The 576,716-nt window shown below is 42.2% G+C and overlaps 1 protein-coding gene, 1 long non-coding RNA gene, 1 other non-coding gene and 1 pseudogene across 7 annotated transcripts; 3 read left to right on the top strand and 1 right to left on the bottom strand.

The window, feature by feature from the left end:
* Positions 1–17,210: 17,210 nt before the first annotated feature.
* Trnat-ugu (transfer RNA threonine (anticodon UGU)) lies at positions 17,211–17,285 on the top strand. The gene has a single exon. It is a non-coding gene; the product is annotated as a tRNA-Thr (tRNA).
* Positions 17,286–60,768: 43,483 nt separating this feature from the next.
* On the top strand, positions 60,769–114,509 carry LOC126109649 (uncharacterized). Of its 4 annotated transcripts, XR_007523698.1 has the most exons (5): positions 60,769–60,906; positions 65,707–66,198; positions 71,752–72,242; positions 106,593–107,119; positions 114,000–114,509. It is a non-coding gene; the product is annotated as an uncharacterized LOC126109649 (long non-coding RNA). The 4 variants fall into 4 exon arrangements; XR_007523700.1 differs by lacking the exons at positions 60,769–60,906; positions 65,707–66,198; positions 71,752–72,242 and adding an exon at positions 86,978–87,198; XR_007523701.1 differs by lacking the exons at positions 60,769–60,906; positions 65,707–66,198; positions 71,752–72,242 and adding an exon at positions 91,232–91,443.
* A 28,527-nt stretch (positions 114,510–143,036) lies between these two features.
* Positions 143,037–502,907, bottom strand: LOC126109669 (uncharacterized). 2 transcript variants are annotated; one of them, XM_049914719.1, is made up of 12 exons: positions 502,831–502,907; positions 463,468–463,515; positions 374,037–374,142; positions 331,823–333,804; positions 296,373–296,423; positions 232,763–232,963; positions 230,055–230,246; positions 215,594–215,785; positions 198,076–198,249; positions 196,098–196,143; positions 172,227–172,299; positions 143,038–143,855 (listed from the first exon to the last, which is right to left on the bottom strand). In XM_049914719.1, the coding sequence occupies exons 3-12, from the start codon at positions 374,094–374,096 to the stop codon at positions 143,704–143,706; spliced, it is 3,123 nt and encodes a 1,040-aa protein (XP_049770676.1). In that variant the 5' UTR covers positions 374,097–374,142; positions 463,468–463,515; positions 502,831–502,907; the 3' UTR covers positions 143,038–143,703. The 2 variants fall into 2 exon arrangements, with proteins under 2 accessions (XP_049770677.1, XP_049770676.1); XM_049914720.1 differs by lacking the exon at positions 296,373–296,423 and having other exon boundaries at positions 143,037–143,855.
* LOC126109957 (5S ribosomal RNA) lies at positions 460,359–460,476 on the top strand (annotated as a pseudogene).
* Positions 502,908–576,716: the final 73,809 nt, after the last annotated feature.

Below are 576,716 nucleotides of genomic sequence, written 5' to 3'. Positions count from 1 at the left end.
AATCGCACAGTGATACCTGAACGCTCGAGGTATTATAACAAGTGTACAGCCCTCCAATTAGTCAGTCTGCATCAGTTTTCATCAGTCTGCATTAGTCGGTACCAGTCTATAGTCAAGTTTCAGTCTGCACCTAATAAGATTATCATATTCCTGTACATAACCATGAAGAGAAATGTATAGACACTTTGTCAAGTATTAGAGATACGTGAGAATAAGATTAACGTATCAAGACCAAAGGAACTTCAGATTGTCAATTGTAAACAGCATCCAGAATCAAGTTAAGTAATTTCTATGCTTTTTATTATTTTAATAAATGTGTGTGAAAATGAATCAAGTTCTGTTTAAAGTTGGTCACCGTCAATCTGCTACTCTAAGCGTACAAGTGGCATTTCTGTCGTCTGATCTAACGGCAGAAGATAAACACGCCACGATAAGACCACGAGACATATTGCTGACACTCGCCTACTTCGTTAGAGCGACAAGTCAAATAATCTGATGGTGTGTATACCGAAGGTCTTACAGTACGCACACCACAGAAACATAAGCTCAAAAATATGAAACGTTACTTCCGTATGTGCTGGATCTATAGTACATCGACAAACAACATTCAACGGCCGAAATTAGTGTAATGTAGAGCCACAAAGACCAAGTAAAAGCGAACAAACCACATTACACAGTCCAACAGTGTGCAAAGTATGTATGTAGAACTGTAAACGGATCTTACCCAAGGCTCGATATACGTTACGTACCAAGAATAATGGAGACGTAACTCTTGTGCACAATTTCTGGTTAAGCCACCTCACAAGGACAATTATAAATTTAAAAATTATAGGGTCGCTACCAGCCCAAGCCCTTCCTAACAATTAAGAGAAAACTGAACTGGGAGTTATCAGTTTAATTAAATTAATAATTTAATTATAAGAATGCAAATTTTTTAAAGAAATTAACAAGATGAACAGCATTGTATGTTGTACATCAATGAGCTTGTTTAATTAAATGTGAATTCCTTAATTTTGAGACAGTACACCCATTCACTTTGATTTTTTTCCCATTTTTGTTCATCACAAGCAAGCAGATTAACTTTTAAGAAAAAAAATCGGGGAATATAATATTAATTTGAAAAGCAGGATCAATGAGAAAGATAAAGGATCCGGAATTTATCTTTCACGTAGCACATTTATTTCATGACTGAATTTGATGCACATACTATGAATACACATGACTGCTGCCTGAATAAAGAATTTAAGTAAATAATTCACCAAAAACGGTGCAATAGCGCAATTAAAAGTAAAAAACACACAAAGTGAAGTGGAACACAATCATTCAATCATTCAATCTACTTATCCACGACAGAAACAGTTCAGAGAGATACCTATCACCATTATGCTTATGCACTAGCTTGGAAAGAGGTTTATCCGAATCGCAAGGTTTTGTAGAGTAGATATACGACATGGAAACCACGCCTGCCGCTTACGAACGGTCGAACTTCAGCACGTGCTAAACTTGATTACGAGTTAACTGTTCAGAAATTAGACATTAAACCAAGCATAAATGTAAGAAATTTTAATGGTGCGATACCAGAATGATTTTGCCACCAGGAAATAAAATTAACTTGGCAAGGCGGAACCCCCCCCTCCCCCAACCGTTTCAGCTTACACGTGGTCCGTTCAGAAACAAACTGTTACAAACGTTTCCTATATGTGCACGAAAAACTGACAGTTTACTGAAATTATAACATACGAAACAAATAAGCCGGCTGGAGTGACCGAGCGGTTCTAGGCGCTACAGTCTGGAGCCGCGCGACCGCTAAGGGCGCAGGTTCGAATCCTGCCTCGGGCATGGATGTGTGTGTTGTCCTTAGGTTAGTTAGGTTTAAGTAGTTCTAAGTTCTAGGGGACTGATGACCTCAGAAGTTAAGTCCCATACTGCTCAGAGCCATTGGAACCTTTTTTTTTTTTTTTTTTTTTTTTTTTGACGAAGCAAACAAATTGGTAATATCAAAACCTAGTGTAGTGCAGTAGTAGACCAGAAGGATCCTCGGTTACTGAACACGAGGTACAAGATGAACATAAAGAGACAATAGCATCTTCCACGAAAACATAGAAAATAAGAACAATACAAATCACACTCGCTCGAAAACACTATTATTCTTACGTTCACCAGAAGTTATACTGACTAGCGTTTCCTAAACATATTCACTGCTAGAAATTCCACCACACCATGATGTCCGAAAGCAACTTCTGCACTTTTAATTTCAACCACCATCACAGCAGATTTTCAACAAAATAATTATGCCACATTCTGGAAATACCGCATGATCAAAAAGTCAGTATAAATTTGAAAAATTAATAAATTACGGAATAATGTAGATAGAGAGGTACAAATTGACATACATGCTTGGAATGACATGGGGTTTTATTAGAACCAAAAGAAATACAAAAGTTCAAAAAATTTCCGACAGATGGCGCTTCATCTCATCAGAATAGCAATAATTAGCAAAACAAAGTAAGACAAAGCAAAGATGATGTTCTTTACAGTAAATGCTCGATATGTCCACCATCATTCCTCAACAATAGCTGTAGTCGAGGAATAATGGTGTGAACAGCACTGTAAAGCATGTCCGGAGTTATAGTGAGGCATTGGCGTCGGATGTTGTCTTTCAGCATCCCTAGAGATGTCGGTCGATCACGATACACTTGCGACTTCAGGTAACTCCGAAGCCAATAATCGCACGGACTGAGGTCTGGGGACCTGGGAGGCCAAGCATGACGAAAGTGGCGGCTGAGCACTCGATCATCACCAAACGACGCGCGCAAGAGATCTTTCACGCGTCTAGCAATATGGGATGGAGCGCCATCCTGCATAAACATCGTACGTTCCAGCAGGTGCTTATCAGCCAGGCTGGGGATGATGCGATTCTGTAACATATCGGCGTACCTCCCACCCGTCACGGTAGCAGTTTTGCTGTCCAGCGCCATCTGTCGGACATTTTGTGAACTTAGTTTTTTTTGGTCTGATAAAACCCCATGTCATTCCAAGCATGTGTGTCAATTTTTACCCCTCTATCTACATTATTCCGTGGTTTATTAAGTTTTCAAATTTATACTGACTTTTTGATCACCCGGTACATAACTACACACGCCTCAGTTAAGCTGAAATACTTAAATATTCCATGAGTTTAATATCGGGAAGTTCTAATTCGACGTACTTCCTATCAGGAGAAACCTGCTCTAGGAGCTACGAACTGTACTCGCTAGCCGCTAGCTGCAGAGTGTCCTTTCTTCACCGAGTTTCGCCTAACTACCGGTGCAACAGAAGCTACCAGAGGGGTAGGCTTCCCCCACCATCTTGCCAGACAAACCAACCTCAGACTAAAAGCGGTAAACCTCTCTGTCCAGGAACCGGGATCCTAAGTTGGTCACCCTGTGCTACCCTCCAAACGAGAACTAAACATCACCTGCTCCTGGCAGACGACAACCCACAAAAGAAACCCGAAACCATTCGTAAAAACACTCATTCAGTCACATTCACGCACACATAACGTAGGGTAAAGGGAAAAACGTAATGAATACAGGTCATGATTTCCTATGGAACACAAAAAAGTCAAACATAATATCATTTAAGGTGGGGTAGGACGTCAAACGGGGGCGTCTTGGAGCAGGAGAGACACCACAGGACATTTTAATTTCCATTGTCTATACTTTTACGAATAAATTTATAAAACTTTGTCAGCATGACCAGAAAGGATTAATGATTCTCAATCATAGCAGTGGAAGTTCAAAAAAAATAACAAAATAAATTTTTTTACATGTGAAAGGTCATCATTTTTTTCACTTCTATTGGCTGCGTTTGCTGCTATAGGTACTCGTTTCTTCATAAGTAAGAGAGATTCTTCGATGAATTTTGTACAGCATACAAACCGTACTTACAGGTGTATGAACTCTAGAAATTATTTAATTTATGAAAAAATGAGTGTCCTGTTATATTTTAAACTTCATGTTTAGAAAAAAACTCAAATTTTATAGTTAATTACCTCAATTTTTACCACAGTTTTTAATAGATTTGGAAAATTATCGAGTTTCATACACCTGTAAGTATGGTTTGTATGTTGTGCAAAATTTATCGAAGAATCTCCCTTACTTATGAAGAAAAGTGTACCTATAGCAACAAATGCAGCCAATGGTAAGTGAAAAAAAGGTGAAATACAAATGTCAAAAAAAATAATTATTTTCTTATATTTGTGAACTTCCACCACTATAAGTGTCAATCCTGAATCCTTGCTGGTCATTCTTACGAAGTTTTATGAATTTTTTTGTAAAAGTATAGACAGTGGAAATTAAAATGTCCTGTGGTGTCTCTTCTGCTCCAAGTCGTCCCGTTTGATGTCCTACCCCCGTTAATAAGCCTTAGTTTGATTGCTCAGTCTTTCTGGGAGACTTAATAAACTAAACCGCAATCAGGCTGTGGACACAATAGGATGCACAGAATCCAGTGAGACAATCGTCTTACGAAACGACTCCACAGAGACGTTTCAAGTGCGTCTTGCCAGTAGCATCCTTTTTTTAAATGTCTCTACTTTCTTGGCTTTTTGGTTGGTGTGACACTTTCATAGGATTTGTCGACCTGGAAAAAGCGTTCCACAATATAAAATGGTGCAAGATGTTCGAGATTCTGAAAAAAGTAGGGGTAAGCTGTGGGGAGAGACGGGTCATATACAATATGTACAACAACCAAGAAGGAATAATAAGAGTGGACGATCAAGAACGAAGTGCTCGTATTAAGAAGGGTGCAAGACAAGGCTGTAGCCTTTCGCCCCTACTCTTCAATCTGTACATCGAGGAAGAAATGATGGAAATAAAAGAAAGGTTCAGGAGTGAAATTAAAATACAAGGTGAAAGGATATCAATTATACGATTCGCTGATGGCATTGCTATCCTGAGTGAAAGTGAAGAAGAATTAAATGATCTACTGAACGGAATGAACAGTCTAATGAGTACACAGTATGGTTTGAGAGTAAATCGGAGAAAGACGAAGGTAATGAGAAGTAGTAGAAATGAGAACAGCGAGAAACTTAAGATCAGGATTGATGGTCACGAAGTCAATGAAGTTAAGGAATTCTGCTACCTAGGCAGTAAAATAACCAATGACGGACGGAGCAAGGAGGACATCAAAAGCAGACTCGCTATGGCAGAAAAGGCATTTCTGACCAAGAGATGTCTACTAATATCAAATACCGGCCTTAATTTGAGGAAGAAATTTCTGAGGATGTACGTCTGGAGTACAGCATGGACTGTGGGAAAACCGGAACAGAAGAAAATCGAAGCATTTGAGATGTGGTGCTATAGACGAATGCTGAAAATTAGGTGGACTCATAAGGTAAGGAATGAGGAGGTTCTACGCAGAATCGGAGAGGAAAGGAATATGTGGAAAACACTGATAAGGAGAAGGGACAGGATGATAGGACATCTGCTAAGACATGAGGGAATGACTTCCATGGTACTAGAGGGAGCTGTAGAGGGCAAAAACTGTAGAGGAAAACAGAGATTGGAATACGTCAAGCAAATAATTGAGGACGTAGGTTGCAAGTGCTACTCTGAGATGAAGAGGTTAGCACAGGACAGGAATTCGTGGCGGGCCGCATCAAACCAGTCAGTAGACTGATGACCAAAAAAAAAGACATCTGTCAAAGGTTTTTAGTATACATCAAGTCATGGAACAAACAACATCATATGTTTTCATCGTGTTAACAATGTCGAATTTTGTACCAGCAAGTGATGATTTGCGGAAAACATTATTTTTTTGTTTTCATTTGAAAATAAGTGCTGCAAAGTCTCATCGAATGCTTGTCGAGGCATACGGTGATCATGCTCTATCAGAAGCAACATGCAAAAGATGGTTTCAACGGTTCAGAAATAATGATTTTGATGTAAGAAATGAAGAACGTGGAAGACCACCAAAAAAAGTTCGAAGACGCCGAATTGCAAGCAATATTGGGTGAAGATGATACTTGGAGTCAGAAGCAAATGGCAGCAATGATAAATGTTGCACAACAAACAATTTCAGACCGTTTGAAAGCTATGGGAAAGATCCAAAAGTGTGGAAAATGGGTGCCACATGAATTGATTGAAAATCGGATGGAAAACCGAAAAACCATTTGTCAAATTTTGCTTCAAAGACATGAAAGAAAATCGAATTTTGCATCGAATTGTTACTGGCGATGAAAAATAGATTTATTTTAAGAATATGAAACGGGAAAAATCATGGCTTTAATCCGGGACAACCATCAACATCGATCGACTTCAAAACCAGATCGATTCGGCCAGAAGACAATGCTCTGTGTTTGGTGGGATCAGAAAGTTCATGAGCTTCTAAAACCCGGTGAAACTGTGAATACTAATCGCTACGGACAACAAATGATCGATTTGAACTATATATTGATCGAAAAAAGACCAGAATGGACCAGAAGACATGGCAAAGTAATTTCTTTTTACATAACAATGCACCTGCACACAAAGCAAAACTGGTTCAGGATACAATCAAAACACTTGGGTGCGAGCTGCTACCCCACTCGCCGTATTCACCAGACTTGGCCCCTTCCGACTTCCATTTGTTTTCATCAATGGGACACGCACTGGCTGAGGAACACTTCGATTCCTTGCAGACAAACAAAAACTACGCGAAGCGAAATGTAATTTGAGGAAGGCCATGCGAGAGGTGTTCAATGAATTCGAAAGTAAAGTTCTATGTACTGACTTGGCAGGAAATCCTAAGAAATTTTGGTCTTATGTCAAAGCGGTAGGTGGATCAAAACAAAATGTCCAGACACTCTGTGACCAAAATGGTACTGAAACAGAGGATAAAAAAGGCCGAAATACTAAATGCCTTTTTCCAAAGCTGTTTCACAGAGGAAGACTGCACTGTAGTTCCTTCTCTAGATTGTCGCACAGATGACGAAATGGTAGATATCGAAATAGACGACAGAGGGATAGAGAAACAATTAAAATCGCTCAAAAGAGGAATGGCCGCTGGACCTGATGGGATATCAGTTCGATTTTACACAGAGTACGCGAAGGAACTTGCCCCCCTTCTTGCAGCGGTGTACCGCAGGTCTCTAGAAGAGCGTAGCGTTCCAAAGGATTGGAAAAGGGCACAGGTCATCCCCGTTTTCAAGAAGCGACGTTGAACAGATGTCCAGAACTATATACCTATATCTCTAACGTCGATCAGTTGTAGAATTTTGGAACACGTATTAAGTTTGAGTATAATGACTTTTCTGGAGACTAGAAATCTACTCTGTAGGAATCAGCATGGGTTTCGAAAAAGACGATCGCGTGCAACCCAGCTCGCGCTATTCGTCCACGAGACTCAGAGGGCCATAGACACGGGTTCACAGGTAGATGCCGTGTTTCTTGACTTCCGCAAGGCGTTCGATACAGTTCCCCACAGTCGTTTAATGAACAAAGTAAGAGCGTATGGACTATCAGACCAATTGTGTGATTGGATTGAATAGTTCCTAGATAACACAACGCAGCATGTCATTCTCAATGGAGAGAGTCTTCCGAAGTAAGAGTGATTTCAGGTGTGCCGCAGGGAATTCATTCGCAATATACATAAATGACCTTGTGGATGACATCGGAAGTTCACTAAGGCTTTTTGCGGATGATGCTGTGGTATATCGAGAGGTTGTAACAATGGAAAATTGTACTGAAATACAGGAGGATCTGCAGCGAATTGACGCATTGTGCAGGGAATGGCAATTGAATCTCAATGTAGACAAGTGTAATGTGCTGCGAATACTTAGAAAGAAAGATTCCATATCATTTAGCTACAATTTAGCAGATCAGCAACTGGAAGCAGAGAATACTGCTCAGCAGTGTGGGATCCGTACCAGATAGGGTTGACAGAAGAGATAGAAAAGATCCAACGGAGAGCAGCGCGCTTCGTTACGGGATCATTTAGTAATCGCGAAAGAGTTACGGAGATGATAGATAAATCCAGTGGAAGACTCTGCAGAAGAGACGCTCAGTAGCTCGGTAAGGGCTTTTGTTGAAGTTTCGAGAACATACCTTCACCGAGGAGTCAAGCAGTTCCTCCTACGTATATCTCGCGAAGAGACCATGAGGATAAAATCAGAGAGATTAGAGCCCACACAGAGGCATACCGACAATCCTTCTTTCCACGAACAATACGAGACTGGAATAGAAGGGAGAACCGATAGAGGTACTCGAGGTACCCTCCGCCACACACCGTCAGGTGGCTTGCGGAGTATGGATGTAGATGTAGAAAAAGTCGAAAATTGGGTGTCTGATTGGTTTGCTTCAAAAGACAAACATTTCTATTGGCGTGGTGTCCACAAATTGCCAGAAAGGTGGTCAAAATGTATAGAAAGCAATGGTCAGTACTTTGAATAAAATGTTTTTACTTTTCAATTCAAAATTAGTGTTTCATTTTCAGAAAAGAAGCCTCATTTCATACCGGTACACCGGGTACAGCCAGTTGTGTCAAGGCTTCGACACGTGGTCGCCAGTGCTAAACGTCTGGATTGGCTGTCATACTGACCTTGCAGTAGCAACCTACTAGCACATCTTGCGTTAGCATTAAAAAGCTGCTGCGAGTCACCTCACATTTACTGCGTAAGAGCAGCGCAGTCACGTTGAGCAGCACGTGAACGAGATATTCTGCAACGTCAGCAAAGTCAGTCAGTTGCAGCGCTACGTGAGTAGCAGCGGACGAAGAGTGAGATAAGCGACAAACAGCCAGTCATCCCGGCCGACGCTTTCTGTTGCTGTCGACTGGCGTGTTTGTAAACACACGGACCCAAGTTGCCTGTCACTGTTTATCGGGAGAATCGCTTCGATAGCCGCGAACTCTGACAGGCTAGCTAAGAGTTATTACTTTGCTCATCTACACTACTGGCCATTAAAATTGCTACGCCACGAAGATGACGTGCTACAGACGCGAAATTTAACCGACAGGAAGAAGATGCTGTGATATGCAAATGATCAGCTTTTCAGAGCATTCACACAAGGGTGACGCCGGTGGTGACACCTACAACGTGCTGATATGAGGAAAGTTTCCAACCGATTTCTCATACACAAACAGCAGTTGACCGGCGTTGCCTGGTGAAACGTTATTGTGATGCCTCGTGTAAGGAACACAAATGCGTACCATCACGTTTCCGACTTTGATGAAGGTCGGATTGAAGCCTATCGCGACTGCGGTTTATCGTATCGCGACATTGCTGCTCGCGTTGGTCGAGACACGATGACTGTTAGCAGAATATGGAGTCGGTGGGTTCAGGAGAGTAATACGGAACGCCCTGCTGGATCCCAACGGCCTCGTATCACTAGCTGTCGAGATTACAGGCGTCTTATCTGCACGGCTGTAACGGATCATGCAGCCACGTCTCGATCCCTGAGTCAGCAGATGGGGCCGTTTGCAAGGCAACAACCATCTGCACGAACAGTTCGACGACGTTTGCAGCAGCATGGACTATCTGCTCGGAGACCATGGCTGCGGTTACCCTTCACACTGCATCACAGACAGGAGCGCCTGCGATGGTGTACTCCACGACGAACCTACGTGCACGAATGACAAAACGTCATTTTTTCGAATGAATCCAGATTCTGTTTACAGCATCATGATGGTCTCATCCGTGTTTGGCGTCATCGCGGCGAACGCACATTGGATGCGTGTATTCGTCATTGTCATACTGGCTTATCACCCGGCGTGATGGTATGGCGTGCCATTGGTTACACGTCTCGGTCACCTCTTTTTCCCATTGACGGCACTTTGAACAGTCGACGTTACATTTCAGATGTGTTGCAACCCGTGGCTCTACCCTTCATTCGATCCCTGCGAAACCCTACATTTCAGCAGGTTAATGCATGAACGCATATTGCAAGTCCTGTACGGGCCTTTCTGGATACAGAAAATGTTCGACTCCTACCGTGGCCAGCACATTATCCAGATCTCTCACCAATCGAAAACGTCTGGTCAATGGTGGCCGAGCAACTGGCTCGTCACAATACGCCAGTCACTACTCTTGATGGACTGTGGTATCGTGCTGAAGCTGCATGGGCAGCTGTACCTGTATACGCCATCCAAGCTCTGTTTGACTCAATGCCCAGGCGTATCAAGGCCGTTATTACGGCCAGAGGTGGTTGTTCTGGGTACTGATTTCTCAGGATGTATGCACCCGAATTGCGTGAAAATGTAATCAAATGTCAGTTCTAGCATAATATATTTGTCCAATGAATACCCGTTTATCATCTGCATTTTTTCTTGGTGTAGCAACTTTAATGGCCAGTAGTGTAATAGCCATGGTGGCGAATAGTAAAGGTACGTTTACATCTGAAAGTTATTACATGATACGAGGGTAGTTCGGAAAGTATGTTCCGTTTCGAATTTTCTCCACAGCACTGCTACGAACGGAGTTCCGCTCATGCGCAGTAGTATCTCTGGTTGAAGCATAACGAAATGACGCTATTTCAAGCTCGCTCTGTTTTGTGTGGCGTTCGTAATGATAGTTTATCACGACATCGTTGATCGATAACACCGCCGTGTGTGAACTGAGATCTGTGATTCGATTTCTGAAAGCTAAGAGGGTTGAACCAAGTCAAATTCATCGACAAATCTGCAAGGTTTACGGAGGAAATGCTTCAACGCTGAAGGGCATGATCTACACTCCTGGAAATGGAAAAAAGAACACATTGACACCGGTGTGTCAGACCCACCATACTTGCTCCGGACACTGCGAGAGGGCTGTACAAGCAATGATCACACGCACGGCACAGCGGACACGCCGTCGAATGGCGCTAGCTGCGCAGCATTTGTGCACCGCCGCCGTCAGTGGCAGCCAGTTTGCCGTGGCATACGGAGCTCCATCGCAGTCTTTAACACTGGTAGCATGCCGCGACAGCGTGAACGTGAACCGTATGCGCAGTTGACGGACTTTGAGCGAGGGCGTATAGTGGGCATGCGGGAGGCCGGGTGGACGTACCGCCGAATTGCTCAACACGTGGGGCGTGAGGTCTCCACAGTACATCGATGTTGTCGCCGGTGGTCGGCGGAAGGTGCACGTGCCCGTCGACCTGGGACCGGACCGCAGCGACGCACGGATGCACGCCAAGACCGTAGGATCCTACGCAGTGCCGTAGGGGACCGCACCGCCACTTCCCAGCAAATTAGGGACACTGTTGCTCCTGGGGTATCGGCGAGGACCATTCGCAACCGTCTCCATGAAGCTGGGCTACGGTCCCGCACACCGTTAGGCCGTCTTCCGCTCACGCCCCAACATCGTGCAGCCCGCCTCCAGTGGTGTCGCGACAGGCGTGAATGGAGGGACGAATGGAGACGTGTCGTCTTCAGCGATAAGAGTCGCTTCTGCCTTGGTGCCAATGATGGTCGTATGCGTGTTTGGCGCCGTGCTGGTGAGCGCCACAATCAGGACTGCATACGACCGAGGCACACAGGGCCAACACCCGGCATCATGGTGTGGGGAGCGATCTCCTACACTGGCCGTACACCACTGGTGATCGTCGAGGGGACACTGAATAGTGCACGGTACATCCAAACCGTCATCGAACCCATCGTTCTACCATTCCTAGACCGGCAAGGGAACTTGCTGTTCCAACAGGACAATGCACGTCCGCATGTATCCCGTGCCACCCAACGTGCTCTAGAAGGTGTAAGTCAACTACCCTGGCCAGCAAGATCTCCGGATCTGTCCCCCATTGAGCATGTTTGGGACTGGATGAAGCGTCGTCTCACGCGGTCTGCACGTCCAGCACGAACGCTGGTCCAACTGAGGCGCCAGGTGGAAATGGCATGGCAAGCCGTTCCGCAGGACTACATCCAGCATCTCTACGATCGTCTCCATGGGAGAATAGTAGCCTGCATTGCTGCAAAGGTGGATATACACTGTACTAGTGCCGACATTGTGCATGCTCTGTTGCCTGTGTCTATGTGCCTGTGGTTCTGTCAGTGTGATCATGTGATGTATCTGACCCCAGGAATGTGTCAATAAAGTTTCCCCTTCCTGGGACAATGAATTCACGGTGTTCTTATTTCAGTTTCCAGGAGTGTACATCTACATCTACATGGTTGATATGCAAATCACACTTAAGTGCCTAGCAGAGGGTTCACCGAACCACCTTCACTATAATTCTCTCAAATGGTTCAAATGGCTTTGAGCACTATGAGACTTAACTTCTGAGGTCATCAGTCCCGCAGAACTTAGAACTACTTAAACCTAACTAACCTATGGACATCACACACATCCATGCCCGAGGCAGGATTCGAACCTGCGGCCGTAGCAATAATTCTCTATTATTCCAATCTCAAACAGCGCGCATAAAGACAAACACCTATATCTTTCCGTGCGATCTCTGCTTTCCCTTATTTTATTATGATGATCGTTTTTCCCTATGTAGGTCAGCGTCAAAAAAATATTATCGCATTCGAAGAAGAAAGTTGGTGACTGAAATTTCGCCAGAAGATTCCGCCAGAACGAAAAACGCCTTTGTTTTAATGATGTCCACCCCAAATCGTGTACCATTTCAGTGACACTCTCATCCATATTTCGCAATAATACAAAACCTGATGTATTTTGAACTTTCTCGATGTACTCCATCAATCCCATCTGATACCGATTCCACACCGTACAGCAGTAATAAAAGGGGACAGACAAGCGTAGTGTAGGCAATCTCCTTAGTGAATCTGTTACATTTTCTCAGTATCTTGCCAAAAAAGACGCAGTCTTTGATTTGCCTTTCCCACAACATTTAGCCAGCAGTAGTAACCGAGCGGTTCTAGGCGCTGCTGCTGCGGTCGCAGGTTCGAATCCAGCCTCGTGCATAGATGTGTGTGACGTCCTTAGGTTAGTTAGGTTTAAGTAGTTCTAAGTCTAGGGGACTAATGACCTCAGCTGTTAAGTCACATTTGAACCAAAACATTTTCTATGTGTTCTTTCCAATTTAAGTTGTTCGTAATTGTAGTTCCTAGGTATTTAGTTGCATTTACGGCTTTTAGATTTGATTACTTTATCGTGTAACTGAAGTTGAACGGATTCCTTTTAGCACTCATGGTGGATGACTTAACACCTTTAGTTATTTAGGTCAATTGCCAATTTTCACACCATTCTAATATCTTTTCTAAATCGTTTTGCAATTTGTTTTGATCTTCTGGTGACTTTGCTAGATGACAAACAACAGTATCATCTGCAAATAAACTTAGACGGCTGCTCAGATTGTCCCCTAAATAGTTTAGGCCTATATAGATAACGAACAGCAGATGGTCTATAACACTACCTTAGGGATCATCCGAAATTACCTCTGTTTTACTCGATGGATTTCCTTCATTTATAACGCACTGTGATTTCTCTGAGAGGAAATGACGAACGCGTCGCATGTTGTTGTTGTTGTCGTCTTCAGTCTTGAGTCTGGTTTGATGCAGCTCTCCATGCTACTCTATCCTGTGCAATCTCCTTCATCTCCCAGTACCTACTGCAACCTACATCCTTCTGAATCTCCTTAGTGTATTCATCTCTTGCTCTCCCTCTACGATTTTTACCCTCCACGCTGCCCTCCAATACTAAATTGGTGATCCCTTGATGCCTTAGAACATGCCATACCAACCGATCCCTTCTTCTAGTCAAGTTGTGCCAAAAAACTCCTCTTCTCTTCACTTCTATTCAGTACCTTCTCATTAATTATGTGATCTACCCATCTAATCTTCAGCATTCTTCTGTAGCACCACATTTCAAAAGCTTCTATTCTCTTCTTGTCTAAACTATTCATCGTCCATGTTTCACTTCCATACATGGCTACACTCCATACAAATACTTTTAGAAACTACTTCCTGACACTTAAATCTATACTCGACGTTAACAAATTCCTCTGCTTCAGAAACACTTTCCTTACCAATGCCAGTCTACATTTTATATTCCCTCTACTTCGACCATCATCAGTTATTTTGCTCCTCAAATATCAAAAGTTTACTACTTTAAGTGTCTCATTTCCTAATCTATTTCCCTCAGTATCACCCGACTTAATTCGACTACATTCCGTTATCCTCATTTTTCTTTTGTTGATGATCATCTTATATCCTCCAAGACACTGTCCATTCCGTTCAACTGCTCTTCCAAGTCCATTGCTGTCTCTGACAGAATTACAATGTCATCGGTGAACCTTAAAGTTTTTATTTCTTCTCCATGAATTTTAATACCTACTCCGAATTTTTCTTTTGTTTCCTTTACTGCTTGCTCAATATACAGACTGAATAACATCAGGGAGAGGCTACAACCCTGTCTCACTCCCTTCCCAAGCACTGCTTCTCTTTATTGTTAAGTAGCCCTCTGGATTGTGTTTGAAACGGTTTTGCAGACCGGTCAATATATACGTGGTTTCACTAGCTAACCTCAGTACAAACAATGCACTTGAACCATTTAAATCCAGATACAAGACTTAAAGAAAACCTACCAATCATTAAGGAGAAGGTAAGGAGGGAGATATGACTATTGCACAAAACTTTGCAGAGGACTAACAACGAAACTTAGCCTTAAACAAGCCAATTTTTCATGGGATGTGATGGCATCCAATAACGCTGTGTTTCTTATAGTAACTCTGGGTGAAATTTGACGTAACAAATAAAAAAACTAGTGCTTTGACTTTCTAAAATATAAAATGAAAATTCCTCTTCCTCAAGGTCCTTGTGTAGTGTGCTATTATTTTTTTCAGATCCTCACTCTTTTTTGCACTCTGTCCTCCTTCTCTAATATACAAGCTATCCGTGCAAGCTGCGAACCATCTGAGTCCAATTTATGTTATTTTCGTATAAATGTGGTCTTAAATATCCACATATGTAAGCTACCACGTTGTGTATGTGCACTTCGCACATAAAACCAGTTGAAAATCATCTTGCAAAGATTGCAATTCCCACGAAAAAGAAACAGTTGACGACAACCATTCGAGTTGAGTTCATGTTACTAGAATTGACTTGATGTACTGTGGCGTGACGGGCAGTGTGAATACAACTTGACGTAATGGTTCCATGAATTTGTTTATATGGAAGTAATGCGTCTGCAGCAGTGACAGATCGGTGGCTCAGGATGCACTGAGATATCCGTAGCACTACAGGAAAATCCAATCAGCACACGTATACATGGTCACAATACCTGGGGAATGGCGTACGCCTTCAGCAACGAGAGGGTTAATTCACTTGATAGCATACAGCTACAGAAATCTGTTTTACTTTCATTTGACATGAGAGCTGTAAACAAAGAGAAAAAAGACCAATTAAGGAAATGCAAACAAAGGATTACCCGCCCCCCTTCTACATATACTAGTCTCCGCAATCTGGCAGCTTGGACATGCCAGAAAATTTTTTCTGTGTGGGATCTGGCTGCCTTCTGCTACTGCTCATACAGCCAACAGCTACACTCCAAGTAGACAGAAGTGGGACAAGATACTGCTCATATGAGGTCTGTTCAAAAAATTGGGGAACTTCGTCCCCAATTTTTTTCTGTGCTTAATTTCTACTTATTGTGCCTTGTCTCCTTCGAAATACTGTCCTCCACAATTGATACACCGTTCCCAGCGCCTTTTGCAGAAGGAGTCTTGGTACGCCTCCTGCCGGATCGCGCGAAGCGCAGTCTGCGAATTTTCTTTTATCTTGTCTATCGTTGCAAATCTTCGTCGCTTCAATGGGGTTTTCAACTTTGGAAATGAAAAAAGTACGCACGGGACAGGTCTGGAGAGTACGGAGTACGAGGCAACACAGTGATTTCGTTTTTTGTGCAATATCACTCACTAACAGCCGGCCGCCATGGCCGAGTGGTTCTAGGTGCTTCAGTCCGGAACCGCGCTGCTGCTACGGACGCAGGTTCGAACCCTACCTCGGGCATGGATGTGTGTGATGTCCTTAGGTTAGTTAGGTTTAAGTAGTTCTGAGTTCTAGGGGACTGATGACCTCAGATCTTAAGTCCCATAGTGCTCAGAGCCAATTGAACCATTTGGATTACTCACTAACAGGGATGAATGTGCGTGTGCATTATCGTGATGCAAGAGCCACGAATTAGTTCGTCACATTTCAGCCCGTTTCCTACTACATTTTCTCCCAGGCGTTGCAACACGTCTCGATAATACCATCGATTAACAGTTTATACCTGCGGCAAGAATTCCTGGCGAACTAATCGTTCAAAGTAAAAAAAAAACATCAGTGTGGATTTGACCTGACCTAACGAGATTTTCTTGGTCTTTGAGAACCTTTCCTGACCCACTGTGAAGATCGAACCTTGGTCTCAACATCATAACCGTATACCCATGTTTCATCACCAGTTACGACTCTCTTAAGGAACATCTCGTTCTCATTTCCGCAATGCAAAAGCTCTTCACAGATTCCGAGGCGAAGGTCTTTCTTGTCTCGACTCATGAGCCATGAGACAAACTTGGTGGCAAAATGATGCATTCCAGGATGCTGTGTCAGGATTTCATGACATTATCCAACTGTAATGTTACATTTTTCTACAATCTCTCGGACAGTCAGTTTTTGATAATTAATTGAAACCCTCAGCTGCTGGTGGGGACAGCTGAACGTATGTGCCCTGACCGGGACTCGAACCTGGGATCTGCTGCTTACGTGGCAGATGCTCTATCCATCTGAGCCACCGAGGACACAGATGAATAGCGCGACTGCAGGAACTTATCCCTTGCACACTTCCCATGAGACCCACATTCCCAACTTTCACAATCTACATATGTAATATACCTAATAGATATTTGCCCATCCACTCAATACTAGCGCACACTAAGGTGGCGATTCCCGTAAGAGTTTGGGCAACCTGTGCGTAGATCAATGGCCGGGTAGCCTTTAACTATATATATATATATATATATATATATATATATATAGAAGCTGCACGGTCATCAATGGTATCTGCTCTTTTAAGAACAGTTACTATCTTCATATATATATATATATATATGAAGATAGTAACTGTTCTTAAAAGAGCAGATACCATTGATGACCGTGCAGCTTCTCTAGAATAAACTAACTGAAACCCTCAGCTGCCGACAGATGTGCGCGAGTAATGAGTGGATGGTCAAATATCTGTTAGGTACATTATGTATGTAGATTGTGGACAGTTGGGAATGTGGCTCTCACGGGAAGCGTGCAAGGGATAAGTCCCTGCGGTCGCGCTATTCATCTGTGCCCTCGGTGGCTCAGATGGGTAGAGCATCTGCCATGTAAGCAGGAGATCCCGGGTTCGAGTCCTGGTCAGGGCACACTTTTTCAGCTGTCCCCATCAAGGTATATCAACAACACCTGTCGGCAGCTGAGGATTTCAGTTAGTTTATTCTAGAGAAGCTGCACAGTCATCAATGGTATCTGTTCTTTCGAGAACAGTTATTATCTTCATATATATAGTCTTTGATTGTTGTGAACAATTTCGTTGGCGTTCGTGACATGAATACCATCGGTAGATGTTGAAGGTCGTTATGAACGAGGGTCATCTTTAACTCACATCCGGCCATTTTTAAACTGTGTGAACCATTCGTAACACTGAGTGCGGGTTAAGCACTCATCACCGTAGGCTTTCTGCATCATCTGGTGTGTGTCTGTGAAAGTTTTCTTGAGTTTCACGCAAAATTTAATGCAGACGCATTGCTCCTCTAACTCTGCCATCTTGGAATTCCAAACTGCACGAAACAACAGTCTATGAAATACAGCATTGAACAATAAGTAAAGACAAACTGCCTATTGGCTTCTGTCTCGGGTTCTTCGGCCGACGTTCATCTAATGATTTTTCTGACGTTTCGCCAGCACGAGTGGCTGGCATTGTCAAAGCTTCACCCTCCATTGCCGGTGGTGAACTGGAGGCGAGCTCGCGGCCGCAGACTATATGTACCTGGCGCGCCAACGTCCGAGGGCTTCTCCGCGGTCATTTCCAGTGCGGTTCTCCTCTTGCTACCTACGACGGTCGTTCGCTGCAGTACGGGAAGCCAGGATCCGTTTACCTTAAGGCTTTCCTCTTTCTTATTCAAACTGTTCGCGTGTTTTTGTATTTCTACAGCTTCTCTGAACAAGCGCGTGTGATAGTGCTTCTCTACAGCCAGAACTTCCGTGTCGGCGAATTTTATTACGTGGTCGGTCTCATTCAGTGCGCGCTCTGCCACGGCCGATTTCTCCACCTGCCCCAACCTGCAATGTCGCTTATGCTCTTTGATCCTGGTGTTAATGGATCGTCCGGTCATTCCGACATAAACTTTTCCGCATGTGCAAGGTATACGGTATATTCCCGACATTGCAAGTGGGTCTCTTTTCTCCTTCGCCGATCTAAGACACTCTTTGATCTTCCTTGTCGGTTTGAAAATCGTCTTTACGCCATGTTTGCGCAATATACGGCCGATTCTGTCCGTCACTCTGGGAATGTATGGCAGAAAGGCCGTACCCGACATTTCTTTTTCTGGTTCCTTACTTCGCCGAGTGTTTGGCTCAGTTACACTTCTAATGTAATTTGTGGAGTACCCATTGCTCCTCAGAACAGTTTCCAGGTGTTGCATTTCTCGTTTGAGGTGTTGAGGCTCACATATTCGTCCTGCTCTCGTTACGAGCGTACTAATCATGCCTCTTTTCTGGCTTGGGTGGTGGTTTGACAGTTTGTGCAGGTATCGGTCCGTGTGTGTCGGTTTTCGATACACGCTGTGTCCCAGGTTTTCGCCGTCCCTTGTGACCAGCACATCTACAAATGGCAGTTTCTTGTCCTTTTCTACTTCCATGGTAAATGTTATGTTGGCATGGAGGCTGTTCAAGTGTCTCAGGAATTCACCGATCTGTTCTTCACCATGGCTCCACACCACGAAAGTATCATCGGCGTACCTGTACCACACCTTAGGTTTACAAGTCGCCGAGTCCAGTGCCTGTGCTTCGAATTGTTCCATGAAGAAGTTGGCCACCACTGGATTGAGAGGACTACCCATGGCGACGCCTTCCAGCTGTTCGTAGAAATCGCCATTCCACGTGAAATAGCTCGTGGTGAGACATGCATGGAAGAGCTTTTTGATGTCTTGCGGGAACATGGAACCGATGTGCTCCAGAGCGTCGCTGAGTGGCACTTTCGTAAATAACGAAACAACATCAAAACTGACCAGGATGTCGTTTGGCGCAAGTTTCAGTTTCTTCAGCTTCTCAATGAAATGTCCTGAGTCCTTAATGTATGTGTCGGTCTTTCCCACGTGTGGCTGGAGCAGAGAGGCCAAGTGTTTCGCCAGTTTATACGTTGGTGAGCCAGGAGCGCTAACGATCGGTCTCAGTGGAACGTTGTTCTTATGGATCTTGGGTAATCCATACAGCCGAGGTGGTAGGGCTTCTGTGTTGCGCAGGTTTCTTTGTATGACCGCCGGCAGAGAAGACGCCTTGATTAATCGATTCGTATTCCGAGTGATGCGCTGCATCGGATCTACGCTTAGTTTTCGGTACGTCGTCGCATCTAATAGGTCTCGGATCTTTTGCTCATAATCTTCGGTCTTCATTACGACGGTCGCATTCCCCTTATCGGCAGGCAGTACCAATATACTCTTGTCGGCGTTGAGATTCTTAATGGCTTGTACCTCTTCTTTCTTCAGGTTGCAAGCTGGTGGTTTTGCTCGGCGCAGTATCCTGGCTGTTTCAGTGCGTATTTCCTCTGCCCTTTCACAAGTAAGGGCCCGAATGGCTGCTTCGGTGTTGGCAATGATGTCCTCCATAGGTATAGTTCTCGGGATGATAGCGAAATTCCCTCCTTTTTGAAGAACAGACACTTCCTCTTCGGTCAATTGTCGTTCAGTGAGGTTAACCACTGTGTGTGACATGTCGGGAATCGCCTTGTCGGTCTGCTTCCGGCATCTTTCAAACTTTTTCTTTTGCCGTTCGGTGCAGCAGACTAAATTCGCATCGTTCGAGTTGGCCAACTCTTTGTTAAGGAATATTGATGACAGGAGAGAAGGTTATACAAATTCTAGAGGCTGCATTCTTTATTCAATATTCATCTGCACTACTGGCCAATAAAATTGCTACACGACGAAGATGACGTGCTACAGACGCGAAATTTAACAGACAGGAAGAAGATGCTGTGATATGCAAATGATTAGCTTTTCAGAGCTGACATAAGGAAAGTTTCCAACCGATTTCTCATACACAAACAGCAGTTGACAGGCGTTGCCTGGTGAAACGTTCTTGTGATGCCTCGTGTAAGGAGAAGAAATGCGCATCATCACGTTTCCGACTTTGATAAAGGTAGGATTGTAGCCTATCGCGAATGCGGTTTGTCGTATCACGACACTGCTGCTCGCACTGGTCGAGATCCAATGACTGTTAGCAGAATATGGAATCGGTGGGTTCAGGAGGGTAATACGAAACGCTATGCTGGATCCCAATGGCCTCATATCACTAGCAGTCGAGATTTATCCACATGGCTGTAACGGATCGTGCAGACACATCTTGATCCCTGAGTCAAAAGATGGGGACGTTTTCAAGACAACAACCATGTGCACGAACAGTTCGACGACGTTTGCTGCAGCATGCACTATCAGCTAAGAGACCATGGCTGCAGTTACCCTTGACGCTGCATCACAGACAGGAGCGCCTGCGATGGTGTACTCGACGACGAACCTGGGTGCAGGAATGGTAAAACGTCATTTTTTCGCCGGCCGGGGTGGCCGAGCGGTTCTAAGCGCTACGGTCGCAGGTTTGAATCCTGCCTTGGCCATGGATGTGTGTGATGTCCTTAGGTTAGTTAGGTTTAAGTAGTTCTGAGTTCTAGGGGACTGATGACCTCAGCAGTTAAGTCCCATACTGCTCAGAGCCATTTCATTTTTTCGGATAAATCCAGGTTCTGTTTACAGCGTCATGATGTTCGCATCCGTGTTTGGCGTCACTGTGGTGATTGCACATTGGAAGGATGTATTCGTCATCGCCATACTGGCGTATCATCCGGCGTGATGGTATGGGGTGCCATTGATTACACGTCTCGGACACCTCTTGTTCACATTGACCGCACTTTGAACAGTGGACGTTACATTTCAGATGTGTCACGACCCGTGACTCTACCCTTAATTTGATCCCTACGAAACCCTGCATTTCAGCAAGATAATGCACGACCGCATGTTGCAGGTCCTGTATGGGCCTTTCTGGATTCAGAAAATGTTCGACTGCTGCCCTGGCCAACACATTCTCCAGATCTCTCACCAACTGAAAACGTTTGGTCAATGGTGGCCGAGCAACTGGCTCGTCACAATACGCCAGTCACTACTCTTGATAAGCTGTTTGACTCAATGCCCAGGCGAATCAAGGTCGTTATTATGGCCAGAGGTGGTTGTTCTGGGTACTGATTTCTCAGGGTCTATGCACCCAAATTGCGTGAAAGTGTAATTATATGTCAGTTCTAGTGTAATATATTTGTCCAACGAATACCCGTTTATCATCTGCATTTCTTCTTGGTGTAGCAATTTTAATGGCCAGTAGTGTATTTAAAACGTTGCTGCAGTGCTCCCCATTCACATATGTTAGAATTTTGAAATATTGCCACTGTACAGACCTATCTTCAAGAGAGCAGTTTGCAAACCATTCTCTTCTTAATGCGGCCTGCTTCGAGTAATTATTGTTGCTAATGTTAATAAATATAACTGTTAATGTTAATAATTATTGGTGTTAATGAAATAGCGTCATTACCAACTAAAACCGCATCTTATGGCATGCCGAGTGTTCTCCATTGAAATGCACGCACTATGATATGTAATTTCACTTCTGGAGAAAGTGCTTCTTGCATTACAGTACCATTATTTCTTATCGCATAATTAACTCTATTTAGAAGAAATGTGAACAGTTCTGGTGACATTCTAAGATAATTAAAAGAACGTCTTGGGTATTACGTTAAATTATTTCAGCAAGGATGTTGAACAACCAAGCTGATGCCTTCATCCAGTCACGAACTGAAACACGCTTCTTATTTTTTTCTTATGCAGCAATTCCACACAACAAGCTTTAACTCCATACAACATGTTCGGCTTTCAGCTGCCAAAACTTTCGTTTCAGACTCGACTCAGGGACCCACAAAAGAACGAAATAAAGGTGTATACTCATGTCGTCGTGTCTACAGTCTTTCGTGCAACTCATTCCACGAAACGAGTGGTGCAACCCAATATCGTCGTGTAAACAAGGCTTAACAGACACACAACAATAACACTTCCGGCAGTTACACGTTAAACGCAGGTGTGTGCAGGGATGCTAACCACATTTCGCTCCAACACGCCACTGGCGCGAAATTACGAATATTCCGTAATTTTTTGAACAGACCTCGTACGTGATTTCAACTCTCCTTATGCGCATGAGCCCATTGACAACTGTTCAAATGAACCTATGGAAACAATACTAGGAGCACTGACATGTAATGTTCAATATCACATGGAACAATCTGTTCATATGGTATGACTTGCTCTTTGTCTTTCTGTGATGAAGGTTATATTTGTTTGTGGTACAGCTATTTATATTTCTATTCTATAGTCTATTTGTGACGAAGCATGTTTTTAAAGAAGTATTTTTCAGTTAACTATAATGAAAAGTATGAATTCATGTAGTGCTGGAACATTACTTCAAGAAATTCGCCATTTGGCAACCTACTCCACAGTTAAACTCTTCAAAAATTTTCAGATTTCAGTGAAGACCAATAAGATTAGATATTGCTATGGTCCAGTATAAACTCACCAGTAGATCAAGAGAGAACTACTACCATGTGGACATCACAGATACTAATTACTTGAAAGTTTCTGTGAGCCATTGAAGAACTTACTGTGATGCTTTCAATGCACACAGGCAAACAGTTAAAAAATTCTTGCGTCAGTAAGCTTGGCTTTGTGTAAAACATTAAGTGCTAGGAGAATCTATGTATAATCAGGCAAAGAGCTGTGTGTAACATGTCATATGATTTGTTAACAAGGACCCTAAATTAGTGACAGAAAGGAAAATGATGTAGGAGACACAGAGGTGACATTTCATGAGTCAGCAGTAAAAATTATTAAAAATATTTCAATTAAAATTATAACTTTTGGCTCTGTACTTTATTATTTCAACAAAATGTGAAACACATATAATAAGGCTTATCAGTCTGCCCAATGTTATTTAAATGAGTCCCAGAACAATGATATGAAACATTTTAAGACATAAACGAAAAGCCAATGCTTTTTTTGTTTATAATTGTATCATCTGATATTTGAGTCTACCGAAAAAAGGGCATGATAACAGCTCCATCTGAAAGTATTTTGTGTATTTAAGAAATCATTGTTTGGGCCATAACAATTTAAGTTTATTTTCTGTATTCCCAGAAGTCGAGCAGGGTTCTTAAATCAAAATGAGATTTTCACTCTGCAGCAGAGTGTGTGCCGATATGAAACTTCCTGGCAGATTAAAACTGTCTTCCAGACCGAGACTCGAACTCGGGAACTTTGCCTTTCACAGGCAACTGCTCTACCATCTGAGCTACCCAAGCACAACTCACGTCCTGTCCTCACAGCTTTACTTCTGCCAGTACCTCGTCTCCTAAATTCCAAACTTTACAGAAGCTCTCCTGCGAACCTTGCAGAGCTAGCACTCCTAAAAGAAAGGATATTGCGGAGACATGGCTTAGCCGCAGCCTGTGGGATGTTTCCAGAATGAGACATTCACTCTGCAGCGGAGTGTGAGCTGATATGTAACTTCCTGGCAGATTAAAACTGTGTGCCGGACCGAGACTCGAACTCGGGACCTTTGCCTTTCGCAGGCAGCAGCTCTACCATCTGAGGTACCCAAGCACATCTCACGCCCCGACCTCACAGCTTTACTTCTGGCACTACCTCGTCTCCTACCTTCCGAACTTTACATAAGCTCTCCATCTTAAATTTTTCCCCTATACATACATCATTTTTGTGCTATCTGGAAAAACATGACAGTGATATGCTGAAAATAAGCTATGTTGTTTTCTAAAGTAATGCAATTCACATTGCATGATTCAGCCAGGGCATTTATGTCTACTTTTTGAAAACTTTTCCCTCAAAAACTGGAGGAAATTTTATGCTGTTTATTATCATAGAAGGAGTAACAAGTGTGGCAATGGATGATTGGATGAACTTACTTCTAATGACTCATTTTTCATCATAACAAAAAGTATTTTGACTTCTGATTTATTTGTGTGTTCATTCATGAAAAACCTATTAATGTTACTATTTTATTAGAAAGCCTATAATCTAGATGGATGATTGGATGAACTTACTTCTAATGACTCATTTTTCATCACAACAAAAAGTATTTTGACTTCTGATTTATTTGTGTGTTCATTCATGGAAAACCTATTAATGTTACTATTTTATTAGAAAGCCTATAATCTAGATGGATGATTGGATGAACTTACTTCTAATGACTCATTTTTCATCACAACAAAAAGTATTTTGACTTCTGATTTATTTGTGTGTTCATTCATGGAAAACCTATTAATGTTACTATTTTATTAGAAAGCCTATAATCTAGGTAATTATTTAAGGTCAAAACCAGATTCCTAGCAGGTTGGCCAAATGTTATACAATGACCTTGTAATTTTTCCAGAAAGTCGGATGTTTCATAAAGACCTGAGTTATGAGTATTTCTTTAATTAAGTACCACTTTGTATGGGCATTCTCACAGAGCCAATTACCAGAATATAACTACATTGAAAAATCAATATAAAAAAGTCTTAGTCTGACCCCAAACGAAATTTGATGAGGTATTTATGTTATAAGTTGGTTGACTGATTTGAGGGACAGGACCAAACAGCCAGGTCATTGGTCCCATCGGATTAGGGAAGGATGGAGAAGGAAGTTGGCTGTGCCCTTTCAGAGGAACCATCCTGGCATTTACCTGAAGCGATTTAGGGAAATCATGGGACCTCTAAATCAGGATGGCTGGATATGGATTTCAACCATCGTCCTCCTGAATGTGTGTCCAGTACCGCTTCTGTTGGTTATGTTACAAGTCTAAAGTTTTGTGAAACACTGATAAGGTTAAAAATTCTTGAATTATTGTATGACCAAGAGTAGAACTGATTTGAATTAAAAACTGCAATAATCACATTAAATATGGATTAATGCATGATTTATTCATCTCACTCATGGAACTCCCTGTGGCTGAGAGAAGTTCTGAATCATTCTTCAGAAACAGTAGGTTATTGAAGTAAAACAGCTGTAGCATATAAATTTATTATGTGCCACTTCCTGAGACAAGAACTAACCAACTTTTGTGCTCTTTTTTAAGCACTGTGAAAAGTTTATGTGTTTTTTTCGGACTATGTTCTTTGTCGGGGAATACTGGAGAATGGGATACAACCTCTCAGCTCTGAAAAATGACATCACAAGTTACCACAGATGATGCGTTGCAAAAACATAGACGAACATTGATAAAGGAATGAAGCACAAAGAAAACAGATCATAGATACATACCACGTATATTCATATTTCAAACGTAACTTTACACATACCGCTTTTTTGCAGTAGAAAGTCCTAGTATCCCATTCTTCAGATGATGAATGTAGGGCAGCTGAAGGTAGGTTACTAGTGCTAAAGAAACGACATACATAACATTGGAATGAAATACGTCAGTTGGCATATTTAGGTTACATGCTGTACTTCAGTTAACCTACTACCAACTGAAGAACGGGATACTACTAATTATTTCCACAAAAACTTTTTCATGGAAGTATTAATTAGTTTCAACTTTCATCAGTTCCACTGGATAATTTTGATTGATGATTGTCTTATTCTTAGGATATAAAACCTGCAATTCATAGTATGCAAAATTATTATCCTTAATAAAGCTTATGTTGACATAAGGCAAGGCGTGCTTGTAATGGGGTTAACTGAAGCACTGATAAGTTAACTCCAAAACTAGGTCACTTAACTTCATGTGCGCTTGGAAAATATATTTCATCCTCATAATCACAACTGAAAGAACATTTTATGATCACAATTTTAACTGAAGTCAGCAGTAACATAATTCGTGGCCAGTGAATAACGATAGAATAAAAGCAAAAGAGCAAACAATTGAACTCTAAATCTTGTTAACTCATCAATGGTTAATAACATAACACTTACTTACTTACTTACTTTAGCTGTCAAAAATATCAGATGTGATGAAAGGCTGTGTACATTAAATAACTGAATTTGTAAAGACTAAAACTTCCCTATTCATTCATTTTTATCAGTTATCGTTCAGTCCAGTTACCCTCAATTTACACTACTGCTTACTATATTGTCAGGTGAAAACACTTCTCGACCAGTTGAAAACTAAGGGGTTTTCATACTGTGTGAGAAGTAGTTTAAAGAGCCATCTACAGATGTTATGAAAAGTAAGTGAACTGCTGTGTTAATTACTTTCTGTGGTTTGCCACTTTATTTCGTATATGTATACTTGAAGAAAGAACTTAGTTTGTTGGAATTGTTGTTGTTATTGTCTTCAGTCCTGAGACTGGTTTGATGCAGCTCTCCACGCTACTCTATCCTGTGCAAGCTCCTTCATCTCCCAGTACCTACTGCAACCTACATCCTTCTGAATCTGCTTAGTGTATTCATCTCTTCGTCGCCCTCTTCGATTATTACTCTCCGCACTGCCCTCCAATACTACATTGGTGATCCCTTGATGCTTCAGAACATGTCTTACCAACTGATCCCTTCTTCTAGTCAAGTTGTGCCACAAACTCCTCTTCTCCCCAATTCTATTCAATACCTCCTCATTAGTTATGTGATCTACCCATCTAATCTTCGGCATTCTTCTGTAGCACCACGTTTCGAAAGCTTCTATTCTCTTCTTGTCCAAACTATTTATCGTCCATGTTTAAACTTCCAAATATGGCTACACTGCATACAAATACTTTCAGAAACGACTTCCTGACACTTAAATCTATACTCAATTACTCGATGTTAACAAATTTCTCTTCTTCAGAAACGCTTTCCTTGCTATTACCAGTCTACATTTTAAATCCTCTCTACTTCGACCATAATCAGTTATTTTGCTCCCAAATAGCAAAACTCCTATACTACTTTAAGTGTCTCATTTCCTAATCTAATTCCCTCAGCATCACCTGACTTAATTCGACTACATTCCATTAACCTCGTTTTGCTTTTGTTGATCTTCATCTTATATCCTCCTTTCAAGACACTGTCCATTCCGTTCAACTGCTCTTCCAAGTCCTTTACTGTCTCTGACAGAATTACAATGTCATCGGCGAACCTCAACGTTTTTATTTCTTCGCCATGGACTTTAATACCTACTCCGAATTTTTCTTTTGTTTCCTTTACTGCTTGCTCAATATACAGATTGAATAACATCAGGGAGAGGCTACAACCCTGTCTCACTCCCTTCCCAACCACTGCTTCCCTTTCATGCCCCTTGACACTTATAACTGCCATCTGGTTTCTGTACAAATTGTAAATAGCCTTTTGCTCCATGTATTTTACAGCTGCCACCTTTAGAATTTGAAAGAGAGTATTCCAGTCAACATTGTCAAAAGCTTTCTCTAAGTCTACAAATGCTAGAAATGTAGGTTTGCCTTTCCTTAATCTATTTTCTAAGATAAGTAGTAGGGTCAGTATTGCCACACATGTTCCAACATTTATGCGGAATCCAAATTGATCTTCGTCGAGGTCGGCTTCTACCAGTTTTCCCATTCGCCTGTAAAGAATTCACGTTAGTATTTTGCAGCTGTGACTTATTAAAGTGATAGTTCGGTAATTTTCACATCTGTCAATACCTGCTTTCTTTGGGATTGGAATTATTATATTCTTCTTGAAGTCTGAGGGTATTTCGCCTGTCTCATACATCTTGCTCACCATATGGTAGAGTTTTGTCAGGACTGGCTCTCCCAAGGCCGTCAGTAGTTCCAGTGGAATGTTGTCTACTCCTGGTGCCTTGTTTCGACTCAGGTCCTTCAGTGCTCTGAAACTCTTCATGCAGTATCGTATCTCCCATTTCATCTTCATCTACATCCTTTTCCATTTCCATAATATTGTCCTCAAGTACATCGCCCTTGTATAGACCCTTTATATACTCCTTCCACCTTTCTGCTTTCCCTTCTTTGTTTAGAACTGGCTTTCCATCTGAGCTCTTGATATTCATATAAGTGGCTCTCTTTTCTCCAAAGGTCTCTTTAATTTTCCTGTCGGCAGTATCTATCTTACCCCTAGTGAGATAAGCCTCTACATCCTTACATTTGTCCTCTAGCCACGCCTGCTTAGCCACTTTGCACTTCCTGTCGATCTCATCATTGAGACATTTGTATTCCTTTTTGCCTGCTTCATTTACTGCATTTTTATATTTTCTCCTTTCATCAATTAAATTCAATATTTCTTCTGTTACCCAAGGATTTCTACTAGCCCTCGTTTTTTTACCTCCTTAATCCTCTGCTGCCTTCACTACTTCATCCCTCAGAGCTACCCATTCTTCTCCTACTGTATTTCTTTCCCCCATTCCTGTCAATTGTTCCCGTATGCTCTCCCTGAAACTCTGTACAACCTCTGGCTTAGTCAGTTTATCCAGGGCCCATCTCCTTAAATTCCCACCTTTTTGCAGTTTCTTCAGGAATTGGGGATAGTATATATACTTTAAATAGACATTTCTTTCTAAGCTGCAATAACATTTAATTGAATTGACTCTTTTGTTATTGTTAATAGCTGTTGTGACAAGCAAAGCAGAATTGTATTAATTATTTTGTTATTTTTATCGATTTTCACATCCATACACTCAGTAATTTTTTCACACTTGCATTTGATAGTAGTCTGATTAAAATTATTTGTTGGCCGACAATTCCTGTCGGAGCTGATTTCCTCCAATCATAGTGCTCAATGTGTCATGTCCAAACTATCTCTATTCGCCATTTCCAGGCTGCCCTAATAGATGATCAGTCCACTTCCATTTTCTTGTCTGACTTTCTTTCTCGATATGTTTGAACGCCATACAATTATTTGCTGTCTTCAACCAGATCAGCCTTACACAACATCTTAAGACAGTAGGCATAGCTACCTAGCTGTACAATATCTTTATGATGCTAGAGCTAACTTTAGTGTCATAACATATTGCGAAATGCTGACCTGGTTGAAGGCAGCACATCTTCATTGGGACCAAATAATCTTAAATGAGTGTAATGTAAAGTGATGGCATAGTGTAACGGATAAAAAACATTCCTGATGCATATGAAGTTGTGAATTTGAGTCTTGTCAGATTCTTCGACATTTTGTTTGTATTAAAATCTTATCAAAATTACTTCATTATTTTTATTCAGTTAATAGGTTTGGATGCAATTTTATTCCTAGCTCTTTGTTGTCATTTTCGACATTGTATTTACTTTTTATTTCCTTATATTTCTTCTTCATATCATACATTTTTAATTTGGAATCAGCTTGTCACTTGTAACCTGTAACCGAATGCAAACGAGGACTGCTCATCAGATGGTAACTTGGCAGTTCATGCAGCTTGTGTCAGGATAGTTTCAGGTGCCATAATTAATGAAAGGAAGAAATTAGTTTCCTTGTAGCACTGAAACAGAAATTTTTTTGTCTTGAGTTTGCTTATAGAGAACAACTTCAGCTAGTTTCCTGCCGCATGCTTAGTGTTTGATGTTTCACCATCAAGTCAGGCCAGGCAATGGCATTAGATGTGAGGCTCTGCTGCGACTGCCTGTGGCCACATGGCATTAAATGTATTAATTGTTGTGAGCAAACTCAGCATGTTTAACAGTTATTCTGTAAAATGCTGACAGCCATTTTCTAAGATATATTGCACATCATGAGGTTGTGGTTAGGTTATAAAATGAGTTTAAATTCAGAGCTATAAAATGTCGTATCTGCCGCAGTTATGCCATTGGTCACTCCAAAACCAGTTGTTGGCAGAGAATGTCATATTCGTGGCATTTCATAATGGCCCAACACTGCTCAGAGTTACATGTATATATCTCCCATCCTTTCGTAATCCCAAACTGTGCTCTGCCTCTACTGAACTAAACCAACTTTTTTAACATCAAAATTAAATTGAACAGCACTTGCTGAGTGACCTGCTCTGTTTGTTGTCTATAATACGGCAGCAGCCAATGTGCCTACACTGTAGCAACAAGTGACAGATGCCAATTAACAAATAATTTTAATGAAGCTTTTCTGCAGTGTTCATGTTGAAATGGTTTCTATGGTTTTCGATAATTGTGGTGTTCATATGTAAAACAGTAGTCAGCTCATAGATCCTACTGACAGGGCACCTTTAGCATAATTGTCTTCCTACTAAAGTTTATGTTTTGTAAATCCATATTTACAGTAATTAGATTTTTCTACATAAATGTTCTTCACATCTCCTTTGTTTACAAAGAATATTAATTCCACATTTATTGGAATTACAAAAAACCACTTCACTTGCTCGAAATCAGTATGGTATCCTCATTACACATGGCAGACAGTTCCATTTCTTTGCTAGATACAACAGGTGTGACATCCAGTAAAATTTTGCTCCAGCACTAAGAAAAATATATAGACAATCTGCTTCCTTCAGTTCAGAACTTTATTTGACAATACCTATGAACTTAATGAAATGTTCATATTGAATCAAGTTAATTAACAATAAGATATGTTAATTATTTAACAACAACAATACTTGTGTTTTTGTCTGTGAGAAATATTAACTATTCCAGGTGAAAAGAAGTATTTCTTTAAGCAAATGCAGGGACGCATCCCTATCCCCTTTTTTGTTCCTGCATTACTGTTGAGTGTGTGTTGTCCAGGCACTGTGTTTTGGGGCCAAAATATTATAAAAGTAGAGTCTGGTGTACCTGAGCACTTGGTGATATCTTGCTGTGTTAAGATATACGTACTTTACATAAAACAAGTTTGTTACAGTTTTATAGTAGTTCTTTACCGTCTTTAGGAAGATCATGTGACTCCTCAGATGAGATTGAGGATCATGGATACAAGGAAAAGAAATTGCCCAGCTACTTTAAACATGAAATGTATAAGGGTGTATCCTGACTACATTTTGCAGTCAGTAACTGAACACAGGGATACCAAGGCAATAGTGAGTATCCAGTCTGGGTTCTGCTTGGAGAAAATTTTACATCATCAGTTGACAGTATACTTGAAAATCTATTGTTTTTAATGCTCTTAATTAAATAATTGAAACATTTTTGTCTTACAGGTTCCTGCAAGGCTACATAAGGAGCCATGGCCGCCTAGTAGTTACCATAGAGTAAATATCTCTGGAGTGAGCATTGCGTTCTGCGCATGTTGTCAACATTAAACCAGGATTGTCACGTGTTTTCGGGACTTCGTTGTGCATGTGTGCTTTCCACAGAGTTTGAAATTTATAATATCAAGAGTTTTTGTTGTGTTTTCACCGTTTGTTGATAGTGTAATAGCGATGGTGAATTACTGTTGTTGGTACAGATGCAAAGAAAAATATGTGAAAGGAGGAATAGTAATGTTTCATGGTTAATATGTTTAAAAATTTCGAGACGCATTATAATTAAAGCTTGATTCTGTAGACCTATTTTTCTACGATTTTATGACTATATAATAGATATTACGGTTCTTACAAAAGCTTACAAACAATCGCTTCCTCTCGTAAATTTGCTAGTGGAACAGGAAAGGGAATGGTTAGTTGTTTCAGCAAATACTATCCTCCATGAATTTATCAGTGACTTGTCGATTATGTATATAGATTTGAAAGATGGGAGACAGATAAGTTCAATAGAGTGGGAGTCTGTAATTGTCTTTGTATAATATGTGTGTCCAAACCTTTTTGTTTACTATAAAGTTACAGTAGGAGACCATGTTAAGTGTGTCTAGGACATGGAGAATGATTATGTGTGATTTATATTTTAGTTTCCCGAAGGATGAACAACGAGTAAAGATCTGGCTCCAGAAAATGAGGAGGAGTAATTTTCTCCCCACAAAATATTCCAAAGTATGTTCAAAACACTTTGAAGAGGCATGTTTAGACAGAGAAAAATTTGGATGTGTGTGGCTGAAGGTAGATGCTGTACCAACTATTTTTAATTTTCCACAGCACCTACTATCAATTTCTGCATTCAGTTAAATACATTTTCTGCACAAATCAAATAAAAAACACAATAGTGTAACTAATCAAAGTACACATTCATCTTCTTTGGTGTATTTTGCCTTCAATTTATTTTCTTCACCATTTGATTAAGAAGCGTAAAATATTAATGAACATGTACCCAAACTCTTTCATTTGTATCACTTTCCACTTCCCTTAATGGTGTTCTATAGGTTGACTGTTAGATGACCAACTGTATTTGCTTTACAATACATTTATTCTCCGATCGCCTTTTTTCCCCATTCTTACTCAGTCTACTATTTATTTAATTAACTGGAAGCAAGTACGTAAAATGCGTTAAATAAACAGTTCAAAGTGTCACCAGTAAGAAAAATTGTGCTTTAGGTCGCAAAAACGAGAAAATAAATACGCAGAAATAGCAGAAAAAAGGACGAATTATCAGGGACATAATCGCTAATGTGTGGCAAATTCGGTGTTTTTCTGACACTTGCAGAAGCACTAGCGTACTGTCAAGTCGTTTTGCAAGACTATCACTGCAAAAATGTACGTCAAGCTCCGTAATACAAAAAAGTGCCGTTATGATACCGAAAACTACCAAAAATCGAGTGCATCTGAACTGTGACACCTATCGCAAAGAAGCAGAATACAATATCACTTGCCCTTAAAAGTTACATAGCTGGTGTATTCCCGGTATCAAATGGATACTGTTAAAATGTCTGCATAACATATATAAATAATCCACGACGCGTACGAAAATAATCCGTCTGTACTAGGGATGTAGTGACATTCGAAATATACAGGGCGCTGTACGGACAAACACACAACGTCCCGAGAACACGTGACTAGGCCGGCAATGTATGTTGACAACACAAAATCTGTTCTGCGCATGTGAATGCTCACTCCAGAGACATTTACTCTATGGTAGTTACCTGTGTTACTACTTAACTGCTTCTCCAGCAAGCTCACACACACACACACACACACACACACATGCTACTGAAAGTGTTGAAGCAAGTGGGTATATACATCCTTCACTTGTAAAGGAAATAAAAAATTTATTACTCAATAGAACGACATATCTAAGTCATTAAGTTGGCTATGGACAGATTTCACTGGGACAAACATACCAGGTCGAATGAATACTACCTTGTACCTCACGGAGAAAACGATTTACAGTCACATTTATCGGACCCTGTACGGTACAAATAAAGTCTTGTTTGACGAGACCCGACTGCAGAAACAGGTTGATGAGTGGCACAAGGAATCGCGTAATCCCAAGATTTATTATAGACATTGTATGGAGGCGAATGGAAAAGTGAAACCATGATTTTTTTGCTATCAGAGTAGTTGGCAGCTAGATCTTTTGAACTAGTGTGGGGATAGTTGTATGTTAGACGCAACATACAAAACAAAAACATATGATATTCCTTTATTTTTATAGCTGTGAAGAGTAATGTGGACTATTTGGTTGTCGTTTTTTTTTTTTCCATTCAGGTTGGAAATTCAAGATCCATTCATGAATCGCTAGACATTTTCACGGACTGGAACAAGGATTGAAATCCCCTCTGTTGGGTTACTGGATAAAGGCAATTGAACAAGGATTCCCTCAGACAAAAGTTTACTTGTGTATTTTCCATTGGAAACAGGCATGGGAAAGATGGTTAGAAAAAAAGATAATCTATGTGTACCAAAAACATTAAGACATTTCTGGATATGTGGCAAGAAATTTCAGAATCAGCAAGAGAGAGAGAATTTAGAGATTGTGTACAAGAGTTGAGAACGCATGAGGTTTCTCGGAGAAACGAGCGTGCATGGGCTTACTTCAAACAGCAATGGCTATCGGTATGTGAAAGATGCGTGAATTCATATGAGGACAAGGCCAACTTTGCAACCATTGACACTACAAATGGAGTTGAAGCCATGAACAAGGTTGTAAAACATGTTTTCCTAAAACTCAGTGCAGACAGCACCTTAATAGGGATTACTAAGGTTATAGTAAATCAGCTTCTTCCAAGCCTAATTAGAAAGTACTGTCTGCAGAATTCTGCTGTCAAATCATATAATAAGGGTCTTCCAATGTTTTTCCATAAAAAAACAAACACGCTTGTGAAACATATCATGCAGCGACATGAATCAGCAAAAGTTGAGTTAACTGCAAGTTCAGTGAGTAGGAGATTGGACAGTTCATTTTGTGTGGAGAGTGCAGTGTCCAAAAACTGTAACTATGCTGTAAACTTTGATATATCAGATTGCACATGCGAAGATTTTCCGAGATATAAATACCCATACAAGCATTTCTGTGCAATCTTTATTTTTTACCCAGCATGCCGGCCGGAGTGGCCGTGCAGTTCTAGGCGCTACAGTCTGGAGCCGGGTGACTGTTACGGTCGCAGGTTCCAATCCTGCCTCGGGCATGGATGTGTGTGATGTCCTTAGGTTAGTTAGGTTTAATTAGTTCTAAGTTCTAGGCGACTGATGACCTCAGAAGTTAAGTCGCATAGTGGAAAACCATGGCGTTTTGATAAAATGCCAGAAAGTTATAAGTATGGCCCATTGATCTGTCTTGATGCAATCTATGGGGTCGGCTCTTCAGTAATTTTGTATGAAGGCAGTTGCAGTGACGAAGCGAATTGAGGAGGCAGTTGAAGCAGCTGAGGAGGCTGTTGAGGTTGAGGAGGCTGTCAAGGCAGCAAATATAGATAGTCTTGTTCAAACACCAAATATTCCTGTGCAGCAATGGAGCTGTGTGAACAGATTTACATCTCACACACAACTGCAGCAACAGTGAAACATTACAGAATCAGTCAGCAACTGTGTGCAAGATTTGCATTTACGATGGTTGTCTGTAAAATAAGGTTCCCATGGCGCTACAGTTGTGAAAAGCGCTATTACGGTGGATCCCGCGATTCTATAGTGTACTTTGTTTCCCCCACTTCAAATCCCCTCCTTAGCGAGCTGTCTGTGGAGCTCAGTCTTGGCTTGGCAGCCGTATGTGATAAATCTCCCCCTCGCTTCGCCCGCCAGAGGTGAGCTGAGCTCGGTGATCAGTTTCCTGTCTGCAAAAAACGTTGCACCTGCAGAAAGCCATTCCCATCTACACTCCTGGAAATTGAAATAAGAACACCGTGAATTCATTGTCCCAGGAAGGGGAAACTTTATTGACACATTCCTGAGGTCAGATACATCACATGATCACACTGACAGAACCACAGGCACATAGACACAGGCAACAGAGCATGCACAATGTCGGCACTAGTACAGTGTATATCTACCTTTCGCAGCAATGCAGGCTGCTATTCTCCCATGGAGACGATCGTAGAGATGCTGGATGTAGTCCTGTGGAACGGCTTGCCATGCCATTTCCACCTGGCGCCTCAGTTGGACCAGCGTTCGTGCTGGACGTGCAGACCGCGTGAGACGACGCTTCATCCAGTCTCAAACATGCTCAATGGGGGACAGATCCGGAGATCTTGCTGGCCAGGGTAGTTGACTTACACCTTCTAGAGCACGTTGGGTGGCACGGGATACATGCGGACGTGCATTGTCCTGTTGGAACAGCAAGTTCCCTTGCCGGTCTAGGAATGGTAGAACGATGGGTTCGATGACGGTTTGGATGTACCGTGCACTATTCAGTGTCCCCTCGACGATCACCAGTGGTGTACGGCCAGTGTAGGAGATCGCTCCCCACACCATGATGCCGGGTGTTGGCCCTGTGTGCCTCGGTCGTATGCAGTCCTGATTGTGGCGCTCACCTGCACGGCGCCAAACACGCATTCGACCATCATTGGCACCAAGGCAGAAGCGACTCTCATCGCTGAAGACGACACGTCTCCATTCGTCCCTCCATTCACGCCTGTCGCGACACCACTGGAGGCGGGCTGCACGATGTTGGGGCGTGAGCGGAAGACGGCCTAACGGTGTGCGGGACCGTAGCCCAGCTTCATGGAGACGGTTGCGAATGGTCCTCGCCGATACCCCAGGAGCAACAGTGTCCCTAATTTGCTGGGAAGTGGCGGTGCGGTCCCCTACGGCACTGCGTAGGATCCTACGGTCTTGGCGTGCATCCGTGCGTCGCTGCGGTCCGGTCCCAGGTCGACGGGCACGTGCACCTTCCGCCGACCACTGGCGACAACATCGATGTACTGTGGAGACCTCACGCCCCACGTGTTGAGCAATTCGGCGGTACGTCCACCCGGCCTCCCGCATGCCCACTATACGCCCTCGCTCAAAGTCCGTCAACTGCACATACGGTTCACGTCCACGCTGTCGCGGCATGCTACCAGTGTTAAAGACTGCGATGGAGCTCCGTATGCCACGGCAAACTGGCTGACACTGACGGCGGCGGTGCACAAATGCTGCGCAGCTAGCGCCATTCGACGGCCAACACCGCGGTTCCTGGTGTGTCCGCTGTGCCGTGCGTGTGATCATTGCTTGTACAGCCCTCTTGCAGTGTCCGGAGCAAGTATGGTGGGTCTGACACACCGGTGTCAATGTGTTCTTTTTTCCATTTCCAGGAGTGTATACGAAATCTATGGAGACAAATATATGAGCGTACAACAAGTACTCAAATGGTGCAGAGAGTTCAAGAACGGGCGTACTGACGTCCATATTGAGGAGCGCTCTGGACAGCCATCTGTTACTGACGGAACAATCGAAAAAATGGAGGCAGCGATGCTCTCAAATCGAAGAGTGACGGTTCGTGAGCTCTCCGAAATGATCCGTGACGTCAGCAAAACCTCTATTGACAAGATTTAGATGGAGAATCTAGGGAATGCTAAGGTTTGCGCGAGGTGGGTGCCAAGAATGTTGACCGAAGACCGCGAACGTCAACGCGTTGAACCGGCCCAAGAACTTCAAGATCACGGAACTCATGGCGAGGAATACCTCTACTCCATCGTCATTGGAGACTTGGGTGCACTACTGCACACCCGAAAACAAAGAACAGTCCAAACAATGGAAGCACCCAGAGTTGCCGAGATCGCGAAAATTCAAACAAACGCAAAGTGATGGCAACAGTGTTTTGGGACAGGAAGGGGCTATTGTTGTACAAGTTCTTGCCCACCAGCACAACAATCAACGCTGCTGGGTACTGTGAGACACTGCAAAAATTGCGGCGTGCAATTCAAAACAAGAGGACGGTATGCTGTCCAAGGGGGTCCGTGCACCAACGAGCTCATCGCAGAATTCGGATTGGGTATTGTCAAACACCCACCTTACAGCCCGGACTTAGCGTCAAGTGACTACCATCTCTTCCCCGACATGAAGAAACACCTGGGTGGAACACATTTCAGGGACAGAGAAGAGCCGGAAGAAGGGGTTCTCAGGTATCTGCGCGGCTTGGCGGCAGATTTTTGTGACTCGAGCATTCAAAAGCTCGTACACTACTTGCAAAAATGTATTGACCTCAGTGGCGACTATGTAGAAAAATAGGTTAAAGTCTGAACTTTCCTAAAATGTGCGCATTCATGAAATAAACATGTTGTACACTGTGAAAGAAAAATTGGGAACCTCATTTTACGGACATCCCTCGTAGCAAACCCTTAAGTTGATGGTCTCTCATTAGCAGTGCCATCAAGTTACAAACAATAGAGAAGAAAGATGACAAAAACCATTCATGTTTGTCTTAAACACATTATAACTTTTCATTTGAAGGGTAAGAAATGACAGTTTATTTGTATTTTAGATAGCTCTTTGTCTGTGTAAAATACAAATAAGCTCCATCATTTCTGATCCTCGAGATGGAGTGCTATGAGGTCTTTATATTGGTCTCTGATTTTAAACTTTGTTACACATTTGAATTTCGAAGTAGCGGTAGATAAAATACTATAAAAAGCATAGTTGCTCCACTTGTGTGTGTGTGTGTGTGTGTGTGTGTGTGTGTGTGTGTGTGTGTGTGTGTGTGTACACACTTTTGAAAAGGGCCTTGTTGCCCAAAAAATAAAATTCTGGCTGAGCAGCAACTACAATCCTTTTCATAATATTGTTACATTTCATCCTGGATTTTTCAGTGCTCATCAGATTTTTCTGAAAGATTAGACAAGATGATAGTGTAGAACTTGCAAATTTTTAAAATATGAAGTGAAAGATCTTAACTTTAAAGTTAGGTTAATTCAAATATGGGACAATGTTGATAGTTGAAAAGACAGGAAATGGAAATTAGAAATACACTCCTGGAAATTGAAATAAGAACACCGTGAATTCATTGTCCCAGGAAGGGGAAACTTTATTGACACATTCCTGGGGTCAGATACATCACATGATCACACTGACAGAACCACAGGCACATAGACACAGGCAACAGAGCATGCACAATGTCGGCACTAGTACAGTGTATATCCACCTTTCGCAGCAATGCAGGCTGCTATTCTCCCATGGAGACGAACGTAGAGATGCTGGATGTAGTCCTGTGGAACGGCTTGTCATGCCATTTCCACCTGGCGCCTCAGTTGGACCAGCGTTCGTGCTGGACGTGCAGACCGCGTGAGACGACGCTTCATCCAGTCCCAAACATGCTCAATGGGGGACAGATCCGGAGATCTTGCTGGCCAGGGTAGTTGACTTACACCTTCTAGAGCACGTTGGGTGGCACGGGATACATGCGGACGTGCATTGTCCTGTTGGAACAGCAAGTTCCCTTGCCGGTCTAGGAATGGTAGAACGATGGGTTCGATGACGGTTTGGATGTACTGTGCACTATTCAGTGTCCCCTCGACGATCACCAGTGGTGTACGGCCAGTGTAGGAGATTGCTCCCCACACCATGATGCCGGGTGTTGGCCCTGTGTGCCTCGGTCGTATGCAGTCCTGATTGTGGCGCTCACCTGCACGGCGCCAAACACGCATACGACCATCATTGGCACCAAGGCAGAAGCGACTCTCATCGCTGAAGACGACACGTCTCCATTCGTCCCTCCATTCACGCCTGTCGCGACACCACTGGAGGCGGGCTGCACTATGTTGGGGCGTGAGCGGAAGACGGCCTAACGGTGTGCGGGACCGTAGCCCAGCATCATGGAGACGGTTGCGAATGGTCCTCGCCGATACCCCAGGAGCAACAGTGTCCCTAATTTGCTGGGAAGTGGCGGTGCGGTCCCCTACGGCACTGCGTAGGATCCTACGGTCTTGGCGTGCATCCGTGCGTCGCTGCGGTCCGGTCCCAGGTCGACGGGCACGTGCACCTTCCGCCGACCACTGGCGACAACATCGATGTACTGTGGAGACCTCACGCCCCACGTGTTGAGCAATTCGGAGGTACGTCCACCCGGCCTCCCACATGCCCACTATACGCCCTCGCTCAAAGTCCGTCAGCTGCACATACGGTTCACGTCCACGCTGTCGCGGCATGCTACCAGTGTTAAAGACTGCGATGGAGCTCCGTATGCCACGGCAAACTGGCTGACACTGACGGCGGCGGTGCACAAATGCTGCGCAGCTAGCGCCATTCGACGGCCAACACCGCGGTTCCTGGTGTGTCCGCTGTGCCGTGCGTGTGATCATTGCTCGTACAGCCCTCTCGCAGTGTCCGGAGCAAGTATGGTGGGTCTGACACACCGGTGTCAATGTGTTCTTTTTTCCATTTCCAGGAGTGTATCTTCAACTGGCATTGAGATGTCATATGACTGATGTAGGAAAGATTTTGTATGTTTTTTTTCAAATAAAAATTCACTTGCTCTCACTTTCTTCAATACATGCCCAGTGATTCACTTGAAACAGAGAAAAAGATAAAGACTACCCTGTTAATGAACATGTGAGATTGCCCAATATGACTCTGACAGAAGAGTATAGTGTTTCCTTGATATGGTATCTAATCAGAAATGTCACTGGGGACCAAATGAAGTAAGAATTCAGTTTTTTAATTGCTTTGGAAGCTTAATATATATATCAGTTACATACATATTGGATATCTATCTCCTTGGTTCTAATGTTCTTAATAGTTTTGCAGAGTTAATGCAGGTACCACACACAGAAGCAAATGTTGTTACTGGAATACCAGTAATGTTTATTAGATTCTGTTAAATTAATTCTGGGCATTAGAGCTGGTGAGCAATGTCATTGGGCACCAAACGAAGTGAGTATTCAATTTTGGAATTGTGCCTGGAAAGCTTCATGTGTATCAGTTATCTTCATGTTGCATAATTCAATTACTTGCTTTTAATGTTGTTAATTTATTTGTTAGGTTCTGTTATGATGGATTTCTGGGCAGTCAGTCCATGGGAAAATTCACACCAGATTGAATCAAGACTGTTCTATTCCAGGGTACCTTGGAAGATTGATAGTATTGCTGAAGGAAAACAGTTCATATAGTGAATGTTTCATGTGTGTATCAAATTGCCTTTTGTTGTGGCACATAAATGTTTGCTACTTGATTGTAATTTTTGAACAGTTTCTCAACAATCCAAGAATTTCTTGTAATGAGAAGTATACATCATTACTTGTGTAAAGGAAATACAAATCAGAGTCAATACAACTACCTTCTTGACTTTCCTCAGAGAAATATATTTCACTACTGCTACTTAAAAAGTCACATGTGTGACACAGTTTACTTACAGAACTTGGCGTAAACATATCGCTTATTTGTATTTTAGATGGCTCTTACTGTTTGACCATTAAAATGGAATGCTATGACCTACACGTGATCTATTACTTAGTAGTTAATTATCCATTAAGGCACAAATACATGAACATTACAGTGAGACGGGTCTTTATGTCAGGCCCTGTAAAATTATTGGCATCTTAACTAATATTATTGTTGGTAATTTGATGGCACAGCTGTTGGGAGACCACAAACTTCAGGGCTTGCTAACTGCAAATCTAGCACATAGTTACTGAGTGATTCAAGTAATTATCGTAATGTTTTACTGTTGATATGGTTGTATGTGAGATTATAAACCTGTTTACACAACTTCTTCACATGTAAAACTACTGCAGAGACACTTCTGAAGCCAAACCCGTACATCTCATGAAGACAGATTTATGGGCTATTCCTGCAGCTTTCTCGTATTTCATCAAAACCCCACTCTGGACAGAAAATAAAGATTGCACAGAAATGCTTGCATGGGTATTTATATATCTGAAAATCTTTAAACATGGAGTTTGGTAGAGCAAAGCTTACAGCATAATTACAGTCTCTGAACATTGTACCCTCCATACAAAACAATCTGTCCAACCTCACATTCACTAATCTTGCAGTTAACTTTCGCCGATGCATATCACTGCATGACATGTTTCACAAACTTGTTTTTTTTTTTTTAATGCGAGAACAGTGGAACATCTGTTATGATTAGATGGCAGAATTCTGCAGACAGTACTTTCTAATTAGGCTTGGAAAAAACTGATTTCTTATATCCTCAGTAACCCTCTTCAAGGTCCCGTCTGTATTCCATTTTAGGAAAAAAAATGTTTACAATCTTGTTCTTAGCTTCAATTCCATTTTAATGTCAATGGTGTCAAAATTGCCCTTTCCTCATAATCTTCCACCCTCTTTTCATGTACCAATGGCCACTGCTATTAAACATATGGTCATGCATTTTCGTTTCTCTGAGAAGCCTCATTATCTCTTCTGTGTGATCTGTAAATTCTCTGTTGGTGATTCTGAAATTTCTTGCAACATACCCAGAAATCTCTTCATGTCATGTGATATATATTCAGCCATCTTCCTCAACCTGTTTCTGACAGAAAAGGCACAAGTAAACTACTCTCTGAGGAAATGCTTGTTCAGTTGATCTCTTTGCTAACAGCTCTGACAGAATAAAGTAATGCTTTCACTCCTCCATTGGCACCTGTACTATGTCTGTAATAATCATGTGGTTGCTTCATTCCTTGTTCCACTCATCAACCTGATTCTGCAATCTACTCTTGTCAAACAATGCTTTATTTGTACATTACAAGATCCAATATGTGTGACTATAATTTTTTCAGAGGGGTAAAATGTAGTATTCATTCGTCCTGGTATGTGTGTCCCAGTGAAATTATCATCAGTAAATGTATCTAGAGCCAACTTATTGGTTGTATGATGTCATTCCATCGTGCACTTGAATTCGTATTTCCTTTACAAGCTTTTGTTAGAATGTGTGTGTGTGTGTCTGTGTGTGTGTGTGTGTGTGTGTGTGTGTGTGTGTGTGTGTGTGTGCTGATTTGCTGGAGAAGCAAAGAGGGAGTCTTTCAGCTATCTTTGAGACTGTTAAAGGAGCTGCTTCAGAAACGAGTGTCCTGATTGATATGAAAAACAGTTTTCAAATTTTCTATACAAACTGTAAACAGTTCCTCAGTTGGTGATTGTGGAAGATATTGCCATAGACACAGTATTGATCCACTGTCAGGTGGTAAACCTAGGGTTTACTTCAAATATGAGCCAAGTCAAGTAAAACTGTACCTGAAGAAATGTTTTCCATTCTTAAATTGAGTATTTGTAATCCGTTACGTTGGATTGCAGTCCCTGTGTCAACACTTAAAAATGTTTAGTGCTGCGCTGATGACACTTCATATAATTTCAATTTTTGAAGGCTATTCTGTGTCAAATAAGTTAAAGTTTGAATTATCCATTTAAGCTTATTATTTGCCGTGTGGAAGATGGGCTTATGTTCATGTGATATTTTTGATGTTGATTGTGGTAAGGTGTAATCATATGTATATACCCAATAAAATAGATTGATTTTTACATTTTTTGTTTCTGTATAATAGTCCTATAGCTTGCTGATCTGTATGTATAAGATATTAATTTCATGGTGAAATGAGGGAATAACATATCAGAAATCGTGTACAGAAGATACCTAATTATCAACACCTGTAAGCAGCTAAAGGCCTGGATTTCATTATAATTCCATTTTTCGAGAGTTGCAAGATCACCAATGGTATCTGTACAGATACCAGCTTCATATAAATTAGTAAGGTTTCTGCTGACGATTATTCACCAAAGCTGACAAAACAGGCTGTATTTAGTAGTAGTACTACACAATGGTGATGCCTCAGTAAAAACCTTGAAACTTTTAACTGGTTTAATTTAGCAGGAGCAAAGTATATTCTTCAAGGTATGTTTCACATACAACGAAGAAACCTCTCAGCCTTGAATGTCATGTAATTTTGCACTCTGCTGCTAAGTTCTCCTTTTGGATATAATAAATTTCTTAAATAGGCATCTGTTGCAAACACTAACAATCCACAAACGTACCATATGTGACTGATATTCTTTATGTATCACAACCTTATTTCAGCTTCGCCCTGTCGTTGCTGGTAACTGTTACCATGGAAGAGTTGATTTGTTACTCCAAATAGTAGCCACATTAAGGAAGATTAAGAAAAAAGTCATTTACAAACTAGTGAACTTACTTTACTTTTTCGTGTCCGGAAACTACAATTTGTTTGCCCATTATTGGGCAATGTCCAATGCTTCTTCTTTAGCCAGCCATAGATCGTCGGGCACGCATCTGTAGGGGCAGGCAGGGCATTGTAGAAGATGTTCCATGTCCCGTCGAGTGCCGCAGCCGCATTTGTCGTCATTTTCGTCCAACAAACCCCATTTCATCACATTAGATTTCACAGGAGCCACCCCAGCTCTGATGCGGTTAAGCATTCTCCAGGTTTTCCAACACCGGAAACGCCGCTTGGTGGGTCCTCTCTTAGTGGATAGTTGCCCAATCGGACAACAGCCAAACCTTCCACCACCGGAAACCAATGCAATACAAACTAGTGAAAAGGAGGCAGGGTTCCCCAAAAGTATAAATGGTGCTGTAAGTAGTCACTTTCATTGGATTAAGCTCTTTCCATATCCTTTCTGCAGATTTCACTCAGTTGCATCCTACTGTAGAGATATGACAGATACCTCAATTCAAGTGCCTTTATCGTGAATCCAGTTGTGTAACAGCAATGTGTAACAGACTAATAAAAACCTTAGTGTTATATGACCAGAACAGAAAAAAACTTTATTAAATGCACAAAGGACTGGTAAATACCTACCTTCGTTTATGGACCATTTTCTAAAAAATACACTTTGTGTCAAGGCATTCAGATTGTACATTATCTTTCTGAATATTTTTATTGTAGCAGGAAGAATGAGGATTGTTTAACTTACCTTTATCCTAATGTACATTACAGATTGTATATAAAATTCATGCAAAACAGTAGAGTTGGAATATGAGCTCTTACTTCATCTGATTACTGTTATGAGAGAAATTAATTTGAATACAATATTATAGGAGATGGACGAAGACTAGGTGGGAGATAGACTAAGAGAATAATTTCACATGGTGATGAAAGACCTGCACCCAAACAAGGCACCTGGAGTAGACATTCTCTCACATTTGTGGAGATCCTTCAGATAGCCAACTCAAAGTATTCCATGTGGTATCCAATATAAGAGACAAGCGAAATACCTTCACATTTCAGAAGGAAGTAATAATTCCCATTCCAAAAAAGTCAGGCACTGAAAGGTGTAAATATTACAGAACTATCAGTGTGGCAAGTCATCGTTGTAGTTTGACACAAATTAACTACAGAAAAGTGGAAAAACTGGTAGGTGCCAACTGACCTCAGGAAACACCGCTTTGGTATCTGGATAAAAAGTAGCAACACATGAGGCAGTATTGATCCTATGAAAAATCTTACAAGTGGATACATAGAAAGCTTTTGACATTGTTGGCTGGACTATACACTTGGAAATTCTGAAGGTAGCAAGGATAAAATTCAAAGGCTAAAATTTGCACACTGATGAAACAGTAATATGTAAAGACCTGAAAAGTGTACAGTTCTTGGGAAGGGGGTGAGACGGGGAGTGAAGTATTGTAGAAGGCAAAACCACGATTTACAGTATGTATGTTTAACACTTTCGCTGCGGCATCGGTGCAGGCGCACAACTCTCCAGTGCGGCCCGGCAACGCTCTGAAACGACGCTCCTAAGCACGATTAAGCTACAGGCTGACGTCAAGATCATGTAAGATCTGTAGGATCATGTTCTACACTGACTTAATGATGATACCTTATATGCATTACTTCAAATAAGCTTCGACTGTATAGTGGTCGTTTTAAAGTCTGTTTGCTGTCTGACACCTATAGGGGTCACAGGCGTCATTCAAATGTTAGTGATTTGTTGAGAATGTAACAAAAAATACAATTCAAACAAGCAACAGTGCATTCAGGAAAAATTTGGATTCCAAAACGCAAATTCTTAAGAAGGAATAAAAGAAAAAAGTAAACTGGATTCATTTGAAATTTCACTCCTGGAAATTGAAATAAGAACACCGTGAATTCATTGTCCCAGGAAGGGGAAACTTTATTGACACATTCCTGGGGTCAGATACATCACATGATCACACTGACAGAACCACAGGCACATAGACACAGGCAACAGAGCATGCACAATGTCGGCACTAGTACAGTGTATATCCACCTTTCGCAGCAATGCAGGCTGCTATTCTCCCATGGAGACGATCGTAGAGATGCTGGATGTAGTCCTGTGGAATGGCTTGCCATGCCATTTCCACCTGGCGCCTCAGTTGGACCAGCGTTCGTGCTGGACGTGCAGACCGCGTGAGACGACGCTTCATCCAGTCCCAAACATGCTCAATGGAGGACAGATCCGGAGATCTTGCTGGCCAGGGTAGTTGACTTACACCTTCTAGAGCACGTTGGGTGGCACGGGATACATGCGGACGTGCATTGTCCTGTTGGAACAGCAAGTTCCCTTGCCGGTCTAGGAATGGTAGAACGATGGGTTCGATGACGGTTTGGATGTACCGTGCACTATTCAGTGTCCCCTCGACGATCACCAGTGGTGTACGGCCAGTGTAGGAGATCGCTCCCCACACCATGATGCCGGGTGTTGGCCCTGTGTGCCTCGGTCGTATGCAGTCCTGATTGTGGCGCTCACCTGCACGGCGCCAAACACGCATACGACCATCATTGGCACCGAGGCAGAAGCGACTCTCATCGCTGAAGACGACACGTCTCCATTCGTCCCTCCATTCACGCCTGTCGCGACACCACTGGAGGCGGGCTGCACGATGTTGGGGCGTGAGCGGAAGACGGCCTAACGGTGTGCGGGACCGTAGCCCAGCTTCATGGAGACGGTTGCGAATGGTCCTCGCCGATACCCCAGGAGCAACAGTGTCCCTAATTTGCTGGGAAGTGGCGGTGCGGTCCCCTACGGCACTGCGTAGGATCCTACGGTCTTGGCGTGCATCCGTGCGTCGCTGCGGTCCGGTCCCAGGTCGACGGGCACGTGCACCTTCCGCCGACCACTGGCGACAACATCGATGTACTGTGGAGACCTCACGCCCCACGTGTTGAGCAATTCGGCGGTACGTCCACCCGGCCTCCCGCATGCTCACTATACGCCCTCGCTCAAAGTCCGTCGACTGCACATACGGTTCACGTCCACGCTGTCGCGGCATGCTACCAGTGTTAAAGACTGCGATGGAGCTCCGTATGCCACGGCAAACTGGCTGACACTGACGGCGGCGGTGCACAAATGCTGCGCAGCTAGCGCCATTCGACGGCCAACACCGCGGTTCCTGGTGTGTCCGCTGTGCCGTGCGTGTGATCATTGCTTGTACAGCCCTCTCGCAGTGTCCGGAGCAAGTATGGTGGGTCTGACACACCGGTGTCAATGTGTTCTTTTTTCCATTTCCAGGAGTGTATATTTACTTCAACTGCGCATTTTTAAGATTGACTCTGATAGAGGTCGTCAATTTAGTAGCATGTTTGCTCCTGGTATGAGAGAATTAGCCGTCTGCATTCATCATAGACGCCCAGGGGACGCCCGGATGTGTAGAAATTAGTAAGCGAAACACACCCTATGTGGAGGCTTCCCTCGTGTCCCCCATCACTTTAATTGCTGTGCTATTAAAAGAAATTTACCGCAACAAATTCTTTCGCAAAAAACTGAAGTCAACACTTTATAACACAATAAGAAATAAGTCGACTTAACACAAAAGAAAACCGCATTTTCTGAGTATTGGCGAAAAAAAGTTCTAACCATTCACGTCATAAAAAGCAACCTTGCAGTGTCAAAAGAAATAAAAGAAGTTACCTTTGATCATCGGAATTTCCCCGATATTATCACGTTTTTGCTCTTTGTGGGAAATTATACAGCAGTTAAAGCAATATCCAAGTTTGTCTGGGGAGGTTGTACACTCGTATGGTGTATCAGTGCACTTGCCTTGTTCCGTGTACTTCTTACACAGCTTCCTCAGAACTTGCTTCTCCCCTGCAGTAGCTTCCCACTTTTGTACAACGTGTGTTTGTTTGTGATGTTTCTTGCTCACACTTCGTGGAACGTCCATTGGTGGAAGGAAGCCCTTTATAATGTTCATTCTGTAATCATACAACGTCGTTTTATTTCCTGAGTGTTTGTTATACAGATGCAGAGAACTGAAAACTAGTATGTCAATGACATGAAAGAATAGTTTCTTCGGGTCAGCGGATAGTCTTTCGTTCACATAAATAATACGATAACATCTGATCTTGTTTATCAGTCCCAGACATACTCGCATTGTACCTAATAATAGGCAAATGTTTCGTGACTATTTGCTGGCGCACATTGAGTACCTGTGGAAAGTGTTTTTAGGTTCAACAGAGTTGTAGCTAAATCAAAACTGCTATAATAACATAAAATAAAATATATCCAAGTAAATGTAATGACCAACATGCAGCTTTTCTGCCATTAAATGCAAAACGACCTTTTCAGCGTGACCTTTTCCCCCCATGTCTCCACTACTTCCCGTGTACACAGCGCACTTATTTTGGATTGTTGAGCATGTTCCAGGTAATCAAAAAGTCAGTATAAATTTGAAAAATGAATAAATCACGGAATAATGTAGATAGAGAGGTACAAATTGACACACATGCTTGGAATGACATGGGATTTTATTAGAATAAAAAAAAAATGGGTAGCTTTGAGGGATGAAGTAGTGAAGGCAGCAGAGGATCAAGTAGGTAAAAAGACGAGGGCTAGTAGAAATCCTTGGGTAACAGAAGAAATATTGAATTTAATTGATGAAAGGAGAAAATATAAAAATGCAGTAAATGAAGCAGGCAAAAAGGAATACAAACGTCTCAAAAATGAGATCGACAGGAAGTGCAAAATGGCTAAGCAGGGATGGCTAGAGGACAAATGTAAGGAAGTAGAGGCTTGTCTCACTAGGGGTAAGATAGATACTGCCTACAGGAAAATTAAAGGGACCTTTGGAGATAAGAGAACCACTTGTATGAACGTCAAGAGCTCAGATGGAAACCCAGTTCTAAGCAAAGAAGGGAAAGCAGAAAGGTGGAAGGAGTACATAGAGGGTCTATACAAGGGCGATGTACTTGAGGACAGTATTATGGAAATGGAAGAGGATGTAGATGAAGATGAAATGGGAGATACGATACTGCGTGAAGAGTTTGACAGAGCACTGAAAGACATGAGTCGAAACAAGGCCCCAGAAGTAGACGACATTCCATTGGAACTACTGACGGCCTTGGGAGAGCCAGTCCTGACAAAACTCTACCATCTGGTGAGCAAGATGTATGAAACAGGTGAAATACCCTCAGACTTCAAGAAGAATATAATAATTCCAATCCCAAAGAAAGCAGGTGCTGACAGATGTGAAAATTACCAAACAATCAGTTTAATAAGCCACAGCTGCAAAATACTAACACGAATTCTTTACAGACGAATGGAAAAACTAGTAGAAGCCGACCTCGGGGAAGGTCAGTTTGGATTCCGCAGAAAAATGGGAACACGTGAGGCAATACTGACCTTACGACTTATCTTAGAAGAAAGATTGAGGAAAGGCAAACCTACGTTTCTAGCATTTGTAGACTTAGAGAAAGCTTTTGACAATGTTGACTGGAATACTCTCTTTCAAATTCTAAAGGTGGCAGCTGTAAAATACAGGGAGCGAAAGGCTATTTACAATTTGTACAGAAACCAGATGGCAGTTATAAGAGTCGAGGGACATGAAAGGGAAGCAGCGGTTGGGAAGGGAGTAAGACAGGGTTGTAGCCTCTCCCCGATGTTATTCAATCTGTATATTGAGCAAGCAGTAAAGGAAACAAAAGAAAAATTTGGAGCAGGTATTAAAATCCATGGAGAAGAAATAAAAACTTTGGGGTTCGCCGATGACATTGTAATTCTGTCAGAGACAGCAAAGGACTTGGAAGAGCAGTTGAACGGAATGGATGGTATCTTGAAGGGAGGATATAAGATGAACATCAACAAAAGCAAAACGAGGATAATGGAATGTAGTCGAATTAAGTCGGGTGATGCTGAGGGAATTAGATTAGGAAATGAGACACTTAAAGTAGTAAAGGAGTTTTGCTATTTGGGGAGCAAAATAACTGACAATGGTCGAAGTAGAGAGGATATAAAATGTATACTGGCAATGGCAAGGAAAGCGTTTCTGAAGAAGAGAAATTTGTTAACATCGAGTATAGATTTAAGTGTCAGGAAGTCATTTCTGAAAGTATTTGTATGGAGTGTAGCCTTGTATGGAAGTGAAACATGGACGGTAAATAGTTTGGACAAGAAGAGAATAGAAGCTTTTGAAATATGGTGCTACAGAAGAATGCTGAAGATTAGATGGGTAGATCACATAACTAATGAGGAAGTATTGAATAGGATTGGGGAGAAGAGAAGTTTGTGGCACAACTTGACCAGAAGAAGGGATCGGTTGGTAGGACATGTTCTGAGGCATCAAGGGATCACCAATTTAGTATTGGAGGGCAGCGTGGAGGGTAAAAATCGTAGGGGGAGACCAAGAGATGAATACACTAAGCAGATTCTGAAGGATGTAGGTTGCAGTAGGTACTGGGAGATGAAGAAGCTTGCACAGGATAGAGTAGCATGGAGAGCTGCATCAAACCAGTCTCAGGACTGAAGACCACAACAACAACAAAAAAAAATACAAAAGTTCAAAAAATGTCCGACAGATGGCGCTTCATCTGATCAGAATAGCAATAATTAGCATAACAAAGTAAGACAAGGCAAAGATGATGTTCTTTACAGGAAATGCTCAATATGTCCACCATCATTCCTCAACAATAGCTGTAGTCGAGGAATAATGCTGTGAACAGCACTGTAAAGCATGTCCGGAGTTATGGTGAGGCATTGGCGTCGGATGTTGTCTTTAAGCATCCCTAGAGATGTCGGTCGATCACGATACACTTGCGACTTCAGGTAAACCCAAAGCCAATAATCACATGGACTGAGGTCTGGGGACCTGGGAGGCTAAGCATGACGAAAGTGGCAGCTGAGCACATGATCATCACCAAACGACACGCGCAAGAGACCTTTCACGCATCGAGCAATATGGGGTGGTTCTAATAAAACCCCATGCCATTCCAAGCATGTGTGTCAATTTTTACCTCTCTATCTACATTATTCCTTGGTTTATTAAGTTTTCAAATTTATACTGACTTTTTGATCACCCGGTACATCTTAATGCCATATTTATTACGTTTGCTTTTTATGTATTGTCTAAATGACAATCTTCCCCTCCAAGGAATCATTGATTCATCTATTGATAAATCTCTTCCCAGGTAATACACTAGAGACATTCTCGTGTTAAAATAATCCAATATTCGTGATATCTTATATAAACGATCGTCGGTTTCGGGTTTCCTGGAAGTGGATTTTTTGTAAACTGCAGAGAGCGTAATATGATCAAATACCGGTCTCTGCTTATACTCATCGCTGTTCCTCTATTCTCAAACAGTGGTTCTTTCTTCCAGTAGTCTTGTAATGGCGGGTATTTAACGTTACCCATATGTAACGAAACACCCAGCAAAACTATTAATTCTCCTATACTTAGATGTTTCCATTTACAGATCCTAGATCCCTCTTTTGTATTTTCACTCAGCAATATATTGACTGCATTATCGTTCGTTTCGTCAACTACAACAATTCGTCTGTTACCAATAATCTGAAGAAATCCATAGGAGGATTGCCAGGAGGAAGGTTTTGCAAAACTTCTTCCTTCGTAAATGGGTGATACTGCATATTATGTGGTTCTTTATGCCAGGACTCACCTGGATTATCTCCGTGTGATAGATCGGGCTCATTTCCGTCATCGATTTCCACACAATCGTCGTGATCCGTATCGTCAGATTCGGAACTGTCATGAAACAGATTCGAAACCTGTGCTTCCACGCTATCAATACTCTGCAAGTCTTCTGCAGCCTCTAAATGACAATCTCCGTGGTATGCCTCGTCCTCACTACACAGAAGATCACTGTCGTCTAGTACACTAAGTAACTGTTCCTCTGTCAGTTTAACACTTTTCCTGCTCGTTTTCACATTGGAAGTTCCAAGTGTCAGTTCATTCGCCGCCATTACGAACAATATACGTTCGATAACTGACCACACAAAACAAAAGTTTACACGCTTTGATGCTAGCTTATACGCTGCAACTAGACTGAGTAATCCGACAGTGAGCTCGGACCCTTATAAACGTCAGCTGCACTGGCTCGTGGCTTGTTTTGACGCTTATCAGCGTCAGCCACAGCGAAAGTGTTAAAGGGGTGTTGTTCCTGAGCAACAGGAATTTTGTGATTTGCATTACTATTCAAAAAATGGCTCTGAGCACTATGAGAGTCAATGTCTGAGTTCATCAGTTCCCTAGACTTAGAACTACTTAAACCTAACTAACCTAAGGACATCACACACATCCATGCCCGAGGCAGGATTCGAACCTGCAACTGTAGCAGCAATGTGGTTCCAGGCTATTACTAATCTTATGAGGGGGAATGGAAATATTAAAGTAATAGTACACAAATTCAACAAAGGTTTTTAACTCATCAGTGCCATCAAGCTCTGATGATTCAGCAGGCATTTAAAATACTTGGCTGCATATTATGACACTGTCTATAGCTCTTGCCAGTTCATTACACATAATTCGAAGATTCAACAGCTGAACTAAAGACCTGACATAAATGTAGCATTCACTGAGCTATTGGATATGATAATTGTTCTATCCTGGCAATATTTTACATATGAATTATGGCCATAAGAATTACTTATCGATTGAATTGTGTGTACACAGTTACAATCAACATAATAAATCCAAAATAAATACCAGTGGTATCTTTAAGTGCTCATCATAGCAACTGAAATGGCTACACAACTATACTGATAACTGAAGCCATTTTTAACATCCACAGATGGATCTTACTACATTAGATTCAGTTCTCATTCTATAGACCCAAAAATGGGACAGTTCTGATGGATGTGGAATATGCCAAAGGATAACATAAAAACAGAGAGCATCTGAATATAATGCTTGCCTGATCATTTGTAAGGAGAGTGTCAAGATATGTGAATACCTTACAGTAAACTGGAACTGCCAATATTTACAGAATTAATACACTCAGAATGAAACAGTTATGCACTTTAAACAAATTTATCATACACAAAACACCTAATCTTGACTGTTGTGACCAACTGCTGTAAAACCAAATCTAAGACAGTTTTACTTAAGCTGGTCTAACAGTCCCTGTTAAGATATTCATCTATAGAGTAGCAGGTGCCTGCCTGGTCTAACAGTCCCTTCTATAGAGTAGCAGCCGCCTGCCTAAAAATCTGTCAAACAGTTTAAAGTGCTCTGTTTCTGAAACATAGTTTTTAATGGTTACTGGCATACGATTGTTAATGTGTGTACCTGGACCCCTCTTTGGACCAAGGTAACCGATTTTAGGCCTTATTGTTCCTAGGATTTTGCTACGTGCTAAGCTATTGTTTGGAACAAATTTCTTTAAGCGATAAATATACTGAGAAGCATTGGTTAGAATACACACTTCCTTGATCAGGTTTGTATCAGATTATCTGGAATTTACACCACAAATGAGGCAACTGATATATTGTGATCTGTCAAAGGCATTTTACTGTGTAAATCACAATATCCTTTAAAGTAAAATGGCTCTGAGTGCTATGGGACTTAATATCTGAGGTCATCAGTCCCCTCTTTTAAGTAAATTAGAACATAATGGTGTTACAGAAAATGCTGAAAATGGTTCAAATCTTATCTCTGGCAGGAAACAAAGGGTGTTATTAGGAAAAAGACATGTATTAAGCTGTCAGGCATCATCCAACTGGGAACTAATTACGTGTGGGGTCCCACAAGGTTCCATCTTAGGGCCCTTACTTTTTCTTTTGCATATCAGTGACCTTTCATCAGTAACATTACCAGATGCCAAGTTTGTTTTGTTTGCCGATCACACAAACATTGTAATGAATAGCAAATCAAGTGTAGTCTTAGAAAGATCAGCTGATAAAATATTTATGGACATTAATCGCTGGTTCCTAGCCAATTCCTTGTCACTAAACTTTGAAAAAACACGCTACATGCAGTTCAGAACTTGTAAGGGGTGTCCCAGGAGTATATGCCTAACATACAATGACAAGCAGATAGACGAAGTGGACAGTGTTAAATTCTTGGGATTACAGCTTGATAATAAAATTCAACTGGGAGGAGCACACCACAGAACTGCTGAAGCGTCTTAACAAATCTCTATTTGCAAGGTGAATTGTCAGACATGTGGGATATAAAAATGGAAAAGCTGGCATACTATGCTTACTTTCATTCCGTAATGTCATATGGGATTATTTTTTGGGGGAATTCATCAAGCTGAGGTAAAGTTTTCTGGGCACAAAAAAGTGCAGTAAGAGTTATATGTGGTGTGAACTCAAGAACGTGCTGCAGAAGCCTGTTTAGGGAACTAGGGATACTAATTACTGCTTCCCAATATATTTATTCCTTAATGAAATTTGTCATGTCATTGTCTTATTACATGCTTCTGCAGCCTAAAACCTTTTGCTCAGTTTGATGTGGTATCTCAAAATATGAAAGCAAACAAAGTTTGTAAGTTTTTCTCTATTTATATCTCCTACATCTGACATCATTCACATTGCAAATACAAACTTGTTTAGGTGCTTCAGCATGCCCTCTTCCTAACTGAATTTATTATTAAGTTGTAACCCCAGGACTTTAACACTGTCTACCGCTTCTATTTGCATGTCTTCATACATTATACACATCTGGAAACAAATCTCTTACAGGTTCTTACCTGCATATAGTGGGTCTTTTCAAAGTTTAATGACGGTGAAATCCTTTCAAACCATTTATTAATGTCAGTGAAACTTTGATTAGTAGCCATTTCTAAATCTGTACTTGACTAGCTATTTATTGCAATGTTTGTGTCACGTGCCAACAAAACAAAACAAAACATCTGGCATTTTAACAGACGAGAGGACATTACTGCAGACATGAATAAACAACAGATTCAAGATGGAACCTTGAGGAGCACCACATGTAATTACTTGCAAATCAGATGAAGACTATGTGCTTACTCTGCATGTATTTGCAATGACAGCCTTTGTTTCGTGTTAGTTAGATCAGACTCTAACCATTTTGCAGCACTGCCAGTGACATTACAATATTCTAATTCTCTTGAGAGAAAGCTGTGATTCAGAGTCAAAGGCTTTTGACAGGTCACAGAAAATGCCAGTAGACTCTAATTTGCTATCTTACGGATTATTCCCACCATATGTGTAAATACCCTTCTGTATATTAGTAAGCACAAGGAATCCAAACTGTGACTTGGATATGTTTTTTGCTGTTGGATACTTAAGATGCTTAGACACAACCTTTTTCAAATATTTTTGGAGAATCCAGCAAAAGTAAAAGTGATCAAAAATTTGACAGTATCTCTTTAACACCCTTTTTGTAAAGAGGCTTAACCTAAGCATATTTTAGCCAGTCTGGAAATGTTCCACAGATAAGAGACTGATTACACAAATAACTTGAGGTACAACTCAACTCACATGAACATTCTTTGAATAACTTCACTAGAATACTTTGAGTTTAAGGATTTTATGATGGATGCTACTTCTTAGGGAGAAGTGAGTGTCATTTCCATTTTACTGAAGTTATTTGCAGGGAGTGGTCTCAGATGTTCAGTTGCACTGTTAACTGAACCTGCTAACCTCAAGCTGTCAATAACAGAAACAAAGTACTGTGCCCATTTAAGAAGTTTGCAGCAGTACGTGCATTTGTTACCAATGTCTCATTTATTTTCATTTGAAGTGTTACTGGAAAATGCAGAACCTGTATGTATCACAGCATCAACAACAAGTTTAAATAACACACGGCTTTATCTCAATAGGAAGTCAGACTGCTCCTTACTTTCCAGATGACAGCAGAAACGATTTTCTTTCACTGTTATCTGAAAGGTAAACAGTAGCCTGTCTTCCTAATCACAGTTAATATGAAACATAGCTGTTACTGTAGTCTTTTTAAATCTGGTCACCTTGTCAGACAGTAGTGTATCCTATTTTATCATTATTAACCAGATACCAGGTGCAAAGCAGTAGTAAAACAAGTGTTTTCTGGAGACAATATCTTGATCAAAGCAGTGTAGCACAATAAATACCTTACAGCTCTCATCATCTGAACGTCTGAATCAAGTCTACCTAACTTTGCATTATGTGGTGGAAATTGCAGAGGTACTGTGATACTGGAAGGGTGCAGAACAAATTTTTATACGCTCTCTCAGTAAGAATTGTTGTGAGAATGCTTTATGAAAAGCTTCATAGTGTTCTGTTGTTTGTGAATTTTTAGTTGTTGTTGTTGTTGTGGTCCTCAGTCCAGAGACTGGTTTGATGCAGCTCCCCATGCTACTCTATCCTGTGCAAGCTTCTTCATCTCCCAGTACCTGCATCGTTCTAAATCAGTTTAGTGTATTCATCTCTTGGTTTCCCTCTACGATTTTTACCCTCCATGCTGCCCTCCAATACTAAATTTGTGATCCCTTGATGACTCAGAATATGCCCTACCAACCGATCCCATCTTCTAGTCAGCTCCTGCCACAAAGTTCTCTTCTCTCCAAATCTATTCAATACCTCCTCATTAGTTATGTGATCTACCCATCTAATCTTCAGCATTCTTCTGTAGCACCACATTTCGAAAGCTTCTATTCTCTTCTTGTCTAAACTATTTATCGTCCATGTTTCACTTCCATACATGGCTACACTCCATACAAAGACTTTCAGAAACGACTTCCTGACACTTAAATCTATAGTCGATGTTAACAAATTTCTCTTCTTCAGAAACGTTTTCCTTGCCATTGCCAGTCTACATTTTATATCCTCTCTACTTCGACCATCATCAGTTATTTTGATCCCCAAACAGAAAAACTCAATTACTACTTTAAGTGTCTCATTTCCTAATCTAATTCCCTCAGCATATTCCGATTTAATTTGACTACATTCCATTATTCTCGTTTTGCTTCTGTTGATGTTCATCTTATATCCTCCTTTCGAGACACAATCCATTCCATTCAGCTGCTCTTCCAGGTCCCTTGCTGTCTCTGACAGAATTATAATGTCATCAGCGAACCTCAAAGTTTTTATTTCTTCTCCATGGATTTTAATTCCTACTCCGAATTTTTCTTTTGTTTCCTTTACTATTTGCTTAATATACAGATTGAATAACGTTGGGGATAGGCTACAACCCCATCTCACTCCCTTCCCAACCACTGCTTCCCTCTCATGCCCCTCGACTCTTATAACTGCCATCTGCTTTCTGTACAAATTGTAAATAGCCTTTCGCTCCCTGTATTTTACCCCTGCCACCTTCAGAATTTGAAAGAGAGTATTCCAGTCAACGTTTTCAAAAGCTTTCTCTAAGTCTACAAATGCTAGAAAAGTACCTTTGCCGTTCCTTGATCTTTTTTTCTAAGATAAGTCGTAGGGTCAGTATTGCCTCACATGTTTCAACATTGCTATGGAATCCAAACTGATCTTCCCCGAGGTCCGCTTCTACCAGATTTCGATTTGTCTTTAAAGAATTTGTGTTAGTATTTTGCAGCCGTGGCTTATTAAACTGATAGTTCGGTAGTTTTCACATCTGTCAACACCTGTTCTCTTTGGGATTGGAATTATTATATTCTTCTTGAAGTCTGAGAGTATGTCGCCTGTCTCATACATCTTGCTCACCAGATGGTAGAGTTTTGTTAGGCCTGGCTCTTCCGAGGCTGTCAGTAGTTCTAATGGAATGTCGTCTACTTCTGGGGCCTTGTTTCGACTTAGGTCTTTCAGTACTCTGTCAAACTCTTCATACAGTATCATATCTCCTATTTCATCTTCATCTCCATTCTCTTCCATTTCTACAATATTGTCCTCAAGAACATCGCCCCTGTATAGACCCCCTACATACTCCTTCCACCTTTCTGCTTTCCCTTCTTTGCTTTTTTAGTAAAATTTTCAAAAACTGAATAGTCACAGGCATTTGAGAAGATAGTCGACATGAACGAGATTCATATACAAAATGAAATATTTCATTCAGCTGTGAAGCGTGCATAGTTAAATTGCCAGGAAAGTGGAAATAATGTGAAAGGTTTAAAATAACTTTCTTTGTAACACAGCTTGTCATTTACTCTTCTTTCTTCCTGCTGACAGAGCTGTGAACTCTGTAGCAAACTGCCTTGTAGCTTGTGCAGACAAGTCATTTACCCATTCCTCTTAAATCTATATATAGTTTTTGTCTGAGGACACTGCATTTCATTATTCAGGCACAACACACAAGAATTCTTACTAATTTGACTGTGGTAGAATGAACACAGGAAGAAGTTTTTTAAAGAATTTTATGGTGCACTTGGAGGTTTCTTTCATGATCCTTTAAAGCTGTTTTTGCTTGATCAAAGTTCATTTGTATGATCATAGAAAGATTAGTAGCTGTCCTGTGTGTAGCCAAACAACCACCACTTAAATGCATATCAAAGGCTGCTTCTTCTGAAAAGTTGTTTAATAATTAACTTGAGAAGACTGTAAAAGACATTAACTTCCTGTGAGGCGTAACTAGAAAACATTTATTTTTTAACACAAGTAACAGTTCTTGGTAAACCAATATTTCTTAATAACTGTACAGAAATCTTACATATCCCAGGAAATAAAAATTAATGGCCTTAGCGCGACACAGTTATTAACTGCTTTTTTTTCCCTAGTATGAGCTGCATAATCGACAACAAATGCTATTTCTCGAAAGCAATGGCAATGTTTAGGTTCTCTCTACGGTTATACATGATGATTTATGGAATGTGTTACAGAAGTACTGCATTTTTTGTTTAGGTGTATACATGACGCACACCTTTTATGCTACGTATTTGGTCCTTGATGGAATAAACGGATCAACCACAGTATGGTCAAGAAACGTAAAATCCGATAAGATGAGAATCCTTAAGATTTATTTACTTGTACATAATTTATAAATACATTTCCATTTCTCCACTACAGCATACATGTGATAACAGCCACATCTCTTTCACATTATGGTCACATATCAGCAGATCACACTCGTATCAAGATCATTCAGCAGACACGCACCAACGTGTTAACAATCACTTCAGTGTGGTCCGAAAAATTTCACCTCAATTTGACCCTGAATCTTGATCAGTCGACAAGTGTGCTGCGCGTTTGCGTATACGTCATTTTGACGTCACTTGCGAGTGGTTCTGGACCGCAGTGATGTAGTGATGGGCTAAACAGCGATTTTCCGATATCAGTGATTTCTGTGAATGCTACTTTTCAGTATCTGTTATTCTTTACTGTGATTTCTCGCAGTTAAGAAATCCAGGTTGTATCACTCCGCACTCTACCACAGCTACTTCTGCGATTTCTTTGTGATTTCTGCGATTTCTGCAACTTATCACAGTATGAAAAAGTTACACTTGTTCACCCAGAATATTGCATCTCAAGAAAACTGTCGTTAGTATGTTTTACATTTGTTCTTCCATTGGCTTAACTTCTGTATTAAAGAAACAATTGTGAAAATTTTAATAGTGTAATTAATATCTAAGTAGCCATACAGTACCGTAATAGTTCGTGTTTAGAAAACGAGTTCTAACGTATTGTTACATTCACAGGTACCCAAATTACATTTCAGTCACTCTGTAAAGCGGTAATTCAAAATATCATTGTCAACCGATCTGGAGAAATTGCCACTGCATCTTGAGACTGTCTTCGTCTGACTAGAGGTTAGTTTCTAAGGGTTTCAACGAACTTAATTACTTAAATGAGATCGTTCTTGCAAATGTGAAACATCCCCACTGAGTGTCTTTCATTACAGCAAATATTAGTAATAATACTCTGTCAATTACATTGCTTGTAGTTAGTGACAGCAAAAATGTTTAGTAATGTTTGTGATTTTGCAGATGCAGTTCCGACTCTGATTACTGGTTGCTGTACGTATCTATCCACATCAAGGCTCTTGAGAGAAAATCGTGAAGATTCAAGACAGCTCTTAGGGAATTTGTAGTTTAAAAGTACCATAGTTATAAAATAAGTGTGCAGAATGAGTGATTGAACTTTGTTTAATTGAAGTTGTTATCCGATTTTAAAGGAATGATAAATGTTAAATACAGTGAGTGAATAATGAAAAACTCATTTTCCACAAGTTCAGCTGTCCTATACGGTAAGTTTTCGGCCATTTAATTATTGGTAAGGACTTGTTGGAGAGAGACATGCCGCCCCCCTCACTTTCCCCACAATCTTGGTTTGACACTGACCTGTAACAGAGCCCAAGGTCTAGAGTATGCATTTTTAGGCTGTTGATATGAAAGTGGGAAGTACAGATCTTCCAGTTAAATCAGGAAAAGTTTAAGTGCAGTACTTGAAGGTAACCCAGGAAAAGCTTACTTATGAAGGTGGTCAAAAAGTTCTTGTGTATACAGTTGCCATGTAGAACACCAGGTGCAAAATTTTTCTACAGAGTCTAGAACTGTGTCAGAGCAAAAGTGAGGTATTCATATGACTCAATACTATAGTCTTCGTTTTATTACACTTATACAGATGTCTGCATTCTGCTGTGTTACCAATGCAAAGACCTGTAGGCATGTGGAGACGTGGAGTATTAACCACAACTGTCATATTGGAAGCAGAATCAAACACATATTTTAGGTTACTTATCCCTAAATTATATTTTCTGGAGAAAAAGGCAATGTTGTTTCTCATTGATATAATTCATTCAGAGTCACAGCTGTGTTTGACCACCCATAACTGGTGCTGAATCTGCATGTCGTCATTCATATAATATGCAGACACAGTACATCGATCTCGTGAGGCACAGTCTTATAACGAAGTGCGAACGTCGGTCAACAGATGGCACTCAGCAGAGAATGTTAATTGCGCTTTTTAGTTGCTACTTGCGACTTCTAGTTGCGATTTGTCACAGTAATCGAAGTTGGACTCGACAGCAAATCGCAGAGAAAAAACGTAGTGCGAACTTTGGCCAACAGATGGCACTGTTAACTGCGCTTTTTAGTTGCTACTTGCGACTTGTAGCCGCGACTTGTCACTGAAATCGCAGGAAGCAGTACGAAATTCGACCAACAGATGGCTCACGGGGTTGATTGTGAAGTGCTACTTGCCACTGCCAATTGTGACTGAAATCGCAGTTAGATTCTGTAAAGTTGTTATTGTGATATCTGTGACTTCTCAATCACTGTGATTTGTAACAGATACGCGATTTCCTGCCCACTACAATGATGTGTGTGTTAGGCTTCCTCTTCTTATTCTTATTCTTCTTCTTCTTCTTCAGTTGACCCGATGTTTAACGCCAGTATTTGCACATTCATAGACATTATTACAGGCAAACAGAAACAAATAATGTCTGTGAGAAAGGGGGGCTATGTTATATCTTCGAATGAAGGTCTTTGTAAAAGCAAATATTGGTGTATCACTGTACCTCGTGAGATTGTTGATTTTTGTTATGAAATCTTTCAAATTCACGGTTTCTGTGATCATGACGTGAGTGTGAGTGAGCGAACGGTGCTTGATTTGTGTTCTTTTTGTCGTGAGGTTTGTTCTGAATATATTAAACGATTTATTGAAGCAAAATAGCCATTATAGTTATACATTAGATTACAATCATTTGAGAGTGAATTACGAGGATGTATTGAGTGTCTGCATAATTCTTAGTAGTAGATTATATTCAGTGCAGGTATTATAACAGATTATCATTTGAACCATTTATTGCATAGTCTCTTATTGATCTGGTCCTCGTGTTGCATATTTCTGTATGGTATCTCTCACAAGACTGTCCACATAGTGTACACTTGCAAAGGTTTGACGGTTCGTGGTATGTTGTATTTGCACAAATTTCATGGTGGAATCCGTGTACTGCGAGTCCTGTAAGTACGTGTCTCATCTCAAAATTTGCTGCTGTCCAAGTGCGGTCGATCATGGCTCCGGATTCATAGAATTCCGTTGGTACTAACTCTCTTTTCTTGAGTAGTGATCTTAGTAGGTTCTCCGATGCTGATGTGTTGGGAAGTAAGAACCCTGTCCTTCGATCCTCTATGATGAAAGATTCTCGGGCGAGAAGGTAGACTAATCTTGATCTTGAGGTTTTTGCTACCCCTAATGCTCATTTGATATAGGTTGCTTTTACTCTTTTCAATGTTTATAAGTTCTTTTCATTTAGGTGTATCCATATGATTTCTATCCCATAAGCCAGTATCGGTATTATTTTTGATTTGAAGAGTGCCATAGCTGTGTCTAGATTTAGTGTTCTGATGGAACTTATTTCGTTTATCGCTCTGATGGCTTGTGTCGCTTTCTCTGTTGTGTGTTTAGTGAAGCACTTTGCGGACGGCTGGAGTGTTATCCCTAGATATTTGTAATCTTTTGTGATAGATATTTGTTTCCCTTGTAGTGCAATTCTTGTCGTTTTTGGGATTTTCGCGCATGGTCTGAATACCATCATTTCCGTCTTGTCGGTGTTGATTATGAACTTGGGGTTTTGTGCACCATTTCTCCACGTCTGCTATAGTCTCCTGTAGTTTCTTTAGGTTTTTTGAGCCTATCTCAGTGTCGTCCACATAGGCATATGCTTCGACATCTTCATCTTGAGCGATTTCTGTAGTGTCCTTTGCTGCCAGAATGAACAGAAGCCGCCTTAGTGGGGCTCCTTGGAGTACTCCATTTGTTTGCCTTACTGGTTCAGACAGGTTGAGGTTGTCAGAGATCCTTATCTCATTTCATTCATTTATGGATTTTATGATCCTCGTCCAGACGCTGTCTCTTCTCAGGGTTTCGTCGAGCATCCTTTTTACTAATGATCGATCGAGGAGGTCGAAGGACTTTGTGAAGTCTATGGATACAGCATAATATTTTTGCTTCTTATCAATGGTTTCCCATATGTTTTTTAAAAGCAGCTCCACTGCTGTGATAGTGGATCTTTTTTCCCTGAAGCCAAATTGAGATTCTGGGAGGTGGTCTTCCAAAGTGTCTTATTCTTCCTGTGATTAGTTTTGTGAATACCTTAAAAGGGTTGTTTTCCAAGGCTATTCCTCTGTATTTGTTTGTGTCCTTTGGGTTGCCCTTCCATTTGTACATCACCCTTGGTATTGATTTTCTCCACTGGCCTGGGATTTTTGCTGTTTAAATGCATTTGTTATAAAGTTTTGTCCAGGTTGGTGCTAGCAGATGGGCTGTGTCTTTAAGGTATTCGTTGTAAAGCATGTCCGGTCCCACTGCTTTCTTCCTTTTTGTTGATTCAGTAATATTTCGGATCTCAATTGGAGTGAGTGGGGACCAGGCTGGCATCTCTTGCGGTGTGAGCTCTTGACTTGCTACCTGTGCTCCTTCTCTACCATCTTTGTTGAGAATGTCTTTGAAATGAAATGTCTCGTCCATTCTCCCGTGCTTATTGAACTGTCCAGCCAAGTCAATATCAATTGCCTTCAATGCACAATACACAGGAACGCTGTGCCGCAAGCGACGTCGCCGAGGCATTGCTGTGGCACGTTAATAAACAACAACTGATTGGAGGTCCGAATGTGTTTCGAGGCCTCCGCCTGAACTTCACATGTGATGTACAAGCTCTGTTTGGAGGTAGTACATGGCTGACACTTGCTGTAGTGTGGGGCAACCATTGTGATTATGGTGGCCTTGAAGCCTTTCCAGATGCTAACATTTTATGTTGCAAAACATGGAGTATAGCTGAGACTACAGGACTCTTGGCTAAAGTTCCATATGGTACTCTTGTTCCACCTATGCCATTTGTGTTGAGTACTAGAAGAAAGAAGAAATTAAATGCTGACGAGTACCTGTTTATATGGGCTAAAGTTGGCAATGGAAACTGTAAAATAAAGATTACTGGTGACTGTATGTTGTATTATAGACAATAAAGATTGATCCACTTACCCGTTTACTTGTATTAACGTGCCACAGCAATGCCTCGGCGATGTGCTTGGCGACGTCGCTTGCGGCACAGCGTTCCTGTGTATCGTGAATTGAAGGCAGTTGATGTTGACTTGGCTGGACAGTTCAATAAACAACAACTGATTGTAGTTTTTAATCGGTGTAAAGCTTGGAGTACTACTTTTCTTTGCTGATAACACTCTTGACCGAACCATGGTTTAGCTCTTCTCATTTTCCTGGGGGTAGTTGCTTGTTTTATGAGCTTCTCCAGTTCGAGCGCTGCCTCCTCTACATTTGAGTTGTCGATTAAGGACTCAGTTTGTTCTGTCTGGCCGTGGTATTCTTCCACTTTCCTTGGATCCAGTCTCCTCGAGAGTGGTCTCTTCTCTCGGTTCTCTCTTGCCTTCCAATCACTTTGTATGGCTATGTTCATTGGGATGTGTTTTCTTATAGGCGTGTGGTTTGCATTCCAAAGTGGGCTTATGTCCCCTTTTATGTTCCCTCTTATGAGGGCGATATCAATAGCAGTTTTGCCATTATGGCAGAAGTTCGTAGGGACGTTTGTGTCATTTAGCAGGATGAGGCCTCCTTCTTGTAGTGATTCGATTACTAATTTTGTTTTGTGATTCTGGACATCCAACAGACAGTTTAGATCCCCAGCGATAAGTGAAGGTAAGTCTTTCTTGCTCCGTCTTATTTGTTGGCCCAGTTCATCAATTATGTCTATGACCGATTTGCTTGGCTGGAAGTAGGTTGCTAGTATTGTGATATGTTTTACTTCTATTAGAATGGAGTGATTTAGTTCTGTTGTCACTATATTTGGTGTTATCCACGGTTTCAGTAGCACTGTTATTCCCCCTTGGGGTCGCCCCCTTTCTCCTTGCTTTGCCAGCATATTTATGCCATAGACTTTCGGGTGTTGCCAATGCTCTGTGAGAAAGGTTTCTGTGAATATTGCTACGTCATAACCTTCGAGAAAGTCTGTTGGAGCTATGCATGCTGCGTTTTTCAATCCTTCTACATTCCATAACATTATCTTCATGTTTTTTACTCCCTTCGTTTTCTCCTGGTTTTGTCGTCTCCGGGTACATCTGGTTTTGACACTCTAGTACCGGTGTGCTTCTCAGATTGTCTGCTATGTTGTGGCATTGCTGATGTTGCTTATCTTTGTTTGTGTTGAAACTTGTTCTATGTGTGGCATCTTCCTTGTTTCTCCTCTGTGAACTGAGGTATTAAATTCCCTTGCATATATCTTTCTCCTTGCATTTGTGCCTTGAGAATGACAAGGTGTGCTCCTGTCGAAATATTGGTGGTGGTCGACGACGTCACCCGGCAGCAAACCCGCAAGTTATTAGGACATTCAGTTCGCCAGGAAAAGTTAACGTCTCACAATAAGCAACTCTTAGTTTATCGGATATTAACAGCTATTTGCCTGTGACATCAATTTGACACGTCAAGGATATCATATTATTGCTGTGAATTGTTGTGAATTGTGGTTTATTAGTCTCATAACGTACATAATCTAAATCATTTGATTTAGGTACAGGAGACACGTCATCATTTTGGTAAAGTTTTACCATATACATACACAACCTGATTTTAACAAATGGTACCATAACAATAATACAATATAAAAAATACACATACAATAAAAAACTAACAATTAATTACAACTGATTTTAACAAATGGTATCAAAATAATAATACAATTTTGTTACAGATACAATAAAAGACTAACAATTAATTACCCCTTGCTCAAATTGTCATGTCATCCTCTATGAATTCTTCTACTGAATAGTAGCATTTATCCCACAGAATCTGCTGAAGCCTATTTTTAGACTCTCTGGCTTCATATTAAATATATTTTTGCCCATTAGCTTGTTATATATTGTCATCCCCATATACTGTGGAGTTGGTGCATATAATTTCAAATGGTGTTTGGGTAACATAAAATTATTTTTATTTCTTGTGTTGTACGTGTGGTTAAAATGATTTTCCTCAAATAATTTTTGTCTGCTGTGTACAAAGACTATAATTTCATAAATGTATATGGAGGGAACTGTTAGGATTTGCAGGATCCGAAATAATGGGCGAAGGATTCTGTTTGTTGTGCACTACACATGTATCTTATAATTTTCTTTTGCAGTTTCAGTATTCGAGATACCCCAAAAAATGATAGCATACCTAATGACAGATTCAAAATAACTATGATATGCTATTTTTTGTGTACTCATGTCAGTAGAGTTTGCTAGTATTTGCATTGCAAATGCAAAGCTGCTTAGTTTATTTGATAGGAACTCAATATGTGTGCTCCAGTTTAATTTGTACTCCTGTACAGACATAATCTTGACAGCGTTTACCAACGGTTGATATAGGCCTAGCTCTGCCAGTAGCTCATACAAGTATACAGTGTAGTGTAAGGACAAAGGCTTGTTCAGTGATGCCATGTTTCAGAATCATCTCCAATGGAAGGCGTTCGGAAGACTTCATCTGTGAACGTTGGCTCCCCGTCAGACACTGGGGACAGCACCATGACGACGTTGGTAGTAGGTGACACGTGTCCGGTGGCGCACTGGGCGATGCTGAAGTTGTGTTCCAGCTTGACGCACTGGAGAGGCAAGCAGCAGCCAGCTGACAACTCCCGATGTGGAGGGCCCGGTGCTGCACCAGCTGCTGTCTTACATCTACACACTTCAGCCCCCCCCCCCCTCCCCCTTCGTGCTGCCAAGCACAGTTTCCCAGCTATTGGTTGCTGCCGATAAGTATGGTGTGTCAGTCCTGAAGGAAGAGTGTGAGAGACAGTTGGCGATGGTGACTGCAGCAGCCACAGCTGTTGTGGTGGTTACGCATTCCTTTGTCAGATCCGCCTCCCGCATAAAGGCCCGTTTGGTTTGAGATGGGTATAATGCCTAAATGGCTGCCATCTGATCCTCCAACAAGAACCAGGTAAGCATGAGACATATCACTCGTCTGTATTGCTCAGTGCTATGTGTTTCTATTTCTACAATGTTTGCCACTGAACTGTTCTGTGCCAAGTGATGTACTTTTGGAAAATGTTGCCACATGATGATCAGATTCTGTGTGAATTTTTGCATACGTTCACAATGAATGTTGGTAGAGTTTTACTTTTGTCCATATTATATTTACAGAGATATTCATTTGTTTGACTGTATGCTGTAGCTATCAGCAGTTTTTGGCAACTTTGAGACATCCCTCCAGCAATATTTTCTTAATAAAAAACTGGGTTACCTTATACAAGTTTTGGGTGTTAACCGGAGCGTCCAATTCCACCCGTTGGCTTTGACACGTGACATAAGACTGTTGTGTGTGACGTCACGACGGCGGGGAGTTTAGTTTGTGAGAGTGGCGTGTTGGTAGGTGTCATTTTGATATGATCGTTGGTGCTATCTGGTGGTGTGTTTATGGTTAGCGTGTTATGTGGCATATGGGGTTCATTTGCGTGGTAGCATCGCACGTGTGTGGTATCCGTGGTGACTGCTTTCAGCGGAATATTTTTTGATGAGTTAAAGATTTTGGTTTTGTTATGTCGATGTTATTGTAGTTTTTTTTTCTGTTTATCGTATGTGAATTTTGGTAAATCGCTTTGTATATGTCTGGTAGGTGTGGATATGACTGACAAGGTCAACAGTTTTCGGTTGTCAGCAATGATGGGGGAAAATGCATTCTCTCTAATAAAATTTCTTTAACTACTCGGCCTGTTGGCTGCAGTCGTGAAGTGTTCAGTGTGTCATAAAGAAATGCGGCTTACTAAAGTTCCGATGTCTCGGATCAGGAACGGCTATATGTGGAGAAGTCGTAAGAATAACAGGTCAAGGGAAGTGTTCGATTCCACTGGATATTATTTTTGGGGTGTTTTTTTTTTTGAAGGTTGTGGTCATTTTATTTTAGGCCTATCATTTTTGTCGTTTGGTTTAGTGGTGTGTGTTTATGTTTAGTTTGTCCCCACCCAAAAACCCCCAATTACCCTTGCAGAAATACAGAAGCATCAGATTCCACCCGTCTGCTTTGACCAATGACGTCACAAATATGGCGGAAACAACCATACACTAAGACTCCAATGTGGCGTCTATGACGTCATTACGTAAACATGACCACAAACACGAAAATGCTTAAAAAACCAACACACACACGTTCCACAAGAAACCATATGAAACTAACGGGACCAGAGTGGGAAATTGGGGGCTTTTGGGTGGGCACAAAGTAAACATAAACGCATGTAGACACACACCACCATACCAAACCACAGAAAATGACAAAAAAAAAAAGCATCATAAAACTCCCCAAATTCCACTAAACACAATATCCTGTGGATTCGGACACTTCCCTTGACCTATATAGTTAGACAGCAACTCCCGATACCGGGCTGGGTATTCAGAATGTGTTTTTACAGTTGTTGAATGGAGGTCTAAGGCGGAATTAGTGGCGATAATTGAGGAGTATATAGCACGGGGTTCCGCAGTAGTTTCAGATGCATTTTCTTCATATTGGGTGTTGGGTGAGAGGGGATGCAATCATTTAGTTGTTAACCATAGCTTAGTTTAAAAATTATGAGATGGGGGCTTGCACAAATATTATGTAGGGGGGGGGGGGGTCTTTTAAGTCAGTTCTTCCAACCTTCAGCACTCATTTAGATGCGTACTGGTGGCGGAAGTGTGTCCCTGAGGGCTATGTGTTTTTTTTTTTTTTTTTTTTTTTTTTTTTTTTTTTTTTTTTTTTTTTTTTTTTTTCTATTAGTAAAATGTATAGGCCAAAAGAGGTTGGTTAGGGTGGGTGGGTTGCTGCGGCACAGGGTGAGTCGGGTGGTATATTTCGTGTTAGTGTTTGTGAGGGGGGGGGGGGGAGGGGGATGTTTTGGTTTGTGTTTTAGTTGTGGAGGATCTATTTTGTTTTGTTCAGCTGTAGTGTGTGATTGAGAATTTTTGATCCTTTAACTTTGGCAGTTGTCTTCCTCTCGTCCATTTCTATTGATAGAAGCCTCTCGAGTCACATTGGATGACTGACAATATGAATTGATTCACAATGGACCATTAATGCCTTCCCTGCTGATTTAAGAATTGTGTTATATCGCCTTGTCATTATATTTGATTTTGAGACCGATCTTGTAACACTGCCCTTTAAAACAATTCAGTCTTTTCCTTTCTTCTGTCCCCAGGATCTAGGTCTCGTGCTCATACAATGAAACACACCTAACATCTGCTTTTGGAATATTTTTTGTGACTTGCTAGCTGTTAGTGTTGGAGGTTAACGTTGTCCTTTCATTGAAGGATGCTTTTTTTTAGCAGTTCTTGTTTTGTCTTTGCTTCTACCTCCAGTGATCTTGCTTTCTAAATAAGTAAACAAGTCAACTTTATTGCAGTAGCTTTCCACATGTGTGTCCCTACTGACACTGGTTTCAAATATTTTGTCACATACAACACCTCGACTCCTTTCTTTTCAAGTTATAATCTTTTCCCATAACTAACCACTTATTTAACATGGATTCGAGATATGGCTCACTTTCAGGTAGAAAGTCTGTCGTGTGCATATCTTATCTTTTCTTCCATATTATTGTACCTGCTTCTGTTCTCTCATTTTGAGCTTTTGCTCTTTATGGATCAAAATAGTTACTGGTGAGCACCGTCTAGGTGGGCTCCTTTCTGAATATGTTCATGTATCTGTGTTGAGCACCCACCAGTAACATCAGTCTCATTTTTATGAAGCTTCCGTCTAACTTAAGGGTCTCTATGCTTTATTCCTACTTTCTTCAGTACCTCTAACTTTATTTTGCATTTTATATTGTCAAAAAGTTTCTGAATTTCTACGAAAGCTGTGACGTTAAATTTCTTTGCATACATTCGTCTGTTACTGATTTTGAAGCTGACATCCCTCCTCTATCAGTAGACAGTGGAGGTTATTATTTTGTGATGGTTTCACAACTAGTGCAAGTGTTCGATAAGGTTCACATATTAAGATTTTTTTTTTTTTTTTTATAAGTAGGCTCTATAAGCTTTTTTAAAAAAACCTGTAGGTGGTTGAAACCTCTTCATGTATGTTACACATACAATTTTACTCTGGTCTTCAATTTCCATTCCTCCCACTTTGAGAAGTTTGGCAGGAATATTGTCTATTACCAAGGCTTTTTTGTTTATCAAATTTTTCAGTTACTTGAAATTCCTCTTTCAACATGAATCTACCTAAAATTGCTGTTTGTTGATCCAAGGCAATTTTCAATTGATGAATAGTGTTAAAACTTCTCATTTGAAGAATAGCCTGACTGTACATTGTGGGTATTCAAGACACTAAGAAATGGAGCCAAGAATTTAGTCAGTATTAGACCTTGTATTTGAGAAATTATACCAATGAGAATTATAGAGTTATTCATACCATCTGCAGCACTGGTGGCATGACATCAAACACAAAATGGTAGCACATATGTTAGTTGAAGGGAAGCCGTATTCTCTGTGACCAACTGTAACACGTAATCCTACAAATGTTTGGGTGTTGTGCTGATGGACTCGTTCAAAAGTACTTTATGAATTCTAGTCTGATTACTCCTACTAGCCCGAAGCAATGTTTCTTAGAAAGACACCCCAGCCTTTTGTAGCAGATGGTTCATATCCTATGTGAACAAACTCGAGCACCGCAAGATGCGGGACTAATGATTGTGGACAAAATAATACAGATTTCAATTGTAAAAGTCATTGTTTTCTTGATTATGTAGAGAAATCAGGAGGCTAACTTGTTGAATAAAGTACTACTATAGTTCCTTCTGGCTTTGTATTTTACTAGATTTCTATTTTGAATGAATTCCTGGGTAGATAACTGCAGAATTAAGTTCTGGGGGTTGCAATGCAAATGAAATTTACCAAAACAATAAGCAATTCTTCAAATAACTTACGGGTTTGCTGCCGGGTGACGTCGTCGACTTACTGCCTATAGTTTGACAGGAACACACCCTGCCATTCTGAAGGCACAAATGCAAGGAGGAAGAAATGTGCAAGGGAATTTAATACCTCTATTCACAGATGAGAAGCAGGGAAGATACCACACACAGAACAAGTGTCAACACTGTTAACATCAGAAATATCGATAGTAAATATTAATCCACAGGTGAGGTAGCAGTAATTCTGTCACTCTCTGCTACGTCACCTGTTGGGTAATAGTCACTATCGATATTTCTGATGTTGGTTATCTTTGTTTGTGTTGAAACTTGTTCTGTGTGTGGCATCTTCATTGTTTCTCCTCTGTGAACTGAGGTATTAAATTCCCTTGCTTATTTCTTCCTCCTTGCATTTGTGCCTTGAGAATGGCAAGATGTGCTCCTGTCGAAATATTGGTGGTGGTCGACGACGTCACCCGGCAGCAAAACCGCAAGTTATTAGGACATTCAGTTCGCCGGGATAAGTTAACGTCTCACAATAAGCAACTCTTAGTTTATCAGATATTTGCAGCTATTTGCCTGTGACATCAATTTGACACATCAAGGATACCATATTATTGCTGTGAATTGTGGTTTATTAGTCTCATAATGCACATAATCTAAATCATTTGATTTAGGTACAGGAAACGCGTCAAAATTTTGGTAAAGTTTTACCATATACATACAACACCTGATTTTAACAAAAGGTACCTTAACAGTAATACAATATAAAAAATACACATACAATAAAAAACTAACAATTAATTACAACAACTGATTGTAACAAATGATATCAAAATAATAATAATAATAATACAGTTTTGTTACACATACAATAAAAGACCAACAATTAATTACCCCTTGCTCAAATTATCATGTCATCCTCTATGAATTCTTCTACTGAATATTAGCATTTATTCCACAGAATCTGCTGTAGCCTTATTTTTAGAATCTCTGGCTTCATATTAAATATATTTTTGCCCATTAGCTTGTTATATATTGTCATCCCCATATACTGTGGAGTTCGTGCATATAATTTCAAATGGTGTGTGGGTAACATAAAATCATTTTTATTTCTTGTGTTGTACGTGTGGTTAAAATGATTTTCCTCAAATAATTTTTGTCTGCTGTGTACAAATATTATAATTTCATAAATGTGTGTGGAGGGAACTGTTAGGATCTGCAGGTTCCGAAATAATGGGCGACAAGATTCTCTTTGTTGTGCACTACACATGTATGTTATAACTTTCTTTTGCAGTTTCAGTATTCGAGATACACTACTTGAATTTCCCCAAAAAATGATACCATACCTAATGACAGATTCAAAATAACTATGATATGCTATTTTTCGTGTACTAATGTCAGTAGAGTTTGCTAGTATTTGCATTGCAAATGCAAAGCTGCTTAGTTTATTTGATAGGAACTCAATATGTGTACTCCAGTTTAAGTTGTACTCCAGTACAGACATAATCTTGACGGCATTTACCAACGGTTGATATAGGCCTAGCTCTGCCAGTAGCTTATACAAGTATACAGTGTAGTGTAAGGACAAAGGTTTGTTCAGTGATGCCATGTTTCAGAATCATCTCCAATGGAAGGCGTTCGGAAGACTTCATCTGTGAACGTGGGCTCCCTGTCAGACGCTGGGGACAGCACCGTGACGACGTTGGTAGTAGGTGACACGTGTCCAGTGGCGCACTGGGCGATGCTGAAGTTGTGTTCCAGCACGACGCACTGGAGAGCAAGCAGCAGCCAGCTGACAACTCCCGATGTGGAGGGCCCGGTGCTGCACCAGCTGCTGTCTTACATCTACACACTTCAGCCCCCCCCCCCCTCCCCCTTCGTGCCGCCAAGCACAGTTTCCCAGCTATTGGTTGCTGCCGACAAGTATGGTGTGTCAGTCGTGAAGGAAGAGTGTGAGACACAGTTGGCGATGGTGACTGCAGCAGCCACAGCTGTTGTGGTGGTTACGCATTCCTTTGTCAGATCCGCCTCCCGCATAAAGGCCCGTTTGGTTTGAGATGGATATAATGCCTAAATGGCTGCCATCTGATCCTCCAACAAGAACCAGGTAAGCATGAGAGATATCACTCGTCTGTATTGCTCGGTACTATGTGTGTTTATTTCTAAGTCTACAGTGTTTGCCACTGAACTGTTCTGTGCGAAGTGATGTACTTTTGGAAAATGTTGCCACATGATGATGAGATTCTGTGTGAATTTTTGCGTACGTTCACAATGAATGTTGGTAAAGTTTTACTTTTGTCCATATTATATTTACAGAGATATTCATTTGTTTGACTGTATGCTGTACATCACTGGTGATTGTGCTTTCAGCAGAATATTTTTCAATGTCATAAATTTGGGTTTTGTTATGTTGATGTTATTGTAATTTTTTCTGTTCGTCGTGTGAATTTTGGTAAATCGCTTTGTATGTGTCTTCGGTAGGTGTGGATATGACTGACAAGGTCAACAGTTTTCGATTGTCGGCGATGATGGGGGACAATGCGTTGTCTCTAATAAAATTTCTTCAGCTATTCGGTCTGTTGGCTGGAGTGGTGAAGTGTTCAGTGTGTCTTGAAGAAATGAGGCTTACTAAAGTTCCGGTGTCTTGGATCAGGGACAGCTATATGTGAAGATGTCATAAGAATGTCAGGTCAAGAGAAGTGTTCGACTCTAATATTTATTTTCTAGGTTTTTTTTTTTTTATGATTAAATGCGGTGGTGGTGGTGAAAGTATTGAGACTTAGTGTTGTATCAGTAGCTGCTGTTGACCTATATAGGTCAAAGGAAGTGTTTGATTCCAGCCGATATTGTTTTTAGTTCATTTTTGGAAGGTTGTGGTCATTTTATTTTATTGTTTCTGTCGTTTGGTGTAGTGGCGTGTGTTCATTTTTGGTTTGTCCCCACCCAAAAAAAACCAGTTTCCCTTGCTTGTCCCATTAGTTTCATTATATTTTTGGAGGAATATGTATTTCATGGTTTTTTTTTTATCTATTTTTGTGTTTGTTGTCATGTTTGTTATGATGTCGCGATACGGGAGTTGTTGTGAAGTCATTTCTGCCATATTGGTGACATCATTGGCCAAAGCAGACGGGTGGAATCAGACGTTTCTGTTAACCCAGTTTTGGTGTTCTTAAGCAAAATAATAATAAAATAGACTACAGTACATCAGAACTTACGTTTTTGTGTGTTACCATGTTTGACAGTACTATGTAACCCAAATGAAGATACACTCCTGGAAATTGAAATAAGAACACCGTGAATTCATTGTCCCAGGAAGGGGAAACTTTATTGACACATTCCTGGGATCAGATACATCACATGATCACACTGACAGAACCACAGGCACATAGACACAGGCAACAGAGCATGCACAATGTCAGCACTAGTACAGTGTATATCCACCTTTCGCAGCAATGCAGGCTGCTATTCTCCCATGGAGACGATCGTAGAGATGCTGGATGTAGTCCTGTGGAACGGCTTGCCATGCCATTTCCACCTGGCGCCTCAGTTGGACCAGCGTTCGTGCTGGACGTGCAGACCGCGTGAGACGACGCTTCATCCAGTCCCAAACATGCTCAATGGGGGACAGATCCGGAGATCTTGCTGGCCAGGGTAGTTGACTTACACCTTCTAGAGCACGTTGGGTGGCACGGGATACATGCGGACGTGCATTGTCCTGTTGGAACAGCAAGTTCCCTTGCTGGTCTAGGAATGGTAGAACGATGGGTTCGATGACGGTTTGGATGTACCGTGCACTATTCAGTGTCCCCTCGACGGTCACCAGTGGTGTACGGCCAGTGTAGGAGATCGCTCCCCACACCATGATGCCGGGTGTTGGCCCTGTGTGCCTCGGTCGTATGCAGTCCTGATTGTGGCGCTCACCTGCACGGCGCCAAACACGCATACGACCATCATTGGCACCGAGGCAGAAGCGACTCTCATCGCTGAAGACGACACGTCTCCATTCATCCCTCCATTCACGCCTGTTGCGACACCACTGGAGGCGGGCTGCACGATGTTGGGGCGTGAGCGGAAGACGGCCTAACGGTGTGCGGGACCGTAGCCCAGCTTCATGGAGACGGTTGCGAATGGTCCTCGCCGATACCCCAAGAGCAACAGTGTCCCTAATTTGCTGGGAAGTGGCGGTGCGGTCCCCTACGGCACTGCGTAGGATCCTACGGTCTTGGCGTGCATCCGTGCGTCGCTGCGGTCCGGTCCCCCCTCGACGGGCACGTGCACCTTCCGCCGACCACTGGCGACAACATCGATGTACTGTGGAGACCTCACGCCCCACGTGTTGATCTATTCGGCGGTACGTCCACCCGGCCTCCCGCATGCCCACTATACGCCCTCGCTCAAAGTCCGTCAACTGCACATACGGTTCACGTCCACGCTGTCGCGGCATGCTACCAGTGTTAAAGACTGCGATGGAGCTCCGTATGCCACGGCAAACTGGCTGACACTGACGGCGGTGGTGCACAAATGCTGCGCAGCTAGCGCCATTCGACGGCAACACCGCGGTTCCTGGTGTGTCCGCTGTGCCATGCGTGTGATCATTGCTTGTACAGCCCTGTCGCAGTGTCCGGAGCAAGTATGGTGGGTCTGACACACCGGTGTCAATGTGTTCTTTTTTCCATTTCCAGGAGTGTATTTAACCAGTGTTATAGTGCTGTGATGGGGTAATGAATTTCATATCATTTCCTTTTACATTTATTGATGATATAAATTAAAAAATTGCTTAGAGAAGTGACAGTTAATATTTTTTTTTACATTCTTACATACTCAACATAACACAGAGTAACTGAAAATATTGTTGTTGTGGTCTTCAGTCCTGAGACTGGTTTGATGCAGCTCTCGACACTACTGTATCCTGTGCAAGCTTCATCATCTCCCAGTACCTACTGCAACCTACATACTTCTGAATCTGCTTAGTGTATTCATCTCTTGGTCTCCCTCTAAAATTTTTACCCTCCACGCTGCCCTCCAAAACTAAATTTGTGCTCCCTTGATGCCTCAGAACATGTCCTACCAACCGGTCCCTTCTTCTAGTCAAGTTGAGCCACAAACTCCTCTTCTCCTCAATTCTATTCAATACCTCCTCATTAGTTATGTGATCTACCCATCTAATCTTCAGCATTTTTCTGTAGCACCACATTTCGAAAGCTTCTATTCTCTTGTCTAAACTATTTATCGTCCACATTTCACTTCCATACATGGCTACACTCCATACAAATACTTTCAGAAACGACTTCCTGGCACTTAAATCTATACTCGATGTTAACAAATTTCTCTTCTTCAGAAACGCTTTCCTGACATTGCCAGTCTATATTTTGTATCCTCTCTACTTCGACCGTCATCAGTTATTTTGCTCCCCAAATAGCAAAACTCCTTTACAACTTTAAGTATCTCATTTCCTAATCTAATTCCCGCAGCATCACCCGACTTAATTTGACTACAACATTCCATTATCCTCATTTTGCTTTTGTTGATGTTCATCTTATACCCTCCTTTCAAGACACTGTCCATTCCGTTCAACTGCTCTTCCAAGTCCTTTGCTGTCTCTGACAGAATTACAATGTCATCGGCGAACCTCAAAGTTTTTATTTCTTCTCCATGGATTTTAATACCTACTCCAAATTTTTCTTTTGTTTCTTTTACTGCTTGCTCAATATACAGATTGAATAACATCGGGGAGAGGCTACAACCCTGTCTCACTCCCTTCCCAACCACTGCTTTCCTTTCATGCCCCTCGACTCTTATAACTGACATCTGGTTTCTGTACAAATTGTAAATAGCCTTTCGCTCCCTGTATTTTACCCTTGCCACCTTTAGAATTTGAAAGAGAGTATTCCAGTCAACATTGTCGAAAGCTTTCTCTAACTCTACAAATACTAGAAACGTAGGTTTGCCTTTCCTTAATCTTTCTTCTAAGATAAGTCGTAAGGTCAGTATTGCCTCACGTGTTCCAACATTTCTACAGAATCCAAATTGATCTTCCCCAAGGTTGGCTTTTAGCAGTTTTTCCATTCGTCTGTAAAGAATTCACGTTAGTATTTTTAAGCTGTAACTTATTAAATTCACAGTTCGGTAATTTTCACATCTGCCAACACCTGCTTTCTTTGGGATTGGAATTATTATATTCTTCTTGAAGTCTGAGGGTATTTCGCCTGTCTCATACATCTTGCTCACCAGATGGTAGAGTTTTGTCTGGACTGACTCTCCCAAGGCCGTCAGTAGTTTTAATGGAATGTTGTCTACTCCGGGGAGCTTGTTTCGACTCAGGTCTTTCAGTGCTCTGTCAAACTCTTCACGCAGTATCGTATCTCCCATTTCATCTTCATCTGCATCCTCTTCCATGTCCACAATACTGAAAATATTTTTTGCAATTTACTGCTTGTTTTGACATATGTCTGATTTATAGTTGTTGAGAATTGTAACAGAGTAATATCGTAGTTAGTTATACATACAAATGAAGTGAAACATCCTACTGCAAAGTGACAGGAGAGAGCGAGAAACCAGGCTACGTGGAATGATAGGATGTATTTGTTTGAGGTGGGGTAAGGAGTTGTTAATTACATCTTGTGAGTCTGCTATGTTGTGAGACAGGGAATAGTTCTGCAGATATTCTGTAAGTACTCTCATGACACAATAAATATCATTAAGAGATTGTTCCAAGAGTTGAGCATATTTGTATATTTTTTGCCATGTACTGTGGTCTATTTGCTGTGCAAGTTTCTGGTAGGTGATTGTTAGATCGTGGAGCAGCCAGTACGTGCCTCTTCCCTGCCCCCACAAAACTATCAGCACTGAGCCTGGCTTCTGATGGAAGACTGTGCACACGAACATCGTATCAGCTGTGAAAAGTTGAAATCACATTATTCACAGGTAATGATGCAGTAAGGAGGAGAGCATTAGAGAGGCGGTGTGGCCTATGATAAAGCACATTGTGGCTGCTATAGATACACTGAATGCCAGTGTTAACTTACCGTGGCTGAAAAATTGAGATTATGCATTAGATCTGGTACAGGGAATTTAGAGGTTAAATATTGCAATACCTGTTACTTACTTGCCAATTAGTGTGTGTGATGTTTTTCTGCCTCCTCTTCCTCCATTTCCGTTTTGGAGTAAGTCATCTTTTGTAGTTTGATCCATGTGGTCTTCCTGTGGTCCTTTTCCCATTGATACGTCCGTTCAATAACTAATAATCTGAACTCTTTCACCGTAACATACCATAAACTACTCCCGCACCCTCTTGAGGATTTTGTCATTTATCTGATCAGACCATTTGATTTTCAGGGTGTCGTTGGTACACTACTGTGGTGTGCGTACTGTAAGACCGTCGGTACACACACCATCAGATTGTTTGACTTGTCGCTCTAACGAAGTAGGCGAGTGTCAGCAATATGTCTCGTGGTCTTATCGTGGCGTGTTTATCTTCTGCCATTAGGTCAGACGATAGAAATGCCACTTGCACACTTAGAGTAGCAGATTGACGGTGACCAACTTTAAACAGAACTTGATTAATTTTCACACACCTTTATTAAAATAATAAAAATCATAGACATTACGTAACTTGATTCTGGATGCTGTTTACAATTGACAGTCTGAAGTTCCTTTGGTCTTGGCACGTTAATCTTATTCTCACATATCTCTGATACTTGACAAAGTGTCTATACATTTCTCTTCGTGGCTATGTACAGGACTACGATAATCTTATTAGGCGCAGACTGAAACTTGACTATAGACTAATGCAGACTGACTAATTGGAGGTCTGTACACTCGTTATAATACCTCGAGCATTCAGGTATCACTGCGCAAGTGTCATCCGCGAGGAGAAAAGGTTCTACATTAGCAGCAATCTCATTGGCTGCATTACATATTAATACGCGGATCGACGGTAGCAGAATTTGGTCCGTCTTTATGGCAGCGCCGTCTCGTAGTGTGGAGACGGACGAGCGCTGCGTCTACGCTGTTGTGATTAGCGGGCGCAGTCTAGTGGGAGAGTTGTGTACGCGCTGACTACGCGGAACTATGTACACAACAACTACCTTTCAAAAGAATTCAGTCTTTTCTTTTTCTCAGTCCCCGGAATCCAGGTCTCACCCCCAGACAGTGCAACACTGAAAGCATATAGTTTTGGAATATTTTTTTCTGATTTGTTGTTGAGCAGCTCATTATTTCTTCTTTGTTTTTTCTACCTCTAGTGATCTTGCTTCGCAAATAAGTAAATGAGTCGAATTGTTCCAAAAGCTTTTCACGTAAATGTACTCGAACATTGTTATGTAGTCTTACCTTGCAGATCATCACTTTTGATTTACACATCCTTATTTTCATATTTTGTGTCATCAGCATATCTGTTCTTTTCTCATATATTACTATAACTGTCTCTGTTCTCTTCCTGTTTTAAGAGATTCCTCTTTATATTGATTAAGAACAATTGTTAATGAACAAATTCCCACTAGACAGATTTCTGAATGTGAATATGATCCTGTGTGTCAGTGTAACACCCACTAGAAACATCTATCTCATTATCATGGTGCTTCAGTGATCTCTGTGCTTTATGCCTACTTTCTTTAGTATCTCAAACTCTGTTTTGCCATTTCACATTATCAAAAAGTTGGAGTTTCTATGAAAGCCGGCATGTTGTTAAATTCATTTTAAAGCACGTTCTGTGCCTACCAGAAGACAATGTACTTCTATTATTTTATAATTGGCAAGTAGTGTGAGCATTTGGTAATGTTTGCATTTTAAGATATTCTTTTTATGAATAGGCATTATAAGGTTTCTTTGAAATCTGTTGTGGGCAGTTGAAACTGAAATTCAGTTTTCTAAACTGAGTGCACCAACAATTGTTGTTGGTTGATACAAAGTAATCTGTAATAGGTTAATAGTGTTAAAATATATATCATTAAAGAATCACCTTGATTATTGAATGTAGATATTCAAGGCACTAAGTATGAAACAGAGCTGAGAATTTATTCAGTGAGTATTAGACCTTGTAATTGACAATTTAACATGCAGGACTAGAGGTAGAGCAGAATAACGAAGATTTCAGTTGTAAAATATCATTTAGTAAATAACTAGAGAAATAGGGAGGATGACTCTTGAATAAAATACTACTATAGCTCCTTCTGGCCTTTTAGTATTGCGTAGATCTCCATTTTGAATGATTTCTTGAGCAGCTACTGCAGGAAGGAGTTAAGGAAATAGGCTCTCAAACCATTCTGCGAGTTGTTATGCAAATGAAATGTACTGAAACAAATAAGCAATTCCTTAAATAGTATTATTAAATATTTGCAGTTATTTACATGTGACCTCAATGTGACACATCATGGATATCATATTGTTGCAATTGACATATTGTAGGGAGCATTTACAAACTTGTTTGATACAGGTCTGCCTATAACCCATACAAATATAAAGTGCTTTGTAAGGTCATAAGGTTGTATATGCCTATGAAAACCAAGAAAAAACCAGGAATTTTTTCAACTGGGACAACTTTTCATTGTTTTACGTTTCAGTTAAATTTTTGTGGTTTTGACTGGCAAGAATTGATACTCTAACAAAGAATTTTACTTTAGTCCCGTAATCCAGAATAATACTGCTGCAGTAAACCATAAATGAGGGCAAATCACAAAAATGAAACATAAATTGCAAAGAAAATGTGCCATTTGCCACAAAACAGAGGGCACACAAAAGCTGTCTGCTGACAGCAAAATGTGTGAAAGGCTTTATGATAAAATTTATGCAATACTTAACAACAAACTGCTTTTGATGAGCATGACAACACAATTGTTTACAACAGTTTCATTTCATCAGTTGCCACAGGCTCTCACGTGCATGCACAGAGCTGAAGTCATGCATAAGCAGTGTTTTCACTTCTGGCCATATGAAGTGTGACTGTTAGCAGCTGAAAAAGATTTTCTAACGTGCCCAGCTGCAAGATTTGTGCATGTTCAAAGCAGTTGGAGTCGTAGTGGCAGTCTCCATGTGAGGCATTTACAGCTCCCACATCAAATATGAACCAAACACTAGTTTCAGTTTTCTGGTTTTATTTTATTTCCGTCTGATTGGCATTGTGCAGAACAATGAAGTTATTCTTGTTGATTTGCTACAGAAATGTGGCTTTCATTGATCTGTTCCGCAGAGGCAGCCAGTTTATTTCAAACAAAGTGTTTAATTGCGCGCTATTGGCTAGTTTCAATGGTTTACTGAATTACAATTGCACATTTTCATCTTCTGCCATAATAAAGAACCAAATATTCGATAATACATGTTGGTACTCCAAGAAAATTGGCATCCCAAAAATTACACTGAGAAGCTTAATACCATGTGGGCCCTACTTCATTGTGAATCTGGATGCCCGAATGTGCACTTTAAGGTGAATTATGCACTTAAGAATGATGTATGAAATTCCAGTGCTTATCGAGTAATCTGATGTTCTCTGTCTTTTATGACATAATGTAAGGTGTGTTACTGCTATATATGTATGGACATATGTAAATGTTCACTTGAATATGACTAAGCAGGCAAATTTGGTCAGTAGTGGTGAATAAAATGTTTTATTTCAGATATATTGAAAGCTTTAGCAGAATTTTCCAAATATGCCTTCCATGAAACATTTTTCAATTACCAGACATGTTTGACCACTAATCTGGTATTCCTCTAGGCTTGACGTTATTTCTTAGTTGGTGTTTACGTGATTAATGTAAAGATCAGCATTCTTTGTTAAATTAAAGAAAGGCATCACACTGTGTTTTGTCATTGTAACTCTCCACACAGTGTTATATTTACTCCTGAGGTAGAGTATAAACTGCCAATTATATAGTTACTTGGCTTAACAGATAACATTGTTAATTTTTTATACCGTTTGGAATGAGCAAGCAGTAAAGGAAACAAAAGAAAAATTTGGAGTAGGAGTTAAAATCAATGGAGAAGAAATTAAAACTTTGAGGTTTGCCGATGACATTATAATTCTATCAGATACAGCAAAGGACTTGCAAGAGCAGTTGAACAGAATGGACAGTGTCTTGAAAGGAGGATATAAGACGAACATCAACAAAAGCGAAACGAGGATAATGGAAAGTAGTCGAATTAAATCGGGTGATGCTGTGGGAATTAGATTAGGAAATGAGGCGCTTAAAGTAGTAAAGGAGTTCTGCTATTTGGGGAGCAAAATAACTGATGATGGTCGAAGTAGAGAGGATATCAAATGTAGACTGGCAATGGCAAGGAAAGTGTTTCTGAAGAAGAGAAATTTGTTAACATCGAGTATAGATTTAAGTATCAGGAAGTTGTTTCTGAAAGTATTTGTATGGAGTGTATCCATGTATGGAAGTGAAACGTGGACGATAAATAGTTTAGACAAAAAGGGAATAGAAGCTTTCGAAATGTGGTGCTACAGAAGAACGCTGAAGATTAGATTGGTAGATCACATAACTAATGAGGAACTATTGAATAGAATTGGGAAGAAGAGAAATTTGTGGCACAACTTGACTAGAAGAAGGGATCGGTTGGTAGGACATATTCTGAGGCATCAAGGGATCACCAATTTATTATTGGAGGGCAGTGCGCCGGCCAACCTAGTTTGTGGCACCAGACCTTTTTTGTAGTAAGTTTTAATTTTTTTGTTTTTAGTGTATGTGTTGGGGTCGAGGGGGACGTGTTTTATTACAATGTGTGGTTGTGGCTGTTGGTGTTCTGGTATCGGGAGATGTTTTTGAGCTATATAGGTCAAGGGAAGTGTTGGTGTAGGAGAGTGCACGTAAACATCATATCAGCTGTGAAAGGTTGAAATCACATATGCGGAGAAATTTTATTTTCTGGTAATGATGAAATAAAATAGTTTGAGCCTTTAACTTTGGCTGTTGTCTTCCTCTGGTCCATTTCAATTGATAGAAGCCTCTCATGTCACCTTGGACGACTGACAATCTGAACTGATTCACAATGGACCATAAATGCCTTCCCTGCTGATTTAAGGATTGTTTTATGTCACCTTGTCATTACATTTGATATTGAGACCGATCTTGTAACACTGCCCTTTAAAACAATTCAGTCTTTTCGTTTCCTCTGTCCCCAGGATCTAGGTCTCGTGCTCATACAATGAAACACTCAAAACATCTGCTTTTGGAATATTTTTTGTGACTTGCTAGCTGTTAGTGTTGGAGGTTAACATTGTCCTTTCATTGAAGGCTGCTTTTTTTAGCAGTTCTTGTTCTTATTTTGTCTTTGCTTCTACCTCCAGTGGTGTTGCTTTCTAAATAAGTAAATAAGTCAACTTCGTTGCAGTAGCTTTCCACATGTGTGTCCTTACTCACACTGGTTTCAAATATTTTGTCACAGATCACCACCTAGACTCCTTTCTTTTCAAGTTATAATCTTTCCCCATAACTAACCACTTATTTAACATGGATTCGAGGTATTGCTCATGAGCATGTCTTATCCTTTCTTCTATAGTATTATACCTGCTTCTGTTCTCTCACTTTGAGCTTCCTATCTTTATAGATCAAAACAGCTACTAGTAAGCACATTCTAGGTGGGCTCCTTTCTGAATATGTTCATGTATCTGTGTTGAGCACCCACCAGTAACATCAGTCTCATTTTCATGAAGCTTCCATCTAACTTAAGGGTATCTGTGCTTCGTTCCTACTTTCTTCAGTATCTCTACTTTATTTTGCATTTCATATTGTCTATGAAAGCTGTGGCATTAAATTTCTTTCCATACGTTCGTCTGTTACTAATTTTGAAGCTGACATCCCTCCTCAATCAGCAGACAGTGGAGGTTATTATTTTGTGATGGTTTCACAACTAATGCAATTGTTCCATATTGTTCACATTTTAAGACATTCCTTTTTTTTTTATAAATGGGCATTATAAGCTTTTTTCAGAACCTGTAGGTTATTGAAACCTTTTCACGTATGTTACACATACAATCTTACTCTGGTCTTCAATTTCCATTCCTCCCATTTTGAGAAGTTTGGCAGGAATATTGTCTATTACCAATGCTTTTTTGATTATCAGATTTTTCAGTTACTTGAAATTCCTCTTTCAACGTGAATGTACCTAAAATTCCAGAATGAGATTTTCCCTCTGCAGCGGAGTGTGCGCTGATATGAAACTTCCTGGCAGATTAAAACTGTGTGCCCGACCGAGACTCGGACTTTTAATCTGCCAGGAAGTTTTGTACCTAAAATTGCCACTGGTCAATCCAAGGCAATTTTCAGTTGCTGAATAGTGTAAAAATTCTCATTTTAAGAATAGCCTGTCCGTACATTGTGGGTATTCAAGACACTGAGTAAGAAATGGAGTTGAGAATTTAGTCAATATTAGACCTTGTATTTGAGAATTTATACCAATGAGAATTACAGAGTTATTCATACCATCTGCAACACTGGTGGCATGACATCAAACACAAAATGGTAGCACATGTGTTAGTTGAAGGGAAGCCGTATTCTCTGTGACCAGCTCTAACACACAATCCTACAAATGTTTGGGTGTTGTGCTGTTGGACTCTGTCAAAAGTACTTTGTGAGTTGAAGTCTTATTACACCTACTAGCCCAAAGCAACATTTCCTAGATAGACACCCCAGGCTTCTGTAGCAGATGGTTCATATCCTATGTGAACAAACTCGAGCACCGCAAGATGTGAGACTAATGATTGTGAACAAAATAATACAGATTTCAGTTGTAAAAGTCATTGTTTTCTTGATTACATAGAGAAATCAGGAGGCTAACTTGTTGAATAAAGTACTACTATAATTCCTTCTGGCTTTGTATTTTACTAGATTTCCATTTTGAATGACTTCATGGGTAAATAACTGCAGAATTAAATTCTGGGGGTTGCTATGCAAATGAAATTTACCGAAACAATAAGCAATTCTTCAAATAACTTACGGGTTTGCTGCCGGGTGACGTCGTCGACTTACTGCCGATAGTTTGACAGGAACACACCCTGCCATTCTGAAGGCACAAATGCAAGGAGGAAGAAATGTGCAAGGGAATTTAATACCTCTATTCACAGATGAGAAGCAGGGAAGATACCACACACAGAACAAGTGTCAACACAAACAAAGATAACCAACATCAGAAATATCGATAGTAAATATTAATCCACAGGCGAGGTAGCAGTAATTCTGTCACTCTCTGCTACGTCACCTGTTGGGTAATAGTCACTATCGATATTTCTGATGTTGGTTATCTTTGTTTGTGTTGAAACTTGTTCTGTGTGTGGCATCTTCATTGTTTCTCCTCTGTGAACTGAGGTATTAAATTCCCTTGCTTATTTCTTCCTCCTTGCATTTGTGCCTTGAGAATGGCAAGATGTGCTCCTGTCGAAATATTGGTGGTGGTCGACGACGTCACCCGGCAGCAAATCCGCAAGTTATTAGGACATTCAGTTCGCCGGGAATAGTTAACGTCTCACAATAAGCAACTCTTAATTTATCAGATATTTACAGCTATTTGCCTGTGACATCAATTTGACACGTCAAGGATACCATATTATTGATATGAATATAATAGAGGGAAACATTCCACGTGGGAAAAATCCATCTAAAAACAAAGATGATGTGACTTACCAAACGAAAGTGCTGGTAGGTCGATAGACACACAAACAAAAACAAACATACACACAAAATTCAAGCTTTCGCAACCAACGGTTGCTTCGTCGGGAAAGAGGTAAAGACGAAAGGATGTGGGTTTTAAGGGAGAGGGTAAGGAGTCATTCCAATCCCGGGAGCAGAAAGACTTACCTGAGGGGAGAAAAAAGGACAGGTATACACTCGTACACACACCCATATCCAACTGCACATACACAGACACAAGCAGACATTTGTAAAGGCAAAGAGTTTCGGCAGAGATGTCAGTCGAGGCAGAAGTACAGAGGCAAAGATGTTGTTGAAAGACAGGTGAGGTATGAGTGGCGGCAAACTGAAATTAGAAATTAACGGAGATTGGGGCCTGGCGGATAACGAGAAGAGAGGATATACTGAAGGGCAAGTTCCCATCTCCGGAGTTCTGACAGGTTGGTGTTAGTGGGAAGTATCCAGATAACCCGGACGGTGTAACACTGTGCCAAGATGTGCTGGCCGTGCACAGAGGCATGTTTAGCCACAGGGTGATCCTCATTACCAACAAACACTGTCTGCCTGTGTCCATTCATGCGAATGGACAGTTTGCTGCTGGTCATTCCCACATAGAAAGCTTCACAGTGTGGGCAGGTCAGTTGGTAAATCAAGTGGGTGCTTTCACACGTGGCTCTGCCTTTGATCGTGTACACCTTCCGGGTTACAGGACTGGAGTAGGTGGTGGTGGGAGGGTGCATGGGACAGGTTTTACACAGGGGGGCGGTTACAGGGGTAGGAGCCAGAGGGTAGGGAAGGTGGTTTGGGGATTTCATAGGGATGAACTCAGAGGTTACGAAGGTTAGATGGATGGCGGAAAGACACTCTTGGTGGAGTGGGGAGGATTTCATGAAGGATGGATCTCATTTCAGGGCAGGATTTGAGGAAGTCGTATCCCTGCTGGAGAGCCACATTCAGAGTCTGAAGCTGTGAATTGTGGTTTATTAGTCTCATAACATACATAATCTAAATCATTTGATTTAGGTACAGGAAACGCGGCAAAATTTTGGTAAAGTTTTACCATATACATACAACACCTGATTTTAACAAAAGGTACCTTAACAGTAATACAATATAAAAAATACACATACAATAAAAAACTAACAATTAATTACAACAGCTGATTGTAACAAATGGTATCATAATAATAATAATATAGTTTTGTTACACATACAATAAAAGACCAACAATTAATTATCCCTTGCTCAAATTATCATGTCATCCTCTATGAATTCTTCTACTGAATAGTAGCATTTATTCCACAGAATCTGCTGTAGCCTTATTTTTAGACTCTCTGGCTTCATATTAAATATACTTTTTTCCATTAGCTTGTTATATATTGTCATCCCCATATACTGTGGAGTTGGTGCATATAATTTCAAATGGTGTGTGGGTAACAAAATTATTTTTATTTCTTGTGTTGTTTGTGTGGTTAAAATGATTTTCCTCAAATAATTTTTGTCTGCTGTGTACAAAGACTATAATTTCATAAATGTATATGGAGGGAACTGTTAGGATTTGCAGGATCCGAAATAATGGGCGACAAGATTCTGTTTGTTGTGCACTACACATGTATCTTATAATTTTCTTTTGCAGTTTCAGTATTCGAGATACACTACTTGAATTTCCCCAAAAAATGATACCATATCTAATGACAGATTCAAAATAACTATGATGTGCTATTTTTCGTGTACTCATGTCAATAGAGTTTGTTAGTATTTGCATTGCAAATGCAAAGCTGCTTAGTTCATTTGATAGGATCTCAATATGTGTACACCAGTTTAAGTTGTACTCCAGTACAGACATAATCTTGACGGCATTTGCCAACGGTTGATATAGGCCTAGCTCTGCCAGTAGCTCATACAAGTATACAGTGTAGTGTAAGGACAAAGGCTTGTTCAGTGATGCCATGTTTCAGAATCATCTCCAATGGAAGGTGTTCGGAAGACTTCATCTGTGAACGTTGGCTCCCCGTCAGACACTGGGGACAGCACCGTGACGACGTTGGTAGTAGGTGACACGTGTCTGGTGGCGCACTGGGCGATGCTGCAGTTGTGTTCCAGCTTGATGCACTGGAGAGACTGGAGAGGCAAGCAGCAGCCAGCTGACAACTCCCGATGTGGAGGGCCCGGTGCTGCACCAGCTGCTGTCTTACATCTACACACTCCAGCCCCCCCCCCCCCCCCTTCCCCGCCGCCAAGCTCAGTTTCCCAGCTATTGGTTGCTGCCGATAAGTATGTTGTGTCAGTCCTGAAGGAAGAGTGTGAGAGACAGATAGCGATGGTGACTGCAGCAGCGACAGATGTTGTAGTGGTTATGCACTCCTCCCACATAAAGGCCCGTTTAGTTTGAGATGGGTATAATGCCTAAATGGCTGCCATCTGATCCTCCAACAAGAACCAGGTAAGCACGAGACATATCACTCGTCTGTATTGCTCAGTGATATGTGTGTCTATTTCTAAGTCTACAGTGTTTGCCTCTGAACTGTTCTGTGCCAAGTGATGTACTTTTGGAAAATGTTGCCACATGATGATCAGATTCTGTGTGAATTTTTGCATACGTTCACAATGAATGTTGGTAGAGTTTTACTTTTGTCCATATTATATTTGCAGAGATATTCATTTGTTTGACTGTATGCTGTAGCTATCAGCAGTTTTTGGCAACTTTGAGTCATACCTCCAGCAATATTTTCTTAATAAAAAACCAAGTTACCTTGTGCAAGTTTTGGGGGTTAACCAAAGCATCCGATTCCACCCCTCGGCTTTGACTCGTGACATAAGGTTGTTGTGGTGTGTGACGTCATGGTGGCACAGAGTTTAGTTTGTGAGAGTGGCCTGTTTGTGGGTGTCATTTTGATATGATTGGCAGTGCTCTCTGGTGGTGTTTTTATGTGTTGTGTGTTAGGTGATGTTTGTGGTTTAGTTTGCGTGTAGCGTGTTTATAGGTGGCGTATTGTTGTGGTCGGTGGTTCTCCTTGGTGGTGTGTTTATGGTTAGCTTGTTATGTGGTGTATGGGGTTCATTTGCGTGGTGGCATTTCAGTGGTGGTTCTCCTTGGTGGTGTGTTTATGGTTAGCGTGTTATGTGGTGTATGGGGTTCATTTGCGTGGTGGCATTTCAGTGGTGGTTCTCCTTGGTGGTGTGTTTATGGTTAGCGTGTTATGTGGTGTATGGGGTTCATTTGCGTGGTGGCATTTCAGTGCTGACTGTGCTTTCAGCAGAATATTTTTCAGTGTCAACAATTTTGGCTTTGTTATGTTGACGTTATTGTAGTTTTTTTCTGTTCGTCGTGTGAATTTTGGTAAATCGCTTTGTATATGTCTTTGGTAGGTATGGATATGACTGACAAGGCCAACAGTTTTCGATTGTCGGCGATGATGGGGGAGAATGCGTTTTCTCTAATAAAATTTCTTCAGCTATTCGGTCTGTTGGCTGGAGTGGTGAAGTGTTCAGTGTGTCTTGAAGAAATGAGGCTTTACTAAAGTTCCGGTGTCTTGGATCAGGGACAGCTATATGTGAAGATGTCATAAGAATGTCAGGTCAAGAGAAGTGTTTGATTCTAATTTTGATTTTCAAGGTTTTTTTTCTTTTCTTTTGTGTGTGTGTGCGTGGAGGGGGGGGGGGGGATTAAGTGTGGTAGTGGTGAAAGTTTTGAGACTTAGTGTTGTATATAACAGTGTTGTATACAACGCCGGCCAACCTAGTTTGTGGCACCGGACCTTTTTTGTAGTAAGTTTTAATTTTTTTGTTTTTAGTGTATGTGTTGGGGTCGAGGGGGAAGTGTTTTATTACAATCTGTGGTTGTGGCTGTTGGTGTTCTGGTATCGGGAGATGTTTTTGAGCTATATAGGTCAAGGGAAGTGTTGGTGAGCCTCAAATCTTGGAGCAGTAGAGTACGTTCCTGTTCACTGTCACTCAAAAACTGTGAGCACTGTCTGGATTCTGATGTAGGAGAGTGCACGTAAACATCATATCAGCTGTGAAAGGTTGAAATCACATATGCGGAGAAATTTTAGTTTCTGGTAATGATGAAGTAAAATAGTTTGATCCTTTAACTTTGGCTGTTGTCTTCCTCTCGTCCATTTCTATTGATAGAAGCCTCTCATGTCACCTTGGATGACTGAAAATCTGAACTGATTCACAATGGACCATAAATGCCTTCCCCGCTGATTTAAGGATTGTTTTATGTCACCTTGTCATTACATTTGATATTAAGACCTAGCTTGTAACACTGCCCTTTAAAACAATTCAGTCTTTTCCTTTCTTCTGTCCCCAGGATCTAGGTCTCGTGCTCCTACAATGAAACACACCTGCTTTTGGAATATTTTTTGTGACTTGCTAGCTGTTAGTTTTGGAGGTTAACATTGTCCTTTCATTGAAGGCTGCTTTTTTTTTAGCAGTTCTTGTTCTTATTTTGTCTTTGCTTCTACCTCCAGTGGTGTTGCTTTCTAAATAAGTAAATAAGTCAACTTCGTTGCAGTAGCTTTCCACATGTGTGTCCCTACTCATTCTGGTTTCAAATATTTTGTCACAAATCAACACCTCGACTCCTTTCTTTTCAAGTTATAATCTTTTCCCATAACTAACCACTTATTTAACATGGATTCGAGATATGGTTCACTTTCAGGTAGAAAGTCTGTCGTGTGCATATCTTATCTTTTCTTCCATATTATTGTACCTGCTTCTGTTCTCTCACTTTGAGCTTCCTCTCTTTATAGATCAAAATAGTTACTGGTAAGCACAGTCTACGTGGGCTCCTTTCTGAATATGTTCATGTATCTGTGTTGAGCACCCACCAGTAACATCAGTCTCATTTTTATGAAGCTTCCGTCTAACTTAAGGGTCTCTATGCTTTATTCCTACTTTCTTCAGTACCTCTAACTTTATTTTGCATTTTATATTGTCAAAAAGTTTCTGAATTTCTACGAAAGCTGTGACGTTAAATTTCTTTCCATACATTCGTCTGTTACTGATTTTGAAGCTGACATCCCTCCTCTATCAGTAGACAGTGGAGGTTATTATTTTGTGATGGTTTCACAACTAGTGCAAGTGTTCGATAAGGTTCACATTTTAAGATTTTTTTTTTTTTTTTTATAAGTAGGCACTATAAGCTTTTTTAAAAAAACCTGTAGGTGGTTGAAACCTATTCATGTATGTTACACATACAATCTTACTCTGATCTTCAATTTCCATTCCTCCCACTTTGAGAAGTTTGGCAGGAGTATTGTCTATTACCAAGGCTTTTTTGTTTATCAAATTTTTCAGTTACTTGAAATTCCTCTTTCAACATGAATCTACCTAAAATTGCTGTTTGTTGATCCAAGGCAATTTTCATTTGATGAATAGTGTTAAAACTTCTCATTTGAAGAATAGCCTGTCCGTACATTATGGGTATTCAAGACACTGAGTAAGAAATGGAGCTGAGAATTTAGTCAATATTAGACCTTGTATTTGAGAATTTATACCAATGAGAATTACAGAGTTATTCATACCATCTGCAACACTGGTGGCATGACATCAAACACAAAATGGTAGCACATGTGTTAGTTGAAGGGAAGCCGTATTCTCTGTGACCAGCTCTAACACACAATCCTACAAATGTTTGGGTGTTGTGCTGTTGGACTCTGTCAAAAGTACTTTGTGAGTTGGTCTTATTACACCTACTAGCCCAAAGCAACATTTCCTAGATAGACACCCCAGGCTTCTGTAGCAGATGGTTCATATCCTATGTGAACAAACTCGAGCACCGCAAGATGTGGGACTAATGATTGTGAACAAAATAATACAGATTTCAGTTGTAAAAGTCATTGTTTTCTTGATTACATAGAGAAATCAGGAGGCTAACTTGTTGAATAAAGTACTACTATAGTTCCTTCTGGCTTTGTATTTTACTAGATTTCCATTTTGAATTACTTCATGGGTAAATAACTGCAGAATTAAATTCTGGGGGTTCCTATGCAAATGAAATTTACCGAAACAATAAGCAATTCTTAATTTATTAGTTATTTACAGCTATTTGCCTGTGGCATCAATTTGACACAAAAAGGATATCATATAATTGCTTTCAACATACTCTTGACGGTGTTTACCAACTGTTGATATAGCTCTGCCAGTAGCTCATACAAGTATACAGTGTAGTATAAGGACAAAGGCTTGTTCAGTGATGCCATGTTTCAGAATCACCTCCAACGGAAGATGTTCGGAAGACTTCATCTGTGAACGTGGGCTCCCTGTCAGACGCTGGGGACCGCACCGTGATGACGCTGGTAGTAGGTGACACGTGTCTGGTGACGCACTGGGCGATGCTGAAGTTGTGTTCCAGCACGACACACTGGAGAGCAAGCAGCAGCCAGCAGACAACTCCCAATATGGAGGCCCCGGTGCTGCGCCAGCTGCTGTCGTACATCTATACACTCCAGCCCCCCCCCCCCCTTCCCCGCCGCCAAGCACAGTTTCCCAGCTATTGGTTGCTGCCGATAAGTATGGTGTGTCAGTCCTGAAGGAAGAGTGTGAGAGACAGATGGCGATGGTGACTGCAGCAGCCACAGCTGTTGTAGTGGTTATGCACACCTCCCACATAAAGGCTCGTTTAGTTTGAGATGGGTATAATGCCTAAATGGCTGCCACCTGATCCTCCAACAAGAACCAGGTAAGCATGAGAGATATCACTCGTCTGTATTGCTCAGTGCTGTGTGTGCCTATTTCTAAGTCTACAGTGTTTGCCACTGAACTGTTCTGTGCCAAGTGATGTACTTTTGGAAAATGTTGCCACATGATGATCAGATTCTGTGTGAATTTTTGCGTATATTCATAATGAATGTTGGTAAAGTTATATTTTTGTCCATATTATATTTGCAGAGATATTCATTTGTTTGACTGTAAGCTGTAGCTATCAGCAGTGCACCCATTACTTTTTGGCAACTTTGAGACATACCTCCAACAATATTTTCTTAATAAAAAACTGGGTTACCTTGTACAAGTTTTGGGGGTTAACCAAAGCGTCTGATTCCACCTGTTGCCTTTGACCAGTGACATAAGGCTGCTGTGTGTGACGTCACGATGGCACAGAGTTTAGTTCGTGAGGGTGGTGTGTTTGTAGGTGCCATTTTGATATGATCAGTGGTGCTCTCTGGTGGTGTTTTTATGTGTTGTGTGTTAGGTGATGTTTTTGGTTTAGTTTGCTTGTGTGGGATGTTTACAGGTGGCATATTGTTGTGGTAAGCGGTTCTTCCTGGTAGTGTGTTTATTGTTAGTGTGTTATGTGGCGTATGGGGTTCATTTGCGTGGTAGCATTTCAGTGGTGACTGTGCTTTCAGCAGAATATTTTTCATTGTTAGTAATTTTGGTTTTGTTATGTCAACATTATTGTAGTTTTTTTCTGTTTGTCGTGTGTGAATTTTGGTAAATAGCTTAGTTTATGTCTTTGGTAGTTGAGGATATGACTGACAAGGTCAACAGTTTTCGTTTGTCGGCAATGATGGGGGACAATGTGTTATCTCTAATAAAATTTCTTCAGCTATTCGGCCTGTTGGCTGAAGTCGTGAAGTGTTCAGTGTGTCGTGAAGAAATAAGGCTTACTAAAGTTCCAGTGTCTTGGATCAGGGACGGCTATATGTGGAGATTTCATAAGGATGACAGGTCAAAGGAAGTGTTAGATTCTAATTTTGATTTTCTAGGTTTTTTTTTTCTTTCTTTTCTTTTGTGTGTGTGTGAGGGTGTGTGGGTGTGGCGGGGGGAGGTAGGATTAAGTGTGGTGGTGCTGAAAGTTTTGAGACTTAGTGTTGTATAGGTAGTTGCTGCTGACCTATATAGGTCAAGGGAAGTGTTTGATACCAGTCAGTATTGTTTTTAGTTGATTTTGGGAAGGTTGTGGTCATTTTATTTTATCGTTTCTGTCGTTTTGTTTAGTGGTGTGTTTAGTTTTAGTTTGTCCCCACCCAAAAAACCCCCAGTTTCCCTTGCTTATCCCATTAGTTTCATTAGATTTTTGGAGGAATGTGTATTTCATGGTTTTTTATCTATTTTTGTGTTTGTTGTCATGTTTATGTTATGACGTCATAATCGCGGTATGGGAGTTGTTGTGAAGTCATTTCCACCATATTGGTGACATCATTGATCAAAGCAGACGGGTAGAATCAGATGTTTCGGTTAACCCAGTTTTGGTGCTCTTAAGCAATATAATAATAAAAAAGATTTTCTGAGTGGTTTGCATATGGGTAATTTGAAGCTAAGTTGTCCAAAAAAATTATGCTCAAAAAAATGTGAAGTTTAGTTTTTTACACCTGTGGAAGTAATTGTAGAATACACCTGAAACTTTGCGTGTAATAACTTACCACTACCAGGTCTTTGACTAAATTAATTTTGTTCACCTACTGCTCTCCAGTAGGTTACAAATTCAGGGCAGATTTGACAGTTTTTCTAAAAATGCATAAAGTGGCCCTTTTTTTGCCCACTTTTACAGAGAAATGTCTTCAGCAAACTATTTTGCATCATTTTCGTGGGGCCCATGTACTGCTGGTACTGAAATTGTGTGGCGTCTTTCATTATATTCTGCAGTTGTTAAGCAATATCTGTGGAAAATTATATCAAATGTCCTGATGACTTGGAATTGAGCTTGACTCAGAAAAACTGCAAGTCAGTAGTTTTTTTTTTTTAAATCTCTGCAATCTCTGCAGCACTCAGCAGTACAATATTCTTCTGTATAGAAATGAAATGGAATAAGAAAACTAATAAAATGATTAGTTTTCAGTTTTTATGAATCTAATAACTCGAACTAATCAAATTTGAAAAGAATAATTTTTTGGGTTCTGTCTTACTGAACTACCTTTCCAGCCAATCGCATTGCTGACATTATCTAGGTGGCAGTGTAGTTTTCCTCATGACATACCACTGAAAATAAATGAAACTTGTAAAAAATTAAAGCAAGTTGAACTAAACATAAGCTTAGGATCCTAAGAGTCGTCTTCTAGCTCTGGCTAGTCATGCCACCTCCAGTGCACCATCTGAAGATAAGCCTTGAAAGGTTCAAAAACCAGTTTGTGGAATAAATAACTGTTCCAAATAAGAGAGTGATTGCAGTTTTTGATTGCAGTTTTCTGTATTAATATAAGGCACAGTTCTTGCGAAGTCTCAAATGAGTTTGCAGTTGCTGACACACAAACTGTTGTCTCCCTGTTTGAATAGCAGACTGCAGAAAAGATATGGCCATCAACTGGCTTGTTCCAGAATTTCTGACATCTGAGAAAGTCACCCTTTTGTCTCAACTGTTGAGGATTGCTATTCTTCTCTTATACTTAACAGAGGAACATCTGATGTGGCTGTTGCCTTGCTACCAGAGGAAAAATGTGTTGTTGTTATTAAGAAAAGTTAATTGATTGCAGTAGTGGATTTTTGTTTCGAGCGTTTGATGATTTGCTGCTTATTATTTATCATCCTCTTACCTTAAAGTAAATGCTCGAAATAAGAGCAAGAACATGGATTGGATGGCGCCAAATTCAATTGTGTATTGTTTCTATCTGCCTGTCATTTTCTGCGATATTGCCGGTGAAACATTCCACGTGGGAAAAATACATCTAAAAACAAAGATACTGTAACTTACCAAACGAAAGCGTTGGTATGTTGATAGAGACAATAAAAAACACACAAACACCCACACAAAATTCAAGCTTTCGCAACCAACGGTTGCTTCATCAGGAAAGAAGGAAGGAGAGGGAAAGACGAAAGGCTGTGGATACAGTTAGACTGTGTGTGTGTGTGTGTGTGTGTGTGTGTGTGTGTGTGTGTGTGTGTGTGTGTGTGTGTGTGGGCGCGCGCGCGCGGAAATGATATGAAATTCATTACTCCATCACAGCACTATAACACTGGTTAAATATCTTCATTTGGGTTACATAGTACTGTCAAACATGCTAACACACAAAAATGTAAGTTCCGATGTGAAAATTTTTAGTCATTATAGAAGATTACAGTTAGAGATGGACAAACAGTGGTAATAAAAAATATTTCTTTAACATGTGTCTCATTAATCCACCTGAGGATGTTATTTCATCAAATCTAACAACTGTTTTGAGTTCTGAGCCAAGAATGTCATGTCTCGAGAAAATGACAACACATCTCTCTAAACATGAGGCATTTTGAAGAGATCTTTATTGCGGAGCATCAATTAGCTGCACATTTTGTAATCCAAATATGAAACAGACCATATACAGTTCAATGTCATAAAAGTGAATGCCTTTTAGAGTTCTAATTCCAGGATTCTTATCATTTTAATATTCTTGCAGCTTTTAATAAAATTTTAGTAGAAGAAAATAGTCTATGCTGCAAAAATAGTATGAGCTTCATTGATGCGTTTCAACATTATGAGGCAACTTCAGAAATCTTACAGAAATTGTGGGTAACATTCAGAAATGGTTGGCGAAGGCATGTGTTATTATGCGAACACTATATCATGGTAGTTTTAGGTGGGGAGTGTTTTGAACAATGATTGCATAAGATACTGGCAGACAATTGCGCAGTAGCCACTACCAAATGCTTTTACTCCAATTTATTTTGTGTTGTGGATTGCTGGTTTCCTTTTACTATTCTGAAATGAGTGGAGGGTCTAACCCTGGTGCATAAAGGGATTTAAACGCATCTCACCACAACAAAAGCAATCAGCGACCCCTATGACCATTATGTCAGTTCTGCTTTCGTGGAAGCACAGAATGCAGCCATAGGATGTCAGCCCTTTGAGAAAGAGCCAGGTCTTATACCCCCACACCACTCCTCTCCCCTTGGGTAGTCTTAAGTTCTCCTTTGTTTATGGTCACAGCTGACTGCTGTGATATAATGTCCGCATAATACCCGAAGTTCCTATACATTTTCTGAAGACTCATCAAAAAACCAAAATGTGTCAAAGCCTATGTTAACTTTGTAACCTAGACAGTTTCTTTCCTGTAGAAATATATCACAATTGCTGCACCATGGCGATAGAGTAGGAGGATTTATATAATTTTATTAAATTGTCCTTAAGGTGAGACTGTGTGTGGCATTTATCTCCTGTGCTGCAACTGGCCACCAGATGCAAACCAAGCAGCTCATTGTACACAGACTTAGTTGAAGGTTGCCTATACCAAGGCTTTCATGTGCAGCAAAAATTGGACGTTTCATCATATTTAGAGGGGGGTTGCTGTGCTAAAGTGTCAGGAAATTTGAAGTTACTTGCTACCCTCGTTTCCAAAACAATGACCTGCCATCAGATATTATTATAAATTTAGGGTTTTGTTTCATCAAGCCACATACTGTTTGCTATTGATTTCCCTCAAACACACTCATCAAACGTCTTCACAAATTAAATAACTCTGATGAAATACTAGAACATGTCGAGAAATTATAGTCCATTGGAACAGTTGGAAATGACTGGGGCATTTTGGAGACATCCGAAAACTAGCAAACGTAACCCTATTTCGACTGATATTATAGGCTGTGAATAAAATGTTGCAGAGCACTTTTACTCACGTAATTTTACAGTCAAGTAATTCTGCTTGTGGTGTGGTGATCTGACAGTGTCTGCTTCTCCAACATTCACTTTCTATGGCAGAGATACGGAAAACGCTCAATCGTGACAGAACACCGTATCTGCACAACAAAAATCACACAGTCTATGCATTTTAAACAGTTATTAATGCATAGATGTGTTGAAAACATGTTTTCAGAATGCGAAGTTTAATACAAAAATAGCCAGTTTTAAACAGAAAGACATCAACACTGACATCCTTCTTCACTGTTTCACAGCACAGGGCTCATGAAATCACAGAACCATGAACAGCATGAAATAATTTAATACATGATGAACGAATGAAATCGCGAACTATTGACCGAAATTTACATTTCAACCTAAGCAAGACGCCAGGCACCGCTGTAGATCAGTCGTTCTCCGCAATCTTAATTCCACGGAACAGTAAAAAATTGAAATAATCATTGTCAGAAGCATGTTGGCATGATGCCACATCTTCTACAGTAGCAGTAGGCCAAGGGGGATGAACAAAACAGACACCACACTGGATGAAAATTTTTGAGATCTAAGCACTGCATTTTATAGTTGGTAAACTTGAGACCTATGTATATTTGCTGTCTGGATGCAACAGCATATCACGAAATGCGTTTATATGAAAAAAAAAAAAAAAAAAATGCTGTAGCTTACCAAACGAAAGCATTGGTGTGTTGATAGAGACAATAAAACAAACAAACACACACACACACACACACACAAATTTCAAGCTTTCGCAAACCAAGGTTGCTTTTTCAGGAAAGAGGGAAAGACAAAAGGATATGGGTTTTAAGGGAAATCCGTGAAGAATAAATCCCCCTCCCCTGGACAAAGACTTGCTAAGTGATTGCGTATTTCAGGGTCATCCACAGTGGGACAAGTTCTGCAGACATCATCCGTGAACCTGGGTTCTCTGTTGGGAACAGTGCCACGGTGACATTGGTAGTGGGTGACACACGTTAGACAGTGCCTTGTGCCATCCTGGAGCAGTGTCCAAGCACGACGCACTGGAGTGTCCCAGCTGTTGGCTATTGCCGATCAGTATGGGATGCCCACCCTGTAGGATGAATGCGATAGACAGTTGACGGTACGGACCGTGTCAGCCGCAGCTGTTCTGGCAGTTACGCACTCGTGTGTCAGTCTCGGGCATGACACAGTCTGCTTAGTCCCTGTGTTGGCCACACAGGGCTCTGTAGATGTGATGCGTAACCACACTGAACATCTCATCAAAAGCAGTCTGCTGCCATCTGATCCACCAGCAACAACCAGGTAAGCACAAGACAAGCACTCGTCTTTGTTGCCGTCCTGTGTGTGTGTGTGTGTGTGTGTGTGTGTGTGTGTGTGTGTGTGTGTGTGTGTGTTTGTGTGTGTGTGTGGGGGGGGGGGGGTGGGGGGGGTGTCTCTGTACTGTTTGCCACTGAGTTTCCTGAGATACAGGAATAGGCAAAATAATGTGAGCAGTATTAGTAATGGAATGGTTGTGTCTGACAGTAAACGACGCAGGTGAGGCACGTGTCGTGCTGGACTGTACTTATTCAGTACAGTCTAGGCATCAGTGCAGGTTGTTTACGAGTAGTGCACCTTTTATTTGGAATCAGGGACCGAGGTTGATGTGCCATCAAAGACTGAAGAGTTCCAAAGAGGGGAGATTGTGGGGGCCCAATTAGCTGGAGAATCTGTTGCAAAGACAGCCAACTTAGTGAATGTTTCAAGAACAATCGTTCCAACAGTCATGACAGCCTACACAAAGCAAGGAAAGAAATGATTGTGTAAATAAATTGTGCAAATCAAAACTAAATGAGTCATTATATGCTAACACCAGCTGTGTCAGAACACACAACTGCGGCGCCTAAAGGGACTGCAGAGCTCAATAGCCATCTCAGATTTCCCATATCTGTCAACTCTGTCGAACTCCATAAAACGGATATTTGTGGACGAGCTGCTATACCGAAACCGTTTGTGACGACCATGGGTGGCAGCACAGTGTACCTGATATGAAAAACATATGTTTTGGGGAATGTCTGGATACTTTCAATCACGAAATGAAATGATCGTACAGCATTGTTGGCCGGGAGACCCCATTGGGGCGTTTGGCCACCGAAATTGCAAGTCCTTTTTACCTGACACCACTTCGACAACTTGAGAGTCGATGATGATGAAATGATGAAAGAGACACAACACCCTGTCATCACGAGGCAGAGAAAATCCCTGACCCCGCCGGGAATCGAACCCGGGAACACTGCGCGGGAAGCAAGAACACTACCGCAAGACCACGAGCTGCGGACACTTTCGATCAAATAGTATACATTGGCTGGAGCCATTCCAATGGTGAACTCAGTGACCTGCTGCTCAAAACACAGTATCGTGTACTGTTTGCAGCCAGGGCACACAAGTGTTTCTTTCTCTGTGTTGTGCAGGTCACTGTAAACCTATGTACAACCAAAGCAAAGAAGGGTAAAACATGGTGTCAAGAGCATAAATCCTGAATGGCTGATCAGTGGAAACACTTCATATGGTCTGACGAGCGAGCATTTTCGTTATTTCAAACATCAGGCTGGGTTTACATTTGGAGAAGGACAAAAGAAGTCTACAGTCCTGATTGCTGGATTCCAACGGTTACGAGTGGAAGTGGAAGTGTGATGGTGTGGGCAGCCGTATCGTGGTATTCTGCCAGTCCCATCATTTACTCTCAAAGGCCTTGTTACAGCCAACAATTATGTGAACATTTTAGGTCATCCCACAATTTAAATGTTGTTCCCCAACAATGATGCCATATTTCAGGACGATAATGCACCCATTCATACAGGGAGGGCAGTACAGCCGTGGTAAGAGGAGCGTGCAACTGACTTGCAGCATCTTCCCTAGCCAGCACAGTCCCTGGACTTGAACGTTATCAAACCCTCGTGGGCAGTATTGGAATGCAGACTCAGAGCAGATTTCCACCTCCCTTGTCACGACTGAAGTTTGAAGAGGTTCTGATCGAGAAATGGCATAACATATATAGTCATTATACTACCTACACGAAAATTAGAGAGACCTTTCGAGAAAAGAGAGCCACTTGTATGATATCAAGAGCTCAGATGGAAACCCAGTTCTAAGCAAAGAAGGAAAAGCAGAAAGGTGGAAGGAGTATATAGAGGATCTATACAGGGGTGATGTACTTGAGGACAATATTATGGAAATGGAAGAGGATGTAGAAAGGTGAAATGGTAGATATGATACTGCGTAAAGAGTTTGACAGAGCACTGAAAGACCTGAGTCGAAACAAGGCCCCGGGAGTAGACAATATTTCATTAGAACTACTGACGCCCTTGGGAGAGCCAGTCCTGACAAAACTCTACCATCTGGTGAGCAAGATGTATGAGACAAGCGAAATACCCTCAGACTTCAATAAGAATATAATAATTCCAATCCCAAAGAAAGCAGGTGTTGACAGATGTGAAAGTTACCGAACTATCAGTTTAATAAGTCACAGCTGCAAAATACTATCGTGAATTCTTTACAGACAAATGGAAAAAATGGTAGAAGCCGACCTCGGGGAAGATCAGTTTGGATTCCGTAGAAATGTTGGAACACGTGAGGCAATACTGACCTTATGACTTATCTTAGAAGAAAGATTAAGGAAAGGCAAACCTACATTTATAGCATGATTCTGGAAACATCCCCTAGGCTGTGGCTAAGCCATGTCTCCGCAATATCCTTTCTTTCAGGAGTGCTAGTTCTGCAAGGTTCACAGGAGAGCTTCTGTTAAGTTTGAAAGGTAGGAGACGAGGTACTGGCTGAAGTAAAGCTGTGAGGACGGGGCGTGAGTCGTGCTTGGGTAGCTCCGTTGGTAGAGCACTTGCTCGCGAAAGGCAAAGGTCCCGAGTTCGAGTCTCGGTCCGGCACACAGTTTTAATCTGCCAGGAAGTTTCATATCAGCGCACACTCCGCTGCAGAGTGAAAATCTCATTCTGAAAACTTCTACCGTTTCATAGGAACACAAAGTAAGAAAAGACCTAAAATTCTACAGATTGATTGCATTGTATGGGGTTTGTTTCACAATTAGCAACAAAGGAAAATACATTCACATGAACAGGCATTCTGTTCTATATTTGTGCGAGTAGTAGAATCCTGACTTCCATTCTTATCTTAATATTATTTACTCTATAATGTTGTGTTTCGGAAGAAGCGCAGCCAGAACGTATCTGTACACAGTGTCACCACAGATTTAAAGCGCGTGCTGCGACAGGGCCGGTACTACACTGTGAAACAGCCTGTAGAAGTGCCTTGTGACGCAGCTGTGTAGGCAGAGTGGGGACCCGCGTGCTTGCTCTTCAGTTTACCAACAGACTATAGCTGATGTACACACCCTGCCACAGAGTATGTCTGTGACATTACGGGCTAGTACAACAGTTTTGACTATTAGGTAGTTTAATTTTTTTGTGCCATCTGCTGGCAATATATGTAACAAAAATTCTCTTCGAGCAATACAAAGCAAATATCAGATATCTGCGAAAACAAATCAAACAAAATGTGCTTGGTCAAAGTAGAAAGGCATGGTTGTTGGTAGGAAGATATCCACTAAGCAAGGTGGCATGAGCAGGAGTAGCAGGCCGTTGTAGCTGCTTATTGCTCCTACACCTTGTAATCACCTCAAAGGACCAACAACCACTCATCACGAGAGCGTGGCATTTCTGGCCAATCCCACCCACCCTGTGCTGGACCTTCCTTTCATACTCCTTCCTTACTGTTCATCTGTGACCCAGAATATGTGCTACATTCAGTTTTATAAATTACACTGGTTTCTTTCAAAATCTGTGGGCAGTTGAAATGTGTTGATTTATATTACACCCAAAAGTATAAGGGGGCATTCAAATGAAACTTGGTTTCCAGTGTAAAGTAACGGTAACAATTTTATTAACTCAAAAATGTAGTTATACACAGTACACACACTCAAAAATAGTCACCAAATTTGTTGGCACATTTATCCCATTACGTCACTAACCAGTTGATTTCATCCTTGAAGAAACTAGTAAGCTGCTGCCGGATTCAGGCCTGGACCCAGTCACTTCACCGTTCATTGCGAATCGATGTCCACAAATAGCCTTGTTTTAGAGGTCCAAACACCTGAAAGTCACACGGTGAAAGGTCGGGACTGTACAGTGGATGTTCCAGAAGTTTCCCACTGAAACTGCAGCAATGTCTGAACCATGATTTATTTTCAAAGAATATTCTTAAGAATTTATTTTATTTACTAGCGATTCATCAAGAACATTAACACATTTAATCACACTATGTAAGCATGGAAGTAGTTGCCAGGGAGTAACTGATGAAATCGTAACCAAATTCCTTTTAACAAATGGGAATTTTATTCACTTTAATAGTGCCTAAAAGCATTTTTTAGAAGAAACAGATTTAAAAATATAATCAGAAAGCACCCTCTAAATATCAAAGTTACAATTTATTCAGAGGCAGAAAGAAACAAGTTTTGACTGCATGAGCTTTCGGGCAGAGAACTTTTACACATGGCCGTAGTTACGACCGCTTATAACAGCCTATGAAAGACTACACTGGTACAAATCTGCAACACACCAGATAACTTTAAACTAAGAGTTGTAAAAATTTACACAAGCACACAAACTATGCACTCCCCCTCCCCCCCCCCCCTTAGGAGGGATGTAAATGGTACGAAACACTAACAATTAAAAATATTAACCTTGCCATCGAAGGTGCAGCTTGATTTTAACTTCTAAGAAAAGTCTTACGGTGAAAGGGTGGCAACTTTATATACTAAAATGATCATTTAAATAAAAGCCCATGAAATGCAATCTTATATAAAATTATACAAGGTTGGCTAAACAATGGTTAAGATGCTCTGCAGTACACAGATATTGCCTCTCAAGATCATAGGCAATAGTATCAAAGTTTCCAAAGATCAAAACATATTTCAGGTATTAGGCCGTTACACTCCAAGCAATAAATTCATTAACACACCAAATCCGACAAACATGATAGAGGCAGCTACTAACGTACGGTAGATTGATAGGGAGATTACCAAACAACCCGAACCGCAGGTTGCTCTAACCCGCCACTACTCCACAAGGGAAAGACGGACCACCCAATTTATAAACAACCACCTTCCCGCGGGTGGGCAAACGGAGAAGAATGGTGGGATGACCCCAAAGCAAAACAGCTGGTGACCTCACGAAGAAAACGAGTAGAATTTAACAAGAGTAAATCAAACAACATATCACCAATCACTCAACTTCTAATAAACTGCGATTTCTCGAGAAGACCTGGCGCAGCACCCCCAAATCGCTCTCCCGAACCGTCCGCTGCCAGCCACTTCAACAGACGCAGAAAGTTGTGCCAATCTCTCGTCTCACGGTGTCGCAGCTCGCACCGACCAGACTGGTGTCGTGGGTTGACTCCTGTTGCTCTCATGTCGGGCGCGAAGTCACTACCCCTCGCTATGCGCCGCGGCCTAATGGACTCTCGTGGTGAACTCACATGCGCCGACACTCAAGACAGACAAGTCATCTCGTGTCTCAGTGCGCGACCGACCAACCGATCGATCCAACTGCCAATGATCATTGCCTGAGCAAACTCGAGCAGACTGGCGGCCTTAAAACGCGCAGACTCAGATGCAGGACCTAAGCCCCGACCGGGCAACCACTCGCAGAGTTCTCTTACTGGCGGAGTGGAAAGACTTTCATTTTGCCAGCTTTAAAGGTTGATCCAAATGATGGACATACTAGCACTCCGAACGACAGACAGACACTAACTGCCTAACAAATGCGGAGGAGAGACAGACTAGCAAGCTGGGGACGAGAGACTGACCCAGATTGACCAACTGGTGAGCTCAAAGCGCCCCTTAAATGCACGTGACCATGCAACCTTTCCCCTTTCGCACCAGAGGGAGACACCAAAGCTGCGATTGCCGCAGCGGCGCCACCGCCAGAAACGGAGGGCGACTGCTTCACATTACGCGCTGTGGCACGCTCTTCAAAACAGCAATTTTTAGCGCGGCTCAATGTCATCTTCGCCACATTGGCCGTGTGTGAGCAGGCATTATCATGTGGGAGGATAACGCCATTGGACAACATGCCTCGGCGTTTCGACTTGATGGCATCCGTCGATACATTTCACGGTCTCCAACTCCCTCCCTCACCAAAAATCGAATCACTCCTTGTCGTTCCTACTTACTCGCCTGCATGTTTGGTAGTGGACGATAACTTGGATGACCACCTGCTCTTCAGCGTGAAACCACACTGCCACTGTGCAACATCAAACGGTGTGCACGTGTCACTCTCTCTACCAATAGATGGCGCCACCGTACCCACAGTTACGTGGTGCCACCTCACGTGTGAGGCAAAGGTAGACGCACTGACGAGGTTTCATTTGAATGAACCGCATATTTAACTGGTCTTTGATTTCCATTCCTCCCACTTCGTTTGGCAGAAATATTAACTGTTACTAGGGCTTTGTTGTTTCTCAGGATTTTCAGAACCACTTGAAATTTCTCTTTTAAAATAGATGCGCTGACAACTGGTGTTCGTCAATGCTAAGTAATTTGCAATAGATGAGTAGTTTTAACACATGTTATTTAAAGAATCACCCGGGTCATCTAGTGTGGGTATTCAAAGCACAAAGTATGAAATGGAGCTGAGACTTTGAGTGAGAAGTAGACCTTGTAATTTAGGAATATATATAAATAATTGTCTAGTAGTCCATACCAACTGAAGCATTGGTAGCGTGACATAAAATACAAAACAGTAGCATGTATGTGAGTTGAAGGGAAGGTGTATTCTATACAATTGGCTCGACGCATCACCCTACATACGTTTCGGTGCAGTGCTGCTGGACTATGTCAAAAGTATTGAGAATGAGTTGTAATCCAATTACACCTACTACCACGATGCAACATTTCCTGGAAAGTAGCACATGTTGAAACTCTATATACCTTATTTTACCTTCCTCATCCGGTTACGATATGGTTAAACAATTTCTCAGAGTACAATAACTCTGTATTTCCTTTCCAAACAACATTCCGCAGTACTGTGTGTGGTCACTTGATGATCCTCTGCATACAAAATTCCAAACAGAAATGCAACAAATGTGTTTGAGTAGAGCAGCAAATACAGAGGACGGGCTTCCTACCTCATTGTCGCTGCAGGTGTGCAGTAAAGCCTGTTTCCTGTCGCTCTCTGGCAACTGTTAAAACGAACCTATTTCTGACAGGTCACAGGGAAATATTGCAAATGCTCGTCTGAGAAGCATTACATTTGGAACTACATTTATTAGATCGTGGAGTGTTTGACTATCATTCAAAACTTAACACTTTGAGGATGTCACACTTAGAAAAAATTAGGGCCCAGAAAACCAGCAATTTGCGTCATTATTTAAAATTTTTGCGGCACATTTGTGTTTGATATATAACAGTGTTTTTGCTAGTGGCTGACATCACTTGTCTTATGCTCTGATTGGCTGACAAAAGCGCTTCACAATCTCAGTTTCAGTGCTTTGGAAACTAATGTGCTGTATTTGGTGGAATTTGTATTTGTACTTTCAAATAAGAAAGTATGCAGTGTATATTTGCTAGGCTTCATAGATCTTTACAAAACAGATTTTTTTGCTGTTCTTCAGTCTATAAAGTGCAAGGAAGTTCTTCGCTGGTGTATGAAACCTTTATCATTCAAATGATTAAAGCGTGTCACATCTCCAAGGGAAAGTATTGTCACTTAAAGTGGGGAAAAACTGTGTTTACACCTGGGAAAGCTGTTTTTATCCAGAAAGTCTTGGAGCTGTGCCGCAGGGGAGTGTCGTAGGACCATTGCTATTCACGATATACATAAATGACCTTGTGGAAAACATCGGAAGTTCACCGAGGCCTTTTGCGGATGATGCTGTAGTATATCGAGAGGTTGTAACAATGGAAAATCGTGCTGAAATGCTGAACAATCTGCAACGAATTGATGCATGGTGCAGGGAATGGCAATTGAATCTCAATGTAGACAAGTGTAATGTGCTGTGAATACATAGAAAGGAAGATCCTTTATCATTTACCTACAATATAGCAGGTCAGCAACTGGAAGCAGTTAATTCCGTAAATTATCTGGGAGTAGGCATTAGGAGTGTTTTAAAATGGAATGATCATATAAAGTTGATCGTCGGTAAAGCAGATGCCAGACTGTGATTCATTGGAAGAATCCTGAGGAAATGCAATCCAAAAACAAAGGAAGTAGGTTACATCAGTAAACACTTCCGGGCTAAGTTGCCGTGGTCGATATGTAGAACTTCTTCTCCCTGACGTTTCGTTCTCAACTACGGAGAACATCTTCCGTGGTTAGTCAACGACTGGCTGCTAGGAGCTGGGGCCGCCGCTTATACGGATATCGTAGGGGGCGCCACCGCACGTCACGTGGCGTCGATGTGCCGCTATCTCTGGCTAACGTCTGTTCTCTCGATTGCAGGCAATCGATTGTCACGTGATTGATGCAACATCGACCGCCATATCTTATCCAATTTTAATCCTTCTTCTTTACGATTAAAATTGTATTGATGTTTGTGGATTTCAATTGCCTCTCTATACATACGTGTATAATAATGCGACGTCCTCGCTAGCACGCTTGTTTCACGAAATAAAATTTGGTGAAACAAGCATGCTAGCTAGTCAGGGAGTAGTAGTTCTACACATCGACCACGGCAACTTAGCCCGGAAGTGTTTACTGATGAAGATGCCGGCCGTGAAAGCCTACATGGAATGAAGTAGGTTACAGTACGCTTGTTCGCCCACTGCTCGAATACTGCTCACCAGTGTGGGATCCGTACGAGATAGGGTTGATAGAGGAGACAGAGAAGATCCGACGGAGAGCAGCGTGCTTTGTTACAGGATCATTTAGTAATCGCGAAAGCGTTACGGAGATGATAGATAAAATCCAGTGGAAGACTCTGCAGGAGAGACGCTCAGTAGCTCGGTACGGGCTTTTGTCGAAGTTTAGAGAACATACCTTCACCGAGGAGTCGAGTAGTATATCTCGCGAAGTGAACGTGAGGATAAAATCGGAGAGATTAGAGCCCACACAGAGGCGTACCGACAATCTTTCTTCCCAAGAACAATAAGAGACTGGAATAGAAGGGAGAACAGATAGAGGTATTCAAGGTACTCTCCGTCACACACTGTCAGGTGGCTTGTGGAGTATGGATGTAGATGTAGAAATCTGGGAAGAATAAGTCCCCCCAGCTGCAAGTGCACTCTGGACAAAGACTTGATAAATGATTGCTTATTTCAGGATCATCCACAATGGGACAAGTTCAGGGGACATCATCTGTCAACCTGGGTTCCCTGTTGGGAACGGTGCCACGGTGACTCTAGTGGTGGACGATACACGCCAGATAGAGCCTCGCGCCGTCCTGCGGCCGTGTTCCAGTACGACGCACTGGTGGGCGGCTGGAGCCAGGTGACAATCCCAGAGTTGGAGGACCTGGTGCTGCACCAGCCGCTGGCTTAGCTGTATGCTCTCCAGGCCTCCCAGCTGCCAAACACAGCTTCCCAGTGTTTGGTCATTGCTGATAGGTGTGGGGTATCTGCCCTGGAGGAGTAGATGCAGATGACCGTGAGGACAGTCGCAGCCACAGCCACAGCTGTTCTTGCGGTTGTGCACTCCTATGTCAGTCTAAGGCAGGCAGCCATCTCCTGCATAAAGGCCTACTTAGTTCCTGTGAAGGCCACACAGGGCTGGATGAATGTGAAGCTTTACCAGCCCCGACATTTGATTGCAGTGATACTGCTGCCATTTGATCCAACAGAAACAACTAGGTAAGCAAAAGCGAGCCACTCGTCTGTGTTGCCCAGTGCTGTGTGTGTCTGTTTCCAATACTTTGCTGTTTGCCTCTGAGTTTCCTTAGATTCTTGTAAGATATTCATTGACTTCTCATAGCAGTTTCCTCAAATCTTCATTATATTGAACTGTGTTTCTTTTCAGATAAGTAAGGTAACAAAACAATGAGAGAGTCAAATTGTGCATAGCACATAAATTGTTTTGACCTCATTTACAGTCAATAGATCTGTTAAACTGTGTACGAGGGTAATCCCAAAAGTAAGGTCTTCTATTTTTTTTTTATAAGTACAGAACTCTGTGTGGCTGTCGGTCACACTGCTATGAAGAGTGCTTCACGCGCTGTGTGTAAACGTGTGCACGCTGCGCTGAGGCGCTCAGTTATGGCTCGTGTAACGGATCTGGGAGATGTGTTATTTTCTACCGGATTTGTCGATACCAAATCTAATGAGGGAGGTTGTAAATGTTTTCTTATATTTTTGTCAGAATATTTTTTGTGAATTGTAATTTGCATTATTTTATGCTAATTTGCTTATATGTTCGAGAGTGACAGCATATTGATTAATATTAGTAGATGTGACGAATAATATCAAAGAGACTGGTTACAAGTGGAAGCTTGTGTGTTGCGTGAAATGTCTGTGACGCTGGAGTCGTCTTTGACCGTCAGTCAGTCAGTCTGCAGTGAACACTCGGTGTGTGTGATGGTGGAACAATGTACAGGTCCCCGTTATAATAATTTGCAAGTGACCAGCAAAAATGAGTTATTCTACTACTTTTTTTATATAAACATCAAGAAGGAAGCACATTCGGAAAAATTGTATTTGAAGCACCAAAAATGAGGCAAACGCATTGAACCAGGACATTTCTGCAGCCGGCGAAACAGTATTATGGAATCATACTTTCACTAGATGACTGAAGCCAACCCAAAAGAGTCAAATATCATCTTATAAACATCCACGGAAAGGTGAGTACTGTCACGAAATATGCTAAATTCAAGTATATAAAAATAGTGAGCATATTTCACTTGGCAGCCGTTGAGAATGGAGCTCCCATTGGAATTTACCGCAGAGTGCGAATTGCACGCAGTTATTGTTTTTTAACGCAAAGGGAACTGCACCGATTAAAATCCATCGTCAATTGACAGAAGTGTATGGTGAGTCGTGCAGGGCATGTCAAAAATGCTCATAAGTGGTGTAGAAAGTTTGCAGCTGGTCGGACCGAAATTCGCGACGAACGAAGGAGTGGGAGACCGTCAATTTCTGAGGAGACAGTGTTGAAGGTTGAGCAAAGCATGTGTTAAGATTGGTGGATCACCCTGGATGATCTCTGCACACCAGTTCCTGAGGTTTCCCGAACCACCGCTCACAGACATTTACCAGAAGGTGTGCGCAAGATGGGTGCCACGCGTGCTGTCTGAGGACCACATGCGGCAACAAGTTGATGCTTCCCGCGCAATTCTTCACCGTCTTACATCCGAACAGGACAACTTTCTGGACTCAATTGTCACGGGTGACGAAACCTGGGCATACCACTTTACACCTGAGACTGAGCAAGAATCATGCCAGATCATAACTTTCTGAACAGCACGGTAGCGAGCTAGTATGACATGGGCATACAAAAATAGCGACAGTGTCTACAAAAATGCATCAATAGAAATGGTGATTATGTCGAAAAATAGCTAAATGTTAAAGCTGTAAACTGATGTAAACCATTGTAGAAATAAACAGGTTTATATATGTATAAAAAAAAATAATAGGAGACCTCACTTTTGGGAATACCCTAGTATGTTGCAAGAAGTTATTTGGGCTCTGGTTTCAAGTTTCTGAACAAAAGATATGTAGAGTATCTGTAACTTCATCTTTATACAGGATGGTTGTGGGCTTTTTTAATATAAAATGTCAAATCGAGACGTGCAGTAAGCCATCTGTGTTTCCAATTCCATTTTATTTTGTTTCTGCCACCAATTTTGCCATCACACTACACTATCTTCAGGCCTCCTGACCGATTTGTATTTTGCACGTGGTAAACAAAAGGACTGTGTTGTTAAAAAGAAATCTAGAGTTACCAGTGACTATGTGCTGGCCCCTGTTTCGATTGTACAGGCAGTTGGATTCTTCCTAAAAACTGTTCAGGGGCCTGAAGATGGTGTAGTGTAATGCCAAAACTGGTTGAAAAATAAAATTGTAAATATAGATGGCTAAACATGTTTCTGATTTGACATTTTACAAGTTACATTGGCTGTAGACTCGGCAGGTGGACATAATGGTGTGTACAGTTTGCAGCCAATGCACACGTCTTTCTTTTCTCCTGTACAGTATAGTTCGCTGTAAACCTATTTATGGATAGTAGTTTTTAGACAATGGAGAAAAGAGCAGCATTTGATCACAAAATCCATCATTTTATTATAGCAGATCTAGATTTAAACTATTGCACAGTCATTGTATTAACACAATTCACGTTGTCCGTCGCACTTCACATAGTGTAGACCGGGAACTGTCTACTAGGCATGCCCGATGTAAAACTGACCGGGCACGGCCCGTGCTGCCCGAGTCGTCGTTCCGCCGGCAGAGGGTGCGGCTGAATTCTCGCGTGCCCTCTGGTGGACGGGACTTTCATTACGGCCACTACTGTCCGTGACACGCCGTGCCGATGTGTGCCTCCCGCAATCTCTCTGGTGGCTACTGCAGTCATCTTCATCGCATATAGCTGGTGACATTAGTCCAAAGTGTCTCGTAGTAAACAATATTGGTTGATGTCGAGTGTGCAGAAGTTTAACATTAACTGATCTGCTGTAATAAAATGACAGAGTTTGATATCAAATGTTGTTCTTTCCCCCATTTACTGTGTTCAGCGATCACCCCGCACATATAATCTCTAGGATTCCAGTATAATTAAACTAGCTTTTATTGTTGTTTGCTGTCTCTGCTGCTGCTGGCATTGAGATGCCTATAAATGCAGTCAGGATGCATAAAGAAAAGGTTAACATGAGGAGCAAAAGTGTCATTCACTAACAGGACAGGGAATGCTGTAGTATGCTGCAGTAGCATGATTCAAGGAAGGCAACAATGTATTTGAAACTTAGTGGCAGATTAAAACTGTGTGCCAGAAGTATTTGAAGTTCCGTATTTGTGATGTTCCCATACTGTAAATCCTGACCTGCAGTAAAGCAGACAGTCACGATTCACTGTGTCTGCCTCAGTCCTCATTTTGTGTCCTAGCATAGGATAGAGGTAAGAAGGGGTTTATGGGTCAGTCTGCAGTTCTTGATCAGTTAGGAGCAAATGCGGAAAGACATTTTTCCAGTGATGAGAGGTAATTGCATTTTTGTTGGCATAAAAGCAATTTTCACTGATTTTACTATCTCTCTGCTCATTAATGTCCCATTAAAGAATGTGCACTGTATGTGAAAGGTAATAACTTTGAGTGATGTTTTGCAGGCCTGGGTCAAAAATTAAACAGTGTAGCTCATGGTGCTTATGATTAATGGACATACAGTTGAGACATCTCCCAAAAATATCCAAAATTGACACTCAAAATGTTTCCATCAGATTTGCAGGTGCATACTTCTACCTGTTTGCTAAACTGAAATTTTCACAGAAAGTGAAGCGATTTGACTAGATTGAAGACATCTAGGCAAGTATGGAGAGCGTTCTTAACACTCTTCAGGAAAAAAATGTCCAGAAATGTTTCCAAAAGTGGAAACACCGTTGGAGTCTGTGTGTTTAGTCAGAAGGGGACTATTTTGAAGCAGATGAATCACAGTAGCTTGTAAGTACCACCATTGTACAAGCCCATTCATAAAACTTTCCAATCACACCTCGTATATCTTGATGGAGGAGGACAGAGGCTGTTGTAAATACAAGATAGCAGCATGGCTGTGCCATACTATCAATTCTTGGCTAAATCCATTCATAAAACTATGATTTATGAGCGATCGCAGGTATGCTCTGTCACGCAATTAGTTTTCTGCTATTTTTTAAAATAAGTACGGAAGTATATGAAAAATACATTCCTAAAGGTTACCAAAAATTGGCACTGCATGCAAATTTGGGACTCCAATCTACAATAGGTTGTCGAAATGGAACCAAAAGAGATATTGAGCGCAAACTGTACGTACCAATCGGTGACTTCTTCGGATCTACTAAAAGTGGAAATAATAGAGTGGAAACCATATTTAGAGTGGGGGCCCATCTCTAAACTCCACTTAATGTAGAATGTGGCCCTATATGCATTTTTCTATAGATTTAACATAGTGACCACTATTCCCTACTTAAAGGGGTAATGTGGCGAGTGCCATTATGAGATCGGATGTTTGTGTTCCCATTTGCTGGACATCTTTTCTAGGCATCTTAGTGCCCTAGTATCTGTATGGTGGTTGCAGCAGACCATTTTCAGTCGGGTTTTCATATCACGTCAAATAGAACAGAGACAGTTTTCAACAATATAAATTAATTAAAACAAGCAACTCACTCATATTTGGTTGAACACCTTGGCCACTTTTTGTGACAAATAGTGCAATTTCCACTTTTTCCGACTTGACACCAAGTTGCCACGAAGAGGCTCATAGATGAAACTGTAGAACCAAAAGATACAGCAAGGAACTAAATTTGTAGGCCAAAAGGCATTGTCTAAGATACTGATATTGTTAAAAAGTGTTACTCCATTTAGTGAGGTAACAAGAATAATATTAGGGTCATTTCAAAAGTATTGCGTATGGCACATGTATGTCCACTGCAGTGGCATAGTAAAGTGGAAATTCATATAAGTCTAGAGCAAAACTTTGTGTGTTTGCTGGTTCAGGTGACTGTGTTGTGAGTAAATCAGTTTTAAAATGCAAGCTGAAACAAAGTTAAGTTGGATTACACACAGTGACAGGTGTTCCTCCATCAGAATCAAATCCCTACGTGGAAAGAACTCAATGGAAATTTACAGTGCTTTGAGAGAGATGTATGGGAATAGTGTAATGGACCGTATCACTGTGGTCTGGTCATTTCTGCGAAGGTCAGGCAAGCACTGAGGACAAACCAGGAAATGGAACGCCGTCATCTGCAACCGACTACATTGTGACTTGAGTTTGCAGAATCATAACTGAAAAGTTAGACCAGAAAAGTTGCTGTTCGGTGGGTTCTGCATCAGCTAAGTGAAGAGCAGAAAGTGTGTATGAAGTGAATAACAGAACTGCTTCAACATTACTGTAATAAAATAGAGGGAAACATTCCACGTGGGAAAAATATATCTAAACTAACAGTGAAGAAGAACTCCAGAATTTCCTCTCCAACCTCAACTCCTTTGGTTCCATCAGATTCATCTGGTCCTACCCCAAATCCCATGCCACTTTCCTTGACGTTGACCTCCATCTGTCCAATGGCCAGCTTCACACATCCGTCCACATCAAACCCACCAACAAGCAACAGTACCTCCATTATGACAGCTGCCACCCATTCAATATCAAACGATCCCTTCCCTACAGCCTAGGTCTTCGTGGCAAACGAATCTGTTCCAGTCCGGAATCCCTGAACCATTACACCAACAACCTGAAAACAGCTTTCTCATCCCTCAACTACCCTCCCGACCTGATACAGAAGCAAATAACCAGAGCCACATCCTCATCCCCTCAAACCCAGAACCGCCCACAGAAGAACCCCAAAAGTGCCCCACTTGTGACAGGATACTTTCCAGGACTGGATAAGACTCTGAATGTGGCTCTCCAGCAGGGATACAACTTCCTCAAAGCTTGCCCTGAAATGAGATCCATCCTTCACGAAATCCTCCCAACTCCACCAAGAGTGTCTTTCTGCCGTCCACCTAACCTTTGTAACCTCTTGGTTCATCCCTATGAAATCCCCAAACCACCTTCCCTATCCTCTGGCTCCTACCCTTGTAACCGCCCCCGGTGTAAAACCTGTCCCATGCACACCTCCCACCACCACCTACTCCAGTCCTGTAACCCGGAAGGCTTACACGATCAAAGGCGGAGCCACGTGTGAAAGCACCCACGTGATTTACCAGCTGACCTGCCTACACTGTGCAGCTTTCTATGTGGGAATGACCAGCATCAAACTGTCCATTCGCATGAATGGACACAGGCAGACAATGTTTGTTGGTAATGAGGATCACCCTGTGGCTAAACATGCCTTGATGCACGGCCAGCACATCTTGGCACAGTGTTACACCGTCAGAGTTATCTGGATACTTCCCACTAACACCAACCTGTCAGAACTCCGGAGATGGGAACTTGCCCTTCAGTATATCCTCTCTTCTTGTTACCCGCCAGGCCTCAACCTCCACTAATTTCAAGTTGCCGCCGCTCGTACCTCACCTGTCATTCAACAACATCTTTGCCTCTGTACTTCCGCCTCAACTGACATCTCTGTCCAAACTCTTTGCCTTTATAAATGTCTGCTTGTGTCTGTGTATGTGTGGATGGATATATATGTGTGTGTGTGTGTGTGTGTGTGTGTGTGTGTGTGTGAGCGCGAGTGTATACCTGTCCTTTTTTGCCCCCTAAGGTAAGTCTTTCCACTCCTGGGATTGGAATGACTCCTTACCCTCTCCCTTAAAACCCACATCCTTTCGTCTTTCCCTCTCCTTCCCTCTTTCCTGACGAAGCAACCGTTGGTTGCGAAAGCTTGAATTTTGTGTGTATGTTTGCGTTTGTTTGTGTGTCTATCGACATGCCAGCGCTTTCGTTTGGTAAGTCACATCATCTATATTAAAGATGCTTATTCAGAACTGGTCAGATTTGCATGTGATGTGTGGTGGTTTCCTTAATTTTGATTTGTGTGTGTGTGTGTGTGTGTGTGTGTGTGTGTGTGTGTGTGTGTGTGTCGTAAAGGATAAGAATTTCTCTCTTTTCTCCAGGAGCATGTCTGGAGAGGAGAATGGAAGGAAGTTGATGTAGGCACCTGAAAGGGTGACAGTCGGCAAACTGTGGACGCTGTTTGTAGCGGGTGCAGAAGTGATATGACAGGTGGACTGCCCTGTGCTACGTAGCAATGAAGGGATACGTGAATGCAGCGAGGTCACCAGCGGAGAGCGGAGCTGAGGTGGATGCGGAGATAAGCAGCACTCTCTGCACACTGCTGTGAGGAGTGAACACGCAGCACTGGTGCAACTGCAGCTGCCATCCTCTGCTGACACCGAAACCAGGAATGTGGAGGGGAGAATGCTGCTCCACTGTGCGGCACTTCAAGATTGTGTACATTGGCTACTGTGTTGGAGTTTGCAGGGACCAACAGATGGCCAGGAATGATTTGAGAGAGACCCCTCTAAGCATGGCCCAAGATGAGGACAGATGGCAGCCGATGATTGCAGTACTATCATGAAATGTGCAGTCTGATAAACTTCTGTGAAATAAACGAGAAACATTTTCTCCATATACTTTTACTTTTAAAATAAACAATGCAAAACTTCTACAGTCATTTGTACCCATATGTATGAGGTTGGTTTGATAAGTCTGGTAAAAAAAAAAAAGGAAAAAATGTTTGTTTCGTAAATAACTCACCTTACTTCTCGGCATAGCCTCCTTTGAGGGATACGGTTTTGCAAATCCTCCAGCTTTTTCATACCAGTGGAAAAATAGCTTCTGCCAGCCTCCACAAAATACTCATTGACTGCAAATATCACTGCCTCATTTGATGAATACGTCTTCCCAGCAGACACACACATTCAGTTGAGTTGGCTAGTCTCAGAAATCTCGAGAATTTTTGTTTGGCGCTCTTACTGATGTGAATCGCCGATCTTTCAAAGTGCCGCCGCGCAGTTACGCGCATCCTCTACGTGCGGCGCTGTCTGCCAGCCGTGCAGCGGCAGCGCCACCTAAGCGGGTTAACCAGCCAGCGGCCACTAGACTCGGACTCAGTTCGGATTTGACTGTATACACGTCTTACTTTGTTTACTTGATCTGTGACTTACGTGTATTGTGTCGTCCTTGAAATATATTTGTTAAACTTGACGTTATAACACTTACATATATCTTATGTATTTTATCAATAGTTTCCTCTGTGGTGACCTCAGTTGAATGACCATAGTGTACTTTATCTTTGATGCTTGTCTGATCCTGTTTAAATTCATTAATCAAAAAGTAAATGGATTTCAATGATGGTGCAGAATCCATGTGAGCTTCATCCAATTCTGTTTTGATTTGTGTGGCAGTCCACACCCATCAAAATTAAATGTTTATTAACAGCATGAAACTTGGTTTTCTCCATTTTCAATCACAGTTGACACACAGACCATTCAGACAGCTGTCAACAATAAACTGTATGCTGGATATTATTGAAACTCTGTATACAATCCGTGGAATAATCGAGCTTACTAATTGTGAAGGCATAAAAAAAAAAGTTCCAGTCTTTCATGGAGATTCACCAGACTTATCGAACTACCCTTATTTGTAGAACCTGAAAGTACTCAGGTAATATTATGGCAGAATTGAGATAAAGTTAAGATAGCTGTAAACTAATTTAAGGAACGAGAGTTAACCTTTTTGAGAAAAAGTCTGAAGTCCATTTTTGAACTTATCTCTGGAAAACTCTAGAACTGAAAAATACACGCTTCATTACTAATAAAGTTCTCAATAGTATCTGATTATTGAAAAATATTTCATTCAAGCCTACATGGTCTTTTGTTAAAAAAGTAAACTGCAATATATCCTAATTACAATCTAGTAAGCTGCACTGTTAAAATGTGTCTTCACTTCTGATCTTGCAGTGCAGATGGGTTTCACACCAGTACTCTCACATTATTATGTGCCCATCAGGAATTGTATAATCAGTTCACTTTCAATTAGAGAATCAGAAAAACAAACTTCAAATGTAATGTTGCAGTCAAGATATATCATGCACCTTGGGTCTCAACTCTCATATCACGGGATTCTACAACGATGTTTAACTTCCCACATTTTTCCTTATGTCACACTCGGGAAACAGTAGAAGTCCCTCAGCCCAGCAACAGAGCATCTGCAGGGGCTCACTGTCACTGAATCGGCCAGCAGTTGGTCAAACTATGGCTCACAAAAACTCAACAACTGTTATCAGGAGGTCATATATTTCTGTAGCCAATAGTGTTACAAAACTGAACTGAACACACGATGCCCAGAAAGGAGAAAAAAATGGTGCTCGTGATATTTAATAAAATGGCCATGCGGGTAGAAGTAATTGTTGTGACCAGGTGACAGAACAATCATCTGTCTACAACAGTGGTTTCTTGGAGTGCCCTGCCAGATGATTCATTTTTAACTATAACAAATAAAATAGGTCACTTTATCACACGAATGAAGATTATTTACTTCAGTTTTTTTGCCACAGGAAACTGTAGATATTTACAGCTTGTAACAATTCATATGAATGTTAGTCAAGTTTCTTCTGCCTGGTCCATTGATGAATGAATGCTAAATGTTCGTGCTTCACAAAATTCATTCACATTGACATCAGAACTGCACACTCGTCATGTAAACAAAACACGCACAGACTTCACTGATCTCTTTGACTTCCAAAAGTAACTTCAAAACTGACTTGCCGCAGCATCGCTCTATATAGAATTTTAACAACTACTTCCAAAATAGAGAATTATTAATTTTGTACAATTTTGATGTTACAGTTAAAATTTACAAAACGTAAAGAAACTGATGTTACAGCCGAATAAGGTATAAAATACAATGTTGAATGAGAATCTTTTATAGTAATATCTTTAGTTTTCCAAAAGAAAATAATTCTGAACTTTAATTACAATAATGTCTTGTGTTATTTTAGTTATGTAATTAATTACAGTTAGCGGTTTGTTACTAACATTCAAAGTTAGTACAGAGCTCGTGCTGTATCTGATTACGTACATAAAATCCACAAATAAGGCCTCAAATTCTGGAAATTGGAGAACTGTGAGATGTAAACAATTGGAGAGTTAATTAGAAAGGTAATTCCAAAGTATATTAATTGCAGAGGAAGACATAAAAATAAATAACAAATGAAAATACATCACTTTGTAATAACCTTTAAACTGTTTCTCAAAGATAGTGAGGTCTAAGGTTACTGGATTTTTAAATTACCATTTTGTTATTTAGAAGCATTGATGTTTCGTGCAAATGTCTCTGCAGTCTCTAGTTATTTACTGCTAAGGACTTATTGCTTCAATTTCTTGATTAGTTACTTAATTTAGTATGTGTACATAATTTTATCAGTGACAACAATCCGCCGACAATTACGACCGCACGTCCTTCCAGAACATTCCACATGCCTTCGCAATGAATATCACATTTTTTTATCAATTAGGACAGAATTATACATATAGACACACATACAAGGCCTTGGGAAGCACTGAATTGTCCGATAACTACCCGGATGCATACATAAAAAAGGTGGTATTGTACCTTTCATATGAGTCCTGGGGAGGCTGTAATGTTATAAGCTGTCGTTGACTATGAAAGCATCACTTGATGCACAGAGACTGCTCTCATGTAGTATAATGTGAAATGTTACAGGATGTAACAATTAATAGTGACTTCCTCAGTCCTTGCCAGTTTAGATAATGATTTGGTTGTGCCAAGAGAAGTTTCAAGAAATTCTGGCTGACACGGGGGTCCAAAAAATGTCATTAAGTGGTACAGAAGGGAAATTTCACACACTATAAAAGCAGCTCGAGGAAGAGGAATCTTCATTTTGTATTTAGTACATCGAAATATGTTTTTTCATTTGTTGTGTTAAACTGCACCCAGAATTGTTAAAAGGAATACAGTGTTAAGAGGTGCCATCACATACCACGAAAAATTGTTTTGTGTAAGGTAGTTTCTGGTCTAGTGTGTTTTTGAATAATCATATCTTCCTCAATACCTTTTACTTCAATATATACGGGTTACCTTTCCGTCTTGTCTTTGGCTTTTAATAAAGTGCCTTATTTGTACAGGGGTAAGGTAGTGGAAACCAGTAAATATTAACCACTGACACTTACTGTGTCACACTCAAGCCAGAGAGTTACTTAACAATAAATAAGCTTACCATAAACACACACATTTAAAGAAACAGCTTTCAGTGTCCATGTTTCAGTGCCGAAAAGAATCTAGTGCATAGTGAAAAACCAAGCTATCTGCAATGAACGCCAAATTCTGCAGCCATTGGTTGGTGGCTAGTTTTATACTAGACAGCTCACATGTTTATTTTAATAGAATGATTTAAGATAACGCACTGAAAATAGTGTCCTTTCGCATCTACTGTCTTTTCCCATTTTTGATAAGAAATGGATTCTGCGATCAAAAAATACAGGGTCTTTTTGATGTGATTCACTGATAGAGGCAGTTTTCTAAATCACTATGCTGCTTCAGTCATATCAGTTACATATCTAGGTGTAGCATTGCAAAGCAACAGAAAATGGAATGAGCACGTAATGATTGTATTTGGGAAGATGAATGGTCAACTTTTGTTGCTGGGAGAATTTTAGGAGACTGCATATAGAATTGTAGTACAACTCATTCTTGTGTACTGCTCAAGTGTCTGGTATCCCCATGTAGTTGGGGACATCAAAGCAATAAAGAGGTGGTTTGCTAGACATATTACCATTAGCTTCAACCAACATGCAAGAATTATGGCGGTGCCTTATAACTCAAATAGGAACTGCTGGAGGTAAGCTAATCTTCTTGTGAAACAGTATTGAGTAAATTTAAAGAACAGACACTTGAAGTTAATTCAGAATAATTCTACTGCCACCAATATACATTTTACCTAAGGACAAGGAATATAAGAGAAATTAGGGCTCATATGGAGTCGTATACAGGGTCTATCACAATTGAAGGTATAAATGCATACAGCTGAAAGTACATGGGGTGCTAGAAGCATAACAGTTTCAGTAAACACAGCAAGTGAACCATTTTCTGGATAATTCTAACTTTGTGGTTACCGGTCACTACTGACACGATTCCGCATGGTAGACTGTGTTTCCATTTTTGAGGCACGGAGTTGCAAACAGAATGGATACAACAGTGCAGTAGCCAGTCAGAATGCACCTATGTTAGTGGTTTGCGGAGCATCAGTTGTATTGTACAAGTGTTGGTGGTAACAGGGAATATTACAGTAATGAGGGACACATGGCGATTCATTTCGTGTATGATAGGACTTGGAGGGGCACTCTGGTAATTGAATGTTCACAAGTATGCACTGTGCACAACACTTCCGAGAGACTAGGAGCTGTGGACATGCTGCAGGAGCAGGTAGGCCTGCAATCATTACACGTGTTTGAAAATATTATGCTGGAAGCCGTCGAACACACTTCAGGAATCTCAACAAGTACACTGGCCGCGGTAGTATTTGGAGAATAATGCAGTATCCTATAGCATCTCCAACTACTTAAGTGGGGTGGACTTTTGTCCTAGACTAATGTTCTGTCATTTGATGTAACAAGAAGCTATAGGTGAGCCTACTTTTGATATATACATGTGTACAAAGAATTAATAAGTGCTCTGCTTTAAGATTCATCGAGTAACATACATAATATACACTCCTGGAAATGGAAAAAAGAACACATTGACACCGGTGTGTCAGACCCACCATACTTGCTCCGGACACTGCGAGAGGGCTGTACAAGCAATGATCACACGCACGGCACAGCGGACACACCAGGAACCGCGGTGTTGGCCGTCGAATGGCGCTGGCTGTGCAGCATTTCTGCACTGCCGCCGTCAGTGTCAGCCAGTTTGCCGTGGCATACGGAGCTCCATCGCAGTCTTTAACACTGGTAGCATGCCGCGACAGCGTGGACGTGAACCGTATGTGCAGTTGACGGACTTTGAGCGAGGGCGTATAGTGGGCATGCGGGAGGCCGGGTGGACGTACCGCCGAATTGCTCAACACGTGGGGCGTGAGGTCTCCACAGTACATCGATGTTGTCGCCAATGGTCGGCGGAAGGTGCACGTGCCCGTCGACCTGGGACCGGACTGCAGCGACGCACGGATGCACGCCAAGACCGTAGGATCCTACGCAGTGCCATAGGGGACCGCACCACCACTTCCCAGCAAATTAGGGACACTGTTGCTCCTGGGTTATCGGCGAGGACCATTCGCAACCGTCTCCATGAAGCTGGGCTACGGTCCCGCACACCGTTAGGCCGTCTTCCGCTCACGCCCCAACATCGTGCAGCCCGCCTCCAGTGGTGTCGCGACAGGCGTGAATGGAGGGACGAATGGAGACGTGTCGTCTTCAGCGATGAGAGTCGCTTCTGCCTTGGTGCCAATGATGGTCGTATGCGTGTTTGGCGCCGTGCAGGTGAGCGCCACAATCAGGACTGCATACGACCGAGGCACACAGGGCCAACACCTGGCATCATGGTGTGGGGAGCGATCTCCTACACTGGCCGTACACCACTGGTGATCGTCGAGGGGACACTGAATAGTGCACGGTACATCCAAACCGTCATCGAACCCATCGTTCTACCATTCTTAGACCGGCAAGGGAACTTGCTGTTCCAACAGGACAATGCACGTCCGCATGTATCCCATGCCACCCAACGTGCTCTAGAAGGTGTAAGTAAACTACCCTGGCCAGCAAGATCTCCGGATCTGTCCCCCATTGAGCATGTTTGGGACTGGATGAAGCGTCGTCTCACGCGGTCTGCACGTCCAGCACGAACGCTGGTCCAACTGAGGCGCCAGGTGGAAATGGCATGGCAAACCGTTCCACAGGACTACATCCAGCATCTCTACGATCGTCTCCATGGGAGAATAGCAGCCTGCATTGCTGCGAAAGGTGGATATAGACTGTACTAGTGCCAACATTGTGCATGCTCTGTTGCCTGTGTCTGTGGTTCTGTCAGTGTGATCATGTGATGTATCTGACCCCAGGAATGTGTCAATAAAGTTTCCCCTTCCTGGGACAATGAATTCACGGTGTTCTTATTTCAATTTCCAGGAGTGTAGTTGAAATTAACCAGTCGCTTCGCTATTAAATGATATCTATGGATTCTTCACAACCTGATTGTAAAGGCCCCCTAAACTATCAAACATTTTGTCAAACCGATTGCCAAATATTTGACCATGTACGGTGCTGTATGACGTGTTTGTCAAGCAAAGATCGCGTTTGTGAGAAATTTTGATTCACGGAAAGTTTGGCAAGATGGCAATGTTTGTGTCGATGTTTCGCTGTATATATTTAGTGGAAAATCGTTTTATTGCAATTTATCTCACAGTATCGGGAGTTTTTGCAACTATGGTAGTGCCAGCTTTTCCAGCCATATATTACGCATGAACAGGTTAAGAACGAAACCAATATTTTATGCATCGACGAGGTTCGTTCAAGTAAATTACAGATGGCAATAAATACAGGTGTCAAAAAATAACATAACTGATACAAATAACCGGTTATTGAGAAGTAGCAGTTACTGTGATAACTGCTCATTTGATACTAGCAGTTATTTCAGTAACTGCCAACAGTGCCTCGTGCCATTTGTCTGCCGAAGATCAACTGATGAGCTATGGCTACAATGGAGAGGGATTGACCATCTGGAAGGTATTCTATATGGCACAGAAATAACTGTGAGACTACACGCCATCTGTTGATACAACTGCCTACTATTTCGTGCGCTCTTACCACTTTCAGCACAATGCCATCTTTTCCAAGAGCGAAAAAAGCTCAACAGGTTCACGGCAACGTGAAGTCAGTGCCGATTATTTTCCGACATTCGGAGAACAGTGCACAAGGAGTTTGTTCCACCTGACCAGATTGTGAACGGGCAGTTTTACTGTGAAGTTCTCAGGCGACTAAGGGAAAACATTCGACACTAACAGCCAGAGTTGTTGAAAAAGAGAGACTAGTAGGTGCACGATGACACTGTACCCGCACACACCTCGTTTGTTGCGAAGGAATTCCTGGCAGAGAACAACATGGCAAAAGCCCCCCGCCCTCTCTATTTGCCAGAACAAGCCCCGTGCAGCTTCTACCTGTTACCAGAGATCAAAATCCTGTTGTAAGGGCGATGTTTTCACTCGACTAAAGACATTCAAGTGGAATTGGTCCTGAACACCCGTCACCTGTGGATTTCCAGCAGTGCTTGCAAAAATGAGAACATTGGGATCACTGCATACGTGCCTGAGGTGACTACTCTGAAGGTGACAGAGGATATTAGGACATCAGTATAGTTTTCTGATTTTTACAGCAAAATTCTCGGATATTTTAGACAGCACTTAGTATTGTTAAATAAATGTTACACAGAGATTCCGTGCTGTGCCAACTCTGAACGTAATCTCAAACTTTTGAAAACTTCCTCAACTGCCGTCGTCAGGAATTATCTATTGGCGGTGTGATACTTTATTTTGTTGGCTGAATTATGTCATGGAGACATTCAAAATCACAGTATTTCCATACGCTACAACAGATTATGTCCACATTTCTAATGGAAGAGCACTGGTAGTAGTTCTGATTCCCTTACATGGTTGGTAACTCTTTACTGTAGCCTTTCAGCACGAAACACTCATTACGACGCACCAAGCTTATAGGTGCTGATCTCAACTGCTTCTTTGATGGCAGAATCTAGCATATGTGTTCATAGGAATGATCATTCCATTTAATTTCATCGTATGTCTGTTTATGAGACTGGGTTTGCCAACAGCAGATTAGTCGAAATCGTGATATTTAATGTGATGTGCTGAAATTGTTGCTATTACTGACCACTGTAACTGTTGCCATATTCACAACAAAGTTTATGAATTCTACAGACACTGAGCTTAAGGCTGTCTTTTACAGGACACAGACTCACTCTCATTTTGAGATGAAAAACAGCTTTAACTGTGGCAGTGGCTATACCATAGTGACGCATGGTCACTCGACGGTTATCGATTATGAACTGCAGAATGAAATCAAAGAACTTGCAGAAGGGAAGGAAATTAAGGAGATGGGAATTACATAAACTGAGCTAGATATTGTAGAGGGTTTCAAGCATTAGGAAGTGATTGACTGAAACAGAGGAAAGGAATACAATAGAAGATGAGTGGGTACCACTGAGAGGTATATATCCACTATTGGCCATTAAAATTGCTACACCGCGAAGATGACGTGCTACAGACGCAAAATTTAACCGACAGGAAGAAGATGCTGTCATATGCAAATGATTAGCTTTTCAGAGCATTCACACAAAGTTGGCGCCAGTGGCGACACCTAAAACATGAGGAAAGTTTCCAACCGATTTCTCATACACAAACAGCAGTTGACCAGCATTGCCCGGTGAAACGTTGTTATGCCTTGTGTAAGGAGGAGAAATGCGTACCATCACATTTCCGACTTTGATAAAGGTCGGATTGTAGCCTATCGCAATTGCGGTTTATCGTATCGCAAAATTGCTGCTCGCGTTGGTCGAGATCCAATGACTGTTAGCAGAATATGGAATCTGTGGGTTAAGGAGGGTAATACGGAATGCTGTGCTGGATCCCAACGGCCTAGTATCACTAGCAGTCGAGATCACAGGCATCTTATCTGCATAGCTGTAACGGATCATGCAGCCACATCTCGATCCCTGAGTCAACAGATGGGACGTTCGCAAGACGACAACAATCTGCACGAATAGTTCGACAACGTTTGCAGCAGCATGGACTATCAGCTCGGAGACCGTGGCTGCGGTTACCCTTGACGCTGCATGACAGACAGGACTGCCTGCGATGGTGTACTCAACAACTAACCTGTGTGCACGAATGGCAAAACGTCTTTTTTTCGGTTGAATCCAGGTTCTCTTTACAGCATCATGATGGTCGCATCCGTGTTTGGCGACATCGCGGTGAATGCACATTGGAAGCGTGTATTCGTCATCACCATACTGGCGTATCACCCGGCGTGATGGTATGGGGTGCCATCGATTACACGTCTCGGTCACCTCTTGTTCGTATTAACGGCACTTTGAACAGTGGATTTTACATTTCAAATGTGTTACGACCCGTGGCTCTACCCTTCATTTGATCCCTGCGAAACCCTACATTTCAGCAGGATAATGCACGATCGCATGTTGCAGGTCCTGTACGGGCCTTTCTGGATACAGAAAATGTTCGAACGCTGCCCAGGCCAGCACATTCTCCAGATCTCTCACCAATTGAAAAGTCTGGTCAATGGTGGCTCGTCACAATACGACAGTCACTACTCTTGATGAACTGTGGTATTGTGTTGAAGATGCATGGACTGCTGTACCTGTACACGCCATCCAAGCTCTGTTTGACTCAATGCCCAAGTGTGTCAAGGCCGCTATTACGGCCAGAGGTGGTTGTTCTGGGTACTGATTTCTCAGGATCTATGCACCCAAATTGCGTGAAAATGTAATCACGTGTCATTTCTAGTATAATATTTTTCTCCAATGTATACCCGTTTATCATCTGCATTTCTTCTTGGTGTAGCAGTTTTAATAGCCAGTAGTGTAGTAAGGCAGCAAAGTATCAAAATGCAACAAGACAAGGCCTAGTAGAAATCCTTGAATAATGCATGAAATTTGTATTTAGTTGGTGCATTTTCGTAGCATTTTTCTTTTGCATGTTGGTATTCTGGCTGCTATGGGTCATTTTTTATTTGTAGTTGACTGTACTGTTTGAGTTCACATATTGTCATCTGGAGATAGTGAGTTGAGTGTGGACATTATAAAATGGTATGCCGAGTGGAGAAATCGACATATTCTTCTGTTTGAGTTCAATAGAGGGGTGACAGCAGCAGAGGCAGCCAGAAACATTTTCTGTGTTTATGGGGATAATGTCATTGGACAGAGAACAAGAAGAAATGGTTTTCTCATTTTTAAAAAAATGGTTCAAATGGCTCTGAGCACTATGGGACTTAACATCTGAGATCATCAGTCACCTTGAACTTAGAACTACTTAAACTTTACTAACCCAAGGACATTATAGACACCCATGCCCGAAGCAGGATTCGAACCTGTGACTGTAGCAGCAGCGCAGCTCTGGACTGGAGCACCTAGAACCGCTCGGTCACCGCGGGCGGCGTTATTTTAAAGAAGATCATTTTGACGTTTGTGGCCCTCCACGTCCAGGAAGGCCTTCGAGGTTTGATGATCTTTTAAACATATTAATCCACATCAGTGTACTCGAGAACTGGTAAGTATAATGAACTGTGATCATTCCACCATTGTGTGACATTTGTATGTAATGTGGAAGGTTGAAAAATCAGGTGTATGGGTACTTCGTGCTCTAAGGCAAAATCCCTGAAATCTGTGGGTGGCCATATGTGCATCTCTGCTTTCTCATCATAAACTGGCTCATGAACACCACCAATCATTCCTGTCCTGTATCGTTACTAGTGATGGGAAATTGTGTCTTTTATGCTAACATAAGGAAAAGAAAGGAATGGTTGAGCCCAAACAAAGCAGTAATTCCCCATACAGAGACCTGCATGCACCTACAAAAGATAATGCTATGCATCTGGTGGAACAGTGACGTTGTGGCGTGCTACAACTTGCTTCCGTGAGGTCTAAACATCAGTGCTGACATTTATTGTCAACAACTGAAACTTTTTACAGGCGCAGGAGAACAATGACCAGGAAAATTGCTTGAAATGATGCTACTCCATGATAATGTCCACTTGTATTCTGCTACACTGGCAAAAAGAAAACAGTATACAGGAGTTGGGTTGGCCAGTTATTCCACACTCAAGTAATTCACCTCATCTTGCACCCTCAGATTTTCACCTTTTCCATTCTCTGTCAAACAATCTTCAAGGAACTTTCTTTCCAGATGTTGTTGTTGTTGTTGTTGTTGTTGTTGTTGTTGTGGTCTTCAGTCCTGAGACTGGTTTGATGCAGCTCCCCATGCTACCCTATCCTGTGCAAGTTTCTTCATCTCCCAGTACCTACTGCAACCTACATCCTTCTGAATCTGGTTAGTGTATTCATCTCTTGGTCTCCCTCTACGATTTTTACCCTCCACGCTGCCCTCCAATGCTAAATTTGTGATCCCTTGATGCCTCAGAACATGTCCTACCAACCGGTCTCTTCTTCTCGTCAAGTTGTGCCACAAACTCCTCTTCTCCCCAATTCTATTCAATACCTCCTCATTAGTTATGTGATCTACCCATCTAATCTTCAGCATTCTTCTGTAGCACCACATTTTGAAAGCTTCTATTCTCTTCCTGTCCAAACTATTTATCGTCCATGTTTCACTTCCATACATGCCTACACTCCATACAAATACTTTTAGAAACGACTTCCCGACGCTTAAATCTATACTCGATGTTAACAAATTTCTCTTCTTCAGAAACGCTTTCCTTGCGATTGCCAGTCTACATTTTATATCTTCTCTACTTCGACCATCATCAGTTATTTTGCTCCCCAAATAGCAAAACTCCTTTACTACTTTAAGTGTCTCATTTCCTAATCTAATTCCCTCAGAATCACCCAACTTAATTCGACTACATACCATTATCCTCATTTTGCTTTTGTTGATGTTCATCTTATACCCTCCTTTCAAGACACTGTCCATTCCGTTCAACTGCTCTTCCAAGTCCTTTGCTGTCTCTGACAGAATTACAATGTCATCCGCGAACCTCAAAGTTTTTATTTCTTGTCCATGGATTTTAATACCTACTCCGAATTTTTCTTTTTTTTCCTTTACTGCTTGCTCAATATACAAATTGAATAACATTGGGATGAGGCTACAACCCCTGTCTCACTCCCTTCCCAACCACTGCTTCCCTTTCATGCCCCTCTACTTTTATAACTGCCATCTGGTTTCTGTACAAATTGTAAATAGCCTTTCGCTCCCTGTATTTTACCCCTGCCACCTTTAGAATGTGAAAGAGAGTGTTCCAGTCAACATTGTCAAAAGCTTTCTCTAAGTCTACAAATGCTAGAAACGTAGGTTTGCCTTTCCTTAATCTTTCTTCTAAGATAAGTCGTAAGGTCAGTATTGCCTCACGTGTTCCAATATTTCTACAGAATCCAAACTGATCTTCCCCGATGTCGGCTTCTACTCTGTAAAAAATTTGTGTTAGTATTTTGCAGCTGTGACTTATTAAACTGATAGTTCAGTAATTTTCACATCTGTCAACACCTGCTTTCTTTGGGATTGGAATTATTATATTCTTCTTGAAGTCTGAGGGTACTTCGCCTGTCTCATACATCTTGCTCACCAGATGGTAGAGTTTTGTCAGGACTGGCTCTCCCAAGGCTGTCAGTAGTTCTAATGGAATGTTGTCTACTCCTGGGGCCTTGTTTCGGCTCAGGTCTTTCTATGCTCTGTCAAACTCTTCACGCAGTATCGTATCTCCCATTTCCTCTTCATCTACATTCTCTTCCATTTCTATAATATTGTCCTCAAGTACATCGCCCTTGTATAGACCCTCTATATACTCCTACCACCTTTCTGCTTTCCCTTCTTTGCTTGGAACTGGGTTTCCGTGTGAGTGCTTGATATTCATACAAGTGGCTCTCTTTTCTCCAAAGGTCTTTTTAATTTTCCTGTAGGCAGTATCTATCTTACCCCTAGTGAGATAAGCCTCTACATCCTTACATTTGTCCTCTAGCCATCCCTGCTTAGCCATTTTGCACTTCCTGTCGATCTCATTTTTGAGACGTTTGTATTCCTTTTTGCCTGCTTCATTTACTGCATTTTTATATTTTCTCCTTTCATCAATTAAATTCAATATTTCTTCTGTTACCCGAATACATTATGAAGTGACTATCACGGCACCTAATACCAGCTGCTGGTGGCCTGTCTACAGGCTTCTAGCACCAATACAAATTTGGTTTTCAGTATTTTGCATAGTTATAGTCTGAATTTAAAATGGTGTCATAATATACTAATTAAGAGGTGTTTGTCTTGAGGGAGTGTAACTGGCGACATGCAAATACTTGGAGTTTATTTGTTCAGCATTTGAGAATGTGAACAATTAGGAACTCCCAACAAACTTTACATGTAATTTCAAACCTTTATGAAACTTTCTGTCACTGACATTCCACACAAAATGTTGAAAGAAAAAAAAAACGTGTATCACTTACTATATTTTCACTGTTCATGCAGTCAAATTGCAGTATCAGATATGACATTTTATTACTTCTTTAGTACTAACTCTATTTGCAATACATTTTGCATACAATGTCTCCATATATCCCTTAATTTATCGACAAAATTGTATTATTGTACAAAACACAGTTCAGGAAATATGATGTCATAAACATTAAGATGCATGAAAAATTAGCTTCCACTTGAAATGGAACCCAAATTACCTATTTTATGTTCATTCTGTGTTTCATAATTATTGCACTTACTGACTTCCTTAGAAACTGTAAGCATAACTTCAAAACTTTTCTAATCTTTTTATCACTAATGTGGTTAATGTCAAACATTCAATACATTAACTCATTTATAATTCAATCAGACATTTTAAGCTGTTTTACATATGGGAGTTTGATTCTTCAAAGAATCAGAGGTGTTACACTATTCTAGAAATGGAAGAGAGAGTAGAGGAAGATGAGATAGAAGATACAACAGTGTGAGGAGAATTTGACAGAGTATTAAAAGACCTAAGTCAGAACATGGCATATGTAATGGGTGACAATCCCTCAGAATTATTAAGATCCTTGGAACAGGCAGTAATGTTAAAACTGTTCTACTTTGTGCACAGTGTACATGAGACTTGAAGAATTCCAGAGAGGCCAGATGTTGGCAAGTGCGAATGTTACCAGCAGTTTCACAAGTCATGGTTGCAAAATTTGAGACCTGTTTACAGAAAAATGGAAAATTGGTAGAAGCCCCCTCGGGGATGATCAGTTTAAGTCTCAGAGAAATGTAGGAACATGCTGTAGGCAATACTGACCCTACAACTTACCTTAGAAGACAAGTTGAAGAAAGGCAAACATACATGTATAACATTTGTGTATTTTGAGAAACCTTTTGCCAATGTTGACTGGACTACATGCTATGAAATTGTGAAAGTAGCAGGAAGTAGTAATTCAAAAGATGATAATACAGGATTGTAGCCTATCCCTGATGTTATTCCAATGCAAGCTGTGAAGGAAATATGGGATAAACTACTCCTTTTTCTCCTGCTGCTCTGGGGTTAGGCCTAGGACCTGTTCCTGGCTCACCATCTCTTTCTCCCCTTCTTAGAAAAGGAGAGAAGGAATAAAGATTTTTAAGTTTGCTGATGTTATTGTAACTGTCAGAGACAGAATAGGACTGAAGAGCAGCTGAGTGGAATGGTTGGTGCCTTGGAAAGAAGTTATGGTGTTAGCTTCATCAGAAACACAATGATGGTGTTAAAATTAAGTCGAATTAAATCTGGCAATGCACAGGAAAATGGATTAGAACAGTAATCTGCTTGGTGTATTCATCTCTTGGTTTACCCTCCACACTGCCCTCCAATACTAAATTGGTGATCCCTTGATGCCTCAGAACATGTCCTACCAACCGATCCCTTCTTCTAGTCAAGTTTTGCCACAAACTTCTCTTCTCCCCAATCCTATTCAACACCTCCTCATTAGTTATGTGATCTACTCATCTAATATTCAGCATTCTTTTGTAGCGCCACATTTCGAAAGCTTCTATTCTCTTCTTGTCTAAACAATTTATCGTCCATGTTTCACTTCCATACATGGCTACACTCCATACAAATACTTTCAGAAACGACTTCCTGACACTTAAATCTATACTCGATGTTAACGAATTTCTCTTCTTCAGAAATGCTTTCCCTCCCATTGCCAGTCTACATTTTATATTCTCTCTACTTCGACCATCATCAGTTATTTTGCTCCCATCATCAGTTATTTTGCTCCCCAAATAGCAAAACTCCTTTACTACTTTAAGTGTCTCGTTTCCTAATCTAATACCCTCAGCATCACCCGACTTAATTCGATTACATTCCATTACCAGTATGTGCCATGTAATAAGATCGCTATGCATTAATGTGACAGTACGAGAGAGATAGATAAAGATATTCTTTATTACTCTGTGGCGTAGTGCGCTTAGATAATTATTCTTAGACAGTAAGCTTTTGTTCTTGTTAAGATGTAATATCATGAGAGAGGAGTCTGTTCTTTATTGTGCAGTACAAATCGATGCCAATGCAGAGAAAGCATTTCTAGTAGCCTTCGGACTGAAGGCTGCAACAATAACATTGACTTTGGTCCAGGGAATGGTTTAAAACGAGAGAGAAATATACAACTAAAAACCTGTTAGTGGAAATGTTACACTCATAACCTGATGATTACGTCAACTTTATGTTGATGGACAGTGAAACATTTATCATCTTTTTTAGCATTATTTCACCCTCACATTGAAAAAGGAGACGCAAGTATGTAAAAAGAATTCGCTTCTACTCGGTCCTCTAATGATAATTCATTAAAATACCACAACCTAGGAACATATAGCCCACATCGTCCGTGGAAGAACAGGAAAACTTCAATTTCTGTTATTTCATTCCACTTCCACTTGTATGTTACTATAAAAAAAAATAGGTTCGTTCGAGATACAGTTGCAACCATTCGACGTAGTCATTAGAGGTGGCAAAAAATAACGTAACTGATAGAAATAACCGGTTACTGAGAAGTAACGGTTCTTCTGATTCTGGCAGTTATTTCAATAACTGTTTAGTGTCAACAGTGCCTCGCGCCATCTGTTGACCGAAGATCGTACTGCGCATTTGGAAGGCGTTCTATAGACCATGGGAATAACTGTGAGACTGCGCGCCATCTGTTGATAAGAACTGTGTACTATTTCGTGGGCCTTCGTTACTTCTAGCATAAACAATTAAATAAAGTTAATTTCCGAGCCGTGGCTGATAGGAGCTGCAGTACAGGCATTAACAAGTACGGTCGTTCCCTTAAGCCACCACCTTACGTGTTAATTTAGCTTGGACGGGTAGTAGAAGGAAAGTTACTTAGGAATTCGAGCGACTATGGAAATAATTGTCAGAGACCTGTATTCTCCTCTGGCAGTTATTGTTATTGGCTCGTAGTTCTAGTTCTCTGGTAGTTATCGGGCAACCACCACAGATAACCTGGAAGCTGGTAACGGAATAACTGTGTGTCTAGACGTTCCTGACTCGGTGACTCCAGTTAAAGGTCGTAGTTCCAGGTGATATTTCCAGAGAGGATAGTAACTGGAGCGAACAAATATTTTCGTACTGCTACGGAAATAGCCGCTGGCCATCGCGAATGACAAATAACATGTCAGAAAGTATAACATAATACAGTGGAATATAATAATTATTATCCTCATCATTTGTCAGGAGATTGTCAAAATATGTGAATATATCACAGTAACTGCTAATATTTACAGAATTGGTACACTGACAGAATAAAACACAGTTACGTACTTTTAATAAATTTATCGTACACAGAATACCCGATCTTGACTGTTGCAACCAAGTGCTGTCAAAACTGAAATATAGCAGAATTTTTACCTAAGCTGGTCTATCAGTCTCTGTTACGATATTCATCTACAGAGTAGAAGGAGGGGTCGACGGAAGCGTCTGATTCCACCCGTCTGCTTCGACGTAAAGGTGTTGTGGTGTGTGAATGCCATTACGGCACGGTGTTTATGAGTTGGTTTGTGTGTGTGTGTTGGGGGGGGGGAGGGGGAAGGGGGGGGCTGTCGATCTAGGTTGCAGTGCCGGAATTTGCTGGTGGTAATCAAATTTTTTTTTTTTTTTTCCTAGCTGTGATGTTATGTGTATTTATGATGTATTGAATGTGATTTAATTTATGTAGGGATGATTGATTTGTGGACTTTTGGGATTGTGGTTTTATTTTTCGCAGTTGTAGGTGTTGGTTTTTTGGCATCAGTAGCTGTGGTGGACCTATATAGGTCACCGGAAATGACCGATTCCCATTTTCATAGTTGTGTGTGTTGATGTTTTAGTATCGTCATCTGAGGTTGACCTATATAGGTCAAGGGAAATGTCTGATTCCAATTTTCGTACTTTTAATTGTGGGTATTGGTGTTTTGGTATGGTCACCTATAGTTGACCTATATTGTTCAAGGGAAGTGTCCGATTCCTGCAGATTTTTGTTGGTGTAGCAGAATGCTGTAATTTTTTTTTCTTTTTGTTCTTCATTTTGTGTTTTGGGAGCATGGTGTGTTTTTTTTACTAGCTTGTCCTCACCCTGAAACCCCCAACTTCCCGCAGTTGTCCCATTGGTTTGATTGTATTTTTGGTGGGAAATGTTATTGTATTATTTATATGTATCTTCGTGTTTGTTGCCATGTGTATGTAGTGATGTCATAGACACACTCAAAATAGTCATTTCCGGCATATTGATGACGGGTGGAATCAGACACTTCTGTATCAAATAGTCTTTCAAACACACTGTAAACCGTGCCTTATCTGAAACCAAGTTTTTAATGGTTGCTGATTTGCTGGCAGTTTATTGAAAATGCATGTTCCTGAATATTGGACCCCTTTTGGACCAAGGTAAGTAATTTTAGGTCTTTATGTAGATTGCTGTTCCCATTTCTAGTACTGATATTATGTATTAAGCTATTGGTTGGAAATACTTGTAACAAATTTCATAAAGGAATAAATATATTAGGAAGCAATGGTTAGAATACAAAGTTCCTTGAACAGGTTCCTACATGATGTTCTTGAATTGATACCACAAACGATTTTTATTACACGCTTTTACATGCGAAAAACTTTTGCTACGTTTGATAAGTTCCCACAGAATATGCTCCCTTATGAAATAACAGAATGAAAAAATGTGGTATGCCCTTCCCAACTGAATTTATTATCGAGTTGTAGTCCCAGAAATGTAACACTGTCAACCTTTTGATATGCATGTCTTCATATGTTATAAAATATGCTGTCGCTGGAGAAATCGAGCAGTTTGCAAATCTGACATAAAACTTGGATTAGCGTACTCACACTTTCCCCAATAGGACTAGCTTTTACAGCACAGGAGTAAACGAATCTGTCACATTACGTATATTTTTTGTTGTATTATGAGGCTGTACACTTTATTCTATTATGTGAGCAGCACAAGAAATTAAGCTTCGAATTTAACCTACAGTACTCAGTTTACATATTACTTCATACTTAAAAATGCACGTTGTTAACATTTTACTTAAGCAGTGCTTTGGCGAAGTTCCGCGTACTTTCTGTCGCAGCTGCGAAGATAATATTTCTAATAGCGACCGATAACCTACAAACATATAATATGAAACACTAATAATCGTTCTAACATCAACTAAAATGTACCCGGAGTTAATAAGCTAAGGTTATGACACGATTCATACGATATTCCTGCTATTTCACACTACTCGCAGTTATACTGATAAGTTATCAGTGATAACTAAACTGATGGATTCCAACTATGTCGTTATTTAACTGTCGGAGTTATCGGTATTCGCTAGCGAAAAATAACTTGGCAGTTATTAATAACGGTTAACGATAACGGTTATCAAAGAATAACTGGAACTGTGATAACGGTTACTCCAGAATAACCGTTTGGCCCACCTCTAGTAGTCATTCTCCCAGGTTCTGTGGTTTGTGATTGGGTGAAAGCTGCTCGTGTTGCGGCCAATGGACGGTTGCACCCACTTTCGATTGATCGGAGGGAATTGTAGACTGGCTACAAAGCCTTTAATAAGCCTGCCCCAAAGAGATAAGCGCGCGCATGTGCAGAACTTTTGTTGTTCACTGTTCTCAATGTTGTTGTTCTCGTAGTTTCCCGTGGAAGATGAGAATTTGTGTGTTCCCGTTAGCCTTTTAAAGGAATTCTATATGCCAAACTTATGATAATTTAATACATCGAATTGGGATTTTATTCTCTTAAAGGTTTTCTGTAGAGATGTGTTGCATATACTTAGCATGGGATATGAAAAGCAAAAGGCTCTCACCATCCTTAAACGCCACTTTCAAAATGAAAACTTTTTCTGTTCCATACAAGGATCCAGTCACAAGAGCCGATAATGGGCGGTCACATACTACACTCATTGCTATAAATGACACGAGCACATCAGGTTGGCTCACTTCAGACGATCGGTGACATAGGTAGAAATCAGCATACTATGCTGTTACACATAAACTAGTGAATTTTTTCTTCAAATTAGATAATTTCCGGCATTTGTAATATTTGGGTATTTACTACTTTGTTATTCATTCACATTGGTACTAATTATTTGCAATGAATTGTCAGTCAGCAACAAAATTTTTGTTACCAAAATCATTGGGGCAAACTGATCAATTTTTTTCATCACATGCTTATCATCAAAATATGTGAGAGGAAACAGGATGCTGGTGAGGAAACGTGTCAGGAATAATAACGAACGTCTTCAGTTAACTTTATGTATCACTGGTTCTCCAAGAAGTGCCGACCACAAGTGGGAAGCAGAAACGTTTGACATCATTTCGTTCATCATAATCGATGCTTTTGGAAAGCCTGCGACTGTTATTTATTCTTTAAATAATGAAACTCTGCACCACTTACGTATTTTTTCATGATTCGCATGACGTATTTCGAGATTTTATAATCGTCATGGTCAAATAAATATATTAGTATTTGTGAGTTGTGCTGCCTGCCTTGGACTGTAGCCGTCTTTTTGTGCATATAAGATACTGGCTCTTCTCCATTATGCAGAAAATAAGACACACGCACACAATCACTCATACAGTTTGTGAAATTTCAGTGCGTGTGTTTTTTTCTGCATAATGCAGTATGCACAGTACGGTTCCTTAACCTCAAAAAGACGACAGAATATAGAGGAAGAGAGGCAGAACACACAAAATACTTACGTAAATATTTTGACTTGAGAATGAGAATAAATTCTCAAAACGCATAGTGCAAAGCATAAAAAAAATACATACCCGGTGCACTTTTCTTACCTCCATGTTAGAGATTAGAGGTGGCAAAAAATAACATAACAGATAGAAATAACCGGTTACTGAGAAGTAACGGTTACTGTAATATCCACTCATCTGATACTGGTTGTTGTTGTTGTTATGGTCTTCAGTCCTGAGACTGGTTTGATGCAGCTCTCCATGCTACTCTATCCTCTGCAAGCTTCTTCATCTCACAGTACCTACTGCAACCTACATCCTTCTGAATCTTCTTAGTGTATTCATCTCTTGGTCTCCCCCTGCGATTTTTACCCTCCACGCTGCCCTCCAATACTAAATTGGTGATCCCTTGATGCCTCAGAAAATGTCCTACCAACCGATCCCTTCTTCTGGTCAAGTTGTGCCACAAACTTCTCTTCTCCCCAATCCTATTCAATACTTCCTCATTAGTTATGTGATCTACCCATCTAATCTTCAGCATTCTTCTGTAGCACCACATTTCGAAAGCTTCTATTCTCTTCTTATCCAAACTATTTACCGTCCATGTTTCACTTCCATACATGGCTACACTCCATACAAATACTTTCAGAAATGACTTCCTGACACTTAAATCTATACTCGATGTTAACAAATTTCTCTTCTTCAGAAACGCTTTCCTTGCCATTGCCAGTCTACATTTTATATCCTCTCTACTTCGACCATCATCAGTTATTTTGCTCCCCAAATAGCAAAACTCCTTTACTACTTTAAGGGTCTCATTTCCTAATCTAATTCCCTCAGCATCACCCGACTTAATTCTGATACTGGTAGTTATTTCAATAACTGCCAACAGTGCCTTGCGCTATCTGTTGACCAAAGATCGTACTACACTTTCGCGTCAACCAGTGATCTCCATACTAGTATAGAGATAACTGGTGTCAACTCATCGGGGATCTGGCTATGAACGAGAGGGACAGACCATTTCGAGAGCGTTCTATAGGTTGTAGAAATAACTGGAAGACTGCGCGCCATCTGTTGATACAACTGTGTACTATTTTGTGCGCTTTCAACACAAACAATTAAAGAAAATTCATGTCAGATCGGTGGCTGATAGGAACTGCAGTACAGTCATTGATTAAGATGTACGGTCGTTCCTTAAAGCCACTGCCTTATTTGTCCATTTAATTAGTACAAATAGAGCTACCATAAGGAATCCGAGCGACTATGGAAATAACTGTCAGATGTCGGTATTTTTATCTGGCAGTTATCTTTATTCGCTCACAGTTTTTGTTCTCTGGCAGTACCTTGAGACATGTAGCGGTAAAATGCACTGTTACTGGTTTGACTGGTACAATGGAAATCTGATATTTCGTGAAGTATCTTGTATTCTTATTGCCTCGAGTTGCCCCAACAAATTAAAGGACACAACGGATCGTAGACACGCACAGTAAACACAGTTAGCATTTCATTGTCCAGAGCAATAATGACAATTCATATAATAAAGCTTTATCAGAGGTTCAAAATAGCGCTACAGTTGTATGCTTCTTTTATTTAGAACACAACCGGTTTCCAGCAGTTATACACCCATTTTCAGGTGTTAGTTCGTGCTGTGACTCCGAGTGCTGCAGTGGACTAGTACAGGACGGGGTATTACCAACAAGTGCAGAGCACAGAGAAGTACTCATCCACCACAACGCTCCCGGGTCACAGCACAAACTATTAACATCTGAAGATGGGCATATAAGAGCCTAAAACTGGTCGTGTCCAAATTAAATGAAGCTTACAAATTTAGTGGCATTTTCAACCTTTCGTACAGTGCTCAGTTGCTGATGTTCCTCCGACAGGGTCGTTTGTGGTAAAGCTTTAGTTCCTGGACGGGAATGGAATGTGATACTTCCCACAGAGCTTTTGGTCCATCTTCTCTTTCTAACAGTTTAAAATGTGTGATTCCATCATTGATTTAATTACCTTGTGTTGGTAATTTTCTGTTATACAAGAGTTTCATGTCAGAAACTTTGCCCATGTTTTTCTGTAGTTGTGTATCATCCATTTTTTTTAAGGTAGCTTTCATCAAGAGTCGTAGTGATGTCACATGCTTCTGGGCCAATGCACATCATTTAGTGTCTGCTTTTAGTTTCTATGGTAAAAAATTGACTCAACACACTGTCTCCCCTTCCCCTACGCAATAAAATTCTGCTGGATGTGTGACAGTGTCACAATGTGATACAGTTACCAATATTTTGACAACTATTGCAAGCAGCCTTCACCAGGGTGGCTAATAGTAGGTAAGATACAGTGACAAAAAATCACAACACCAAAAATAATTAATGTAGAGTAATGAAATTACAGGAATACATTTGTCTAGGTGGCAGATTTAAGTGATTAGCATTGCAAGATCACAGCTTAATGTAAGCACGAAATAAAATATGGAATATTCCAGAATTTGAAACACGAACAGCTGCTAGCACGTGTTTCTTAGAAGTAGATACCTTAGGGGTTGCGAAGCAACTCAAATCACTTGATACGGGCAAGTCTTCAGGTCCAGATTGTATACCGATTAGGTTCCTTTCAGATTACGCTGATACAATAGCTCCCTGCTTAGCAATCATATACAACCGCTCGCTCACTGATAAATCTGTACCTGCAGATTGGAAAATTGCGCAGGTCGCACCAGTGTTTAAGAAGGGTAGTAGGAGTAATCCATCGAACTACAGACCTATATCATTGACGTCAGTTTGCAGTAGGGTTTTGGAGCATATACTGTTATTCAAACATTATGAATCACCTCGAAGGGAACGATCTATTGATACGTAATCAGCATGGTTTCAGAAAACATTGTTCTTGTGCAACGCAGCTAGCTCTTTATTCACACGAAGTAATGGCTGCTATCGACAGGGGCTCTCAAGTTGATTCCGTATTTCTAGATTTCCAGAAAGCTTTTGACACCGTTCCTCACCAGCAACTTCTAATCAAGCTGTGGGCCTATGGGGTATCGCCTCAGTTGTGTGACTGGATTCGTGATTTCCTGTCAGGAAGGTCGCAGTTCGTAGTAATAGATGGCAAATCATCGAGTAAAAATGAAGTGATATCAGGTGTTCTCCAGGGAAGCGTCCTGGGACCTCTGCTGTTCCTGATCTATATAAATGACCTGGGTGACGATCTGAGCAGTTCTCTTAGGTTGTTCGCATATGATGCTGTAATTTACCGACTAGTTAGGTCATCCAAAACCAGTACCATTGGCAAAGCGATTTAGAGAAGATTGCTGTATGGTGTGGCGGGTGGCAGTTGACGCTAAATAACGAAAAGTGTGACGTTATCCACACGAGTTCCAAAAGAAATCTGTTGGAATTCGATTACTCGATAAATAGTACATTTCTCAGGGCTGTCAATTCAACTAAGTACCTGGGTGTAAAAATTACGAACAACTTCATTTGGAAAGACCACATAAACAATATTGTGGGGAAGGCGAGCCAAAGGTTGCGTTTCATTGGCAGGACACTTAGAAGATCCAACAAGTCCACTAAAGAGACAGCTTACACTACACTCGTTCGTCCTCTGTTAGACTATTGCTGCGCGGTGTGGGATCCTTACCAGGTGGGATTGACGGAGGACATCGAAAGGGTGCAAAAACAGGCAGCTCGTTTTGTATTATCACGTAATAGGGGAGAGAGTGTGGCAGATATGATACCCGAGTTGGGATGGAAGTCATTAAAGCAAAGACGTTTTTCGTCGTGGCGAGATCTATTTACGAAATTTCAGTCACCAACTTTCTCTTCCGATGCGAAAATATTTTGTTGAGCCCAACCTACATAGGTAGGAATGATCTTCAAAATAAAATAAGAGAAATCAGAGCTCGAACAGAAAGGTTTGGGTGTTCGTTTTCCCTGCGCGCTGTTCGGGAGTGGAATCGTAGGGAGATAGTATGATTGTGGTTTGCTGAACCCTCTGCCAAGTGCTTAAATGTGAATTGCAGAGTAATCATGTAGATGTAGATGTCGGTGAACCATTGCAAATGTGTAATGATGCGACATTAATAACTGGTGTAACCACCAGAATGTTGAATGCAAGCACACAAATGTGTTACGTGTTGTGTTGTACAGGTGCTAGATGTCAGTTTGTGGGATGGAGTTCCATGCCTGTTACACTTAGTCGATCAATACCGGCACGGTTAATGCTGGTTGTGGATGACGCTGGCGTTGTTGTCCGAATGAAGTCCCATATGTGCTCAATTGTAAACAGATTTGGTGATCGAGCAAGTCAAGGCAACACGTCGACACGCGGTAGAGGATGTTGGGTTGCAGCAGTGATATGTGGGCAAGTGTTATCCTGTTGGAAAACACCCCTTGGAATACTGTTCACGAATAGCAGCACAACAGGTCGAATTACCAGACTGATGCACAAATTTTCAGTCAGCGTGCATGGGATAACCACGAGAGTGCTCCTGCTGCCATATGAAATCACACCCCAGACCATTACTTCAGGAGTACATTCAGAGTGTCTAGCACACAGAGAAGTTGGTCGCACAACCTCAACTGACCTCCTTCTAACCAACACACAGCCATCACTGGCAGTGAGGCAGCACCAGCTTTCACGAGAAAACTGAACAGGCCTCCATCTTACCTCCCTATGAGTTCAGATTTGACACCACTGATGTCACAAATGGCGGTGGTTTGGGGTCAATGGAATGTGCACTACAGGGCATCTCGCTCGGAGCTGTCCTTGGAGTAATCAATTTATAACAGTTTGTTGTGTGACTGTGGTGACAACTGCTGCTCAAATTGCTGCTGCAGATCTACATCTACAACATCTACATTTATACTCTGCAAGCCACCCAATGGTGTGTGGCGGAGGGCACTTTACATGCCACTGTCATTACCTCCCTTTCCTGTTCCAGTCGCGTATGGTTCGCGGGAAGAACGACTGTCCGAAAGCCTCTGTGCACACTCGAATCTCTCTAATTTTACATTCGTGATCTCCTCGGGAGGTATAAGTAGGGGGAAGCAATATATTCGATACCCCATCCAGAAACACACCCTCTCGAAACCTGGACAACAAGCTACACCGCGATGTAGAGCGCCTCTCTTGCAGAGTCTGTCACTTGAGTTTCCTAAACATCTCTGTAACGCTATCACGATTACCAAACAACCCTGTGACGAAATGCGCCGCTTTCTTTGTATCTTCTCTATCTCCTCTGTCAACCCGACCTGGTACGGATCCCACACTGATGAGCAATACTCAAGTATAGGTCGAACGAGTGTTTTGTATGCCACCTCCTTTGTTGATGGACTACATTTTCTAAGAACTCTTCCCAATGAATCTCAACCTGGCACCCGCCTTGCCAACAATTAATTTTATATGATCATTGCACTTCAAATCGTTCCATACGCATACTCCCAGATATTTTACAGAAGTAACTGCTACCAGCGTATGTTCCACTACCATAATCATACAATAAATGATCCTTCTTTCTATGTATTCGCAATACATTACATTTGTCTATGTTAAGGGTCAGTTGCCACTCCCTGCACCAAGTGCCTATCCGCTGCAGATCTTCCTGCACTTCCCTGCAATTTTCTAATTGCTGCAACTTCTCTGTATACTACAGCATCATCCGCGAAAAGCTGCATGGAACTAGGTCATTTATATACATTGTGAAAAGCAATGGTCCCATAGCACTCCCCTGTGGCACGCCAAAGGTTACTTTAGCGTCTGTAGATGTCTCTCCAATGAGAACAATATGCTGTGTTCTGTTTGCTAAAAACTCTTCAGTCTGATATTCCATAGGCTCTTACTTTGTTTATTAGGCGACAGTGTGGAACTGTATCGAACGCCTTCCGGAAGTCAAGGAAAATGGCATCAACCTGGGAGCCTGTATCTAATATTTTCTGGGTCTCATGAACAAATAAAGCGAGTTGGGTCTCACACGATGGATGTTTCCGGAATTCGTGTTGATTCTTACAGAGTAGATTCTGGGTTTCCAGGAATTACATGATAAGCGAGCAAAAAACATGTTCTAAAATTTTACAACAGATCGATGTCAGTGATATGGGCCTATAGTTTTGCGCATCTGCTTGACGACCCTTCTTGAAAACTGTAATACGATGGTCGTCCCTCCCAGGAGTGCCACGTGGCCGTCCGGAGCCTCGGCTTCTTGTGACGAAGTATCCCGTGACCACTGCTGCTAGCAATCCTGCACAGTGGCTACATTCCTGCCAAGTCTCTGCAACATCGCAGATGGAATGTCCAGCTTCTCGAAGCCCAATTACACAACCTCGTTCAGACTCAGCAAGTTGGTATTTAGACATCTTCGTCACTTTAAAGGCATTTTTGACTAACATCAACTCACCACATGCAGTCTCAAACGTAATTAACTCTCATCATCGTTATGGCGCGTAGGTAAAGCAAACCTGAGTTGCATCCTCATACTAGCACCACTCTTATGCGACTGACATGGAATTTGAATACACATTATCTTTCTCATGTAGAAACATGTCTACCAACTTTCATCTATGCCCCACAACTACTTCCTGGAGTTTTTTTTCTGTCAGTGTATTAATACACTACTTGCCATTAAAATTGCTACACCACGAAGATGACGTGCTACAGACGCGAAATTTAACTGACAGGAAGATGATGCTGTGATATGCAAAAGATTAACTTTTCAGAGCATTCACACAACGTTGGCACTGGTGGCGACACCTACAACGTGCTGACATGAGGAAAGTTTCCAACCGATTTCTCATACACAAACAGCAGTTGACCGGCATTGCCTCGTGGAAAGTTGTTGCGATCCCTCGTGTAAGGAGGAGAAATGTGTACCATCACGTCTCCGACTTTGATAAAGGTCAGATTGTAGCCTATCACAATTGCGGTTTATCGTATCGCGACATTGCTGCTCACGTTGGTCGAGATCCGATGACTGTTATCAGAATATGGAATCAGTGGGTTGAGGAGGGTAATTCGGAACGCCGTGCTGGATCCCAACGGCCTCGTATCACTAGCAGTCGAGATAACACGCATCTTATCCGCATGGCTGTAACGGATCGTGCAGCCATGTCTCGATCCCTGAGTCAACAGATGGGGACATTTGCAAGACAACAACCATCTGCACGAACAGTTCGACGACGTTTGCAGCAGTGTGGACTATCAGCTGAGAGACCACGGCTGCGGTTACCCTCGACGCTGCATCACAGACAGGAGCGCCTGTGATGGTGTACTCAATGACGAACCTGGGTGCACGAATGGCAAAACGTCATTTTTTCAGAAGAATCCAGGTTCTGTTTACAGCATCATGATGGTCACATCCGTGTTTGGCGACAACGCGGTGAACATACATTGGAAGCGTGTATTCGTCATCGCCATACTGGTGTATCACCCGGCGTGATGGTATGGGGTGCCATTGGTTACACGTCTCGGTCACCATTTGTTTGCATTGATGGCACTTTGAACAGTGGACGTTACATTTCAGATGTGTTACGACCTGTGGCTCTACCCTTCATTCGATCCCTGCGAAACCCTACATTTCACCGGGGTAACACACAACCGCATGTTGCAGGTCTTGTACGGGCCTTTCTGGATACAGAAAATGTTCAACTGCTGCCCTGGCCAGCACATTCTCTAGATCTCTCACCAATTGAAAACGTCTGGTCAATGGTGGCCAAGCAACTGGCTCGTCACAATATGCCAGTGACTGCTCTTGATGAACTGTGGTATCGTGTTGAAGCTGCATGGGCAGCTGTACCTGTACACGCCATCCAAGCTCTGTTTGACTCAATGCCCAGGCTTATCAAGGCCGTTATTACGGCCAGAGGTGGTTGTTCTGGGTACTGATTTCTCAGGATCTATGCACCCAAATTGCGTGAAAATGTAATCACATGTCAGTTCTAGTATAATATATTTGTACAATGGATACCCGTTTATCATCTGCATTTCTTCTTGGTGTAGCATTTTTAATGGCTAGTAGTGTAGTTTTCTCTCATCATGATTCAAATACAGCTAATAATATGGTATTGAAATGGAATCTGGCCACGATGGCTACGCTTAGGCTCATTCCAAACTGCATTAGCAAAGGGGTACACAAACTACAGGATGTAGTATCTACACTGAATAGCAAACAAGTGAGAAGTAATACACTTAGAGACATGACATTTTATTCAGTTCACTGCACTTCCTCGTAATTTTTTCTCTGAATATAAATACAATACCAGCACTAGAAAAATAGTATATCTATATTTACAGATCATTTCTTTGTACAGTTTATTACAAGTAATAATAAACACAAAAGTATTTTAAATGTCAGAACAGTAAGTTCTAAAAGTAAATTCCATTATGGAAAAAATTGTATATAGGTTCTGATACAGCACACAATAATCACATAAAAATTTACGTAACTCACAGGTTCTGACACAGCACATAAGTCACACACAATAATCTCATAAAAATTTACAAAAAGCGTAGTTTCTGACACATCACATCTACATCTATATCTACATAATAGTCATATAAAAATTTACAAAAGCAGACACAAAATTTCATACTCACACAATAAATAATTTTTAAAAAAGAAAAAAAGAAATAAAAGAGATGAATATGTGTAATGGTTGCACATATCTTGAGCATCCACATTCAACAAATATAACAGAGAAAATAAACTTAAAATAAATTAAGTACTGAAGGGAACAATGTCTAAGTACTTAACATTTCAAAAATAACTTATAATGGTAACTGATCAGAAAACAGTGATAAAACAGAACTGTAGCAATGGTAACAAAAACGCGCAATGAAGAGATTCCCTTTGCTAATCGGTATAAACAGAGTTCATTCTTCTTAAATATCCAGTTGCTTATCATTTCATCAATCAACAATTTTTATTTTGATACACATAAATATATCCTGTCTTCTGTCTCTTTCCACTAAATAATGTCGCTTCATATATTTCTTTAACCATTTTATCATTATATGAATACCATTTGCCTGTTGTCCTATGGTATACATCACAAACATAATGACCTGTGTTGAAGAAACATATCATTAGTAACATGCTTATTATTTTCAGGAAGAATTATGTCTACTTTACTAGCTAAGCAGCATATTCATTCTCTCTCTCTCTCTCTCTCTCTCTCTCTCTCTCTCTCTCTCTCTCTCTCTCTGTGTGTGTGTGTGTGTGTGTGTGTGTGTGTGTGTGTGTGTGACATCTCAATTCAAAAATGATGAAATAAGAACACTACACACACACACACATACACACACACAAAATGTTAGTGCATTATACTTAAGATGACGATGACGACAACGATGATGATGATGATGATGATGATGATTATTGGCCTGCGGGGAGCTCAACTGCGTGGTTATCAGTGCCCATACAAATTCCCAACCTTCGCTCAGTCCAATGTCGCCACTTTGAGGAATGATGATGACAGCACAAACACCCAGTACCCAGTCATCTTGAGGCAGGTGAAAATCCCTGACCCTGCCAGGAATCGAACCTGGGTCCCCATGCTCGGGAAGCGAGAATTCGACCGCAAGACCACGAGCTGCTGACTATACTTAAGAGAATGTACAAGGGAAAAAAGACAGCATTTAACTACAGGTTTGACAGTGAGGATAGTACTGGTCTCAAAATTTCAGCTGAAAGAACACAATTCCCAACAAATATAAAAAAGCACCAGAATACATAGAAACATAAATAAGTAAAATTGAGCATCTTAGTACATTTAAATATCTTAGTGAAAATATGCAGAAGAATGGACTAGAAAAATTTGCAATAGATGTAAAAGTTAATAAAATGGAAGGAGCATATGGGATGGCAAAAAATATCTGCAGCAAGAAAGGCATATATAGGGGGGGAAAAAAACCATTCACCACAGTGGTGAGACACGAATGTTTACACGCAAGTGAATGCTAAACAATGAACTATAACATAATAGACATACCTGAAAGGGAGATTATTAGAAAAATAATGTGTGGAATACAAACTACAAATGGCTGGAAAATGGGAAGTAATGAGGATATCTAAAAAAAATATAGAGAAACTATCAGAAGTAATGGCAAGGTGAAGGTTCATCTTTTTTTGGACACATCTACCTGAATGAGACCAGGCTAATTAAACAAATATTTCTGTATTTCTGGAAAAAGAACTAACAATAGCTGCATTACAGAAAAAACAAAATAACTAGGAAGGAAAAACATCAAAGAATTGTAAATAACAGAAAGAAACCTTTTCAAGAATAAAATATCATGTGTCCGCAAAGTCAGTCCACAGTGGATGCTTCATATCTCTCTCCTGCAAGTGTCCCGTAATGCATATATGCATTCCCTTCATGTGTTTAAGCCAAGTATTATCCACATTTATGCGATCAGGAATGTTCAGTAGTAGCAAGGCTACATGTACATTTGACAATTAAGTGTCAGCAAGGAGTATTAGTGATGAAATCATAGGAGGCAATGTTGTGCAACATCAGTAGGGACAAGATCTGACTGTTTGGGAGAAGGACCTTACAATCTGAGACAGTATTCCCAGACAAACTTCCGTCACAATGTCCGCAAATGTGACGTCAGATCCGCCTAGCAACAGCGATCTGAACGCCCATTGGCTGAAGGTTTGGATATAAAACAAAGATGCTGTGACTTACCAAACAAGAAAGCGCTGGTAGATAGACACAATAAAAGACACACAAACACACACACAAATTTCAAGCTTTCGCAACCCACGGTTGCTTCATCAAGAAAGAGGGAAGGAGAGGGAAAGACGAAAGGTTTTAAGGGAGAGGGTAAGGAGTCATTCCAATCCCGGGAGCGTAAAGGGGAGCCTTAGGGGGAAAAAAGGACAGATATACGCACGCGCGCACACGCACACGCACACGCACACACACACACACACACACACACACACACACACACACAGACACAGGCAGACATATGTAAATGCATCTTTGTTTTTTGTATATATTTTTCCCATGTGGAATGTTTCCGGTATGCATTTACATATGTCTGCCTGTGTCTGTATATGTGCGGCTGGATGTGTGTTTGAAATGACACCTTACCCTCTCTCTTAAAACCCACATCCTTTTGTCTTTCCTTCTCCTTCCTTCTTTCCTGATGAAGCAACCTCGCGTTGCGAAAGCTTGAAATTTGTGTGTGTGTTTGTGTGTTTTTTATTGAGTCTATCTACCAGCACTTTCTTGTTTGGTAAGTCACAGCATCTTTGTTTTTTGTATATATTTTTCCCACGTGGAATGTTTCCCTCTATACAAAACGAGAGAAGTGTCCTCCTTGGCTGATGGAGGAAGGTGGGGTGGTCTCTTTCGTCCTTCGGGAAGACAGGGCGAGTCAGTTACGAGGAGCCACGCAAAACACACGGTCAAGTAACCAGGGCGGCTCTAAAAGAATGGTCACGAGTACATATTTCAGATGTTAAACAAGATATAAAGTGAAGTTATTAGTTATAAGAACGCCACGTGTCGTGGGCAATGTGTATCATTATGTAAGGTCAGAAAACAGTGTTAATGTGTGTAAAGGGTCGAATATGACGGCGTAGTCCAGAGCTGCCATATTGCAATTGCTGATTCTGTGATGTGTGTGACACAGCAATTTCTGTATTAAAACAAGTATAGTACAAACGTTGTTGACAATTAACAACTGGCATCCCTAATCACTCCACTTCAGCAGGATCACCACCTACATGGAACCTGGCGACTGAGCGCTACTACTGTGCGACGAGGGACTTACCGAACCAGCAAGACACCAGGTTACTGATACCGCCCAGAGAAGTACTTCCTTCTGAATACAATGCCAATGAGGGTGTTGTAGTCCCATGGACCTGCATTGGTAGGGTGGAGGTAGTAGTGTTGTGTATGCACTGCAGCTGTTAGCTATATTATTGTCTAGTTCTTGTGTAAACTGTGTGTAATGAGAATTCTTACTATAGCTGAGGGAGCATTTATAATGGAAGAGATTTCCTGTGCAGGAGGAAACTTTACGGAGTACGTGAGGCAGCAGGGTAGACTGTGTTTTCCTGCTTCGAGGCGTCCACATCGTGACACCGTACGTGATTTAATTCCAAATAACAGGTTCAGTTCATGATGCTCCACAAACTGGCAGGCTCAAAATTTTAATAGAATGGAAGCTTGACAACATTTCAGACATCGTATTGTGGAGTTTGAGAAAATCATTGAGGGGATCACTGCAAGAGGCTAAAGTCTCTTATACGACAAAATGTAAGGCCGTAACCACAGAATTAGGGATGTATCCATAAAAAATTACTGCTGTGTATTAATCACAGTGTATGGACCATGTGAAACCAACAGCAGACTGTGAATGGTTTCAGGGATTTGTTAACCGATGTGGAGTTCGCGTTTTAGATTGAACCTTTTTCACTGATGAGGCTGGGCTTCACCTATCTGGCTACATTAATTCCCAAAATTAATGGATATGGTCATCAGAAAATCCACATGCCATAAGAGAAACACCATTGCACGCAGAGAAATCAGAGTGTGGGTTGACTTGTGGGATGCATACTTTCAGATTCCGCTCGACGAACAGTTGCACCGCTATTTTGTGATCAACACCCAACTTGTATTGTTCAAGTTTTGCCACCTTCCGTTCAGTTGTGCTTCGGCTCCTGCTATTTTTCAGTCTTATTTGCAGCAGTTGTGTGCCACTGTCCCTGGTTGTTCAAATTATCTGGATGATAGAGTTGTATCAGGTAGCACCCCTGACGAACATTTTCAGAATTTGCGTGCCTTATTTACTGTACTTTTGCATGCAGGACTAAAGTGTAACAGAGACAAATGCAAATTTTTTCAAACTGAAATTCAGTATTTAGGACATATGATCAACGGACAGTGTATCCAGCCCTCGCCGTCACATCTCAGTGTGATTAGAGACTTGCCAGCACCCAGGAACTTGAAAGAACTTCAGTATGTGTTGGGCAAAATCACATATTATATTCGGTTTATACCAAACGCAGCGCAGATTGCAGCGCCTCTGCATCGCTTTCGGCATAAGAATGTTCCTTTTGTTTGGTCTTCGGAATGTGATGCTGCTTTCCACAAGCTCCAATCTGCTTTGTTGAGTGATCACCGATTCCTTTCGATCCCTCCAAACCAGTTGTTTTGGCTGTCGATGCATCTTCTCACGGCATCGGTGCGGTTCTGTCGCACCGCATTAATTCTGTTGATCGCCCGATCGCTTTTGCGTCTAAGATGCTCAATTCTGCCCGACAAAACTATTCTCAAATCAAGAAAGAAGCTTTAGCTATTGTATATGGAGCGACAAATCTTCACGATTTTTTTACAGTCGCAAGTTCTATTTGGTGACCGACCATATTCCTTTGATGTCGCCGTCTCATCCGTCAGAGCCAGTTCCGGCCCGTACTGCACAAAAGTTGCAACATCGGTCTTTGTTTTTGTCTAACTACAATTATCAAATCTTGTTTCAGTCTACGGCCCAGCATGGCAATGCTGATGCTTTGTCTCGTCTACCTATTGGTCCTGATGAAGTGTTTGATTCTTCTGAACTGTCCTGCATGTTTATTCATTCCAAGATAAGGAATTAGCTGATGGTTTTCCGGTGGTTTTTCATCGCATTGCTTCCGCGACAGCCGCCGATGCTTCTTTGCAGATTTTTTTGCAGTTTATTCGTACTCAATGGCCTCCATCTGCTACCCAGATTAGTGATCCCCTTGTACGGCGTTACTTTGCGCAACGTTACAACTTGTCTGTACACCACAGTGTTATCTTACTACGAACTGACAATGATCAGTCTCGTGTTGTTGCACCTCATTTGTTGAAGTCGGAAATCCTCCGGTTGCCCCTACAATGCTTCAGGAGCTCCGACAGGCACTGGTGCAAGAATGGCAGGCTATACCCCAGCAGCTGCTCGACCACCTGATCCAGAGTATGTCAACCCATTGTGCGGCCTGTGTACGTGTGCATTGTGATCATATCCCATATTGATGTCGGGGTATATGTGCAAGAAACACTGGCACTTTGTAGCACATGTTTCGGGACGGTTTTCTCAACTTATCACCAATACCGTGGACTTACAGATGTGTGTTGTGTGTGTTCGCTATGTGCCTATGCTATTAGTGCCAATTTTCTGTAGCGCCACATTGTGTGGCACCAGATTCTGCAATTATCCTTAATTTATGAGCACGAGTGTAGATTACTGTTCGATAAAAGCCAAAACTCAATATGCTATCTCTCACTCAGAATCCCACAAAACAGGTTTTTCTATAGTATAACTATAACATATGCTTGTGGTGTCACTGCCAGACACCACACTTGCTAGGTAGTAGCCTTTAAATCGGGCGCAGTCTGTTAGTATAAGTCGGAGCGGCGTGTCGCCACTATCAGTGATTGCAGACCGAGCGCCGCCACACGGCAGGTCTAGTCTAGAGAGACTTACTAGCACTCGCCCCAGTTGTACAGCCGACTTTGCTAGCGATGGTTCACTGTCTACATACACTCTCATTTGCCGAGACGACAGTTTAGCATAGCCTTCAGCTATGTCATTTGCTACGACCTAGCAAGGCGCCATATTCAGTTACTTCAAGAATGTATTCTGAACAGATAAGATAGTGAAAATTATTGCTTGGTAAATATACCACATGAATCCCCCCACAAAAAAAGTCTTGGAATTCCTAAGGTGATATCTTGCCAGTATTGATATCAACAACAGGCAAAAATTGTTGAGATTTTTGATTCCCAGGCTGGATGAACTATCTATACACATAATTAAATTTGTGTCGAACCCACAGTGCACGAGTTCTACTCACACTAGTCCAATTTCTTTTCTTTTTTTCCCCTCCCTAAATGTATCTCTCTAATTTTCCTATTACCACCAACTATCTTTCCCCTAGTTATACATGCTTATACAATATTGCATTTCTCCTCGAGCCATTCGTGCTTAGGCATCTCGCACATCCTGTAAATCTCATCCATATTCACTTCCAACTGCTTCACTCGTGTCATTTTCTACTTTCATTAATTAAATTCAGTATTTCCTGTATTGTTTTTTATTCCAGTCTATGATCACAATATGAATTCTTTAGACGATGACCGGTTTCAGTCCGTAATGACCATCCTCAGATCTTTTTTACACCATGTCCTAAAATGATAAGGCCATAATGGCATCATCAAAACATATAAATATAATCAGCATAGCATCATCATATAGATCTAAAATATATGCTATGCTGATTATATGTTTTGACAATGCCATTATGGCCTTTTGACTTTAGGACATGGTGTAAAAAAGATCTGAGGATGGTCATTACGGACTGAAACCAGTCATCGCCTACAGAATTCATATTGTGATCATAGACTGGAATAAAAAACATTTGACAGTTGTTGTATACGTGACCATGTTGCAGTTGGTGATTTCCTGTATTATCCAAGGATTTCTTCTAGGACTTGTCTTTTTAGCTATATGATGATCTCCTGCCAACCATATTTCATCTTTTAAAGTTACCCAGTCATCTTCAGTTGTATTCCTTTCCCATGTTTCAGTCCAATGTAGCCTAATGTTCCCTCTAAAACTCTCAAGAACTTCTGGTTCCTTCTATCTATGTAGGTCCAATCCCCTTAATTTTCTACCTTTTCACAATTTCTTCAATGTTAATGGGCAGTCCTCACCTGCTCCTAGAAATTTCTTACAGCTTAAAATGTGGCTTCAAAATTTCTGTCTCACCATCACATTATCAATCTGAAACCTTCCAGGGTCTGCAGGTCTCTTTCACATATACAGCCTTCTTTCATGATTCTTACACCAAGTGTTAAACAACGACTAAGTTATTCTCTATGCAAAATGCTACTGGGCAGCTCTCTCATAGATCTACAAAAAAAGCTACATAACTGAACTTGTCTCATTGAGATTTGCTATTCTAGGAGCAAAAAATAACACAGTTCCATTTCAAAAAACTGCACTGATAGCTTTATCTTAGTTATTAGTGAAGCTATGAGAACACACTGCAGTTTGTTTCATAAGTCCCTGGTTATTGTCCAGGTGAAAACTAATGTCTTAAATGGGTCAACAGTAACTGTACACGAAAAAGTTAATGAGCATCACTAACTGCTACAGGTATATTTACTAATTTATTCTGGTTTAGTTCAAAGAGGGGTGGCAGCAGTGGAGGCGGCTACAAATATTTGCTTCCTGCATGGGGATAATTCCATTCAACAGAGAACATGGGAAGAAAACAGTTTTCCCATTTTAAGGTGGATCGTTTGGCCATTAGTGCATCTCCACATTCAGAAAGACCTTTGAGGTTTGATGAAGATTGTTTAAGAAAATTAATCCACAATAATCCATGTCAGTGCTTGACAACTGGAAAATGTGATGAACTGCAATCATTCCACCATCACATGAGATTTGCAGGTGATGCGATCCAAAAATCGGTTGTATGGATACCACATGCTCGGAGCCAAAATCACAAAAATCAGTGGGTGGCCACATGTGCATCTTTGCTTGCTTGCCATCAGTTGGCTCATGAACAACACCAACCATTTCTGTTCTGTATCATTACTGGTGATGAGAAATGGTGTCTTGGTGCTAACGTAAGGGAAACAAAGGAGAGGTTGAGCCCAAATGAAGCAGCAACTCCCAGTACATTTGCGTATAAAAGAAATAATGTTATGCATCTGGTGGAACAATGACGGTGTGGTCTACTACGAATTGCTTCCCCAAGGTGTAACCATCACTGCTGATATTTATTGTAAACAACTTAGACATCTTGCAGATACAATCTAAGAACAATGACAAGTAATCTGAGAACAATGACCAGGAAGACTGCATGAAGTGACGCACACCTGCTTTCTGTTAGACTGACAAAAAAGACACTATGCAGGAGTTGGGTTGGTAAGTCATTCTGCATCCATCTTATTCACCTGATCTAGCACCATCATATCTTCACCTTTTCTACTCTTTATCAAACAACCTTCAATGAACTTTCCTTCCAGATGAAAATGCTTTCCAAATATGGCTTGATGAGCTCTTCTCCTGAAAACCATGTGATTTCTACAGTTATGGAATCAAAACATTGCCCCAGCATTGGTGGACTGTTGTAAATAGTGAAGGAGAATATGTTATTGACGACTAAAGTGTTTATTAAACTTACGGAAAAATGCTAAAAACTTATGGACCAATGTAATAATTAGGAAATTTATGAAAAAACAGAACCAATATCACACGCAGCGAGGAACAGAAAAGATGTATTCTATGGATACCTAAAACGGCTATATGAAAACAGGACTCAAAAATAATTTTTGACAATTTTGACAGAAACCCAGAAACATCAATGATGTGGATCAAAGAAGTTAAAGCAGACCTGAGAGAAATGGAAAGAACGGAGGTAGAAATAGGAGAAAGAGGAAAGTTCAGAGCAAAAGTAAAATGTTTCTAGGGCTTTCACAAGGAAACAAAGAAAAACACAGGTGCAGTATGAACGGAAGAAACAAGAGCAAAATATTGGGAAAGAATGAAAAACTACTGGAAAGAGATATTCATGTAGTCATTAAGAGGCTAAACCAAATTCATTTACTTACTTACTTACTCACACACACACACACACACAGAGAAGGAGAGGGGGGGGGGAAGGGGGAGAGGGAGAGAGAGAGAGAGAGAGAGAGAGAGAGAGAGAGAGAGAGAGAGAGAGAGAGATTCACAAGTCAGGTTACACGCTTTTAGAGATTGTGGAGGGGACTTAGTAGACCAGGTTTAACAGAGGAACCCATGTCCGGAGACGTCATCCAATGACTCTACAGATCATCAAAGTTTTAGGCGCCATTGCTTGTAAATGTATGTATATAAAGGGTGATTCTGTGACAAAGTTACGAACTTTCAAGGATGATGGAGAAGGATAAATGTATCAATTTGAGGTAAGGCTCCCTGTACCAGAAATGAACATGTCAAAAGTTACAAGCAAAAACCGTTCTGACACCTCTGACAGTGGAATGCGTGTACTGGCACTCTTGTTGCTAAGAGTGTAGAGTAGACAACTTTCAGAGCTGGAAGTATGAACGCAAACAAAGAAAAAAATGCATAGTAAACATGGACTCTAAAATGCATACCTTAAGAGCTATGCTGAAGATTAGATGGGTAGATAACATAACTAATGAGGAAGAATTGGGGAGAAGAGAAGTTTGTGGCAAAACTTGACTAGAAGAAGGGATCGGTTGGTAGGACATGTTCTGAGACATCAAGGGATCACCAATTTAGTACTGGAGGGCAGCATGGAGGGTAAAAATCGTAGAGGGAGACCAAGAGATGAATACAATATGCAGATTCAGAAGGATGTAGGCTGCAGTAGGTACTGGGAGATGAAAAAGTTTGCACAGGATAGAGTAGCATGGAGAGCTGCATCAAACCAGTCTCAGGACTGAAGACCACCACCACCACCACCACCACCACCACCACAACAACAACAACAACAGCAACAACAACAAGAGCTATGAGCACTTGTTCATCTCCACTATTGTGAAAAACGTCTATTGAACATCTACCCATAGCTCTTATGTAAGCATTTTAGAGCCCATATTTACTAGACCTTTTTCTCCTTGTTTTGGTATGTACTACCACCTCTGAAAGTTGCCTATCCTACATTCTTGGCAACAGTAGTACTGGTTCATGTATTCCATTATCTGAGGTATCAGAAGAGTTTCCACTTATAACTTTCAACTCCTTCATTTCTGGTACAGGGACCCTTACCTCAAATACGTTTATCTTTCTCCATCATCCTATAAAGTTTGTAACATCTACATCTACATCTACATGACTACTCTGCAAATCACATTTAAGTGCTTGGCAGAGGGTTCATCGAACCACAATCATACTACCTCTCTACCATTGCACTCCCAAACAGCGCGTGGGAAAAACGAACACCTAAACCTTTCTGTTTGAGCTCTGATTTCCATTATTTTATTTTGATGATCATTCCAACCTGTGTAGGTTGGGCTCAACAAAATATTTTCGCATCGGAAGAGAAAGTTGGTGACTAAAATTTCGTAAATAGATCTCGCTGCAACGAAAACGTCTTTGCTTTAATGACTTCCATCCCAACTCGCGTATCATATCTGCCACACTCTCTCCCCTATTACGTGATAATACAAAATGAGCTGCCCTTTTTTGCACTCTTTCGATGTCCTCCATCAGTCCCACCTGGTAACGATCCCACACCGCGCAGCAATTTTCTAACAGAGGACAAACGAGTGTAGTGTAAGCTGTCTCTGTAGTGGACTTGTTGGATCTTCTAAGTGTCCTGCCAATGAAACGCAACCTTTGGCTCGCCTTCCCCACAATATTATCTATGTGGTCTTTCCAACTGAAGTTGTTCGTAATTTTAACACCCAGGTACTTAGTTGAATTGACAGCCCTGAGAATTGTACTATTTATCGAGTAATCGAATTCCAAGATTTCTTTTGGAACTCGTGTGGATTACCTCACACTTTTCGTTATTTAGCGTCAACTGCCACCTGCCACACCATACAGCAATCTTTTCTAAATCGCTTTGCAACTGATACTGGTCTTCGGATGACCTTACTAGACGGTAAATTCCAGCATCATCTGCGAACAACCTAAGAGAACTGCTCAGATTGTCACCCAGGTCATTTATATAGATCAGGAACAGCAGAGGTCCCAAGACGCTTCCCTGGGGAACACCTGATATCACTTCAGTTTTACTTGAGGATTTGCAGTCTATTACTACGAACTGCGACCTTCCTGACAGGAAATCACGAATCCAGTCGCACAACTGAGACGATACTCCATAGGCCCGCAGCTTGATTAGAAGTCACTTGTGAGGAACGTTGTCAAAAGCTTTCCGGAAATCTAGAAATACGGAATCAACTTGAGATCCCCTGTCGATAGCGGCCATTACTTCGTGCAAATAAAGAGCTAGCTGCGTTGCACAAGAACTATGTTTTCTGAAACCATGCTGATTACGTATCAATAGATCGTTCCCTTTGAGGTGATTCATAATGTTTGAATACAGTATATGCTCCAAAACCCTACTGCAAACCGACGTCAATGATATAGGTCTGTAGTTCGATGGATTACTCCTACAACCTTTCTTAAACACTGGTGCGACCTGCGCAATGGTTGTATATGATTGCTAAGTAGCATCATCACAGAAACATTCCATATATACATAGGTATACACCTATAGCTTTGATGCTCTGTAGTGTCGTTTGATGATGTTTCCAGACATGGATTCCCATGTAAAACTTGATCTACTAAGTTGCCTCAATGAGCTCTAGAAGTGGGTAACATGAATTCTAAAACACTCTGTGTGTGTGTGTGTGTGTGTGTGTGTGTGTGTGTGTGCGTATTTTCTCTGTCCACCCTGTACAAAATTGCTCTGTGAAAGTAAGGAATAGCTACACAACCTACTGAATAGAATGAACTGTCTACTGAGTGCACAATTTGGATTGAGAACACATGAAAGAAAGACCAAAGTATTAATGAGCAGAAAAAACTGAGATGGTGACACAGCAGATGAAGTGAAGGAATTCTGCTACCTCAGGAATGAAATAATCCATGACAGACGAAGAAAGGAGGGCACAACAATATGACTACCAACTAGTATCAAATGTTTCAATAAGGTGGTTCAAAGAATGGACATTTGGAGTACAACATTGTATGGAAGTAAGTAAATAAGTTTGGTAAAAACTGGAAAGAAGAGAGTGCAGCTGTCTGAGATGTGGTGCTATAGAAAAGGGTTGAAAATCAGATGGACCATAAGAAATGAGGTGGTTATCTATGAAATAAGCAAGGAAGAGAATATGTAGAAAAGAACACAAGAAGGGATGGTTCAACGTGATGTGTGTTAAGACAACAGGGAGCAACTCCCACCATGATAGATTGAGCTGTAGAGGGTAAAAATTACAGGACAAGACAGACTGGAGTATATACGGTTAAAAGTAGGAGAAAAGTTTCTGTAATGATACTGCCAGAAACCAGAATCTGTTGAGATATGAGCTGTTTTAACTTGTGAAGAGTAACGTGCTCTACGAGGGCTATGCCGAAAGTTTTTAGCAGAATGTGTGAAAAAAAATTTATGTGCAAAAAAACGTTTACAACTTTTCAAAATACTTTCCATTAGCATGTATACATTTTTCCATTCTCTGAAGCCACTTAGAAAATGTGTCAGTCCAAGCTTCTTTTGTTGTTGTTGTTGTGGTCTTCAGTCCTGAGACTGGTTTGATGCAGCTCTCCATGCTACTCTATCCTGTGCAAGCTTCTTCATCTCCCAGTATCTACTGCAACCTACATCCTTCTGAATCTGCTTAGTGTATTCATCTCTTGGTCTCCCTCTACGATTTTTACCCTCCACACTGTCCTCCAATGCTAAATTTGTGATCCCTTGATGCCTCAAAACATGTCCTACCAACCGATCCCTTCTTCTAGTCAAGTTGTGCCACAAACTTCTCTTCTCCCCAATCCTATTCAATACCTCCTCATTAGTTACGTGATCTACCCACCTTATCTTCAGCATTCTTCTGTAGCACCACATTTCTAAAGCTTCTATTCTCTTCTTGTCCAAACTAGTTATCGTCCATGTTTCACTTCCAAACATGGCTACACTCCATACAAATACTTTCAGAAACGACTTCCTGACACTTAAATCTATACTCGATGTTAACAAATTCCTCTTCTTGAGAAACGCTTTCCTTGCCATTGCCAGTCTACATTTTATATCCTCTCTACTTCGACCATCATCGGTTATTTTACTCCCTAAATAGCAAAACTCCTTTACTACTTTAAGTGTCTCATTTCATAATCTAATTCCCTCAGCATCACCCGACTTAATTTGACTACATTCCATTATCCTCGTTTTGCTTTTGTTGATGTTCATCTTATATCCTCCTTTCAAGACACTGTCCATTCCGTTCAACTGCTCTTCCAAGTCCTTTGCTGTCTCTGACAGAATTACAATGTCATCGGCGAACCTCAAAGTTTTTACTTCTTCTCCATGAATTTTAATACCTACTCCGAATTTTTCTTTTGTTTCCTTTACTGCTTGCTCAATATACAGATTGAATAACACTGGGGAGAGGCTACAACCCTGTCTTACTCCTTTCCCAACCACTGCTTCCCTTTCATGCCCCTCGACTCTTATAACTGCCATCTGGTTTCTGTACAAACTGTAAATAGCCTTTCGCTCCCTGTATTTTACCCCTGCCACCTTCAGAATTTGAAAGAGAGTATTCCAGTTAACATTGTCAAAAGCTTTCTCTAAGTCTACAAATGCTAGAAACGTAGGTTTGCCTTTTCTTAATCTTTCTTCCAAGATAAGTCGTAAGGTCAGTATTGCCTCACGTGTTCCAACATTTCTACGGAAACCAAACTGATCTTCCCCGAGGTCGGCTTCTACCAGTTTTTCCATTCGTCTGTAAAGAAATCGCGTTAGTATTTTGCAGCTGTGACTTATTAAACTGATAGTTCGGTAATTTTCACATCTGTCAACACCTGCTTTCTTTGGGATTGGAATTATTATATTCTTCTTGAAGTCTGAGGGTATTTCGCCTGTCTCATACATCGTGTTCACCAGATGGTAGAGTTTTGTCATGACTGGCTCTCCCGAGGCCATCAGTAGTTCAAATGGAATGTTGTCTACTCCCGGGGCCTTGTTTCGACTCAGGTCTTTCAGTGCTCTGTCAAACTCTTCACGCAGTATCTTATCTCCCATTTCGTCTTCATCTACATCCTATTCCATTTCCATAATATTGTCCTCAAGTACATCGCCCTTGTATAAACCCTCTATATACTCCTTCCACCTTTCTGCCTTCCCTTCTTTGCTTAGAACTGGGTTGCCATCTGAGCTCTTGATATTCATACAAGTGGTTCTCTTCTCTCCAAAGGTCTCTTTAATTTTCCTGTAGGCAGTATCTATCTTACCCCTAGTGAGACAAGCCTCTACATCCTTACATTTGTCCTCTAGCCATCCCTGCTTAGGCATTTTGCACTTCCTGTCGATCTCATTCTTGAGACATCTGTATTCCTTTTTGCCTGCTTCATTTACTGCATTTTTATATTTTCTCCTTTCATCAATTAAATTCAATATTTCTTCTGTTACCCAAGGAGTTCTACTAGCCCTCGTCTTTTTACCTACTCGCTCCTCTGCTGCCTTCACTACTTCATCTCTCAGAGCTACCCATTCTTCTTCTACTGTATTTCTTTCCCCCATTCCTGTCAATTGTTCCCTTATGCTCTCCCTGAAACTCTCTACAACCTCTGGTTCTTTCAGTTTATCCAGGTCCCATCTCCTTAAATTCCCACCTTTTTGCAGTTTCTTCAGTTTCAATCTGCAGTTCATAACCAATAGATTGTGGTCAGAATCCACATCTGCCCCAGGAAATGTCTTACAATTTAAAACCTGGTTCCTAAATCTCTGTCTTACCATTATATAATCTATCTGATACCTACTAGTATCTCCAGGATTCTTCCACGTATACAACCTTCTTTTATGATTCTTGAACCAAGTGTTGGCTATGATTAAGTTATGCTCTGTGCAAAATTCTACAAGGCGGCTTCCTCTTTCATTCCTTCCCCCCAATCCATATTCACCTACTATGTTTCCTTCTCTCCCTTTTCCTACTGACGAATTCCAGTCACCCATGACTATTAAATTTTCGTCTCCTTTCACTACCTGAATAATTTCTTTTATCTCGTCATATATTTCATCTATTTCTTCATCATCTGCAGAGGTAGTTGGCATATAAACTTGTACTACTGTAGTAGGCATGCGCTTTGTGTCTATCTTGGCCACAATAATGCGTTCACTATGCTGTTTGTAGTAGGTAACCCGCACTCCTATTTTTTATTCATTATTAAACCTACTCCTGCATTACCCCTATTTGATTTTGTATTTATAACCCTGTAATCACCTGACCAAAAGTCTTGTTCCTCCTGCCACCGAACTTCACTAATTCCCACTATATCTAACTTTAACCTATCCATTTCCCTTTTTAAATTTTCTAACCTACCTGCCCGATTAAGGGATCTGACATTCCACGCTCCGATCCGTAGAATGCCAGTTTTCTTTCTCCTGTTAACGACGTCCTCCTGAGTAGTCCCCGCCCGGAGATCCGAATGGGGGACTATTTTACCCAAGAGGACGCCATCATCATTTAATCATACAGTAGAGCTGCATGTCCTCTGGAAAAATTACGGCTGTAGTTTCCCTTTGCTTTCAGCCGTTCGCAGTACCAGCACAGCAAGGCCATTTTGGTTAATGTTACAAGGCCAGATCAGTCAATCATCCAGACTGTTGCCCCTGCAACTACTGAAAAGGCTGCTGCCCCTCTTCAGGAACCACATGTTTGTCTGGCCTCTCAACAGATACCCCTCCGTTGTGGTTGCACCTACGGTACGGCCATCTGTATCGCTGAGGCACGCAAGCCTCCCCACCAGCGGCAAGGTCCATGGTTCATGGGGGGAAGCTTCTTTTGGGATGTCAATTAGTGCACTCTTGTATGCTGCAATGGCCTCTTCATCTGATGAAAACCGCTGCCCTCGATTTTTTCCTTAGTCTTAGGGAACAGAAAGAAGTCACAGGGGGCCAGGTCAGATGAATAGGGGGGATGGGGTAACACTCGCACGTTTTCCATCTCCAGAATGTCCATTGTTCTGGCAGCCCTGTGCGCAGATGCATTGTCGTGATGCAGCAGACGGTGCCCACTCTTGGACTTTGGATGCTGTGACTTCCATGTTGCGATGACTTTTGGAAGACAGTCATTTGTGTACCATTCAGCATTGACTGGACGACGTGTGTCCAAGGTCACAGAGGTGAGATGCCCGATCTTTGTGAAAAAAGTTGCCACCATCTTTTTTCCAGAGTTCCAACTTCATTCAACTTTTGTGGGTGGTTCCTCCCCTGGAAAGCACCACACAGAAGATTGTCTCTTCGTTTCAGGGTCATAATGGTAGACACACGTTTCATCACCTGTGACGATATTGTAGGTGTCTCGGGACTTCCCTCCATTGAATTTTTCGAGCATGAAATGACACCAGTCCACTCTTGCCTTCTTTTGGCTTTCTGTCAGGGAATGTGGCACCCAACGGGCACATCTCTTAGCAAGGCCTAAGTGACTATGAACGATGGTCTGTGCTGCTGTTGATCTAATGTTTAGGGTCCCTTCAATGTCGCAAAATGTAAGATGTGGATCTTCTTTGATCATTTTCCTCACAGCATCAATGTTCTCTGGAGTAACAGCTGTTGCTGGCCGACCGGGACGAGGTTCCCTCGAAAACTCGAGAAACCGATTTCCAACTGTGGCCCTAAAAGGGGAAGCTTCACCAAAAACACACAACAAAGAAGAATGGCGTTCTTCGGCACTTAAACCCTTTTTATAATGGTAAAAAAATCATGGCGCGAAAGTCGCGGCGCGACAGCTCCATCCTGCACCGTCTCTGACACAGCACTGCCTGTGCTTTCTTACCACGCTGTGGGGGGATCACTGCTAGCCAAGGGCTGCGTGCACATGTCCCAAGGTCAAAAAACATTGCTCTTTTGAATGAAAACAACCCCATTGTCCTCCACCTTACGGTTTACGGGCTGCTAAAAATTTTTGGCATAGCCTTCGTATTTGGTGGTGTCAGTGGCATAGCTTACTATCACAGGATGTACATGTGGGCAGATGCAAGTTCTTGAGCAGTTGTGGACATGAAGCATCACAATCACTTCAGTATCAATGTATAGACAGGGAGTGTCATTGACAGAAATTTAGCGCCGTACACTTTATCAAAAAGTATAACAGACACTGTGTGTCACCAATTTCTGAGCAATTAATTGTCAGTACTATTGCAGAATGTTTCTGCAAAGAAAGACAATTACTGTGTTTTATGCACAACAGGGTAGTGCCCCATTTTCTAAGAATCATGCAACAGAATCTCACCGCAATGTTTCATTAAGAATAGCAGATTGATCGAGGTGGCTCACTATTATGACCTCTTCATCCACTGGACCTGAATCAGTTGAATTTCTTACTACAGGGACATTACATGCATTGGTGCAGACCTAACTGATCAACAAGGTACAGACGTTACAGGGCCGTGTGACCAATGCAGATGATACAGTCCGAATGGTGCCAGATGCACTTGAAAGAGCACAATTCAGTGCAGAGAAGGCTGAAGGATATGTCAGGATGCATGGTAAATATGCACCATGGCCTGTGGTGTCTACATTTACATACATACTCCACAAGCCACCATACTGTGCGGTGAAGGGTAATCTGTACTACTACTACTACTAATCATTTTCTTTCCTGAGGGGAAAAATGACTGTCTATAAGTCTCCATACGAACCATAATTTCTCATATCTTATCTTCATGCTGCTTATGGAAAATGCATGTCGGTGACAGTGGAATTGTTTAGCAGTCAGCTTCAAATGTTGGTTCTTTAGATTTTATCAGTAGTGCTCCTCGAAAGGAATGCCGCCTTGTAACGTTATGTGAGCCTCACTGCCCTCTTTTAACTAATTTGTGCCTGATTTTATTCTGAGAAGCTCAGTAATGTATGTAAATACTGTAAATGTAAATGTGATTCAAAAAGTACTTGAAGTGAAGTGGAGTGCAGCTAGACAGCAAGAAACTCTTTAGCGCACCATCTCCGCAATGATAGTATTAGAGAATCTTTGAGTATGGACTCCAAAAAAAAAAAGACAACTGATTTACTAAAAAAAAAAAAAATAGAGAGAGGACTGTTAATCTGTATCTTGTGGAAAGAGGACGTGTTGTTAGGCCGTCGCTCAGAGCGTATTGTTACATTTAATGAAAATTGATATTTTAGCGATAAAACCGAGTAAAGTAAGTGTAAGAGTTGCCAAACATTTATGTATACAAATTTTCTGGAAGTGAAGAATAGAAATATCTTGTTTTTGGAAAAGGAGGTAAACTTCATTGTCATCGCCGTCTATCAATCGACAGAATTGTAAGGGTACAAAGTTCACTAAAATACAGGAAAAGAAATGCATTCTCTATAGTTTTCATTCAATAAGTAACAACCTCTCATAATTTCTTAATTACAGTAATTGGATTATGTTCTTGTACAATAGTATGGTGCTGAACTCCACTGACCAATTTTGATGCAGCAGGACGTGTAGTCTGAAGGAAGTTTGTGTGCTAAGCAATCTCCTTTTCTCACGAAAAGCAGATTGCTGTTTGATCTTATTTACTTACAACAGTGGTTCCTTAGGTATGAAAAGCTACGAAAACTTGGGCTCAAAGCTATCCGCAATACGACCAAGTAACTAGCAGAGTTGTATTATAAACCTTAAAGAACAATAACTTCCTCCAAATTGTGAGACGTCACCAACTGGTGCAGAAGCTGATCATTCAGGGAGGCAGCAACCAAAATTCAGGTACCAGTTACCACTTAAAATAAAAATCTCAATCAAAAATCAATCTCTCTCTCTCTCTCTCTCTCTCCAAACACATATATAAATTTCATATTATTAAGATAAGTCATTTTATAGCCTCCTCTCCAGGGATTCCCATTTCAGTTCATGAAGCATCTCCCTAACACTTGCGTGTGGTTTATACCTACCAGTAACAAACCTAGGAGCCCTCCCCTGAATTGCTTCAATGTCTTCCTTTGATCCAACCTGGTATGGATGCCAAACACTTGAGCAACAGTCAAGAAAAGGTCACGTTAGCATCCTATATGCAGTCTCCTTTACAGATGAAAGACAATTTTCTTAAACCGAAGTCAACAATTCACCTTCCCTATCACAGTCCTCACATACTCGTTCCATTTCATATCACTTTCCAACGTTACGCCCAGATATTTAAGTGACTTGACTGTGCCAAGCAGAACACTACTAATACTGTATCTAAACATTATGGGTTTATTTTTCCTGCTCATCCACATTAACTTACATTTTTCTACATTTGGAGCAAGCTGCCATTCATCACACCAACTAGAAATTTTGTCTAAGTCATCTTGCATGTGCCTACAGTCACCAAATTTTGACATCTTACCATACACCAAAGTATGACTAGCAAACAACTCAGGCTGTTGCTCACCCTATCCGTCAGACCAATTATATATAAAGAAAATAATAGTGGGAAAAATATATTAAAAAACAAAGATGCTTAAAAAACAATGATGCTGTGACTTAGCAAATAAGAAAGCACTGGTAGATACACACAATAAAACACACACAAACACACACAAATTTCAAGCTTTTGCAACCCATGGTTGCTTCATCAGGAAAGAGGGAAGGAGAGGGAAAGACGAAAGGATGTGGGTTTTAAGGGAGAGGGTAAGGAGTCATTCCAATCCCGGGAGTGGAAAGACTTACCTTGGGGGGAAAAAGGGACAGGTATACACTCGCGCGCGCACACACACACACACACACACACACACACACACACACACACACATATATATCCATCCGCACATATACAGACACAAGCAGACTTCTGTCTCACTTCCCTGGGGCACTCCTAACAATATCCTCGTCTCTGATGAACACTCGCTGTCAAGGTGAAAATTATGCGTTCTATTACTTAAAAAGTCTCGAAGCCATTCATAAATCTGGGAATCTATTCTGTATGCTCGTATCTTCTTTGACAGTCTGGACTGGGGCACCATGTCGAACACTTCCTGGAAATCGAGAAACGTGGAATTTGCTTCCGTGTAACACGGAGACGGGAAGGAGAGGACAGATGATCCCATACACCAATAGGTTTTTATTTCCAGGTGTATCATTATGGGAACTTTTCTTATAGTGCCAACCAATACTGCCTCCCATAGTAACATAATTGAAGACATTGCACGTTAAAGCTATTCTGAAACGTAGAGGTTGGTAGAGGAGAGGAAAATGTGGTACTGCCGGTCTGATAAACCAGTCGGAAGACTGACGATACAAAAATACAAAAAAGGAAGCCTACTGCTTGCTTTCTAGCAGACAAAGTGTTTCATCAGCCAACGACTGCTGACAATAAAGCAAGAAAAATCTGAGTTTAAAATCGTGCCGCTGACGAGGTCAGCAGAGATGGAGCACGAGCTTAGACGTGGGAAGGAAATTGGCAGTACACTTATCAAAAGAACTACATGGTCCAGTCACATTAATGTGACCTCCTCCAATGTTTGACGTCAACCTGCAATAATCACTCACAGACAGCCGATACAGAAACAGCAGTCAAGGGTATATAAAGCACGTCACAGAAATGCAAAAAAACAGTGCAGTTGCTGTCATAATGGGGAAACACAGTGATTTATAAGATGTACAAAAGGGCAATGTCACTGCCTTTTGGGCCGAGGCTGGAAGCATTTCCAAAATGGCCGAATTTGTAAACTGCGTGTGTGCTGCTGAGCGAAGTATACCGCGTGGCAAAACGGCACTATCCAAAAGTGACGCCGAGGCTTTTGTGGTGCGCCACGTACCACAGGTGACACGGGTGAACGCCGGTTGCAGAGGTTTGTATCGGCAGACAGATACGTAAATGCCGAAAAACTGGCTGCCTGGATGAACCGACGAGCTACCGACAGCGTCACATCAACGACTGTTCAGCAAACGTTACTACGTACGGGCCTCCGTAGCAGGTACCTGGCTGATGCACTTATGCTGACTGCTGTTCACTGGCAATGAACACAACTGGACATCCACTGACTGTGGCAACAGATGCCCTTCTCAGCTGTATCAGACAGATGCCCATTGTGTACGGGGTTAAAACGTCTGCAAGCAAACACCTTGTGTCAATCGGAAGAGTCCAGGACAAGGTGGGCATGTTACAGTCTGAGAAATACACTGTTGTTGTTGTGGACTTCAGTCCTGAGACTGGTTTGATGCAGCTCTCCATGCTACTCTATCCTGTGCAAGCCTCTTCATCTCCCAGTACTTACTGCAACCTACATCCTTCTGAATCTGCTTAGTGTATTCATCTCTTGGTCTCCCTCTAAGATTTTTACCCTCCACACTGCCCTCCAATGCTAAATTTGTGATCCCCTGATGCCTCAGAACATGTCCTACCAACCGGTCCCTTCTTCTTGTCAAGTTGTGCCACAAATTTCTCTTCTCCCCAATTCTATTCAATACCTCCTCATTAGTTATGTGATCTACCCATCTAATCTTCAGCATTCTTCTGTAGCACCACATTTCGAAAGCTTCTATTCTCTTCTTGTCCAAACTAGTTATCGTCCATGTTTCACTTCCATACATGGCTACACTCCATACAAATACTTTCAGAGACGACTTCCTGACACTTAAATCTATACTCGATGTTAACAAATTTCTCTTGTTCAGAAACGCTTTCCTTGCCATTGCTAGTCTACATTTTATATTCTCTCTACTTCGACCATTGTCAGTTATTTTGCTCCCCAAATAGCAAAACCCTTTACTACTTTAAGTGTGTCACTTCCTAATCTTATTCCCTCAGCATCACCCGACTTAATTCAACTACATTCCATTATACTCGTTTTGCTTTTGTTGATGTTCATCTTATATCCTCCTTTCAAGACACTGTCCTATTCCATTCAACTGCTCTTCCAAGTCCTTTGCTGTCTCTGACAAAATTACAATGACATCGGCGAACCTCAAAGTTTTTATTTCTTCTCCATGGGTTTTAATACCTACACCAAATTTTTCTTTTCTTTCCTTTACTGCTTGCTCAATATACAGATTGAATAACACTGGGGAGAGGCTACAACCCTGTCTCACTCCCTTCCCAACCACTGCTTCCCTTTCATACCCCTCGACTCTTATAACTGCCATCTGGTTTCTTTACAAATTTTAAATAGCCTTTCGCTCCCTGTATTTTACCCCTACCACCTTTAGAATGTGAAAGAGAGTATTCCAGTCAACATTGTCAAAAGCTTTCTCTAAGTCTACAAATGCTAGAAACATAGGTTTGCCTTTCCTTAATCTTTCTTCTAAGATAAGTCGTAAAGTCAGTACTACCTCACGTGTTCCAACATTTCTACGGAATCCAAACTGATCTTCCCCGAGTTCGGCTTCTACCAGTGTTTCCATTCGTCTGTAAAGAATTCGCGTTAGTATTTTGCAGCTGTGACTTATTAAACTGATAGTTTGGTAATTTTCACATCTGTCAACACCTGCTTTCTTTGGGATTGGAATTATTACATTCTTCTTGAAGTCTGAGGGTATTCCACTTGTCTCATACATCTTGCTCACCAGATGGTAGAGTTTTGTCAGGACTGGCTCTCCCAAGGCCGTCAGTAGTTCTAATGGAATGTTGTCTACTCCTGGGGCCTTGTTTCGACTCAGGTCTTTCAGAGCTCTGTCAAACTCATCACGCAGTATCGTATCTCCCATTTCATCTTCATCTTCATCTACATCCTCTTCTATTTCTGTAGTATTGTCCTCAAGTACATCGCCCTTATATAGACCCTCTATATACTCCTTCCACCTTTCTGCTTTCCCTTCTTTGCTTAGAACTGGGTTTCCATCTGAGCTCTTGATATTCATACAAGTGGCTCTCTTTTCTCCAAAGGTCTCTTTAATTTTCCTGTAGGCAGTATCTATTTTGCCCCTAGTGAGATAAGCCTCTACATCCTTACATTTGTCCTCTAGCCTTCCCTGCTTAGCCATTTTGCACTTCCTGTTGATCTAATTTTCGAGACATTTGTATTCTTTTTTGCCTGTTTCATTTACTGCATTTTTATATTTTCTCCTTTCATCAATTAAATTCAATATTTCTTCTGTTATCCAAGGATTTCTACTAGCCCTCATCTTTTTACCTACTTGATCCTCTGCTGCCTTCACTACTTCATCCCTCAGAGCTACCCATTCTTCCTCTACTGTATTTCTTTCCCCCATTCCTGTCAATTGCTCCCTTATGCTCTCCCTGGAACTCTGTACAACCTCTGGTTCTTTCAGTTTATCCAGATCCCATCTCCTTAAATTCCCACCTTTTTGCAGTTTCTTCAGTTTTAATCTACAGTTCATAACCAATAGATTGTGGTCAGAGTCCACATCTGCCCCTGGAAATGTCTTACAATTTAAAGCCTGACTGGCCATTAAAATTGCTACACCAAGAAGAAATGCAGATGATAAACGGGTATTCATTGGACAAATATATTATACTAGAACTGAAATGTGATTACATTTTCAGGCAATTTGGGTGCATAGATCCTGAGAAACCAGTACCCAGAACAACCACCTCTAGCCGTAATAACGGCCTCGAAACACCTGGGCAGTCAAACAGAGCTCGGATGGCGTGTACAGGTACAGCTGCCCGTGTAGCTTGAACACAATACCACAGTTCATCGAGAGTAGTGACTGGTGTATTGTGACGAGCCAGTTGCTCGGCCACCACTGACCGGACATTTTCAATTGGTGAGAGATCTGGAGAATGTGCTGGCCAGGGCAGCAGTCGAACATTTTCTGTATCCAGAAAGGCCTGTACAGGACCTGCAACACTCGATCGTGCACTATTCTGCTGAAATGCAGAGTTTCGTAGGGATCGAATGTAGGGTAGAGCCACAGGTCGTAACACATTTGAAATGTAACGTCCACTGTTCAAAGTGCCGCCAATGCGAACAAGAGGTGACCGAGACGTGTAACCAATGGCACCCCATACCATCGTGCCGGGTGATACGCCACTATGGCGATGACGAATACACGCTTCCAATGTGCGTTCACTGCAATGTCGCCAAACACGGATGCGACCATTGTGATGCTGTAAACAGAACATAGATTCAACCGAAAAAATGATGTTTTGCCATCCGCGCAACCAGGTTCGTCGTCGAGTACACCATCGCAAGCGCTCCTGTCTGTGATATAGCATCAAAGGTAACCGCAGCCATGATGTCCGAGCTGATAGTCCGTGCAGCTGCAAATATCGTAGAACTGTTTGTGCAGATGGTTGTTGTCTCGCAAACGTCCCCATCTGTTGACTCAGAGATCGAGACGTGGCTGCACGATCGGTTACAGCCGTGCGGATAAGATGCACGTCATGTCAACTGCTAGTAATACGAGGCCATTGGGATCCAGCATGGCGTTCTGTATTACCCTCGAGAACCCACCGATTCCATATCTGCTAACAGTCATTGGATCTCGACCAACGCGAGCAGCAATTTCGCGGTACGACAAACCGCAATTGCGATAGACTACAATCCGACCTTTATCAAAGTCAGAAATGTGATGGTACGAGGCATGACAACAATGTTTCATCGGGCAACGCCGGTCAACTGCTGTTTGTGTATGAGAAATCAGTTGGAAACTTTCCTCATGTCAGCACGTTGTAGGTGTCGCCACCGGCGCCAATCTTGGGTGAATGCTCTGAAAAGCTAATCATTTGCATATCACAGCATCTCCTTCCAATCGTTTAAATTTCGCGTCTGTAGCACGTCATCGTGGTGTAGCAATTTTAATGGCCAGTAGTGTATTTTCACGGCTCCCGCTGAATGCTCAAACCTTTCTAGGAGGTACAATGGATCAACACAAGTGTGCTACTATCCTTGGCCATGTTCACCTGTACATGCAGTTTTTCCTGGCATGATGGCATCTACCAGAACGACAATGCAGTGTGTCACACAGCTCGCAGTGTATGCGCATGGTTTGAAGAGCACCAGGATGAGTTTACTGCACTCCCCCAGCTACTGAGCTACCCAGATTTATTTCCAATTGAGAATCTGTGGGACCATCTCAACTGGGTTATTCGCACACAGATTCTCAAATGAGAAACTTAGCCAAGCTGGCTACAGCACTGGAGCACTGGAGTCTCTTTCCCTACCTTCCTGAACCTCACCGACACCCTTCCCGTGTATCTCACAGTGGTCCGTACAGCAAAAGGTGGTTTGTCATGCTTGTGACAGATAGTCACATTAATGTGACTGTGCTATGTATAACAGCATTTACCTTTAGTGATTTAGGGAAACTGTGCAAAACCGAAATCTGAACAGCTCGTCAGGAATGACGCTGCCCTCCTGAATATGAGTGCACCAACTTATCATCACTTTAGTCACCTCGACTGATGTGAGCTCCTATGCTTTCTTAGTGACATCGTGGTGAGCTGGTACATGGGGGGGGATTCAAAAACTGTCCCAGAAACTATGAATACGCACCTAGCAAAATGATGAATATATGCAAAGATAAAGAAATATTCAATCATTAAAATGATGATCAGTTAGTGAAAATAAATGTTTCTTTCTGTTTTTAAAAAAGTGGCTTTTTCCCAACAGTTTGGCTCACGTATATGTTCGACACATACAGGGTGTGTCAAAAAGAATCGTGCACTTTGGCACGTCTATATTTCTGAAACTAATAAACATGTACAATGAATTTTGTTTTTTGATGAACAAGAAAAACAAAAAGTTTTTTTCCCACATCTTTACACAGGTGTTCAATATGTCACCTTGAGATGCACAGCATATGTCAGTGTGATATTCAAATTAATCCCCCACAGATGCTGTTATGCAATGTCTCAGTTCATTCATTATTGTTGGTAATGGAGGTAATGGAGGCGCATAAACAGAGCCTTTTATAAACCCCCACAAGAAATAATCACATACAATCAGGACATTGGAGGCCAGTAATGTAAGGCTGAATCATTTGGTCCAGTGCAAACAGTCCATCGTTCAGCAATCTTTTGATTTAAAAATTCCCGCACTTCCAGATGCCCATCCTGTTGGTAAATTAAGTCACTCGAATCAGTCTCCAACTGTGGGAAAAGCAAGTTCTCGAGCATATCGAGATACGTGCTTCCTGTGACAGTGTTCTCGGCAAAGAAGTGGGTGCACACTACTGCTACGTAGCAGGAACAATGTAAAACTCAAGAGTTTGCTCGTTCAAACAGTACATTGTTCATGCACATATCTCAAGTAACATAATAGTTATTATGTTTTTAAATTGGATGATTCTTTTTGATAAACCCTGTATACAGAACATGCCTTTCTGCGTCCATCTCTTCCCCCTCCCCCCTGCCTCTGTCTGTCCACCTCATCCTCCCACCTCTATCTAACTTCTGGTACTCACTCTCTGTCTCTTCACCTCCTTCTCCCCCTCTTTGTCCACTTATGCTACCCCCTCTCTCTGACCATATCCTCCTCTCTCTTTCCATTTCTGCCTCCCCCTCTTCGTTTTTCACCTGCCCACTACCTCTCTACACCTTCCACCTGCCTCATGCATCTCCCCTTCTTCTCACCTCTGTCTATTTCCACCTCCCCCCCCCCCCCCCCCCGTCCTGTCCATAACCTCCACTATCCATTTAAACCTGTCCCCAGCCATGCTAATCAGCACATGTAGCCCTTTACAATGCAGTTCAATAAAGCAGGCCTATATACTCTCACAACACCTATCATGCAGGGCAGCCAACACATTGGAGTCCGGAAAATATTTTCTTACCCCTGACATGTAGGCTGCCATGAAAAGCAGGTTGATTTGACAGGCTGATACTACTCTCTCACAACATGCCTGTTGTGCAGGGCAGCCTATGTGCTAGGGGCTGGGGAAAAACATTTATGCCCATATCTCTACTCCTATTGAAGCTAGGAAGTTATAACCTCCCATTGTGCTGTTACTTGTGATGCCTGCTGTCCCTGTACCAAATTTGGTTGCATTTGATTCCAGGGTTTCAGACAAGATCCTGGACATACACACACAGACTCTATTAAAAAACAAAGATGCTGTGACTTACCAAATGAGAAAGCGCTGGTAGATAGACACAATAAAAACCACACAAACACACACACAAATTTCAAGCTTTTGAAACATACGGTTGCTTCATCAGGAAAGAGGGAAGGAGAGGGAAAGACGAAAGGATGTGGGTTTTAAGGGAGAGGGTAAGGAGTCATTCCAATCCCGGGAGCGGAAAGACTTACCTTAGGGGGCAAAAAGGGACAGGTATACACTCATGCACACACACACATATCCATCCGCACATATACAGGGTTATTACAAATGATTGAAGTGATTTCACAGCTCTACACTAACTTTATTATTTGAGATATTTTCACAATGCTTTGCACACACATACAAAAACTCAAAAAGTTTTTTAGGCGTTCACAAATGTTCGATATGTGCCCCTTTAGTGATTCGGCAGACATCAAGCCGATAATCAAGTTCCTCCCACACTCGGCGCAGCATGTCCCCATTAATGAGTTCGAAAGCATCGTTGATGCGAGCTCGCAGTTCTGGCACGTTTCTTGGTAGAGGAGGTTTAAACACTGAATCTTTCACATAACCCCACAGAAAGAAATCGCATGGGGTTAAGTCGGGAGAGCATGGAGGCCATGGCATGAATTGCTGATCATGATGTCCACCACAACCGATCCATCGGTTTTCCAATCTCCTGTTTAAGAAATGCCGAACATCATGATGGAAGTGCGGTGGAGCACCATCCTTTTGAAAGATGAAGTCGGCGCTGTCGGTCTCCAGTTGTGGCATGAGCCAATTTTGCAGCATGTCCAGATACACGTGTCCTGTGACATTTTTTTCGCAGAAGAAAAAGGGGCCGTAAACTTTAAACCGTGAGATTGCACAAAACACGTTAACTTTTGGTGAATTGCAAATTTGCTGCATGAATGCGTGAGGATTCTCAACTGCCCAGATTCGCACACTGTGTCTGTTCGCTTCACCATTAAGAAAAAATGTTGCTTCATCACTGAAAACAAGTTTCGCACTGAACGCATCCTCTTCCATGAGCTGTTGCAACCGCGCCGAAAATTCAAAGCGTTTGACTTTGTCATCGGGTGTCAGGGCTTGTAGCAATTGTAAACGGTAAGGCTTCTGCTTTAGCCTTTTCCGTAAGATTTTCCAAACCATCGGCTGTGGTACGTTTAGCTCTCTGCTTGCTTTATTCGTCGACTTCCGCGGGCTACGTGTGAAACTTGCCCGCACGCGTTCAACCGTTTCTTCGCTCACTGTAGGCCGACCCGTTGATTTCCCCTTACAGAGGCATCCAGAAGCTTTAAACTGCGCATACCATCACCGAATGGAGTTAGCAGTTGGTGGATCTTTACTGAACTTTGTCCTGAAGTGTCGTTGCACTGTTATGACTGACTGATGTGAGTGCATTTCAAGCACGACATTCGCTTTCTCGGCTCCTGTCGTCATTTTGTCTCACTGCGCTCTCGAGCGCTCTGGCAGCAGAAACCTGAAGTGCGGCTTCAGCCGAACAATACTTTATGAGTTTTTCTACGTATCTGTAGTGTGTTGTGACCATATGTCAATGAATGGAGCTACAGTGAATTTATGAAATCGGTTCAGTCATTTGTAATAGCCCTGTACAGACACAGGCAGACATATGTATATAACAGATAGGAAATCTTATTTAAGGGACCACCCAATGAGGGAAAGAGGAGGAGGGGAGTGAGTTAATGAGTGAGTGAGTGAGAGAGAGAGAGAGAGAGAGAGAGAAAGAGAGAGAGAGAGAGAGAGAGAATCACTAAGAACTCTAATGAACCACAGTACTTACCACTGGAAACAGAAAAACCTGAATGGTGAATAATGGATATCAAATTGTAGTCTCCTACAGCTCTTCTGAGACTCTGTAATAAACCAAAAGTAATACTGATTAGTATTTTTTCAGTAAATGGCATTAAGTTACAAATGTAGAGAGTGCATCCACTCTGTTAACACAAGAAAGAACAGGTGTTTAACACCTGCACAACATTCCATATCCACATCTACATACATACTCTGCAAACCACTGTGAAGTGCATGGCAGAGGGTGGTTAGTTCTGTACCACAGTTTAGATTTCTTCCCATTCGAATTGCATACAGGTCTCAGGAAGAATGACTGCTTCAGTACCTCAGTGTGCATGGTAATTAGTCTCATCTTGTCTTTCCTGTCACTATGGGAGCAATATTTAGTGTAGGGTGTCCCAAAAAAATCAAAGTAGTTCTTCTGAATGCACACCCTCTTAATTTATTCACTCAATATCAAAACTACTGTAAATAAAATTTCACACATGTAGGACTGCAGCAACCTATGCCAACTTGTATTGAAACATATCAGTACCTGCTAAGGAAGACTACCACCTCAATGTGTTTGTAATCACTTGTAACACTGCTAGTAAACATGTTGTTTTCGCAATACATGGACAAATTAGAGGACTATGTATACTAGTTCTAAAACAGTTATATTTTAATAGGTAGCATAAACATCAAATTAAAGGTTAAAAACTACCCTCTAATGGATAAGCTCTGTCGGTTTTATTTTATAATATCCGAGAAGTGAATTTAACTGTCAACAGAAGTGTAAATATCACTATTTGTGAATGTATCATCTTTTGCATATACATACCAAACCTTCACCTAATTATGTGGAGAAACTAGTGAACCTATATCAAGTATAGAGGGAGTTACAAAAAATACACAAAAACCCAAAAGTATTTGACAGCACTGACAAGAGTTTGTCAATAACTTACATAATTTGTTTGACTTTACATACACCAATTTGCTTCAATTATTGAAAGTAAATGAAGGTTAGATCATCTTACAGTGACAGAGAGAGCCAGATCGGTGAGTCACTTAGCTGGAGTGCACAAAACACTGTCTAATGAACAGGAAAGGGCCCGTAACTCAGAGCTACTGAGGAAGAAAAGTGACATGCTAAATATTTTTCTATGCCAACTTCTTTGATATCATATTACAAAATGTTACAAAAATGACAGATCGTCTGATTCTGCATTTGCAATAAGATTTCCCAACTGTGATTGATAACATACAACCCGGACTCAGTAAAACAAATTCTTGAAAATTAATAGCAGCACTAGGCAGGTGTCAATTAAGTACGAGAGACTCGGTATTTATTTTCTTGCAGTGATGATTCAGGCACTTGGATACAATACTGATGAATTTCATATGGAACCATGGATTGTACTTCTTTTTTTACGTTGTGTAAAAGAACACTAAAAGATTTATCATGTCTGTATCAAGAAAACTTTGGAATGAAAAATTAAAGAATAATGTTATTTTGATGTTAAACAATAAATAAACCTGTTTTGGGTATATTGGTGTTTCATGTATCAAATAAACATTAACTTCTAGAATGCTGACCTACTCCACGAGTACATATATTCGTGTCTCTTGTTTAGAATCGAGTTGGCAGTGTCATCATAACTAAATCACAATAATATTTATTATGTGAGTTATTAATGTCACACAGAAAATAATAGAGGGTATGCATATTTGATTTCATGAAAGAAGAAAATCTCCTATATGTCTTGACATACAGCTTGATATTCTCACTTAATTCCAGCTTCTTCACTTAATGTTGGTTCTTGAAACTCTCTAAACAGGTTTTCATTGGGCAACTGGCATCTATGTTCGAGCAACATTTCTGTGAGTCAAACAAACAAACAAACCCATGCCCTTTTCTCTAATCAAGGTTATTACAAATAATTGAAGGAATTTCACAGATTTGCTTTAGCTATATAATTTGACATACTGTCACAGGGCTTTGCACACACATAGAAAAATTCAAAAAGGTGCTTTTTTTTTTTTAACAAGTGCCCCATATGTGCCCCCTACAGATTCTGCAGATATCAGGTTAATAATCAAGAGCTTATGTTTGGTGCAGCTTGCCACTATCAATTTGTTCAAAAGCACTGTTAATGCAAGCTCACAGTTCTGATAGGTTTCTTGGTAGAGGAGGTATATACACTGAATCTTTCACATAACCCAAACAAAAAAATTTCTTGGCATTTGGTCAGGAGACCATGGAGTCCATGACATGAATTTCTGATCACCAACCTCACCATGACCAAAACATCAGTTTCTCAATTTCCTGTTTAATAAGTCACTAACATCATGATGAAAATGGTGTGGAGCACCATTCGGTTGGTAGATGAAGTCCGCACTGTCGGTCTACAGTTGTGGCGTGAGCCATTTTCCAGCATCCACAGGATACATGTGACCTGTAACAGTCTATTCACATAAGAAAATGGTACCATTTGGAACGGCTTTTCTCGTGCTTAAACTGTCAATGCAAGGTTATCACTTAAATATATTACCTGGACAAATGTTGTGAAAAGGATAGTTGCTATTCACTGTATAGCAGAGATGCTGAGTCACAGACACTCACAAAATTAGCTTTCAGCCAACAAGGTCTTTGTCAAAAATAGAAGACACACACACACACACACACACACACACACACACACACACACACACACGTCTAGCAGCTGAAGCCACACTACGAGCAGCAGCAGCAGTGCATAAAGGGAGAGGCAATTGGGCGGAGTTAAGGAGGAAGATGAGGTGGAGAAGGGGATGGATTTCATGGTAGGGGTGGGGGATGGTGATATGCTGCTGGGGAGCATGCAGGGACAAGGTGGATAGAGGGTAGGGCAGCTAGGTGCCGTCAGGAGGGTCAGACAAAGGGCAGGGGAGAGGTGGGAAAGGCGCGGGGGGGGGGGGGGGGAGTGGATGAGGGAGGAGGCATTAGTCTAGGGGCGGGCAAACGTTACACGCAGCTCATGAGCACACAGCACTGCACGTGTGCTGCTCACGTGCAATCGTCGAACGGGACAGTGGCGACAGCCGGCAGGTTGCGGCAGTGTAGTACCAGGCTAAGCTGCGGACGTTGAAGCGAAGCGACCACTACGAAGTGAAGGTTGTATTTCAAGAACCGGAAAATGCAGAGTGAATCAAGGAAACGAAGAATTGGAGATTTTCTATCTTTTAAAAAGGAATGGGAGAATCATTTTTTCTTTGTGCAAAAACTTGAAAATTGGAAATGTATAATATGTGACAGTATTCTCGCTGGTCAGCGGATGTTTAATATTGAATGCTATTAAAATAAATTCCAATTTGTTCCCGTTCTTAGTGCAATAAAAGAGGAATTTCTCAAGCGATTTGAGAGTATATTATACTTATCCCAAGGTTTATGTTTCCCTCAATTATATTCTTATCCCATGGTTTTGAATAGTTTCTCGAGACAATCTGCTGTTTCTGTAGACGATATTCATCCCAGTTTGCAAATGGAATTAATAGATCTACAGCATAATTCTCGTCTGAGAGACAAGTTCCTTTCGAAAGACGTGTAATAGATTTTTATCACGACTTTCCACAGCAAGAGTTTCCTCGTCTCCATCACAAAGCCATGAAGACAACGTCAATGTTTGGCTCGACATATGTTTGTGAGAGATTTTTTTTTCTGTTATGAAAGTTAATAAGTCTCAGTTAAGAGCAAACATCAGTAATGAAAATTTACGTAACTGTTTGTGTTTGTCTGTACGTAGAAAATTTGTTCCAGACATTAAACGTATTGTAAACGCCACCTGTGATAGTTAAATAAAATGTATCGTAGGTAATAGGTACTTTTTCAAACCGTGATTACTTTCAAGCACTCCTACTAACCTTATTCCTTCATTCAATAAAGCAGGCCAGGAAACAGAATGCATTACAGAGGGAGAAGCGGAGAGATGGTAATGGTGGGGAGGGGAGAGAAGCGGGTGGCCAGCTTGCCCCTGTGTGCACGCAGAACACCTGTTAACTGCACACGTGCAAGTGCACTGCACACGTGCAGAATTCCAGCCCGCCCCTGCATTAGTCATTGCCTCACCCATCTAGCCCCTTCTCTGTTTCCATTCCAGCACTACATAGCCTCTATTCCACCAATGCACCCAGTCTTTTTACTTCTCTCCTTTTCCATTAACCCCCCACCTCTCTCCCCCACTCTCCATAGTCTAACCTACACACTGCACCTAGCTGCCCTACCCTCTCCCCACATCATCCCTGCATGCTCACCAGCAGCATATCACTATACCCCACTATACCCAACCCCTACCCGCTATCTCACCCCACCCCTCCCACCCTCCACCCCCCAGTAGCGTCTCAGCGTCTCCCATCCTGCACTGCTGCCGCTCTTACTGCTGCTGCTTCTTCTTCTGCTGCTCGTAGTGTGGCTTCAGCTGCAAGAGACTGTGGCCATGTGCATGTACAGGGCTATTACAAATGATTGAAGCGATTTCATAAATTCACTGTAGCTCCATTCATTGACATATGGTCACGACACACTACAGATACGTAGAAAAACTCATAAAGTTTTGTTCGGCTGAAGCTGCACTTCAGGTTTCTGCCGCCCAGAGCACTCGAGAGCGCAGTGAGACAAAATGGCGATAGGAGCCGAGAAAGCGTATGTCGTGTTTGAAATGCACTCACATCAGTCAGTCTGTAACAGGTGCAACGACACTTCAGGACGAAGTTCAACAAAGATCCACCAACTGCTAACTCCATTCGGCGATGGTATGCGCAGTTTAAAGCTTCCTGGATGCCTCTGTAAGGGGAAATCAACGGGTCGGCCTGCAGTGAGCGAAGAAACGGTTGAACGCGTGCGGGCAAGTTTCAAGCGTAGCCCGCGGAAGTCGACGAATAAAGCAAGCAGGGAGCTAAACGTACCACAGCCGACGGTTTGGAAAATCTTACGGAAAAGGCTAAAGCAGAAGCCTTACCGTTTACAATTGCTACAAGCCCTGACACCCGATGACAAAGTCAAACGCTTTGAATTTTCGGCGCGGTTGCAACAGCTCATGGAAGAGGATGCGTTCAGTGCGAAACTTGTTTTCAGTTATGAAGCAACATTTTTTCTTAATGGTGAAGTGAACAGACACAATGTGCGAATCTGGGCGGTAGAGAATCCTCACGCATTCGTGCAGCAAATTCGCAATTCACCAAAAGTTAACGTGTTTTGTGCAATCTCACGGTTTAAAGTTTACGGCCCCTTTTTCTTCTGCGAAAAAAAAACGTCACAGGACACGTGTATCTGGACATGCTGGAAAATCGGCTCGTGCCACAACTGGAGACTGACAGCGCAGACTTCATCTTTCAACAGGATGGTGCTCCACCGCACTTCCATCATGATGTTCGGCATTTCTTAAACACGAGATTGGAAAACCGATGGATCAGTCGTGGTGGAGATCATGATCAGCAATTCATGTCATGGCCTCCACGCTCTCCCGACTTAACCCCATGCGATGTCTTTCTGTGGGGTTATGTGAAAGATTCAGTGTTTAAACCTCCTCTACCAAGAAACATGCCAGAACTGTGAGCTCGCATCAATGATGCTTTCGAACTCATTGATGGGGACATGCTGCGCCGAGTGTGGGAGGAACTTGATTATCGGCTTGATGTCTGCCGAATCACTAAAGGGGCACATATCGAACATTTGTGAATGCCTAAAAAAAACTTTTTGAGTTTTTGTATGTGTGTGCAAAGCATTGTGAAAATATCTCAAATAATAAAGTTATTGTAGAGCTGTGAAATCGCTTCAGTTATTGTAGAGCTGTGAAATCGCTTCAGTCATTTGTAATAACCCTGTAAGTTACATTTCTGTGTGTGTGTGTGTGTGTGTGTGTGTGTGTGTGTGTGTGTGTGTGTGTGTTTTTCTATATCTGACAAAGGCCTTGTTGGCTGAAAGCTTATTTGGTGACAGTCTTTTTGTTACCCCTATCTGCGACTCAGCATCTCCGCTATATGGTGAGTAGCAACTATCCTTTTCATAATACTGTTACATCCCATCCTGGATTTTCCATTGTTTGATTTTATCTGGACTATGTATTCCTGAAATGTCATTACTCTACATTAATTATTTCTTGATGTTTGAATTTTTTCCATCAGTGTGTCTGTTCAGAAAGTATTTTAATATGTATGTGACATTTTTGTTTTTTACTCACAGTGTCCTGCAGCCTCCAATGTATTTTATAAATGACATTATCTACTTATCAAATGGCAATACATATACAAAAGTTACAAAATTATTACATGCCAACATTTAAATACAGTTCTTCAGTGTAAAATAAAATAAATGACATACATTTTAAATTCATTTCTGCAGTTATTTCACACACTGTTGCTTGTCTGTTAGCACTGACAACTCCATGGGAACGCCATTGTTCTTGGTTGTTAAGTGAAGGCCATTATCCAATATTTTGTCTGGGGTGAGAGGTAATGCCTCAAAATTGGTATCCTTGGCAGATTATTGACACTGCGGATCTCAGAATATTGAATTCCCTAGAGATTTCCGAAATGGTATGTCCAATGTGTTTAGCTCCTACTACCATTCTGTGTTCAATGTCAGTTAATTCCCATCATGCATCCTTAATCACAGTGAAAACCTTTTCACATGAGTTACCTGAGTACAAATGATGGCTGCGCCAATGCAATGCCATTTTATATACCTTGTGTACTTGATAATACCCACAATCTATATATGTGCATATTACTATCCTGTGACTTTTATCTCCTCAGTGTAAAGCAGTCCATGCCCCAAATCGTATCATAAGCTGCAGCTTAATCAATGAAAGTAACTGACGTTTCCTGCTTCAATAAATGTTGTTAAGGATGAGACTCAATCAGCACAGCTCCATTCTGGTCTGAATCCAGCTTATTCAATAAGAAGGTTCTGCAAGATCCCTGGGCTAACCTCACTATATAGAATTCCTTCAAGAAACTGGTAAATAGCACTCAGTAGTGCGACTGGGCGACACGTCTTAGGCTGGTCTGATGCCTTCCTGGGTTTGAGTATTGCTATGAATTCGAGTGCTTCATTTTTTGTGGGATCATAATGTCAGAGAAGAAGCTATGAATTCGAGTGCTTCATTTTTTGTGGGATCATAATGTCAGAGAAGAAATCTGCCAGCCTTCTTTTGGTGTAGTTCCCACTATGCAGAAGAAATTCTGAATGGATTTTGTCATTTCCTGCTGCCTTTCTAGGTTTTAGAATTTTAGGAGCAGCAGAAATTTAAGATACAGAAAAAGTTTTTGAGAACTCAGATTCTTTGTTAGTGTTCTCATTGAGCAGTTTAAGTTTGCGTGTGATGTATCTTGTATGAGTTTTATCCCTTGGTGCTCTTGATATGGGCAGTAAATGTGACACAATCATATTACATGATGTATGGGTGTTGTCCCTTACTTTAATTTTGTTTCCACCCAACTTCCTTAATAACGAACATGCTTCTTGACTTGATGTTTGAAAATTGAGGAACTCGACGGTCTCTTTCCACTTAGTACATTTGGATGTATAGAGGTTACGAAGTAGATTATTATCTATTTCTGGGTCACTGCTTTTTAGAAACTCAACATTCTGTTTGTCTTACTTTCTTTCCAAGTTGGAACATATTACTTCTGGTAGCCCCTACAGATTGCATTCTTTGCTGCATTTATCACAGCTCCAACAAGTCTCTCATACCTTTTTGCTCTTTGGGAAATCTTAGCAAGACATTTGTCCAGATTTTTAGCACATCAAGACTGCTTGTTTCATATTTTTATTTTTCCAGATTGGTATTGAGTTACACACTCATCAGCAGTGCTATTTATTTTACTTTTATACCCTCACAGAAGTTTTGCAGTCATGTATGGAGATGGCGTATTTATTTTGCCTCATTTCCAGAATGTCCTTGCAGTGTTAAGAATGAGGCTAAGTGTGTTGTATGAGGGCAGTTTGATGATTCTGTTAAATTGCCATTAAAGAAAGAAATATTTTTGGTATGACTTTGTGGTTGGTAAGCTTGCTTATTCTGGGCATCAAATATAGAAATTGAACAAGATACAGCATACATTTCATTGTTGTCAGCCATCTGAATTGGTCAGTGTATCAACAGTGATTGAGAATGGAGAAAACCAAGTTTCATTTGAAGGGCTGGATTGCCACACATTTCAAAACAGACTCTGCACCATCATTGAAAATCATTTTCATTTGGATTAATGAATTTAAATATGGTCGGACAAGCACTGAAGACTACACGTGCTCTGGCTGCCCAATTGAGTTCACTGCCAAGGAAACCATCGACAAAATCCGTGATATGGTAATGCGACACTGCCAAATATGTGAGACTGCTGAGACTGTAGACATCTTAATTCAGTGAAATCAAAATATCCTGCATGTAGAATTGAGTACGAAGAAGATGTGTAGGTCCCACGATCGCTCACAGTCGACCAGAAGCGCACGCGTAACATTTCAGCACAATGTTTGGTGATGTTTAATAATCACAATCCGCAAAGCTTTTTTCACCAATTTGTGACTGTTGGTGAAGCCTGTTTCCATCAGAACACACCAGAGTCCAAACAACAATCAAAACAATGGACAACAGCTGGTGAAAATGCACTGAAGAAGTCAAACATCATTTTGCCAGCTGGTAAGGTGATGGCCACTGTTTTATGGGATCCCCAAGGAATAATACAAATTACTTGGAAAAAGGCGCTATTCTACTTCACTGTTGTATAATTTGAAGTTTGCATCGGCTGAAAAAAGACAAAGGTTGGCATGCAAACAAGTGCTCTTTCATGAGGATAACGCACAGTCCCAAACATCAGTGATAACAACAGCAGACTTAACTAAGCACTGGAGTGGTTCTTCATCCACCCTATTCACCAGACTTCGCCCCAAGTCACTTCTGTCTGTCCTGTAACTTGAAAGTTTCGGTCGCTGGGAAGAAATTCTCATCAAATGATGAAGTGGTAGTTGCAGAGTTTGACAGAACCTATTTCTCCAATGGGATGAAAATGCTGAACAATTGCAGGACCAAATGTATATTCCTCAAAAGAAACTATGTCGAGAAGTAAGGTGAATTGTTAACAACAAAAAAGTGCTTAATTTTTTACCAGACTTATCAAACACATCACACTTAACACCATTCATAACAATACATGAAGGCATTGGCAGCCAGATACAATTAATGTGTCTTCTTCATAAACATCTACTAAAATTTTACAAGGGCATGAAAATAAAATAAATGACTGCTTATGATGAGTGTGTAGCTTGATAGCAGTGCAGAAAAATAAAAATATAAAACAAGCAGCCTCTCATCCTTGTCTATATATACAAATATGTCATTTATAAACTATGTGATATATGTTTTCAATTTTTTGTTTTCATATGGCCTAGAATGCTGTTGACAGGAAAGTCATTCACATGGAACTGCAGTGTTACAGACTGTTGATGAAACCGCAGTGTTTTCCCTCAAGTGATGACAGGTGAATTTGGTAACAAAAATGTAAAGAATTACATCATGAGGAGCCAAACTGATATTAACAAACCTCTGTAGAGATGTTTGTCACATAATGAGTGGTAAATAACTAAACTTTCACTCCATTTGGACCCTGGATCCAAGGAATTTCATTTCTGTGCCTGGTGTCTTGATGACTGCCTCTTTGTGAGGGTGCATGCTTCGATAGTATAGATCGATACTGGTATTCAGTAGCTACTGAACATGACAGATTTTGCTTTTTCTGGAATCATGTCCAATAAGAGTTCTCACTTGCTGGTAGAATTCAGAACACTTTCGGAGTCTGTCGATAATGATCTTTGTAAACAAATTATCCCTCGAGATTATACTTCTGCCGTACTGGAAACTGTCCTCAGACTCTAGCTAGTGGACTCATATAGTCACGCTTACAGTATGCCCGTCTGCGTTGACTGCCATCACCATTGTCTTGGTCTCACTGATATGGAGGTTGTATTCCTGGAACCAGTATTTCCACACAATGAGTTTGGTCCAAACTACCTCTCCTATTTCACCACAGATCATGACATCATTACCAATGGCAATTGCAATAAGATAACCAAAATTTTCCATTACGTTCTTTATTATACACACATCAAAAAAAGTGTAGCATCACCTCATTTCCAGGAGTTGCATAACCTGTACAGAAAATTGTAACAGAGATCAACATAAACATCATTTCCACCCTTTCTAATGCTCATGAAAACCACACATTGCATGTTTTACCACCATACAGTGAGACCTTCAGTGCTGGTAGCACAGATTGCTGTACACACTGGTACCTCTAATACCCAGTAGCACGTCATCTTGCACTGATGCGTGCCTGTATTCATCATGGCATACTATAAACAGCCCTTTTCAATCTATCCCAGGCGTGTTTGATAGGGCTCAAGTCTGGAGAACCTGCTAACTACTCTAGTCGAGCGATGTCATTATCCTGAAGGCAGTCATTAAACAAGATGTGCACGATCAGGGTGCTAATTGTCATCCATGAAGACGAATGCCTAGCCAATATGCTGCGGGTATGATTGCACTATCAGTCTGAGGATGGCATTCACGTATAGTACAGCTGTTACAGCACCTACCGTGACCACCAGCGGCGAACGTCGTCCTCACATAATGCCACCCCAAAACAGCAGGGAACCTCCATCTTGCTGCACTCACTGGACAGTGTGTCTAAGGCATTCAGCCTGACCAGGTTACCTGCAACCACATCACTGATGATTGTCTGGTTGAAGGCATATGCGACACTCATCGGTGAAGAGAATGTGATGCCAATCCTGAGCGATCCATTCGACTTGTTGCTGCGCCAATCTGCACCACACTGCATGGTGTCGTGGTTGCAAAGATGGACCTCGCTGTGGGCGTTGGGAGTGAAGTTGCACATCATGCAGGCTATTGTACACAGTTTGAGTCGTAACATGATGTCCTGTGGCTGCAAGAAAAGCATTATTCAACTTGGTGGGGTCATCCACTGTAGTACACTCCTGGAAATGGAAAAAAGAACACATTGACACCGGTGTGTCAGACCCACCATACTTGCTCCGGACACTGCGAGAGGGCTGTACAAGCAATGATCACACGCACGGCACAGCGGACACACCAGGAACCGCGGTGTTGGCCGTCGAATGGCGCTAGCTGCGCAGCATTTGTGCACCGCCGCCGTCAGTGTCAGCCAGTTTGCCGTGGCATACGGAGCTCCATCGCAGTCTTTAACACTGGTAGCATGCCGCGACAGCGTGGACGTGAACCGTATGTGCAGTTGACGGACTTTGAGCGAGGGCGTATAGTGGGCGTGCGGGAGGCCGGGTGGACGTACCGCCGAATTGCTCAACACGTGGGGCGTGAGGTCTCCACAGTACATCGATGTTGTCGCCAGTGGTCGGCGGAAGGTGCACGTGCCCGTCGACCTGGGACCGGACCGCAGCGACGCACGGATGCACGCCAAGACCGTAGGATCCTACGCAGTGCCGTAGGGGACCGCACCGCCACTTCCCAGCAAATTAGGGACACTGTTGCTCCTGGGGTATCGGCGAGGACCATTCGCAACCGTCTCCATGAAGCTGGGCTACGGTCCCGCACACCGTTAGGCCGTCTTCCGCTCACGCCCCAACATCGTGCAGCCCGCCTCCAGTGGTGTCGCGACAGGCATGAATGGAGGGACGAATGGAGACGTGTCGTCTTCAGCGATGAGAGTCGCTTCTGCCTTGGTGCCAATGATGGTCGTATGCGTGTTTGGCGCCGTGCAGGTGAGCGCCACAATCAGGACTGCATACGACCGAGGCACACAGGGCCAACACCCGGTATCATGGTGTGGGGAGCGATCTCCTACACTGGCCGTACACCACTGGTGATCGTTAAGGGGACACTGAATAGTGCACGGTACATCCAAACCGTCATCGAACCCATCGTTCTACCATTCCTAGACCGGCAAGGGAACTTGCTGTTCCAACAGGACAATGCGCGTCCGCATGTATCCCGTGCCACCCAACGTGCTCTAGAAGGTGTAAGTCAACTACCCTGGCCAGCAAGATCTCCGGATCTGTCCCCCATTGAGCATGTTTGGGACTGGATGAAGCATCGTCTCACGCGGTCTGCACGTCCAGCACGAACGCTGGTCCAACTGAGGCGCCAGGTGGACATGGCATGGCAAGCCGTTCCACAGGACTACATCCAGCATCTGTACGATCGTCTCCATGGGAGAATAGCAGCCTGCATTGCTGCGAAAGGTGGATATACACTGTACTAGTGCCGAAATTGTGCATGCTCTGTTGCCTGTGTCTATGTGCCTGTGGTTCTGTCAGTGTGATCATGTGATGTATCTGACCCCAGGAATGTGTCAATAAAGTTTCCCCTTCCTGGGACAATGAATTCACGGTGTTCTTATTTCAATTTCCAGGAGTGTAGTAGTCCTCGGGCAGCCTGAGTGAGGCATGTCATCGACAGTTCCTGTCTCTCTGTATCTCCTCCATGTCCGAACAACATCGCTTTGGTTCACTCCGAGACGCCTGGACACTTCCCTTGTTGAGAGCCTTCCAGGCACAAAGTAACAATGCGAATGCGATCAAACTGCGGTGTTGACTGTCTAGGCATGGTTGAACTACAGACATGAGCCTTGTACCTCCTTCCCGGTGGAATGACTGGAACTGATCAGCTGTCGGACCTCCTCTGTCTAATAAGTGCTGCTCATGGATGGTTGTTTACACTTTGGGCGAGTTTAGTGACATCTCTAAGCAGTCAAAGGGACTGTGTCTGTGATACAATATCCACAGCCAACGTCTATCTTCAGGAGTTCTGGGAACTGGGGTGATGCAAAACTTTTTTTGATGTGTATAGAATCAGTAACAGCATTGAACAGTAGTCGGGACAGTTCACTGCCTCACCAAGCTACATTCTTGATCTGAAACTGTGAAGATTGCCTGTCTCAACTTGTACACAGTTAGGGCATTCCTTGTACAGCATCAGGATTTTTCTTGCAAGTTCTTTAGGTATATTTTTCTCCCTCAGGCACTTCCATTTCATCTCTTTTGCAACACTATCATTTTCCTGTTTTAGATCTATAAGGCATGTCCAAAAATTTTCCGTTCTCTTACGGCACGAAGTCAAGCACCAGCACACCAGTCGGAAATGAGACAGCAGAGAGGGCTGTGAAGAAGACGTCAGCCAACTGCATGCTAACTGACCCCTCTCCAGGATGACAATACAATTGCAGTGCCCTTTGACAACGCGATGGCGAAGAGGACACAAGCGCCATGCCGACTGGTCGCAGTCCACTTTTACGGCAGCATCAAAATTAAGCACTTCAAGATCAGCGACAGGAATTGCATATGCAGAAGAACATTGTTTATTTGCACATCGCCTTCTGCTTGCATTACTTCTGCGTTATTGTAAAAGTTAAGTATTGTCACTGTCCATTTCATAATAAAACTCATTAATACGATTTGTTTCAATGTTGTCGAGCAATATGAGGAGGCAGGTTTCCTAGACACCCCATATTCAACGAGCAGGCAGGATTCGACACGTTCGATGGCCATACAGTCCAGAATTGATATGCCAACCAGGCAAAATCACTGTCAGCATTCAGGCAATCATTGCACCGATGTACCAAGTTGAAGAGACCTGTTCGGTAAAACGCTGTGTCCTGCTGCGTGATGAAGTCCATAACAGCCTGTGGCACCTCCTCATCAAATAGGAATTGTTAACCTTTCGAGGCCCTTTTTAAGGGACCAAAGGCATGATAATTGCACGGGGGGAGATCAGGATTACAGGGCAGATAGTCGAGTGACTCCCATTTGAGTTGGCACAACTTCTGCATTACAACATTCTGGATATGGGGATTCTCGATATGAAGCACTAGCACCCCTTGTCACTGTTTTCATACCACAGCGGCAGTCTCTGACAGATTTGCTGCTCCATACATATTCTTCATTCTCTGATGGATATCTACCAGTGTTGGTCCATTGGCAGCCAAGAAAAGAATAACAATACATTGGTCTTGTTTTGCCACATTTGGTAATAACATTGCCACAGTTCACATTTCCGTATTTACTGCATGTATCTAAGAGTGGCACGAATGCCGTGCAGGTCCATTGCTTACATATGCAGGTTGGAGTCATACTGCATTGCATATACGCTGCAACAACACCCTAAATCTGAAACTTTTTATGGCTCCTTATAGAAACAAAATTAACAAGTTCACGCTTTTCTCCCAGTATTTTTGCACCAGCATGTAGTACTAAAAATTAGGTCCACTGTTACTTCTGAAGCCATACTGTTCCTTTTCAAGCTGTGGTTACACCATCATTCTCAGTCTTTGCTCTATGATCTCCTCTAGAATTTTCTGTATAATTAGTGGGCTTTCAGTTACTGTCTTTCTTAAACAGAGGACTTATAACATCCTTGCTACACTCTGTCGCATCATCTTGTCTTCCTTTCGTAATGCACTGTCTTGTGCGGCCACTGTAGGCCCTGAACGCTTGTTGTCTTTATCGTGCCCACGTTCATTTCATCTGCACTGGGAGATTTTCCTTTAGGCATGGATTTTAAGACCGTCTCTGTTTCTGCCCAGGTGATTAGAGGCTCCTCATGGTAAGTCTGAATATGTGATTCTATGTTATATTAATGACATCCACCACCAACATCAACACGAAGTCAAGATATTTGTGGTCTAACATTCAATTTCAGTCAGCGTATTAGTGTTTTACTATTTCAACATATTTATGAAAATCAAATTTCAATATATCCTCAGAAATATGTTTCTTTCTTTGTTTATTATTAAGTTAGAGGAACTCCAACAACATAGTATCTTTTCTCCCTCTTGATGCATGTCAGCTCAGTGCTGCATGTCACAATGTATGATGGACTGTCCCAATGAATGAAGTTTCACCATTGTTTTCTACACGGACACTTCATTGCCCCCCTTAAAAATAAATAAATAAAAACCATGGCATCATGAACTATACACTTTGAACTATTTTTCCAACATAGTTTCCACTGACATTGAGACATCTGTTGTAGCGTGCAAACAGTATGAAGAAAACACTGTGGTAAAACTTGTTACCCTGCAGTGCCAGGAATTGTCACACACCCTGCTCCACCTTAGCCTTGGTTTGCACCTGACATCTCAAGAGTGTGGCTTCCAAAGCAGGGAACAAACGATTGGAGCTGTAGGCCGGGTGATACAATCTTTCCCACCCAAAGCAACGAATCTGATCCCGTGCGAGTCTCACCGTCCACGGTTTTGCATTGTTGTCCAGAGTACAACACCTTCACTCGAGAGTCCCGATCTCTTTCGTCGAATGCCAGACCCGAGTTTGGGAGGTTATCGCCGTAGTATGCCGCACTGGTGGTCCCTCGCTGGAGAAAATCGAGGAGAACCACATCTTTTGTGCCCAGAACACAGTGGCCGTAACCTTTCCCTAGGAGGGTGACACTTTGAATTTTCCCCTCACTGGCGAACTGGGATGCTTTCACATCGTTGAGCTGGCCTTGGACTCTGCTGTTAACTGGTGCACCTACGCCTCATCACTTGTGCTGATTCTGAACAGAAAATCATCTCCCTCTCACTTGTACCACACTGAGTGATAAATGCTGATTCCAGTTCTTGCACTCTCGTGATCTGGGGTCATGTTCCTCAGCACCCATCCCGCAGACACTTTTTGGTAATCCAACACATTGCGGTGCACGGGTTGGGCCAGAGCACTACCCGTAATCAGTGTGGACGCCGTGTCTGACACTGTTATGCATCTGTCCGCTGACACAGTGTCCTGTACTCTAGCAATGTTGTTTTCATTTGTGGATGTACATGGACGCCACTTACAACTTTCTATACTTTGCCTTCCTTTTCTGAAAATGTAGCACCAGGGAGCAACCACGTAATGAGACATGAGCTCTTCACTGTACACAAGCTGCAGGCATTTACGGATGACAGGCATACCATTCCTGCGTGCTCTTTCATATCAGATGATAGCAAGCACTTCCATTGGCGACCACACAGTCCGCGATTGTGATGTGTACTCAAATAACCTCAGGCACGTCACTCTGCTGCTGCTCTCTCTTCTTTGGAACTCTGTGCTCGCATCATTCTTCCTCTGCCAATTCCCATTCCCTGTCGAACAGGTGTCCGCAGCTCGCGGTGTTGCAGTAGCGTTCTCACTTCCCGCGCACAGGGCCTCGGGTTCAATTCCCGACGGGGTCAGGGATTTTTCCTGCCTCGAGATGACTGGGTGTTGTTGTCTTCTTCATCATCATCATCATCATCATCATCATCATCATCATCATCATCCATCCCCATTACAGTCGGAGGAAGGCAATGGCAAACCACCCCCACTAGGACTTTGCCTAGTATGGCGGTGTGGGTCTCCTGCATTGTCCCCAGCACTCCTCGGAGTATGGGACTTCATCATCATCGTTGAACTGGAAAAGGGTGTGGATTTGCATGCCTTTTGTTTGCGTCACCTGATGCACCCTCTTCTCTTTCAAAAATCATGATGAAAGTTACTTTCAAAATGTCCCTCCTGTTAAACCCGACGGACAGCAACTGCAAGAAGATGTGAGTCGCAATGTCAAGAGCCTCAACATGCTTTATTAAAGAATGATAAAATAATTGCATTTTTATTGTAAAATAAACAGTAACTCAATTAAAGAAAATAATCAGTTTCGTTTGACTGTCAAAGCACATGCACTACAGTGAAAAAAAATAAAGGCATACCTCTTAATATCGTGTCAGATCTGGCACAGTGTAGAAACCTGATGTAGGATGGATTCACTCAAAGTCCACTGCAGAATATTGAGCCACACTGCCTCTACAGCTGCCCATAATTGCAAAAGTGTTGCTGGCATAGGATTTTGTGCATGAACAGACATCTCAATTATGTCCCATAAATACTCAATGGGATTCATGTCGGGCGAACTGGGTGGCCAAATCATTTGCTCAAATTGTCCCGAATGTTCTTCAATCCAATCACAAACAGTTGTGGCCTGGTGTTATTGTGCATTGTCATCCATAAAAATCTTATTGTCGTTTAGGAACATGAAGTACATGGATGGGTGGAAGTGGTCTCCAAGTGGCCAAATATAACTACACTACTGGCCATTAAAATTGCTACACCACAAAGATTACGTGCTACAGACAAGAAATTTAAATGACAGGAAGAAGATGCTGTGTTATGCAAATGATTAGCTTTTCAGAGCATTCACATAGGGTTGGCGCCAGTGGCGACACCTACAATGTGCTGACATGAGGAAAGCTTCCGACCGATTTCTCATACACAAACAGCAGTTGACCAGCGTTTCCTGGTGAAATGTTGTGATGCCTCGTGTAAGGAGGAGAAATGCATACCATCACATTTCTGACTTTGATAAAGGTCGGATTGTAGCCTATCGCAATTGCGGTTTATCGTATCGCGACATTACTGCTCGCGTTGGTCGACATCTAATGACTGTTAGCAGAATATGGAATCGGTGGGTTCAGGAGAGTAATACGGAACGCCGTGCTGGTTCCCAACGGCCTCGTATCACTAGCAGTCAAGATGACAGGCATCTTATCCGCAAGGCTGTAACGGATCGTGCAGCCACGTCTCGATCCCTGAGTCAACAGATGGGGACGTTTGCAAGACAACAACCATCTGCACGAACAGTTAGACGACATTTGCAGCAGCATGGACTATCAGCTCGGAGACCATGGCTGCAGTTACCCTTGACGCTGCATCACAGACAGGAGCGCCTGCGATGGTGTACTCAACCTGGGAGCACGAATGTGTTTGGCGACCTTGCGGTGAATGCAAATTGGAAGCGCGTATTCGTCATCACCATACTGGCGTATCACCCGGCGTGATGGTATGGGGTCCCATTGGTTACACGTCTCGGTCACCTCTTGTTCGCATTGACGGCACTTTGAACAGTGGACGTTACATTTCAGATGTGTTACGACTCGTGGCTCTACCCTTCATTCGATACATGCGAAACCCTACATTTCAGCAGGATAACACACAACTGCATGCTGCAGGTCCTGTACAGGCCTTTCTGGATACAGAAAATGTTTGACTGCTGCCCTGGCCAGCACATTCTCCAGATCTCTCACCAACAGAAAACGTGTGGTCAATGGTGGCCGAGCAACTGGCTCATCACAATATGCCAGTCACTACTCTTGATGAACTGTGGCATCGTGTTGAAGCTGCATGGGCAGCTGTACCTGTACACGCCATCCAAGCTCTGTTTGACTCAATGCTCAGGCGTATCAAGGCCGTTATTATGGCCAGAGTTGGTTATTCTGGGTACTGATTTCTCAGGATCTATGCACCCAAGTTGCGTGAAGATATAATCACATGTCAGTTCTAGTATAATATATTTGTCCAATGTATACCTGTTTATCATCTGAATTTTTTGTTGGTGTTGCAATTTTAATGGCCAGTAGTGTATGTAAAGTAAATAATTGGTTCAGTTGGACCAAGGAACCAGTCCATTCCATGTAAACACAGCCCACACTATTACAGAGCCACCACCAGCTCACACAACGCGTTGTTGACAACTTGTGTCCACACTCAAACCCTAGCATCAGCTCTTACCAACTGAAATCTCGAATCATATCACCAGGGTACAGTATCCAGTCAACTAGCATCTAACCGATAAGGTCACGAGCCAAGGAGAGGTACCGCAGGCGATGCTGTGCTGTTGGCAAGGGTACTTGTGCCAATTATCTGCTGCCATAGCTCGTTAACACCGAATTTTGGCAGACTGTTCTAACAGATACGTTAGTATTACATCCAACATTAATTTCTGTGGTTATTTCAAGCACTGTTGCTTCTCTGTTAGCACTGAAAACACTACACAAACTCTGCTGCTGTCAGTCGTTAAGTGAAGGCCGTAGGCCACTGCGTTGTCCCCTCGTGAGAGGTTATGCACGAACTTTAGTATTTTCCACACACTCTTGACACTGTGGATTGTAGAATATTGACTTCCCTATCTGTTTCTCAAATGCAATGCCCCATGTGACTAGCTCAAACTACCATTCCGTGTTCACAGTCTGTTAATTCTCATGGTGTGGCCATAATCATATCAGATCATGATGACGGTTTGTGGGGCGCTCAACATTGAGGTCATCAGTGCCTGTACAAGTTCCCAATGTTTCCAGTTCCAATCTCGCCACTTCCCGAACGATGATGAGATGACGAGGACAACAAAAACACCCAGTCCCCGGGTGGAAAAAATTCCCCACCCGGTTGTAAATCAAACCTGTGACCCCATGATCTAGAGGTAGCAATGCTAGCCACTAGACCATGAGCTGCGGACATAACCATGTCAGAAGCCTTTTCACATGAATCACCCGAGTACAAATGACAGTCCCAAACTTTTGTCATCCCAGTGCAGCTCACTCCAAGAAAGAACGCCAGCCATCATCACAGAGACTGTTTTGAACACCACAGTGTGTTACTAGGCACGGTCCTGTGGAGCCTGTGTGCCGTTGTGTTCCTCTGATCTTTGAATTGACTTACCCAACCAATTAACGTGGGCTCTGAACCACAGTACAGAGACAGTTAAAAGCCCTAATACTGACTAGATATTGAAGCCCTAGCACATCTACTTTGAGCCACCAATGTAATGTGCATTCAATTAGTGCTAGACAATGCACAACAGCCAATGTATACTGATACGTAAAAACAATATGACCAACAGCTCAATATCTTGTTGATCCATCTTTGAAACATAAGCAGCAATTATGTCCAGATTTGACAAGTCCTCATTAGGTTTCAGGTGGTACATGATGCCAGATGCCTATGCACAGGTGTAAATTACAGGCCATAAATCTGTCACCACAGAGCTGGGACCCCAAACTGTCCCAGATATATGAGGTGTGACTGAAAAATAATGGTAATTTTTGTTTTTCATAAAGACTCCTTATTTATTGATCAACGTCAACTTTGTTCCTTTCAATGTAATCCCCCTCAGATATAATACAGTTGTGCCGGTGCTTTTTCCAATCTCGGAAGCATCTCTGGAACTCATTTTTCATAATGATGTTCAGCTCCTTCAGTTATTCAGTTTTTATCTCATCAATGCTGGCAAAATGACATGGTTTCACCATTCTCTTCAGGCTCGGGAATAGAAATAAGTCACAGGGGGCCATGTCTACTGAATACGGGCGGCTGAGGAAATATAACAGTTTTGTATTAAGCCAAAAAATTGTGAACAATTATTGAGGTGTGAGCAGGAGCATTATCATGATGCAATTTCAACAATTGGTTTTGCTGCAGTTCTGGTAATTTTCTTCAGATTGCTCCATGCAAATGGCCTCTGGAAAGCATTCCTTGTTGACACACAACCATTAGGCAGGAACGCATGACAAGCTATCCCTTAGTAATTGAAGAAAACAGTGAGAAGAACTTTCACATCTGATTTAACTTTTTGAAACTTTTTCAGTCTTGGCTCTTCAGGCAGTTTCTATTGGGACAACTGGGCCTCAGTTTTGACATCCCATGTTTTGTCACCTGTTGTAACCTTCTTTAGAAGTTCTGGATCACTGTTGACTTTATTCAGCAAGTCCTGAACAATGTCTACATGATGCCCTTTTTGTTTGAAATTCAACAATTTTGGAAAAAGCTTTGCTGCTATACATTTCATGCCCAAAACATCCGAAACATTGCTTGGTATGGGCCAAAGGATATGTCAACATTATCAGCAACCTCCCTGATGGTGATTCATGAGTTTTCCAGAATTGTCATCAGTAATTGATGTGCTAGGGTTTTTAGGGCGATTGCCATCTTCAACGACTTCTCAGTCCTCTTTGAAATGTTTATACCACTCATAAATGCTTGTGTTGTTCATTGGAGATTCGCCAAAAGCCACAGTCAACATTTCAGATGCGATGCTGTACTGTACTCCATTTTTCGAGCAAAATTTAATATAAATTCTTCGATCCATTTTTTGAAAACAAAAAAAATGGCTGAGCACTTGAAAACACGTGTAATCTTCTCAATTGTCAACAATAAACTAAATATTCAAAGCAGCTGAAAATGCAGACATAAACCAGGAAGATGTGTACAAAGAAAGAAATAAAATATTTTGAAATTCAGATGTATAAAGCTCACAAAATTAAAAAATTCCCGTATACCTTGTATTCTGTTTTGTACCTGATACATCAACATCAGTTCACTATCATTCTTCTCAAACCACTGTAGCATTATTCTGGCCTTGTGACACAGGCAGTTATTGCTGGAAGAAGCCTCATCATCGGGGAAGACATCAAGTGTGAATGACACAGGTAGTCTACAATAATATTCACACAGTCAATGATGTCACGGTGTCTTCAGTTATTACCACAGTTCCCACAGAACCTGAGACTAACGCCTCGCAAGGCATCATACTGCTAGCACTGGTCTGTGCCAGAGGTGCAGAGCAGGTTCCGAGTAGCCATTCGCTCAGCTCAGATGGCAGTATATCGGGACGTGATCATTTGCCTTGAGTAACGAGAAATGCAGTTGATCTGACCGAGTGATACTTTTCCACTGATCCACTGTCCAATCTTCATGATCACTTATCAACTGCAGTCATGAATGGTGATGTCATCAGGTCAATATGGGAAATCAGAGTGATCATCTGCAGAAAGACCCCACATTCAATACCGTGAGCCGAATGGTGCAGTCTGAAACACTCGTGCCTGCATCAGCTCTGTACTCTGTTGCCAGATAAGCCATAGATCACTGCCTACCCTGCTCTACAGAATAGGTGAGCCTCTAAACTCCGCATTCTGTGATGAGGTGCAGATGTCAGATACTGTGTTGTCTAGTTGTGGTTTCACCATTCTCGAACCACTTTTTGTAGACGCTCAGACAGTGGTACACAAATATCCAACCAGCTTTGCCATTTCCCAGATGTTAGCTCCCAGGCACAGCACTATAATAATCTGCTTTAGGACAAACTCACATATGGAATTGAATTGTCCCATTTGTTACAGGAATGATTTCCAGTCTTCTTTGATCCACTCATACACTTTCTTTATCACATTTTGTACCTGAAATGCCACTACGTGGAATTTAATATCACACTGGGCAGTGGTCGTAATATGTGGTTCAAAAGGAGGGAGGGGAGGTGTGGAAGGCTGAGAGGGGTGGCGGTCTGGGAGGGGACATGTGTGGGGAAGTGATGTCTATGAGGAGGAGAAAAGGGTCGGGTGGAGAGGTTGTTAGAGAGAAGTTGTGAGAGGGGGCGAGCAGGGAGGGATGATGGCATGGAGGGGAAGTGGAGGGGAGTGAGGATTTCAGGCAAGGGGATGGAGGGGAGGTGGAGTGGAGCTTGAGGGAGGGGATGCAGTAGAGAGAGAATGTAGCAGGGAGAGGGGATAGTGTGTATCGATGGCGGGGAGGTGGGCAGGTAGGTTGGTGAGTGGGGAGGGGTTGGTGTGTGGGGAGAGATGATGAGCAGGGAGTATTTGATGGGGTTGGTGTGTGGGCAGGGAGTGTTTGGTGGGGTTGGTGTGTGGGCAGGGAGTGTTTGGTGGGGTTGGTGTGTGGGGAGAGGTGGTAGGTACGGATGTTTGGTAGGTAGGGATGGATGGATGGTGGGCAGGAAGGAGTTGGTTCTGGGTAGGGGTGGTGGGCAAGGGTAGATGGTGTGCGGGGATGTGACACTGGTGGGGGAAGATGGATGAGGTGAGACGTAAACTGGGCAGGGTGGTAGAAGAGGCAAGGAGGTGGAGGGGGCAGAGGGAAGTGGAGGGGGCAGAGGGAAGTGGAGGGGGCAGAGGGAAGTGGAGGGGGCAGAGGGAAGTGGAGGGGGCAGAGGGAAGTGGAGGGGGCAGAGGGAAGTGGAGGGGGCAGAGGGAAGTGGAGGGGGCAGAGGGAAGTGGAGGGGGCAGAGGGAAGTGGAGGGGGCAGAGTGAAGTGGAGGGGCAGAGTGAAGTGGAGGGGCAGAGGTAAGTGGAGGGGCAGAGGGAAGTGGAGGGGCAGAGGGAAGTGGAGGGGGCAGTGGAGGGGGGCAGAGGAAGCAGAGGGGGCAGAGGAAGCAGAGGGGGCAGAGGAAGCAGAGGGGGCAGAGGAAGCAGAGGGGGCAGAGGAAGCAGAGGGGGCAGAGGAAGTGGAGGGGGCAGAGGAAGCGGAGGGGGCAGAGGAAGCGGAGGGGGCAGAGGAAGCGGAGGGGCAGAGGAACTGGAAGGGAAGAGAAGTTGGAAGGGCAGAGGAACTGGAAGGGAAGAGAAGTTGGAAGGGCAGAGGAGGTGGATAAGAGAAGGTGTTATGGATGTAAGGGAAAGGTGAGGCAGAGGAGAATGGAGGATATGGAACAAGAAGATAAAACAAAGAAATAAAGATGGTGAGGGATATGATTGAGTTGGAGACCACATTTTGGTGACTCAAAAGTTGTTTTATCAACTCCTTTCTTGAAAGAAATCTTCACTCTGCAGTGAAGTGTGCACTGATGCTAAACTCGCTGGCCAATTAAAACTGTGTGCCAGACTGAGACTCAAACTTGGGACCTTTGTCTTTTATGTGCAAGTGCTCTATCGACTGAGCTATCCAAGCACAACTCACGAGCCGTCCTTACAGCTTTACTTCGACCAGCACCTAGTCTCCTACCTTCCAAACTTCACAGAATCTCTCCTGTGAAACTTGCAAGACTAGCATTCCTGGAAGAAAGAATACTGCAGAGACATGGCTTAGCCACAGCCTGGGGGATGTTTCATGCTTGGGTAGCTCAGTCAGTAGAGCACTTGCCCGCAAAAGGCAAACATCTCGAGTTCAAGTCTTGATCCGGCCCGCAGTGTTAATCTGCCAAGAAGTTTCAACTCCGTTCTTCAAATTAACGTACGATTAACTAAACTAAAAGTGATATTTTTAAATATTCCTCACCTTTCTACCGATGTTAAGTTTTGGAGGACTGGCAACTGCTGCACTTCTGCAATATGAATTATTCAGCAATTCAGTATAATCATTATACTGCATTCAGTATTGTTCTTAGTATCATAAACAAACATAATAAATAACATCTAATATCTTAACAGAACATTTTGGGTACAATACAAACAATAGTATGAGAAAAGCTTGTCCACTCTTTTTATATAGAACATTCTGAGCAATAGATTGACTCATTAACCAAGGTGACATACATTACAATTGGATGGATAAGAGAGATGAATGCTACAGGCATTGAAAACACTATACACTGCTGTGTGTAGCAGACTGTACTGTGAAGACTATTTAGTGCAGTTCTCAATGCTAGTCTATCCTCTAGAAGTTGCTTCATCCATGCATTACTACTGCAGCCCATGTATATTTGGGCCTGCTTACTGCATTCAAGTTTTTGACTTTTGTTTCCCTCTGCAATTTTAATGCCCCATACTTCCTTGCATTACCAAATTAACTTATTGTGTACACTGAAGGTGTGATGCATCATTCAAGGGGAAAATAATGAAAAGGGAAGGAACTGATGACATTAGCTGCATCAGGGCTTTCTGCAGAATCGGCGGTGACGAGTGAAAACCTCCTGCTTGCTAGTCAGTTACATTAACCAGTGCACCATTCGGACACAGTGTTTATCACAAATGCACAGACTATCTCGGCATGCTCCCCGGCTGACCCACATTCCCGGTTAGTGCCACCTATCCGCAATCCCTCTCCGTGTCCTCCATGCTCACTACTTTGGATTCCTGTTGGAGATCAAATGATATTATGCATCCACACTGAAGATTGTGGATTCACTGCCCATTGAGACAAATCAATTATATGAACATGTGGTGACTATTCTTTCGGACATACCCAAAAGAACAGACACCACACAAAATCTGCAGCTATAATACATATTATGTAAATTAATATAATATGTATCACTGCTGTGGACTTTGCATGATGTCTGTTCTTTTGGACACGTCCAGAGGAGCAGACATCATGCATTCATACAATCATGTCATACAAAATAACTTTGCTGCCATTCCTCAGAATGTGACCCATTGACCCATCCTTCCTTTTGGTGAAAATGCACCATGGAGCTAAAGCTCTTTCATCACCAGTTCAATTCACCTCTCTTCTACATGTCTAATAGTTAGCATTCTGTTGTAACACCACAAGTGTATAAATTCAATTCTCTTCTGATCTCAACAGTTTAGTGTCCAAGTTTCACTTCCATATCAGGCTATACTCCATATAAACACCTTAAGGAATGCATTCCTGACATTAAAATTTACGTTCGTTGTTAGCACATCTCTCTTTTTCAGACAAACTTTTCTCGCTGTCACTACTCTGGTAATTTTGTGACTCTCAGTCATTTCCTTGCACAAATAACAAAACTCATCTTCTACTTTTTAGCATCGCATTTCTTAATCTAACTGTCCCACTGTCACCTAACTTAATTAGACTACACTCTATTAACCTAGTTTCACCTTTATTGACGTTAATCAAGTAACCTCTTTTCATAACACTATCCATTCTGTTCAACTAATCTTCCACCCCTTGACAGAATAATATTGTCAGTAATCCTTTATGTTTTTATTTCTTCTGCGTTAATTTCATCTCCATTTCAAAATCTCTCTTTGGCTCTCTTCATTGCTAGCTCTGTGTCAAACTGAACAAGCTGCACCAACTATCTGTACCAGATCCATAGCAGCCTCTATGTACCTTTCCGGAAAGATTTGCCAAGCAGCCAGTACTCACAAAGTCACCATCATTTTTTTAACGTCTGTAAAGCTACTGCAACAACACATCAATGGCTAGACAATAAAAACTATAAACGATTCTTAATCTCTGTAGGTTAATATAAAATTTCCTTCCTGCAGGTCTAACTGAACAGTTTGTCACATGTTAAAGGACAGTCTAAAAGCCTGGTGATACTTACCTCATAGCCTTAGAGCAATTAGTCTCACTGTTAGGAACTGCACTCTTAGAAATCACGCTGTTAGGAACTGAATATTTTCCCAGAGAGAGTGTGCTGGTATGTCTGACTGGAGTTTCATCACGTATCACCTCTCCGTCCTTCACAGAATACCTCTTCAAATTTATTATTAAGTACCTAAAATACGATAGGAAGGAACATTAGATGTTAATTGTGTGCAGATATGAGCAAGCTCAAGCACTAGATACAGACCTTATGTAAGAAAGCAGGAAGGAAAATTAGAATTCATCATCCCATTGGCAGCGAGTTGATTAGAAATGGTGCATGAGCTCGAAGTTGGGCAAGATAGGGAAGAAAATCCATGGTGTCCTTTTTAAAGGTACCATCCTGACACTTGCCTTGTGAGGTTTAAGGAAACTATGAGAACCTAAATCTAGACGATGGACAGGGATTTTAACCAACTTACTCCTGACAGAATTCAGTGTCCTACTATTGCGTAACCTCATTTGGCTACCATTTGCAACTTGCCTATGAAATCGTAGTGTGGAGCAATGAATGTGAATTATCATGGATTTACACATGTGATTCCGTCTAACCTTGACTTTTGTTTCACGGAAGAGTGACTGCATTGTGATACTGTAAGTTTAATGACAGTTCAATTGCATTTGAGGTGTGGCACACCATTTATTTAAGGGGAAATTATAGGTCGCACCTATGCTCTCAAAGATGGGGAAAGGTGATGACATTAAATCATCATTTTATTTTAGAACTGAGGCAGGAACAACACACTGTGCAGGAAATGGCGTGCTGTTACGTGCACATGTTGTCAGTTTCAAGGGTGCAGTGCTTTGGCTGCACAGAATGTCCAACAGGACAGCACCACTTACTGAAGGGGGGAGGGGGTGGCAGATAACTCTTGGAGCATGCAGCTGACATATATGCTATTATATCCATGGAATTTCAGCCACAAATATTCCATGTGAAGTTATAAATATAGTGGAAACTACATTATTCTGTTATTATTAATTGATTGTATAGCAAGAGATGAGACTTTGTCTTGCGAAATAAAATACACATATCTAAGGAGAACAGAAAACACAGACAGTTAACTGAAGAAAGGCTTTTGTCATTTAGTAGGTTGCAGAACGTAGAAAGACATTTTGTTTTAGTTTTCGAGCACAGCCAACTGGAGAACTTGGTTGATGTAACACGTCACTTTGGAACAGAGTAGCTGGTCTGAAGGAGAATAATTACATGACAGACGACCAATTTTTATTTGGTTCCATTACAGAACATACACTACATGATCTAAAGTATCTGGACACCAGGCTCAAAATGGCTTACAAGTTTATGGCACTCTCGATTGGTAATGCTGGAATTCAATATGGTGTTGGCCCACCATTAGCCTTGATGACAGCTTACACTCTTGCAGGCATACATTCAATCAGGTGCTGGAAGGTTTCTTGGGGAATGACAGCCCATTCTTCACGAAGTGCTGCACTGAGGAGAGGTATCATTGTCAGTTGGCGAGGCCTGGCATGAAGTCGGCATTCCAAAACATCCCACAAGTGTTCTATAGGATTCAGGTCAGGACTTTGTGCAGGCCAGTCCATTACAGGGATGTTAATGTCGTGTAAACACTCCACCACATGCCTTGCATTATGAACAGGTGCCTGATCATGTTGAGAGATACAATCGCTATCCCCGAATTGCTGTTCAACAGTGGAAAGCAAGAAGGTGGTTAAAACATCAATGTGGGCCTGTGCTGTGAGAGTGCCACGCAAAACAACAAGGGGTGCAAGCCCCCTCCATGAAAAACACGACCACACCATTACACCATCACCTCCATATTTTACTGTTGGCAGATGACGTTCACCGGGTATTCATCATACCCACACCCTGCCATCGGATTGCCACATCGTGTACCGTCACTCATCACCCCACACAACGTTTTTCCACTGTTCAATCGTCCAACGTTTATGCTCCTTACACCACACGAGGCGTCGTTTGGCATTTACCGGCACGATATGCGGCTATGAGCAGCCACTCGACCATGAAATCCATTTTCTCACCTCCCACGTAACTGTCATAGTACTTTCAGTGGATCCTGATGTACTTTGGAATTCCTGTGTGATTGTCTGGATAGATGTCTGCCTATTACACATTATGGCCCTCCTCAACTGTCAACGGTCTCTGTCAGTCAAGAGACGAGATTGGCCTGTACGCTTTTGTGCTGTACATTTCCCTTCACGTTTCCACATCACTATCACATTGGAAACAGTGGACCTAGGGATGTTTAGGAATGTGGAAATCTCACGTACAGACGTGTGACACAAGTGACACCCAATCACCTGACCACATTCGAAGTCCGTGAGTTCCGCGGAGTGCCCCATTCTGCTCTCTCTCACTATGTCTAATGACTACCGAGGTCACTAGCAGAAATTTACAAAAAATCCTCGAAGATTGTGTTCTAACTAATTTCCCTTAAATCTACACTATGTGATCAAAAGTATCTGGACACCTGGCTGAAAATGACTTACAAGTTCGTGGCGCCCCCATCGGTAATGCTGCAATTCAACATGGTGTTTGCTCACCCTTAGCCTTGATGACAACTTCCACTCTCGCAGGCATACGTTCAGTCAGGTGCTGGAAGGTTTTTTTGGGGAATGGCAGCCCATTCTTCACGGAGTGCTGCACTGAGGAGAGGTATTGATGGCGGTCGATGAGGCATGGCACGAAGTCGGCGTTCCAAAACATCCCAAAAGTATTCTATAGGATTCAGGTCAGGGCTCTGTGCAGGCCAGTCCATTACAGGGATGTTATTATCATATAACCACTCCGCCACAGGCCATGCATTATGAACAGGTGCTCGATCGTGTTGAAAGATGCAATCGCCATCCCCGAATTGCTCTTAAATATTGGGAAGCAAGAAGGTGCTTAAAACATCAATGTAGGCCTGTTTTGTGATTGAGCCACACAAAACAACAAGGGGTGCAAGGCCCATCCATGAAAAACACGACCACACCATAACACCACCGCCCCCGAATTTTACTGCTGGCGCTACACACACTGGCAGATGACGTTCACCGGGCATTCGCCATACCCACTCCCTGCTATCAGATCGCCACATTGTGCACCATGATTCGTCACTCCACACAATATTTTTCCATTGTTCAATCATCCAATGTTTATGCTCCTTACACCAAGCGAATCGTTGTTTGGCATTTACCAGCGTGATGTGTGGCTTACGAGCACCCACTCGACCATGAAATCCAAGTTTTATCACCTCCTGCCTAACTGTCATAGTACTTGCAGTGAATCCTGATGCAGTCTGGAATTCCTGTGCGATTGTATGGATAGATGTCTGCCTATTACACATTACGACTCTCTTCAACTGTTGGCGGTCTCTGTCAGTAAACAGACGAGTTCGGCCTGTACGCTTTTGTGTTGTACGTGTCCCTTCACGTTTCCACTTCACTATCACATCAGAAACAGCGGACCTAGGGATGTTTAGGAGTGTGAAAATTTCACGTACAGACGTATGACACAAGTGACACCCAATCACCTGATTGCGTTCGAAGTCTGTGAGTTCCACGGAGCGCCCCATTCTGCTCTCTCACGATGTCTAATGACTACTGAGGTCACTGATATGGAGTACCTGGCAGTAGGTGGCAGCACAATGCACCTAATACAAAAAACACATGTTTCTGGGGGTGTCTGGATGCTATTGATCAAATGGTGTATGTGGGTGAAGTAGCTGAAAGATTCTTGTCTCTTTCTCAGAACCATATCCTCAAAGTTATATTTATTTGTGAAGTTATATTGTGGAACAGCAAAACAGTAGGTCAAATTTACTTCTTGTGCTTTTCTGAAACTTAACCATTTCTTTGCCTAGATAGGCTGGCAACTGTAAATCCATTAGACAAACCACTTAATGAACTTGGTACAGAAAAGTCCTATATTCAGTATAATACCATTTTTACTGTGTTTCTTTCTAACTGCTAGAGAACTCTTAGGAAAAGGAACTAAAGGAACTAACAGTCATATGTCATGGTCAAATCCTCTAAAAGGGATAATATTATACAATATACACATTTCCCTGTATCATAGTGTTGTACATGGCTTTTTCATTAGCAGGACTATTTGTTCTATTGAAGTATAGTGTTATAAATGGATGACTGAAAATTAGTGATTTGGAATTGTGAACCACACCGTACCATGTGGCAGTCTGATGGTAGGATTTGGATTCGGAAAATGCCTGAAGGACATTATGTGCCATAATTTTTAGTGCCTAATGTGAAGCATACAGAAAGTGGTGTTATGGTATGGTGATGTATTTCGTAGATGGGGGGAGGGGGGGTGGGGGGCAGTCCGTTTACTGCACTTAAGAAAACACTAAATGCAGAAGGATACGAACACATTTTACAACACTGTGTAGTGCGCACAATAAAGGAATATATCTAAAAACAAAAATGATGTGACTTACCAAACGAAAGTGCTGGCAGGTCGATAGACACACAAACAAACACAAACATACACACAAAATTCCAATCCCGGGATGACTCCTTACCCTCTCCCTTAAAACCCACATCCTTTCGTCTTTCCCTCTCCTTCCCTCTTTCCTGATGAAGCAACCGTTGGTTGCAAAAGCTTGAATTTTGTGTGTATGTTTGTGTTTGTTTGTGTGTCTATCGACCTGCCAGCACTTTCGTTTGGTAAGTCACATCATCTTTGTTTTTAGATATATTTTTCCCACGTGGAATGTTTCCCTCTATTATATTCATATCAATAAAGAAATATTTCGGAAATGATTAATGAGCGAGTTGGCACTTGGTTAGCACACTGGACCTGCATTTAGGAGCACGGTGGTTCAAACCCATGTCCAGCCATCCTGACTTAGGTTTTCCACGATTTCCCTAAATTGCTTCAGGTAAAAGCTGGGATGGTTCCTTTGAAATGGCACAGCCAACTTCCTTCCCCATCCTTCATTAATCTGACAGGACTGATGACCTTACTGTTTGGTTCCCTCCACCAAATAACGCAACCAACAAATGATGATTGATTGTACCAGCCTGACAATGAACTCTGTCATTACGCAGCATTTGTGAGGCAATGGTTCACGGACAATACCATTCCTGAAATTGACAGGCCTGCCGGGAGTCTCGACTTGAACCTAATGGGACACCTTTGGGGTGGGGTAGAACGTCGACTTCACTCCAGACCCCAGCATCTGACATCACTACATTCTTTGGTTCCGGCTCTTGAGCAAGAGTGGGCTGCCATTCCTCCACAGACATCCAGATGCCACACTGAAAGTGTCTCCAGCAGAGAGCAAGCCACCATGTAGGTGAAGGGTGGACACATACCACACTAGTATCCACTAATAGCAGTCCAGGTACTTTAAATCACACGGTGTGTCTATTAATATTCACAAGTTTCACAGAACCGTTCAGTAAGCTCACACACAAATGGCAATAATTTTTTATCAGCAAACAATAACTGTTTTATTTAAATGACTGTATTTACTCACATCTCAGGATACACTACCAATATGGATGCCGAACACACACTGACTGCATCAACATTATTTAATGGTTACTTAGTACGAACTCATTTGATAGTGGACACAAACTTTACATGGTGCCTACACACTATAACAGCTCACCATGGACTGGATTATATAGTGTTTATACTTCTTGTAAATTGCCTGTGGACTGATTTTAACCGAGGGGTAATACTGACATGAAACTTTACATGCTGACTGCTGGGTGTCAATGAACTACATATATTTAAAGGCCCATGTAAGAAAGTTATGGTGAAACGCTAAAATAAAACACTATTACATTTTATACAGTAATACAAAAGACAGGAAAAGAACAGATTACAGATACACATCAGGCACGGACATTATTTAAAAAATTAGAGAGCTATTCCATCTTATGCTAAGTACCATTGGTTTGTTTTTCTTTACTGATATGTGATTCACTGCTCTTTGTGCCATGTTCAATGAATTTTTTAATTGTTCAGCTTCACATGATGCTAAAAAGCTATTTTTATGCCGGTAATCTCACAAGTATCATAAATTTTTTTAGCCTGTCATGATTTTTGATTGTGTAGCCTCATTTCCCACTATTTTCGATATGTTAAAGAAAATTATTTTCTTTGGTAAGTGGGTTTGGTTATGACACATGGGTATTTATTTATTCTGTCACAAAAACACACAGTTTTATCTAGTATGTTATTGAAGCTTGTAAAAATGTGCAGAAATTGTAATGCTAGGACATAGAAGACTTGTTAGAACCACAGGCTCCAAAAATCTCACTGTGATTAATTAAGAGCCGCAAGCTCAAAAATAATGTGTCATGATACAAGTTGTTATTCTGTATTGGGACCCCCCTGACCTGGCTAGAATGAGTTCAAAAGAAGTCAGTTGTACAACAACACACTCCCTCCTTTTCAGAAGGGAATGAATGCTGAGTAAGAGAGAGACAGGAAGGGGGAGGGGGGGGGGGGGAGGACCAAGAAACAAAAAATAAAAATAAATAAGTAAATAAAGTAAAATAAAATAAAAAGTGAGGAGTGAACTGACATCAGTTCAATGGCAGGTCACATGTGGCCCATGGGATGCAGTCTGTGCGTCCCTGTCGTAAAAGTACTATCACTAGTACTAACAACTTGTTAGCATCATTTAAGACTGAAAAAAAAAAACACTGCAGATAGCACAATAAGTACTAAAACGTGTTTGGTTTATGAAAAATCAACAAATAGTGTCTTGCATAAGGCCACCTATCTCTCCACTTCATCTCACCACATGCAGAAAGAAAGACGATCATCAATATCCTACAGATGATTACACACTATTTTGTTAACAATTACTTATAAGATAAAATTTTTTTAAATTCCACAACACATTTGATTAGTGATAATACCTGAAACAAAAAGTTTCCAAATGGATGAGATGTTCCTTACAAAGATAGGAATGAGCACTTTCAAATTAAGGTGACTCCTACGCCAGTGATTTTCATGAATTATAACTTATGAATAGTTCCCTCAAGAAATTGTGAGCATTTCTTTAAGTAAAATGTTTCTTCATAAACTATCTATCCTGTAGTTATCAGCAGACTATAAACTACACACAGAATAATCCAGTTTTAAAAAATACAGCTTGGATAAGAATTCTACATCTACATCTACATCCATACTCTGCAAGCCACCTAACTGTGTGTGGTGGAGGGTACCTTGAGTACCTCTATCGGTTCTCCCTTCTATTCCAGTCTCGTACTGTTTGTGGAAAGAAAGACTGTCAGTATGCCCCTTTGTGGGCTCTAATCTCTCTGATTTTATCCTCATCGTCTCTTTGCAAGATATACATAGGAGGGAGCAATATACTGCTTGACTCCTCGGTGAGGGTTTGTTCTCGAAACTTCAACCGAAGCCCGTACCGAGCTACTGAGTGTCTTTCCTGCAGAGTCTTCCACTGGAGTTTATCTATCATCTCCGTAATGCTTTCACAATTACTAAATGATCCTTTAACGAAGCGCACTGCTCTCTGTTGGATCTTCTCTGTCTCTTCTATCAACCCTATCTGGTACGGATCCCACACTGCCACACTGATGAGCAGTATTCAACCAGTGGGCAAACAAGTGTACTGTAATCTACTTCCTTTGTTTTCAGACTGCATTTCCTCAGGATTCTTCCAATGAATCTCAGTCAGGCATCTACCAACGATTAATTTTATATGGTCATTCCATTTTAAATCACTCCTAATGCCTACTCCCAGATAATTTATGGAATTAACTGCTTCCACTTGCTGACCTGCTATATTGTAGCTAAATGATAAAGGATCTTTCTTTCTATGTATTCACAGCACATTACACTTGTCTACATTCAGATTCAATTGCCATTCCCTGCACCATGCGTCAATTCATTGCAGATCCTCCTGCATTTCAATACAATTTTCCATTGTTACAACCTCTCGATATACTATAGCATCATCCACAAAAAGCCTCAGTGAACTTCTGATGTTATCCACAAGGTCATTTATATATACTGTGAATAGCAACAGTCCTACAACACTCCCCTGTGGCACACCTGAAATCACTCTTACTTCGGAAGACTTCTCTCCATTGAGAATGACATGCTGCGTTCTGTTATCTAGGAACTCTTCAATCCAGTCACACAATTGGTCTGACATTCCATATGCTCTTACTTTGTTCATTAAACAACTGTGGGGAACTGTATCAAACACCTTGCAGAAGTCAAGAAACACGGCATCTACCTGGGAACCTGTGTCTATGGCCCTCTGAGTCTCGTGGACGAATAGCGCGAGCTGGGTTTCACACGATCGTCTTTTTAGAAACCCATGCTGATTCCTACAGAGTAGATTTCTAGTCTCCAGAAAAGTCACTATACTCTAACATAATAGGTGTTCCAAAATTCTACAACTGATCGACGTTAGAGATATAGGTCTATAGTTCTGCACATCTGTTCGACGTGCCTTCTTGAAAACGGGCATGACCTGTACCCTTTTCCAATCTTTTGGAATGCTATGCTCTTCTAGAGACCTACGGTACACTGCTGCAAGAAGGGGAGCAAGTTCCTTCACGTACTCTGTGTAAAATCTAACTGGTATCTCATCCGGTCCAGTGGCCTTTCCTCTTTTGAGCGATTTTAATTCTGTCCCTCTGTCATCTATTTCGATTTGTAGTTTTCATGTATCTGTGGTAAATGTATGGAAGAAACAAGAATATTGATGCTAGGAGTGGCATTATATCGAGAGCAGTTATTCCTCCTTTCTACATTTAAACCTCTAAGATTTGATAAACGGTGCGATTCTGTGTGTTCACACATGTTGCTGATTCCATTTTAGGCACAATATTTTGACAACTGATCCAGTGGCCTTCTTCCAGTGCAACACACTCCGCAAATCATTGTGAAGCTCAATGAAATAAAATTAGACCAGTACAGCAGCGCAAATGCCAAGTTTCCCAGACATCATAATTAAGGAGGTAACCGAAATAAAGCAGCCAGAAAAATTAATAAACTGTGATGAAGGTTTCAGTCCAGGATTGATGAGTTGATCGATTTTGAGGAGCGTGTATAAGGTGGGTGATGGGGTGTCAGAGGGATTAGGAGGAAAAATGGATTCAGGGGAGATGTTCTGGGAAGAGCCTACGGCTTTAAGCAGGACCTGGAGGTTGTGCAGGGCTTCTGGGATGGGATCACTCTTGCAGAGTTTATAGGTGTAGTAGTCAGATAATATGCAGAGGCTTTCCACCAGGTAGTCACTGCGACAGTCTTTACAACAGAGGTGGAACCTTTGTCTGCAAGTAGAACGATTAGGTGTGGATCTGTTTTGAGGTTATGTATGGCTATTCTTTCTTCTGCTGAAAGGTTAGTGTTCTTAGCAGGGGACCTGGGGAAGAATGGCGAGGCCAAGTTGGAGGTAAGGAATTCCTGGAAGGAGACCAGCGGATGGTTTCATGGGAGGGAGCAGGATCACTGTCAGATGGTGGTACGAACAGGGAGAAGCAGGATTTAGTGTCGGTTTTCGTTGGGAGGATTGGTGACAAAGAAGTGTTTCCACTGCAGGGATTGGGAGAAGGAGAGTAATCTTTGACAACTCCGTACCCAGAGACTGGAAAGTTGCACAAGTCACATCAATATTCAAGAGAGACTGTAGGAATAACCCACTAAATTACAGGGCCCATATCATTAACGTCAATATGCAGTGGGATTTTAGAGCATATTTGTGTTCGAACAGTATGACTTACCCTGATGAGAACGGTCTACTGACACACAGTCGACATGTATTCAGGAAACATCGTTCTGTGAAACACAACTAGCTCTTTACTCACACAAAGCGTTGAGTGCTACTGACAAGGGATTTCTAATTGTTTCTATATTTCTAGACTTTCAGAAGGCTTTTGACACTGTACCACACAAGTGGCTTGCAATGAAATTGCATGCTTATGGAATATCATCTCAGTTACGTGATTGGATTCGTGACTTCCTGTCAGGGAAGTCGCAGTTCATAGTAACTGACTGAAGGTCATCGAGTAAAACCGAAGCAATTTCGGGTGTTCTCCAAGGTAGTGTTATAGGGTCTCTGTTGTTCCTTGTCTATATAAACAATTTTAGAGACAATCTGAGCAGCCATCTTAGGCTATCTGCAGAAGATGCTTTCGTTTATCATCTAGTAAAGTGATCAGAAGATCAAAACAAATTGCAAAACAATTTAGAAAAGATACCAGTATTATAAAAATTGGCAACTGACCCTAAATAATAAAAAGTGTGAGGTCATTCACATGAGTGCTAAAAGGAATCCGTTAAACTTCAATTCCACAATACATCAGTCAGATGTAAGGCTTTAAATTCAACTAAAAACCTAGAAATTACAATTACGAACAACTTAAACTGGAAAGAACACACAGAAAATGTTGTGGGTGAGACAAACCAAAGACTGCATTTTATTGGCAGAACACTTAGAACATGCAACAGAACCGTTAGTGAGATTGTCTGCATTACGCTTGTCCGTCCTCTTTTGGAGTACTGCTGCACTGTGTGGGATCCTTATCAGATAGGATTAATAGATCGAGAAGGTTCAAAGAAGAGAGGCATGTTTTGTATTATCGTGAAATATGGGATACAGTGTCATTGACATGCTGAAGGATTTGGGGTGGACATCATTAAAGCAAAGGCACTTTTTGATATGGTGGAATCTCATGAAATTTCAATCACCAACTTCCTCCTCCAAATACAAAAATATTTCGTTAATGCTGACCCACACAGGGAGAAACAGTCATCATAATAAAATAAAAGAAATCAGACCTCGCAAGGAAAGATATAGGTGCTCTTTTTTTCCGTGCGCTGATCGAGATTGGAATAATAGAAAATTTATCACGAAGGTGGTTCGATGAACCTTCTGCCAGGCACTTAAGTGTGATCTACGGTATGCCACGATGATGGAGATCTAGAGGTAGAACACAGTTAAAATTTGGGCACAGGGCTGAAGGTGAGGCATTTGAATACAAGTGAAACTTCTGTGGTTGGAGGATTTTGGTGGAAAGGTTAACAACAGTGCTCTGGGGTCATTTTGGTCCTGGATTTAGTGGAGTGTTGTTAGGGAGTATACCACTGCCCAGTGAACCTATGCATTATCCTTGTCCACCCCTACTCCACCCCCGCTACCAACCCCTTGCCTCTTGTTTCATATCCCTGCAACAGACCTAGATGCAAGACCTGTCCCACATATCCTCCCACTGCCACCTACTCCAGTCTGGTCACAAGCATCACGTATACCATCAAAGGCAGGACTACCTGTGAAAGCAGTCACATGTTTTACAAAGCTGCTACCACTGTGCTGCACTCTACGTGGGCACGACAGCCTCTAAGCTGTCTGTCTGCACGATTGGCCACCAACACACTGGCGCCAACGGACAACTGGAGCACTCAAATGGTTCAAATGGCTCTGAGCACTATGGGACTCAACTTCTGAGGCCATCAGTCCCCTAGAACTTACAACTACTTAAACCTAACTAACCTAAGGACATCACACATGTCCAGGCCCGAGGCAGGATTAGAACCTGCGACCGTAGCGGTCTTGCGGTTCCAGACTGTAGTGCCTAGAACCGCTTGGCCACCCCAGCCGGCTGGACCACTCAGTTATGCTGCCCAACACAGCATTCTTCAATGATAGCTTCACAGCCTGTTCCTTTCTGCCAACACCAGCTTTTCTGAACTTTGTAGGTGGGAAGTCTCCCTGCAGTATATCCTACACTTCCATAATCCCCTGGCCGCATCCTCCATTAGTCCCTGTCATTCACCCACCTATTCCCTTCCCTGTTCCCACTCAGCACCACACAGCCTCCTATTCCAAAAATACACCCACAGGCTCCTTTTTCCGCTTCCTCTTTCTCTCCATTACAGCTCTCCCTGCTCCCTCCCAGCCTCTGTCTAACTTTCTGACCGCACCCAACTGCCCTACCCTCTCGTCCCTGTATTCTCACACAAGCAGCACTTTACTGGCCCCAACTACTACCTCGTTATTCTTCCACCTCCGTGCCTCAGCCTCCCCATTACCTACAGGTTGATTCTCCCTTCAGGCACAGTTGCTGGAGACAGTACAGTCTCAGAGGCTAGAAATGTGATTGTGTGTGTGAGTTGCACTTGTTTGAAGGTGTGTGTGTGTGTGTTTTCTACTTTAGAAGAACCCTTTTTGGCTGAAAGCTCATATGTGTAGCAGTCTTTTTATTGTGGCTGTTTGTGACAATGTTATCTCTATATAGTGAGTAGCAATCTATCCCTTTCATAATATTGTTGTTATTTCATCCTGTGTTTTCCATTGTTCGATTCTATCTGTTTTATTTGTTTTATTAATTACCTGGTCAAAATGAACTTATAGTAAACAGACTTACATAGGGATATATTCTTGTATGTACAACACAGAGTGTTATGTTGATTCAAAAAGACACAAAATGTAATATACACTAGCGTAATGAATAATCGTAAAGAAAAAGATATACTGGACAACAGTCCAACACTTTTAATGTAAATAAATAAAGATGTTTTCACATTAATATATTATTTATTAAATATGGTTAAGTAGTCTGACAGTTGTTCATTTATATGGGGGGGGGGGGGGGGTGGCAGGTGAGAGATTTTCCGGTATTTTGTTGGCAAGAATTTCGATAACAGAAACCATCTGATTAATGGGAAAATCCTGTACTAGCTTTATACACGGTGTTTCTAAAAGGACTTTACAACTTTGAAAATTCATATAAATTAATTCAAAGTACCTAAATAGGTGACTGTAGTATCAATTTGTAGGGAAATACATCACGTTTTGTCTTGCATAGTTCACTAATGCTGAAATGCACTGTAAGGAGTGCCAGCAGCAGTTGTGTTTAAGATGGCTGTCTTCACTGGGCCCGAGTGTGCTAGCTGTGTTTTGGTTTGAAGAATCAAAGTTGGCGACAACAGTTCAGTGTAATTTCCGTACCCAGTATGCTAAAGATCCTCCTAGTAGGCCTATAATTTATGAGTGGTCTAAATGTTTTGTGGAAACAGGGTGCTCCATAAGACATGGGAAATCATCAGGTTGTCCAAGCAATTCTGAAGACATTGTTGAGCAAATGAGATGACGTTCTATCAACAGCGATACGAAACTGACCCAGTGTGCATCTCGTGAACTGCAGATCCCAAATATAACTGTTTGACGTTTGTTGAGACACCGTTTGCATTTGAAACCGTATAGACTGACAATCGTACAAGCAATAAAAGACACTGATAAAATTGCCTGCCAGAACTTCTGCGCATATATTTTAAATCGATTACATGAGGATGAACACTTCTTGGACAAAATCATCTTTTCTGATGAGTCAACTTTTTGCTTAAGTTGCAAGGTTTACACCACACATAACTGTAGAATTTGTGGCACTGAAAGTACACATCAAAATTACAACGTTCATTATAGCCCTAAACTGAGTGTTTTTTGTGCATTGACCAAGAACAAAGTGTACGGTCCCTTTTTTTCTGTGAGAGAACCATCAACAGGATAGCGTACCTGGATATGTTACAACAATTTTTGAAACCACAGAGTGATGAGGATGACCAAGAACGAAATGTTTACTTCAGGCAATATGGTGCACCATACCACTACCTGGCTGACATCCAGAGTTTCTCAGTGACCGCTTTACAGGCCAACTGATTGGCCGTGATATGCCAACTGCATGGCCCCCACAGTCCGCAGACCTGACACCACTCAAGTTTTTATAGGTCAAGGATATTGTTTTTGTACTTCCTGTGGTGTCACTGCCAGACACCACACTTGCTAGGTGATAGCTTTAAATCGGCCGCGGTCCATTAGTACATGTCGGACCCGCGTGTCGCCACTGTCAGTAATTGCAGACCGAGCGCCACCACACGGCAGGTCTAGAGAGACGTACTAGGACTCGCCCCAGTTGTACGACGACTTTGCTAGCGACTACACTGACGAAGCCTTTCTCTCATTTGCCGAGAGATAGTTAGAATAGCCTTCAGCTAAGTCCATGGCTACGGCCTAGCAAGGCGCCATTAACCATTTCTAGAGAGAGCCTCACTTGTATCATCAAGAATGCTGTATACAAATGATGGATTAAAGTTAAGTATTCCAGCAGCTACGTACTTTTCTTTATAGCATTCATTACGTATCCTGTTTCAGACCTAGCGCCACCTGCGTGAGTTGACGCGTGCATTTTGGCCTCCTCTTGCAACACAGTGTTGGCTCTTCTGCCAACACTACACTTCCTGTGCCGGGTTCTCTACCTGAACTTAGAGCAAGAATTTATGCTGCCACTGAGCAAGTGACACCTGCAATGCTAGAGTGAGTTTGGGAAGAAACTGACTTCCAATGGCATGTGTGCAGGATAACCAATGGAAGCCACATACAAAATCTTTAGTTTAAGGTAAAAAACCTTGGTGTGTTTTCCTACAAAATAACACTACACCCAGCTCTATATCTTCTTTCAGTAAATTTATATGAATTTTTAAAGTTTTAAAGTTCTTTTTGAAACATCCTGTATATAAATGAACAAGCATACATAGTAGTGTGTTTTGGTGAAGCTGAGTAAAAAGATCATTTCGAGTTTTAGAACTAGTTCAGTTTCAATGTAGTCAAATTTAACATCCATGTAACTGAATATGGTCTCTAAACTTCCAAACCTATAATGATTTACATTAATTTGTTTTCATGTTGCAAGAATCCATTATCTATCCATGTGAATCTACCATCCATAAGTGCAAATTGCGCTAAGATAGTCTGCACAAAACCCTCACGTGGTCATACTAGTGTCTATGAAAGCCACATTTGAAGTCTGAAATCTACCTATTTCTGTGTTAAACAGTAATAAATAAATCAGTATATTAATGTATGTACATAACTGGTAACTGTCTGACTACTGTTATGATCCCTTAAGGCAAATGATTGCAACATGCTGTGTCATAATAATTGACTGAAGAAGTCTTTCTCGTGCTCCCTTATCTGTATCAGCATAAAGTCAAACTTCATTTAAAAGAAGATTTGTTGCACCCATCAGCGACCACGGCTGCTGCTACGGCCACTGCTGCATCCTGCTAGTGCCATCTCTTGGTGATGCAGCAAAGTGCAACAGCATGGACAGCCTGTGATGCTGTGCTCGACATGCCAGCTGCTCTGCTTCATTCCGCTACTTCAAAGCATCATTGGTGAATGATTTACTTGTGCGTGCTTTCATGAAAATATATAAAGTTATATGCAGTAGCAACTAAGAAAAACTTGTGCTACTTTCACAATTCACACACAAGTTTACCTTAGTTGCCACTGGATATATCTTGATATATCTTCAGTTGAGACCACTTTGTTTGTGAATGGTCTTTGTTGTGCATATCTTTTTAATTTTGAATGATAAGCATCTGTCGAATAATTTGCTTAGCAACGTTATGTTGAATATGTTGCCAAAGCAAGATTTACTCTGAATTAAACTTGCAAATGAATTATATGTATCCAATAAACTGTATAATTATTCTTTAAATGTGGTTTAAGACACACTTCTCGATCTTCTACGTATCGTCACCTGATGTTTTAACTCGGTACAGTTCCTTCCATTGCGTACTTATTATTAGTACTGCCATTCAAAATTACAACTGCTGAGTTTGGCTTTACTTATTTATTTTCATTTAAATAGTATTGTATATTATTCTTTTAAATTACTTCATAATGATAGGGATCTATTGTCATATCAATCTGCTTCTTGTGGCAACATTCTTTACAATTAGTTTCATACTCTTGACTTTTAATTCGCAGTTTAATCTTCTTTCCTTCCAGGATTGTCACATGCGAGACTTTGGTCCGTACATGTTATACGAATAACACACACTTCTGTCCTGTAGTAGTTGTTGAACTCTCAACTAGATGGAATCATCTTAAATTTTGATTCAATGCCAATATCTACTAAATCAGTATTCTGACAATCAAATTTTAATCGAATTTTATTGTGTGTTGACTATATATTAAACAAGAGATTAGTCATTAGCACGTGTCTTCCTGAGGAGGAGCTTAGAGTTTAATGTCCCGTCGACTAGGTAATTAGAAATGGAGCACAAGCTCGGACTGGGGAAGGCTGAGGAAGGAAATGTGCCATGCCCTTTTGAAGGAATCATCCTGGTATTTGCGCCAGTTTTTGGAAACTGCCAGTTTGCCATGCACAGTATACTTTAACCATGGTGGCCTGTGAACAGTTTACAAATGAAACTTCCTGGCAGATTAAAACTGTGTGCCCGACCGAGACTCGAACTCGTGACCTTTGCCTTTCGCAGGCAAGTGCTCAGAAAAGCTGTGAGTACCGGCGTGAGTCGTGCTTCGGTAGCTCAGATGGTAGAGCACTCGCCCGCGAAAGGCAAAGGTCCCGAGTTCAAGTCTCGGTCGGGCACACAGTTTTAATCTGCCAGGAAGTTTCATATCAGCGCACACTCCGCTGCAGAGTGAAAATCTCATTCTGGAGTTTACAAATGTTTTGGAAATGCTTCCGCACTTGGCCCAAAAGCGAACAATCGTCCCCTTTTGGACGTCAGATATATTGCTTCGTTTCTGCATTATGAAAAAGACTGCACTATTTCCCATGTCTCCCCCTCCCCTTCCCCCCCATACGGAAGGCTGCACGAAGTGATGCTACTCCGTGATAATGCCTGCCCGCATTCTGCTAGTCCGGTAAAATACACTAAGGGGAGTTAGGTTGGAAAGCCATTCAGCACCCACCTTATTCATCTGACCATGTGCCCTCAGATTTCCACCTTTTCTGCACTCTTCTCAAACACCCTTCAAAGAACTTCCTTCCCAGATGAAAATATGCTCCGAACGTGGCTCGATGAGTTCTTCACCTCAAAACCACACGATTTCTAGAGTTACATAATCAAAAAGTTACCCCAGCATTGGTAGACTGTTGTAAATAGTGATGGAGAGTATATTATTAATGACCAAAGTCTCTGTTATGGTTACCTGTTGTATTTAATAAACTTCTGGAAAAATGCTACAAACTTCTGCACCTATCCAATAATTCATCTCTGAAGTGCATGCATCAACTTCTTCAGGAATGAATATGGGTAAACTACATTAACATGTCCGTCTCCTACTCTCCTCAAATGTGATTACAAGGTTCCCGGCAAAATATAGATACAAAGATTAGGTGCCTTCCTGAAAACTGTTAAAAGTTCTCACTTCACTATACAAATGCAACTTTAGTAGTCATTACATTGTGTCCCAGAGACAGAACACTTAGACACAAAATCAAGATATTTGTGAATAGTTTGGCATTCACTGCAGATAATGCATAGCAAACTAGTGTTCTTTAGATCACAACTGATTAATTAATTAATTCGACAACTATAAGAAAAAAGTATCAGTTAGTAAACGTAGTACTCAGTATCATGTGAAATGTGCAACAGACACCATTTCTTATTCTTTTAATTAAACTTCAAGAATATCTTAAAACTAAAATCTGCCAATTACCTCGGAACTGATTTAAATGCTGTCTTCACAAGTGATTTATCTTCTCCACAATGAGAGCATGTCCTCTTGATTGTTTTGGTGGAAGCATACGCATCTAATGCTTCGATAATGGTCCGTATTTTTGACGTCCCAACAGAGATATCGAGCATTAAAATCAGGAAAGAGCTGATTTTTACATCATAATTCAGACAACTGCAAACAAATAAAAACGCATGAAGTCATTTTCCTATTATTAAATATACAGGTTTATTTGTTGCTTAAGCCAATGCTGCAATTTGATCTTTGTCTTGTCTTCTTACAGTGTCAAGTAACTATGTTGGGGCGGGGGGGGGGGGGGGGGGCGTCTCTCTCTCTCTCTCTCTCTCTCTCTCACACACACACACACACTGCAAAATGTATGGAACCACCACTCAACTTTCACATAACGACCTACCAGGTACAAAATAAATTCCTCACTAAAAATCAGCACAAATTCTGGAAACACTGATCATATAAAACTTAACTCTCAGTCTTGACAAATAATATCCTCAGCCACATGGAGAGGAAACTGTGATGATTTGGTGCTTCTGGATTTTTTTAAAGCTCTTGATTTAGTACCATATACATGCCTTCTAAAGAAAATACAGTGTGGAGCAGAGGAAACACATTTTCACTAGTGAATATCTGAAAAAATCTAGCATTCATTAATAGTACTTTAATGCATTTTTGAAATCTGAATACCTTACTTAGGTCCAGAAAATAATGTTGCTGAGATTATGTCCTTGCTGGAAACAAATTTGGATCCTCTCCTGAAACTTATGCAAGGCTCTCTGCAACATTTCTTTCAGCCCAGCTTCAATTTCCTGGCTAATGAAATCTTGAGGTCATCACTTGTGCAGCACCCTCGATTTCAAGTAGCCCAACAAAAAGAAGTCACACATCGACCAAGGAACTTCACCAAACAGTGAAATGAAACGTCCTGGGAACATCTGTCAAACCACTTATACGGATGCTCTTGCCGTGTGAGTTGTGGCACTATCCTGTTGGAACCAAATTTCTCTCATGTTCACTGGACGCCTTTCAAGTTCTGGATGAAGAAAGTTGTTACACGTTTTGACACAGCACACTGATGACACAGTAACTGAGGTTCCTCGCTCTTCAAAAAGGTAAGGACCGACACTCCCGGTCTCGGAGATACTGCACCGCACTCTTACTTTGAGCTGTGGAGAGGCTTTTGGTGTAGTTCATGTGGGTTTGATGCCTAGTACCAGCACTTCCATACATTAATGTAACCAACTACATGAAAATTGGTTTCATCACTCAAACACTGGGACATCTGCATCTCCAAAAATAGCATCCATTATGCCACAAAATTCTCTGTGCTGCACAAAATCTGTTTCACTTAGTTGCTGGACAATCATTATTTTGCACGGGTGAAATTTGAGATCACGATGTGAGATCTGATGAAGCATAAGACGTGACATCTCCAGCAGTAAAGCCTGTCACCTAGTGGATAATATCAGACTAACAAGAACTGCTTCTCACTCTGTCTACATGTTCCAGAGTTTGAACTGTATCACAGATCCAGCATTTCTAAACATCCGATATTAAACTTTTCACAGAAATGGCATTGAACCGTGACCACATAATCATTGTTTTTAAAGAACTGCTCAATCATAAACAAATCTACAAGTTGGCAGCAGTCAAAAAGTATTTCAGGGAATTAGTTTAAAATATTTATTTCAAAGGCCCAGTCAAATCTTTGCAAGTTTTCTCCCAGAACAACTTCTGCTGTGCCTGGGTGACACAACTTGCATGAGGCAGTTCTGTCCAGTTAAAGCTGCTGAAAAGACACCGTAAGCCCCCTGCTGAAACTACTAGCAAATTCACGCCATTGGCTTTAGACAATAGCACGCACGGGACACAGTTCACGTGTGCGAACAATGGAGGATTCTGCAGTGCAGAATGCAGTTGCTTCACTCTCTCAGCAGAACAGACATCTTTTTGGCAGGCAGAGCCTCTGGCTCTGCACCCCATGACAGGCCACTGACATCAATTAAAATGAACCGCCTCTCCTTCCGTTGACCATTTCAATTAGTAGTTCAACCTCCTAGACTGGCCTAAACCTGGTAACTTCTGCCCCTTGTATACCGTACACTTAAATATATTCACTTATTTTACCTAATTTGCTGTTCTGTCTGACCATTTGACCTCCCGTACATTGCCGTAATAAATCGGATGCTGCAACCTTCTTCCCCCTTCCCTGAACACATATATAAACAATGCACTACCCTCCGAAGGTACATAGCAACTGAAACTGCACTGTCTGGGCTGTCTGCTAATGGTTGCTCTAGGTCAGTACCCCCACTCGTTGTCCAGTACTATCTATCTATCTATCTATATCCGAATCCCGCTCCAGCTACTGCCGGGTCTGGGTGCTGACGAGTCCTCTCCATTTGCCTCGGTCCTCCCACCACTTTTCTTCCTCCACTTGCTGCCAGGTCACACCTCTCCTTTCCACAGATATTCTCACTCCCATTTTCCACCGTGTTCTTGGGCGCCCTCTAGGTCGTTTCCCATCCATCTTTAGTTCTGCCATAATTTTGGGGAGTCTCTGCCCATGCATCCTCTTAACATGCCCATACCATCTTAATCTCTTTCTTTCAATTTCTTCTCTCATACTTTCTTGTTTGAGGTCCTTTCTAATCTCTACATTCCTTACTCTGTCCATTCTTGTTCTCTGTCCATTCTTGTTTTTCCCTTAACTGCTCTGAGAAATATCATTTCCCCTGCTTGCAGTCTGCTCCAGTCCCTTTCTTTTATTGTCCATGTTTCTCCACCATAGGTGACAATAGGGAAGTAATAATTCTTATACATCAGGAGTTTTGCTCTTTCTGAAACTTCATTATTCCAAATCAGGTTCTATTGTTTGGTAAAAATTGCCTCCCTTCTGTAACCTCCTATTAATTTCGTTAGTTATTCTTCCATCCCTAGATATTTCACTCCCTAAATAACTGAAACTTTCTACCACTCTGAGGGGTTCTCCATTCAAGGTAATATTTCCATTGATTCCTTTCTCTCTTCCAAATACCATTACTTCACTCTTATCTACTCACTCTGTCCAGTACTACCAGTTTAAAAAAACACATTCCCTCTGCTCCACCTTGTATGATCCTATAGCACATTTAACACTGAGTCCCAAGCCGAGCACACCTCATGTGGTAGGAGTGCTGCGAGTGTCCAGTGCCCGAGCTTTGCATCATCTACCACCGTTTGTCCGTGTCGTGGCACTTGCTGCAACAAGCGATAATTCCCTGTCCGTTATGTCCCGCCTAGGAGATACATTCCGATCCACAGACCCCAGAGAGTTGGAAACTTGGTTGTTGACATCTTTAAGAAGTGTCAGTTGTTGGTCGATAGCCACAATATATGAGAGAAATTGTACAAGGTAAATGTCTTATAACTTGAAGTATAGCCAACTGTATAAATGCAAGGTATTTGTTTGTAATGTAAAATGAATGCATGTATGGCAAAGAAGTAGAGTCTGAAATCATTCAGCAGTAGCTGGTATTTTAAATAACTCTACAGGCTCACACGAACATAACTATTGAGGGAAAGGAGTCTCAAGCAAGATGGACCATGGTATTTCTACAACTACTTCGAAGTGCAAGAAGGTAAAATTTATAATCTACAGTGATGGTAAAATGCACGAAAAATGATCACTGCAGATGCACGATACATCACAAGCCCCACCTCTTAACAGTTCCAGGATATCACCAAAACATAATACAGACATTCCAACTTTGTCAAAGTTTTGTATTTTTTATACAACTTTTCCAGATATTTTTCGAATGGACCCTGCATATACCAATAAATTGACCTGTCCATTAGTGGTGAATACTATTTTGTTTTTAATAAAAAAAATTGAAAATTGTTGTAAACTTATTATTTGTTTGCACTTAGCAATATTTGTATGTTTTCAGTCTGAAGTGTCGACTATAGCATCAAATTTTCTCAAAACATCACTCTTCTTTTTATGGAGCAAATTTATAGTTGTATATATTGCATCAGTTAACTTTCATCTTACAACCTCCACAGTCTCACAAAACACAGCATCATTAAAGGCCATCAAATCCAGAGAGTCGATCTTTCTTTCCTCTATCAGAGGGGTAAAGTACAACAGCAAGATTGTGCATTTGACTCTCATGCTACATTACAGCTTTAAAATCCTGCACACTTTAGTAAGAGAGAATGAGTCAATGGGTACAAAGTGACAGCAGTGACACCATTCTCAAACTCGTTACTCACGGAGGCTACAGTGGGAAGGAAGCAAGCCAGGACCGTAGAGACAAAACTGCAGTGCCTCGATTTCTAATGTATGAGACCCTCAACAATGGACTCGTAATCATGTCACGTCCTACTGAGCATCCTATGTGCTGGTACCATATACATCTACAAACAGGGTGTATATATGGACAGCAAATAAATAATTCCTGGATTTTTCCCATATTTATTGGTTACAAATTTACTTTCCTTCTGGGTGAAAATACACTATACTATGGATGAAAATACACTGTACCACAGGTGAAAGTACATTTTCTCCATGTTATGTGAAGATATACTTTCCCTCAATGCTGTAAAACTTATCAACCCTTTGAATGGTAAAAGTTTTACACACTGGTGTTGAACTTCCTGCGTTTTTGGAAATGAAACCTAGCAAAAAATAAATAAATAAATAAATAATAAAAAAATAAAAATAAATAAATAAATTTGATAAGATCTTTGACATGCAACAACATGTACACTGCATATTTTTTATTACAAAAGTATAAATATGAATTTCATCAAATATGGCACAATAGTTTCCGAAGCACTGAAATCGAGGTTGTGCTGCGTGATGTGCTGCAGATACTCAGAGCATAAGACATGTGATGTAGTCAGCCAACAGCAACATGAGTTCTAAGCAGCATGAACACACAAATAGCAAAAGTTAATTCTTTAAATTAATTTACATACAGTATAGTTACAAGAAAAGCTAAGCTTTCACGTATAATATTGGTCATTTTTAGCATGCGTTACTTTTTAAGACATATAAAATATGAATGTAGCTGTAAAATTTTAAGTAATGGTCAAAATTTTTCTAAGTGGCTGGATTTCAAAGAGCTGAGTTTTGAATAAAATGCTCCACGATTTAACAAATTTGTCACAAACTGCCACATGTAACATAATTCATCTTGCATAAAAGGAAATTTACTTTGAAAGTAAGGCTTCTCATCAAACCATCACTCGCAATATTTTTCTGCAACCTGCTGTAAAGGTAAACAGTTGTGACAACATACTCATCAAAAGCAGTCTGCTGTTACAAAGTATTGCACTGTCTTCATGCTAAGGTTCTTGTCACATTTTGCTGTCAGCAGACGCTTGTGTGTGCACTGTGTTTTGTTGTTGCAAATGGTGCATTTTCTTCGCAACTGAAATTTTATTTTGGTATTATTCTCTCGTTTGTGTTTTATTGCAGCAGTATTATTCTGCATAGTGAGCTAAAGGAAAATTCTTTGTTTGAGTATCAATTCTTACCACCCAAAATTACAAAAATTTAACTGGGAATGAAAGGAATGAAAAATTCCCATCATTCTAAAAAATCCTGGGTTTTTCCAATGTTTGTCCTGGATGTAAAAATTCCTGCATTTTTCCTGGACTTCCCGGTTGTCCCAGATTGTATACACCTTGATACATTTCAAGTTGTGCTTCCTCAGTAAGAGTTGGTAGCACCTTGGTAAGAAATTGTGCAAAATTTCCACAATTTAACATTTCTTCAATGCAGTAATGTTCTATTACGTAGTCTCCAATAATCTCGCAATAAAAGTTCAAATTCCACTGCTTCTGATGGTCAGTCAGCCTCATTCAAAATGGGTTTTCAGCAGCCCAATAATGCAAACCTCTTACGTTTAGATTTTCACAATTTTTAAAGGTAGCTTTATCGATAAAGAGAACTCTCTGAAAATAATGGCTATTGTCCTGACATCACATCACAACGGAGCAACAGAATGCTATGCATCTTCTGCAATCAGTCTGGTTAGCCATTTCGCTACTGCTCTGCCTACCGCACTGAGGGCGGCTTTTATTATGGCTGAACTGCTCGCCAAATGCTTGTGCCTGTGCTGAGAGATGGGGTTCCAGCCAATATGAAATACTCATCTGATTTTTCAAAAACTATTAGGTGAAAAAAAACTGATTTTTGTTTATCTTACTGGGGCATGAACGGGAAGCAGATGTTAGGAAGGGAGTGAGACAGGGTTGTAGTCTATCCCCAATGTTATTCAATCTGTATATTGAAAAAGCAGTAAAGGAAACAAAAGAAAAATTTGGAGTAGGTATTAAAATCCATGGAGAAGAAATGAAAACTTTGAGGTTCGCCGATGACATAGTAATTATGTCAGACAGCAAAGAAGTTGGAAGAGCAGTTGAACGGACTGGACAATGAATTGAGAGGAGGATATAAGACGATCATCAACAAAAGCAAAACGAGGATAATGGAATGTAGTCGAATTAAGTCGGGTGATGCTGAGGGAATTAGATTAGAAAATGAGACACTTAAAGTAGTAAAGGAGTTTTGCTATTTGGGGAGTAAAATAACTGATGATGGTCGAAGTAGAGAGGATATAAAATGTAGACTGGCAATGGCAAGGAAAGCGTTTCTGAAGAAGAGAAATTTGTTAACATCGAGTATAGATTTAACTGTAAGGAAGTCGTTTCTGAAAGTATTTGTATGGAGTGTAGCCATGTATGGAAGTGAAACATGGGCGATAAATAGTTTGTACAAGAAGAGAATACAAGCTTTCGAAATGTGGTGCTACAGAAGAATGCTGACGATTAGATGGGTAGATCACATAACTAATGAGGAGGTATTGGATAGAGTTGGTGAGAAGAGGAGTTTGTGGCACAACTTGACAAGAAGAAGAGACCAGTTGGTAGGACATGTTCTGAGGCATCAAGGGATCACAAATTTAGCATTGGAGGGCAGCGTGGAGGGTAAAAATTGTAGAGGGAGACCAAGATATGAACACTTAGCAGATTCAGAAGGATATAGGTTGCAGTAGGTACTGGGAGATGAAGAAGCTTGCACAAGATAGGATAGCATGGAGAGCTGCATCAAACCAGTCTCAGGACTGAAGACCACAACAACAACAACAACAACAACAACAACAACTGTCTGATAGCTTCAAACAAAGGAAAATCAAGGATGGAATGTAACTATATTATGAAAAGGATAGTTGCTACTGACCACATAAGCCAAGATGCTGAGTTGCAGATAGGCACAACAAAAAGATTGTCACTCAATAAGCTTTCAACCAACAAGGCCTTTGTCAAAAATAGGCAACACACACACACACACACACACACACACACACACATATATATATAACTGCAGTCTCTGGCAGCTGAAGCCAGACCACCAGCCAGACCCTCTGGCTTCAGCTACCAGAGACCGCGATCATGTGTGTGTTGGTTGGTCGGTTCGGGGGCTGGGACCAAACGGCGAGGTCATCGGTCCCATAGGATTAGGTAAGGGTGGTTGCCGTGACCTTTTAAAGGAACCATCCTGGCATTTTCCTGAAGCGAGCTTGGGAAATCATGGAAAACCTAAATCAGAATGGCCGGACACGGGTTTGAACCATCGTCCTCCCAAATGGGAGTTGGTTGAAAGCTTATTTTGTGATAGTCTTTTTGTTGTGCCTATCTGCGACTCACCATCTCGTCTTATGTGGTGAGTAGCAACTACCCTTTTCATAATATTGTCTGATATTTTCACCTGACAAAGAACAGAATTACTTTTCATTATCTGTCATTCTTACTGCACTGCATGACATTAAGTGAAACAATGCACGAAATTCTAAAGAGTTCGCAGAGGTAAAAAGGCACAGCATAAAGTTTGCATGTGGTTGATTTTAGCTCACCCATTTCAGGGAATGAAATACAGATCTTATATTGAAATTTTATTTACAATTGAGAGTAGAACAGTATCTCATTTTGTTCTCGAGTTATAGGGTTTTATATCCAATGGACAGCCACGCATGAAATGCTCAGTTCTGTCTCTGCAGATAGGCCCGCTGCTATGAAATACTTATCATCCATTTGTACAAAAACTGTTAGGCAAAAAAATTTGATTTTTGCATATCTTACAGTATGACATCTTTGCTTGATAAAGGACTGAACTTCTTTTCATTATATGACATAGTTATTGTGCTGCATAAAATTAAGTAAAAGACTACACAAAATTTTGAAGATTTTGCAGTGGTAAAAAGTCACTGTGTAAACTTTGCATTTGGTTGATTTTAGTTAGTACACTCGAGTGAATGAAATGTAGATAAGATGTTGAAACTTTTTAAAAACTTAGAGCAGAAAGATATCTCATTTCATTCTCAAGCTACCAGGTTTTATATCTGATAGATGGTCACACACAAGACGCCCTTCAGGTCATTGCGCATCGCAAATCACTTGGTCATAACAATCGCCATATCTCATAAACGATTCAAGATACTGAAACGGAGCTTTTGCAAATGCTAGCACACAATGAGGCACAATATTGTATCATAAATACTTTAAACCTTTTTATTCACTGAGATACGGAAGTAGCTCGTCCGCAGCAGTGAGAGTTCAGCAATTCAGGACACATTCAGACATCCATAGCACTGTAGGAAAACATTGGTGCACGTATACACGTCCACAACACAGGAGACTGTTGTAGCAGGACATGTATGTATACATGCCCACAGAAGCAAAAGTGCTAGTGAAGTGACACACAGTATGGATGGAACACGTTTGTGTGGAAAGTTCAAAAAAGTTCAGTTAAGTTATTCCTAAGGACTCGAGGTTTCTCTGGAGCCAACATGTCGCTGAGGAGCAACAGCTGCCACAAAATTTATTTCATTCACTCCAGTCATTGCAGACTTGCTTCTCAGCCTCTGCACAGTATTTACAGTTCCTTCCAGTTTCTTGCACATTCGCTGAAATCTTAATCCAGGTCGTCCACTGTGTGTCGTACAGCTCGGGTGTTCTCTTCATATTCTTTCTGTATTCTATTTCTCTGTAAGAAGCAGCATATCTATTTCCTCTATGGTTGAAGAAGGCACTTATTTTTTCAGTACTTTTAACAATGGTTTGCTGCAGAATTCTTGAGCACATTCAGAGTTCGAATGTAACAAATTTCCTTGAGACGGAGTAGCTTCTGTCCACTAATCAGCACACATTTAGAAATCATCGCTAGTGTGAAACTCAGATCGTCCTTTTCACATGATATCCTACAAATCATGGATGGAGGGCAACAGGCAGATTCCATATTCCTAGATTTAAACAAAGTGTTTGACATGGCGCCCCATTGCAGACTGTTGACAAATGTCTCAGCATACGGAATAGGTTCCCAGATACACGAGTGGCTCAAAAACTTTTTAGGTAACGGAATTCAGTACATTTTCCTTGGCAGCACGTGTAAGAGAGAAAAGGACATCATCCGAAGTGCCTCAGGGAAGTGTGGTAGGACCGAACTTATTCTCTATATACACTACTGGCCTTTAAAATTGCTACACCACGAAGATGAAGTGCTACAGAAGCGAAATTTAACCGACAGGAAGAAGATGCTGTGATATGCAAATGATTAGCTTTTCAGAGCATTCACACAAGGTTGGCGCCAGTGGCGACACTTACAACGTGCTGACATGAGGAAAGTTTCCAACCGATTTCTCCTACACAAACAGCAGTTGACCAGCGTTGCCTGGTGAAACATTGTTGTGATGCCTCGTGTAAGGAGGAGAAATGCGTACCATCATGTTTCTGACTTCAATAAAGGTCGGATTGTAGCCTATCACAATTGCAGTTTATCGTATCGCGACATTGCTGCTCTTGTGGTCGAGATCCAATGACTGTTAGCAGAATATGGAATCGGTGGGTTCAGGAGGGTAATACGGAATGCCGTGCTGGATCCTAACGGCCTCGTATCACTAACAGTTGAGATGACAGGCATCTTATCCGCATGGCTATAATGGATCGTGCAGCCACGTCTTGATACCTGAGTCAGCAGATGGGGACGTTTGCAAGACAACAACTATCTGAACGAAAAGTTCGACGACGTTTGCAAGACAACAACTATCTGAACGAAAAGTTCGACGACGTTTGCAGCAGCATGGACTATCAGCTCGGAGACCATGGCTGCGGTTACCCTTGACACTCATCACAGACAGGAGCGCCTGCGATGGTGTACACTACGATGAACCTGGGTGCATGAATGGCAAAACGTCATTTTTTTTTTGTTGAATCCAGGTTCTGTTTACAGCATCATCATGGTCGCATCCGCGTTTGGCAACATCGCAGTGAACGCACATTGGATGCGTGTATTTGTCATCGCCATACTGGCGTATCACCCGGCGTGATGGTATGGGGTGCCGTTGGTTACATATCTCGGTCACCTCTTGTTCGCATTGACGGCTCTCTGAACAGTGGACGTTACATTTCAGATGTGATACGACCCGTGGCTCTACCCTTCATTCGATCCCTACGAAACCCTACATTTCACCAGGATAATACACGACTGCATGTTGCAGGTCCTGTACGGGCCTTTCTGGATACTGAAAATGTTTGACTGCTGTCCTGGCCAGCACATTCTCCAGATCTCTCACCAATTGAAAACATCTGGTCAATGGTGGCCGAAAACTGGCTCATTACAATACGCCGTCACTACTCTTGATGAACTGTGGTATTGTGTTGAAGCTGCATGGGCAGCTGTACCTGTACACGCCATCCAAGCTCTGTTTGACTCAATGCCCAGGCATATCAAGGCCGTTATTACGGCCAGACGTGGTTGTTCTGGGTACTGATTTCTTAGGATCTATGCACCCAAACTGTGTGAAAATGTAATCACATATCAGTTCGAGTATAATATACTTCTCCAATGAATACCCGTTTATCATCTGCATTTCTTCTTGGTGTAGCAATTTTAATGGCCAGTAGTGTATATAAATGACCTGACAGACAGGGTGACAAACAACTTCCACCTCTTTGCTGCTGACGGAACTGTAGCTTATGGGAAGGTATCATCACTGAGCGATTGTTGAAGTAAATGAGATGGCTTAGGCAGAGGTGAATGGCAGGTGGCCCTAAATGTAGAAAAATGTAACTTAATGCAAATGTAATGCTTGAATACAGCATTATTAGGGAGTTGCTTGCCACAGTCACATCTATTAAATATCTAGGCGTAATGTCGTGAAGCAATATGAAATGGAATGAATACTTCAGATTGGTGGTAGGGAAGGTGAATGCTTGTATTTTTGAGAAAATTTTTGGGAAAGTTTAGCCCACCTATACTGGAGACGCTGCATAGAATGCTACTGTGACCCAATTTTGAGTATTGCTCAAGTGTTTGGGATCTCCATCAGCAAGACATCAAAACAACTGAGAGGCATGTGCTCGATTTGTGTTACCGGTAGGTTCGATAAGCATCCAATTATTACACAGATGCTTTGTGAACTCAGGTGGGAATCCCTGGGGGCAAGACAACAAGACAACTCTCTTTTCGCAAGGCAATACAATGAAAATTTAGAGAACTAGCGTCTAAGCCGACTGCAGAGTGAGTCTAGTGCTCCCAATGTACATTTTACATAAGGTCCACAAAGATAAGATGAGAGAAATTGGGGCTCATACAGAGACATCTTCTTCCCTTGCTCTATTTGTGAGTAGAACAGGAATGGAAATAATTATTCTATATGGTGGCTTGCAGAATATGTATGTAGGTGTAGACACAGATGTTTCCACTGATCCACGGAGCAATTATGACAATTCCATGCCCACTGGAATCATAACTGACAATGTCAATGGGTCAACACGGGAGCACACAGAGGTCTACTGCTGTAGAGGTCCGCATTCAAAAACATGTGCTGATCAGTGTGCTCTGAAACACTTGTGCCTGAACCAGCTCTGTACTTTGTCATCACATCTGCCACAGATTACTGTCTGTCCTGCTTTAGCCAGCAGCCAAGTTTCTGATGTCTGTGATGAGGTGTGGGCATACAGCACTCCGTTGCCCACTTGGGATTTTACCACTGTGCAACCACTTTCAATATATGCTCACACCACCATTTCTTTCTTTCTTCCCCCCCCCCCCCCCCCCCATACATCTAGTTCCCCAGAAACAAATTGAGGGGCAAATCTCCATGGCCGTTGAATGAGTCAGCACATGACATTAACATAGATGAAATAAAATGGAGAAAAATCCAAAGCACATGATAAGCTGTGACTATACAAGGTGCATTCAAGTTCTAAGGCCTCCGATTTTTTTCTAATTAACTACTCACCCGAAATCGATGAAACTGGCGTTACTTCTCGACATAATCGCCTTGCAGACGTACACATTTTTCACAACGCTGACGCCATGATTCCATGGCAGCGGTGAAGGCTTCTTTAGGAGTCTGTTTTGACCACTGGAAAATTGCTGAGGCAATAGCAGCACGGCTGGTGAACGTGCGGCCACGGAGAGTGTCTTTCATTGTTGGAAAAAGCCAAAAGTCACTAGGAGCCAGGTCAGGTGAGTAGGTAGCATGAGGAATCACTTCAAAGTTGTTATCACGAAGAAACTGTTGCGTAACGTTAGCTCCATGTGCGGGTGCGTTGTCTTGGTGAAACAGCACACGCGCAGCCCTCCCCGGACGTTTTTGTTGCAGTGCAGGAAGGAATTTGTTCTTCAAAACATTTTCGTAGGATGCACCTGTTACCGTAGTGCCCTTTGGAACGCAATGGGTAAGGATTACGCCCTCGCTGTCCCAGAACATGGACACCATCATTTTTTCAGCACTGGCGGTTACCCGAAATTTTTTTGGTGGCGGTGAATCTGTGTGCTTCCATTGAGCTGACTGGCACTTTGTTTCTGGATTGAAAAATGGCATCCACGTCTCATCCATTGTCACAACCGATGAAAAGAAAGTCCCATTTATGCTGTCATTGCTTCCCGGTGATTGAAACTTTCTGCACAGCTAAGAGCTGGCTGACAATGGAATATTAACTCCCTCTTTTGTCTGATGTGTGATTGAGACACTTTGTTTCTCTCTCTCTCTCTCTCTCTCTCTCTCTCTCTCTCTTTTATTTTTTAGGAAAATAACAAGTGTATTGATATTTTATTAACAGGTAGGTGTAACACTGTTCTATTTAAGATATGATCACATATAAAGACAATGAAATAAACCTTCAATGTAACATATATCTTCTATATATCATCATCAAAATGTTTCTAATCCATTGAAAAATTTTATAATCACAAGACTAAAGAGCAGAAAAGAATTATCTGAATCAAAAACTTTTTAACACTCTACATTTTAAAAATGAACTAAAAAGCATAAAGTAATGTCTCTTAGTTCCATAAAGCTTCTTAACTTCACACACTTAGTTCTGAAAATTGTGACTACGAATTTTTAATAGCCATTAAAATACTTGTACGATTATACCAAAAACATGGGGCACATGCAATAAATAACTGGTGCATTAATATTTTATTTCCGAACTACAAGTATTATCTATTGCATGTACTCCTCATTTTTCATTATAAATCATACAAGTATTTTCATAGCTGTTAAAAATTCGCAATCGCAAATTTTCAGAACTACATGTATGTTGTCAAGAATCTGTATGGGGCTAGGAGAAATTATTTTATACTTTTTAGCTCATTATAAATGTATTTTATATTAAGAAGTTTTTGATTTAAATAATTATTATCACTGAGATAATATATTACATAAAGTAAGTGTCACTTTCCGCATAGTACGGAGAGTCAATGGAACACACTAACTGTGGTGTCACCGCCATACACCACACTTGCTAGGTGGTAGCCTTTAAATCGGCCGCGGTCCGCTAGTATACGACGGACCCGCGTGTCGCCACTGTCAGTGATTGCAGACCGAGTGCCGCCACACGGCAGGTCTAGAGACACTTCCTAGCACTCGCCCCAGCTGTACAGCCGACTTTGCTAGAGATGGTTCACTGACAAATTACGCTCTCATTTGCCGAGACGATAGTTAGCATAGCCTTCAGCTACGTCATTTGCTACGACCTAGCAAGGCGCCATTATCAATTGCTATTTATCTTGTGATGCCTGTACCGTCAGACCGATGTACACCAATTATGGATTAAAGTTAAGTATTCCAGCAGCAACGTACCTTATTGGCTATATTAATTACATTGTCCTGTTCCAGACCTCACGCCAGCCTGCGTGGGCTTAACGCATGCTTTTCGGCTACCAATCATTGTGGCTTGGCTGTCTTGCCAAGTCACAACACTAACAACTAACAATCTTTTCCTCTACAAGTAACTAAGTGTCAAATCTCCTCATCAAGGCAAATAATTACAAAATAAAAGAATCAAAGAGTTCGTAAATGCTTCACTTCTGTAAAGCAAAGAACCCATATGACTGAAAAAAAGTTATCTGTTGTGAAGTATATCTTACCCCATACAACAGGTCCTTTCCTCCATTTCAAATCTGAAATTCTCCGTTATCAAACCCGATGCCCAGCTGGGTCCGTATTTCTCCAGTGCTGGTTCAAATGCATTGAACAGCCAGAGAATGAATTCTGAAGGATCCTGCTGGTCATTTACATTGTAGTCACTATTCAATGTGCCAAGCACTTCTGCTAGTTTCCTGGAAAACACATTTAAAAATACAATATGCAAGGAAGTTGCAAAACAATGTGTAAAATGAAGGCAATTGCTGAAACTTCCTGTAAGGTTAAAACTATGTGCCAGCCCAAAACTCAAACATGTGAACTTTGCCTTTCATAGCCGAGTGTTCTACCAACTGAGCTACTAGAGAACAACTCGTGACCCTCCCTCACAGCTTTACTTCCATCATTACCTCTCTCCCACTTTTATTTCCTTAAATAACTAAATAAAACTGGAATCGAATCCCAGTCTGGCACACAGTTTTAATCTACCAGGAGGTCTCGAAACAGCAAACACTCCACTGCATGCTGAAAATTCAATCTGGAGTGCAATTATTACTAAAACTGTATCTTCAAGGAAGAATGAATCTACTTACAAAATGTCAAAAATTACATAGCTTAAGGAAGAAGGACACAAATTCAGTGTCATAAGTTTGTTGATTTCCATTATTTCCAGCAGGGTCATCTTGCTGCTGTTCTTAATCCAATGAAAAACTTATTCTACATAATATGATTGAAATTTAAGTTTTACATTCTGTTAAGAAAAGCTGAAAGATGACCCTACTCAAATATCAATAAACACATAACACAGAATGCCAGCTTAGTACAAAATAACCAAACACTGTTTCCATTTCCACCCTGTTCAATTTAGTCTTAACTACAAAAACTACATTAAAATTGTGGATTCAACTATATTTTTCAGCAGTTGTCAGATGTATCTCCATGTATAAAACCGTGTTTCCCTTTTTAGTTAACAGAACTATTCCTGTGTGATTAAAAAAAAAGTATTACTTTAGTACGTAAGTGCTCTACATGTCATCATTTTTGTATCATTTTATCTTTCATAGAAGTAATATCTATGTGGGCGGCACATCATTTTATCTGTGTTTGCAACATACATTTGTCACCTGCTGATGGCAAAAGAAGCTGAAAGCCAGTTTGTGATCAAATATAATTTTGCTCATTTAATACTGTTATCATGCTCTGTCAAGCACGAACAGAAAATTCAGTTAATGAAAATAAAACTACTGCTGCTGCTACCACCACCACCTCCATCACCACATCTGAATGGCTACTTCTATCTTTTACTTAAACAAATGGTACTAGTACCTCAATATACACTTAGGTGACACAAGTCATGGTATATCTCCTAATATTGTGTTGGACCTTCTTTTGCCCAGAGTAGTGCAGCAGCTTGATGGTGCATAGACTCAACGAGTCACTGGAAGTCCCCTGCCAAAATATCAAACCACGGTGCCTCTATAACTGCCAGTACAGGATTTTGTGCACGAACTGACCTCTCGACTATGTCCCATAGATGTTCGATGGGATTCATGCGGGCAGTCTGGCTGACCAAACCATTTACTCAAATTCTCTACAACATACAGTGGCCCAATGACATGGTGCATAATCATTCACAAATTTCCATTGTTGTTTCAGAACATGAAGTCCGTGAATGGGTGCAAATAGTCTCCAAGTAACTGTATTTCCAATAAATGATTGGTTCAGTTGGACCAGAGGACACAGAGCATTCCATGTAAACACAGCCCACATCTTTATGGAGCCACCGCCAGCTTGCATAGTGCCTTGTTGACATGGGTCCACAGCTTCAAGGGGTCTACATCACATGGGAACCCTAACAACAGCTGTTACCAACTGAAATCGGGATTCATCTGACCGGGCCAGACTTTTCCAGTCATCTAGTGTCCAACCAATATGGCCAGGATCCCAGGAGGAGGGAGGGGGGGGGGGGGGGGGGGGGCACTGCACACCATGTCGTGCTATCAGCAAAGGCACTCTCATCAGTCATCTGCTGCGATAGTCCACTAACACCAAATTTTGCCGCACTGTGCTAACAGATGTTTCACGCAGTGTTGCTTGTCTGTTAGCACCGGCCGCGGTGGTCGTGCGGTTCTAGGCGATGCAGTCCGGAACCGCGGGACTGCTACGGTCGCAGGTTCGAATCCTGCCTCGGGCATGGATGTGTGTGATGTCCTTAGGTTAGTTAGGTTTAAGTAGTTCTAAGTTCTAGGGGACTGATGACCTACGATGTTAAGTCCCATAGTGCTCAGAGCCATTTCCATTTTTTGTCTGTTAGCACTGTCAACTCTACACAAATACTGCTGTTCTCGGTTGTTAAGTGAAAGCTGCTGGCCACTGCCATGTATGAGATGAGAGGTAGTGCCTGAAATTTGATATTTTTGGCACACTCTTTATACTGTGGATCTCAGATTTATTGAATACCCTAATGATTTCTAAAATGGAATGTCCCATGCATTAATTCCAACTACCATTCTGCACTCAAAGTCTGCTAATTCTCGCTGTGTGGCCACATTGGAAACCTATTCACATGAAACACCCAATACAAATGACAGCTCTGCCCTTTTATATCTTGTGTAAGCAGTGCTACCACCATCTGTTTTTGCTCATAATAGTTATCTCGTGAGGTCTGCCACCTCAATGCAAAGTGCTGAATGTTAAATGTAATGCTTCTTACCTCGCTTGTTCGTACACACACTCTTGATGCCCGAGAGATCTCGCATAGTGTACAGTTAGTATGCACGAGATCAGTGAATTGTTCTCCACATTCACATTCTCAAACGCTTGGATCATTCTCTGCATGAAATTTTCCATGGAAAACAGAGTCTGCAACGTAACATTCATCCAGCATCTGTTGGATGTCATTGGATTTTCCAGCCTATAAAGAAATTTCATTCATTACTTCATTCATTACAAAAATAGAAACAAAACTTCTATAAAATGTCATATACAGCTTAAAATATGTATTTGTGATGAAGGAGGCCAGAAACATGAAACACTGTAAGACAGCTCAAGAGTTAAATACACTTCCTCACGAAAAAAAAGAGAAACACCCAGAAAGAAAGAAGGAAATGAAATGAAACCATCTACACCTACACTCTGCAAACCAACATGAAGTGCATGGCAGAGGATACGTCCCATTGAACCAGTTATTATGGCTTCTTCCTGTTCCATTAATCTATAGAGTGCAGGAAGAATGATTGTTTGAATGCCTTTGTGCATTCAGTAATTATTCTAATCTTATCTTCATTATCCCTATGTAAGAGATACATAGGAAGCTGCAGTATATCCCTACAGTGATCATTTAAAGCCAGTTCATGAAACTTTGTTCATAGACTTTCTCTGGATAGTTTCCCTCTGTCTTCAAGAGTCTTGTCAGTTCAGTTCCTTCAGTACCTCTGTGACACTCTCCCACGGATTAAACAAACCTGTGACCATTTGCGCTGCCCATCTCTGTTTACATTCAATATCCCCTGTTAGCTGTATCTGATACAGGTCCCACACACTCAAGCAATATTCTAGATGGTCACATGAGTGATTTTTAAGCAATCTCATTTGTAGATTGATTGCACTTCCCCAGTATTCTACCAACAAACCGAAGTCTACTACTTGCTTTACCCACGACTGAACCTATGAAATCATTCCATTTCATTATCCTACAAAGTGTTACACACAGGTATTTGTATGAGTTGGTCGATTTCAACAATTACTCACTGATATTATAGTCATAGGATACTACGTTTTTTTTCATTTTGTGAAGTGCAAAATTTTACATTTCTTAACATTCAGAGCAAGTTGTCAATCTCTGCACCACTTTGAATTCTTATCAAAATCTGACTGAATATTTATGCATTTTCTCTCAGATAGTACTTCATTATAGATAACTGATCATCTGCAAAAAGCCTGATTTTACTATTAATATAGTCTGCAAGGTCACTAGATACCACATGAACAGCCAGGGTCCTAACACATTTCCCTGGGGCACACACAAAGTTACTACTAAAACTGACAATGACGCTCCATCCAAGATAACATGCTGTGCCCTCCCTACCAAAAAGTCCTTAATCCAGTCACAAATTTCACTTGATACACCATAAGATCGTACTTTTCACAATAAACATAGGTGCAGTACCAAGTCAAACACTACATCGACCTACCTGGATGCTTCGAACCAAAGCTTTCAGCATCTCACGTGAGAAAAGGGCGAGTTGGGATTCACACAATAAATATTCTCGGAATCCGTGCTGATTGCCATTGAGGTGGTCATTCTATTCGAGATCCCTCATGATGTTTAAGCTCAGAATATGTTCTAATATTCCACAACAAATAGATGTCAAGGATACCACCAGATGGTAGTTCTGTGGATCACTTCTACTACCCTTCTTGTAGATGAGAGTGACCTGTGCCTTTTTCCAAGAACTGGGCACAGTTTTTACTAAATGGATCTACGACAGATTATAGTTAGAAGACAGGCTAACTCAGCAGCAAATCCAGTACAGAAACTGACAAGGATTCCATCGGGTCCCCTACATATGGGGCCTCAACAATATTGATTGATTTGGTATGTGTGTTGTTTCAGTGATCACAAAATCCATTCAAATCTACAGGAATTTGGCAGTATGAGCCCACTTATCGGCATGACAATGCACCCTTTCTGACCTCAAGACATGTAATATATGGTTGGAAAGGGTGTCATTAAGCCGTAGTATCCTGTCCAGATGCAAGCTGGCCAACAACTTTTGTAACTGGTCCTCAATATCCAGCATACTGACGATGGAATGCAGTTGACATCTGAACTGGTCCCAAATGTTTTCTGTGGGGGACAGATCTAGGGACCTTGCTGGCCACAGGAAAACATAAGCGTCACACAGACAGTTCATAGATTTACATATCGTGTGGTTCAGCATTGCTCTGTTGAAAAATGGCACCCCAACTCTACTGCCTGAGAGGTAACATGTGAGGATGCAGGATGTCCACGATGTACCACTGTGCTGTCAGGGTTCCCTCAATCACTGCCAGCCATGCACTGAAATCACACCCAATTGGTCCCTACACTTACGCCAGGAATGACACCACTGTGACTGTCCAAAACACTGAAAGAATTGGACCTCTCCCAGGTTACCACCGTACTGACTGATGATAATGATCGTCTGGGGTAGTGCAGAAACACAATTCGTCACTGAACTCTACGTGACATTATTCGTCAGCAGACTATTCTCCCCGGTCTCAGCACCACTCCAAACACAGCAGCCTGCATTACAGTGTTAACACTTTGCCGTTCGCACGTCTCGTATAAATTTATTTGCTTGGCGTTGGCAACACTAATTCAGATCACAATGCTTGTCACCGGCTGCTTGTCACCTTTCCATTGATGACAAGCTTCAAACACGTTGACATTTGCACACTTTAATTTTTCCGAAAATCCTCTATTTTGCTGTATCATTCCACAAACTCGAATTTTCTTTTCGAGTAACTTCTCCGCAAGTTCTACACTGTTATAATAATGATCCGTGTAAAGGTAGTGCCACTTTTCATAAGAAGGTCTCAATAGTTCCATCACTGTTTTTGCTAAAGGTTGTCTAGTGCCAGAATATATCTTGAATGAGGAAATGTATCCCATACTTGATTCACACAGCATTCGAATGAGTACGCGATATTTTGTAATTTTCGATGAATTGTAAACTTTAAATTTTAACTGTCCACACCACGGTATCATTCCTTCACCAATTGAGATGTTTTGACTTAGATTAGGCATTTCTTTACACTTTTTGGAAAAATAGTCAATTACAAATTGCACTTTGAAAAGCCGGGCGACATTATCCGGTTTATTGTTGTTGTAGAAAAAATGTAAAAATGATATTTGTCTGAATTGGTTGCGGGACATCATTTTGCAAAATATCTGTGTGTCTATCAACGGATTCGTTGACCAGTAATCATCAATCCTTGCTTTTTTTACAATTGCCGTAAGGATAGCAAGCCAAAACCATTTTCTACGTTCAGGTTCCGTAACGTTGACAAATTTGGCATTTTTTTAATCCAGTTGCCTCCTATTGCAATTTTGACTGTAATACTTGTTGCCTTCATCACTAATATATTCAAATAGATCATTCCCAATGTATATTCTACGATATCCATGATGCTCTGTGTATCTTTGGAAAATGTGTGTGGATGCGGAGATCCTTCAAATTTAATACTGGTCCTCAGTAAATAATAGTCTGTCTTCTTCATCTGATTCATCCAAATCAGTTGGCAACCATAGCGTTTGCCGAATTCTTCTTGGACGTATTTCGCTATTTTCCGACGATTCTGCTTCACTTTCATTTTTTTGATATCCAATGTTTTCTTCCCAATCAGCCAAGTTGTCCGGAACGTAAGACAAGACGTCCGCACATTCATCATAATTAATCGTATTGTCTCTTTCGTCTGCCATGATGAAAGTGCACAAAAAACTTGTTGACATGTGTAACTTATTGTTACCTAAACAAAACACCAACAGAATGAAAAAGATACTTAAGTGCTGTCACCAGCCACTGCGCGATACTATGCTCACGACATCACTGTGTTGTCGCCGGCCACTGAGCGATACTATGCACATGACACCACTGTGGTGTCGCCGGATGGCAAAGTATTAATAGTAGCCTATGCATGCGATGGTAATTTCCTAATGTGGCTGCTGATATGTAGGATGACACAGAATGTTGCAAGTAATCCATTAATCCATTACTTGTTCTCGAATGTTGACTGAACTTATTGATACAAAGTCTGACAAGTTTTGTTGCTCAGCTACCAATCTGACTGCAAAGTGCAGGGATTTATACCATACAAACAGTGTTACAGATGACAGGTCATGGGGTTATGATGTGCTCAATGTACAATATGGTGATTCTCCCGTGTAGTTCTCAACCAGAATGTTGATAACGAGTACGCCTGCCCTCATATTCTCATGAAGTCCAACACCCGGCTAGTGACACATCCATATGCACCAGAAATCTCGATACTGAAAGATTTGACTTGTCAGCCCAATCTAGACCCACAGTGAGTCTCATTTCAAACTATGCCAACTGGCATTAACATTGTCTCACTCAAGTACACTGTATCTCTGTGTCGTTCACAGTAAACACTCAATATCTAAGGCTGTTCACACCTCCTATATACCCTACTGTGCCGAGCACCAACAATAAACATGAACAACACTAACACACTCTGCTGGCCTCTATACCTGTCATAGAGGAGTGCAAGTCTATCATTTACATACCTCCCAGTGGTGTGTACATGCACGATGTAACATTGACGTACAACATAGTTTTCCGGGTGCTTCTTATTTTCTGTCAGGCACTGTGTCTGGAAGACTACAACTTTTCTCAAAAGGTCCAGTTCAAAGCTGTCTCATAAAAGAAAAGCTTGCCTCATTAACAATGTATTACTATGCAGAGAAGCATTCTGATGTGTGTAGAGTGAATAAAAAAGACTAAGCAAACAGATGCTCAGCCATCACTGGAAAGAAATAACAATATGAATTACATAAGTTAGTAAGTATTTACAAAAGTTGGAAGTTTGAACATTGGGGTCCTTAATGTTATGTCCATATTACACCGTAAAAAATCTTCTCTGCCGAAGATCTTTTGTAAAAGACGTTCTTTTAAAATCTTTCAAGCTTCTCTAGGATACTTTTCCATCGACATCTGTAGTCTGCAAACCACTGAGAAGCCATACCAGAGGATTCTACCCACTGTATCATATATTAGGGTTTCTTTTCATTCTATTTGCCTACTGAGAATCACAAAAAAAACTCCTTTGTGAACACTGTAATTACTTCATTCACGGCTTCTCTGTGATACAGGAGAGGCTGCAGTCTATTCCTAGATTCTACACCTAATACTGGTATTTGAAACTTCTTAAGTAAGATTCCTTGGGAGACTTCGGGGGGGAGGAGGGGGAGATTAGTGTTTAATGTCCTGTCAACAACGAGGTCATTAGAGATGGAGCACGAGCTCGGATGAGGGAAGGATAGGGAAGGAAATCGGCCGTGGCTTGTCGCACGAACCATCCCGGCATTCGCCTGAAGCAATTAAGGGAAATCATGAAAAACCTAAATGAGGATGGCCAGACATGAGTTTGAACTGTCATCCTCCCGAATGCAAGTCCAGTGTGCTAACCACTTTGAGAGACTTCATATCTGTCCTTAGGCATTGCTGCTTCAGGTATTTCAATATCCCTGTGACACTTTCCCTTCAATCAAATATGTGAATTCAAGCATGCAACGCAGATGTGTATCGTGGGCTGCCAGCTCTCCAGGCCACTGGTGACTCCAGCACAGAGTAAACAGTACGACCACAAACATAAGCGTACCGTGTTTGTCGTCAGCTGCATCTCCTGCAACTACCAAGATAACGTGTGGTGCCCAGATGCACTGCTAGAGGCAGGAGGGTCTCTGCAATCAGTGCTCCTTTCACTGGCATCAATTATTCCTCTGGCAGTCTTTGCAGCAGTATTTGACTGCAGAGCAGCTATAAAGGAAGTCTGTCAGCCAATCCGAGCCAGTTCGCACTGGGAGTTGCTCCGGTCCGAGAGCCGACCGCCATTGCCGGTCCATCAATCGGAGCTCCTGTTGCCGGCACTTGGAGACTGGTACGGGTCCCACACAAGTCAGGAATATTTTTTGTATGAGTCGATTGGTTTCAGTCTGGACTGACTGAAATTATAGTCACAGTATATTACATTTTTGTCTTTTATGCCATGCACAATTTTATATTTCCAAAAATTTAAAGCAGGTTCCCAATCCTTACATCACTTTGAAATCTGATTAGATTTCATTTTTGTTTTTTCACATAGAGTAATTTGTCATATACAAATGCACCATCTGCAAAAAGTCTGAGTTTACTGTTAATATTGTCTACCATGTCATTAACACACAATATGAAAAACAAACTTGCTAACACACCTCCCCAGGGTACGCCTGAAGTTAATTTTACTTCTGTCGATGATACTCCATCTGAGACAATGTGCTGCAGTCTCCCTACCAAGAAATTTTCAATTCAGTCACTAGTGGTTGTTCTTTCATTAACAAGTATTTTTGTGGTGCCGACTCAATTACTTTGCAGGAGTGAGGAAACATTGAATCTGCACGACTGCCTCGATGCAGTTCTGAGGATGTCAGGTGAGAGAAGTTTGAGTTTATTACGGTCCATATTTTTGGAATCCACACTGGACAATAAGGAGGTTACGCTGTTAAAGAGTTAACACATTACTTTTGAACTCGTGGTGAACTCCGAGATGCTCCGGCAGTCGGATGTCAATGATACCGCTAGACTCTTCTCATACTATTCTCATAGATGGTACAAACTGTGCTTCTTTGACGTTGTGAACCGAGCAACAATGCCGCAAGAAGCTGCCACCACACAGGCACAAATACTCACCCGGTGCCTCTCTGTTCTGAGCGGCGGACTCCAGATGGCACTCACAAACCCAAATCTCTTCCTGCTTCCACACCACTTCCTTCAGCACATCGCATATGTCCGTCAGAGCACACTGTCAACCGTGGACTACATTGCTTCCGCCTCATACTGGTGGACACGGAAAGTCTTCCACCGACAGGCACAAAACACTTAGACAGCTCAGTTCACTGTCTGCACCTCAGTGAAGTATTCTGAAGACTACCTTCTGACTTAGCAGCCACTATTTACAGAGGACTAGGTGCAACACTATCTGCAGCACTAACAGAATGACAATATCACGCACTGCCAAGAGACAGCGAAGTTATTTAGATATCTTTGTATTAGGCTCAGCACATCAGGTGCCACACGTGAAACTGTACCAAAGTTAAGTACTGTTTTGTAACATACTCTTCAGAAACAATATTTGCAGTTTCTTATTGTGTTACCCTATTTCTGTTAAAATGGTGCCCTGCCAGACATACGAGGGGGGACCCAAAAGTAACCGGAATCATAATGTTGCACATCGTGTACTTGTAGTAGCAGGTTGCGCCACCAGGGGGTTGTAGTAGGAGCTCTGCTGAGACATTCTGCCACGTGGCGTCACCCAACAGTGAGAAGTGTGGTTTCTTTGGCAGTTCTTTGAGTGTGGGTATAGTGCAGACGTGACATGAGGAAACGACTAGTTCTTACTAATAACGTGCGGCAGTGAAGTTTTGTTTCTTGCTCGGCAAGAACGCAGCAGAAACTGTTGCGATGATTCAGACAGCCTACAAAGACTGTGCTCTTAGTAAAAAGCAAGTGTACGAAAGGTTTTCTCGGTTTAAAAAGGGAGAAATAGTGGTTTAAGATCAGACCCGTTCCGGTCGACCTTGAATTGCTTGAAGCGAAGACAACATCGACAAAATCCATGATCTCATCAGTGAAGATTGACGCAGGACAATCGACCAACTCGAGAACTCGTCCGGGTTGTCCTGGAGCTCAATTCAGCGCATCTTGACATCGATTTGGGGACGCGAAGAGTGGCAGCAAAATTGGTGCCGAAGCTTCTTACTGGAGATCAAATGGATCGTCGTGTTCGAGCCCGTCTCGAAATGAAGGACGTGTTCAAAGTTGATCCACATTTTTTCAACAAAATCGTTACAGGTCATGAGTCGTGGTGCTATGAGTATGATCCAGAAAGTAAACAACAGTCATCACAATGGAAGTCACTTGGCTCACCTCGACCAAAAAAATCTCGAAAAGTGAAATCAAATGTGAAAACGATGTTGATCTGTTTTTTTGACATTAAAGGGATCGTACACTCTGTATTTGTCCCTGAAAACCAGACAGTAAACCAACAATTCTATTTGGAGATTATGAAATGCTTCGCAGAAGTTTTGTCATGAAAATGTCCAGCTTTGTGGGATTCTGGCGTGTAGTTCCTGCATCACAACAACGCTCCCGCGCACACGGCGCTCAGTGTTCGCCAGTTTTTGGCCTCAACGAAGACGACTACCTCGACCCGCGCGCCCTATTCGCCGGATTTAGCACCCTCAGACTTCTTCCTATTTCCGAGGATGAAAAGAGACTTGAGAGGGAAGCATTTTGCGGATGTGGAAGACGTAAAACGCAATGTCATGAAAGTGCTAGCAGGTATCAAAGAGGACAAATTTAAAAGGTGCTTCAAACATTGAAATGAAAATTTGGACAAGTGTATTACTTTAGCAGTAATACACTTGTCCAAATTTTCATTCCAATGTTTGAAGCACCTTTTACATTGGAAAGTACTTCGAAGGAGATTAAGGTTGTATTTGAAAACAATAAAGTATATGCTTTCTAGAAAGAAATTTCGGGTATTTTTGGGTCCCCCTCATATGTTTCACTAGCACGCATTCAATCAACCACCTTTAAGGAATTATAGGAGGGGAAACACTTTTCTGCTACTGTGGCTGTTGGGAACTGAATTGCTGATAGCACTCAGTTACTACATTCACAACATTTGAACCACTGCTAACTTAACTTCAACCTCACAAGAATGGTCACCAAAAAGTGAACTATACACTGGTACAGGAAGTGTCCCAATCTCTTATGTTATGACAGTTCAGGATGTGTGCTATTGATTAGAACATTTGCATAATTACCAGCACACAGACTACATCAAAGGGTCTGAGGCCAAATCCATTGTGAATTTCACCATCACTTCCACACTTACGTACACAAGGGAAACAGATAACCTAGAATTATCTTAGACAGGTAGAAAGGTGGAGGCTAAGAATTTAATGCCCCAATGACAGTAAGATTGTTAGGGATGGAGCATGAGCTTGAATCTTGATGGACTGGGAACAATATTTGTTGAGTGCTTTTGAACTGAATCATTCCAGCACTAACATTAAGAATTTTACAGATGCTACGGGAAACATAAATAAATCTGAACAGCCGGATGAGGATCTGAACCACCACCCTCCCAAATATGAGGACTGTACCGAAAGTTAGGTTCCCATATTTTTTACAAATAAAAACATTGTTTATTGTTATTAATTTATACATTGTTGAAAACCTTACACTTTTGTCTATTTTTTAACAAAGTCTCCATTTTTTTACACACTTTTGAAGACTGTGCCCCAGCTTTTGTATTCCTAAATCGAGAAGTCTCCCGTCAACCCGTTGAGGAAGCATGTGACCTCTGCTCAGACTTCATTGTCAGTCATGAAGCGTTTGCCACCAAAGTGTTCCTTTAGCTTGGGGAAGAGGTGATAATCGCTGGGGGCTGAGTCCGGTTCACCACCACCAAAGAGATTCAAACACAGTCACCAGGAAAGGTTATGGTGTCCATGTTTTGGGATTGGAAGGGGGTATCCTCATCAATTTGATGCAACCTGGGATGATGATAAAATCAGACAGATATTGTGAAACACTGACCAAACTCCAATGAGTAATCCAGAATCGCCAGAGAGGATGACTGAATGAGGGAGTAGTGCTTCTTTATTACAACGCTCAACCCCATGTCACTCGTCAAACACAGAAGCTTTTGAAGAAATTTGGGTGAACTGTTATGCCCTATCCCCTGTACAGACCGGACTTAGACCCCAGCGATAATCACCTCTTCCAAAAGCTAAAGTAACAGTTAGGTATCAAATGCTTTAAGAGCCACAATGAAGTCCGAGCAGAGGTCACACGCTTCGTCAACAGGTTGGCGGGAGACTTCTCGACTTAGGAATACAAAAGCTGGAGCACTGTCTTCAAAAGTGTGTAAAAAAAAAAATTGAGACTATGTTGAAAAATAGACAAAAGTATAAGCTTGTAAATGATGTATAAATTCTACATCTACATATATACTCCGCTAGCCACCAAGCAGTGTGTGGCAGAGGGCACAATTCACTCCAAAGTCATGTTCAGTTTCCAGTTGTCATCTCTATAAACGAGATTAAGCAACGGCCCGTTACTAGATGACCGATTCCAAATGTTCACTGTCATGCAGTGTCCGTCACAATGTTCTCTCACTAACAAGTTGGGATGGACCTTCGTTCACTGCCTGTACCAATTCCTGTTGGGTTTGGAATCGATTTTGGTTCACAAGTCACAAAACGCATCTCCAGTCCCTCTCAGTCGGGATCTTTTACCAATCATACTTCTGACGTTGTGTTTCATGGCCAAATGTGTTATGCCACTGCCTGTAGACACATTGAACAGTCCGCCACAAAACATGAACAAATCCAATAACTTCACAGCCATATGACCAAGGGCACGGCCAAACACAATTGCCCCCTTTTGCCACTCTGTCACGTCCTTACATTTACCCACATTTACATACAATGTCAGCATCAAACATAAATGTCTCACTGACCAATAATTCATTATGCTCATGTAGAAGCAGTATGCAGACATTTAGAACATGTGACTTGATCACTGTGCCATTTGTAACACCGTAACTGTTCATCTGCCCATGCACACGGAGTGGCTAATTTTTGGCCCGGTGATCTTATGTCATGAATACAATGAGAAGTTCTAGGAAATGTTTTTGGTGATGGACCTACCTGGGCAGCCACATGTGTTAGCAAACCACTTCCAGAATTCAAAGATTCATACCAGCCCCAAATCAAATCCGCCCAGTGGATTAACAATGAAGACCACTGTGCTGTCCAGCCTGGATGTGGCTTTTAGGCAGTTTCCCACATCTGCCTAGGTGAACATCAGGTTGGTACCCATGACCCATCTCAGTTACAAGATTTGCAAACATTTCAAAAATGTTTGCACACTTTGACATGGGATAACACTAGTGCAAACAGATGGGGCACACCAGTTTTGCGTTAGAAGAGTTCCTTGCAATTAGAACACAGCTTGTCATTTTTAATTAACAGACATGTTAAGAAGTAAAAATAATTTCAGTATTAGAGGGCCATTAATATTCCTACCTCCATGAGAATTCTTACAATGAATCTGCCTGGCATCTGCTTTTTTAACTATTACTTTTGTACTTGTTCACTTTGAACTGCTCTGTACTCTCACATATTTAATGGGCATGACTGCTTCCAGTGTCTGTTCAGCAATTATATAATCATTCTACCCGTTTATGCACAGTACCTTACATTTGTTTATGTTGAAGGTCTACCACTAATCACTGCACAATCATCTGCTGGTTTTGCTGTACTTCACTACAATGTTCTAGCACTTTGACTCCTCTGTTCTGTAACAGCATCATCTATGAACAGCATCATGAAGCTTCTACCCAACCATGAAATGGTAGTTGGTACTGACAGTGAGGAATGCATGAATATTACAACAGAGTAAGGTCTACATGATGAGTACATAAAGGTCAACAACAATTTCAGTCTTTCCAACACCAGGATTCCATAAGCACAGACTACCTCAAAGCCTGATTCCATTTACGGCAGATGTTCAAAGCATTGTGTAAAGCTGTGGAAAGACCTGGGACACATCCAGACCTCCAGATCTAGTGATGATACTTACATATGACTGACCCAGGAAGTAAATTGAAAGATTTCAACCTCACGAAGAAACTGCTAGTGGTGGCAACTGAGTGAGGAAAAGAGTAGGCATGCAGATATAGGAGGATTAAGACAGCTAAAGTTTTACAAGATCAGAACATTAACATGAACAACAATTTCAATCTTCTCTTACAGCAGGATTTAACAGGAAGTGGCCACCCCATATCCAGATCCCCACTTTGGCAAACGTGTGGAGCATTGGAGAGCTTTGATGTACATGACAAATGGAAGATCTCAGGCATATCCAAACCTAGCAATCATACCCTTGTGACTGAACTCGTAAGATGGAAAATTCCACTCACACTCAAAAACTATCAGTAGCGCCAATCGACTGGGGATGGGAGTGTACAGATGCAGGAAGATTATAACATACTAAAATGTTTGCAAAGAGTAAATTATAATCAAAAAATGTCCGCTTGCATAGCTGGGTGGCAATGTGCTTGCCTCCCATGCAAGCGGTCCTGGGTTTGATTCCAGGCCGGGTTGGAGATTTTCTCCACTCGTGAACTGGGTGTTGTGTTGTCCTCATCACCATTTCATCCTCATCACCAGTACACAAATCGCCCAATGTTGCGTCGAATGAAGTAAGACTTGCACTTCCCTGAATGGGGCCTCCCAGCCAACGATGCCATACGCTCATTTCATTTCAATCAAACTAATTTCAGTTTTCCTATACAGCAGAATTCCACAGGCACTGCCCATCTCAAATGGACCTAACCACTGTGGCAGATGTGCGAAGTAACCTCCAAGTCACGTACCACAAGGAGCATTCAATAAGTAATGCAACAATTATTTTTCTCAGCTACAGGGTGGTGCATGAAATGTGTTACCAATTGTCTCTTTCACAATTTACGATGCACATTAGATATCCAGCTGGGATCTCTACAGCAGTACCAGCAGAGCTTGGAAAAACAAATGAGTTATGAAATGACATGTAATTCACGATACTGCCACTAGGAGACTAGTAAGCAGCAATGGCTGACAATGGAAGACTGACGACACAGCAACCATCGGCAATTGTGTTACTTTTTCATGAAACGAAAAGCCTTGTTGTGACTCAGAGGTGTTTTCGACAACAGTTTAACACACGATGGGTATCTTGCAGGAAGACCATCCACAGGTTGTATGATTAATTTGTACAGGAAGGAACAGTATTGGAAGTGAAGCGACCTCGGCCTAAGCCTGTTTGTTCACCGGAGAATATTGAAGCGCTACGAGTTGCTGTACAGAGAAGTCCCGGGAAATCGTGTAGAAAGGCAGCAGTGCAACTGGGAATATCCAGATGCTCCGTTCAATGCATTCTTAAAAGTGACCTCCATATGCACCCATACAAGATAACCTGTGCACAGAAGCTCACTGAAGAACACAAGCAGCAGAGACTACTGTTTGCTCAGTGGGCAGAGGATAGGAAAGAAACTCTCAACAATGTTTGGTTTTCAGACGAGGTGCATTTTCGTTTAGATGGTGTGGTTAACAAACAAAATGTATGCTTTTGGGCCACTGAAAACCCACAAGTGCTTCATTAACGACAACATTATGCTCCGAGGACTACAGCGTGGGCAGTAATTTCCAGTCACCGGACTTATTGAACCCTTTTTCTTTGAAGAAACTGTGAACAGCGAGCATTATTTGAGCATGCTTCGCAATAGCTTCATGCTACTGCCTTGCCCTTCAACACACAGTGGTTCATGCAATATGGAGCAAGGCCACATACTGCAAACACTGTATTGGAGTTTTTACACGAGCATTTCGACATGTGGATCATTTCACTCAGGTTTCCAGGTCGCTTCAATGAGAGACAAAATTGGCCCGTCAATAGTCTAGACCTCAATGCATGTGACTTTCTTCTTTGGGGGGTACCCAAAGGAAAAAATTTTCCCGAAACGTCCACGTGATTTAATGGAGCTCAGAAGACTTATTCTTCAAGCTTGCAGTGAAATTACGGAAGACATGTGCTGTAGGGTAATCACTAACTTCAGTGTTCGTTTGAAGGAAGTTAAGAAATGAAATGGTGGACATATTGAGCATGTGCTGAGTTAGAACAAATCTCCATGGACGGGTCTTAATTGTAGTATATGTTCCTTTCAGATTGTACTGACAATAAAGTTTATATTCAAAAACAAAATAGTAACAAATTTCATGCGCCACCCTGTAATTTCAGTTTACAAAATGTAGAATTTGTTACGGGACATTGTGGAATACTCCCACTTCAGCACCTACGGTTTCATGAAGTTCCAATAGGTGGCAGTGCTGTATGTAGTCTTCAAAATGGCATATGTAATGGAGATGCATACCAAGCACAGAGTTGTCATTGGGTTTCTTTAGGTGGAAAACCACAGCATCACAGATATTCATAGGTGCTTGCAGAATATCTACAGAGATCTGGCAGTAAACAAAAGCACAATGAGTTGTTGGGCAAGGCGCCTATCAGCATCACAAAGAGGTCGCACAAACCTGCCCGATCTCTCACGTGCCAGCCGGCCGCATGCAGTTGTGACTCCACAATGTGTTTGCCACCACAAAAATGCAAACAAACTTATTCTTCTCCATGACAACACAAGGCCTTTCACAAGTCTGCACAGCTGAGAGGAGTTCACAAAACCTCAATGGACTATTCTTCCTCGTCCACACTACAGCCCAGATCTCCCACCTCACGACTTCCATCTATTTGGCTCAATAAAGGATGCACTCTGCAGAAAACAGTATGTGGATGATGGGGAGGCTATCGATGCAGCAAGACAGCTCCCGGGGTGAGATCAACTATTATGGTGGTACAACTTGGGCATACAGGGCCTCGTAGTAAGATGGAGAAAGGCCATCATATTGAATGGAGATTATGTAGAAAAACAGGGTTCTACATCTACATCTAAATTTATACTCTGCAAGCCACCCAATGGTGTGTGGCGGAGGACACTTTACGTGCCACTGTCATTACCTCCCTTTCCTGTTCAGTCATGTATGGTCTGCGGGAAGAATGACTGCTGGAAAGCCTCCACGCGCGCTCGAATCTCTTTAATTTTACATTCGTGATCTCCTCAGGAGATATAAGTAGGGGGAAGCAATATCTTCGATACCTCACCCAGAAACGCACCATCTCAAATCCTAGACAGCAAGCTACACCCCGATGCAGAGCGCCTCTCTTGCAGAGTCTGACACTTGAGTTTGCTAAACATCTCCATAACGCTATCACGCTTACCAAATAACCCTGTGACAAAACGCGCCACTCTTCTTTGGATCTTCTCTATCTCCTTTGTCAACCCGACCTGGTACAGATCCACAATACTCAAGTATAGGTCGAACGAGTGTTTTGTAAGCCACTTCCTTTCTTGATGGACTACATTTTCTAAGGACTCTCCCAATGAATCTCAACCTGGCACCCGCCTTACCAACAATTAATTTTATATGATCATTCCACTTCAAATCGTTCCGTACGCATACTCCCAGATATTTTACAGAAGTAACTGCTACCAGTGTTTGTTCTGCTATCATACAATCATACAATAAAGGCTCCTGCTTTCTACGTATTCGCAATACATTACATTTGTCTACGTTAAGGGTCAGTTGCCACTCCCTACACCAAGTGCCTATCCGCTGGAGATCTTCCTGCATTTCGCTGCAATTTTCTAATGCTTCAACTTCTCTGTATACTACGGCGTCATCCGCGAAAAGCCGCATGGAACTTCCGACATTATCTACTAGGACATTTATATATATTGTGAAAAGCGATGGTCCCATAACACTCCCCTGTGGCATGCCAGAGGTTTTGCAGCCAAATGGGTCGGAAGCAATATGGTGGATTGGAATCCTGAATAAGACCAATCTGCTTCCAGGAAAAAATATGTTGCATTTCTTATTGAATATCCCTCATAACTGCCACTCAGCAAACATAAGATATCAAAAAAGTCTTAAAGTCGCCCTATTGGGAAAGAATTTAGTTTGTGAAGGAGTCATAAATACCCCAAACCAACAGAAAATTTGAGTGGTAAAGAGGGCTATCTTTAACTGACTGAAAATTACTCTGGCATACAAGTGTTCACAGGAGTATCCATAGCTGTGTCGTGAATACCTTCGTACATCTGCGTTTAGTGGACAAGTAGTTGTGGATGAGATCAATTTGGTTATACTGGTGTGACAGCAGGTCTAAAGGCAGACTGGAGATGGGAAAGACATTGTTGAACAATGACTAGACTGGGCATGGCTCATGCTAATGTAAAAGGAGTGGGGTACTGCAGGATAACGAGGTTTGGATTGTGGAAAGGTGATGAAAGAAGGTAGTTTATGTCTAACTACACAAAATCTTAGGAAAGTGGACATTTTGAATAACTAAATCTGTTCAGTTGGAGAAGAGCTATACTGTCTGGTCACACTAATGGGACCACCTGTCAAAAACCAGAATAACCACATTTTGCAGCGAAGAGTGACAAGAGTGACAGTGAGGTTCTTCAAGGCACCAACGGGTATGTGGAGCCATGCTAACTCTAGTGCTGTGGCCAGCTGCACCAGGTTACTTGCTCGAGGATCCCGGGCACACACAGCTCGATCCAGGTGGTCTCACAGGTTCATGATTGGGTTTAAATCTGGAGAGTTTGCTGGTCAGGGGAGTAGATTAAACTCATCCTGGTGATCTTCATACCACGCAGACACCCTGCGAGCTGTGTTACACGTTGCATTGTCCTGGGGTAGAGGTAGACGTGGTCCCCACGGATAGATGCATACTTGTCTCGATCCAATGAGCTTTTCAGAATGACAAGACATCCGTGGAATGTCACCGAGACATTCCCAGATCATAACAAACCCTCCTCCAGCTTTTGTGTTTGCCTTCAGACATTTCACACGGTACACATCAACAGCCATCTGTTCGATCGAGCACAAAACGTGATTCACCTGTCGCCACTCAGTGGTTATCACTCTTCTGACTGGACTGATGTGGCCTGCCACAAATTCCTCTCGTGCCAACCTCTTCATTTCAGAGTAGCGCTTACAACCTACATCCTCAATTATTTGCTGGATGTATTCCAATCTCTGTCTTCCTCTACAGTTTCTGCCCTCTACAGCTCCATCTAGTATCATGAAAGTCATTCCCTCATGTCTGAACAAATGTCCTATTATCCTGACCCTTCTCCTTATAAGTATTTTCCACATATTCCTTTCCTCTCCAATTCTTCGCAGAACCTCCTCATCCCTTACTTTATCAGTCCTCCTAATTTTCAACATACGTCTGTACCACCACATCTCAAATGCTTCGATTCTCTTCTGTTCTGGTTTTCCCACAGTCCATGTTTCAATACCATACAATGCTGCACTCCAGACGTACATTCCCCGAAATTTCTTCCTCAAATTAAGTCGTATGGTTGATATTAGTAGACTTCTCTTGGCCAGGAATGCCCTTTCTGCCATTGCTAGTCTGCTTTTGATGTCCTCCTCACTCCGTCCGTCATTGGTTATTTTACTGTCTAGGTAGCAGAATTCCTTAACTTCATATACTTTGTGACCATAAATCAATCCTGACGTTAAGTGTCTTGCTGTCCTCATTTCTGCTACTTCTCATTACTTTCGTCTTTCTTCAAATTACTCTCAATCCATATTCTGTGCTTATTAGATTGTTCATTCCTTTCAGCAGATCATGCAACTCTCCCTCACTCGGGATAGCAATGTCATCAGTGAACTGTGTCATTGATATCCTTTCATCTTGAATTTCAATTCCACTCCTGACCCTTTCTTTTATTTGCATCATTGCTTCTTTGATGTACAGATTGAACACTAAGGGTGAAAGACTACATACCTGTCTTACACCCTTTTTAATCCGAACATTTCGTTCTTGGCCATCCACTCTCATTATTCCCTCTTGGCTCTTGTACATACTGTTTATCACCTGTCTCTTCCTAAGGCTTACTCCTATTTTTCTCAGAATTTCAAACATCTTGCACCATTTTACATTGTCGAATGCTTTTTCCAGGTCGACAAATCCTATGAATGTGTCTTGATTTTTCTTTAGTCTTGTTTCCACTATCAAACACAATGTCAGAATTGCCTTTCTCATGCCTTTACCTTCTCTAAAGCCAAACTGATTGTCATCTAGCACATCCTCAGTTTTCTTTTCATTCTTCTGTACATTATTCTCATTGGCAACTTGGCTGCATGAGCTGTTAAGCTGACTGTGTGATAATTCTTGCACTTGTCAGCTCTTGCAATCTTTGTAATTGTGTGGATGATGTTTTTCTGAAAGTCAGATGGTATGTCACCAGACTCATACATTCTACACACCAATGTGAATAGTTATTTTGTTGCCACTCCCCCCAATGATTTTAGAAATTCTGATGGAATGTTAGTCCTCCAAAGCTCTTTTAAATTCTGATTCTAATACTGGATCCCCTATCTCTTCTAAATTGACTCCCTGTTTCTTCTTCTATCACATCAGACAAATCTTCCCCATCATAGATGCGTTCAATGTATTCTTTCCACCTATCCGCTCTCTCCTCTGCATTTAATAGTGGAAATTCTGTTGCACTCTTAATGTTACCACCCTTGCTTTTAATGCCACCGAAGGATGTTGCGACTTTCCTGAATTCTGAGTCTGTCCTTCCGACAATCATATCTTTTTCAATGTCTTCACATTTTTCCTGCAGCCATTTCGTCTTAGCTTCCCTGCACTTCCTATTTATTTCATTCTTCAGCTACTTGTATTTCTGTATTCCTCAGAACACTTTTATACTTCCTCGTTTCATCGATCAACTGAGGTATTTCTTGTGTTACCCATGGTTTCTTCATAGTTATCTTCTTTGTACCTATGTTTTTCTTTCCAACTTCTGTGCTGGCCTCTATGTTTTTCTTTCCAACTTCTGTGCTGGCCTTTTTTTTTTTTTTTTTTTTTTTTAAGTCCATTCCTCTTCAACTGTACTGACTACTGGACTATTCCTCATTGTTGTATCCATAGCCTTAGAGAACTTAAAGTGTATCTTCTAATTCCTTACTACTTCCGTATACCACTTCTTTGCATATTGATTCTTCCTGACTAATGTCTTAAACTTGAGCCTAATCTTCCTCACTATTATATTGTGATACGAGTCTCTATCTGCTCCTGGGTATGCATTACAATCCAGTATCTGATTTCAGAATCTCTGTCTGACCAAGTTGTAATCTAACTGAAATATTCCTGTATCACCCGGCCTTTCCCAAGTATACCTCCTCCTCTTGTGATTCTTGAACAGATTAGTCACTATTACTAGCTGAAGTTCGTTACAGAACTCAATTAGTCTCTTGTATCTCATTCCTTGTCCCAATTCCATATTCTCCTGTGACCTCTTCTACTCCCCCTTCCCATGCAACTGCATTCCAGTCCCTCATGACTATTAATTTTCATCTTCCTTCACGTACTATATTACCCTTTCAATATCCTCACACACTTTCCGTATCTCTTCATTTTCAGCTTACAATGTCAGCACGCATACCTGAACTATCGTTGTCCATGTCGGTTTGCTGCTAATCATGATAAGAACAACCCTATCACTGAACTCTTCACAGTAACACACTCTCTACCCTACCTTCCTATTCATAACAAATCTTAATCCTGCTATACCATTTTCTGCTGACCAGAAATCCTTGTCTTCTTTCCATTTCACTTTACTGATCCCTTCTGTATCTAGATTCAGCCTTTGCATTTCTCTTTTCAGATTTTCTAGTTTCCCTATCACATTCAAGCTTCAGACATTCCACAGCCAGACTCGTTTTGCCAATGGAGAGATCATCATAACACATTTCAATTACAGGCCACATGCCCTGTGGACACACGTTGCGTGTCTTTAATGCCGTGGTCTCCATTGCCTTCTGCATCCTCATGCCGTTAATCACTGCCGATTATTCCACCTTCAGAGGCAGTTTCCCACCCCTAGGACAAGAGAGTGCCCTGAACCTCTGTCCGCTCCTCCGCCCCCTTTGACAAGACTATTGGCAGAATGAGGGGACTTTTTATGCCGGAAGTCTTCGGCCACCAATGGTGGTTATTACTCAAAATTTAATCGATGGCTGGTTTCGAACGCGGAACCGAGGACGTTTTGATTACTTATCAAAGACGCTACCCCCTAATCCGTGGGCAGTATTGGCATGAAAATTCCAGCCTTCATCACCGATGAACATCAGTCAGCATGGATGCATGAACCATGCACCTGCTGCAAAGGCTTATACACACAGCAACGTTTGCTGAACAGTTGTTGAAGAGACACTGTTGACAGCCCCCAGTCCATCTGGGCAATCAGTTTCTCAATAGTTGTACATCAGTTTGCGAATACAAATTTCTACAGCTGTCATTCACCCCTGTCACATGTGGCCATTGGTGCACCATGGTTGCCAAGACATCTTTTGGTTAGTGCCATTAAACAGTTTAGAACATAGCTGTTTCAAAAATACTTTCACCCTTGGCCCAAAAGCCAATAGACATGCCCTTTTGGGCATCATATAAACTGATTCATTTCTGCATCAGAAAATTAGTGCACTGTTTTCCATGCCCCCCCCCCCTCCAAATACACTTTTTATATCCCCTCCACTGCTAGTGCTGCCACCTGCTGTCGTGAGTGGTAAATACATGTAGATGATGAACATAGGTGGTTGTCACATTAATGTGACTGGACCGTGTAATATTTAGCTGTCGTGAATAATTAGTTTTGTCAACCATGCAGAATGTATTTCAGTGGAGGAACTGCAGGAGTGGAGGCTGGATATGAGGAAGAGGGGATAAGCGAATACAGGTGAAAGACCATGGGATTTGAAGAAGCTTTGATTCACTAATGTATCATGTTTCAAGTATCAAATTCTGAAGAGAGGACACAGAACAACTAGCGTTGAACAATATCAGTCAGAAGTAATCATTACACGGTAAGAACCAATTATGACTAGTGATAGTCAACTCCTGCTGATACTTATGAGAATTGCTTCTAGTATTACTTGAGACAGGCACATAAGAAGAAAAGGAAGTACTTTGAAAAAGTCAATGCTCCACTCTTGCATGACTCAGCTACTGTGTATATTTACTACTTCACATTATACTAGTTTCAGAGACTACTACAGTGCTGTCTTTATAGTGCAAAAGTCCCAAACCTACTTTATATGAACATTGGTGTAAACCAGAATTTACACCTGCAAGTCAAATATTTTGATAAATTTATACAAGGTCTGGCTAATAAGATAGTGTTTTCCTTTGGTTTTGAACATTTTCAGATTTCAAATGTCCACCAGCAACCTGCCAGACATTTTCTCCAGGATATGAAACTTCATTCCAAACCCTAGATAGGGACATGTAATTTACACAGAAATTACTTTTCTTTCTGGTATTGTGATTATGGATTTCACAGTTCATCTTAAATTAACTCCTTATTTATCACCGATATCATTAGGGTGTAAATGTATTGCAAACAATCGTAAGAATGGCTGGACCTTGAAAAGTCTTCTCCAAGATGTTTGGTTATCAACTTTATGCAATGTTCCTGCTTGATATTTCTGTAGAATAATTACTTTTCTGAGCTCAGATGCATTTTCCCAGATGATTATGCTATACGACACTACAGTGTGAAAGCATGCTACCAATGCTGTCTGTAGCACAACACAGTGAGAACAGTTTTAAGAGGAAAGTGGCTCGAACTGAGCTTCTTGGGTAGTTTATTTGCATGCTGGTACCAAACAAGTTTGTTATCCACCTGAATACTCAGCAATTTCACATATGGAGCCTCATCCAGTGTGTTCTCATTGACCTCCACTTCTGGTATCTGGTACAATTTTCCTTATTTCTTTATAACTACATGATATTTGACTTTCTGAAACATTAACGGTTGTTTTCTGTGAGCCTATTGTAAGCCAGTATCATCAAGTTTCCTGGTGATATCTGGCATGGGTGTGACAGGGTGCTTATCAGTATATGTCTGTCACCAGCAAGCATCACCATGTTTGGAAAGTCTTTCAATGCCTTTGGTAGATCATTTATACAGCTAAAGGATAAGAGTGGGCCAAGTACTAAACCTTATGGGACTCCACTTTTAATATGGTTTTATTCTTGCTCTATCATTTTTAATGAAACCCTCTGTCTTCTACTATTAAAATATGACATCCAATGTGCAAATGGAACAGTCTTAACACTAAAGCACTTTAGTTTGCCTAGGATAATCTTATAATTTCCATACATGAAGGACAGTGGCTGATTGACACCCCCTTGCGTCTTCATAGCTCAGATGAGAAGCTCATTACATACATGAAGGCCTTCAGATGATCATAGGAGCAGGGTCTTGTTTTTAGGTCTAAAAGAAGTGAGTTTGTAAGATCATGTACTGCTTTCTTAGTACTGATGTCTTTAACAAGGCTGAACTGAGTTAGTTGGAAAAAGAATGAAGGGTTAGGTTTCATTGTCCCATCTACAAAGTACAGTCTCAGACTGTGGAAGGACAGGGAAAGAAACTGGCTATTCAGCATTAGCCTCGAGTGATTATTTCAGGGAATCGCAGAAAACCTAAATTGGGACAGCCACACAGGGACTCGAACTGTCAGTCTTAGTACAGTGCCACCTCGCTTGCTTACTGTCACTAGGTCCTATGGTTGTTTTCTGAAAGGTGGCTCAATACTCTATCGTAACATTTCTGAGGACTTGGGAAGGCTTGGCGATCTAGAACTTCTGGATGGGTGAAGGTGACAGACAGCCGAATCTGATCAAAAGTACCTAGAAACCTATTAGTGGACATTAAAATGGGTGTACACACTCTTCATATTTACGACTGCCGGGGACACCCTCAGTGAGGCATCTGAAAGCCTGTGGAGAAATGGCAGCCCATTCTATCTCAACAGCTCAAACCAGAGAAGGCAGTGATGTGAGACGCTAGGGACTAGAGCAAGTCAACATTCTGACTCGCCCGAAATGTGTTTCATTGGGTTCAGGTTGAGACTCTGGGCATATTGTCCACAAACCATTGCCTCACAGATGTTGAATTTATGACAGGGTACACTGTCTTATCGTGATGAAACAATCATCATCTCCGTACTGTTCCTCTGCTGCAATCGGTATACAATGCTGTAAAATGTTTTTGTACCTTCCTGCATTTTCCTTAAGCTCTTTAAAGGGACTACATTCTATCCATGAAAAACTCCTGCATACCATACCACCATCTCCTCCATACTTCAATGATCACACTACAGATACTGGACTGTGGGCATTCGCCAACTCCAAACACTTCCATCAGATTACACAAGCATATATTGTGATTCATGACTCCTCATCTCTCATTTCCAGTCATCCACTGCCCAGAAGCATCGCTTTTTCCACCACCTGAAGTATTGCTTAGTGTAGACTACAGAAATGTGTTGCCCATGTGCTACTCAAGCATTCTACCTCATTTGTAACTCCCTACGCACAGTTACTGTGCTACTTGGACTGCTGGTAGCACTTTGGGACTCTCATGTGGTTCTTTCAACTGATTTTGTACAATTTTTTTACAACCACTCTCTGCAATGTTTGACAGTCTCAGTCCGTCAGTAAATGAAGTCTGCCTGGTATCTGTTTCTCTATCATTGTGCATTTGTACTTCCTCTTTGTAATCACTTCACTAACATTGTCTTGGGCAGCTTTAGAAGGGTTGAAATGTCCCCAACAGATTTGTCACTCAGGTGACAGCCAATGAAAAATCCACGTTTGAAGTCAGGGAGCTCTCCTAGCTGACCAACTCCACTGTTACAGCTTATCTCCTGACAACACATACTCGCTGCCTCCTTTTATACTGGCAGCTCTGCCTCTCGTGCCATTTAGTGCTCAATTTTGCATTATGTAGGGATGTCCCAACACTTTTGATCACACAGTGTCGATGAACGTTCTGCTGTGCAGTGACGGAGGTTCAATGTGTCAGGGTTACAGTCTTTGTCGGCACGGAGAAGTCAAATCAGAATACAGTCTAGTATCACGTTACATTTCCATTCGCTTCCATATGGGAAACACTGTTTCTTCTTTTCCTTCATGAATTCTGCAGTTCCTTACTGACAGCGCAGCAGATCACACTGTATACCACATTCTGTTTTGCAGATTTTATGTAAAGCACGTTTCCACCTTTCTGCTTGTAACCTCTTGATGATATCCTGCAATTGTAGTTCTTTATTCTCAACACATATTCATTTTTGATACATATTGTCATACTCATTTTCATAAAAATTATTTTATTCCTTTTGTATGTTTTATACCTTCTTTCTTTTTACTATATACAGCTTACTTCATTTAAAACACCTAAATATGTACCATACTGATGTATTACTGTAACAGCTGCATACAGTTGAGCATTTATTGTGCTACTAGTGCCCACTAACTGGCATGTTCTACACTGTGCTTACCTGACATTGTAACTAGTTGTCACATGTTCAGTTCAATGTCTGTTCTTTTACGAGGGTGGTTTGAAAAGCTCTCAGAACGGAATAGAAAAAGAGTACTTGCATCACTGAAATGGAATTTTTCAATGTAGTCTCCTTGTAAATTAATGCACTTCATCCAATGATGTTCCAGTGCCTTGATCCCATCTCGAAAATGAGTTTCATCCAGGTTTGCAAAATAGTTGTCAACTCCGGCTATCAATTCTTCATTTGAAGTGAATCTTCGTCCACCAAAAAAACTTTTTAGTTTTGGGAAGAGATGGAAGTCTGACGGAGCCAAATCAGGTGAACAAGGCGGGTGTGGCAACAATTCATACCTTAGTTTGTGTAATTTTGCCATGGTGATGGCACGTGTGCGGGCGCGCATTGTCTTGATGGAAGATGACTTTCTTCCTTGCTAAACCTGGCCTTTTTTCACATAGCTTTTGTTGCAATCTGCACAGGGTGTTAGCATAGTATTCTCCAGTAATTGTATGCCCAATGGGGAGATAATATACAAACAGAATCCCCTTCACATCCCAGAACACTGATACCATGACCTTTCCCACTGAAGGAATTGTCTTTACTTTCTTTGGTGGCAGAGAATCAGCATGTTTCCACTGCTCTGACTGTTGTTTTGTCCCTGGGGTATAGTAGTGCACCCAAGTTCCTCCTAAAATGGGCCAAACATTGTTCCAATATGTCCATTCTCACGCATTTTTGATCCAGAGTCAATAGCCATGACACCCATCTTGCAGATAATTTTTTCATTGCTAATTCTTCAGTTAAAATGTGATATACCCTTCCAGATGACATCTGAAAAGTGTGAGCAGTTTCACACACTTTCAATCGGTGATCCTCCGTGACCATTTTGTGCACTTTTGCAATGATTTATGGAGTAATCACACATCTTGGCCGACCACTGCATGGATCATCATCTAAGCTCTCCCGATCAAATTTAAATTCATTTGTCCACTTGGCAACAGTTGAATGTGAAGGAAATCGGCATGAATGTCCTTTGCTTCCATACCTTTCTTTACGAAGTACTTAATCACTGCTCTAATCTCGATTTTTTTCCATCTTCGCAAATAACTACATGGGAACAACAACAGAGCCACATCACGTCCACAGCTCTCTTCCAAGAGCACTGACGTGGCACATGTTTACAGGCTACAGTCCAATGAGCATCACATGAACAACTTGTCGCGCTAGAGCTGAACTCTCGTGCTCATTCCGAGAACTTTTCAAACCACTCTCGTAACAAGCTGTACCTCTGTAACAATTTTTACTGTTTCCATGGAGAACTTTACTCCATGTTTTCTATTATTTGACTTGAGCTCCTTACCTCACCATGTATGTTTACAATTCAAATGTCATGTAATTTACATAACTACCTGTTTTATTCCATGTACTCCATTTGAATGTTGTCAAGTATTAAGTACTTTAGACGATTATTTCACAATATGTTTAAAACATTATAGGTGACTTTCCTTCTCTAGAAGATGCCCTTAGTGGTCTTGAAACCTGGTTGAGGTTTTTGAATTAAGATTGTGCAACCAGTTGGTGGTATACTTTATACAGGGTGTATCAAAAAGGATCATCCAATTTAGCAGGTCTTATTTCTGAAACTAATAAACATATACAATGAATTTTGTTTTTTGATGAATGAGAAACTCAAAAAAAATTTTTGCATACCTTTTCATAGGTATTCGACATGCCCTCCTGGAGATGCATGGCATATGTCAATGCGGTATTCAAATTTTTCCCATACTGCAGCGGCCAAGTCATGAGTTACACCTTGCACAGTTGTTGTTATGAGATGTCTCAGACCATCCAGTGTTGTTGGTAGCAGAAGCACACAAACAGAATCTTTCATAAATTCTCACAAGAAATAACCACAAACAATCAGGTCCGGTGACCTCGGAGGCCAGTAATGTAAGGCTGAATCATTTGGTTCAGTGAAACTGATCCATTGTTCGACAACTCCACACATTGTTATTTGTCACCTTCACAAAGAGCTTGCAGTAGCTGAACTTTGTATGGTTTCATTTGTAAACATCGATGCAACACATGCCAGATGGACATTGGGGGCACATTGAGCTGTTGAGGTGCAGGAAAAACAGATTTCTGCAGACTCCTTGTGAAACTATAGAGGATCCATTTGATGTATGTGTCAGACACTCAGGCATGGCCCAATAATTTGTCTTTACACAAACAACTTGTTTCTCGGAATTGTTCATGTCATCATCTAATGGTCTATGCTGTAGGAGGATATACACCATACCTAGTATGAAAGTCATGCTGAAGAGTTGTTACTGACCTGCACTGAACAAAATGTAGAAAACAAAACACATTCTGTTGTCCCGACACTATTTTTACAAGAACTGAAATGGGCGCACATTGCTGCTACCCAGTGGGAACCATGTAAAACTCAAGAGTTTACTCTTTCCAACAGTACGTTGTTTACGCACATATCTCAAAATAACATACTAGTTACGATTTTTTTTACAATCAGGTGATTCTTTTTGACACTCCCTACATAGAAAATTTATTTACAGTTGCCACTGTCTGCCATGTTTAGAACTGTGACATAATTATGATTTTAATTAGCAACATTTTTTTCCTCAAATATTGTAAACTTGATGTCTAAGATCACTTCATCAATACTGGCACTGGACTGCAGAACAATATTTTTCACGAGTGAGGATTATTGTTGCAGAATACTGTCAGCATTATGTTCAAAAGATGAAAGATTTACAGTATTCAGCTTAGCGTGTGCGTGCGCGCACGCCCACACACGCGCACACGCAAACACACACACACACACACACACACACACACACACACACACACACTTATGTGAATTTGTAACGTCCATTTAACTAGATGTTACCGAGTATGATCTACGTGATCATCACACACTGATAGCTCGTACCTCCATCACCATCATCCACAACCACTCCAACGATCTCTGGTAGCCTTCTAGGAATTTCTCACCTCTAATACCATGCCTGTCTGTCTTCCCTAGCCCCCCCCCCCCCCCCCCCATGACAATGCAGATCCTATAATTTCCTGAAGAGCTGCCATTTGCGATTTCAAAATTGATCTTAACCTAATGACATACTTGGCAAACAAGGGATGAAATACAATAACTACAACCTTTTGATGGAAAGTATTCACCTGCAGTCAGATAACTCATCCTACAAAGCATGCTGCAGCACTGTATTTCAGGAATACAGTATGATCTTAACTGCATACTTAAATTCTCATTATCATCCCAAATCCCAATATCTGAGTTAATCTACCTTTTCACCTGTAATAGTCCTTACGATTACTGACAAACTTATCATGATCATCACACAAAATAATGCAGGATGATGTAAGAAGCAGACTGTGACAGGAAAAAAAAGAGAGCCTTTCTCACCAAAAATAACCGACTAGTATGCACATCTACAACTATACAAGTACTCCACAAGCCACCAGATGCTACATGGCATAGGGTACCCTGGACAACTGTTTCACATCTACTGAAAATGCCACTTCCCTAAAGTTACTCAACACCTTTCTGCAAATAGGAAGTTTTATTCTCTCCAGTGATTTCTACATTATTTCATGGAGCATTTCCGTAATACTCCAGTGTTAATTGAACTTACCAGCAAGAAATCTAGCAGCAGGCCTCTGAATTCTTTCAATGTCTTCCTTCAATCTGTCCTGTTCGGGACCCCGCACACATGAACAGTACCCAAAGATGGACTGCATTAATGAATGAACTACAATTCTCTAGTTTCTCCCAACAAGCCAAAGTCAACCATTCGCCTTACCTGCAGCTGATTTTACGTGATCATTCTATTTCATGTTGCTATGTTGCTTCGGAATGTTATGTTTAGATATTTAAAAGGCGTGACAGTGTGGAGCATCAAACACAGACCTCAATTTGAGGAAGAAATTTCTCACAATGTATGTCTGCAGCACAGCAGTGTATGAAAATAAACTGTGGGATATTGGGGAAATAAAAGAATCATGGTGTGAGATGTTGTGTTTCACAAGGACGGTTAAAATTAAGTGGGTTAGTAAAGATAAGAAATGATGTGGACATGAGGAAAAAGTAATATTTGGAAAACACTAGCTACGAGAAGGGATGGGATGGTAGGACATGTGTTAGAACATCAGGGAATATTTTCCATGCTGCTGGAGGGAGGCTGAGAGGTCTAAACGTGGAGGCAAATATAGAGACTGAAGTACATACAACCAATAACTAAGGATGTTGGGCAACATGCTCCTCTGAGATGAAGAGGTTGGTACACGAGAGGAATCGTGGTGAGCCAACTGAACACTCCTTGTTTTCAATATCTACAAGCACATTGACCCATGTTGTGGAATTTTAAGATGATACTGCACTCAATAAAGGCATTTATGACCTGAACCTGCAGTTTTAAGCCACTGTATGCAGGCTACTCCTCTGTCTCATAGAATCCTACATGTTCCTCCACTAACTTTGTACCTCTTATTATACAGTACACAGTCCAATCACATCAATGTGACCATCGCCTATGATTGTCGTCAATGTGCAGTAATTTCTCACAGATGGTATGTGGCAGCACTAGCAGTGGAGGCTATATAAGGCGTGTCAGGATGACGCAGAAAACAATGCAGTCGTCATAATTTGGAAACGGAGCAAGTTATCTGATGTCTCAAAGTGTACAATCATTGGCTTTCAGGCGAGGGTGGAAGCATTTCTGAAACATGTATGTATGACAGCTCTTTGTGTGCCACTGTTGTTAAAGTGTGCCATGCATGATAAAATGGTGCTACCCAAAATTGAGCTGATGCAATCGTGATGCAGGCCATAGATAACGGGTGAACAAAAGCTGCAGAGATGTGTACAGCCGAACAGACATGCAACTGTTGAGGAACTGACCACCCAGATGAATCGAGGAGCTACCAACAGTACCTCCTCAACAACCGTTTAGTGACCATTGCGGTATTTGGGCATCCACAGCACATGTCTGGTTCATACACCTATGTTGGTGATGCAGGCTGGAATTTGCAGGCCAATACTGTAACTGGACATCAATTTGGTGACAACAGGTGGCATTTTCAGATTAATCATCTTTTATGCTCAAGTCGATAAATGGTTGTTGACATACATGGCATGAAACCTCTGAAGGCAAACAGCCTGCAACAAGCACTGGAAGATTCTGTGCCGGAGGAGGGAGTGCTATGTTCTACAGAACATTTTTGAGGCATTCCCTGGGTGATATCATTCTGGAAGACACAAGTATGTGACTATCCCTGAGGACCATACCACACCCCTACACACAGTTTGTTTTTCCTCACCACGATGGCATCTACCAGCACGACAATGCAGGGTGTCACACAGCTGGCAGTGTACATGTGTGGTTCAAAAAGCACCAGAATGATTTCATCATAGTCCTCCGGCCACCAAACTCCCTGGATTTAAATCCAACCAAGAATCTCTGGGACCACGTTGATCGGGCTGTGCACGTCACACTGAGAAACCTACCACAACTGCCTCCATGGTCTACTAAACTGATAGCTGTCAGTACCTGCTTTCTTTGCATTTGGAACTGTTACATTTTCTTTTAAGTCTGAGGGTATTTCACCAGTCTCTAACATCTTGCACACCAGGTGGAAGAGTTCTGTCATGATTGGCTCTCACAAAGCTATCAGTAGTCTTAACAGAATGCCATCTTTCTGGGCCTTGTCTCAACTTAGATAATTCAGTGCTCTCTCAAACTCTTCTCACAGTATCATATCCCCCATCTCATCTTCATCTATGCCCTCTTCCCTTTGTATAATATTCTATAATACACTACTGGCCTTTAAAATTGCTACACCAAGAGGAAATGCAGATGATAAACTGGTATTCATTGGACAAATGTATTATAGTAGAACTGACAAGTGATTACATTTTCACGCAATTTGGGTGCATAGATCCTGAGAAATCAGTACCCAGAACAAGCACCTCTGGCTGTAATAACGGCCTTGATACGCCCGGGCATTGAGTCAAACAGAGCTTGGATGGCGTGTACAGGTACAGCTGCCCATGCAGCTTCAAAACGATACCACAGTTCATCAAGAGTAGTGACTGGCTTACTGTGATGAGCCAGTTGCTCGGCCACCATTGAACAGGCGTTTTCAATTGGTGAGAGATCTGGAGAATGTGCTGGCCACAGCAGTAGTCGAACATTTCCTGTATCCAGAAAGGCCCGTACAGGACCTGCAACATGCAGTCGTGCATTATCCTGCTGAAATGTAGGGTTTCGCAGGGATAGAATGAAGGGTAGAGCCACGGGTCGTAGCACATTTGAGATGCAACATCCACTGTTCAGAGTGCCATCAATGGGAAAAAGAGGTGACCGAGACGTGTAACCAATGGCACCCCATACCATCAGGCTGGGTGATACGTCAGTATGGCAACGACGAATACACGCTTCCAATGTGTGTTCACCGCAATGTCGCCAAACACAGATGCGACCATCATGATGCTGTAAACAGAACCTGGATTCATCCGAAAAAATGATATTTTGCCATTTGTGCACCCAGGTTCGTCGTTGGGTACACCATCTACATCTACATCTACATTTATACTCCTCAAGCCACCCAACGGTGTGTGGCGGAGGGCACTTTACGTGCCACTGTCATTATCTCCCTTTCCTGTTCCAGTCGCGTATGGTTCGCGGGAAGAACGACTGTCTGAAAGCCTCTGTGCGCGCTCTAATCTCTCTAATTTTACATTCGTGATCTCCTCGGGAGGTATAAGTAGGGGGAAGCAATATATTCGATACCTCATCCAGAAACGCACCCTCTCGAAACCTGGCGAGCAAGCTACACCGCGATGCAGAGCGCCTCTCTTGCAGAGTCTGCCACTTGAGTTTGTTAAACATCTCCGTAACGCTATCACGGTTACCAAATAACCCTGTGACGAAACGCGCCGCTCTTCTTTGGATCTTCTCTATCTCCTCCGTCAACCCGATCTGGTACGGATCCCACACTGATGAGCAATACTCAAGTATAGGTCGAACGAGTGTTTTGTAAGCCACCTCCTTTGCTGATGGACTACATTTTCTAAGGACTCTCCCAATGAATCTCAACCTGGTACCCGCCTTACCAACAATTAATTTTATATGATCATTCCACTTCAAATCGTTCCGCACGCATACTCCCAGATATTTTACAGAAGTAACTGCTACCAGTGTTTGTTCCGCTCGTATAATCATACAATAAAGGATCCTTCTTTCTATGTATTCGCAATACATTACATTTGTCTATGTTAAGGGTCAGTTGCCACTCCCTGCACCAAGTGCCTATCCGCTGCAGATCTTCCTGCATTTCGCTACAATTTTCTAATGCTGCAACTTCTCTGTATACTACAGCATCATCCGCGAAAAGCCGCATGGAACTTCCGACACTATCTACGAGGTCATTTATATATATTGTGAAAAGAAATGGTCCCATAACACTCCCCTGTGGCACGCCAGAGGTTACTTTAATGTCTGTAGATGTCTCTCCGTTGATAACAACATGCTGTGTTCTGTTTGCTAAAAACTCTTCAATCCAGCCACACAGCTGGTCTGATATTCCGTAGGCTCTTACTTTGTTTATCAGGCGACAGTGCGGAACTGTATCGAACGCCTTCCGGAAGTCAAGAAAAATAGCATCTACCTGGGAGCCTGTATCTAATATTTTCTGGGTCTCATGAACAAATAAAGCGAGTTGGGTTTCACACGATCGCTGTTTCCGGAATCCATGTTGATTCCTACATAGTAGATTCTGAGTTTCCAAAAATGACATGATACTCGAGCAAAACACATGTTCTAAAATTCTACAACAGATCGACGTCAGAGATATAGGTCTATAGTTTTGCGCATCTGCTCGACGACCCTTCTTGAAGACTGAGACTACCTGTGCTCTTTTCCAATCATTTGGAACCTTCTGTTCCTCTAGAGACTTGCGGTACACGGCTGTTAGAAGGGGGGCAAGTTCTTTTGCGTACTCTGTGTAGAATCGAATTGGTATCCCGTCAGGTCCAGTGGACTTTCCTCTGTTGAGTGATTCCAGTTGCTTTTCTATTCCTTGGACACTTATTTCGATGTCAGCCATTTTTTCGTTGGTGCGAGGATTTAGAGAAGGAACTGCAGTGCGGTCTTCCTCTGTGAAACAGCTTTGGAAAAAGGTGTTTAGTATTTCAGCTTTACGCGTGTCATCCTCTGTTTCAATGCCATCATCATCCCGGAGTGTCTGGACATGATGTTTCGAGCCACTTACTGATTTAACGTAAGACCAGAACTTCCTAGGATTTTCTGTCAAGTCGGTACCTAGTATTTTACTTTCTAATTCACTGAACGCTTCACTCATAGCCCTCCTTACGCTAACTTTGACATCATTTAGCTTCTGCTTGTCTGAGAGGTTTTGGCTGCATTTAAACTTGGAGTGAAGCTCTCTTTGCTTTCGCAGTAGTTTCCTAACTTTGTTGTACCACAGTGGGTTTTTCCCATCCCTCACAGTTTTACTCGGCACGTACCTGTCTAAAACGCATTTTACGATTGCCTTGAACTTTTTCCATAAACACTCAACATTGTCAGTGTCGGAACAGAAATTTTCATTTTGATCTGTTAGGTAGTCTGAAATCTGCCTTCTATTACTCTTGCTAAACAGATAAACCTTCCTCCCTTTTTTTATATTCCTATTAACTTCCATATTCAGGGATGCTGCAACGGCCTTATGATCACTGATTCCCTGTTCTGCACTTACAGAGTCGAAAAGTTCGGGTCTGTTTGTTATCAGTAGGTCCAAGATGTTATCTCCACGAGTCGGTTCTCTGTTTAATTGCTCGAGGTAATTTTCGGATAGTGCACTCAGTATAATGTCACTCGATGCTCTGTCCCTACCACCCGTCCTAAACATCTGAGTGTCCCAGTCTATATCTGGTAAATTGAAATCTCCACCTAAGACCATAACATGCTGAGAAAATTTATGTGAAATGTATTCCAAATTTTCTCTCAAGTTGTTCTGCCACTAATGCTGCTGAGTCGGGGGGTCGGTAAAAGGAGCCAATTATTAACCTAGCTCGGTTGTTGAGTGTAACCTCCACCCATAATAATTCACAGGAACTATCCACTTCTACTTCACTACAGGATAAACTACTACTAACAGCGACGAACACTCCACCACCGGTTGCATGCAATCTATCCTTTCTAAACACCGTCTGTGCCTTTGTAAAAATTTCGGCAGAATTTATCTCTGGCTTCAGCCAGCTTTCTGTACCTATAACGATTTCAGCTTAGGTGCTTTCTATCAGCGCTTGAAGTTCCGGTACTTTACCAACGCAGCTTCGACAGTTTACAATTACAATACCGATTGCTGCTTGGTCCCCGCATGTCCTGACTTTGCCCCGCACCCGTTGAGGCTGTTGCCCTTTCTGCACTTGCCCGAGGCCATCTAACCTAAAAAACCGCCCAGCCCACGCCACACAACCCCTGCTACCCGTGTAGCCGCTTGTTGCGTGTAGTGGACTCCTGACCTATCCAGCGGAACCCGAAACCCCACCACCCTATGGCGCAAGTCGAGGAATCTGCAGCCCACACGGTCACAGAACCGTCTCAGCCTCTGATTCAGACCCTCCACTCGGCTCTGTACCAAAGGTCTGCAGTCAGTCCTGTTGACGATGCTGCAGATGGTGAGCTCTGCTTTCATCCTGCTAGCGAGACTGGCAGTCTTCACCAAATCAGATAGCCGCCGGAAGCCAGAGAGGATTTCCTCCGATCCATAGCGACACACATCATTGGTGCCGACATGAGTGACCACCTGCAGATGGGTGCACCCTGTACCCTTCATGGCATCCGGAAGGACCCTTTCCACATCTGGAATGACTCCCCCCGGTATGCACACGGAGTGCACTTTGGTTTTCTTCCCCTCCCTTGCTGCCATATCCCTAAGGGGCCCCATTACGCACCTGACGTTGGAGCTCCCAACTACCAGTAAGCCCACCCTCTGCGACTGCCCGGATCTTGCAGACTGAGGGGCAACCTCTGGAACAGGACAAGCAGCCATGTCAGGCCGAAGATCAGTATCAGCCTGAGACAGAGCCTGAAACCGGTTCGTCAGACAAACTGGAGAGGCCTTCCGTTCAGCCCTCCGGAATGTCTTTCGCCCCCTGCCACACCTTGAGACGACCTCCCACTCTACCACAGGTGAGGGATCAGCCTCAAAGCGGGCAGTATCCCGGGCAACCACAGTTGTAGTCCGATCGGGGGATGCGTGGGACGAGCTGGCCGTCCCCGACAAACCCCCATCCGGACCCCCACAGTGGTGCCCATTGGCAACAGCCTCAAGCTGTGTGACCGAAGCCAACACTGCCTGAAGCTGGGAGCGAAGGGATGCCAACTCAGCCTGCATCCGAACACAGCAGTTGCAGTCGCTATCCATGCTAAAAACTGTTGTGCAAAGAACGTCTGAACTAATCTACAGAGAGCGCAAACAAAATGACACAAAATTGAAACGGTTATTAAAATACAAGATTGCCTAGTAAATGCAGTAATGCTGCCACTTGTGCACTGCTGACACACTGCTCGGCGGCGGAAGGAGACTACGCGATTTAACACTATTCGAGTACTAAAACGCGATGCTACAACTCTCAAATACTATAATACGCCCGAAATTTATGAATTAAACAATGCAATTACCAAAACCACGCAAAGAAATTAAGAATTAAACTATGTAACAAATGAGTGAGCTAGGAGTATACGACTTGCTGCTGCATCTGCTTATCCAACGGCGGCAGGCGCTCCTGTCTGTGATGCAGCGCCAAGGGTAACCGCAGCCATGGGCTCCAAGCTTATAGTCCATGCTACTGCAAATTTCGTCAAACTGTTCATGTAGATGGTTGTTGTCTTGCAAAGGTCCCCATCTGTAACTCGGGGATCAAGACGTGGCTCCACAATCCGTTACAGCAGTGCGGATAAGATGCCTGTCATCTCGACTGCTAGTGATACGAGGCCATTGGGATCCAGCACAGCGTTCCATATTACCCTCTTGAACCCACTGAGTCCATATTCTGCTAACAGTCATTGGATTTCGACCAATGAGAGTAGCAATGTCGCGATACAATAAACTGCAACCACGATAGCCTACAATCTGACCTTTATCAAAGTCGGAAACAAGATGGTACGCATTTCTCCCCCTTACACGAGGCATCACAACAACATTTCACCAGGCAACGCCGATCAACTGCTGTTTGTGTACGACAAATCGGTTGGAAACTTTCCTCATGTCAGCACGTTGTAGATGTCGCCAACGGTACCAACCTTGTGTGAATGCTCTGTAAAGCTAATGATTTGCATATCACAGCATCTTCTTCCTGTCAGTTAAATTTCGCATCTGTAGCACATCATCTTCGTGGTGTAGCAGTTTTAATGGCCAGTAGTGTATTACCTTTCCTTGAATATCCCTTCTATATACTCCTTCCACCTTTAATGTTTCCCTTCTTTGCTAACGTGCTGGTTTTCCTTCTGAGCTCTTGATATTTACACCACTTCTACGTCACTGAAAATTGACAATCTCATCACTAGTCCAGCTAAAAAACTACTGTTTCCTTCTCATAAACATGACAAAACTCAACCTTTTATACAACCTTTCCTTCATACATTCTATACACAAACAACTCTTTGTTACATCTATGATGCAGCTCTAAGTTAACCTATTTATGGATCCTAAGTTAACCTATCTATGGACCAGACTATAACTACTCAGAATTCTATCCTAGATCACAGTCTCTTGCAAAACTTTGTGATATGTCTCTGGCCAAGATGTCTTATACTCAGTCCTCAAAACCCTCAGCACCAGACCTCCAGCTGATTTGTCTCCTGGCGGTTGTCTCTTCTTAGACTCCTCTTAGATGGCCCCCTAACTATTTATTTGCAAGTCATCAGTATTTTGAGTAGTTTTATTGTACCATTTATCTTTTCCTTCTTGTGGTAATCTATCCTATGTAACTATTAGCCTGCACTTACTATGCTCCACTCCTTCCTACTCCTCCCTTCCTGTGCCGAGTTGTTGATTCCTGAATGCTGCTGCAGATATCCCACTAAGCTGTCCTTTCTACCAGTAAGGGTCTACTGCAGCATTCTTTGCTCACCTATTCTTTCTAGAAATTAATTTCTTTGCTCATATATTCTTTTTATAACTTCTTTATTTTACACTTTATTTGCCCTCATATTTTTTAAAACTTTCTTTGTTCAAATCACATTTCACATGATTTCAGTGTTTCCTTCTTGTTTTTAAGGCCCATGTTTGACATCCAAGCAATGGTGTGATCTGAACACACACTTCAAGAACTTTTTCATTTTCATTTTAATATCTGATACAAGGAAAGATTTCTTCACCTCATAATGCAACAGACTGGGAAACAACACACTGAAATTATTAATAGCAGGATTAATTACTAACACGATCTTTCTGACACATATTTTTTCACATTTGAATATAAACTTTATATCTCCCCCCATGAACCATGGACCTTGCCATTGGTGGGGAAGCTTGCGTGCCTCAACGATACAGATAGCCATACTGTAGGTGCAACCACAATGGAGGGGTATCTGTTGAGAGGCCAGACAAACGTGTGGTTCCTGAAGAGGAGCAGCAGCCTTTTCAGTAGTCGCAGGGGCAACAGTCTGGATGATTGACTGATCTGGCCTTGTAACAATAACCAAAATGGCCTTGCTGTTCTGGTACTGTGAACAGCTGAAAGCAAGGGGAAACTACAGCCGTAATTTTTTCCGAGGGCATGCAGCTTTACTGTATGATTAAATGATGATGGCGTCCTCTTGGGTAAAATATTCCGGAGGTAAAATAGTCCCCCATTCGGATCTCCTGGTGGGGACTACTCAAGAGGACGTCGTTATCAGGAGAAAGAAAAATGGCGTTCTACGGATCGGAACGTGGAATGTCAGATCCCTTAATCGAGCAGGTAGGTTAGAAAATTTAAAAAGGGAAATGGATGGGTTAAAGTTAGATATAGTGGGAATTAGTGAAGTTCGGTGGCAGGACAAACAAGACTTCTGGTCAGGTGAATACAGGGTTATAAATACAAAATCAAATAGGGGTAATGCAGGAGTAGGTTTAATAATGAATAAAAAAATAGGTGTACGGGTAAGCTACTACAAACAGCATAGTGAATGCATTATTGTGGCCAAGATAGACACGAAGCCCACGCCTACTACAGTAGTACAAGTTTATATGCCAACTAGCTCTGCAGATGACAAAGAAACTGATGAAATGTATGATGAGATAAAAGAAATTATTCAGGTAGTGAAGGGAGACGAAAATTTAATAGTCATGGGTGACTGGAATTCGTCAGTAGGAAAAGGAAGAGAAGGAAACATAGTAGGTGAATATGGATTGGGGCTAAGAAATGAAAGAGGAAGCCGCCTGGTAGAATTTTGCACAGAGCACAACTTAATCATAGCCAACACTTGGTTCAAGAATCATGAAAGAAGGTTGTATACATGGAAAAAGCCTGGAGATACTAAAAGGTATCAGACAGATTATATAATGGTAAGACAGAGATTTAGGAACCAGGTTTTAAATTGTAAGACATTTCCAGGGGCAGATGTGGACTCTGACCACAATCTATTGGTTATGAACTGTAGATTAAAACTGAAGAAACTGCAAAAATGAGGGAATTTAAGGAGATGGGACCTGGATAAACTGAAAGAACCAGAGATTGTACAGAGTTTTGGGGAGAGCATAAGGGAACAATTGACAGGAATGGGGGAAAGAAATACATTACAAGAAGAATGGGTAGCTTTGAGGGATGAAATAGTGAAGGCAGCAGAGGATCAAATAGGTAAAAAGACGAGGGCTAGTAGAAACCCTTGGGTAACAGAAGAAATATTGAATTTAATTGATGAAAGGAGAAAATATAAAAATGCAGTAAATGAAGCAGGCAAAAAGGAATACAAACGTCTCAAAAATGATATTGACAGGAAGTGCAAAATGGCTGAGTAGGGACGGCTAGAGGACAAATGTAAGGATGTAGAGGCTTATCTCACTAGGGGTAAGATAGATACTGCCTACAGGAAAATTAAGAGAGACCTTTGGAGAAAGGAAAACCACTTGCATGAATATCAAGAGCTCAGATGGAAACCCAGTTCTAAGCAAAGAAGGGAAAGCAGAAAGGTGGAAGGAGTATATAGAGGACCTATACAAGGGCGATGTACTTGAGGACAATATTATGGAAATGTAAGAGGATGTAGACGAAGATGAAATGGGAGATATGATATTGCATGAAGAGTTTGACAGAGCACTGAAAGACCTGGGTCGAAACAAGGCCCCCGGAGTAGACAACATTCCATTAGAACTACTGACAACCTTGGGAGAGCCAGTCCTGACAAAACTCCACCATCTGGTGAGCAAGATGTATGAGACAGGTGCAATACCCTCAGACTTCAAGAAGAATACAATAATCCCAATCCCAAAGAAAGCAGGTGTTGACAGATGTGAAAATTACAGAACTATCAGTTTAATAAGTCACAGCTGCAAAATACTAACGCGAATTCTTTACAGACGAATGGAAAAACTGATGGAAGCCGACCTCAAGGAAGATGAGTTTGGATTACATAGAAATGTTGGAACACGTGAGGCAATAGTGACCCTATCTTAGAAGAAAGATTAAGGAAAGGCAAACCTACGTTTCTAGCATTTGTAGACTTTTGACAACGTTGATTGGAATACTCTCTTTGAAATTCTGAAGGTGGCAGGGGTAAAATACAGAGATCGAAAGGCTATTTACAATTTGTACAGAAACCAGATGGCAGTTATAAGAGTCGAGGGGTATGAAAGGGAAGCAGTGGTTGGGAAGGGAGTGAGACAGGGTTGTAGCCTATCCCCAATGTTATTCAATCTGCATATTGAGCAAGCAATAAAGGAAACAAAAGAAAAGTTTGGAGCAGGTATTAAAATCCATGGAGAAGAAATAAAAACTTTGAGGTTCGCCGATGACATAATTCTGTCAGAGACAGCAAAGGACTTGGAAGAGCAGTTGAATGGAATGGACAGTGTCTTGAAAGGAGGGTATAAGATGAACACCAACAAAAGCAAAACGAGGATAATGGAATGTAGTCGAATTAAGTCTGGTGATGCTGAGGGAATTAGATTAGGAAATGACACACTTAATGTAGTAAAGGAGTTTTGCTATTTGGGGAGCAAAATAACTGATGATGGTCGAAGTAGAGAGGATATAAAATGTAGACTGGCAATGGCAAGCGCGTCTGGAGAAGAGAAATTTGTTAACATTGAGTATTGATTTGAGTGTCAGGAACTCGTTTCTCAAAGTATTTGTATGGAGTGTAGCCATGTATGCAAGTGAAACGTGGACGATAAATAGCTTAGACAAGAAGAGAGTAGAAGCTTTCGAAATGTGGTGCTACAGTAGAATGCTGAAGATTAGATGTGTTGATCACATAACTAATGAGGAGGTACTGAATAGAATTGGGGAGAAGAGGAGCTTGTGGCACAATTTGACTAGAAGAAGGGTTCGGTTGGTAGGACATGTTCTGAGAACAGGGTAGCAGCAAAACAGATTATTTGGAGGATAAGGGCAATGTACCATGGAAGTGTGAGCTGTGTGAAAGTGGGAGGGGAGAGATCAGCTTGGATTGAACAGAAGAATGGCTTGAGGCAGGGAAGTGCACTTTCACCATTACTCTTCACTGTAGTGATGGATGATATAATGTGTACAGTAGCACAAGTAACTGGTGAAAGGAAGATGAAAGCTATGGTGTTTGCAGATGATCTGATGATCTGGGGGAATAAGGAGGAGGAAGTACAAGGGCAGTTGGGCGTATGGGAACAAACAGTACAAGAATATGGGATGAAATTTAGTATAAGTAAGAGTGAGATGATAATCACAACAAGAAAGGAGGAGAGAGGAACAACTGCAATAACAATTGGTGAGGAACGATTGAGGAGAGTGGAGAGTTTCAAGTACCTAGGAAGCCCGATACAGGAAAAGCGACAGAGAAATAAACGAGCGGGGAAGAAAAGCAGAAGCATTTCGAAAGAGTGTCAGAAGCCTGATACGGTGCAAGGATGTACCCCAAATCAGTAAAAATGATATATACCGGTCATACTATGTCCCAATCCTGACATATGCATCAGAAACCTGGGTTATGAAAGGAAGAGAGAAAAGCAAAGTACAAGCTTGTGAGATGAAATTCTTGAGAAACAGTATTGGAAAGACAAAGATAGACAGGTTACTTTTGGTGAAACGTACTGCATACTTTGGTGTAATTATAATATTTTATCAGAAAGTTCTCCAGAACTTGATTACATCTTTTTATTTTATAGTATAGTTGCAGCCTTTGCATCCACAACAGAAACTGATACAAAATTTTAATTAATTCCAGATGCAGATTTTAGGTATCATCTAGCATTTAGTGCTTAGTTTCAATGGCAGTTTTTTTACACCAAGGTGACAAAAGTCATGAGATACCTCCTAATATTATGTCAGACCTCATTTCCCCAGCATAGGGCAGTAACTCGGTGTGGAGTGGCCTCAAAAAGTTGTCAGGAGTCCCCTGCAGAAATACTGAGCCATGCTGCCTGTATAGCTGTCCACGACTGCAAAAGTGTTGGCAATGCACAAACTGACCTCTTGATTACGTCCCGTAAATGTTCAGTGGGATTCATGTGGGGTGATCTGGGTGGCCAAACCACTCTCTCAAATCATCCAGGATGTTCTTCAAACCAATTGTGGACCAGTGATATGGGGCACTGTCATCCACAAAAGTTCCACTGTTATTTGGGAACACGAAGTCCTCGAATGGCTGCAAATGGTCTCCAATGAAGCCACGCATTGCTAACAAGATTTTACGGTTTCAGGAACAAGTGAGCCATCATCGACAGTGATTTTTGTGCCAAGGTACTTGAAGATATTTGTCTTTGGCAAACTCGTACTTGACGGTCTCGGTATTACTAGCATCTGTTGACACTCATTATATCGAAGCTGCTGAAACTTTGCAATTGACGTATGCATTTCAGGTTGTTCGCTTAACTGTTTAACGAGTGAAGGATGAAAAGTGCTAGACAGCAGGCGTGCACCGTAAACCAATCCTAGAACAGCAGTTGCTTCTGGTCGTGATGTCAAAGCTCGCGCGTTGTCGGCTTTGTTTTGTGCGCACATAAACAAAGTGACTGTGGTCGATTACTACAACGTGCTTGCATTGTTCAGTGCTTTAGAAAATTCTGATGTGTGAAAAATGGTACAGAAAAGAGTTTCATCACCTAGTGACGATGCTTTGCGTCGAGATGTGGCGGTCGACAGTCAGGCACCGCAGTTACTACGGAGAACTCGGGAGTTTTACGAGCAGCGGAAAGAATACGCAAGTATTCACGGACAGCCGTCAGTTCCTGCCAATAAAGTAGTGGAACACACATCAAAAACTCTTAGAATTAGTGCAGGAACAGTAGTACGGAAGGGAGTGTTACTGTAAAAGTTGAGAGGTGCAGACGTGAGCCGTAAAGATTCCAAGGCATCTGGATCAGATAACGTATAAGGGGTGTTCAAAAAGAAACGAGTCCGAGTCTGGAATGTGCAACCCAGTGACAGGAAGGTAATATTGTGGCATGTGTGGAAGTTCGCACCCTGTCCCTATAGGGTGCGTGTACACGTCACGTAACTATACAGAGCTAGCAGCAGCACGCATCAGTCATCCGACACTGCCAGTTACATTGCAAACAGTGACATGGAGGTGTCAAAAGAAGAGGTGCTGCTCATTTTCTGACAGTAGAAGGAGTAGGAGGAACACACATTCACCAACGAATGTCACAAGTGTACAGCAAACACTGCATGTCCCTTGCAAGGGACAAGGCACAGCACAAGTGCTTCAGGGAAGTTAGCCAATGATGCACGGTCTGGAGCACAACGCTGCATTACTGATGACATTGTCTGGCTGGTGGATGAACTCATTACCCAGGACTGCCAAGTGACAGTGAAAGCCATCACACTTGACTGTCGGAAGTGTTCACACCGTCACGAAGAAAAGACTGCACGTGCCAAAGTGTGTGACCGATGGGTGCACCACAGCCTTCGACTACACCAGAAAGCATGTCAAATGGCCCACTGTCTTGCTCATCTGCAGTGCTATGCTCAGGAAGGGAATGTGTTCTTGGCACGAGTGGTGGCTGGAGATGAGTCACGGTGTCATCACTTCGAACCAGAATCAAAACGACAAAGTCTCCAGGTCTCCAGTGGATGCATCCGGGGTCACCACCACCAGGAAAAGGCCAAGGCCATCCAAACAAGTGCAGGAAAGGTTATGCTGACATTCTTCTATGATCAGGATTGCCCCCTTATGATTCACTTCATGCAGCACAGGACAACAGTGAATGCCCAGTGTTACTCACAGACCTCGACCACCCTTCACCGAGCGATCAAATTAAAACATCACGGCAATCTCACCTGTGGGGTCATTCTGCTCCACAACCATGCAAACCCTCACACAGTCGACACAGTCGCAGCACTCCTGCAGAAATTCAAACGGGATGTTCTCGGCCACCCTCCATACAGTATGGACCTCTCCCCATGTTATTACACCAGTTTTGGTCCCCTTTAAAAGTATCTGAGGGGCAAACGATTCACTCGGACGACAACGTCCAGCTGTACGTGTGAAACTGGTTAACATCGCAGCCCCGGGAATTTTATGAGACAGCCATTCACCACCTTGGGTCACAGTGGGACAAGTGTCTCAACAGCCAGGATCAATACTTCTAACATACAGGTACTGGTTTCTGTAATTATGCCTCTGGCTCGTTTCTTTTTGAATGCCCCTTATATTTTTAGTAGCTCCTGGACAGGAGAAGTAGCAGCCTCACTCTGTCATCGACTTAAGATTCTTTCCAGTCTTTCACAATATCAGTCATCGTCAAATGCTTATTTTCTGCATTTCTTTGTATCGTTATCAAAAACCCGTGCTTTGTTATACTTATATCTACAGTATTATGCGGCCGTTTCTTTGCTGTCATTGTGGCAGCAAGTCAAAAACTAACTGTTATTGCCCAGTAGCTTACATTTACAAGGTGAAACAGAAACCTGTATTGTCTGCTATGCGTACAGAGGCTGCTGTTGCAACATTGCTATTGCAGTACAGCCATCCTAATTAGACATAACACAAACAGTCGAGTGCAATATTTCACCAGAGCAGGTATAAATCTTCTTAATGCTGAGGTGTAGTATGGACTGTTCAAGGTGGTTCTCCCATCCTCGGACTTGTCAAAGGTCGTTCTCGTCCTCGGCAGGCTGCAGAACATCGTCAGCACACAATCGTGTCTGAGGTGCTAATTCTTGAAGATTTTGGTGACTGGTCTCTTATTATGGTAAAGAGAAGCTGAGGAAGAGCTGATTCAGGATGGGCACCCACAAAAGCAGGCAAGACACCTCATACCCTAGCAGCAGGTAGCACTCAACTTCTGGGGTTGTGATAGAGCACCTGGACAGATTCTATTACTTTATTGCTGTCTGGTTAGGTGGCGCACCTGCCACAAAAGACTTCGCCTCCCATCTAAGTTGTTTTATTCTTTTGCTCATTAAACTAATAAAAAAAATCAGTAGAAAAATCTGTAAAAATACTAAAAGGCAATATGGCTCACCTGTACTTACCTTAAGGAGTTGAAATTTCAAGAATTGCCAATAGACAAAATTTAGCAGTCATTATACATTATGACCACATGCCTACTAGCTTGTTTGTCCATCATTGGAACTAAATACATCACTGATTCTGCATATCAGAGATCCAACAGTTTGTTGGTAAGTTTGTGGAAATATATAGCATTAGATGTCTATGCAAAAATCATGTAATTGACATAAATAACTGGCTGCTGATCTGCATACGCAGTGATGGCGCCTGATAGTGACATAGGCGGGTTCCACAGGATTTACATCACGAAAATTTGGTCGCCGGGACATCGACACGGGTTCACCATAATGCTCCTCAAACTACTGTAGCACGGTTATGGCTCTGGCACACGGACAACTATACTGCTGAAAGGTGACATCACTGCTGGGGCAGACATTGAGCATGAAGGGATACAGGTGGTTTGCAGCTGTCAGCATGTCTTTGATTACTACCACAGTTCCCACACAAGCATAATATTACTCCTACCACCTTGTGTCTGTGGCAAACTGCATATTTCGAGATGCCGTCCACCTCGACGATGGCATTTGTGGAGACGAACGTCGACCTAGTGCAGCAAAATGTGATTCACCCGAAAAGCCGACACATTTCCATTGATTGATGGTTTAATCCTGCTGGTCCTGTGCCATTGCAATTGTAACGGACGATGTCATTGGGTCGGCATGTGAACACATGCGGATGGCCTGCTGTAGGGGTTCACGTTCGACACCCTACGATGAATAGTGTGCTTCAAAACACTTGTGCATGGACTAGCATTGTGCTCTTTCAGCAAAGATGTCACAGATCACCATCTATTCTACTTTACAAAGCAGACAATCCTCTGAACCCCATGCTATGTGAAGAGTCACGGATTAAATCATCTAGCGCCTAGTGGTAGTTTCACTGTTCTCCTGTACCTTTCCGTAGATGCCCACGACAGTAGCACGTGAACATTCCAGCAGCTTCACCATTTTTGAGATGCTTGTTCACAGGCTCTACGTAATAATCATCTGTCCTTAGTCAAAGTCACTTATCTCAATCGATTTCCCCATTTGCAGCCCATATCTGCACTGGGGTGATTCCCGTTCTATGTCTGCTCTGCTTACTTTTGTTACCACATTACGTGTCCACAATGCCACCAGCCGGCATCCAATGTCACAGTGGGCAGTGGTCATAAAGTTTTGGCTTAAAAGTGTGTACATCGTCATCTTGACCTACATATTACCTCTGCCAACTGTCATCTACATCCGTACTCTGCAAACCACTGAGAAGTGCACGGTAAGAGTTGCTTTCCATCACACCAACATTAGGGCTTCTGTTCCATTCACAGTAGCATGAACAACAGCTTGAACACCTGTGTGTCTGATCTTGTCTTGGTGATCCCTATGAGTGTGATGTACAGGGGGTTAAATTGTTGTTGTTGTTGTCGTCAGTCCTGAGACTGGTTTGATGCAGCTCTCCATGGTACTCTATCCTGTGCAAGCTTCTTCATCTCCCAGTACCTACTGCAACCTACATCCTTCTGAATCTGCTTAGTGTATTCATCTCTTGGTCTCCCTCTACGATTTTTACCCTCCACGCTGCCCTCCAATACTAAATTGGTGATCCCTTGATGACTCATAACATGTCCTACCAACCGATCCCTTCTTCTGGTCGAGTTGTGCCATAAACTTCTCTTCTCCCAAATTCTGTTCAATACTTCCTCATTAGTTATGTGATCTACCCATCTAATCTTCAGCATTCTTCTGTAGCACCACATTTCCAAAGCTTCTATTCTCTTCTTGTCCAAACTATTTATCGTCCACGTTTCACTTCCATACATGGCTACACTCCATACAAATACTTTCAGAAACGACTTCCTGACACTTAAATCTATACTCGATGTTAACAAATTTCCCTTCTCCAGAAACGCTTTCCTTGCCATTGCCAGTCTACATTTTATATCCTCTCTACTTCGACCATCATCAGTTACTTTGCTCCGCAAATAGCAAAACTCCTTTACCACTCCAAGTGTCTCATCTCCTAATCTAATTCCCTCAGCATCACCCGACTTAACTCGACCACATTCCATTATCCTCGTTTTGCTTTTGTTGATGTTCATCTTATATCCTCCTTTTAAGACACTGTCCATTCCGTTCAACTGCTCTTCCAAGTCCTTTGCTGTCTCTGACAGAATTTCAATGTCATAGGCGAACCTCAAAGTTTTTATTTCTTCTCCATGGATTTTAATACCTACTCCGAATTTTTCTTTCGTTTCCTTTACTGCTTGCTCAATACACAGATTGAATAGCATCGGGGAGAGGCTACGACCCTGTCTCACTCCCTTCCCAACCACTGCTTCCCTTTCATGCCCCTCGAGTCTTATAACTGCCATCTGGTTTCTGTACAAATTGTAAATAGCCTTTCGCTCCCCGTATTTTACCCCTGCCACCTTTAGAATTTGAAAGAGAGTATTCCAGTCAACATTGTCAAAAGGTTTCTCTAAGTCTACAAATGCTAGAAACGTAGGTTTGCCTTTCCTTAATCTTTCTTCTAAGATAAGTCGTAAGGTCAGTATTGCCTCACGTGCTCCAGTGTTTCTACGGAATCCAAACTGATCTTCCCCGAGGTCGGCATCTACTAGTTTTTCCATTCGTCTGTAAAGAATTCGTGTTAGTATTTTGCAGCTGTGGCTTATTAAACTGATTGTTCAGTAATTTTCACATCTGTCAACACCTGCTTTCTTTGGGATTGGAATTATTATATTCTTCTTGAAGTCTGAGGGTATTTCGCCTGTTTCATACATCTTGCTCACCAGATGGTAGGGGTTATATAGTATGTTCCCAGATTTCTTGGTTAAAGCTGAGTCTTGAAACTCTGTACATAGGTTTTTGCTGGATAATCTGCAACTATTCTGAAGCAGTATTTCTGTGATGCTTTCCCATGGGTCACGCAAATCTGTAGTCATTCATGCTGCCATTCTTTGCATACATTCAACTATTTACTATGGGTCCCACAAACTTGAGTATGAATGTCTTGTAACCAACATCTTTCATAAACCCATTGCATTTTCCTAGTACACTACCAATCAAGCAAGGTCTGCCACTTACTTGAGATATGACTGAGCCTATATGATGATCATTCCATTTCGTAACTCTAAAGACTGTTACACAAATGTAGCTGTTTGAGTTCACTAATATGAATAGCGTTACAATGATATGGTAGTAATAGCATACTACTTTTTCCCATCAGTTAGTTTCATGTTCCATGGATCACTTTACATGATAAATCATAATGATGTGGAACAAGTCATTTTACATAGACATCACAAATTAATTTATAAACATGCCTATATGCTGAATGTTTATAAGTTGTTTACATATTTTACTTTGTTAGCTGTCAGGTATTTTATAACGGAAATGTTAGTTGTGACACTGTGCACCTGTTTTTGTGCTTAAGACAAGCTAAATATGGAGCAATGACTGTCATTTTTCATTCTGGTATTGTAATTATGTACACCATTGTTCCTTTTGGACTGAAGTGGATTATTTACAACAAACATCATGACGTAATATACTGTGAAGCAGTAGTCAAAATGGCTAGCTTCTTAAACAGATGTCTACAAGATGATCATAGATGAGCACTACATACTATTCTTACAACACATTTTTGATCAGTGAAGATTTACTTTCTTAAAGACGAGTTACCCCAGGACATTATTGCATAAGACATTACTGAATGAAAACATGCAAAATATGTCAGCTTACTAATTTGTCTCTCCCCAAGATTTGTAATGATTCTAAGTGCAAATGTATCTGAACTAAGTTGTTTTACGAGCTCCAAAATGTGTTTTTTCCAGTTTAGATTTTCATCAATATGGGCAGAATCTTTACATTTCCAATCTAGTTATTATTTCCTCATAATGTGTTACACTAATCATTGGTGTAATATTCCTAGATGAGCAGACCGGACTATGTTGTGTCTTTTTAAAACTGAGGGTGATACCATTTACAGAAAGCCAATCAATGGCACTTTTTAGGACTTTTGTACCATTTCTTTTTTTTTACAATGTGGTTATAGCACTATTGTGTTACCTGCAAAAAGAAATAATTTCATTTGTCGTATATTAGATGCTAGCTCTTTTAAATATTTGAAGAACAATAGTGGATCTAAGATTGAGGTTTGGGGAAACTCGTACGTGATTTCTCCCCGGTCAAAGTAATTTCCCTGCACTACACTGGTTGCATTATTAAGTGCAACTTTCTGTATTATTTTGGTTAGATATGGCATTATCCAATGTTTGGCTATACCATCAATCTAGTCAGGCATCACATTATCTAGCAGAATACTGTGATTCACAGAGTCAAAGGCCTTAGGCAGGTGGCAGAAAATACTGAACTACACTCTTTCATTATTTAATGTTCGTAAAATTTGGTGAATGAACAAGTAAATGGCATTCTCAGCAGAGCAACTCTTCTGAAAACTAAACTGCGATTTGCTGAGGATATTATTGTTGTTGCCCTTGTGAGATACTATCCTAGAATACATTACCTTCCCAAAAATTTTGAAAAATGATGTCAGCGGTGAAAAGTATCCACAGTTATTGACAGCTCATTTCGTGAAAAGCACAGTTTTATATTTCTGGACATTTAAAGCACGAAGTACCAATTATTGCACCATTTTGAAATCTTATGAAGATTCAACAACATTTCACTACAGACATCTGCATCACGTACAATACTTTCTAGATTACTATTGTCTACATCATTAATAAACAATGAAAATAGAAAGGGTGTCAATACACTTCCCTGTGGCACAAAGGAAGTAACTTCTACTTCTGTTGACGACCCTCCATTCACGATATTATGCTATAACCTAATCCCCAATCTGGGACACAAATTTCATTTTATACTCTGTAAGTCATACTTTTTATAATAAACATACATACAGTATCATGTCAAATGATACTCCTAGCAGCTTCTGCAAAATTACAAAAGCACAGAAAGTGTCTACTGACAGTACTGAGGGTTCTGCCTCCTGAATGAAAAGTACAAGTCATTCATTCTGTCTGCTTGTAATTTTACAACAGCTCCTATTACTCACCTTCCAATTAATAAGAACGTTCTGTAGGTTGCAGAAATATGTCACTACTATTCAACATTAACTTAATACGTGTGTTCAAAATTTATTGCTGTGTAAATGGATACAATGCTGAAATGGAGTCAGCAGACTGAAAATGTATCAAGAAGCATTTCATTTCAAACGTAGTAATAATTCACATTGTATCATCCTACTGACAGTAGCAGTACCTTACTTTACATACTTCCATTCCATGTTGTCTTGTGGAAATATCTTCTGGAATCATTCAGCAGACAAGCTCCATTTTTCAAAACAGGACATTAAGAATACTGGGTGGTTGGTCGATTTGGGGTAGGGGACCAAACAGCGATGTCATCGTTCTATCGAATTAGGGAAGGATGGGGAAGGAAGTCAGTTGTGCCCTTTCTGAAGGAACCGTATCGGCATTTGCCTGAACTGATTTAAGGAAATCACGGAAAACGTAAATCAGGATCGCCGGGCGTGGGTCTGAACTGTCGTCCTCCTGAATGTGAGCCCAGTGTGCTAACTACTGTGCCAACTCGTTCGGTTGTGTAAAGCACGCAAGTAGGCATCTTGGAGGAATCTTCTCTAAAGACTCTCGAGTTCTAAAATCATCTCGTCAGTCCTTTATACTTCTGTAATATTTGCAATTACTAAATAAAAATTGGTTTCAGATGAACTGTGATTTACACAGTTGTCAGATAAAAAATAACAGACTTTCTCAATGGTTCAGTGTGATTTTGCATTCTGGTACATTGGATTTAAAAGAAAACTGCCTTTGGGTGTAAAGCAATAAAGTGAAAAATCTTCTTTGTTGGATACTCCGTAGCTATATTGTCCAGTCACATTAATGTGACGAAGCCTGAATAATCACCATTTGCAGCACAGGCCACAGTGAGATGTGCAGGAAGAGAGTCAACGAGGTACTGGAAGGTACTGACAGGAATGTGGAGTCAGGCAAACTCCAGTGCTGTGGCCAGCTCAGCTAGGTTTCGCAGTTGGAGATCCACGGCACAAAGTCCGATCGAGACGGTCCCACAGATTATTGATTGGATTTAAATATGGGCTGTTTGGTGACCAGGAGAGTGTGGTAAACTCGTGCTGGTGCTCTCCAAGCCTCGCATGTACACTGCAAGCTCTGAGACAGCATGCATTATCCTGCTGGTAAATGCCATTGAGCCAGGGAAAAACAACCAGCATGCAGGGGTGGAGAAGATCGCCAAGGGTGGACGCATGCTTGTGTTCACCCAGTTTGCATTCAAGGATGATGAGATCACCCAGGGAATGCGCTCTGGCCTGGACCTTTCTGATGATACAGGGTGGCGCACGAAATGTGTTACCAATTGTTTCTTTCACCATTTACGACACACATTAGATATCCCGCTGGGATCTCTACAGCAGTACCAGCAGAGCTTGGAAAAACAAACGAGTTACAAAATGATGTGTAATTCACGATACTGCCGCTAGGAGACTAGTAAGCAGCAATGGCTGCAATGGCTAACAATGGAAAACTGACAAAACAGCAACGATCGGCAATTGTGTTACTTTTTCATGAAACGAAAAGCCTTGTTGTGACTCAGAGGCGTTTTTGACAACAGTTTAACACACGATGGGTCTCTTGCAAGAAGACCATCCACAGGTTGTGCAACAAATTTGTACAGGAAGGAACAGTACTGAAAGTGAAGTGACCTCAGCCTAAGCCTGTTTGTTCGCCGGAGAATATTGAAGCGGTACGAACTGCTGTACAGAGAAGTCCTGGGAAATCGTGTAGAAAGGCAGCAGTGCAACTGAGAATATCCAGACACTCCATTCAATGCATTCTCAAAAGTGACCTCCATATGTACCCATATGAGATGACCTGTGCACAGAAGCTCACTGAAGAACACAAGCAGCAGAGACTACTGATTGCTCAGTGGGTGGAGGATAGGGAAGAAACACTCCACAACGTTTGGATTTCAGACGAGGCGCATTTTCATTTAGACAGTGTGGTTAACAAACAAAATGTACGCTTTTGGGCCACCGAAAACCCACAAGTGCTTCACGAACAACAACACTATGCTCCGAGGATTACAGCGTGGGCAGCAATTTCCAGTCACGGACTTATTGGACCCTTTTTCTTTGAAGAAACTGTGAACAGCGAGCGTTATTTGAGCATGCTTCACAATAGCTTTATTCCACAGCTTCTTGCTACTGCCTTGCCCTTCAACACGCAGTGGTTCACGTAAGATGGAGCAAGACCACATACTGCAAACACTGTGTTGGAGTTTTTACACGAGCATTTCGACATGCATGTTCCTTTCAGATTGTATTGTCAATAAAGTTTATATTCAAAAACAAAATAGTAACACATTTCGTGCGCCACCCTGTAGTTGCTGGGTGATGGCTTACAGACATTTCACACTGTACACACCAACAGCCGTCTGTCTAATGGTGCATAAAAAGTGATTCATCTGAAAAGGCCACCTGTTGCCACTCACTGGAAACCCAGCAGCAGTACTGGCACGCACAGTCCAGCCTCTGTTGCCAATTAACAGCAGTCCGTTGTACAAACCGGACACTTGCTGTCGAGGTTCATACGCAGCAATATTTGTTGAACAATCACTGAGGAGACTCTGATGGTAGGGCCCCTTGGTTCCTCTGGACAGTCACTTGCTCATCAGTTGCACGTCTATTTGCCCATACACATCTCCACATTCACTGTTCACCTCTGTCATCTATGGCACATGGCGCACCTCCAGTTGTCTCGGTATTGGTTTTGGGTAGTGTCATTCTGCCTTGTATGGTATATTCTAACCACGGCAACACGTGAACTGTTTACAAATGTAGCCACTTCGGAAGTGCTTCCATCCTTGGCACGAAAGTCAGCGATCCTGCCCTTGTGGATGTCAGATAAATCACTCCAGCATGCTTTGTACAACCTCCACTGCTGGTGCTGCCACCTGTCACCTGTGAGTGGTAATTGCCTATTGATGTTGAATGTGGGTGGTGGTCGCATAAATGTGGATGGACCGTGTAATACGTGTTTGATAAAGGACATCTTACTGTATACCATGAACTGCACTTCAAAATTATTTATTTGGCAGGGTGATATTTTCACATACAGACCACGGTCAGTGGCATGTACTATGCATATATTCATCGAATGACATACACACTTTGTAATTCTGATGGTAACAGAGATAAAATACAGGTAGCAAATGGAAACGTACAGCTTATACAGAAACCAGACAGCAGCTGTAAGAGTCTGGGGCAATGAAAGGGAAGCGTTAGTTAAGAAGGGAGTGAGATGCCGTTTTAACCTAGGCCTGATGTTATTCAATATCTACAATGAACATGCAGAAAAGAAATCAAGGAAACATTCGAAAAGGGAATTAAAGTTTAGGGATAAGAAATCAAATAAAAAATAATAAAAAGTCGGGTATGCTGATGTTACAATTCTACTGGATTTGGGAAGGAACTTTGAACAGTGGCTGAACAGACTGAATAGTGCCTTCAAGGAAGGATATAAGATGAACATCAAGAAAAGTAAAACAAGGATAATGGAATGTAGCTGGATTAAAGCAAGGGATGCTCGGGGGATTAGACTCGAATTTTGCTAATTAGGCAGTAAAATAACTCATGAAGGCAATGTTACAGAGGATATCTAATGAAGTATGGTAATAGGAAGAAAAGTATTTCTGAAGAAGAGGAATTGGTTGACATCAAATTTTTCTGAAAGTATTTGTCTGTAGTTTAGCCTCATGCAGAAGTGAAACATGGACAGTAAACAGTTCAGACAAGATGAGGATAGAAGCCTTTGAAATGTGTTACTACAGGAAAATGCTGAAAATAACTATGAGGTGGTATCGAACTGAATTAGGGAAAATAATAACTTATGGCATAACTTAACAAAAAGAAGAGATCAGTTGATAGGATACATCATGATGCAACAAGGAATCATCAATTCAGCAATGCAGAGAAGTCTCGAAGGTAAAAACTGTAGTGGCGGACCAAGGGTTGACAACAGTAAATGGATTCAAATGGATGTACATGTTCAAATTTTAAATGTTGCTGGTGCAGAGCATCAGGGAGCATAGTGCATTTGACTACAGAGGATACCATCAATGCTCACATATACTGTTTATTGGCTAAACAGGTTTCGACATATAGAGGACTGTATGAGGAGAGTTGAGGAGGTGCACTCCTTAACTACACACTTATGTGGCCATTGGCTAAGAAGTAAAATGGGCTAATGAGGGCATCATAAATGTTGGAATGAATAAACAAAATACGTGAGCATTGACTTCTAACATCTGTAATAAACTGGATTTAGACTGAACTAGCTGAGACAGATGAAGAGGCTTGAGGACAGAATTTTTTAAATTGAAGCTTCAACATTAATTTCCATTGTTTCATTTTTGTTTCAGATATTTCCATATTGTATTCTTTGGTAACATGGTTTACTTTATGTAATGCCTTGGGTAGTTTATCCTATGGGGCTACCTTTGACAAACTAACAACCTGCAAATAATTGCGATGTTTTTGTCACAGACTGCGAAGAGTTTGCCACACCACAATAAATTCAGCTAATGACAGGTAGCACCCTTGTCGGACTAATTCAAATCTTTATTCAAGTACTTATAATATGTACACTCACAACATAGATTTCTTCACAACAGACAATGGAAAAGCCCTCTATGTGCTGCAATTGTGGGGCTGCTATTTTTTTGGTCGCTACATGCAGAATATTTCATCTTTGATGTCGCGTTTCAGTTGGTCGATTGTGTTAGAGCTGTTCTTATAGATGTTAACCTTTGAAAGGTTAAAGTCAGGGGGAGATAAATCTGGGGATATAGGTGACCACACGTCATATGAAACAATATGTCTCCCAAAGAAGTCACGCAGCATTATCATTGTGCTGTTGCACCATTTTGCTGCAGCCAACAGTGTTGCTTCTCGGCCTCTAACAATGTTACGAACTGCACTAAGATGTTTGCATAACATTCAGCTGTTATCATTTCTGAGAAAAAAAATTGACTCGACAATTATTTTGCACATAATATGACACCAATCTCCAATCTTTACTGAATGTAATAGGGTCTTGTGGAAAACATGAGGGTTTTCTGAACTCCAATATCTGTTGTTCTGGCTGGTTACATAGCCACTTAGACTGCACTATGCCTCATCAGAGTAGAACACACAATCCACCACCTAAATACTGCCGCAAATAAATTGCAGTTTTGGAAGTTTTGACTTTTGAATGACTTTGTAATTCACACGTGTTTATTTGTTGTTCTCATTTGTGTGACAAGTCTATGAGACATTTCATCTGCTCTTACTATTCATCACATTTACCTGAGAGAGTAATATATTCTTACCACATGACTCGTATTCTATAACCATTGTATGGTATGACAACTGCCAAGAGTACAGAAGAAGAAGAGATGTGTCTGTAACTGGGTGGAAAATTCATAACATTGTGAAAAAAAAAAGAGACACAAGGAAAATACACTGTGGTTCTCACAATTTGCTTCACGACGTACATCTTGAGCTTGGATCACTGTTTCTATTTTTCACAGTTCCACACACATTCTTCTTGATTTCATCCTTAATCTGTGTTCAGATTTTGACATGCTATCCACTGTGCTGTTTCACCCCTAATTCTGGGGGTGGGAAGGGGCTCAGAGTGGAGGGTGGAGCTTCCCTTGTGAGAAGTATTGTCAACCTTTTAATTAGCAACATGGCTCTCGAGTAACAGTGGTTTTGAACAGCCATCTTAAAGCACTGTGTGTCCAATAACGCATTTTGAGTGACAGTGTTGCTTTCAGGCACCTATGGCTACATATACTTGGCACCATCTAACTCTCGTGTTGCAATATTTTGTCGTCAGGTGACACATACATGCCGTGTTGCACACGATTCACAAGGTGGCACACCCCACGTGTTGTAATGATGCACTTATCCTGGCTTTCTCAGTTCACTTTTAAAAACATACACTGATACATTTGCTTTAAAATAAATTAATATTTACATACTGGAGATATTTAATTGCTAAAGTGTAACAATCTGTTTTCAAAATAAATAAAAATAAGATGCTGTAACTTACCAAACAAGAAAGCCTGGTATGTTGATTGACACAACAAAAAACACACAAATTTCAAGCTTTCGCAACCCAAGGGTGCTTCGCCAGGAAAGAAGGAAGGAGAGGGAAAGACGAAAGAATGTGGGTTTTAAGGGAGAGGGTAAGGAGTCATTCCAATCCCGGGAGCGGAAAGACTTACCTTATGGGGGAAAAAGGGACAGGTATACACTTGCAAACACACACATATCCATCTGCACATATACAGACACAGGCAGACATATGTAAATGCAAGAAGGTTGGGCAGAGATGTCAGTCGAGGCGGAAGTACAGAGGCAAAGATGTTATTGAATGACAGGTGAGGGGCGGCAACTTGAAATTAGCGAAGGTTGAGGCCTGGTGGGTAACGGGAAAAGAGAATATATTGAAGGGCAAGTTCCCATCTCCGGAGTTCTGATAGGTTGGTGTCAGTGGGAAGTATCCAGATAACCTGGACGGTGTAACACTGTGCCAAGATGTGCTGGCCATGCACCAAGACATGTTTAGCCACAGGGTGAGCCTCATTACCAACAAAAGCTGTCTGCCTGTGTCCGTTCACGCGAATGGACAGTTTGTTGCTGGTCATAACCACATAGAAGGCTTCACAGTGTAGGCAGGTCAGTTGGTAAATCACGCGGGTGGTTTCACACGTGGCTCTGCCATTGACTCTTCAATATATTCTCTCTTCCCGTTACCCACCAGGCCTCAACCTCTGCTAATTTGAAGTTGCCGCCCCTCATACCTCACCTGTCATTCAATAACATCTTTGCCTCTGTACTTCCGCCTCGACTGACATCTCTGCCCAACCTCTTTGCATTTACATACGTGCGGATGGACATGTGTGTGTCAGCGCAAGAGTCCTTTTTTCCCACTAAGGTAAGTCTTTCCGCTTCCGGGATTGGAATGACTCCTTACCCTCTCCCTTAAAACCCACATCCTTTTCTCTTTCCCTGTCCTTGCCTCTTTCCTGATAAAGCAACCTTGGGTTGCAAAAGCTTGAAACTTGTGTGTGTGTTTGTGCGTTTTTTGTTGTATCTCTCAACATACCAATGCTTTCTCATTTGGTAAGTTACAGCATCTTTGTTTTTTGTACACTTTTCCCACATGGAATGTTTCCCTCTATTATATTCATATAAATAAAAATAAGTTTTTATAACTATGGTCCAGTCATATTAATGTGACCACCACTTATTTTTTATGTCAATGTGCAATAACGACTCACATACAGTGTGTCGGGAGAGAGTGCGGGACGTGGACAACGGTGCAGTTGTTGTTATAATGTGGGAGCACAGCAATTTATCTGGCATCCAAATGAGCATGATCATAGGCTTTCAGGGCAAGGGTGGAAGCATTTTTCTATGCATGCTGCCATATTTAAAGTATACAGTGTATGGCAAAAAAACACTACACCATTGTATGGGCAACTGTTGTGCAACACAGGACATAGATGGCGGGGTCAACAACAGCTGCAGAGACACATATGGGTGAACAGACATGCAACTGTTGAGTAACTGATTGCCCAGACGGACTGAAGTGTACCAACACTGTGTCCTCAACAACCAGTGAGCAAATGTTGTTGTGTACGGGTTTCTGTAGCAGGCACCTGGTTCGTGGACCCGTGCTGACTGTCGTTCATTGGTGACAGAAGCTGGAATTTGTACACCAGTACCACAGTTGGACATCCGAGTGGCGACAATCGGCCTTCTCAGATAAATCACGTTTTATTCTCCATTGTACAGACGGCCGGTGGCAGGTACAGCGTGAAACGTCTGAAAGCAAACATCGTGCATGCGTTATGGTATAGGGAATGTTTTCGTGGCATTGCTTAGCTGATCTGGTCATTCTTCATGGCACAATGGATCAACATGTACGCATCTATCATTGGGGACCATCCGTGTCCACCCATACGTGCAGTTTGTTTTTTCTCGGCACAATGGCACTACCAGCAAGACAATACAATGTGTCACATGGCTTGCAGTGTACATGCATAGTACAAAGTGCACAAGGATGAGTTTATCATACTCCCCTGGACACAAAACTCCCAGATTAAAACCCAATCAAGAATAAGTGGGACCACCCAATCAGGCTGTTTGTGCCACGGATCCTCAACTGCTGGACACGGCACTGGAGTCAGCGTGACTCCACATCCTTGATAGTACCTTCCAGAACCTCACTGACTCTCTTTGTGCATTTGTCGCAGTAGGTCCGTGCTGCAAAAGATGGTTATTCAGCCTTTTGACATGTGGTCACTTTAATGAGACTGGACAGTGTAAATACTTTACCACATTCAGAAATCAGCATTTACTCAGGAGTGGGAGAAAAACTATAAAATAATTTATTTCTCAAAATTTTTAATGTGCAAAAAATAGTGGATTAGAAGGCCTTATTCGGAACATAAATCACAAAAGTGCAAGCAAATCATCTACCACACTTATTCTACGTCCATTTTGATGTCTTGCATTTGAAATACTAACCTTGAAAGAAAATGATAGAAAAAGATTCGAAGTGGCTGATGTGAAGTTAAGTTTTTTAACATGATAGGGGAAGACAAAAAGAGATAGGTATGGTAAGAAACTGTGAAGAACATCAACAAAATTAATATATGACAGGATTTAGTAGTACTAAAGTATCACTACTGTGGACATGCAAGACATATGCATGCTGATCATTTTTCTGGAAGAGAGAAAAAGAAGAAGGATGTGCAGTAAGTCGAACAAAAACCTAACAGAGATTTGGAGAGCTGACAGCAAAAGGCATAATAAGCCGAGAACACAACTAGAACACCATATGAAAACAAGAAAAGTACAAGGATAAAAGCTGGTGGAAGTGTTTTCTCTACTGACCTAATATACCGTGTGATCAAAAATTCAGTATAAATTTGAAAATTGAATAAATCACGGAATAATCTAGATAGAGAGGTACAAATTGACACACATTTGGTTTTATTAGAACCAAAAAAATACAAACATTCAAAAAATGTCCGACAGACGGCGCTTCATCTGATCAGAATAGCAATAATTAGCATAACAAAGTAAGACAAAGCAAAGATGATGTTCTTTACAGGAAATGCTCAATATGTCCACCACCATTCCTCAACAATAGCTGTAGTCAAGGAATAATGTTGTGAACAGCACTGTAAAGCATGTCCGGAGTTATGGTGAGGCATTGGCGTCGGATGTTGTCTTTCAGCATCCCTAGAGATGGTGGTCGATCACAATGCACTTACGACTTCAGGTAACGCCAAAGCCAATAATCACACGGACTGAGATCTGGGGACCTGGGAGGCCAAGCATGACAAAAGTGACAGCTGAGCACACGATCGTCACCAAACAACGCACGCAAGAGATATTTCACACGTCTAACAATACCCTTTTTTTTGTTCTAATAAAACCCCATGTCATTCCAAGCACGTGTGTTAATTTTTACCTCTCTATCTACATTATTCCGTGGTTTATTAAGTTTTCAAATTTATACTGACTTTTTTATCACCCGGTATATTAATGAAATGAGTTCGGGTAGTTAAACATACATCTGAGGAACCAAAACATTACGATCACTGCTCACCTTGAGACTGAATGCCCCCTCGTGTGGCACTGCGACTGTATCAAAAGTCCACATATGGAGCAGAGAGGAATAGGGGATCAGCCTAGTGATGAAACAGATCACAAATGGAAAATTCATAGACATAAGTGACTTTGATGAAAGGCAGATTGTTGTGGCCCAACACCTGGAAGTGAGCAACTCAGAAACAGCAGAGCTGGTCACCTGTTCCATGCTATGGCCTGACCATTTATAGAAAGTGGTCGAAGGACTGTGAGACCACAAGTAGGCGACAAGGTGTTGGGCATTCACAGCGTATTAGAGAATACGGAGGTCGGAGGCTCGTCCACTCGGTAAAGCAGGATAGGTGGCAATCTGTGTCAGATGTGCCAACAGAGTACAGAACTGATGCAGTCAGAAATGTTTCTGAGCATACCATTCAGAATATGTTGCTAAACATGGGGCTCTGCAATAGACAAGCCCTGCGTGTTCCCATGCTGACCCAACAATATCATCAGTATTACAATTGCAGTCAGCACAAGACCATTAAGACTGGATCTTGAATCAGTGGAAATGTGTTGCCTGATTGGATGAACCAAATTTCTGGTTACACAAAGTCGACTGTCATGTCTGGATATGCAATCATCCAGCCAAATGGCTGCTCTCAAAATAAGTTTCATACCACAGGTGCACACCAGTGGGTGCAGGGTTATACTATGGGGTAGATTCACCTGGGTTCTGTGGCTCCTGTGGTAGTAATTGAAGGCACCGTGACAGATGTGGACTATATGATAATTACAAGGGTGGCTTGATAAGTCTGCTAAAAAAAGCAAGAAAAATGTTTGTTTCATAAACAACTCACTATTCTTCTCAACATACAAGGGTTGTTTTTTAAGTAAGGGCCGTTTTTATTTTTTAAAAAAGATAAAAATACTTTTGTAAAAAAACTTTTATTTTCTGATTCTACACACTTTTACCTATTTTTCTACATAGTTGTCTTGTGTATTTAAGCACTTGTCATACCGTACAACTAAGTTTTTAATTCCCTCTTCAAAGAATTCGGCCGCCTGCTCCGACAGCCGAGAGTTCACAGCCACTTTCACTTCATCGTCGTCATTGAAGTGTTGCCCGTCAAGATGGTGTTTCAGGTACCGGAATAGGTGAAAATCGCTAGGAGCAAGGTCGGGGCTGTATGGTGCACGGTCCAAAACTTCCCAGCCAAAAGAATCAATCAAATCCCATGTCTTTTGAGAGGTGTGAGGCCTAGCGTTATCGTGCAGGAGCAAAACTCCTTTTGTCAGCATGCCACGCCTTTTGTTTTGAATTGCTCTGCAGAGCTTCTTTAGAGTTGCACAGTAGGCATCTGAGTTAATTGTCGTTCCTCGTGGCATAAAGTCCACTAGCAAAACACCGCGCCGGTCCCAGAACACAGTTGCCATAATCTTGCGTTTTGACAGCGTCTGTTTGGCTTTGACCTTGACGGGTGAGGTTGTGTGTCGCCATTCCATCGATTGTCGCTTGCTTTCGGGAGTGATATGGGATACCCATGTTTCATCTCCAGTGACAATTTGAATCAACATCCTCGTAACGAATCAAAAAGTCCAATGAAGTGGCAAATCTCTTCCCTTTGTGGTCCTCTGTGAGGAGTCTGGGTACCCACTAAGAACACAGTTTCTTAAAGTTTAGGTTTTCAGACACAACTTTGTACAAAACCAATCTTGAAACTTGTGGAAATTCCAAAGAAAGAGTGGAAATTGTGAATCTTCTGTCCTCACGAATCTTTGTTTTGACTGCAGCCACCAAATCATCAGTGATCACAGAGGGCCGGCCTGAGTGTTCTTCGTCACAGACGTTTTGACGGCCATTTTTAAACTCTCTAACCCATTGATGCACTTTACCTTCACTCATTGCATTCGAGCCATAAACTTCTGTTAACTGACGATGAATTTCTGCAGCTGATAGGCTTCTCGCGGTCAAAAAACGTATCACTGACCGTATCTCACACGCGGCGGGCGATTCAATAATCGTAAACATTATAAAGTAGCACAGCGATGCGTAAACGTCAGCTACAGAGCTGCAACTTGCATCAGTGTGAACGGGAAGGATGCCGGCAAGTGGCGCGGTGGCTTGTTGCGGCGTCCGCGCGAACTATGGGACTATACGCGAGAATGGCCCTTACTTAAAAAACAACCCTCGTAGTCTCCTTTGAGGGATATACACTTGGTCGAGTAATCCTCTAGCTTTTTTCACCCCACTGGAAAAATGGGTTCTGTCAAACTCGGCAAAATACATCTGATTGCAATTATTAGTTCCTCATTTCATGACAATTTCTTCCCAGCTAGCCAAAGTTTTAAGTTAGAGAATAGGAAGAAGTCACTTGGGGTAAGTCTGGTCAACGGGATGGATCAACAACCAAGCCAAAGTAACTCACCCATTTTTACCACTGTTATTGCTGATGTTTGGGATGGTGCATCATTCTGGTGACAGAGAACTTTTTTTCATGCCAACCTAGGTCTCTTTTTAGCCAATTCAAGTTTCAAATGATCCAGCAATGAAGCACAGCAGGACCAAGTTGTGATTCTGCCTTTTTCGTAGCCATCTACGAGAATTATCCGAGAGAATTCCAAAAAACTTTACCAGCTGATAAAATGGCCTTTGCCTTCTTCTGTGTGCTTTCACCAGCCTTTGTCCATTTTTTTGGCTGCCATTTAGACTATGGTGTGTAATGCTGGATCCAGGTTTCATCACCAGTCACAAATTGGTGCAAAAAGTATTGCAGATTGGATTAAACATTACCACACACTGTGTTGAAATGTTGTGCCAGATGTACTTTTGGTTGACTGTGAGCAACCTCACACACAGCTCCCTTGTAGCAAATTCTCGGTGCAGGATATTATGCACTCACTCAGTTGAGATGCCTGCAGTCTCAGCAATCTCACGAATTTTTATTTTGCAGTCTTTTGTTACCATATCATGGATACTGTCATTGGTTTCCTTTGCGGTCACCTCAATTGGACGGCCAAGGCATACTTTGTCTTCGGTGTTCATCTGACCACCCATTGATTCATTAATCCAAAAGTAAATGGTCTTCAATGATGGTACAGAGTCCGCACGAACTTCATCCAATTGTTGATTTGTAAGGCAGTCCAACCTTTCAAATTAAAATGTTTTATAACACCATGAAACACTGCTTCTTCCATTTTCAATTGCAACAGACACACTGACCAATTCAGACAGCTGTCGACAATGATCTGTATGACGTACATTGTTCAAATTCTTATGAAATCTTCAGACTAATCAGGCTTACTAACCTTGAAGGCTCAATGAAAATTTCCATTCTTTCACAGCAATTCACCAAATTATCAAACCACCATTGCGGACCATGTATACTCCTACAAGTTTCGTGTCTTCCCCGATAGTGATGACCTTTTCCAGCAGGAAAACTGTCTGTGTTATAAGACCATAATTGTGCTACAGTGGTATGAACAGCATAATACCGTATTTAACTTGATGTTTTGGCCACCAAAATGCCTGATCTGAACCCAATGGAACACAAACCACTAGCCACTATAGTGCCTCACACCTCTGGAAACCTACCAAACGTTATGTAAAACTTTCTCAGGCTTCCTGCTGTGTAAATTCAGTGTAAAACCTCGAGCTTTCAATGACTTCCTCCATCATCATCATCATCATCATCATCATCATCATCATCATCAGGGACAACAGACTGTCGAAACTGCTATTGTGGTGGCCTTAAACAGGCCCAAGATTGCTTCTGATTGGTCGGTAATTGCGTCATGCTATTGCAGATGCTGTCAACATCTGCATGGGTGGCACCATCGATCCCACCATAGTGTAAACATTACGATGAATATCTCTGGCTCTTCTCTGCATTGAGAGCTCACTTCCATGCATCTCTAAGATTACATCCGCCATCATGGTTGAAGGTTTTTATCACACATTCTTAATTCTAAGACCTTACTAATTATAGAGTCCAAGTACGTCGGAGCCTGAGACAAAACTTTTGTTTCATCAAACAGTATTTTATGTTTGTTTGTGAGGCTGTGCTCAGTAACTGCAGATTTCTCCAGTTCTCGAGTTTTAAAATGTTGTTGATGTTCTGCACAGTGGTTGAAAACAGTGCGGGTGGACTGACCAATGTAATTGCTTCAGCACTCACATGGGGTGTTGCAAATCCTAGGAATCCTGAATCCAAGACCGTCATTAACAGAGCATAGCATCTGCTTTATCTTCTTAGGAGGTCAGAAAATAGATCTGAACCTTGTCTTCCCAGGACTCTGCCTATTTCACTGGATTTAGTGCCACAGCAGGGAAGAAATGCAATTGGTGGCTCATCATGTGCATGTTCAACACTTTCACATTTCCTTTTCTTGCAAAACGCTGACTTCATATCATGTGATACATAGCCTTTCTTTCAGAACTCATACCTCAGATGATTATGTACCAGTGTATTTAAAGCTGCCCTCCTCTGGACTGGATGGCAAAACTCTGGACACTACAATATATAAATTAGTGTGTGTTGGCTTGCAGAACACTGAGTGGCTGAGATATCCATCCGACTTTTGTTGTACCAGAACATCTAAAAACAGCAGCCTTCCCTCTTTCTCTGTCTCGACGGTGAACTGGATGTTTGGGTTCATGCTCTTCATATGTTTCAGGAAATGCTCAAGAGGTTCTATGTCTTGTGGCCAGACCATAAATGTATCGACAGCATAACGATAAAAGGAAGATGGATAAAGTGGAGCCGAATTTAATGCACATTCCTCAAAATGTTCCATAAAAAAGTTGGCCACTGCAGGAGACAATGTGGAATCCACAGCCATTCTGTTTGTCATTTCATAAAATTTACCGCCATACAAGAAGTAGATAAGGTGATCATCATAACACGTTAAAACAACTTTATCGTTTCAGAGGAAACTGAATCCATACCTAAGAAAAATCACTGCTGTATTGCATTCCAAAGCTATTAAGCAAGTGTTCATAATGTTTTGGCTCCTCTGAGTATGCACTTACGTACCCATGTAAGTATGAATTTACTCTCCTACTGACACTGACTGCAGCAGTGTTCTATACTTACCCTATCAGTTCTGGAGTGGCAACTCGGCACATTTCATTTCTGCAACACTTCCTATGACAAACAACAGGTAGAAGTATCAGTAACCTGGTCACAGAAACATAATTTACAAAGGACACATTACAAATCATACTCTCAACTGCAAACTAATGTCCTGCTACTTTTCTAGGTGATTACGTTGAAAATTTGTTGAACAGCTAATACGAGGTGGTTAAGTCAAGAAGAAACCTGCACAACATTTTTCTAATTTACTTGTAACAACATTACAAAATTTACGACATCATTTTTGAACGTATGACACCCTGCTTCTCAGGAAAAAAGTTTTTCAATTGAGCAGCTTCATCTCTTCACTGACGGTAAATCAATAGCATGTTAAACCATTCTTCAGTGGGCCAAATATCAGGGGGTACTCAAGAAAACCAGAATTATTTTTTAAAAGCTACATATTTTCAAATTGTTTACAAAACAATCTTATTCCCTTCAAAATACTCTCCACATCACAACTAATACATTTATCCTACCAGTGGTTCCACTGTTTGAAACATTTTTGTTGCGGTCATCTTTAGAAATATCTCTTCCCTCATTTTTTTTTCTTGGCTTATTCATTGTTGCCAAATCGTTGTTCTTTTGTGCCCCTTTTCATGTGTAGAAACAAGAAAAAGTAGCAAGGAGCCAGGTCAGGCGAGTAACGTGCGTGAGGTAGCGGGACGATGCCATTTTTAGCCAAAAACTGTCCGACAGAGATGGCTGTGTGTGCAGGTGCGTTGTTGTGGTGGAACAGCCAGTCTCCTGTCTGTCACAAACCAGGTCTTTTTTGATGAACACTGTTGCGCAATCTTCTTAAAACTTTCAAATAAAAGTTTTGACTGACCGTCTAACCTGGGAGAACAAATCCTTAATGAACTACACCCTTGCCATCAGAAAACAAATTAGCATTGTTTTGATGTTTGATTTGACAACATTTTTCTGGATAACATTTCCCATTGGCTTCACTGTTACTTTGTTTCTGTGGCGTAACAACAACACTATGACTCATCACCTGTAATGATCTTCGACAGAAAATATGTATCAGTTTCAAGCTGTTGTTACAAAGCATAACATGTTTCGAATCGATGATCCTTTTGAATGTTAGTAAGAACCCGAGGATCAAACTTGGCAGGGACTCTTTTCATTCCCAAACCTTCCATTAAAATTCGCTGAACCAAGCTCCAAGATAACCAACTAATCTTTGAAGCTGATCAACTGTCTGTTGGCGGCGTGTGAGCACAGCAAGCTCTCCAATTTTTTCAATATTTCCATCGATTTGGGCAGTTGACGGATGTCCAGAACAAGGTTTGTCATCAATCAACAGGTCGCCATTTTTAAATCGAGCAAACCACTCATGTAGGGTGAAAAGTATTTAAATCAACAAACTCTGGGAGGTTGTAGAGGACATCAAAACAAATATTTTTCCCTAATGTCATTTCTTCCTATGAGAAGTATTTAAACTGGTAGAGAAAGATTTCCCTGGCAGCAAATTAATTAAACCAACACTTTTCAATTTTTTTTTGACCAAGAGACGACACATTAACACAACCCAATTTCAGTTACAGTAGATTTTCAAAAATTCCTCCATTGACACAAAAACAAAGGTTACACCGTTGGATCATGTTCTGTCTGACATAGGCAAAAACCCTAGGAGTATCCTGAATTGTTCCTGCTGCTGCTACTATCCAGGCAACCAGATCCACTTCTGATGCAACAGGAGTTGCGTAAACAAGGTTGTGCATCTCTCCCCACACAAAAAAGTCCAGAGGGGCATATCTGGGGATTGAGCAGGCCATGGTATAGGACCACCTCTGCCAATCCATGTTTCTGGAAACCATCGGTCCAGGAACCGACGCACACGACGACTGAAATCTGCCAGCGCCCCGTCATGTTGGAACCACATTCGTTGTCTTGTAGGGAGCGAGACATCTTCCGGCAATTCTGGCAATGCTCTGGCGAGAAAACTGTAATATTGTCTGCCATTTAATGGCCTAGGTAGCAGGTCCGGCCAAATTAAACAGTCCCCAACAACACCGACCCACAAATTAACAAAGAACCGCACTGGTGAGTGCTAGTAACTGTGGCATGTGGGTTATCCTCACTCCAAACAAGCGAATTGTGCACGTTGAAGACTACATCAAGCTCGAACATTGCTTCATCGGTAAACAACACAAGAGGACGGAAATGTAGGATGCGTTTCACACTGTTCCAGGTACCACTGCGAACACTGTGCTCTGGGTGGATAATCAACTGGTTCCAGGTTGTGGACACACTGTACGTGAAATGGATGTAACAACTGGTCTCGAAGGACAGTTCTTACATTCATCTGATTCGTCCCCATGTTATGTGTAATTGTACGTGTGCTGACTGAAGGATCCCACTCCACATGCTGCAAGATAGCTTCCTCGAATTGCAGCGTTATTACCGTATGACGGCGTCCCTGTCCAGGTAATCTGCTAAATGACCCGGTCTCACTCAGACGTTGGTACATAGCATCAAAGGTCGTATGATGCGGGATACGGCAATTAGGATATTGTTGCTGATAAACCCGCTGTGCAACTCGTCCGTTGTGGTGTGCTACGTAGTACGCACCAACCATATCAGTGTACTCACTCCAGGTGTATCACTCCATTAGTAAAAAGAGACAATGCACTACTACACTGGTGTACAGCAGTTGCCTACAACTGAAGAGTGTAATACGGCTTCTAACAACTGTGATACGGCCTCCACCGATTTAAATAATCCTCATAGGAAAAAATGACATTAGGGAAAAATATTTGTTTTGATGTCCCCTACAACCTCACAGAGTTTGCCGGTTTAAATACTTTTCACCCTGTACTTGAGTTTTTCCTATAGTGTCATCTTGCTAAGATGTTTTCAACATTAAAACAGTTCAAGCAACATTCTTACTCAATAGAAAACAAAATACCACAGCTACATGTTGTTCACTTAAATTTGCCATCATACAAAATGAAACAAGGACAAACCAGCGTTGGCAAAAACAACTACTGTGCATATGGACAGAACGAGACAGGTTGACAACACAGGCGGCACAGAACTGGCGATGAGTTGCGCTACACATGCCTAGCGGCATAAATGCGTACTAGACAAGCTCTGCACTTGGCAATGTTATTCTGGTTTCTTTCAGTGTCCCCTCATAAATCGAAATCCATGGGCTGAGGCAACTGTAGCGGGATGCACATTCTGAAGAATTTGAATGATCTGGATGGCCTTATGCAAACACATGTTGTCATGCAAGAAAAGGCTGCCGTTTGACATTAGGCCTTGGCATTAGTTTCCAATTGCAAGCTTCATGTCGTTGCAAAGGATATCGCACTGACTCTTTTCCAGGCAATATTATGGAATAGCCACATTTGCACCCTGACAATCACACTTCCCAGGAGAGTTCAGCCTGTAATTTCATTGTGGTTCGAGATCTGGGGCATTCCCATTCCAGGTTCTAGTGTTTGCTCCCTGGTTTAATGACTCCATTTTTTTTATCCCCATAGATGATCTACTTTAAAAACATTTCATCCTCATAAGCATTACAGTCCAGCAGCTGCTGATAGATGCTCATGCAAGTGTTCTTCACTGAGTCACTTTGGCACCTGGATTGCACTGCCAATGCGAAAGGTGAGCGAGTTAAGGACGAGCAATAATCTCTCTCTCTCTCCACTACTGATTCTTTGAGAATCAAGCTATCATGTTTAAAAGCGCTTCGCACATTTAATCACTTTAAAAATGAGTTAATGAAAAAATGGAAAATCCAGGATGGAATGTAACAATATTATGAAAGGGATAGTTGCCACTCACTATATAGCGGAGATGTGGAGTAGCTGACAGGCACAACAAAAAAAGTGTCACAAATAAGCTTCCAGCCAGCAAGGCTTTCGTCAAAAAACACACACACACACACACACACACACAGTCTCTGGCAACTGAAGCCACACTGCGAGAACCAGCACCAGTGCCTTTTGGTGTGTAACATGGTGGTGTGTAACGTAAGTACGTTGGTGCGCGGAAAGCACCGTGCTGTAATCTGCAGGGTGGCGCACGAAATGTGTTACCAATTGTTTCTTTCACAATTTACGACGCACATTAGATATCCCGCTGGGATCTCTACAGCAGTAACAGCTGAGCTTGGGAAAACAAATGAGTTACGAAATGGCGTGTAATTCACTATACTGCCGCTAGGAGACTAGTAAGCAGCAATGGCTGACAATGGAAGACTGACGACACAGCAACGATCGGCAATTGTGTTACTTTTTCATTAAACGAAAAGCCTTGTTGTGACTCAGAGGCGTTTTCGACAGCAGTTTAACACACGATGGGTCCCTTGCAAGAAGACCATCCACAGGTTGTACGACAAATTTGTGCAGGAAGGAACAGTATTGGAAGCGAAGCGATCTCGGCTTAAGCCTGTCTGTTCGCCAGAGAATATGGAAGCGGTGTGAGTTGCTGTACAGAGAAGTTCCGGGAAATCGTGTAGAATGGCAGCAGTGCAACTGGGACTATCCAGACGCTCCATTCAATGCATTCTTAAAAGTGACCTCCATATGTACCCATACAAGATAGCCTGTGCACAGAAGCTCACTGAAGAACACAAGCAGCAGAGACTACTACTTGCTCAGTGGGCGGAGAATAGGGAAGAAACACTCAACAACGTTTGGTTTTCAGACGAGGCGCATTTTCATTTAAACGGGTGGTTAACAAACAAAATGTACGCTTTTGGGCCACTGAAAACCCACAAGTGCTTCATTAACGACAACATTATGCTCCAAGGATTACTGCGTGGGCAGCAATTTCCAGTCATAGACTTATTGGACCATTTCTCTTTGAAGAAACTGTGAACAGCAAGCATTATTTGAGCATGCTTCGCAATAGCTTCATTCCACAGCTTCTTGCTACTGCCTTGCCCTTCAACACGCAGTGGTTCAAGGAACATGGAGCAAGGTCACATACTGCAATCACTGTGTTGGAGTTTTCACACGAGCATTTCGACATGCGGATCATTTCACTCGGGTTTCCAGGTCGCTTCAATGACGGACAAAATGGGCCCCCCAATAGTCCAGACCTCAATCCATGTGACGTTTTTCTTTGGGGGTACCTAAAGGAAAAAAAATTTCCCGAAACGTCCACGTGATTTAATGGAGCTCAGAAGACTTATTCTTCAAACTTGCAGTGAAATTACGGAAGACATGTGCTGTAGGGTAATAACTAACTTCAGTGTTCATTTGAAAGAAGTTAGGAAACGAAATGGTGGACATATTGAGCATGTGCTGAGTTAGAACAAATCTCCATGGATGGCTCTTCATTGTAGTATATGTTCCTTTCAGATTGTATTGACAATAAAGTTTATATTCAAAAACAAAATGGTAACACCTTTCGTGCACCACTCTGTAGTTTCTGACCACAGGAAATGTGCCTCCAACTGAAGGATGAAAGCTTTGCACGGTGATAATTGTACTGACATCAGCAATGTGCGATATTTGGTTGTTTGTGCTCATATTGAAGGAAGCGGTGGTGCTGACCTCAACATTTGTGACAGAGCTCGGAATGGCAATCACGTACGGGAACCGATGAGACTCATTGGATCCAGTTCATGAACTCATTGGAAAAAAAATCATCAGATAACATTATCACTGCAGAACAGAAAACTGTGTGCACTGTGGGCGCCTCGAATCCTCACTCCCGACATGAAACAGAGGATATTGGAAATCTGTCAACAATTTCTTTTGCGTTTAGAGTATAAAGATGATCGGTTCCTTAACATTGTGACAGCTGATGACAGAGGATGACAGACTAAAGACTGAAATACTAAATGTCTTTTTCCAAAGCTGTTTCACAGAGAAAGACTGCACTGTAGTCCCCTCTCTAGATTGTCGCACAGATGACAAAATGGTAGATATCAAAATAGATGACAGAGGGTTAGAGAAACAATTAAAATTGCTCAAAAGAGGAAAGGCCGCTGGACCTGATGGGATACCAGTTCGATTTCACGCAGAGTATGCGAAAGAACTTGCCCCCCTTCTTGCAGCGGTGTACCGTAGGTCTCTAGAAGAGCGTAGCATTCCAAAGGATTGGAAAAGGGCACAGCTCATACTCGTTTTCAAGAAGGGACGTCGAACAGAACTATATACCTATATCTCTAATGTCGATCAGTTGTAGAATTTTGGAACACGTATTATCTTCGAGTATAATGACTTTTCTGGAGACTAGAAATCTACTCTGTAGGAATCAGCATGGGTTTTGAAGAAGACGATCGTATGAAACCCAGCTCGAACCATTCGTCCACGAGACTCAGAGGGCCATAGACACGGGTTCCCAGGTAGATGCCGTGTTTCTTGACTTCCGCAAGGCATTTTAGACAGTTCCCCACAGTCGTTTAATGAACAAAGTAAGAACATAAGGACTATCAGACCAATTGTGTGATTGGATTGAAGAGTTCCTAGATAACAGAACGCAGCATGTCATTCTCAATGGAGAGAAGTCTTCCGAAGTAAGAGTGATTTCAGGTGTGCCGCAGGAAAGGGTTGTAGGACCATTGCTATTCACAATATACATAAATGACCATGTGGATAACATCGGAAGTTCACTGAGGCTTTTTGCGGACGATGCTGTGGTATATCGAGAGGTCGTAACAATGGAAAATTGTACTGAAATGCAGGAGGATCTGCAACGAATTGACGCATGGTGCAGGGAATGGCAATTGAATCTCGATGTAAACAAGTGTAATGTGCTGTGAATACATAGAAAGAAAGATCCTTTATCATTTAGCTACAATATAGTAGGTCAGCAACTGGAAGCAGTTAATTCCATGAATTATCTGGGAGTAGGCATTAGGAGTGTTTTAAAATGAAATGATCATACAAAGTTGATCGTCGCTAAAGCAGATGCCAGACTGAGATTCATTGGAAGAATCCTAAGGAAATGCAACCCAAAAACAAAGGAAGTAGGTTACAGTACACTTGTTCGCCCACTGCTTGAATACTGCTCACCAGTGTGAGATCCGTACCATATAGGGTTGATAGAAGATATAGAGAAGATATAGAGAAGATCTAACGGAGAGCAGCGCGCTTCGTTACAGGATCATTTAGTAATCGCGAAAGCGTTACGGAGATGATAGATAAACTCCAGTGGAAGACTCTGCAGGAGAGTCGCTCAGTAGCTCGGTACTGGCTTTTGTTAAAGTTTCGAGAACATACCTTCACCGAAAAGTCAAGCAGTATATTGCTCCCTCCTACGTATATCTCGCGAAGAGACCACGAAGATAAAATCAGAGAGATTAGAGCCCACACAGAGGCATACCGACAATCCTTCTTTCCACGAACAGTACAAGACTGGAATAGAAGGAACAACCGATAGAGGTACTCAAAGTACCGTCCGCCACGCACCGTCAGTTGGCTTGTGGCGTATGGATGTAGATGTAGATGAAAGCCGGGTTCACAATTTTGACCCCAGAAACGCGAGAACATCAATGGAGTTCCAACACAAAGGATCACCAACGCCAAAATAAGTTCAAGATCATGCCCTCAATATCATGCTTACAGTGTTCTGAAATGTTCGAGGTGTGGAGCATTTGCATTTAATGGTTAAAGGCACCAACATAAAGTCTGCACGCTATCCTGGGACCCTCAAACAGGAATCACGAATTTTAAAAGTCCGTCCACACATGGAGCACCCTGTCCTTCAGCATGACAATGTGAGACCACGTGCATGTACTGTGACATCTGCAGCAATCCGATGCTTTGGGTTCACTATCATCTGTAGTGTCGCGAAATAGTAAAGAGTTGGAAACGTGGAATATTGTCAAATTTTCGTTGCCTATGCCAAGAGACAGAGGCAGTAGGGTAGCCAAGAGGTAAGAGGATTGCACATGTATCGGAATGTGTCGTCACGCAGGGGCAATGGCCAGGTTACACACAACAGGCGAGAGAGAATTGCTTAGAACGTGGGTTTGTGTTAGACGGAGACTTTTGTAGAGTGCAAGACAGAGGTATAGTGTCAAGTGAACTGCATTTCATAACTTCGCGTAAGTCTGCCATAACAACACACAACTCTGTCGCAAGAATACCTAAGGGGCAAGTACAACAGATAGACCAGCAGTATAAGTGGAACGAACGCGTTCAATACAAACGAGCATGACGTCAGGATGTCGCTCGTGCTTCCTTTAAATACGCCAGCTTTGATGGCAACAAGGCACTCGCAGTTAGACTTGCAGTTAGATGTGTACTGGGTCGCTGCATAGCACTCTGCTCGGTGATCGACATGTTAATCTTTATTAAGGAGATGTTGCAGTACGAAGTGCATTCAAGTTCTAAGGCCTCTGATTTTTTTTCTCTGGACTGGAAAGAGATAGAAACAAGCGAATTGTTTTAAAATGAGGCCGCGTTCATTGTCAATACGTCCCAGAGATGGCAGCACCGTACGGCAGATGGAATTTTACCGCCAGCGGCGAGAATGAGAACCGTTTTAAATACTTAAAATGGCGACGTTTTCCTTACTTGAACAGCATGCAATCATTCGTTTTCTGAATTTGCGTGGTGTGAAACCAATTGAAATTCATCGACAGTTGAAGGAGACATGTGGTGATGGAGTTACAGATGTGTCGAAAGTGCGTTCGTGGGTGCGACAGTTCAATGAAGGTAGAACATCGTGTGACAACAAACCGAAACAACCTCGGGCTCGCACAAGCCTGTCTGATGACACGATCGAGACAGTGGAGAGAATTGTTTTGGGGGATCGCCGAATGACTGTTGAACAGATCGCCTCCAGAGTTGGCATTTCTGTGGGTTCTGTGCACACAATCCTGCATGACGACCTGAAAATGCGAAAAGAGTCATCCAGGTGGGTGCCACGAATGCTGACGGATGACCACATGGCTGCCCGTGAGGCATGTTGCCAAGCAATGCTGACGCGCAACGACAGCATAAATGGGACTTTCTTTTCGTCGGTTGTGACAATGGATGAGACGTGGATGCCACTTTTCAATCCAGAAACAAAGCGCCAGTCAGCTCATTGGAAGCACACAGATTCACCGCCACCAAAAAAATGTCGGGTAACCGCCAGTGCTGAAAAAATGATGGTGTCCATGTTCTGGGACAGCGAGGGCGTTCCAAAGGGCACTACGGTAACAGTTGCATCCTACGAAAATGTTTTGAAGAACAAATTCCTTCCTGTACTGCAACAAAAACGTCCGGGAAGGGCTGCGCATGTGCTGTTTCACCAAGACAACGCACCCGCACATCAAGCTAACGTTACGCAACAGTTTCTTCGTGATAACAACTTTGAAGTGACTCCTCATGCTCTCTACTCACCTGACCTGGCTCCTAGTGACTTTTGGCTTTTTCCAACAACGAAAGACACTCTCCGTGGCCGCACATTCACCAGCCGTGCTGCTATTGCCTCAGCGATTTTCCAGTGGTAAAAACAGACTCCTAAAGAAGCCTTCGCCGGTGCCATGGAATCATGGCGTCAGCGTTGTTAAAAATGTGTACATCTGCAGGGCGATTACGTCGAGAAGTAACGCCAGTTTCATCGATTTCGGGTGAGTAGTTAATTAGAAAAAAAATCGGAGGCGTTAGAACTTGAATGCACCTCGTAAGGGCGGCCCATCCAGCAGCAGGTGTGAGGGGACAATACCAGCTCTGGTCCTCTCTGCTGCCGCTGTCAATCATCAACCCAGGATTAGCAGACATTGCGGCAGACTCGCTGGCCACCAATGCTGACCACATCAGTGAGCCGTCGTCGAGTTCGTGCGGGGCCTAGGCCCTGTGCATCCACCATCACAACCGGTTGAGCTGATGACGCTGGGGGATTGCAGCCCGTTCCACCCGTCCTCCGCGGACGAGCCACCAGGAGGAGTAGGGAAGAAGATGGGGTGGGATAGAGTACACTCCGCACTACGAGAACGCTTTTTGTGCCGACAGCGCCGGGACTCCAACCCGGAGCTTCCAACGCGCAGCAGCCTGCTGTCCGCTGTCGAGCGGCCAGCCAGCCGGGAACCGCCACCCATGTGCGGCCAAAGTAAGGGCATTCCATCGCTACATCACAGCACGCGGCGCTGCGCTAGCAAGACTGGTGCAGCCAGGAGCTGGTGTCATTGCTCTGAGTCAGCGAGGACTCGGGGAAGGTCATTGATATCACCAAGTCACATTGTACTCGGCAGGAATAAAGGTGTTATGAATTAATAACGTTTCTTTGGCGTTTCTGCCGCGTCCACAGTCATTTCCTAGCATCCTGTCAACTGGAGTGGGCACCGCTCGGCTTCCAGTCCACCACAGACAACCGGGACCACCGGGGCGCCTACACATCTATCATCCTCCATACAGTCCCAACTTGGCCACAACCGATTTTCGTCTGTTTCCAAAAATAAAGACAGAGCAGCTCAACAAGTTTGAGGTGAGCAAATTTGATACGCCAAGTGGCCATAGTGGAGCTGCAATCAATTGTTTTAGCAAAATGGAGGATATGAAGGAGTGTGCACAAGTGGTCTGGTGGTATGCAGAGACAAAATCGGCGACCCAGGTGCAAAGAAACTTTCGTCGAGTTTCCAACAAAGCGCCCCCGTCGTTCGAGACTATAAAGAAGTGGTGTGATCAGTTTTTGGCTCCCGGGAGTGTTGCGAAAGAGCATGGTGGTGGTAAGCCTGGGATCAGCGATCATTGTGTGGAACATGTGCGGCGGTCATTCGAACAACGTCCACAGAAGTCAGTGTGACTGGCAGCACGAGAACTTCGTATGAAACGTTCAACAGTGCACAAAGTGCGTCATCATCAGCGATTATTTTGTACGCATATAAAGTGCAGGTTGTGCAAGAAATCAAGCCTGATGATTGACCAAAGCGAGAAGAATTTGCACGTGTCACGTTAGATAGCACTGCCGCGGACGAGACATTTTTATCACGTGTGACGTTTACTGACGAGGCAACCTTTCAGGTGTCAGGGGCTGTCAATCGTCACAATGTGCGAATCTGGGGGTCCGAAAATCCACATGCACCTAGGGAACACATGCGCGACAGTCCAAAAGTTAACGTGTGGTGCGGTTTGATGATAAATCGCATTGTTGTGCCGTTTTTCTTTCAGGAGCCGGCTGCGGATGGAGCAATCTACCTGGACATGTTGGAACAATTTGCCGTGCCACAGATAACAGACCTGCAGCCAAATGTGATGTTTCAACAGGACGGTGCACGACTCCATTGGAGCCCCGATGTCCGAAAATTTTTAAACGACACATTCCCGCAACAATGGATGGGCCGTAAAGGTCCAATTCCTTGGCCACCACGTTCGCCCAAAATAACCCCCCCTCGATTTTTTCTTGTGGGGTTATGCGAAAGACCAGGTATACGCTGCACTAGTAAAGGACCTGCAAGACTTGAAACAGCGTATCCGAATTGTTATCAACTCTGTCACAGAACAGATGCTCCACAACACATGGCACGAAATCGAGTATAGACTTGATATTCTTCGCGCTACCTGTGGCGCCCATGTTCAAGTGTACTGAACCGTCCACCTGTGTACGAAAAGTTGATGAGCTTCTGTATGATTTCCCTGCATTTGTTCGTCAATAAATTGTGTTTCTCCTCAGACTTTATGACTTCAAAAGTTGGAGTCCCATTGCGGACACCCTGTATTTCAATGTGATAGTGATAACGTGATGCAAGCAGAGGTGAGATTGTTGCTCCATCAATGATGTGAAACATTCCACAATAACGATATCAACTAACTGGTCTCCCGTTGGCAGGAATGTATTTGTCGCCATTGCTGATTTGGGGGAGGGGACCAAACAGCGAGGTCATAGGCACCGTCACACTAGAGAAAGATGGGGAAGGAAGTCACTGCGCGCTTTCATAGGAACCATCCTGCCATTTGCGTGAAGCAATTTAGGAAAATCACGGAAAACCTAAATCAGGGTGTCCGGACGTCGGTTTGAACAGTCGTCCTCCCAAATGCGAGTCCAGTGTGCTAACCACTGTGCCACATCACTCAGTCGTCGCCATGGTGACTATAATAACAAAGTTTATTTTGGAATTTCCTGACAAAATAAAAGCTATGCCCCGGATCGAGACTCGAACTCGGGACCTTTGCTTTTCACAGGTACATGCTGTGATGGTGGGTCATGAGTCGTGCTTGAGTATCTGAGGTGGTAGAGCAATTGCCTGCGAAAAGGGAAGGTCCTGAGTTCGAGTCGTGGTCCTGCACACAGTTTTAATCTGCCAAGAAATTTCATACCAGCGCGCACTACGCTACAGAGTGAAAATTTCATTCTGGAAAGTTTGTTTTATTTAAAAAGCTTTAAAAGTTTCAACATTTCGCACCCCTGACAGTAACTGTATAAATATTAATTTTAAAAATAACAGCCTCAGTTGCACAGATTACCTAGACTTACCTAGGTTTCAGTCGGGATAACCCAACCTCCTTCAGAATAAAAGTAACTACCGTTTGTCCACAGTGGACAAATGGTACTTGTGGCTGCCGCATCGCAGTCGCGAAGTGGGGCCGAGGCAGTTTCAGGTACGTTTTTAGTCTGAAGATAATTTATGGATTTGCAGTTTTAGCTTGACGATGTCCACTATGGACAAACGGTAGTTACTTTTATTCTGAAGAAGGTTGGGTTATCCCGACTGAAACCTAGGTAAGTCTAGGTAATCTGTGCAACTGAGGCTGTTGATTATTAAAATTAAAAGTTTCACATGAAAAATTCATGTGGCATTACTTTTCACCACGCCCTCGTGTGTGTTTGTATGTGTGTGTGTGTGCGTGTGTGTACACATTTGTGTGTATTAGGCATATTTCTTGTCATCACGTGGAAAAAACTAAGTACCGATGAAAGGCACATAAAAGTAGATACACAATCTGATCGAAAGTATCCAGACACCAATCATTGGAGATAAATTACGACTGGAACTCTGCTGGGAACACTTTCAATGAGATGCCTGTGGAGGAAGATCTGAAACGAGAGAAGGTACTGATGTTGGACGCTGGAGTCTGCAGCAAATTCTATGTTCTAAATTGTCCCAAAGATGGCTGCGCGCGGCCTTAAGCGCCTTGCCACAGTTTGCGCAGATGCCCCCATTGGAGGTTCAAGTCCTCCCTCGGGAATGGGTGGGTGTGTTGTCCTTAGTGTAAGTTAGGTTAAGTAGTGTGTAAGCCTAGGAACCGATGACCTCAGCAGTTTGGTCCCATAGGAACTTACCACAAATTTACAAAATTTCCCAAAGAGGTTCCATTCAGTTCAGGCAGGAACTGTGAGCAGGCCAGCCAGTTTCAGGAATGTTGTCCACAAACCACTGACTCACTGATGTTGCTTTATAACAGGGCGTACCATCATGCCGATACAGCCATCATCTTGTGACTGTTCCTCTATTGCATGCAGCACAAAATGTTATTAAACGTGATCATATCCTTCTGCATTTATCGTTTTCTTAAGCACAATAAGGAGACCATACTCTTAACAACAAGACCTACAACCTCTTTCGTACTTCACTGTTGGCACAACACACAATGGCAGGTAACGCTCTCCAGACATACGTCAAACCGAAACCCTCCCAATAGATTCCATTGGAAGCATCATTAATAACTCCTAAACACTCATTTCCAGTCATCCGCTGTCCAGTGGCGTCTTTGTTTACATCTCTTCAGGTGTCACTTAGCACTGACTACACGAATGTGCAGCTTACGAGGAGGCCTACGACCATTGTACTCCATTCTTTTCAACTCCCTAGGCACACTCATCATACTAGCTGGACTGCTGGCAGTACTCTGTAGCTCACGAATGATTCCGTTTGCTGATTTCACGCTATTTTCTACAACCACCCTATGCAGTGCTCGAATGTCTGTTGCGAGTGCACAAGGTGTGTGTCTTCGTGGTTTAGCTGTGGTCGTTCTTTTGCGTTTCGACTCCACAATCACATCAGGGACAGTCGACTCGGACAGCTTTAGAAGGGCTCAAATGTCCACGATGGACTTGTTAGTCGTTTGACATCCAGCAATTAGTCCATGATCGAAGTAACTCACCTCTCCTGACCAAATGGTTCAAATGGCTCTGAGCACTATGGGACTTAACAGCTGAGGTCATCAGTCCCCTGGAACTACATAAACCAAAGACATCACACACATCCATGCCCAAGGCAGGATTCTAACCTGCGACCGTAGCGGTCGCGCTGTTCCAGACTGAAGCGCCTAGAACTGCTCGGCCACTCCAGCCGGCTTCTCCTGACCAGCCACTTCTACTGCGACTGCTACTGTACTGAGAACACGACGCTGCCCACCTCCTTTCGTGGTGGTGGGTCTGCCTCTCGTGACATTTAGTGGTCCATTCTGCATTGGACAGAGATGTGTGGATACTTTTGATCAGATAGTGTATATTATGGTGTTAAATTTACCTGTAGTATTCAGCCATGCAGCATTATACAGGGCTATTCTAAATGATTTTCGAAACTTCATATTTATTGATGTACAAATCCAAAATGAACAAGCTTTATACCAATGAAAAGAGCTTTCAGAGTTTTTTTCCCATAATGCTTGATATCAATTTAATAAATTTAATAATTTGCAATTAATTATTTTAACAATTATTTAATAACTAGAAATGTTATAAATGTTCAATGTGGCCACCGCTGGCTGCATGGCAAACATCGACGTGGTAGCCAAACTCGACCCACACACACGAAAGAGTATCTGCTGTTACTGAGTGCACGGCAGCAGTGATCCGGTTCTGCAGATCTTTCAGAGTGGTTGGTAGAGGGGGGACGTAAACAGCTTCCTTCACATAACCCCATAGGAAATAGTCACAGGGTGTGAGATCAGGAGGTCTCAGAGGCCAGAAGTGCAGAGCCAGGTTCTCAAGTCCCCTGCAAGCAATCCAGCGCTGAGGAAGAGAGTCATTTAAAGAGCCTCATACATCACGGTGCCAATGGGGCGGAGCTCCATCCTGCTGGAAAATGAAGTCCTGGAAATCTTCGATGACTTGAGGGAACAGACATTGTTCCAACATGTCCAGGTATGTGAGTCCTATTACAGTTCTTTCCACTCAGGAAAATGGACAGTAAACCTTTGTACGGAATACGGCACAGAAAACGTTGATCTTCAGTGAGTCTCTCTGGTGTTGCAATGGTGAATGTGGATTTTCCAAACCCCATATGTGAACACTGGGTCTTTCGAATTTTTCACTAAGGTGGAACGTCGCTTCATCGCTAAAAAATACACGCTGAAACACGTCATCCTCCATCTTTGCTAGCACATAACCACAAAATGCGACACGCTTCTCTTCGTCATTGGGGTTGAGAGCCTGCACAAGTTCTAATCGGTGGAGCTTGTACAGCAAACGCCGTCTCAGAAGTTTCCATACAGTTGGTTGGGATATTCCAAGTTCTCGACTGGCTCTATTGGTGGACTTACTGGGACTGCGCACAGAACTTTCTTTAATCCGTCGGACATCACCCTCTGACACACGCGGCCCGTGCTTTTTCCTTTGCACACACTCCCAGTCTGTTTAAATTGCTTAAACCGGCGGCTAATGCTTTTGCGAGTTGGTGGTCGAATACCGAACTTGGTACGAAATGTCCGCTGCAATGAAATTTGCGACTCATTTTCTGCAAACTCAAAGAACGCACATAACCTTGTGCTCCACACTCGCCATTCCACTCACAACTGACAGTGAAACGGAATGACGGCCCTATTGCCGCGCGAACTCTACCGGCCGCTTCTGAAACTGTGGTGTCACCGCCAGACACCACACTTGCTAGGTGGTAGCTTTAAATCGGCCGCGGTCCATTAGTACATGTCGGACCCGCGTGTCGCCACTGTCAGTAATTGCAGACCGAGCGCCACCACACGGCAGGTCTAGAGAAACGTACTAGCACTCGCCCCAGTTGTACGGACAACTTTGCTAGCGACTACACTGACGAAGCCTTTCTCTCATTTGCCGAGAGACAGTTAGAATAGCCTTCAGCTAAGTCCATGGCTACGACCTAGCAAGGCGCCATTAACCATATCTAGAGAGAGTCTCACTTGTATCATCAAGAATGCTGTATACAAATGATGGATTAAAGTTAATTAAGTATTCCAGAAGCTACGTACTTTTCTTTATAGCATTCATTACGTATCCTGTTTCAGACATACCGCCAGCCGGCGTGTGTAAACGCGTGCCTTCCGGTTACCCGTCACTGTGGACTGGCTGTCTTGTCAGTCCACAACAGAAACCATCACCGCCCGCCCGCCGCCGCCAGCCAAAATCTTTGAAAATTCCTCGTTTCATTGGTATAAATGTTGTTCATTTTGGATTTGTACTTCAATACATACGAAATTTTGGAAACGGGTCCATCATTTAGAATAGCCCTGTGTTTGGCCAAGAAGCGCTGTGATGACTGTTTCTGATAATGATCTATGACCTCCCCTCCTTTATTAGACCCACCACTGTATTGTATGCAGATGATGCGACTTTTCTTCATAGCAGTAACAATCTTAACGATCTTAAAACCTGTGCTGAAAATACACTCACTCACGCAGCATATTGGTTCAGAGCAAAAGGTTTCCTGCTAAATGAAAATAAAACTCAGCAGATAATCTCCATTCTAAGAGACAAGCCACTATCTGATGACCCTAGTTTTGTTAAATTCCTGGGAGTTTATTTAGACGAAAAGTTATCCTGGGGCCAACATGTAAACTATATTAGTAGTAAGCTATCTAGAGTAATTTATTTATTAAGACAACTCAGAAATTGTGTACCTGAAACACATCTTATTTTGCGTTTCTTCAAAGTATAATTCCCATGGCATTATCTTGTGGGGTAACAGAGTCATATACATGACATCCTATTATTGCAAAAGAAAGCCATTAGGATAATTACAAATTCTTCACATAAGGCACACTGCAAACCCTTATTTACTAAACAAAAAATTATGACAGTAACAAACCCCTATATACCGTATTTACTCGAATCTAAGCCGCACTCGAATCTAAGCCGCACCTGAAAAATGAGACTCGAAATCAAGAAAAAAAAATTTCCCGAATCTAAACCGCACCTGAAATTTGAGACTCGAAATTCAAGGGGAGAGAAAAGTTTTAGGCCACACCTCCAAATCGAAACAAAGTTGGTCCATTGTAATACGAGACACAATTTAGGTCGAATGAATGACGATACAGCTACAGTAGGTTCGAGTCGTAAGCTTAGCAGTTAAGCTTTACTAGGTAGCCATTGCTATGCGTCACGCGCTCCGTCCGTATTTATACGGGTACGTTTCCTTTTTCACGTGCTTCGTCTGGTTTGAATTGATTGCTTATTTTGCTTTGATCTGGTAAGTGCCGTTCTCTTTGTTATAGGTGTTTACGTCACTCTAAGCTGAAAATGCATTACTGTACTGTGTCATGAGTTGTTTGTCGCATTCTGATAGTGCGTGTTTACGGACTGTCGCCGCTCGCGGCATGGCTTGCTTTTGTGTGCGCTAACACCGCTTACAATAAAAAAAAAAGAGAGGAATTGTCTCATTAGCGAAACAATGGCAAGAGACTGCTATTTGTTGTTACTGACACTGCTGCTTTCTTTGATAATGATCAACAAGAACCAAATAATAGACTGCTTTTGATAGAAGGCGTTCTAAACGAGAGTTTAGCGAAAATTTTTCTCCGTTTGAAACTCTTTGCAGACGCCTCTTTAGTACATTATATTCTGCACAGAAATTAGTCATCTTAGATTTAAAAATCGAGTCAACTGCCGTGCTTCATTTCTGACTGTATCACTATTAGGCATAAGAATAATACGAATATAAACATGACATGATATGTATATTCTTCCGCGTTTGCTGTTGACTCACCCTAGTTTCGTAGTGTATTAGGCAGACAGGATTTAAATGAGATAGCAGCAAACACGAAAGAATACACGGCAAAATATTTATATTCGTATTATTCTTATGGCGAAGAGAATACTGTATGTGATTCACAATTCATAAAAGTTCCTATTAGCAACCATCTCTTCTCACAGGTAGGAAAAAATTCAGAATGTAGGGTTGACCATATTGACAAATCATCACAGTTTTGCCAGTCGGATTTTCGTAGTACATTCAACTTTGAAATGCTGCTACATTCGAAGATGAACAATACGGAATTTGTATTTACTTCGTGGATAATGTATAAAATAGTGGTCGAAACTCGGAGCGGAGAAGAAGGCTCGTCTTCCACCCTTTTTTTTTTTTTAATTTATTTACTGACGCGGAGGTTTTGGCGCTAGTATTTATCTTTGTGCCGGCAAAGCATGCCTATGCAGCGCTACATATATTCGACGACGGAAATCAGTTGTGGCGGCACCTACCAACATTTTTCAGAACTTCCGCTTACTTTGCACTCGATTCTAAGCCGCAGGCGGTTTTTTGGATTACAAAAACCGGAAAAAAAGTGCGGCTTAGATTCGAGTAAATGCGGTATACAATGTCTTAATCTTTACGAAGAAGAACCTACGAGATGTGAAGCGTAGAGAAAATGCACATTTTTACAACACAAGAAGCATCAAACACATATACACGCCTTCCCACAGATTATCAAAATCAATAAATAGCTATGAAGTCATAGGGCACAAACTACTTAATAAGCTGCCACTTGCTATACAGGATCTTCCTGAAAGCCATTCAAAGAAAGACTGCACGAATGGTTTGTTGCCCACTCGTTCTATGATATCAATGAATTCTTCAACTGTAAAATGCAGTAATCCAACAGATGACCCACTGTACATTTATAGAAATATAAGCTAAAATATTTCAGTAGTCAATACCTTATCACACTGTATTATAAATTGTATCTTCATTTGACGTTGTCAATTGCTGTAATAGCCTAAAGACAATAAAATCTTTATTATTATTATTATTTTATTATTATACAAATTTGGCCGTTAAAGACTCCCAACGGCTGAGAGAGCGGAGGAACCAAAAATCTATAACTGCAAGCGTCTGTACCCAGATTGGGCGGCTTGTGGGCAGCGTCTGTTCCTCATGTTAGAGGCGGCTGTTTCAAGAAAACCTTCTAATGCTAACAACGTTAGTCGTATTCCTGGTAGGTTACGCAAGTAATCTCCCCAACTTTGAAGAATTTCAACAGTTACAATCTTAACGCATGATGGAAATGTCTTTCAATAACGAAACTACCCCAGGTGGCCAATCCACCGTCGGCAACGACGCAAGCAGACCCATGGATTCTGGGGAGTCTGCAACACCATGCAAATCAAACAAGATTAAACCCAGAAAAATCTTCAACATAGCAACTCTCAACATAAACTCCCTTCTCAAAGTGGGAAAGCTTAAGCACCTTACAGACCAGTTACACACGGAAGACATACAAATTGTGGCGCTACAAGAAAACATTATTATTATTATAGTGCTCATTCTCCTGACTTGGATGACGCTTCGAACAACACACTTAACCCTTTCATTGTTGTGGGCGTGTATATATGTCCTGCTATGCCGTTCCTCAGGTGCTGCGGATGTGTGTACACACGCTACATGGGTTTTCCTACGTTGCTATGGACATCTGAATGCGTACTGAGCCACCAACATGTCTGTGCTGCGGACGTCATTCCCATATACCGGTAAATAAACTTTTTTCAATATTTATCATACAACATACGTGTCTCATTGCGTGCTATGATTTGCAAAAAGCTTCGTGTCATTACCTTAAACTGTTTATGAGATGACTATGTGCCAAGCAAGATCGTAAGAGATGGTACAACAACCGAGTTAGAAAACTGCTGCGGGAGCAAAGGGAACTTCACAGCAAACGTAAATATAGTGTGAGGAGGGCTATGCGAGAGGCGTTCAACGAATTTGAAAGTAAAGTTCTATGTACTGACTTGGCGGAAAATCCTAAGAAATTTTGGTCTTATGTCAAAGCGGTAGGTGGATCAAAACAAAATGTCCAGACACTCTACGACCAAAATCGTACTGAAACAGAGGATGACAGACTGAAGGTTCAAATGGCTCTGAGCACTATGGGACTGAACATCTGAGGTCATCAGTCGCCTAGAACTTAGAACTACTTAAACCTAACTAACCTAAGGACATCACACACATCCATTCCCGAGGCAGGATTCGAACCTGCGACCGTAGCGGTGACGCGGTTCCAGAATGAAGCGCCTAGAGCCGCACGGCCACACCGGCCGGCTAGACAGACTGAAGGCCGAAATACTAAATGTCTTTTTCCAAAGCTGTTTCACAGAGGAAGACTGCACTGTAGTTCCTTCTCTAGATTGTCACACATATGACAAAATGGTAGATATCGAAATAGACGACAGAGGGATAGAGAAACAATTAAAATCGCTCAAAAGAGGAAAGGCCGCTGGACCTGATGGGATACCAGTTCGATTTTACACAGAGTACGCGAAGGAACTTGTCCCCCTTCTTGCAGCGGTGTACTGTAGGTCTCTCGAAGAGCGTACAGTTCCAAAAGATTGGAAAAGGGCACAGGTCATCCTCACAGATGTGAAGAACTATAAACCTATATCTCTAAAGTCGATCAGTTGTAGAATTTTTGAACACGTATTATGTTCGAGCATAGTGACTTTTCTGGAGACTAGAAATCTACTCTGTAGAAATCAGCATGAATTTCGAAAAAGACGATCGTGTGAAACGCAGCTCGCGCTATTCGTCCACGAGACTCAGATGGCCATAGACACGGGTTCCCAGGTAGATGCCGTGTTTCTTGACTTCCGCAAGGCGTTTGATACAGTTCCCCACAGTCGTATAATGAACAAAGTAAGAGCATATGGACTATCAGACCAATTGTGTGATTTGACTGAAGAGTTCCTAGATAACAGAACGCAGCATGTCATTCTCAATGGAGAGAAGTCGTCCAAAGTAAGATTGATTTCAGGTGTGCCGCAGGGGAGTGTCGTAGGACCGTTGCTATTCACAATATAGATAAATGACCTTGTGGATAACATCGGAAGTTCACTGGGGCTTTTTGCGGATGATGCTGCAGTTTGTCGAGAGGTTGTAACAATGGAAAATTGTACTGAAACGCAGGAGGATCTGCAACGAATTGACGCATGGTGCAGAGAACGGCAATTGAATCTCAATGTAGAGAAGTGTAATGTGCTGCGAATACATAGAAAGATAGATCCTTTATCGTTTAGCAACTATATAGCAGGTTAGCAACTGGAAGCAGTTAATTCCATAAATTATTTGGGAGTAGGCATTAGGAGTGATTTAAAATGGACTGAACATATAAAATTAATCGTCGGTAAAGCAGATGCCAGACTGAGATTCATTGGAAGAATCCTAAGGAAATGCAGTCCGAAAACAAAGGAAGTAGGTTACGGTACACTTGTTCGCCCACTGCTTGAATACTGCTCACCGGTGTGGGATCCGTACCACATAGGGTTGATAGAAGAGATAGTGACGATCCAACGGAGAGCAGCGCGCTTCATTACAGGATCATTTAGTAATCGCGAAAGCGTTACGGAGATGATAGATAAACTCCAGTGGAAGACTCTGCAGGAGAGACGCTCAGTAGCTCGGTACTGGCTTTTGTTGAAGTTTCGGGAACATACCTTCACCGAGGAGTCAAGCAGTATATTGCTCCCTCCTACGTATACCTCGCGAAGAGACCACGAGGATAAAATCAGAGAGATTCGAGCCCACACAGAGGCATACCGACAATCTTTCTTTCCACGAACAATACGAGACTGGAATAGAAGGGAGAACCGATAGAGGTACTCAAGGTACCCTCCGCCACACACCGTAAGGTGGCTTGCAGAGTATGGATGTAGATGTAGATATGACGATTGCTATGACTACGATTCGCAATTTGCACGGACGTGAATGAGCGCGTAATATGTGACCTTCCTTCGAATATAAAACCCAATTAACCGTGACTGATATGAGATATTCTTCTGTTCTCTGTTTTAAATAAAATTTCGATGTCTTACCTACATTCCACTCACTACAATGTGTGAGCTGAAATCAACCACAAGCAATGCGCTTTTATCTCTACAAAATCTTTGAAATTTCGCGCATTGTTTTAACTTAATTTGATGCAGCGCAGTAACTATAGTATACCGAAAAGAAAATCAGTCCTTTCTCAAACGAAGATATCATACAGTAAAGTGCAAAAATTAATTTTTTCGCCGAATATTCTCGAAAAATCGGATGATAAATATTTTATACTGGCTGGAATATCATCTCTCAACACAGGCACCAGCGTTAGGCGAGCAGTACAGCCACAACAAAAGTCGCTTCAGCACAGAATACAAAGAGCATGCACGTACCAACGAAAGGGTTAAGAGACAGATTTTGCTTTGCAGTTTAAAAAATGCATACAAGATACAACATCCAGTAATTTTTATGTTTTACATGTCACCTAGAGGTGTCTTACCCCACAGACAAGTAATGAGTCGTGTACATACCAAATTTGGTTGAAATTTATTGATCAGGTCTTCCTGAGTTTTTATGTAATACCTTTTCATGCCCAGCTTGAGGCATTGGGTTTGCTACGGGTATCTTACTGTCACAGTTAATTTTTTCCAGATAGCAAAACGTATTTGTTCCAGGTTTGGCAGAAACGGTTTCAGAAGTTTCATGGATATGCTGGTAGGTTAAAGTCAACTCCCCTCCCCACCTCCCCCCCCCCCCCCCCCGCCCTCTTTCCCATGATAAGACATCCTCGGGACTATCACGAATGAAGCTAGTGATCCAGAAAATTATAGATTTGATGCTAAATCGGTTGTTATCGAATAATTTTACATGCCATGGCTTCCCAATCGCACATTCACCTCATCGGGTGGTAGGGGTAAATATTACCTCCATAGGATCTTTATACAGTCGCACAGGTTACGAGTCATGTATATACTGACTGGGTCGTTATAATTACAGTGCAGCTATTCACGGAGGTTCATGTGGACTGTAATTATTGTATGGAACAAACTTAGTAGATATGCTAATGTGTTAATAAGGTACCAAATTCGTCGTCGGCGGCTGATACTCGTATCCGAGCTTTCACTTCTCTCCTGAGATTTCCTTTGTCACGGTTGTGGAAGTGTCGTTGATGGCTTGGCAGTCCAATCCTAGCGTGGAACAGGCGGCCACAGAGTGGAGGACGTGGCTGAGCCTCGAGGAGTTTACGTCTCCGGCGTTTGTCATCCTCCATTCTTCGACGTTCCAGCTCAAAGTTTTGAAGAGCATTTGAGGTAACTGAGTGCCAGCGACTTCGATCTTCTGCTATTGTGGACCAGTTACTGATCCTTATAACGTTTGCGAGGGGCACCTCGTGGCCTTTTACCTGTGCTCACTTCGCTGTACAGCATTTGGCGTGGAAGTCTGTCATTTTTCATCCGCTGGACATGTCCGACCCATCTGAGTTGATGCCCAATGATAAGAGCTTCCATGCTATACGTTTTTGCTTTCTCAAGAACAGCCGTGTTGGATATGAAGTCATCCCATTTCAGGTTCATGATATACCTTAACTTCTGTTGGTTGAAGCGTTCTAGTGTCTTCAGATCACAGGAATATAACGTCCAGGTTTCGCAACCATATAGCAGGGTGGAAATGACTACAGCTTTGTACACCACCAGTTTGGTGTACAGTGTTAGGTCTTTATTCAGGAAGACACGCTTTGTAAGACGTCCAAATTGTAAGGGGTCCGTAGGCCCTTATTATAAGTTTGCACTCGGCACAGATCGACAGGGCAAACTATCGATAGTGTCGTGTGGCGAGAACGAGTGTAGAGAGGTGGCGGGCCGAGCTGTGCGGAAGCCAGCAGTTGTGGTAATGCAAGGTTTACCGACAAAGGGAGTGGCCATCGCCGCGGTTTAACCCCTTTGTGTTAGAATAATACGGGAAAGTGATAAAGTATAATTACGAGAGTGATCAGTGATATTTCTGTGCCGTTCTTTTGTTTCGTGTCTACCGCGCCGGCATTATTTTGGATTTGCAGTGTTGGATTGCAGTGATTGTATCAGCGTGTGACGAATGTGAATAACGAAGAAACCTGTGCTGAGATTAGCCGCTATTAAAAGTGTATGACGAAGGCAGTGGCTGTCTCCTTTTTCTTGTGTTTTTGAGACGAATACAGGTCTTGATTAGTGAAGCTGTGTTGGCGTTATTCTTGTCACCAGACATTTCATTATTACAGCATTTGAGAAGGACAAAATGGAATGTAACAACTCCGTAGCAGTCCATTCCGATTGCCAGCCCCATTAGGTACACGGTCACATTAACTAATAATTTATTTGGGCTGCTATCAGATCCCGATCGAGCGGGATACATAAAATACGGACGTGTTACAAAATGCTACATAGGCAGCACGTAATCTATTCTCCACATCTTTTCCAGATAAGCAGTTAGATCGGATCGGTACCAAATTATGCAGCAAAACAAGAAAGTTCCAATTTTGGCCGCCAGGTTAAAGTCTGGCACTGTACACTTTCTGTATGCCTATGACATCCAAGCTGTCATTTGACAACCCATAACGTGTACGGCTATCAAGAACAAATATTGTGTTCTGTTAATGAAACCGTATTATGTGAACAGCAGCAATTACAGTGTTGTATTGAGAGAGTATCACCGTCTGAAAGGTATGAGGAGAGGCCCGATGTCATTAAATGATGAAATGATGATGCAATTCGAAAACATGGATGATCTTGGTTGCACTTGGAAGAGGAAAGAATCATAACCCGATTAAAGTTACTAACAAGGTTGCTGCTGTTAGGTTGCTGTTGTTATAACTGGCCATGCAGAAAAAGGCTCAGGTAGTACCAGTGCCCATGCAGAGTCACAAGAATTGTCTACATCTACATCCATACTCCGCAAGTCACCTGACGGTTGTGTGGCGGAGGGTACCTTGAGTACCTCTATCGCTTCTCCCTTCTATTCCAGTCTCGTATTGTTCGTGGAAAGAAAGATTGTCGGTATGCCTCTGTGTGGGCTCTAATCTCTCTGATTTTATACTCATGGTCTCTTCGCGTAGGAGGGAGGAATATACTGCTTGACTCCTCGGTGAAGATATGTTCTCGAAACTTCAACAAAAGCTACTGAGCGTCTCTCTTGCAGAGTCTTCCACTGGAGTTTATCTATCATCTCTGTACCGCTTTCGCGATTACCAAATGATCCTGTAACGAAGCGCGCTGATCTCCGTTGGATCTTCTCTATCTCTTCTACCAAGTCAATCTGGTACGGATCCCACACCAGTGAGCAGTATTCAAGCAGTGAGCGAACAAGCGTACTGTATCCTACTTCCTTTGTTTTCGGATTGCATTGAATCTCAGTCTGGCATCTGCTTTACCGACCATCAGCTTTATATGATCATTCCATTTTAAATCACTCCTAATACCTACTCCCAGATAATTTATGGAATTAACTGCTTCCACTTGCTGAGCTGCTATATTGTAGCTAAATGATAAGGGATCTTTCTTTCTATGTATTCGCAGCACATTACACTTGCCTACATTGAGATTCAATTGCCATTCCCTGCACCATACAGGTACGTCAATTCGTTGCAGATCCCCTGCATTTCAGTACAATTTTCCATTGTTACAACCTCTCGATATACTACAGCATTTTCCACAAAAAGCCTCAGTGAACTTACGATGTTAGCCACATGGTCATTTATACATATTGTGAATAGCAATGGTCCTACGCCACTCCCTTGCGGCACACCTGAAACTACTTTTACTTCGGAAGACTTCTCTCCATTGAGAATGACATGCTGCGTTCTGTTATCTAGAAACTCTTCAATCCAATCACATAATTGGTCTGATAGTCCATATTCTCTTACTTTGTTCATTAAACGACTGTGGAGAACTGTATCGAACGCCTTGCGGAAGTCAAGAAACACGGCATCTACCTGGGAACCCGTGTCTATGGCCCTCTGAGTCTCGTGGACGAATAGCGCGAGCTGGGTTTCACACGATCGTCTTTTTCGAAACCCATGCTGATTCCTACAGAGTAGATTTCTAGTCCCCAGAAAAGTCATTATACTCTAAGATAATACGTGTTCCAAAATTCAACAACTGATCGAAGTTAGGGATATAGGTCTATAGTTCTGCACATCTGTTCGACGTCCCTTCTTGAAAACGGGGATGACCTGTGCCCTTTTCCAATCCTTTGGAACGCTACGCTCTTCTAGAGACCTACGGTACACGGCTGCAAGAAGGGGGGCAAGTTCCTTCGCGTACTCTGTGTAAAATCAAACTGGTATCCCATCAGGTCCACCGGCCTTTCCTCTTTTGAGCGATTTTAATTGTTTCTCTATCCCTCTGTCGTCTATTTCGATATCTACCATTTTGTCATCTGTGCGACAATCTAGAGAAGGAACTACAGTGCAGTCTTCCTCTGTGAAACAGCTTTGGAAAAAGACACTTAGTATTTCGGCCTTTAGTCTGTCATCCTCTGTTTCACATGATGATGCAATTCGAAAACATGGGTGATCTTGGTGGCACTTGGAAGTGGAAAGCATCCTAACATGGTTGAACTTGTCCATCCAATGGTAAACATTACGAATAGTTTTTCCGTCTATTTTACATTGACATCCATAAAATATTCCAACAGTGCAGCAACTGAAACCTCATTAGCCACAGCAACATTCCGAACTTGCTCTTCACTTAATGACACGTGGCTGGGCAATACTTTTATGGACTGCCGAGGCGCATTTTACATTACAGGGCGCAGTGAATGCACAGAACTGCCGATTTTGGCATACTATTAAACTGCATGTTGTCCACGAAGAGTCAATACATTCGTCGTATGTGGCTGTGTGGTGTGGATTCACAAGCAACTTAATTCTCGGTCCATTCTCCTTTGAAGGAAATACACCTAGAGGGTGTATCAGGTCGACCATGACATCTGCAAATTATTGAGACCACCTTGCACAGCATGTGATTCCTGCTTTGGAAGAGTGCAGCTTTGTGGAAACTACTGTTTTCATGCAAGATGGGACATCATCTCATGTCACTCACCCAGTTCAGGATCTGCTCAATGCAACATTCCACAAACATGCTATCTCCAGGGGTATTCCAGATGCATGGCCTGCAACATCGTCTGATCTGAATCCATGTGACTTTTGTTCTGGGAATATCTACAAGTATCTACCTGGGACACGTTCTGTGTCTCCGAGTGCCAGTATACATTATGCCTTTCTCGTTTGTTAGACCTTTTCTGCCCACATCCCATTCCTAATCCATTACATATGGAAACATTTTAGTGGATGTTGGAAGAAGAAGAAGAAGAAGAAGAAGAAGAAGAAGAAGAAGAAGAAGAAGAATATTCCCAAAGACTGGAAAATAGCTAGAGTGATATCAGTTTTTAAAAAGCAGATAAAAACCTACGCAGTTAATTACAGAGGAACAAGTTTACTGGACTCAGTAAACAAAGTGTATGCTAAGATTTTAAATACTAGACTTAAAAACATAGTAGAAGCAGTTCTGCATGAGGAACACATGGGTTTTCGGAAAGGACACTCCACAACAGGTGCAATTTTTATTCTACAGCAAATATTAGAAAAACGGAGTGAGTATAATAAAGAAACACACAGTGCTTTTATTGACTTTAAAAGAAGCTTTTGACAATGTCAATAGACAGAAACTTTGGGAAATAATGACGAATCGCGGATATCGAAAGCAACTAGTAAATGCGACAAAAAGCATATATCAAGACACAAATATCACTCTACATCTCAATGGGAAAACAGCTAATGAGGTACCAACTAACAGAGGGGTAAAACAAGGCTGCTGCATCTCTCCAACTATGTTCAACATCTACATTAATGAAATAATACATATAAGGAAATCAGAATTTCAGAAAGGCATCTAACTAGATAGGAACATTCTTTTAAATAATTTACTTCATGCTGATGATGCAGTGATCTTAGCAGATAAGGAAGATGACCTTCGGAAAGGAATCTACTTGCTAAAACAAATGAGTGAAAAATGTAACAGGGAAATTTCAAAAGAAAAAACTAAGACAATGCCCTTCACGGGGAAAGAACCAATCAGAACCAAAATAGTGATAGACCAAAAGATTTTACAGCAAGTAAACCATTTCTATTACCTCGGATGTGAAATGACATATGGCTACAGCAGAGATATTGAAATTAAGCTTAGTCAATTCAGTCGGGTATGTGGAACAATCAACAGGAACCTAAAAAACAAAACCAGGAAAGACAGTCAAACTAAATTTTACAAAACTGTTGCAGTTCCAACACTGCTCTATGGAAGTGAGACATGGGTGATTGCCAAGAAGCAAGAAAGCCGGGTTTAGGCACAATAAATGAAATTCCTTACAGGTGTTAAAGGTTGCACAAGAGAAGACAGGCTAATCAAGATATTAGAGAAGAACTGCAAATCTTTAGCCTCAACGATAAAATTCGAGATTACAGAAGAAAATGGACCCTTAAAGGCAAGAAATTATAAGTGCCATGGGAGAAGAGACAGAATAAGACCCCGACAGAGATGGGTACCCAGTTCCTGCCTAATACCTGAAGAGAAGAGGAACATTTCTAAAGGGTGGTCCATTGATCGTGACAGGGCCAAATATCTCACGAAATAAGCGTCAAAGTTAACGAAAATTGTCTAGCTTGAAGGGGGAAACCAGATGGCGCTATGGTTGGCCCGCCAGATGGCGCTCCCATAGGTCAAAAGGATATCAACTGCGTTTTTTTAAAAATAGGAACCCCCATTTTTTATTACATATTCCTGTAGTACGTAATGAAATATGAATGTTTTAGTTGGACCACTTTTTTCGCTTTGTGATAGATGACGCTGTAATAGTCACAAATATATGGCTCACAATTTTAGACGAACAGTTGGTAACAGGTAGGTTTTTTAAATTAAAATACAGAACGTACGTACGTTTGAACATTTCGGTTGTTCCAATGTGATACATGTACCTTTGTGAACTTATCATTTCTGAGATCGCATGCTGTTACAGCGTGATTACCTGTAAATATCACATTAATGCAATAAATGCTCCAAATGATGTCCGGAAACCTCAATGCATTTGGCAATACGTGTAACGACATTTCTCTCAACAGCGAGTAGTTCGCCTTCCATAATGTTCGCACACGCATTGACAATGCTCTGACGCATGTTGTCAGGCGTTGTCGGTGGATCACGATAGCAAATATCCTTCATTTTTCACCACAGAAAGAGATCCGGGGACGTCAGATCCGGTGAACGTGCGGGCGTCGAGGGCAAGTCAAAGTCCCGCTCAAGCAGGGCTGGGCTCCAGTTCCCGGTCGGCAGAATCCACCGCCTCCTGCGCAAGGGAAACTACGCTGAGCGCGTCGGCGCCGGGGCGCCCGTCTACCTCGCGGCTGAGGTGCTCGAGCTGGCCGGAAACGCGGCCCGCGACAACAAGACGACGCGCATCATCCCGCGCCACCTGCAGCTCGCCATCCGCGACGACGAGGAGCTCAACAAGCTCCTGTCGGGCGTCACCATCGCACACGGTGGTGTCCTGCCCAACATCCAGGTCGTCCTGCTGCCAAAGAAGACCGAGAAGAAGGCCTAAAGAGGCCAGGCAATCGGCACGCTGACCCGCGCAGCAGCGCTGCGTGCTCCCCTGCACGCAACGCGCTTTGCCGGCTCGGCTCACAACAAATGCTTCGACGACCAATCCACCTGTCATGACATACGAGGTGCGGCTAGAAAAAAACCGGACTGATGCTGGAAAAAACATTTATTTACAATTACTTACAATTTCATGTTATCTCCTTCAATGTACTCTCCTCCTCGGTCTCTACACCGCTCCATACGAATTTTCCAGTGTTCATAGCAATGCTGCAGATCATTTTCGGTAAGTCCATACATTACTTCCGTCGCTTTTTCTTTTACTGCTTCAACAGTCTCAAATCTAGTTCCTTTCAAAGCTGACTTGACTTTAGGGAAAAGAAAAAAGTCACAGGGGGCCAAATCAGGTGAGTAGGGTGGATGATCTAAGATGGGAATGTTGTGTTTTGCCAAAAACGTCTTCACCGACAACGCACTGTGAGCTGGGGCATTGTCTTGGTGAAGGATCCGTGACTTTTTTCTCCACAAATCGTTCCGTTTTCTCCGTACTCGCTCACGTAGGGTAGCCAGGACGTTAATGTAGTAATGCTGATTCACTGTTTGTCCCTCTGGTACCCAATCAATGTGCACAATCCCTTTGATGTCAAAAAAAAAAAAAAAAAACAATCATCATTGCCTTGAATTTCGATTTTGACATTCGTGCTTTTTTTTGTCGTGGAGAACCAGGAGTTTTCCAATGCATCGATTGGCGTTTAGTTTCGGGATCGTAAGTAAAAAACCACGATTCATCGCAAGTAATAACATTTTGTAAGAAGGTGGGATCACTTTCAATGTTTTCCAGGATGTCAGAACAAATCATTCTTCGGCGTTCCTTCTGTTCAATTGTGAGACACTTTGGAACCATTTTTGAACACACGTTGTTCATGTTGAAACTTTCATGAATAATCTGCCTAACACTTTCCTTGTCAACTCCTGTTAACTGAGACACTGCTCTGATTGTTAAATGGCGATCTTGTCGAACAAGTTCACCGATTTTTTCAACGTTTGCATCAGTTTTTGCTGACAATGGTCTGCCAGTGCGAGTGTCATCACTGGTGTCTTCGCGGCCATCTTTAAATCGTTTAAACCACTCAAACACTTGTGTTCGCGATAAACAATCATCGTCGTACACTTGTTGTAACATTACAAACGTTTCACTTGCAGATTTTCCTAGTTTGAAACAAAATTTGATGTTAACACGCTGTTCTTTCTGTACACTCAACATTTTCCGACGCACAGACAAAACGTCAACTACTTAAAACAGACGCCACGGGCAGACTGAGTGCAGGAGGCAGATGAAACTCGAGCAGTAGGCGGAGCGAGAGTCATGTGACAGGCCACGCGACTTTCAGCCTTATTGCATTCGTTTTATTGTTTCACCAGTACTAGTCCGGTTTTTTTCTAGCCACACCTCGTATGCTATTCAAATACCTCTACAACCGCACGCAAGCTATGTGCCGGACATCCATCATGTTGGAAGTATACTACTTGGGCATTATCATTTGTTGCAGGTCGTGGTTGACGTTTCACATGTGGCTGAACACTTCCTGCTTCCTTAAATAACGTAACTATCCGACGAACGGTCCGGACACTTGGGTGATGTCCAGGATACCAAGCAGCATACATAGCACACGCCCGTTAGACATTTTGATCACAATAGCCATACATCAACACCATATCGACCTTTTCCTCAATTGGTAAACGGTCCATTTTAACACGGGTAATGTATCACGAAGCAAATACCGTCCGCACTGGCGGAATGTTACGCGATACCAAATACTTATACGTTTGTGACTATTACAGCGCCATCTATCACAAATCGAAAAAAGTGGTCCAACTAAAACATTCATATTTCTTTACGTACTACATGAATATGTAATAAAAATGGGGGTTCCTATTTTTAAAAAACGCAGTTGATGTCCGTTTGACCTATGGCAGCGCCATCTAGCGGGCCAACCATAGCGCCATCTGGTTTTCCCCTTCAAGCTAGACGAGTTTCGTTCGTTGCAGTTTTTTCGTTTGATGCTTATTTCGAGAGATATTTGGCCCGGTCACGATCAATGGACCACCCTGTATACATCCTTATTGCATTCATAGCGCCACATTTGCACCTAGCAGGCAAGATGGGAACTACTTTTTTCCAATTTAAATTAGTTCCTCATTAAACACATCAGAATATCTACCACGTTCCGCTGTCATACAGTAATTACAGCCAACACTGGACTTCTGTGGGTAGCTGCACTTCAATTATAACCACCCGGTACAACATTTGTTTGAAATTGCTCAGAGATTCCCATGAATTCCACTTTGTCACTCCCTTTTCATACCCATTCCTTTGGGAGATACGTAATTTACCACCTATGCAGCGTTTCTTTCCAGATAGTGAGATTTAGTACCAAGTCTGTAATCCACCTATACCAAACACAGCATAACAAGAGTGACTGTAACAACAGCTGTTTCAATGAGTCGTCACAAATGTTCGAGGTTATGTGGCAGAAGTGGAATATATACACTTTTCTTCGTGTAGCTGCACAGGATAAAACCGCAACTTTTCAGGAAAGCTCATGGTGCAATTTGGCATCATGGTTTAGGGCTTGCAGAAGCTGCTACTGTACAGTTTCTCTCTTAACCACATTCTTAAGGGATGTTCTGTTCTGCACTAGCTTGATAGGTCAACTTTGTGGAGCTCTGCAGTATCATGTCCTTCACACACCCAGTCTTCTGAACATTTCAATTGCACAAACAACCCTTCCCTTCGTATTTCCTTGTAACGCTTCACTATATGAACTGGTAGTGTCTCATGAAACTTGCCATGGATAGCTCTTTACACACTCCATACTGATTGACAAAGGACAAATTTTTGCGCACACACAATGCTTTGTCTGCGTGTTTCGCCACAATTTTCAGCAACTTAAGTCAACAGGGCCTCTGTAGCCTGTAGCCTGTTTTTCAAAAAGGGGAAAGAAAACTTTGAGAGTCTCTTTCGCATACTCTGTAATTTTTTACATTATGTTTAATACCACATTTTCAAAATATTTCATGCACTTAATAATTACCCTGTATAATTATTTCACATAATGACTGTTATGGTAAAGAAATGATTGACACACCCTATCGAAAATTCTTCATACATTATGAATTATCGTTCTGACCTCAAAAGTTCGTACAGTCAGTTCATCATGGGTATTGACTTTCAAGCATTAGTCACTAATTGCCTGCTATTTTGTGGCTGTAGCTACACAATGGTGCACTCCTGACCATTGGTTAATTGGCAAATTTTCTTAATTTCAATATACACTGACTGAACTGATGTTCATACCAGGTTTTTAGTCTGCATCCAGTACATACACATCGCCACAGAATGTGTGGTGGGTGGTAGAGAGTACAAATAGACCTTAATATTGGTCTGGCGTTCAGATCGAAGACTGATATGAGGCTTCCCAAATACACTATGTGATCAAACGTATCCGGACACCCCTAAAAACATACGTTTGTGCTGCCACCTACTGCCAGGTACTCCATATCAGCGACCTGAGTAGTCATTAGACATCGTGAGAGAGCAGTATGGGGCGCTCTGCGGGACTCACGGACTTCGAATGTGGTCAGGTGATTGGGTGTCACTTGCGTCATACGTCTGTACACGAGATTTCCACACTCCTAAACATCCCTAGGTCCACTGTTTCCAATGTGATAGTGAAATGGAAACGTGAAGGGACACGTACAGTACAAAAGCGTACAGACCGATCTCGTCTGTTGACTGACAGAGACCGCCGACAGTTGAAGAGGGTCATAATGTGTAATAGGAGACACCTATCCAGACCATCACACAGGAATTCCAAACTGCATTAGGATCCACTGCAAGTACTAAGACCTAGGCGGGAGGTGAGAAAACTTGGATTTCATGGCCGAGCGGCTGCTAATAAGTCAAAACATCACGCCGGCAAATGCCAGAAGATGCCCGCTTGGCATCTTGGCAAGTAGGGAGCGTAAACATTGGACGATTGCACAGTGGAAAAACGTTGTGTTGAGTGACGAATCACGGTACACAATGTAGCGATCCGATGACAGGGTGTGGGTATGGCGAATGCTCAGTGAACTTCAACTGCCAGCGTGTGTACTGCCAACAGTAAAATTCGGAGGCGGTGGTGTTGTGGTGTGGTTGTGTTTTCCATGGAGGGAGCTTGCACCCCTTGTTGTTTTGCGTGACAGTCACAGCACAGGCGTACATTAATGCTTTAAGCACCTTCTTGCTTCCCACTGTTGAAGAGCAATTCGGGGATGGCGATTGCATCTTTCAACACGATCGAGCACCTGTTCATAATGCACAACCTGTGGCGGAGTGGTTGCGCGATAACATCCCTGTTATGGACTGGCCTGCACAGAGTCCTGACCTGAATTCAATGTAACACCTTTGGGATGTTTTGGAACGCCGACTTCGTGCCAGGCCTCACCGACAGACATCGATACCTCTCCTCAGTGCAGCACTCCGTGAAGAACGGGCTGCCATTCCCCAAGAAACCTTCCAGCACCTGATTGAGCATATGCCTGCGAGAGTGGAAGCTGTCATCAAGGCTAAGGGTGGGCTAACATCATACAGAATTACAGCATTACCTATGGACGGCGCCACGAACTTGTAAGTCATTTTCAGCCAGGTGTCCTGATACTTTTGATCACGTAGTGTAGCTCAACTCCTTTACTACCTTTCGGGCCTCATTTCTAATCAATTCCCTCAGAAACGCCCGATTGAATTCGACTACACTCTATTCCTCTGATTTCACTTTTATTGAAGTTCATTTTATGATCCCTTCTCAAAACATTAACCTTCCACGTTCAACTACTCTTCCAAATCCGTTTCAGTTTCAGAGAGAATTACATCACCAACAAACCTTCAAGTTTTTATTTTCTCTTCCTGAACTTTGATTCCCTCCAATCTTCTCCATGGTTTCCTTCACAGCTTCCTGAATATAGATATTGAATAAGTTATGTCTTGGCTAAATAAAAGCCTGTCGCACTCCTTTCTCAGCCACTGTTTCCCTGTGATGTCCTTTGACTCTTGTAACTGTAGACTGGTTTCTGCACAATTTGCAAATAACCTCTCTCTTTCTCCATTTTATCCCTGCCACTTTCATAATTTCAGAGACTGCAGTTCAGTCCGCATCGTCAAAATCTTCCTGTAAATTACAAATGCTCCAATGTAGATTCGCCTTTCTTCAACCTGTCTCCTAAGACAAGTCGTAGGATCAGTATTGAATCACATGTTCCTACATTTCTTCAGTACTCAAACTGATCGTCCCAGAGGTCAGCCTCTACCAGTTTTTCCATTCCTACGTAAATAGTTTGTTTCAATACTTTGCAACCATGACTTATATTACTCAATTATACTTACACCTGGCAACACTGCCTACTTTCGAACTGGAATTATTTCATTCTTCCTCAAGTCTGAGAATATTTCACCTGTCTCATCTCTCTTGCTCACCAGGCGGAATAATTTTGTCTTGGATGGCTTACCCAAGGATCACAGTAATTCTGAGGAATGTCATCTACTACAGAGATCTTGTTCCCACGTTTATATACATTTCTGAATTCATTCAATCTCTTCCATCACACTTAGTATCGATCCTCGGCAAATGGTTCAAATGGCTCTGAGCACTATGGGACCTAACATCTGAGGTCATCAGTCCCCTGGAACTTAGAACTACTTGAACCTAACTAACCTAAGGACATCACACACATCCATGCCCGAGGCAGGATTCGAACCTGCGACCGTAGCGGTCGCGCGGTTCCAGACTGAAGCGCCTAGAACCGCTCGGCCACACTGTCCGGCGATCATCGACACATTGATAACTTACAACTTATTTAAAAATAACTATGTTGTTGTAGTAATAGCAAAATTATATTTTACTTACCTGTTATCAGAGGCTGACATTTTAAATGGCGGAACTGCTTCGGCTGAAGAGATATCTGGTCCTACAACTTCTCCGTTGCCGAAACCAGAATTTGGGGTCACTTTATCGTTCCCGCGTTTGGAGACAAAGTTCTCTGCATCAGCGCATCCGACAATTTTGTCCAACGCGTTTTCTCTCACACCATTACAACTGTAATTCCGTAGGCTGTTGGCCACACTGTTTCGCTCCAAATCTGGGAGGCGCAACTCTGTTGCAGGCTTAGGCCATATTGTCCTTAACACACTTTCTTCACTTCCAGATTCTGGACTCTCTTGCTCACATGATTGCCCATTACCTTGGCCTCCAAGTGATGCCGCATCACCTTTGAAAAACTTGCTTTTCTTACCATACGACTTCCTGTAGCCTTTCATGCAACCATCAGAAAACATTCTGTTCTCAAAGGAAAGCAGAGACGGTTCACTCGATATCTCCAAATTATCTATGCTTCCAGATTGTTCAACACACTTCTGGGAAGTTTCCTCTCTCGGTGTGAGCCTTTCCGAGGTATAATGTCTGATTTCGTCGCAGGTTAACTTTCTGAGCACAACCACTGGTTGCAAAGAGGAAGACACGGCATATGAAGCGCTCTGACAATCGTCACTACTCGTTTTATTTTCACAACCTGGTACATTTGATTCAGCTGCGCTCTCTACCGTGTCACAGTCTGCAGTGGAAGAATCACAGTCACTATTCGCTACATTCCCAGACAGACGACCGCTAACGCCAACTTCTAGTGCGGATGTTACACTTTTCCTACTACTTTTAACAGAACTCTCTTGCTCACACTGTACAGCCTCCCTGGTTGGACCAGACTGATTAACAATATCGCCATTCTGAGAACGTTGCAGTTCATTTACATCCGCGAGTATTTTTTCGCATCCTTCTGACTGATCTTCAAACAAACCACGTACACAACTTCGCGTACCTCTTTCATATTCTTCTGAATGTTCATCTGTCCTCCTAACTTTAACAATGCCGTTGTCTTTAATGGGAGAAGTCTTTCTCTTTGCACAGCCACCTGGTCCAGGTTTCCTCGAGGGCAAGGTTTCTTTCCAAATGCTGCTCCCTTCATGTACTCCATTCACTTGGATACGTGTTGATAGCGCGGCTCTTTCTTCATCTAGCTCCGCACTGCAGTCAGCCACTTGCTTCGAGCTACGTCTTCCATTACTGGACAACCTAGATTCACCAAGTACAGTTTCCTCGGACCCACTTCTTTTCTCCTGCAAAGCGGCACTTTTCATTTCTTCATATTGTATAGTATGACCGTTCCGATCAGCTACAAAAACATTTCTTCTCTCTGCTGGTGTAGATGTAGCCAATGGATTGCTGTTCGGAGCATGAGATCCATTTCCTTTTCCCAGTAATCTCGCATCTTTCTTACCTCCAAATTTAATACGAATTGAGCTAGGCAAATACCTCCCGTTGCATACTCCATTGACTCTCCCATTTAAACCGCTGCTGCGAGTCGGCCACTTTGGTTCAGTTACAAAAAATTTTCTCCTCTCACCGGGCTTGGATGTAGCTACGGTAGTACCATTGACAGCACGTTGTGCTGTTAACTCTGTAGATTCATCATGTAATTTATCTACCATCACAACAGGTTGTAATGAAGGCAAAGTATAATGATTTGCACTGTAGAACAGATTAGATAGTTTCAATGATGCCGCCGCTTTCATTAGCAAATTCTCTCTTCCTTTACCTATTTGGGCATCAACAGGTAGTCTGGCACTGGTGGAAGGCCGATTGGTCAAATTCTTTACATTCCCAGAACGAATTCTCTTTTCTGAGTCACTGTTACACTTCCTCCAAAAGTCTTCCTGCCACGAGTCCGTAATACATTTCCTGTCGAGTTCGCCTAACTCCCGAGGGGCCTCCGACCTGTCCAGTCCCTTCATCAAAATGTCTATCGTTCTCCGGGTACGACCCTTTTTATGGCTCTCCTGGAATGGAAAAGAAAAGAAATTATAAGTCAAAAACTCTTGCCATTTTCAATTAACATGCAGAGTGGAAGTGGAAAATGTTGTGTGTGTGTGTGTGTGTCTGTGTGTGTGTGTGTGTGTGTGTGTGTGTGTGTGTGTGTGTGTGTGTGTGTTTTGGGTGGTCAAAGGCGAGGTTATCAGTGCCATACAAATATTAGAAAGAATGGAAATGGTAAACAAAAGGGGAAGAATAAGTCTTACACAAATACATTCATTCCCTCCCAACCTCGTGCATGGTCATCCACACAAGCAATATAAGAGAAAATCTAAAATACACTACTGCCCATTAAAATTGCTACACCAAGAAGAAATGAAGATGATAAACATGTATTCATTGGAAAAATATATTATACTAGAACTGACATGTGATTACATTTTCACGCAATTTGGGTGCATAGATCCTGAGAAATCAGTACCCAGAACAACTACCTCTGGCTGCAATGGTTGGTTGGTTGGTTGTTTGGGTAAGGAGGCCAGACAGCGTGGTCATCGGTCTCATCGGATTAGGGAAGGATGGGGAAGGAAGTCGGCCGTGTCCTTTCAGAGGAACCATCCCGGCATTTGCCTGGAGTGATTTAGGGAAATCACGGAAAACCTAACTCAGGATGGCCGGACGCGGGATTGAACCGTCGTCCTCCCGAATACGAGTCCAGTGTCTAACCACTGCGCCACCTCGCTCGGTCTGGCTGTAATAACGGCCTTGAAACACCTGGGCATTGAGTCAAACAGAGCTTGGATGGTGTGAACAGGTACAGCTGCCCCTGCAGCTTCAACACGATACCACAGTTCACCAAGAGTAGTGACTGGCGTATTGTGACGAGCCACCACTGACCAGACGTTTTCAATTGGTGAGAGAGCTGGAGAATGTGCTGGCCAGGGCAGTAGTCGAACATTTTCTGTATCCAGAAAGGCCCGTACAGGACCTGCAACATAAGTTAGTGCTGACATGAGGAAAGTTTCCAACCGAATTCTCATACACAAACAGCTGTTGACCGGCGTTGCCTAGTGAAACGTTGTTGTGATGCCTCGTGTAAGGAGGAGAAACGCGTACCGTCACGTTTCCGACTTTGATAAAGGTCGGATTGTAGCCTATCGCGATTGCGGTTTATCGTATCGCGACATTGCTGCTCGCGTCGGTCGAGATCCAATGACTGTTAACAGAATATGGAATCGGTGGGTTCAGGAGGGTAATACGGAATGCCGTGCTGGATCCCAACGGCCTCGTATCACTAGCAGTCGAGATGACAGGCATCTTATCCGCATGGCTGTAACGGATCGTGCAGCCACGTCTCGATCCCTGAGTCAGCAGATGGGGACGTTTGCAAGACAACAACCATTTGCACGAACAGTTCGACGACGTTTGCAGCAGCATGGACTATCTGCTCGGAGACCATGGCTGCGGTTACCCTTCACACTGCATCACAGACAGGAGCGCCTGCGATGGTGTACTCCACGACGAACCTACGTGCACGAATGACAAAACGTCATTTTTTCGAATGAATCCAGATTCTGTTTACAGCATCATGATGGTCTCATCCGTGTTTGGCGTCATCGCGGTGAACGCACATTGGATGCGTGTATTCGTCATTGTCATACTGGCTTATCACCCGGCGTGATTGTATGGGGTGCCATTGGTTACACGTCTCGGTCACCTCTTTTTCCCATTGACGGCACTTTGAACAGTCGACGTTACATTTCAGATGTGTTGCAACCCGTGGCTCTACCCTTCATTCGATCCCTGCGAAACCCTACATTTCAGCAGGTTAATGCATGAACGCATATTCAAGTCCTGTACGGGCCTTTCTGGATACAGAAAATGTTCGACTTCTACCGTGGCCAGCACATTCTCCAGATCTCTCACCAATTGAAAATGTCTGGTCAATGGTGGCCGAGCAACTGGCTCGTCACAATACGCCAGTCACTACTCTTGATGAACTGTGGTATCGTGTTGAAGCTGCGTGGGCAGCTGTACCTGTACACGCCATCCAAGCTCTGTTTGACTCATTACCCAGGCGTATCAGGGCCGTTATTACGGTCAGAGGTGGTTGTTCTGGGTACTGATTTCTCCGGATCTACGCACCAAAACTGCGTGAAATTGTAATCACATGTCAGTTCTAGTATAATATATTTGTCCAATGAATACCCGTTTATCATCTGCGTTTCTTCTTGGTGTAGCGATTTTAATGGCCAGTAGTGTAGCTTATTTGTATCCAAAAAACCTGGGAAGGTATTCTGATACCACAAAATTATGCTCCCCACCTCATCGCTGGAAAAATGACACAAATTAGCAAATAAATAAATTATTCAGAGCGTTCGATGTGCGATATAAGGAAACTGACCACCTCTAAGTGCCAATAAGGAAGTCTTTGTTCCATGTGCCTTTAATTCAGAGGCAGTACGTTTTATCTGTGACAATACCAGTACAAAAATATTTTAACTAGTACAGCTGTAGCAACAAAAACGATTTCTCACCCTCTCTATGTATAAAAGGCACTAACTGACTGACACGTCACCGCCCAGCCCAAACCGCAAAGGATACAAACTTGAAATTTGGAGAACGTGTGAATCTTATACTGTAGGTGTCGTTTACGATGAGATTTTTCGAAATTCCGACCCCAAAGCGGTGAAACGTGGAATGAAGGACTTTTTTTTAAGAAAAGTAACTATTAAAGTAATTCTGAAGCTACACGTACGAAAATTGGTATTTGGTTTCTCGGTCACAAATAACGAAATACCTGTTTCAGCTGATATGGTGGGTGGAAGCTTTTTTTTGAAAATATACGCTGTCATTATTAAAGAACTGCTAAAGTATTTTTAAAGCTACATCTATGAACGCTGGTATTTGACTTCTCGATTACAAATAAGAAAATCGTGTTTCAGTGTCTTTGGGAAATTGTACTCCTCAGGGGCTGAAATAGGGGATGAGATTTTTTATGAAAATATTTTATTAGGAAAGCATTTTTGAAGCTAAATGGATGAAAATTTGTATTTGGACTCTCTGTTAGAAATAGAACATACGCATATCATTGTTTTTGGAAATTCAACCCATAATGGAGTGAAATAGTGGGTGAAACTTTTTACGAAAATAGTTCATTGCGAAAGCATTTTTAAATATAAATCTCTCAGAATTGGTGTTAGGCTTCTCGGTTAGAGATGAAAAATACGCGTTTCACTGTTTTTGGAAATTCAGCCTCTAAGGGGTGTGAAGTTGGGTCAGACTGATTCATTGATTCGTCATCGTCCAGCCCAAACCACTAAGGATAGAAACTTGATGTTTGCAGAGGATGTGGATCTTAATATGGGAATCGATAAGAGGGTATTGCCCGAAATTCTACTCCTAAAAGGGTGAAATAGGCAATGAAAGGCTTTTTGAAAATATGTCGCTATTAAGGCAACGTTGAAGCTAGAACTAGGAAAATTGGTACTTGATTTCTCAGTCAGAAAATATAAAATAAGCGTTTCAGCATTTTTGGAGATTCAACAAGTAAGAGGCTAAAAACAGTGTATGAAAGTTTCTTTGAAAATAAATAATTACTGAACAACTACTAAAGTATTTTTAAGCCTACAGCTATGAGAATTGGTATTTGACTTCTCGGTTAGAAAAAATAAAAAACTCGTGTTTCGGTGTTTCTGAAAATTCAACTCCTAAGGGAGTGCAATAGGGGATGAAAATGTTTAAGAAAATATTTCGTTACATTAAAAAAAATTAATTTAAATTTATGAAAACTGGTATTTCACTTCACGGTTACATATAAAGAAATATATGTTAGGGGATTAAAATTGCTATGGAAATATGTCCACAATAATGCAAAAGTCATTATTAACAAAAACTTTGGAAGTCAGCTACCAGAATCGTTTTTTGGTCAGAAGTACATTAGGAAAGGACCATGCTTATATATGGTCTTAATTTGCGAGAAAAGCTTAAAAGATGTTGCAGTTTGTGAACAACATGAAAATTCGATTAAATGTCTAGGTGAACGAAGCAGGCGGCGCTAAGCAAGTTTATTATATATTTTTTTTAAAGAGAACAACAAAATTTTGTAAAAGAATTCCCTCAGTATTGACTTCTGCTTCTTTCACAACTCCGTTCTTTGGATCAGATGCTGCAAAGTTCACTGTAAAACTTCCCATTCTGTTCAGGGAGAAATGGCAACATCCTTAACTTGTTTTGCAACTGATAAACATGACTGGTCTTACATATCAAGTACGACATGTCATATATTAGCCATGCTGTTTACACTTTTGAATACAATACTTTTGTTCCATTCTTCTGTTTCAGAGAAAGAGTTATTAACTGCTATTCGAGGTGGCTGAGTATGAGACACTGCGCCTGGAACTCTTGCACACCTGCACTGGTAACAGCGTTTCAGCAGCATCTTTAAAATCAAAGAAGGCAGTTGCACGCATTGGTATAACATAGAATGGGTTCACATCTTTAGCTGACAGTACTGCAGAGGGAAACACTGCTTGGCAAAAAGACCATGCACCTCCTAGTGATGAAAGTTTGAAACATTTTCGCTTGATCTGACACTTGGAACAAGTCTGGGGACTTGCAACGGAGTGCCAAGAACACAGTAGCACTGACAACGCGTTTTTGGGGAAAAAATAAAACTTACAACGTTTTTTATTTACACTCTTTCTCACTAGGGGTAAGATAGATACTGCCTACAGGAAAATTAAAGAGACCTTGGGAGAAAAGAGAGTTGTGCTCTGTGACATAACTCAGAAATGATAAGTTCACAAAGGTACATGTATCACATTGGAACAACCGAAATAAAATGTTCAAACGTACCTACGTTCTGTATTTTAATTTAAAAAATCTACCTGTTACCAACTGTTCGTCTAAAATGGTGAGCCATATGTTTGTGACTGTTACAGCGCCATCTATCACGAAGCGAAGAAAAGTGGTCCCTATTTCTTTAGGTGCTACAAGAATTTGTACTAAAAAATGGGGGTCCCTATTTTTAAAAAAACGCAGTTGATATCCGTTTGACCTATGGCAGCGCCATCTTGCGGGCCAGCCTTAGCGCCATCTGGTTTCCCCCTTCAAGCTAGACAAGTTTCGTTCTTCGTAGTTTTTTCGTTTGAGGCTTATTTCGTGAGATATTTGGCCCGGTCACGATCAATGGACCACCCTGTACACATCCCAACGCACTTGGTATTTTCTTCTAATAATTGTCTTATTGCGTTAAACCTTTAATGTATCATAACACAAGCTGCGGCAGGAAAGTCTCTCTAACTTTCAAGGTTAATTTTAAAATAGTAGTAGAAAAAAATTATATTCTGGCATTAGTAGAGTACAACTGTAACTTAATTATATGAGGTTTTAAACAACGGGTCTTGCAAGGTATCTCCCTCACTGTTAACTCAATCTACAGCCAGGTGGTTGGTTCGTTTGGGGGATTCAAGGGACCAGACTGCTACGGTCATCGGTCTCTTTATCCAAATACTAAAAGTACCCACAGAGAATAAAAAAAGTTCAACAGAATAGTAGACAGACGTCACAGAACAAGAGAAACGTAGACAAAGACCAGACAAAACGAAATAAAATCACACAGTGTGTGACGGTGGTTGGCCGACCATAGCAACAAAAAAAGGAGAAGCCAACCACCGAGAGACACATTAAAAACTCAGTTTAAAATCGTAGGCCGAAGGCCCGAATCAACACAAAAAACATAAACACTCAAATTAAATTAAAAAAAACCCTGCCCGAATAAAACGTAAAACTACGCATGCCATGGCAGAGTCATCAGTTAAAAGGGCAGGGAGCATATCAGGCAGCGCAAATGCCTGCCTGACCACAGCTAAAAGGGGACAGGCCAACAAAATGTGGGCCACTGTCAAAGCCGCCCCGCAACGACAGAGGAGGGTCCTGTGTGTCAGCCGGGTGTGGCCAATGCGGAGCCGACAAAGAACAACTGAATCTCTGCGAGTGGCTCGCATGGATGACCGCCACACACCCGTCGTCGCCTTGATAGGACGGAGTTTGTTTGGCGTGGGCAGATTGCGCCATTCAGTGTCCCAAAGCGAGAGAACTTCGCGGCGGAAGACTGCCCGCAAATCAGTCCCCGGGAGGCCAACGTCCAGAGATGGTTTACTGGTGGCCTCTTTCGCCAGGCGGTCTACATGTTCATTGCCGGGTATCCCAACGTGGCCTGGGGTCCACACAAAGACCACAGAGCGGCCGCAACGGGCAAGAGTATGCAGGGACTCCTGGATAGCCATCACCAGACGAGAACGCGGGAGACACTGGTCGAGAGCTCGTAAGCCGCTCAGGGAATCGCTACAGATAACGAAGGACTCACCTGAGCAGGATCGGATATACTCTAGGGCACGAAAGATGGCGACCAGCTCAGCAGTAAAAACGCTGCAGCCAGCCGGCAAGGATCGTTGTTCATAGTGGTCCCCTAGAGTGAGAGCATAACCAACCCGACCAGCAACCACCGAACCGTCAGTGTATACAACGCCAGAGCCCTGATACGTGGCTAGCATGGAATGAAAGCGGCGGCGGAAGGCCTCCGGAGGGACTGAGTCCTTCGGGCCCTGTGCCAAATCGAGCCGAAGGCAAGGGCGAGGAACACACCATGGGGGTGTACGCAAAGGGGTCCGGAAAGAAGGTGGAACGGGGAAAACTCCAAGACCGGAGAGAAGCTCTTTGATGCGGACTGCGATTGTACAACCTGACTGGGGCCGACGTTCTGGCAGGTGGACGACCGAATGCGGGAACAGAAGACGATCATTTGGATGCCCAGGCCAGCTAAAAACATGGGCAGCATAAGCGGCCAGTAAATGTTGGCGCCGCAACCGCAGTGGAGGGACACCTGCCTCCACAAGTATGCTGTCCACAGGGCTGGTCCGGAAAGCACCAGTGGCAAGTCATATCCCGCTGTGTAGTATTGGGTCCAGCGCCCGCAACGCAGATGGGGAAGCTGAGCCATAAGTCAGACTCCCATTATCCAGACGGGACTGGACTAATGCCTGGTAGAGCCGTAAGAGCACAGATCGGTCGGCGCCCCAGCTGGTGTGGATCAAGCATCGCAGAGCATTTAAATGCCGATAACACGTCTGTTTAAGCTGCCGAATATGGGGCAGCCAAGTCAACCGGGCATCAAAAACAACTCCCAAAAACCTGTGTGTCTCCACTACAGCAAGAAGTTCGCCGGCAAGATAAAGCCGCGGCTCAGGGTGGACTGTTCGGCGCCGGCAGAAATGCATAACGCAGGTCTTGGCAGCCGAAAACTGGAAACCATGCGCTACAGCCCAAGACTGCGCCTTGCGGATAGCGCCCTGCAGCTGACGTTCAGCAGCTGCAATGGCAATGGAGCTATAGTAGAGGCAGAAGTCGTCAGCATACAGGGAAGCGGAGACAGAATTGCCTACCGCTGCAGCGAGCCCGTTTATTGCAATTAAAAACAGGCAGACACTGAGGACAGATCCCTGTGGTACCCCATTCTCCTGGACTCGGGAGGAACTATGGGAGGCTGCGACTTGCACACAGAAGGTACGATGCGACAGAAAGTTTCGGATGAAGATAGGCAGTGGACCCCGAAGACCCCATCCATGAAGCGTAGATAGGATGTGATGACGCCATGTCGAAAAAGACAGCGACGACGTGCTGACGGCGCGCAAAGGCTGTACGGATGGCTGATTCCAGGCTCACCAGATTGTCGGCGGCAGAGTGGCCTTTACGGAACCCACCCTGAGCCGGAGCCAGAAGGCCCCGCGACTCGAGAACCCAACTCAACCGTCGGCTCACCATCTGTTCTAGCAACTTGCAAAGAACGTTGGTGAGGCTAATGGGGCGGTAGCTGTCCACCTCCAAAGGGTTCTGGCCACGTTTTAAAACGGGATGACAATGCTTTCCCGCCATTGCGACGGAAACTCACCCTCGTCCCAGAGACGGTTGTAAAGGTCGAGCAGGCGTCGCTTGCAGTCCACTGAAAGGTGTTTCAGCATCTGACAGTGGACGCGATCTGGCCCAGGAGCGGTATCAGGGCAAGCGGCTAGGGCACTGTGAAATTCCCACTCACTGAATGGAACATTGTAGGTTTCATGATGGTGGGTGTGAAAGGAAAGGCTCCGACGTTCCATCTGCTCTTTAATGGAGCGGAAGGCCAGTGGGTAATTACGTCGGAGTCAGTACTAACTGCTCCATTCAGTGAGAGCGCAGGGACGCTGACAGGGGTCCGATAGCCATAGAGGCGTCTAATCTTGGCCCAGACCTGCGATGGAGAGACATGGAGGCTAATGGTGGAGACATACCGCTCCCAGCACTCCTGCTTGCGTTGGCGGATAAGGCGGCGGGCCCGCACACGCAGCCGTTTGAAGGTGATGAGGTGTTCAATGGAGGGATGTCGCTTGTGATGCTGTAGCGCCCGCCGGCGATCTTTAATCGCGTCAGCGATCTCAGGCGACCACCAAGGCACAGTCCTCCGCCGAGGGGACCCAGAAGAACGGGGAATGGAAGATTCTGCGGCAGTAACGATGCTGGTGGTGACCGAGTGAACCACCGCATCAATGGCGTCATTAGAGAGAAGCTCAATAGCGGCAATGGAAGAGAACAAGTCCCAGTCAGCCTTATTCATAGCCCATTTCCTAGGGCGCCCAGAAGAGTAACGCTGTCGCAGTGACAGAAAGATCGGAAAGTGGTCACTACCACACAGGTCGTCATGCACACTCCATTGGACAGAAGGTAAGAGGCTAGGGTTGCAGATCGAAAGGTCGATGGCGGAGTACGTGCCATGTGCCACGCTGAAATGTGTGACGGCACCATCATTTAAAATGGAAAGATCGAGCTGTGCCAATAAATGCTTAATGGTGGTGCCTCGACCTGTTGCAACTGACCCACCCCACAGAGGGTTGTGGGCGTTGAAGTCGCCCAGTAACAAGAAAGGTGGCGGCAATTGGGCTATCAGCGCAGCCACGACATGTTGCGCGACATCACCATCCAGAGGAAGGTAAAGACTGCAGACGGTAACAGCCTGTGGCGTCCACACTCGAACATCGATAGCCTCTAAAGGTGTTTGCAGAGGGACAGAGTCGCTGTGAAGAGAGTGAAGGACATATATGCAGACGCCACCAGACACCCTTTCATAAGCTGCCCGGTTCTTATAATAACGCCGATAGCCACGGAGGGCGGGGGTTCCCATTGCTGGAAACCAAGTTTCCTGAAGAGCAATGCAGAAGAAAGGGTGAAGGCTGATAAGTTGTCAGAGCTCAGCTAGATGTTGGAAAAAACCGCTGCAGTTCCACTGGAGTATGAAATTGTCCATGGCTGAGAAAGGCGTGAAGGGACTAGGAAGGCAATTTACGCCGCTTGTTCACTCGCTGCCACCGATTCAGAACCCGGACAAGGGACATCCATGGCGTCTGAGGGACTGGCGAGATCCAGGTCTTCAGCAGACGCCAGAATCTCGACCTCGTCCTCAGAAGCTGAGCTTGTAGGAAGCGGTGGGACGGGTGTCACCGCAATGTCGGGATTCTTGGGTACCTTTTTCTTTTTCAGCTTATTTCGCTGTGCCTTCGGTGGTTCAGGCTGGGAGGGCTTCACTTTGTCAGCTCAGCGACGGACGACGACCGTGAGGCCCTACAACCAGGGACTGGTGGTTGTTTGAGCCACTTGCGGGTGTCTGCTTTTGTACCGGTCAGAACTTGCGAAGGGAGGTCCCCAAGGGACCCCTTCCTGGCGAGAGGAGCCGAAGAAGTCTTACGCTTCTCCGTCTGGGAAGGGGGAACCGATGTCCCCGATGGTTGGGGGGGCATTGCTCCTGAAGTAGATGGAGCAGGAGCAACAGGGAGTGAAGTGCCCCCCCCCCCACCACCATCAAGGGGGCAGGTGTGGTTCTCTGGCTCTGAGAGCTAACGGTGTGTGGTGCAGCTATGGGAACTGTAAGAGGAGCGACAGTGGCAGCATAAGTGGACGTCATGCGTACTGGATGCAGTTGTTCAAACTTATGCTTAGCCTCAGTGTAGGTCAGCCTATCCAGAGTATTGTATTCCATTATTTTCCGCTCCTTCTGGAGAATCTTACAGTCCGGCGAGCAAGGGGGATGGTGCTCCCCGCAGTTGACACAGATGGGAGGCGGGGCACATGGAGTATCAGGAGGGGATGGTCGCACACAATCGCGACAGATGAGGATGGAAGCACAGCGAGAAGACATATGGCCAAACTTCCAACACTTGAAGCACCGCATCGGGGAGGGGATATAGGGTTTGACATCACAACGGTAGACCATCACCTTGACCTTCTCAGGTAATGTGTCACCCTCGAAGGCCAAGATGAAGGCAACGGTGGCAACTTGATGATCCCTCGGACCCCGGTGGACGCACCTGACGAAATGGACACCTCGTCGCTCTAAGTTGGCGCGCAGCTCGTCATCGGACTGTAAAAGGAGATCTGGATGCGGTTTTTATCAATACCAAACTGGACCGCATTTTGGACAAGCCCTCCACCTCCCCAAACTTGTCCTCTAAATGCTCTACAAAGAACTGAGGCTTCACAGATAGAATGGATTCCCCATCAGCTCTGGTACAGACGAGATACCTCGGCGAATACGATTCACTGTCATTCATTGCCTTTCGTTCCTCCCATGGTGTGACCAGGGAGGGGAACGATTTGGGGTCATAAACGTTACCTTTAAAATGAGCCCTCGAACGCTTAGAGACTGCTGGTGGCTGTCCACCAGCAAGAGATGATGTGCCACGCTTCATTGCGTTTCATTCACCCTGATGCCACACTCCGACCAAGGGCCCTCCCCACGGGCGCCACCCAGCCACAGCAAGGGCCACCTGGCAGGATGGCCATTGCCGGGAGTCCTGATGCCCCAGGGAGATAGGCATCTACTCCTTGGCATACATGGGGAGTAAACGGTGCAGGCATCAGCAGATCGACCCCTGTGTTGTCAGGGGGCTACAACCAACAGGGTACATGGCAGCCCCACCAGGATACATGGCAGCCCCACCGCAACGGACTGGCTACCGTGCTGGATTTTAGGTGACATGTAGTCCACGGTCGCCATTAGTGCAGAAAGTGGCACTGCACATTGCACGGCGGAAACTGCACACAGGAACGTATCCATGCCCAATAGATGGAGAGCAGGCGGGACTGCAATGCAACAACGAATAAGCTGGAGAAAGATCTCAATGCAAGATGGACACAATGCACCAAGTAAGGCGCCCTTCCCCAATCGGCTCGCTCTTCGGAAAAATTTTGAGAGATGGAGGTCAAACCCAACAGGGGCCCATCACATAAGGCCGAAAAGTTTGAGACTCCTTTTAGTCGCCTCTTACGACAGGTAGGAATACCACGGGCCTAATCTTACCCTCGAACCCGCAGGGGGGCTACAGCCAGTTACTGAAGTTTTGTATATCTTTCTGAAGCAACTGTTGTACGAATGCGACCTGCTTCAAGGCGCTTGCGGAAGATTTCCCTCAAAACCGTAATAGAATTTCTAGGAGTGTGAGTCGTGGCACCATCAGGCTGAAACCACACTATTGCCAAATATATTTGTTGAAGACGTAGTTTTAAAAATGTTGTACAATGCTGACATACTGGTCAGAATTGATGCTAACAGCACGGTAGTTCCCATCAAAATAATAAGGCCCACGATGTCTTCAGTACTGTTTGCACACAAAATTGTTACTTTTTCACTGCGTTGAGGCACCTGATGAATTTCCCTCCAGTTCACACCACTCCATTAACACATACTGTGCTTGTTAATACGTGCAGAAATGTAGACAGCACTTTGTCGCTAAACAAAGCATGTGCATCTTGAGTTCTGAATCAACATTTCATATGCCTATAATCGATTTTGCCAGTCCTATGATGACAGTTCTTGAACAGTAACCATCAAGTATGAATGAAAGTGGAGGTCTCTGTGGAGAATTCGACACACAACATGGTTAGAAAGCGCTATGGTGGAAACAAGCTTGCAAGCAGAACGTTCAGGTGCCTGCAAAAACAATCTTCTAAACAGTTCTCTGTTTTCCAAGTTCGACTGTTCCTCATTGCTCCAACTCTCTTTTACACACCACCACCACCACCACCACCACCACCACCACCACAACATGCACTGAAGTTTTCCACAATAGCAACATCGACTTGTGGTCAGGAGAAGGGCTTCGAGGATGGATTTGATAATGAGCACTCACTGCAAGCTCTACTGCAACGATAAACCAGTTTTGTAAAAGTATGTTAGGATGGCAAGCAAGCTGCTCGTTTGACCACACCTTGTTTAAAAGTACTAACGAAAACTTCCACTACTACTGTGTCATTAGAGCTCATCTCCACCATTCTAACACCAACCCTTCCTTCACAACGTTGTCTTGAAAGTAGGGATACTGCCCTGCTTCAAACTGTACCGCTTAATTCACAGATTATGACAGCAGTTTATATTTTTAAATTCTGTAAATATAAGGGGTGATCAGAAAATTTCCATTTGCCAGCATTCGTACACAGTATATACAATGCAGCCAGACTCCTCTGTGGGTATACATGTAGGCAAGGAATTAGTGTGGCATTTGTGTCTTACCAACATGCAGGCGTTAAATGTGGAAATGTGAACTATGGTGAGATTATTGGCAAATGCGCCCAATGCTAGCTGCTTAGGGACACACACCGGTGGACATCCATTGGTGAGTGAAGACCGAGTATGGGGCAGCATGTGTGTCGAAAACCGCCAACGTGGAATGGTGCGCCAAGCTCCGTACGGGTCATGATTCAACACAAGACGCTGGTCGATCTGGAAGGCCAGTGTAATCCATTACGGATGAGTGGGAGACACTCGAGCACCCACCCTACAGTCTTCATCTCTCGCCATGTTTTTATAATGCATTCAGTTCCTTAAGAAAGGTCCTGTCGAATGAGGATGTGCAACAGGCAATTATCGACTTCTTCACGTAGCAGGATGTGGTGTGCATACTGTAAGACCTTCTGTACACACACCATCAGATTATTTGACTTGTTGCTGTAACGAAGTAGGCGAGTGTCAGCAATATGTCTCGTGGTCTTATCGTGGCGTGTTTATCTTCTGCCGTTATGTCAGACGATAGAAATGCCACTTGCACGCTTAGAGTAGCAGACTGACGGTGACCAACTTTAAACAGAACTTGATTAATTTTCACACACATTTATTAAAATAATAACAAATATAGACATTACGTAACTTGATTCTGGATGCTGTTTACAACTGACAATCTGAAGTTCTTTTGGTCTTGGTACGTTAATCTTATTCTCACATATCTCTGATACTTGACAAAGTGTCTATACATTTCTCTTCATGGCTATGTACAGGAATATGATGATCTTCTTAGGTGCAGAGTGAAACTTGACTATAGACTGGTACAGACTAATGCAGACTGGTACAGACTGGTGCAGAGAAATGCAGACTGACTAATGAGGGGTCTGTACACTCGTTATAATACCTCGCGCGTTCAGGTATCTGCGTGAGTGTGATCCGCGAGGAGAAAAGGTTCTACGTTAGCAACAATCTCATTGGCTGCGTTACATTTTAATACGCAGATCGGCGGAAGCAGAATTTGCTCCGTCTCTAAGGCAGCGCCATCTCGTAGTGCGGAGACGGACGAGCGCTGTGATGCGCTGTTGTGCTTAGCAGGGCGCGCTCTAGTGGGAAAGTTGTGTACGCGCTGACTACGCAGAGCTATGTACACAACACAGGACATGGTGGTTTAACAAATTTCTAAGCCAGCCCCGTTTTTTTTGTGGTTTTAGGGCGCACAACTTCAATGGTCATTAGCGCCCAGACTACGTTAGGAATGCACCGCGAGGCACAAGTTTAAAACAGCAACTAAAAGGGAAAACAGATAAAAGACAGACTGACAGGCATAGGATTAAAAAAAAAAAACAGCATAATCAAAGGTCCTTAGAGAGGTTGGTCAAGTTGATAAAACGAAGAACGCGAGCAGCTGCTCGTGGGTCATCCGCTAAAATGGCATCTAGACTACATGGCAGGCCAAGATCAAGACGCAGTGTGTTAAATTCTGGACAGGACGTTAAAATGTGGCGGACCGTCAGCAATTGCCCACATGGGCAGAACGGCGCCGGCGCAGCCGTCAGCAGATGGCGATGGCTGAACCGGCAGTGTCAAATCCGTAACCGCGCCAAAACGACCTCCTCCCGCCGAGAAGGGCGTGAAGAGGTCGTCCAAGCCGCGGGAAGAGGTTTCAAGGCCCGAAGCTTGTTGTCCGTAAGTGCAGCCCAATCGGCATGCCACAGCGATAAAATGCGCCGACAAATGACCCTGCTACAATCTGACGAAGGGACACAACAAGAAGCTGTCCGAGGCTGGAGGACCGCAGCCTTGGCCGCGGCATCTGCAGCTTCGTTCCCAGGGATACCGACACGGCCAGGAAACCACATAAAGGTAACCGGAGAACCGTCGTCCACCAGCTGCTGAAGAGAGCGTCGGATCCGGTGCGCGAAAGGGTGAACCGGATACGGATCACTGAGGCTCTGGATGGCGCTCAGGGAATCGGAGCAGATGACATAAGCAGAATGTCGGTGGCGGCAGATGTAAAGAACAGCCTGGTAGAGGGCAAAGAGCTCAGCTGTGAAGACCGAACAATGGCCATGGAGCCGGTATTTGAAACTTTGTTCCCCGACAATAAAAGAACACGCGACCCCGTCATTGGTCTTAGAGCCATCTGTATAAATGAAGGTCATATTAATGAACTTCGAACGAAGTTCGAAAAAACGAGAGCGGTATACCGAACCGGGGGTAACCTCCTTTGGGAGCGAGCTGAGGTCAAGGTGAACGCGAACCTGAGCCTGGAGCCAAGGTGGCGTGTGGCTCTCGCCCACTCGAAAGGTTGCAGGGAGTGAAAAATTAAGGTGTTGAAGAAGGCGACGAAAGCGAACTCCAGTGGGTAGCAGGGCAGAGACATACAACCCGTATTGACGGTCGAGAGAGTCGTCAAAAAAGGAACGATAAGACGGGTGGTCGGGCACTGACAGTAGCCGACAGGCATACCGACAAAGCAGTATATCGCGCCGGTAGGTGAGTGGCAATTCGCCAGCGTCAGCATGAAGACTCTCTACGGGACTAGTATAAAACGCTCCGATCGCAAGTCGTAAACCCCGATGTTGTATGGAGTTGAGGCGGCGTAAGATGGATGGCCGTGCAGAGGAGTATACGAAGCTCCCATAATCCAGCTTGGAGCGGACGATCGACCGATATAGACGAAGTAGGACGGTTCGATCCGCTCCCCACGACAGACCACTGAGAACACGGAGGACATTTAGAGAACGGGTACAACGGGCAGCCAAATATGACACATGTGGAGACCAGCTAAGTTTCCTGTCAAATGTAAGACCTAAAAATTTTGTCTCCACGAATGGGAGAGCAACGGGACCGAGTCGTAAGGACGGTGGGAGAAACTCTTTGTAGCGCCAGAAGTTAATACAGACCGTCTTCTCGGCAGTAAAATGGAAGCCATTGGCGACACTCCAGGAGTAAAGACAGTCAAGAGAACGCTGAAGACAGCGCTCCAGGAAACATGTACGCTGCGCGATGCAATAGATGCCAAAATCGTCCACGAAAAGGGAGCCCGATACATCAGCTGGGAGGCAATCTATTATTGGATTGATCGCTATGGCGAAGAGAGCGACGCTCAAAACTGAGCCCTGTGGCACCCCATTCCCCTGGCGAAAGATGTCTGACAGGACAGAACCCACACGTACCCTGAACTGTCGATCCATTAAAAAGGAACGAATAAAAAGAGGGAGGCGACCGCGAAGGCCCCATGTATGCATGGTGCGGAGAATGCCCGCCCTCCAACAGGTGTCGTAAGCTTTCTCCAAATCAAAGAACACAGCTACGGTCGGGCGCTTCCGCAAGAAGTTATTCATAATGAAGGTCGACAAGGTAACCAGATGGTCAACAGCAGAGCGGCGCCTACGAAATCCACATTGTACATTGGTAAGTAGGCGTCGAGACTCGAGCAGCCAAACCAAACGGGAGTTAACCATTCGCTCCATCACTTTACAGACACAGCTGGTAAGCGAGATGGGTCGATAACTGGAAGGCAAGTGCTTGTCCTTCCCCGGCTTAGGAATCGGGACAACAATAGACTCACGCCAGCATGCGGGAACATGTCCCCCAATCCAGATGCGATTGTAAGTACGAAGAAGGAAACCTTTACCCGCAGGAGAAAGGTTCTTCAGCATCTGAATATGAATAGAATCAGGCCCTGGCGCGGAGGACCGTGACCGGGCAAGTGCGTTTTCGAGTTCCCGCATGGTGAATGGGGCATTATAACTTTCACGATTCGAGGAGCGGAAGTTAGGTGGCCTAGCCTCCTCTGCCTGTTTGCGGGGGAGGAAGGCAGGGTGGTAATGAGCGGAGCTCGAAACCTCTGCGAAAAAGCGGCCGAAGGCATTGGAGACATCCTCAGGGGCCACAAGGACGTCATTCGCGACCGTCAAGCCAGAAACTGGTGAGTGGACCTTAGTGCCAGATAGCCGGCGCAGGCTACCCCAGACAACAGAAGAAGGAGTAAAACTGTTGAAGGTGCTTGTGAAAGCAGCCCAGCTGGCTTTCTTGCTTTCTTTAATAATACGACGACACTGTGCACGTAATCGTTTATAATTGATACAATTCGCCACTGTAGGGTGGCGTTTAAAGGTGCGTAAAGCACGTCGACGAGCACGTAAAGCGTCTCTACATGCTGCGGTCCACCAGGGGACCGGTACGCGACGTGGAGAAGAAGTAGGGTGAGGGATGGAATATTCAGCAGCAGTGAGAATGACTTCCGTGAGGTGTGCGACCTGACGATCGCAGCTTGGGAAGGTTTCATCCTGAAAGGTCGCCCTGGAAGAGAAGAGCCCCCAGTCTGCTTTGGAGATGTTCCAACTAGGTGAGCACGGAGAGGGGGTATGCTGCAGGAGATGGATAACACACGGGAAGTGGTCGCTCGAATATGTATCAGAAAGTGCATACCACTCAAACTGGCGTGCAAGTTGGGTAGTACATACAGAGAGGTCTAAATGGGAATAGGTGTGAGATGTGTCCGAAAGAAAAGTAGGGGCGCCAGTATTGAGGCAGACAAGATTGAGCTGGTTGAAAAGGTCTGCTAACAGGGAGCCCCTCGGGCAGGATGCTGGAGAGCCCCAAAGGGGATGGTGGGCATTGAAGTCTCCAGTTAACAAAAATGGTGCAGGTAGCTGAGCTATAATTTGCATCATGTCTGCCCTGGTAACGGCAGACGACGATGGAGTGTAAACGGTACAAATGGAAAATGTGAAAGTGGGGAGAGTAATTCGGATGGCAACTGCCTGCAGGCCGGTGTGCAATGTGATGGGATCGTAGTAAATATCATCACGGACCAGCGACATAACCCGTCCATGAGCCGGAATACCTACCACAGGGGGTAGGTCAAAACGCACAGAGGTGTAGTGTGCCAAGGCAATTTGATCGCATGGGCGTAGCTTCGTTTCCTGGAGGGCTACGACGAGCGGACGGTGCAAGCGGAGCAGCAACTTAAAGTCTTCTCGGTTGGAGCGAATGCTGCGAATATTCCAGTGAATAAGTGCCATCGTAAGAAGAAAAGCAAGATGAAAGAAGGGGTCACCTCGAAGGCCGCTGAGGGCCTCGCTTCGAGCGAGTACTGCCGCCGCTATCAGTAGGCGGACAGTCATCGTCCATTGGTTCTATAGGTTCAACGGCCATCTCGGTAAGATGGTCGGGAGGGGGAGCTTCCTCCGCTGGTGAACGGCCAGATGTTCGGCTACCAGCGGTGCGGCCAGGCGAAATGGATGACGGCCTGGGGCGGCAACCGATGGGTGGCGCAGGAGAAGAAATGCGCCGTGGCGGAGAAGGAGAACTGTGCTTCCTATGAGCCTTCTTGGAAGGTCGTTTGGTGGAAGTACTGGTCGATGGCTGGGAGGTCGAGGTACGTAGGAAGTCTGCACGGGACGGTTCCTTCTTGAAGGCCCGTGCATCTGACTTCTGGGTCTTCGTCTTAGCAGAAGCTGATGAAGGGGCTTGTGTCTTTGGGGTGACGGGAGGAAGAGGAGACGTCGACCGCGCGATCTTAGCACTGGCCGAACGGACGACCGTGGTGCTGAAGGTCAGATCGCATGTCTGGGTTGCCACCTCCCTGGTAGTCCGAGGAGATGCGAGGACAGTACTGAATGTACCCGCTGGGAGCAGCGTGGGCTTCCTACTAGCAAATAGCTTGCGAGCAGCCGAGGTGGACACTTTCTCTTTGACCCGAATTTCTTGGATACAGCGTTCTTCCTTATAGACAGGACAGTCGCGGGAGGATGCAGCATGGTCACCCTGACAGTTCACACAACGAGGAGACGGAGGTGGACAGTCACCCTCACGGGCATCCCTGCTACAAATGACACATTTAGCCGCATTGGAACAAGACTGGCGAGTGTGATTAAAACGCTGACACTGGTAGCAGCGCGTAGGTGTCGGGACATAGGGGCGAACAGAAATAACCTCGTAGCCCGCTTTGATGCGCGATGGCAGCTGAACACTATCAAAGGTCAAGAAAAGTGTCCGGGTCGGTACAAGGTCATTGTTGACCTTTTTCATGACCCTATGGACAGCCGTCACGCCCTGCTCAGTGAGGAAAGACTGAACCTCCTCGTCAGTCAATCCGTCGAGAGATCTAGTATAGACCACACCACGAGACGAATTCAAAGTTCGGTGAGCCTCCACCCGGACAGGGAACGTGTACAGGAGTGTGGCTCGAAGCAGTTTCTGTGCCTGAAAGGCGCTCTCAGTTTCTAGTAGCAAGGTACCATTACGCAACCTTGTACAAGACTTAACAGGACCGGCTATGGCATCTACGCCCTTCTGGATAACGAAAGGGTTGACAGAGGAAAAATCCTTTCCGTCCTCAGATCGAGAAACGACGAGGAACTGTAAGGGCAGGCGGTAGTACCTTTGTCACTGGTGGCTGGTCATGTTTCCGTTTGTGGGCAGAAGTCGAGAGAGAAGAAGAGAAATCCATTGCGGAGGAATCCCCCATGATTGCCAGCGTCTCCGATGGCGCGCTCCTTCCTTATGGGGACCCTATCAGAGGGCACTCCCGCCTTAGGTGAATGTTTACACCTCAGGTCACACCTCCCGAGAAACAGACGGAGGGACCAATCGGCATGGTCAGAAGGTATCAGCTCAGGCAATCACCCCTCCCTGGGCCTGGCCTTTACCAGGGGGTACATGCGTGCCTTACTTGTCTACCCAGGGCGGGGAATTACGCGTTACCCCGTCACCGGCTACGCGTGCGAACGCGTGGGTCGGCCTTCAGGCGCGCACAGGGAGGAAGGAAGAAGAGGAAAAGGAAGAGAGAGGACAGACTGTCTCAAACGCCGAGGCGGAGACCAGAGAAGGCAAGGAGAAGAAGGCAAGGGAAAGAGTAAGGAAGACAGTGAGATGGAGAACAACAAAGAAAGGAACCGAACAAAGGAAGGAAGAAACGAGAAGTGAAAAACCAAAAAGACCACAATTATAGGTCGTGGAACCGTCCGTCTCCGGACGCAGCCGCTAACTACCCCCTTGAGGGGGAGGGACTCCTTTTAGTCGCCTCTTACGACAGGCAGGATTACCGCGGGCCTATTCTAACCCCCGAACCCGCAGGGGGAGCCAGCCCCGTGACCTGCTCTCTGGGTGATTACGTTTGATAAACAACCGAGTGTCCAACCATGGTCCAAAATGGGGGAAATTCTACTTATAACCATTCTGAAAAATATGTTCCACAGAACACGATATGTAACACTGGGCATCACTGTCAGTCTGGCGATCAGCAACTCGCCACCAACAGCTGATCACAGATGGCCACGCAAGAATGTGGAAGGCATCTTAAAAACTCATAACCGTGATGGCCAAAGACTGAACAGAAAAATGGTTCAAATGGCTCTGAGCACTATGGGACTTAACATCTATGGTCATCAGTCTCCTAGAACTTAGAACAACTTAAACCTAACTAACCTAAGGACATCACACAACACCCAATCATCACGAGGCAGAGAAAATCCCCAACCCTGGCGGGAATCGAACCCGGGAACCTGGGCGCGGGAAGCGAGAACGCTACCGCACGACCACTGGCTGCGGACAAAGACTGAACATACGAAGGTTGGAACCTTAATAGTGGCAACTATTTATTTACAGCTCTTTCAAAATAGATCAATGTTTCAAACTTATACTCACCTTCAAAGTAGTCACCAGCATTGTGTATAATCCGTTGCCAGCGATATTGAAGTCGTAGGATACTCTTAGCAGTGCCAGTTGTGTTCACAGTTCGAGCGGCGCGGTCTATTGCCCGACGAATTTGTAGCAGTTCTGAAGCGAATGCCGTTAAGTGTTTCTTTCAGTTTAGAAATCGAATTGAACTCAAAAGGGCTTAAGTCAGGGGAGTGCAGTAGGTGGTATAGCACTTAGCAGCACCATCAGTCAAACAAATCAGTAACAGCTTGCATCCACACACTGTCCTGAAAGATGATGGTCAGGTCTTGCAGAAAGTGTCATCACTTCTGTTTATTAGCTGGTCGTAGAGAGAGAACTTTCTGCAGGACCTGACCATCATTTTACAGGACAGTGTGTGGATGCAAGCTGTTACTGATTTGTTTGACTGATGGGGCTGCTAAGTGCTATACCATCTACTGCACTCCCCTGACTTAAGCCCTCGTGAGTTCAACTCGATTTCTAAACTGAAGGAAACACTTCACGGCATTCGCTTCGGAACTGCTACAAATTAGTCGTGCAATAGACCGCACCGCTCGAACTGTCAACACAACTGGCACTGCTAAGAGTATCCAACGACTTCCACATCGCTGGCAATGGGTTATACACAATGCTGGTGACTACTCTGAAGGTCAGTAAAACTTTGAAACACGTATATATTTTGTATGAGCTGTAAATAAATAGTTGCCACTATTAAAGTTCCAACCCCTCGTATATAAAATATTAAAAAATAAAGATGTTGGACTTGGTCATGTACTAATCTATACAGTGCCACGCTAGGATTGTAGATCTATTCTTGAAAACAGTATCCAACTGAGAACTAGATAGGGATTTTAGGTGGTGCACTGATGTTTTTGTTACAAGTAAATACAGAGGCGTTGATTTTGAATTTCGATGGATCTGTTAACTAGTCGGATGTGGAGTACCGTTTCTGTTGAATGGTTATGAAGTATGCTAACGCGATTTGGATTCGAGTTTAATTAGAAATACTCGTGATATAGCACTGACAGTTGAAGTGGGTGACAGTATATTTTCTCAGTGGCAGTGAGGTTACTGTTTGACGTTGGTGTATCTTTCGCATATCATAAAAGTTAACGAATTTTCCCCCTCGTCTTCTGAGTAGTCAGATTTCGGGGATGCAAGCCAGGGCTTACGAACCGGTTATAGAATCATAATACTTAAGTGATTCCTACTAGCTCTATTTTTGTGCGGCTTCTCCTTGAGTCGGTGACTAGATCTCTAAGCACTAAGGTTTCCTCGAATACTTGCATTCAAAGAACCTAAGAACCAGTAGGATGGGAGAACCGCCACACCTTGTTACAGTCAATGTGTTAATCAAAAGTTTTCGTTTCGGCGATCGAACATGGGTAAGAAGTAGTCAAGAGAGAGAATACACTTCGTATGAAACTTGACCGTGTAGCTTTTCTACAGTTCATATCATATATTTCCTTTATTGATTTTAAAAAGCGCGGGTACTAAAAACAGTTAGACCCAACTGAGTTTGTTTTAGGCAGTACGATACGTGATATGATACAGCGAAGCTTCTGCGGGGCACTTAAAAACATAGCGGAAGGGACTTAAAGCGATGACAGTCACTCAGTACCAACAGGCCAGTTACAAATTTCTTCCGCAGTGGTCAACTGACCGTCGCCACTCACATAAGTCTAGTGTTTAGACACATGGAGGTAAAATCTGCTGCTGTCGTAAGAGCCAGCCGATTGGTCGAGTATTTTCGTCATCAAACCAGATCACCCACTTTTTGCTTCTTATTTAAATTATTTTTTGCTTTTAAGTGCACAATGTTGTTTGCATTTGCTTCAAATGGCTCTGAGCACTATGGGACTCAACAACTGCTGAGGTCATAAGTCCCCTAGAACTTAGAACTACTTAAACCTAACCAACCTAAGGACAACACACACATCCAAGCCCGAGGCAGGATTCGAACCTGCGACCGTAGCGGTCGCGCGGTTCCAGACTGTAGCGCCTAGAAACGCTCGGCCACCAGCGGCCGGCTGCATTTGCTTCTTATTTGAATTACTTTTTGCATTTAAGTGCACAATGTTGTTTGCAATAAAAAGATAGCCGTTTATATGTTTATTTTTATTACTAATGAAAAGCAGAAGAAAAAATCGAATTATTTGGGTTCGTCCAATTACTGAAAGAAGGTAGGCTGGAGTTTTCTACAAGCTGTTTGCTGAGTTCAGACAGGATTACAAGAAATTTCTCATTTACTTCAGAATGTCAGCGACTTCCTTTGACAGACTCCACGAGCAGTTGAAAGATACCATTCAGCAGAAAAACATCAAAATAATGAATTATATCTCGCCTGTAGAAAAGCTGGCAAATAACACTACGGTAAGTGACGGATAATCATTTTCAGACTAATTTCAAAGTAGCAGGATTTATTGATTCAATTCTGTAAAAACATACAAAATGCCCACATATATTACCAGATCTTAATATACACAAATAGATTTTAATACATACTATACAATAATAAACTGATGTCCATTGTTCTGGTGAATGGAAGGAATTTAGTGAAGAGCTTCTTTCATAGTCTTCTTAGTCAAAATTTTCTTAGTGTTCAGCTGCTGTACTTTTTTCTATTTTGTCCTACATGAATTGGGAGTGTGGTGCAAGGCAGTTCACTTAGGGTAAAAACTGAGGGAATCAATGGTGGTTGATCATAAAGTGGGAGATGCGGAGGTTGTGGTGGATACAAAACCAGAGTTTTGAATTTTGGATGGGATGCTGGAGTAATCAACGCATTTTGAGTTTAAACCCACGGAATCGTTGGTTGGACCTATGGTGGGAGATATGGAGGTTGTGAGTAGTGCGAAGTAATAGGAATTTTGAGAAGTTGTTGAGGTGGCTGTGAATAGGTCTCTGATTGGGGATGGTACGGCGTTGATTGGCTCTGTTGCTGGTATTAGGAAGCATTGTTTAGTGTAACCTAGATAGAGAAAAGACGCAACCTTTTGGTTCTTAATATTGGACGTGACTCGAAAAACCTCGAACTGAAATTAAAGCCATTCATTACTATCAAAATTCTCTGTATGAGGCAGCTGACTGTGGTAGAACGCCATTTGGGAGTTTGGTTTCTCGGGTTCTGTTTCTTCTAAAGTCTTTAAAATCCACACATGTACTTCGTCTATTTTCTTATCATTCCTTCGTGACTGAGTATTGAAAAGAGGTTCCTCCTTTTTCCATTTGTTAGGCTTACTTTACATTCTGTGTTCTGAGGTGGTTATTGTTCAGAGCCATGCGTTTCATCTTTGTTGTCTTCTTCTACGCTGAAACTTTCTATAGTCTCTGTTGTTCCGCATTATTTTTACTTGAGAAATGGAGTTCGTCCTTAAGTATGTACTTTCCTTTATATATAAGGCTACTACAAATGATTAAAGCGATTTCATTAATTCACTGTAGCTCCATTCATTGATATATGATCACGACACACTACAGATACGTAGAAAAACTCAAAGTTTTGTTCGGCTGAAGCCGCACTTCAGGTTTCTGCCGCCAGAGCGCTCGAGAGCGCAGTGAGACAAAATGGCGACAGAAGCCGAGAAAGCGTATGTCGTGCTTGAAATGCACTCACTCACATCAGTCAGCCATAACAGTGCAACGACACTTCAGGACGAAGTTCAACAGAGATCCATCAACTGCTAACTCCATTCGGCGATGGTATGCGCAGTTTAAAGCTTCTGGATGCCTCTGTAAGGGGAAATCAACGGGTCGGCCTGCAGTGAGCGAAGAAACGGTTGAACGCGTGCGTGCAAGTTTCACGCGTAGCCCGCGGAAGTCGACGAATAAAGCAAGCAGGGAGCTAAACGTACCACAGCCGACTGTTTGGAAAATCTTACGGAAAAGGCTAAAGCAGAAGCTACAAGCCCTGACACCCGATGACAAAGTCAAACGCTTTGAATTTTCGGCGCGGTTGCAACAGCTCATGGAAGAGGATGCGTTCAGTGCGAAACTTGTTTTCAGTGATGAAGCAACATTTTTTCTTAATGGTGAAGTGAACAGACACAATGTGCGAATCTGGGCGGTAGAGAATCCTCACGCATTCGTGCAGCAAATTCGCAATTCACCAAAAGTTAACGTGTTTTGTGCAATCTCACGGTTTAAAGTTTACGGCCCCTTTTTCTTCTGCGAAAAAAACGTTACAGGACACGTGTATCTGGACATGCTGCAAAATTGGCTCATGCCACAACTGGAGACCGACAGCGCCGACTTCATCTTTCAACAGCATGGTGCTCCACCGCACTTCCATCATGATGTTCGGCATTTCTTAAACAGGAGATTGGAAAACCGATGGATCGGTCGTGTGGACATCATGATCAGCAATTCATGTCATGGCCTCCACGCTCTCCCGACTTAACCCCACAGAAAGAAAGCGCATGGGGTTATGTGAAAGATTCAGTGTTTAAACCTCCTCTACCAAGAAACGTACCAGAACTGCGAGCTCGCATCAACGATGCTTTCAAACTCATTGATGGGGACATGCTGCGCCGAGTGTGGGAGGAACTTGATTATCGGCTTGATGTCTGCCGAATCACTAAAGGGGCACATATCGAACATTTGTGAATGCCTAAAAATACTTTTTGAGTTTTTTCCTTCTGAATAGGAATCTCAACAGCAAGAGTCACAGTTCAGAGGTCTTTGTCAAGAACCGGCAAAGGTTATGAAAAATAAGTGCAATCTCCCCTTACAAGAGCAATGTCGCAATCACTTGTAAATGGATAGGAACATGCAGCAAATTTTTCTCATTTCTAGAGGGACAGTAGCCTGGAAACATTTCCGCAATAGAAAGTTGATCTATGTATTTCAATTATAAGAACTGCAGAAGTTGATCAGGGCAGTTTCAAGGGGCAAATTCAAGGTCACAATGTAATTTTATATCCCTTCCACACCTTTTGGGCAATTTCGTCTGTTATACTCGAAGTTTGGATATAACCTGATCCCCGTCACAAGTCAAGATAACCTTCCTCCCACGTCTCTCAGGCAATAGCGCAACAGAAAAAGTACTCCACCCATCCACAGCGTGGACTCAAGCGCAAAATTCAAACTCACGCATCCACTGTAACAAGACAGGAACTCAAACCCGGGTCGCCCTCCTAACCCCTCTCTCCAAGCCAACAGGACAATTAAAGTCCCACGAGGGCCGGTCTTCCTACCTGCCACAAACATCTTGTAACCGACGGAGTGGCCGAGCGGTTCTAGGTGCTACAGTCTGGAACCACGCGACTGCTACGGTCGCAGGTTCGAATCCTGCCTCGGGCCTGGATGTGTGTGATGTCCTTAGGTTAGTTAGGTTTAAGTAGTTCTAGGGGACTGATGACCTCAGAAGTTAAGTACCATAGTGGTCAGAGCCATTTGAACCATTTTGAACCAACACCTTGTTACTTATATTGCGGTTAGACATGACTGTGAATCATCATGTACGCTTGTTCTGCTCCATAGTATATAGCAGCCTTCAACTTCTTGGTAGAAGATGAGTCAAAGTGGCTAACACTTTCAACAGCTATTTATCTGGTAAATATCTCAAGTTCATCTCTGTCAAGGCTGAAAAACCATGTCTACTACATGGGGATGACAACATGATAGCAGGAGGAATTCTGGGTAAAATCAGGAAGAAAGCATCTAAAAGACCTGTCAACAAACCATATAAGCTGAAGTTGGCTGACAAAATTGGCGCTCTAATGGAACTGCTGTCTGGAGAAACGCAGTAGCTGTAGGCTGCTCTTTGATGTACAAGATCAACTGTAGATTTGTCATACCCACTTTCGACACAACCATCTCACTCTTCAACTTACATTCCAATAGATTCTTCTAGATGTTGTTCCTTTATCCTACAGCATATGCTTATTTTCTTAGAATTCCAAACAACTATTCACACCTCATTGGAAATCTACGTTTGTGACAGTTGAATGTGTCACAGGCTCTTCCCACTACTGTAGGAATGTGACCAGAAGGTGCTTGATAATGGCCATATGTTGGAAGAAATTGTGAGAGTACCAGAAAAAGTAACTACTTTTCACGGCAAAAATTTCGTGTCATGAGAAATCAAGAAGTGAGCGCTATGTTTCTATTGTTTAGGGTGGCCACGTGGTTAGCGCGTGGGAATGCGATATGAGAAACACAGGTTCGCACATGCGGGTGCAAAAAAAAATTTTTTTTCGTCTTCATGTATGCAGCACGTTCTGATACATTGTATTCGTGTAAGTTAAGATTTTCCTGAAATCTTCATTATTACTTACATGTAAGAGCGCACTTCCTCCGTAATGATTTTGTGATTTCTGTGTGTTTACAAAACAAAATATGAAATTGCTGGAGATGAAATTGCTGTGAGTGAAACAACCGACAGTGACCTTCATATTTTTTCTCGTCAGAAATAATTCACCATTTTTTCCGAATATGTAGCGATTTCTAAGTATGTAGTTATACAGGAATCTAAGAGCACAACTTAAATTACTGGGAATGTTACTACCAGCAGTCATCTTCATAATCTTGCTTGTCACAAGTATTTATGTGCGATCGAATCCTCAACAACAGACACGAGATGAAAGAGCTCCGCCGTAATATTTTTAGACTGTAGCACCATGTACGAAACATTTTCATTCATGAGATGCATGTCATAAACTTCGACGAACTGCAGGAGCTCTCGAAAATGCATTTTTTCAATTTTGTTTTTAAGACCCAAATCGTTGACGTTTCATATAGGGAAGTGGACTACTTAATCATTTGGATCTCTAGGAGCGAGTAATAACCACATTCTGTTTATCTTGTTATTCTTTGAAACTCTCAGAATCAATTTTTCGGGTGTTTTTATAGACGTTTTAGTACAATGTGGTTCAACACACTATTCCTAACTCATTTTCCGAAACGTAAAATCCAAAACACGACGCCAGTGTGAATCAAAATAAGATGCCATAATGCGGCATTTACGACAATCTGCAGAATACAGTCAAACACGCTATCGTTATTATGCATGCATGGAAACATGCGGTCCGCGAAACTGTAAAATTTTTTATGCATTTCAGCTGAGAATCATGGAAATGGATATACTGTGCCTGGTACTGTTACGGAGGAGGCAAGGGTGATGAAGGCGGGCGAGTCAGCTCGATGGAATGCGGTGTCATACGTTATGGCAACGTAAACGCAATTTTCGGTACTTCGAAGAATAGAGCGTCTGCGTCGTTTGCTAGCCGCTTTGTGTTCGTGGCGCTGTGCGCGCTGCAATGCGCATGCGCGGATCTGTGGCCGCTTACTTTTGATTGGCTTGCGCGACGCCAACCGACAACAGCGCTTCGGTTCTCTAGACCCGAACGGTATCGCTACCGAAATGCATACTGAATAATGCACGGGCTCTAATTCGAGTTCTAGACCGTTCGGTGCGCTTGAGTACCGAAACGATCGACACAATGGCGGAAAGATACAGAATAGGCATTCAGGAGAGGCGCTGCGGGCACTGCCATGCGGTTAACAAAGGCGGGCAAGTTGGTCGTCTGCTGCCATAGCCCATTAATTCCAAATTTCGCCGCACTGTCCTAACGGATACGTCCCTCATTGACTCCTGCGGTTATATACCGCACTGTTGCTTGTCTGTTAGCAACGACAACGCAAACGGCGCTCCTCTCAGTGAAGGCCGTCGACCACTGCGTTTTCCGTGGTGACAATAATGGCTGAAACTTCGTGTTCTTGGCACACTGTGGACTCTGTGAATCTTGGAATACTGAAGTCCCTAAGTATTTCCGAGCCGTGCGGGGTAGCCATGTGGTCTATGGGCGCCTTGTCACAGTTCGCGCGGCTTCCCCCGTCGGAGATTCGAGTCCTCCCTCGGGCATGGGAGTGTGTGTGTTGTCCTTAGTTTAATTAGTGTGTAAGCTTAGGGACCGATGACCTTAATAGTTTGGTCCCATGGAACCTTACCACAAACTTCCAACTATTTCCGAAATGTAATGTTCATGTGTCTAGCTCCAACCACCATTCCGCCTTCAAAGTCAGTTATTTCCCGTCGCGCGGCCGTAATCACGTCGGATACCTTTTCGCATGAATCACCTGAGTACAAATGACAGGTGCGCCAATGCACTGCCTTTTTATAACTTGTTTACGCGATACTACCGCCATGCGCATTTCGCTATCCCACGCCTTTTCTCACCTCGGTGTATTGCTGCAAACATCGCCGAATCATAACAGCCACTAACGTTACCGCACGTGTGGCTGTAATTCTTATGGCTGCCGCAAACATCGCCGAACCATAGCAGCCACCAACGTTACCGCACGCGTGGCTGCAATTCTTACGGCTGTAATGCTGCCGGGTAACATTGTCGGCAGTATGCAATTTTTATTGTCCGTGTAAACAAATCTTTATGGAGACGTTCAACAGACGCCAGTGGCAGTAGCTACAGTAGATACCAACTGTATCACGGGGAGCTTCACTGTTGAAATTCTTGGAGCCTGTGTTCGATGAAGCGTCGGGCAACGTATTACTGTACTTCCTACCACATGTTCCACAATGCAGGCACGGCCAGGGAGTCACAGAAATTAGAGTTCATGCAGAAGTTTAGGATACTAATTCTACCCTCGTGCTATTCTTGAATGGAACAGGAAACGAAGGATCAGACAGTGCTACTTGAAGTACCCTCCGCCACACACCGTTTGGAGTCTTGCGGAGTATTGATGTAGCTGTATTACTACTGTTTCACAAGCACGCTCGACAGATGGAGTATTGTCGGATTCTTTTGCAAATAGTTTCAAACTCCAAATAACAAGTATTATATCATTGTATTCGTCTTTTCGAGAGCTTTCGGATGCCGCTAAAAAACTAAAGCACTCCATTTTTAAAATATTTGTTTCAGTATCACTATCAATACAAGAGTTAAGACTCTTTATCAAATACCGAAGTTAGTGCCACTTTGTTTAGTATCGTTTGCCGAAAATCTCATTTCGATGGTGGTGGTGGTTAGTGTTTAACGTCCCGTCGACAACGAGGTCATTAGAGACGGAGCGCAAGCTCGGGTTAGGGAAGGATTGGGAAGGAAATCGGCCGTGCCCTTTCAAAGGAACCATCCCGGCATTTGCCTGAAACGATTTAGGGAAATCACGGAAAACCTAAATCAGGATGGCCGGAGACGGGATTGAACCGTCGTCCTCCCGAATGCGAGTCCAGTGTGCTAACCACTGCGCCACCTCGCTCGGTCTCATTTCGATATCTGGAACCTTTTACTAAGTAAAAGACGTGTTAACGTTTTATGTGACACACCCTCTATATATGAGAAGAAGATAGAAACTGCCTATTTCATACTCGAGATGATCCACGGCGACACTGGAAAGCAAGATTGCAAACACAAATGGTTCAAATGGCTCTGAGCACTATGGGACTTAACTTCTGAGGTCATCAGACGCCTAGAACTTAGAACTAATTAAATCTAACTAACCTAAGGACATCACACACATCCATGCCCGAGGCAGGATTCGAACCTGCGACCGTAGCTGTCGCGCGGATCCAGACTGTAGCGCCTAGAACCGCTCGGCCACTCCGGCCGGCCTTGCAAACACACTGTAACCCCTTAAGGTAACATCAAAAAAATACACATGCGTCAGTTAGCCTTCACTGACCGTCTTTCAGCATACATGTGAAAGACAAACATAAAATATAGAATAAAACTACCTGACCACGTACCTGGAAAGTAAAAACACATTACATTTACAAACCACATCATACCACAGACTTACCACTCCACTACCATAAAAACGCTTGTAAGCAGTAATAACAATTCGTACACAGCTAATGCCCACCTACGACGCCCCAAAAAAAATCTTCCACAGTAACTTTAAACATCAAAATTGACATACGCCACCTTTGACACTTGAGCACACAATTTACTGACGTTAAAATCTAGACCTAAAATTTCCGATATAGATTTTGCCTGTGTTGCAGTTGGCACGCAAAGAGCAGAGGCTAAAATGGCTAGATAGGCACAAAACATGCTTAACGTAATATAAGCTGACTTTCAATTAATTACTACTGATTTTTTAAGTTGTTCGAGGCTTGTGGTTTCCAATAAAGTGCAATTTCAGACCATAGATTCACAGATATATCCCTGTTATTACAATTCTCACTCTTACGACGCCACAAAGCACTCCTTTCCTGTGCTGAACTTAAAATTTCTCCCAATCCATGTTTAACGTTCGGGAATGTTCCCCCAGTTCCATCGAAGAAAACAGACTGATCTGAATTCCACATACCATCCTCCGAAGTCTGCACGTTGGGGCGTTGCACAGAGACCGCACACGTGCTGGCGTATTGATTTGGAAAGATCGGTCGCCTTCGACCGATGTCTGTCGTCGGCGGAATCTCCCGATGTCTCCGCCACTGTGACCGCAGCCGTAAGGGGCTTACAAATATACAATAATATTGTGAAACCGTCTATATACTGACCGACTGACAGCACCTCTCGCCTTATTTTCAATACTAGAAGTACTGGCCCCCAGTATTGATAGTCCTCAAAATATCCACAGTATTTTCAACGCATACTGAAAGTCTGAGGTCAAGAACTAACTCTTTGACAATATTCTCCATTCGGATGTTGATAGAGCGTCATGTACCAGAAACGTGGCGTTCTTCATGTACCAGACACATGGCGTTACTGCGCAACTACCTCTTTTCTTTTCTCTCTTTTTTAATTCGCCTTCGTGCATATCTCATATCAAATTCATTTTTCAAGTAGCCTTAACACAAAACAATTTCAATAGGCCTACACTAGGGTAAGTACGAAGGGTAAGAGAAAAGTAGTGAGAGTGATTTTTTTATCTACCAAAGATTTCACTCCTTTTTTAAACAATACTATTATCCCCTTCAAAGTACATGGTGCGGAGCGGAAACTTCCTTATTTAAAAAATCATAAATCGGAAAGTATTAGAGATATCAATGTAATTCTTTTTCTTTACAAAGAGTAACATCTAAAGTTTTGTTCCATTAAGTTTTGAAAACGATATCTTCAAGGTGGCCTCCGTTCTGCTCAATGCATTTAAAGAGTCGAAATCGGAAGTTTCGGTCCACTTTTCCCAACACGTCTCTGTCGCTGTTGGCAATAGCAACACGAATATTGTTCCGTAGCTCCACCGGGGTCTGTCTCAGAGCAGTATGGGACTTAACATCTGAAGTCATCAGTCCCCTAGAACTTAGAACCACTTAAACCTAACTAACCTAAGGACGTCACACACATCCACGCCCGAGGCACGATTCGAACCTACGACCGTAGCGGTCGCGCAGTTCCAGACTGTGGCGCACAGAACCGCTCGGCCACAACGGCCGGCCTGCCAGGGTCTGCGGACGATTGGTATACACCAAGGATTTGGGATAGCCCCATAAGAAAAAGTCGCATGGCGCTAAATCTGTCGAGCGTGCTGGCCGCTGGATGTTTACGTTTAGTTTTGGGGGCGCTTAACTGCGCGGTCATTATCGCCCGTACAAAGTCCCAATTTTTACACAGTCCAATTTTTAACTCAATCCAATCTAGCAACTGTCACGAATAATGATACTGACGACGATGATGAAATGATGAGGACACGGCCGGGAATCGAACCTGGGACCCCGTTATAGACAGACAGCAACGCTACTGTCCACTGGAGATCGTCCCTCAAAGTGATGAGACGATCGGGGACGTGTTCGCGCAACATGGTCATCGAAGTTCGTGCCGTGTGAGATGTGGCGCCATCTTGTTGGAACCAGACCACCCACATCCATTTCTTCAAGTTCTGGAAGAAAGAAACTGTTCAATCATCTGAACGTAACGCTCGGAAGTGACCGTCACTGCCTTATCGCTCTCTGCGAAAAACCGTGGGCCAATAATGCCAACTTTAGATAGTACAAACCAAACAGTCACACTTTCTGTACGCAGGGGCTGTTCATGAAGTTCTCGGGGGTTCGTGCCACTCCGGTACCGCATATTTTGTTTATTCACGCAGCCGGACAAATAAAAATGTGCCTCGTCGCTGAAGAACACTAAGGCGTCATGAGGCAGCTCAACGATCGAGGCTTCGCACGCATTTTTTCGTGAAACAAAACCACGTGGATGAAGTGTGCGCACCACTGACAGTTAATATGGATGAAATTTCAACTCTTCATGAAAAACTCGACTCACTGTGCGTTCAGAAATTGCAAGGGATGCTGCATGTTTGCGTGCAGATCGCTTGGAGGAATTCAAAATCGACATTCTTGCCCTGTCGATGTTTTCAGGCGTTCTAGTGGTTCTTAAAAGGTGCTGGTTTCGTTTTGTGCACACTTCCAGTATCCATAAAGGTGTCTACCCACATAGCAATTGATTTCCCATGAGGAACACGACCTGCAGGCGCGATGTTGAACTGTTTCCTGAATGTACGCTGAGTTCTGATGACCGAACGTCCATTCGTCACAAGCGTCTTCTAACCAAACTGCGTGCCTACGGAGTATCGCCTCAGTTGTGCGACTGGATTCGTGATTTCCAGTCAGAAAGTTCACATTCCGTAGTAAGAAACGGAAAGTCATTGAATAAAACAGAAGTAATATCCGGCGAACCCCAAGGACGTGTTATAGGCCCTCTATTGTTCATGATCTATATTAACGACATAGGAGACAATCTGAGTAGCCGTCTTAGATTGTTTGCAGTTGATGCTGTCATTTACCGTCTTGTAAAGTCGTCAGATGATCAAAACGAATTGCGAAATGATTTAGATAAGATATCTGTATGGTACGAAAAGTGGCAATTGACCATGAATAAAGAAAAGTGTTAAGTTATTCACATGAGTACTACAAGAAATCAACTAAATTTCGATTACGCAAACCTGAAGGTTGTAAATTCAGCTAAAAACTTAGGGATTACAATTTACAAATAACCTAAATTGGAACGATCGCGTAGTTAATGTCGTGGGTAGAGCAAAGACTGCGATCCATTGGCAGAACACTTAGAAGGTGCAACAGGTCTACTAAAGAGACTGCTTACACCATGCTTGTCCGCCCTATTCTGGAGTATTGCTATGCGGTGTGGAGGTGGGACTGACGGATGTCATCGAAAAAGTACAAAAAAGGGCAGCTCGTTTTGTATCATCGCGAAATAGGGGAAACAGTGTCACAGACATGATACGTGAATTGGAGTGGCAATCATTAAAACAAAGGCATTTTTCGTTGCGACGGGACTTTCTCATGAAATTTCAATTACCAGTTTTCTCCTCCGATTGCGGAAACATTCTGCTGACACCCACCTACATAGGAAGAAATGATCATCACGATAAAATAAGAGAAATCTGGACTCGCACAGAAAAAAATGTGCTCGCTTTTCCCGCGCGTCGTTGGAGAGTGTAACGGTAGAAAGGCAGCTTGAAGGTAGTTCACTGAAACCTCTGCCAAGCAGTTTATTGTGAATAGCAGAGTAATCACGTAGATATAGGCCACAACGGCGAACGCGCGCTCCTCTCTTGTCCACTGCATGATTGCTACTAAACTAACCTTAAAAAAAAAAAAAACTTTAAGTGCCTCACTTTTGATCACAATGAAACCCACGCAACAATGAGTAACAGTCGCTGTGTGTCACGCGTTTCAAATAATGAAGTTCCTCCACCCTGTACTTCCTTTCGGCAACTATACACACCGGTGGATTCTTTGTTCCCAGTCTTGTTAGCAGTGCTGCAAGACAAACTGATACGCCCTTTATGTCGGTCACATTTTTCTGAATGTTCTCCAGAGTGCCAAAATGAAGTCGTTTTAAGACATTTTTGAATTTCCGGAAAAGAAAAAAAAGTCACAAGGAGTCAGATTAAGTGACTAGTGGGATTGTGGAATGACAGGAGCGCTTTCTGTGGTCCAAAACTCCATGATGGAAGTGGCCGGGGGTGGAAGATTATGTCATGACACAGCATTCCACTAATCTGCAATGTCCAGTCTCGCTTGATTCACCATTTTCCAAGATTTCCAAGGACAGTTTTATAGAACACTTGGTCGATAGTTTGTCCTGGAGCAACAGATTCTTTACGGACGAAACCACTACTGTCAAAAAAGGAAATCAGCATTTTTTTGATCTTTTATTTACTCATTCGAGGCGACAACTCAGTGTGCCATTCCTGACTTTGGCGCTTTGTCTCAGAACACTACTCAAAAACCCAGGATTCATCATATGTGATCAAAAGACTCAACCATTCGTGGTCATTGGCAATCCAAACTTTCAAAACAGAAATCCAGTAGATCGCAAATCGCAAAAATTTAACGTGTGGATACGTCGCAAGGTGTTCAAAAGTAGCGAGAAAAGACTACACAGAAAGAGACTGCAAATAAAGTTAACAACAAAAATGACATGAGCAACCAAGTACAAAGACATATGGCTGTGTTTCCCTTAAAACCGCAGCAACCCCATTTTTCTTTCCAATCATGACTGGCGCATTGTTTGAACAGACTGCTACACAATTTTCAATTGGTATTTTGTAATACTCCAAGTGTGAAATTAATAGTTTCTCAATATTATGTCCCGTTGAATCACCCACCAAGGCTGGGACAGACAGCGTCGAAGTAACAAGAATGAGATTTTCACTCTGCAGCGGAGTGTGCGCTGATGTGAAACTTCCTGGCAGATTAAAACTGTGTGCCGGACCGAGACTCGAACTTGGAACCTTTGCAGAAGTACTGGCAGGTACTGGCAGAAGTAAAGCTGTGAGGACGGGGCGTGAGTCGTGCTTGGGTAGCTCAGATGGTAGAGCACTTGCCCACGAAAGGCAGAGGTCCCGAGTTCGAGTCTCGGTCCGGCACAGACATCGAAGTAACTATCTTTTCCTCAAAACAGGTGACGACTGAGGGATAAAGCTTAGCATTACTGTCATTGCTCCCATCTGTAGCCAAAGCAAACGGTTCACGTTGCATGCAACTGCTGAGTTCATTTCTGAAGCTGTAGCCACTTCTTTCAAAATATGTGAAGTCTTTGTACGAACACAACCGTATATTTTTGCGATTTCCGAACCAGGGAACTTTTTCTTAAAAAGGGCCTCAGCATGATCAGCATCAGATAACAGAATATTAAGTTCAATAAAAAATGAAATGAGCAACTTCAAGGTCAGCTCCAGGAGTGGTAAAAATGAGTCAATTTTCCTACTGCTATCCTTCATTTCCGTATTGGAAACTTGTTTAACGGATTTAGTATGATTTATTAATTCAGTTCTTCCCCCATGAGCAATTTTTATAACACAGGATACAATGATAATGTTTCACCCTTTTGCGATCGCATAATACACGATGATATCGTTTCTTAGTTGAACTCATCACGAAAACACTAAATCGCACAAAAGGTCGTCACAAAATTGCACGAATACCAGAACATACAGCAAACAACGCATAAAAGCAAGAATAAGCAAAGCTTTCCCGCTAATATGAAGTCGAAGCACAAAGAGTATGCAGCGATAATCTGTGAGATGTGATTATCGATAGAACGTTCGATTGATGATACTTCTGCGAAGTGAGTGAACTGCGGTGGCGCAGACGCTGCAAATCATTGGAGCAGACAGAAGCGGAATAAGACTGAGGCCGCAAAACATGGGGAAGTGGCACAACAAGACAAGGCGCCCCCCCCCTCCCCCCACCCTATCCAAGAAGGGGAAGCGGGCCGCGCCGCCGCGAAGATGACGCCTGCGATAGTTTCCGCGAATCGTCACGGAAAGCCACGGGCGAGGCCGTTGCCTTGACCCTTGCGACTCGCAAAAAAGAGGCGCCGACCCCCATTAGGTAGGGGGCAGATGCAGAAACTCAGACGACCGCCTCTCTGGCCGACGCGGAAACGCAGGCTGCTGGAGAAGTTGTCGAGGAACTGGAGGAGGTGGTACAGCAGCCGGAAAAAGAGGACGGCGAAGAGGCAGCACAAGTCCGCTGTCACTGCTATGGTCCGACAAGAGGCTGCCAAACATGGCAAACACGACCACCTGTCGCTGCCGCACAACCCGCGAGCGGCCAAGCTGGTGTCAGATATGCTAGCGGAGTCGCTGCGAGATGGTACATATCCGTACCTCTACCATACATACCCTTTTACCCCTCCTAATATTCCCAAACCCCCTCTTCCCCACCAACCAATGACTTTGGTTGGGCAGCTGCAAACCTGCACAACGTCATCTCTAAAAAAAGACCTAGCGCTGATTAATTCCCATGCGATCTTCACGTCCCTGGATTGGCAATGCATCATAGATGTGGTGCCAAGAGTCAGGACCAAGAAGAAACATCGCTAGATCTCCTAGCATACACCATTTATTTTATCCTGCCTTGCTCGGGCAAGTCCAGTTTTTCCCTTGTCCCAGTTCACTGCAAATTTAAACGCAGCCAAAACCTCTCAAACATAAGCTAAACGATATCAAAGTTAGCGTAAGGAGGGCTATGCGTGAAGCGTTCAGTGAATTCGAAAGTAAAATTCTATGTACCGACTTGACAGAAAATCCTAGGAAGTTCTGGTCTTACGTTAAATCAGTAAGTGCATCGAAACAGCATATCCGGACACTCTGGTATGATAATGGCATTGAAACAGAGGATGACACACGTAAAGCTGTAATATCCGGACACTCTGGTATGATAATGGCATTGAAACAGAGGATGACACACGTAAAGCTGTAATACTAAACACGATTTTCCAAAGCTGTTTCACAGACGAAGACCGCAGTGCAGTTCCTTCGCTAAATCCTCGCACGATAAGTATCCAAGGAATAGAAAAGCAACTGAAATCACTCAACAGAGGAAAGTCCACTGGACCTGACGGGATACCAATTCGATTCTGCACAGAGTACGCGAAAGAATTTGCCCCCCTTCTAACAGCCGTGTACCGCAAGTCTCTAGAGGAACGGAAGGTTCCAAATGATTGGTAAAGAGCACAGGTGGTTCCAGTTTTCAAGAAGGGTCGTGGAACAGATGCGCAAAACTATAGGCCTATATCTCTGACATCGATCTGTTGTAGAATTTTAGAACATGTTTTTTCCTCGCGTATCATGTCATTTCTGGAAACCCAGAATCTACTCTCTAGGAATCGATTCCGGAAACAACGATCGTGTGAGACCCAACTCGCTTTATTTGTTCATGAGACCCAGAAAATATTAGATACAGGCTCCCAGGTAGATACTATTTTCCTTGACTTCCGGAAGGCGTTCGATACAGTTCCGCACTGTCGCCTGATAAAGAAAGTAAGAGCCTACGGAATATCAGACCAGCTGTGTGGCTGGATTGAAGAGTTTTTAGCAAACAGAACACAGCATGTTGTTATCAATGGAGAGACGTCTACAGACGTTAAAGTAACCTCTGGCGTGCCACAGGGGAGTGTTATGGGACCATTGGTTTTCTCAATATATATAAATGGCCTAGTAGATAGTGTCGGAAGCTCCATGCGGCTTTTCGCGGATGATGCTGTAGTATACGGAGAAGTTGCAGCATTAGAAAATTGCAGCGAAATGCAGGAAGATCTGCAGCGGATAGGCACTTGGTGCAGGAAGTGGCAACTGACCCTTAACATAGACAAATGTAATGTACTGCAAATACATAGAAAGAAGGATCCTTTATTGTGTGATTTTATGATAGCGGAACAAACACTGGTAGCAGTTACTTCTGTAAAATATCTGGGAGTATGCGTGCGGAACGATTTGAAGTGGAATGATCATATCAAATTAATTGTTGGTAAGGCGGGTACCAGGTTGAGATTCATTGGGAGAGTCCTTAGAAAATGTAGCTCCGTCAACAAAGGAGGTGGCTTACAAAACACTGGTTCGACCTATACTTGAGTATTTCTCATCAGTGTGGGATCCGTACCAGATCGGGTTGACGGAGGAGATAGAGAAGATCCAAAGAACAGCGGCGCGTTTCGTCACAGGGTTATTTGGTAACCGTGATAGCGTTACGGAGATGTTTAACAAACTCAAGTGGCGGACTCTGCAAGAGAGGCGCTCTGCATCGCGGTGTAGCTTGCTCGCCAGGTTTCGAGAGGGTGCGTTTCTGGATGAGGTATCGAATATATTGCTTCCCCTACTTATACCTCCCGAGGAGATCACGAATGTAAAATTAGAGAGATTCGAGTGCGCACGGAGGCTTTCCGGCAGTCGTTCTTCCCGCGAACCATACGCGACTGGAACAGGAAAGAGAGGTAATGACAGTGGCACGTAAAGTGCCCTCCGCCACACACCGTTGGGTGGCTTGCGGAGTATAAATGTAGATGTACAACTTCCAACCCATTATTTTGGAGTAACCTCTGTGAGGCTGTCATTCACAGAGATCAAGAGAGAGACAATATCCCTACTCAGATCGCGTGGCTACCCCGCGCGGCTAAAGGGAGCGAAAGTTACATAAAAAACTGTAGTAACTAAATGCTGTATAGCGTAGCCCGATGTCTACGTTCGTCGATGCAAACAGCTGCTCCATTCGGAATTTGCCACAGTTTCCGAGGATGTGGGTAACTTGGGACCTAACAGCGCGAAATACCAGCCACCTTCAAGAAGCAATGAGAGAGCAATGTGATTGGCTACCTACAGACAACTTAACGATTCGTCATCTCCACTTCCTAATGTTCGTCACAGGAAACCGTTAACAACAGCAGTATGAAATGGAAGAGCCGAATGTACCCTTAAGTACACTTTTGCCTTCTCTTTATGTCGCTTACCACTTGTTTCCCCCGTGGTAAAGGCTTTTTTAAAGCGAAAAGTTTCAGAGCCCACTTTAAATTGCAGGTCCCCCCGTAAAGGTATGGTAAGTCACTTCAAAGGCTCAGACAAGGGGAAGGAAAATCACTTCCAATAGGGTCGTTTCTACTTATTAATTAAATGGCTCGCATCTATGATATGAACAAAAATTGCTGGCAGGCATAATAGTCCTATGCAATAGTTGATCAAAAAGAAACAGTTACGTACGAGGTACAAGATGATATAATGTCTAGTCACTGCTCACATGCCAGTGCACTGTGTAAATGTTGCATTTTCAAAGCCTACTTCTTCAACAGATCCAAAATAGTTTAGATGGTAGTCAAGAGAATAACACCTTCACAATTCACGGAGAGCACGATAGAACGCTTATCAATCAAAAATTCATCTTTTTTGATGAAAGAAGAGGCGCTGCAACTATTAAATCCACTGTTCAAGTGTCACAATTAACTATTTGAAGTTTCCCGTATGAATTCATACCTGTAACATCAAATTATATAGGTCTTCATTCAATAAGGGGCTAGGAAGACACTAATTCAATAAAAGATAGTTGCTGTATTAGTCGGGGAGAAGGAGTGTCTAGTTTTCGTGGAGCGTCCTTGTTGCAATTACATGTAATTTGAAATACGAGGGCTATTCGGAAAGTAAGGAACTATAGGCGCAAAATGGAAACCACAGTGAAAATCAAAACTGTTTTATTTACAACAGTTAGCTACACCTTCCAGCTACATCTCTACACAGTCGTCGCTCAGACATATGTCGTAGCGTTGTACCAACTTTTCAATTCCCTCGTTATAGAAAACAGCTGCGAGTGCTTTTTCGACAATTTTCTACTCTGGACTGCAGTTCATTTCCTGTGTCAAAATATTGTCTTCATAGCCATCTGTTCAGGCGAGCTGAACCTCAGTTGTAGCCAATTACGTGCCGTATTGTGGGTGATCAAACACTTCCCATCGAAAACGCGGCAGGAGCATCTTCATTGCCCCTGCAGAGTGCAGCTGAGAATTGACGTGTAGAACGAACCGCATGACAGTTATGTGGATTGCATAGCTTCAGGCGAAATTTTTCGCCAGGCCCTCATACTTGGCGGGAGACGCTAATTTCTAGCCATCCTTACGTTCTCACAGTGAGCTCAGAACTAAAAAGAGCGACATGATGCGATCGATGGGCGTACTGGAGAAAGTGCCCAATGCATCTGTGCAAAGCTTCATCAGATTTTCACTTTATTTTCCATTTCGCGACAGGTCGTTCCTTACTTTCCGAATAACCCTCGTAGAAAATTAAATATGTTTACTAAGAGCTTACCTTTTCCCCCATATCGGTCGAATCTAGCCTATCAGGCCGCATCTTCTTTGATCCCGGCATCTTTAATACCAGGAGTGTATCCAGCAGAATACTGCAGCAATCATATCTACAAAGAAAAAGAAAGATCTCTAAATAAAGATAAAACGAAATTCTTATTACACAGCCAATAGCAAATTGACATAAGAAAAAAAAAGTAATATTTGTTTTCAAGATAGGAGTTCATATGACTATTAGTGGTTCAAATTTCAAATGGCTCTGAGCAGTATGGGACTTAACATCTGAGGTCATCAGTCGCCTAGAACTTAGAACTAGTTAAACCTAACTAACCTAAGGACAGCACACACACCCATACCCGAGGCACGACTCGAACCTGCGACCGTAGCGGTCGCGCGGTTCCAGACTGTAGCGCGTAGAACCGCTCGGCCACTCCGCTCGGCCACTCCGGTCGGCCGACTATTAGTGTTTAAATATTTTGTATAGAGGAAGCACAACACACTGGATGCAACTAATATCTTGAATTCGTTGTGACATGGAATTAAACAGCCTCGGAGTTTCTTGCCGTGTCTGACACACATCCTGCGTCAGCACATGAAGGTTGGGGGGGGGGGGGGGTACAGGCTGGTATGAACTTGTGTGTCTTCCCACCGCCTACCTGGCATCGTCATTCTTCTAACAGTGGTTGTCAAATTGCGGCTCGCAAGCCTAATGCGGCCCAAATGAAACATTCGTCCGGTCCTAGTGCCGTGTGGCGAGTAAAAATATAAACTTTAAATTTATCATTCACTATTATAAGTTGAAATGTTTGGTAGTGCTGTGCGATTTTTTGGATACCACAGCCTTTTACAAAGGCCTGAAAATTATTTGTGCGAACAGCCAAAATGTTATGAGAACTTGCTAGTCAATAATCTTCAGTCCACAAATCAGCTCGCTGAAACTGAAATTAAATATACTTATATGGATATGGTGTCTGTTCTTTCGGACATGACCTGGAGCCGTCTACAACGAAATTAGAATTATATTAATACCTTCAGCTGCTAACGGGCGTTGATATATATCAACGGGGACAGGTGAAAATGTGTGCTCCGACCGGGACTCGAACCCGGGATCTCCTGCTTACATGGCAGACGCTCTATCCATCCGAGCAACCGAGGGCACAGAGGACAGCGCGACTGCAGGGACTATCTCGCGCACGCCTCCCGCGAGACCCACATTCTCACCTTGTATGTCCACACACTACATTCGTAGCGTCCCACCCCAACACAATCATTACTCGTAGAAGACATTCTTACCAAGTCCTGTAAGAGTTCGGGCAATATGTGTGCATCCGCACAGAAGAAGGTCATGGCGGGTGTTGCCAGAACTATATATTTATATGGATATGGTGTCTGTTCTTTCCTCTGTGCCCTCGGTGGCTCAGATGGATGGGACCCTCCAAAGTATACAATGACTGTAAATAAACAGATTACTAGACTAATAGGTGTAAAATAAAGCGTAGGGCTATAAACAAGGAGATGCTGAATGAAATCTGTTTGGCTGTCGAAAGAGTAATGCGTGATGCTTTCAGTGACTACCGCAGCAAAATATTGTCAAGTGATGTTTCACAACACCCAAAAAAATTATGGTCTTATGCGATGGCACCAAAGTTAGTTTCCAGTGCCTAGCGAATGACACAGCAAATGAAACTGAGGGTGGCAAAGGAAAAGCTGAAATGTATAACTCCACTTTCAACTGCTGCTTTTCAAAGGAAAAACTAGGAGAAGTGCCCCACTTTAATCCCCATACCACTGAAAAGGTCAATGGAATAAGTATTAGCGTCAGCAGTGTTGAGAAACGGTGAAATCGTGAAAACTGAACGAAACTCCAGTGTCTGATGAAATCCCTATCAGATTTTATAGTGAATTTTTTTCCGAATTAACCCCTCTTCTAATTATGATCTATGATACGAGGGTGAGTCAAAATGAAAACCTTAAATATTTTTTTAAATATTATTTATTGTGCAGAAGTGGTACAAAGCTGTATCACTTTTCAACATAATCTCCTCCACGCTCAATGCAAGTCCTCCAGCGCTTACAAAGGGCATAAATTCCTTTAGAAAAAAATTCTTTTGGTAGTCCGCGCAACCACTCATGCACCGCGTGCCGTACCTCTTCATCAGAAAGGAACTTCTCTCCTCCCATTGGGTCTTTGGGTGCTCCAGACATGTGGAAATCACTTGGGGCAAGGTCTGGTGAGTATGGTGGATGAGGAAGACACTTAAAATGCAAGTCTGTGATTGTTGCAACTGTTGTACGGACAGTGTGGGGCCTTGCATTGTCATGTTGCAAAAGGACACCTGCTGACAGCAATCCACGTCGCTTTGATTTGATTGCAGGCCGCAGATGATTTTTTTAGGAGATCTGTGTATGATTCACTGGTGACAGTGGTCCCTCTAGGCATGTAATGCTCCAAAATGATGCCTTTTTCGTCTCAAAAGAGAGTCAAGCATAACCTTCCCTGCTGATGGTTCTGTTCGAAACTTCTTTGGTGTTGGCGATGAGGAATGGCGCCATTCCTTGCTCGCTTTCTTCATTTCCGGTTGGTGGAAGTGAACCCAGGTGTCGTACCCAGTAACGATTCTTGTAAGGAAGCCATCACCTTCTCGTTCAAAGCGCCGAAGAAGTTCTTGACAAGCATCAACACGTCGTTCTCTCATTCCAGGAGTCAGCTGCCGTGACACCTTGCAGACACTTTGTGAAACTGGAGTACATAATTGACAATGTGGTGTGCTGACCCATGACTAATCTGTAAACATGCTGCAATCTCATTCAGTGCCACTCAGCGGTTTTCCTTCACTATGGCTTCAACTGCAGCAATGTTCTGTGGAGTCACAACAACTTTCTACTCCATTCGTAGACTTGCTGCTGTGACAAACTTGCATCACCGTACTGAACCTTCATTCGTCGATGAATTTCAATAGGTTTCAGACCTTCACTACGCAAAAACCGAATAACAGAACGTTGTTCTTCCCTGGTGCAAGTCGCAAGTGGGGCGGCCATCTTTATACTGATACTGGGACGGTATGTGTGCATCTGCACTACGCTGCCACCTACAGGCCATTCTGCACGCAGCTTGTGGCACTCTTACCAACTTACATGATAACGGCGCGAAATTTCGGTTTGTTATTACAAATTTAAGGTTTTCATTTGACTCATCCTCGTAGATTCCTCGGAAAAACAGCACAAGACACACCGATCTACAAGAAGGGTAGTAGAAGTGATCCACGAAACTACCGTCCAACATCCTTGACATCGATTTGTTGGAGAATCTTAGAACATACTCTGAGCTCACACATAATGAGGTATCTTGGACAGAATGACTCCATCAATGTCAACCAGCATGGATTTCGAAAACATTTATCATGTGAAACCCGACTCGCTCTTTTCTCACATGACATCCTGAAAGCTATGAATCGAGGAAGTCATATAGATACAGTATTTCTTGATTTCCGAAAAGCATTTGACTGAGTACCACGCCTACGCTTATTGTCAAAAGAACGATCACACGTGGTATCAAGCGAAATTTGTGACTGGACTCAGGACTTTTAGGTAGGGAGGACGCAACGTGTTATCTCATCGTCATATGTAGAACTGACTTCAGGTATGCCCCAAGGAAGTGTGTAGGGACCTTTGCTGTTAATATCGTATATCAATGATCTTGCAGAAAATATGAATAGTAAGCTTAGACTTTATGCAGATATTGCAGTTATTTACACTAAAGAGCCAAAGAAACTGCTACACCTGCCTAATAACGTGTAGGGCCCCCGCGAGCACGCAGAAGTGCCGCAACACCACGTGACTTGGGCTCGACTAATGTCTAAAGTAGAGCTGGACGGAACTGACACCGTGAATCCCGCAGGGCTGTCCGTAAAGAGTACGAGGGGGTGGAGATCTCTTCTGAACAGCACGTTGCAAGGCATCCCAGATACGCTCAATAATGTACATGTCTGGGGAGTTTGGTGGCCAGTGGAAGTATTTAAACTCAGAAGAGTGTTCCTGGAGCCACTCTGTAGCAATTCTGGACGTGTGGAGTGTCGCATTGTCCTGCTGGAATTGGCCAAGTCCATCGGAAAATAGTCGTACGGAAACATCCCCAATTCATCGCTACCTCGGAGTAGCTGCGTCCCATCGCTCGTGCACCGATTATAACACCACGTTCAGACTCACTCAAATCTTGATAACCTGCCGTTTTAGCATCAGTAAGCGATCTAACAACTTCACCTGACACTTGTCTTACATAGGCGTTGCCGATCGCAGCACCGTATTCTGCCTGTTTACGTATTTCTATACTTTGAATACGCATTTCGTTGACGCTTCAGTGTACAACCGAGGCCTTCTAAAGCTGACATCAGTGCATCGTTGGCTGAAATGGTTTATGGCAGTGGTTCCCAACTTGGGGTAATTACCTCCTTAGAGGTAAAATGAAGTTTTCTGAATAATAAAAACTAAACGATTCGGTTCACTTTCAGTACGAAACTAAATTATCTTGAAAAGGTCATTACTACTACCACAATTTTGAAAGACTGCAATTTTCATTATATAAGTTATCAATAATTCTTTTTCTCAATTAGCAGCATTAATGCGGCGGAGGTTACATGTCCCTCACATAGTTCACTCAGCACACACGTGCGTTGTGCTTTGCCCCGTACATCGCTGATGATAAGTGAGACATACAAGGTGTGTCCCATAAGTAATGCGACCAAATTCATAAAAAATCATTTATTGAATATATTCGTACAAATAATAAAAAAAATTCAAAATAGCACCCTCTTGCTTCGATACACTTTTGGAGGTGGTGTTTCCATGCCTGTAAGGCATGCTGGAATGCCTTTTCCGGAATGTCCTTTAGAGCTGATGTAACATGCGCCTGGATGCTTTCAATCGTGTCCCAGTGTTTTCCTTTGATGACTCCTTTTAACCGAGGAAACAAACAAAAAGTCAGCAGGAGCCAGGTCAGGACTGTAGGGAGGCTGGGGAACCAATGGAGTCTTGGTCCCGGCCAGGAGGTCTTTGACAATGAAGGCGCTGTGACTCGGCGCGTTGTCGTGCTGAACTTTCCACGTGTCCTCGATGTCGCTTCGGCAGCGCGAGACCCTCCTTTTCAGTCTTTTGAGCACTTCCAAGTAGAAAGCTGAGTTCACTGTAGTCCCGGTAGGTACGAATTCGTGGTGGACAATGCCTCTGACGTCAGAGAAAACAACAAGCATGGTTTTGATCCTGGACTTGCTCATGCGTGCCTTCTTGGGACGGGGCGACGGTGGGGTGTGCCACTCTGAACTCTGCCTTTTTGTCTCAAGGTGGTACTCAAAAATCCACGACTCATCACCAGTGACAAGTCAGTTTAAAAAATGAGGATCATTTTCACACATTTCCAATATTTCTCGGCACCGAAGCACTCGCATGTGTTTGTTTCGTCGGTCAACACTTTTGGGACGAGTTTGGCACACACCTTTCTCATGTTCAAATCTTCGGTCACAATGTGGAAAACGGTTGTTTTTGACATGTTTAGTGCTATCTATTGAAGGTTTGGCCGTCTAGTTCAAACAATCGCGCACACGCGTCACATTTTCGTGCGGCTGATGGCCGTCCACTGCGAGGTTCGTCGGTGATCTCCTCTCGGGCCTCCGTGAACGACTTGTGCCATCGGAAAACTTGTGATTTGGACAAGCAGTCAGTCCCAAAGGCAAGCCGAAGTAATGGAAACGTTTCGGTGGCGGAGTTCCCAAGTTTAACGCAAAATTTGATAGCGTACCGTTGCTGTACAGGATGATCCATTGTGCCGTGTTACATAAACTCAAAACGGGGTTGACGGAAACGCACGTCCTGACTCTCCAGCAGCTCGCAGCAGAATGAGACAAAGAGCGTTTTGAAGCTAACACCCCCCTCCACTTAGCCCAGCTGGTTACAACACGCTGTGGTATACCGTTGAGTCAGAAGAAATTGATCGCATTACTTATGGAACGCACTCTGTATACGTATTAATTGCCAGTTCAAAAGTAGGAAATGCAGCAATAAGTGATTTTCGAACACTAAATATAGTGCACACATTTTAACTTGTTTGTTTTTAAATGGGGTTGCAGTGTGCAAGTCAAGCAAGAGCTGCAATGGAGAGGAGCAATGCAGGAGAAGTATGTTTCTTAACATGTGTCTGTACTCACTGTGGATAGTTAGCCGTCTTATCTGAGAAAGAGTTGTGGGTTGCACCTGCGATGCTCCACGAATTCCTTCGTCATTCAAAACACGCACCCCCCGCCCCACACACACACACACACACACACAAAAACTAAATAATATTCGTCTTTCATCATTTTAAAGTAAGGAAAGTCTTTCATTCTACAGTATGGTCAGGTGCTAAGACTGGTGATAATATGGGGGAGAAGGGGGGGGGGGGAGGGACGAACGGCAGGGGTAAAGACGGGAATAGTAGCTAATGTCTAATTGCGCTCGAAGGTAATGGTCTAACAAAGATTGGAAACCACTGGTTTATGGGGACTCACTGAGGATTCCGCCAAACTACCTCTCAACCTGAACTACTACCTGACCAGACGAAGCTGTATCTCCTGGTACAGCAAATTCAGGAACATGACGCAATATACGATGGCCACCTGCTTCGAGCCATGGCGAATATCCGAATTTTGTGTACAAACCAATGGCGGACTGCTCTCATGTCATGACCTGCACTGATTTAGTTCGAGTGCCGTTTCAGCTTCGATACACACAGACCATTGCAAGTGTTGCAAGGTGGGGGCGTATTGCAAAATGACATACACAACTGGCCATTAAAATTGCTACACCACGAAGGTGACGCGCTACAGAGGTGAAGTTTAACCGACAGGAAGAAGATGCTGTGATATGCAAATGATTAGCTTTTCAGAGCATTCACACAAGGTTGGCGCCGCTGGCGACACCTACAACGCACTGACATGAGCAAAGTTTCCAACCGATTTCTCGTACACAAACAGCAGTTGACCGGTGTTCCTGGTGAAACGTTGTTCTCATGCCTCGTGTAAGGAGGAGAAATGCGTACCATCACGTTTCAGACTTTGATAAAGGTCGGATTGTAGCCTATCGCGATTGCGGTTTATCGTATCGTGACACTGCTGCTCGCGTTGGTCGAGATCCAATGACTGTTAGCAGAATATGGAATCGGTGGGCTCAGGAGGGTAATACGGAATGCCGTGCTGGATCCCAACGGCCGCGTATCACTAGCAGTCGAGAAGACAGGCGTCTTTTCCGTATGGCTGTAATGGATCGTGCAGCCACGTCTCGATCCCTGAGTCAACAGATGGGGACGTTTGAAAGACAACAACCATCTGCACGAACAGTTCGACGACGTTTGCAGCAGCATGGACTATCAGCTCGGAGACCGTGGCTGCGGTTACGCTTTGACGTTGAATCACAGACAGGAGCGCCTGCGATGGTGTACTCGACGACGTACCTCGGTGCACCAATGGCAAAACGTCATTTTTTCGAATGAATCCTGGTTCTGTTTACAGCATCATGATGGTCGCATCCGTGTTTGGCGACATCGCGGTGAACGTACATCGTAAGTGTGTATTCGTCATCGCCATACTGGCGTATCACCCGACGCGATGGTACTGGGTGCCATTGGTTACACGTCTCGGTCACCTCTTGTTCGCATTGACGGCAGTTTGAACAGTGGACGTTACATTTCAGATGTGTTACGACCCGTCGCTCTACCCTTCATTCAATCCCTGCGAAACCCTACATTTCAGCAGGATCATGCACGGCCGCAAGTTGCAGGTCCTGTACGGGCCTTTCTGGATACAGAAAATGTTCGACTGCTGCCATGGTCGGCACATTCTCCAGATCTCTCACCAAGTGAAAACGTCTGGTCAATGGTGGCCGAGCAACTGGCTCGTCACAATACGCCAGTCACTACTCTTGATGAACTGTGGTATCGTGTTGAAGCTGCATGGGCAGCTGTACCTGTACACGCCATCCAAGCTCTGTCTGACTCAATGCCCAGGCGTATCAAGGCTGTTATTACGACCAGAGGTGGTTTTTGTGGGTACTGATTTCGCAGGATGTATGCACCCGAATTGCGTGAAAATGTAACCACATGTCAGTTCTAGTACAATATATTTGCCCAATGTATACCCATTTATCATTTGCATTTCCACTTGGTGTAGCAATTTTAATGGCCAGTAGAGTATATTAGGTCCATTGTGCTGCCACCTACTGCCAGGTACTCCATATCAGCGACCTCAGTAGTCATTAGACATCGTGAGAGAGCAGAATGGGCGCTTCGCGGAACTCATGGACTTCGAACGTGTTCAAGTGATCGGGTGTCACTTGTGTCATACGTCTGTACGCGAGATTTCCACACTCCTAAACATCCCTAGGTCCACTGTTTCTGATGCCATAGTGAAGTGGAAACGTGAAGGGACACGTACAGCACAAAAGCGTACTGGCCGACCTTGTCTGTTGACTGACAGAGACCGCAGACAGTTGGAGAGGGTCGTAATGTGTAATAGGCAGACATCTATCCAGGCCATCACACAGGAATTTTAAAAAAAATGTTCGAATGTGTGTGAAATCTTATGGGACTTAATTGCTAAGGGCCGTGCGGTTCTGGCGCTGCAGTCCGGAACCGCGGGACTGGTACGGTCGCAGGTTCGAATCCTGCCTCGGGCATGGGTGTGTGTGATGTCCTTAGGTTAGTTAGGTTTAAGTAGTTCTAAGTTCTAGGGGACTTATGACCTAATATGTTGAGTCCCATAGTGCTCAGAGTCATTTGAACCATTTTTTAACTGCTAAGGTCATCAGTCCCTAAGCTTACAAACTACTTAACCTAAATTATCCTAAGGACAAACACACACACCCAGGCCCGAGGGAGGACTCGAACGCGTGCCGGTACCATAGGAATTCCAAACTGCATCAGGATCTACTGCAAGTATTATGACAATTAGGCGGGAGGTGAGAAAACTTGGATTTGGTGGTCGACACATCACGCCGGTAAATGCCAAACGACGCCTCGCTTGGTGTAAGGAGCGTGAACATTGAACGACTGAACAGTGGAAAACCGGTGTGTGGAGTGACGAATCACGGTACACAATGTGGCGATGCGACGGCAGGGTGTGGGTATGGCGAACGCCCGTTGAACGTCATCTGCCACAGTGTGTAGTGGCTACAGTAAAATTCGGAGGCGTTGGTGTTATGGTGTGGTCGTGTTTTTCATATAGTGGGTTTGCACCCCTTGTTGTTTTGCGTGGCACTATCACAGCACAGGCCTACATTAATGTTTTAAGCACCTTGTTGCTTCCCACTGTTGAAGAGCAATTCGGGGATGGCGACTGCATCTTTCAACACGACCGAGCACCTGTTCATAATGCACAGCCTGTGGCGGAATGGTTACAAGACAATAACATTCCTTTAATGGACTGGCCTGCACAGAGTCCTGACCTGAATCCTATAGAACACCTTTGTGATATTTCGGAACGCCGACTTCGTGCCAGACCTCAACGACCGACTTCGATACTTCTCCTCTGTGCAGCATTCCGGGAAGAATGGGCTGCCATTCCCCAAAAAAATCTTCCAGCACCACTCTGAACGTATGCCAGCGAGAGTAGAAGCTGTCATCAAGGGTAATGGTAGGCCAACACCATACTGAATTCCAGCAGTCCCGATGGAGTGCGCCACGAATTTTTAATTCATTTTCAGCCAGGTGTCCGGATACTTTTGATCACAGTGTGCGCAGCAAGGTATATATTGAGAGTGTGAAACCAGCTTGGGTAATACGATCGGCACCTTTGGACAGCACGACGACAGACATGGTCACGCAGCGCTCACACAGACGGGAACTACACGGTCAACGTCCAGCCGAATCTCACCACTGGCCACGCTTTCGACCACACCTGAAACTGAGACTTCTTTAGCCAGTGCTGAACTGTCCGCCACGTTTTCCCCAAAGTACAGGCTATACAAACCTCTTTACACATGCGTCACGATGCGAGTGAAAATTTGTAATTAAATGTATTGAAAAATTCGTTGTGAATATGAGTGGGCGGTCAGCTCTGAGCTGCACTCACTACTGCGGAAATGGTTTTCGCATGTCTAGATTTCCGAGTGATCTCGAAGGAAGAAAAAGATGGGCCATAAATTGCTGGACATACAATGGGGAACCAGGATTTGGTGCTCAACGTACATTAATAAAAGAAGTTACAAACATGAAAACAATTGTATACAATTGCGTTTCTTCTCCCTGTCGCCGGCCAGAGTGGCCTAGCGGTTCTAGGCGCTACAGTCTGGAACCACGCAACCGCTCCGGTCGCAGGTTCGAATCCTGCCTCGGGCATGGTTGCGTGTGATGTCCTTAGGTTAGTTAGGTTTAAGTAATTCTAAGTTCTAGGGGACTGATGACCTCAGATGTTAAGTCCCATAGTGCTCAGAGCCATTTGAACCATTTCTCCCTGTCGAAAGGTATACTTCAACAGTTCATCTCAAAATTTTTCCATTCCCAGGGCATTTTCACATTTGGCAAAGTGTAGAGGAATATTACTAATGTATTTATACGTCGTTATCATAAACACAAACTGCATATTACTTACTGCCCTTTATTATGTAGGTACGGTAGATATTTTTCCGCGGGATCGGTCATTGTGAGGGAACCTGAACAAGTAGCATAAACTTCAAAGAATAATGATTTTACCTGACCTCAACAAAAACTAAGTTGTAATGAAGTACATGAAATGAATACTGATTAAGTGATAGATAAAACTGCTAATAAAAATTCGTTTCACTGTAACATGAAACTATACTTCCCCCCCTCTGTACAATAAAAGTGTTGCAGTTCTTAAACTACCAACTTATGATTAAATGGTGCAAATGGCTCTGAGTACTAACTTAACTGCTGAGGCCATCAGTCCCCTAGAACTTAGAACTACTTAAACCTAACTAACCTAAGGACATCACACACATCCATGCCCGAGGCAGGGTTCGAACCTGCGACCGTAGCGGCCGCGCGGTTCCACACTGTAGCGCCTAGAACCGCTCGGCCACTCCGGCCGGCTTATGATTAAAAATAAACACCACTGTCACAAGTTCCTATATACAGGGTGTTACAAAAAGGTACGGACAAACTTTCAGGAAACATTCCTCACACACAAAGAAAGAAAATATGTTATGTGGACATAACATCTTTTCTTCATTTGTGTGTGAGGAATGTTTCCCGAAAGTTTGGTCGTACCTTTTTGTAACACCCTGTATGGGCAAAAACTAATAAATAGGCACAGGTTGTCACTGCTACACACCCGTATTTGAAGACATTCACTGAGTTCTTAGCTCACTATACATTTAATACTCACACACTATCACGAATGTTCCGAGCCTACACTTCTACAGCCGTGTAATATTACATTCACTTTTTCTGTTATGTGCAAACGCATTCTAAATACCGCTGTTGTTGTTGTCTTCAGTCCTGAGACCGGTTTGATGCAGCTCTCCATGCTACTCTATCCTGTGCAAGCTTCATCTCCCAGTACTTACTGCAACCTACATCCTCCTGAATCTGTTTAGTGTATTCATCTCTTGGTCTCCCTCTACGATTTTTACCCTCCACGCTGCCCTCCAATGCTAAATTTGTGATCCCTTGATACCTCAGAACATGTCCTACCAAGCGATCCCTTCTTCTAGTCAAGTTGTGCCACAAACTCCTCTTCTCCCCAATCCTATTCAATACCTCTCATTACTTATGTGATCTACCCATCTAATCTTCAGCATTCTTCTGTAGCACCACATTTCGAAAGCTTCTATTCTCTTCATGCCCAAACTATTTACCGTCCATGTTTCACTTCCATACATGGGTACACGCCATACAAATACTTTCAGAAACGACTTCCTGATACTTAAATCTATACTCGATGTTAACAAATTTCTCTTCTTCAGAAACGCTTTCCTTGCCATTGCCAGTCTACATTTTATATCCTCTCTACTTCGACCATCATCAGTTATTTTGCTCCTCAAATAGCAAAACTCCTTTACTACTTTAAGTGTCTCACTTCATAATCTAATTCCCTCAGCATCACCCGACTTAATTCGACTACATTCCATTATCCTCGTTTTGCTTTTGTTGATGTTCATCTTATATCCTCCTTTCAAGACACTGTCCACTACTCTTCCAAGTCCTTTGCTGTCTCTGACAGAATTACAATGTCATCGGCGAACCTCAATGTTTTTATTTCTTCTCCATGGACTTTAATACCTACTCCGAATTTTTCGTTTGTTTCCTTCACTGCTTGCTCAATATACAGATTGAATAACATCGGGGACAGGCTACAACCCTGTCTCACTCCCTTCCCAATCGCTGCTTCCCTTTCATGTCCCTCGACATGCCATTTGGTTTCTGTACAAATTGTAAATAGCCTTTCGCTCCCTGTATTATACCCCTGCCACCTTCAGAATTTGAAAGAGAGTATTCCAGTCAACATTGTCAAAAGCTTTCTCTAAGTCTACAAATGCTAGAAATGTAGGTTTGCCTTTCCTTAATCTATTTTCTAAGATAAGTCGTAAGGTCAGTATTGCCTCACGTGTTCCAACATTTCTGCGGAATCCAAAATGATCTTCGCCGAGGTCGGCTTCTATCCGTTTTTCCATTCGTCTGTAAAGAATTCGCGTTAGAATTTTGCAGGTGTGACTTGTTAAACTGATAGTTCAGTAATTATCACATCTGTCAACACCTGCTTTCTTTGGGATTGGAATTATTATATTCTTCTTGAAGTCTGAGGGTATTTCGCCTGTCTCATACATCTTGGTCACCAGATGGTAGAGTTTTGTCAGGACTGGCTCTGCCAAGGCCGTCAGTAGTTCCAATGGAATGTTGTCTACTCCCGGGTCCTTGTTTCGACTCAGGTCTTTCAGTGCTCTGTCAAGCTCTTCACGCAGTATCGTATCTCCCATTTCATGTTCATCTACATCCTCCTCCATTTCCATAATATTGTCCTCAAGTACATCGCCCCTGTATAGACCCTCTATATACTCCTTCCACCTTTCTGCTTTCCCTTCTTTGCTTAGAACTGGGTTTCCATCTGATCTCTTGATATTCATGCAAGTAGCTCTCTTTTTCCAAAGGCAGTATCTGTCCTGTAGGCAGTATCTGTCTTACCCCTAGTGAGATAAGCCTCTACATCCTTACATTTGTCCTCTAGCTATCCCTGCTTAGCCATTTTGCACTTCCTGTCGATCTCATTTTTGAGACGTTTGTATTCCCTTTTGCCTGCTTCATTTACTGCGTTTTTATATTTTCTCCTTTCATCATTTAAATTCAATATCTACTAGCCCTCGTCTTTTTACCTACTTTATCCTATGCTGCCTTCACTACTTCATCCCTCAGAGCTACCCATTCTTCTTCTACTGTATTTCTTTCCCCCATCCCTGTCAACTGTTCCCTTATGCTCTCCCTGAAACTCTGTACAACCTCTGGTTTAGTCAGTTTATCCAGGTCCCATCTCCTTAAATTCCCACTCCAAAGGTGGGAAATATCGCTAAACACAGTAATTACTGCTCGATACACTTCATACATCGACATCAAGTATTTTACAAGAAATAATGTCAAATGCGTAAATAGGTTCGCCGCCCACAAGGTAAACATTACCGAATCCTCAGAGTTGGAAAAAACACGGCTAACGATTGAGCCTAAATAGGAACTCCACCTACAATGGGAACCGTCGCCTTAGTGGGCGCGAGTAATAAGTGGATGGGCAAAGTATCTATTAGGGGAACATTACGTATGTAGATTGTGGACAGTTGAGAATGTGGGTCTCACGGGAAGCGTGCATGGGGTAAGTCCCTGCAGTCGTGCTATTCATCTGTGTCCTCGGCGTCTACCATGTAAGCAGGAGATCCAGGGTTCCAGTCCCGGTCGAGCACACATTTTCAGCTGTCCCCATCGAGGTATGTCAACAACACCTGTCAGCAGCTGAGGGTTTCAATTAATTATCATCAATTTTGATGGTACAATCTATCACCAGTGTTGTGGATTGGCAAGACAGCCAACCCACTATGACAGGAAGCTCACGCAGGCTGGCGTGAGGGCTGGAACAGGTCAAGTAATTGAGACTAGCAAATAAAGTACGTAGCTGATGGAATACTTAACTTTAATCCATAATTGGTGAACATCGCTCTTGACGGTACATGTTTTACAGCATCAATAGTAACTGGTAATGGCGCCTTGCTAGGTCGTAGCAAATGACGTAGCTGAAGGCTATGCTAACTATCGTCTCGGCAAATGAGAGCGTATTTGTCAGTGAACCATCGCTAGCAACGTCGGCTGTACAACTGGGGCGAGTGCTAGGAAGTCTCTCTAGACCTGCCGTGTGGCGGCGCTCGGTCTGCAATCACTGATAGTGGCGACACGCGGGTCCGACGTATACTAGCGGACCGCGGCCGATTTAAAGGCTACCACCTAGCACGTGTGGTGTCTGGCGGTGACACCACAACCAGAGTGTAGGCCTCGCAGTGGGTAACAGTATTATGGCCGGGACACTGGAAGAAATACGAGGTCTGTAAAAAACGGAACTTCGCCCACAAAATTTTTCTACGAATACCTGCTACTTATTGTGACGATCTACTTCGAAATACACTCCTCCACAACTGATACACCGCTCCAAATGCCGTTTCCGCTTCCGAAAGCACTCTTGGTAGGTCGGATCGCGCGAAGCGCCGTATGCGAATTTTTTTTATCTCATATATTGTTGCAAATCTTCCGTCCTTTCAACGGGGTTTTCAACTTTGGAAATAAAAACGTCCGGAGGGGCCAGGTCTGGAGAGTACACAGGATGAAGCAGCACAGTGATTTCGGTTTTGGGCAATAGTCAGGCACCAACGGGGATGAATGTGTGTGTGCGTTATCGTCATGCAAAGGCCATGAACTGTCTCGCCACATTTCAGGCAGTTTCCTTCTCACATTCTCTCGCAGGAGTCGCATCACGTCAAAAATAGTACCATGGACTAACAGTTTGTCCCTGCGGCACGAACTCATGATGAACTACTCCTTCAAAGTCAAAGAAAACTATCAGCATGGCTTTGGTTCAAATGGCTCTGAGCACTATGGGACTTTACATCTGAGGTCATCAGTCCCCTAGAACTTAGAACTACTTAAACATAACTAACCTAAGGACATCACACACATCCATGCCCGAGACAGGATTCGAATCTGCGACTGTAGCAGTTGCGCGGTTTCGGACTGAAGAGTCTAGAACCGCAGGCCATGGCTTTGGCATTTTACCTGACCTCACGAACTTTTTTTGGTCCTGAAGAATCTTTCCCGACCCATTGTGAAGACTGAACCTTGGTGTCAACATCAAAACCGTAGACCCATGTCTCATGAGCAGTTATGATTCTCGTGAGGAACATAGTTTTCATTTGCACAATCATTTGGGCAATCCAAAATCTCTTCACAGATTGCGAGGCGAAGGTCTTTCTGGTCTTGACTCACGAGTTGTGGGACGAACTTGGCGGCAACACGATGCATTCCAAGACGCTGTGTCAGGATTTCTTGACATGATCCAACTAAATGCTACATTCTTCTGCAATCTCTCAAGTCAGTCAGTCTTCGAATGGCGAGCACAACTTCGTTGACGTTCCTGACATTAGCGTCGTCGGTAGACGTCGTAGGGCGTCCTGAACGAGGGTAATCTTAACTTCCGTCCGGCCATTTTCAAACCGTGCCAACTATTCGTAACACCAAGTACGGCTGAAGCACTCATCACACCGTCGGCTTACTGCATCGTTTGGTGTGTCTCTGTAAAGGTTTTCTTGAGTTTCACCCAAAATTTAATGCAGATGCGTGGTACCTCTATTATCCCGAAATTCGAAAACTGTGCGACACAACGTTCTACGCAATACAGGACTGAACAATAACTAACAGACATACAACAATGAAACTGTGATACCGTGCCAAAGTGGTATGGCTTACATAGGTCAAACCACACGCACCGTGAAAGAACGCTGCACTGAACATCAACGTTACACCCGCCTTTTGCAGCCAAGCAAGTCCGCTATTGCTGAACATTGTATTTCTACTGGACATTCAATGGAGTATGAGAAAACAATGATTTTGTCCACAGCAACGTCTTTCTGGGACTCCATTATTAAAGATTCCGTAGAAATACGACTGGCGGAAAATCTGTTAAACCGTGACAGCGGCTACCAGCTGGACAGTGCATGGAATCCCATCATCTCCACGATTTGCTCAAATCGAAGACGAGAGAGTGCGCCGACGGCCGTGGCAAACAGCAACGCAGAGGGCGACTGAGTTCCGCTATTCCACCAGCGAGGGCGCTGCCGGCGGGCAGTGTGGTTCAACTATCAAGTTTTCGACGCATGCGCGGAATAGTTACAGTACGCTATATACTGCGTCGTAGTAGGAAAGATGTAATAAGTAGAATAAATCAGGCAAAGATTGCATTCTATAAAAGGAAAGGACTCCTCACATCAAATATGATAAGTCTGTCGTTAAGGAAGCGGTTAATAAAGACCTTTGTTGGGAGTATGCTTCTCTACGGCAGCGAAACCTGGACACTTGGAGAGGACGAAAGAAGAAGGATTGAAGAATTCGAAATGTGGTGTCTGCGAAGGATGTTAAAAATTCCATGGACGGCCAGGATGACAAATGAAGAAGTCCTGCAGAGAGCGGAGGAAGTTCCAGTTCTTTGGAAGACGGTCAAGAAGAGGAGAGATATATGGATGGGACACATTCTAAGACATGAAAGTCTTCTCCACACTATAACGGAAGGCCTTGTGGAGGGCAAAAGGGCAAGAGGCAGACCTAGAAGAAAGTACATAAGCCAGATACTGCAGGACCTAGGATGCGGAAGTTTCACGGAATTGAAGAGGCTGGCCGACAATCGCACTGAATGGAGAGCTGCTGCAAATCAATCTTAGGATTGGCAACTTAAGAAGAAGATATATTGCGGAGCGGACGACGTTATCGCCAGTCTGCGACGGCTCACCTCAAGATGACTGGCAGGTGCCCAGTTGAAATATCGTACGAAGTATTGAACGACGACCGGCTGCAAGCCCGAAATTTGTTTGAACAACAATGAAACTTCCGGCAATTACACATTCAACAGAGTTGTGTGCAGGGATGGCAACCGCATATCGCTCCAACTCAATTGGCGCGAAATTACGAATGTTCCGGAATTTTTTGAACATATCTCGTAATCGTCAATGACCTGGGGAGAAAGGTTTTTGTGAAATATAATAAATTTAAACCTGAAAACTGTTCATTAGAAACGGTACGTAGATAATACAAATCTCCTGTTTCACTCCTTAAAGCTTGGCATCACGAATTCGCATCATACCAGTGTATTCGGGGTTGGTTGTGTTGTTTGGGGAAGGAGACCAGACAGCGAGGTCATCGGTCTCATCGGATTAGGGAAGAACGGGGAAGGAAGTCGGCCGTGCCCTTTCAAAGGAGCCATCCCGGCATTTGCTGGAGCGATTTAGAGAAATCACGGAAAACCTAAATCAGGATGGCCGGACGCGGGATTGAACCGTCGTCCTCCCGAATGCAGTGCATTCGGTTGACTGCTTTCGAGCGCTGTTGCCGGTACGTGCAGATTCTACACAAAGCTACCAACGATTCTGACATGTGCTGCCATGTCCATGGTGTTTCGGGTACTTCTAGAGCGACCCCATTTTTATTGTTTTCTTCGATGACCAAATTTATTGAGGCATTAAGCGGTTTAAGGTAGTAAGACGAGCAATAGATAACGTGCACAAACTATGAGTTCATGCACCCTAAAATCAACTTCATTCCTTAATTAGAGCATAACAACTGCGTAATTTCCCAAGCTTAGTTGTAATCAGAAAACATACACAAGTTTTCGGAATCTACAGAAAATCAACTTGAACAGATGTGATGATAAAGGCCCATTCATGTCATTGTCATCGTTACAGATGAGATTTTTTAAACTCCATGACTCACTATCTAGTACGCCTTCCACTGTAACAAAGTGAAAGATATAAAGAAGATGGTACACTGAAATAAAATGCTGTAGCAAACAGTTACAAAACCACCGACGTTACTAACACTTTTACACAAATCAAGAAGCAATATGAATTACATATGGGTCAACCAGTCACCAATAAGGCCCAGAAAACAAATTAGACATGTTGCCATGGGATATAATGGTAAAAATCACAAACAATAGAACAATGCTTAAAACTGTCGTACGTTGCAATAGGTTTTCAAACAAAAATAATACTTCGAAGTTACATCCCTGGCATAAAATCGGACCTATAGGTGGCAAATTACAGACCCAGGCGTGCAGTGACTGTAATTAGCGTTACATGGGTCAAACAGAACTGTTTTTTTTTTTTTTAACCATGTTACAAATAGCACGCGTATTCCCAAAATGAAATTGCTTTTGGTACAAACATTGTTGTAAATAAACACTCCACAAAATAGGAAAGATAATGAAAGTGCTACATACAGCAAGTAAAGAAAGATTGATAATCTTTTCATGGCTGGCTATACATTCCACATTCTTTGACTTTCTCCCTAATGCTACCGCTTCACTCGCCCTCCCCCTTCCGCCCGCGTCTTCCGTTCTATGCTTATACATGCCTGTAATAATTTGTTGTATGCGTAACAGTTGTGGCTTTAGTATGTAATATGTAATACGCGATTTGTACCTTTTCTTGGTCTGTATAAAGCAATCCCTTCACGAACTACGTATAATCAGTAGTTTGAATATCGTAAGTTTAACTCCTTTACTTATGCCTTCAGTGACTGTACAATGGGGTCTCTTGAAGTAGGGGATACAACCCGTCGGCTTTGACCAATGGAGTCAGAATTGGCCAGAGAGCATTTATTACACAGATGAAAGAGCTGACAAGAATGTTCACAAACAAAGGAATACGAGAGACGAACAATATAGTTGACATATATAAAGGCCAGTAGAATTTCCAAGTTAAGGATATTGCGTGTTTGTATCGTATTATTTCTCTGGAAAATGAAAGGGAAAAATATGTATGGAAAATATTGATAGCACAGAATACATCACGTCACATATATATGGAGTTGTATCTCGGACCTTATTCGAACTGTACTGTTTAAGTTCAGTACGGGATACAAGTTTGGAGTATGTCGATTTCTTCGTTTTCACTAGCATTAGTTCAGTTGAACTATGTATCCCCTGCTTCACTAAATCCTAAATGAAGTACGGGATACAAATTTTACATATGTTGTTTATTTCGCCTCCGCTATCGCTAACAGTCTGTTCTTAGATATTAGGACTGCCGATGGCAGAACTTTTTTTTTTTGTGGTTTTAGGCCGCACAACTTCAATGGTCATTAGCGCCCTGACTACTCTAAGAATGCACCGCGAGGCACAAGTTGACAACAACAACTAAAAGGGAAAACACGATAAAAGACAGACTGACAGGCATAGGATTAAAAAACAGCATCATCAAATGTCCTTAGCGAGGTTTGTCAAATTGATAAAACGAAGAACACGAGCAGCTGCTCGTGGGTCATCCGCTAAAATGGCATCGAAAGTATTTGGCAGGTTAAGATCTAGGCGCAGTATGTTAAGATCTGGACAGGACATTAAAATGTGTCTAACCGTCAGCAAGTGCCCACATGGGCAGAACGGCGCCGGCGCAGCCGTCAGCAGATGGCGATGGCTGAACCGGCAGTGTCCAATTCTTAACCGGGCCAAAACTACCTCCTCCCGCCGAGAAGGGCGTGAGGAGGACGTCCAAGCCACGAAAAGAGGTTTCAAGGCCCGAAGCTTGTTGTCGGTAAGTGCAGCCCAATCGGCATGCCACAGCGATAAAATGCGCCGACAAATGACCCTGCTAAAATCGGACGAAGGGACACAACAAGAAGCTGTCCGAGGCTGGAGGACCGCAGCCTTGGCCGCGGCATCTGCAGCTTCGTTCCCAGGGATACCGACACGGCCAGGAACCCACATAAAGCTAACCGGAGAACCGACGTCCACCAGCTGCTGAAGAGAGCGTTGGATCCGGTGTACGAAAGGGTGAACCGGGTACGGATTACTGAGGCTCTGGATGGCGCTCAGGGAATCTGAGCAGATGACATAAGCAGAATGTCGGTGGCGGCAGATGTAAAGAACAGCCTGGTAGAGGGCAAAGAGCTCAGCTGTGAAGACCGAACAATGGCCATGGAGCCGGTATTTGAAACTTTGTGCCCCGACAATAAAGGAACACCCGACCCCGTCATTGGTCTTAGAGCCATCTGTATAAATGAAAGTCATGTCGATGAACTTCGAACGAAGTTCCAAAAAAACGGGAGTGGTAGACCGAACCGGGGGTGACCTCTTTTGGGAGCGAGCTGAGGTCAAGGTGAACGCGGACCTGAGCCTGGAGCCAAGGTGGCGTGTGGCTCTCGCCCACTCGAAAGGTTGCAGGGAGTGAAAAATTAAGGTGTTGAAGGAGGCGACGAAAGCGAACTCCAGGGGGTAGCAGGGCAGAGACATGCAACCCGTATTGACGGTCGAGAGAGTCGTCAAAAAAGGAACGATAAGACGGATGGTCGGGCATTGACAGTAGCCGACAGGCATACCGACAAAGCAGTATATCGCGCCAGTAGGTGAGTGGCAATTCGCCAGCGTCAGCATGAAGACTCTCCACGGGACTAGTATAAAACGCTCCGATCGCAAGTCGTAAACCCCGATGTTGTATGGAGTTGAGGCGGCGTAAGATGGATGGCCGTGCAGAGGAGTATACGAAGCTCCCATAATCCAGCTTGGAGCGGACGATCGACCGATATAGACGAAGTAGGACGGTTCGATCCGCTCCCCACGACATACCACTGAGAACACGGAGGACATTTAAAGAATGGGTACAACGGGCGGCCAAATATGACACATGTGGAGACCAGCTAAGTTTCCTGTCAAATGTAAGGCCTAAAAATTTGGTTGTCTCCACGATTGGGAGAGCAACGGGACCGAGTCGTAAGGACGGTGGGAGAAACTCTTTGTAGCGCCAGAAGTTAATACAGACCGTCTTCTCGGCAGAAAAACGGAAGCCATTGGCGACACTCCAGGAGTAAAGACGGTCAAGAGAACGCTGAAGACAGCGCGCCAGGACACGTGTACACTGCGCGCTGCAATAGATGGTAAAATCGTCCACGAAAAGGGAGCCTGATACATCAGCTGGGAGGCAATCCATTATTGGATTGATCGCGATGGCGAAGAGAGCGACGCTCAAAACTGAGCCCTGTGGCACCCCATTCTCCTGGCGAAAGGTGTCGGACAGGACAGAACCCACACGTACCCTGAACTGTCGATCCATTAAAAAGGAACGAATAAAAAGAGGGAGGCGACCGCGAAGGCCCCATGTATGCATGGTGCGGAGAATGCCCGCCCTCCAACAGGTGTCGTAAGCCTTCCCCAAATCAAAGAACACAGCCGCAGTCGGGCGCTTCCGCAAGAAGTTATTCATAATGAAGGTCGACAAGGTAACCAGATGGTCAACAGCAGAGCGGCGCCTACGAAATCCACATTGTACATTGGTAAGTAGGCGTCGAGACTCGAGCAGCCAAACCAATCGAGAGTTAACCATCCGCTCCATCACTTTACAGACACAGCTGGTAAGCGAGATAGGTCGATAACTGGAAGGCAAGTGCTTGTCCTTCCCCGGCTTAGGAATCGGGACAACAATAGACTCGCGCCAGCATGCGGGAACATGTCCCTCAATCCAGATGCGATTGTATGTACGAAGAAGAAAACCTTTACCCGCAGGAGAAAGGTTCTTCAGCATCTGAATATGAATAGAATCTGGCCCTGGAGCGGAGGACCGTGATCGGCCAAGTGCGTTTTCGAGTTCCCGCATGGTGAATGGGGCATTATAACTTTCACAATTCGAGGAGCGGAAGTTAGGTGGCCTAGCCTCCTCTGCCTGTTTGCGGGGGAGGAAGGCAGGGTGGTATGAGCGGAGCTCGAAACCTCTGCGAAAAAGCGGCCGAAGGCATTGGAGACAGCCTCAGGGGCCACAAGGACGTCATTCGCGACCTTCAAGCCAGAAACTGGTGAGTGGACCTTAGTGCCAGATAGCCGGCGCAGGCTACCCCAGACAACAGAAGAAGGAGTAAAACTGTTGAAGGTGCTTGTGAAAGCAGCCCAGCTGGCTTTCTTGCTTTCTTTGATAATACGACGACACTGAGCACGTAATCGTTTATAATTGATACAATTCGCCACTGTAGGGTGGCGTTTAAATGTGCGTAAAGCACGTCGACGAGCACGTAAAGCGTCTCTACATGCTGCGGTCCACCAGGGGACCGGTACGCGACGTGGAGAAGAAGTAGGGTGAGGGATGGAATATTCAGCAGCAGCGAGAATGACTTCCGTGAGGTGTGCGACCTGACGATCGCAGCTTGTGAAGGTTTGATCCTGAAAGGTCGCCCTGGAAGAGAAGAGCCCCCAGTCTGCCTTGGAGATGGTCCAATTAGAGGAGCACGGAGAGGGGGTATGCTGCAAGAGATGGATAACACACGGGAAGTGGTCGCTCGAATATGTATCAGAAAGTGCATACCACTCAAACCGGCGTGCAAGATGGGGAGTACATATAGAGAGGTCTAAATGGGAATAGGTGTGAGATGTGTCCGAAAGAAAAGTAGGGGCGCCAGTATTGAGGCAGACAAGATTGAGCTGGTTGAAAAGGTCTGCTAACAAGGAGCCCCTCGGGCAGGATGCTGGAGAGCCCCAAAGGGGATGGTGGGCATTGAAGTCTCCAGTTAACAAAAATGGTGCAGGTAGCTGAGCAATAAGTTGCATCATGTCTGCCCTGGTAACGGCAGATGACGATGGAGTGTAAACGGTACAAAAGGAAAACGTAAAAGTGGGGAGAGTAATGCGGATGGCAACGCTTGCAGGCCGGTGTGCAACAAGATGGGATCGTAGTAAATATCATCCCGGACCAGCAACATAACCCCTCCATCAGCTGGGATACCTACCACAGGGGGTAGGTCAAAACGCACAGAGGTGTAGTGTGCCAAGGCAATTTGATCGCATGGGCGTAGCTTCGTTTCCTGGAGGGCTACGACGAGCGGACGGTGCAAGCGGAGCAGCAACTTAAAGTCCTCTCGGTTGGAGCGAATGCTGCGAATATTCCAGTGAATAAGTGCCATCGTAAGAAGAAAAGCAAGATGAAAGAAGGGGTCACCTCGAAGGCCGCTGAGGGCCTGGCTTCGAGCGAGCACTGCCGCCGCTATCAGTAGGCGGACAGTCATCGTCCACTGGGTCTATAGGTTCATCGGCCATCTCGGGAGGATAGCCGGGAGGGGGAGCTTCCTCCGCCGGTGAACGGCCAGATGTACGGCTACCAGCGGTGCGGCCAGGCGAAACGGATGACGGCCTGGGGCGGCAACCGCTGGGTGGCGCAGGAGAAGAAATGCGCCGTGGCGGAGAAGGAGAACTGTGCTTCCTATGAGCCTTTTTGGAAGGACGTTTCGTGGAAGTACCGGTCGAAGGCTGGGAGGTCGAGGTACAGAGGAAGTCTGCACGGGATGGTTCATTCTTGAAGGCCCGTGCATCTGACTTCGGGGTCTTCGTCTTAGCAGAAGCTGATGAAGGGGCTGGTGTCTGTGGGGTGATGGGAGGAAGAGGAGACGTCGACCGCGCGATCTTAGCACTGGCCGAACGGACGACCGTGGTGCTGAAGGTCAGATCGCATGTCTGGGTTGCTACCTCCCTGGTAGTCTGAGGAGAGGCGAGGACAGTACTATATTTCCCCGCTGGGAGCAGCGTGGGCTTCCTACTAGCCAATAGCTTGCGAGCAGCCGAGGTGGACACTTTCTCTTTGACCCGAATTTCTTGGATACAGCGTTCTTCCTTATAGACAGGACAGTCGCGGGAGGGTGCGGCATGGTCACCCTGACAGTTCACACAACGAGGAGACGGAGGTGGACAGTCACCCTCATGGGCATCCCTGCCACAAGTGACACATTTAGCCGCATTGGAACAAGACTGTCGAGTGTGATTGAAACGCTGACACTGGTAGCAGCGCGTAGGTGTCGGGACATAGGGGCGAACAGAAATAACCTCGTAGCCCGCCTTGATGCGCGATGGCAGCTTAACACTATCGAAGGTCAAGAAAAGTGTCCGGGTCGGTACAAGGTCATTGTTGACCTTTTTCATGACCCCATGGACAGCCGTCACGCCCTGCTCAGCGAGGAAAGATTGAAGCTCCTCGTCAGTCAATCCGTCGAGGGAACTAGTATAGACTACACCACGAGACGAATTCAAAGTTCGGTGGGCCTCCACCCGGACAGGGAACGTGTACAGGAGTGTGGCCCGAAGCAGTTTTTGTGCCTGAAAGGCACTCTCAGTTTCTAGTAATAAGGTACCGTTACGCAACCTGGTACAAGATTTGACAGATCCGGCTATGGCATCTACGCCCTTCTGAATAACGAAAGGGTTGACAGAGGAAAAATCCTTTCCGTCCTCAGATCGAGAAACGACGAGGAACTGTGGGGCAGGCGGTAGTACTTTTGTCACTGTTGGCTGGTCACGTTTCCGTTTTTGGGCAGAAGTCGAGAGAGATGGAGTAGAATCCATTGCGGAGGAATCCCCCATGATTGCCAGCGTCTCCGATGGCGCGCTCCTTCCTTGTGGGGACCCTCTCAGAGGGCACTCCCGCCTTAGGTGAATGTTTACACCTCAGGTCACACGTCCCGAGAAACAGACGGAGGGACCAATCGGCATGGTCAGAAGGTATCAGCTCAGGCAATCACCCCTCCCCGGGCCTGGCCTTTACCAGGGGGTACGCGCGTGCCTTACATGTCTACCCAGGGCGGGGACTTACGCGTTACCCCGTCACCGGCTACGCGTGCGAACGCGTGGGTCGGCCTTCACGCACGCACAGGGAGGAAGGAAGAAGAGGAAAAAGAAGAGAGAGGGAGAAAGAGGACAGACTGTCTCAAACGCCGAGGCGGAGACCAGAGAAGGCAAGGAGAAGAAGGCAATGAGAAGGCAAGGAGAAGAAGGCAATGAGAAGGCAAGGAGAAGAAGGCAATGAGAAGGCAAGGAGAAGAAGGCAATGAGAAGGCAAGGAGAAGTCAAGGGAAAGAGTAAGGAAGACAGTGAGGTGGAGAAGAGCAAAGAAAGGAACCAACAAAAGGAAGGAAGAAACGAGAAGTGAAAAACCATAAAGACCACAATAATAGGTCGAGGAACCGTCCGTCTCCGGACGCAGGCGCTAACTACCCCCGTGAGGGGGATGGACTCCTTTTAGTCGCCTCTTACGACAGGCAGGAATACCTCGGGCCTATTCTAATCCCCGGACCCGCAGGGGGGCGATGGCAGAACGAGCTACGTACATAATATTTGTATCCCATACTCCGTTAACCTCCATACAGGATGAAAAGTATTTAAACCGACAAACTCTGGGAGGTTGTAGGGAATATCAAAACAAATATTTTTCCCTAATGTCATTTTTTCCTATGAGGAGTATTTAAACCAGAAGAGGAAGATTTCTGTGGCGGCAAATTAATTAAACCAACAAACACTTTTCCATTTTTTTCTGAGCAAGAGACAACACATTAACAAAACCCAATTCCAGTTACAGTAGATTTTCAAAAATGTCTCCACTGACTCGAAAACAAAGGTTACACCGTCGGATCACGTTCTGTCGGACAAGGCAAAAACCCCAGGAGTATCCTGAATTGTTCCTGCTGCTGCTACTATCCGGGCAACCAGATCCTCTTCTGATGCAACAGGAGTTGGGTAAACAGGGTTGCGCATCTCTTCTCACACAAAAAAGTCCAGAGGGGACATATCTGGGGATCGAGCAGGCCATGGTACAGAACCACCTCTGCCAATCCACATTTCTGGGAACCGTCGGTCCAGGAATCGACGCACACGGCGACTGAAATGTGCCGGCGCCACGTCATGTTGGAACAATAAGCGTTGTCTTGTAGGGAGCGGAACGTCTTCTGGGAATGCTCTGGCGAGAAAATTGTAATAGTGCCTGTCATTTAATGGCCTAGATAGCAGATACGGCCCAATTAAACAGTCCCCAACAACACCGAGCCACACATTAAAGAAGAACCGCACTTGATGAGCGCTAGTAACTGTGGCATGTGGGTTATCTTCACTCCAAACATGCGAATTGTGCACGTTGAAGACTCCATCACGCCCGAACGTTGCTTCATCGGTAAACAACACAGAGGATGGAAATGTAGCATGCATTTCACACTGTTCCACGTACCACTGCAAAAACTGTGCTCTGGGTGGATAATCAACTGGTTCCAGGTTGTGGACACGCTGTAAGTGAAATGGACGTAACAATTTCTCTCGAAAGACTGTTCTTACATTGGTCTGATTCGTCCCCATGTTACGTGCAATTGCACAAGTGCTGATTGAAGGATACCACTCCACATGCTGCAAGATATCTTCCTCGAATTGCAGCGTTATTACCGTATGACGGCGTCCCTGTCCCGGTAATCTGCTAAATGACCTGGTCTCACTCAGACGTTGGTACACAGCATCAAAGGTCGTATGATGCGGGATACGGCGATTAGGAAATTGTTGTTGATAAACCGGCCGTGCAGCTCGTCCATTGTGGTGCGCTACGTAGTACGCACCAACCATATCAGTGTACTCACTCCAGGTGTATCGCTCCATTAGTAGACAATTCACTACTATACTGGTAGACAGCAGTTGCCTACAACTGTAGAGCGTAATACACCCTCTAAGAACTGAAGATCGTAATACGGCCTCCACCGGTTTAAATAATCCTCATAGGAAAAAATGACATTAGGGAAAAATATTTGTTTTGATGTCCCCTACAACCTCCCAGAGTTCGTCGGTTTAAATACTTTTCACCCTGTATATGTACACTGCTAACGAAAACGTGGAAATGGACGAACGTTACGTGTACCTCAGTTGAACTACGCGTAGAGACAATAAGACGACACATATACAATTTGTGTCCCGTACTTCACTATGAGGTACAGTTTTTTTTCGCCTTCGGTGCTAATAGTATCCATTCTTTACTTGGGCTACATAGCTAAACGCAACATTTTTATCCTGCTCTCCAGTTGACATATATAGGTAAATCTCATCAATGTTACACATGTCGTTCTTTTCGAATACGTAGTGTCAGTGTAAAGGTCAACTGAAGGACGGGATACAAATTTTAGTTGTGTCGGGCGTTTCGCCTTCAATATTGCCAGTACTGATTCGAAAAACTCTTACTGATACTAGTGATGGGAAACTACAGAAGAACGACAGCTGCGAAATTTCTATTACGTACTGGACTACACGAAATCATACGTATTGGTGTAATACAACAATGAAATACGTAAAAATAGTCAAATGCAGAAAAGAAGAAAATGGAAAAGTGAACTTACCAGAAGGGAACTTCCTAAAAGAAACGAAGCTCGCCAAGAAAGACATAAACAAAAATCACATACCCACATACACAACAAACACAACATTACGAAACCACACACACACACACACACACACACACACACATTCACCCCTCCACCCCCATCCTAATGTGAAATTAGATGACATATTTCGGACGATACATTTGCCCAACATGTTTAATAAAACATTTAAACGAGTAATATGTTTGGGGAATACTATTTCTCCATGAATGTTCGTCTAGGTGAGTTTGAAGCGTGGAAATCTGGCGTTTCCCTTTCCCTACAAGAGATTCCACAGCTGACCAATAACCATCTATGTTATTTGTGCAAGCCCCTGTGGATAACGATCTGAACTCAATATTGTGATTTACTACGAGATGCTGATAACCCCTTTCCCCTAAATCTCTACATGAAGAAAACCCTCTGCAACGTGATCTTCAATTAAGCTGACCAAAACTTCCTTCCTTCGGCTGGGTACTACTTTAAACACATCACCACACTCCTGACCTGAAACTACAGCCCCCAAACCCGTAATCCCACCGGAGGTTCCCCCTGTTGTACTTCCTTATACCAAAATGTGATTCGTCAATTTCAACCATAACACCCGCCCGTCTCACCCCCACCCCCTCAATGGCCCATGGCCCCCTATATTTCATGTACTCCCCACACACTACCCTATAAAAAGAATAGCAATCCACAACTGTACGCTTACTCACACGACATTCATGCATACACAGCCACACAGGATATCTGAAACACCAACAGTGATTTTCATGATGTCTCTCAAGGCGAGCTCAGGTTTTTCGAACCATGTCCCTCTCCACAACCTATCTCTGCTGCAGCGGCCATACGAATAAGTCGTGAGTACGGCGACGAGGTAAACTTGTGAGGCGCATTATGTTCGCCGGACTCACGACATCGAACATACTCAGCAATGAGGCCACACATTTGCAAAAAACAAACCGTGGCCAACATGTCTTCGCCCATAGCCTCACGTAAATCATCAAGGTTCATCGTAACAGATAAATCCATACCTACAAACGAAGATGAGATACTAAAAATTGTTCTAAAATAAGAAACTAATAGTCCAAATTACCTCAATATCACTAAGAATGAAATTAAGTACCGAATGAATTAGAAACAACCAATTAATTTAATAAATTCACACGAAGAATATTTTCAGCAATATGTAGCGATCTCTTTTAAAACCACATTCAATTACTTTAATGTACAATGATAGCGCTTATCCGGAAGACAGAACTGTTTTATTATCTATGCCTCGAAGTGAAGACATTACTATCTATGAGTAATGTATGACGTCATTGGTCAAAGACGACGGGTCGTATCCTCTTGCTTCACCAGACCCGTACAATGTAACCAAAGAGACTGAGTATGCACTGCGTTCTCTGTAACATGGCATTTGCCAAATATTTGTTTATACACATGCACACTTGATATTGCCTAAAGTTACCACCTTTGCGTTTCTGCACCTCCCCGGGTCTAGTGCAGCACGGGATACAACCCGTCGGCTTTGAACAATGACGTCATTCCTTAGTCATAGATCGTAATGTCTTCACTTCGAGGCATAGATAATAAAGCAGTTCTGTGTTCTAATAAGCACTATCATTAAAATAATTGAATGTGAATCTAAAAGCGATCGCTTGATATTGGGTGCATCATTAAACGTGTGACTTAATTAACTTAATTATTTGTTTTTTATTCGGCCGGTACTTAATATTTTTCGTAATGATATTGAGGTAATGTGGATTATTAATTTTTTGTTATAGAAAGCTGTTATGTTTCAGTTTCGTTTCTTTACTGATTGCTTAATGAAGTAGGATCAGTTTATTCTATCTCGTGAGATTTTTTTTTTTAAAAAACGCCAAAAAACTCTTATTACGTACTGAAGGGAGCTAGAACACTAAGAAGAATCGCTTCTCGGCTTTTGACAAGATATTGCTTAATAAAGTACGATCAGTTTATTCTATCTCGTGAGATTTTTTTTTTAAGCCAAAAACCACTTATTAGGTACTGAAGGGAGCTGCTTAATAAAGTACGATCAGTTTATTCTATCTCGTGAGATTTTTTTTTTTTTAAGTCAAAAAACACTTATGCTTTTGACAAGATCAATGTTTATCTCTCTCGCATTCCTTTGTTTCTCAACATTTTCCTCAGCTCTTTCATCTCTGTAATACATGCTCTCTGGCGACTTGTGACGTCATTGTTCAAAGCCGACGGGTTGTATAGTCCTACCTCCCCCCCCCCCCCCACCCACTTTCCTCTCCCACACTTCCATTGGCCGGTGCTAATTTTACATCCTGAATAGAACGTTCTGCTTATCCTATAGTTCCACCTCCTGTAACTACTACCCTCCTTCCAATTCACCCAGTCTTTGGCTTCCATTTCGTTGACATGTTTTCTATCACTTGCCTGATACTTCCCCACCCATTTCATCCCTTAACTCAATGTCATCCCACCCCCCACCGCCCCCTTCTAATAGTTGTACTTTCATCCCATCGAGAGTTTTTGCCGTCACCACACGGTTTAATCTCGACTCTGTTCCAGCTCCTCACTTCATTTTTATAAGCGTCCAATCATTATATGAATTATGCATTTAAAAGCTTATATTTCATGCATTACATCTCTTCAACATTTGGTTACAACACACAATATTTTAATGGCTAACTTTCGACATTTTCTGTATCAAATTTATGAATGATACATAGACCCACCTTATAAGAAGATTCGACGGAGAGTTGTGTCCTGTCACGGTTATAATTGTTCTACACTGCACTGATGGACAGGTGTTTCTCCTTTAAATCAGTCTATGATGTAGGGTACTCCTTTCTGCATGCTGTCATATTTTCGTGCTATAAGCATATTATTTAAATCTTGTATTCACGGATAATATAGTTCTTCCAAAGATATATTTGCAGATTCATTCATAGATAACACAATTCTTCCAAAGATGTACGATTTTATGTACCTATGACCTATCCATAATCTTGGATTATGCAGCATATACTGGCAACCTACGTTGTTCATATTTGACCAGCAGTCAAACAAAAACTTCTATGGTATATTTTTAGACCATGTTGATTGCACGTGTTGTTACTGTCTTGATGTTAATTCTGTGGCTCAAGTGTTTTGTGACTGGAAAACACGTTTGCTAACTGGCAGATGTACATTTCGGTGGTTTTATACTTATCTACACGCTCGTAAACCCAGTTCAACATATCCTGCCGATGACTCCACTTAAAGACTGATTATACCCAGCATATAAGTAGTATTATTTCGATAATTTTTAATCTGACATCGGTTTTGTGGGGTGCTCATCTTCGCGGTCATCAGCGCCCGTAAAAGTCCCAATCTTTTCATACTCCAATGTTTTACTCAGTCCAATCTAGCGGGCCGGGAATCGAGCCCGGGACCCCGTGATCCAGAGGCAGCAACGCTATCCACCAGACAACGAGCTGCGGACACTGACATTAGAATGGCGTATTGATGTTGGGTCAACTGAAGCATGGATATTAATGTCTTTATTTTCGAGCCATAGATAATAAATTGGTTACCCTCTTCGGCGAGGCATCATCATTGTAAATGGAACTGAATGTCTTTTTAGAAGTCAGGGCTACACATCTGTATGGTTTTTGTCGCCTGTTTTAATTTAAATCATTTTTTCGCTCCTGTTCGTTCGGTACTTATTTTCATTCTCAGTGACTTTGAGATATTTTGGAAGAATTGTTTTTCGTTCAGGACAAGTTTTACTTTTCGATTTTCGTTTGTATGTATGAAGTTATCGATTCCTACGAATATGGAAGGCTTTAAGGTAGGTTCGTCAACTGCAATACAGAATGCAACTTTTACAGCTGACACTTTTTTTTCGACTTCGCTAACACTAGTACTACTACTACATATTTCAGTCGATACTATTACTATCGAAGGCGAAAAGACCGACATACGAAAAATTTGTATCCCATACTTCAGTTGACATATATAGGTCAACTGAAGAAAAGGATACTAGCGCTAGCAAAAACGAAAAATGCGACATACGGAACATTGGTATCCTGTGCCTCAGTTGAATTACGAAGGTTAGTATCCTATTCTTCGGTTGACCTACATAGGTCAACTGAAGTATGGGATACAAATTTATTGTTTCTTTCGCCGTCCCTAGTACTACTATGATAATTTTCAGTCGATATTATTAGTATCGAAGGCGAGAAAATATTGTATCCCATACTTCATTTGCCCTATATAAGTCAAATGAAGTATGGGATACAAATTTTGTTCAAAATGGTTCAAATGGCTCTGAGCACTATGGGACTTAACTTCTGAGATCATCAGTTACTTAGAACTACTCAAACCTAACTAACCTAAGGACATAACACACATCCATGCCCGAGACAGGATTCGAACCTGCGCCCGTAGCGGTCGCGCGGTTCCAGACTGAAGCGGCTAGAACCGCTCGGCCACTGCGGCCGGCCACAAATTTTGTGTATGTCGCTTGTTTTCGTCTTCGTGTAATTCAAATGAGGTAAAGGACGCCAATGCTACATACGTCGGTTCTTTGGTCTTTGGTAACATTAGTATCTCATTCTTCACTTGACCTATATAGGTCAAATGGAGAATGGGATACAAATTGTACGTATGTCGCTCTTTCCGCCTTCGCTAGTACTGGTATCAAGTGAAGAAAAGGATGGTAGTAGTAGCAGCGGAGGCGAAAAAAGCAACACCTGTAAAATTTCTATCCCGCACTTCAGTTGACATATATAGGTTAAGTGAAGAACAGGATATTAATGCTAGTGAACGCGAAAAAGTCGACATACATTAAATTTATATCCCATCCTGCAGTTAGCTATACAGATCAACTGAAGTTCGAGATACAACTCATAATATATGTCAACTGAGGTATTCCATGCTAACGTTACTTCTGTCACTTTTTGTTTCTTTCTTGTTTGTACTAGTACCCCATTCTTCAGTTGAGCTATATAGGTTATCTGAAGAATAGGACTCAAAGAAGTGATATACTTAACGTTATGTTCGAAATATGAATGTATGTGATATGTGTCTGCCATCTGTTTTCTCTGTCTTGCATTCCTTTGTTTCTCAACATTCGTCTTTGCTGTTAAATCTTTGCGATACATCATCTCTGGTAACTTCTGACGTCATTGGTGGAAGCCGACGTGTTGTATCCCATTCCTCAGCGATCCCTTGATGTTAATTTTCATCTGAAGAGATGCTGATATTGAACAGAGAGGAGTTTAATAAGTCTATTACCTGCAAGCATACAGCTGAGGACTGATCTACTGCTGTTTTTGACGCCAGAGTTTGTTACAGACACCTCCTGATGTATTGCTTGACAATCACTGTGCAACCCTGGTAATCGAAGGCAATAAACGCTACTATAACAGGTGGAAAATGCTTCACTGTTCTAATTACACATCTAAATTGTCACGAAAAAGGAAAAAAAACCAGCGCTCATAATGAATGGGTCATAATGCAACACATGTTCTGGAGAAAATCGTGTCCTACTCTATAGGAATCAGCATGGGTTTCGAAAAAGACGATCGTGTGAAACCCAGCTCGCGCTATTCGTCCACGAGACTCAGAGGGCCACAGACACGGGTTCACAGGTATATGCCGTGTTTCTTGAGTTCCGCAAGGCGTTCGATACAGTTCCCCACAGTCGTTTAATGAACAAAGTAAGAGCATATGGACTATCAGACCAATTGTGTGATTGTATTGAAGAGTTCCTAGATAACAGAACGCAGCATGTCATTCTCAATGGAGAGAAGTCTTCCGAAGCAAGAGTGATTTCAGGTGTGCCGCAGGCGAGTGTCGTAGGACCTTTGCTATTCACAATATACATAAATGACCTGGTGGATGACATCGGAAGTTCACTGAGGCTTTTTGCAGATGATGCTGTGGTGTATCGATAGGTTGTAACAATGGAAAATTGTACTGAAATCCAGGAGGATCTGCAGCGAATTGACGCATGGTGCAGGGAATGGCAATTGAATCTCAATGTAGACAAGTGTAATGTGCCGCGAATACATAAAAAGAAAGATCCCTTATCATTTAGCTATAGTATAGCAGGTCAGCAACTGGAAGCAGTTGATTCCATAAATTATCTGGGAGTACGCATTAGGAGTGATTTAAAATGGAATGATCATATAAAGTTGATCGTCGGTAAAGCAGATGCCAGACTGCTCAGAAGTGTGGGATCCGTACTAAATAGGATTGATAGAAGAGATAGAGAAGATCCAACGGAGAGCAGCGCGCTTCGTTACAGGACTCTCACTGAATTTTGATAAGACACAGTACATACAGTTCCGTACAGTAGATGGTATGAAGCCATTAATAAATATAGACCTTAATCAGAAGCATATAGCTAAGGTAGAATATTCAAAATGTTTAGGTGTGTCCATTGATGAGGGATTAAATTGGAAGAAACACATTGATGATCTGCTGAAACGTTTGAGTTCAGCTACTTATGCAATAAGGGTCACTGCAAATTTTGGTGATAAACATCTTAGTAAATTAGCTTACTATGACTATTTTCACTCATTGCTTGCATATGGCGTCATATTTTGGGGTAATTTATCACTGAGGAATAAAGTATTTATTGCACAAAAGCGTGTAATCAGAATAATAGCTGGAGTCCACCCAAGATCATCCTGCAGACATTTATTTAAGGATGTAGGGATATTCACAGTAGTTTCTCAGTATATATACTCTCTTATGAAATTTGTTATTAACAACCAAACCCAATTCAAAAGTAATAGCAGTGTGCATAACTACAATACTAGGAGAAAGGATGATCTTCACTATTCAAGACTAAATCTAACTTTGGAAGAGAAAGGGGTGAATTATACTGCCACTAAAGTCTTTGGTCACTTACCAAATAGTATCAAAAGTCTGACAGATAACTAACAAGTATTTAAGAAGAAATTAAAAGAATTTCTGAATGACAACTTCTTCTACTCGATAGAGGAATTTTTAGGTATAAATTAAGAAAAAAAAGAAAAACCAAACAAAAAATTTTAAAAAACAAAAAACTAAAAAAATTGTTATATTAACTTCATTATGTTGTTAAATTAACTTAATTATGTCATGTATTGGAAAATTTGACTCGTTCCACATCATTACGAAATATCGTATTCATGATCCATGGAAGTAGTATTAATCTAATCTAAACCATTTAGTACTCGCGAAAGCGTTGCGGAGATGATAGATAAACCCCAGTGGAAGACTCTGCAGGAGAGACGCTCAGCAGCTCGGTACGGGCTTTTGTTGAGGTTTCGAGAACATACCTTCACCGAGGAGTCAAGCAGTATATTGCTCCCTCCTACGTATATCTCGCGAAGAGACCATGAAGATAAAATCAGAGAGATTAGAGCCCACACAGAGGCATACCGACAATCCTCCTTTCCACGAACAATACGAGACTGGAATAGAAGGGAGAACCGATAGAGGTACTCAAGGTACCCTCCGCCACACACCGACAGATGGCTTGCGCAGTATGGATGTAGATGTAGATGTCCCAAGAGATTGCAGACGTGTGGCAGTTGAATGTGCGTTCTCTTCGATGTATGGCCGGGAACTAGTGAAATTATAGGCACTCCTACCTCCCCTCATGTCACCCCCTAGCTCCCTCCCTTCCACCACTTGCCGTGGGGGACACAGTTTTTCAGTCAACTGCTACTGCAAGTCTCGCTGTTTCTCTGCATTCCTTCTGCCATCCCCCCGTGGTTGAGGAGACGGTCCAGGTATGGGCCCTTCACCAACACGAAACTACCGAGTGATCAAAAAGTCAGTATAAATTTGAAAACTTAATAAACCACGGAATAATGTAGATAGAGAGGTAACAATTGACACACACGCTTGGAATGACATGGGGTTTTATTAGAACAAAAAAAAAGTTCACAAAATGTCCGACAGATGGCGCTGGACAGCAAAACGTCAGTGACTGCGCATGACAATCGTGTATAAAAGGAGCTGTAATTAGAGAGAGAGAATCAGATGCGCCAGCAGTCGCAGCATGTTGACGTTACCTGAAAAGGCGTTTTTAGTGAAGCTGTATTATCAGAATGGGGAATGTGCTAGTTCAGCGTTACGATGCTATCGCCATAGGAAGGGGATTCGAACGGGTAGAGGTCCGTTGAGAAATGCAGCTGTGGCGAGAATGATTTCGAAGTTCGAAGCCACGGGTTGTTTAGACGATAGACCCCGTAGTGGCCGACCGAGCACAAGGCGTAATGCTGCTGAGACAGTTCAGGAAGAAATGGAGACTGTAGCGGGTTCGTCTATGCACGGGGAAGTCAGCGCTCGTGCAGTCGCACGTCGCACCGGCATTCCATACACTACTGTTTGGCTGGCACTTAGGCGTACCCTCCGATGCTATCCGTACAAAATCCATCGGCATCATGAACTATTACCTGGAGATTTAGTGAAGCAGAGGGCACTTGCGGTGTGGGCGTTTCAAAAGACGGCGGAAGATGACGATTGGTTGAGTAACGTGTTGCGGATCGACGAAGCTCATTTCACGCTCCGAGGGTCTGTCAACGACCACAACTGCACAATTTGGACTACCGAAAATCCTAGAACTGTCGTGGAAACTCCATTGTATGACGAGAAAGCCACGGTATGGGTTGGATTTACCACATCTACCGTCATCGGGCCTTTTTTCTTCGAGGAAATGGGTGATTCTGGTTTTGTAACTGCTACCGTGACGGGTGAGAGGTTCGCCGATATGTTACAGAATCGCATCATCCCCAGCCTGGCTGATAAACACCTGCTGGAACGTACGATGTTTATGCAGGATGGCGCTCCATCACATATTGCTAGACGCGTGAAAGATCTCTTGCGCGCGTCGTTTGGTGATGATCGTGTGCTCAGCCGCATCCTTCGTCATGCTTGTCCTCCTAGGTCCCCAGGCCTCAGTCCGTGCGATTACTAGCTTTGGGGTTACCTGAAGTCGCAAGTGTATCGTGATCGACCGACATCTCTAGGGATGCTGAAAGACAACATCCGACGCCGATGCCTCACCATAACTCCCGACATGCTTTACAGTGCTGTTCACAACATTATTCCTCGACTACAGCTATTGTTGAGGAATGATGGACATATTGAGCATTCCTGTAAAGAACATCATCTTTGCTTTGCCTTACTTTGTTATGCTAATTATTGCTATTCTGATCAGATAAATTGCCATCTGTCGGACATTTTTTGAACTTTTGTAGTTTTTGGTCCTAATAAAACCCCATGTCATTCCAAGCATGTGTGTCAGTTTGTACCTCTCTATCTACATTATTCCGTGATTTATTCAGTTTTCAAATTTATACTGACTTTTTGATCACCCTGTTTGTGAAGCCAACTAAACAATACGAGATAAATGAGGATCACCACAAGCACAGTTTGTTTCTTCATTTAAAATGTAGCTGCACCACGCCAAGCCCACACGCCGCCCCTGGTCAGGATGCAGCTGCGTCGGCGAGCGCAAAGAGTAGGCACACACTCCAACATGTGTAAGGCACTTTTATTTAATGTCCACATATCTCTTATAATCGAGCATCTATTAAAAAGGAAACACAATCGTGACGATAATAAATGTCCTCTTTCCACGAAAATAGGTGCAGGCCATTTTCATTTTATGAGCAAAATCGGTACAGTTCTGAATCCGACAGCGGAACGGAGATTGTACGCCATCCTGAAATGTCCAAAAGATAATACAAACGTCGCAATAACAACCACCTCAATTGCAAACAAAATTCATTAGAACATTTACAACGCCAATGCAATTTCTCTTTGGCTAACTTGTGTACAAGCCTATATTTTTTTCTACCCTGATGTGGAGACCTCACTAACCGTGAGGCCATTTTCTAGGAAGGCCTTCGGCTGTGCGTCAGAGGTATGACTTGTGAGGTTGTTCTGTAAAGGTTCTAATAATTGTACCATAACGGCCTATAACGGCCTTGCCTAAAGTCAAAGTACCTGTTAGCACACCTTATACCGTTTGGCATAAATACATATTCTCTATAAGCGTCCCTGAACTGACGCACTAAATCATCCAAATGAGGCTTATATTACCACAATTCTTCAACACAAACAGCTGCAGAATAATTAATCCTGTTGCCATAAAATGTGATAGCAAGCTCATCAATCCTCTGCTGATTATTAGGAACAAGGAAGACGAGGCGTAGATCATCCGGGTAATTACGGATATGCTCCCAGTTGGCACAAAAATAACTCCAACGCAGACATTAGCTGTAAACAAATACTTTTATTCAGAACGTTACATAACATTTCCTCTTACAAAATGTCATATACACTTCATTTCAGGATACAGTTCGCATCTCATTATTTAGCAACATCCAATGAAATAAAAAAAAAAAAAACAGATTACAGATGACCAGACTGAAGGGGCCAGGCTATTCATCACCTATTCATTACCATCCTGCCTAAAACTGAAAAAAATCCACTATTTTCCTACGAAAACTACCCATCACTGCAGAATGTCCTCATTATTCGAAATCATCATTGGAGTAATAAAAAAGCGACAATTTCAACTAGCATTTATGTTAAGCAGTTTCTTTCAGCTTGATGGACAAATTACATGACCTGAGAACATCTCTCATTTTCAAATCAGTGACTGTAAATAAACTGTAATGCACGTGTGTATTGCAAACTTACAGACATGAAATAACATTACAGAATACAGCCTTTCGTACCATTTGCTCACATGTTGGAAAAACACAATCATTTTATGTCCAACAACATCACATGCATGGACATAGCCATACAAACCAGGCCAAACATATATATCCCATTCCATAACTGTGTTCACACACAAGCATCCTAACTTTAGTTGGGTCTTACCTTTGATTGTGGCACGATACACAATCATTAACCTGGCTCCAGGGAGGTAGGGTCCACTTCCCTATTCTTCCATTGGGGTAATTCCTGTCTGGCGCGTCCACGTCGCGGGGGTGGGCATCGTACACTTCAGTACTTTTTTTGGGGGGTTTTAGGGCGCACAACTACAATGGTCATTAGCGCCCAGACTAAGTTAGGAATGCACCGCGAGGCACAAGGTTAAAACAGCAACTAAAAGGGACAATACTATAAAAGACATAGGCAGGCACAGGATTAAAAAAACAGCATAATCAAATGTCCTTAGACAGGTTTGTCAAGTTGATAAAACGAAGAACGCGAGCAGCTGTTCCTGGGTCATCCGCTAAAATGGCATCCAGAGTACATGGCAGGCCGAGATCAACGCGCAGTTTATCAAAATTCGGACAGGACGTTAAAATGTGGCGTGCCGTTAGCAACTGCCCGCATGGGCAGAACGGCGCCGGCGCAGCCGTCAGCAGATGGCGATGGCTGAACCGGCAGTGTCCAATCCGTAACCGGGCGAAAACGACCTCCTCCCGCCGAGAAGGGCGTGAAGAGGTCGTCCAAGCCGCGGGAAGAGGTTTCAAGGCCCGAAGCTTGTTGTCCGTAAGTGCAGCCCAATCGGCATGCCACAGCGATAAAATGCGCCGACAAATGACCCTGCTACAATCTGATGAAGGGACACAACAAGAAGCTGTCCGAGGCTGGAGGACCGCAGCCTTGGCCGCGGCATCTGCAGCTTCGTTCCCAGGGATACCGACACGGCCAGGAAACCACATAAAGGAAACCGGAGAACCGTCGTCCACCAGCTGCTGAAGAGAGCGTTGGATCCGGTGTACGAAAGGGTGAACCGGGTACGGATTACTGAGGCTCTGGATGGCGCTCAGGGAATCTGAGCAGATGACATAAGCAGAATGTCGGTGGCGGCAGATGTAAAGAACAGCCTGGTAGAGGGCAAAGAGCTCAGCTGTGAAGACCGAACAATGGCCATGGAGCCGGAATTTGAAACTGTGTGCCCCGACAATAAAAGAACACCCGACACCGTCATTGGTCTTAGAGCCATCTGTATAAATGAAGATCATATCAATGAACTTCGAACGAAGTTCGACAAAACGGGAGCGGTATACCGAACCGGGGGTAACCTCCTTTGGGAGCGAGCTGAGGTCAAGGTCAACGCGAACCTGAGCCTGGAGCCAAGGTGGCGTGTGGCTCTCACCCACTCGAAAGGTTGCAGGGAGTGAAAAATCAAGGTGCTGAAGGAGGCAACGAAAGCGAACTCCAGGGGGTAGCAGGGCAGAGACATACAACCCGTAGTGGCGGTCGAGAGAGTCGTCAAAAAAGGAACGATAAGACGGGTGGTCGGGCATTGACAGTAGCCGACAGGCATACCGACAAAGCAGTATATCGCGCCGGTAGGTTAGTGGGAATTCACAGCTTCAGCATGAAGACTCTCGACGGGACTAGTATAGAACGCTCCGATCGCAAGACGTAAACCCCGATGTTGCACACTTCAGTAGGCCGGAGTGCTAGGATGGCCGAGTTCAGGCTGGGACCCAATCCCGTGGGGTATAACACGGAAGCCATGCCCAGGGTTACGGGTGAAGACCTTAATGGCAGCGACGGCAGAGAAGGAAGACTTCTGAACGGCGTAGCTGGCAGATGAGACAACCCTCCTTTCTGGGGATTAAATGAGAAGGGAACCACTGCTTTGTGGTGGAGGAGAAACTCCAAAGGCTACGGGAGATAACCCCAACAGAAAATCCTTTTTTGCGTTAGGCCTAGCAAGCCAGTAGGAAAGTCTTCATATATTGCTTTCAAAACACAGAAACACCATTGGAGAACTCTGAATACTTCGAAATAAGAAAAAGATTTAAGCAAGGAAGTATTCTATCATCTGCACTTTTTAATGTTGGAGGGAATGTATAGGGCAGTTAAAGATATAGTAAAAGAAAAAGACAAAAAGATGATTTTTGCGGATGATATGGTAATATGAGGTGATAAAGAGGTAGATGTACAGTTACAGCTTGATGTGTGGAAGGAAATAATGAAAAGGTATGGATTAAAAATAAAGAAAGATAAGAGTGAAGTAATGGTATTTGGAAGAGAGAAAGGGATCAACGGAAATATTACATTGAATGGAGAACCCCTCAAAGTGGTAGAAAGTTTCACTTATTTAGGGAGTGAAATATCTATGGATGGAAGAATAAATAACGAAATTAGTAGGAGGCTAAAGAAGGGAGGCAATTCCTACTGTCGTGTACATACTTCTACGTAGTCAGTGCGTACACAACTTTCCCACTAGTGCGTGCCCCGCTAAGCACAACAGCGCAGGCGCAGCGCACTACGAGATGGCGCTGCCATAGAGACGGTCCAAATTCTGCTTCCGCCGATCCGCGTATTAATATGTAATGCAGCCAATGAGATTGCTGCTTACGTAGAACATTTTCTCCTTGCGGATCACACTCGCGCAGTGATACATGAACGCGAGAGGTATTATAACGAGTGTACAGATCTCCGATTAGTCAGTCTGCATTTGTCTGTACCAGTCTGGATTAGTCTGCACCAGTCTGTACGAGTTCTACATTTGTCTGTACCAGTCTATAGCCAAGTTTTAGTCTGCGCCCAATCAGATTACCATATTCCTGTACATAGCCATGAAGATAAATGTATAGACACTTTTGTCAAGTATCAGAGATATATGTGAGAATAAGATTAACGTACCAATACCAAAGGAACTTCCGACTGTTAATTGTAAATACGCATCCAGAACCAAGTTAAGTAATTTTTATGTTTGTTATTATTTTAGTAAATATGTGTGAAAATTAATCAAGTTCTGTTTAAAGTTGGTCGCCATCAATCTGCTACTCTAAGCGTTTAAGTGGCATTTCTATCATCTGACCTAACGGCAGAAGATAAACGTTCCACGATAAGACCAAGAGACATATTGGTGACACTCGCTTACTTCAATAGAGCGACAAGTCAAATAATCTGATGGTGTGTGTACCGAAGGTCTTACAGTACGCACACCACACCTACCAAACCATAAAACACCTGCTCTGGAATAAGGAAGTCTCAGAAAAAGCAAAACTCCTTATGTATAAGAACTATTACTTCCCTATTGTCACCTATGGTGGAGAAACATGGACAATGACAGAAAGGGACTGGAGCAGACTGCAAGCAGGGGAAATGAAATTTCTCAGTGCAGTTAAGGGAAAAACGAAAATGGACAGAGTAAGGAATGTAGAGATTAGAAAGGACCTTAAACAAGAAAGTATGAGAGAAGAAATTGAAAAAAAGAGATTAAGATGGTATGGACATGTTAAGAGGATGCATGGGCAGAGACTCCCCAAAATTATGGAAGAACTAAAGATGGATAGGAAAAGACCTAGAGGGCGCCCAGGAACACGCTGGAAAATGGGAGTGAGAATATCTGTGGAAAGGAGAGGTGTGACCTGGCAGCAAGTGGAGGAAGAAAAGTGGTGGGAGGACCGAGCCAAATGGAGAGGACTCATCAGCACCCAGACCCGGCAGTAGCTGGAGCGGGATGCGGATATAGATAGATAGATAGATGTAGTTGGTTCTTACAGGCAATGTGATCCCTTAACTATTAAAGAGAAGAATCCATGTGTTTACCCCTAGAGCGCTCTGTAGGAGAGTGGACCGATGCCACATATATCACCCTTAATAGTGTGATGGGCGTACTCGAGAGATGCGGTGTTAGGATGAAATTGCTATATTATCCTACTCATGAGCAAAACTATCTAAATGAGACCAGGACCTCTTTGTGCAAAAGAAATGCTAGCAGAGCTGTGGTGATGCTACTGTTAACAGCAATAAGACTGTTACATCATCTTTGGCTGCTGGTCGTGGTGTTTACTCCCTCGTAATAAGTTGCTGCTTCATCGTGTGAATTTTTGTGCAGCAGGGTGTGAGTGGTACTTTCGAGTATCAGCTATTGAAAATGTACGTGTTGGTTTTCCCTCACTCTATTTCCTAGTGAGATGTAACAGCATCTGTCAAAACCGATACTACTACTATTCATTAGCACGACTAACACGCGAAGTGTGATTGAGGGTACAATACGTTTCCAACTTACAAAGATATATAAAATCCACTGATTTCCTAAGAGATACAGCAGCAGTCTCCTAACTTTGTTCTGGTTGGTTTATAAGCAGCTCGAGGAGCAGATATACACTGACAATGCGTTCCTAGGACACCGGAATAGTGTGTAGATGGAAGTAGTTTTATCATTGGAAAAGGGCACAGGTCATCCCCGTTTTCAAGAAAGGAAGTCGAACAGCTGTGCAGAACTACAGACCTATATCTCTAACGTCGATTAGTTGTAGAATTTTGGAACACGTATTGTGTTCGAGTATAATGACTTTTCTGGAGACTAGAAATCTACTCTGTAGGAATCAGCATCGGTTTCGAAAAAGACGATCGTGTGAAACCCAGCTCGCGCTAATCGTCCACGAGATTCAGAGGGCCATAGGCACGGGTTCACAGGTATATGCCGTGTTTCTTGAGTTCCGCAAGGCGTTCGATACAGTTCCCCACAGTCGTTTAATGAACAAAGTAAGAGCATATGGACTATCAGACCAATTGTGTGATTGGATTGAGGAGTTCCTAGATAACAGGACGCAGCATGTCATTCTCAACGGAGAGAAGCCTTCCGAAGTAAGAGTGATTTCAGGTGTGCCGCAGGGGAGTGTCATAGGACCGTTGCTATTCACAATATACATAAATGACCTGGTGGATGACATCGGAAGTTCACTGAGGCTTTTTGCAGATGATGCTGTGGTGTATCGAGAGGTTGTAACAATGGAAAATTGTACTGAAATGCAGGAGGATCTGCAGCGAATTGACGCATGGCGCAGGGAATGGCAATTGAATCTCAATGTAGACAAGTGTAATGTGCTGCGAATACACAGAAAGATAGATCCTTTATCATTTAGCTACAAAATAGCAGGTCAGCAACTGGAAGCAGTTTATACCATAAATTATCTGGGAGTACGCATTAGCAGTGATTTAAAATGGAATGATCATATAATGTTGATCGTCGGTAAAGCAGATGCCAGACTGACATTCATTGGAAGAATCCTAAGGAAATGCAATCCGAAAACAAAGGAAGTAGGTTACAGTACGCTTGTTCGCCCACTGCTTGAATACTGCTCAGCAGTGTGGGATCCGTACCAGATAGGGTTGATAGAAGATATAGAGAAGATCCAACGGAGAGCAGCGCGCTTCGTTACTGGATCATTTAGTAATCGCGAAAGCGTTACGGAGATGATAGATAAACTCCAGTGGAAGACTCTGCAGGAGAGACGCTCAGTAGCTCGGTACGGGCTTTTGTCAAAGTTTGGAGAACATACCTTCACCGAAGAGTCAAGCAGTATATTGCTCCCTCCTACGTATATCTCGCGAAGAGACCATAAGGATAAAATCAGAGAGATTAGAGCCCACACAGAGGCATACCGACTATCCTTCTTTCCACGAACAATACGAGACTGGAATAGAAGGGAGAACCGATAGAGGTACTCAAGGTACCCTCCGCCACACACCGTCAGGTGGCTTGCGGAGTATGGATGTAGATGTAGATTTTAAAGTTTGTCACCCTAGTGATTGAGGTGGAAACTTGCAGGCTGGTTGTATATCTAATGTTGGATAAATATATCCTAAATTAGAGTATTAAAAGCGCTGCATGGCTAATACCTCGGAAACCATATGGCTTTCACAATACAGCATTTTTAGGTGCAGAATCGTGCAGTCATACGAGTTTGTGTTTATGGTCTACAATCATTTCTCACATGCCAGTACTTTCCTGGTAGTGACTCCAGACAGTGGAATAATACTTAAGAACTGATTGAAACATTTCACGTAAATGAACTGTGCTAACTCCATCCCACTGGAGCTCCATCGTGTATAAACCACGTATTTCTTACACTACTGGCCATTAAAATTGCTACACCACGAAGATGACGTGCTACAGAGGCGAAATTTAACCGACACGAAGAAGATGCTGTGGTATGCAAATGATTAGCTTTTCAGAGCATTCACACAAGGTTGGCGCCGGTGGCAACACCTACAACGTGCTGACATGAGGAAAGTTTCTAACCGATTTCTCGTACACAAACATCAGTTGACCGGCGCTGCCTGGTGAAACGTTGTTGTGATACCTCGTGTAAGGAGAATAAATGCGTACCATCACGTTTCCGACTTTGATAAAGGTCGGATTGTAGCCTATCGAGATTGCGGTTTATCGTATCGCGACATTGCTGCTCGCGTCGGTCGAGATCCAATGACTGTTAACAAAATATGGAATCGGTGGGTTCAGGAGGGTAATACGGAATGCCGTGCTGGATCCCAACGGCCTCGTATCACTAGCAGTCGAGATGACAGGCATCTTATCCGCATGGCTGTAACGCATCGTGCAGCCACGTCTCGAGCCCTGAGTCAACAGATGGGGACGTTTGCAAGACAACCACCATCTGCACGAACAGTTCGACGACGTTTGCAGCAGCATGGACTATCAGCTCTGAGACCTTGGCTGCGGTTACCCTTGACGCTTCATCACATACAGGAGCGCCTGCGATCTACATCTACATGATTACTCTGCAATTCACATTTAAGAGCTTGGCAGAGGGTTCATCGAACCACAATCATACTATCTCTCTACCATTCCACTCCCGAAGAGCGCGCGGGAAACACGAACACCTAAACCTTCGTGTTCGAGCTCTGATTTCTCTTATTTTATTTTGATGATGATTCCTACCTATGTAGGTTGGGCTCAACAAAATATTTTCGCATTCGGAAGAGAAAGTTGGTGACTGAAATTTCGTAAATAGATCTCGCCGCGACGAAAAACGTCTTTGCTTTAATGACTTCCATCCCAACTCGCGTACCATATCTGTCACACTCTCTCCCCTATTACGTGATAATACAAAACGAGCTGCCCTTTTTTGCACCCTTTCGATGTCCTCCGTCAATCCCACCTCGTAAGGATCCCATACCGCGCAGCAATATTCTAACAGAGGACGAACGAGTGTAGTGTAAGCTGTCTCTTTAGTGGACTTGTTGCATCTTCTAAGTGTCCTGCCAATGAAACGCAACCTTTGGCTCGCCTTTCCCACAATATTATCTATGTGGTATTTGCAACTGAAGTTGTTCGTAATTTTAACACCCACGTACTTAGTTGAATTGACAGCCTTGAGAATTGTACTATTTATCGAGTAATCGAATTCCAACGTATTTCTTTTGGAACTCATGTGGATCACCTCACACTTTTCGTTATTTAGCGTCAACCGCCACCTGTCACACCATACAGCAATCTTTTTTAAATCGATTTGCAACTGATACTGGTCTTCGGATGACCTTACTAGACGGTAAATTGCAGCATCATCTACGAACAACATAAGAGAACTGCTCAGATTGTCACCCAGGTCATTTATATAGATTAGGAACAGCAGAAGTCCCAGGACGCTTCCCTGGTGTACTCGACGACGAACCTGGGTGCACGAATGGCAAAACGTCATTTTTTCGGATGAGTCCAGGTTCTGTTTACAGCATCATGATAGTCATCCGTGTTTGGCGACATCGCGGTGAACACACATTGGAAGCGTGTATTCGTCATTGCCATACTGGCGTTATCACCCGGCGTGATGGTATGGGGTGCCACTGGTTACACGTCTCGGTCACCTCTTGTTAGCACTGACGGCACTTTGAACAGTGGACGTTACATTTCAGATGCGTTACGACCCGTGGCTCTACCCTTCATTCGATCCCTGCGAAACCCTACACTACAGCAGTATAATGCACGACCGCATGTTGCAGGTCCTGTACGGGCCTTTCTGGATACAGAAAATGTTCGACTGCTGCCCTGGCTAGCACATTCTCCAGATCTCTCACCAATTGAAAAAGTGTGGTCAATGGTGGCCGAGCAACTGGCTCGTCACAATACGCCAGTCACTACTCTTCATGAACTGTGGTATCGTGTTGAAGCTGCATGGGCAGCTGTACCTGTACACGCCGTCCAAGCTCTGTTTGACTCAATACCCAGGCGTATCAAGGCCGTTATTACGGCAGAGGTGGTTGTCCTGGGTACTTATTTCTCAGGATCTACGCACCCAAATTGCGTGAAAATGTAATCACATGTCAGTTCTAGTATAATATATTTGTCCAATGAATACCCGTTTATCATCTGCATTTCTTCTTGGTGTAGCAATTTTAATGGCCAGTAAGTGTATTAACCTTCTGTTCTATCACTGCAACAGTCTCATGTCTGCTATATACCAATAAGGGGAGTTACCTTCCTCAACATGCAAACATCTGGAGACATCTTGTGAATTTGGATGGGTGCTGTAGGTAAGATTGTTGCGGACCAATCTCCGCTGAAACACAGTTATGGACACAGCTCAACTTGTTCCTTCACGAGACGTGGAATGTAATGGGTGTAAGACCCTCACAATTCTGCTCAGCTGCAAATTGAACTGGGACAGTGTTGCAGCGAGGCTTGATGAAGGATAATGTGGGAGGAATGTCAGTCTCCCACTTTATCCTAAGAATACGAGAATACTCTGAAACCCATCCACACAGAAAAAGATGGCCAGTGTAATCATAAATTCTGCACTATGGCCGATGTGCTGCAAATATGTAGGTGACCTAATTGCAACAGTATAGGACGCTGTTTGGCAAAATTTGGTGTATATGACCGAACGTACATACTGTACTGTAATCTATCTGCACTCACAGTTAGTATATGGTACTTCCGAAGTAGTGGAAGGGTGATTTAGCAATGATACAGAAACTGGGAAGCAATCTGCTGTGACATTGGCTGGCGCTGAAATTACAGAACAACTGGTAAAATTGCTAAGACTGATCATGCTATCAACTGTGGTGCGTATTAAAATACATTGTCCCATAACAATGGTGTCCTTCTCATCCCACCTATCCACTGGTTAGCTTTTGATTACAACATAATGACTGACTGACACCACTTGGTTGAGATGCAGAGAGCCTTGGCAGAACACTGGATATCTGATACTTGTCACTGTGGAGCATGGGATTAAGTGTAGAGGTCATCACCTTCATACAGTTTTTTGGAAGTGTTTGTCAATGCTGCAGACTCATCCTATTTCCATATGCTGCGATGCTTTCGACATGCTTTTATTTATTTTTTCCTCAACAGTAAGATAACAGTACCTGTGGTAAAAACACCAGGGCTAATAGAAATCCTTGAGTAACAGAAGAGTTATTGAATTTAATTGATGAAAGGAGAAAATATAAAAATGCAGTCAATGAAGCAAGCAAAAAGGAATACAAACGTCTCAAAAATGAGATCGACAAGAAGTGCAAAATGGCTAAGCAGGGATGGCTAGAGGACAAATGTAAGGATGTATAGGCTTACCTCACTAGGGGTAAGATAGATACTGCCTACAGGAAAATTAAAGAGACCTTTGGAGAAAAGAGAACCACTTGTATGAATATCAAGAGCTCGGACAGAAACCCAGTTCTAAGCAAAGAAGGGAAAGCAGAAAGGTGGAAGAAGCATATACAGGTTCTATACAACGGCGATGTTCTTGAGGACAATATTATGGAAATGGAAGAGGAGGTAAATGAAGATGAAATGGGAGATATGATACTGCGTGAAGAGTTTGGCAGAGCACTGAAAGACTTAAGTCGAAACAAGTCCCTGGGAGAAGACAACATTCCATTACAACTGGGAAAGCCAGTCCTGACAAAACTCTACCATCTGTCATGTCCTAATTACACAACTGTATGCATAGCGCTACACAAGGAGTAGCTAAAATCACAACATAGCTAAAAAACAGGCGATGCCAGGCAACTGGTGTTATCCTGCTGGCTGCTGGGAGAAAATTTCGTAACACCACTCGGAACTCGAGGCTGACGTACTCGAACTCTACCCTTCACCTACTGGCTGGCAGGTAAAAAAGCCTGGTGTGAGAAGTACTATCTTTATTTTTTTGTGTGGGAAATAACTCCAACTGAAGAGATGCTGGTGTTGGACAGGGAGGAGTTTAATAAGTGTATTACCCATAAGCATACAGCTGAGGACTGCTTGTCATCAGAGTTCCTTACAGGCGCCTCCTGATGTTTTGCACTGCAATCACCCTGCAGCTTGCCACAACTAATGGAAAACGCTTCACTGTTCAAATTATACATCGAAATTGTCATGAAAAAAAAAAAACTTGTAATGAATGGGTCACAATGCAACACATGTCAATGTCGGCCAAGAACTAGTGAAATTATCAGTCCTATCTCGCCTCATCTCAATGTCGGCCTCTGTCATCAGTGCCCTCTCCAGCCCATGTTAATGCGCCTAACAGCCGCATTAAGATGAGGCCGATCATGACGCTGAAACAGTTGCACGAAATGCATGTTAGTGATACCAGTTGGAGTAGCTATCTTTACCAGGTCACCACCTACATCATATTCCCAGTGCTTATCAAGACTATTCCCTGCTCCACCCAATATCGCTACCTGGATACTCCTTCATGAAATTCCTGCATAAATCCCATATGCTGTGAGTCACCCGAGCCAACCCTGGTGACCTGGTACTCACTCCCCAACACTTCCTGCAACTGCTGGCCCACACCTTTACCATGTGAACTACCTAGTAGTAGAACCACATCCTTTCTGTTACATTTTGCAACTGACCTAGGCCTTCTAACTGCTGAGGACTGCTGCATATTTCCTACACCTACAGCCACAAGAGGCTCCTTTCCACTCAACTCTGAAAGTTAGTGAAATCTTCTGAATATGATGATGATGATGTCCCATACTCCGAGGAGCGTAGGGGACGATGCGGGAAACCCGCACCGCCGTGCTAGGCAAGGTCCTAGCAGAGGTGGTTTGTCATTGCCTTCCAGCGACCGTAATGAGGATGAATGATGATGATGAGGACGACACAACAAAACCCAACCATCTCAAGGCAGGGAAAATCTGAATATACACAACGTATAACTGCTGAATACCTCCTTCTCCTACTAGCTGCCTTTTTGCCAACTGCCAGTTCCAATTCCCAACAGCCTTCAACCCTCCTCTACTTATCTAGTTCCTTCTTTGCACGTTGTAACTGCACATCTTACGCTCCAGCTCCTCTATCAACTTATTTCTACTACAGATTCTGCATTCCCAGGAGAGGATCTCACTAGAATGCCCACTAGCTTCCCCACTGCATTCCCCGCCAATGAAAATACTTTGAACAAATCCGACACCATACGCCACTACTCACAAACCTACGGCAGAGCCCACACTTCTCGCTCATGGATATGGATATGGATACGGTGTTATGGGCGCTCAACAGTGTAGTCTTTGGCGCCCGTTCTCACTCATGGTATAATTTTATAGATACTGAAAAAAACAAAGTCTACATTACCTAAGTTTAGTTGCACCAGTAGAACTATTTACAAACTAACAATAGCTCTCTCGAAATTCTCTCTCTCCTAATAAAGCAACTACTTTTATTAATACTACTGAACGACAACTAACACCAATGGCAAAAAAAAAACAAAAAAAACGCAATATTATTATGGAATATTGTTTAAGCAATTTCGACAATATGTGGAATAGTGTTTATTTAAACAATTTACGGGATAGAAGGCGACGTTTGTAATATAGTTTACTTACTTAGTTAAAGAATTTATCGGGAAACTGATTGCATTGTATGGAATGCTGTTTATTTAAACAGTTTGTGGGTGACAAGACAGAAAGGAATACTTAAAAAATTGCGGCTCTTTTTTATTCTGGTCGTGCATGGAAACGTTGAGTGGGCTTAGTTGATACAGGGTGGTCCATTGATAGTGACCGGGCCAAATATCTCACGAAATAAGCGTCAAACGAAAAAACTACATAGAACGAAACTTGTCTAGCTTGAAGGGGGAAACCAGATGGCGCTATGGTTGGCCCGTTAGATGGCGCTACCACAGGTCAAACGGATATCAACTGCGTTTTTTAAAATAGGAACCCCATCCTTTTTTTACATATTCGTGTAGTACGTAAAAAATATGAATGTTTTAGTTGAACCACTTTTTTCGCTTTGTGATAGATGGCGCTGTAATAGTCACAAAAGTATAAGTACGTGGTATCACGTCACATTCCGCCAGTGCTGACGGTATTTGCTTCGTGATACATTACCCGTGTTAAAATGGACCGTTTACCAATTGCAGAAAACGTCGATATCGTGTTCATGTATGGCTATTGTGATTAAAATGCCCAAAGAGGCGTGTGCTATGTATGCTGCTCGGTATCCTGGACGACATCATCCAAGTGTCCGGACCGTTCGCCGGATAGTTACGTTATTTAAGGAAGCAGGAAGTGTTCAGCCACATGTGAAACGTCAACAACGACCTGCAAAAAATGATGATGCCCAAGTAGGTGTTTTAGGTGCTGTCGCGGGTAATCCGCACATCAGTAGCAGACAAATTATGCGAGAATCGGGAATCTCAAATCGGTGTTGAGAATGCTACATCAACATCGATTGCACCCGTACCAATTTTTATGCACCACGAATTGCATGGCGACGACTTTGAACGTCGTGTACAGTTCTGCCACTGGGCACAAGAGTAATTACGGGACGATGACAGATTTTTTGCACGCGTTCTATTTAGCGACGAAGCGTCATTCACCAACAGCGGTAACGTAAACCGGCAACGGAAAATCCACGATGGCTGCGACAAGTGGATCATCATCGACCTTGGCGGGTTAATGTATGGTGCGGCATTATAGGAGGAAGGATAACTGGCCCCCATTTTATCGATGGCAATCTAAATGGTGCAATGTATGCTGATTTCCTACGTAATGTTCTACCGATGTTATTACAAGATGTTTCACTGCATGACAGAATGGCGATGTACTTCCAACATAATGGATGTTCGGCACATAGCTCGCGTGTGGTTGAAGCGGTATTGAATAGCATATTTCGTGACAGGTGGATTGGTCGTCGAAGCGCCATACCGTGGCCCGCACGTTCACCGGGTCTGTCGTCCCCGGATTTCTTTCTGTGGGGAAAGTCGAAGGATATTTGCTATTGTGATCCACCGACAATGCCTGACAACATGCGTCAGCGCATTGTCAATGCATGTGAGAACATTACGGAAGGCGAACTACTCCCTGTTGAGAGGAATGTCGTTAAACGTATTGCCAAATGCATCGAGGTTGACGGGACATCATTTTGAGCATTTATTGCATTAATGTGGTATTTACAGGTAATCATGCTGTAACAGCGTGCGTTCTCAGAAATGATAAGTTCATAAAGGTACATGTATCACATTGGGACAACCGAAATAAAATGTTCAAACGTACCTACGTTCTGTATTTTAATTTAAAAACCTACGTGTTATCAACCGTTCGTCTAAAATTGTGAGCCATATGTTTGTGACTATTACAGCGCCATCTGTCACAAAGCGAAAAAAGTGGTCCTACTAAAACATTCATATTTCTTTACGTACTACAAGAATATGTAATAAAAAATGGGGGTTCCTACTTAACAAAACGCAGTTGATATCCGTTTGACCTATGGCAGCGACATCCAGCGGGCCAACTGGTTTCCCTCTTCAAGCTAGACGAGTTTCGTTCTTTGTAGTTTTTTCGTTTGACGCTTATTTCGTGAGATATTTGGCCCGGTCACGATCAATGGACCACCCTGTATTTGCTGCCGGAGTCAGTGATATTAAGGCTCTTTTTCTTTTCCCCCCACTTTTCGAAGCAAATAGGTGTCTAAAACAGACAGGAAAGCCAGAAAAATTGCGTATCTAAAAGTTCATGACATACACTCCTGGAAATGGAAAAAAGAACACATTGACACCGGTGTGTCAGACCCACCATACTTGCTCCGGACACTGCGAGAGGGCTGTACAAGCAATGATCACACGCAAGGCACAGCGGACACACCAGGAACCGCGGTGTTGGCCGTCGAATGGCGCTAGCTGCGCAGCATTTGTGCACCGCCGCCGTCAGTGTCAGCCAGTTTGCCGTGGCATACGGAGCTCCATCGCAGTCTTTAACACTGGTAGCATGCCGCGACAGCGTGGACGTGAACCGTATGTGCAGTTGATGGACTTTGAGCGAGGGCGTATAGTGGGCATGCGGGAGGCCGGGTGGACGTACCGCCGAATTGCTCAACACGTGGGGCGTGAGGTCTCCACAGTACATCGATGTTGTCGCCAGTGGTCGGCGGAAGGTGCACGTGCCCGTCGACCTGGGACCGGACCGCAGCGACGCACGGATGCACGCCAAGACCGTAGGATCCTACGCTGTGCCGTAGGGGACCGCACCGCCACTTCCCAGCAAATTAGGGACACTGTTGCTCCTGGGGTATCGGCGAGGACCATTCGCAACCGTCTCTATGAAGCTGGGCTACGGTCCCGCACACCGTTAGGCCGTCTTCCGCTCACGCCCCAACATCGTGCAGCCCGCCTCCAGTGGTGTCGCGACAGGCGTGAATGGAGGGACGAATGGAGACGTGTCGTCTTCAGCGATGAGAGTCGCTTCTGCCTTGGTGCCAATGATGGTCGTATGCGTGTTTGGCGCCGTGCAGGTGAGCGCCACAATCAGGACTGCATACGACCGAGGCACACAGGGCCAACACCCGGCATCATGGTGTGGGGAGCGATCTCCTACACTGGCCGTACACCACTGGTGATCGTCGAGGGGACACTGAATAGTGCACGGTACATCCAAACCGTCATCGAACCCATCGTTCTACCATTCCTAACCCGCAAGGGAACTTGCTGTTCCAACAGGACAATGCACGTCCGCATGTATCCCGTGCCACCCAACGTGCTCTAGAAGGTGTAAGTCAACTACCCTGGCCAGCAAGATCTCCGGATCTGTCCCCCATTGAGCATGTTTGGGACTGGATGAAGCGTCGTCTCACGCGGTCTGCACGTCCAGCACGAACGCTGGTCCAACTGAGGCGCCAGGTGGAAATGGCATGGCAAGCCGTTCCACAGGACTACATCCAGCATCTCTACGATCGTCTCCATGGGAGAATAGCAGCCTGCATTACTGCGAAAGGTGGATATACACTGTACTAGTGCCGACATTGTGCATGCTCTGTTGCCTGTGTCTATGTGCCTGTGGTTCTGTCAGTGTGATCATGTGATGTATCTGGCCCCAGGAATGTGTCAATAAAGTTTCCCCTTCCTGGGACAATGAATTCTTGGTGTTCTTATTTCAATTTCCAGGAGTGTATTTCGAAACCCGCCGCCGCTTTCTACACACGGCCAAATAACGAGAATTTCAGCGGCAAACTGTTTTTTACAGATAGAGAAATACACCTACTATTGCACTCGTCCTCCTTTGATTTCGCCCCCCCCCCCCAAACAAATCATCAAGTGGAATTCTGTTGATGGGCAAATCCCAGAGAAAAACCACTCCCTGTTTGTCTGTGTGACTCAACGTCTGCAAGCACGAAGATGGAGGTTTTCACCTCTCCTCAGAATACCGTATTCCTGTTGCCTAATGCTGGAGATAAAGGGAAAGCAGACGCAATTTCGATATCAAAAATAAAGAGAAATAATCCATTTGCACTACCCTGTCAAATTAATTGTTTAGCAATTTACAGGAGTCGAATAGATGGCTTAAGACACTCACCTCCACCTTACGATGATCCTTCTTTATAATAAAAGAAATTTTCAACGTTTGAATATCACATGCAAACATTACGCAAATAAAGTAATGAAATTTCCGTTACAAATCGATCATAACATTAAATATATACGAAGTTTTGTATGCGTCGACATTTGAGAAAACAAACACCCTCCTCCAGCACAACGTTTCCACTAAACTTACACTAAAGCGCCAAATAAACTGGTATAGGCAAGTGTATTCAAACAGAGAGATATGTAAACAGGCAGAATATGGCGCTGCGGTCGGCAAAGCCAATGTAAGACAAGTGTCTGATGCAGTTGTTAGATCGGTTACTGATGTTACAATGGCAGGTTATCAGGATTTAAATGACTTGGAATGTGGTGTTATAGTCGGCGCAAGAGCAATGGAACACAGCATCTCCGAAGTAGGGATGACGTGGGGATTTTCCCGTACGACCATTTTACGAGTGTACTGTGAATATCAGGAATCCGGTACAACATCAAATCTCCGACATCGCTGCGGCCAGAAAAGGATCCTGCAAGAACGGGACCAACGACGACTGAAGAGAATCGTTCAATGTGACAAAGGTGCAACCCTTCCGCAAATTGCTGCAGATTTCAATGCTGGGCCATCAACAAGTGTCAGTGTGCAAAACATTCAACGAAACATCATCGATATGGGCTTTCAGAGCCGAAGGCCCACTCATGCACACTTGATGACTGCATGACACAAAGCTTTACGCCTTGGCTGGGCCCTACAACACCGACACTGAACTTTTGATGACTGCAAACATGTTGCCTAGTCGGGCGAGTCTCGTTTAAAACTGTATCGAGCGAATGGACATGTACAGGTATGGAGACAACTATAGGAATCCATGGGCCCTGCATGTCAGGAGGGGACTGTTCAAGCTGGCGGAGGCTCTGTAATGGTGTGGGGTGTGTGCAGTTGGGACCCCTGACACATCTAGATACGACTCTGACGTGTCACATGTACGTAAGCATCCTGCTTGATCACCTGCATTCATTCATGTCCACTGTGCATTCCGACAGAGTTGAGCAATTCCAGCAGGACAATGCGACACCCCACACGTCCAGAATTGCTACAGAGTGGCTCCACGAACACTCTTCTGAATTTAAACACTTGCAATGGCCACTAAATTCCGCAGAGTGAACATTATTGAGCATATTCTGGATGCCTTGCAACGTGCTGTTCAGAAGAGATCTGCACCCCCTCGTACTCTTTACGGACAGCCCTGCAGGATTCATGGTGTCAGTTCCCTCCAGCACTACTTCGGACATTATTCGAGTGCATGCCACGTTGTGTTGCGGCACTTGCTGCATGCGTGCTGGGGCCCTACACGATAATAGGCAGGTGTGCCTGTTTCTTTGGTCCTTCAGTGTAAGTAGTGGGGAAAAAAAATCACGAACTGAGCCGTCCACCGAATGCAGGGTAGCCCCGTCTGTGACGAGGGGGAGACACACCCGCGCCGTACCAAACGGAAGCATACGCGCAATACAAGTATCGGAAATGCGATAGTACTATAGAATTCCTAAACTGGTTCTATCCGCTGCATTCGGAAGGAGGGAGGAAGGTTGTACTGTGTGACAGAATAGAGACAACAACAAATATCACTAGAAGACAGAATATATATATATTTTTTTTTTTTTTTTTGACTAGGGCCTCCCGTCGGGTAGACCGTTCGCCGGGTGCATGTCTTTCGACTCCGGCGACTTGCGCGCCGATGGGGATGAAATGATGATAAGGACAACACAACACAACACAACACCCAGTCCCTGAGCGGAGAAAATCTCCGACCCAGCTGGTAATCGAACGCGGGCCCTGAGAATTGACATTTTGTCTCGCTGACCACTCAGCTACCAGGGGCGGACATTGCAATGTATTAAGAAGCACTAAATACGACACGCTCAAATCACCATCGAATCATTAGTAATAAGCTGTTCATGGCTAGATATCAGAGATCGCTATCAATCGGGAATGTGACGTCACAATAGGGTTTTTAAAGCACTGTTGAATTAATAAATTGAGCCGCGCGGTCTGGGGCGCCTTGTCACGATCCGTGCGGCTGCCCCCATCGGAAGTTCGAGTCTTGCCTCGGGCACGGATTGTAACGCCGGAAATGCATATCCTCCCACTTCCATCTATTGCACTGCAAATTTTTTTTCCTTATTTTATCACCTGGAGATATGACATTTCTGTCTCTTTATATATTGTAACTGTTTTACTGTTTGTATATATATATATATATATATATATATATATATATATATATATATATATATATATATATATATATATATATATATATATATATATGTTGGTTTGTTTTGTGAATATTATTTGTATTAATACGCTGGGTCTGGCCTAGGGAAAACTATGCTACCGAACGAATACATCGCCAGGTCGAGTGGAGAACCAAAGTGTTTAGGATCTTTGGTAGTGTTAACTCTGCCGCGTGGAGCGCGGGCGGAGCAGAGGGAGTCTGGCTGGGGTGGTGCAGTGGAGCAGGTGTGTTGTGTGAAGCTCCCACGAGTTGCCGCGCTTTCGGGGTTTGGCAGCATGTAATTGCGCTCGACTTGCGATGATGTTTCTGACATGGTGTCGCGGACGGGAAGCATTAGCTGGCGCACATCAAGAGCCCGTTTCGTCTGGTGACCGTGTCGAGAAGAAGGCGCGCCAACATCCGGCTTCTGCAACAGCGATGGCCGACAATGAGTGACTGTCGCCACCTCCTCGATAGACGGCTTCAAACCTTCAATCAGCCAACAAGGAAGACTGGAAGCACGTAAAGTTTTAGAACTGTATGGCAGACCTCAGCTTTTCAAACTTTTAAAATTGTTGCATCACAAAATTATAGCAACTTAGCATGAACCTTTGTTGCTCACTGTCCCAATTGCATTGCCAAGCAGGGTCCCTTCCTTTTCCGAAATGAACCCGAGTGTCGTTGAAATTCAAACGCCAGCATTAAAGTAATATAATTCGATTTCACTGCTTTAATTTCAAAGTTCAGTTAAGGCTGGCTACAATATTTAGATTACACAAGCACAAATTAAGAGTGCGAGTTTTGTTACCGTATTTTAGCTTACCTGTGACTGCAGCTCAGCTTGGTACATACTAAATTTTACTATTGTTAATTGTTCAGAATCATTTAATTCAAGTTCAAAGTTAAATCTCTTATTTCTAAATTTCGTAGATTCAAGTAGCTTTTGAAATGATTGTGGAGGTAGTCCAAGACTAACCGTATTTTACTGAATTTCGATGTGCTTCAGAAAGAAAGCTCACTACTAACTTCAGTCACTAAATTAACTTTCGATTTTCCGGTTTTATTAATTCTTTTGCTAAATTAAGTCAGAGTGTAGCGAAATTTATTACTTCTGACAAACTTTCAGTTTTCACACTACACGTGTCAACCTTCAGTTGCCACGCTTCTAGTGCTAATTATATGTGTAATACCCTTCTTTTTCAGTTACTATAGTAATTGTCCTTAGGACTGGCGACCGTAATTTCCCCCAAATCTCAAATATCTAATTACCGCTAGTTAATTGTTAACGTAACGGCCGCACATTTACTTTTTTTATTAACTTTACCCCTTTTCAAAATTAATTTCCACCAGTTTCATTAGCATTTTTCCTTTCATTTAGATGTAACCCTTTCCTCCCTCTTTACCGACAAATTAACTTCGGTGACGATTGCTTTTCCCAAATTTCCATTAGGTACACGCGGTTTAATTTTTCACTGTCATTAAGGTCGATAAGTGAGGGGGAGGTTACAGGGTGTTGTAATAGTATTGGGCTTTCCATCGTATGAAAGCTGTGAGTACCCTTGGAAAGGCATTCACCTAGCTGTGTATTAAATGATCAACTTATGAGATGAGACCTATTCTTTGAAGGACATTTGTTTTACATAATTTACGTAAATGTAAAGATGCGCATCCAGCGCGAATGTTAATACATCGATTGAGCAGTCAAAGAAACATTTTAACAGAAGCTGAACTGAACGTTCCGCTTCGATGTAAATAAAAGATGACAGTAAAAAACTTTGTAGATCTTCAGATTTTATCGCACTACTTCTTGTAATGTGAAGCGTAAAGAAGGTCGTCTTTAAGTCATAAAAAAGTGAGCGGTCTTGCCAGCGTGCAGACAACAGTTACTGATTAATAAAATTCGAGTAATTAATGTTCGATACTGTAAATCGGCTAGATATTGTTATGAAGGTGTTGAACGGTGCAAGAATTGTCTCGAAGGAAGGAGATAAGTAATGACTGTAATTTGTGACATAATCGTGAACCAAGGAGCTAGCACAGGACAAGCTGAAATCTGATCGCACCATACAGTCAGAAAATTACTTATGTAAATTATACTGTTTATAAATAAGCCCTAATTGCTTGTGAGAATTATTTGAATATATTTAGTGTTGACCAGATTTCTTATTCTATTATTTCCCCTCTTTTTTTTACCTCCATGTCTATTATTTTTATAAATGTCAAACAGCCTTTGCTACAGCAGAGAATACTGTGGCATCCTGGTCGTATACAGAAGGCCGCTCCTTGTCTTCTATACTACTCATAGCTGCCCCATTTATTAATGATTTCATTTGCAAATGCAATTTTTTATTGTTCATTGTTAAAGGTCCCTTAGGTGATTATAAAATTCATACTGATTACGTAAAGAAATCCGGGTTACTGTTTTCCAAATAATAGAAGCCTTTGCGTAATCAAAAACTAGCCTCCTTCTGACAACGATCAGAAGACGGACGTCTTCGGCCTCTTTCGTGTTTCCTGTGGCAAAGCTGTGCCAAACTAGGAACACGACATTCTAGTATGGTCCGCAGCTCGTGGTCGTGCGGTAGCGTTCTCGCTTCCCGCGCCCGGGTTCCCGGGTTCGATTCCCGGCGGGGTCAGGGATTTTCTCTGCCTCTTGATGACTGGGTGTTGTGTGATGTCCTTAGGTTAGTTAGGTTTAAGTAGTTCTAAGTTCTAGGGGACTGATGACCATAGATGTTAAGTCCCTTAGTGCTCAGAGCCATTTGAACCTTTGAACCATTCTAGTATGAAACACAATATATTTCTAATTATCAGATTAAAATTGAAAAAATTGAAATATATTTAACTTATTTTTTTTCTTTTATGATACTAGAGAGTATGTGTGTTATCCCTAGCTTAAGTTAATTTTAGGTAGGTAAAGTAGTGTGTAGGCTTAGGGACCGATGACCTCAGCTGTTTGGTCCCATAAGACCTTACCACAAATTTCAAGTTAATAAATTGGTTCTCTCAGCTGGATTCGGAAGCCCTACTGCATGATAGGGTAGAGACAACAGCAAATACTACTGCAAGACAGAGTTCACTCGACGTATTGAGAAGCGCTAAACGCGACACACAAACCACGACCCAGTCTGCAGCAGTAGTTGCTGTGTGTAGATGTCGGATATCGCTAAAACACTGGCACATCCTGCGCCCTCAACTCCCTGGCGTCCACAGACAGAGCACCACACCCCTCAGACACCAACATTCAGGGACCGGAGGAAGCGACAAGCGTGGCCGCAGTCGTGGACACACACGTACCCCAGCTTGTACCTCCAGCTATGGGGGGCATTCGGGGATGACTGGAGTGGAGGGGATTCGGATGTTATCAATACGTCCAGCGCAAACACCCATCATTTTGAATTACTCACGCAACACACACACGTCTGCTTCTGTCTCGCTCACCCAGCACGCTGGTCACTTCCCCTGCCCTCGCTGCCACGGGCAAGATGAGACAGGACGACGCATTCTTTGTACGCATTCTTTGTACCCGTCACAGGCTGAGGTAATCCGTTACTTCCACATTTGCCGACTCCTCGTGTCCGGCGCTGCAGCCTGCCGCGGTGCATTGCGAAACAAGCAGCTGCATCTAGGAGGTATGCAGCAGTTCTAAACATGAAATGATCGTATGGGATTTATTGGGCGATGGTGGTGGTTGTTGGGATGTTGAAGGGGGACTAAACAGCTAAGGTCATCAGTCCCCCATTCCAAAAACAGGCGAGACATAAATGCACGAAGCAAGTAAAACCCCAAGGGGAAGGAGACTCCCCCCAGGCCCTAAAAGAACACAAATGCGGTAACGAACACTACAGACATGAAGAGTACAGATGAACACCAGACAAAGAAAAACAGAAGAAAAGAAGACAGCCGGAGACTGGTTGACTGACCACGACTACAAAAAAGGGAAAGAGTCAACCAACCGACTACACACTAAAATCTGCAACCAAATACCAGAGACTCGAGGACAAGAGACACACAAAGGGAAAGGAGCAGGAACTCCCTAAATGGAACCATAAAAAGGACTACCACGGATAAAATGTAAAACGTCATCAGCCACGGAGGCATTGTCGCTTAAAACCAAAGGCAAAGTGCCCGGGAGATTAAAAGACTGCCGGAGGGTGCGCAGTCGTGGACACTCCAATAAAATGTGGGCGACCGTCAGCCGGGACCCACACCGACACAGGGGAGGATCCTCCTGACGCAAAAGATGGCCGTGCGTCAGGTATGTATGGCCGATGCGGAGCCGACACAGGATAACAGAGTCCCTGCGAGAAGACCGCAGGGAGGAGCGCCACACATCGGTCGTCTCCTTGACAGTCCACAGTTTATTAGGCGCCGTCATGCCTCGCCACTCAGCAGACTACATCCCAAGCACCTTACGGCGCAACACCAGCTGCTGATCGCGAGCCGTGAGGCCGATCTCCAAAGCTGGGGCGTCGATCGCCCCTTTGGCCAGCCTGTCAACACGTTCGTTCCCCGGGATGCCAACATGACCTGGCGTCCAAACCGAGACCACCGAACGACCAGAACGGGCAATGGCGGAAACAGACTCCTGAATAGAGGACACCAGAGGAGAAGAGGAATAGCAGCGGTCGATGGCCTGAAGGCTGCTCAGCGAGTCACTGCAGATGACAATGGACCTACCTGAGCAGAAACACATATGCTCAAGAGCGCGCAATATGGCCACCAGCTCTGCAGTAAAAATACTGCAGCCAGCCGGCAAGGAGCGCTGCTCAACATGGGCAGCGTGAGCAAAAGCGTAGGCAGTGCAACCATCAACCAGGGAACCATCAGTGTAGACAGTCTCACAGTCCGAAAATGAGGCGAGGAGCGCAAGAAAACGGAGACGGAGGGCCACAGGCGGAACCGAGTCCTTGGATCCCTGTGCCAAGTCCAGACGGACGGACGGCCGGGACAAACACCAGGGAGGTGTAGGTGCACGGACCCGGAAGGGAGGCAGAAGAGGGAATGACCCCAGTTCCGACAGCAGGGACTGGACGCGGACAGCTACAGAAAGCCCAGACCTAGGTCGCCGTTCGGGCAGATGGAGGACCGTGACAGGGAAAAGCAGGCGACGATTGGGATGGCCTGGCGAGCAATGCACGTGGACAGCATAGTCGGCGAGCAGTCGATGGCGGCGAATCTGCAGCGGGGGAACCCCGACCTCTACCAGTAGACTATCCACGGGGCTGGTACGAAAAGCGCCAGTTGCAAGCCGAACCCCACAGTGGTGTATGGGGTCCAACAACTTCAACACTGAGGGTGATGCAGACCCATAGGCCGGGCTCCCATAATCAAGCCTGGACTGCACAAGGGCTCTGTACAATCGCAGCAGCGTGCAGCGATCTGCACCCCAAGACGTGTGGCTAAGGCAGCGGAGGGCGTTGAGGTGCCGCCAGCATTTTTGCTTCAGCTGAGTAATGTGAGGAACCCATGTGAGCCGGGCATCAAACACGAGTCCCAAGAAGCGGCAAGTGTCCACCACTTCAAGCAGGTGGCCGTCGAGGTAAAGTTCAGGATGAGGGTGGACCGTCCGACGCCTGCAGAAGTGCATAACTCGAGTCTTGGCTGCAGAGAACTGAAAACCATGAGTCAGAGCCCATGATGCTGCCTTGCGAACGGCGACTTGCAGCCTGCGTTCGGCGACTCCCGTAGTCGTGGAGATGCAGAAGTCGTCGGCCTACAAAGAAGGAGACACCGACGACCCCACGGCTGCAGCCAGACCATTAATGGCCACTAGAAATAAGGAGACGCTCAACACCGAGCCCTGCGGGACCCCATTTTCCTGTATATAAGATGAACTAGAGGCGGCACCGACTTGCACCCGGAAAGAGCGGCGCAATAAAAAGGTTTGAAGAAAAGCCGGGAGCCGACCACGAAGACCCCACTCATACAACGTGGCGAGGATGTAATGCCTCCATGTGGTGTCATACGCCTTCCGCAGATCGAAAAATACAGCAACGAGATGCTGACGTCGGGCAAAGGCCGTACGGATAGCAGATTCCAGCCGCACCAAATTGTCCGTGGCAGACCGGCCCCGACGGAAGCCACCCTGGGATGGAGCGAGGAGACCGCGCGACTCAAGGACCCTACACAAACGCCTCCCCACCATACGTTCGAGCAATTTGCACAAAACGTTGGTGAGGGTAATGGGACGATAGCTGTCCACCGCCAGTGGGTCCGCACCGGGCTTCAAGATGGGGACAATAACACCCTCTCGCCATTGCGACGGGAACACGCCCTCGCTCCAAATGCGGTTAAAGATGGTGAGGATGTGTCTCTTGCAGTCCCTGGAGAGATGCTTCAGCATCTGTGCGTGGATGCAGTCCGGTCCTGGTGCTGTATCAGGGCAATCGGCGAGGGCAGCGAGGAATTCCCTCTCGCTGAAAGGAACATTGTATGTTTCAGAACGACGCGTGCGGAACGATAACGGCGTCCGCTCGGCTCGCTCCTTGAGAGTGCGAAAGGCGGGGGGATAAGTTGCAGTCGCAGAGCTCTGAGCAAAGTGCGCAGCAAGGTGTTCAGCAATGGCGGCAGCGTCCGTGCAGACAGCGCCGTCCAAGGAGATCCCAGGGACACCCATAGGGGTCTGGTGTCCATAAATCCGCCGTATCCGGGACCACACGAGCGAGGGGGAGAGACGGGAGCCCAAGGATGAGACATACCGCTCCCAGCATTCCTGCTTACACCGTGTAATAAGACGACGGGCGAAGGCACGGAGCCTCTTAAAGGCGATGAGGGTCTCGAGTGACGGGTGCCGCCTATGACGCTGGAGGGCCTGCCTACGGTCGCGAATAGCCTCAGCAATCTCCGGCGACCACCAGGGTACAGCCTTCCTCCGAGGGAGTCCAGAAGAGCGGGGGATGGCAGCCTTGGCCGCCGAAATGATTGACGTGGTTAAGACACGGACCACCTCGTCAATGTCACCCTGTGGGGGAGACTCAACGATTGCCGTGGAAGTAAAACTCGGTCAGTCAGCCCTGTGGAGAGCCCAGCGGGGCAGGTGCCCAGAAGAATGACACTGGGGCAGTGACAAATAGATGGGAAAATGGTCACTACCACACAGGTCAGGATGCCCTCTCCATTGGAGGGATGGGACAAGTCCGGGGGTGCAAAGAGAGAGATCGATGGCCGAGAACGAGCCATGGGCCACACTGAAATGCGTGGGAGCACCGGTATTCAAGAGGCTAAGGTCGAGCTGAGCCAACAAATGCTCCACGACACGACCGCAGTCATCGGAGACAGTCCCACCCCATAGAGGGTTGTGGGCATTGAAATCGCCCAGCAACAAGAAAGGTGGCGGCAGTTGGGCTATCAGAGCAGCCAGGACATGCTGCGCGACAGCACCATCCGGTGGAAGATAAATACTGCAGACGGTAATAGCCTGTCGCGTCCACACGCGAACAGCGACAGCCTCTAAAGCTGTTTGTAGAGGTACAAACTCGCTGTGAAGATAGTTAAGGACATATATGCAGACGCCACCAGACACCCTTTCATAAGCTGCCCGGTTCTTAAAATAACCCCGATAGCCACGGAGGGTGGGGGTTCGCATTGCTGGAAACCAAGTTTCCTGCAGAGCAATGCAAAGGAAAGGATGAAGGCTGATAAGTTGGCGGAGCTCAGCTAGATGGTGGAAGAAACCGCTGCAGTTCCACTGGAGGATGGTATTGGCCATGGATGGGAAAGGCGTGAAGGGACTGGGGAGGCAGATTACGCCTCCTGGGCCCCTGCTGCTACTGAGTCACCACCTGGACAACAGCCATCTATTGCGTCCGAGGGACTGGCGAGATCCATGTCCTCAGCGGACGCCAGGATCTCCACCTCATCCTCAGACGCAGAGCTTGTAGGAAGCAGTGGAATGGGTGCCACCGCAATGTCGGTAGCCTTGGGGAGTTTCTTCTTCTTCTGCTTCTCGCGCTGTGCCTTTGGTGGTTCAGGCTGGGAGGGCGGCACTGGGTCAGTCTCAGGGACAGACGACGACCGTGTGTCCCGACGACCAGGGACCGGCGGTTGTTTGAGCCACTTGCGGCTGTCGGCCTTGGTACCAGTCGGAACTTGAGAAGGGAGGTCCCCAAGGCACCCCTTCCTTACGAGAGTAGCCGAAGAAGTCTTACGCTTCTCCGGCTGGGAAGGGGGAACTGATGTCCCCGATGGTTGGGGGGGTGTTGCTCCTGAAGTAGATGGAGCAGGAGCAACAGTGGGTTTAGTGCCCCCCACCATCAAGGGAGCAGGTGTGGGACTTCGACTCTGAGAGCTGACTGGAGCGGATGGAACTGTAGCAGGAGTGACAGTTGTGGCATAAGAAGCTGTCATGTGCACTGGATGAAGCCAATCATATTTCCGCTTCGCCTCAGTGTATGTCAGGCGGTCGAGAGTCTTGATTTCCATGATCTTCCGTTCCTTCTGCAGAATCGGACAGTCTGGCAAGCAAGGCGGATGGTGCGCACCACAGTTCACACAGATTGGAGGCGGGGCACAGGGATGATCAGGATGGGATGGTCGACCGCAATCGCGACATACGAGGTCAGAAGCACAGCGTGAAGACATATGGCCAAACTTCCAACACTTGAAGCACCGCATCGGGGCAGGGATATATGGCTTGACATCACAACGGTACACCATCACCTTGACCTTCTCAGGTAACGTGTCACCCTTGAAGGCCAAGATGAAGGCACCGGTGGCAACTTGACGATCCCTTGGACCCCGGTGGACGCGCCGGACGAAATGGACACCTCGGCGCTCCAAGTTGGCGCGCAGCTCGTCATCGGACTGTAAAAGGAGATCCCTGTGGAAGATAATGCCCTGGACCATATTCAGACTTATATGGGGCGTGATAGTGACGGAGACATCCCCCAGCTTAGTACAAGCGAGCAAGGCCCGCGACTGGGCGGAGGATGCCGTTTTTATCAACACCGATACGGACCGCATCTTGGACAAGCCCTCCACCTCCCCATACTTGTCCTCTAAATGCTCTACAAAGAACTGAGGCTTCACGGATAGAAAATATTCCCCATCAGCTCTGGTACAGACAAGATATCTGGGCGAATACGTCTCACTGTCATTCAATGCCTTTCGTTCCTCCCATGGTGTGGCGAGGGAGGGGAACGATTTGGGGTCATAAACGTTACCTTTAAAATGGGCCCTCGAACGCTTAGAGACTGCTGGTGGCTGGCCACCAGCAAGAGAAGATGTGCCACGCTTCATTGCGTGTCATCCACCCTGATGCCACCTACTCCGACCAAGGGCCCTCCCCACGGGCGCCACCCAGCCACAGCAAAGGCCACCTGGCAGGATGGCCATTGCCGGGAGTCCCGATGCCCCAGGGAGATGGGCATCTACTCCTTGGCATACGTGGGGAGTTAACGGCGCAGGCATCAGTAGAGCGATCCCTGTGTTGTCAGGGGGCTACAACCAACAGGGTACATGGCGGCCACACCACAACGGACTGGCTACCGTGCTGGATCTTAGGTGCAAGAAGGTCCAAGGTCGTCGTCACAGTTAAAAGCAACACTGCAGAGTGCAGTGTGGTAATCGCACCCAGGGACGTATCCTCGCCCAAGAGATGGAAAACAAGCGGGACACCATTGCAACGACGAAAAACCCGGCTAAAGGTGTCAATGCACGACGGATACAGTGCACCATGTAAGGCGCCCTTCCCCAATTGGCTCGCTCTTCGGAATAATTTAGAAAGATGGAGGTCAAACCCGAGAGGGGACCATCACATAAGGCCGAAACAGTTGAGACTCCTTTTAGTCGCCTCTTACGACAGGCAGGAATACCGCGGGCCTATTCTAACCCCCGAACTCGCAGGGGGGGAGGGGGGTATTGGGCGAGATATCCCCTTAGGAGTTCGGCCGCTGTATTGCAAGTCTTTTCAGTTGACCCCACTTCGGCGACTTGTGTGTCAGTGATGATGAAAATGATTACGGACACGGAACACCCAGTCCCCAGACGGGAATCGAACCCGGGCCTCCATGCGTGGTAGGCGGTAACGCTACCGCTCTGCTACGGAGGCGGCCAGTTCTAAACAATTCCACCCCGACAGACACCACAGACACCAACCAGTTTTTTAAAAAACTCTTTACCCTATCCGTGGCAGCAGTGTTGTTGACCACCTCGAATTCCTCACGTGAAACGTAGATTCCTCCCGTTTATACGAATTAGTTTCGAAGATATAAGAAATCGGACAATACATTTTCACATCGCTAAAGTATCGTCGTGGAAATCCTGTACAGGCTATGGCATAGACTATATTCCCTCTAAGTATTCTTCCATCAGGTAGAAAAATATCTTTCCTTATCTGTCACGTCCTGCATCATAGGACCACAATATTAAGCTCATTTTTGGCTCATGATGGAGGGCTAATGTCTACCACTGTCACAGGACACCTCCTCAGCCCCGGACTGCCCCTTAAGGTAACAGCACAGAGACGTTGTAAATATAAGGTTAATATTAGTATCGGTTAAAAAATTCGGTAATACATCTGATTTTATTACGGTGGTCGTCTCTCCCTGTGCAGGTGTGAGATTCAAAATCGTTAAAAGATATCATCACAACGAAAAAAAGAACGCCAAGTCAAGTATCATATCCATGGTGCCCTAGCCATTACCTCCACCTGCCAGGCGGCATGTCACTCACGTCAATTTGATAGGCTAATTAATTACACTACTGGGCATTAAAACTGCTACACCGAGAAGAAATGTAGATGATAAACGGGTATTCATTGGACAAATATATTATACTAGAGCTGACATGTGATCACATTTTCACGCAATTAGGGTGCATAGATCCTGAGAAATCAGTACCCAGAACAACCACCTCTGGTCGTAATAACGGCCTTGATACGCCTGGGCATTGATTCAAACAGAGCTCGGATGGCGTGTACAGGTCAAAACACATCTGAAATGTAACTTCCACTGTTCAAAGTGCCGTCAGAGAGGTGACCGAGACGTGTAACCAATGGCACCCCATACCATCACGCCGGGTGATACGCCAGTATGGCGATGACGAATACATGCTTCCAATGTGCGTTCACCGCTATGACGCCAAACACGGATGCGACCATCACAATGGTGTAAACAGAACCTGGATTCATCCGAAAAAAATGACGTTTTTCCATTCGTGTACCCAAGTTCGTGTCGAGTACACCATCGCAGGCGCTCCTGTCTGTGATGCAGCGACAAGGGTAACCGCAGACACGGTCTCCGAGCTGGTAGTCCATGCTGCTGCAAACGTCGTCGAACTGTTCGTGCAGATGATTGTTGTTTTGCAAACGTCCCATCTGTTGACTTAGGGATCGAGACGTGGCTGCACGATCCGTTACAGCCATGCGGATAAGATGCCTCTCATCTCGACTGCTAGTGACACGAGGTCGTTGGGATCCAGCACGGCGTTCCGTATTACCCTCCTGAACCCACCAATTCCATATTCTGCTAACAGTCATTGGATCTCGACCGACGCGAGCAGCAATGTCGCGATACGATAAGCCGCAATCGCGATAGCCTACAATCCGACCTTTATCAAAGTCGGAAACGTGATGGTACGCATTTCTCCTCCTCACACGAGGCATCACAACAACGTTTCACCAGGCAACGCCGGGCAACTGCTGTTTGTGTGTGAGAAATCGGTTGGAAACTTTCTTCATGTCAGCACGTTGTAGGTGTCGCCACCGGCGCCAACCTTGTGTGAATGCTCTGAAAAGCTAATCATTTGCATATCACAGCATCTTCTTCCTGTCGGTTAAATTTCGCGTCTATAGCACGTCATCTTCGTGGTGTAGCAATTTTAATGGCCAGTAGTGTAAATTGATCATGAGAGTCACTTTTCCTGGCGAGTAATTTTTTTTTTTTTTTTCAGTAGTCAGACTACACTCACCAGGTAGTTCAAATGGGAATCCCTGAAGGGAAGACGACGATCTTTTCGCGGAACACAACAGAGAACAGACATTTGAAGCTGACCACAGGAGAACTCTACCACCGGCAACACCCATTTCGCATAATGACCGCGCTATTAAAAAGGCTATACTATCTCAACTACTATACCCGCTCAATCGCCATATCAGTGGTACCATGTGGGGGAGATTCAGCGGTGACAACAGAGGTGAAAGCTTCGCAGTCTGCGTTATTTAAAGCCCATCTGGGTAGACATCCCGGGGAATGATGCCAGGTTGGTTCAAATGGCTCTGAGCACTATGCGACTTAACTTCTGAGGTCATCAGTCGCCTAGAACTTTGAACTAATTGAACCTAACTACCCTAAGGACATCACACACATCCATGCCCGAGGCAGGATTCGAACCTGCGACCGTAGTGGTCGCCCGGCTCCAGACTGTAGCGCCTAGAACCGCACGGCCACCCCGGCCAATGATGCCAGGGGAGTGACAGGAAGATGAGAAAGTGGTCAGTACCACCCGAGTCCAGTGGACAGATGGGAGAAGTCCTGGGCTGTAAAGTGATAAATCAATGGCCGAGTAAGAACCATGAGCCACACAGAAATGTGCGGGGCGCAGTATTTTAGAGGCAGAGGTCGAGTTGAGACAAAGTTTCGACATCTCTACCTCGACCGGTAAGCATGGTAGCACCCCACAAGGGGGTATGGGCATTAAAATCTCCCAAAAGTAGAAAAGGTTTAGGGAGTTGATGAATTGATGAATCAGTGCAGCCAATGTGTTCAGGGGTACTGCACCATCTAGAAGAAGATATACGTTGCAGACAGTTATTCCCTGTGTTGTCCTTATCCTGACAGCCAAAGCTTCAGGAGGAGTTTCAAGGGCCACAGGTTCACTATATACCGAGTTCAGGACATAGACTCAAACTCCACCTGACCCTCTATTATATTCACTACGATTTGTGTATTATCCCCTACAGCTGCGGAGGGGACGGGTCTGCAGTGCTGGGAACCAGGTTTCCTGGAGGGCAATGCAGAAAGCAAGTGTAAAGATTAACAGTTGCTATGGCTCAGCCAGGTGGTGGAAAAAATCGCAGCAATTCCACTGGAAGATGACGTTATCGTGAGGTTGGAAAGGCATGAAGCACTCAAGGAGGCAATTTACGCCTCAAAGAGTCACCTGCTGCCAACGACTAAGTACCCGCTCGAGCAACATCCATTGAGGGTCCAGCGATATCTAGGTCCTCAGGGGACGCCAGAGTCTCCACACCCTCGGATGCAGAGCTTGTGGGTAGCGGTGGTATGAGCGCCACCACTATGTCTGGGTTCTTGGGGGTGTTCTTCTTTTTGGGTTACTCTCGCTGCTCCTTCAGTTTTTCTGGCTGGGAGAGCTTCACTGAGTCAGTCTCAGGGGCTGAGGAGGACTGTGAAGCCCTACAACCAGGTACCTGTGGCTGCTTCAGCTGCTGGCAGGTGTCTGGTTTGCCACTTGTGGAACCTGGGAAGGGAGTCGCCCAAGGGACCCCTTCGTAGCGAGAGGAGCCATAGAAGACTTATGCTTCTCCGGCTGAGAAGTGGGGGCTGATATCCCCGATGGTTGTGGGGGAGGGGGAGGGGAGCAGTGCTCCCAAGGTAGGTGGTGCGAGAGCAACAGGTACAGAGGTGTCTCCCACCATCGAGGGAGCAGGTGTAGTCTTATGGCTCTGAGAGCTGACTGAAAGCGACGGTACTGATGGGGCTAGAACTGTTGTAGTGGCGGCGGAAGAGGCTGTCATATGCACAGGATGTAGGCGCTCAAATTTCCTCTTAGCCTCAGTGTGGGTCAGTCGGTCCAGGGTCTTGTATTCCATGATTTTCCTTTCTCTCTGTAAAATCCTGCAGTCAGGTGAGCAAGGGCAATGATGCTCTATGCAGTTAACACAGATAGGAGGTGGGGCACATGGAGTATTGGGATGTGAAGGATATCCACAATCTCGGCAGGTGACACTGGAAGTACAGTGAGAAGACATGTGCCCAAAGTTCCAGCACTTAAAGCACTACATCTGGGGAGGGATATATGGCTTGACATCACAGTGTTAGACCATCACCTTGACCTTCTCGGGTAATGTGTCACCCTTGAAGGGCAAGACAAAGGCACCGGTGGCAACTTGATTATCCCTCGGACCCCTATGGACGCGCCGGACGAAATGAACACCTTGTCGTTCTAAGTTGGCTTGTCATCAGACTGCAAAAGAAGGTCTGTGGAATATAATACCCTGGACCATATTAAGCTCTTATTGAGCGTGATGGTAACAGAAACACCCCCCATCTTGTCACAGGCGAGTAATGCCCATGACTGGGCAGAGGATGCTGTTTTTATCAAGACCGACTCAGATCGCATTTTCGACAATCCCTCCACCTCCCCAAACTTGTCCTCTAAATGCACTACAAAAAACTGAGGCTTCATCGACATGAAGGATTCCCCATCAGCTCTCGTACATACTAGGTATTGTGGCGAGTAAGATTCACTAACATCCTTAGCCTGACGGTGTGGCCAGGGAGGGGAACGATTTGGGGTCATACTTCCCTGCATTACACGGAGGCCTGGAGTAATTAGAGACTGCTGGTTCAAAAATGGCTCTGAGCACTATGGGACTCAACATCTTAGGTCATAAGTCCCCTAGAACTTAGAACTACTTAAACCTAACTAACCTAAGGACATCACACACACCCATGCCCGAGGCAGGATTCGAACCTGCAACCGTAGCAGTCCCGCGGTTCCGGACTGCAGCGCCAGAACCGCTAGACCACCGCGGCCGGCAGAGACTGCTGGTGTTTGACCACTAGCAAGTGATGACATTGTACGCTTTACGGCGTGTCATCCGCCCTGATGCCACCCACTCCGACCAGGGGCCCTTCTCCTAGGCGCCACCCAGCTGCAGCAAAGGCCACCTGGCAGGATGGCCATTGCCGCGAGTCTCGATGCCCCAGGGTGACGGACATCTACTCCTTGACATACGTGGGGAGTTAACGGCGTATGCATCAGCAGAGCGATCCCAGTGTGTTCAGGGGGCTACAACCAACAGGGTACATGGCGGCCCCACCACAATGGACTGGCTACCGTGCCAGATATGAGGTGCAAAGAAGTCCATGGTCATCGTCGGCCCAGAAAATGACACTGCATATTGGATGGAGAAAAACGCACCCAGGAAGGTGTCCTCGCCCAAGAGATGGAGAATGAGCGGATCTGTAAAGCCACAAAATAAAGTGGGATAAAAAGATGTCAGTGCACGATGGACACGATGCACCATGTGAGGCGCCCCTCCCCAATTGGCTCGCTCTTCAGGAAAATTTGGAAATATGGAGGTCAAATCCTACAGGCGACCATCACATAAAGACCAAAACGTGTGGGACTCCTTTTAGTCACTTCTTATGACAGGCAGGAATACCTCGGGCCTATTCTAAGCCCCGGACCTGCAGGGGGGTGCTGGAACATGTCCAAGCAGTGTATGAGCCAGCTTTTACACTGTCATACGTTTTGTTTTTTCCGCCACTACTTCAAGGTACTATCAGATTCTAAAATGACATTAACACATTTTGATGCATAGGCTCTGACTGTAACTTGTACATTGCATGGTATGAATCATGTTGCTGCTGCTCCCACAACACATACATACACAGGATGATTTTAACTGAAAGATATTCTCAACATATGGGAACTGGAAGAGTTTTGCGGCGTTGTGGAGCATTCCCAAACAGTTCTCTGAAGATGGAAATGCCCTGTGGCTACAGCCTCCCGCCGGGTAGACTGTTCGCCAGGTGCAAGTCTTTCGCGTTGACGCCACTTCGGCGACTTGCGTGTCGCTGGGGATGAAATGATGATTATAAGGACAACACAACACCCAGTCCCTGAAGCGGAGAAAACCTCCGACCCAGCCAGGAATTGAACCCGGGCCGTTAGGTATGACATTCCGTCGCGCCGACCACTAATGTCCGAAGGCGATTCAAAGCCTCTGTATTTAAACTCATCTCTGACAGTGACAGGATAGGAGACGGCTCAGTGTTCCATTTTGATTGATTCCTCATATTGTAGTCAATCACTGTTTTGGTGCTTGTCATCCCCGGAAGGTGTTGCCCCTCTGCCAAGACTCTTTCTCCATCTCAAATGAGCTATGTCGGTCAATCATTATGTGATAATCAACAGCATACCAGTGGACAGATGGGATGGAAAAGATACAGTCAATGTGGTGTAATGTGCACCACACCTGATAGTGCGCTCAATTTTAGCAATTTTGCCAGTTTTTATCTGTAATTTCAATGCCACCCGATGACACGGCAGCATCCTTCCCAATTTCTGTATCATCGCTAAACCTGCCTCTTCTCTACTTTTTGTGTACCATTGTGAATGTAGATAGATGACAGTGCAGTACGTCCATTCATTGTTAATTCTCGAACATATATATTAAAGTATACCAGAGAGCAATCTACATATTTCTAGCACTTCAATCATAGTGCGTAATTTACGATTACGATTGCCCATATTACCCTATACAACTGGGAGTCACAGAGCATTCCCGCATTCTTACGATAAAGTTAGATTGCAAGATCTCCTTGCATTGTTTTTGACGAATCCTCCCTGCAACCCTCTCACTGACTAATCTGCAGCTGATCGGAAGTAGATCGCTACACTCCACAACTCGTGAAGGGGCAGACCGAGCCGAGTCCGTAACTGCTGTTTCGCATGGCACCCATCCAAGTGTACAAGATTTCTCCAGATGCGTGCATGTCGAGCAGGTTAGCACCCTTTATCGGTGTATAGTAGACATGAAAGTGTTGTGATCATATAACAGACAGTTAAGAAGAAGAAAAGTGTGGTTTTTACGCCTGATAGAACCTCAGATGGACGGAGTTTGAAGCGTTTTATGTAAATAAACTGCACTATCAATTCTATAGTATTGCTCTAGTGTTTGGGGTCAGTACCGAGAAGGTATTGGTAATAGGAGAGAACATGAACACATGCATTCCTAAGGCTACACGGTTCTGCACTTAAAACACACTTTAACGCTAGAGCGGTGCAGCTTCTGATCTATTAGTCGTGCAGAATCCGACGCTGTTAATATTCCAATGTAAGAAATATATCTCCCAGCGCATTACATACATTTTCTACGATAAACTATGGTCACAAACTGTAAAGCGATAAAACTTCTACCTTGCATACCAAAGAAAAGATCGATTCTTTCTAGCACAAACAGTACATATGGATCCAGATGTGTATGACACCTGCTGTTTATGAAGTTCATGGGGCCGCGTGGTTTGCACACAGAAGTCACGGTCCGAAGTTTGGCTGTATCACTCATGTGTGGGATAATATTGATGGTTTAGGGCGCCATGTCACGGATTGTGTGGACCCTCTGGCCAGAGGTTCGAGTCCTCCCTCGGACATGGGTGTATGTGTTGTTCTCAGCATAAGTTAGTTTAAGTAGTGTGTAAGTCTAGGGAGTGATGACCTCAGCTGTTTGGTCCCATATAAATTCACACACATTTGAAAACATTTGAAGTACATGCCCATTACAGTTCCGAAATTATTATATGTTCACAACAGCCCTATAAAATGTTCGTTGGCAGCCGAAAATGCATACAAAGAACATTCTAGGAGGAAATAAACTCTACGATCAGTAGCCAGAGGAAATGTAACAGTCTTACCGCAGTTTCCACCGTCTCTGGTAACCTTACTCTTGCACACAGAAGTCATGGTCCGAAGTTTGGCTGTATCGCTCATGTGCGGGATAATATTGCTGTTTTGCCTTGACGTCATGTCTCTAGAATGCCTCCTCTCTCTCCACAATTAAGATGGGTATATGTAGCATCAGTCCACTCTCCCCCTCCAGAACACGCAATTTTCTTGATTTTACGCATTATTCTTTTCATGGTGTTTGTGTCTAATTTTATGTATTCTCAACAATACGAGAGAAGGAAAGTTGCTACTCACCTTACAGCGCAGATGCTGAGTCGCGACAGGCGCAATAAAAAGACACACACAATCATAGCTTTCGGCCATTAAGGCCTTTGTCAGCAGTAGACACACGTGTGTATGTGTGTCTACTGCTGACAAAGGCCTTAATGGCCGAAAGCTATGATTGTGTGTGTCTTTTTATTGCGCCTGTCGCGACTCAGCATCTGCGCTGTAAGGTGAGTAGCAACTTTCCTTCTCTCGTATTGTTACATTCCATCCTATCCTGGATTTTCCACTGTTTGATTTATGTATTCTCAGTCAGTTTCAGTAATTTTAATAATTTTCGTGATTTTCCACATTTCATGGTATTTCCCTCAATTTTCACATATCGCACAGCAATTTCTTGTGACTATACCGGATTTTCCTCAAATTTTGCCGATTTTATGTCATCTTCAATATTTTTCCCACAGTTTTACAAATGTATATAGTCATGTTCCTGACATACGTAAGTGCTGTTTGATTTTCTACGAGAATATCGGCGCTTCTTATACACCGACCTACTAAAAAAATCCTAAGACTTGCCCTCTCCCCGATGATCCACTTGTATGCCTTTGGAATAGCACAAACATGAAAAGTATAGTAACTGTACAGGTGTAGACAGATTGAGTACGGGAGTCCTTTATTTTCAATAAAATAAAAGGGAATTTTTTCTCTAAATGCGTGAGCTACGGATGGCAATGGATCTTCACAAAGCCGTGCACGGGCCCTACAGCAGCCAATCAGAAAGGTCCAGGAGGTCACGTGTGAGCGCCCACCGCGCCGAGCTGCACGGACGAGGCGTGTGGCCCCCGACGAGATCAGACGCACTGCCCGGCTGCCGCCGCGCACTTTTCGAGCCCCGGCTCAATCTGTTTGCGCCTTAGGGCCGCTAAACTCACATTAATAATGTACCCCGGCTAGGTCATCAGTAAATTTTTTTTTCAATAAACGGGAGGCAGTTTGCAGAAAGGAGTTGAAAAATTAACTTGTTCTTTTTTAGACCCCACTTACACCTCAGCCACATCCTGACATGTACATAACAGCCGTTTCGTACCTATATGAAACTGAAGACTCGATCTGGATTCACGATGTGGCAGAGAAACTGCTACTTGGGAATACATATTCGTTCGTCTAGAGGACGGTACCGAAACAAGTTTTCCATCGATGTACATGTTTTATCACACATGATTTGGAAGTCCTCTAATGCTGTGGTTTGAAGAGATCTACTGTTAACGACCACATGGAGATAATGCTCTAAATCGCACTTAGAGCACGCAATTGTATACGAGTCGCTCGCAGGTTATACCACACAACTGGTCCACCCCCCCCCCCCCCCGCCCCCGAGAGAACAACGGAAAAATGCGTTATAAATGACCCTTTCTCCCTCTCAATAGGTCACTCCATCTATTTCCTATCGTTCTTTAACGCAGATCCATGTTAGGTTTAGAGGCAGATGATTCTCTTTCTTTCCAGGAAAGCATTAACGACAGCAGTCAACTCGCATGTATCACTTTTACCTCAACAGACATACAGGAGAACGTTGCCATACAGTAACTGTTACTGACACCGTAAGGTTGTGATTGACGGAGAGTACAGAGAAACACACTGTAAATATTGGTTGTTAGGGTTTAAAACGCCTAAACAGTCCTGCACAGGGTCAAACACACGATCCATTCTGTCGTTGTAAACTGTAGTTACACCAGACGATAATACAAGGCTCTTTTGCGAAGGATACTTCATAAAAATTTATAAAGTGGTTGTTGATAACTTCGGGGTCACTCATGTGCTGGTGATCCGACATATATAAATTTATTACTCTACATTTTGTTGTCATCCACGTTAAACATTCTATTCCAAACGTCTTATCGCTGTCGACGAAAAATGACTGTTTCCCTGGTTCCCGGTGCTTCCATGTCAACGTTCTCTCGTATTCCTCTTGCTATAGCATACTCATTCCCATGTACGAGAATTGTCCTGCACCAAGCACAAGACATGCAAGTACTCCCTCAATTCCCCCCTCCCCCTCCATATCGCCGTATTTTCCCTCGATTTATACGCATTTCCGTCATGTTCCCGATTTTATGTTGCTTCTGCCCATGCGATCATCACCTCAGCTCCTGTTCCATACTCCAAAATTGCTTCTAAATGTACAGGGGTCACTCCAAAAGAAATGCACGCTATTTTTTGTAAAAATACAGTTTTCATTCTGCATGTGTGAAAGTTTTACAGCGTGTAGATACGTCCTTCCCGCTTGTTTTCAAACTTAATTCAACCTGTTTCCGTGAGTGGCGCCGTCACAGCATGTCTTCAAGATGGCTGCTACACTTGACGTTCGTCAGAAGCAACGTGCTGTCACAGAATTCCTGTGCTGTGAAAACGAGACAGTGGGGAACATCCACAAGAGGTTGAAAAAGGGTGTACGGGGATGCTGCTGTCGATCGCAGTACAGTTAGTCGTTCGGCAAGCAGTTTACGTGATGAAAGCGGGCACGGCAATATTGAGGATTGTCCTCGCAGCGGCAGGCCTCGTACTGCACACACTCCAGACAATGTGCAGAGCGTTAACAAATTAGTGACTGCTGACAGACGCATCACAGTGAACGAATTGTCACGCTACGTTGGGATAGGGGAAGGAAGTGTTTGCAGAATACTGAAAGTGTTGGCGTTAAAAAAGATTTGTGCCAGATGGGTTCCCAGGATGCTGACAGTGGCTCAAAAAGAAACAAGAAAAACGGTATGCAGCGAACTTTTGGAACAGTACGAGAATGGTGGAGATGAATGTCTTGGAAGAATTGTGACAGGTAATGAAACGTGGCTCCATCATTTTTCACCAGAGATGAAGAGGCAATCAATTGAGTGCCATCATGCAAATTCACACAAGACAAAAAAATTCAAAACCACACCTTCTGCTGGAAAAGTTATGGCTACGGTGTTTTTCGATTCCGAAGGACTCTTGCTTGTGGACATCGTGCCAAGTGGAACCACAATAAATTCTGATGCATATGTGACGACACTGAAGAAATTTCAAGCTTGGCTGAGTCGCGTTGACCAAATCGGCAAAAGCAGGATGTTTTGCTGTTGCACGACAATGCACGGCCACCTGTCAGTCAAAAAACCGTGAAAGCGATCACAAAACTCGGATGGACAACACTGAAACACCCGCCTTACAGTCCTGACCTGGCTCCGTGTGACTATCATCTCTTTGTGAAACTGAAAGAGGTTTGAAGATGATGACTCCCTTGTGCACGCTGCCAAACAGTGGCTCCAACAGGTTGGTCCAGAATTGTGCCGTGCGGGTATACAGGCGCTGGTTCCAAGATGGGGTAAGGCAGTTGAGAGGGATGGAAATTATGTGGAGAAATGACAATACTGTTCCTAAACGATGTGTCTACACACTGTAAAACTTTCAAACATGTAGCATAAAAGATGGATTAAAAAATAGTGTGCATTTCTTTTAGAGTGACCCTTGTAGTACAGTTGCCAACACATAGCGCAAATGCACTACTTTTCTGGTCGGTGGCATAGTACAGCACTGTACTCGAAACCATCCAACCACATATTCTACAGTTGCAGTGTGTTTGCTCCGTTTTCTGCATGTCTGTGTCTGTGCATGTGTCACAGACTGAAACCCACAATTCTTCCCACACTTCTCAGGAGTGTACCATAAAAACAATATGTATAGTTTCATAAAAATAACTTTTTTGAGAGCTAATTTCTTGTAGTTGAATTGTTAAAAGCTATAGTGGAGCATAATAGGATCTATCCAGTGCACACACTCCGAACGACGAAAGGAAGTTAGTTTTACGTCAGGTCGACAGCTAAGGTCATTAGAAACATATTGCGCATACATAGGAAAAGAAATCCAGTACCGTATAGTTACACTATTGGTGACAAACAGCTGGAAAGAGCGTCTGCCGTGAAATATCTAGGCGTAACTATCCAGAGCGACCTTAAGTGGAATGGCCACATAAAACAGATAGTGGGAAAGGCAGACACCACACTCAGAGTCATCGGAAGAGTCATCGGAGTCATCGGAACTCATAAGTCGACGCCGTTGAAATCATGTCTGGGTTTCTATAAACAGACAAATGTCACCGCTCCGACCACTATCTCCAAGGTACAAAAATCGATACCGAGTATTTCTATAGATGATCCTGGAGCCTGACCTGCAGTTTTAAATTAAGGAAATGTAACTCATCCACGAAAGAAGTGGCTTATAAGACGCTTGTTCGCCCTATTCTTGAGTATCGTTCATTAAGGAAATGTAACTCATCCACGAAAGAAGTGGCTTATAAGACGCTTGTTCGCCCTATTCTTGAGTATCGTTCATCTATCTGGGATCGCCATCGGGCAGGACTGATAGAGAAGATCCAACGAAAGCGGTATGTTTCGTCACGGGATCGTTTAGCTGGCGAGAGAGCGTTCCGGAGATGGCAAACTAACTCCACTGGCAGACGTTACAAGAGAGGCGTTGTGCATCACGGAGAGATTTACTATTGAAATTTCGGGACAGCACTTTCCAGTAAGAGTCGGACAACATATTTCCACCACGTACATCTCGCATACTGATCAAGAGGAGAAAATTCGAGAAATTAGAGTCAATACAGAAGAGGCTTACCGACAATCATTCTTCCCACGCACGATTCCCGAGTGGAACAAGGTTGGAGGGATCAGATAGTGGTACCGAAAGTACCCTCCGCCACACACCATTAGGTGGCTCGCGGAGTATGATGTAGATGTTTCCGGGTGGAAAGGAGCGCCTGGTCCCCGGCACGAATCCGCCCGGCGGACTTGTGTCGAGGTCCGGTGAGCCGGCCAGTCTGTGGATGGTTTTTAGGCGGTTTTCCATCTGCCTCGGCGAATGCGGGCTGTTTCCCCTTATTCCGTCTCGGTTACACTATGTCGGCGATTGCTGCGCACACAAGTTCTCCACATACGCGTACACCACCATTACTCTACCACGCAAACATAGGGGTTACACTCGTCTGGTGTGAGACGTTCCCTGGGGGGTCCACCGGGGGCCGAACCACACAATAACCCTGGGTTCGGTGTGGAGCGGTGGAGGGGTGAAGTGGACTGCGGTAGTCGTCGTGGGGTTGTGGACCCCTGCGGCTGCGGCAGGGACGGAGCCTCTCCGTCGTTTCTAGGTCTTCAGTTAACATACAATACAATACATAAAATGATGTAGATGTAGCAACGGAGTTTTGTTCACTGGAAGAGATGTGAGTGTGCGTAGCCATTTCATTCGCTCACCCCGAAATTTGCTTCAAACGGTATTGACAACCACGGAAAATCCGAATCTGGTGACTAACAGGGCGACTGAAATGTGAATCGAGCCCCTTTGCCACAATTTCAACCTCGGTCTGTGACGCATACGTCTTCTTTGTCTTTCTTGAAATATTCACTAACAATAATTTATACCGCTGTATTAAATTTCAAATACGAGGGAGAGTGGTTTTTTCGTAAATTGTACCAGAACATTTTGTGCCACTTGATACTGGGCCACGCTTTTCTCGTCCTATCAATTTATTTGAGAAGTAACAGAATTTTTTTTCTAATATTTCAGATTTCTTGAGTGCTAACGAAGATAACAACTCATAAGTCGACGCCGTTGAAATCATGTCTGGGTTTCCATAAACAGACAAATGTCACCGCTCCGAACACTATCTCCAAGGTACAAAAATCGATACCGAGTATTTCTAAAGATGACCCTGGAGCCTGACCTGCAGTTTTAAATTCTGGAGTGGTGCGGAATTTGATAGAAAGTCCACCCCAAACAAATCAGAAAGCATGATTATTCGCGTCGCGTGACTCTTCAGATCGAAGGGTCTCAACTTACTATCATGAAAGGCTTTTAGGAAACGGCGAGAAATATTGCAGAGAATGGCTACTGTATTCAGATGCGAAAAATGCTGTGTTCTGGTTATGTTGTAAGCTTTCAGAAACAAAACATAACGATTTTTGTGGGGGAATCAGTGACTGGAAACATTTAACTTTATATTCAAATAGAAACGAGGAAAGTTCAGTACATTTCAATATTTATAAAAAATGGACTAAGCTGAATAAGTCTTTAATAAAAAAAACTGTCGACAGTGCGTATCAGAACCGTGTAGACGCTGGAAAGAGCGCTGGTACAATGTTATTAAAAGGATTACACATGTTGGTTGGTTAGTTGGTTAGGTGTCACATTGATCAATCGCACGGTACGGTAGCCGTTATGATGTGGAACTTGTCAAGTGCACAAGAAATGCACATATAAAACAAGATTTCAATACAGAGTTAAGGATTTATATTTCAACATTTACCCCATTCCCTTAAATGGCACAAAATGCATATACTATATTTATAGATTTATTTATTCCTATTCAAGAATTCATCTATGGTACAGAAGGAGTTGTCAAGGAGATATAATTTCAATTTATTTTTTAAGCTATTAGTGCTGTCTGTCAGACATTTTATTTCATCTGGTAATTTGTTGAAAATTTTTAAAGCAGCATATTTTACCCCTTTCTGTGCCAAAGATAGGTTGAGTAAAGGATAGTGTAAGTCTTTCTTTTTTCTGGTATTATAATCATGAATGTCACTGTTGTTTTTAAATTGGTCCATGTTGCTGAGAACAAATTTCATTTGTGAGTAAATGTACTGTGAGGCTGTTGTAAGAATTCCCAACCTTTTAAAAAGATGCCTATAAGATGTGCGTCTATGAACTCCACACATTATTCTAACGACTTTCTTTTGAGCTGTAAATACTTTTTGTCTAAATGTTGAGTTACCCCAAAATATTATTCTGTATGACATCAGGGAGTGAAAGTATGCAAAGTGCTATATCCTCAAAATTGGCAATTATTCTGGCAATTATTCTGATTGCAAAAGTTGCTGAACCTAGTCGCTTTAGAAAATCCAAAATATGAATTTTCCTATTAAGATTCTCGTCTATGTGTACACCCAAAAACTTAGTAATCTCTACGCTGTCTACTGACTTCTGTTGATGTGCTATATTTGTTGAAGTAACTGTACTTTTTGCAGCAGAAAATTGGATGTACTGTGTTTTTTCTAAGTTTAGAGCAAGCCCATTTGCAGAAAACCAATTAATGACTTTTCCAAAGACCTTATTTGTATCATTTTCAATTGGAGTTTCTTTTACTGAATTAATAATGATGCTTGTATCATCAGCAAACAGTTCAGCTTACTGTTTCAGATAGGAAGGGAGGTCGTTCACATATATCAATAACAGAAGGGGACCCATGATTGAACCCTATGGAACACCTAATGTGATTTCACCCCTGTTAGATGAAGTGGCAAACTTATTTAAATCACTTGACCCATATTAGGAAACTTTTTGCTTTCTGTTCTGTATGTACGACTTAAACACTCATATGCTATTTCATTTATACCATAGAATCATTTATACCATAGAACTATAATTTCTGTAACATAATGTCATGCTTTTTGTCTAAATACTTTGGACAAGTCACAGATAATTCCTATTGGTGACATTTTACTAGTTAAAGAATCTATTATGTGGATTGTGAAATTGTATATTGCTGTCTCAGTGGAAGAGCATTTTTGAAATCCGAACTGTGATTTACTAAGTATCCCATTACTGTTGAGATGGCTAACCACTCTAGTACATCACTTTCTCGAAGATATTTGAAAATGCTGTAAGCAAGGATACTGGCTGACAATTATTGACATCTGTGTTGTCCCCCTTTTTGTAGAGCGGCCTGACACTTTAACCTGTCTGGGAAAATACCCTGAGTTAATGATGCATTACATATGTGACTCAAAACATCAGCTGTTATTGTTACACATTGTTTTAATATGTTATTAGAGATGTCATCTACTCCAACAGAACATTTATTTTTCAAAGATTTAATAATTTTACTTATTTCAGAAGCAGTTGTTAGGTGAAACTTAATGTGACTAACTTTTTTTCAAAACAGGCTCTTCCATGTACTGCCTGGCTTTTTCTTTTGAACTGTTCTCACCAATTTTTCTCTTACAGTTAAGAAATGGTTGTTAAATACATTAGCTACTTGTGTACTGTTGGTTAGGACAGTCTCGTTCTCCTTAATAGTAATACTACCTACCCCCAGTGCTTACTTTTCCTGTCTCCCTTCTAACAACATTCAATAATGATTTGATTTTATTGCTAGAGTTGTTAATTTCTTCTCTAACATATGTATTTCTTGACTTCCTTACAACTTTTCTCAGTATGTTACAATAATTTTTATAGTGTAAAACTACTTCTGGATCTTTACTAGTTCTTGCTGTCTTATAAAGTTTTCTCTTTGTTTCTGAAAACACTTTAATATCTGTAGTAATCCAAGGCTTCTTTGAAAAGTGTGTGGTGTTACATTTAGTAAGTTTCTTTGGGAAACAATGTTCAAAAAGGGATATAAATTTATTAAGAAATATGTTGCATTTATCATTAGCATTTGGCTCATTATATACATCTCCCCCAATTAACATTTCATAAGCTTTCTTTGAAGTGCTCTGTCACACCAGGTTGAGCGACCTTACACTTTTACTTAATGGTTTCCGAACTGTACACCCTGTTACATTTTGTAAGTTAATCAGTTGTGCATCATGGTCTGACAATCCATTTACCACAGGGAAAGCATGTGTTTGTTTTACATCCTCTTTCTGTAGAAATACATTATCTGTCAGTGTGCTACTGTCTTGAGCTATACATGTAGGGAAATAGATCACTGATTCTAAGTTATTTGTAGTTAATAACACTTCTAGTTCACTCTTCCTCTCAGCATTATTTAGAAAGTTTACGTTGAAATCACCACAGATTAATAACTTCTTCTCTTTTTCTGACAGACAGCATAATATGGAATCTAAGTTTTTTATGAATAGCTCCCAGTCTCCTAATGCGAACCTGTACACTGTTGCTAATATCAATACTACATTATCTAGCTGAAGTTCACATGCTTGCTTACTTCTACAGTTTTGCATTTATACCCTTGTTTTATGAACATTGCAACTCCTCCTTTATCCATCCTAGATCTACAAGTGTAAGATGCTAAATTATACCCACTTATACTGACACTATCCATGCCCATAGTTACATGGTGTTCAGACAGAGTATATCAATCTCATTCTTATTTTTGAGATCATCTAAACACACTAATAGCTCATCTACTTTATGTTTTATTCCACTGATATTTTGAGGAAGTAAGTTGATATTGCCCTTAGCTTTACCCCTATTTACTGTATATGAAGTTCCTTTTATTCTATTTATCTTGATTGTCATCTGTCGACCTTGGCTTTAACCTAAAAAATCTGTCTGCCTGGACCCATTAACCACAGGGATCACCCCTTGTGCGACTGTGGACCCCCTTAGAGTTTCTGCTAATAGAGAAGCTAACTTATTTTTCCCTATCCTGTTCAGGTGCAGGCCATATGTAGCGTATCCCCACATACCAATAGCATTTACTGGAACAATACTTATGTGATTCATTTGGAGTTCTCAAAACATGGCGTTTCGTGGAAAGAGCACAAAATTATATGGCCAAAAGAATGGTAATTTTTTGAACAAAAGAATGGTAATTTTTTGAAATGTACTGAAGTGTCAGAAAAATTCGAATCAAATATTACTGAGCACACAAGACGCATGATGAATGATACAAGTCGAAGTACCTACAAGACAAATCTCAAAATGAGACGATGTTTGATATTATCAAATCGGGAGGTTTTTGATCTGTTATGCTGAAATATGTGGATAAAAAGTCTAGGTCAAGATCGTTAAAACCTACTTGGTAACTAGTTTCATCTCCCTGACGAGCCATCTTTAAGATCAATAAACATTTTATTGATTCTGTGTATACTAGTCAAAAGCCTGGTGGTTAGTACCCAAGGTGGTTACAAAAGTCGTGGGATACCTCCTAATATTTTGTAGGACTCCTGTTGCCCGGCTAGTGCAGCAGCTCGACGTGACATGGGTTCAAAAAGTCGTTGGAAGTCCTCTGCAGAAATATTTATCCACGCTGCCTCTATACCCGTCCATAATTCCAGAAATGTTGTCAGTGCACGAACTGACCTCTCGATTACATTCCATACATGTTCGATAGGATTCATGTCGGGCGACCTGGGTGGCCATATCATTCGCTTGAACTGTCCACAATTTTCTTCAAACCAGTCGCGAACAACTGTGGCCTGGTGACACGACGCATTGTCACCCGTAAAAATCCCATTGTTGTTTGGGAACATGAGGTTCGTGAAGACTACAGCAATGGGGCCGAAAATATTCATTCCCAGTCAATGAAAGGTTCAGCTGCACCAGAGGACCCAGTCAATTCCACGTAAACACAGCCCACGTCATTATGAAGCCGCCATCAAGTTGCATAGTGCCTTGTTGGCAACTTGAGCCCATGACTTCGTGGGGTCTGAGCCACACTTGAACCCTACAATCAGCTCTTACCAACTAAAATCGGGACTCGTGTGACTAGTCACGGTTTCCCAGTCACCTAGGCTCCAACCAATAGGGTCACGAGCCCAGGAGAGGCGCTGCAGGCGCTGTCATGTTAGCAAAGGCAATGGCGTCGGCCGTCTGCTGACAGAGACCGTTAACGCCAAATTTCGCCGCACTGTCCTAACGGATACGTTTACCGTACGTCCAACATTCATGTCCGCAGTTGTTTCACGCAGTACAGCTTGTCTGTTAGCAATGACAACTCTACGCAAACACCGTTGCTCTCGGTCAAGTGCAACTGTCGGCCACTGCACTATCAATGCCTAAAATTTGGTATTCTCTGCAGACTCTTGACACGGAGGATAGCGGAAAGCTGAATTAAGTAACGATTTTCGAAATGGGAATGTCACATGCGTCTAGCTCCAACTACCATTTCCCGTTCAGAGTCTGTTAATTCCCGTCGTGCGGCCGTAATCACTACGGAAATCTTTTCACATGAATCATCTAAGTGCAAACAACAGCTCCACCAATGTGTGTGTGTGTGTGTGTGTGTGTGTGTGAGAGAGAGAGAGAGAGAGAGAGAGAGAGAGAGAAATCTTACGGGACTTAACTGCTAAGGTCATCAGTCCCTAAGCTTACACACTACTTAACCTAAATTATCCTAAGGACAAACACACACACCCATGCCCGAGGGAGGACTCTAACCTCCGCCGGGACCAGCCGCACAGTCCGTGATTGCAGCGCCTTACACCGCTCGGCTAATACCTTGCAGCAGCTCCACTTTTTTTTTTCCTTTATTGAGTTTCGATTCCCCCTAAAGCGGACGGGCTGGCAGCAGCTTATTACGCCGCTCTTCAGCCTACAGAATTTGTTTGAAAAAGATGAAGATAATAAAAATAATAACAGTTGGCGATGAAATCGGTGACTTAAAGGCAAAATGGCAGAAAATACTGGAGCTTAAAACATAAAACACAGGGTGGAAGATGCTAATAAAATACACAGGGAGCAGAAAAAATAAGAGACAGACAATTAAAAAACACGGCAATAGTCTGGTTTCTGTTCGCAAGAGATATAAAATGCACACCCGGCGACAGCATGATTTCTGTTCGCAACACTGTGGAAAGACGCACAACACTGAACACTCGCTTAAACACTGCACTAAAAAATTGGCACAAATATGACATACCACAGCCGAGAGCAGGTGGGGGGAAACTGGTCAGATGACGGGAAAAATAGGGGGGGGTGGAAGGAGAGGAAAAGTGAAGGGGGAGGGGGAAAAGGAGCCAATGGAAGATGAGGATACATAAGAGGGGGGGGGGGTGCTGAGCAGACGTGCCTGGGAGTGGGGAAGGCAGAGGAGGGGAGTCTAAAAGGACGCGCGGGGGGGGAGAAAGGAGATAGGGAGAGGGTAGGCGGGGAGAAAACACAGGATGGAAGGGGGGGGAGGAAGAGAGAGCCCAGGGAAAGGACGGAGGAAAGGAGGGGGGGGTGAGGATCAGAGTTGATAGGAAGGATAAATGGAGGGAGAGAGGGCATCATCCGCTAGGGGGAGTTGATGGAAGCCGCCTTGGGCTGTAGAGATGGAGAGTAGGGGGGACACAACGGTGAAGACGTGGCAGGGGCCGGGGATCAGAGAGGAGAGGAGCAACCAGGGGGTGAGGGGGTTCAAGACGGCGGGAGGTGTAGAGGATGCGGATATGTGCGAGGAATAGGAGCAGATGGGGGAAAGGAGCAGCTCCACCAATGCACTGCCCTTTTATACCTTGAGTATGCGATACTACCGCCACCTGCATATGTGCATATCGCCATCCCATGATTCCATGACCTATAAAGGCAACGGCCTTGCCGCAGTGGATACACCGGTTCCCGTGAGATAACCGAAGTTAAGCGCTGTCGGGCGTGGTCGGCACTTGGATGGGTGACCATCCAGGCCGCCATGCGCTGTTGCCATTTTTCTGGGTGCACTCAGCCTCGTGATGCCAACTGAGGAGCTACTCCACCGAACAGTAGCGGCTTCGGTCAAGAATACCATCATAACAACCGGGAGAGCTGTGTGCTGACTCCACGCCCCTCATATCTGCATCCTCTATGAGGATGACACGGCGGTCGGATTGTCCCGGTAGGCCACTCGTGGCCTGACGACGGAGTGCTAAGGCGGTACGGACACTTCCAGAGAAAAGGGGAAGACTATATCGGAAACAGAGTTGAAGATATAAAGATTGAAAGAGCGAGAAGGAGAGGAAGGCCGATGAGGTGGAAGGATAAGGTATCCGGGGACCTAAGGGAGAAAGGATGGAAGAAGGAAGAGGCAATGGATAGAGTACTATGGAGGAGAAGGATCCAGAAGAGCAACGTGACGTGGGACAAGGCGATGATAAAGAAGAAGAAAGAAAGATTAGATTCGTTTATTTGAACACACACTAACGACAGAGCGATATAAAAGGGCAGTTCTAACATTTTTGTCGATCTTTTTGTGTTACTGGCGCTCGTTTGATTTCTTTTATTAAAGATTTTTCATGTACCGTGTGCTATCCACAGTGTAAATTTAATTGTTAACGACGAATAATTTAAATTGCTACACTAAAGGTTTTTTTTTTTTCAGTGTAGTGCAAGTGTTGCATAGATATTTTTCATATTCTACGAAAAAATGGGAATTATTTAAAAACACATTAGTATTTTAGCTTTAAAAGTTTTGTCTGGGACAAAATGGTCAAGTAAAACAGATGCCGTGAGACCATTGCTAATAATTTACCAGAGATTTATGGTGCTTTATACGAAATAATCAACACTTCCTGTAACAGAGAGGCAAAACATGACGCACAATGTCTAGTAGACAAAATATGTATGTTTTCATTTATTTGCTCGATTAACGTTACGGCGTGATGTATTGACAAGAGCAAACTTTGTTGGTCAAACTCTTCAGCCTATTAGACACTTTAGCAAATTAAAAAAAAAAAAAAAAAAAATTTTCGCTGTCTAAGTGACGAAAAATTTGAAACACCTGTAAACAATGCCAAAGAAATTGCTGCAAATTGAAACTCAGGTTGGAAACTTACACATCCCTAACGGCGACGATAAACTCCGAAAACTTTTGATGATGAATATGAAGACCAGGTGTCCAAATGTACTCGATAACCTATTTCAAGGTTAATGTCTACTTTCACATTTGGACCAGACTCTAGTGTCAGTAAAAGAAGATTTCATACGTTATTTAGTAACAACATATTTAGTTTAAACTCAGCGATGTTCACGATAAAATCCTACTTATGATTAATTCTAATCATTCCAATCTGGAAGCGATGGTTTGTGTGATAAAGACGCTGAAGATTTCTGCAAAGAATTTATGTCATATGAGTCCCTTTTTAAAGATTTGGACAATAACATAACAAAGATTATGGAATTTACATTTTTAGTCTATTTAACAGCTATATGCTGTAATCTCACAATTTCATCGCGAATTTTAATAACGATCCTATTCACAGTAGCAAGTGCCGAAACAGCCTTCTCAAAATTAAAATTAATAAAAAAATTACTTGCGCCCAAAAATGATTCGATAAAGATTGTCCACAACTTGGCCGTGATATCGATAGAAGTGAACATTTTAGATAAGACAGATACTCGCAACATTATTAACGGCTTTGTAAATAGAAAAGCTAGAAGAGTTTATATAACTTCGTTCAGATTTTCTAACAGCACGAGATTTTTCAATCTTATTTTTTACTCATGTTAAATATTCAAACCCAGATATACGACGATAACCAAACGAGTAAGAACGCGAGAAAAATAGCAAGAAATATTTTGCTATTTACACATAAGAACATAACTTTATTTTTCTATTAAAAAGCAATCGAAAGGTGTAATATTTGTTAATTCCTATAAATATAGTATTTAACAAAGTAATTATGCAAACAGTTCGTACGGACAGTGAACGTTTTCCAAGCAGTGCAAAAGGGGCGCCTAAAAAGATAAAACGAATACACGTGAGGCTGACAATCCACGTGGAACTGGGCATGAAAGAGAACTTGAAAAAGGTGAGAATCGAAACAATATGAGTGAATTTTGTATCTAATTTTCCAACCACATACAATATAACAAAAACAGCAGCTTAAAAAAATTTGTCACAATCTGCTTCAGTTAAGATGTACAAGTTAGGTAAACTCTAAAAAAACCTAAGCTGGAGATTAAGTTTTTGTGTAAGAGGTTTACTGCAAAGATAACAAAGGGAAAGACCACCAAAAGTGTGGCTTCATAATTTCAAAATTGAAAAGGGCAAATTTTTTCGTGAGGAATTAGATCTGCCAACAGATGTTCTTTCATTCTCGAAAGGGCAGCTTCATAATTTCAAAATTCGTCATGGTATCCTTAAAGTAAACGTTTCTGGTGAAATTAAATCCTCTGGTGAGGCTGCTGCTAATGAGTAGAAAACAACGTTTCAGAAGCTGGCTGATGAGGATAAGTTACCCCGACACCAAATTTACCACACTGATGAGACTGGTGTGTTATGGCGGTGTTCGCCATATTCAGCCCTGGCTGAAGCTGAGTAGTCTGGCGCAAGGGGTTTTAAAAAATTAAAGACAGAACCACTGTCGTAGCGTGTGGAAACGTTTCAGGCTGTTATAAACTGTGTTTGTTTATGAATGGGAAATATCAGAAACCAAGACCTCTAAAAAATGTGATTCACACTTTGATCACGGATGTAAAAACCCAATTGGCTTAAATGATAAATGCGTGCTATTCACTGAATTGCTCAAATACCGGAGGTACACAGCGGCCAACTGAAATCCAACACTGTAATCAGAAATGTGAAACATTTTATCTTCTAATAATTACACCCAAATTACGCACAATCCTTGTTATCTGAATATGTATCATTACTATTCTTATATGTCTTTTTTACTAATTTTTTTATCCAAAGAAAAAAACAGAGAAACACACACTTACCCATCAGCCACGGACTCTTATGCAGTCAAATCCGGAGTGTTGCGCCATCTGAAATGAGGAGAAAATATTCATTCTTTTCACTTTCTCATCATTGACAGTTTTACATAGACTGGCGTATGCCTTTGCAGTTTGAGCCAGTTTTCACAAATTCCCTGGAATGGTGTCTTTAATGCAAAACTACATTGTCCGACAACAAAAGTGAAGCACCTGGAATATAGAACCTGACGTCAATGTAGCTCAACATACATGTATACCATCAGCAAGTATGCAAATGATCAGAGTTACAGGTAGAACAGTGCATTAGCATTGTTCGTGTTTATTGTTGTTACAAGGCCTGGTAGGGTGTACAAGTTGCATGAACAGCATCAGGCATTGAATGATGATGTATACTCATGAGAGACAGCATTATCATCACCTGAAAAAGTTTGAAAGATGGTAAAGTCATGCAACATCCAGGTTTCTGGGGCATTTGGATGTAACAGTAGCACGATGTTGGGCTGCACAGGAATGCATGGGCAGGCATACTCATGCCAATGTACCGACTGACCACAACAACAGTGTCGTCATATTGTGCACCAAGCAGATTAGAGGGGGCATCCAAAAAAAGCAATCATTTTTTAAAAGCGATATATTTTCAAATTCTTTGCAAAACAACCTTATCCCCTCGAAAATACACTCCGTTGCAACTAATACATTTGTCCCACTGGTGCTTCCAATGTTCGAAATATTTTTGTAGTCATCTTTAGGAAAGGCTGACAGCTCCTCCCTAGTTTTCTTCTTCGACTTCTTCAGTGTTGTTAAATTTGTGTCCATTCATGGCCCTTTTCATGCATGGAAATAAGAAAAAGTTGCACGGAGCCAGGTCTGGCGAGTAAGGTGTGTGGGGGCAGCGAAACTGTGGGATTTTTAGCCAAACACTGTGTAACAGAGATGGCTGTGTTTGCAGGTGCATTGTCCTCATGGAAGAACCAGTCTCCTGTCTGCCACGAATCATATCTTTTCTTTTTTTACGATCACCATAGTGCAACCTTCTTAAAACTTCCAAATAATAGGTTTGATTGATGGTGACTGTTGCCTTTTTTTCTTGTTTGTAACTATAGCATCATGAATCATCAACAGACCTCTGACAGAAAATCTGGATCAGTTTCAAGCTGTTGTTTCCAAGCACGACACGTTTCAGTTCGACGTTCCTTTTGATTGTCATTCTGAACCCAACGAGAAAACTTGGCAGCAACCCTTTTCATTCCCAAATCTTCCATTAAAATTCGCTAAACCGAGCTCGTAAATAACCCAGTCATCTCTGACAGTTGATCAGTTGTTTGTCGACAGTCTGCGAGCACATGCTCTCGAATTTTTTCAATATTTTCGTTGATTCGGGCAGCTGATGGACATACAGAACGAATTTTGTCATCAATCGACATATCGGCATTTTGAAATCGAGCAAACCATTAGTACACTTGAGTTTTTCACATAGCGTCATCTTGGTAAGCTGTTTTCAACATTAAAACAGTTTCAGCACCATTTTTCACTTAAACTTCCCATTAAAAAAAGGAAACAAGAACAAAATGGCGCTAGCAAGAACAATCAGTGCAGATGAACAGAACAAGCCAGGTCGACAACACATGGCACTGAAATGGCCATAAGTTGTGCTATACATGCCTAGTGGCAGAAATGCATACTGCTCAAGCTCCTCCCAAGGCAATATTATTGCGTTTTTAACCCCCTCGTGTAACAAGTTTACAACTGGACCTCCGATCTAAGAATGAGTTACAGGCTCCCTGGAACATTCTGTGTCATTTGGAGCCCTCATCAGAGACCAGCAGGAATCATAATGTGGAATTACTGTTACTGCAATTAACACCACAACACAAACAACTGCATCTGCTGTGTGTCACGACTGGCAAGTATAGACTGCTGACGAAAAGCATCGCGGTACGCTCCCTGATGAATAATAGTTCTGCTCTACTCTGGATGACCATTGCTGGTAAGTAGGCCAGTGGCTTGGGAAAAGGTCCAACTCTTCTGAAGTATTTGATAGGTGGAGTGGAGTTACTCCTGGAAACGGTGTGGGGAGTCACTGGTCTGACTTCACGCCGTGGCTCTTAGTGACCGAGAAAACTGTTGGCACAGAGGTATGTCACAAACTTCCTACATCCTTATGCATTACCTCTCATGTGACGGCACTAAGTGCCATTATTCGACACGACAGGTCTTGTCCACATATGGCATGATTAGATTAGATTAGATTAATACTTGTTCCATAGATCATGAATACGACACTTCGTAATGATGTGGAACGTGTCGGTTAGTAAAAGATGCCTGTACAAGATATTACATTACACAAAATATTGCATGACACTAATGTTTAAGTTCTTTTTTTTTTTTTTTTTGCCCGCCTTAATTTATATCTAAAAATTCAGCCAATGAGTAGAAGGACTTGTCATGTAGAAATTCTTTTAACTTATTTTTAAATGTTAGTTGGCTATCTGCCAGGCTTTTGATGCTGTTTGGTAGGTGACCAAAGACTTTTGTGGCAGCATAATTTACCCCTTTCTGTGCCAAAGTCAGATTTAACCCTGCATAGTGAAGATCATCCTTTCTCCTGGTGTTATAGCTATGCACACTGCTATTACTTTTGAACTGGGCTGGATTATTAACAACAAATTTCATAAGTGAATATATATACTGTGAGGATCCCTAGATCCTTAAATAGATGTCTGCAGGATGACCGTGGGTGGGCTCCAGCAATTATTCTGATTACACATTTTTGAGCAATGAATACTTTTCTACTCAACGATGAATTACCCCAGAATATGATGCCATACGAAAGCAGTGAATGAAAGTAGGCATAGTAAGCTAATTTACTGAGATTCTTATCACCAAAATTTGCCATAACCCTAATAGCATATGTAGCTGAACTCAGACGTTTCAGCAGACCATCAATGTGTTGCTTCCAGTTTAACCTCTCATCAATGGACACACCTAAAAATTTTGAAAATTCTACCTTAGCTACAGACTGCTGTTCAAAGTGTATATTTATTACTGGAGTTGTGCCATTTACTGTAAGGAACTGTATATACTGTGTTTTATCAAAATTTAAAGAGTGTCCGTTTGCTGAGAACCACTGAATAATTTTGTGAAAAACATCATTTACAATTACATCACTTAGTTCTTGGTTTTTGGATGTTATTACTATACTTGTATCATCAGCAAAAAGAACTAACTTTGCATCTTCATCAATGTGGAATGGTAAGTCATTAATGTGTATCAAGAACAGTAAAGGACCTAAGACCAAACCCTGTGGGACCCCGTACTTGATAGCCCCCCAGTTTGAGGAATCAGCTGTTGTTTTAACATTACATGAACCACTTATTTCAACTTTCTGCATTCTTCCAGTTAAGTATGAATTAAACCATTTGTGCACTGCCCCCCCCCCCCTCAAACCATAATGATTTAGCTTATCTAAAAGAATTCCATGATTTACACAATCAAAGGCCTTCGAGAGATCACAAAAAATACCAATGGGTGATGTCCGGTTATTCAGAGCATTTAATATTTGATCAGTGAAAGTGTATATAGCATTTTCTGTTGAAAAGCCTTTTTGAAAACCGAACTGACATTTTGTTAGTACTTTATTTTTACAAATATGGGAGGCTACTCTTGAATACAATATTTTCTCAAAAATTTTTGATAGAGCTGTCAGAAGAGAGATTGGGCAGTAGTTGTTCACATCCGACGTATCCCCCTTTTTATGCAATGGTTTTACAATGGCATATTTCAGTCATATGTCTTTATGAACTGATGGTGTTGTGTTGGGGTACCTCTATTGTCATTAGGATCCTCAGATCTGCCCTCACTGGGTGTCAAGACTCAATATCCAAGATATCAAGGTCCAGTTCCAACAATTCTGAGCCAGAATGCCACAAGAGATAATAGAACGGCTTTACAACATCCTTCATGTTCAAATCATACACCCAGGCCACAAGAGTTGCATCAGCATACTGTACTGTCAAGTTCTTTGTAAATTTGACGTGAAACTGTAATCACTGACCTGGTAGTGCAAATATTGTAGACAATATTGTTACAACTTTCAATTCTTCAAAATACGACACAAATGTGATTGACACTCTTCTTTCTGATCATCATGGAATTATTATTCATGTAAACATGGATGCAATGATTCTTAATGTCACCAAGCCTTCTGTGATTTATAAGAAACAACATACAATTAGTGACTGTAATATATCTGTTTTTCTAAAATGTCTCAGAGAAATTACTTGGTTGTGTGTGTATGGTAACACTGGGGCAGAAAACCAGCTCAACAACTTTCTTGAATTATTCATGTGGGCAGTTAACATTGGCCTGCCACTAAAGAACAAATGTGTTAAAATGAGCAGGGTATCGAATATCAATAAAAATAAGTGGTACACACAGGAACTATGAAATCTTAAAGATCAGTGCAACAATTTCTACTACCTAGCAAAGACTTCATCTTGTCTGCATGCCAAAGTAAGATATAAAGAATGCAAATATCAGTACAGAATGGGTATTGAGAAAGCTAAACTAGAATATAATTGCAAATTGGTTGCACAAGCTATTAATAAACCAAAAGAAATGTGGAAAATCATTAATGGCAATCTAGCATTGGGTAGCAAAGAATTTGTATCTAGATCCAAAATTAGTGCTGATAGTTTTAATAGATATTTTGTAAACAGTGAAGATAGTGTAGTTACTAAGATACCTGATAGTAAACATGAACCTAGCTACTATTTGGATGTTGGCTATAAAAGCCAAAATGCTATGGAAAATGTGCTTTATTTTGAACACATTTGTGTAGAAGATGTACACTCTGTCATTCTTTCTCTTAGCAAAAGTGATTCACTGGATATTTACAATATCGGATCTAAAATATTGAAACTTAGTAGTCATAATATAGCAGAGGTTCTCTGTCACGTCATAAACTACTGCTTTGATGAAAGTTGTTTCCTTGAAAAATTAAAAGTAGCTAAAGTAATCACAGTCCACAAAAAATGTGACAATAATCTGCCTAGCAATTATAGGCCAGTTTCCCTTGTACCACTTTTATCCAAGGTCATTGGGAAACTAATGAGTATCCAAATAATCAATTTTCTAAAGTCTCATCAATTACTTTGAAATAGCCAGTTTGGGTTTCGGAAAAATCTATCAACATGTGATGCTGTTATGAGCTATATATGTAACTGTCTTGAAGCAAAAGGAAAAATTTATTGTAAGTACAAAGTTTTCTGATTTAGCAAAAACGTTTGACACTGTGTGCCACAACACTGTGCTACTGAAATTAAAAACTGTAGGTTTCTCAGTCTCTGCTGTTAAAATTATTCAGTCATACTTATCTAACAGATCTCAAACTGTTTACTTCAATAACCAATATTCTAGTTTCTTGCCCGTTAACCATGGTGTTCCTCAAGGGTCAATCTTGGGCCCTCCCTTGTTCATATTATATATGAATGACCTACCTAGCAATGTAATAGATGATACTACAAACTGTTACGTGTATGCAGATGATATCAGTTTAAGTGTTACAGTGCCTACGAACAATAACATAAGTAACTCTACCTCACTCAAGGTAGATGTACTTTCTGACTGGTGCAATGCCAATAGCCTGTCTATGAACATAAATAAAACACAGGAATTAAACATTTCTTGTAACAATAGAATCACCTTAGAGACAGTTCCTGTAAAGTATCTTGACATTGTTTTGCAAAATAATTTAGGCTGTCAGGCACATGTGAATTATTTAATACCAAAAATTTCTAAAGGAATATTTATGCTCAGAGAATTACAAGCAACAGTAGATGAGAAAATCTTGCTTTCTGTTTATTATAGTTATATTCACTCTCATTTGACGTATGGGACATTCTTGTGGGGAAATAATTGCTACTCAAAATGCTTATTTACAGCCCAGGAAAAAGCTGTAAGACTGATATGTAAAGTACCACCTAGAACTCACTGTAGAGAATTATTTATTAAACTTAGTATTATGACCTTGTCATGTATATACATACACTCCTGGAAATTGAAATAAGAACACCGTGAATTCATTGTCCCAGGAAGGGGAAACTTTATTGACACATTCCTGGGGTCAGATACATCACATGATCACACTGACAGAACCACAGGCACATGGACACAGGCAACAGAGCATGCACAATGTCGGCACTAGTACAGTGTATATCCACCTTTCGCAGCAATGCAGGCTGCTATTCTCCCATGGAGACGATCGTAGAGATGCTGGATGTAGTCCTGTGGAACGGCTTGCCATGCCATTTCCACCTGGCGCCTCAGTTGGACCAGCGTTCGTGCTGGACGTGCAGACCGCGTGAGACGACGCTTCACCCAGTCCCAAACATGCTCAATGGGGGACAGATCCGGAGATCTAGCTGGCCAGGGTAGTTGACTTACACCTTCTAGAGCACGTTGGGTGGCACGGGATACATGCGGACGTGCATTGTCCTGTTGGAACAGCAAGTTCCCTTGCCGGTCTAGGAATGGTAGAACGATGGGTTCGATGACGGTTTGGATGTACCGTGCACTATTCAGTGTACCCTCGACGATCACCAGTGGTGTACGGCCAGTGTAGGAGATCGCTCCCCACACCATGATGCCGGGTGTTGGCCCTGTGTGCCTCGGTCGTATGCAGTCCTGATTGTGGCGCTCACCTGCACGGCGCCAAACACGCATACGACCATCATTGGCACCAAGGCAGAAGCGACTCTCATCGCTGAAGACGACACGTCTCTATTCGTCCCTCCATTCACGCCTGTCGCGACACCACTGGAGGCGGGCTGCACGATGTTGGGGCGTGAGCGGAAGACGGCCTAACGGTGTGCGGGACCGTAGCCCAGCTTCATGGAGACAGTTGCGAATGGTCCTCGCCGATACCCCAGGAGCAACAGTGTCCCTAATTTGCTGGGACGTGGCGGTGCGGTCCCCTACGGCACTGCGTAGGATCCTACGGTCTTGGCGTGCATCCGTGCGTCGCTGCTGTCCGGTCCCAGGTCGACGGGCACGTGCACCTTCCGCCGACCACTGGCGACAACATCGATGTACTGTGGAGACCTCACGCCCCGCATGTTGAGCAATTCGGCAGTACGTCCACCCGGCCTCCCGCATGCCCACTATACGCCCTCGCTCAAAGTCCGTCAACTGCACATACGGTTCACGTCCACGCTGTCGCGGCATGCTACCAGTGTTAAAGACTGCGATGGAGCTCCGTATGCCACGGTAAACTGGCTGACACTGACGGCGGCGGTGCACAAATGCTGCGCAGCTAGCGCCATTCGACGGCCAACACCGCGGTTCCTGGTGTGTCCGCTGTGCGCTGTGCCGTGCGTGTGATCATTGCTTGTACAGTCCTCTCGCAGTGTCCGGAGCAAGTATGGTGGGTCTGACACACCAGTGTCAATGTGTTCTTTTTTCCCTTTCCAGGAGTGTATTTCAATGTCTCTTGTACATTAAAAAGAACTTGTCTAGTTTTGATCCGAATTCTGATGTACATAGTTATAACACATGACACTGTAATGATGTAAGAAAAGACTACTCCTTATATACCAAAACTCTAAACAGCTTCAAACACACATCTGAAAAACTATTTAATAAACTACCAGAGTCAGTTAAGAGTCTGGAGCTGAAAAATTTTAAGATATTTGTAAGACCTTTATTAATTCAAAATTGTTTTTATACAATGGAAGATTTCTGTGACCATAATTTCTAACATAGATTAATTATTTGTGTATTTATTGTCATTGTTGTTTGTACATTTATTGATGTTGCTTATACAAGCTTTACATCCTTGTAAATGTTTTGTTTTTGGGCAATAAAAATCAATCAATCAATCATGCGAACCCTATCCTCACAATCCGTGAAGTTTTGTTTCATTTTCCCCTTGCCCTCTGGATACTTCACCTTTTTTGTCAGGGAGTTTATGTATGATCCTTAAAGGCAGTGGAGCAGATTACATACAATCAATGGAGTTATTTATTCATTTACCCACACACATACTAAATATGCTTCAGATAGACAAAGAGATGTATTCAGCAGACAAAATGGTAAATAACAGAGAAGACACACACATCTCAACAAAATTTTTCAACACCCATATGTGTCATGCAGGTGTGCATTGACTGTTCCTGTACCAACCTGTACCAATTGGAAGGTCACGCCTAACTTTGTTAACATACACACTTGTACATGAGTGCTACCTAAAGGTAGAATGCTCCAATCAAATGGATTACGGCATTTCGGGTGAAATTAAAGTACCAATAGGGACGCATAAGAGATGTCTGTGAAGGAGTATAGTGAACATCCATGACTGAAAATCCATCCCGCCATGACTGAAAATCAGAACCAATAATCAAATTCACATCATCATGTTACGTGCAGAAGGCTTGTCAACCAGGGAAGTTGCTCGATGTGCACACCGGAGTCAAAGTGATGCATATCAAACGAATTCGCAGTTATGAGTAATGACAACCATCAGCTGTAGAATGGAATGATGACAATGAAAATTTGTGCCAGACCGGGAAAGTCGCTTGCCCGGTATCGGTAGATAAATACAATATTGCAGTGCCTGTGTTATTCTGATCACGATGCAAAGTTCCTTGGGCATGCATGCATGTCCATGTGCCAATACCGGGTAAGTGACTTTCACATACAACGTCTGACCTGTGGGGGAATATACACAATGGACGTACGAGTACAGGTCATAAACACATGGTTGACAACATATGGAAGTTTGGATCAGGCCGTTGAGTCATGCACGGATAGCCAAATGATCATGGTAAATTCATCGTAAGTGGGAAATCTGGGCTAGAGTCCCAGTCCGAAACAAATTTTCATTGTCAACATTCCATTCTACAACTGACAGTTCTCCTTATTCCATAATGGCTGTGGTCGCCATAGTGCCTGTTCCTTAGAACTTTGCTTCGTAATCAGAATAACACAAGCACTGCAATATCGTATCAAAGTGATGTGGTGTGATGCGTACATGGAACTGGGTCCAGTCAACAGTTAGTATTGAGGACTTCGATCGATATCTGCAATTTTTGAGTCAAAGGAACTGTGGGATGAGTGCTACACAGAACTGAATTTGGCATTCGAAGAGGCTACAGGGCGTCATGATCGAATCAAATGGAGATGATTGCATGGTGCAAATCTCCATTCCTGAGGACCATACACCACAACACCATGGACTCAGATGGGCAATAAATCATGTAAAATGGATGCCACAGGATTGGTGACGACACCAATCCTTGTTTATAGACGAAAGTGGGATTTGTTTCTGTCTGATAATCGCAGACAATGTGTTTGGAGACAACACACTAATATCAAACTTCAGCACTGTGTCCCACATGTGCACCAAGGTGGTGGTGGTGGTGGTGGTGGTGGTGGTAGTACAGGGAGGACTTTCTGCAACCAATAGTAGATCTGTATCACCAAACTTTTAGCGATGATTTACTCGTGATTGATGATAACTCACTTGCTCATTGTGCTGTACTCGTTAACACATTCCTTCAGTATGCCAGGCCTGTCTGCCCTCAGGCATGAACCCAATCGAACATACGGAGGATTGATTGAAACAAGCCGTTTTTGTATGTCAACAATGACGATGTACTTTGTGCAACTTACACAGAAGCGTCATTGAAGAGTGGGACAATTTGATGATATTATTGACGGTATACCATGATGTATTCAAGCTTGCATCAATGTAGGGGGGACTTCAAGCCCATACTGACATTGCTCAGAAGTGCTGTAAAAAGATTTCCACAGGAAACAGACAATTTTGTCACTGTGTTGTGGTGTTCTTCAGTCCAAAGACGTTAAATGCATCTCTCCATGCTACTCTATCCTCTGCAAACCTCTTCATCTCCAAATAACTATTGCAACCTACATCCTTGGGAATCTGCTTACTGTACTCATCTCTTGGTCTCCCTCTCTGATTTTACTACCCCTCACACTTCCCTCCAGTACGAAACTGGTGATCCCTAGATATCTCAGAATATCTATTATCAGCTGATCCCTTCTTCTAGTTGGGCTGTGGCACAAATTTCTGTCCTCCCCAATTCTATTCTATTCCTCCTCACTAGTTACAGGATTTACTCCACTGATATTCACAATTTTCACTTTCACACATGGCGACACTTCACATAAATACTTTAACAAAATGCTTCCTGGCACTTAAATCTCTATTCAGTATTAACAAATTTCTCTTCTACAGTAACGTTTTTCTTGCCATTGCCAATCTACCCCCCATCATCAGTTATTTTGCTGCCCAAATAACAAAACTCACTTCTAAATCTAATTCCCTCAACACCACCAGATTTAATTTGACTACATTCCATTATCCTCATTTTGCTTTTGTTGGCGTTCATCTAGTATTCTCTTTTCACAACACTGTCAATTCTGTTCAACTGAGCGGTCCATTCGGCATGTTGTTGGGTCCATCTGTACTGCACTGCATGGTGTCATGGTTGCAAAGATGGACCTCGCCACGGATGTTGGGAGTGAAGTTGTGAATCATGCAGCCTCTTTCGCACAGTTTGAGTCTTAACACGACGTCCTGTGGCTGCACGAAAAGCATTATTCAACATGGTAGCGTTGCTGTCAGGGTTCCTCTGAACCATAATCCATAGGTAGTGATCATCCACTGCAGTAGTAGCCCTTGGGCGGCCTGAGCGAAGCATTTCATTTACAGTGTCTGTCTCTCTGTATCTCCTCCATGTCCGAACAACATCGCTTTGGATCACTCCGAGATGCCTGGACACTTCCCTTGTTGAGAGCCCTTCGTGGCACAAAGTAACGATGGGGATGCGATCAAACTGTGGTACTGACCACCTAGGCATGGTTGAACTACAGACAACACAAGCCGTGTACCTTCTTCTTGGTGGAATGACTGGAACTGATTGGCTGTCGGACCCCCTCCATCTAACAGGTGCTGCTCATGTATGGTTGTTTACATCTTTGGGCGGGTTTAGTGACGTCTCTGAACAGTCATGGGGACTGTGTCTGTGATACAATATCAACAGTCAATGTCTATCTTCAGGATTTCTGAGAACCGGGGTGATAAAAAACCTTTTTTTTGTGTGTATGTGTGATGTAAGCATCACAATTAACACAATTGGTTAGTTGAGAAAACCCCACAGTCAGAAGTTACACGGATTAAGATCATATGATCTTGACAGCCGAGCTGTAGGGAAATGACGGCTGAAAATTCTAGCGTTTCAGAAACGCTTCTGTAGCAGCCATTTCACTGTGTGAAATGTGCAGGGGAGTGCCATCTTCTATAAAAGTTATCCCACCCACACATTTAGGCTGGTGAAGGGATGGCATGATGCTAGTGCGCAAAAGACTTTCATAGCGTTCACCAAATCCCTAATGAAGAATGTGTTTCAGTTGTTCCAGTCCAGGGTGGTACCAGGTGATGAAAGGTGCACTCCTTTGTATCTGGTTCTTGGGGTCAGTGGGAAGGTTGAGGGTATGTGGGGATATGACACAAGAAATCATGTGAATGCCTTTGTGAGACCCTCAGCATACATTGATACAAAATTAAACATATTCAGATAGATGTACTCATTTAACAGATATACGTAACATCAGGCATACATGGAGTCGAACTGGTGGTTTCATTTGGGTAGAACTACTGAATTTTGTGGGTTTGGCAAGTCGGTTCTCAATCTGGAAAATACAGGATCGTGCAGATTAAAGTAGTCCATGTAAGTATAATGTGTAATGAAATGCAGTGAAATTACAGAAATGAAGAGTTGTAATCAACTTACTATTTATTTACAATGAAAAATACAGGGAAAATACATTTACAGAAGATGCTGAAAGTGACCCCTGCAACATCAATAGACAGCTGTTTACATCTAAGTGTATTCAGACACACCAGGCATTGAGTTCAGATATCAATGGTGGCAACTTCATGGCTGTTTTTGTTTCATTTCCTTTATTGTGTATGGATTTGTTTCATAGACCTTGCTCTTCAAATGTCTCCACAGGAAAAAAAATCACATGTTGTTAGATCCAGGAAATATGATAGCCATAAATGTTTGCTGACAGTTCGTTCCTCAGTAAAGACCTCACGGACTTGTCCCAGGGATACTTTAGACATGTGGCATGTTGCCACATCTTGTTGGAAGAAGCAACATTGTCTTTCATATTCAGTGAGCTGAACACAAAATGTATCAAAAATTTCCATACATGCAGCAATCATGTTGAGGGTAGTGTCAATAAATGTGGGTCCAATGATCCACATTCCCATTTCACTGCACTAAATGCTGATTTTTCATCATGGAGTGCAGAACTCTAGGCTCTACATTCCCGGCAAACAAAGGATCTACCACTGTAGCACTTGACCGAAAGGAATATGTTAATGAAGGTCTACGGCAGCTGTCTGACACCTCTATGTACAGTCCTTTTCCTTCACCCGTCTTCCTTCCCCTTCAACCCTTCTGCCTGAAGGGTTTCTTGGGAGCTGTTGAACAATTTGTTTGATTCACTGATATCTTTCATGCCATTGATAAAGATTATGGTATCATCTACATATCCGCAACAGTAAATGATGTTTCGAAGGGGGTGATTACTGAAATTCAGAACTTTGTCTTCTAATTTTTTTTTTATGAATATTTCAGCTAACAATCCAGAATGATTTGATCCCATTGCTAGACCATCTGTTTGTAGAGTTTATTGTCTAATTTGAGATGGTTGTGTGAGAATGTGAATTCCAATACGTCCAGTAGAACTTAGTGGAAGGGATTTTTTTGTGTGTTTTTGTTGGTTTGTATTAATTGTCTGTAGTGTAGGATCCACTGGTTCATAGGAATAAATGTTTGCATGTCAACAAGGCACATGTGGCTCCACTGGGAACTTTTATGTTTTTGACAACCTGTGTGAATTCTGCCGTGTTTCTAACTGTTGTTCTACTATTGTTGAATGTGTGTGTTTCTTTAATAAAGTCACACAGCAGAAGAAACTAACTAATCTTATCAAACAACAGTTACCTTCCAAATTGTAAGAAAACAGCTGAAGAAACATGCATTTTACACAACTTTCCTCATCAATACCGTCATAATATACACTACAGAAGAAGAGACTCTTTGTGCAATTTTGTCATATGATGACATGATGGCGACAGTGGCTGTTGTTTGAAGACAAATGTTGATGGTGTTAGGACAGCAACCAGCCTCAAATTTAATTTCAATCCTTTATTCAAAGGAAACTGTTATCGGTTTCGAATCGTTGTGATTCATTCTCAGATGGTTTACCCGCTTTCTCTATGACTCTACTCAGCAAAAGATTAAAAAACAACATTCAAGCTCCGATGGACCAAGAGAAGCTCATCACACAGATTGCAGCCATCACTTTTGAGAGCAAACAAATTACAACCATCACCTTCGAGAAGCAACATGACAGAATAGCAACCTGCCACAAAATCTCCCAGCATACAAGAAAAGAGAATGGGGCCTCACATATACCTTAAAGACTAATACCTAAAGATACAACAGCCAGGATACATAAAGAGATTAAACACCTCTCAAATAACAATTAAACATCTCTCAAATAACATAAACTTCCTACTCACAATTCATGATGCTAGAAATGTTGTAGCAATAAACATACAAGCATGTTGCATTAAGTCAGAACCAAAATGAGACTCCAATCAGGCCTGTAACGAACTGTAGGAGCAGCCCAGCATTCAAATTCAACAAAAGGTTCTTCCCAAATCTTGAAGAAATGTACACATTCATTAATATCAGAACACTTAGAAACACAGCAGAATTCGCACAACATGTTAAAAAAATACAAGTTCCTGAAGAAGCCACACCTGCCTCATTTGACAAACAAAACATTTATTTCTCTGAACCGATACATCCTTCACCACAGACAATGTCAACCTACAAAAGCACAAAAAAAAGAAATCATTTCTACTCACGTTATGGAATTAATGGACCTGATGGCTTAGGAATGAGATCAAACTATTACTACTGCTACTAGATACAGGGTGACAATTATTCACCTATACGAAATAAAACCGTCATAACTTCTAAATTGTTTGCATTAGACATTCAAACTGCACGGTTGGGCAAGATGGGAATTTGTATGCGCATGCATGGTTTGGTTTATTGACAGAGCCCACTTTTATTTGGATGGGTTCATCAATAAGCAACATTGGCGCATCGGTGTGTGGGGGACTGACAATCCGCATTTCGTGATCGAGAGGTTTCTTCACCCTCAGCCGGTGACCGTGTGGTGTGCAACATCCAGTCATGAAATAATTGGTGTGATGCTCCTTGATGGCACGGTGACTGCTGAACAGTACATGAAGATTTGCAAGATGATTTCATCCCCATTATTCAAAGTGACCCTGATTTTGACGTGTCGTTCATGTAAGATGGAGCTCAACCCCATTGAAGCAGGAGAGTGATGTCCTGGAGGAGTACTTTCGGTACCCAGAAGTCACTAGCATGGGCCTCGATTGGCTGCCATATTCTCCAGATCTGAACACATTGACTCCTTTTCTTGGGGTTGTATTACAGACAATGTGTACAGCAATAACCCCAAAACCATTGCTAAGCTGAAAACAGCCATAGAGGTGGTCACTCATAATATCAATGTTTTGACACTTCAGTGGGTCGTGCAGAATTTCACTATTCATCTGTGCCACACCATCACTGTGGGGTGTGTACAGTAAGACCTTCAGTACACACACCATCAGATTATTTGACTTGTCGCTCTAACGAAGTAGGCGAGTGTCAGCAATATGTCTCGTGGTCTTATCGTGGCGTGTTTATCTTATGCCGTTAGGTCAGATGATAGAAATGCCACTTGCACGCTTAGAGTAGCAGATTGACGGTGACCAACTTTAAACAGAACTTGATTAATTTTCACACACATTTATTAAAATAATAAAAAGCATAGATAGTACGTAACTTGATTCTGGATGCTGTTTACAATTGACAATCTGAAGTTCCTTTGGTCTTGGTACGTTAATCTTATTCTCACTTATCTCTGATACTTGACAAAATGTCTATATATTTATCTTCATGGCTATGTACAGGAATATGGTAATCTTATTAGGCGCAGACTGAAACTTGACTACAGACTAATGCAGACTGGTACAGACAATGCAGACTGACTAATCGGAGGTCTGTACACTCGTTATAATACCTCGCACGTTCAGGTATCACTGCGCGAGTGTGATCTATGTTCTGCGTTAGCAGCAATCTCATTGGTTGCGTTACATATTAATACGCGGATCGGCGGAAGCAGAATTTGGTCCGTCTCTAAGACAGCGCCATCTCGTATTGCAGAGACAGACGAGGGCTGCGCCTGTGCTGTTGTGCTTAGCGGGGCGCGCTCTATAGGGAAAGTTGTGTACACGCTGACTACGCGAAACTGTGTACACAACAATCACCAATGATGGCAGACTGATCAAACATGTCATAACCTACATGCGAATATCCATAGCGACATTTGCATGTTGAATAAAGCGTGTGTACACCATGGTGTGTAACTAATTTATGGTTTTTTCATATATTTCAATAATTGTCATCCTGTATGTACAGGGTTATAGCCTACGTGGACGAGGAAAAAAAATTCGCGAATTTCCCGGTTAGAAATGCACTTTCTGCCGGATTAAAATACACTTTTTCCGTGTTCAGTAACAGTATACTTCCTTGGAACCGTAAAACTTATCAATCCTTTCGATGGTTGGGGTTTTATACACCGGCGTAGAATTTTCTGGCACTTTAGAAAACGAAGCTCAGAGGAAAAAACACGTTTTGGAAAGACGTCTGATGTGCAGCAACATGTATACTGCATATTTTCGTATTGCGAATGTATAAATTTGAATTCCTCCAAACATCGCATGTTATTTTCCGAAGGATTGAAATCGAGTTTGCAATGCAGTTTTGTAAGCCAGTCGTGGCTCATGTCAAGCGATAGCTCCAGCCGATGACAGCGGATATTCAGAGCATATGACATGTGACAGTCAGCCAATACCAACATCACTGTTAAGCAGCGCGACTACACAAATAGGTAAAGGTAATGGTTTAAATTAATATATACAGTGTTGCTACAAGAAAAGAAAAGCTTTCACGTATATATTGGTCTGTAAGATCAATAAGCTGCAAGAGAAGCTAAGCTTTCACACATAATGTTGATCTTTTTTGCGCGTTACACTTCAAGATACATCACACAAATGTTCCACTAAAATTTTTAAACAACGAAATAAATGTCTGCTCTGCTGGGCTCGAAAATAACGTAAATGGTCGTCCTCAAAGATCAGATTTCTGAATGAGAGTCAAACACTCTATGATTTAAGAAATTCATCGGACATTTGCGAAGAGAGTTCTTTTTGTTTATAAGGAAATTTACTTTGAAAGTAACGCTTTTCAAACAACCATTCGGAATCATACAATAAGCCTTTGACGACCAGTTGGTACTGTTGTACGCCGGAACATCTGGATACGGAACTGAATCATCTGAAACAGGCCTTCGAAAAGAATGGGTACTCAAACAAAGAAATTAATAGTTTTAAGACCTAATTACAGCAGGCCAAAGGACAAGAATGGTACACAACAATGGAAGAACACGGTGTCTTTACCTTTCATTAGTAAGGTTACAGATCGAATCGGCAAAATTTTGCTGAAACATAAAGTGAAACCGGTATTCAGACCTACCAGAAAAATAGGACAAGTACTTCGTTCTGTTGAAGATAGAAGGCCACCATTATAATCTAGCGGTTTGTATAAAATTCCGTGTACCTGTGGCAAGGTCTATCTTGGTACTACGAAAAGAAGTGTGAATACGAGGGTAAAGGAGCATAAAAGTCTTTGCCGACAGGGTAAAATAGATAAATCGGCCGTTGCGGAACATGCACTTCAGTACGGTGACCATGTAGTTAAGCTTTCTGAAACTACAGTTTTAAGTGCTACCACGAACTATTATCCTTAAATTGATAAACATGAAGATAATTTTAATAGAAAAGAAGAGGCCTTGAAATTAAGCGAGATATGGACAGTGGCGTTACAGAATCGATGAGTGATTTTTATCTATGACGGACTATTATCGATAGTTACATTTTATCTTTGACTAGTTTACACTATGCTGCTACCAAAGCTAGGCCACGCCCACTTTCCTCGGTATTTAGGCCGCTCTCCGACGCCCGACTCGTGCAGGGCAAACAATCGACACGACATGGCATCCAGGCAGGAGTACCCCAAGGAAGCATCCTAGGGCCCTTACTGTTTAACCTCTACATTAACGACCTCCCAGCTACACACAACACGACGGTGGCAATCTACGCGGATGACACCGCCATCCTTGCGCAAGATTGGAAGCCGTCTAACATTAACTCACGATAACAAGAACGGCGGAGCCATGGCTGGTGAAATGGCGCGTTAGAGTAAACGTCGACAAGTGCGAGGCCGTTCTGTTCACTAAAAGACCGAAACAGCTGCGCAAACGTCAGCACTGCAACCCAATAACACTACATGCACGCCCAATACGTTTCCGCGAGAAGGTCAAATACCTCGGTGTCTGGCTGGACAGGAAACTACTCTGGGGGGACCACATTCAACACGTGACCAACAAAGCTAACGCGAGGCTCAAACAACTCTACGCTATGCTTAACAGGCGAAGCACACTGAACAGGAGGGTGTCTAAGTCCATGTACATGACACTCATTCGACCCCTGATGACGTACGCAGCCCCTGTCTGGGGATACGGTGCTCCAACTCGCCTGTGCCGTCTGCAGCTCATACAGAACAAAGTACTCAAAATCATAAGCAACGCTCCGCGCTAAACACGCATCGCGGACCTTCACCGGGAATACCGGCTAGATACTATCTTGCAGGTATTCCAAAAACTCTCCACACGACTGTACAATAACACGAGACAGTCGCGCAACCCGTTTATCCTTTCTCTGGGTAACTACGACCACAACCATAGATGGAAGCATAGCAGACCAAAGACATTACTGGCTAGGAACTAAACATCTATGGCCCATAGAACGCTAACACGACCGTACTGGCGAGCCCCTGCAACACCGCTATTACTGTTGGGCAACCCCAGATGTTCGACCAGCCGAAAAATAGGCAACCGCAGGGAAATCGTACTGTACACAGCACGCAAACCAACCACACACACACACCCTACACCGTCTGTGAGCCGATCTATGACCGATCGCCCACTAATGTACAACGACCTTGAACTGTTGCAGGGACGCAGCAAATGCAGCAAGCACCGCAACGAGCTCCAACAACGACAAAGGTAACGATGCACGGACAAAGGTAACGATGCACGATACCTCGAACTAACATAACCACACCTTGCATGCACTGTCGCAGATAGCAAGCCGCTACTGCCCTTACTACCCGTCCTACTGTCGCAGAGGTTTTTTTCCCTTGGCGCCTGCCTTGGCACTTTTGTTCCTCTGCTCTTACAACCGCTATCCTTCGATCGCTTTCGTCCACTTTCTATCTCCTGATGGACCATGTTAATGAGTAATATTACCCAGACGCATGGATAACACCACAGCCCGCATCCTGTGACTCATGATTCAAAAACTAACGTGTTATACGGAGGTGACAGTGGAACTTTTGGTTTGGTCACCACGTTGGTGTGGGCGTGGAGGGGCCCCATCCTTTGCCAGACTCGTCCGTCGGCAGGACTCAACAGGACCAGCCATATCTCTGAGGATGTTCAACGTAGTATAGGACGAAACGGTAGGAATAGAAGTATTCCATGGACCACGGCCATATAACCCGGAACAATTATCAACAACGACTCGGAATATTTTCCTGCGACCTGTTAGAAATAGATTCGTTTCAGCAGTTGCCAGAAAGCACCAGATAACAGGCCCGCAGGAAGACCGTACGTTCGTACGTGTAAAACATTAAAAGATCTTACATTATGTCATAAAAGAAACAAGACATTAGAGGATATTCCAAGAGCACGGGAATTTTGTGAACCAAACTAAAATGCATAATTCGGTTTAAAGTGCACATTCGTTATGTCCAGATATAGGTATAAATTATCTTGCAGTACCAGTACTGTATTATCTCATGTTTGGTTCTTTATTATGGCATAATGCCATACGTGCTAGAAGATGAAAACGTGAACTTGAAAGGCATCAAACACTTGAAACTAGCCAATAGTGAGGAATTAAACACTTCGTTTCAAATAAAATGACTGCCTCAGCAGAAAAGATTAATAAAAACAAAATTTCTTTAACAAACCGACAAAATAACTTCATTGTTCTGCAAGGTGATTAACGTTTGACTGTCAGAAAGGTGGAAACAAAATCTGAAACTAATAACATATTTTAGCCTTCCGTAATTATGTGAATGTATTTTAATTCACTTGATAGCTCCCGGCCACAGAGATCCGTTTCGTTTTCATTTGACGTGAGAGCAATAAACGAAGAGGAAACAGCAAAACGGTAACATGGATCACGTGGAGACTACCACCCCCACTACAACACAGACTGCTCCGTGCATCAGGTCAGGATCTACCATATTTCCGAACCTGGACAATATTAGATAGTGGCACTCCCTCGAGCGTTTGACGTAGGACGCCAAAAATTTTAAAAAATCTACTTTTCAAAAATATCTTCATTTTGTAGCGCGCGTCTTTCTGAAGAGTCTGATACATAAAGCATATATGTTCGATGGAATGTAAGACATGTCATTTGGTCTTAAGTGTGCCAAAGTGCAGTGCCACGCGTCTTCACACAGCATTCTTCCATCGCATGTGTCTGTATTTCGCTCTGTGGAATTCAAACGTGTAATATTTTGTAATGGGTGCCATCAAACTATATTCAAGCCAGTGGAAATTAAAATGTCCTGTGGTGCCTCTCCTGCACCCAGTCGGCCGGTTTGACATCCTGCCCTCTTTAAAAAAAATAATTAATAAATAAATAAATATCTCGCAATTAATACTGGATGGGATTATTTGTAACCGGCAGAACAAGAATTCTTCAGAAAATTTACAGTCTTTACTGCATATTAGCTAATAACTTGCTGTTTTGTACCACATAAAATTAAACATAGGATACATAAAACGAGTAAAGTCAAGAGACAAGCAAGACAGTACACATTTCTTCAATCCTTATGCCCTAGCCTTTTTTTTTCTTTCCCTCTCTAATCTTGCCACAGCTTTATATGGCGTACTTTCACTCCTGGCAAAGAATCTATTACCTCACCAAAGTTCGTCATTGTTTTGCTACATGGAAAAACGAAATATCGTTGTCTAATACTAGAAAGCCTGTTAGTAAAATAGTACCCAAGACTAGTGTGGTTTCTCGATCTGATTACGTGTATTTTGTCACTGTCTGCTAGATTAAACGAAATAGGCCTGCCTAATATTGCAGCAATTGTTACACACACCAAATAAACTAGACTGTTTTGGCACAAATGGTCATTTTCATAACACGACAGAATATAATTCACGAAGTACCAATATCAAATGTCTATCAGGCCTACTACTAGCAAAAAGTTTTATGTTAGGACATAGTTTCACATTTTATTCATTCTCTATAGCTTCTGAAGCATGAGATCGAAAAGAAGTAGTACGAAATTTTTATATAAATTTGGAATCGTAATTTTCTTCCGTAATTTGTGTGAGGCCCCGTTTCTTGTCCTTAGTTCTAACAAACCTCTTGTCGTCACTAATTCTGTAACTATTCCCGACAGTGTCAAAACTTATCCTCTGGTTAACTTCACTAACCCTGCCACAGTCACCGGTTTAGTTATCACGCATTTATTCCCCGGTTAGGCGTTATTACGTGTTCGTACAACGCGTTTTCCACGCTACTCCCAGAATAGAACATTAGCGGCTGTTAGCCTGAGACTGTATAACTGGCCCTTTTTAGTAGTGTACCGGTCTCGCCAAAAATTTTCTGTCAAAATTTCATTTTCTTGGATGTTCAAATGTGTGTGAAATCTAATCGGACTGCTAAGGTCATCAGTCCCTAATCTTACACACTACTTAACCTAAATTATCCTAAGGACAAACACACACACACCCACGCCCGAGGGAGGACTCGAACCCCCGCCGCATTTTCTTAGATACACGAAGAGGGCAATACTTAAACTTTGTTGCCTGTTATTCCTGTTAGTCGTTTATTTCCACTCTGGTAGTCTGACTCTATGGAATTAGCTAGTAATTATAACAATACTGACTATTTGCCAACCCATTCAACCACATAAACAGCGATTGACATTCACCCATTCAGCTTTATTCCTGTTGTTGTTGTTGTTGTCTTCAGTCCTGAGACTGGTTTGATGCAGCTTTCCATGCTACTCTATCCTGTGCAAGCATCTTCATCTCCCAGTACCTACTGCAACCTACATCCTTCTGTATCTGTTTAGTGTATTCATCTCCTGGTCTCCCTCTACGATTTTAACCCTCCACGCTGCCTTCCAATACTAAATTGGTGATCACTTGATGCCTCAGAACATGTCCTACCAACTGATCCCTTCTTCTGGTCAAGTTGTGCCACAAGCTCCTCTTCTCCCCAATTCTATTCAATACCTCATTAGTTATATGATCTACCCATCTAATCTTCAGCATTCTTCTGTAGCACCACATTTCGAAAGCTTCTATTCTCTTCTTGTCCAAACTATTTACCGTCCATGTTTCACTTCCATACATGGCTACACTCCATACAAATACTTTCAGAAATGACTTCCTGACACTTAAATCTATACTCGATGTTAACAAATTTCTCTTCTTCAGAAATGCTTTCCTTGCCATTGCCAGTCTACATTTTATATCCTCTCTACTTCGGCCATCGTCAGTTATTATGCTCCCCAAATAGCAAAACTCCTTTACTACTTTAAGTGTCTCATTTCCTAATTTAATTCCCTCAGCATCACCCGACTTAATTCGACTACATTCCATTATCCTCGTTTTGCTTTTGTTAATGTTCATCTTATATCCTCCTTTCAAGACACTGTTCATTCCGTTCAACTGCTCTTCCAAGTCCTTTGCTGTCTCTGACAGGATTACAATGTCATCGGCGAACCTCAAAGTTTTTATTTCTTCTCCATGGATTTTAATACCTACTCCGAATTTTTCTTTTGTTTCCTTCGCTGCTTTATTCCTATCAGCTCGTATAGCCCCATCCCCTTTTGGCTACAGGAAAGTTTATTTCTAGATGCGACGGGGATTCCCCTCGCAGAGGCATCACGTATACTATGCACGCATTCAAAAATCAACTATTAATACATTCAGAAATTAACTTAGAATTTGTTCAAAAACAAACAGGGATGCGTTCAAAATCATATGAGTAATGGATAGACCAACGTGCGCTGGCTGCTAGGCGCTTTGTGAAACAAGGTCTTTTTCCTCAATAAAATGGAGTTGCCCCCACCCGGTTTGCCCCGCCCCCTAGTTCCGGGCCTGTTGCGCATACGTGAATCTGGCAGCTTAGTCGCATCAATAAAATTTTCCGGATAGCATCTGGCTACTTGCCGCTGTTGCTTATACAACTGACTGCCACACTTCTGTAGCCAGGAGCGATTCAACTGCGCATGAGCTCGCTCGCAACCGCTCAAACGAATCTAATATCAACGGTTGTGACGTCACGCTCATCGGAGGCAATTTGTTGTTATGAAAGACTGCATAGTCTTCCTAAAGCCTTTGACACATTTTGCTGTTGGCAGACGCTTGTATGACCACTGTGTTTTTTTGTTGTATATGGTGCATTTCCTTCGTAACATAAGTTTTATTTTCGTTTTTTCTTTCGTTCGTGTTTTATTGCTGTAGCATTATTCTGCAGTAGCGAGATACAGTAATATTCTTTGTTAGATTATTGGTTCTTACCAGTCAAAGTTACAAAATTTTAACTGAAAACTAAAACTATGTAAAATTCCCGGAATCCTAAGAAATTTCCGGGTTTTTCCCGGTTTTCTCCCGGGTGAAAAGATACCCGGGTTTTTTTCCGGATCTCCTGGTTGTCGCGGGTCGTATACGCCCTGAATGTAGATGACACAATCATTTTAATCAATGGGACAACAGATGATATCAGTGAGGCAAACCAACTGTTGAACAGCTCCCATGCAACAACTGAAGTTCACAGATGAACTTTAAGCAGGTGACAGAATAAACTTTTCACACATCATCATTAGAATAATGAATAACAGACACCAATTGAAATTTATCAGAAGCCCACCACAACTCCACAGTCCCTCCTGTCGACCCACAACCCACAACATGGCAGCATTGCCATATTGCTCTGTTGACAAAACAAAGTAATTCAACTGCCACTCTGAAGATAAATGTAAAGAAGAAACTGAAATAATAAAGCAGACAACCATTGCAAATGACTATAACAACTCCATGGCAGACACCCAAGACACTCAATAGTGACAAAACGATCACAGCACAAAAATTGAACACAAAATCCATTAATCCATGAAATTCCATTTCTGGGTAATACTTCTAGTCAGACTACCAACGCCTTCAAATGAAAAGCCATAGTTATATCTTTCACCACTGACAATACAGAAGTTACCTCATAACAGCATACACGAAATTTAATCCATCATAATGGTACGTAGAAAATTCAATGTTTGGACTGGGGGCATTTCTTTGTGGCCATACAAGCAGATCGTATGAGACTAAATTCAAAGAACACACGACAGCAGTAAGAAACAAAACAATACCACACATCATGTCAGCTATAGCCACACAATTGCACGAAACAAAACACCATGCCAACAACACAAGTATCAGCATTCTACATATCCAACACAAAGGCAAAAATCTTGATGTTCTTGAAAAACACTAAACATACAACCACCAAAGAAAACAACCTGAGTCCATCATAAATGAAAAAAGAAACATTTACAATAGTGTAATCTCCATTTTAATAGCCAGCCTGTTATTATTAAATTTGCAATGCATTTGTGTGTGTGTACGTTTCTGCCCCCTACTCCACCCCCAACACACACACAATCATCACCCTCTCATTCATATTTACTGTAAATAATTTATTTTACTATGACAATCCCCAAATGAACAATGGTATATGTCAGTGTCACTCTTTCCAGTACTTGTATTTTACATGGACTTTCCATTAATATATTTAAAACGTGAGATATGCTTCTATATGTATTCCATGACAAACTGAGCATAAACACGATTCAATGTAAGGACACAATTTTATTATTTGTTTGAAACTACGGCTGAAGAGGCACCAAAGTTAGCACTGAATAGGGGATCATGGAGGAACTGTATAAGGGGGGCTATGCTCCAGACTGAACGCTGAAAGGCATAATCAGTCTTAAATGATGATGATGATGATGATGATTTGAAACTACATAATATGAGCTTTTGCGTGGTTTCAACTGTTTGCCTCAAACTAGCCACATATCTGTTCAGCTCTGTCTGTGGTGAACAAGTTTTGACACTATACTAATATGTTCCTGTCATCAAGAAATACTGGAGATTCTGCTTATCAAGCAAAAGACTAGACCCAACATACAACCTTATGGGACATCATCATGTTTTACGTTTGCAAACTTTAAAGAGATTAGGTTCACCTGGTGTGGTTTGGAAATGTGACACTTTCCTTGCAGAATGTACCACTACAGCCATGCAACATACATAACTTTAATATAATACTATTTGGAAAGGACCTATTTCACTTTTTTATGAACTGGAAGAAAATGTGCACTTATTTATCTTATTCATTTAGCTTCTACCTTATTGAAAGTATACTATTGTGAACTACATTTCACGTTTTGATTTCGGGTGTACAGATGTGCAAGGTTCGTAGTTGCCCAATGTCTGTGCAAGAAACACGGTTCTTCTAACTCTATGCCACAAAACTGAACTGTTAGCTCTTGTGCTGTATTGACAGTCATGCTGTACACTAATGTTACAGAAAACTGGAGCCTCTTAAAGGTGAATGTTGAGTCAGCTGAAATGAGTGGAATTCATTATGTGAATACTGACTTGTCTTTTTCTTTTCCATTTAATATCTCCATTTCTACAGTTACAACCTTTTTTGCAAAGGTATACTAAGAACATCGCATATTTATGAATTCTGTTGGAAAGTTTACACTTTTTTCTTTCCCCATCATTTACTAATGGGTTGAAATATTTTTCTACCCCCAGGTGGCATATTGTATATGTTACGGTGCAAAGTCAAGTGCCGGCGTGCCAGTCGGGAATGATAGAGAAGAGATGATTGTGAGAAGACGTCAGCGAATCACACGCTGACCGACACCTCTCCAGCACAATAATGTAACAGCAGCGGCCCCTATCTGAAGAGGACATAAGTTCTGCGACCGATTGGTGATGGCCCAGTTGAATAGCAGTATCAACTCTATTTACTTCGCTTGTACCCACTATGTAGCACAGACTTGGAATTGCTTATAATGAAGAAGATTTATTATTTCGTATGCCGCCCATTGCTTGTGACACATCTGTGCAATTGTAAAGCTTTAGTACTGTAACTTTCTCATTGTAAAAAAAGTCATTAATATGACTTGTTTGGATGTTTGTCTCGTGAACCGTACAAGCAGGCTTCCTACACATCACATATTTGGCGACAAGGCACATGAAGAACCAACACAACCTGTTCATGTTTCACATCCAGAGCCTGGCTGCCACAACTTTGTTTTTCATGGGCTTTTCTGTTTTGCCGGTGCCGTAATTCTACTTTGTCTTATCTTTGCAGGGGTGTGTTTACATGTTTTAACAGTGTCTTAGTGTTTTTTTGTAATCAGTGTTTTCAGATGGAAGTTGCAGAAATTTCCTTTGCTAGTATGCTTAATTTTATTGCTTGCATTTTCTGTTTATTGCATTTGCCTATTTCAAAATGAGCACCCCACCTCTCCCACCCCTTGCTAAGGCACCTCAGTTGCAAGCGATAGATGCAACGCACCTAACCCGAGTGTTTCAGTTTCAGATGCAGCAAATCTCAACTCAACTAAATAGGGTACAGCAGTTACTGGCACATGCTGTGCACCCAACAGAACAAGCAACACCTGTAGCTCCAAGTACTATACCACCTTTTTGGCAGTTTAACGAAAAAGAAGAGGGACGGCTCGAGTGGTTGCAACAGTATGAAGTGCACATAATTGCTCATGAAGTATCAGATACTGTGAAACTACATTACTTTTGTCAACTGTAGGAAGTGCAGCCTTTCGCCTCATTCAGAAATTGTTCCCTAATGCAACTCCGAGTGATCTTTCCTATGATCAGGTTGTAGATTCGCTAACTAACTATTTTGACCAACAAGGGAATGTGGTGCCAGCTAGGTACCAATTCTTTCGTTGCAAGAAAAGGTCAGAACAAACTTATCGCACGTGGGTAACAGAGCTGTGGAGTATGACGAGGAAATGCAAAATTAAATGTGCTTGTGGTGCTTAATATTCAGATGTGATGTTGCGTGCTGCGATCGTGAACGATGTAACTGATGTCAGACTTACAGAACAGATTCTGAAACAGTCATATCCAACATTTCATCATGTAGTCCAAATTCTATATCAGTATGATTTAGGTGCCGTAGTGGCTGATAAATTTGACCAGCCACCAATTTGTCACATTCAGTCATCACTTAATCACAACTGGTCCAACAGATAGCAACACCACACACGTGCCAAGCCGGGTAAATAGAATTAAGTCATGCTCTTGGTGCTATTCATAGCACAAATGTCAAGACTGCCCATCCAGACAAGCACAATGTTACACTTGTGGCAGGAAAAGTCACGTAAAATCCGTATGTTTGCAATGGATCAAACATAAGAATTATGTCCATTCACAAAGGCTTCAAAGCCTGCTGCAGGGATTAGCAAAACTAGCAAGCAAAGTTTCCTCAGTGCTATGCCAGCCCGACAATCTTTTCGCTCATTTGCATATTAGTGGAAAATGAGTGAAATTTCAGTTGCAAACGGGTGCCCCTGTTACATTGCTGAATCGTAACACATATGAACTGTTGTGCTCTCCACGCCTGTCTAAAACTAACACACACCTGATAGCTCAGAATGGACAACACATTCCCATTCTCAGAAAATGTACTTTGCCTGCCATGTATCGCTCACATACGCAAACTGTGACTTTCACTGTGCTACAATCATGCGAATGTGTGAACATATTTGGCCTTGATTCATTTGGTTTTCAAATTCAGGACAATGTGTCAGTGACTGCAGTCAGTGCCAAAGACAGTGTAGCTAGCTTGCTGAAAGAATTCCCTGAACTGAAGTTTAGGCAAGACTAACAATTTTGTTGCACATATTACCGTAAAAGACAATGCTCAGCTGAAATTTTTCCGGGCCGGAACTGTTCCCATTGCATTACAAAACAAAGTGGCTGCTGGACAACTTTAACTGCAAGATAGTGGAGTTATTGCCACCCATACAAGCTAGTCAATGGGCACGTCTTCTGGTTTTACTCCCCAAAACTTCAGGTCATTCGCCTCTGTGTTGACTTGAAGTCCACAGTCAACCCACAAACTGTGATTGATACTTACCCCTTGCCACACCCAGAGGATCTCATAGACAGATTAAGCACTGGTCACTACTTTTCAAAAATTGATTTCTGCGATGCATATCTTCAAATACCACTAGATGAAGAATCTCAAACTGTGTATGTTGTGAACACTCATTTGCGCTTGTTTAAATATCTGTGTTTGCCTTTAGGCAGTGCTTCTGCATCCACCATTTTCTGATGGTATTTGGAACAGCTGATTGCTCAAATACCAAACTGTTCAAACTATTTGGACGATATTGTCATAGCAGGTCATACACCTGAAGAACACATTGCAAATTTGCGTGCTTTATTTTGTGTGTTATCTGAAGCAGAACTAAAGTGCAGACTCGACAAGTGGGATTTTTTTTAAACCTGAGTTGCAGTATCTTGGTCATGTCAAACAGTCAAGGTGTACATCCTCTTCAGTCACATTTATTAGCGATATGTGACCTGCCAATTCCTTGCAATATCATAGAATTGCAGTCAGTCTTAGGAAAAATTAACTATTATATTCGGTTCATACAAAATGTTGCACAAATTGCAGCTCCATTGCATTGCAAGAACGTCCCCTTTGTTTGGACAGATGAGTGCCACGAAACTTTTCAAAAACTTAAAAATGCATTGCTCAGTTATCGATGCTTGGTTCACTTTGATCCTGACAATCCAGTTTTGTTGCAAGCCTCTTACAGAATCGCTGAAGCACCTTTGCACAGAATTGGTGATAAAGACAGGCCTATTGCTTTTGCATCAAAAGTGTTGTCCACAGCTCTATGTAACTATCCACAAACAGAGAAAGAGGCACTGGCTATTGGGTATGGTGTCACCAAATTCCACCACTATTCGTATTGCAGAAAATTCTACTTAGTAACGGATCATAAGACATTACAGCCCTTGTTTCATCTGATGAAGCTAGTTCCTGTATGAACTGCCCAAAAATTGCAAATGTGGGCTTTGTTGTTGTCTCAATACTGTGTATTGTCCGACAGCTCAACATGGTAATGCAGACGCACTTTCACGTCTTCCAATTGGCCCTGACACAGACTTTGACGCATCTGCTGCATCTTGTCACATCAATGCTCAGGATTCTGAATTGCTTCAATCCTTTCCTCTAAACTTTAGGAAAATTCCACAGATGCTGATTCAGATTTGAACATTTTGCTAACCTACATTTGCACTAATTGGTCCCGTTCCTCACATAGCATAAAGAATGTAGTGCACCGATATTTGCACATCAGCATAGCCTTGCTATATAGCATGGTGTGATTCTTGTTCAAAATGACAGTGGACAGTCACGTGTGTTGATGCTCCAAGCTTTGGAAAGAGAATTGTTGCAGTTACTTCACCAAGGACACTGGGAGATTGTTCACACAAAACAATTAGCGCATCAACACTGTACTTGGTACACCCAAACAGAACAGACGATATCACAGTGTGACACACATGCGGAAAATCAGACCGCTCTGCCACAAAAATTCTCTGCTTGACCCAAGTCACAATCACCACGGCAATGTGTGGACATAGACTTTTTGGAACACTCAGTAGTGGATTGTGGTAGACTCCAAGTTTCCTTATGCTGTGCCAATGAACTCAACAACGTCACATAGCACAGTTCAGGCGTTGTCCTCTATTTTTTCGAAGGTTTGCCCGAAGTCATAGTGTCGGGCTTCGGCTCTCAGTTCAGTCAAATGAATTTGAAACTTTCTGGCATACAGCATCTAACTAGTGCACCATTCCATCCACAATCAATCAGCAAAGAGAAACGTTTTGTCAGAACCTTCAAGTAGCAGATGGCCAAACTTCGCACCACACACACCAGGGATCAAGCATTGCAACTGTTTCTTGCCTCCTATCATTCGCATCCACAAGGTGGACCATTGCCAGTGGAATTGCTTCACAGCCACCGCCATCGGACACTGCTCCACCCTCCTCAGCATCCGGAGCTGTAGGAAGGCCACAAATATCGCTTCGCGCTGCATGGCGCATGCGTGAATCTCATTTCAGACCCAGGCGGATTGCAGCACCAACATCACAATCAAATTCGCCATAGTCAATCCTTCTGTACCTCTTCCCCCAGATTCAAGGATCCCAGGACAGCGAGGCCACAACAGCTGCCAGAGGGTGTCATGACAACACCATGGGACGACCTCACGGAGACGGAGCCTTCACCTCCTCTCCTCCTGCCGATGGAGCTAGACCCGCCCACGCCGCAGCAGCTGATGCCTTCTATATCTGGCTATGCGCCTCAGGAGGTGGAAACATACCCTTCTGGCCATTTTCTGGGGGACGTTTTTACCAGAGCGAAGGCCAGATGGTGGGGTACGACCAGAAGTCTGATGTCTCCTGTAGCCACAGCTTCCAGTCCCTCAGAGTGTCCACGCTCCTGCCTCCCCTCCCGTTGTCGTGCTTCTTATATAACGACAGTCCGTCACATTGGGGGGGCAGGAATGTTACGGCGTAAAGTCAAGTGCCCGTGTACCTGTTGGGAACAATAAAGAAGAGATGGCTGTGAGAAGATGTCAGCCAATAGCACATTGACCGACCCCTCTCCAGAACGACAATGTGACAGCACCAGAACGACAACGTGACAGCATCGGCCCCTATGTGAAAAGGACATAATTACCGCGACTGACTGCTGACGGCCCAGTTCAAAAGCAGCATCAACTCTAGTTACTTGGCTTGTACTCTGCAAGTGTCACAGACTTGGAATTGCTTATACTGAAGAAGAGTTATTTCAAACGTCACTCTTCACTTGCGACAAATCTGTATAATTGCAAAAGTTAAGTACTGTAATTTTCTTAATGTAATAAAACTAATTAATACGACTTGTTTGTATATTGGTCTAGCAAACTGAGTAAGTAGCCTTCCTAGGCACCACACTGTATTCACTGATAGATGAAATACATCATTTTTTGATCTTAAAATTGTTTGCACGCACAACCACTTCTTGTTCATGTAGTTTCCCTTCATAAGTGGATACACATTTTTTATTTGTTCCTCTGTCTTTACTACAATGCACAACCCATTGGTTAAGATGATCGTGTCAGGCTGAGGATGAATGTGATATGTGCCGTTACCAAATTTTATTCTTGAAAATTCCAGAATTTTCATAAAGGCTTGAGAATATTATAGAATAAGCTCTATTTTTCCCCTTGAAAAATACAGTGATTAGATAGATGACGTCTTGGTGACTAGCACAATATGATACAACCACTTCAAACAGTCATATCTCCACAACAACAACTGCACTGACAACTACTACAGCGTAAAATAAGGGAACCTAGGGTAGCACTCTATACAAATACCAGTGATTGGGGGTGGGTGGTTTTGGAGGTATTGTTAGCTTCACCCACAAACACTCTAACTTGATTTAAAACTGTCAAGTATCATTTTGTGACCTATACACACATCCAGAGACATGGATAATGTTATGGAAAATGCAATATAGATGATTTTATTTATCAGTTTTGCCATAGGTTTGTTAATGAAATCATACACCACTTTCTCTGTAAGTAAGTGACAGCAAAAGGGCTGAACAAATAGGTGGAAGTCGGTAAAGGTCATTTCTGCCTGTTGCCAAACTTAGCTTCTAAGTAACACACCAAAGTACTGAAGTAGGCACTGTGAATGCAATATTGATTCCAGTGTGTTGGCTCTACTGTGAGAAAGAGGCACTGAGAGACGACTTTCAAATCAGTACATGGCTTTAAGATTTAAAACAGCAGCACAGATAATGTTTTAGTCACTGATCCTTAAATACCATGCTCACAGCAACAAGAGAGCAGCTGATATTGGAACAAATAATAAACGATCACATATAAACTTCTTTCTTGTCTTTCAGACATAACATTCAATTCTAACACATCACTTTTTACACACTGCTTTCAAAAATACCTTAATCAGAAGAACTACTGTTTCTTAGCAATCTATTTTTGACGGCAGTATGTAACAGTAATGTGTTAGAACTGAATATCATGTCTGGAAGACAAAGAGTTTATATCTGATCCTACCCCTCTTATTGATGTGGGCATGGATTCTGATGATCAGTGAATAAAAAAATTATCTGTGCTGCCGTCTCCATTCGTTTTATTTCATATACTGTAGTCATGTTATGCCCTAGGCAGCAACAGTAGTTTCGCTTAGTGTTAGCCCCTAAGCTGATCTTGGGAGTTATATACCTAGGCTTCAAAGAGGATTCCAACATTTTTCCACACTATATAAACAATGTCAGTACCACACTAAAGCTGTTGTGTGATGCTGCAGATGTATACAAGGGTCCATCCTATGAATATTGTTAGCAAATCCTGATACAGAGTTGCAGATGATTAAAGCTCGACCTTCAGTACACAAAGCAGCATGAGACTCTTCTGAGTAATTAATTTGGTAATTGATGTAAGTACTGGAGGAGAGGAAGGGAGTGGGGAATAAACAGTAAAGGGGCTTGAACACAGTTGGCAGACTGAAAATGTAGACCGGGAGAGTGGCATCAAAACTATCTTCAGACTGAACATTACGACATGCATAAACTGGTGAAAAGATTCAGTACTGTTTGATTATACCATCATAGAGCACCACCACTAGAATAGTAATAACAAACATATATGTAAGCTGTGCTTTTACATATCAATCCAGAAGGGTGATCTGTATTTCAACACATTCTCACCTACGAATAATACTTGTGGACGAAAAAATGATAAAACAATTTATTACGTGGGCAGCACAACTACTGTGTGGAATTATTGTTTTATTTGCATGTGGAGAACAAGACCAAGAGACATTGTGTATCTTCAAGATGGGACGGCAATCAAAGTAACTTCACAAGGGAATTACTAGGGTGTGCGCAATATGATACCTCTGTGAAGTGCCAGTCTACACTGAAGAAGCCTGCATTCCAAATGCAGGAAAAGATTACAGTGGCTGTATTGATACTGACAAGGGGACCGCATCTACTCATCATCAGCAATGTTATCCAAATTTTTTGAGTATGTGGGGGCTTGGCCAGAAATTGAAGTGACAGAAATGGGAGTTCCAGATGACTAAGCATTTAGAAAAAATAAAATTTTTGGCACAGGTCAAGAGAGACACAGCCATTTGATGTTGGGGTAGTAACCAGCCAGCAGTTGGTGCAACAGAAAGATTACTGAATGGTAATCAGAGATTCACGGGGACAAGCCGCTGTGTGGAAACATTTTTTCTTTTTAATTTAATTTTTTATGTTACACGAAGAGTCAGCCTCCACTTTTTCATACCTCCCGCAAGTCTACTTCTTCGGATCAAATCAACTCATTGTCGAACACACACTGATAAAACTTACACTACTTTCTCTTGTATTTTACTTCCAATTTAAATATGTTCTTCAGTTATTACTGCGGAACTTTCTGGTGTGATCAAATTGTTTTCAACCATAAGATGTAAACTGCAATCCAGTGCCATTTTCAATCACATCAGTGCTTCGCTACGAATGTTATTGACAGTACATTTCAGGTCCTCCATATTTTCACCATATTCACACTGTGTACTCAGAATTCTCTCAAAAAATTCACACTGTATGGCCATAGCTAGCCTTGTCACCAGGCCAATGCTAGCCCTGTCACCAACCCCTCTGATATCATCTGCACTGGGAACATAAAAGTTCATATGCAGCTGCTCGAAGATCAAAATGAAACTAATGAAATACAAATTTCAGTCCTTTCTTGGAAAGTTATTTGAAGAGTACTTCTGAACACTGTAAGCACAATCCTCAGTCTCAAATATTACTTTGCCTTTTCTTTTCAGGCCTTTTATAAAAATATTAATAAAATAAAACACTGAGCATTATTCTGGTTTAATATCAGTATAAGTAATAGTTGAAAATTATAAATGGAAATAAAATAGTTTTAGTGTGAGGATCTTTTTCCAATGATAATTCTGATGTCCTGTTTTGTGGCCACGTGTTATACCACTGCTTGTTAATGCACTGAACCATCTGCTGCGAAACACCAACAAATCCGGCAGCTTCACACACTGTATGGCCGTGGCCAAACATGAATGCCTCTTTTACCCTCTGTCACAGCCTTACATACAATGTCCTCTTGAAACATAAATGTCTCACTCATCGCTACTTCCTTATGCTCACATAGAGGCAGTGGGCACACAGTCAAGCGCACAATTTGTTAGTTGTGCCATCTGTAAAGCTTAATGAACCACCTATGCATGCACCCTGGTGTGATCCATTTTTTTCCCCCTTATGAGATTATTACAAAGGCAAGTACTCTACGAATGTATAAAAAAAAATATGTATTGATTTGTGGAAGCAAGCCTACTGCTTACCAGCAGCTGAGTCGCACCCCTTTTGTTGGACAGATATCTAATACGGATTTTTTCATCTTGAGCTTCTGACCATCACAAAGCAGTACCTAAACATGTAAATGCCTCCAAAGCAGCCAGCATATTTTCATCTTCATTTTCTGGACCACTAGTTGAAATGCTGGAGGCATCAGTGATGAGGTTAACCATTTTGCTACCCTGCACGATTTGGTGCCCTGGATGTACAGCGTCAACACTCATCCGTCCTCGAATGTCATGTTCATCGTATTCTTGGCTATTGAGTTCATTTAGCATATTGGGCATTTCAGACATACCAACTCACCTCTCACCACGGATAACGCAGTAGACGACGGGCTTCATTTTATGACAGAGGGCAGGTGTGTTTGCTTTGAATTGTCATTGCTAACAGAGAAAGCAACAATGCATGAAAAACTGCAGACATCAATGTGGAATGTACGAATAATGTATCTGTTAGGACAGTGCGGTGCAACATGACGTTAATGGGCTACGGGAGTAACGACCGACGTGATTGCCTTTGCTACCTGCGTGACATTGCTCGCAGCACCTCTCCTCAGCTCGTGACCATATCGGTTGGATGCTAGGCGACTGGAAAACGGTGGCTGATGGTAGTGTTCTCAGGCGTGGTGCAGACCCCACAAAGCCATTGACTCAAGTTGTCAACAAGGCACTGTGCAAGCTGTTGGTGGCTCCATATTGTTGTGGGTTGTGTTTACAAGGAATGGACGGAGTCCTCTGGTCCAACTGAACTAATGATTCACAGGAAACGGTTATGTTCAGCTACTTGGAAATCATTTTCAGCCATTCTTGGACTTCATGTCCCCGAACAACAACTGAATTTTTACGGATGGCAATGCGCCAAGTCACGGGCCACAACTGATACCAATAGGTTTAAGGAACATTCTTGAGAGGTCAAGAAAAGATTTGGCCACTCAAACTGCCCAACATTGATAGGACATAATCAAGAAGTCACTAGTTCGTGAGCAAAATCCTGTACCAGCAACACTTTTGAAATGACAGATGGCTATACAGCAACACAGCTCAATATCTCTACACAGGATTTCCAGTGACTTGAGTTCATGCCACGTCAAATTGCTGCACTATGTCAGGCAAAAGGAGATCTGACATGATAATACGAGGTACCCCACGACTTTTGTCACCTTAGTGTACTAGTGTTGTATACTGAATGTCACTTACCTTTATTGTAACGAATGTACTGCAAAATATGTAGATTGTTTGGTTAGATGGAAGAGGGAGCCTCTTGGTCCTAATATTGCCAGGTTCAATTAATGATTCTGCAAAACTTCTAAGATGAATCATTTTTCCTATGCTGCATCTGCTAAGGGATAGGTGGTAGAGCGCAGTGGTAAAATGATACTATAGTGCAAGAGACATCACGAGTAGGATCAGAGAAAGAGATATGTGGAAACATGAAGAGCCAGGGATCTGCTTATGTGTGGTGCTAGAAAGTAAGTAGGTATCTTCCACATTACATATCCAGATTAACTGAAGTATTTGATACTGCTTTGTCACCTCACAACCTAACTGTAACCTAGGCCTCTGACTATGCTGCAGATCAGTATGTCACTGCATCTATGACGTTCTGTGAATTCATTGGCTATGCTAACTTTCAACCAAACTCCCGCCTTCCAACCTTGATTAGGCCTCAGGCTACACTATGGAACAGAGTGACAGCACAACATATAGACCCAGAGAAAATACTGTCAGTGTTCTGCCCAGTTTCTGTTTTCGAATTTATGACATCATAAGCCACATAATCGTCATGCTACTTGACAAACCCACCAATTGACAATGGTGGGTTCAGCTGACCCACATACTCATACAATGTCTGACTTTGGGCAAAAATTAATGACACTGCAATGGCACTGAAGGATTACCACATTGCAGGCATATATTGCATTGATGAACACAACAACTATGATGTCAGTATAAATATAAATAAGAAGAAACTCAAGACTGGCACAGTGAAGGTATACCTGCAAAGAGATATTAAAATTGTGAAAAAGAAATTACAAACTAATTCCTATGAACCTACTTCATCACAATACAAATGAAACATGTGTCTAATTGTCACAGAATTTCAATTCTGAGACTAACCTAGGAAACAGTAAACGGTTGAATATTTTAAATGAAACCAGTAAATTCATCAAACCTAAGAGCAGTGGGTAGTAAATATTATTTATGTTTTTATCTTACAGACACATGGATGATCTTTATTTACTACAAATACCTGTAGATCTTACTGAAATACTATGTTACCCATCAGCTAAGTCATTATGGTTTGAGGGGGACAGTGCACAAATGGTTTAATTCACACTTAACTGGAAGAATGCAGAAAGTTGAAATAAGTGGTTCGTGTAATGTTAAAACAACAGCTGATTCCTCAAACTGGGGGGCTATCAAGTACGGGGTCCCACAGGGTTCGGTCTTAGGTCCTTTACTGTTCTTGATATACATTAATGACTTACCATTCCACATTGATGAAGATGCAAAGTTAGTTCTTTTTGCTCATGATGCAAGTATAGTAATAACATCCAAAAACCAAGAACTAAGTGATGTAATTGTAAATGATGTTTTTCACAAAATTATTCAGTGGTTCTCAGCAAACGGACTCTCTTTAAATTTTGATAAAACACAGTATATACAGTTCCGTACAGTAAATGGCACAACTCCAGTAATAAATATAGACTTTGAACAGAAGTCTGTAGCTAAGGTAGAATTTTCAAAAATTTTAGGTGTGTCCATTGATGAGAGGTTAAACTGGAAGCAACACATTGATGGTCTGCTGAAACGTCTGAGTTCAGCTACATATGCTATAAGGGATATTGCAAAATTTTGGTGATAAGAATCTCAGTAAATTAGCTTACTATGCCTACTTTCATTCACTGCTTTCGTATGGCATCATATTCTGGGGTAATTCATCATTGAGTACAAAAGTATTCATTGCTCAAAAAAGTGTAATCAGAATAATTGCTGGAGCCCACCCACGGTCATCCTGCAGACATCTATTTAAGGACCTAGGGATCCTCACAGTATATATATTCACTTATGAAATTTGTTGTTAATAATCCAGCCCAGTTCAAAAGTAATAGCAGTGTGCATAGCTATAACACCAGGAGAAAGGATGATCCTCACTATTCAGTGTTAAATCTGACTTTGGCACAGAAAGGGGTAAATTATGTTGCCACAAAAGTCTTTGGTCGCCTACCAAACAGCATCAAAAGCCTGACAGATCGCCAACTAACATTTAAAAATAAATTAAAAGAATTTCTAGATGACAACTCCTTCTACTCATTGGCTGAATTTTCAGATATAAATTAAGGGGAGCAAAAAAAAAAATAAAAAATAAAAACAACTTTAACATTAGTGTCATGCAATATTTCATGTAATGATGTAATATCTTGTACAGACATCTCTTATTAACCTGACACGTCCCACATCATTACGAAGTGTCGTATTCATGATCTATGGAACAAGTATTAATCTAATCTAGGGAAATACGGAAGCGTCCGATCCCACCCGTCTGCTTTGACCCATGACGTCACAAAAATGGCGGAAACAAAAACAAACACACACACTTTCCACAAGAAGCCTAATGACACTAACGGGACAAGCGCGAGAAATGGGGTGTTTTGGGTGGGGGGCAAACTAAATATAAACAAATTTAGACGCCTTGCGTAGCTACAACGTGTGAAGACAGCCATGCATGAATACCCACCCACCTCCCCAGGGGTCGTAACCCCTGCAACCCATAGAAGATAAAGATGCTTCAGCAGCTGATTAGTGTTTTTTGTCTTTTTTTGAAAAAAAATCTCACGGGATAGAACGAACAGATCAGAAAGATAAATATAATAAACTAAAACAGAAATTCGAGAAAACAGATAATCAAAATAAGTAATAAGTGTTTTTAAATTAAAAAAAAAAATCTCACGAGATAGAACGAACAGATCAGATTAGTAAATAAAATAAAACAGAACTGGAGACAGCCACACTCAAACCAAACTCCGCGCCGTCATAACGTCACACACAACACCCTTACCTCACGGGTCAAAGCCGACGCGTGGGATCGGACGCTTCTGTCGACCCCAATTTAGTACAGCTACTGGAACAACAGTGTATTAGAGGTACACTTCAAGGAAGAAGAAGTGGAGCTACAATTTGCTCAGCCTAATGATACATACCTCAATGGTAAATCAGGCTTACACAGGTGGCATACATCTTTGGTACAGTGTGTAAGATATACATGTATGGACAATATATTAAAAGAAATACAGTTCTAGTTTACTCATACAAAAACTGTACACTGGAAATAAGAAACGCTAAAGTCCAAAATGTCAAAAAAACACAAAGAAGCCACAAGAGATACATGTTACATACGATTATAACAGTCTTACACATTCTGTAATCTCTGATAGAAAAAGTGTAGTAAGTTTAGAAATTAAATATATCTATAAACTGATATTTGGGTGAAGACGTGTCATGCCTCACTTCCATGGAAGCAATAACGAAATATATAGTACTGACATCACTTACACAATAAGAAAGAAAAGTCCCCGAGTTACACTTAAAAAAAATCGACCACGGCTAATAGATGCTTTTTTTTCAGCACTTAATATGTTGGTCAATTAATGGTGAGGATTATATCCTAAGGTGAGAAAATCATGCAGTTTGAACCCCAAAATCACATATTTGTTTTTATCTCATTATACTACACAATAAATAATCAAACGATTTTATCTCACATTATGCCGTTTCTTTCAGAGCAATAACCGCCCACTTGTTTGCTGTATACGGCTTCTCTTGCGTTCTTAGCTGAGTATTTTTCTGTGTGTTCCCCCTCTCGCCTTTCCATCATAAAACAGGGCACAAAACATTCACGTCTAAGATAACTGAAATGATGTAAAAAGTACTATTCCTTGTTGCCTCTACGTAAGGGGGCGAGGAACAGGTTACAGCATGTTTACCACCGCGATAACACACGCTCGCCACATTTAGCGTTCATGTCAGGAACAAATTAATTTGCACATGGCTAACTCTAATGGAGGTACTTTTAAGTACAAGGAGGCTTCTCTGGGCCCTTCAACGTATCCCAAGGTTTTAGTCACGGTACATTCAAGCAGTTTATTCGTGAGAAACTAAAATATCCAATTTTGACACTTCCAGCGTTTCACATTCCCAGTCTTCAGTTGAAAACTAGTAATGGGTAGTGTATGAGAAGACATATCAGTATCCACTATTAAGCGATCTAATGCAATCATACAGAAAACATCAACTACAAATATCACTAGTCGTCGAAATTGGTTGAAACTACTACGCATAACATGCATTCATGAACACTTCACTTCTGTTTAGTCGTATACACATAATGACATAAGCCATGCCATGATATACTGAGACTCATGCGCTATCCGCAAATCGTTTCCGTAAAATAAGCGTTCTTGTTTAATGCTGATATCACTGTGTAGAAGTGATTTAAAAATAATCGGAGCAAACACTTACTTAGTATAAAATCCCTTCCGCTAAACATTCAAAAAACAAAACACACACACCCCAAGATGCTTTTCAAAGATTACAACCTACATAGCTACGCGATATTCAAAGACGGCGAAATTGTATAACTATGTTTTTGGTACTCGATCTCTGTGATTGTTTGCATCTTATTAGTAGGGCTATTAGTAGATGCTGTTCGAGCAGTTAACGTCACAGTTTGGGAAATCTCGGGCTCTATTCGAACTTTTGATCGCTTTGCGATGTAGTGACTTGTCTTAAGCCCGGTCCACACGCAACGATCTGTCTGCGCAGACATCGGCGCAGATGTCTGTACATGCAAAAGATCGCTGCAAATGTGGTGTGTCCATACGACACAAACCCCAATCTATTACTCGCCCGTCATCTGTCGGTGTAGAAAAGAAATATCAGTGGCAAACGATTACGCTCACCTTAAACGTCAAAAATTTAATTCAGTTATTTTGAAATATAGAAATGTAGGAAGTTCTATTGTGGTCTGTGTTCGCAGCTTGTGTTGCAAAAAACATTCAGACCAACCGCAGGAAACAGAGAAAGTGGTCAGAATGGTGTAGACAGTGGCTGCTAAAGCGAAAGCAGTTTTCTCACGTACATTTAGTGCGAGAGTTGCAGGGCGAACCTGTTTTGTTTTACATTACTTCGTGTTCCATTTCCTGGCACATTGACACTCCAATTTCATCTTCAATTGTACTCCTGCTTGGTCTTGGCGTTTCTTGATCACTAAGAAAGCCAAGCAGATCAAAATACCATATGGTATGATCTACTCTTACACCAGATCTTCTAGATTTCTGAACTTTGGATAACTCTTTTCGGTAAACAGTTCGCTGACAGACTTAATTTACTTGACATGCCTTCATGAATCATTCTTCAGGAGAGCGTAAATAGCTTCAAATGTGTTGGGTATTATTTTATTCGACGCTTGTTTCGATATTGCAGTTGAAAATTCCAAATCCTTGTAGCTCCTTCCTGTTGCTAGGGATCTTAATGTTACCGCCAGCCGTTCATGAGGAGAAATTGCCCTTCTCATACAAGAATTTTTTCTCATAATATGAGGGGTTACAAGCTTTAAGAGATAATTATAAGTTTCGATATCCATCCGCAAATAATTTCGCCAGTTTGCAACGAATTTTTTTTTAATTACCGTTTCTCTGTTTGCCGAGGCGTCAACTGCCCGCAATATTTCAATTAGAGCATTGTATGCTGCTGTCTTTTTGTCTCGGTCACTATGTTCTTTACTTTTAATCTTCCACAAAATGGGTGGTTTCTATATACACTCCTGGAAATGGAAAAAAGAACACATTGACACCGGTGTGTCAGACCCACCATACTTGCTCCGGACACTGCGAGAGGGCTGTACAAGCAATGATCACACGCACGGCACAGCGGACACACCAGCAACCGCGGTGTTGGCCGTCGAATGGCGCTAGCTGCGCAGCATTTGTGCACCGCCGCCGTCAGTGTCAGCCAGTTTGCCGTGGCATACGGAGCTCCGTCGCATTCTTTAACACTGGTAGCATGCCGCGACAGCGTGGACGTGAACCGTATGTGCAGTTGACGGACTTTGAGCGAGGGTGTATAGTGGGCATGCGGGAGGCCGGGTGGACGTACCGCCGAATTGCTCAACACGTGGGGCGTGAGGTCTCCACAGTACATCGATGTTGTCGCCAGTGGTCGGCGGAAGGTGCACGTGCCCATCGACCTGGGACCGGACCGCAGCGACGCACGGATGCACGCCAAGACCGTAGGATCCTACGCAGTGCCGTAGGGGACCGCACCGCCACTTCCCAGCAAATTAGGGACACTGTTGCTCCTGGGGTATCGGCGAGGACCATTCGCAACCGTCTCCATGGAGCTGGGCTACGGTCCCGCACACCATTAGGCCGTCTTCCGCTCACGCCCCAACATCGTGCAGCCCGCCTCCAGTGGTGTCGCGACAGGCGTGAATGGAGGGACGAATGGAGACGTGTCGTCTTCAGCGATGAGAGTCGCTTCTGCCTTGGTGCCAATGATGGTCGTATGCGTGTTTGGCGCCGTATAGGTGAGCGCCACAATCAGGACTGCATACGACCGAGGCACACAGGGCCAACACCCGGCATCATGGTGTGGGGAGCGATCTCCTACACTGGCCGTACACCACTGGTGATCGTCGAGGGGACACTGAATAGTGCACGGTAAATCCAAACCGTCATCGAACCCATCGTTCTACCATTCCTAGACCGGCAAGGGAACTTGCTGTTCCAACAGGACAATGCACGTCCGCATGTATCCCGTGCCACCCAACGTGCTCTAGAAGGTGTAAGTCAACTACCCTGGCCAGCAAGATCTCCGGATCTGTCCCCCATTGAGCATGTTTGGGACTGGATGAAGCGTCGTCTCACGCGGTCTGCACGTCCAGCACGAACGCTGGTCCAACTGAGGCGCCAGGTGGAAATGGCATGGCAAGCCGTTCCACAGGACTACATCCAGCATCTCTACGATCGTCTCCATGGGAGAATAGCAGCCTGCATTGCTGCGAAAGGTGGATATACACTGTACTAGTGCCGACATTGTGCATGCTCTGTTGCCTGTGTCTATGTGCCTGTGGTTCTGTCAGTGTGATCATGTGATGTATCTGACCCCAGGAATGTGTCAATAAAGTTTCCCCTTCCTGGGACAATTAATTCATGGTGTTCTTATTTCAATTTCCAGGAGTGTATTTCAATGAATTCACTTACAAACTCTCGAGAACACTGACGAGTATCAGCCATTTTAATGCCCTGTACGCACAAATACAAACACTAGACTGAGTAAACAGCAGTTTCGCGCCAGATTTGCGGCGATCTCCTGTACACACGCTCCAACTTGTCTGTGCAGATGTGGTTTGAACCCACAGATTTGAGAGGTTTCGCTCAAACCTCCAACTCCAACTTCCAGGTTTGCTCACACCTCAGGTTGGTGCAAATCTTCTGTCAACACGCAACGATCTGTCTGCGCAGATGTGATGTGCGCAGACATTTGCGCAGACAGATCGTTGTGTGTGGACGGGCCTTTAGGCAGCACCTACATTGCATCCGGAAGTCGTCCCATCCGAACCTGTCTGGTGAAGAGCGATAAACACGCTCCAGCGACGTCCGACTTGAATGCCTACACAGTGCACTACTACACTGGATCCGAGCCATTCGGCAATGGCGCGCAGCTGACGCACGTGGGACGCTGGCTGCCAGCTGCCCTCACATAGACAATGGAAGAGATTACACCGAGAGTCGACCCAGTGTACTGTCGTCATTCATGAGTTTCCGCACTGGACTTAGTTACACGCTATAGGTCAGCAGCTGCAGTTGTTGAGAAGCGATCATGAGTGATTCGAATGATCATTTTTTGTGTTGGCTGCTGCTGGACGAGAACGTTCGCCTTAAAAGACTGAGGAAAAGGAGTTGGGTGCATCGTTTTATTGAAGAGAGATCTGCAGGAGAATTTTTTTACAATTTGCCAGTCACTGCGAAATTTTCCAGACAAGTTCAAAGATTATTACGCCATGTTTATAGAAACGTTTGACTATATACTTGAACGCATAAGAGACGATATAACTGGCCAATCCAACTTCAGGGACTGTATCACTCCATAAGAAAAACCATCACAATCAGATAAGCAGTTAAAAACAGCTGATGGCCTTTTAGTTATTGTGAGTGGCATAACTGGTCAAATAATGTTAGAGTATTATAAATAAATTCTAGCATCCGTTACAATAAAATATATTTAGTAACATTAACAAATATATGTCTACATTCCTTCACAGTAATAGATGTTATCAGCAAATAAACAACTGTTAACAAGTATCCATGAATAATCTGAAAATCAGAACGAAACAATTGTTTGGTTCAAGACTGACAAATATCAGCACTGAATGTGATGAGGAAAATTGTGGATAAGAAAAACTTAATTTATACATAAACACATATTGACAGTACATTAGGGATAGCCCATTAAATGAGTTGCAAACAGGTTGATGGGCAGCGGGACACATTTGAACTACACTCACAAAGGAAGACGAATCTTAGGTATAATTAGACGCACTTTGTGATGGGTAAGTTGACAGCTGTAATGATGGTAGAGGACATGCAGTGTGTGTTTGTATTAAACTCAACGACCTCCTATCACCTTTGAAGTTGTGAACTTGTAAGGCTTCAGTGACATCCCCCAAGATTTTCATACATAGTCTCATTTTCTCCAGTTGATCCAGTTCTTTGACTGATGGCAGTAAACTCATGAAGGAGTAGTCGTCATCATCCTGATATTTCTGTTTTCGAGAAACATGTTGCTCAAATAGGTCGACCTTTCTTTTCTTGATGTCCAGAGCCTATGAATCAATCTTTTTTTTTTTTTACATGACGTTTTGGTCTGTTTCTGCCTGCTTTCACAGAAGATGACATAGAAGCAGACGCCTCTCGTTCTTCTGAAGAGAGACACATTTCACCATTATTTGTATTTTTCTCACTTGCTTGTACAAGTACTTTGGTCACGTGGAGAAGGCCATTCTTTCTCTATGGCAGACAAGTTTCTTGAGCTGTCTTTCAACAACAGCTTGCTTTTTAGATAGGGCCATTTATCAGATGCAGTAGCTTCCTGACAGCTCTTTAAGTCACGTTGTATCTTATATTTTTTCCTAAAAGGGTCTCGCAAGTTCTGCCACATTATTAGAGCCTGTTCACCAGAAAAAAGAAACATAAATCTCACAAAATCAGCACATAAGGTGTACTCTACTCTTGGAACAAATTTTCTGTTATTGTTTATGTATGTTTAATATTCCTAAAATATCACTAACAAAGGCTACCAACATCATTTGAGTAATATTCCAATATCATTTCACTGTTTCAGGTACTTAGCAACAGGCGCCTGCGTCACGTCTGCTGTGCAGCGAGCTATGTTAATTTAAGTATTAACTGTATTTTTCTTACTTGTCACTTCTTCTTCCGTGTGTTTTTGCTTTTAGGAAGCTTTAATTGTAGAGTGGTAGTAATAGTGTTCCATAGATTTCGTGTTTGTTTTGAATACAGTCAGAGAGAGCCCTTTTAGTCAGCCATAGTGCCAGTAGTGTTAGTGTTTGTTTTGAATACAGTCCAGAGACAGGTAGTGCTATTTTCATTGTTTTCTACAAGAAGTGTCTAGTAACCACAGTTTAGTCAACTATCAGCCGCCTTTAGTGAATTAGCAGTCTAGTTAAAAGTTGATTAACTCTCTACAGTTACTCTTAGGATGGATAGGATGTGTGACTGCTGGTGTACAGACGCAGGAGGAGCTGGCCACTGTTCGCGAACAGCTGAACGTGTTGATGGCCGCGGTCAGCCGTCTTCAGGCTGCTGCCTCAGAGTGTAGCGGCAGTGGGGAGTCGGGTGCGTCGCATGGTACACCCCAGGTGTTACATGCTTAACACACTGTCCTTGCTGTCGAGACATCTTCACGGGTACCGGGCGTGGTTGGGCCACCCTTTCCCCAAGGAGAGTGGCGGATTCAGTGGCGTTCGCGGTGCACGAGGCGGAGGGTCAATGTGGAGGCTAGCCGTGTGGTATCGCCTGCTCTGCCTGTGGGTGGAAATGTGGCCGCTTCTTCAGCGAGGTCCGAGCAGACACACGGTGGGAGGGGTTTATTAGTGATTGGGAGCTCCAACGTTAGGCAGGTGATGAAGACCCTTAGGGAAATAGCGGAAAGGTAGGGAAAGAAGGCCAATGTTCACTGTCTGCTTGCCAGGGGGTCTCATCCGAGATGTGGAGGCCCTGCCGGCGGCGATAGAGAGCACTGGGTGCACCGGACTGAAAATTGTTGCTCATGTCGGCACCAATGACTCGTGCCATCTGGGTTCAGAGGTCATCCTCAGTTCATACAGGCGGTTGGCGGAGTTGGTGAAGGCGGAAAGCCTCGCTCGCGGGGTGGAATCTAACTATTTGTAGTATCGGCCCCAGAACCGATCGCAGTCCTCTGGTTTGAAGCCGAGTGGAAGGCTTAAATAAGAGGCTCAGACGATTCTGCAGAGATCTCGCGTGCAAATTTCTCGACCTCCGCTATGGGGTGGAGAAATGTAGGGTCCCCCTGAATAGGTCAGGCGTGCACTACACGCAGGAAGCGGCTACAAGGGTAGCGGAGTATGTGTGGAGTGCACATGTGGGTTTTTTAGGTTAGGGAATTCCCTCCCTAGGCCCGACAAGACGCCTCCTGAGATGTGGCAAGGTAGGAGTAGGCAAAATGCAACAGGGAATAACAATATTAATGTGCTAATAGTTAACTGCAGGAGCGTCTATAGAAAGGTCACAATGCCCACATAGTACTAGAGACAGAAAGTTTGCTGAAACCAGATGTAAACAGTAACGAAATTCTAAACTCAGATTGGAATGTATACCGCAGAGACAGACTGGACAGTGAAGGGGGAGGCGTGTTTATAGCGATAAGAAGTGCAATATCATGGAAGGAAATTGACGGAGATCCGAAATGTGAAATAATTTGGGTGAAGGTCATGGTTAAAGCAGGATCAGACATGGTAATTGGATGTCTCTATAGGCCCCCTGGCTCAGCAGCTGTTGTGGCTGAGCACCTGAAGGATAATTTGGAAAATATTTCGAGTGATTTCCCCACCATGTTATAGTTTTGGGTGGAAATTTTAATTTGCCGGATATAGACTGGGAGACTCAAACGTTCATAACGGGTGGCAGGGACAAAGAATCCAGTGAAATTTTTTTAAGTGCTTTATCTGAAAACTACCTTGAGCAGTTAAACAGAGAACCGACTTGTGGCGATAACATATTACACCTTCTGGTGACAAACAGACCCGAACTACCTGAAACAGTTAACGCAGAACAGGGAATTAGCGATCATAAAGCGGTTACTGCATCGATGATTCAGCCGTAAATAGAAATATTAAGAAAGGTAGGAAGATTTTTCTGTTTAGCAAAAGTGACAAAAAGAAGACTTCAGAGTACCTGATGGCTCAACACAAAAGTTTTGTCTCAAGTACAGATAGGGTTGAGGATCAGTGGACAAAGTTCAAAACCACCGTACAATATGCGTTAAATGAGTCTGTGCCAAGCAAGATCGTAAGAGATGGAAAAGAGCCACCATGGTTCACCAACCAAGTTAGAAAATTGCTACGGAAGTAAAGGGAACTTCACAGCAAATACAAACATAGCCAAAGCCTTGCAGACAAACAAAAATTACGTGAAGCGAAATGTAGTGTGAGGAGGGCTATGCGAGAGGCGTTCAATGAATTCGAAAGTAAAGTTCTATGTACTGATTTGGCATAAATTCCTAAGAAATTTTGGTATTATGTCAAAGCGGTAGGTGGATCAAAACAAAATGTCCATTCACTCTGTGACCAAAATGGTACTGAAACAGAGGATGACAGACTAAAGGCCGAAATACTAAATGTCTTTTTCCAAAGCTGTTTCACAGAGGAAGACTGCAATGTAGTTCCTTCTCTAGATTGTCATACAGATGACAAAATGTTAGATATCGAAATAGACGACAGAGGGCTAGAGAAACAATTAAAATCGCTCAAAAGAGGAAAGGCCGCTGGACCTGGTGGGATACCAGTTCGATTTCACACAGAGTAAGCGAAGGAACTTGCCCCCCTTCTTGCAGCGGTGTACTGTAGGCCTCTAGAAGAGCGTAGCGTTCCAAAGGATTGGAAAAGGGCACAGGTCATTCCCGTTTTCAAGAAGGGACGTCGAACAGATGTGCAGAACTATAGACCTATATCTCTAACGTCTATCAGTTGTAGAATTTTGGAACACGTATTATGTTCGAGTACAATGACTTTTCTGGAGACTAGAAATATACTCTGTAGGAATCAGCATAGGTTTCGAAAACGACGATCGTGTGAAACCCAGCTCGCGCTATTCGTCCACGAGACTCAGAGGGCCATAGACACAGGTTCCCAGGTAGATGCAGTGTTTCTTGACTGCCGCAAAGCGTTCGATACAGTTCCCCACAGTAGTTCAATGAACAAAGTAAGAGCATATGGACTATCAGACCAATTGTGTGATTCGATTGAAGAGTTCCTAGATAACAGAACACAGCATGTCATTCTCAATGGAGAGAAGTCTTCCGAAGTAAGAGTGATTTCAGGTGTGCCGCAGGGGAGAGTTGTAGGACCGTTGCTATTCACAATATACATAAATGACCTTGTGGATAACATCGGAAATTCACTGAGGCTTTTTGCAGATGACGCTGTGGTATATCGAGAGGTTGTAACACGTGAAAATTGTACTGAAATGCAGGAGGATCTGCAACGAATTGACGAATGGTGCAGGGAATGGCAATTGAATCCCAATGTAGACAAGTGTAAAGTGCTGTGAATACATAGAAAAAAAGATCCTTTATCATTTAGCTACAATATAGCAGGTCAGCAACTGGAAGCAGTTAATTCCATATATTATCTGGGAGTACGCATTAGGAGTGATTTAAAATGGTATGATCATATAAAGTTGATGGTCGGTAAAGCAGATGCCAGACTGAGAGTCATTGGAAGAATCCTAAGGAAATACAATCTGACAACAAAGGAAGCAGGTTACAGTAAGCTTGTTCGCCCACTGCTTGAATACTGCTCAGCATCATGGGATCCATACCAGATAGGGTTGATAGAAGAGATAGAGAAGATCCAACGGAGAGCAGCGCGCTTCGTTACAGGATCATTTAGTAATCGTGAAAGCGTTACGAAGATTATAGATAAACTCCAGTGGAAGACTCTGCAGGAGAGACGCTCAGTAGCTCGGTACGGGCTTTTGTTGAAGTTTCGAGAACATACCTTCACCGAAGAGTCAAACAGTATATTGCTCCCTCCTATGTATATCTCGCGAAGAGACCATGAGGATAAAATCAGAGAGATTAGAGCCCACACAGAGGCATACCAACAATCCTTCTTTCCACGAACAATACGAGACTGGAATAGAAGGGAGAACCGATAGAGTTACTCAAGGTACCCTCCGTCACACACCGTCAGGTGGCTTGCGGAGTATGGATGTAGATGTAGATGTCTTTTCGGTCCTAGGTCTAACATTTCGACTGAGTGATTAAGCAATAGGTAAGTGCAGTTGTGGGTGCAATATGGAGGAATTTCTGTGAGTGTTATCTACCCGTTCCTGGTACGAAAAATTTTGAGGAAGTATCGAGAGCAGTGGAATTTTGTTCATGCAGTTGGATGCATTGATGGCAAGCAAATCTGAATTAAATGTCCAAAACAAAGCGGAACTACGTTTTTTAACTACAAAAAGCTTTTTTCAGTAGTTTTACAAGCTGTGGCAGACTACTGTCGTCGATTTATTTTTAGAAATGTGGTAAATTATGGAAAACAGAATGACGGAGGAACGTTTTCCGCTTCCACTTTCTCTGCATTCTTGGAGAACTGTCATTCTACGCTACCTCACCCTTCGCCTGTCGAATGAATTACTACAGATATGCCGTTTGTTTTGCTTGGAGATGATACATATCCTTTGAAAACTTCCCATGAAACGTTATTCCAAACGATATCTCTCACACTAAGAAAAAGTTTTCAATTACAGGCTGTCGAGGGCTAGAAGATGTGCGGAGTGTGCTTTTGGTATCATGATGGCCAAGTGGCGTTTACTGGGAAAATGTATTGAAACAGAACCTGGCAAAGAAGAGAGGATAGTGAAATGTATCAGCTTACTGCACAATATAATTAGTGACTGTGAATGTTGTGACTTCAACTCTGCAAATTTAGAAGAAGACTAAGTGCATCGCCAAGTCAAGAAAGTGGTTCATCATGAACATTCAACAGATTGTGCATCACCAAGTCAAGAAAGTGGTTCATCAGAAACATTCAACAGACCGTCACAACAGGTTTAAATTATCAGAGACAAATTCAAGTCGTACTTCAATGGGATAAGCGCCGTTCCATGGCAAAACGAACGTATAGATTGGTACTTTAGCAATAAAAAACTTATTTCTTTTGGATAGTTTGATAACAAAATTATATGTTAAAAGCAATATGATTGAAATTAGTACTGATTTGTAGTAATATGTAGTGATTTGAAAGCAAGCATTAAAACTACTGCAACGTAATTTCGATATTTACCTTTGACTGATAGTTGCTTCCCAAGAGATTCCCACAGTTCTCACTTAATATCTTGCTTATGGTAACCTTTAATCCGCTGGTCCCACAAGCGAGGCTCATTACTCACGAGATGAATAGAAATTCCATTTTGATCATCCCACTCATGGTACGTCACTGGATTGCACTGCCAAACAGGAAACAAACATGTTTGGTGGGCCAATCCGGCGTATTGCGTATTGCGCTTCTCCCTCAAATGTACGCAAGTGCATTAGCCACCTGGTGTTCGTTTTTTATTCCGTCGTTAGCTGGCGCCAGACCGGATCGGAACGGACGCCTTTCGGATGCAAAGTACGTGCAGCCTAGCGTTTCTAATGAACTGTGGACTTTAATAATAAAAATAACCGTGAAACACAGACTGAAATGTCTTCCAGTGTGCAGGTAATTCTGCCCAATTATCGAGGTTTCACTCGTCCCACGATCAAGTGACTTCTCATGGTACTGTTTCCAAGATGGGTCTTGCCATTGTAATTCATTCTCACGATAAAAATTACAGTCACTTTATTATGACTTATTTCGTTTGTTTGGCTATTAATTCTTGATTAATTGGCTTGATTGTTTCATTGAATGTTGTCATCTTGTTTTCAAACTGCTTAAAATCTCGTAACATTTTTATCTATTATTCTGATATGCGAACAGATCTACTGTATCTTCATTCGCCGTCGGCGTTGTCGTTGTTACCGTGAGACACCGTTATACCAAGAGGAAAGGCGCGTCGATCTTAGAGCATGAGATATGATGACCTTAAGCCATTGACAACACACAACGGTCACGGTAGCACCTGATTCCAGAATAGCTGCAGTAGTTAAGATCTACGAACTATCCCTTGTTGACCAGGTCCCCAAACTTAACTCGTAACGAGATCCCTTCAAAGCAAATTGTCATAACGATCGTCTATAAAGGCTTCGTACAACGAGAAGAAATGTTACGGTTGATGGAATAATAACAGATACGACCAAACTGTCTTGTCTCTTCTGCTTTATTTAATATAACTTCGTTCACAGTTTCATTTCGCATTCACCACTCATTCACCAAAACCCTTTGATGAACAGTTTTGGTTGCTTAACACCAACAGTCAATGATAATGATACAGCTTTTCTCCTTTTTTATAAACTGAAGCCCGCTCTCCGTGATATAATAAAAAAAAAAACGGTCTTAATACCGCGTCCCTCGTGAGATGCGAATAGACTTATCCCGGAATTGACCACCCTGTAGGTGTACTCAATTTAATGACCACACTTCGCTGTCCGCTATTTCGCGTAACTGAATGTCCATTTGTTAGTCTGACTATACACTGTAGCTATTTAAAATTCGCCCCTATATTTTTCACAACGCACAATTAGCACTTCGTTACTTATTTGTTTTCTTTCTAAAAGTAAACGAAAAAAAAGACGCCGTATAATCGGCTTAGTCGACAAAAAGCAAAACACCTTAATATGCCCAATTTCACCTCTTCTTATAGGATTGGCTACCTTACTCATTAATTTACTACATATTATTTCCAATAACACTAAACAGGTATCGCTGTTATATTTTAATTGTATTCAAAAGCATGTTACTACTATTATGACCAAACAAATCGTCACAAATCGCGCGGCGTGCGTTTTTAATGATAACTTTACGCCATTCAATTAAATCGCGCGGCGTGCGTTTTTAATGATAACTTTCCGCTATTCAATTTCCGTTACAGCTATCTTGACTCGTAATGATACACGGCCCCCCAGACTGTGATGTCTTGAAGAGGGTTCCAGACAGAACAGGCTTTTTTTTTTTTTTTGAACAGTGGCAGGAGAGGGTATTTGTTTCGGCGAATACACTCACTCTCAGATTCACTGAACAAGTCAGTACATACATTCTACAATATTTAAGTTGAGTTAATGGGCCTAGACAAAATCCCCTTAACTAAATTCCACATTTGTTTATAGGTTGTCTTAGAAACACTTCACACTAATCACTTCATATTCACACCACATTTTTTTTCTTGGATGAAGCCCTCAGTTCTTCAACCGACTGTGCAAGGCAGGGATCACAGCCGGGTTCGACGATTGGCATCCTAGGCCAAAATCCTTATTAGGCGACTTGTTTAACCAGAGAGGATTTGGTCCTTTTCTGTTCCGCTTAATTCCACTTTTAAATCATCCATCCTCACTGTTCGGTGAGAGGATAAATCGTATTTCAGCGTCGACATTGTTGCTGATACCAAGAAGGTATCTCATGGAAATCGTCGGTACATTCTTTAATTTTCTTTGTATGTTAGTATAAGTACGTATTTATCCACTGGTGTTTTTATTTAGTCCACTGAGTGTAGTCTTGGTAACATTCAGTGTTTCTTGAATCTATATTTTGCTCATTATTGCTAATACTTCTTCAGGTCTATGTGAGGGAACAAGCCTTTAATTACATCAGTATCACAATCTGCCAGGAGGTAGCTCCCTTCATGAGGTATTTTCATTATTTTGTATGGACCTGTATATAAATATTGCCATTTCTTATTCAGTCTTTTCCTGGTTGATGCTTTTGGGTGATTTCTCAATAAAATTTCTTCCCCTACATCATATGTGACTACTTTCTTCACATTTTTATCAAAACGGGTTTTTCTCAATTGTGCTTGATGCTTCAGGTTTTCGTAGACCTTCTTCACCATATCTTCTTTCTTGGTAATCTTTTGTTCTATCGCAGGTAATTTCTTCATCCATTCTTGCACAATACTTTCACCAAATACTATTTGGTTAGGTGAATAACCTGTCGATAAGTGTGGCAAGTCATTATACACTTTCTCAAATTCATAAATCCAATCGATCCATTTATAATGTTGTTTGGGTATGTACGTCTGTAAAAATCGGTTCAACTCTCGGAAGATTCTCTCAACCGGATTTCCACAAGGGTAAAATCTTGAGATGTAAATGTGCTGGATTCCTTGTTCTTTCATAGTGTCTCTCCATACTTTGCTTGTATAATAAGCAGCGTTGTCTGTCAAGACCATTATAGGTTTGCCAAGCTCAGTTATATAGTTGTTGATAAATTTGCGTAACATGGGTCGAACGTGGAGATTTTTCAAAGAATATAATTTCACATATTTTGAAAAGAGATCACAGAAAGCCAATACATATTTGAACCATCCACGTGTCATGGGACATGGCCCACAGACATCACATGACACCAACATTAAAGGTTGTTGTGGGATGATAGGATGTAATCTTCCGACAATAGTTTATGGGTTTCGCCTTCTGACATATTTTGCACTTCTTAAGAATATTTGTAGCTATACGTCCCAAATTTGGATGATAGCAGTATTGTGCTATTTTGGCTATACATTTAGCGGCACCAAAATGACCCAAATTCAAGTAGGTGTACCATACTAGTGATTCTAAATATTTATTTGGAACACAAACTTTCCAAACATCTTCTTCATCCTTCTTTCGATACAATATTCCGGATTTTAATTGATACTGTTCTTGAGAGTGACTTAGCGTTTTGCTTTCAACAGCATGCCTAATGGCTTTCCACAACTTATCATCTTCTTGCAGTTGTGGAAGACTTCGACATAGCTGTGAAATCTGCCTCTCACAATATTGCCTTGATAAATTCATGACTTTAAAGTCAATAATCCGTTCTTCACACTCGTCGTCATTCTTTCTTTTCAGTAGTCTTGAAAGAGCATCGGCTATGATGTTATCTTTCCCTCTGATGTATTTGAGCGTAATATCATATTCTTGCAGTAGCAAGGCCCACCGGGTTAAACGTGAATGGAACATCCTTCCTGTTAAAATAAAAGATAAAGCTTTGTGGTCACAGAATACAATGATCTTCTTTCCATATACAAAATAGCGAAACTTTCTAAGGGACCAGACCACGGCCAGTACTTCCAATTCAGTAGTACAATATGCACGTTCACAGCTAGAGAGTGTTCTGCTGGCAAACCCAATTATTTTGATGGTACTGATATCTTCTGGATTGTCCATCTGGAAAAGAGTGGCACCCAACCCTGTTTCAGAAGCATCCGCAGCAATATAAAAATCTTGATCAAGTCTCGGATGATGTAACAGTGGAGCATTAGTCAAAGCATTGTGGATGTTATCAAAAGCTTGCGTGCATTCGGAGTTCCACTCCCACATGACTTTTTTTCTTAACAGCCTTAACAAACAGTCTTGGCTTCCTAACTGATTGGGTAAAAACCGTCGAAAAAATTAAATTAGCCGATAAATGACTTTAATTCCGTCCTATTTTTTGGATAAGCGATGTTAATCGCATCCATCTTTTTAGGATTTGGTTTTATCCCTTCAGGAGTGATTATATGTCCAAGAAATTTCAATTGGTTAAGAGCAAACTTGGATTTGCTCAAATTTACAGTAACTCCGTATTCCAAAACTTTCGCAAAAACTCTTCTTAATAAGTCCAAATGTTCCTCCCAAGTTTCAAAAGCAATTAGCAAATCATCCACATATAACGTAGCTTCATTCAAAAGGTCTCTGCCCAGTACGGTACCTAATGCCGATATGAAAACACCACTGCTTATTTTCAACCCAAATGGCATGACGGTAAACTGGTAACTTCGGCCCAGAAAAATGAATGCAGTATATTTTCTAGATTCTTTCAATATTCTAGTTTGCCAATATGAACTACACATATCCAAAGAAGTTAAGAAGTGGGCACCATAAAACTTTTGTACTAACTCTTCTAGGTTCTCCGGTCGCGTTTGTACAGGTATAATGATCTTATTGATCTCTCTGGCATCCAACACCAATCTGATGTCACCATTGGGTTTAATTACCGCCACAAGAGGGTTACAATATTCGGAATCTGAGGGCTAAATATTACCCCATTCTAACATTTTATTGATTTCCTTTCTGACTACTTCTTTCTTTGTTCATGGGATAGAATAGGAAGTATGACAAAAGGGTTTATGTGCATACGTCTTTATATGGAATTCAAAGTCTTTTATTATACCCGGACGTTTACTAAAATCGACTGATATGCTTCCAACAAGTAGTACAGTTCGTCCCTTTGGATAACAGATAAATATTCTGATTCTAACACCTTTTCTTGCAATGACATTTTATCAATCATTTCTTCAGAACATTCAATAAGGCATATATCATACACATTTTCATCATCAATACTGACATATTTTACCATTAGATTCATACACAACTGATTTGGAATTACTCGGCCCTTTCTCAGGGTGGCTGTCAAAACATTACCATTGGAATTAAACATACATTCACCTTTCTCTAAATTAATGATTGCACCGGTCTCACATAAAAAATCCAAACCCCAGATACATGGTACTGTCATTTTAGGAACAACCAGGAATGTACTTTCTATTTAAGCCCCCCGTATTGTAACGTCGACACGTACCTGTTTCACAACTTTTTGCATTTTTGCGCTGAACGCGCCAGACACGGTACATCCTGTGATAGGAAAAGTGGGTATTTTTAGCCCTCGGCTTATCTGTTTTAAACAGTCCAGCGTCATGACACTAATAGTTGCTCCAGTATCAATTAATATTTCAACATCAACATTATTTATACTTGTTGGAATTATTGCCTGTAAGATTTGTCCACATTTATTAGAAACTTCAGGTTTTTCTTCAATTAATTCATTCCTTATATCCTGATCATTATTGTACCTTAATATTCTCAGTTCAAATTGATGCCTGCCTTCCTTCTCCTTTCCGGTCATCCTAGGAAGGCATTTGGTGACTGGTATTAGTTTAATCTATCTCGTTGAGTAATCGGTGGGGGTTCATGAACTTCCACAACCCGTACACTACGATCCGAGTTATGGTATTCAGCCCGTCGCACATTGGAGGCTCCTTCGCCCATTGGTATAACTCCTTGTGCTGGATGAGGACTCGAGGCATTTGTTCCATCCTGCCGATGAACATTATGCTTCGAATTATCTTCCCAAGGTCGAATACAATTGGGATCATCACTTGAGTACCTGTTACTCTTATTAATATCACTACTATGCACATTCGCGTCACCATATCGAGGTTTACCTCTAGCACAGTAAGTATCTCTTCTATATTTATTATAATCATTGTTTTTATTGCAACCATAGGATGAAGATTGTCCACGCTCCTGTGATGCGGATTTGACCTGGTTTTCGGTATTATTATTATCATACGTTAAATTATTATTATTATTATAATTATTCGTATTACTATGAGTGTGAGTCGACATTTGATTACCACTCATTTGTCTTGCGTCTTCCATAATCATATCTATAGAGTCAACCACCGACAAGAACTGTTCTACATCGTGGTCAGGAACATTTATTAACTTTTCACGTATATTTATGGGCAACCTTCCCTCAAAATTCTGATCACTTCCTTGTGATAAATTGGATCACTCCAATAACATGTCTTATTTATGTACTTTTCAAAATATTGCCTTAAAGTACTCCTTTTACTGTTAAAATACTCAGGTTGGTAAACCTCTTTTCTTAATTTCTCTTGTTTACTCGACGACCAGTATTTAGCCAAAAAAAGTTGTTCAAACTCAGCGCAAGTATGGCAACTTTCACTTACTTCAGCGGCCCATAATGCAGCTTCTCCGGTAATTTTGGATACTATAAATTGAAGTCGGTCGTGTTCTGACCAGCTACGTGGAAATATTCTTTTGAAATTATTGATAAAGATTTTCGGATGCAGGTTGTTCTTTTCAGTGGAGAATGTTGGGAATTGTCTACTTTTAAAAATGCTGTTCTCCACCTTTAAAGAAGACAAATATCCTCGCTGACCAAAAGAATCATCATCTTTACCAACCGAATCATCAACTTCCCAATGCAAATTTTCACCACAATTGTACTTCGTATTTTCACATGTTCGGTTGTTTTTCGACCTATTCTCCGAACGTACGTCCTCTATCAACAAATTTTGTGATGACTTTCGTTCTAACTCCGCCAATTTATGATTGGTTTCCTTTTGCCATTTAGGTAACTCATCAACTATTTTCTCTTTTACTTTCTGAATTTCACTAGTGAAGAGCTTAATTAATTCATCATTTCTACTTAGGTGCTCATTGATATTTTCATTTGGCTGGGATCCAATAGTAGTCTTAACCTTGTCTACAATTTCATTTTCTTTTATTTCTATCCATTCAGATAGATCTTCATCAAGTCTTTTAGTTTGATCTACTAAATACTTGTCAATCCCCTTACGAGCATCGGACTCAAACTCGACTATTTGTTTCGAAAGCTCTTCTGTCTGTGCGCTAGCATTGAAACAGCTGCTTTCACACTTAACCATCATATTGGACAGGCCATCATAACTCTTCGAAACTACCTCATATTTCTTTTCTATGTCATGAAGTTTTCCCATTAAATTATTATATTGCCTTTCTAAGGTGTTAGAAAACTCTACATCTAGTTCTCCAAATTTCGCATTTAATTGAGTCTCCCAGTCCGCCATTAATTCTTTCTTAGTATTTTCCAGTTTATAATCAAAGGTGTTCAGTTTGCTTTCCAAAGAATCCATTTTAACTTCTAATAAACCAAATTTGGCCTCAAATTTTTCGTTTAACTTTTGTTTGTCCTCTTTTAATTGCTTATTATCTTTTTCTAGTGAACCAAGTCTTCCATTCATTACACCCATTTGAGTATTTATTGATGCCAGCATATCAAACATTTTTTGATTAATATTTCCATTTTGAGGATCAACTTGCTGATCTACTTCCGAAACCTCCCATGCTGCTTACCTTACTTATCATTGTAGTTGAATCTCCTAATGGCTCTAAATCAATAACTGTATTATTATCTGTACATGTCTCCTGTCCCAGATTGAGCTCATGGGATGCATCATCCATATCCTCTTCACTTTCCTCTCTCTCTCTACTCATTACTCTACTCAACTGCACATTATCATGTATTCTTTTCGTTCGTTTTGACATGATTATTCACTACCAAGACATACACTTATTTTCACTATGTATTTATATATATTTATCTACCGAAATCACAAGTCTCAACTCCTTTTTTTTATAATTATACAGTTATTTTAATCATACCTGGTAGTATCGCTCACTTTTAGCGATTATTGAAGAATACCTCTTTCATTGGACAGACTCACTGGCTGCTACAATATTTTCCAACTCTAGGGTTCGTGAATCCGGATGACACTCGACTCGATGCAGCAATCCTCCTCGATCAAGCCCCACATTGGGCGCCACTTCTACCGTATCTTCATTCGCCGTCGGCGTTGTTGTTGTTACCGTGAGACACCGTTATACCAAGAGGGAAGGCGCGTCGATCTTAGAGCATGAGATATGATGACCTTAAGCCATTGACAACACACAACGGTCACGGTAGCACCTGATTCCAGAATAGCTGCAGTAGTTAAGATCTACGAACTATCCCTTGTTGACCAGGTCCCCAAACTTAACTTGTAACGAGATCCCTTCAAAGCAAATTGTCATAACGATCGTCTATAAAGGCTTCGTACAACGAGAAGAAATGTTACGGTTGATGGAATAATAACAGATACGACCAAACTGTCTTGTCTCTTCTGCTTTATTTAATATAACTTCGTTCACAGTTTCATTTCGCATTCACCACTCATTCACCAAAACCCTTTGATGAACAGTTTTGGTTGCTTAACACCAACAGTCAATGATAATGATACAGCTTTTCTCCTTTTTTATAAACTGAAGCCCGCTCTCCGTGATATAATAAAAAAAAAACCGGTCTCAATATCGCGTCCCTCGTGAGATGCGAATAGACTTATCCTGGAATTGACCACCCTGTAGGTGTACTCAATTTAATGACCACACTTCGCTGTCCGCTATTTCGTGTAACTGAATGTCCATTTGTTAGTCTGACTATACACTGTAGCTATTTAAAATTCGCCCCTATATTTTTCACAACGCACAATTAGCACTTCGTTACTTATTTGTTTTCTTTCTAAGAGTAAACGAAAAAAAAGACGCCGTATAATCGGCTTAGTCGACAAAAAGCAAAACACCTTAATATGCCCAATTTCACCTCTTCTTATAGGATTGGCTACCTTACTCATTAATTTACTACATATTATTTCCAATAACACTAAACAGGTATCGCTGTTATATTTTAATTGTATTCAAAAGCATGTTACTACTATTATGACCAAACAAATCGTCACAAATCGCGCGGCGTGCGTTTTTAATGATAACTTTACGCCATTCAATTAAATCGCGTGGCGTGTGTTTTTAATGATAACTTTCCGCTATTCAATTTCCGTTACAGCTATCTTGACTCGTAATGTTACACAAGATTGCATTGCTCGTTTGTAACAATTCAATGTCTCATAAAAAAAATATATTATACTGGGTTCAGTCAAATAATATTTTTGGGAGGACAAAATTTTCGTCTTTGTCTGTTACCTTTACCTACAAATCAGCACAAGTATTTATATATCCATACATACTGGTATTGTATGTGTACTCGTATTGTAAAATCGTTCAAACACAATAGGACTTTGTACAGTGGTAGGATTTAATGTTATTTCCTCCAGTGTTTCATGAAATTTTTAAATTTTAAGCAGAGCCATAGCATATTGTTGTGGTAAGTTCGTAGTTTCTTTCATATTCCCTGCATCCACGCTGCGGGAGCGAAAGGCCATGTGTTTGTTCAAACAAGCTCAATGCTGTGTCGAACGCTGTTGCATCTCGGGAAACCTTGAACTCATTCGAACCCAAGTATCATTTGCCAAGCCCTACTTATCGTTGTTTCCCAGAAATTCTCAACTGCAGGAACTGTCCAGAAAGGAAGGAAGATCACAATAGCTACATATTTTTCCATATTCTACAAACCACCTTGTAGTGGTAATACACAGACATACGTCATTTTGAAGAGAAACCCTGAAAGTTATTTTTTTTTCATATATACCGCCACAGCGTTGTTTGGTAATTTGCCGATAGTCAGCGCTAGTCGCAAACGTGGCGAGTTCAGGTGCGGAGCGAGCTTTCTGTGTGTTGGAGTTCGACAAAAATAAGTGTGCTACAGCTGTTCAGTGGATGTTTAGAACCAAGTGCGGTAAGAAGTACCAACAAGGAAGGCCATTTACCACTGGCACAACAAATTCGTTATGACGGGATGCTTGTGCCTGGCAAAGAGAAGTGGACGTCGCAGTGTGAGTGAGCTGAATGAGGAGTGCATATGAGAGACATTCATAAGGAGTCCAAAGAATTTGGTTCATTGTGCATCGAATGTTTGTAAAAAAAATTATCACAGTTTCTCTTCAAAATGAAATTTGTGTGACATCTGTACAGTGTTCAGTTCTTGTACAATAAATAATTGCAAGTGTTCCTGGACTTCATGTAAACCCTGTAGTGACGCTCACGAAGGCCAGTTCATGCTGTCCATCATGTCGCATCACATCAAAACATTCTGCAATGCATTGCAAAGGGCGGCATCCACATTCATGTCATATCGCCATCAAGGTTTCTCAAGAAAATAGTTTTAATGGATGATGGCATCTGTCTTTCATGTGACCCCTAAGCTCATTTCCTCATGATAAATGGCCATGCACACATCTCCATATTACATTCCATTGTAGTTCTCATGGTTGATATCAGTTATATGTTGTTTATTATTTTTGTTATTTGTTATAAATTGTTCAGCTCCGTTATTTCTCTAGTACCAGGCGCCACGGAATTTGAATTCGCGCCAGACGACACGGACGTCGAAGACCCACAGAGGTCGCCGCACCGTAAGCTGTGGCGGCGCGCGCCTCCTGGCCGGCTGTTAGTGTGGGGGCGCCACAGTGGAACACGTGGTCCCGGCGGCCAATAGCGGCGCCCCCGAGAGTGTACTTAAGCGCCGGCCACTCGCTCGTTCAGTCAGTCTAATCTCGCTTACGTCGGTTTACACCTCGCTTGCGCTACACTGCTTTCTTCCTGGTTCGTGTACGAGTTTGTTTCCTTGTGACTCGGTTGTTCGGTCTTGTCGTATTCGTTCTGTCCTACGTTGGTCGTGTCCGTCCTTTTCCATTGTCGCTCGCGGGCCTCTCCGCGGCTCCCGCCACGCCTTCCGTCAGTGCCACCCCACAACCGTCCTGGTCGCAGTTACAACGATTTCTTTTGTTAAAATTTATAGTTTTATGATAAGTGTCGAAAGAGTAATTGAAGCATAGATGCAGCAATCTAAATGGTATGTCATGAGCGTACTAAATTACTTGCCTACTAATACACTCCTGGAAATGGAAAAAAGAACACATTGACACCGGTGTGTCAGACCCACCATACTTGCTCCGGACACTGCGAGAGGGCTGTACAAGCAATGATCACACGCACGGCACAGCGGACACACCAGGAACCGCGGTGTTGGCCGTCGAATGGCGCTATCTGCGCAGCATTTGTGCACCGCCGCCGTCAGTGTCAGCCAGTTTGCCGTGGCATACGGAGCTCCATCGCAGTCTTTAACACTGGTAGCATGCCGCGACAGCGTGGACGTGAACCGTATGTGCAGTTGACGGACTTTGAGCGAGGGCGCATAGTCGGCATGCGGGAGGCCGGGTGGACGTACCGCCGAATTGCTCAACACGTGGGGCGTGAGGTCTCCACAGTACATCGATGTTGTCGCCAGTGGTCGGCGGAAGGTGCACGTGCCCGTCGACCTGGGACCGGACCGCAGCGACGCACGGATGCACGCCAAGACCGTAGGATCCTACGCAGTGCCGTAGGGGACCGCACCGCCACTTCCCAGCAAATTAGGGAGACTGTTGCTCCTGGGGTATCGGCGAGGACCATTCGCAACCGTCTCCATGAAGCTGGGCTACGGTCCCGCACACCGTTAGGCCGTCTTCCGCTCACGCCCCAACATCGTGCAGCCCGCCTCCAGTGGTGTCGCGACAGGCGTGAATGGAGGGACGAATGGAGACGTGTCGTCTTCAGCGATGAGAGTCGCTTCTGCCTTGGTGCCAATGATGGTTGTATGCGTGTTTGGCGCCGTGCAGGTGAGCGCCACAATCAGGACTGCATACGACCGAGGCACACAGGGCCAACACCCGGCATCATGGTGTGGGGAGCGATCTCCTACACTGGCCGTACACCACTGGTGATCGTCGAGGGGACACTGAATAGTGCACGGTACATCCAAACCGTCATCGAACCCATCGTTCTACCATTCCTAGACCGGCAAGGGAACTTGCTGTTCCAACAGGACAATGCACGTCCGCATGTATCCCGTGCCACCCAACGTGCTCTAGAAGGTGTAAGTCAACTACCCTGGCCAGCAAGATCCCGGATCTGTCCCCCATTGAGCATGTTTGGGACTGGATGAAGTGTCGTCTCACGCGGTCTGCACGTCCAGCACGAACGCTGGTCCAACTGAGGCGCCAGGTGGAAATGGCATGACAAGCCGTTCCACAGGACTACACCCAGCATCTCTACGATCGTCGCCATGGGAGAATAGCAGCCTGCATTGCTGCGAAAGGTGGATATACACTGTACTAGTGCCGACATTGTGCATGCTCTGTTGCCTGTGTCTATGTGCCTGTGGTTCTGTCAGTGTGATCATGTGATGTATCTGACCCCAGGAATGTGTCAATAAAGTTTCCCCTTCCTGGGACAATGAATTCACAGTGTTCTTATTTCAATTTCCAGGAGTGTATTTGACAATGAAATGGATTGCAGTATGGCTGCAACTTGAAGTGAAAAAAGTACTGTGGGTGGATCAAACTGATTAGTAAGTGCACTTTATATGCATACTGTCAGGCATTTGTAATGGTTCATAAAAAAAATGGACTGACACCTTCAGGCACTGCAACAATGACAATATGAGTTTTTTGAAACATGTATCAAGTAATGTATTGAAGTTGCTTGTTTAAATTAATGTGTTTGTGGCACCATTATTTATTTTTAAGTAGCTCTCTGAATTGTGTGTGAAACAGTTCTGCAAGCATCAGTGGTCATCATTCATGTGGTTTCACTAGCTAACTGTAGCACAAATAAGGCGCTTCATCATTAAAAGTCAAATACAAGATGTGAAAAAAAACTGCAAATTTTGAAGGGAAAGGTACTGAGGGACAAATGGCTATTGCATAAAAATTTGCACTGGAGTGGCAACTGAACTTAAACAAACCCATTCTCCACAGGAAGTGATTGCAGCTCTTAACACTGTGTTTCTTTCAGTATTTCTGGGTGTAATTTGATGTAACAAATGAAAACAAACGAGTGCTTCAACTTTATAAAATACTTATTAAATGCAGATTCTTTTTCCTCAGTCTCCTTGGTTGATTTGGAGGGAGGGGATCAAACAACATGGTCAGTGGTCCCATTGGGTTAGGGAAGGATGGAGAAGAAAGTCAGTCATTTGCCTGAAGCGACTTAAAGAAATCATGGAAACCCTAAATCAGGGTGGCTGGACACATATTTGAACCATCGTCCTCCCGAATGCAAATCTAGTGTGCTAACAACTGCACCACCTCACTCGGTTAAGCACCTTGTATTGTATGTGAACCTTCTGTACCACATAGTGACATTTTTCGGCCCTACAGTCTTTTTTGCATTGCTTTGCACTTCTATCTCCCTTCTCTAATTTACAAGCTATTACAAGCTTTACAAGCTTTGAACCATTTTAGTCCAATAAATGTAATTTTCATGTCCATGTGGACTCCAGCATCGCTGTATATAAGTTACTGGACTGTGTATCTGCATTTTACATGTAAAAACAGTCAAAAATCGTCTTACAAAGACATCAATTCCCACGAAAAAACAGCTGAGAACAGCAATGCAAGTTGAAATCACGTGACATGAATTGACTTGATGTGCAGTGTCGTGACAGTGTAAGTACACCCTGAGATAATGATGCCATGATGTGATGGTGCTGAATGGCCAACATGATTTTGTCAATAGATTATCATATAGAAATTAGTGAGTTAGTTGTAGCAACAATAATTTCCAAAGTTGTAATGCCACATAGAACAAAGATAATGATTTATATGTTCAGCAAACTTGTAAGGTTACGAGGGTTTGGTTTTTGCTTGCTTATTCTTGAATTGAGAACAACTGTGTGGGGTGAAATGACAAGTTTATTGCCACAGTATTTCTCACCAAATTACAGCTTTTCACAGCTTTTAACTCGCCAACATAAAAACAGCGCAATGGATAACGCATCTCACCAACACCAAAAAGTCAAATACGTTTATACACAACAATGTTAAATATTAACTTTCTGAAAGAACATTAATCTTAAGCACAACATTATGAAAGTTTAACTGGACGTTTCTTTACAAAATTGCTCCTGCACATACGTTATGATGTTGGTTAGTACAACGAAAATCGTCCAATTCCGGTTCAAAGTTCGGTACTATTTCGGATGACAATCGAGTCTACGGTGGATGGTTAGTCAAGTGACAAATTTGAGCGCAAGATTACCCAAGGCCGCTCGAGTTTACAGTGGACGCAAGCTGGTGAACCAACAAAGTTTACGCCTCTGCACGCGGTTTTTACCTTAAGCTGCGACGTGTTGCTGTCTGCAAGGCCGCTCTCTCCCACTGGAATTCCTACAAAACTTATCTGGCCTTTGCTGAACTTTCCAGCAGAAACTTTCCCTATGTTTCTCGTTATGCGAGAAAACGTACTCAGCCCTAGTCTTGTTATGTGGCGATATACACGCGCATTGTTAGAGCTTCGTGCATATTTTAGTTCCTTCTCAGTTCTCGCAAGAACAAATTAACTTATTTGGCTGGTTAGTTTCTCCACAGTTGGAGCTAAACGTTGCTACAGCTAATTTTAACTGGAGTGCTGCCGCTGTGAACGCAATGTCCACACTAATTTCTTCTCTGCGTCGTATGGAGCGTTAAGCGCTCCGTATTGCACTTGACGCCAGTTCAGAGAATAGCCCCCAGAAAATTTTTCTCTTGTCCTACTCATAGCAGCACTGCCTCCCTCCACTTGGGTTCCTTTTTCAGGTCACGGCTTTTTTCGAGCAATAGGTGTGATCCTCTTATTTTGTAGAAACACCCTCTACCAATCACAACGTCCCTTCTATCAAACTGCGTCGAAACTTCAGTAGTTTTCTCCTTACAAGTGGGTTTCCGCCAATAGGAAGTTTTGTGCCCGTTCTAGACGCCTGAAGTACATTGACCTCTCTGTGTGTCGCACTCGCTGGACAAAAATGAGCCACTTGCTTTTGTTCATATCCCGTTGGATTTCGAAACGCAGTTTTCTAAAGCTTCTTCTGTGCTCTTGTACCGACGTTCTCGCTACAGGCGGCCTTCCAGCGTGAATCACCAGGCCCGTGGTCGCTGTCCTCTTTCCTGCCACCCCTTCAAGTGGTTGCCGGCGTAACTCCTGCAGCGCAGTTTCGCTACGCCGTTTGCTTTTCAAAACTAAAAGTGACTCTACTCGAGTTCCCTGTTCTACCTTCCGCTCAATGACATGCATTGTATAGGAATGGTGTGTTAATTACCGCCGATTGACTGTCATCCCTTTTTGCATTACATATTGATATGCAAATGTCGATTTACGTTAAGTGTCGATTTACGTTAAGTGTCACCTTCACCTTCTCATTGCGATTTGCAAAGGTCTCATGTAAGGTGCGAATCTAACCATTAATTCTGCCACCTTACATATCTTCCTCCTTCCATCTTCAATTTTGTACTGGGTCAATAAATAGTTGAGTGATTGTTTGAAGACAGTGCAAAACTGGTTCAACTGCTGATTGCAGCAATGGAGATGTTTAGTGACCATCTTCCTATCTTAATATTTAGTATAATTTATGCAGTGGTTCTATTCCGTCTCCTTCATTTACCTCGCACTTGACTTTCTGATCTTTTGTACTGTTTTATTGAACTAATTTAAGGAATTATTTTCTTTCAAATATAGTTGTCTACATTGAAATTCAAACAATGTGCGTATCTTTATAAATTTGTATTATTTTAAAATTATCTTTTTTATTTTGAGACTTCTATTTCATTCAGTTAATTTATGTTGAATGATGATGGATATGTATTTTAGTTGAGGAAACCTTCATTAAATATTATCTTCCCCATTTTATCAAAAAAATGTTACTTTTTTCTTTTCGATTACTAAGCAGGCATGGCTAGAGGACAAATGTAAGGATGTGGAGGCTTATCTCACTAGGGGTAAGATAGATACTGCCTACAGGAAAATTAAAGAGACCTTTGGAGATAAGAGAACCACTTGTATGATCATCAAGAGCTCAGATGGAAACCCAGTTCTAAGCAAAGAAGGGAAAGCAGAAAGGTGGAAGGAGTATATAGAGGGTCTATACAAGGGTGATGCACTTGAGGACAATATTATGGAAATGGAAGAGGATGTAGATGAAGATGAAATGGGAGATACGATACTGCGTGAAGAGTTTGACAGAGCACTGAAAGACCTGAGTCGAAACAAGGCCCTCGGAGTAGACAACATTCCATTGGAACTACTGACGGCCTTGGGAGAGCCAGTCCTGACAAAACTCTACCATCTGGTGAGCAAGATGTATGAAACAGGCGAAATACCCTCAGACTTCAAGAAGAATATAATAATTACAATCCCAAAGAAAGCAGGTGTTGACAGATGTGAAAATTACCGAACAATCAGTTTAATAACCCACAGCTGCAAAATACTAACACGAATTCTTTACAGACGAATGGAAAAACTAGTAGAAGCCGACCTCGGGGAAGATCAGTTTGGATTCCGTAGAAATACTGGAACACGTGAGGCAATACTGACCTTACGACTTATCTTAGAAGAAAGATTAAGGAAAGGCAAACCTACGTTCCTAGCATTTGTAGACTTAGAGAAAGCTTTTGACAATGTTGACTGGAATACTCTCTTTCAAATTCTAAAGGTGGCAGGGGTAAAATACAGGGAGTGAAAGGCTATTTACAATTTGTATAGAAATCAGATGGCAGTTATAAGAGTCGAGGGGCATGAACGAGAAGCAGTGGTTGGGAAGGGAGTAAGACAGGGTTGTAGCCTCTCCCGGATGCTATTCAATCTGTATATTGAGCAAGCAGTAAAGGAAACAAAAGAAAACTTCGGAGTAGGTATTAAAATTCATGGAGAAGAAGTAAAAACTTTGAGGTTCGCCGATGACATTGTAATTCTGTCAGAGACAGCAAAGGACTTGGAAGAGCAGTTGAACGGAATGGATAGTGTCTTGAAGGGAGGATATAAGATGAACATCAACAAAAGCAAAACGAGGATAATGGAATGTAGTCGAATTAAGTCGGGTGATGTTGAGGGTATTAGATTAGGAAATGAGACACTTAAAGTAGTAAAGGAGTTTTGCTATTTGGGGAGCAAAATAACTGCTGATGGTCGAAGTAGAGAGGATATAAAATGTAGACTGGCAATGGCAAGGAAAGCGTTTCTGAAGAAGAGAAATTTGTTAACATCGAGTATAGATTTAAGTGTCAGGAAGTCATTTCTGAAAGTATTTGTATGGAGTGTAGCCATGTATGGAAGTGAAACATGGACGGTAAATAGTTTGGACAAGAAGAGAATAGAAGCTTTCGAAATGTGGTGCTACAGAAGAATGCTGAAGATTAGATGGGTAGATCACATAACTAATGAGGAAGTATTGAATAGGATTGGGGAGAAGAGAAGTTTGTGGCACAACTTGACCAGAAGAAGGGATCGGTTGGTAGGACATGTTCTGAGGCATCAAGGGATCACCAATTTAGTATTGGAGGGCAGTGTGGAGGGTAAAAATCGTAGGGGGAGACCAAGAGATGAATACACTAAGCAGATTCAGAAAGATGTAGGTTGCAGTAGGTACTGGGAGATGAAGAAGCTTGCACAGGATAGAGTAGCATGGAGAGCTGCATCAAACCAGTCTCAGGACTGAAGACCACAACAACAACAACAACAACATACTCATAATCGAAAACATGTTTAATTTTTACAATTAAACTTTACAAGGTATATCTCAACCAAGCTCATGACTTTACAAAAACTGTCAACATTGACTTCCACAAACACTGAATTTCTAAACCTAATTTTTACATTATAAACTATACACTGACATCCTGCAAGAGCTAAATCCATTCACCTTTATCTATCCTATGTATTTTTGTGAACACATTACACTCGAAAATTGTTAATAGTTGTCTTTTATTTACTTATACAAGTTTAAAAAACTGCAATATAAGAAAATATTATTTACATGTCAAAATGAGCAACCAAACATAGTTAATACAGATTTATCACTAACGCAGGAAAAGTTTACATTAACATGTCTTTAAACACAATAAGAATTTAAATTGTTGTCCCTTTTTTTTAGATAGAAGTCTTTCTCCTACCTGTACCATAGTTCACTTTTTCTTCAAGTGTTTCGACGTGTTTCCGTCGAGCGTGGAATGACAGTCGGCTGTGTGCCTCATCGTGACTCCTTTGAGACGCTTGGTATGCGTCTAGCCGCATTTCCGTTGAGTGTGGCGTGACGGTTGCCTATGCCTTGCTGTGTTCCCATCGACAACGTAATGACGGTCGGCAGAGAAAAAGGTCTGAAGGTCTGAGTGTGTCATGAATGTCTGGTATCCGTTGTTCCATTATGCATATGCCTGTGGTGCAGTTGAATTGGAGATCCATTTTTGGCAGCCAAACCTTTCTGCTTCCATATTCGTGGAATCCTTATGCGAATTCACCGTGGGTCATTTCGTCGGTAGATTTCCATACGATTTGTTCTTTTCCATCTATCTGCTATGCCCTCTGAAAGCGTTCAATCTGCCATAAAGAACATCGAATATATATGCTGTTAGAACAGTTACATTATATTCTCGCTGGTGGCTAAACGTAATAATGGTCTTTTATAGGAAGGTATTTGAAAAGGTTTCTTGATCTCTTCTGGTCCAGGCTCTTCTTTCTTCTAAATCTTTTGCGTTGTGTCTTCTGTTCTTGGTGCTTCTTGCTGCCTTCTTACTTGTGTCTTCATTCTTCTCTGGACCGGTAGTTAGGACTGAAGACCTGTTTAACATCGTTGTTTTTTATCTATTCTCATGGTGTCTTCTTCACAGTTCTTGTCTATTCTTCATTGTAATCGGTTGTTCATCTAGATAAGTTGAACAGCCTTCCATCCTTTTCCTGCTCCTTCTCATGTGTTGTCAGGGATTGTCAAGCAGATGTTGAATTTCGTATGGTCTGATGACAGTTTCCGCTATTCTGCATATTGAGTTACAGCAACGCGTTTCTTATTCTTCCTGTGGTGAATCAAATCCTCCACTGGTCCTCGCCATAATACGTCCTCCTCCGTTTCGGTTCGGTGGACATTCTTTATCCCTTCATATGCAGCTTTGAACAGCTTGCGATAGAAGTGCTAAGTGAAGAACACTTTCGCAAAAACCATTGTTGGTAAGCTTTTGGGTGGTTTTTGCAGGAATAAAGCTCACTTCTGAGTACAAGTTGCTTGCATTCAGGCTGCGTTGTATCTCTCCAAACTTTTCCACAGAGGAGTTATCCTCTAGGAACGACGTTTCCACCAAGGCCTCTTGTTTTGTTATCTCGTAAGCTGACGTACCTGGCACTCACACTCAGTGTTCCTCTCTCTCACGCCGAACCGCTCTCCTCAGTATTGTCGTCGATCTGGCCGCAATGATGCTGCACCTTGGCTGCAGACTTCATCGTCAATATGTGACAATCTTACCTTCCTCACATCCCTAGATTACGCTATCAACTTTACACTATCAGCTTTACAAACACGAAACAAATTTTTTATATGACTTTACAAAAAGTATCATTAATTCTATCAAAATTAGCTTGTCCTTTTTTTTGCATTTAACTTAATTCTACTATAAGATAAAGGTTATGGCTTCCTCATCTTCATCACGATGGATAGTAGGAATGAGATTGATGGTGATGATGGTTCAAAACCCGTCTCTATTGATCTGTTGTATTGTTTTTAACTTCGCACTTATCACTTCTTCTATTTTTTCGATTGCAAACCTATTTCTTAATTCAAAAATTTAGTTTTTGTTCCTAATTTGACTAATTGTCATCTATGCAATCCAATTGCCATTCTGGCAGGGTCGCAATTTGTAAGGTGGCGGGGGTTTTGTTATTTGCTTGCTTATTCTTGAACTGAGAACGACTGCATGAGGTAAAATGACAAGTTTAATGTCGCAATATTTCTCACTTCATTACAGCTTTTCACACAGTTTTCAACTTGCCAACATAAAAACAGCACAATGGATAACGCATCTTGCCAGCATAAAAAAGTGAAATAAGTTTACACATAACAATGTTAAATATTAACTCTCTGAAAGAACATTAATCTTAAGCACAATATTATGAAAGTTTAATTGGAAGTTTATTTACATTAATAGCACAATAGTATGAAAGTTTAACTGGACGTTTCTTTACTAAATTGCTCCTACACATACGTTATGATATTGGGCAGTACTAGAAAAACCGTCCGATTCCGGTTCAAAGTTCGGTACTATTGAGGATGACAATCGAGTCTATGGTGGAAGGTTAGTCAAGTGACAAATTTGAGCACAAGATTACGCAAGGCCGCTCGAGTTTACAGTGGACACAAGCTGGTGAACCAACAAAGTTTATGCCTCTGCACACGGTATTTACCTGATAACTGTTACAATGGAAAGTAGTTCTGCCATGCACTTCATAGTAGTTTTCAGAATATGGATGTCGATGAAGACCTGAATAGCAGAGGATGCAGTCGTGCCACTACCTTATCACTCTCATTCCGCCGTGTGTTTCTACCCATTCCATGCGCACATTTAGCGGGGAAGAATGGCTGCTTATATGCCTCTGTGCATATTGTGATTAGTGCAACTCTATGTTGGACAGGGCATAATTAAATTTTAATGGCAATGGATAAAGGAGTTCTATTTCTTGAACAAAATGGAGGCACTTAAAAACTCAAGACACAGAACATTTCCTAGAACCCAACATAAAAATGTGCATGTGCTGTTCAGAAGTGGCAAAGATGGTAAGAATATCAGACACAGAAAGACATTACATCAGTAAAACAAGCTATATTATGCAACACATTCTCTTAACCCTCAACGATATGCAGGAATCAACAGCATATTCCTAAATTCCCCACTTAATAGTGATTCTTGAAAGTTAATAAGAACGTTTTGTGTGATAGCTGTGGGTCTCTCTTCAAGTGTTTGGCAGGTCAAGGTTTTCAACATTTACGTTGTGCTCTTAAACGAGTCCAACATAGCTATGACCCTTTGCGCTGAAGTACGCAGTGTGACTCTTAAGTGACATATCTAGATAATCGACAGCTTATCTTTGATTGTGAAATTGCCCTGGAAAATTATTCCATATGATGTTAACGACATGAAGTATGCAAACCAAGATGGCCACCGAGTGAGAGCACAGGTCAGCTAAAATAACTTATTTAAGAGGAAATAGTGTCAAATTTAAATTTTCTTTGTTTTGTATGCTTGCTGTAGTGTCCGTTCTTGTCACACAACTGAATATTAGCGTCCCAGCAGAGCTTGTTCTTGAAAAGACTTGTTCTTTAGTTGAAGTCCCGATAATCGCGACATAACCCGAAATTTTGCGTGAAATAAACACAAAAAATTATTTTCAAGTTTTCTTGAAAGTGAAAAATTTGTTTAAAAAAGAGAACTACTAGTTTCATCAGTGTCTACTGTTGCAATAGAAGTGTAATTAAACGTTTCTAAATCGTATTTAACCAACACATTTCGTATTGTTTACTAGTTAGATAGACGCTATCTAGGCCTAAATTTTCCGAGTTATAAACGTTTAAAAAGATGACCAAACACGCCTGGTAACGTAAATTCTCTAAAAACAAAGTGATTACAAATTCATTCTTCTGCCATTGTATCTCTAAATCAGTATAAAAACAACGACCACCGCACGTAAGACCTTTATGTTGTTTTTTTGTTTCCACACAGACTCGCGTCCTTGACAAATTTAAAACATTCCTTAAACTTAATTCGAAACTGACCATGAGTGAGAAATGTGGGAGCTGTTATAGGTTAGTGAGTAAAGGGATTTGTTGCCAAACTTGTAGGAAATATTTTCACTGGGATGGGATGCAGTGGGGAGAATGTTGGGAGAACAGAAGGGGCTCTATCCTGGAACTGCAGAGTATGCAGTAGGAACATTTTGATTGGGGAACAGGAAAGGAAAATCTGTGCCCTTCAGGCACAGTTTGAGGAAGCAAGAAAGGAACTCATAAGGATCAAGAGAGATAGGGGGGAGGAGGTTGGTTGGGAACTGGCAGCTGGTAGGAGGATAGGAAGAAAGAGAATGCGATCTGACACTTTTATCATCAACACCAAAACCAGGTATCTACCACTGCCAGAGTTAAGTGGAGAAGAGCCTCAGGTAGGACGAGGAGCAGGAAATATGAAGCACACTTCAACCAAGGCTAAGAAGCATAGGAATATGCCACATGTTAGGAAGAAGGAAGTGCTGCTGCTAGGTAGTAGCCATGGGCGAGGCGTAGGCCCTCAGTTGCAGGAAAGTTTAGGAGCAGCGTACCAGGCCACAAATATCTTCAAGCAAAATGCAGGGCTAAGTCAGATGACCTAGGGTCTTTATGTAAGGACTTTACAAAAGAGGATAATGTAGTGGTAGTGGGTGGGGCAGGAAACAGTTTGGACAGGGATGGGGCATATGACATGGGTGGGAACCTGGACAAATAGCTTCCCTGACTAATGGCACCAACGTACACTTTGTTGAGCTGTTCTGGCTTCATGATCGACCACACCTTGATGGAGCTGTGAGGCGAATCAGTGTGGGGACAGGGATGGCTCTGAGGATAGCCAACATTGCTCATGTTTCTGTGGTGCCTGTAGAGACTATCAACAGATGGGGTTTCACTAGACATGGCCTACACTTAAACAGGACTGGGAAGAGAAGATTAGTACAGCTGATTCATGATTCTCAGTTCACACATGGTCAAATACCTGTTGTCTTAGGTAGGAAAAGTAGATTTTTTAGGATAAATCCAGACAACAGGTTCCCCTGCCTAAAGAGTATCTCCAGCAGTTTAAAAAATACTGCAACAATCGCTCACAAGACAGATTTTAACACTTCAAATATCACACATACCAGATGCCACAAAGAAAAACAAGCTATTGGAAAGAGTAACATGGGGCATTTCACAGACTTAACAATCCTCCATCAAAACATGCAATCGATAAAAAATAAAATACAACTATTAGAAGTTGAGCTCCAATCTTTGAACTGCTCAGTAGTTTGTATCACTGAGCACTGGTGTAGAGACACAGAAATCCAACACATAGTATTATCATTATGTGAAAGGACAAACTCTTACTGCAGAACTACTTCAAGAGGTGGAGAATAATTAATTTACATTAGAAAAGGAACATAGTTCAAATCAAGACATGACCTCAGTACAGTAAGTGAAGACAAACTCTTTGAAATATCAGCTATTGAATCAACAGTGATTGATACCACCAAGAATTTAATCATTTTGTGTGTGTATAGATCTCCCAGTGGTAGTGTGGACACTTTTTTCAATAAATTAACGAGAGTTCTAGGTAAAGTCTCAAGTACAAAGGTCAACATAATTTTGTGTGGGGACATTAACATCAATATTAATATCATATATGAATCCAGCAGCACCTTCATAAACATCCTTCAAAGTTCTGGCATGTCCCTGTTGGTCAATAGTGCAACAATGGTTACTACAATGACTGTATCAGTAAATGACCATGTGGCCACAAATATGGACAGGGAAAAATGTGATGTAGCTTTAAAAGATCTCGGACTATCAGACCATCTCTGTCAAATAACAACAGTAAAGTCAGGCATCAAATCATTCCCTGTTATTATTCTTATGGTTCTTTTCTGGAGTTTGAAAACTGTGTTCATATTTTGTGCATTCCGCTGGGATGAAGTGTATAAGGAAACCAATGTGAATATGAAATCTCTAAGTTCTCCACATTGTTTAAATTGAACTTTGAAAAGGCATTTCCAAAAGTATGCAAGTCTGTATCAACATCTCACAAAAACAGATGGATAATACCAGCTATTAAGAGGTCCTCCCAAGCACTTAAACAGCTAAGTTTCATGAAAAAGATTTGCATTATTCTTAAATTTCTATCATATCTATAGGAAGGTGATGATTGCTGCAAAAAAGTCATTTTATGACAATATAATATATAATGCAGAGAATAAATGAGAAGCTGTCTGGGATTTTATAAAAAAGGACATGGGGAGCGGCAAACAAACGCAGAAAAACATATAGAAAGACAGTAAACTTAGATAAAGTACCAATGTGTGTACTGAAACAACGCATAGGGATTATACAAGGCCTCTTAAGAAATATAATAAATGAATCCTTCATGTCAGGGACATTTCCAGAGCAGTTAAAACAGGTAAGAGTTGTATCTTTCCTTAAGAATGGTAATACAGAGGACATAGACAATTACTTTCCCATTTCCCCACATGGATACTCTGCAAATCACATTTAAGTGCCTGGCAGAGGGTTCATCGAACAACCTTCACAGTTCTCTATTATTCCAATCTTGTATAGCGCGCATTTGTACTCTCTATGTCTCACAGACTTGGAATTGTTTAAACTGAAGAAGATTTATTATTTCAAATGTCGCTCTTCACTTGCGACAAATCTGTATAATTGCAAAAGTTATTCGTAATGCTTCTAATTTATTTAATAGAATCTTGTGACCAACGATATCAAAGGCCTTAGAAAGATCCAAAAATATGCCTGTGACACTCATCTTTACCAAGAGCATCAAGTACAACTTCTATGAATTCTACTATAGCTGACTCTGTATTTTTTCCACGTGGGAAACTGAACTGTGATTCGTTTAAATGATTGTATTTATTCAGGTAATTCATTAATCTCTCTTTCATAATTGCTTCTATTATTTTTGAAAATGTTGACAGTAGATGTAGATGATTTTACCTTATTAAGAAAGATGAGATCAGTGCTTTAGAAACTATAATTCAGTCGCGAAGTTAGTCCAATATTTCCTTTTTTGTTCATTGGGTAATAGTGACGAATTGTATCGAATGTCTTCTGTAACTAAGGAACACCTCAGCACTGTCATCTGCTCCGCAAAGGTCAATGACAGCGGGTCGCATTTCACAATATCGGAATCCATGTTGACTCCTACACAGATCTTCTCCAAAAAGGGAATATAACCAATGCTTTTTTTTCTAATCGCTTTAAATCTGCCTTTGTTTAAAAGAGGAGACAGCCCATCCAAGTAACCTATGTAGCGTTATGCAGCTGTAGCAACATGTCGAAATGCCATTCCTCTCTTGAGCGAGTTGAACAGATTTTCTAGTCCCCTACCATTTGCCTCAACATATATGGTATCTGTTTGAGGTTCTTGTTATGACTGAAAGAAGAAATCTATTCATGATATTAATATAATCTTCAAATTCTAAATTATGTTAGACACTAGGTTCATTAGAGACAAGATAACTGTAATTATCAATAAGAGTGTCCTGATCCCTGTCTGACAAAACCAGATCTATACCGTTATGCTTCAATGGAGTTAGAATTTGCCCTGTCTCAGGTCGACCATTTGACGTATCAAGATTGTGGTCAACTGACGCTCTTTGGCTACCTTCCGACCAGAATATACACTGTATGCAAAAATATCTTTGTACAGCTATTTACATCCATCTTATACAGGTTCCTTTGATGACTGCCTATTGAATCTCCTCAGTAGAGTTTGCTGTATCAGTGAGCCCTGCTTCATAACTTGGCTCAAATCAGCACAATGGTCAAAAAACTTGGTAGATGTCTCGGTAACACAGTATAATGCCTTCCTAATAACCACAATTTGGCGAGGGAGAGATTCCACTACGCTCCATAGCAAACAGTGTGTTCTTTTAAGGAGGCGAGTAATATTTTGACCAGTGAGCTTACATTGCTATAAGGCACAGCCACATGTGGAAATCACATGGTGCATGGCAGACGTCAAGCAGCATACATCTGTATCTGCACTACAGTACAAATGGTGAGTGTAATCGAGAAATGACAAGAAAGGAGTGAGAAAATTTGATAGCACACTGTAAGTGACCGCTAAAATTTATTGAATAAACCAAGTGGTGTGTGTTATCTGTGCTGAGAAGTACTCCTTACTTCAAATAAGAAAGTAAATCAAAGATAACAAAACGGAAGTTATTAGAGTGATATGATTCCACTCATCAATTCATATGTATTTTAGCGAATTTTGAACTTTTGGTGAAGTTTACGTCGTTAATGAAACAAAAACACGATTTCGACCCAGCTTTGGTTGGTAAAACCATCAGACCCATCACTGCAAGTTAGTCATTTTTACTTACATTATTTCTGCAACATCTTTGAACGCTGTGTCCTAGATACCATCACAGTTCACAAATTTCATTAATAAGACACAATCACAACCTTTGTTTCAATAATAACTTCACATAGAGTAATGATATAGATTCATAGTTTGTGTATATGCAATGTGGCCATGCCGATTCAAGCCCACTTTAGCTCGTGCCCTTTGGGTTCTTAACATGAAGGAGCAGGGAATTGTCTGCATGCAGAGGCAATGACATCACCAAGATGGTGGAGAAATAAAAAAATGTGAGATGGATGTGGCAGGAAATTAAATAATACAGCAATATTATAGTCACTGAGAAAACAAGAGAACTCCTTGCTGAAAAAGCAAATAAAACTCTCAAGGAAGTTTATGATTGGTCAATAAGCAATAAAGTGGCATTGAACATAAAGAAAACTAATGCCATGAATTTCAGTTTGAAGAGGAAAAATGAGAATGTTAAATTAAATGTAGATGGCTCCTCTGTAGACTGTGTAACAAATGCAAAATTTCTAGGAATGAATATTGATTCTCAGTTGAAGTGGTGTCATCACACAAAGGTACTTGCAAACAGAATGTCATCAGCATGTTATGCCGTTAGAATCCTATCAACAGTGTTTAACATGCAGTGTATTTTAGTTACATATTATTCATATGTACACTCAAGTCTTAGCTATGGCATTCTTCTTTGGGGAACAAATGCACAAAATATGAACACAGTTTTCAAACTCCAAAAAAGAACCATAAGAATAACAACCAAAAATACTAGTAGAGCTTATTGTAAAGATCTGTTCAAAACACTGGGGATTTTAACTGCTCCATGCGAATACATTTCCAGTCAGTTATACACATCAAAAATAATGTTGTTAATTACTGCACAAACAGCTCTGACCATGACCATGACCATGCAACAAGGGATACACTCAACTTAGATTTACCAAGAAAAAATAAACATAAAACTCAAAACAGCATTTTCTACCAAGGAATAAAACTGTACAATAAATTAACAAAAGAGATTAAAGAAATTGCAAAAAAACTCTTATTTAAAAACGATAAAAGAGTAGGTGTTTGATAAAAAATGTTATACAAATAAATAAATAATAATAATAATAAAACATCCAACATTCCACATAATATCTTCACTTTATATTTTTTCCATGTTTTTTCCTTTCTGGAAATACTTAACCCCAAGCTATGCATAGCACAATACTATCACCTCTTCCAGAGAGAGAGAGAGAGAGAGAGAGAGAGAGAGAGAGAGAGTTTTCTACTTTTACTACTAAAGCAAATCAATCATTTGATGTCTTCATCACTGATATCTGCAATTACATGTTACTGCATTCAGCCAGAAATTTTGATCATACAGATGATCATTTTTTCCTTCCTTCATGCTCTAATTTTACTGATGAAGATATGAAGCCAACTCACACTATCATATCATGTCATGTCGAAACATTAGCATTTACACAGGTCTTCAACATTATATGACACACATGATATCATATCACATCCCTGTCAAGATCTCTTAGGAAGAAAGTTTTGACACTGATGTTGATGAAGCAAACTGTATTGTCATCTGCTGGCATCAGTCAGTCAATTAATCTCGTTATTCGCCCATTGCCGATATACATTGTATGGATACAGTCATCAGTAGTTAACCAATCTCCCCTGTCTGCACCCAGTAGCTAAATGGTCAGTGTGATGGATTGTCAATCCTCTGGGACATGGTTCGATTCTTGGCTGGGTCAGGGACTTTTCTCCACCCAGGGACTGGGTGCTGTGCTGTCCTCATCTTAATCCTATCATCCTTTTTGACTGCAGGTCACTGAAGTGGCGTCAAACTGAAAGACCAGCACCCGACGAATGGCCTGGTCAACGGGGAGCCCTGAGCGTATGGTTAAATAAATGGAACCAATCTCCCCTGTACTCACCTTAGTTCTGTAAGTTATTTTGAGTTTTAACTCTTCTTTGTCTTTATTTTATTATTCTGCTTTATTTATGTGGCAAATTACAAATGTTGCATGACAACTTGGATTTTTTTCCATTGAGTTTTCTTTAAAACGAGGATAGATATCTGAAAATGAAAAATGATCTAGATTTTTCAATAACAGAGAAGAACTGACACCTACACTGCATGTAAATAACGACATAAATTGATGAAGCAGTTTTCACAATATATCATTTTATTTAACGAAGAAGTCAGTTCTATTGAGCAAACTGCAGTTGTTTATGACTTTATTTGCAAAAAATGTCACAACAAGGTTGATGAACCTTCATTGAATGACGAAGTCAGCTCTATTGAGCAAAATACAGTTGTTTATGACGTTATTTGTCAAAATGTAATAGGTAGGGTAGAAACATATTATGTATTTCTTATAAATATTTTTTGGTGTGTTTCTATGTATATATTTTTACTAGGAAATAAATGTCGACGTTTTGTAATGTTTTTTCCATTTCTCAGCATATCATCTAGAACAATCATTACATAACTTGCTTTGGCCATTAATAAACTTTGTAGTTATTAGTTTCCCATTTTCAGCACTATACTCTGACTTTTTGTATCGTCAAGGGTAACTCATCACCTCATTTTCAATGTTTGGTACTATCATAGACTAAAATCCAGTTCATAGAAACCATCAATGGACTGTCACATCACGACACAACGTCAAAAACATGGTGTATTCATACTGGATATCATGTCATGTCATGTCATGTCATTTTGTTTAGGCTAGTACCAAACAGTGAAATTATGTTCAGAGACGCCATCCATTACACAAAAAGTTTGAGTACACTATCGAAATTGAGAAAATAACAACGAAAGAGTTTATTAATGACCAAAGCAAACTTCATAACATATATACTAACGATTTTGTGTGGTAAACTGCTGAGAAGTGAAATATAATTTCAAAACAATGACTTTTATTTGTCTTTGAATATGTATACTTATATACACATCAAACAATATATATAAGAGGTAACTAGAACCTGTGTACCTTATGCATCATTTTTTCAAGTGCACCTAATACCATCATAAACAGTTAGAGCTGACATTTTCACTTTGAAATGTTATTTTATAAAAATTGCTTCATCAACTTGTGTGGTTATTTATGAATAGTGCAGGGGTTCTCAGGATTTGTATTTGTATTTCTTTATTTATCCTGTAAATTGTGATTTAGTATATACTTTGTACAAACAACACAGGGTACATGAGCTTTGATACAACTTTTATTTTGAAAAATCATTCAATAGATGTTGAATATTGGTAGCATAATTATAAAAACAATAAGATGATTGAAAGAATACTAATGTTAATGATATGTGATCAATTACATTATATTTTCTTGGTATTCCAAAAAGTCAGAAACAGCATAGAATCAGTTTCCGACACATATTCTTTCAGTTTCACTTTAAACTTACATAAATTCTATATCTGTTTCAGATAGGATGGCATATAGCTATACAACATAATGCCAGTATGATACACTCCTCTCGTATAAATGTTTGTACTTATTTTATTGAGATGTGGGTAATGCTTCTGCCTAGCATCGTTAGAATACAGTCCACAGTTATGCTTGAAGGTATTTTCTCATTTTAATGTGCTTTCTTTTATGAAGATCAGTACTTCGTGAATAATAAAGCCAATTCACACTGCCGTCATGGTTTGTAACCTTGTGGTACTATCACATCAGAGTGTATTCACATTGTCCATCACATCACAGCACAACAATTCAGTTCAAGTCATGTTGTCTTAACTAGCATAGCTGCCTTCAACAGTTTTTCCACAGGAATTGCGATCTTTGCAAGACAATTTTTGACATTTTTAACATGCAAAACACAGATACACTATGTAGTATCTTATATACATGGAGTCCAGAGAAGGAAGATAGAAGAGCTAAACAATGCAAAAAAGAGTTTGGGTCCGGTAAATGTCGTTATGTGATACAGAGGAATCTGCATTTAATAAGTATTTTGGAAAGTTGAAGCACCAGTTTTTCATTTGTTACATCTTATTGCACCCAAAAATACTGAAAGGAACACTGTGTTATGTGCTTTCATCACATCCTGTGAAAAACTGATTTGTTTAAGTTTAGTTTCCAATCCAATGTAAATTTTTGTGCAATAGTCATTTCTCGCTCAATACCTTTCTCTTCAAGGTTTATAGGTGTTCTTTACATCTTGTATTTGGCTTTCCGTAGTTCAGGTGCCTTATTTGTACTAGTGTTAGCTACTGAAACCATATAAATATTGACCACTGATGCTTGGAAAACGGTTTCACACACAATTCAGAGCACTAGTAGAAATAACTAATGCTGACACAAACACATCAATTTAAACCAACAACTCTAATACATTACGTGATGCATATTTCACAAAAAGGCATTTCGCCACTGCTACCGTGTCTGCACTATTCAGTCCATTTCTTTATGAGACTTTACAAATGCCTGACAGCATACAAGTAAATTGTACTTACTACTCAGTCTGATTCCAGACACAGTACTCTTTTCACATCAAGTTGCAGTCATACTGCTATTCATTTCATTGTGAAATATTAAATATCGTACTGTTATGCATAAAAATCCACTTCATAAATGTAGTACAGGGCAAGTAATTTAACACGCTCATGTCTTACGGTTCAGACTACTGTCGCAGTGCTTTAATTCACCTTTTATCATTTAGTACAAAATTATAAATTTTATCAAAAAATAACGAAATGAATCAGTTTATAGCAAATATAAAAAAAATAAAGACTTAGAAATACAACTGATATCAGTCACAATGAAATGAAATATAGAGACATGTTTATGGATGTGAATGGGAGAAAATGTGCTTGTGGTTTGCCTGACAACAACAGATGATGACGTTAGACATCAAAACTTTCTTCTTGAGAAACCTTGTCAGTGGCATGATGTGACGTGACACGATAACCAATGTGGATGCCGACATTGGAAATGCATTACAGACTGCTGTGACATGATGTGACACTATGGCCAATGTGAATAGGCTTATAAACAAGGAAGGGGCATTACACTGAAACTTTAAAATGTTGGTCTAAAAGTCTATCTGTATTTATCACGTTTTTTATTCTAACAATCTTTCTTTGTAGTCTAAATTTTTTCTAGTACTTATGGTGTTCTCCCAAAACATAATTCCCTACATCAGTAGTGAATGGATACTACCATGGTTCATTGTGACCACTGGTGCATGGTTTGTATTTTGTGACACGATTCCTACAGCAGATGTAATTCTATTTATGTTCTTATTTACGTTATTCAGGTGCCTCCCATTTCAGGTTATATACCTAATAATTTTGTCACATAGATGAGACAGTTTTTTCTATCAACGTTAAAAATCGGTTTTCCAAGGTGAAGTGTCTGAAGTGTGGACACTAACTGTCACATTTTTTTTGAGAATTAATTATTAACTTCTATGTTCTGAATCATTCTGTTGAATTTTATATTACACCTGCATCTGTTTTCTGTAGGCTGTCTTCATCTTATGATTTATTTCCAGTATCCAAGTCATCTGCTTAAAGTACTGTTGTCCCTGTAGTTAATTTTTTTGGTTAGACCATTAACATAAATATAAAAAGAATGGGCCCAAGGACTGACCCTTGAGGGACTCTGTATGTGATTCCTTGCTCATAACCGTAAAAATGAGAAATTATGTATCTTTCTAATTTATTTGAGTAATCTGGTGACGCTCATGCAGGTAAGAGAGAGTTCACCTGTTTGATAGTAATTATTTAGCTTCTGAAACAGAATGCGATAACCAGTTACATGGAAAGCATTACTAAGGTCAAGAAATATGCCAGTAACACGTTGCTTATTATGTACTGCAGTTATAATTTCAGCCAGGAATGCAAAAATAGCTGCCTGTGTTGATGTACCAGTTCTGAGTTCTCCTTGTCATTCACTTATTATCATTTCTTTATTTAGGAAGGCTATTAGTCTCCTAAGAAACAGTTTTTCAAGCACTTTACCAAAGTCTCACAATATCGATACAGGTCCATAGAGTGCAGCTTGAGTTTTGTCTCCTTTCTCGTACAGTAGTGTTACTTCTGGCATTTTCAGATTTTTTTGGAATCTACCATTCATGACTGATGAGTTGAAAATATCTGTTAATTGTTCTACGATAAATACTACACTTGATTTCAAGATAAAATCTGGTATGTCATCAGATTCAGCTGAATATTTATTGGGTAGTCCATTTATTACTATAGATAATGTCTCAGGTGTTGTAGGAGATATCAATAGTGTTCTCATATAAATTATTGAAATTGAATGTAGTGCATTGCTGTTGGTTGTGAGTTGTGATGTTTGGTAATCATGTATTGTGCTATGTGTGAAAAGTACTTGTTGAATTTACTAGCCACTACTGTAGGTTCAGTTATTTTAGTATATTTTCATGAAGTTTTATGTTGTTGTAGTCTGAGTATCTGTTTCTCTTGTGATTATATTCCAGGTTGTTTTGAACTTGGTTCTGGCCCGGGAATTTTCTATTTATTTGTCATTTTCCACCTCCTTTGCTTTTTATATAACTTGTCTAAGTATTAGTTTGTATTGTTTAAACTAGTAAAAAACAAAATTTGTGGCTTGCTTTGAAGTTTCATGTAATTTCCTTTTATTCTAGCATGATATTTCTATTCCTGTTGTGATTCAATTAATTCGACTGCCCACAGAATGTATTACTGATGTTTGTTTAGAAAAGGCTATTTAAAAAAAATGTTTGTATGTGGCCCTAAAATTTACCAAACTTGTCATTTGTGTTGTTTGAAGTGTAAACATCGTTCCAGTTTGTTCTTATCAAGAAAGAACACAAATAATCTACTTATTCATCATCGAAATTCCTGACATTACCTCTAGTTTTCTGGAGTCCATTACTGTAAAACCTAAATAATTTTTTTGCTTTCATATATCTGAACTTGTTAATGAAAGAATACACAATCCAAAAATTCCAAATCATCACAGAACATTAGTAGTTTGTGTCTAAAGCAAAGCAAAGTAACAAAATGAATAAATTAAAATCAATAAATATAAATAAAATTAATAGAAATAATTAATAAATCTTTTGAAGAAGACCACTTTCGAGATGCCCTAAACTATGTAGATGTAAAACATTTGTTTGAAAAAGCTGAAGAGTAGAAATGGTAATGCAAGAAATGGTTATTGCACAGTTTCATGATTAACTATGAAATTTAAAGTTTAAATAACAGATTTACATTTATTAGTTTAATAAGCATATTTTCAACAGGAATTTAAAGTCTGTGTTGAAAATGTTCTCCGCCAACATCCAAGCAAAGTTGTGCACATCGAAGCATGTTAAGGAAAACACTTTTCAGTTCACTTTGAAAAATGTTCGAAGTTTCTTCACATATGTCGTTTTTTAATGTGTCAAGCGTTCTGGGATTGTTGTGGTAGACTTTAGCCTTTAGAAATCCCCAGAGGTATAAGCCTCATGGTGACAAGTCGGGAGAGCAGGGTCGCCACAAGCCCTTACTAATGGTCCTTTCTTATGTAAAATCAGTATGTATATGAGCTAAGGACATATCCAATGTATGAGAAGTTGCCTCATCTTGCTGGAAACATGCACATTTTTCGTTCGGAGTTAACGGAGCAGAAAATTCATCGTAGAGTTGCAGGTAAACATGTGTGTGGACAGTTTCATTGAAGAACAATGGCCCGATAATTCTGTTACCAGATACAGCACATCATGCACCAATTTTTAAATTGTGTAACAGCTTTTGCAGTATGCTATGGGGATTCTCTGTAGCCCACATTTTTGTTTTGTGAATAAACTTAACCCGACAGATGAAAGCAAGCTTCATCTTTCGAAGAAAGGAGGAACGGATCAAGATGCCCATTAGCGACATTTCCAGCAACCAATTACAGTAATGTGCGCACTTACCCTTGTCCGCTTCTTTACTCACATGGTAAGGTTTCGTTTTTAAGCCATGAAAGACGCGTTGACATGACCTATGTGATATTCCACATTGCTATGGTAATCGTTATGTTGACTTGCGGGGACTTCTTTCAGTGTGTGCCATCACCTTTGCCACAACTTCAGGTGTATGTACAGTTGGTGCCTTATTTCTCTTTGAACTAAGAACACTGCCTGCCAAACGCCACTTTCTCACTAGATCCTGAATCGTCAATTTTGCAGGAATATTACATTCAGGAATCTTTTCATGACATGTGTATGAACAACTTAATTGGATTTAGATTGCACATATTCTTTGACAATGAACACACATTCTTCAATGGAGTAGGACATGACAGTGAAGTAATGGTTTATAAAGACTACTTTCCAGATGAACTACTTACCATAATTATCACCTTAACAATGTGGGTCATTATTATATCAACATTAATTATCCCAGACATAACAATATTTATAGACTTCTTCAAAAATACCGAAACTATAATTCAAGCAATTACCAAGAAATAACAATATCCTTAGAAAAATTATATAATAGACCAACATTCAATATTACAATAATAACAATTATTATTTATTTATTTTTAGCACTATTAGCAGTAGTTAAAATTACTATTATTAACCAGGGGCCGTTTCGTAAAATAAGATAATTTAATAATGAATAAACCATTATGATTAAGACATCCTTTAACTAAAATTATTAACAACTCTTTAGTTGATTTACCCGCACCAACAAATATTTAATTTTGATGAAATTTTGGGTCCCTTCTACGATTGTGTTTGGTAATTCATATCGTAACTGGACTATTTTTAGCTATACATTATACATCAAATATTGAAATGGGATTCAGTAGTGTAGTACACATCTGCCAGGACATAAATAACAGTTGAATTATTCGAACTTTACATGCAAATGGAGCATCTATATTTTTATTTGCATTTATTTGCATGTAGGATGTGGAATTTACTATGGATCTTATATATATATATATATATATATATATATATATATATATATATATAATATGCACACCTGAATAATGGGAACAGTAATTCTATTCTTAGTTATAGCAACTGTATTCATAGGATACTTTTTACCTTGAGGCCAGATGTCATTCTGAGGTGCAACAGTAATTACTAATTTATAATCAGCAATTCCATACTTAGGAACAGATTTAATTCAATGAGTGTGAGGAGGATTTGCTGTTCATAACGCAACATTAAATCGATTCTTTACATTTCATTTTGTATTATCATTTATTATTGCAGCTATGGCAGCAATTCACTTATTCTTCATCAATCAAACAGGATCTTATAACCCATTAGGGCTAAACGGAGATATCGAAAAAATTCCATTTCACCCATACTTCACTTTCAAGGATTCTATCACATGTGAAATAATAACATCGTTATTAATTATATTATGTATAATTAATCCCTAACTTCTAGTAGACCCAGATAATTTTGTACCCGCCAATCCATTAGCAACACCAGTTGACGACATTCAGCCAGAATGATATTTCTCATTTGCATATGCAATTATACAATCAATTCCAAAGAAGTTAGGAGGTGTTATTGCAATATTCTTATCAATTAGAATCTTAATAATTTTACCATTCTATTACTCTGAGGTATCCAATTTTATTCTATCTATCAGATCCTATTCTGAATTATAGTAGTTGTTGTATGTTTATTAACATGAATTGGTAAACGACCAGTTGAAGAACCTTATACCACAACAGGACAAAACTTAACGATTATCTACTTTACATACTTCTTAGTTAATGTCCATGTTACAAATGCATGAGATAAGCTAATTAAGGAATAAATAAGTTAATTAACTTGGGAAAAGCATATGTTTTGAAAACATAAAACTAAAAGATTAACTCTTCTATTAACTTTTCTTAAAAAATCACACTAAATAAATGAGATAAATAGAATCTTTAAACCAACAAAGAAAATAAAAAATTTAAAGATAAAAGTAAAGAACTTATTCAAGCTAAGTATATCAACTTATCATAACGCAACTGTGGTAAAGTACCTCGAACCCAAATAAAACCAAAAGATATAATAGCAAGATTAATAAAAAATATAAAAGAATAAAAATCACCTCCTAAAAATTTAAAGCTAACAATATTCTTATAAAAACAAGTGTAGTACACTCAGCTAAAAAAATTAAAGTAACACCACCTGCACCATATTCGATATTAAAGCCTGAAACTAACTCAGACTCACCTTCAGCAAAATCAAAAGGGGTACAATTAGTCTTGGCGAAACAAGAAGCAAAACAAGCTAAAGCTAAGAGAAAAGAAATAATAATAAATCAGCGATAAAGCTGATAATTTATAAAATCAAACATGTTAAAACTACCAATTAAAATAATTAAAGATAATAAAATCGATGCTAAACTAACTTCATATGAAATTGTTTGAGCAACAGAACGGAGGGAGCCTAATAAAGAATAATTGAATTAGAAGATCATCCAGCAATTATAACAGTATAAACACCTAATCTAGTACACCATAAAAAAACAAAAACCAATATGAAAAAAACATATATGAGTTAAGTAAGGGAAAATTACTCGAACAGCCAAAGAAAACATTAAATTAAAAACAGGAGAAAAATAATAAAGCAAATAATTAGATATAATAGGAATAAGCTGCTCCTTACTTAATAGCATCACTAAAGGGCTGTAGAATCCCTACAAATCCTACTTTATTTGGACCCTTACGAATCAGAATATAACCTAAAACCTTTCAGTCCAACAAAGTTAAAAAAGCAACACTAACTAAAACACAAATATCTAATAAAAGAAAATTTAAAATAAACATAAATAAATCAAAGTATCAATGCTATCTGTAGAAAAATCTACATAAATTAATTTTAAATTGAACACAATAACCTGTCAAAATAGTAAATTAATTAATATTAATAAATATATTTAAAAATATTTTAACCATATGGTCTTTTCGTACTTATACGGATTAATAGTCTTAGGATAGAAACCGACCTGGCTCATGCCTGTCTAAACTCAGATCATGTAAGAATTAAAAGTCAAAGAGACCTAATCACTGCGTTCCTACACCCAAAATTTTTCTTAATCCAGCATCGAGGTCGCAATCTGCTTTGTCGATATGAGCTCTCAAAAACAAGTACACTGTTATCTCTAAGGTAACATAATCTTATGATCATAAATTATGGATCAAAACAACAAACATAGATCAATGATATAATAATGAAGAGTTTATTTATTCTTCGTATCACCCAACAAAACATCATTAAATATAGAAAGGCAAAAAAAACCATATAAAAGGCAAATGTTAAGCTCTATAGGGCCTTCTCGTCCTAAAGAAGAATTTAAACCTTGTGATCCAAAAGTTAAATTAAAAAAAAAAGAGACAGTTGATTTCTCGTAAAGTCATTTATTCCAGCCACTAATTAAGAGACTAATGATTATGCTATCTTCACATGGTCAAAATACCAGGACTCTTTAAAAATGCACTCAGTGAGCAGGTCAGACCTCAAAATATTTTCAAGAACACATGTTATTGATAAACAGGCGAAAATCCATTTTGCCTAGTTCCTTATAATAAATTTACAAGTTAAAAATTTTATGCAAATAAATATACTAATTCTATCATTATTACAATGATTTAAAAATTAAATCAATAATCTTAATAAAAACCTATAATAGTTATAAAATCAAAATACAAAATAATGAACTAAAATGTAATCTTAGAGATAGCGTAAAGCTTACTATTATATTTTAAAAAAATAAATTATAGGTTAAAAACTTCAAAGCTTATCCCTTAAAAATAAATAAGTTAATATTTATAGTGAAAAAATTAAATAAAAACGACTGACTAAAAAAAACTTAAATTTTTTCTTAAGAAACGAGATATCTTAGGAAACGATTAACATCTCTTTTCTATTAATAATTTAATAATAATTATGATACATTAACAATAAATTATTTATAAATCAATCCAAATCGAGACAAGTAAAATAAATAATAAAATTTTGATAAAGCCTGATACAAAACGTACAATAATTAAAATCTACTTTAAAAAATTTAAAATAATATTTCATAAAACATTTACATGGCCAATATACTATAATTTTAAAAATCAATTCTATATAATATACTAAGACAAAACCAACAAAATTAGTTATATTAAATAATTAAATGAACAAAAAATTAATATAACAAAATAAGTAATCAAGACATCCTGTTTGGCACAGAGAAATTTTCTGTGTAAGTGAAACACTTTACTAATAAGTTATATCTTGAACCTCTTCCTAGATACACTTTCCAGTACATCTACTATGTTATGACTTATCTGATCTACATTGAAGCTACTTTAAAATAATCCAAATAGAATAATCAATGATAGCGACAGGCAATGTGTACATACCTCAGACCCAATAACATTTAAATTAAATAAATCAAACTACTATTAACTCCACCTTCATCAACAGTATTTCACCATCAAATCCGTTATAAACAAAAATCAATTGCAACCCACCTCCTCTTAACTATAAGCTGCACCTTGACCTGAAATATTTTATAATTATAAATCTTGAGAATTATAACTGTAAAAAGATTCTCTGATAACGGAGATATCCAAACAAATAAATTAAGTAAAGTAAATCGGTATTATCAATCATGGGGTAGGTTCCTCTGAATGGAATGAGAAACTGCCAAATTCTTTGGGTTTAAAGACCTTAAGTAATAGTATCCTGTTAAATATAATTAACAATTAAAATAATAGGGTATCTAATCCTAGTTTATTATTTAAATTTCAAAGACTCATAAAAAGAGCGATAAATAAATTTTAACATTTCACCTTAAAAATTTATATTTTGACCCTAATAATATAAACAACTGTTTAAACGAATAATATTCACTTGTATCAATCATATACCCACGGCTGGTGCCACGAATTATGCCAGTACTAAATCAATTGCTAAATCAAAAATCACTTGATAATTAAATCAAATTACGGTAAAAAGATCATTTAGTTCAACAGAACTTACATATAATACAAAGAAAAAGTGCACAAAGAAGCAAGAATAAAACCTTTACAAACAAAAAATAATAAATTTAAAAATTAATCAAAATAGGAAAAAAGAATAGATACAAATATTTAAAGAAAAAGAATGAAGAAAATTACAAATAATAACAAAAAAAGAGAAACAGACCCCCTTTCAGGACCACAATAACTTCTCTATTATATATAAATGAAAAAGATATGGAACACATATACCAATAAATGTATGGTATTCTTTCTTATTTAATATTTCTTTTCAATAATATTAAAGACAGATTCAATAATAGAAAAAAATTATTTGGTACAAGTATGTAAATTAATGTAATATGTTATTACTATAATATTAACAATATTAAGTTAACTTAAATATTAATTAATTAAATAATCTAATTATAGATAATTATGTATTTATTTTATGCTAATTACTACAATTATTAATATTAACTTAAAATATTGTAACTTAGTATTATTAATCTTATTTATTACATCCAATTATATTAATATTTAATATTAAGTTATGTTATTATTATACACTTATAATATAATAATTTATTTTAAGGTAAAAAGATAAGTATATATAATCCCCAGTAAATGTATTAAAATAATCACTTAATTATAATAAAATAAAATCATAGGTATTTATATATAATTAGATGTAATATATTAATTTAAATTATTTATTTTATATATATTTATATATACTAAACGAAGAAAATATGCCTAAATCGAAATAAATTAATTCAAAATAGCCAAATCAATACACAATCTAATTTCTAAAAAAAACTTTTAATTTATATATTAAATGAATGAAGTGCCTGATTACAGGGTTATCTTGATATGGTAAAATAAGTAAATAAGCATTTCCTTCATTAAACAAATTACAAAAGTAAACTACCTCCTTTAGTATCAAAAACTAACATGCATCATACACCTTAATTTAAAAAAATAAGAAAATCAAGCTAATGGGTTCATACCCATTTACAGAGGTATCAATCCTCTCCTTTTTAATGACCAACAACTCTACAAAACTTCACTTCCTATCAACATTAATGATAGGAACGATTCTGTCCATTTAACCAAATTTCCGTTTTGGGGTTTGAATAGGACTTGAGATCAACTTACTTTCATTTATTCCACTTATAACGAGAAATAAAAATATAATGATAAGTATATCATCAATTAAATATTTTATTGTCCAAGCAATAAATCCGTTAATACTATTATTTTCAATTTTGTTGATTCAAATAAAGTACCCAGGAAGATGGGAAATAGAATTTATCCCCTCAAAAACAATCAGATCTAGATTATTATTAAAGACTTGAGCTGCACCCTTTCATTTCTGATTTCGAGAAGTCATAGGCGCTTCAAGCTGAACTAACTGTTTAACATTAATAACATGACAAAAAATTGCCCCAATAATGGTACTATCACATTGTATTCAACTATGAACCTTTATTTGCACCATTATCATTTTAAGAATTGTTATTGGGGCAATAGGAGGTTTAAATCAAACATCTTTACGACAACTTCTAGCATACTCTTCAATTAGACATTTAGATCAAATAATCAGATCCTTAACAGTCATAGAAAACATCTGGGAACTATACTTTCTTATTTATTCTCTACTAAGACTAATCAAAGTCTTATTATTTAAGCAAATAAATTTATTATTTATAAATAAGATTTATTCAGCTAGAAACATAAAAACTGAAATTAAATTCATAATATTTTATCCCTACTATCTCTAGGTTGTTTACCACCATTTCTTGGATCCCTACCAAAATGAATTGTAATACAATCATTAATAGAAAAGAACATAACAACCATTATAACTATTATAGTTGTATTAACTACAATTACACTTTATTATTACATACATATTAGATTCTCGGCTCTAATTATGTCATATACCGAAACTTCAGGATCTCCAAAGATAAAGTCTCAAAAAGAGAGAATTATTCTTCCTATAACCGTAATAGCTTCAACAATAGGATTGATTTCAACATCAACCCTAATCTCATTGTACTAAGGACTTAAGTTTATCAAACTAATAACCTTCAAAGTTATAATTAAAAGAATAATCTTTTAGGCCTTTGTAAAACTTAAAACCTCTAGAATTGCAGACTAGAATCATATTTGAATGTAAGACCAGAGTATGGTTACAGTGCAAATGTCTCATAAGTAGATTTACAGTCTACCATCTAAAATTCAGCCATATTACTGCAAAAATGATTATTCAAAACAAACCATAAGGACATTGGTACTTTATACTTTCTATTTGGAGCATGAGCAGGAATAGTAGGAACATCAATAACAATACTTATTCGTGCTGAACTAAGTCAACCAGGATCTCTAATTAGAGATGACCAGATTTATAATGTTAATATCTTCTATAGTAGATAATGGTGCTAGTACAGGATGAAAAGTTTACCACCTCTAGCAGGAGCTGTTGCACACAGGGGTGCATCTGTAGATCTAGCCATTTTTCCCCTACACTTAGCAGGTGTATCATCAATTCTTGGCGCAGTAAACTTTATTACAACGATCAGAAAGTATAACTTTAGACCAAACACCTTGATTTGTTTGGTCTGTAGTTATTACAGCCCTTCTTCTTCTTTCACTTCCAGTTTTTGCAGGAGCTATTACTATATTATAAACAGACCGAAACCTAAATACATCATTCTTTGACCCTGTGGGAGGAGGAGATACGATTCTATATCAACACCTATTCTGATTCTTTTGGCACCCAGAAGTTTACATTCTAATTTTACCAGAATTTGGTATTAATTCACACATTGTATGTCAAGAAAGAGAAATAATTGAATCATTTGGAATGTTAGGTATAATCTATGCCATGTTATCAATTGGATTAATAGGATTTACTGTATGAGCACGCCATATATTTACAGAAGGAATGGATGTTTACACACGAGCATACTTCACATCAGCAACAATAATTGTTGCTGTACCTACAGGAATTATGGTATGCAGTTGATTAGCTACATTGTATGGGACTAAATTCAAGTTTAATCCACCATTATTATGAGCTCTAGGGTTTATTTTCCTATTTACAATTGGTGGACTAACAGGGTTAGAACTAGCAAACTCATCACTGGACATTGTATTACATGGCACATATTATGTAGTAGCCCACTTCCATTATGTCCTATTTATAGGAGCAGTATTCGATGATATCCACTATTTACAGGAGTAACTACAAACAATACATGATTAAAAAGTCAGTTCACAATTTTATTTATTGGAGTAAACTTAACATTCCTCCCTCAACACTTCTTCGGATTAGCAGGAATACCACGACAATATTCACACTACCCAGATGCTTATACTTCATGAAATGTAGTATCAAGAATTGGATCTACAAGTTCTATTCCAGGAATTATTATATTCATTGTAATTATATGAGAAAGAATTATTACAAACCGAGCAAATATATTTAGAGGTAATATAAGAAGATCAATGGAATGACTACAAAATAACCCACCTGCAGAACATAGTTACTCAGAATTACCATTAATCTCTAGATTCTAATATGGCAGATTAGTGCAGTAGATTGAAGCTCTACAAATAAAGGTTTGACCTTTTATTTGAAAAAGCATTAATGGCAACATGATCAAATTAATCCCTTCAAGATGGAGCTTCACCATTAATGGAGCAACTATCATTCTTCCATGATCATACCATGGTCGTATTGTTATTAATTACAGTAATTCTAGGTTATGCCCTAAGTTATATGGTATTTATTGCCTATAAAAACCGAAACATACTTCATGGGCATTTAATTGAAACCATCTGAACCGCATTACCAGTAATTACCCTAATTTTTATTGCTCTCCCATCACTACGACTCCTTTATTTACTTGATGATTCAGTAGATGCAATAATCACTATCAAAATAATTGGACGACAGTGGTATTGAAGAAATGAATATCCAGACTTTATGGACGTAGAATTCGACACCTACATAAGAACAAGATCAAGATTTAGAAAACGACGGCTTTCGACTTTTACATGTAGATAACCGAACCATTCTGCCAATAAATACAGAAGTATGAGCATTAAGAAGAGCATCAGACGTTCTTCACTCATGAGCAGTACCAGCTTTAGGGGTTAAAATTGATGCCACATCAGGTCGACTAAATCAAGGAACATTTACAATAAACCGACCTGGACAATTTTTCGGCCAATGCTCAGAAATTTGTGGAGCAAATCATAGATTTATACCAACTGTAATTCAAAGAACTTCAGTAAATTTATTTATCAATGATTATCTAAGGAGTTAATTGAAATGTATAACATTTGAGTGTCAATCTAAAATAACTAAACAATTAGTACACCTTGAAATATCAGATGACTGAAAGTAAGTAATGGTCTCTTAAACCAAACAATAGGAAATTGTCTACTACTTCTGATGGGGAAATTTAATCTAAATCCCTCAAATATCTCCTCTCATATGATTCTCCCTATTCATTATGCACTCCGGGAAATTGAAATAAGAACACCGTGAATTCATTGTCCCAGGAAGGGGAAACTTTATTGACACATTCCTGGGGTCAGATACATCACATGATCACACTGACAGAACCACAGGCACATAGACACAGGCAACAGAGCATGCACAATGTCGGCACTAGTACAGTGTATATCCACCTTTCGCAGCAATGCAGGCTGCTATTCTCCCATGGAGACGATCGTAGAGATGCTGGATGTAGTCCTGTGGAACGGCTTGCCATGCCATTTCCACCTGGCGCCTCAGTTGGACCAGCGTTCGTGCTGGACGTGCAGACCGCGTGAGACAACGCTTCATCCAGTCCCAAACATGCTCAATGGGGGACAGATCCGGAGATCTTGCTGGCCAGGGTAGTTGACTTACACCTTCTAGAGCACGTTGGGTGGCACGGGATACATGCGGACGTGCATTGTCCTGTTGGAACAGCAAGTTCCCTTGCCGGTCTAGGAATGGTAGAACGATGGGTTCGATGACGGTTTGGATGTACCATGCACTATTCAGTGTCCCCTCGACGATCACCAGTGGTGTACGGCCAGTGTAGGAGATCGCTCCCCACACCATGATGCCGGGTGTTGGCCCTGTGTGCCTCGGTCGTATGCAGTCCTGATTGTGGCGCTCACCTGCACGGCGCCAAACACGCATACGACCATCATTGGCACCAAGGCAGAAGCGACTCTCATCGCTGAAGACGACACGTCTCCATTCGTCCCTCCATTCACGCCTGTCGCGACACCACTGGAGGCGGGCTGCACGATGTTGGGGCGTGAGCGGAAGACGGCCTAACGGTGTGCGGGACCGTAGCCCAGCTTCATGGAGACGGTTGCGAATGGTCCTCGCCGATACCCCAGGAGCAACAGTGTCCCTAATTTGCTGGGAAGTGGCGGTGCGGTCCCCTATGGCACTGCGTAGGATCCTACGGTCTTGGCGTGCATCCGTGCGTCGCTGCGGTCCGGTCCCAGGTCGACGGGCACGTGCACCTTCCGCCGACCACTGGCGACAACATCGATGTACTGTGGAGACCTCACGCCCCACGTGTTGAGCAATTCGGCGGTACGTCCACCCGGCCTCCCGCATGCTCACTATACGCCCTCGCTCAAAGTCCGTCAACTGCACATACGGTTCACGTCCACGCTGTCGCGGCATGCTACCAGTGTTAAAGACTGCGATGGAGCTCCGTATGCCACGGCAAACTGGCTGACACTGACGGCGGCGGTGCACAAATGCTGCGCAGCTAGCGCCATTCGACGGCCAACACCGCGGTTCCTGGTGTGTCCGCTGTGCCGTGCGTGTGATCATTGCTTGTACAGCCCTCTCGCAGTGTTCGGAGCAAGTATGGTGGGTCTGACACACCGGTGTCAATGTGTTCTTTTTTCCATTTCCAGGAGTGTATTTTCAGCTACCTTATTCCTACTCAATCAAATAAATTTTTCTTCATTTAAACCTAACCTCAGTAAAAGAGCAGAAAAAAAGATGAATTGAGTTAAGAAACCTAAATTTAAAATGATAAATTTATTCTCAACATTTGATCCACCAACTAATATCTTCAACTTGTCATTAAATTGAACTAGAACATTCTTAGGACTATTATTAATCCCATCAAAGTTCTCACTTACACCATCAAGGATTAATATTATCTGAAATAAATAAAACTTCACACAACGAATTTAAAACATTACTAGGACCAAAATTATTTAACTGAACAACATTCATCTTCATCTCAATCTTTATTATAATGTTATTTAATAATTTTATAGGACTATTCCCTTACATTTTTACTAGAACAAGCCATTTAGCATTAACATTTGCAATCGCTCTGCCTATATGATTAAGATTTATATTATTTGGATGAATTAATAAATTTAATTTCACTACTAATTATTGGACAAATACTTCTATTAATTCTAGAATCAGCAGTAGCTAAAATTCACGCTTATGTTTTCTCAATTTTAAGAACTTTATATTCTAGAGAAGTATACTAAACCTATGTCAACAACTCACTCAAATCAGACATGCCTTGACCACTAACAGGAGCAATTGGAGCAATAGTCCTAGTATCAGGATTAAAAAATGATTCCACCTATTTAACATTAATTTATTTATAATTGTATTTGGAATTACCTTATTAACTATAATTCGATGGTGACGAGATGTAGTATGGGAAGGAACCTATCAAGGATTACATACAGGATTTGTATCAACTGGATTAAGATGAGATATAATTCTATTTATTGCATCAGAAATGTTGTTCTTTGTATCATTCTTCTGAGCCTTCTTTAGAAGAACACTAGCACTAACAATTGAGCTAGGAATATTATGACCCCCAATAGGAATTCAACCTTTTAATCCTATACAAATTCCATTACTTAATACAGCTATTTTTTAGCCTCAGGAGTAACTGTGACATGAGCACATCACAGTTTAATAGAATCTAACCACACTCAAGCATTACAAGGATTATTTTTCACATTACTATTAGGACTATATTTCACAATACTTCAAGCATGTGAGTATTGAGAAGCACCTTTCATTATTGCAGACGCAGTATATGGATCAACATTCTTCATTGCAACAGGGTTCCACGTAATTATTGGAACAATCTTCTTAACAACATGTCCACTTCGACACTCAATAAAGCAATTCTCACCAAGACACCACTTTGGATTTGAAACAGCAACATGATATTGACACTTTGTAGATATAGTATGATTATTCTTATATATTTCTATTTATTGAGGAGGTAGATAATTGTTTTTCTAGTATAAATAGTACATTTGACTTCCAATCAGAAAGCTGGATATAAATCAAGAAAAGCAATCTTAATCCTATCTACAAGAGTTTTTATTAGATTTATTATTCCAATAATTGTTATAATCCTTGCAACAACGTTATCCAAAAAATTAATCTATGACCAGGAAAAAAAAATCAACATTCGAGTCTGGGTTTGATCCAAAAAGATCAGCACGAAAACCGTTCTCCCTTCGATTCTTCTTAATTGCAGTAATTTTTTTAATCTTTGATGTAGAAATTGTATTAATTCTACCAATGGTAATTATTTTCAAAACTTCAGACATTATAATCTGAACAGTATCAACAATATTTTTTATTTTACTCCTATTAGGCGGACTATACCATGAAGGAGCCTTACAATGAGCAGAATAAAGGGTTGTAGTTAACTATAATATTTGGGTTGCTTAAAAAAGTATTGATATAATCAACCAACCTTAAGTAGAACAAGAAGCAAAATATTGCAGTCAGTTTCGACCTGAAAAATTGGTAAATAATATGCCCTTATCCTTATTAATTGAAGCCAAAAAGAGGCGTATTACTGTTAATAACTATTAAGTTCCAATTAACGAAATGTATAGCCAATATGAAAGCTGCTAACTTATATTAGCGGTTAAACTCCATTAACAATTCTAAATTTTATATAGCGTAAATAAAACATTACATTTTCACTGTAAAAGTAATATATTCATATTTATAAATACCTAAAAGTAAATATACTTCCTTAACATCTTCAGTGTCATGCTCTAATTATAAGCTATTTAAGTATAAGAAAAGTAACGTCACTAAAATAAACATTCAAAAAATAAAAAGTTAAAGCATTAACCTTAAAGTTAGAATCATATCAACCCTGGATATAACCAATTAAATAAATTAAATTAAATAAATAAATAATCTATATAAACCCTGACCACCAAATAACACACCTCAACCATAGTCACATGATTTTGATGAATAAGAACGCAACTTTAAAGGAAAAAATCTAACAAACTTAGTTGAAAGGAAATGTATAAATCATATAGAACCAACAAATCTAACAAAAGAAAGCATACTTAAAGAAAATAAATTATGAGAAAAATCAAACTTAGTCATAAGATAACCTAAATAAGCACCTAAAACAACAACTGTAATCGTCAAAAACTTTATATAATACGGCAAAGCATTCACATGAGGAATATGGAATATCAACCAAGATAAAAGACTACCACCAAAAACAGCAACAACTAATAAACCAATCTTACCAAATGAAATATAACAACTCTCACCATCAAAAGAAAATCTAGAATGATAATTATTATCCCGAGATATTGAATAATAAAGAAAACGAAAAGAATAAGAAGCAGTTAAACCAGTAGAAAAAAAATTAAACAATTAATTCATCTTAAACAAACCAAAAAACATGAAGTCCTTTGAATAAAATCCTGAAAAAAAAGGTCTACCACACAAAGACAAACTAGAAACATTAAAACAAACATAAGTTAAAGGCATAAAATTAACAATTGAGCCCATAAAACGAATATCCTGAGAATCCTTTAAATTATGAACTATAGAACCTGCACACATCAATAATAATGACTTAAACAAAGCATGAGCCAATAAATAAAAGAACGCAAGTTTTCGATAAGCTACACCGAAAATTCTTATTATTAAACCAAATTGCCTTAAAGTAGAAAGACCAAAATCAAATTCAAAATTAGCACCCAATCCAGCCAAAAATGTAGTTACACATCCAATTAAAAGTAAAAATCAACCACAATTATAAGTATCTAATATTGGTCTAAAACGAATAAATAAATAAATAAACTCCAGCAGTAACAAGAGTAGAAGAATGGAATGAAGCAGAAACAGGAGTAGGAGCAGCCATAGCAGCAGGAAGTCAAGAAGAAAAAGTAATTTGAGCTTTTTTAGTTAGACACACCAAAACAATTAATATAGTAATAAGCTTTATTTCAAAAAATTAGAAATAAAATCATAATAATAAATACAATTTCAACCCCCAAAAATTTAATACTCAAGAAATAGAAACTAAAATAGCAACATGACCAATACGATTAGAAAGAGTATTTAATATACCAGCACTATTAAGATTTTACATTTTGATAATAAATAACTAAACAATAAGAAACCAAACCTAAACCATTCTAATAAAATTAGGACTAATAATTAAAAACCATATAGAAAGAATAAATATTGAAACAATATTAATGAAACAATTTATATTTTTTATTCTCCTGACATATAATCCACTCTATAGTAAATCACCAAAGAAGAAATGTACATAACAAAATACTTAAAAATAAGAGATATTCAATCCAAAATTATAGTTATAACAATTATAGAGCCATTCAAAAAGTTCTCATTCAACACAAACTCTACAATCAATTATTAAATAGTAAATCCCTAAAATAAAAATTACAGTTCTCGAAAAAAAACAAAAATCTCAAAGAACATACAGAAAATAAATTCATGGCGTAAGATGAAAAACTTCTAATCATTGATTCCACAAAACAATATTTTAAATAAAAAGGCTTAAGCTATTTATACAAAGAAATACTCACCTGTCAAACAAAGAATATTTCAAGGCAATCAATGAAAAAGTAAAAGATGAAAATAGCCAAGAGAACAAGTATAAACACCGGAATAATAATTTCCATGCTAAGAATAAGAATATATATACAAAGTATAATCAGCTCTAGAAAAAGATAAAAAGATTAAAACAAAAAATCTAAAAGAAAACAAGACAAAATTCTATTTAATAATCTAAGTTCACCTACCAAATTCAATGATGGAGGAGCAGCTATATTGGATGATAATATTACATAAGTAAAACAATCCAGAAGAACATAAACCATGACCAACCAGTAAAGAAGGTGAACCTATACAACCCCATCAATTTATAATTATCAATCCACCAATAACCATTCTTATATGAGCACCAGAAGAATATGCAATTAGATACTTCAAATCAACCTGACGAAAACAAATAAATCTAACCAGAAAAATCCTAAAGCCAATCAAAAGTAATTAAACTTTAAACCAAAATAAGAAATAACCTTCATAACATGAAAAATTCCATAACTTTAATAAAACACCAGCAAGAATTATTCTACCTGAAATAGGAGCCTCTACATGAGCCTTAGGAAGTCATAAATGAACAAAAATATTGGCGTCTTAACTAAAAAGGCCAGAATTATAAACACACAAAATATAAAATAATAAGAACCAAAATCATACAATAAAGGGAAATACAAAGTGTTAGAAAAATCATAAACCTTAAATAAAACCAAAAATTAAGACAATCTAGCAACGAAAGTATAAAAAATTAAATAAACACCAGCCTGCAAATGGTCAGGTTGATAAGCTCAACCTAAAATCAAAAGCAAAGTAGGAACTAATCTAGCTCAAAAAAAATATAAAAAGAAAGAAGACATAATCTAGCAAATGAACAAGAGAGCATAATTATTAAAATTAAAACCATAAAAACAAAAAAATTTGAATGATAAGAACTTAAAATAAACTGGGGCTCTATCAGCAATTATTAAAGAGCAAACTCAAAAACTCAACAAAATTAAACTAAAAGAAAAATAATCAATATCAAAATTATATCTAATTATATTTAAATCAGCATATGAATATACACAAATTATAAAAACAAAACTCGACAAAAACATTAAAGAATGAACCAAGCACCAACAACTATTTAATAAACAAAGAGGGATCAAGAAATAGTTATAAATAAATAATTTAGCATAAAGATAAAACAAAAGAATTAAAAAATCGTTACCATGAGACCGAATTATTGAAAGCGAAATAGAAAGAAACAAAGCACCTTCACAAATATAAAAAACTAAAAAAATAACAGAAAAGAAATAAACGTAATCTAATTCAATAAGAAAAAGAATAATTAATATAAATAAAGAAAGAACCATATACTCCAATCTCAGAAGAACCATTAACAAATGCTTACGTTTAGAAGAAAAAACATTTACACCAGAAAAATATACCAACAAAGAAGTAAAAACAGAGAAATAAACAATAGTTTTAATGGTAAAAAAAACAGTCTTGTAAACCGGAAATAAGTTTAGCCCCCACTTTTAAAACTTCAGAGGTAGAAAGCTTCCATCGTCAGTCCCCAAAACCGATATTTTTAAATAAACTAAACCCTGAAATGATTAAAATAATAATTATATCACTATCAAATGTAATAAATATTAATTTTATTAAATTAAGACTCCCAATATCAATAATACTTTTCATTATCTTTCAAACTTTCTTAGTTGGATTAATAACAGGAACAATAGTGGAAAGCTTTTGACTATCATATATTTTATTCTTAACATTTCTTGGTGGTATACTAATTCTATTTATTTATATTACAATAATTGCATCAAACGAAATATTTCAACCTAAATCAATTACCATAATTATCACCTTAACAATATGGGACTTTATTATATCAACATTAATTATCCTAGACATGACAGTATTTATAGACTTCTTCAAAAATACCGAACTATAAATATTGATAATTCAATCAATTACCAAGAAATAACAATATAGTTAGAAAAATTATATAATGGACCAAAAAGAATTTATACAATAATAAAAATATATTATTTATTTTTAGCACTATATGCACTAGTTAAAATTACTAATATTAACCAGGGGCCTATTCGTAAAATAAGATAATTTACTAATGAATAAACCCTTACAATTAAGACATCCTTTAATTAAAAGTATTAAAAACTCCGTAGTTGATTTACCTACACCAACAAATATTTCATTTTAATGAAATTTTGGGTCCCTACTAGGATTGTGTTTGGTAATTCAAATCGTAACTGGACTATTTTTAGCTATACATTATATATCAAATATTGAAATAGCATTCATGCACACCTAGACAATTGATACAGTAATTCTATTCTGTTGAGTGGTACTTAAGATAAGTAAATAAATTAGTGAAATCAAAGTGAAGTAGAAATTATAACATAAATGAAAAACTTAGTTTAGTTTAGAAGAATTACACACTGGCAAACAGTGGACAGAACAGCAGAGCAGAAAGAGAGAATGACCGTGAAGTCAGCAAGTTCAGAAGAAGCCATCACCCTCCCCACATAAGCAGACACTGTCGATTCAGCCGTCAGCCTTCCCCCACCGCGCCGCTCCGCTGGCCGACGCACAACACACACGGCCGCTTGGAGAAGAGAAACATTGGGACGCCACATCCAAGGTATCACCATCCGATGCACGACTTCGCTCGCAGTAATTAAACGGGCCACCTCGCGCTGCGTGTCTCCAGTCAACTGGGCGAGACGGCGACACAAGACACACACTGCCATGCGTAATCAGACGCCGCCGCCGCCACTGCCGCAGCAGAAGGCTTCGCAAACGACACAGCTGCCGTTCTCTGAGCCAGAACATCTAGTAAGGAAACAGTTGTACAAATCTTCAATAAAAGTTATCTTATGTAAAAATGCTGTTTCATTCTACCTCATACCCGAGCCAAGGAAGAACCCACCCTGCCCACATGTTGTTAAGAGAGAAAAAGTAATTAATTTTGTATTTTTACCCTGACAGAATGCTTTAGAATCAAATGCCCTTTGCAGTAATGCTCATCCCGGCAATTGACTAGCATCAAAAGGGATAACCCAGTTACATTTAGTGACACAAGTGTTACATTTGGTGTCAGAGAAAAAAACCCTTGGCTCAATATGAGGTGTGAATGACCATCACTAAAAGTCCACAGTTAGTATCGTTTAATTTGTGAAAGGATAGGGGTTTGCATAGCAGTCGTAATATTTTCTTTATTTAGAAGTGTATTCTCCCCCTATAATTTTAAGAGTTTTTCGAAAATATTTAAACATCTTTTGAATTCAATGTAGTAAGATTGCGTAACTAATAGTTTGTAAAATGATGACACGAAATTGTACAAAGTCAGAGTCAGCACCACAAGCGGTTTCTACTGAGGAAGCTATTCAGAGCTTAGTTAATCAGATAGCACAGCTTAAAAGTGATAATAATGCATTATTTAAACAGTTGAGTGAGGTTAGGCAAACCAGTTCAATCCCTCCCACCCTAGATTCCTCAGCAGCAGCCTTGGTAACTCCTTTTTCAGCTAAACCTGGCGAGGACATAACAGCCTTTTTTTATGCTCCCTGCTGCCGTTGGATAAACAGCTGCAGCAGCAAGTCGTATACTCCTAACTCACTCATTTGTTACATAGTTTAATTCTTAATTTCTTTGTGTGTTTTTGGTATTTGCATTGTTTAATTCATAAATTTCGGGCGTATTACACTATTTGAGAGTTGTAGCATCGCGTTTTAGTACCTAAATAGTGTAAATTCGCGTAGTCGTCTGTCTTCTGTTTTTGTTTTGAACGGCCAGTTTCGGTTGGTCACAGTCAGTGTGCTCCCTGCCGCCGTTGGATAAGCAGCTGCAGCAGCAAGTCGTATACTCCTAGCTCACTCATTTGTTACATAGTTTAATTCTTAATTTCTTTGCATGTTTTTGGTACTTGCATTGTTTAATTCATAAATTTCGGGGTATTATAGTATTTGAGAGTTGTAGCATCGCGTTTTAGTACCTGAATCGTGTAAAATCGCGTAGTCTCCTTCCGCCGCCGAGCAGTGTGTCAGCAGTGCGCAAGTAGCAGCATTACTGAATTTACTAGGCAGTCTTGTATTTTAATAACCCTTTAAATTTTGTGTCGATTTGTTTGCGCTCTCTGTAGATTAGTTCAGACGTTCTTTGCACAACAGTTTTTAGTATGGAAAGGGACTGCAACTGCTGTGTTCGGATGCAGGTTGAGTTGGCATCCCTTCGCTCCCAGTTTCAGGCAGTGTTGGCTTCGGTCACACAGCTTGAGGCTGTTGCCAATGGGCATCACTGTGGGGGTCCAGATGGGGGTTTGTCAGGGACGACCAGCTCGTCCCACGCATCCCCCGATCGGACTACGACTGTGGTTGCCCGGTATACTGCCCGCATTGAGGCTGATCCCTCACCTGTGGTAGAGTGGGAGGTCGTCTCAAGGTGTGGCAGGGGGCGAAAGACATTCCGGAGGGCTGAACGGAAGGCCTTTCCAGTTTGTCTGACGAACCAGTTTCAGGCTCTGTCTCAGGCTGATACTGGTCTTTGGCCTGACATGGCTGCTTGTCCTGTTCCAGAGGTTGCCCCTCAGTCTGCAAGATCCGGGCGGTCACAGAGGGTGGGCTTACTGGTAGTTGGGAGCTCCAACATCAGGCGCGTAATGGGGACCCTTAGGGATATGGCAGCAAGAGAGAGGAAGAAAACCAATGTGCACTCCGTGTGCATACCGGGGGGAGTCATTCCAGAAGTGGAAAGGGTCCTTCCGGATGCCATGAAGGGTACAGGGTGCACCCATCTGCAGGTGGTCGCTCATGTCGGCACCAATGATGTGTGTCGCTATGGATCGGAGGAAATCCTCTCTGGCTTCCGGCGGCTATCTGATTTGGTGAAGACTGCCAGTCTCGCTAGCGGGATGAAAGCAGAGCTCACCATCTGCAGCATCGTCGACAGGACTGACTGCGGACCTTTGGTACAGAGCCGAGTGGAGGGTCAGAATCAGAGGCTGAGACGGTTCTGCGACCGTGTGGGCTGCAGATTCCTCGACTTGCGCCATAGGGTGGTGGGGTTTCGGGTTCCGCTGGATAGATCAGGAGTCCACTACACGCAGCAAGCGGCTACACGGGTAGCAGGGGTTGTGTGGCGTGGGCTGGGCGGTTTTTTAGGTTAGATGGCCTTGGGCAAGTACAGAAAGGGGAACAGCCTCAACAGGTGCGGGGCAAAGTCAGGACATGCGGGGACCAAGCAGCAATCGGTATTGTAATTGTAAACTGTCGAAGCTGCATTGGTAAAGTACCGGAACTTCAAGTGCTGATAGAAAGCACCAAAGCTGAAATCGTTATAGGTACAGAAAGCTGGCTGAAGCCAGAGATAAATTCTGCCGAAATTTTTACAAAGGTACAGACGGTGTTTAGAAAGGATAGATTGCATGCAACCGGTGGTGGAGTGTTCGTCGCTGTTAATAGTAGTTTATCCTGTGGTGAAGTAGAAGTGGATAGTTCCTGTGAATTATTATGGGTGGAGCTTACACTCAACAACCGAGCTAGGTTAATAATTGGCTTCTTTTACCGACCTCCCGACTCAGCAGCATTAGTGACAGAACAACTGAGAGAAAATTTGGAATACATTTCACATAAATTTTCTCAGCATGTTATAGTCTTAGGTGGAGATTTCAATTTACCAGATATAGACTGGGACACTCAGATGTTTAGGACGGGTGGTAGGGACAGAGTATCGAGTGACATTATACTGAGTGCACTATCCGAAAATTACCTCGAGCAATTAAACAGAGAACCGACTCGTGGAGATAACATCTTGGACCTACTGATAACAAACAGACCCGAACTTTTCGACTCTGTATGTGCAGAACAGGGAATCAGTGATCATAAGGCCATTGCAGCATCCCTGAATATGGAAGTTAATAGGAATATAAAAAAAGGGAGGAAGGTTTATCTGTTTAGCAAGAGTAATAGAAGCCAGATTTCAGACCACCTAACAGATCAAAACGAAAATTTCTGTTCCGAAACTGACAATGTTGAGTGTTTATGGAAAAAGTTCAAGGCAATCGTAAAATGCGTTTTAGACAGGTACGTGCCGAGTAAAACTGTGAGGGACGGGAAAAACCCACCGTGGTACAACAACAACGTCAGGAAACTACTGCGAAAGCAAAGAGAGCTTCACTCCAAGTTTAAACACAGCCAAAACCTCTCAGAGAAACAGAAGCTAAACGATGTCAAAGTTAGCGTAAGGAGGGCTATGCGTGAAGCGTTCAGTGAATTCGAAAGTAAAATTCTATGTACCGACTTGACAGAAAATCCTAGGAAGTTCTGGTCTTACGTTAAATCAGTCAGTGGCTCGAAACAGCATATCCGGACACTCCGGGATGATGAAGGCATTGAAACAGAGGATGACACGCATAAAGCTGAAATACTAAACACCTTTTTCCAAAGCTGTTTCACAGAGGAAGACCGCACTGCAGTTCCTTCTCTAAATCCTCGCACGAACGAAAAAATGGCTGACATCGAAATAAGTGTCCAAGGAATAGAAAAGCAACTGGAATTACTCAACAGAGGAAAGTCCACTGGACCTGACGGGATACCAATTCGATTCTACACAGAGTACACGAAAGAAATTGCCCCCCTTCTAACAGCCGTGTACCGCAAGTCTCTAGAGGAACGGAAGGTTCCAAATGATTGGAAAAGAGCACAGGTAGTCCCAGTCTTCAAGAAGGGTCGTCGAGCAGATGCGCAAAACTATAGACCTATATCTCTGACGTCGATCTGTTGTAGAATTTTAGAACATGTTTTTTGCTCGAGTATCATGACGTTTTTGGAAACCCAGAATCTACTATGTAGAAATCAACATGGATTCCGGAAATAGCTATCGTGTGAGACCCAACTCGCTTTATTTGTTCATGAGACCCAGAAAATATTAGATACAGGCTCCCAGGTAGATGCTATTTTTCTTGACTTCCGGAAGGCGTTCGATACAGTTCTGCACTGTCGCCTGATACACAAAGTAAGAGCCTACAGAATATCAGACCAGCTGTGTGGCTGGATTGAAGAGTTTTTAGCAAACAGAACACAGCATGTTGTTATCAATGGAGAGACGTCTACAGACGTTAAAGTAACCTCTGGCGTGCCACAAGGGAGTGTTATGGCACCATTGCTTTCCACAATATATATAAATGACCTAGTAGATAGTGTCGGAAGTTCCATGCGGCTTTTCGCGGATGATGCTGTAGTATACAGAGAAGTTGCAGCATTAGAAAATTGCAGCGAAATGCAGGAAGATCTGCAGCGGATAGGCACTTGGTGCAGGGAGTGGCAACTGACCCTTAACATAGACAAATGTAACGTATTGCGAATACATAGAAAGAAGGATCCTTTATTGTATGATTATATGATAGTGGAACAAACTCTGGCAGCAGTTACTTCTGTAAAATATCAGGGAGTATGTGTGCGGAACCACTTGAAGTGGAATGATCATATAAAATTAATTGTTGGTAAGGCAGGTACCAGGTTGAGATTCATTGGGAGAGTCCTTAGAAAATGATGTCCATCAACAAAGGAGGTGGCTTACAAAACACTCGTTCGACCTATACTTGAGTATTGCTCATCAGTGTGGGATCCGTACCAGATTGGGTTGACGGAGGAGATAGAGAAGATCCAAAGAAGAGCGGCGCGTTTCGTCACAGGGTTATTTGGTAACCGTGATAGCGTTACGGAGATGTTTAACAAACTCGAGTGGCAGACTCTGCAAGAGAGGCGCTCTGCATCGCGGTGTAGCTTGCTGTCCAGGTTTCGAGAGGGTGCGTTTCTGGATGAGGTATCGAATATATTGCTTCCCCCTACTTATACCTCCCGAGGAGATCACGAATGTAAAATTAGAGAGACTAGAGCGCACACGGAGGCTTTCAGACAGTCGTTCTTCCCACAAACCATACGCGACTGGAACAGGAAAGGGAGGTAATGACAGTGGCACGTAAAGTGCCCTCCGCCACACACCGTTGGGTGGCTTGCGGAGTATGAATGTAGATGTAGATGTAGATGATTTAGTAGCAGCTGCAAAGTTAAGATCATAGTCAGATGAACAGTTCTTACAAATGACAAAGTTAAGATTGCTAGGAGAAGCTAAAGCACACGTATTATACCATGAAGAATTACGGAATGCTCCAACATTTGAGGAATTGAAGAAAGGATTGCTTGAACGTTTTGAAAAACAGAACAGCTGTAGATTTTATAGGGAACAGTTAAACACTATCACTCAGAGGCAAAACGAGTCGTTAGAAAGCTTTGTAGATAGGATTAGAAACGTTAATATTAACACTATCAGTTGACAACTAGTGATGAAGCAAATAAAGTTATTTTACAAGAGGCAGAAGATAGAGCTCTGGATACATTTTTACGTGGGTTACCTACTGAAACGTCCCGTCGTGTCAGGACAGAGTTTCCTAAAAATTTAGCATAAGCAGTGTCTGTGGCGACAGCTTTCGAAGAAATAGACATTGCCACCAGATACAAGGAGAAGCGAAATGTATTTTCAGCAGGAGTACGATGTTTTAGGTGCGATCGACAGGGACATACAGCAAAAAATTGCTGACAACCTAAATGCACTAATTGTCAAAGGATAGGTCACAGATTCAAGGAATGCAGGTCTAAGAAAGTTTTTGGAAATAGAAATCAGTTAAACTCAAACAGGAATGTCAGATCCGCCGCCAGGCGTTCCCAAAAAAATTTCATGCCATTAAGGCAAATGTGAAGGCGGAATGCTGATTATCTGCTACCACACAGGATAAAGAGGCAAGGATACTCGTACCGAGCGAAGTGGCGTAGTGGTTAGACACTGGACTCGCATTCCGGAGGCAGGCCGGCCGGCCGGCCGGCCGACCGACCGACCGACCGACCGACCGACCAAGATACTCGTGGATACAGGCGCAAACGTATCAATAGTGAGTAATGAATGCCTTGGAGAAAAGAAATATGACCCTCCAAGGTATAGATTGAGTGGAGTAGGAGGAGGTAGAGTGAAGTCATTAGGATGTACATCATTGATTTTCTATATTCACGGTGTACAATTTGAAGAAGATGTAGAAATGGTAACAAAGGTAACAAAGGTAACTGACGGGTACATTGCGGTCCTAGGGCTGGATTTCCTGAATAAACATCACGCTAAAATCGACCTCAGACAGCAAACTGTAGAACTGTAGAACTGTAGAACTTAGCGGAATAGTGTTTCAGCTAGGTGTCACCGCTGCAAAGGGCCCCCTGCTGCAAGATTTCCCCAACCGGAAGGCGAAATCAGCTATACTGCGTGCAACGTCCTTGAAGGTTGATTTGTGGGATAAGATACCATTTGGGTCAGGAAAACTTTTCTGGATAACCGTTGACCCCGAGGTACCTACAGATACAGTGTGTCCAATAGAGCCATTAGAGGAAAATGAGGAATTAGATGTATCACATTGTTTTGTACGTAGAAGTGTTGTACGGGTTCAAGACGTTGAGGGAGAAAGGAAAGTACCAGTACATATTGACAATTTCGGAGTGGAGGACAAAGAGTTGCAAAAGGGAATATTAGTAGCTACAGTCAGTACTTTTGAAGAAGAAGATTTCATTTGGTCAGATATTGCTGATGGTCAGAAACCAGACGCCTATTAAACTGCATTACGCCAGAAGATTGAGCATTTGAAAGGAAATGATGGAGACATGATAGAAGCAGTTTTAGTTGAGTTCCAAGATTTATTTAATACAGAAGGTCCACTGCCAGCAACAGGTATCACACAGCATAGGATCCCAACAGGAAATAGCTCCCCAGTTTATAGGAAGCCTGATAGAGTTCCGCATCACTTACAGCCAGTACTGGGCGAATTTTTAGAACAGCATCTAGAAGATGGAATTGTAGAATATTCTGATTCGCCTTATAATTCAAATATTGTAATTATTCCAAAGACATTTCCCGACGGTACGAAACGTTTAGATTTTGTTGTGACTACAGACAACTTATCAAACAGACAATCTCAGATGTTTATCCTCTTCCAAACATTACAGATATCCTTGACAGTAAATACTTTTGAACAATCGATCTACGTAGCGGATATCATCAATTGGAAGTTGCACCTGAATATAGGCATAAAACAGCATTTTCTACCCCTGGAGGCCACTGGCAATTTAAAAGAATGCCTTTTGGTTTGAAAAACGCACCAGCAACTTTTCAAAGACTATTCGATGGAGTATTGCGAGGACTCCAAACTCAGCAATGTTGTGTATATCTAGACGATATTATTGTATTCTCCAAAGACATTAATGAACATGCTGTGCATTTGCGTAATGTTTTTCAGAGACTTAGAAAAGCTCAATTAACATTACATATGGAAAAATGTAGTTTTGCATTGACAGAGGTTACATACCTAGAGCATGTCATTAGTGAAAAAGGAATTAAAACAGATCCTCGATTAATTTTGGCAGTTAAGGACTTCCCAACACCACAACGTGTTAAGGAAGTACAAAGTTTCATTGGTCTCGCATCGTATTACCGAAAATATGTTCAAAATTTTGATGAAATTGCCTGACCCTTAACCCAATTATTAAAAAAGGGTGCAAAATTTCAGTTGTCTGAAGATTGTGAATCAGCATTTCAGACCCTTAAAGATAAGTTAACACACAGTCCATTATTAGCCTACCCAGATTATAATAAAGAATTTATTTTATCTTGTGACACAATTGGTCATTCAGTAGGAGTTGTTTTGAGTCAGAATATTAATGGCGCGGAACACCCCATAGCCTACGCTTCGAGACAACTAACAACAGCAGAAAGAAATTATTCCACAACGGAGAAAGAATTGTTAAGTGTTATTTATGGCATCAAATACTTTAAATGCTACTTGTATGGTAGGAAATTCAAGGTTATTACAGACCACGCAGCTTTAAAATGGTTGCTTGGGTTAAAGGATCCATCTAGTCGTCTTACCCGTTGGGCCCTATGTCTTTCCGAAATGGATTTCGAAGTTATCCACAAACCAGGCAAAAAACACACGAATGCAGATTGCCTAAGTCGGATAATAGCACTTTTGGAAGCAACAGGCAGAGATACTGAGGACTGGAGAAAGGCACAAGATGAGGATACAGAATGCAAAAAATACGGAACTCAAAAACAATTTTGCTTTGAAGATGGTGTATTATGCCGTAAAACAAAACTTGGACCACGAATTGTTGTTCCCCAACATCTTAGACAAGAAATAATGGCATAGGCCCACGATCATATCTTTGCAGGGCACGGACAGCGGACAACCGAAAGACGTGTAGCAGAGCGATTTTGGTGGCAAACCAGAGAGCAAGATGTTGCGCAGTACGTTCGTAATTGCATTGCGTGCGCACAACGAGCTGAACTTTCTCGTTTAGAAATATCCTTCAGATGCTCCCCGAGGCTTCATGTCCATTTCAAATCTGCGGAGTGGATCTCTACGGGCCATTTCATAAAACACCTGCAGGTAATAAGTATGTTCTTACGATTATAGATCACTTTTCACGCTATCTAACTATGGTGAGTCTCCCAGATCAACAAGGAAATACAGTTGCCCAAGCTTTAGTTACAACTGGATACTTAAATTTGGCGTACCTGAAGCTATTATCACAGATCAGGGATCTAATTTTGTGTCTGAATTAATGAAACAGCTATGCCACTTACTAAAAATACGTAAATTACGCACAACTGCGTTACACCCTCAGTGCAACGGGCGCACAGAAAGAGTTCATCGGACAATTGGCAAGATGCTTAGTTATTATATTAACGAACAACATTCTAATTGGGATACGTATTTACCAATAATCGTGTCGGTATACAACGCCAAAACGCATGAAGCAACTGGCATGTCACCTTATGAAGTAGTCTGTGGGAGAAAAATGCCGCCCCTTTTGATGTAATCAGGCAGAAAAACGGAAAAGTCGAAGAAACAGTAAAAGATTTCAGTCGAATGATGAAGGATGTATGGAAAACGGTTCAAAAATCTAATACAAAGGCTTTGGAACGACAGGAAGGATTAGGTAATGCCCAAGCTAAATATCCAAATTACAAAATCGGTCAGTGGGTGATGCTTTCAACCCCATACATTGCGAAAGGAAAAACGAAGAAATTTGTAACGAACTACAGAGGTCCTTACCAAATTATTGAGATCATGTCACCAGGCAACGTTAAACTGCAACTGCCTACCCGAACTACTATTGTCCATGCAAGTCATTTAAAACCTTTTAAGGGCGTTCCAGATGTAATTCCTTCAACAATAGTGTCTGCTTTTTCGAAGGATGGAGGAAGTTCCCGAAAAGGAAAAAGAGTGGCTACGCCAGCACAACATACAGACATGGCGCCATACAGTCTTCGACCAAGAGTGCGAATGACCTAGTGGAATCTTAGTAGACTGTGGATAATATACAAATGTAAATAATTAATAAATGATAATGGTTTATTTTTTAAGAAAAAAAAAGTTGAACGTAGAAACATGTAGATCTTTTAGTTAACAATGTATTTCTTCTTTCCTTTGTTTTTGATTTTCCTAGGTTGGTAGGCCCATAACCATGTTGTTTGCTTTTTTCAGAAAACGCCATGGAAGCATTTCCTATATAAAACCTGTCCCACCTCAATGACTCCCTTGACAATTCCGTTCTGAAGTCATTAAATATGTCAATAAACTCACAGCAAGGCAAAGTTGATGCCAATTTTATGCTCCAACATGTCTTAAAATTAAAAAGTGAACACACAACTAAAATTATAATGCTAGGAACGGGTATATCTGGAACCTTTGTGTTGGTGTTTCTGCTTTGTACAGTTTTGTTTTATTTAAGACGGAAAATTAAGACAAATAATAATATACCATTTTATCAAATCCCTGTCAACTGGATGCCATACTCTTAACTGGTGTACTTCAGCGGTTACTTGTGAGCATTAGTGTATTGATTTTGTTTATTGTACGTCAGTCTTTACTAAGCAGTCTCATGTTAAAATAAACTATACTGTAGAATAGATATTCTTGCATTAATATAGGGTAGATTAAACAGGTTTTGCTATGTAATTTTCTAAGTGAAAAATCTATTTTTGTTTATTCTTTGTCATCAAGATTTGTTACACTTATTATAACCATTTATGTGTGAACTATGTGATTCATTAGCGTACAGTGCTTTAGTAAAGTGATAAACTACTTTCAACATACTTAATGTGAAGCGTGTGTAATCGTCTAAGTCGAGAGTTTTCATTGCTTGTGTTATTGCTTTTGCCGTGTGAAGAGTGGAGGAATGTTGAGTGGTAAATTCGAGGGCGAATTTCTCCTAAGGGTGGAGGAATGTTGAGTGGTACTTAAGATAAGTAAACAAATTAGTGAAATGAAAGTGAAGTAGAAATTATAAAATAAATGAAAAACTTGGTTTAGTTTAGAAGAATTACACACTGGAAAACAGCGGGCAGAACAACAGAGCAGAAAGAGACAATGACCATGAAGTCAGCAAGTTCAGAAGAAGCCATCGCCCTCCCCACATAAGCAGACGCTGTCGATTCAGCCATCAGGGCATCACCCGACCGGCTCACGTGTTTCTCAGTTGTCGCATTTGATCAAAGGCCCTCGCCTACATTCCAAGAGCCAATGACCGACGTTAAGAAGATTCTTCGAGAAGGTTTTCGATGTGACAGAAGAGGCAATGACCGTGAAGTCGTTCACATCCAGTGAACTGAAGTGAATAAATACGTGAGACGCAGTAGACCCGAAAAAGGAGTGACGAAGAGTAGCAGTAGTTTTCAGTCAGTTTCGGTGCTGAAGACCGTCATGCAAGAAGAGACTACATCATGCACAGACGCACCAAGTCCGCCGCTGTAATGGAATAGCAAGCAGCAGCCTCGGAGCCAGATGACAGAAGTTAAAAGGTATTTGAAGACGGATTTTTACATATCCAGGTGACTCGTGAGGACGGGAAGGAGACGGCCTCACATCAGCAGTCACTTGTGAGCTGGGATGAAGATCTGACAGCCGAAGACTGGCAAGCAGGAGTCCGTTGTTAGAGTCCGGGACATTGGCCTTCCCCCGTCGCGCTGCTCTGCTGGACGACGCACAACACACGCGGCCGCTTAGAGAAGAGAAACACTGGGATGCCACATCCAAGGTATCACCATCCGATGCACGACTTCGCTCGCAATAATTAAACGGGCCACCTCGCGCTGCGCGTCTCCAGTCAACTGGGCGAGTCGGCGACACGAGATACACACTGCCATGCGTAATCAGTCGCCGCCGCCTCCGCCGCTGCCACAGCAGAAGGCTTCGCAAACGACACAGCTGCCGTTCTCCGAGCCAGAACATCGAGTAAGGAAACAGTTGTACAAATCTTCAATAAAAGTTATCTTATGTAAAAATACTGTTTCATTCTACCTCATACCCGAGCCAAGGAAGAACCCACCCTGCCCACATGTTATTAAGAGAGAAAAGTAATTAATTTAGTATTTTCACCCTGACAGAATGCTTTAGAATCAAATGCCCTTTGCAGTAATGCTCATCCTGGCAATTGACTAGCATCAAAATGGAAAACCCAGTTACATTTACTGACAGAAGTGTTACAGTTCTTAGTTATAGCAACTGCATTTATAGAATACGTTTTACCTAGAGGCGAAATATTCTGAGGTGCA

Source organism: Schistocerca cancellata, chromosome 12, assembly GCF_023864275.1.
Source record: "Schistocerca cancellata isolate TAMUIC-IGC-003103 chromosome 12, iqSchCanc2.1, whole genome shotgun sequence".
NCBI lineage: Eukaryota > Metazoa > Arthropoda > Insecta > Orthoptera > Acrididae > Schistocerca > Schistocerca cancellata.
The sequence above is the reverse complement of the archived record's forward strand: the minus strand, read 5'-3'. Positions and strand labels throughout refer to the sequence as shown.

Excerpts from the sequence above, each read along its gene's own strand:
- LOC126109669 (XM_049914719.1), bottom strand. The coding sequence starts at position 374,096 with ATGCCGGGATCAAAGAAGATGCGGCCTGATAGGCTAGATTCGACCGAT. Across the intron at positions 296,424-331,822 it reads ATGTCAGCCTCTGATAACAG|GAAGTGTTGCAGAAATGAAA; the intron begins GTAAGTAAAATA and ends TGTTTGTCATAG. Across the intron at positions 232,964-296,372 it reads GCCACTCCAGAACTGATAGG|GCTGGAAAATCCAATGACAT; the intron begins GTAAGTATAGAA and ends ATTTCTTTATAG.